Here is a 542,778-nt window from a genome sequence, read left to right on the forward strand (position 1 = left end):
GCCGGATTATAGTGTCTGCTTTTACGCAATGGTGAGGATCGAATCCAGGGACCTACCTGTACCAACTGCACCAACTGTACTACCTGTACCTAACTGTACCAAGGAGCCCCACCCCTGCTCGCTACCAGGTTAGCTTAGCTCTATGAAAAGGCTTTTGTTGTTGCTCTGGCCTTGGAGCAAAGCCAGGGCTGTGAGCATTTACACAAGAGTTCCACCACTAAGCTGCATCCCAGCCCCCTAAACACCTCTACCAGCTGACACCTCTTGTTACAAAGGTATTTTAGGACAGTGACGTTCAGCCCTGATTTTGAGGCCATGTGAATTACTAAATTTTGGTGAAACTGTTTTTTAACAACAATTGGAAAAAAAAAAAAACAAACTACTGACATTGAGGGTAAAACGGATCCTCTTATGTATCTGCTTAATTAGAGGCGCTCACAGAGAAGCCTAGCACAGACTAATGTCACAGTGGGCAGAGTGGGACGGACGACATGAGCGGTCACGAAACTCAGAAGTCCTTACCCGCTGAACAGATCTGCTCCTGAGTGGTTGGCCAGGGTATGGGGGCGGGCAGGGCGGGGCAAAGCATGCATGGAATCGTAGCGAGATGATTCTGTGTAACAACAGAGCAAAACAGGAAATCTTCAAAAGGCGCAAAACGTCCTGAAGAGAACTTTGGCAAACTCTGGCCGTGACAGGCTTTTTGTGGTAAGAGACTGGGTGTAGCTTTTCTTTTATTCCAAAATTCATGCTATTTTCAGGTTTTTCACCAAGATTGTGGTGTGTAGCTTTTTTAAGGAGCATAATAATAATAATAGTAATAGAAGAAGAGGAGGAAGAAGAAGAAGAAGAAGAAAGAAGGAGGAGGAAGAAGAAAAAGAGGAAGAAGAAGAAGAAGAGGAGGAGAAGGAGGAAGAGGAGGAGGAGGAGGAGGAAAAGGAAGAAGCAATAACCATCTTTTTACATTTATTTATCGTGTGTGTGTGTGTGTGTGTGTGTGACCACAGGCTCATGACAAGGCACACCTGTGGCAGGATTCAGTCTTCTCCTTCCACATGCAGACCCTGGGGATCAAGTATCTTTTACCCACTAAGCCATCATCTCATGGGCCTAATAACCACATTTTTGATAAGGAGATAAACACACCCCACGAGACCATATGGGATCTGGGTTTGGAAGCACGCTGTCAACGGGATGCATAGGATCCACACACAGTAGATCTCCTAGCTCCAGAAGAATGACCTGGGGAGCAGCCTTATGGCGGTCCCCTCACAAATTCACTGGATTTCTAGGGGACCTGAGAACAGCCAGAGAGCGGGAGTCCCTCTCCCAGGGACAGTGGCTGCAATGCTCTCTCACCCTGGGTGTCATGAGATGCAGGAAATGGAACACTCAGCATCACTGAGCCTTGGAGCCCACACGCACTGCTGTGACAAGGACTTCTCACGAAAGAAGCTCTTGCCTCCTCCCGCCCCAATTTTCCTTTCTCCTGTTCACACGGAGTACCGTTTAGGAATAGCATTGGCTGGAAAGAAGGAAGAGAGAGCAGACTGGACTGTCCTCTGCACTCTCCTGTAAGCAAAGCGCCCACCCACCCACGTCTGAGTTTTCAGTAGGGAAACATCTTCAGGTGGTTAGGACAGGGACTGTTCTCAAAACCCCTCAGGCCTTCCTCCTGTGATGTGGCATGTTTGCTTTGTAGGTTTCAGGCATGTTTGCTGACGTCAGCTACCCATCAAAGTTTAAAATAATAATAGTCAAAAGAAAAACAGCTCCTTTCTGCCAGGCAGCCACGCTCTGCCAACTTCTATGTTCTGAGTTAATAAACGTCCAAGAGCCACCTCCCCTACAACCTTAGGGGGGAGAGAAAAAAACACACAGTAATTTAAAAACCACCAGGTCAGCCCATTGCCAGCATAAACCATTCAGACAGGTGGCATCTCTCACGCTCTAATGAGGATTTTACCTCTGCCTCAAAAGGAAGGCTGTCATTGCGCCTCGTGTTCATGGAATCAAATGATTGTCTGAGGACAGGGAGTTTCTTTGGGTCCCTTCCTCATGTGAATGAGGCCGCAGGACCAAGTGTGGGGATGTTTACTGCATCAGACGAATGTAAACAAGAACAGCAGCAGCAGCAACATAATTATGCCAAATAAGGTCCTTCAAAGAGTATCAGTTAAGAAAACCGCCTTTTCATTTTGATTTTACTTGGAAATCCGAGAAGAGTCACGTGTGTTATAATGCCACAGCAGCATCCGTGTTGGGACACTTTGTGAAAAGGAAATGTCTCAGCAGTGACTTGTGGAGTTCGGGAAGACATGCTCCTGCTGGGGGCACTCCTCCGACAGCTGAGCTCTCAAGGGAAGAGACAAGAGCTACACAATCCCAAGGCCTCTGAATTTATCTTTGCCTGTCGTTGTGGAAGTAGGAGCCAGCCCCTCGCTAGTTCAGTTGTACCTCACTGGCAGCACACACACACACACACACACACACACACACACACACACACACCACTGTTGATACTTCCTCCGGACACGTTAGACCCATATTCCTCAAAAGGTCCTGGGCTCCATAGGGAAGCGGACCAGTAGGCTCCTTCCACAGGTCGGATGGCTCACTACAGCTGGTAAGTTTCAATACAAACGCCCTGAACAATTACACCGAGCACCCCACAGCACTACCACCAGCCACAGCAGACAATGCCACCCTCCTATCTCGCCTGCCACAGGCAGGGGGACTGGCCAGGCAGGAGCAACTCAAATTCTCAGCTCACTTTCCTGTGCCTTTACCATGGCTCCCTGCTATGGTGAATCTATTTGTTTACCCACAGCGGCCTATCAGATTGCTGCTTCCCCCACACACACACCTTGGAGGCCGTTTGCTGCAAACTCTGATGTTTGCACTTGAAGTGAATTGACACTTGCAGTTTACTTGAACCAGAACCTGATCTCCAACCAAAATTACTGAAGTTGGAGCTGGGTAAAATTCATGAAGGTCATGGCTGACTCTAATCATAGAACTGGACTAAACACTGTGCAAAGATCTTCACTGTCAAGTTATAGCTGACACTAGAATGTTCCTTAAAACAGCAAAGTGGGCTGCAACTTCCTTTTTTTTTTTTTCTGTGATTGAGTCAGTGAATAGGCGTCATGAACTAGAAGTCAGCGCAGTTGTCTTTGCAGAAACACAAACAGCCAGATTCCTTTTTTTTTTTACCCTGGATTATGTGTGCCAGGATTCTATAATTCAAAATGGCTATGTTTGGGGTGGAGTTGAGGGGGCCGGGGGTGGGGTGGGAGGTGGGCTTTTAACACCTTGTATCTAGTAGGGAGAATAAACACAGCATTAGATTTCCGTGCGGTTTGGCCTTTGACAGAAATAAAAGGCAAATGATTTCGCAGATGGGTAATTCCCAAACCTGAAGAAATGTAAACAGCCAGGGTTTCGGTGCCTATGGATTTTATCAAAGATGTTAAGCAAGGCAGAGATCGACACTAGTGCGTCCTCTCTGGCTAGTTTTAACACGCTTCCAGTCACAATTAACATTCAAGGAATTTCCTTCTCACCCAAGTGTTTTCTTTCACCGGCACTTTAGGCCACAGACCATAGTTCTAGCTGGCGTCAGTCCGTCCCATACGGAGGAGTGCTTAAAACGTCCACAATGGTTTTCTCTTTTCTTGTTTTGAAAATGGGCTTGGACCTTGTCGATTTACCTAAGGTGTTTTAAAATTAGGGAAGGGTTCTCACCTCTTTTTCCCTCGGAAGCTTAAGAAGTTTAGGGCTTCCTTGCCCAGGGCCCTCCTACACACTCCTCCTGAGTCAGAGGAGCATGCTCCCTGGCAGGTGTCCTCTCCACTCTTCAGACCCATCCGCGGGAACTCTGAGCTCACCCCTCAGCCTCACTTCACGTCCCTGAGCAGGCCAGGCCTGTGCACGCTGCAAGCGTCTAGGCTCGCTCCCTACTACTCCTACACAAGGGATTCGCACACAGGGGGTACCGAGTCCGAATCTTGACTGTGCATGGAGCTCAGCCCAGTATCCGAGTCCTCATCGTTGCCGGGACAGCTCTTAGCCATTCCCCGAGCCTGGTCTACCCACATTTCTGCACAGATCTGAGGCTGGGGTTCCCGCGAAGGTTCGCCAGAACCCAGAGCCCCATCATTCACCACCGTCTGCTCCAAAGTGCGCAAAGTCTGGAGAAGGCCCTGCAGCTCGCGCTCCTTGATGTCCCTCTGATGCTGGCTGTAATCCAAGTCAGCCTTGACCGCCTCCAGGTCCGTGCTGAGCCTCAGCCCGATGTAAAGGCTAGTGCTGAGCTGCGTCCTGACCCGCTCCTGCTCCAGCGACAGCTCGCCATCCGGACCGCCGTCTGGCTCCGGGGGCTCCTCTCGAGCCGCCAGTTCCTCACTGCGCCGCCTCATCCACCGCTGGTTCAGCTCCTCCTGGATCTCGGTGGACAGGCGCTCCAGCAACTCCTCCTGTTGGGCGCGCTCCTCTTGCAGCCGCACCAGGTCGTCGCAGCGCCGGGCCAGCTCCTCCAGCGCGGCCGCTTGAGCCTCACTGTCCAGAGATGCCACTGCCTCCGTCCCTTTCTCCGCCAGCGTCGCCTCCTCGGGTTCCTCTCCAGGAGCCGGCCCGTCGAGATCGATGCCAGCCCCTACCAGGTAAGTATCCTGAACGTAGTTGACTCCGTGCCGCCGCATGCGGTCCAGGTGCACCTTGGCCTCGTAGCGGTCGATCTCACGGTCCAGCTCCCGGAGCCGCTGCACCTGTTGGCGGATAGTGTGATCCTGCGACAACACCAGATGCACCAGCGTCTCCATGCGCTCCACCGACGCGCTCTCCTGGGTCCTAGGCGGCGACGAACAGGACGAGGCGGTGGACGACGACGTGGACGAACAAGGCGACGGCGACTGCTGCTGGCGCCTCCGGTTGAGCTTGGCCAGCTTTCGGAAGGCCTTGCGCACCACCCGCCGCTGCTTCTCCTGGGTCATGGCCAAGCTGGGCCGCGCCGGGACTCCCCGGGCCAGGCAGGGGCGCTCGCGGCTGAGCACTACCCGCGCCTCGGCGCTGCGTGGCCCGGCGTTGGGCAGCGATGCCTCGCTGCGCACCAGCACGAAGCGCACATTCTCCTGCTCGTCGCCCCAGGCGGTCCAGAGTCGCAAGATTCGCGTCTTGTTGGGCAGGATGCGCTCAAAGCCGCGCCACTTCTCCACGATGCAATAGCAGTGCGGGGGCCCACATAGCATGCCCTGGGGCATCACGTCGTCGTCATCCTCGTCGTTTTCGTCCGGGGGCTCGGGCTGCTCCAACGGACTGGAGGGGTCCTCCGCCTTCCCCCGGCGCTGGCCTCGCCGCTGTCTGCGTCGCCGCCGGCAGCCGTCCTCCAAAAGCACCCGTACCACGTCTGAGCAGGTGGTGCGGCGGGAGAGCCCGGACACCAGCTTTTCCTCTTGGCAGATCCACACAGATATCTTCTTTTCCGAAGGATCCATGGTGCGACTGGGACGCACACAAAGGGCAGGGTCAGGCTAGGCGTTACTGGGGCGGCAGGGCCAGCGCGGGTAACCTGGCAGTTCCCAACTGAAGGAGAATCCGCGACCCGGTCTCCGGAGTCACTAGCCTTTCTCCCCCGCTGCGCACTGAAATCAGGCGGCGACTTCGGCAGGAAAGGCTGCTCTCGGTGGCGGGCTTTCCCGAGGCAGCGTGCGGTGGCTTGGGTTCCAGCAACTCTGGCTCTGCCCGCGGTGCCCGAGGCCTCCGGGTTTTGCTCCTCCCCACCTGGCTCCACCTCTTCCCGCCCCCTGCGCCCTGAACTGCGGCTGAAAGCACCGCAGGCGCGGCACCCAGACTTGCCCCTCCCAGCCCCGCCGCCGGATCTGCCCCTGGCTCGGGTTGCTGGCGTCGGGAGTCCAATTCTGAGTTTCCTCCACCCGGAGCAAAGAAGGACCTCCTTGACACAAGGCCTGGAGCCCGTGCCTCACCTGGCATCTGCTCTGCGCCCCTCTCGGCTCTGCCTTGCCTCTCGTCGAAAGCTGGCTAGAAACATCTTAACTCGACTTCCTCCTTTTTCAGCGCTCCCAGATGCCCGTGATCTTGCTTCTTCAGGGCAAGCCCTCTGCACACCGCACTTTGCACAGGCGGGGAAACGGAGGCACCCAACAGTTTCTAGTGGGGACGTTGTGGTCCACTACCTGACCGGCTCAGGTTTGTAAGCGCTGTCTCTAAGTCTTCCAGTCCTCCTCAACCACAGTGGGGTCCGTGAGCAGATATGCAGTGGTCTGACGGCGGTGCTCCATTCTGCATAAGTCAGAACTGTGGCCCCTCACTTCCATTTCCCATAAACTTCTCGACAGAAAAACTTACAGAGTCTGGGGCTAAGGCCTAAATTGATCAACAGTCCTGCTTTCAAAGGGGGAAGTGTGGCCCTTCCTATGACTGGTTCTGCTGTTTTCTGCATCTAGATGCGCTCCGGAAATGCTAAGAGTCAAGTGTCAGAAAACAAATCCAAAGTCACAATGCGGAGCTTCTTAAACCCTCTCAGGGCAAGACTTGTTCTGGGCTTGTCCTGGGAAGCACAGGACTAACAGCTCATTCCCCTGCCGCAAGACCCTGTATGTCTCACTATTTCTTGTAAAGTACTTTTGTTGATGGAATGATTCCTTCCTGGAACATTTGCTGAGTTCCCACTGTTCTCTGCTGGCCAATGCAAGGGATGTAATGATGAGTAAATTTCCTGGCCTACAAGGAGCTCACCGTAGCTAATTTCCACCACCAGGTCTTCTGGGTTCTGAGCAGGGAAGTCTCTATGTATTGGGGGAGCATGCCTGGATTCTGCATAGTAGCATAGATCCCATCTGGGAGAGTCCGCAAAGGCTTCCCATCAGAGGTACCATCTGGGGCAGGACAAAAAAAAAAAGAACTATTGGAACTTTCCAAAGGACAAAGAGGTGGCACAGGGCAAGCAGAAGGAATCAATGTGCAAACTAAAGAATCAAGGCAGTGTGACAGTCACCAGGCTATAAGGGGTTAAGTGACAGAAGAATCTGACAAGGATGAACTAAGAGAAACCAGGTCAGGAAGGGTCTGCAATGTCATGCACATGCTTTTGAGTTTATCAGAAGCATGATGCAGGTGCTGGGGTTACACGGGATGCTTTTACTGACTGTGACCTTAAGGAAAATATGTAATAGCTCTATATCTCATCTGTAAAGCGGTGATAACTCAAAAGTAACTGCTATAGGGATTATATGGCAGAACCTGGTATGTCTACAGCAGAAGTTTTTTATTAAAGGGTTAGAAACCAGTGAGGTATATGTTTTTTGTTTTTGTTTTTTGTTGTTGTTGTTTTGGTTTGGTTTGGTTTTTTTGGTTTTTTTGTTTGTTTGTTTTTTGCTATAAAATGGGTTACCATGGAGTTGGTAGCTGAAAGCAACACCCACACCTGATTTCACTTTTCTGAAGGTGATACGTTTTTCTGGGCTTGACTGCTCAGAGGGTCCCAAGCTAAAGGCAGGGGGTTTCAGCTGGTTAAAGTTTGGGCTGGAGAGGGAAGTCACTTCAAAGCCATTCAGCCGTGTTTCCAGAAACCTCTGCACTTCCTCTGCAGCACTGGAGCCCCCATCTTCATGGTGGCCTTCATGAGAACCTCTCTCAGTCTCTTACAGACTCTTCCCATGGGGCAGTGTCTGCCCCAGTTAAAGCACCAGTGGCAGGGCAGAATCACCCAGTCCTGTTGGCATCTCATCATCCTGGCATCATCCTCCGCTAGCAGGAAGAGAAAATTCTGCTTGTAAAAGGCTGGCTTCATCAGACAGACCCACCTGGAGAAACTCTCTATATTAAGATCGACTGATTAGTCACTGCACTGGCTAGATTTATGTCAACTTGACACAAGATAAAGTCATCACAGAGGAGAGAGCCTTGATTGAGAAAATGCCTCCATAACACTGGGCTGTAGGGAAGCATGCAGGGTCTTTTCTTAATTAGTTATTGGTGGGGGAGAATCCAGCTCACTGTGGGTGGTTCCACCCTGGACTGCTGGTCCTGGGTTCTATAAGAAAGCAGGCTGAGCAAGCCGTGGGGAGCAAGCCAATAAACGGCACTCCTCCATGGCCTCTGCATCAGCTCCTGCCTCCAGGTTCCTGCCCTCCTCACTGTTTTTGATGCTGACCTTAATAGGGAATTATATGGATGAAATAAACCCTTTCCTCCCCAAGTTGCTTTTGTCTTGGTGCCTCATCCCAACCATAGTTACCCTAACTAAGACAGTCACCTGAACTACATCTGCACAATCATTTTGATTGTGTGATGTATCAGTCACCAGAGCAATGGCAGGAGTGGGAATGGTGGAGCTCATGAGGCCAGCCTGGGATTGTCCTCACCAGGGAGCTTAGTGATAACATGGTCAGATCTTCACCGTTGAACCATCACACTGTGCAGGGACCATAGGGTAGGGAGGGGTGTAGTGACAGGCTAGAAGGCCCTGAGACGATCCCATTCATGAAAAGAAGAGATGGCAAGCGACATTGCCTCTAGAGAAACGACTCATGGTGATGTGTGCATGGTCTTTTAGCAGTGTTTCAGACGAGGGGTTCTAGAGCTCACCCCAACTACATTTGCACAGAGGAGAAAGGAATAAAACAAACTCACCTCCTCCGGTCCTCTCATTCAGCAGAAGCAGATATCAGGAGAAAAGGACTCCCACCCACCAAGCAGGCCATCGGTCCTGCAGTGGATACCAGTGGAGTGCCTGCTAACTCGGCTTCACTCTGACACTGTCGTCTACTCGGAGAGATCGCAGGTTGAGAGCTCAGCCCCTCAGATGACAGCCACAAGCCCAGGCTTGAAGTGGGAGTCAGACGGAGAGCTGCAAGGAGAAGGAATGAGGGGCTTCCATATCATCATCCAGGAACCTCCATGTATTCAGCTCTTCAAGGTCCTCCGACCTGATCATCTGGGGGAGTCCTGTGGAGGTGTCATTAGGTAGGCTTGATGGATGAAGGCATTAGCCATTGATGGCCAACTTAACCTTCAGCCTCTCTGCCCTCCCAGGATGTTGAGGAATGGGAATGAGGGTTGCATCCCTCTGAGTCTGGCTGGCTCCTCTGGCAACCATCCCTCCCACCCGGTATTCATTCTATAGGCTTTCCAAAATATCATCTCATGGGTGCTTGCAAGGCTCCCCAAAAGCAATAGCTTGTCTGCCATTTCCATCACTCTGGAGCTGCTTTGAAGAAGCAAGGACAAAAGAACAAATGTTCGACCTCCCCCCCCCCCACCCAAAAAATGCCATTCTTGCTCGAAATCATTTAGGGAATCACAAAAACTACAATGGCTCCAAGCCAGGAACTCATAAGCAAAAAGAAATACGGGCAAATAACTGCCAAGTTCAGACCATATATAGGGTGGTGGTCCCATAAGAACAGAATGGAAGCGCTCGAAGGGTCTTGTTGCCTAGGGACGCTGTAGCCATCCTCACGCCCTCGCGCTGTCTGTGGGTCATGTAAACAATTCTGCCAGTGCTATGAAAGCAAAACACAGACAGTTTTACTACTCAAGAATGGAAATGAACGACTGTGTTTGTTTTGCCTTTATGGTTTGTGTTCTTAGTATACTGCACTCTTGGTTGTTATTCTAAAGCGAACTTGTACTTACACAAACACAGTTGGCTACAGAACAGTGCCCTGCCCTGTGCAGGAAGCAGCGCAGACATCTCCTATTTACTGGATCTCTCCACTGAAAGGCTTTCACTTATGCTTGATTTCATCTTGTGTTGTCTTGTCTCTCATGACCCTAGCAGCGATAGGGGTGTGTGTGTGTGTGTGTGTGTGTGTGTGTGTGTGTGCTCGCTATACCATCTAGGTTTGTGTGAGCGTGTTCTGCATGTTTGCACAATGACAGGCTCCCCTGCTACTGCATTTCTCAGAACAGATCCCTTTATCCTGTTGTTCGGCAATCTAAAACTGTATGTCACATGGACTAGAGAGAGGACTCGGTAGTCAGGAGTGCTAGCCCAGAACCAGAGTTCAGTCCCCAGCATCCAACTGGCAGCTCAAACCATCTGTAACTCTAATTCTGGGGAATTTAACCCCTTCTTCTGGCCTCTCTGGGCTTCTCTACACATGTGGTACAAATAAACTTATATACACACACACACACATATATAATAATCAAATCTTTTTAAACCCTGTACACCATATCACAATTGCCACTGGTTTTGTAAATCACAGCCTTCTCATCTGGGTAAAGAACAATAGTAGAACCTTTACAGAGTTGACATTACATAGAACAAAACAATGAAAGGTATATAAAATATGTCCAGGTTAACCATTTTCAACTTGATTGGGTTTGGAATCACCTGAAAGACACACCTCTTGGTATATCTGTGAGGGTGCTGTCAATGAGTAACCAAACAGAAAGGCCCCTGAATCTGGGCAGCACCATCCCATGGACCAGGGTCCCAGAATAAAAGGCACTTAACAGACACTAAATAAAGCACAGCACAAGGAGGCACACAAGGGATATTTGCTGTTCTTAACACCATGGAAATACCCATCCATTAAGGGATGACTCCACAGACAAGATGTTGCCCGTAGCTCTCAAGGTTTGCAGCAATTAAATCTGGTAAAGTAGATTTATTTGTCTAGGCAACAATGAATCTCCAACATGCACTAACCAGGGCAAAATGACAGTTTCAAAAGGATTCACATGAGAGGATCTTGCTTGTATTATAAAAGACACACACGGAACACATGCACATACATAAAATCACTCCCTGTGTTTTCCAGGAGTCCAGACATCTGTATGGCTGTGCATAGAGGATGGTCCTAACAAACACCCAGCTCAAGCAATGACCCCTTGCACAGGGACTGTCAGATTTAGCCTCCTGTTGTAATGATTTTATATGGAATTAGTCATCTATTAACTATGCAGTCACAATGAATAACTGTTGCTTGTTTGTTTGCTTGCTTGCTTGAAGCAGGGTCTCACTCTGTTCAAGGCTGACCTTGAACTCAGATAGTCCCCTTGTCTCAGCCTCCCAAGTGCTGGTGTTACAGGCATGCGTCTGTCACATCCATCTCTGGGATGTGTAACTGTGAAAAGTGAAGATGCTAGAATCGGGATCACTACTCACTGCCGGTTCTCCTTTAGCCCCCTCCCTTACCTGTCCATGTCTCCCTTCTGTGGTCCCAGCCACACTACACAGCTCTGTCTGTTCCTTTCTCCCTGTAGGGCATCTTGGAGCTCCCGACTTTGTGCTAATGCTCATGAGAATAACGATGCCTGGCAAAGGGATGGAAGGCGGCATGAGACTCACAGTGTGTGCTTTACACCGCTTCTCTCTCCAGGGACACTTCCCAAACACAGCTCAGTTCTCAGAGGGGTGACAGAGCCCTTTGTTAACTTCCCACACTGGCTCTCAAACGTGGCCGTCACTTGAGCCTGTGGGAGTATGTTCGGTCGCTTACCTTCCTGAGACCTGTGAGAGGTAAAACCTAGCTCTCTTACCATGAGAAAATTGGGGCCAGAGGGGAGGGGTTGGCTAGTTTCCCGGCTCACACAGCTCTGCGGAAGTTGGCATCTCTCCGGAACTACCCTTCCAATCTGTCAGTTAAGGTTCACAGCAGTCCGGAACACCCCCAAACAGAAACTTCCGCCTTTAATTATGTTGAGCCACACAGAAACGTGACTGGATTTTATTGACTGAATCGGTTTCTTGTAATGATTAGCTCCAGAAAATTATTTGGCAAACTGTTTACAGAAACTTCCGGCTTCTCTCGGACTTGGTGGAGGAAGGTGAGCACCACCACTCCTGTACACCTTGCGAAGAACCCCTTCTCTGACTAAGTTAAATCCAGGACTGGAACATAAATGCTGGGCTGTCATCTCAGGGACATACGGCTTCTTAAATCGAGGGGAAACCTGGCATGGTGTTTTTAAAAATGCAGTTTATTGGACTCTAGTAAATGGGAATCCCTGTTCTTTGGTGATTATTTTTTATAGTCAAGATTAATTTTAAAATTTTTATCATTATTAGTGTGTGTGTGTGTGTGTGTGTGTGTGCAAGAAGGGGGAATATTGTGTGAGTATGGGCACACACATGACACAGCACATACATGGAGATCAGAAGACAATTTTTGGAAGGCCATTCTTGCCTTCTACCATGAGTTCCAGGGATCAAACTCAGATAGTCAGACTTGTGTGTTTCTGCCTAATGAGCCTCCATCTGGCCTCCCCTGATGATGTCTATGTATACTAAACTTTGATGCATTTATATGGAGATCTAAGAGCTGGATTTAAGAACTCCTGATGAGAATGTATTTTGGTCATTTTGGCCCATAGATGACAATGATATGCCTCTGGACACAAGAAGACGGCCGGAGCACATAACAGGTTAGAAAGAGACGCCTCAGGCAGGAAGGAGAAAGCACAGCTCGGCAGGATGGAAGGAACTGCTTATCCATTCTCCTCTCGGGACTGGAGAATGGTTGGTGGGACTTTGGGCTGTGAGCTGAGAACACAGTAATGCTTGGGTCAGGGACTCCAAAGCAACAATCACTCCAGGTATGGGAAAGACATTCTGCAAGTGACTAAGCATGCTCAGTCTTTGTTCCAAGCAAGGGAGCCTGGCGTCTGTTTGGCAGCCGTCTTTCTGGGAATTTACAGTACATACAGAGCGGAGCTGTCACCTATTCAGTGCTGATGACATCACTTTGGAGGACCAGGTCAAAAGGGGTTTTGTTTGATTAATTTTCATTATCTGTCGTTACCCAGTAATGAAAGGTGATACTGTTAATGAGTGTGTGAACGAGACAGTGTCTTCAATGCCACATCTGAACCCGTCCCAGCTTTGTCAGAGTAGAATAGCCCTGACCCAAAGTGTGCCCTTTCTTCATTGTAGGGAACACTACTCTCTCCAAGTGTCCCCAACACCGAATGATTGTGTATTGGCTGCTCGCTTCTCAGAACACAGTATGAGGCCTGTGCTTGGATTTCTGCTGTCCTGTGTGTGCAGAATGCCAGCTTTCTTTCTGCAGTGAAATTCATTGAGTCGAAAGGAGTTTAAATCCTATATTGAGCTCAGAAGAGTGGTTGTTTTAAAGCTGGTACTAACCGCAAGGACTCGCAAGTCCACTTAAAGAACATTGTTTCGAAGAAATTAAATTGGACTGAGCAGAACTTTGTATGAAAATTACCCCCAAATGCTGAAACCATCAGCCCAAGGTGTTCTGATTTTTTCCACCGAGGAAGCCATGGAGATATCTTTCCTTTGTCAGCACATCCATCCGGATAGAAGAGGAAGGCTGGGAGCCAGATAAGGGAAATAGGTTACATCTGGCACCCTAGTGTCCTTTCCCCTGCTTCCTGAAGAAGCTTCTCTTTGTTCCATTCCTGAAGTGCAGCGTTGTTTTCTTGGGCTGGGTTCTGGGTTAACCCTGGGTTAGACTGTAGATCTCTTATACTTGATCCTGTTATTGAGAGACCCACACAAACGCAAGCCTAGAATACAATCGGACCCCTATTAGCCGAAATCTCCGCAAATAGCACAGAAACCACTTGATCTTACAAAAGTCTTGCAGGGTGGCTTTCTCTTTTGTACCGGTCAAGTTTCATGATGAAATCTGCGAGATTATCAGCCTGAGGATGTTTGCTGCTTTAGAATACACCTTCTCAGCATCTTTCAAAACTATGCAAGCTCTAAAATGTACTTCCTCCTCCATAGGATGCAACAATACTCTCTTGAATAGGCACAAACCCCAAAGGACTGAAAGCAGGATCTCAGAGATGTTCATACACCACACTCATCATCCACAATACCAGACATAGAAACAACTGTGGGTTCAGTTGATCTATAGATGGATATGTATCATGAGATAGATACACATAATGGATTGTTATTCAGCCTTTAAGGGGGGGATGGTTAAAAGATTTAGAAGCTTGAGCACATAACGCTAAACAAAGCAAGGCAATTATTTAAAAGACAGGCTATTATAACTCTTTTTAGATAGGTGCCCAAAATAATCAAATTCATAAAGCCAGAGAATCCAATGGTGTCCCAGGGCAGAGGGAGAAAGTGGGGCGCTCTCTCACGTGGCTTCACTTTTGCAATATAAAAAGTCTTGGACCCTGATAATGGTGACGGATGCACAACACATATACATGCTTAATACCACTGAATATCATTGCATTTAAAATCAGTTACGATGCTGTCATGGTTTGAGTAAGATGTCCGCCATTGTATTGGGCATTTGAATATCTTGTTTCCAATCGGTGGTGCTGTTTGGGGAGGCTTAGGATGGCCTTGTTGGAGGAAGTGTGTCACTGGAGGTGGGTTTTGAGAGCTTAGAGACTCAGCCCTGTTTCTAGTTCATCCCCTGCCTCACACTTATGGTTCAAGATGTGAGCCTCCATCTTCTGTTCTAGGTACCATGTCTGCTGCCTGCTATGGTGATGGTCCATCGTGCCTCTGGAAGTGTATGTCAAATAATAAACCTGTCCTCGACAAGTTGCCCTGGTGGGAATATTTTACCACTGCCTTAGAAGAGTAATACGGAGGCTGTGTATATTTTACTACTTTTGAAAATAATAGCGAAGGGCTGAGAGATGGCTTAGTGATCAGGAATACTTACTGCTCTTGCAGATGACATGGGTCCAGTTCCTAGCACTCGCAACCACCTACAACCCCAGTTCTGGGTGTCCTCAGGAGACACCTGCAAGCACATGGTATACAAAGTCACACAAGCGCACACACATACAATAAATCTTTCAAAGAAAATAATATAATATTTTTTCTTTTTAAAAACCTTTATTGCAAGGGTGTTTTGCCTGAATGTATGTCTGTACCCTGGGTATGCAGTACACAGAAGCCAGAAGAGAGTGGGGAATAGGGTTACAGACTGACTATTGTGTTACACCCAGCCAAGTGGGTGCTGGGAATCGAACCTGGGTCCTCTGCAAGAGCAGCCAGTGCTCTTACCTGCTGAGCCCTCTCTCCAGCCTCAAATAATGGTAGTTTTAAAGACCTTATGCTGTATTTGTCATTAAGAGATCCTTCAATTGTTTCAAGGGTGTGTAAAATATCTTTCATGTGACTTTCAAAGTAAGCATGCCATTTCGTCAACTCCCCTCCCCTTTTTTGAGAGACCAAATTCCTGGTCACTACTCATTTGAATAAAGTAGTTGTCTTCTGTCTCCTTTCACCACCACCCCTTCCCCACGGCTCTGTGTAGTATGTGTTAGCCATGCATGCTGATCGTGGCTTCATTGCTCTGGTCTTCATCGAAAATTTCGGTAGGTATTTGCACACACTGCTAAGCTTGGTAAATGACACTGGGCACCAACAACTGCACTAGGAGCCCGTGCAGCTCTATGTTGACATCGGGCATTTTTATTCTTGCTGAGAAGATTGACAGCACCTTGTTCTTAAAGCTGTTCGCAGAATCAACAGCACACAGTCTGCTGTGTGCCTGGAGACCGTGCCAGGAACACACACCATCTCAGCAGGTATTTGTATATTAAGCAATAGTAATATATATATATATATATATATATATATATATATATATAATAAATAGAGTCAGATGGATTCAGAGGATCTTCTTTCCTGTCCCCTGGAACACTAGGTTTCTAGGCAAGTTTTCTGTCTCAGGAGTGACAGAAAGCAGAGCTAAGTCTTCATTTGTAGGTCAGCTAGTGAAACTCTGTGTGTGTGTGTGTGTGTGTGTGTGTGTGTGTGTGTGCACATTTGTGTGTGTATGAATGTGTGTATGAACCCGTGTGCGTGTAGTCTGCGTTGATTAAACAGGAGGTGGCTTCTGAGAACTTCCTTGGGAGATGTCATTGTGTGAAGTATAATTGCCCTGATCCCGAGTGGCATGGGTCGGTTACCCTGCAAGGCCCCTTGATGCAATCAACAGACAAAGTAAACACAGGTACATGAAGTGGCTTAGCGCTGATTCGGGGGTTCAGACAACACATCTTCTGGGATTCTAGGTTCTTGTTCCTGGCACAAGAAATTGGGCAGTGAAACCTAACTGCGGCAGAAACAGAGACAGTCTGCTAAGAAAAGGTACCCTTCCCAAGGAGGAATCAAGCTGGAGCAAGGAGACTGTTCAGTAGTTCAGACAACCCCACTGCACACGTGGGCTTTCCCACACACACTGTGTTATACATGCTCAGCTTGAACCTTCCTGTGCCACAAGTCTCATTATCTCCACCCCGGGTGAGCATTGGCCATCACAGCCATTCACAACTCCCCTGCAGTCAGGAACTGTGTTAAGAGCAGTCACTGGGTGTTTTCCTGCCCCTTCTCTTTCTGTTCTCCCAGCTGCACCATGGGAAGTGGCTAGAAGCTCCCTGTCCAGCAATAAAGAAGTTAGGCGAGTTGCAAGGTCGGCTTTCAAATCTTGGCACAAGGGTGGGTGCCATAGCTCAATGGCAGAATAGTTTAGCGTCCTGGATGCAGTACTGAGAAACCCGAGGCCTCCTCTGGAGAGACAGAAGGACAGGGGAGCAGTCTTCCAAGTCACACCACACACATATCTGGGGGTTTCCTAGGCAGGAAAGATGTGCCAAGGAATCTAGCTATAAAGTTCACCAACTGCAATCAGTTGGGGGAAAAGAGGTACTTGCATTTCTAGTTTAAATGTGGGAAAACTGGAAGCCATAATTGTCTACCTGGAGGTAATAAATCAGAATAGCTGGCAGCTTGGGTCCAGAATGAACCAGTACCCTTCTGTCTGGAGGCCACTGCGACGTTCCAACATCCTTCTCCAGACTGGCGCTGACCCTTAAGCCCACAGATGCGCAGTCTGCAGTTGCTCTGTTAGAGAACCCACTCACACGAGCCTCATGGTTTGGGTTTGATTCCTGGAACCCAGAAAGGTGAAAGGACGGGACTGATTCCACGGATTTGTCCTGTGACCTCCACATGCACGCTTTGGGATACGCATGCCCATGTGTATGTGCACACGCATGATGAGAATAAATAGAATCAGCTGTAAAAAGTGAGTGAGGTCCAGTGATTTGACTCAGAGGGTAAAGGCACCTCCCACAAAGCCTCACAGCCTGAGTTTTATCCCTGGAGCCCACACGGTGGACGGAGAGAACCGACCCCACGCGTTGTCCTCTGACCTTCACACTTGTGCTGCGTGGCACATTTGCAGACCTATACACAAGCAAATTAGTTTAAATTCCTTTTGGAAGAAATGGATGCTTTAAATAGGCAAAGCTGTATAAATTAGGGTAAAGCACGGGTTCAGAAACTCTGGGCCCTATTTTCTTCATTTCCTCCATTCAGTGGCCTGGAGAGTCATCTGTGGTTGTGGAAGGCAAACAGGTTGACCTAGAGTCTAGTTAGAATGCATGTCTTGAGGCTAGAGGAAACCAGTGTGAAAATGATGAGTTTGCTGAGAGACACGGGACATCTGTCTGAGGGATGCTGAGGGGGGTTGGGGATTGGGAGACCAAGCAGGTAGCAGTCACAGCTAAGGTGGATGGTTGCCTTGGTTGATCACAAGAAGAAGGGGTCATCTCCATGAATAAGTAACAGTAGATTTGAAGATAACTTTGAAGTGCACAAACTAAACCCACCTGGTTATATACTGACAGCAGCTGCAGAGTTTCAGGGCCTAGATCTTTCCCCCTGAGGTTTAGATTCAATTGATCTAAAACGGAACCCAGAAATTAATATTTTCCAAAAACTTTGAAAGTGGCTCTGGTGTTCCAAGGTTGAGAGTCAGTCACAGTTCAGAGCAAGAACATCTTCAGAACGTCACGGTTGGCCTATGACATTTTGAAGGAACTCAAAAGAAGCACTTAGGGCTTATTGAACCACACTCTTGGTTTCTCACCCGCCCTTGTTCTCAGGGCCCGATAAATTGCCCAAGAGAGTGTCCCTGCAAGGGCCACTGATAAGTGCACTCATGACACCCAACAAGGCAAAAATCAAAGAACATTTCAGAATCTAGGTGCCTGACACCAGAGGAGAGGTCACACTGGAAGACTGGATAGGATGCAGAGAACCAGGCAGGAATCAGGAACCCCGTCTGCCACCTGTAACTGGAAATGTCCTACTCTGCAACCCTGGAAAGTCGCTCATCTTTCCGTTCTCCCTCAACTGCCCCCCCTCCCCGTCACCACGTGAGAAACTCTATCATGATCTCCCCTATCACAAACTGAACCCCACACTTTGCCACGATGAACCAAAAGTGCTCTAATAGGGGGCTGGAGAGATGGCTCAGCGGTTAAGAGCATTGCCTGTTCTTCCAAAGGTCCTGAGTTCAATTCCCAGCAACCACATGGTGGCTCACAACCATCTGTAATGGGGTCTGGTGCCCTCTTCTGGACTGAAGAAATACTGTATACATAATAAGCAAATAAATAAATATTTTTTTAAAAAAAGTGCTCTAATAACCGCGAGCCACGGCAAATATGTTCAGCTGCAGTGGTTCTGGTGCACTGTTTGTCGACAGGATGAGAGAAGCGAATCGGTGTGACTGCCAGAAGCATCTGGGCTGCTCAGTCTCTTGACTGTGGGGAGGGAAGGCAAGATCGAAAGGGAAGAAGAAAAGGAGCATATGCTCCTTGCACTTTAGGAGACATTCAACAAGGTTCTACGGCAAGAGTCCACAAAGCGCTCGTAAGTTCTTTCATTCTGGAGAGAACACCTACTTAAACTGAATGAACACTGAGCTCAGCAGCAAGCCACCATCATCACCAGCGTTATCTTCAAAATCATGAGATTTCTAATAATACTAACTGCCTAGTAGTTTATAGTAAACAAGACAGTTTTGAAGATTTCCCACAGGCCGCCATAGGAATGGATGCTGGATAAACATGTGAATGGGCTGATTTATGGGGCTGGAGGATTGCCAGCTGCAAAGGTGGACGCCACAGAGGATGACCTGGTCCATCCGCGTCCCTGCACCCTTGCCTGCCTGTGTCTCATCTGAGTTAGATATTTCCTCAAAGAATATTCAGTATTTTTGCTAATGATCCATAGTCATACTCAGAAAGATAAATCAGCAGCTCCAAGAGAGAAAGCATCATTCATCATAAAGACCAGTATCAGGGGCTGGGGAGAAGATCCAGCAGTTAAGAGCAGCTTGCTCTCCTTCCAGAGGACCTGAGTTTGGTCCATGTCATACAGCTAGCAATCTCCTGAACCCCCAGTTTCAGGGGGATCTACTGCTTCTGGCCTCCTTGGGTACCTGCACTCATGTGCACAGATCCCTACACTCATGTGCACAGAGGCACACAGGTACCACACAATCACATAATCAATAAAAATAAATATGTTAAGCTGTTAATGCGGACTGCATTAAGGATGTTAACACTTTTTAAAAAGACAAGTGTTAGGTGAGTTTGTGGAGTGTCGTCTAATTCTGTCTTGGCTGCTTTCTTTGTCTGTCCCCTGATCTATGGCCCTCTCTTTTGGATACTGTGTTCTGAGGGCTGGGGAAATGGCCTGGACTCCCTACCCAGCAGGATGAGTCCAGTGTCAGTGCGCTTCCGCCTGTCTTTGTGAATTCTTCCTAGTGCACACGGAAGTTCTAACGCCCCCAGGCACCCTCTGGGGACCAAAGTTCCCGTGCCCTGACCATCTGGCAGAAACTCCACAATCACAACCCTGAGCAATGGAAGCCAAGCACTCAGCAGGCAGAGCCACTCCCTCTTCTGTTCTTTTCTAAAGGAAATTTGCATAACTTTGTTGCTGTTTATTGTAACAAAAAAACTGTTTGTAGAATCCATCCAGCAAAGTAGGAACTGAAATCCACTGCTCAAGAAGATACCACCGTAGATGAAATGAAATATATCAGATGCTCAGTGTACGGCATAAGAAAAGTCCCTACTCGCCATCTGGTTCTTGTTGGAGTCATCTGTGTTCATTTCTCAGAAAGCAAAGAATCCACCTGACATTTCAATAAATATTAAAGTGCAAAAAAAAAATAGCTTCTATGGACTAGATACCCAAGAGTAGTTCTAATGAACGATTCCCAGAATCAAGTCTGGCCGCCTTTAGTGCGGTGAGACGATGTCAGGGATGTTACTTCCACTGCTGCCTATGACCCCTGGGTCGCTCCTGCTGCTGGATGAACTAACGTGAGTACTGCTTTCATGGAGGCTGGTGGAGGTGACGGATGTATGCTTGCTGTTAAGGGTGAGGTGAGACTATCCAAAAATATAAGAGGACAGTACTGTGGATCAAGGAATAAGGGATAGAAAATCCAAACCTGGGGGCTGGAGAGATGGCTCAGTGGTTAAGAGCATTGCCTGCTCTTTCAAAGGTCCTGAGTTCAATTCCCGGCAACCACATGGTGGCTCACAACCATCTGTAATGAGGTCTGGTGCCCTCTTCTGGCCTGCAGACATTCACACAGACAGAATATTGTATACATAATAAATAAATAAATAAATAAATAAAAGAGGCAAATCTGATGACATGCTTGGCACTGGCGTGTGGTAGAATGGTACTGAGTATCCTGATAATGAAGGCGGAATAGCAGCAGGATCAGCCGAAGTCACACTGGGCGCCCTTACAGAAGATGGCTGATGCATGAGAACCCCTTTGGTTGACTATTCGTGTTTCTGACATAAAGATGCATTTCCTTTTGGCAGGAGGGTCTTCCTCTTCATCAGAAGAGCTCTCCATTGTTAGATCAATAACATCTATCTTCTTCCTGCTTGCATCGCTGGATACAGCCATTGGACAAGGTTTACTAAGGACACTTGAGCTTTCTATTTTTGTATTGGCTGATTACTTTCATAGCTTCTTTCTTGGGTCTCATTGGACGCCAAGAACCATCTTCTTGGAACTTGATCTCATCTGCATCAGAACAGTCACTGAGAATTTCCACGAAAAGCCCATCTAAGATCAGACTTTCACAGGCAGGCTCTTTGTCACAGACATGACAAATCAGGTAGGCTTCTTCTCATCCACTTGAAGACAAAAGGGCAGCATTAAACAAAACACTGCAGATGCATACAAGTCACTGTCCAGCATGGGGTTGTCAGCCTCATTTTTCCTAAAGGACACATCAAGACTAGTTGTAGCAATTTCACTATCAGGGTCTGCAGTCTGTTCTTCTTTAATTAGCGCTCTGGAATGATCGGGATTTCTAATAACTTTCATTTTTAATCTCTGTAATAACATGGTTGATGTAAGCTGTCGTATACGATATACAGACGTGGAGTAATTCTTTCCGATTTCAGATGCCCCCACTTTTCTGTTCTTAGTCTAATGGCCCGAGGAGCCCAGAGTGGCTTGGTGTCATGAAACCTCTGCATCCCTCAGTGGAAGTTTTTTCCCCTTGGTCTCTAAGACTCCAGACATCAGCACAAAGCCTGAGTTACTAGATGCAGGAGGAACTGTCTCCACTTCCTTGCTCTATGCACAGCCCAAGCACTTCATCTCCTGGTAACACCAATATACACTGGTACCTAGTTCTAACTGTCGGCTGCATCCCACCAGACAGGACCCAGCATCTTCGGCACTGTCTCCTGACCACTATCCTGACAAGCTCTGCACTCAGCTGCTCCTCTCACTGTGCTGGCTGAGCTCCTCCTTGTTGTAAGATTCCAAGCTGGGCCTGGAGTTCACATCTGTAACCCTAGCAGTAGTGTGACAGAGCTAGGGAGACTGCTAGCTAGGGACCAGCCTGGGATACATGAGATCCTGCTGTCAAGCAATCTTTGTACACTGTAAATATATATTACCCTCCTTGGTTAATAAAGAGCTGACGGGCCTATAGCCAAGCAGGAAGAGATTGGGCAGGAGAGCCAGAATAGAAGGATGCTGGGAAGAAGAAGAGCAGAATCTTGGGAGTCACCAGCCAGACGCAGAAGAAGCAGGATGCATACAAAATGGGGTAACAAGCCATGAGTCACATGGCAGCAAGTAAAGGAATAGAAATGGGCTCATTTAAAAAATTAAGAGTTTGTTAGTAACAAGCCTAAGCTATTAGCCAAGCATTTACAATTAATAATAAGTCTCTGTGTCTTTATTTGGGAACTGGCTGGCAGGACAGAAAAGTCTGCCTATAAGATCTTTTTTAAAAAAGGAAGGAAGGAAGGAAAAGAGGGAAGGAGGGACAAAGGTCTGATGAGCCTAGGTAAGGCAACAGGCTGTGAAAAGTATGCTTTGATGAGAATTAACATTTAGAAAGCCTTGCTGAGCAATAAAATACTCTGCAAGTTCATGCACTCAGACTATAGCCGAGGATAGGACACAATTAGCATCAGTGGAAGGAATCAGCACCTGTAGGCCTGCATGGACTGGGCTAAGAAATAACACCCTGGGCCAGTGAGAGCCAGTGTCTCAGAGCCACCACCCTGGCAGAAGCTGGGGCCCAGGACAGGGACGTAACTGCCAGAGGTACAGACAAGCAGAGAGGAATCTGTAAGCAAATCCTCTAGCCTTCTTCTGTGGCTGCCCTTTGGCCTCTAGCCAGTGCCTCTATGGCTTCAAAGGAAACCAGATGGCACAGAGCTTTGGGATGCTTCCAGGATTTGGCCCCAGATCCCTGGGTGGAAAAAGAAAGGCCAATGGTAGGCTTGAGGCGGACAGAAACTATATGAAGAAAGACTACCCCAGGCAAAAGGAATTCAAAGAGATTTTCTGGTCATCTTGAAATCCAGCGCAGAAAACAGAAGGGTTTGGGGACCTTCTGGCTACATAGTGAGTTCAAAACTAGCCTGGACAACATGAGACTATCTCATTTTTTCCCCTTACTTAAAAGGAACAAAAGATATAAGGTCATGGAGGTGGACACCCACCAGAAAGCTACCGGTTAGTGAGAGATGCTGAGAAAGTGGATGATAGGGCTGAGAAGGAGGGGGCAGATAGAGTCAAACTGGCAGAAAACGAAATAAAGCCCAGGTTCCACAAACACAAAGAAGGGAGAATGAAAGGGAAGGAGGCAGAGAGATGGCTATGGGACGAGGAATTTGCTGACATTTTATTATCAAGACAGCCCTGGAATTATTCCATCAAAAGAATCCACTTCTTGCCTGTGCTGCACAGGGAGAAAATCTAAATTCTCCTCTCTAAGTCTGCAAGCATAAAAGACTTGCTTGAGGATGTTCTGAGACCTGAGATCTGCTGAGATCAGGAGGAAGGGAAAGACCACCACTCCAGGGAGCAGGCAGAGGCTGCCTTTGGGGCTCCATCAGCAGATGGGCTCAGGCCTGGGAGCAGAAGGCTCTTTCAACTCTCTGGACTCCAGCAGGACATGGAGAGGAAGCCTCGTCTGTCACCAGCGTAACTTCACAGAGTCCTCTTTGCTGAAAGACTTTGATGTGGTCTCAGGTTCTTTTGTCTAAACCTCCGGAAGTAGCCGGCTGCCTGAAGAGGTCAACGCAGGCTCGGGTTTTATTGGCCTCATCTTGGCCTTGATCGTGACCCAAGCTCTGCTTTGTTTCTGAAGGTCACGGGTGGAGAGACCTCCTTCACTGAGTCAAAATGAACAAGGAGACAGAAATGTGTCAAAAACTTAGAGGAAGAACATGTGCATGCATGTGTATGACTGTGTGTGTGTGTGTGTGTGTGTGTGTGTGTGTGTGTGTGTGTGTATGTGCCACCAAAATAGCCCACTGGATAAAGGCACTTACTGACAAACCTCATTACCTAAGTTTAATCCTCAAGACCTATCAGGTAGAGAGAGAAAACCTGATTCCTTAAAGTTGACTCTAACTAGCATACACTTGCCCTGTGTGCATATGCATATGTGTGCACATGTGTACACACAGATAAATGTAAGAACACATTTACATACACATTCATAAATGTAAGAAAATGATTTTTTTGTTTGTATTGGTTTGTTTATTTGTTTGTTTTTGTTTTTCGAGACAGGGTTTCTCTGTAGCTTTGAAGCCTGTCCTGGAACTCACTCTGTAGACCAGACTGGCCTCGAACTCAGAAATCTGCCTGCCTCTACCTCCCAAGTGCTGGAATTAAAGGCATGCACCACCACTGCCTGACTAAAAAAAATGTTTTTTAAAGGGCTGGAGAGATAACTCAGTGGTTGAAAGTACATATTGCTCTTGCAGAAGACCTGAATTTGGTTCCAAGAACCCATGTCAGGTGACTCACAACCACCAGTAACTCCAGTTCCAGAGGCTCTAACAAATTCTTCTGGCCTCTGAGGGTACCTGCATGCAGTGGCATTTCATTTGCATTTTAATAAATAACGCTTGCCTGAAGATCAGAGAGTAAAACAGCCCCACTGGTCAGCCTTACAGACCAGGTAATGGTAACATTCACCTTTAATCCCAGTAGTCACACTAGTTGCCAAAGAAACTGGGAGGTGCATGCCTTTAATTCCAGTGGTGCCCACCTTTAATCCCAGCTCTAGAGAGGGTTATAAAATGGGATGAAACATCTCTCAGACACAGTCTCATTCTGAGATTCCTGGAGGCAGGATCGCCATTTCAAACTGAGGTCGAGGTAAGAGCCAGTGGCTGGCTGTTTTGTTTTTCAAATCTTCAGGTTGAACCCCAATTTCTCTCTCTGTGTTTTTATTAATAGTGCTTCACTTGGCACCCAATGTGGGGCATGAATTTATGAAAAGGCCATTTGCCAGATGCTTTTTAGCCACCAGCACAGGTCAGAACTGAACCCAAACCTAGCCACCTGGGTATGGTGGCATAATGCTCTTGTACCCTGTAAAGATTTTTCACTCATATTGATTTAATAAAACGCTGATTGGTCAGTAGCCAGGCAGAAAGTATAGGTCAGGCAACCAGACTAGGAGAATTCTGGGGAAAGGAAAGGCTCAGTCTACAGTTGCTGCCACCCAGACACAGAGGGAGCAATATGAAAATGCTGCACTAAGAAAAAAATATCAAGCCACATGGCTAAATATAGATGACAATTATGGGTTGATTTAAGCTGTAAGAGCTAGTTAATAATAAGCCTGAGCTAATAGACCAACGGGTTTATAATTAATAAAAGCCTCTGTGTTTCTTTAGGACTTAACAACTGTGGAACTGGGTGGGACAGAAACTATGTTTACAACAGATGAAACAGGTTGATTTGTGATGTAGAAACTAGCTGAAAATGTGCCTGAGCCGTTGGTCAAGTAATGTGATCAATGTGGTTTCTGTGAGATTATTTGGGTCTGGGTGGCTGGGAAACAAAAACAATCTCCATTTACACCTGCACTTGTACACACACAAAAAAAATTAAAAAAATAAAAAATCTAAAAGATGAGACATTCCTTCACATGTTTTGATGCCCATGGGCTCATAGGGGATTTGACTGAATTACCCTCATTGGGTAACTGGAAGCAGAATGAAAGCCTGGTGTCTGCAGACATTCGATGTCAATCCACTTAACTTTGACTGATGACACAAAGATAAGTCATTGTCCTAAACTTGCCATCACCTTAGATTCTTGGAGCAGCCAAAACTTACAGGATCAACCGTCTGCCTCAGAGGAGGACGATTATTCATGATGGCGAGGCTGTGTTCCGGAGCAGAAGTGATGACCTCTTGGGAAATCCATTGTCCTCTCAATCAATGATGTCTTTGGATCACTTTACAGAACCAGGTACACTGGTTGTGGAGAAAATGAAGAACAAGAAAGGGCTGGGATACAGGGAGTAGGCAAAAATCATACTCAAAGGGTCTCAAGGCCACACCCTAATTAATAATCAAAGTTAGTCGATTCAACTGGAATTTGCAATAATTGTGATAGAGGCCATTGTCATTTCCATAGACTTAATCCAGCCAGTGCACTGGACTGACTGAGTTCCTGGGGTTAGAGATAGTCCACTGGGCACTTTGCTAATGTTCCTAGGGAAAAGAAGGGTCAGAACAGGCTATATTCTGGAAACCACAACTGGATGTCAGTCCTGGACAAACCGGAGTCCTGTTCTATTTCTTATCTCATGAGTACCATACCAGAAAGGGAAGGCAAAAATGAAAAACAGAAGAAAAAGTGTAGTGTAATGTAGTCCACCCCTCGGTGGACTAAAGAATGAACTCTTCAGTGTGACAGTGTCTAGCACACATGGATCACCTGACTTCAAAGATAAGTGTGCAGGGTTAGAAAGATGATTATCCATAAAGTACTTGCCTCACAAGCACAAAAAAAAACAGGGTTTTTGTGTTTGTAATCCCAATGCTGTGGCAGTGGAGACATGAGGATCCCTGAGACTTGCTAGCCAGATAGTCTGGCCAAACAGGAGGGTTCTGGTTTCAGTGAGAGAACTTTCTTCAAGAAACAAAGTGGAGAGCAATAGAGGAAGACATCAAACACCACCCTCTGTCCTCCACATGCACACACAGTATGCACACATGTACACCTATAGACAACCACATACACATGTAACACACATGCATGCCCACACCCATATGCACACTTAGGAGATAAGTGAGATGCTGTAACATCTGAACTAGAGAGGAGAAGTAGAAATCGTATTCCTTCCAAACTTCCAGATCTGTCGTAGCAGCTAATCATAATTTGTGATGATTTTGAAGCTTCCTGTCCACCGTTCCAGTAGACTGGGCACTCTGTGTGAGCCAGGCCGGCCATGTGTTGGCACACAGTGCAAAGCTCAGCCAAGAGAAAATGACCAAATAAGAGTTAATGCTGCCTTGGGCCAGGGTGGGGGCCAGGGTGCAAGTGAGACAGTCAAGTCCTCAGTGTGTTTGGAGAGCAAAGTCAGAAGGAGTCCTTAATGAGTTGAAGATACAAGATAGAAGAGTAGGTAACTCAAGGGTCCTGGCGTAGGAGCCTAGAGGGTAAGCATCATCAGAGACGGAGAAAGCTGGAGGCAGACAAGAGGTTCTCCTTTGTCCTGGAGCATTCTGGTCATCCAAGCCAAGAGGCTGAGTGACAGCTGAAATTTGAGAACGAGGTTTATTTATATTAAAGATAAAGAATTGGAGCAGGGTTGTGGCGGTGCACGCCTTTCATCCCAGCACTTGGGAGGCGGATGCAGGTGGATATCTCTGAGTTTAAGGCCAGACTGGTCTACAAGAGCTAGTTCCAGGACAGGCTCCAAAACTGCACAGAGAAAGCCTGTCTCTAAAAACCAAAAAAAAAAAGAAAAGAAAAGAAAAGAAAGAAAGAAAAGAGAAAAAAGAAAAGAAAAAACACACAAAAACAAACAAATAAACAAAAAAGATAAAGAATTGGGAATCCTTGTCATAGAGATAATGTGGAAGAGCCTTGTAACTGTGTGCTTTCACCAAGGAATGCGTGTGAAGTGGTCTGAAGTCTGAGCCCTGAAATACTATGATATCAAAAATCTCAGGAGAGGTAGAGATCTCAGCAAACAAAAGCAATTAACAGTAACCAAAGCTACAGTCAGAAGAAAAATGTAAGGAAAGACAGGGAAGGCCAGAAGGCCAGGAGGAAAAAATAATCACAGGAAGAGAAGTGTTCAAGAGTGTCAACTGAGGAATGAGAGCTACCCAGTGGGATTCAGCAGATGGAGTCCCATGGCGGCCACAGTGAGACATCATGTAGGTTATCAACTTGGGTAGGTGAGTCTGAGAGAGGAGAGGCTAGGCCCTGGAGACTGGAAGTCTACTCACTGTGAGAATTCGATAAGGAGAGACAACAAGATGAGCATGGTGGCCAGAGGGAAAGCAGAGGAAAGCCCGGGTTTGTCGCCACGGTGAACTATCAGGCTGGAGGACTGCCTCTGCTGCCTGAAGAGGCTATGGCTAGACGTTCCCAACCTCAGTCGGTCTTCCCCTTTCTAGGTCTGACTCCTACGCTGTCTCACGGATGGGGATCACGTGTCTTTCCTTGACTTTTATTATACTGCTATCTAGTAAACATGGGATACTTATCAACTACTTGAATGGCTGTACGTCTGAGCCAAGAGTCAACTCTGAGCCTCTTTTGCCTCAGAAGATTGAATAAGAAGAGACACAAGCAGCATATTGAAAGGATTGGTAATTGATTGATATCCAATGTTACTTTCAGTAAACCCAACTAGCCCAGTGCCTTCATGTTATAGATAATGTATCTAAAGTCCCAACGTTCTAAAGCAGAACACATTTTGCTCAAAGTTGCACAGCTAGTGATAATAGTCTCTTGAATTCATCCTTAACACCTTACATGGAGCCAGAAAACCCCCCTAGGATATCTAGGTGACATGGACTTAGGTCTGTATGTCCAAGCTTCTGCAGACTGAGGTGACGGCAAGCTTAAACATTCAGAATTGATAGCAGCTGTAAAATCTCTCTGTGACCTTCCTCCATGGCCAGCGTACATTGCCCTGGGTGACTTGTCAGCCTGGCTACTCCACGCCTTGCACGATGCCCCACCTCCTTCTCAGTTTGTTCTCTTCCTTTACCTGACTTCCATCTCGAATGTTTTGGGTAGCAACCCTTGCTATTCTTCTCATCTTCAAGTCAAGGGATCAAGCTGGGCCTTGTGCTTTTCTTCATTTATGGTTAATTGTTCTGTAAGCCCAGGTGGCCGACTCTTCTTGTTCCGACCACGGGTGACCATCTCAGCACAGACCCAGCACAAATTTCTGGACAGCATTAATGGACATGCTTGTGAGCTGGGTACACACCTCTGTCATTGTCCTTGCAAGAGATGAACAGCCTACCCTTTTCTGGATGAATGAAGCCTGTTTACTTTGCCAACACTTATCTGTGGAGTAGTGTATGCGGCAATTCCTTTAATAAGACAGTAAATCTTTAGCATGGTTTATAGCCGTCTTTCATCCAAAGACCTCAAAGAAATTTTACTCACACTGTCATTATTAATCATCCAGCTTGCCCAGGGAGGCAAGCCGTGATTGTTTCAAAGAGAGAAACTGAGGTTCCAACAAGGTTTATGTGACTTCTCAGGGTCATGAACAGGGTCAGAAGAAAGAGCTGGGCACAGAGCCCAAATTCCTTTCTATCAGGCCAAGAACCCAACCCTCCCCCTCAAAGCCCTCCGAACACTCCCTTCTGGTAGAAGACATGATTTGTTACCTTGATCTATTAAGCAGGAATGAACTCCAAACTCTTCTTCAATGACACCAGGAAAGCAACGTTTATTTTTGAAGTTCCTTCAAGTCATAAAAAGCTTGATTCACTGTGTTAAATACTAACATTGAACTGAGCAGATAGCTTTGTAGTCCTAATGATACCCTGGATTTAAATGATGCCTTTGCAAGGCAGTTCACAGGCTTCTGAAGACCTTTGGTCTCTTCTTGACTTCAAGTATCTCATTCTTTTCCTCCTCCTATGCCTTCTTCACGTCCCCCTTTCTTTTGCCTAGCCCCTACTCCTGCTAATCGCGTCTACCTATGCCCCAAATGCTCAGGATAAAAGGAACTCTTTGGGGGTGGACACAGGAGAGTCTCCCAGGATCCTGGAGCAGGAGGTGCAATGAGAATCCACAGGGATCCTCCAACAGATGTGTGGGACTCTTGCTTGCAAGGACAAGTAGCAGACAGGAATTAGTGCCTTGGCTGTTGTTTGCCGACCTCTGATGTAGGGTGTTTGGATAAGAGAATGCTCCGTTTGCATTACTACTGGCTGCCTTTGACAAGGAATTACAGTCAACATCTAAGTTTGGAAAGTACTGAAGGGTTTGCAAGAAGAAATGAAAGAGAGGAACTCGAACTTTCGGTCTCTACCTTCTCCTGAACTCTAAGTGGCCTATAAATACTGTGGGGCTCTTTACGCCCACTTGGATGTAGGAACAAGGGAGGGATGTTTTGGAAAGCAGGACTTGGGGAACGGGGCTCGGTGTCTAACAAAGACTTGAGGTAAAAGCAGGCAGGTGTGTGGAGAACAGAAGAGAAGACGTATTCCTAGTCTCTTCAGGGAAACAGGGAATGTGAAGATGACTACAGAAGATGGCCCACGGGGCCAGTGACAGTAGTGAGACCAAGGAAGGACAGCTAGACACAGGCTGGAGATGTGATCACATCGGCTGTTGTAATAATCTTGACGATGCTCACTTTTGGGCATAGGATGAATTCAGTGAACAGGGACATACTCTAGTACTCTGATCCATGGTTTCTTTCTTTCTTCCTCTCACTCTTTCTTTCTGAGATAGAATCTCATGTAGCCAAGACTGACCTCAAACTATGTAAACAAGGATGATCTTGAACTTCTGACCCTCCTGCCTCCATTTCTCCAGTGCTGAGACTTTAGGTTTGTAGCACTGTGCCTGGCTTCTGCAGTGCTGGGGATCAAATCTAAGGCCTTGTGCATGCTGGAGCAATACTCGACCAACTGATGCACATTCCCAGCCAATTATTTACATTTTCCAAAGAATTATCATAGTTAGCAAGCTGAGAAAAAAACGGGTCAGGCATGGTGGTGCAGACTTTTAATCCCAGCACTCGGGAGGCAGAGGCAGGTGGATTTCTGTGAGCTCACTACAATCAGTACTACAAAGTGTCTCAAAAAACAAACAAAAAAGTGTGTGTGGGGGGTAAAAGGGCCAGTGAAAGAAACCCACCCTGGTTTTGAGACCTGAGCCAGTGAAAGAAACACTTTATCCCTGAGCCCAGAACCAGAGAAACACATCCTGATCAGAAACCAGTGCCAAAGAAACAGTTTGTCCCTAGAATCAGTGTCAGTGAAAGAAATTTGCCCTGGTCCCAAAACCAGAGCCAAAAAGCTTAAAAAGACCAGCGAAAGAAACAAAGTTTGGCTCTGAAATCAGCCGTCTCTGCCCCAGACCAATTAAACTAACCAATCCCTGAGCAGGGAAAAAACTAACCAATCCCTCTTCTCCCTGGGAAACCCTATATAAGCCCCTCCCCCAAGAAGCCCTATATAAGCCCTGTGCCTGTTCAGTTAGATGCGCTTCTTCCACCCCAGTAGAGGTGGCTGCTCTCCTGGACTCTTCCCTAGCAATAAATCTCCTGAACAAGGTTTGGGTGGAGCAGCGCCTAGTTGTTACAACTTCACTGGAGAAGTCAGAAGCGCACTTTCGCCGAGGAGAAACCTTCCCCTAGCAAAGCAGAGTTGCTACACTCCTGAGGGAGACTAGCTGTAAAAACTTTGCTGGGGAAGCCCTATCCCCCCAGAGCAGAGCTGTTAAATTGGGGAGACCTTTCCCAAGAGTAGGACTGTAAGCTGCTATGCTGCCGGTGGCCTGTACTATTCCCTGGCTCCCAACTGTCAGACCATTCTTCCACCGGAGCTGCGACACTCAGGATTTCCTGGCTCCCGACTGCCAGGATCCCTTTCCATCCGAACTGTGACACTTACAGTATGTCCATGTATAAAGAGATTACGTAGGGGTGTGTGTGTGTGTGTGTGTGTGTGTGTGTGTGTGTGGTGTGTGCTTATACATGTGTGTTTGAGAGTATAATAAGACAAGCAGTAAGACCAGAGCATCTGGAAAGGGCTGCTCAGGTCAGATACGTGCCTTTTAAAAACTTCTCTATTACGTTTGAAAAACTTTTAATGGATTTTACTCAGGCATGGAGGTTTGTGCCTGTAATGAGTACCTGAGAGGCTGAAGTAGCAGTATTGGTCAGTTCAAGGCTACCCTGGGCTACAGAGTGAGTTTGAGGCCAGTCTGGGTTACAGGGAGAGAAGACCAAAGTCAAATTGAAAGTTGAAAACAAAAACAACCCAGCTGGTTCTGCTGTAGCCCACTGCATAGGAAGAGAAGGGACATTCTACTTCCAAGGCTACCCCAATATTCCAAGGACAGGAAGGAGGTTGAGAGCCTTCTCAGTTTCCAACCAGAAGCCAGAAAGGCATCCCTTGTCCCTGCTGCCAGGGAGCAAGAAATCTTGGAATTTAACAACTGCCAACTACCACCAGCTCAACACGTGGAAGGCTCAACATCACCAGGGCCAGGAACCACAGCCTTGCTGGTCCCAACTGTGAGTTTTATAACATCTTAATTCCCACTGTGAGCTGAGCACAGAACTGGCGAGAGGGTGCAGGCATGCAGTTGGTATCGGCTCTACTCTACAGATTCTAGTTCAGATGCCACGGTCCCAAGTGTTGAAATTCCCAAAGACCAAAGTCCCTAAAGCCCCTATCACCAAAATCACAAGCTCAGGAGATCAAAATTCTCAGTTGTACAAAGGCGCATTTCCTGTGGCAGGAAAGGCATGGAGAAAGACAGAGAAAGAAAGAAGTTAGGGGGGAAAAGAATGAACGGTTAGGAAAAGCACAGGGAAAAGCCTTGTGACAGAGTAGGGAGCAATGTTTGGCTTAAAATGTGTCATCTGCAAATCACTCGTTGGCCTGCACCTGTGAGAAGTTGTTCTGGTGAAACGCTGTGCCTAGGATCCAGATTCCCAGAACCATGCTGCTCTGTAAAAGGAGAGCTCAATTCCTAAAAGTAAACCTTTTATTTGAAAGAAAAATAATGCGTCCTTAATGTCTGTTAGTATTCCTTCAGCTGATGAGATGCCAGGCAATCCCTCTTGGGCTTGGATAGATTCTGTCCAAAGACTTAAGGTCCCAATTCTGGTGTCTCAGACCACTCACAGCGGCGATCAAGGGATGTGCCTGGCCCCAAGCTGCTCTACCTTCTGCCCTGCCTCCTTGTGTGTAGGGTCGTCTGCTCCTGTTTCTCACTGAGAAACCTGGTGTCTCTGTGTTCACAGAAATAAGTGATGATTACCTATTTTAATGTGTGAAATGACCTCTAAAAAGATTTTTGATATTTTCACTTAACAGATAAAAGCTTTTCAAATCTATCGGAATGTAAGTGACTTTTTAATGTGAGAAATTTATATTGTAACCTTTACTTTTTACGTCAGGTCTCTCAAAGCCGGGCATGATGGTGACTTGTGCCTGTAATCTCAGAACTTGAGACGTAGAAGCAACAGGATCTAGTGCAAGTTCAAGGTCATCCTTGGCCACACTCTAGTCCAGTCTGGGCAACAGAGACTGCATCAAGAAAACAGCAGCAGCAGCAGCAGCAACAACAACAAATAAATAAATAAATAAAATAAATAAATAAATAAATAAAATAGGCAGAGGAAGAAAGAAGGATTTATATTTTTTGAACTTTGACCTTTCCATATTTAAATTTCACAGAGTTCAAATCTTCTGAGCTTTCAACTATTGGACTTATGGCACCAAGGGACTGTGCTTCAAACCTGCTTGCAAAATCCCCCAGGTTGCAGGCGTCCTTGACCACAAGAAGCCCCCTTCCCTGATTGACAGCTTTAAGGTTTCCATGGAATGTGGGGACTTTAGGGCGTTTGGAAGTACATTCTGGTACATTGTGCAAAACACACCATGGTTGCAGCGGGGTTCAGCCATCACACTCAGTTCTGGCGAGGGCCGGGGGAAGAAGGAATGGGACGGCAAATGACTTTCAGGGTATATTCAGAACCGTTCTTCCAGGGTTGAAAGCCTCCTTCCCACACCCCCAAAACAGGCCCCCCAGCAGACAGCACAGACAAAAAGCACAGAGTGGTCAGGCAGGGAGCACTGAGTCTTCCCTGTAACTCCGATGAACCTTTGTCCTCTGTCCACTGGAAAGCCATCTCAGGCTGACTCTCTTCAAAGGAAGCCATTTGCTACTTCCTGGGAAGGCTCTTCTCTCCCCAAGTTCAAGATACATTTCCAAAGTTCCTCTGCTATCAAATGCTAGGACTTATGTGTCTAATGGGTAGTTGTCGGTCTTTGAAATTTTGCCCTGAAGAGTTAAAATTTCTACTTGACTAAAAATGGGGAGGGAGGAGACATCCTTGTGGGAGGAATTTTCAGTCCCCGGAATTTTGCGTCTGATCTCCCTCCCCAGCACGAGATCAGGAGGAGATTGTTGGAAAGGGAGGGCTGGGGACAGTTCTGGGGCCTGCAGGTGTTCCTTTCCATGCCAGCCAGTGAAGGATGCCACCCCCTTTCTTAGCCCCCAGCAGGCAGACACACCAGCCAGGACTTACTGGAGCCCAAGTCCCAGGAGTCAGTTTGCAAATGACTGCGCACAGCATCATTCCTGGTTGGATGGCATCAGAGAAGAGATGGAGGTGCCGAGGCTGGGGCTGCAGGCGGAGGACCCGCAGGAGTGAAGGTGCAAGGACCACCTGTGACAGCCCCAACAATCCTGCTGGGACCCGCAGCTTCTCTTCTGTTGCCATCGCAACTAAAGTAAAAACTGGGGAACTGTACCCCATCTCCAGCATCAACCGCAATTACTGCCCTTTCTTTTTCATAATCTGTCTGTGTCTGAGTCAGGGTCTCCGGTAGCTTTGAACTCACTGTGTACCAAGGACGACCCTGAACTTCTGCCTCTCCTGCCAGCACTTCCAGAGTGCTGGGATTACAGGCATGTGCTGCTATCCTTGGTCTACACACTCTGGGGATCCAACCTGCGCATGCTAGGGAGCCCTCTACCAACTGAACTACATTCCCAGCTCTTGCTTTCTCTTTCAATAAACATTTCCTGAAGTCCTCTACCTGGAGCAGCCCAACACCACCCTCCAGGAAGGCTGTAGCCACTGAGTATTCAAGACAGCGATGTGCCCAGCAGATGTCAGTTCTCAACAGCGATGTGCCCAGCAGATGTCAGTTCTTAACGATGGTTTAAGAAAACACACGGTCCTCCTGGATGATATGTCAGGTGTGACCTGCGAGCCCTAGAAAGGGCTCAGCAATAAGGCACTGAGAATGTTAAGGAAGCTGGTGGCAGTCGAGAGCTGAAAGGGGGCTATAGGCACGCCAGCCAATTACCAAAGACTCTCAGGCCTAGATTCTCTGTAGTCAGCTCCAAGTTTAAAGGAACGTTTATGGAACAAGAATTTAGGAGATATTTATAAAAGGAAGATAAAGTTGGAGGTGGGAGGGCATGCCTCCATCAAAGCAAGGGGCAGAAGAAAAGGACTTCAAATTTCCACTTGAGAGTGGGCAGGGAGCTGAGGAAAGGGGAGGGTACGGAATGCCACTTGAACGGGGCTTTGGAGCTTCAAAGACAGTGTGAGGAGGCAGGACAAAGGCTAGGAAAGAAAGAACAGGAAGAGGAGAGTCAGGGGTCAAGTCTCAAGTTGCCCTTCTCCACTGCCGAGAATAGCAGGCTCTTCTCAAGGGCAATCCAGTCCCTCTTTGACTCCCTGGGTCCCTGTGGACTGAACCTCCTCTGGTTCCAAAGTCTGCCCCAGGCCACCCACCGCAGAAGCAGGGTGAGGGGAAATGGGCCTTCAAGACCCACCCCATTGCTTTCCCTATCTCCCTCCAGATCTGAAGATCAGGCCTTCATCCTTAGAATCCTAGCACTTGCGAGATTTTCTTTGTTCCCTGCATAAATCCCTTTCTGCCTTTTTGTCTCAGATCCCTTGACGGTGATCTACATTTTCATGATATCGTAATCAGATTTGTTCTTATCAGTTTTCATAGCCAGCCTTGTTCCCAAGAGGATTGGAGGCAACTTCTAAAGTTGCAGGTGGTGACTGCTTTGATAAACCCAGCTCCCCAGCCCCACCCCCACCCACCCTACCCCATCCCAAACACCTGCGCCCACAAACACGGAGAGGTGCTGTTCTGGTTGAAGTGTAAAATCAGTGACACACCCCCTTTGAAGCCTGCTCCAAGCTAGAGACTACGTGCGGACACTTAGCACCCTAAGCTAGTACACACTATTAGGGTGTCTTGGCCATAGAAAATATCCTTGAGGGTGACATTGGTGAGCTCTGTTTCAGAGATGTTTGTAATATTCTAGTCTCCTCCAGCGTGACCCTCCCAAGCCTGGGGTGTGGACCTGGAGTGTGGATTCTGAGTCCTGACCACACACACCAGTTTTCCCTTTCTTCAGAGTCGAGCACAGAGCTGCAGGCCTGATTTGGAAGAAGGTGTTTTGGAGGAACAGGGTGTCCCTCCTCCAGACCCTGCAATGCTCAGGAGGGCCTGCAACACCTCTTCAGCCCCTTTCTGGCCAAATTTGCACCTCTGTTCACAGGGGAAGGACCCTAAAGGCGCTAACTGATCAGAACTGGCTGAAACTGGACTCTGGTTAAAAGGCCTCTTGGCCACTGCCCAGCTGAGCAGGGGAGGGTTTAGCTTTGTCCTTAAGGATGTTCTGAAAGAGTCCCACTCTTGGAAACTCCCATATTGTGGGAGATTCACAGGTGCTCCCCCTCCCACATTCACAGAGACCTCACTTGTTTGTGTTTCACCCTTAGATCTGCTAATGGCCAGAAAATCCCTACATAGTTCACCCTGCGAGTGAGCAGGGAGGGTTTCTCCCTGCCAGGGACCCAGGCAAGATCTGCTGTGTCAGCCCAGGGGACGACTAAAGGGCTCTTGGCTCACTTTTATGTGCATTGCTCATGAGTTTACAGTGGCTGCCTTTCTTCTGAAAACATCTGGAGGGTTTAGGAAAAGGCAAGGCATGAGATAAAGTGTAGGACCTAGCCATGACAAGCTCAATAGAGGTCTGAGTCTCAGGAGTTTACCCTGGTTCTAAGAAGGACCACAAACTGAGACTACCCAGGCACCACCCAGGAACAGCCCATCCACAGGAAATTCCTAACCACTGTAGACAGGATCACCTGCCAGCACACACCCATTGCTTTTCGCCAGGACACTCCTAGACAAATGTCAGCCAATCAAGGATCCTGGACCTTAGAAATCCCTCACCCCCACCTTTGCTACTACAAAAATCCAACCTCAACTGAGCTGGGGCTCTCTGATCATTCCAATACGTTGGATACACGGAGAGTCCAAGTTTGCAAACTTGTGTAGAATAAAGGTTCTTTGCTTTTACATATGGGACTTGGTCTCCTTGTTGGTTTTGGAGGGATCTGGGCATAACAGTAGCAGAACCTCTGGACAAGCGGAAGATGTGCCATCCAAACAAAGAGCTGAGCAGAGAGAGGGAACTAACCTAAGAGAGTGCCCGTGTGCCATCCCTGTACAGCACTCCCCACCCTTTGCATCTCCACAATACAATGGGATAAACATCACCAACATTTTGTGGTGCTGGAGACAACGGTTCCTAGGGAGAAGTGACCGAACTTCTCACCTCGGATAGGGCATCAACAACAGAACAAAGTCAGCATTCCACCCAAGTCCAACTTAGCCAGCCAGTGCCTTACAGAGCAAAGGTGAGAGGTTCCTTAGAGGAGCTTGAGTGATCCCACACCACCAGAAGGTTTCACCCCTGCATGAGTGATGACTTCCATACTCATAAACACTCTCTCACCTCCAGATACCCTGAGACCACACGCTAGGACCAAATTTACATACAGCTGGGAGGGAGGGTAGGAAAGAGTGGCTGGAATCTCAGGGGAGAGCCTGGCAGAACCCCAACAGGTACTGCAAAAAGGAAAAGGAGCGTGAGTGTCATGCTGAGATGACACACAGGAACACGCTGAGGTTAGTCTCCTCTTGTTCAGCTCTGTTTGGACAGAGACCGCTTCATCTGGTTCAGAGACACCTTGATGGTCTCCTGTGCTTCATCAAAAGCTGCTCTGAGGACGGTAATGGCTGTCGGGCCCAGAGGGGGTCAGGCTTGAGTCCAGGTTAGGTGACTCCACTCCTCCTTCATGTACAGCCCTCACTGTCAGACACACAGTCTTGTTTGTATCCAACAACCACTAAGGCAAAGCAAAATCTATCCGAGTCTTAAGCCTGGCTCCTCAGCTGGGTGACAATCATGAACTCAGCAATAACACATTTCCTGGACTCTGCTTGTCAAACTGATGAGTTCTATCTAATATGGGTATTGTTTTGGGTTTAAATAAAATGGCACTGTATCTCAAGTGGCAGCAGCGGGCAGTAGGGCACAAGGGGCAGTGGATCCAGGCAGGGAGCTGTAGTGGGTGAGAGACCTTGGCAGGTGAGCGATGGATAGGCACTTCACGCAGAGTGAGGTTGGCTATTTATTTAGTGGGTTATGGAAGGGAAGGGGAAAAAGGAGAGGCAGAGAGAGAGAGAGAAAGAGAGAGAGAGAGAGAGAGAGAGAGAGAGAGAGAGAGAAGAGAGAAGAGAGAAGAGAGAAGAGAGAAAGAGGGAGAGGGAGGAAGAGATGGAGGGAGAGATGGAGGGAGGATCAGGGAATTGAGAGAGGTGTATCTGACCTGTTTAAGGTGGATCCTTCAATTCAGCTCCCTGGAACTCACAAGAATTTTTGGGGTTTGTGAAAACATAAGTTTTAAACAGCAGCATATTTATATCAGAATGATGGTGACAGATATTTTTTGCACAATGAAAAGTATTTTTAAGACTATGAAAGGCAGCATGAGAGAGAAATTTGATAACTTGTATTTGCCCTCACACCTTTATAACTTGTAGGTACACACCTTAATAACTTGTATTTGTATTTTACTGAAATTTGTTTGATGATGTTGTCTTTTTAAACTGACAAAACCTCTCAGCTGTCAAACTGCATCAGAGATCTTTGAGAAGGATAAATTTTTACTTGAGTTATTGAGTAAAATAAAGACAGAGAACTTACCTGGATGGCACCTCAGGATCCTCCATGGTCAATAAGTGTTGTATTTGCCTTTTGCCATTTAGCACAGGGCCTGCTAGGTTCCAGAAGATCCTGTGGGCTAAGAAATCTGTAGAAAGATAAACCTACCTTGTCCTGAGCAGCTAGGATGTTGATTCCGGTGATTCTGTTCACTATCTGGAGATCTTCAGTTTAGATGAAAGGCAGTTTTGTACAATGTTCAGTGTTTGGCAGTTGGAAAGAATTGTGGATGGATGTTGTTTTGTGCCCATTTGTCTTCTGTCTTCTTTGGAGGAAGAAGCCTTCTGCTAGGAGCCAACCTGTCTCTTTTTGTTATGAAAAATTTTTAACAATATTTAAATGCCATGTTCCCCAGATCTCTGAGCAGTTGAGGGCTGTTTACCAGGTATAGATGAGTTATTACTACAGTATAAAATCTGCCTGGAGAGCTGAGTCTGAGTTTGACTGTATTGGCTCTCATCTTAACAGGTAAAGCAGGGTTGGATTTAGAGACTTAAAAGTACATACCAGTTTAAAACATGAGACTTATTGCTTTGTAGTCTGGAATGAGATGCAACGAACAGACAATTATAATATTTAACAGTAAACATAGGTGCATTTAAGTTATTTGTATGCACACACACACATAGTAAACAGGAATTGGGCAAAGTGGGTGTTCTTGGTGGGCCCTATAAAAGCATGCCACTGCACAAAATACACATATAACAGAGTCAGCAAGAGAAATTTAGAGACAAAAGCATAAGTAAACCAAGAGACCAGGCAGGGTATACCTCAGTAAAGATGGTGGGACTTGATCGTCTGCCCTAGCTGTCCGTTAAGATGTCGGTGAAGTCACCTGACCTCAGTCAAAATGACAGCAGTAACATGTTGAATGTTAAAGCCATGGGGTTTTTTGTTTTGTTTTGTTTTGTTTGAGCCACAGGAGGTTCAAATATAATAGCAAGAGAGATCTAGAGGCCTGATCCACCCTTTTGCCGAACTACTGCACCACTAATCATGGTGGGGGGCAAAGGCTGGAATTGAAAACAGCTGCCTCACAGATCTGACTAATCTTGTCGGTTTCCACAGGACCAGCGGTAGCGGTGGCAGGGATAGTTTGAGGAAAAATGGAGCCTGTGGGACACCAGCAGAGCAGTCACAGGCGGGTGGCAGATAGTTTGAGAGTTTATACCATAGCTGAAAACGTGAAAACCTGCGAAAACACCACAGGGCCTGTAGGAGGGCGTCTCCTCTTTACACACGGGGTATTAACGAAACAGCAATGCCACAAAGCCTATAGGAAAACGTCTTTTCTTTACAGGTGGAATGCAGATGAAGCCTGACTGACTCTGAGTCCTGGCAACTTGGAAGCCAGAGGCTAGAGGCCACTCCGAGTAGTCTCTTATGGTGGGGACCACTTACAAGTGGTTCAAAAGAAAAGATAAGAAAAGGAAAGGAAAGGAAAAGAGAGGAGAGGAGGGGAGGGGAAGGAAGAGGGAAGGGAAGGGGAAGGAAGAGGGAAGGGAGGGAAGGGAAGGGAAGGGAAGAAGGGAAGGGAAGGGAAGGAAGGGAAGAAGGGAAGGGAAGGGAAGGGAAGGGAAGGGAAGAAGGGAAGGGAAGGGAAGGGAAGAAGGGAAGGGAAGGGAAGGGAAGGGAAGAAGGGAAGGGAAGGGAAGGGAAGAAGGGAAGGGAAGGGAAGGGAAGGGAAGGGAAGGGAAGGGAAGGGAAGGGAAGGGAAGGGAAGGGAAGGGAAGGGAAGAAGGGAAGAAGGGAAGAAGGGAAGAAGGGAAGGGAAGGGAAGAAGGGAAGAAGGGAAGGGGAGGGAAGAAGGGAGGGAAGGGGACGGGAGGGGAGGGGAGGGGAGGGGAGGGGAGGGAAGGGGAAAGAAAAATCCGAGGGACCCCAGGCCCCAAATCGAATGCACCACACAGTGTGTGCAGTGCTAGTGCAGGACCAACCCGGTTAGTCCAGTCACGTTTTTAGCTATGGGAAGCAACGAGAGATGAATGTCAGCGAAGGGCTCAACCATAGCTGTTAAGGCCATGGTTGGTGGCATTTCCCCTATTTCTAGGAATACCAGAAGATTTCTGGGAGCTCAATGGTCAATTCCTCGGGTTTGGAGAAACGATTAAGCTGACCAGAATGGGGAAACTCACCAATTGAAGCTAGTGATGTGTGTAGAGGTCACACTCAGGCAGACGGAACATGTGGCTGTTGTGGAAAAAATACCCAGTTCCGGCTCCAACCCCGGGAGAGGGGCGGGAGAGCCTGCCCAGTCTCACAGCACCCATGAAATTACCTGGCGCGAGTGAGAAGGAAGCACGAAAAACGCAACAAACCCACTTAGGAGTTTATTAGAGGAGACATGTACAGGCGTGGTGAAGTCGGTGTGCTGCGAAAGAGAGGGCTGAAGAAGGTGCGTCCAGTTTTTAAAGGCTGTTTAGCACATGCACTCAGGGGGTTGATGTAGCTACGTCATACACAGATGACAGAGCTCACACATGCGCAAAGGGTTTCATAGCTGTGTCATACGTAGGTGATGCAACCATGCTGCACATGAGTCATGCAGGGCCTTTTAAGGCCCCTGGGGCGGCTAGGTATTTTGCCTGAGGGCTTTGTCTGCACATGCGTGGCCCTGGAACGCGGAAGTGCCAGGTATGCTGTGTGGCTGGAATCATAACAGGTATGCCTTGGAACTGCAATCCCTAGACTACTCGTCCATTGAACACGAACATTTACAGTTCTGTCTTCTTTGGACTTTGAGATGTTTTGGGACTACCCTAAGGGTGACTGAGTCCTTTGTGAAGCTTCTAAATCTACCCGTTGAAACAAAACTGCCCCAGGCCTCTAGAAATGTAGGAGATAAATTATTTTCCTGGGGCTCAATCCATGCTGAGCTCCCGAGAACCACAGAGCTCCAGGAGGGCAGCGTGGACCCAGGAGTGTGACAACCGAGAGGTCGTAAAGGCCCTTCTTAGTTCTCTAGCTGCTTCCCACAGCTGTGATAAAAAACACCAACCAAAAACAAACTTGAGAAAGCAGGAACTTGGCAGGGCAGGAACCTGGAGGCAGGAACTGAAGTAGAGGCCATGAGAGGAATGCTGCTTACTGGCTTGCTCCCTATGGCCTGCTCAGCCTGCTTTCTTACACAACCTAGGATCCCCTGCCCAAGGGTGGTACCTCCCACAGTGGGCTGGGCCCTCCCACATCAATCATTAACTGAGAAAACGTCCCCACAAATTTGCCGACAGGCCAATCCGATGGTGGCATTTTCCTCACATGAGGTTCCCTGTTGCCAAATGGCTCTAGCTTGTGCTGAGCTGGCAAAAATCTACCCGGCACACTTAGTGAAGAGATCGGAGACAACACTTCCTAGGCACTTGCTAGACACTCGCCAGCTGTCCCCCCATGACACAAATTCTTCGTAAGAGCCGGGGCACAGCCTGAGGGATTGCCATCTCCAACACATTTCCAACTCCTGGCGCAAGGAGGCAAGATGGCATTTTTATTTCTATCTTATTAGAGACAGATTGGCTTTGTGTGGGGGAGAACATCTTTTTAGAAAGCCAGGAGGGAAGAATTCAAGTCTCCGTCATTCTGCAATCATAGCTGGGTGGGCTTGGGGAGCTGCCTTGAGACGGAGTCCAGTATCCTCGTTACAAAAGGGGAGAGGACAATGCAGAGAACGCCAGAAAGCTGTCAGGATGAGCGGAGACTCTGTGCCAGGTACTGTGGAAGGATCTATAAGAGCTGTGCCTGCTTCAGGTACAGCACAGCCAGGGCAGTGCAAGCCCTTCCTTGACCTCCTTTCTCAAGGTCAAAAGAGGTCAGGCTTCGCAGGAACAGCAGCCATGTATGACTAGAACTGAGAGGTTCTGGGTTTAGCTTGTTTGGTTTGGGGTTGTGCGTGTGTGTGTGTGTGTGTGTGTGTGTGTTGTGGGAGTCAGGGAGAGTATATTGTTTTGTTTTGAAACAGGATCTCATGCACTCTGGTCTAAATTTGAAGTTGCTATGTAACTGAAGATGTCCTTGAACTTGTGACACTATGGTGCTGGAATTACATGTGTAGGACACTGAATCTGGTTTCCAGGTGCTGGGAGAGCCCAGAGCTTCATGTACACAGGAAAGCATGCTGTCGACTGGGCTACATCTCCAGCCCTTGTTTGCAGGCTGTTTTTATTGTTTCGGTCTCTTCTTAGACAGCCTGTTGAAGCCAGACTCAATTCACTATGTTGTCCAAGTTGTCCTCGAACTCACAATCTTCCTGATTTTGCTTCCTAAGTTCTGAGGTTATAAGCATGTGCCTGTAATGGCTAAAACCATGAAGCCAACCCATCTAGTCCTCATTCCTGTTACCTGATAATGTGCCCCCATCTAAGCCCTCAGAAAAGTCTCCATTCTCCGGAAGGAGCAATGTTGGCATGGCAGCTTGCTGCCCTCTGCTGTCCACATGAGGAACTTCCTGGGATGGTTCTTAAAATTCCTAAGAAATCTATGAACCCAGGTGGCCAGATATGCTGAGCTTGCCCAACCTGCCTGAAAATGGCCCCAGAAATGGTAGCGCATAGTCTGAGGTGTCCAAAGGCCTTGCTAAAATCTATTACTTTGTGAGTTGTCATCTGATTTCCACATGAATGCTACCCCCTCACACACATGCATACAAACACACACGCACACAGGCACACACACACAAACATCAAAGATGAGAATTTTCAAAAGAAACCCAAGGGTGGAGCAGAATACTAAGCTAGCTTTAGGCACTTATGAAGGTGGCATCTTTATGCCCACTGGTGCCTCATGCCCTGAAGCTATGGTATCCTCACTTCTACCTGCTCCTGACATTTAGCTCCTGAGCCTATGACACAGTGTCACTAATGCTCTGAAGGATTTTCATGAAGCAGACTTTGGAGGAGAGCAGATGAAGGTAGGTCATGCCCTAACAGGACAATCTTGGGAACAGACTTCTCTTGGGTAGACTGTATTACAAATCTAGTCTCTTTCCAACTATTAAGGTCAGGATGAGCCAAAAATTCAGTGCCCCCTGTCCAGCCCTGGAAGTCAGTTCAGTCTTAGGAACTGAACCAATTGGGATTCAGATGCCAACTCTATACAGAGAGAGCCACACTGGGGACAAAGGCGACTTAAGAGCACAGGGTGGGAAAATTCATTTGCAATTTTCCCTAAGAGAGATATTCCAAAAGAGAATGTGGGCCAACTGTTGTCACCCCAATATTATACTTGGTATCTCAGGGTACATCCAGAGAAAAAGGAAGGCACAGAGAAAGGGCTAGGAGGATTGGGGGTACGCAGAGGTGGGGCATGGTGCAGACATCTCTGAGAGGAAATCAGGGCAGTGAGTTGGAGAGGCCTGGTATGGATTCAGGCAACCAGTGATGAGGTAAGAGGTAGTGTGTCCAGACTCAGGGGTCAGGCTGCTGCTGGAGTCCTCTACACCAGTGGTCCCTCACACTGGAACTCAGGGCCTTGGAGAAGGCAACCGTGTAGGTTCAGACAAAGGACAGCATCGCGGCTTCTCCACTCTTTCTGTTTACCTTCCCCTGGCCACACACAGCTGACAGGCAGTTGTCAGGGGAGCCCAGAGAGGAGAGTCAGTGCCCCTGAGATTCAAGAAGGCAAGGCAAGGAGAGTCTCACCCAGGGTGAGCTTACCCTGAGGCTACTGGGTGTGCACACAACCTACCCAGCCCAGAGTTTACCCTGGGGCTAAAAACCTGTGTGGCTGCCAAATGCCCTCGAGACAAAGCGTGCATCCATGGCCACCTGGAAAGGTCCTTAATCTTGCTTCCTTTTCCTGGGCTCTCTGTGGCTTTCCCATCCTCACTCTTCTTCCCCCATCTCCTTGTTTCCTATCTCACCTCCTGTTTCTTTCCATCTTTACTTTTTCCTCCCTTTCTTTTCTGCTCTTCCTGCCCACTCTCTTTTCCTCCCACCCCTTTCTTTCCTATGAATGTGCGTGCTGACGTCAAGGTCATTATGTGTATTAGGCATTATTTTCCAGTAAACATTTCTGGGCAGCCAATGGCGGCAGTCCCTCTTTATTGGTGGCTTTGCCTCCTGTGGTTTTAATCACTCAGTCTGTTGCCTACAATCAACTGCAGTTGGAGAAGAGCAAATGGACAAATTCAGAAATAATCAATTCATGAGGTTTCAGAGCGCATCACTGCTTGAACAGTCTGAAGAAATCTCCCTCTGCTCCATCCTTCCTGGGACATGGCTGCTCCCTTTGTTCAGTGCCTCCATGTTGCTGTGTATACACTACCTGACCATTCGTTACGTGGTAAACCTGATGGTGATCCTTAACTATGGAATATCCCCATGCTTATATTCAAACTGCCTTAACTTTACTTAATAATGACCCCGAACACACAAGATAACACAACATAAATTGTGGAAGGACAGATCAGCTGTGGGACCATGCTGATATATGACCATGCTATATATAAGGCATATTAGAAAACACTGTAGACACGGATCGATTCTACCTGTGCTTTTACACACCCAGTATAAACCTTGGGGCGTAGTCCTCTTAAACAGAAAGGGAACAGGGTATGAAAACACAGTGGGACTACTGACCCCACCCCCACCTCTACCAGGAAGCCTCAGATCCAGATGTCCAGATGTGCGGATGAAAATCAATCCAAACTTCCTTTACTAAGTGACTAGATTCGATGCTGACTTTATGGCAGAACTGGGAAGACCCTGCAAGTACAGAAAGGAAAAGACATCTAAATCCCACAGCCAGAAAAGCAGTCTAATGCTTGTTCAGTCAGACTTCGGCTCACAGTAATGGTTACAGACACATCTGCTGGTGGATGCCACTTGAAATGAAGCTACCCAGAGGCACTGAAGAGTGAACCCAGCAGCCAGCTTCAGGGAGAAGCCAGGCATGAAACAGATGTTACAGAAGCATGATCCCTTCTGACTTCTGACATTTGAGCCAGGGGGTGTACCCAGTGATCTATGAGCTACTGTTGGTACTGGTGAAAGGCAGCTATCATTTTGGTCCTGAAATAGAAAGTTGCATTCAGAGCAATGATAGTTGAATAGAGTCCAGGACAGCAGAGAGCCAGAGTAATTCCTCCCCACCCCCCACCACACACATGCACGCACGCACGCACGCACACCAAATGCTACCTGCTGCTGCCTCTGACTAACCCTGAACTGAGCATGTCCAGGAAGAGATGAGGCGTCTCAGCTAAAGACAAAAGCGTCTCAGAAAGAGTGAAATCACTGCCCCCCAAGTAGATGGTGGTTATTCAAAGAAAACACCTGCAAAGCTGATCACAGTGATTCAGTGCCCCCAGGAGTCGAGGGGCAGAAGAATTGCAACAAGTTCAGGGTCAGCTGGGCTACACAAGAGCTCCAGGTCAGTTGGGCCAGCTGCATAGCCAGACCCTGTATTAAGAGAAAGGGGCGGGGCAAGTGCACAATAAACAGACATGTTTATTGCAAAGGGAGAGGCAAATTGTAAGTTTTCAGATGACAAGATCCTATAATCCTTCACAAAAAGCCATCCACCCTAACAAACAGCTTCGCCAAGGGCGCAGACAAGGTCGGCCCACAAGCCAGCTGAATTTCCGTGTATTCACAACGGGTGGATGAAAACGGGATCTAAAAAAAAATGAATCGCATCTTTAAAAAAAAGATAAAACAAACTTCTTTGAGATTCAAGAGAGTTTTGATCCCCAAATGGCCAAGCTAAGAAACTGTATGGACAAAGGCACAGATTGGGAGATGAGATTGGCACCGCATCTATCCAAGAACAGGCTTGCATCCGGACTATCTAAAACCCTCGAGACTCAATGATTAAAAGAAATAAACACGGGCAAGAGATGTGAGTGACCACTTCATAAAGATAAAGGAGTAGCCAAGAGGCACATGAAAAGTACTCGGCCTCACTGGGTCATCCAGGAAGTTCAAGTTAAAATCACAAGGAGATGCTGTTATATACCCACTAGAAGGTTAAATGGTAAAGAAGAAAACTGCCAGTTCCAAAGATGACTTCATCGCCGGAGGCCATGGGAAAGAGTACAGTTGTGTGGAGAAACAGAGGGACAAGCCCCTGTAAGGACTCCTTGCCAGAGCCCCAGTGATCCCCTTCTAGAAACATGGACACAAGTCCTCACAAAGGCTTGGCACAGACACTTCTTTCAGCAACAAGATAGACTAAAGCCCAAACCTGGGAAGAAGTCTAATGCTTACCAGCTGAGGATCCGATACTGGTGCATCGATGCTATGGGACACCACTCTCGGTGATGAAAAGAGAATGAACTGCGGCTTTTAGAAACGTTATTGATGATCCCAAAACACAGTATTCGAACTGAAAGGAAACAATTAGAAAGGACAGCACGCTGCGTGTCTCCAATTACATGAACTCCTAGAAAAGCCAAGGGCAGAGAACAGAATGCAGAGCAGTGCTTGCCTGCCTGAGACTGGGGTTAGGGCAGGGATGGCTTGCAGGGGATGTGAGGCGCTCTGGGGGCGGGCGATGCCTGTGTGCTGTACTTTATGTCGTGACGGTTATGCAACTGAATACAATTTTCCAAGCTCATTATTTCTTCTAATGAGAGCGAGTTATACCTTTAGAAAGCTGGGTTTAAAGGTAAACAGCATAGGCTGGGTGATGGTTCGGTGGGTAAAAGCCAGGACTGGCGGCACCCATCTACAGCCTTAGGGCTGAGTGGGGTGAAAACAGGAGGCTCCCCAGGGCTAGCTCATCAGTGAGAGACCCTGACTCAAAAAAATAGGTGGAGGGCTGGAGAGATGGCTCAGAGGTTAAGAGTACTGTCTGCTCTTCCAGAGGGTCTGAGTTCAATTGCCAGCAACCACATGGTGGCTCACAACCATCTGTAATGAGATCTGGTGCCCTCTTCTGGCCTGAAGGGATACATGCAGCAAGAACCCTGTATACATAATTAATAAATAAATCTTAAAAAAAAACAAAACAGGTGGAGACAACTAGTGTCAACTTCTGCTCTCCACATGCGTGCAGGGGCATGTGCACTCACATAAGCTCATGCATGCACTCACACACATCAATTAATCAACAAAATCACAGCCGAGGAGCTCTTTTTCTCAGCTACACAATCCTAGGCTCATATCGTCACGTCCTTTATATCCGTCATGGTTCATTGTGGCAGTAAACAACTTCTGCGGCTGGAAAAAGGGCTCAGAGGTTGAGAGTGGGTACCATTCTTGTAAAGAACCCTAATACGGTCCCCAGCACTCAGGTTAGGTGGCTCAACAACTGCCTTTAGCTCTAGACCCAGGGGAGCCAATGTCCTCTTCTGGCTCCAGGGGCGCTCGCTAACATGGCACATGTGCATACACACACACACAGAGACACACACACAGACACACACACACAACTTACTTTAGGGAGCCTGGAAGCTACAGCTGAAAGAGGCATCTTCTTCCTCTAGACTGAAGACCAAAGAGCAAGAAAGGAACTGAAGCCGGGAATCCTGTCCCCTTCCCATCAGAGGCTGAGATTTATACCACATAAAAGAAGGAGTGTATGTAACTTGCCACTAGAGCATGCCGCCTGAGCTGGTGTATGGACACAGGCCACCACTGCCGTGGGGTGCGGGTGGAATGGAAGTGAGAAGCGCTTACCTGCTTGGGGGCACAGCTGGTGTCTGAATGCAGTTTGAGCCGCTGTGGAAATGGCCTGGAGGGGAGGAGGGGCTCGGGGCACAGCTGGGGCTGCTCCACAAAGGCTCCTGCGTTGAGAGCAGATGCTCGAGTTCCAGAAGGGGGGGACTTCCTACCACGATGGCCTTCTAGTGTGACCCCAGTGCTCTCCATCCACAAAGTCTAAGCAGTGCGCTTGCCCAAGGCATTGTTCCCAGGGATGGCACTGCTCCAGGATGGCAAAGGATGGATTTGGAGCTATGAGAAAATCAATTAATAATCGATACTCTCCTAACTTGCTCTTCTTCCTCTCCCAGAGTCATTCTTGATTCTCTGAATTTCCATACTGAACAAGCGGGAGGGTACAAAGGGAACGTACTGAATCTTTGCTTTGAAGGCATTTGATCTAGAGATTTACTGGGTGCAATTGATGGTGTCGGCTCAGGAGTCGCCTCAGTTCCTCACTGACCTATGGTGCTGAGCTTTTAAGTAACATTTAAGTTTTTCCTCATAAAGTTTTCTTAGAGTTTTGGTTAGCCTTTATGTTAAAAAAAAAATGAAAAAATAGCCAGGCAGGGTTAGTGCACCCCTTTAATCCCAGCACTTGGGAGGCAGAGGCAGGTGGATCTCTGTGAGTTCGAGGCCAACCTGGTTTAAAGAACGTGGACAGACCCCAAAGCTACACAGAGAAACCCTGTCTCAAAAATTAAAAATAAAAACAAAAAATTAAATATACATAAAAAAATACATATATATTTTAGACAAAAGTCTTAGTTCAGGCTGGCAGGGGAATTTGCAACTTCTTATGTAGATCAGGCTGGCCTTGGCCCCAAAGATCTTCCTGCCTTTGCCTCCCAGGTGTTGGGATTAAAGACGTGCCTTCATAATTTTAAAGAAATGGTACTTGGATTTATTTCTCTTATGTAAAAATAAATGTGGTTTGGTTGGTACTGTTGTGCTTTGTGTTTTGTTTCCGGAGGCACGATCTTTATCCCAGTTTGGTCTCAAAAACTGGCTACTTAGCTGAGGATGACCTTGAACTTCCGATCCTCTTGTCTCTATTTCCCTACTGCAAGGATTACAATTACATCACCGCACTGATTATATGATGGTAGAAATCAAATGCAGGGCTTCATGCATACTAGGCAAGTGCACTCTGCACACTCTGCAGCCCCTAAAATGCAATTCTAGGTACTATACATTGCTTTGTGTGCATGGTGTGCTTGACTTACTGTCAAATTCTAGTCATACGCCTGCTTATTATTACTTTGCATTTTCTATACATACAACCTTGTCTTCTAAGAATAATGGCAGACTGGTGTGGTTTGATCGAGCACCATCCCCTGAAAGGTCGCTGGGAACACCCCCAAAAATTACTTTGCCCAGTAAACAGCAGAAAGAAGTTTGGAGAAAAACTATGCCCATATTCCCAAATATTGTTTGTAAATGTTTCTTTACACTTAAAGGGGGATGTGCTATAGAGATGGATGGATACTTTGCATTGGTATGGATTTTGCTTTATTGATACAAATTGAAAGTCAGTCTTGTTATATGCATATTTCTGCTCTTAATTAAGGTGTTGTAACTGTGTAGTTCATTTTAAAAATGTAATGTATAATTAAGAAATATAGGTTAATATATCTATTAACCTATATCATCTATAGGTTATGATGGATATATATATATAGGATATATATGGTCAAGCTTGTGGTCATGTTAGATTTTCTAGATGTATAGAGATATATTTCATTTAGATAGATATTCTTCAAATCTTTCAGAGACCTTCAAAATATGGCATTTAAAATGTTTTAATAACTTAGGACTTTTCATGACAATGAGACATGTCTGCTCCTGGCAGCACCAATTACTTCGAGAGAAAGATGGGCATCAAAGAGGTTCCTTAGCCATTTGGGCAAGAAACTGCTCTTGCCTTGACTGCTTAACTGGGCATGCAGAACCTTCAGAGAAATGACTGCTAAACTTGCCTAAAGGTGAGACAATCCTTTGGGGTTCCAGCTTCATGAAAGAGTCGATAGACATTCTGCAGGACACAGAAAAAAAGTGACTGACAAACTGCCAAAATAGGCAAAACTGTCTTTAAAATTTCCTGATTCATAGAAAAGTCTGCTGGATACTATGGGCCTGTAGGCTGAAGATGGATGCCCAATGTTACAAAAGAACTTTAGGTGACTGTTCTGGCAGCGAGATGTCTCTGTTAATTCTAGAGTTTTGGAAGTTGCCTACAGTGTACTTCCTGTTTATTTAGGTAATATATCTTTCTGTAGCCTTTGATAGAGCTGAAGAATAGATAGCAATAGTTTTGCTTAAATATGATAAAAGGTAAAGTAGATATAAATATTGTAACTGTAATTCTTGCTTGATACCTGTTTTGTTATACGTAATTTTACTATGTTAAAGCCTTCCTTTTTGTTTAAACAGAAAAGGAGAAATGGTGTGGGAGGTCCTTCTTTCTGTGTGTTGCTTTTATTGGTTAATGAATAAAGAACTGCTTTGAGCCTGTGGCAGGGAAGAACAGAACTAGGCAGGGAAAGGTAGACTGAATGGTGGGAGAAGGAGGAGTGGAGTCAGAGAGACGCCATGGAGCCTACGGAGACAGACATGCTAAAACTTTGCTGGTAGGCCACGACGTCATGGTGATGCACAGATTACTGGAGATGGGTTAAATTAAGATGTAAGAGTTAGCAAATAAGAAGCTAGAGCTAATGGGCCAAGCAGTGATTTAATGAATACAGTTTCTGTGTGATTATTTCAGGTCTAAGCGAGCCGGGCGGCTGGGAACCGAAAAGCGCCCTTCCAACAAGTTGGTTTTTCAAGAAAAGGTTTCTCTGTATCCTTAGCTGTCCTGGAACTCACTCTGTAGACCATGCTGGCCTCAAAATCAGAGATTTGCCCACCTCTGCCTCCCAAGTGCTGGGGTTAAAGGCGTGTGCCACCACCACCCAGCTGATCTTTCAGTAAGAAATAATAATAATAAAAATGAGTGTTTAGGGTTAAACAAAATTAAACGAAACCCATTGACTCCTCACATTTCCAGGTCTACGGCCAGGGTGCTGCAGATTCTATCTGCCCATGACAGCCTTCCTAATCTGTACATGCCTTCCTTTTTGCTGTGATCATGCCTGGAGGAAAGCAGAGGGTGCTGATCTTGTAAAGGCCCTAAGCCTTTTATTGGGGATCCTATATCCCAAGCAACTGCAGTTGCCTCCTTAAGGCTGTCATATACTGAGGATTAGAATATCAACATGGGAATTTGACAGGGTTGGGAGATAGACATTCTATCCACAGTGACATTGGATGCTACTGGATGCACCTGTCTCCATCTCTTCGTGGGGTTTTGCTCCTTTCGTCTTCAGTGATAATTATATGGGATGACTTTCTCATGTTAAACCAAGTTTGCATCCTTGGAATGGGGTCCATCTTGTCACACATTATGATGTTTGCCCTGCTACACTCAACTTGCTGGTATTTGACCCGTTTATGCTCCTGAGTGGGACTGGTCTATGGTCTCCCTGGACACACTGCCCTTGTGAGTGCACAGCATTCATCTCAAACACTGCAGGAGCATATTTGAAAACCCATCTTGTGTACCATCTCAAACGTCCTTTTTCCCTGCTGTAGGATTGACACCCTGCACTGCCTAGGTAAGCTTTCCACTTTCAGGCTTTTCATGACTCCCATCTCAGGCCACGCCCCTGACTTCTTCAATAGCTACTACAGGGCAGATGCTGTGGCAGAGACGGACAAGCAGTAATACCCCCATTGGAAGACTAGTACTGAGTGAGAACCAGGAGGTGGAGCCTCACCGCAGAGGCCAATTGCTCCTTTTCTCTCTTCCATCGGTAACTAAAAGATCTCCCTCCTTGCAATAGTTCCAGAAAAGTCCAAATACCAAAAATCACTCACACACACTGAGTGACCTCAGGCAAGTAACTGCAGTGTAAAGTCCCAACACCCCAATATTCTAATCAATGAAACCTTCCAGGTACTGACATCAGGCTGCAAGGGAGAAACTCCACATCTGGCCAACATGCAGCTGCATTAGAAGTGTGCAAATTTACTCCCAAATGATGTGAGAAAATGCACGTGAAACAGAAGCCCATCTCCTGTCTAGACTGTGCCCATCTCCATCCTATCATCTCCAAGTATTTAAGGATCTAAGATACTCTGGCTCCTACATGTTTTGAGTAAGATAAATGGCCTGGGCACAGCAGTTCCAATGGTTTCTACTCATTAGCTTCAGCAGCCCTCTCGCTCACCCGGCCCTGAACTCACATCTCCTATATATTAGCAGCTTCACTTTTCATTCCAACTCTGCATTCTAGAAGACTTGGGTAAGCTAGGATCCTGTACACGAGAGTGCAGGGTTTTTCTTTCCTGGGTTTGTGTGCTACCATTAGGAGCTACTGTTTTGTTCTCCTTGGTGATTATAAGGTCACCACTGTGGTAAGACAATTTTCTGAAGTTATCTATTGTTTTCTAACAGTTAACTTTCATCTGCATTTTAAATTTTGTTGCATAAAAACTTATAACAGTATGTTTTATGATCTATCATATTTTTTATGCGTCTCCTCTAAGTGCTGTAGTGCCCCTGTTGTTATTTTTGGTACTCTTCCAAACTGCCAGTGTTCTGAAGATTTCTCTGTACACTGAAGAGTCAACTTTAAACTTTGTTGATCTGTTTGTTTCCTACTTAGTTTGTAAAAGCCACCAGGAGGTTCTCCCATCCAGCCTTCCCTCCCTCCCTCTCTCCCTCCCTATCTACAGAATATTTTTGTTCCTTAACTTTGGGAAATGAATGTCTGACTCAGCGCTAACCTCCCTTTCTTATACCACGTTCTAGGAGTGTTACAATGCATGAATCCTCATGGCCAACTTTCTTAGGCCATCAATCTCCCCAAATCATGATGTGGAGATTTAATATTAATTATGAATGCTCAACCTTATGCTTGCTCCACTAGCTCTTATAACTTATTTCACCTGTTTCTCTTCATCTACGTTTTGCCTGTGGCTTTTTAACCTTTCTTTCATTCTGTATGTCCTATTTTTCTTTCTTCTTCTGTGTCTGTCTGACTGGCTGGCCCTGGGTATCTCCTTCTCTTTCTCCCTTATTCTCTCTTCTCTTCCAAGCCTAGATTCCTCCTATTCATTCTCTGTCCCCAGCCCCACCTCTCTCTCTACTACCTAGCTACTGGCTGATGAGCTTTTTAGTAGAACAATTAGGTGCCTTAGGCAGGTGAGGCAACACATCTTTACATCATTAGACAATGCAGCCAAAGCAAATGTAACACAGAATTAAAGTAATATTCCATAACACGTAACACCTCTAGAGACTAATTTAGGGGCATTCTATATAATACACACTGTTTTCTTTATTTTTGCTAGGGTCTCACACTCGTGTAGCCGAGATTGGCCTCTGATCCACAGCAATCCTACTGCCTTAGCCTCCTATTATAGATTACAAGCATGAGCCATCACACTCACTTCTTAATCTAAGGCTAATTTAATTTCCATGGCTAATTTTGCTTATAAACTAAATCGTTCATTCATCCTGAGGCATATATAGACTTCTTTAGAAATTCTTCCTACACTGATTTTCCTGTACTGTATTAGGGCCAGAGACTATTATAGCAACCCTTTTCTATTGCACTGAGGCCAGAGAGAGACGACTATTATAGCGATCCTCTGATGCATAGAAATTTGCTCAATTTGTAAGAATACAGTTTTCAAATTGTTTTCTTAAATTTGAAAATCTGGGGCTATGTTGTATACACAAGCATGCTAATATAAAATGTCTACAATTTCTTCGTATTGGCTTGCTTCATTCATGATGGAGAAATGTCAGGGAGTTTAATTTGGGACACTTTATTTTTGTCTCATGTTCAATAAGGCACAGTTATTAAGTGCACACTTAAATTTAGAACACCTCCCCAAGATCTGCCAAAGTTTCTAGCACCATATCTAGGTTTAGGATAAACAAAACCTCAGTGTGGTCCAGTCAGGAAAGCTGGATCCTTGCTTCTGGAGGACGGGGCCAGTAAGAGCCACAGCATCTGCCCAACCTGAATGCGTCTCAGCAGGAGCTGGGAGATTTTAGTCTTGGAGAACTTGGAGCAGATCCTGAGAACTTGACTTGGGACTAATTATAGAAAGCACATTGGTATACCCTGCGCCCTTCTACAATTCAGGATTTAATATCCCAGAGGAAACGAGATGCTAGTTCTGATGTGATTCTGGGAAGCCCCTTGCTCTTTGAAGCAAACTGTGGTGGAGAGTAAACAAGGCGGGGCTCTGAAAGTTCCAGGACCACACTCCTGGGGGGACTGATGGCAGCCGGGTGCCCCAAAGGTCTGGACCCTGCATTAAACAACTCTGCTGAGAAACTGGGGCAAAGAGGACATGGAACTGTGTGGAGACATTAGCGCTCTGGTGGCAGTCAGAGGCAACGGGGAAACAATGCCAGCAAGGGATGCAGCCCACCGGGCAAGCCAGGGGCAAGGGATGCAGCCCACCGGGCGAGCCAGGGGCAAGGCAGCTATTGGCTGCCTCTTTGACTGGGAGAGCAGGTTCAGTTGCTGCAAGCAATCACAATCACAATCACCACTCCTAGGCTGGAAGGATTGTTCAGTTTGTTAGAAAGACCTGAGTTTGACCCCAAAAATCCACATTGTAAAAAGAGAGAGGCATAGGAGGATACAATTGTAATCCCAGCCCTGAGGCAGTGTTGGCAGGAGGATCTCTGGGACTCAGTGGCCACCCATCTGGCTTCAGCAGCAAACTTTAGGACCAAGGACTGTGATTTCAAAGGAGGTAAATGTACCCGAGGATGAGGGCTGAAAGCAGCCACAGCAGCAGGCTAACAAATAGTGACGGCTGTGTCCCAATAAGACTTTGGACATTGGGTCACTTTGTACTGACCAGTTTCCTGGCTGCTTGCTTTGGCTATGGTCAATAGTCTTAAAAATTCTGTGTGTTCTTGAAAATAACTTATAGCCTCCAATTGTGCGGTTCATCATTTTGCACTTAGTAAATCAGAATATGATCATCAGATTCTGATGCTCAAACCCTGTGCTGTATGTGTTTTCTAAGTGAATGTTTACAACCCAGTGTTGTCATCAATTTGTCCACCTTTTACCCTGTAGGTATGTTAATGGGCACACATTAGCCTTGCATTTTATTCTGCATCAATCCAAACGTGTACCAATTGTAAAGTAATCCTCATTGGCTAGAGTGAGAATTATTACCTTGAGTGATACTACCTGGAGATTAATAAGGGTATACTAGTTTCCTTTTTGAGTTTTGTTTGCTGGCACCTTTTTCATTTTTTTTTTTTAAAGATTACATTGTATACCGACTAGTGGGAATCCACTCTCTCCTTCCAACCTATGGGCCCTGGGGACTGAACTCAAGCTGTTCGGCTTGGAAGCTGGTGTTTTCACCCACTGCATTTGTTAGCTCCACTCTTTCTGTAGGTTTTATTTGGTTCCTTATCAATACTGCAGAGCAGAAATGTTAAGGCTTAGGTTCTTGGGGGTTAAAGTGAACAAAAACCTTTGTTGAAGAGCCAGGCGGTCAGTGGTCTACTTGGTGTCATGACAACTGAGACATCTGATGAGCAGGCATTGGACAGAAGATGTCTCTGCGAACTTTTACAACTTCCCACTATGGGTTTTGATTGGGATTCCTTGGTCACTCAGTGCTCACACAAGAGATAATTCGTCTTTCTACTTGTGTCCATTAGTACCATGAGGCAGTGTGGCGGCAAGGAAGCATCAGAATTCCCAGCCAAGTTGCTAAACCCCTCAGATCTTAGCTCACCCTCCCCTATGCTCCCCCAAAACCCTCATGCCCTGGTGTTTGTTTTCCTGGTGCCTCACTCCTTGCGGAACTCCACCGAAACCTCCAGCACTAACAAAGAATGCTTCTGACATCTGCCAAGTGCTAGGCTTTGGGACAGGCATACTCAGTGGTTAAAAGCACTTGTAGTGGACGTGCCTACCGGCCTTTAAGATCCTTAAGTAAGGACTATGACTTCCTTGGGTTTAAATCATAGAAACGTTGTCAAGAACTCCTTTACTTCAGCTGAGTGGTGGTGGTGCACGCCTTTAATCCCAGCATTCGGGAGGCAGAGGCAGGTGGATCTTTGTGAGTTCGAGACCACAGCTCCAACCTGCTTCCCTCCCTCCTTTATATAACCCCTATCCCACACAGAGCAAGATGACCCCATGGGTAGAGGCACTGGCTGCCAAGCTTGATGACCCAAGTTCAATCATCCACACTTACATGGTGGAAAAAGAGGATTGAGCATGCCCCTGGCTGTTGTGGACTTCCCATCCCAACAGAGCAATGTAATTTAAGACAAAATGAGGCAGATTTCATTCTCAACAACACAGACTTCTGGAGACAAGAAAGGTAACCCACACTTTCATTTTCTTTATTTTTTTCATTGATACCGTATGGATACAAAGTTTCTAGAAAGCTACAAAATGTCTACCACTTTATCAAGAAGGCATCAAAATGTGTCACTTTGCAAAGACATGAAAACACCTGCAGGAACTGACACAAAAATAGCATTTTTAGAGTGAAGAAATAATTGCACTTAACTGTCATGGATATTAAAGTTATCACACATATGTACCGCGAAAGCTAGAATACATTTTTTTTACAAAGCACTTTATAAAAAAATTCTCTGCACACAAACCCTATAATTTTCATATAACTATCATACTAAAGATAAATTCACTTTAAAGCCAACACTTACAACATTTTTAAACAAAAAGGTACCAGTACCTAAATACAAACGTTAACGAATACAAGAATACTGTACTGCCGGGAGCTTTAGCCAAATGCCTTTTGAAAGTTTCTGCAAACAGTTTAAGAAAACGTGGATAAGCCCCTCTACCTCTTTCTCTGTGGTCTCCCCAAAGAGGACCCAGTCACCCAAAGGCTCAGGTTCCGGCAGATCCAGATCCAGTAGCAGTACAATATCAAAGGAACCACTGACCAGATGAAACGCTTACGCCACAAGCCCATCCTATACACTTTACACAAGAGACAACAGAGAAGCCATGAAGTCGCTTAGAACGGGAACAAACACACGAGGCAAAAACCAATTTTCATAAAATTCGAGCGTATCAAAGAAGTCAAGGCTTTTCAGGTTTTTTAAACGTCACAAAAAAAAAAAGATTTTTTTTTTGTCATTTTTCAGGCACGTACTGTTTTTGTTTTTACTATTTTTTTTCCTTGTCTGAAGTCATAAGCCCACTGAAAAAGGCCTAGAGAAGTTGATCTTTCAAGGAGGTAACAGGAGACGTACATTGTTTTTAAAGAAGTGCAGTTAATATCTAGTTTACACAGTGAAACTAATCACAGAAAACAATTAATTTGAAAAATAAAAACACAAAACTCATGGACAGGTTTTCCAAAATGATGGGACGTGTGGATTCTGCCCTTCTTTCTAAGAAGGAGGGGAAATAGAATGTCCATGGTGAAAACCAACAAGGGCCAGGCTGAGCAAGGCTGCAGCCTCGTGGGATCTGACCCTATGGTCACGACAAGGGTGGGGACACAACACAAATGCTGCTTCTACCTAAAGCGATGTAGTGTGGGGCACAGGAACCCAATGCAGATTCACAGGAAAAACAGGTAAGGAAGGCGCAATAAATACAGATATCTTAGTCAACGGCGCATGACTTCAGTGAGGCCTACCCTTTGCAATGCAGTACATTTAGAACACAAAACCTTCATTTTTAAGGATATAAGCAAGAGTTTAGGAGAGACAACTACCGCCAAACAAGACAGCAATGACTAGGAGGAGGCACAAGGAAACACGTTTGACTCATTTCTTCAAGTTGTGGTGTGTTCCTGCCAGGGAGGAGTCCAAGACACCAGACAACTAACCCTAACCTGTACTAAGGAATTCTCCTTTCCATTTGATAGTTGGTTTTTTTAAAAAAAAAAAAAAAAAACAAACAGGACTTTTATACAACTTGGGGTGGATACAAATCACTTCTGTGATTTCAGAGCCCAGAGCGGCTGCTTCTTAGACACCAGGGAAGGACAGAGAGAACACATGTGGTAGTGTTTCGAGGCTAACTTCCAAAGTTATCTGTCATTACTTTTACACTTACATCAGCAAAGGAATTGGAAAAAAAAAAGAAAAGAAAAGAAAAGAAAGAAAAAAAAAGAAAGAAAGGAAAAGAGAAGAAAAAAAACCAAGCAAACTATTTTTCTTCCTGGCTCCTTTTTGCCTCCGTTGTCCTTTTCCTTACTGTAGGGTTTTCCAGATGCACAAAGATTTTACTCTAAGCTGACACATACTTCAAAGAGTTGGCTCTCTGAGGACTAGAACATTCTTGAAAATGCCAAATTGCAAATGTTGTGCTCTTTGGAAGTCTCTCACAGCACATTCGGACATCCGGAGCCAGAAAATTTGCCCAGAGACACTTCGACTGCAATGACCCTAATGAACCCATTTTTAATTTTTGTTCTGCACTGTCATCTCAACGCGAGGCTTCCAACAACCGAACGGTATCGCTGTGTAAAGCGGGCAAGCGCGCACTGTCATCCCACAGACTGGACACGGACACAGGGAGAAGGCGAAGCCGTGGTGTCTGTCCGCTGGCCGGGATTCGGGTGCTTGTGCGCGAGTTCCTTCCCAGGGATGCAGAGCTGGGTGACAGCTGACGGACATGCCGGGCAGTGGGAGGTGGGGGGAGTCGGCACACACAGACACAACAGTTCGCGGGGTTCCCCGCTGCCGCACTGTGCTATAGGTGAGTGGTGGTGGGGTCCCCACTGGCAGGCAGACTCACAGCAGGCAGGGACCACGCGGTGCTCTCGTGGATAGAGGCCTGTGATTGGTTACTCATCCCGGTTAACCAAAGGCATTATGGTGATCTCAAAATATTTTTGGTCTCTCTACAAATTGTCGTTATTACGGTGGCACTTTCTAAGCTGGAATCTCGAGCCAAAGGCACTTTCATGCGGGAGTGCAGAAGATTCACAAATAGCTAAGTATTTGGTCATGAATTTAAAAAGGCATCAATGAAAAGTACAATTCACTCTTCATGGTAAACTGCGGAGTGGCAGCCTTTAGTTTTGGTATGGATACGGATGTGAGAGCAAGGTCAAAGGACAGACTTGGGTTCCGATTCGGCTTGTCTGAAACCAAGTCCTCAGCTTCCTATAGAGCTGGATTTAAAAACGGGCTTTTGAAACAAAAATAAGAAGGATTTGGCTTGTCCTGCTTCGGATCTGGGCCAATTAGCAAATGGACACCGAGAAGAGGCTTGAGAAAAGGCTGGCGGCTACTAAGGTAGTACTAAGGCACTGCTTCACTGGGAGGCTTTGGCAGCTGGGAAGTGAAAACTCCCTTAAAGGAAAGGAAAAGTAACAGTAGTAAGAGAAATGCTTCCAGCTTACAGAAGGGCTCACGGTTCCCAGGCAGCCTGTCACACCGACACCCTACGACGTGACATCTCCAAGATTTAAGGCTTTTCAGAAAAGACACGTGCAGGGCTTAGCCACAGAAACATCAACAGAGAAGTCAGCAACTCGTGCATCCTCCTAACGTCACAGGTGAGGACCCCGACACACAGTTAGTTATTCTACCCTTCCTTAGGACAGGTGTGGTATACCAGAGCAGATACAAAAAGTATACAAATTACAGGTACCTGGTTTGTAAAACTGACCGTCATGTGACTTCAATAGTTGCGGTTGTATAAAAACAGTGGCTAATGCCACCATGGTATCGAAGCCTAATGAAGACCTGGATCTAAAAGTCCTTTGAGGAATTTCAACACCAAAGGTTCTGTTTTGGCTGGTGTGTGAGCAGGACTCTGCTGCTGGGATGGGTGGCAAACAGAAATTTGACTCAAAGCCTGTGGCTGGAGAACTGTCCCCCGAGGAAGTGTAGAGATGCATCAGACTTGCCATCTGCTTATGGTCCCCGGACAGCTCCCGGGGATCTGAAATGACCCTGCCCATGCATTCTCGGGGACCACTTAAGCACAGAGCACCAAGGAAAGATGGCTTCCACCCAGAAGAGGCTGAAGAAGGAAGAGAAGCCCTCACCCTTGTCTGTGACTAACTAGCTGGGAGGCTCTGGACCAGGCACCTCTCACCCGCTGTGTGAAGGGGAATGAACTGTGTTCTCTTTTGGCTTGAGTAAGAGCCACCTTCCTGAACAGACCCAGGTCCACTCCATCCCGAAAGCCGGAAGAGACACAACAGCTGGTATGAAGCAGTGCCAAGGAAACACACCCCAACAACCCCAACAACTAAAGGACGAGGAAGAGTGGGAGCTTGTGAGAACCAAACCGGGGGGGGGGGGGGGGGAAACGACTCTTTTTAAGTCCCGGTAAGGTAAGGGCTACAGGACAAAACAGAAATGCTCTTTAAATGGAAGTCAGATGGCTACAGGGAAGGTGTTGGCTAGCTGTACCCAGCTTTCCAAGAGATGAGAGAAAGGGTGACTGGAAAGAGATGGTAGCTGTACAGGAGGAGGGAGGATGCTGAAGAACAGCACCCTGACCCCCTTCCCCCACAAAGAGGCTTATAGGAGAGAAGCTTTCACAGGATGAGAGGAGAAAAACTGGTTATCAATATGCTAACGACAAGTAAGAGAGGGCAGCCGTTTTCACGTAAGGTTGAACCTTGCGCAACCCCGGGCAATGAGCTGTAAGAACTGTGAAAGTGGCCACGGATTCTAAAACCCTCTGAGAGTGCACAGGGCAATGGCCAGCGAACTAGCCAAAATGTCCCTCACTCTAGTTGGCTGGACTGTGGGGGTCTCAGGACATGTAGGTCTCTTCGTTGAAAAGATGGCTTCTAAACTAGGTGGTGAGCAAGGAAGATGCCTACATATGTCCCTGACAGAGCTGTCCTAGAACCACTGTGAGACAACACTAAGAAGGGAGGGGTGAGGGAAGAGAGAGGACAGGACTCGGCAAGGGAGTTATAAGAGAGAAGGAGCCAAGAAGGAGTAGACGCAATCCCACCCAAGGCTTTCATGTGGGAGATAAAGCGAGTCTGGGATAACTGAGTATTGATTAGACAGGGACACTCCAGAAGACTCCTATAGACAGAAAGACTGGGAGAGCAGGTGGTGCAGAAGAATTATCTGTATTCTGTCAATCATGTATTTTAATAAAACGCTGATTGGCCAGGCAGGAAGTATAGGTGGGTCAACAAGACAGGAAGTAGAGGCAGGGCGATGAGGACAGGAATATTCTGGGAAGCAGGAAGCTCCCTCTGCCACTCCTGCCCAGACCACCGAAGTGGCAACATGTGAGCTGACAGCTGAAAAAGGTACCAAGCTATGTGGCTAACATAGATCAGAATAATGAATAATGGGTTAAGATAAGTCATAAGAACTAATAAGTAGCCTGACCTAATGGGCCAATCAGCTTTATAACTTATAGAGATCTCTGTGTGATTGATTTTCTCTGGGACTTGCCGGCTGTGGGGTACCAGGCGGGAACAGATACCCCAACAAGCCGGCCCTCATGTTACAAGCAGGAGGTGGGGCAGGGGGTACTGGAGCTTAGGGTCATTGCTCTCATAAACCCACAGCAGCCGTGAGAACAAGCTGGGCAAATTCCAGCACTGAGGGAGGCTGGGAAGGGCTCATGAGCCTCCATCCAAGGCTGAGGAGCTACTGACAGTTGATAGCTTCTGGGGTAGCCGAAGACAGTTTTCTTTGAAGAGTGTGGTTGTGGTTCCAGTGGATGTCTGTACACCCTTAAGTATATGGGCAGCATGAATTTGCCATGCTGGATGTGCTGGCTAGTTTTATATCAACTTAACACAAGCTATAGTCATCATCTGAGAGGTGGGAACCTCAATTGAGAAAAGATCTCCATAAGAACTGGCTGTAGAGCCGGGTGGTGGGGGCACACGCCTTTAATTCCAACACTCAGGAGGCACAGGCAGGCCAGACCAGAGTGAGTTCCAGGACAGCCAGGGCTGTTACGAAGAGAAATCCTGTCTTGAAAGGGCAGGGGGGGAGGGGCTGCAGGGCATTTTCTTAATTAGTGATGGAGAGGGGAAGGCTCAGCCCACTGTGGGTGGTATCATCCTTGGGCTGCTGGTCTTGAACTCTATAAGAAAGCAGGATAAACAAGCCATGAGGAGCAAGCCAGTAAGCGGCACCTCTTCAGGGTTTCTGCACTAATTCCTGGTCTGGGGTTCCTTCCCTGACTTCCTTTGGTGATGGACTATGATGCAGAAATGTATGCCAAGTAAACCCTTCACTCCCCAGCCTGTTTCTTTGGTCACGGTGTTTCATCATGGCAATGGTAACTGTAAGATAGTGATTATTTTCTTTCTTTAAAGGCGAGAAAGAACAGGAAGCTGGGAGGGGTTGAGATATGGGGATGAAAATAAGTTAGGGGAGGGGTTGAATATATATATATTAAAGAATTGATAGCTGTTTTCAGAGCAAAAAGTGAATCACAGTCATTCCTACCCCTCGCATGGGAAAGGCATTTGGAAGAAGAGGATGCAGGCAGTGAGGAAACAGATATTATCTTAATTCTGAGAAAGCATACCCCTCCCCATTGACAACCACTACCCTCTAGGTGGTACTTGAGAAATAAACCCCCAGAGCTTGGGAGGTATAGAGAGGCAAGTTCACTCCTGAGTGGTAGACCTCTCCCCCATCACCTTCTGGGATGGCCTGGCCTGTAGCCACAGGAGATCATTTGTACCCATTCGTATGGGCCTGGTCTCAGGACAGTAGGACATTCCTCTGGAGGAAGGACGTAGGAAATCAAAGCTAAAGAAACATTCCTAAGGGACTAACTAATGCCATCCCCAGGACAGATCTTTAAACATCTGATCTGAAGACTACCGGGGGAAACCCAGGGTAACCATTCTTTGAGGGCTGGCTTAGATTCAGGGAACCAAGGCAGCTCTCTTGAAGAGAAACCATGCCCTGCTGGCTTACATAATGGAGGCATATTGCTAATGACAAAGTCTTGCACATTCTCCTCAGGTCTTCCCAGGAACCAGGGATGCAGCTGGGAGGAGACAAGAGTCAATCCAGTGTGGTTCTTTTAGCTACATGCCAGCCACGCCCAACCACTGAAGACCACAAGTAGCTGAATACCATAGACGCACAGCCAGAGCAGATGTTGGAACAAAGAAGGAGTGTGTGCCACCTGGATATAGTAGAAGTAGGATTTTACTTGATAGTCTTGGCACACACACACACACACACAATTCGCCATGCTGTTTGATTTTTAAACTTAAAAAGTTTATGTCATATTCTACTGTGTTCACATATTCCTATCCGTGTGTGCATGTGTATGAGTCTAAGGAAACTCTAGCTTTCCTCTTGCCTTCCCTGGGCAGTGGAGGGGTAACCTTTCTTGCTTCCCCAGTGAGAAAGCACGTAGAAAAGTAACCCCAGACTGGCCACATGAGACCAACGCTGCTGGGCAACACTTTGGAATACTCAGATCAGAGAGGTGAAATCTCTCTTGGAAACAGAACTACCAGAATGAGAGAGTCTGCTTGAAAAGATCAGAGAGAGGGGAGTGGGGAGAGAGAGCGCATGAAGAGCCATTGAGGCTTATGAAGAGATGTCAAGGAAAGAGACTCAGAGGAAATAGATCCATGTCTGTAATGCAGATCAGGAGAGGGTGATGAGCAATAGCAAACCACAGAGAACGGACTATCCACACGTGCAGGGACACAGAGCTTCCCATGCACGTTGGGTTACCAGCAACCAACTACCCACAGGCTGGTGAGGAGGCTTGCGACAGTGACAATCTGGGGAGCAGAGACCAAGCCTGATGAGCCTTCTACTTGTCCAGATGATGACAGTTTTCTCCCAGCCACAGGATTCTACATCCTTTGCAACTCACAGTGCAGTATTCATGCCAATTTTAAATTTTTTGCTGTGAAATTTCAGTGGTTCAAATGTGAACTCTTCTCCATAAAAAAATTTGGTTGACCATATAAAATGTAACTGCACACACAAGACTATAACATTGTAAGCTTAGATTTGTTTCAGTATTATCTACTTATTGCAAAAAGAGTCATCTTTTCTTTTTCATTAAATAATCAATTATCACATTAGTACAATACAATTTTACATTTTTAAATATACTATATATGTTAAGGATAAGGGGTGACAATTTCTTCCTTTGCAACACCTGTTTCAACAGTTTAATGAACTAAGATATTAGTTTAACCTTGAAGGGGAAGGTAAAAAATTTGTCTCATTAGGATATTTCTACCAAGTATTTCTTAAGGCTATAGTTTAACATTTGGTTTTAAAAAGAAAGAAAGATTTCGTTTAAAAAATAATTTAGTGAATTACATTCTTCCATAACTTCCACCCTAATTAATTACAAAGATAAGTCTAAAGAATCTTAGTTTTCTTGTACTAATTTACATTTAAAGATTAATTTTACTTGTATCTTAACACAAGAATTTTATGTTGGAAAAACAAACAAAAGAACTAAATACATTTGTATAAAGGCAGTCAATGCCCCGTGGCCAATCCTCTGTCTCAGAACTATTTTCTACCACAACAGGAAACAGGTCTGCAGAGAGAGAGGTTTAGGCTGGTAAGGTTCACCTTCCCCAAGGAATTGTGGGTTGCAGATCTGAGGAATACACAAAAAACTGCATCACAATTTCACAGCTACAATGATAGCAAGAACACATGAAAAAATAATAATAAGTTCACTCAAACAGGATTTAGAAAAGTCAGGGTGTGACCTGGGGGCCAGGGCATCACCTGTGGTGAGGTTTACAGTCAGTCGTTCGATAATGGAGAGAGTGTGTGTGTGCACATATGTGTGTGTATATACAGATTTCTATCTATATAAATAACCAGGTTCAGTCCTTTACAAGCCTGTAGATATGATGCTGTGCTCCATGTTCACTATTTGAAACTTCAAACACACAGGCCATGCAGAGGAGAGTTTCTTGTGTATCCCTGTTTGTTACCACCTGTAGGAAAAAAAAAACAAAAGGCGTAAAATGAGATCATGGCCTATCTGTGCCAAGAGCATGATTTGATGGGAGAGGAGCTGTCTGAAGGTGATGGGTGGATCAAAGACCTGTTCAGCCTTGCTCTGTATCCTCCAACACATTCAGGGGATTGCAACTCCCATTGGAACCCCACCTGAGCCCTGTACCATAATCAAGGAAGATCCATTGCCATTGTCAACAGATCACCTGTCAGAGCTGCTGTGGTTTCTGTATTCATCAATAATCCTCTCTCATAGAACATTCACATGTTTTAGCTGACTTTCACTTATTTTAGTATTTTTATCTTAATTTGAATTGACAAATAATTATAGATAGATAGACAGACAGACAGACAGATAGATAGATAGATAGATATAGGGTGGTGATCGTGATCTGATCCATCATGGGATGGTTAAATCAAGCTAATTACTATATTAAGGATATTTATTTAATTCTGTTAAAAATATTTAAAATCTTATTTTCCCACCTTACATTTAACTTGAGTTAAATTCTACTTTACAACAACTACACAGTTAACTTCCCGGGCACCTTGATTAGTATATCACATCAGCTAGCAGAGGTATTGGCTGTGTAAAGAACAGTGGTACAGACGGAATCTTATCTGGAGACCTGCAGGTACAGGCTGCACTTCTCCGGATGTGTTAGGACTACCCATCCATTCCCCCTGGGTCGCTGTCCCTCCCATGAATAGCCTCTTTCAGATCTGAGCTCTGCTCCTCAAACTGCCTCCCCCGCCCGACCCCGTGCCACCTCAGAAGGAACATTCTCAAGTCCAATCCGATCAGATTTACAACCTCACAACGCTTCAATGGTTTTCTGTGACTTTCATGTTCAAAAACATTTTTGACTTGAGTGCCTTATCTAGCTTGTCAACGGCCTAATTTCCCCTCCGCAATGGTCTGCTTCACCCATTTAAGTTTCCTTTGCTTTCAAGCACCCGAGCTCGGAGTCCCTGATTGAAAAAAATAAAGCCTCACTTCTGATTTTCTCCATGGAGCTATGCAATTCATATAGATTGGTTGTTTTTCAATATCCATCTCATCCAGTGGACTATGAAGAACTGGACCATGTTTCCTAGTTAACCAGCTCAAGCATTTGATGAGTGATCAAAACTCACAACGACCACCAATGCTGTGTGCTCACTATACATCTGCCCCAGAATGAATGCTTGGCCCAGAGTGGGTCGCATCCAACCTCACAACTCAGTGACTGGGTGATAACTGTTCCCTATGACTGCGGAGACTGGGGCACTGGACTAATCAGTTCAAAGATGGTAACCCACCTATGAGCTACATACATTACACCATCTCAGCACAGTGCACCTCTCTGTCAGACACTGGTGATCATTTTATTTTCCATTCATTTACTGGATGAATGCCTGCCTCCCTCATCTGACCCTGGGATGGCTGCCCCACGCATTCAGTTCATCACAATAGTCCTAGCACCTGACACCTGAATATGCACTTAGGTAAAGTCTTACTTCCTCGATAAATGTGAAAAATGTCATCTTTCAACTTCAATGCCCCGTTTACCATCCCTAGAACCCCACACCCCCACATCTCTTTGGACTTCCGTGGGGCTTAGTTCAGAAATATTCAACAATTTCTGACTTTGTATCATAATCTCCTCACTTGCTTCTTTGACTGAACAGGCCAGAGGCCATAAGTCACCACGGCACAAGCACTGTGTTGTTAAATCACTTCCTAGCAGCCAATGCTATACCCATAGTCTAAGCCGAGGGAGCTTAAAAGAGTCTTACTGGTCATCTTGAGGTAGAGAATTGAGATTTGAGAGGTCCATTTATGAATAAAGACAACATGCAGGTCTGAAGACTTTAAATGTCTTGGCTAGGCACATAGAGAGAGCTTTCTGATTTTATGACTCAAGTCTGTGTCAATCGCCATGACCTTGGGTGGGCCATAGTGACTCTTTAACCATAAAAATGGTACTGTAATTCATGGTAAGAATTTTATAATAACATTTACAAAGGGTCTTTGTATCTAATGCAATGCTAGAAATGACTTAGACACATCAATCTTCTTATAAATTCACTGTCTGCCTGACTGTCTGTCTATACTGAGGATTGAAAGCCCAAGGCCTCGTGCATGGTAGGCAAGTTCTCTACCACCGAACATCCCTAGGCCTCTTTTCACTCTGATTTAAAGTTTTTTTTATTTGGTTTTACTTTATATGTGTGCATGTTTGTCTACATGCATATATGTTTAACATGCTTCTGGTGCCCTCAGAGGCCAGGAGAGGGATGTCAGAGTCATTGGAGCTGGAGTAACAGATGGTTGTGAGACACCATGCAGGGAACTGAACCTCGGTCCTCCATAAGAACAAGCGTTCTTAACTGCCAAGTCAGCTCTCAGGCCCCCATTTTTTCATTATTTAATTTGAGACAGAGTCTCACTAAGGTGCCTAGGCTGGCCTTGAACTCTCCAGTAGCCCAGGTAGACCGTGAATGTGCAATTCTCCTGCTTTGGCTTCCTGAGAATCTGGGATTATAAGCCTCGGCACCAGGTCCAACCTCTGTTATCTTGATATCAAAGAGACTGAGATCCAAAGCACACTGGCTCATGGCTCACCTTTGTCTTTCTCGGCTCTGCTTGGGCTATCACTGTCTCTGTGTATTCAGCTCAATTCCCAAGGCAAGGGGGTGCAACCAGAGAGCCTAGCCTATCAGTCTGCATGGCTTTAAATTGTCCAGATAGTGTAACTTCTCCTGTCCATCAACTAGACAGTTTATGCTTTGTAGTTCTGAAGTCTGTGGTTTCCTAAAGCTATGATATTACTTCTTCTTTTTTTTTTTATGTGTATTGGTGTTTTGCCTACGTGTATGTATGTGTGAGGGTGTTGGGTACCCTGGAACTGTAGCTACAGACAGTTGTGAACTGCCATGTGGGTGCTGGAACTTGAACCTGGGTCCTCTGGACCCAGTACTCTTAACCACTGAGCCATTTCTTCAGCTCCATGATATTATTCCTAACAAATGTTTCTTGGCTATTATTAATTGCTTGTATCAAAATATTTTGTTTAGCTGCTTCTGCTGTTTTGAGAGGGTTTTCTATAGCCTAGTTTGGCCTTGAACTCCTTCCTGATCCTCCTGCCTCCACTTGCCAAGTGCAGGGATTACACACATGTGCCATTATGACTGACTTTTAATGATACATTTTTAACCAAAGCCAGTGAGGTCCCAGGATAGCTCTGCTGGTGGATGTCGTATGTCCAGAGCATGCTGCTAACAGGTACCGGGGTTCTGTGAGAATTAGGGGCTTGGCTTTGACATCACAGGGCCACATTCAGTTCAGCCAGCTCTCTGAGGCAAAGCTGGCACTGGGGCTGTCACCTTCCTCGACGCGCTGTCACAGACACAGCAGGAGCTGAAACTCCTGCTCAAAAAGTGGGTGGCCACCCACTGCAGAGTTCAAGTCATCGGGTTGGTTTGAGAGTCTAGAAAAGAGCGCCACACTCCCTGCCTGCTCTCAAGCGCTGAGACCTGCACTTATTTTGTTTTTGCATGTATTTGGGCCAGAGTTTGAACTTGCATGTCCTCCTTGATCACACTTTCACTTTATCTTAATTTTTTTTCTTTTTGAGATATAATCTCTACCTAAACACAAAACTCAAGATGAGGCCAGAGTGACGACCCCCAGGGATCAGGCAGTCCCTGCCTCTACAGCACTGCGGATCACAGGCGGTGTCATGAGGTCTAGCTTCTTGTGCAGAGAAACAGTCCTCAGTCCTCACACATGTGTGGGAAGCACCTGACTGAGCCATCTCCCAAACATGGACTGCAGCAGGGCACAGCTTGAGACAGACACCTGGTCCCGACCGCCACAATGTAAACTCATCATCCACCAAAGGGCACTGGTGACTATGAGAGACAGATGCTCTACACTTTCCTCAGATTTCCAGTTTCTAAGCTTCAGGAGCACACGGGCACAGCCGAGACTCCACTAAGAGTCTCTCTCTCCAGAGTAAGTCAAGCTTGTAGAAAAGATCCCATCCAGGCATGCAGCCCTATGTCTAAGCTCTGAGTCCCTGATGGCACTGACCCCTAATTCTGGCTATGCCGTGACTACTTAGGTTGCTTAGGGTTGCAAGCAACTTTACCTGAGTCATCTCATTGTTTAAAGATAGGGTCTTATAGTCTAGCCTGCCTTCAACCTCCTGATTCCCCTGCCTCAGCCTCCCAAGCATGGGGATTATGGGCATGCACTACCACATAAAGCTTAAATCAGAACTTGTTTGTAAAAAGAGAGAACAAGGGTAACCAAGCCTTTCAAACCAAACAGAACAGCATACATCTGCCTGAGAAACCCGTCCCAGTGGAAGCAACATGCCAGGTATGGCATTCCCGAGGTAAACCCTCAGGCTTACCACTCTAGTCACAGAATAACGTGGCAGCCATTCAGAGTGCCTCTCGCCACAGATGGCCTCGTCAGCCCCTTAGGAAAACTGTTCTCACTGAGTTTTAGTTTGGCATTCTGACCTTCCGGTTGAAAGCTATTACAGAATATTTTATGAACATGTTTTGAGGACAAGAGTCTCTGACTCTGGCAAATGATCCCGAACTGGCATTGGAGCAACTTCTCTCAACTCGGCAGTAATGGTGCAGAAGAGCCTGGGCCATCATTTCTTGTCTCTGTTCTGGATTCAGGTCGCAGGTGGACCTGTCTTCGAACCCAAGCCCCAGTACAGCTCAAGCTTGCTGGCTGGGTCACCACCAGATAGCTGTCCAAGTTCCCTTTCTGGAACCCTTACTACTCCCCCCTTCCTCACTGTGCTCAGCAAGCCTCAGTTCAGACTCTGCCAATGCCAAACCAGGAGAGAGACCAACATTACCAATAAAATGGTGAAGTTTTCCAAAACACTGTTCATCATATATTTCTCTGGTAGATGTTTGAGCTTGTGGATGAAGTTGATCATATATTCACACATTGGCGAGCGGTTTATTCGGTACACAAACCGGCCATTCTCGAACCTTGCATACTCCGTCTGCAAGGGAAAAGAGGTTTGAGTATTTTTTTTTACACTTCAAAGCAGAGAGAATGGCTGCTTCTGAATCAACGTGAATCATCTGTTAATATGCTCTGTTATTTGTGTAGATTACCTAGTGAAAAACAAGGCCTACCTTTACTGCTATATACAGAATCTATTATCTTTCTAGAAGTTTAAAAAATGTTGCAGAGAGTGACCTTTAAAGGATTTTGTAGATCCTTTTTCCAGCAAGTGTGTGTGTGTGTGTGTGTGTGTGTGTGTGTGTGTGTTGCCACACACACTTTTACTGTACTTCACAAAATTCTAGGTAACACAAACTTAGAGGACATGATTCTGGCCCCCTCAAAATACAACTGCTAGCAATGAACCAAACAACCATGGTGGAAGGGGACTGCAGAAGTGACCACTAAGCCTGAATACACAGAGAACTCAAGACCCTAAGGGAGGAACCACTGGGGTCGAACAGGACAATCTGCTGTGATGGATACCCTGAAGACAGATTATACCTGTCCCAACCCCAAGACAGGGTTTCTCTGTGCAAGCGCCCTGGGTGTCCTGGAACTCACTCTGTAGACCAGGCTGGCCTTGAACTCACAGAGATCCACCTGTCTCTGCCTCCAAGTGTTGGGATTAAAGGCGTGCACCACTACCCAGCAACAGATCTTCTTTTGAAACAGGTCTATGTAGCCAGGGCTAGCCTGGAACTAGACATGTTTATCCGGCTGGCTTTGAACCTGCTGGGATTAAAGGCCTGTACCACCGTGCACAGCTCTGAAGACAAACCCTTGATACAGATCTTTAAATCAAGACTCTAAAACCCAAAGCCTGTCTCATCTGTTCTAGAAACATAAAACTGACACAAAACATAAAACATTCAGAATTAACAAGGAACAAATCAATACGATAAAATCATAAAATCCTATTAAATACCTACAATGAGACAGAAATGCACATAGATTTACTATTAACATATCATTTTAAATATAACAATAGTGCTCAAACTGTCTTTCTTTACACTAAATAAAGTACACATCATTTGGAAACAGGAAGTCTGGTTCCTAGCTTAGCAAAGACGGAAAAAGAATAGTAAGACAAACTTATTTCAGCTGCCCCTAGAACCTAGTTACAAAGTCACTGTGACTAAGGCCACAGGGTACTAGGTGGGACAGAGACAGAAAGAGGGTGGAACAGGACCCGGAGCTGCTAGGATATTCAGGAATGCTACAGGGACAGAGTCAGCTGGAAAAAAGACTAATATTTAACAAGTATAACTATTTTCACACACATTACGTGTATGATGTATGTATGTATGTATTTTGCATGCTTGTAGAGGTCAAAGGACAACCTACAGGAGTTCGTTCTCTCCTCTACCAAGTAGGTGCTGGGAATTGAACTCAGGTCCTTAAGGTTTGGTAGAAAGCGCCTTACCTACTAAGCCATCTTGCTGACTGATATCCACCCCGCAAATTTTATCCTAATGTTGTGTTCCTGCTACTCTGTCAGGGCAGCCAGCTCTTCGCCCACCCCCAGTTTTAAATTATCCCTAAAGCTCGGGATTCCCAATTGATATTTCCTGTCTCTCAAGTCTGCTCTTGTATCTCCAATTATCCCCTATTTGTCCCTTGAAAATGTACTTTCTGGTCACTGCTGCTGGCAAACAGAGAGAATGACCTCTGGCTTCCCCTCCTCTTTAAGCTTTAATACACAGCCACTAAATCCCATTTAGAGGCTCTTACTGGAGTCCCACTGAAGCCATTTCAGCAAAGCTCATGGCCGCTATTAAATCCACTATCAACGCAACCCGCCCACACCCTTCCCTGCCTTTTTACCATCTCTCACTGCCCAAGCTGAGCTTAGAAAGCTCCAGGGCAGCCCGCACCACCCACAGGGCTCTGCCTAAGCTCTTAAGCCCCTCCCTCTCCTGCCAGGCACCCTCTAGCTTGGTTGGAAGCTGAAGTCTTGCCACAGGCAGGTTAGGTCCTGGCCCTGAGAGTCCAGAACTGCTGCAAATAAAACCGGACTCTCCAGGTGGTGGGGGTAAGGCAAAAGGCACTGGGAAGTAGGCAGGTTAAGGCGGTGCCACCTGCAAACTTAATTCACAAAAGCAACTAACCCTGGAAAGACAAACGTGTTTGTAAAAGAAGGGGGGCATGAACGATGCAAGCTGAATACAGCTATTCCCTAATGTCAGGACCGAATGTTGAGTTTCTGTGTTCATTTTGAGTAGCCCAGGCTGGCCTGGACCTTGGGAGTCTCATGCATTTGCTTCCCAAGTTGGATTACAGCACAGGTCAACACTGCCTGCTGAAATTTAAACTTAAAACAGTTAAAATGAAAAAAGTAAAAACAGCAATCAAGGGGTTGGAGAGATGGCTCAGAGGTTAAGCCTTCTTAACTGACTGCTCTTCCAGAGGTCCTGAGCTCAATTCCCAGCAACCATATGGTGGCTCACGGCCATCTGTAATGAGATCTGGTGCCCTCTTCTGGCTAGCAAGCATACAGACAGACAGAACACTGTATACATAATAAATAAATAAATCTTTAAAAATAACAGCAATCAAATTAAAAATCGTCAGGTCTGAGATGGGGGCAGTAAGCAGCTTCAGCTACCTTGGTGATCGTCCTCCCCCCCCCACCCCGCCGCCTGCAGCTAGGAAGTGGGGAAGCATCAGACCCCCAGAGGGCCTCTCACGGAGACCAGTACTGGCCAGATGGGCCAGCATCGTTCACAGAGAAGGCTAACACAGAGCATCCTGTCTGCTTTTAGGTGCCACCTAGTCCTTTTTACCTTTCCCACAAGTCAGGGAGAAGGCACATGTGGAAGGGAAAGGTGCCCTGAAAAAGCACCATCCTCTACCCCCTGCCTGCCGGTTACCCAGAGGACTTTCCCACTACAGGGGTCAACTTACCTCTACTTTTTCTACTACTTGTTTCCCAAAGGAGCACACTTTGGTGGAGCAGGTAACCGTCATGTTCTCAGAACTCTCGTACTGACTGCTCACACCGTAAAAGGCCCCGGCGTCATCTTGGATATTGCAGTTTAAGTCCGCCTGTTGAAAGGAAGGAGGGGCAGGTTAATTCTCTCATCCTAGGATCATGGTGATAGAGAACAGAGTAAACCATTGAGCAGCTATGCAGTGGGAAAGAGAGACCTCTCTACAGACACCACCTTGATGGGAAGACACCTCCTTCCCAGGCAGGGCTGGAAGTTCCAGCCCTGCTGCATAGCCAGTCTCCCCCTCCTAAGTGTTTACAGGAATGGCCACCACCATACCCAGTTCCCACATGCCAGGGTCAAACCCAGCCAGAGTCTCATGAATGCTAAGTAAGCACTCCAGCAACTAAGCCCTGCAGTGGTATATATCTGGGAAGTTGTTCCTTGTGAGGACCTGCTACCAGCAAGCATTCAGAACTGGAACAGTATGGTACCCTTGCAATAAAAATTCTGTAAATTTCTAAAATGCACAAAAAAGTAGGACATGAATTGACTGTGTACTCTGCTAATCTTGAGAGAGACTTAAGAAGAAAAAACAAAAACAGGCCTGTAAAGAAGCCACCACACCCAGAGAGGAAAGGCTGACTAACAACCACCCTACAAAGACGCTAAATCCCAGCTACTCAAGTTACTTAACACACACAATAACTTGTCAATAATAACACACATTTTGAAAATACCAACCAAGTTAGAATGGCAGCTATGGTCTGACATCAGCAAAGCCGACGACAGTGATCCTATGAGATGAAGGGAAAGATGCCGCCCATAGTGGCCGCAATTTCCAGATTCCACAACAAGAGTGGATTGGGAACTCTCTTCTTTGTCCAGTGCTAACTCTATTTCAGCTTTATGTAAAATTTCAAACTCTAAAGAGAAGAGGAGAGGACGGCAGTGGCTGAGTCTGCCCATTCAATCTCACCATCACCACATGACTGTCACTCATTTACAAATCCATTAAAGGAAACAAATCAGTGGTTAAGGCCACCCGAGGGGCACTGATGGCCAAGCTGAGGCTGAAGCGGCAGCTGCAGCAGCCAGACAGCTGCTACAAACAACTCCAGGAATGAGTCTGTCACACATCTGAGTGCATTACTAAAGGCTAGCAACACAGCTACGGGCGCTTATTTAAAGCATGTATGCGCTGTGTATATAAAACAAAATTCCAATTTATCATTTCCTTAATTATTTAGGAACTAAGCAAACAGTCTGGAGGGGTATTTCTTCAGTAGAATGACTTTAGAACTGTGAGGACACCATAATAATGATGACTTTTCTAAACACATGGTTCCTGCCATTGTCCAACAATTCCTCCAGACAAGAAACCCTCATAGCTCAAGCCTGCACCAAATCATATTCATGTCTACCTTGCCCTGGGTCACTGCTGTCTTAGGACTATCAGATATGCTGATGAGCTTTCACTTGGAGCAGACGATCTACCATTATACTTACCCTGAAAAGCAAAGTTATTGATCAGGTGTGGTGGCCTGTAATCTCAGCACTGGAAGCTGAGGCAGGAGGATAGAATCAAGTATGAGGCCACCTTGGTCTACAGTAAATTCAAGGCCAGCCAAAGCTAGACGAGACTCAGTATCAAAAAAGAAAATTATTGGGGGCTGGAGAGATGGCTCAGTGGTTAAGAGCATTGCCTACTCTTCCAGAGGTCCTGAGTTCAATTCCCAGCAACCACATGGTGGCTCACAACCATCTGTAATGAGGTCTGGTGCCCTCTTCTGGCCTGCAGACATACACACAGACAGAATATTGTATACATAATAAATAAATATTAAAAAAAAGAAAATTATTAAATGTTTGAAGGGATGGCTCAGCCTTTGAAGGTTAAAAGCTCTGTCTGCTTTTCCCGAGGACCTGGGTTTGACTCTCAGCACTCACATGGTGGCTTTTAACTGTCTGAATTCCAATTTCAAAGGATCTGATGCCCTCTTCTAGCCTCCTTGAGTACCAGGTACTCATGTAGTACGCAGACAGATTCCACAACAAGAGTGGATGCAGCAAACACACAGATGCACAAAACAAAGAAGAAAGAAGAAAGAAAACTTCAAGGTGCTGGGCTGAAGTTCGGTTGATTGAGTGCTTAGGAAGCATGCATCTCAAAAGCTGGGCACCCACGAGGTGGACACAGAAGATCAGAAGTTCAAGGTCATCCTTAGAAACATAGTGCATTTAAGTTACAAGGTGCAACACATAGGGTATCACTTCAAGAGCAGAGAGAGGCACAAGGTCTTCTCCCTGTGCCATGCTGCTGCTGCTTCTGGTGCTGTATCTGTGATTTCTCCTGGTTCACACATCCTTGTTACCTTAACATAGACAGGCTCTTGTTTTTTGTTTCTCTTACATTCTGAGGGAACAAACTGGGCAGTGGTGGCATATGCTTTTAATCCCAGCACTCAAGAGGTAGAGAGGCACGAGGATCTTTGTAAGTTCAAGGCCAGCCTGGTTTACAGAGCAAGTTCCAGGACAGCCAGGGCCACACAGAGAAACCCTGTTTTGAAAAAAAAAAATCTGAGAGAACTTCAAATTGGAGACATAAACTTTGGAGTCTAGATTTTGAAAGGTTTCCCCGGTGAATGGGAAATAACCCATTTGGCAATACCACAGTTGCTTTACAAAAACTCTCCCAGGGGCTGGAGAGATGGCTCAGAGGTTAAGAACATTGACTGCTCTTCCAGAGGTCCTGAGTTCAATTCCCAGCAACCACATGGTGGCTCATAGCCATCTACAATGAGGTCTGGTGCCCTCTTCTGGCCTGCAGGCATAAACCCCTGTAGACATAATACATAAATAAATCTTTAGAAAAAAAAAAAAAAAAAAAAAAGCTCTCCCAGTACATGAGAGAGAATCAGTCATCGGCTGTGTCACGGTTGTCCTTTAGGGATGCTCTAGCAGAAGGCACAGATATGAAAGAGAATTACCTGTCAGCCGACGGCATTGGAACTATTCTTGAAGGAAACTTAAGTTACTGAATCCCCCACCCCCCAGCAAGGAAAACTTAAGAATGCAAGGGTTAAAGGAGACAGCTGTGATGGGCCTGGGGCTCACAAACTCATACCCACCCTGTTGACTTCCCCACAACCAAAGACTCAGGTGTAAAGACATCTAACTTAGGCTGGCTCAGCAGTTAAGAGCACGGTCTGCTCTTTCAGGGTCCTGAGTGCAATTCCCAGCGCACACATGGTGGCTCACAAGCATCTATAACTGTAGTTTCATTGGATCAGACAACCTCTTCTGGTGTACAGGTGAATGTACAGGCAGACAAAACAGACTTAGACATAAAATACACAAATCTTTGAAAAACAAAGCACCTAACTCATAAAATTCTGAAGGTGAAAAAGTAAGAAAGGGAGAAAAATTACGCTGTTCTTAGGGGTTCAAACTATTCCTGCCAGTTTTTAATCTTTTCATTTAAGAGTGTCTTCTTAGCAGAAGTATGGTACAGGACAATTATCTGTATTCTGTCAATCATGTATTTTAATAAAACGCTGATTGGCCAGGCAGGAAGGATAGGTGGGTCAACCAGACAGGAAATAGAGGCAGGGCAATGAGAACAGGAATATTCTGGGAAGCAGGAAGCTCCCTCTGCCATTCCTGCCCAGATCACCGAAAAAGCAACATATGAGCTGACAGCTGAAAAAGGTACTGAGCCACATGGTTAACACAGACAAGAATTATGGGTTACTGTAAGATGTAAAAATTAGTTACAAAAAGCCAGAGCTAATGGGCCAATCAGTTTATAATCTTATGGAGTCCTATGTATGATTTTCTTTGGGACTTTGCCGGGTATGGGGTACCGGGGGGAACAGAAACCCCAACAAGCAGGCCTCAATCATGTTACAGAAGTAAACACAAAAATACAAGAAACAGTGAAAGAAAACCCACACTCCTGCTGCAAACCAGATCTGAAATACATCCTAGACCCCGAGCTCGTTGGAACAGATTGACTATGGAGTGGATTCCAAAAAGGGGAGGACGGGGCAGCCCAAGGAGGCAGCCCTTCTGAGAGACCCACTCGGAGTTCAACTCTTCCTCCTCCACGCAGAAACTCCTCTCGCAGCACCCAGTCCACGCTACCCAACGTCTGAGTGTTTCCATGGATTTCTCCACTAGTACTGCAGGAGGCGGTCACCGGTCACACAGCTCCTTCTCAATGCGTCCTCTACTGCTGCTCCAGCAAACTGCCACGGATTCAGAGGCTTAAAACATGAATTCATCTTGCGCTTTAAGTGACCAGAAATCCTACTGGGTCTCACCAGGTTAAAACCAAGTTATGGATTAGCAATGCTGTCTCTGGCTTGGAGACTTTGAGGGAAATCTGTTTCTTAGTCACTACTAGATACCTGAATCCCTCATCTGTGGCTCCTACTTCCGTTCCTTCTTATCTCTCTCCTGCACTCCTCTTTCCCCATGATTACGCTGAGCTCAGTCAGAAATGTAAGCTATCCTCCCACCCGACCTCCTCCCTGTGGCTGCTGCTAGTGTGACATAGTCACAGACCCCACAGATAGACATGGCATCCCCTGGGGCATCATGACTCTGCCTAGCCCTAGCCCTAACCCTAAGGTCCATTAAGAGAAAAGCATCTCTCTCATAGATGGAGTCTCCGGCCTGGGTCTAGGACCTGGCTAAGGAACTGACTGCCTTTCAGGAAGATGGGTCTACTCCTGGGAAGGCTGGTTCACCTCAAGCCATACTAAAGGAGCAATAATTAGGCTTTAATGAGATAATAAACTTTTCTCCTGGAATTTCCGCCCCAGGGCCACAGTGTACCTGCGCCACAAGTCACTGGAGGGCTCCATGAACTGCCCATTTCCTGAATTCCTCAGAAAAGGCTCATCTTTCCTTTTCCTCTTTCTCCCTGTTCTCAGCATGCTTCCTCGAAAGCTCCCCACCACCCTGCACTTGCCTCTCTGCCATGTGGCCGGCTGACCTCCATAGATAGCAGCTAACTCAATCGGCATGCCTGCCAAACCCTTCTCGTCCTCCTTCTCAAAGCAGTGTTGAGACTGGCCCTGTGTCTGCCCTGGGGATTTTCTTTTAAAGTCTAGAAGAACTGCCCTCTCACTCCATTTAGCCCATTCTTAAACTCTCCTGTAGTGAGACCAAGCACTCCAAGAGGAGACCCTGACTTCCCTGGCATCACTGCTTCCGGTACGTGCACCCAGCTCTCCAGGTGAAGAGGACAATCTGACGCTCTCTTGAGTTCTGCGGAACTCTCCGTTGATCTCCCAGTCTCTCCAGTGGGCTCCATCCTAGGACTCAAACTACAAATCTATTTCATTAAGCCTCCCCTCGTGTTAGATTCCTGTCTATCTAGTCTAGATATTTTTGGATGCTCCTTCACCTGTCACTGCCTCATCTCTGCCGTCTGAACAATGGCATGGACGGCAGGGCCTCACATTTCTCATCTTTGACCAGAGAAGAAGACATGAGCAACAGCCGCTGTGGTGCGGTGAGGGACGGGTGCGCACCAATGCACCTGTAAGCTGCAAGGTGCCATGCAGCTGTAAGCTGGAAGGTGCCATACTAAAGACAGCTATTAAACAGTACTTGCCATCAGTCCTGTTAATCCCACAATTAAAATATGGACCAGGACAGAGCCTGAAGTCCCATCTATAAAGACCTTACAATCCACATGTGTGTGTGTGTGAATGGCAGGTGGGATGCTTGCCTGATTTGGGAGTTTCACATCATACCTGGCAGACTGGATGCAACTGCTCAGACAGGTACAAACCCCCCAATTCTCCACAAAGGCACAAGTAGAGAGATTATGGAATTCCCTCTGGAAGCCAACAAAAAAAGAAGTCATTTGTTGTGGAATATTTGTTTACACTTTAAAGATGTGTTTCTGCCCAAGGTGCCTTCTGATTGGCTTAATAAAGAGCTAAATGGCCAACAGCAAGACTGGGGAGACTAGGCGGGACTTCAGGAAGAGGGAGGACTCTGTAAAGAAGAGAGGCAGAAACAACGGGGAAACTTGGACCACGTTGGACATACAGAACAGTGGAGAGGAAAAAAGCCACATGTCAGAATGAATATTAATAAAAACTGGTTAATTTAAATTATAAGAGCTAGCTGGGGACAGACCTAAGCTAAAGGTCAAGTTTTCATAACAAATATGAAGTCTCTGTGTTGTTATTTGGGGACTGGAGGTCCCCCAAAGGAAAGTTCAACTACATTTGAAAACATTTGCTACAGTCACTAACATGCTTTGAATGGATTAAAGATTCCAAGATCTATTTGCAGGCAAGTTCTAGAAAGCGGGGGGAGGGGGATATTTCAAAGGCAAATCAAAGAAATAACAACAAAAACAGACCACCACAAAGTGCTCCTGGGCTAGGGATGTGGCCCAGCTGGGAGAGTGCCTGACCAGCATGCATGGGGATCTGGGTTCAATTTTCAGCACTCAGGATTACTTAAGAGTGCTGCAGCCAGGAATGCTGGTACGGGTCTGCAATCTACACACCTGGATATAGATAGGGACAGGTGAATCAAGAGCTCCAGGCCGCCTTTGCTACATGAGACTCTGCATGGCATGGTTTCTACTCACTGTCCTTGTGTTCAACAGGCCTATTTATTCAAGGCTATGTTAGCTCGCATGGCCTTTATTTATTTATTCATTCATTCGTTTAAAAATTGTGCCCATTTTGGGTGAACATTAAAAGTCTACCAGGACTAGACTTCATCTTTGAAAACATGAAGTTTAGTCCAGGTATGCGGGATCCAGACACTGAAGAGGGGGACAGAGCAACTGTCCCTGGAAAAACTGTGGCTTCTGGAAAACTCACTGTAGGGGCAAAGGAACGGGAGATTGTAATGGTCTGTCCTGTCCCTTTAAGAGACAAGCCCCGTTCATTCCCCCAACCCCCATCCACTGACCATTTCCAGCCTGAGACTTTCTTCCTCTTCCATCTCTCTCCTGAAGCTTCTGCTTCTCTCCCTTCTCTCCATTCCCCACCTCTCCTTTTCTCCCCTTTCGCTTTCCCCTCCATAACTCACTAAATAAATACCCACTTTCTCTGCATAGCATGCCTAATAGATCTCTGTCTCTCACCTGCCGCCTTTGTGGCCCACCGTGGTCTTGTGACCTAACACTGTGCCACTCAGGGAACTGCAGCATTTTATTTAAACCATGACATTTGGTGCTGGATCAGTCTCTGTCTCACCCACCGTGGGGCTCCCTGCCTGGGATCGCTGTCAGGCCACGAGGGGAACCTCGGCATTTTATTTTTACCATAACGGAGATAAAGCCCCATCTTGCCAATGAAGACTGGGAAATGGAAGTCCACACAGCAAGGTCGCTTGGCTATGTCACAGTTTAACGAGACAGAGCTTGCTGGACCATGGGTAGGAGAGAATCCCTAAGGTAGGCACATTAAGGGGTAGGGGCAGGCTATAGACACTTCCTTCCTACTTATCTCCCATCATTCTTCAGTGTGCAGAAGGGCTGGGGAGGAATTATGAGCTTGCAAAAATGAAAACCACCTCAGACTGTCCCTGCAGAGTCAGGGTAATAGGCACTGATGGATGGGCAGTTTTCAAACTACCACTTTGAATCTCTCTTCTGCATCCTCTCTGAGCCATGATCAAAGGACCAAGACTTCAAATTGTGAAGCAATTTCTTCCCAATGGCAGCATCTGGCTCCTTGGCAGGCGGCACTGGGAGCTGGGCCCTGCTGTGGGCGGCTATCCAGGCTTGCCACATGGTGAGGCAGGGCCAGGCAGTGCACGCCTTGTGGGCTTCCCAGCTGCTCCCACAGGCGCTAAAGGACAATTGCTCTGTACAAGGCAAAAGAGCCCTAAGACACTGAGCCTATCTGGGGGGTGAAAAGGTGGGTCTGGAGAAAACTGGCAGCCCCAGAGCCCTCCCAGCCTGCCTCATTTGCATGCGTCTGTACTTTGGCCCAGACCCCAGAAGCCATCAGGGTCTGGGCAGGAGAGGCTGGAGCGAAGCTGAACACCTCTCCAGTTAGACAGGCTGCCTATGGGGACAAGGAAGGGGCTGCCTGCAGGGAAGTGGGTCCCTGAGTGCTTCCATTCAGTGGAGCCATTGTGCCTCTGCCCAACGAAACTGAAACAGAGGCAGCTCTCTGGCCACAGCTGTTTTAAATAAGAATAACAGGAATAAACTGGGCCAGCCCAGCCCTTCTAGTTACTTTCCGCTAATTATGGCATATATTTACATCCACAAAATAGGCGATTTTAAAAAACACCACCAGGGCCCCTTTATTGTGCAGATTACACACCCCTATTTGAATTTCATAAACATTTAGTACTTCAAAGACTCTTAAAAGCTTGCTCTAATTACAATATGCCTGGTTTGAAAAGGCTGTGTGTTTGCATTGCAAATTTCCCACCAATACCAGCATTCATTTACAAAAATGCAATTAATATCACCCACAGGCCAGGTAAGAACCACGGTAGACCACAGACTACTGTAGGTAGACTCAGGGTCTGGGCCTCCCAACCAAGTCAGGCAACAAGTCCTGGGTGCCTGGCGGAGTCTGACCCTGTTCAAAGGTGTTCTTTCCCAAGAAATGAGACAGTTTTCTGGACTGGAGTTTTCATATATGAAATGTCTTTTTAAAATAAACAACAACCAGGACTGGAGAGATGGCTCAGAGGTTAAGAGCATTGCCTTCTCTTCCAAAGGTCCTGAGTTCAATACCCAGCAACCACATGGTGGCTCACAACCATCTGTAATGGGGTCTGGTGCCCTCTTCTGGCCTGCAGGCATACACATAGACAGAATATTGTATACATAATAAAAAATAAAATAAATATTTAAAAAAATATAAAAATAAACAACAACCACCAGGCAACCAATCACACACAGTGAAATAACCATTATATGTAAAGAAGCTATGAGACACCCAGTAATATCTGCATGGCAAATAAACATCACATACGGGACTTTGGTCTGCGAATGTCCCGACGATCTCAGACACTTGCACTGAAATTTAAGTGGGAAGCTTGCACAGGTTAGTTACAAATCCAGTAATTCTACTAATGCTAACCTTTACTAAAAAGAACAAAAAATAAGGCTTATCCTCAAATTCCGACTTATGTAAGGAAACATTATAAACCTCTGGGGTGGGGTCGGGCAAGGGGTGGAGCTGTGGGGTGATGATACCTGTTGAGTGGAAACACTAGCCATGCACGGTGCTCACAGACTTGGCTGACAGGTAACTGGGCCAAGGCTGCCTCATATTTTAAACTCTATTCCTAAATCTGCTTGGACCACTTGTAACTAAGTTGCATTACTTTCAAAAGATTTTAATTTTTATTATTTTTTCAATTATGTATTTGTGTGCCTGTGTGTCCTGGGGGAGCCAGGGGTGTTGAAGCCACAGGAGCTGGAGCTACAGGTAGGTGCGGAAAAGCAGTGTACGCTTCTGAAATGTGAAGGGGGCAGAGTTGACACTGGATCTCTGTAACACACAACCAATCAGAGGGTTCCTCTGTGGCTGGGAGTGCATGCAGCTCAGGGGTAGACAGTCTGCTTAGTTAACAGGATGCCCTGCAACTACAAACAACTTCAAAAATCAAAACAAGTGTGAGAAGGGCAGTGTGCCCTGTTCGGTGCCAGCTCTCCTCAGACAGCAACAATGTTTAAATAGCCACACATGGGAATGGCTGCACCCTGTCCCGGGTTTTGCTAACACTAAGTCTGGGTCCAAAGACCCAGGAGAGAAAGCTGTTGAGGACTGGCCAGCCAACTGGCAGAGGGATTCTCCCAGTGTGGCCAAGGCAACTCCCAAAGGAAGAGATTCTGAGTGGATTCTAGAGGGTGCCCCCATGTGAGATAACTTGCTCACCCTTTCCCTGGCTCATAAAATCCTCTCACATCTGTATGGCTAGCAAATTAACCTTGTTACTTTTCTTTTCTCAAGATTATCTATGTATCTAATACAGTGTTCTGTCTGCATGTGTCCTTGCAGACACCGGATCTTATCATAGATGGTTGTGAGCCACCATTGGTTGCTGGGAATTAAACTTAGGACATCTGGAAGAGCAGCAAGTGCTGTTAACCTCTGAGCCACCTCTCCAGCATCTAACCTTGCTTCTTAATTCCTTTAAAAAGTGATTATTCAGGCACGGTGGTGCACACCTTGAGTCCCAACACTTGGGAGACAGAAGAAGGTAGATCTTTATGAGTTTAAGGCCAGCCTGATCTACGTGGTGAGTTCTAGGACAGCCAAGACTACAAGGCAAAAGTCTGTCTCAAAAGCTGAAGCTCAAAAAAGGTAAACATGTAAATTAAATGAGCACAAACATACTGCTATTCATAGTGCATGTAATTCCAAGAACATTACAGAGAAAAGTATTAAGAATACAGGTAATATATATCTTAGTTCCTAGAATATAACCATTTATAATGATTTGGAAGGAAAACAGAATATTAAATGTATATTGAAAATTTTTATTCCTGGCAATAAGATACATATCTGTACAAATACAAATTTTTAAAAGATTTATTGTATTTTCGATTGGCCTTTATTCCCAGCTATTGGGAGGCAGGTCAGGGGGATTTCTGTGAGTTCAGGGGCAGCCTGGTCTATATAATGAATTCAAGGCCAGCTAGCCAGGTAAGGCCTCCCTCTCAAAAATATAAAAAGATTTTATTTATATGTGTATATGCACATGTACGCAGATTTAGTGTGTGTGTGTGTGTGTGTGTGTGTGTGTGTGTGTGTGTGTGTACATAATGTGCCCAGGTGCCCGCACAGCCTAGAAGGGATATCAGATCCCTAGAGCTGCAGTTACAGCTGTGGATGCTGTGGTCTGGACCCTGGTTCTCTGTACGAGCAGCAGGCTCTCTCCAGCCCCCAGCCACAATGCTGTATTACTTAATTGAGTTTTTAAAAAAAGGCTTCATTAAACGCTATTCTGGACAGTCTGGGGTTATAAGGTGAAAACACAGCTTCTTTCCATGAGTATTTGACGCTAGAATTCTTGATACTCATGCACTATTAGGACTGAAAGTAGAAAGCTGAGATTCCCCTCAAAGACACCAGCTCCATTATTCCAACATTCCTTATTTGGTTAAACCCTTAAATTAATTTCCTTCATAAAGACTTGGCTTAAGTCTGCCCAGCCCAGTTCACTTGGGCAATGTGAGCTTAAGCTTCCATCACTGCAGCATCCACACTGGTGGTCTGGGCTCTGTCATTTGCTTTGGTCGTGGGTCTGTGAAATGGCAGCACAGGCATTTTTTTCCATAGGAAACACCTCAGGCTGTCTTGCCTTACTGAACCCAGGTCAGACACTCTGAAAATGGAATTTCAACAGCAATCAAATGAGCAAATTAAGAGTCTTCCTGGTTTGAGAAAAAGGCAAAAGGGAGCACGGCTGGGCACGGGGGTCTCTGTTGTAATTTACCGAATTCACACTACGAGGAGAATCCGCTAAATGAATTGCTAATATAAAAGCTGTTTCAAAGGGAGCGTTAAACCTTCTGAAGCATCGTCGACGGCACGCACCTGCTGATACCCAAGGATGGAGATGCTAAGAGCGCAACCCATCCTCACCAAATCATTACAGAAGCCAGTGAGACTCCCAACTGCAGCCTGACTGAAGCTGCCGTCTCTCCTCTGTTCTAACAGCTCCCCGTGAATGTCCTCGGAAAGCTTAAGGACTCCCAACAGTGGTGCAGAATGAGTCACGTTTTCTATCATATTCATGGAAGTGCTCAATTTTAATCCTATAAATCTGAATAGAACAGATAAGTATCTGGGCTCCGAGAGTACCAGTCTAAGTCTGCACACCACCAGCCACACATGTGCAGGCTACTCCGTATCAGGAAGACAGTACCAGGAGAGGCAGAACCCAAGGGAAGGCAGCTAGCTCATCCACCAGGTAAAAGAAGCAATGTTGGAAGCAAAGCCAAAAAACAAAACAAAACACGCAACTTCTATGTAAATTTACGTTCAAACAAAATGTTAATTGTGAGAAATCTTATCATCATTAAAACCCACTGCTGCTGTTTAATTTGAAAGTAGTAAAAGTGCTTTCTTCTAATCATCTTATACTTTCTCATTAACTTGGATAAACAACCCACCTCCTACCTTTGACAACAGGACTGTCAAACTTGACTCAAGGGCCATTCTTAGGCTTACAACACAGCTTTTGTTTCATAGTTGTTAACTATTTTCTGTACTATAGACAGTTCCTATCTTACCTTATAGTAGCCTCACAACATACATTTATGCTCAAACACACCTTTTAAACTTTAAACAGCCATGCAGATAATTTGTGGGGCAGGAGTGTGATTTTTTTGTTTGCTTTTCAAAACACGTTTTTTTCTGTGAAACCCTGGCTGATATGGATCTCTCTGGAGACTAGACTGATCTCAAATTCAGAGATCCACTAGCCTCTGCCTCACCACCAGGCCTCGTTAAGCCCGCCCATACTTTTTATAGTAGTTAAGATGGGGCCCCAGGGTGCTGGTGCATATCTTTAAGTTGTGCACTTTGGGGCACAGACAGTCTGATCTCTTTGAGGCCAGCCTGGGTTACAAACTGAGAATCTGCCTTCCCCCAGAAAGGGTGGGACATTTGTAATATTCAGGTGATTACACCGATTTTTCTTCAACAAGAAATCAAAATTAAGCCGGGGAGTGGCGGCACACAGGTCTCTACAACAGCCGCCAGCTTAGAAAAGTGGCTGTGTGGCCTTCTCAGGCTGCCCTGAATGTTAACGCTGGCCGCATCCATCCAAGTCTGAATGCTGACGGCACAGTCAGTATAACCTGGTCACCAAGGAAGGACGGAAAAGTTGAATAAATAAAATATGCAAATTCCCCCAAGGAATTTAAAACATACATTGCTCTCTCATCCACCTGCTTGTTTCCACATTGGGTAGGCTGTCTTCCCTAGGACACACGCTTGGTGCCGTAAATCTGGAGAGTCTTAGGATGACAAACGCTGGGGCCCACCGGTTAAGCTGTCTGGGCACGGGGAGGTGTATTGAAATTGACAGCTCTGGTCCCCAGCCTGAAGCAGTTTGTCCTTTGTCATCCCCAGCCCGGCCTTCTTAGCTGGATATGAGACAAATTCCACTTACAGCATGAAATCCATGTAAAGCACTTAGCCCACTCCTAGCACACAGCAGGCATTCAATAACTGGAAGCCACTCTGTGAATGCGGTCCCCCGGGGGCAGTCTGGAGTCCAGAGGGGAGCTGAATACACGTCCCAATAATTATGACCCAGCATGGGAACTGATTAACCACAAAATGAAACGGGAGTCAGGGGTGGGATCAATGCTCTGCTTCAGTGCTGAGAGAGGAAGTAGCTGGCTTGGGGACAGAAGAGGAAAGACATGGTCTCTAGATGAGCATGAAGGGGGTGTGGGCACACAAATCCAAGGGACCTGCAAAACCCAGGAGGAAAGCCCTTTGGAAACTGGTCATTGAAGGCCTTGAATGACACACTGAAGGACACAAACACTGAAGCTTCTTCTTTATAGACTGGGGACTAACCAACTCTCATTGGTAGTGTCTTGTCTCCCGTGCTCCCCACTCAGCCCCTACAGCTCTATCAGCAGGCCGCTGGCGCACACTTGGCCACTGGGGGAAGGGACACAGAGTATCTTTCAGAGGTGAAGGCCCATCATAAGACCAAGCACCAAGGGCAATTCAAGTGGCCGTGTCCTGTGAAAGCAGGAAAGAAATGCTTGCTTGCTTTTTTGGTGTATACAGACCAAAGGTCCCTCAGGAGCCCAAGCTCACTAGGAAGACTACTCTGGCTGGCCAGTAAAGTCCAGTGACCCTCCTATCTCTGCCTCCTCAGCATTGGGATGACAGGCGCATGCTACCACACCTGGCTCTTAGCCATGGGTGAGGGAGATCGCACGCAGATCCCTGTGTTGGTGTGGCTAACTCTTTATTGACTGAGCCATCGCCCTAGCCCAGGAATGAAGCAGGTTTATCTTCTCTGACACTTAGAAAATCTTGAGGCACACAACTCTATCCTCAGCCTGACTCCAGCTTCCAGGCTCCAGTGAAAGTCAAGGGTCACTCGGCTTAATGGGGTGAAATGCAGCACAAAGTGAGCGGTGTCTCAAGTTTTGCACTGTGACTCCTGCCACCTCTGAGCCGCCCCATGAATAAGCCGCCTACCCAGACAGTGTGTCACCACAGCTGGCTGCATTGCACCTCGCTCGCTCGCTCACTCGCTCGCTCGCTCGCTCACTCACTCACAGGAACCAGTGAAATCACTTTGTCTACTCACCCAGAATTTTACGAGGAAGAAGGCGTTCTGAGGGCCTTTTCCAAACAGTTCCTTCAGGCCACCTTTCTTTTCAGGAAATTTGTCGTATATCTGACGAATGTCCACAGATTCAAGCAACGGGTCACTGTAAGAATGGTTGGCATGCCCGATGTGCACGAAGAGGTGTTTGTTGTACTGCAAGAAACCAATGGGGACACTCCCATTACAAATGTTTTCAGAGAACAGGGCTCACCTGCCTGAACTGGAGAATGGGTGGGAATCTTGAAATGCTACCTCTGGAAAGATACATTAGAACACAGAGGAAAACAACCATTGTCGCCGCCGGGCGAGGCCACGTAGCTTCCAAAAAGCCTCAGGAAGACTTCCCGGGTACACTAAGACATCACAGCAACGTCAACCACCAAACCAAGTTTCACCTGGCTCACCTGACAGTGACATCACACCTGCTGCAGATCCTTATCCGCAGCACAAACCTTGGATGATTACAGCTGCTATCAGGACCACCCACAATGCACTTTCAGTCCCAGCTTTCCAAAGAGGTACTCCCTTCCTTCTGGCAGAAACCAGAGTGCTGAGCCTCTGGGGCTAGCCACCATAGGAAGTCATGTAAAACTTGTGCACGTGGGCAGGTCAACACAGCTGAGTAAAGACTCTCCAAGGCCAAACAGGGACAGTAAGAAAAAAAGCACAGGTCAACTGGGAACAAAGAAATGAAAAGTTTGAATTCTATTCAGTCATTTAGAGTCAAAGGACACTCTCTCTTCCCTTGCTTTGTTATAAGACCTTATTTGGCTTGTTTGTTGTTTTGGAGATAGGGTCTCATGCAGACCAGGCTGAACACACATAGAGTCACCTGCCTCTGCCTCCTAAGGAATGGGATAAAATGTACTGTCACCATACCTGGCTTAAGACTTTGTACATGGAACACAAAGGTGTGTGTCCTGACCCCCAACAATTATTAAGACATCACTAATGCCTGTTCCCCACTCTTACTAAATTGCAACCTCTGAAAATTGAGGCCAGGCATGGGTCACTTTTAAAGTTCCTCAATGAGGTCCAATATGTAGCTGAGTATGACGTTACTATCTAGATCTGCATTCCACACTAAGTCACAGGGCCAAGGAACATCCAGGAGAGCTGGGGCTCCAGAGAAACTCAAGGAATTAAAGGGACACTACATCTCCAGTTCTTTGCATAGCAGACCATCCCCCTCACCAACTATTACCCTGAGTTAGACTGTTATACTTAATATTCAAATTGATGAATGCTTGGCAAAAACTCATAAAGTTTTGCCCAATTGGTAAAAAATGTGGAGTCCAGATTCAGCCAGTTCAAGGACAGAGCCCTAGTCAGTGTATGTTATCTCTGACAATGACTCTGCCTCCTTCAGTGTCCAAAATGGCAGCAATGATGGAGGTGAATCTCACAGGGTTGTCAGGAGGTTTAAATGACACCATACTTTGAATAGCCAATGAAAAGCAAGCACTCAAAAGCTAGCTGCTGCCATTTTACATGACACTCCTGAGAAGCACAGCGAATACCTGCATATTAAAAGTACTACCACAAAGACGTGGCTTGGGGTCATGTATAATTCAGTTTCATCAACTGGGCTGAGCGGCTATAAACTCTTAAAAAAATATACCCCAAGGAAGTGCTGGCTGCTACCCCGATTGCTATCCAACTGAGGAACTCTGGCCATGACATTGAGAAGCACAAGGATGGACGTCTCATCTGATGCCAGCATCCCATGCATGCAGAATATGACTGGGCAGATATCTTCTTCAGGATGGTCAAACCCTCACTCAGGCAACTTCTGGGCGCTAACTTTACCAAGGCTTCCAAGACTAGTGGATTCCAAGTGAGATGAAAACAGGACCCTACAAAACTTTTCCATACGCTCAACACAGGGACCAGATGCTGGCAGCTTCGAGCTCAAACTGAGAGCCTCTCTTCTGTGGAAGAAGAGAGTGAGCCTATGCTCCAAGCCCTGTAAAGACCAAGGCAAAGAAAGCCACTGTGCTGTGGCTTGGGGAGGGGACATCTGTGCAAAGGCTGTCACACATTTTAATCTTCATACATATGGGTGTGTCCCTGAGTGTATGTATATACGCCGCATACGTGCCTGATGTCCACAAAGGCCCATGGAGCTGACGCTGCTACAGACAGCTGTAAGCTACTGTGTGGATGCTGGGAACCAAACTCATCCTCTGCAGAAGTAGCAGGGGCTCTTGCCCACTGAGCCATCTCTCCAGTCCCAAAGCCATCTTCTCAACAACAAGACAATAAAAGCCACAGAAAGATGTGAGGTACTGTGAAGGTTAAGGAACTATGAATCTCTAGCCTGAGGTCTGAGAGGCCCCACGTCTGCAGGCTCTGCTGCTTCCTGTAGGCGGTGAGTCATGGCAAAGAATGGAGCACAGCAGGGCCTGGGGACACAGTGCATGGAAGGCAGGTGTCCTGCCTGAGCTTCCCAGCTCTGACCACCCACTGCTGGTCCTCAGGCTAGGGCAGAGTGGCAACAAAGCTAATAGGCTCTGAAGCTCAAAGTTTCCTTGCGCTTGACATTGAAAGGTCAGCACACAAGTGTTGGAGTTCAGACCACTCCTTGTCAAGAAGTCAGGAACAGAGGGGCAAACTCGATCATACTCACAGGGACCAGAGAAGGAATGGCCACACTGTGGAACTCTATCCTTTGAGCCCCAGAGCTGTTCCCATCTCCGTGAGGGCAGCTGTGATTGCCCCCTGGGAGAAGGGAGTAGGGAAGGCCACCAGACCCTCACTAGAGATCTAGTCACTCATTCGTTTTCTTCCCCAGCTCTACATAGTAACTTTGCCTCAGCTGTGCGTTGCCTTGGGGAGATAGGACCCCTGTGAGTAGACAGAGCATGGACAGTTAGATGAAAGGGAACCTCACCTATGCAGCTTGGGGCAGTTGCCATTGATACTGAGGTAAGTTCTTTTTAATAATGGTGTGACTCTTTTTTTTTTTAAATATTTACTTGGGGCAGTTAATATTGATACTGAGATAAGTTCTTTTTTTAATGGTGTGGCTCTTTTTTAAAAAAAAAAATACTTATTTATTATGTATACAATATTCTGTGTGTCTGCCTGCAGGCCAGAAGAGGGCACCAGAGCCCATTACAGATGGTTGTGAGCCACCATGTGGTTGCTGGGAATTGAACTCAGGACCTTTGGAAGAGCAGGCAATGAATGCTCTTAACCGCTGAGCCATCTCTCCAGCCCATGGTGTGGCTCTCTTTTAGGAGGGGGTCAGCCACATCACTGTACACAAGCCCCCACTCCTGATCATAAGGGAACCCAGTGGATTCACTGGTTCCCAAGGGGGACTTGAATGGAATCCTTACTTTGAATTGATGCCTAATCTGGGGTGAGGGGACATTTGTTTTCATCTCCCCAAGACACGGTCACACAAGTTGAAAACCATGGTACCGACTGAGCACAAAGAAGGAACCCTCTGAACTTCCGATGCACACTGGCAGTGCAAGGCTGTGCAACAGAAGAGCCCCAGAGGTAACTACTATAGGCAGAAGGTGCTTGGCATAAAGACTGCCAGACACAGAGCAGTCAATAAACTAGACCACTAATGGTCTGGATTATGGATAATCGCTTCATCCTGGGGTGGGAAAAAAAAAATATCCATCACTCACGAGCTAGGAGCAAGCAGAAGAAGGTTTGTGGCAGGTTTCATGGTCCTCAGAGCCAGCTGCTCAGGGAACTGAACCTCCAGCCTGTGTGGAAGGGAAGACCAGGTCCGGTGTCCCCAGGCTGTCGTGAGTCATGCTTTTCATAAGGATAACTCAGGTCATCCCTGCTGTAGCGGACTTTTTCTCTTTACAGAGGAGGAACAAGGAGCTCAGAGTCACACACTGTTGTCTGAAGTTACACATTCGGGAATAGGCCTGGAGTCAAGAATAAAGCTTGACCATGTGAGGGCCAGGCTTTGGGTCACACAGAGATCACCACTATGTTCCTGAGGAACCACCTATGCCCTCCCAAATGTGCATTCAACTGTTCCTGAAACTGATTTGAGAAGAAAAGCTGGACAGCAGTTCCCAAACTAGAATTAAATTAGAATTCTAGATCAAGTCGCAAGTGCAGTAGACCGAGTCTACAAAGGGTTCTATTTTGAGGATATGACCTCTGTGCCTGAAGGGCTGAAAGGGACAGAGAAGCTGGCACTGTCTTTCCAAGGCCAGGGACGTGAAACCCAAGCCTGGCCAGTGGTGTCTGTGGGCTTTGGTGCCGCCAAGGAGTGACTCTGCTTCTAAGAATACAAAGGCTGGAGAAGGTGCCCTGGAGACCACAGCAGGAAACAAATAGACCTCGCTTTCCCTGCAACTCAACCTGGACAGTTCAGGAGCCCTGGCTACAAACCCAAAGGGCAAAAGGAACAAAGCAACCTGATGTGCTCGGCCCGAGTATAAACAAAATCGAAACTCCAAAGACCACTGGGTGAGGCTATAACTCCTCCCTAAGGGAATGGACGGACACATGTACAAACCAAACCGGTGTAGGAAAACACTTTCAAAAGGAAGTAGCTGTCAAGAAACGATCTGTGACAAAGCCCAGAACTATAATTCTTCAAAACTCAACCTGTTCAGTTGAAAACAATAATTTGTAAACATCAAAAACCAGGTCCAGGGAGATGGCTCTGTGGGTGAAGGCACTCTTGGTTAAATCACTGGAAGGAGAGGAGGAGGAGGGAGGGGGAAAAGTGTAAAGGATGAGGAGAGGACTCCACAAAGCTGTCCTCTGACCACTAAATGCACGCTATGGCACATGCCACACAGAAACCATAAACATAAAAAATTAAAGCAAACAAACATTTGAAGAAGCAAAGTTTCCTAGGCACTTAATAGCTATAAACAGTCCCGCATATACCAAGGGCAACAACAGACACGGTACCCAGTTGACACGCCTATCGCCTACTGTTGTCTACCAGGCACTGAGCAAGGAACACTAAACCCATAAGCAAACACTACAAGCTGTTTTTCTTCAAAGACTCTATGCAGACTGGGGAGGCAGCTTAAGAGATTCTGGTTCTGTGCCCAGAACCATGTTACCCACCTAAGCAAGCACCCTTACACAGACTGATAATCACGAGGACATCGAAGCCAGTCACTCTGCCTCTCCTGCACATCACACTTAAACTGTTCTTGTCATACAATGACTATGTGGACTGAAGAGATGGCTCAGCATTTGTTCTTAGAAGGTTCAGCTCCCAGCACCTACATGGTCTTCATCCAAAACTCCAGTTCCTGGGATCTGGCCTCTGAGGGCTCTTCTGACTTCCACATGTACCATGCACACATGCAAAAATACACATAAAATAAAAGTAAAGACACCAGTTACCCATTTATATGAAAGCAGAGTCCATTTTCAGAACACTGACCTTCCCTGAAGTTTTTTAGTAGCTACAGGATTCATTTCTCAGAATAAATGAGCAAGGGTCCTTCTCAGAGGAACCCGGTCAGTAACTGGGTCAAGCAGGACACGGGCTGTGGGCTCCTAGAGAGGTGGTAGTAAGGAAAATGGGCCTGAGAGATTTCTCTATCAGAACACCTAGAGAAAGTTCTAAAATTATACTAGAAATGGGTACCTGTATGCATGTGGAACCCCCAGAAGAGATTTGCCTGTGTAGATAAAGAAAAACTGGACAGATGACAAACAAAGGCAATCGCATACTCTTGGGACACATCTCTAAGAAAGGTGATAGAGCTAACAGGTCACATTGCTGTATGAAAAATAAAACTGATTTGTAATGTAATTGAAATGAGAATTAAACCAGAAATTCTGGTAAAGTACACTGAGGGGTTAAAAGGAGAACAGAAGCAGGCAATTTATATTTAACATATGCTAATAGAGAGAGCTAAATTCTATTTCCCCATAGTAAGAAGTCAGTAGGTATTTTCTAAAAATTATGAACGAGGGCCCCTCAAAAGTGGGAAAAGCCGAGTTCCATCACCAGTGGCAAAAGAAAACCGACTCCCAAGTTGCATGCCATGGCATGTACATTCATGTGTGCACACACACATGCGTGCACACACACATACACAGAGTGATAATGGATTACATGTAAAGAACACAAAGAAGCGGTTACAAGGGCTATGCAGCGCTATTGCTAACAAGAGGGACCAGGAGGTGAGGAGACACAGGTGGCATATGGCTCTTTTCCTTATGGACCATGTGGTTCAATTTGCCTTAGCTTAAATAAACAGCCCAAGAATGACTACCATGGAACATTTGGGTGGGGGTGGGGGGACGAGGGAAAAAAAAACATAAAAGGAACCAAGAAGTATGGCTTTCAGGATGTTTATCTGAAATAGACTACAAGCTCCCTGGGCCTCAAAGAAGCTTGGGTCAGACTGTAAAGTTCCTCTGTGGCTCAAGACAGTTGCACAGAAATCAGGGTGACGGTGTGCATGTGGGACCCCAGAGAAGGCAAATCCACTCGAGACTTGAAGAACCTCTCAGCTTTCTACCGCTGTGATCTTAGTCTGCCCTTCACCAGAGTCACTAAGAACCTGAAAGGGTGAATAATAATCCTTGGAATTTGCAGAACAAGGAGTGGGGGAAGGGCCAATGAAGGGCCTTCCTCCTGGAGCAAGGTTCTGTCTTCTGGGTCCCTAGCTCCATTTGCTCTTTGCTGATCCACAGAGGAGTGAGGAGACCTGGACCCTGGGTTGGGATTTGCTGCTGATTCCACACACTTCCAGAACCTTCTGGGCTGTGGCTTTCAGCCCCTCTATCCCAGGTGCCTCCATTCTGCCTACACAACTGCAGGAGGATTAAGGAAAGAATTATGGAGAGATGGCTCAGTGGTTAAGAGCATTGATTGCTCTTCCAGAGGTCCTGAGTTCAATTCCCAGCAACCACATGGTGGTTCACAACCACCTGTAATAAGATCTGGTGCCAACTTCTGTCTGCAGGGACACATGCAGGCAGAACATTGTATACATAACAAATGAAGTTGGGGCAGGGGTGCTAAAACAACTGTGCTTAAAAAAAAAGAATTATGAAAACTAATTATCAACTGAGCACAGAGAAACTGTCATTCTGTAACTGTGACATTTCTCGGCATAGGCTGGGGTGCTCTGAAGTCGTGCGATCCCTCAGACAACAACATGGAAAGACTGATTTAAAACAGAAAGGGACGGTGGGAGGGCAGGAAGTCCCAGGCTCATCAGGGTGAGTCCACTATCCCGAAGCTACCATCACCGGAGTGAGAGGAGGCTTGCAACCTGGTCTCTGAATTTCCCTCATGCTAGCAGATGCCAGCACCAGAGGCTCCCTTTGAGGAAGCACAAAATGGCAATGGAATAGCTGGGGATGCACCCAATCCACGACAAAGAGCAAAAGAAACTCTCCTCATGGCTACTACTGGGGTATCACTGTTTTCTTTCCTTCCCACCCCAACTTCTTTCCTTTCTCAGGTAGGACTGATACTGTACCTCATTTAGAGATTTCTAATGTGGCTGTTTCAGTTTTGGAAACACAGGGAGGGAGGGAGGGAGGGAGGGAGGGAGGGAGGGAGGGAGGGAGGGAGGGAGGGAGGGAGGGAGGGAGGGGAAAAGAAAAGCTCTACCTCTGTGACCCTAAAATAGGCCCGAGAGTTGCACTGCGCCATGCAACCTGAAGATGGCGATCTTCTCCTAAACTTCTCTCAAAAAATTCCAAGTATTTGAAGAACTTGGTAAAACCTTGAAAAATGACTGCTGTCAAATAATACCAAGAGAAAAATTATAATCCATTTAGGAATCTAAAGAAATCTAGACAAATCACTCATGTCGAAGGACACTAGTGTCCAAGCTGAATTCGAATGAGGACAAATCACCTGTGTTTGCTTCCTGACACACTCTAGCTTGGACTGTCTGTCCGGCACCCTCACATGACCTGGGCAGCCTTTAATGGCAGGCACAGGGGATGGGTGTGGAGTCAGGTCAAGAAAGTGACTTGCAGATTCAGCCAGGAGAGGCTGGGGGGGGGGGGGGGTTGCATGGGCCTCTCTGCAGCTTCCAGGGAGAAGGTGACCCTGAACCAGGAGTCTTCCTGAGCTTAAGCATGGCATATCCCTTTACTTCCTACCAGGATGCCTCCTTTCCCTTCCTAATTCCACCCAGTGCAGCAGAAAGGACACAATGGCTGAGCGCAAGGCGGCCACTGGGAAGGCAAGCGAGAGGGACGCTGAGCCGCCAAGGAAAGCAGACGGAGCCTGGCTGAGCCTCTGTGAAATGTCTATAAAACCTGCATTTCCAGATGCTTCCAATTGCCTCTTCCCCAAAGGCTAATGAAGAAAGAGGGTGAGTTCCCAGACCAGCTCAGAAAATATAAACCACCCAGCAGACACGCTGCAGCCATGGGAAGCCTTGTGCTGAGTGTGGAGCAACTTAGCAGCACCACTCAGAGAAAGCTGAGGGACTGACCACGCCTGGGCATCGTGCAGAGCCTTGAAAACCATCTCATCTCGGATCCTCCTGGGAGATCACAGAGCAAAACCTAGGAGAGGCCCACCTGAGTCCAGCCAACCATCAAAACAAGGTGCAGCACCCCTCCGAGCCCTGGAAGGTCAAATGTACTTTGAGACCATGTATTCTAAGGATGTTAAGGATAGATACAGAGGTAGGAATCTGCCTGTGGAGAGCTGTGTGACCTGAACACAAGAAGGACACACCTGGTTGGGTCATCTCACTTGTGAAGGTCAAGTGAAAGAGAGCTGCAGTCCAGTCTGCCTTATGAGACACAGGACTGGTTTAGCAGCCCCTACCTACCCTGGAAGCTTCACAGTTGACACACAGCACCCGGGGCAAAGGCGAAGGATGCTTAGAGCCGACTTTAAACTCCACCTCATCTCCAGCCCACGCCCATCCTCTCTCGCACACGCTAGTTTCTTCTGACTTGTTCCGATGACATTTCCCTGAACCCACTAACGTCAAAACTGTGGTCTGACAAAGGAATTTTACTGGATCTGGGCATTTGAGCCTTTGCAAGAAGCTATAAAGATAAGAAAATTAAATCATCTTCAGGCCCAGGTTGGCCCAACCACTTTACTGGAAGGAATCAGGTTATCTGAGGGGACATCAGTGGGACATCAATGAGAGCTGGATCGGAGAACTTGGGTTCCCTCAGGCAAGGAGGGTGTTGACTCATACCACAGGCCAGGGTCCCACGGTCCAGATGCTTCCAGCCACGGAAGAGATAAAGAGCAGAAGTCAGGCACTGTGGATCCCTAGCCCAGGCCACCCTTCAGCAATTTCCATCTAGCAGAACACAACTGTCTGGACTTTGCCCACATCCTCCATCCACACTGAGCTATGAACCAACTGTCTATCCCGATCCTCTTTCTCCCCCGCTTTGAGGTTAATGTCATCCTCTCTCTGAAAGTCAGTGTGGGGGGCAGGGCACTTGTTCAGCCAGCACTAGATATTAGTGATTTATTGCTTGGAATTTCCCTAAAATGCCTCAAGCCACTGGCTTTTGATTCAAAGTTCAAATAGTCAACCCTTCCATTTATCTGTGAACTGCTTCCAATGCGACATAAACTCTTGAGGCTGGATCCCAGTACCAATGTCAATACCTTGTTTAGCTTAAGGATGGCAAGAAACTGTAAGAGCTCCCTCCCTGGTCCCATGGATCCTCTACACTCCATCAGCGTGCTCGGCCATCCCAGGTACCCTCTGCCTCTTGTGGCTGCTCACTCCCCAAGGCTCTGCTCTCACTACCCACCATCTGGCCCTATTTCCCACTACAGTACTTCAAGACCAGATCAAGAGCCACTTTGGCAATGTCAGATTTGCCTAAAGACAGCATCAAAATGCAATTAACATAGTCAGCTACTCAGAGGCCTTACTAGGCTCATAACAAAACCTGGAAACTGAGGGTCACACACCAAGAAGCCAAGGAATCTCATCTTTGTATGAGACACAGATGTCATGAAAGTGAGGCAGAAGAGTCCAGGTGAGGATGTTCTTTACTTCTCTGTCACCACAGACGGCTGAGCCGTAAAAGACGATCCCAGAAAGGCTAATCCAGTTCCACACTAGCCTTGGCCCTGGAGCTCACACTTTGGAGGCGCACAGGAAGGCAAGCTTAGGAGGTTCCTGCCAGTCAGGCATGCTCTGGTACCGGAGCTGGACCAGGCGTCATCTCCTCCCCCAGCGTCCCCTTCTCCAAGCAACCCTGTACATTCTCTTCTGCGCTCAGCTCCTGCTCACGCTGGCCATCAGAACACAGTGGTCATGAAGCATGGAACCTGGCACCTGGAAAGAGTGACAAGGAGGGGCTGTGCTGTAGGTGAGTAGAGGGGCAGGGCAAGGCACCACTGAAGGAAGCTTCCTGGTTCCAGGAGTGGGTTGGGGGTGGGGGTCGAGGAACCATCCAGGCTTTATCAGGCACACACATTTCCTACCAGGAGCTTTTGTGTATACAAGGAAGCCGCTGCTACATTCCCCTCTGTGCACTGGGCCTCAATTCCAGGACTGGTCCTAGATGGCCCACATCCACGGAGAAGCTTGACTTCACACTTGATGCCCAACACTGAAACCACGCAGGAAGCGCACTTTTCAAGCCCCCCCAACCACTTCTAAGACAGCCTTTGTTATTTAGGTTCTTCCTCCTTCCCTTCACCCTCTGCTGTTTTTCTCTTCGCTTCTAGTGGAGCCAAAGGTAACAGAGGGACTGCCTTGCTGGTTTCCTACCAACATAAACAACCACCAACTTGGGGAAGTGCTGTCATCTGCTGCACACAGGACATGGAGCCAGCAGGGGGCGTGCAGCCGTCTATCATCCTTCCATTAGTTCCTCGCAGCCCTGGGCCATGAACACAGGCTATTGCTCAACATAAATGAACCAGACAGCCTTTGGGTCACAATCTCAGGGCTTGGAGTCAGCTGACCTGGACATGAGTCCCATCTTGAGTATCAGTTGGCAGTCAAACATTAGGCACACTACTTCATAAGGATTAAATAAGCTAACATACAGTGCTGGCACACAGGAAAGGTGTAAGAGGTACTGGCCATAACTGCTACTGGAACTAACACTGTCCACATGACAGTCGCAAGGCTGAGACGTCCTTACTGATGACAACAGCGTCACGTGGCGAGCCAGTGGGGTTTCAAGAAAGGCTGGTACGGAGTGTACAGCCATGCATCAGGGAGAGGGGCGAGGTTCCAGACTCTTGGGATTTGCCGTTAGGCAGCTAAGAACTCATGACACAGAAGACCAGGGTTCAAAGCGGCCTAGGAGGTAGCAATCCCCTTCAGCCTCTTTCTTAGGAAAAGTAGAATGACTTTACTTTAGCACCGAGCTTCAGAGTAAGCGAACTCCCCAGCACCGTGTCTGGCTCTTTTTCATTCTCACTCCCTCTCAGTTCTCCTACTAAGACTATTCTCTAAGATGTACTTCATTCCAATTACATGTATGCATGTGTGTCTGTGTGTAGGGATGTACGCATGAGCACAGGTGCCTGCAGACCCTGGTGAGCTACCTGATGTGGATGTTGTGAACTGAACTCATCTTTTGCAAGACCAGAAAGCGGTCTTCGGCTCCAAGCCATCTCCCCAGCCCCTCCTGGGGATAGTTCACCACCTCATGATTTATATTAACCTACATTGTTGCAAAGACACAGAAGAAACACAGGGCAAGTAGAGACGGAGCAAAGAGCTAGACACTCCAACTGCAACATTTAATTTGGTTAAGGTCTTAGAATTATTGGCCACTTTGCTAATTTCCTTATCAAATTAATGTGACTAATGTTTTCATGTTAAATTTTAAGTATTTCCAAATGTCTTTAAACATACCAGCTGAGTATTTTAAATGACCATAACTTTTCTATCGCAGAAAAAAAAGTCAATGAAATTAATGTCTCAGAAGTCACAGAAAGTCTCAAGAGCCAAAGAAATCATGCACATGTTTTGAATTTTTCAGCCTAATCTTGATCCTGAAGCAGCACTCAGGCCCGTCAGGGAACAGCACGGGGCAGGGCGTTTGCTTAGTGTATGGTAGGTGAGGTCATTGCAAAGGCTGGTGCTTCAGACTCTGTTAGATGCCTTAAATTACTTGCTTAATTCCCTTTCACTTCAAGGACCCAATTACCACTTTTCTCTTCCTGCACAGAGACTACACTTGGGCCCTCCTGTTTCCACTAAAAGTGAAGATGCACAATTTCAGCCTGCTACACATGTAGCCCAAGCTGGCCTGCAATTGATTATCAATTCAAGGATGAGTGCAACCCCCTGATCCTTCTGTGTCTACCTCCCAAATGCTGGGATTATAGGCATGGGCCACCATGTTCAGGTTATGTGGTGCTCGTCATAACCCAGGCTCCATGCACGCTAGGCAAGCACTCTGCCAACTGAGCCAGCCTCCATACATTCATCTGTGTACATTTAACTGTGGAATGAGTGTTCTAAAAAATAATGTGAGGCAGACTAGATAACAACATTATTATATAATAGCGTTAAGATTTTATTTGGTGAATCTGATATAAATGTCATACCCCGAGTCAGAAACATCAACATCAGGATACATTAGAAAGTATTTTCATTGCCTAAAACCGTTAGGCTCTTACTGTTGAGATGCTGTGGACAGAACCCAGGGTCCAGCACATTCATACTAAATAACCCTCTCTCACTGAGCTACATATCTAGCCTTCAAACTACACAACTGTTTTTTGTTTTGTTGTTTTGAGACATGGTTCCTCTGTGTAACAGTCCTGGCTGGACTGGAACTCACTCTGTAGACCAGGCTGGCCTCAAATCCACTGAGATCCACCTGGCTCTGTCTCCCAAGTGCTGGGATTAAAGGCGTGTGCCATCACCACCCAGCTGAAACTAGACATTTTTAAACTACAGATCAAGTAACCTTGTGTTTAAAAAGATTTTAGTTTTCATTATGTGTCTGTATTGAATGCACATGCAAGGCCTTGGAGGCCAGGAAGGGCATCGGATCTCTGGAAGCTGGACTTGAAGGAGGGTGGGTTCTCTGCAGGAGCAGTGCATGAAGACCAAGCAGCTTTCAACTGTGAGGAAAGACAGTTACTCTACACTGGCGTTTAGAAGCTTCTGACATACTCTATTTAGTTGGCCCTTAGAGTACTTACTTTCTTTTTTATTTAGTTTGGGACCTCAGTCTATGGGATGGTGTCATCCACATTCCCCTAACAGTGCAGTATGAAACTATTTAAAACAAGAAATGCATGACACAAAGAAACCTTGTCTCAAAAACGACCCCTCCCCCTCAAACATTAAAGTACAGAGGAGGGTGTGTGTAGGCTATAAGGGATTGAGCATCTGCAGCTTTGGGGACATTTCACCCACACTGAGGGACCATGATCAAGAAATCTGATGTGTTTTTGATTACGCAATTTCAAACATGAGCAATAGGCTACAGAGGGAGAGACCTCGTCAGGACGGAGCAGGCAGTTCAGGGTTGTTGTCGATGGTGCAGTTTACAGCAGTGAGGAGAGGGCACCTCAGGAGAGGATGTAGTCTGGCCCTCCTGCTTCCTAACTGTATAACTTAAGTCACCTGGCCTCAGTTTCCTCCTCTGCAAAGCGAGGAAAACAAAACCTGTCTACAGGGGCACTATGGGGACAGAATCAATGGCAAAGTACTCGGGAACAAACACAAGAGGCAGAAAGGAGATGGTCAGGCCGGCCTCCAGGAAGAACAAGACTGAGGTCTTCCGCTGTCATCACAAAGCCCCCACCTGCGTGGATGAGTCCAGACAGCCTCTAGCCGCCGGAGAAGAGCAGACCATGCAGCTGCAGCCTTGCTCTAGCCAGATGCCTCTTCAGTTTCTGCTACCCACTTCACTTCACTGTCTCCTAACTCTGCAGCAGCCCTATTCCCTGCCAGTCCTCAGGAGGGCAGATATATCAGAGGGTCCTACATGAACTCCTGGAACTTTGATAACATCTGGTGCACTGCCTCTGCCTTGGGCATCTCTGCCCCCAGCCAAGCAGAAGCTCAGAGGGTCACCTCTGATGCTAATCAGCATAGTATTCATGTAGGACAAACTGTGTGTGCTCACCTGTCTGTCTGTCTGTCTGTCTGTCTATCTGTCTGTCTGTCTGTCATCTATCTGCCTGCCTGCCTCCCTCCCTCCCTCCCTCTGTGTTTCAGACACGGTCTTATGATGGAGCCCTGGCTGTGCTAGAACTTACTATGTAGACCAGGCTGATCTCAAATTCACTGAGATCTGTCTGCCACCATGCCCGGCTTATGACTTTTTCTATTGATAACGGATGACAGCAAGACCCACAGGGAACCCAGGAACCGCATTTTCAGCACGGTCCCCAAAGAGGTCACTGTCGGGAGATAGAGCATGAAAAGGAGTTGGTGAGGATCCCAAACACTAACTCCTGATTGCTTCGACTGCTGCCTGGGGCTCACCCACACACAGATGCAACCCTCACACTCTCAGCCAAGGAGTGGGCGTGAACAAAGGGTACAGGCTTATGGGGTTGGGGAAGAAGGGAGGCGCGCATATGCATGGGATGATGCGTACAAGATGGAGTGGGTGGGGAAGGAAAAGAAGCAAATGACAAACAGACTCCAGATGCCTGCGTTTCTGGTATTTACAACACGATAAGGCACGGCAGTCCACAGTAGCCATCAGAGCACCAACATTACTTCTGGAGATAATGTTTTTGTTGTTTTGTTTTTTTTTTTTTTTTTCGGGGGGGAAAATCGCACAAACTTAGAAATGCTAGATAATATGATGGTAGACTGTTTAGGCTTTAGTGTTTTAGAAAGAACCTTTAGCCCAGAGAAATTAACTACATGACTGAAGAAGTTACTAATCCATTGTCGTCTTTTATCTAAATGTGTTCAACTACTTTATACCATAGCAGTCACACAAGAATGCTCAGTAATGTTACCTGTTGTTAAATTTTATGAGACATAAGCCTGGTGAGGGCCTGCCCTCCAGCCTAGGTACTACCTGGAGCTTGTAGTCCAAGCAGCAGTGAAGCTCGAGCTATCTGCCAACAGTATCCTTCCTTCTCCCTGGGTGAGGAACGGCTGTCTGGCTGCCTTTACACAGGTCATTACACAGATGTAAGGGAAAGGGGGTCCATAAAGGATAGACCACAGGGTGAAGAAACGAGCAGACATAGAAGCACTTCCCACTAGCCACAAACCTCTGGGCACACTCACCGAGTCCGGGTCTCTCTGCTGTTCAAGGAAAGCTGAAAATTCCACCAGGCGAAGCTTGGTTGTGCCGATGGAACGGCCCTGCCAGGCAGGAACCGAGGGAGCTGGGGCTGACGCAGGCTCAAACCCTGAAATAACAATGGTCACCTTTACACAAGTCCACATGTGCCTCATCCTAGACCTCAGAGGGGCATAATTCTGAACACAGAGGGCCTAGAAGGAAAGGACGACTACCCCCACTAGGGGCACCCAGGCAGTGGGACAGCTGAGCAGACTGAGTGAGGCTCATCATGAAGACAGTTTCAGCGAAGGTTAAGGAACCGTGGCAGGAGGACAACACCGGGATGGTTGATAATGCTTAATGTCCATTGTCAGGCTTGACTGAATTTAGAGTCACTTTGGTAAAATATCCATGAGGTTTAACTTAAGGAAAGCGTCGCCCAGAAGGTGCATTAACACCATCTCATGGCCAGAGTCCTGAACAACGTAAAAAAGAGACAGAGTCGAGCACTCGCACTCCTCTCTCTGCTTCCTGACTGTGGATGGAAAGTGACAGCTGCCTCACACTCCTCTCACCCTGACTTCACCGCCACGATGGACTACACTACACCCCCAAACTGTGAACGCAAACCAAACTTTCCTCTCTGCAGCTGCTTGTACTGAAATTTTGTCAGAGCAACCAATATAGGCAGGTAGTCCTGGGCAAAGAAGGCAGGCTGGAGAGCAAGGGAAGGGTGGCAGAAGCATCTAGGGAAATGCTCGCCAAGGCATCCTGTGAAGTCAGGACCCATAGAGCACTGTTTCTATTGGCTCACCTTCCATCTCTAGACTGTGACCATTCCCTCAGGATGCTCCACAGAAGCAGAGGGCAACAAGGGATTGCAATTTTATTTGGGACACTAAATAAGTAAATCAAGGATTATACAATACCACAAGAATTTCAGCTGAGTGACACTATGTATGTTTGGGTAAGAGAGTTCATGGTAAGGCGAGCCAGATGATCCAGCCAGGCCCACAGTTTCTGTTCTGAGCTTCCATGGAAGCCCTCCACTGCAGGAGGAAACCAACCAGGAACTGAAATCCACTATCGAAGAAAGCTGAAGTTATCTGTGCCTGACTCAGATTGCAGGACTTGGCAGCTGCTGAAGACGGCAACCACAACAACTTCCCCTTCTAAGTGGAACCCAGCATCTTAGGTGAAAGTGGCCAGGCTTCCTGTTTCCTGACAACCCCACAGGAAGAGCGCTTGGGAGAAATGGCTGGTTTAGATTTTATTCTTATTCAGTAACTTCTATCATTTTAAATGCTTTTCCTGCATATACGTATGTGTATCATACGTGTGCCTGGTGCCCAAAGGTCAGAAAAGGGGATTTTATCCCCTGGAACTGGATTAACAAACGGTTATAAGATGTGTGGGTGCTGGAAAATGGACCCGGGTCCTCTGCAATGGCAATCAGTGCTCTTAAGCACTGAGCCATGTCTCCAGACCCCAGGAGAAGGAGCTCTTCAGTGAAGGGACCCAGCGTCTAACGGGAGATGCCTGGGACTTTTCTCAGCTTCAAGATAGGGCTTACCCTTAGGAGGGAAAAGAAGAGGGGCGGCTGGCGGCTAAGAACAGCATCACTGCACTCTTGGGACAAAAGAGGCCAGGCTGCCCCCTCGCTCCCCATTGAAGAAGAAACTAGAAGACTCACCTGGAATGGGGGCTGTGACTGCTGGCTGGATGGGGTAGGCCTGCTGCACAAAGGGCTTGACGCTGGGGACAAAGAGTTAGAAAGAGTCAAAATCGTGGGTGCAGTGGCTTTGGCGTTCAGTAGGACTCCCCCATGACCCACCACACTGCCTGCCTCCCTGCCTGCACTGGGTTGCCCATTTCATGCTGAACTATATCTACAAAAAGGAAGTTTCTCCCTCCAAAGGAAAGGCGGTCAGCAGGCTGCGGAGGCTGACCACTCACAACGACTTGGTGGGATAAGCGGGACAGGGTTCAGCTCGACTTCCCCATGGTGGAGCAGGTCAGGCAAGGTTTAGGATGCCTTGAGTCAGGAGCTCCCTTCTTTAGACCACACAGCTCAGTATATGCAAAGAAATTTTCCTTTCTGCTTTATCCCCAAACTGCCCTTGACTCTTGTGGGCTGAACTCGCTCCCTAAATTCAAGAGGTCTCTGGGATTTTCTATCAGGCACTCCCACCGCAGGGACTGCCACAATGGAAAGCCAATGTCTCTGCTGACCTCTAGGAGGTGAGGAAGTCCCTGGTGCTACAGCCAAAGCCATGAAGAATAAGGGACCTAATTCAAGTTTCTGGCTGTGTCACTGCTAATATTGAAGGTGGGACAAATGAATTTACATCTGTGCTAACTCTGAAAGGCGGGTCCTCTGCCAAGTCCTAGAACATGGGGACATAAGGACTGGCAGATCCAGGGACTTCCATTTGATGATCTCCTCCCCCATGCCCTAAGAAAGCCTGGTGCAGAAGAAATCCCCCAGGGTGGGCTATCTCCCCCGGCTCTCTGGGCCCTTCCCAGACTTACTCTTGTGAGGATCCTGGCTGTCCTGTCTGTATCATTCCAGGCCAGAACTGGAAGGTAAGAGGCAAAGGCTTCAGGGTTATAAGTTCTCATTAAAGAACAGTTTGTGATGTGTGCAAAATCTTAAGTCCCTCCTGAAGAACACCAGAGTGTTCCCACCCGCCAGCTGTGTTATCATCTTTCTGGAGTCAGTGGTGTTTTCAAGACCATAGCTTACCCCTAACCTGGTAATGGGGTGGGTGGGGGGGTCCTTTGCCACTGTGTCCTGACAGCTCTCCTAAGGCCAAGAGGCAATATGGAAGCACTTCAGTTTATTCTGCACAGACTGGCACTCCTCTACTCCAAGCGCTTCCTGTACACCCCACAGTATGTAGTTCTCCAGGTCCAATGGAGCAACACACGGACTTTGAAATAATGAAGCCAGAGCTTGGAGAAGCAACTAGGGCCCTCATTTTTGCAGTGAGCATACCTAAAGCCTTTGGGGCCTGCTAGTCCCCATTGAGAGAGAAGGGCAGAATCCTGCCAGTATTACTTATATGATCAACTAAGACACCTCTACTGGAGTCTCATTACTGAGTAACCCCAGCTTTGGCATCTACAGAATGGCCATGACACTGAGACTTCTGAAGAAGGCCCTGGGGTGAAACAAGATGCAACAGACAGCTTCTCGGCCTTCAGGAACTGCACTGTGGTTGCTATAAAGTGACCCTAAGGATACAGGGATGGAGACCAAGAAGCAGGAAAGAGTGAAAGAGGCAGGCCACTACTAAATGGAACACCAAAACCAAAACATTTATCTCTTCCTATTTTATTCTTCTTATTTCCATTTTTCTTCTCTTTTCTTTCTAGCCTCATCTCTCTCACCTTCCTTGTCTAACATATCTAGGAATCCATCCATCATCTATCAATCATCCATCTATCTATCCATCCACTTAACATCTACATACCACCCATCCACCCATCTACCTATCATCCATCTATCAACTGTCTTTTAATCTATTCAACTATCTGTCTGTCTGTCTATCCATTTGTACATCTACCATCTGTTATTTTATTTTGTGATATTGTGGATTGTCCTAAGGGCTTAATATATGAGCAAGTGCTCTACCACTGAGCCACATCCTCACTGAGTCCCTTTTAGTTCTAGTTTTAGATATGACCTCATCAAGTTGACCAGGCTGGCCTTGAATTTACTACGTAGACCAAACAGGCTTTCAAATTTATGATACTCCTAAATCAGACTCATGATTTAGTATTTAGTAGCTATACTATCATACCCAATAGACCACCATTCCTGGATTCGGTTCCTAACTTACCCCCGGTGCCCCCGGGAAGGTGGGGCGTGGAATCCCAGGCAGCCCCAGCTTGTTGTGGATAGCAGTAGCAGAAACGATCTGGGCTGATGACATGGCAGCCATGTGCTGCAAGGCCTTGTCCTTAGCAGTCTGATCCTTGAAGATGACAGTGACACACGGACTTAATACAGAACATGTGACTACCATGTGGGTTACACAGTACAGCCACGAGCACAAAGACTACAATACAGAGCCACACGGGGGCCGGGAAAGCACACATGCACAGAGAGAAATCAACACAGCCAGGAGGCTGACTCTGACTTATGGAACTGGGACTACTAGCAAGCAATACCTAGTGGCAAGGTTGGGTTTTAAACCCTTAATCTATTTTCCAATAGACAGGAAGACAAACAATGTATCCATTGTTTCGATTTCCAGAAGAATTCTCAACGACTTATCACACTAGGGGTGAGGGTGACCCTGCTTTCAAGTGAGAGGTAAGAAGCACGGTGATCAGCAGAGGTAGGGCCATCTACTGAAAGTAAGGAGCGCTACTTGGGTGCCTGCTGTCACTGGGCCAAGCGCCATCTACAGAATGTAAGGAGCGCTACCTGGGTGCCTGCTGTCACTGGGTCATGGTGCCAGGCCCTGCTGGTATCATTCGAGGCCCAGGAACCCTAGAAGGCATCTATGGAGGGGAGGCTCAGAAGCAGCAGACGGGCGGGGGGCAGCCAAGCAGCATGCTGTCGGGGCACATGCTATGGGGCTAAGGCTACAGTGGTTCCTTTACCAAAGCTCAGAGTGTAGGTGATGCTACAGTCGTTCCTCTCCTAAATGGAGTCTTTTCTACAAAGCCAAGACTGGTAACACAAAGCTAGCCAAAATAAAAAGTCTGCCAAGCACAGCTAAAATACAGATACTCAGTTTAGAGGATATACTTACCATGCTTGTTACCTGGATACAATAATAAACAGTTTGTTAAAAGAATCACGTACAAAGGCAGGGTTACTTTTCTTCTTTAGTTAAAAAAATAATATGTATAAACACAACATCTGGGTGCTATAAAAATGTAAAGTGGGCATTTTCTATACTTTAGGGAAGTACCACAAAGATGGCTGTCCAACAGCTACCATTGGCAGAACAGCCCCCACCCCCCAATTCTCTGACTATGTGTTATGTGGTATCCCCATTATAAACAGAACAATGGTCAGGCCTTGCATGTGGCAAGCCCCATGGGTGCATGCAAGGCTTGAGGGGTGTGCGGGTCTGTACTCAGAGCCCAGAGGCCACTGAATCAGGAACAGAATAGTGGTACCAACAGCCTTCTACAAAGCTTCCTCTCGGAGGGTACAGTGAGGGACAGTGACTGAGACAACACCACGTGTCAGTCTCCTGGCAGCTTCCAAGTGTACAGTTAACCAAAGGTGAGGGGTAAACAGGACAAGCCGCCAAAGGGAAGATTAAGAGGAGCTTGAGAAAGAATCAGACTCGAAAACAATTCTGGAAGCTTCTAAAAAGGATGCATTTGATTCTCCAAACTGTGGACAGCACTTTGCGCCAGCACACCTGGACATCTTGAGAAGTTTTCTAACAGCTCATTATCAAGAGACGGGTTCGCAAAGGATAAAACTATCCTATGTTTGAAACTAAGTGGAAGAATAAGAAAGGAGAACAGGAGGAGCTAAGGATGCCATTTTTACATTTTTGTACTTTATACTCAAGAGCTAGTGAGCCCTGAGCCAGCTCTCCAGGCTGCATTGGCACACTGAGGACACCTGCCATGCCACGGCACTTTCTGTATCGAGGGCACAGTGAAGGCTGGGACACTTGCTTGACTGCTGGTCCCTGCTAGAATGGTCTAGTGTGACTAGGAAAGATGCTTAGGAGCTCTTCATTGGCTAGCCAGTCAAACCTCTAATCCGAAGCCTGTCTAACCTGAAGTTGATGCAAATAGAATTTAGGGCTATATATAAGTGTGTGTGTGTGTGTGTGTGTGTGTGTGTGTGTGTGTAAATACAATTTTATGATAGACTGGGAGCATTTATGTGTCCTAAAGCACAGCTGAGCCCAACAAGCACAGATGTCAATGCCAGTCAATCTACTTTGAAAGCCCCATGGCTTCACCTGGCTCCACCCCTCCCCTCAGAAAGGATCTATGGGCAGTAAGAATGGCTCTACTCACAGTAAAGAACACCAAGACATACTTGCTAGATTTTTTTTGGGCCCATCCCTGGTGAGGTTATAAAAAACTCTCTGGGCAATTTGCTGAGGTAATGGCAGAGGAATGGCCATAGGTGTCTTCCCTATGCTTCACAACTTCTTTGGAGCCCAGACCTGATGCTTTAAAAAAGGGAGGCCCAGACTTTTTGCTGCTCAGCTGGAGTGAATTCTGAAGAACAGAACCACTCCAGGACCTGGCTCTGCTCCATGAGAAAGTCCTCAGCCTCTCAGAGACCTGTGAATTCTGTGTCTATGAGATACTGATGGGAGGGGTGTGTCTGCCTGGTCTAGTGTGGAATAGGATTGGTGCATTTTAGGGGGCAGCCTGTGAAACCAAAGCCCAGGTCCAAAGAGAAACCAGTTCCTTGAATCTCCACGACCTACTGGCTATGAGGCCCTGTGATGTAGGAGGTTCTTCTGACTATGTGTTGCTTTTATGGGTTAATGAATAAAGAAACTGGCTTGGCCTGATAGGGTTGAATAGAGCTAGGTGGGGAAAACTAAACTGAATGCTGGGAGAAAGAGGGCAGAGTAGAGAGAAGCCATGTAGCCCCACTGGAGCTGGATGGAACTTTACCCGGTAAGCCACAACCACGTGGCAATACACAGATTACTAGAAATGGGTTAAATTAATATGTAAGAGTTAGCCAATAATAACCTAGAGCTAATGGACCAAGCAGTGGTTTAAATAATATAGTCTCTGTGTGATTATTTCGGGGCTGAGCAGTCGGTAACCAACAAGCGGCTTCCTTACAACAGACCTGTTTGAAACATTTCTCTTTGCTAGGTATGTTCAAAAGTTCTTCAAACACCCATGAAGGCTTGATAGTATCCTTAAACAAAATCTTTTTAACACTTATTAAGAATGTATGTGCTGCCATGTGGAGGCCAGAGGGCAGTTCTCTCCTTCCACCCTGTGAGGCCCTGGGATTGAACTCAGATCATCAGGCTTGGCACAAGTGCTTTAGCTGCTGAGCCATCTCACCAGCCACATTCTCCTTCTTTTGAAACAAAGATTAGTCAGCATGAAGGGAGAAAAGAAACTATCTTTGTTGATTACCACCACAGCTTCAGAACAAGATGTGACTCATCTACTTAACGACACTGGCCATTCTGGCAGATACATTAATAAAAACAAATACAGGAGAGCAGAGGCATTGTCTCTGTGATGTCTGGAGTACCCAGAGCTTTCCTGGAGTGAACTATACCTGTTAGGGATTCAACAGGTTTCCTGGCTTCCTGTCCTACCCAGGGCAAGTCAAGTCAGGCCCTTCACTTTCCTCACTTAGGAAGAACTGTACCTGAATTTCTTACACCCTCCTGGCTCCATTATAAATGCAGACATTTGTAGCTATGAGGGTGGCTGGTGAATTCCATTATAACCAGCATATCATAATCCATAAGGCCAGTGAACTAATGAGCAGAAGCAACCAAGTAGTTTGTTCAGATCTGGGCACCTCTTAGCTGCCTGTCATGACAGAAAGCCAAGCGTGGGGCGGAAATGTTATCTCCACTAGTGGCTCCTACACTTGACCCACCTGCCTGAGAACAGGCAATTTTCTGTAAATGGACTGAAATGTCTACACTTGTGACTTCCTGCCATTTTCAGCAGAAATACTCTTATTCATTAGATCTCATAGCAGTGGTCTTTCATCACAATATACATGGAAAAATTAAAAGGGTTGTGGTGTGTGTGTGTGTGTGCGTGCGCGTGCGTGCATGTGTGTGTGTTGGGGGGGGGAGTCTATAATCTAAAGCAACCCTGGAGATGGATAATAAGTACTGGCAGGGCCACATGAAAATCAGGATAAGAGCCTGGCTGCAGACCCTCTTACCCTGATGGGAGTTCAGAAAGACAATCTCTCAGCTGTCATTTGCAGCATAGAGACATGCGCCTGGTTTTAGAAAAATTATCACCCCCAAGTGTCAAACCTGGGTAAATTGCTTGCCTGTGTCACTATGGGATAATATCCTGGTCTTTATCTGTTGGCTCTGCTCACCCTCACACAAAAGAAGAGGGGCTGATGGACCACGCAAGTCTCAGTGCTGCGTGTAAGAAATGTGAGCTATGTTCACACACCAAATTAATTTCACTCTAAGATGTATTTGCACCTCTCAATGTTTCCAAGAAGAGGATGAGATTTACAAAGGATGAACGTACTGTTTTATCTTGAAACACTGCAGTAAGTCAATATTGAGTTATGCTCTGCCCATCTTAGACCCCAGGAAACACTGAGTATGTGTATGTGTACACAGGAGAAGAGAAACAGTCAGGGGGAGGGAGTGGGGAAAGGGGACAAGTTCACACTCCCTGTTTCTCTTGAGCCCATGGCCCACTGAACTGTCAGAGAGGAGCAAATATGGGCCAAAGATGCTGGAAAAGTCTGGGCTAGAGGTAAGAGCCTCATTATCTACCCTCCCTTCCTGGCCATTTAATTTATGCCGTCCACCCTCAAGGGCCCCATCACCCCTGCCCCATCTGCACAGTCCAGCAGGCTCCTCAGCCTGAAACTTCACAAACTGTTAGTACACAGGCTTTCATATTCTTGAAGACAAGCTCTGATCTGCTGGCTGCCTCCCCTCTGTGATCAGAATGGATGAGGTGTTAGGGAAATACCTGTATGTAATATAATGGATAGGCAGCAATGTGAATGAATGCACATGGCTGAAGAGGGCGTTCTTCAAGTCCAGGACATTGTATCAACCAGACTCTAGCTATCATATGAACCTTTCCCTCCTTTCTCATTGTTTTCCCAGCACACAGTTAGCTTGCAAAAACAATCTCATTGTCTCTAGACATTTTCCAGAGAAAAACTTTGAGGATAATAAATATGTGTGTGCCTATTTGCAGTGTATCTCAGCTGCCATTCATTAATGAACAGCATGCTATATACAGTATATATAACCTGTGACGTTCTCATAGAGAATATACAGAATATATATACAAATGATACAACACACCAGTTTATTCATGAGCTATGTCATCTAGGAATTTAGATCCCAATCTGATTTATCCATACGGAAAATACATATGAAGTCATAGAGATCAAGAGCAAAAAGCTCTCATAAGCTATTACATAATTTCCTGCAAACATGCTTTCCCCAGCAAATAAAATTATAACACAGGGGAGAGAAAACAGCAATTTGCTTGGGGGGAAAAATTCTTTCTACCAGAAAGACAAAACATGAAACAGCTCCCCAAGAATTACTTTTGCAGATGTGTCTACTCAAGCATAGGGTGGATACATGTGACCTCTGCAATAATTAACCGTGACCCCTGAGCAGACAAGCCTCACAAAAACATAAGGTGATCTGGGCAAAGGATGGGGCACTTGAATGCTTTCTAGCGACGATCTCTAATTTGCCTATCATTGCAGAAGGCGGGAGCAAACACAAAAGGGGCGATTCTGGTCAGGCCACAGCTACTGAGGAGGAGGGAAGCCACATTCAGCGCTGGTCTGACTTGCTGCCTAATGAGTAGCAATTAATTCATCGCATTGTATTCTGAAATGCCGAAGACTCCATTCACATCAAAGAAAAAATTTTTCAAGGCTTTTACACATTGTTCATTTTCAAATGTACAGAGCTATGTTTAGCTCCGTGTCATTGTCCACAGCGGTTCTTTTCTTCTGATGTAGGCCCCTGGCTTCACAAAGAACCGCAGATGAGGAGCTGGGTAGGTGAGCCTTGAGACTGTCCTAAGAATCGAGGATGTGGGCCAGCTGCGGTCTGGAGCTAGGTCCTGTGTCTGGGAGCTGGGCTCTGGAGTGGGAGCTAGCCTTCACTGTGCACCTTCGCCATTTCCCTCAGACTCAGAGGAGAAAGGTCTGCTGGGGAGAACCCATGCACAGCACCAAGTCAGGGACCGGATCCCTTCCGCACAGCTCTGCAAAGAACTTGCTTTGGCACCAGACAGGCCAAAGATTAGGGTTGGATCTGTGACCCCAGACAGGTCACAAAGTTTCTCTGAGCCCTTTCTGCCTCTTTGCTCAAGCAAGAGCAAGGACAGCCAGGATCAGACAAGATGGCAACCCACTGGCCCACCCTCCAGGCTTCCCCTATCATGACCTGCTTCTCAGGAGCTCTGGTCTTCAGTGCACAATCTTGGTCACGATCATTATTCTAGAGTGTTCTCTGATATACCTTGGAGGTTGCTTAGCAAGAGATTTCTCAATTTAGATAAAAACACAAAACAGAGCTGCTTCAGTTTACCCTAAAAAAATCTTTGAGTCTTGTTCAGCCTGCATAGAGAGGCAAACAGATTCAATGCTGGACTCCCTCACAAAGTCAGTCCTGTTTTGCCATATTCCTGGTGGAGATTCTAATTCCACCCCACATCAGCTACTATGCCTCTGAGATCAAAAGATTCATGTAATGAATGTAAGAGAACCTGAAGACTGGAACATGAAGGAAGCCAGCATGGTTTCTCAAACTCAAGACATGGCTTGAAGGATGCAGGTTCCCATCAAGGCTTGGGACCTCGTGTTTTGTTCAGGTCCCAGTCCTCGTGTGGCCCAGGGACCACAGGGAGTGCCCATGGCTATCTCCCTTGGAGTATGCCTTATTGTTAACACTAACTGGATGCAGCAGGCTGTACTTGAGTGATGCTCCAAAAAGTTCTTGAACTTGAAAGAATAAAATCTTTGCTTATTAGAAGGAATGGTGGACTGGAAAGAAAGGTCTGTTCGAAGATCAAATCACAAAGGGCCCCAGGGCAGAAATGAAGGAAGGCCTCAGCAGAGTTCGCATAGCTAATAATTCAGTCGCTAGACAGATCAGAGGCACAGGCGGCTTGGATGAGGCACTGTTGGGAGCTTTTCTTCATTGCATGCCACAGCCGGACACAAAACAATCTGCCCACGAGAGACTCCTGCCACAGTGAGGACAGAGCGAAGGCCTCCTTTCCTCTTCATATTTTCTCATGCTGTGCAATCATTTAAACACAAACGTGAGGTAAAAAGGCTGGCTCTGTCCATCTCCCTTGGCCATCTGCATAGCAATGCATAAATCCCAGGGTCTCTGCCATGATAGTTCTGGACATCTTGGGTGAAGAAGGAGACTCAGAGCAAAAAGCTCTATATGGAAACTCCACAGAGCAAAGAAAATATGCAAAACATGGAAAACACAGCTGCATTATTTTCCCATGCCAGGCTGAGTCTCAATCTGCAGAATCTCTAAAAGAGCTAATCGGGATAGATTCGTGGAGAGTAAAACACTTCAGAGTAGGAAAGAATTTCAACTGTTGTGAGCAGGTCCTCAGACAACTATGCTGTCTCCTACAACCCTATCTGAGATTTTAGCAGGGTTCTAAAGTGCAGGGAACTGGGGTGTCAGATGGCAGGTGCTGCTGCAGCAGATGCAGCTGGTAACAACATCAAACAGCCAGGTCCAAGTTGGCATCTGTGAATTCCATCCACCTAGGCTACAGACCTAGAGGGTACTTGCTTACTGCATTGTGTGGCTGGACCTTCTACTTTGCTGGTGGAATCAGGACAGAAATAGAGCCCGGGGTCATCTAAAACACATCCACTTGCAGAAGAGTCCTGGGTCCCAGGCACGCTGTCAAAACAGGGAAGCAGCCTCAAAGATAAGCTCCCACAGGCCTGGAGGAAGCACTTTTGCTCCTTTCTTAGGCATTTTGATCAAGAAAAGATAAACCCCTGACTGTGTGAATCTTGGTGCTCTGGTTTCCCTTTCTCTACCTCTGTGAGTGTCTACTTGAGCGGCTGACACCACCCTCCCTTCTCTGATGCTTGGCCTCCTTTTCACACTGTTAGGGATCCAACCATGCCAGGCAAGCACTCCCTGGGCTATACAATCCCAGCTAACTCTCACTCGGTCACCCTGCATCTCTCCCATATGATCAAGGCCTGGGGTCACACCAAGTGGCCAAGTCAGTCTTCTGAAGCTGCTGTAAATGCAGGGGGAATCTTGTGTTGGCGTCAAGGGCAACAGCAAGAACTCTTGGGAGACAAGGAGCCACATCCAGCCTAATACGGCTTCAGAGCAAGATGGGGACAGAGTTTTCCCTGGGTTTTATTTTATCAAAGTAACAAAAGAAGGGCTTGGGAGTAGGGGAAGCAGGAGAAGGGACTAAGTATAGTTAGAGAAGAAGGGAGGGAGGTTGGAAGAAACCAGAAAAAGTACAGATTAATGTTTTCCCTTTTAATTGTTCTGTAACAACAATAACAGCAAAAGGAAGCAAAAAGTCCCTTCTGGAGTGAGTACACAAACCTGAGTATTGTGCTTTGCTTTTTGTGATGTAGCTACGGTCAGCCTAGGAGATTGACCTTAAATTTGTGACAATCCCCCCTCCCCAGTCTCCCCAGTGCTGTGATCACAGGTATGGAGTAAGCACACCTGACCATGTGGTGCAGGAGAATTGTCTGTATTCTGTCAATCATGTATTTTAATAAAACGCTGATTGGCCAGGCAGGAAGTATAGACGAGTCAACCAGACAGGAAGTAGAGGTGGGGCAATGAGAACAGGAGAAGGCTAGGAAGCAGGAAGCTCGCTCTGTCATTCCTGCCCAGACCACCGAACAGGCAACATGTGAGCTGTCACACTGAGAAAGGTACTGAGCCGTGTGGCTAACATAGATAATGATAATGGATTAATATAAGTTACAAGGACTAATAAGAAGCCTGACCTAATGGGCCAATCAGCTTTATAATTTATAGAGATCTCTGTGTGATTGATTTTCTCTGGGACTTGCCGGCTGTGGGGTACCGGACAGGAACAGATACCCCAACATGCCAACCCCTCATGTTACAACCATGTACTGACTTTTATATATTTAAAATTTAGCAAAAAGTAAAAACTTCATGTTAAGGGCTGGAGAGATGGCTCAGAGGTTAAGAGCACTGGCTGCTCTTCCAGAGGTCCTGAGTTCAATTCCCAGCAACCACATGGAGGCTCACAAACATCTGTAATGAGATCTGGCACCCTCCTCTGGCGTGTGGGCATAGATAAAGGCAGAATATTGTATACATAATAAATAAATAAATCTTAAAAAAAACCTTCATAGCTAATAATACTAATGCATGCTCTCAGGTAATCAGTGTCACTTTGAAAGAACCCAACTTTAAGAAATTCAGGATTTCTTCCTTTACTGTGTGTGTGTGTGTGTGTGTGTGTGTACACGCATGCACACCTTCTTCAATCACTCTTCACCTTATTGTTCTTAGACAAGCTAGGCTGGCTGTCTAGCAAGCCTACGGGGTTCCGAGGAAGCGCTCCAGCACGAGGATTACAGATATGTGCCCGTACCAGCTTTTACATAGGTGTTGTGGATCTAAGCCCAAGTCTTCCTGTTTGCTTGGCAAGCACTTCCCTGACTCTGCCATTTCCCAGCTCTTAACAAGCAACGTAAATGTGTTACTACAAATCTTATTCAGGGGGCTGGAGAGCTGGCCCAACAGTTAAGAGCACTGGCTGCTCATCCAGAGGTTCTGAGTTCAATTCTCAGGACTCACATGGCAGTTCGCCACGGTCTACAATGGAACCTGATGCCGTCTTCTGGTAAGCAGATGTACATGTAGACAAAACTCTTATGTACAGAAAGTATATAAACAAATAAATCTTTTTAAAAAAATCTTGCTCAGCAGTTCCATCATGTATCTTATAGACTTAAGAACAGAACTAGTACTCGTAATTCTCTCTTTAAAAACTCTGAGGAAGGAGATCAAAGCAGTCATAGTAGGAGAAGTAGGGAGTGAGTGGAGGTTGACCTTAAGGGACGACTGAAGGTCCCTGAGTAGAGCCTATGCTATAGAAGAGTCCCCGGCCCAGGCACCTACTTCTCCTAACACATTATCATAGGCCAGGCACTGGGTTGCTGCCTCTAACTTGACCTCTCTTACTATATACCTAGGATAGAGCAAGCTTTAAGGTCTTTCCAGAAGAGCTTTATGAATAACTTCTGGGTGCTTCCCAGCACCTCGGGCAGCTCCCACTTCAGTGCCATGATGCAGAGCTGCTTTAATCATGGTCTACTGTACTCTTCAGGGTGCTCCAGATACCCTACCTATATGAAAACTTAATAGGTTCCTCTATGCCCTGGTCTAACTGGACCCACTCCACAGAATTTTCTTCAATGGTCCACCCTCAGATCATATGTTCTTTCTTCTCTGGGCCCTGTTTCATGTGGGAAACTGACCAGGGAATTAGCACAAAGTTCAGTGTTTCCCCAGATTACCAGCTCTACAAGGCCAAGGTCTACAATGCACCAGACTTGAAGAAACCCCAGAGGTTAAGTGAAGCAATCACTCCCTTATTTTTAAAGTTCAACAGAACCTTGTCCCGCATGTTAAGATGGAGACCAACTTAAGAGTCTGCATATCTGGGAGCTGATTGAGCCTACAGTCACTCTGAGAACCAGTCAATAGCAACATGGTCACTGGGAATGTCAGGAGAGGTTTTGTCACCTCCATGAGTCATTCTTTTGCTCGGAGAAATGTGTCAGGAACACGCATTGAATGTGGGATACTAAGGTTTGAAAAAAAAAAAAAGCCCGAAGTTAGAGACCTCCTTGGCCTTCTGCCTAAGGCAGGGTTGGTGGTTTCTCAATCTGTACTCCACGGAGCAGCCAATGAGAACGACTTGAAGCTAAGGATCTGGAAGGGTGAGTGTCGATTAGATCCACTTTGATCTTCCATGCTACAGTTGCACCTTAAAACAAGGTTTGTTGTTAAAGTGGGGGAGGGGGGATGAATGTGGGTGAAACATCCCCCATGAAAGTGTAAGGGCCTGAATCTGAATTCCCCAGCACCCACATAAGGGGGGAGTCTTTGGATTCAGGAGGTAGAAACAAGGGAGTTTGGAGCAAGCTGCGTGGCCAGAGCAGCCTAATCAGGGAGATCAGTAGCTCTGTCTCAATATAAGGTAGGGAGGAATTGAGGAAAACACCCAACGTCAACATTTATCTACACCCCCCACACACCTCCATGTGTGTGTCTCCCACACACAAAAAACATGCACATTTAAAGCAAGTTGGCTCAGGGGAAGAGTACCCAGCAGGGACCCAGTTGTACACACGCCAATTTTGCCAACTCTGTGGGAAGACAAGGAAATGAGATCCTGGCTTTAGTATTTACAGAAGGTACACGCACACACGCCCCCACACCGTCACTCACAACACCCACCCACTCCAAACACACGTCCCACTTTGATTTCTGGGTATATGGTGACATGAGGAATAGCCTGGAAAAAGGCGCTGCCAATGAGAATAGACCAGTGGTAGCCAAGTCATCTGTCACCTTCTCCAACCGCCTCCTACATCTTTCTCAAGGAAAATACAACAGCTCATGTAATCCTGGCTGCTTCCTGCCACCCCCACTGCATACCCGGAAGCTATTTATGTGATTTTCAAGATGACTTCAAACTGTGTAGTGAGTTTATCTCGCCGGGTATTTTGAAAGTTCAACTAGGACAATCAGTCTGTCCCCGAGGTGAACTCGGTGAAGATACCCGCCACTGTGTCTTCCCAGTGTGCTGCTGGATACCAGAAGAGAGCGCTGAGAGAGGACTCCGATATCACCTCCCCCTGCAAGATCTGCAGACATGAACCCATGTTCTGCTGGTGGCCAGTGAAATGACATCAGACTAAAATGTCCATGGAACATGACTGGCAAGCAGATATATCAATGTTGGCCACTCTTTTTTTCTCCTGGACTGTCCTGAGGTTCTCAGAGGGTGATAAGGTACCATCTTCCACAAAGCTACTGGTGACCACCAGTGTCTGCTCCAATTTACCTCTATATATTAGGAGCCTCAATGTAGGCACTTAGTGGAAGGGCTGTGTGTCCAGCTCCAGGGACTGAAGAGTGGCCGCTTCTCTATTGAATGCTGGCATGAAGCCTTCTGCTAGTTTAAGATTCAGAAACAGCCAAGTTCAAATCCCTCCCTAGCTCTTTATGAGGTCTGGTAGCTTCTGCCAAGTCAGTTAGGGTCTTGACCCATTGAACCATAATTTCTTCACACTTTTTCTTGAAATCAGAACAATGTAGAGCAAACTTGTGGGCTTCAATGAGAGAACACAGAAGGTTCTGCATCAGAATTAAACATGTGTCCTTGAAATCCCAGGCACTAACAGGCCTTCTTCAGGCGTGTGCGCATGGTGCTTCCTCCACATCGAATCATGGCTCCTCCTGCTATCAGTCAACAGTGCCCTGTACCTCAGAGTTCCAGTTATATGGCTAGTTCTGGGACAGGGAATTGCCCACCAAGAGCCCACCAATGAGTGCCATACCTATAACATTTGACAGGAATTAGGTGATGGAGAGAGACACGGAGGACTCCGTTTCTTTTTTTTTTTATTTCTTTTTCAAGAACAGGGTTTCTCTGTGTAGCCCTGGCTGTCCTGGAACTCAACTCTGTAGACTATGCTGGAGTTGAACTCAGGTATCTGCATGCCTCTGCCTCCTGAATGCTGGGATTAAAGGTGTGCCACCACCATCCTATGAGAACTCTATTTCTACAAGAATAGTGTGGAAAAGAAGAATGAAAGTAGGCACTGAAAGGCAGTGGCACTTCTGGGGCTCAAATGTTGAGCCTGCCCCCTTGGGCCTACCCCCAAGAATGGGTTGAAAGTGGGGAGAAAGCAGATTATTTTTTATTGTTTAAGAACAAATATATAAAAACAATCATGTCTGTCTGAATACAGGTGTATGCATAACATCATGACACGTTTGATTTAAAGAAAGTTGAAAAGCCTCTAAGAGATTTCTCATACCTCAAAGGGATAGCTAGTTAGGTTTTTATCACCTTCTGAGGTTTTCGTTCAGCTCCCACCCCCACCCTCCTCACCCCCACCCTAGAAGCCTACAGGGAACACACACAAGTGGAGAAATAGCTTGTCACATCACAGATGGAAATACAAAATTGATAACTATAAACTTCTTTGTACATCATTAATTCATTAGCCTAGAGAAATGAGAATCAGAGTGAGAATTTGAGCAAGCGCTGGGGTAGTTACATCCACAGAGAGAGTACAGCACCTCTGGTTAAAAAGCAGGGTCTAGAAAGTTCCTTTAGCCTTCCAACTGCTCAGCCAGTGCAGCTCCAAGCCAGCCACCATCAGCCACACGTGCGAGCGAGCGAGCAAGCATGCTGCCCACTGCAGAGCGCACATCCTCTGTCCCTCCCTATCCTAGCTCTATGCCAGTTGGCCTGGATTGCATTTTTAAAGTTGATGGATTCAGGAAAGGGGGTCCCAGTGTTCAGCACTATGAAATGACACTGTTTTGGTGTGGAATAAAACCACAAATGTAATGGGGGAGGGGGCACGCGCGGGTGAGAACAGCAACATTTGATACACCATGATTCTAAATTAATTTTTACTATGAACTCAAGATTTTCCCAGAGGTTGTGGATTAGTGCATTGCAGAAACACAAAAGTTGTGCACACTTTACTATAAACTGTGAAGTGGGAAAAGGAACTCGGAACTAAAAATTGTCAATGTCTTAATTCTTAAATTTTACTTAAAGTAATATGAGAGGTGGGATGTTAAGTTGGGAGCATCACCCCAGCCCCTGGCATCCATTCCAGTCCCCTGGCCTGGGAGCTGTGTTGGTCTGGACTCCAAATCCCAGCATGCAGGGTCCTGACTCCTCCCTGATCACTCCCACAGGGTATTTAAGTGGAGGCCAAGAGGAGTTTTGCATGTGCTGCCTGGTTTTCTGTCTCTCCTGCCATGCTCTCGGCCACCCCCGAGAGTGCTGCATTTATTAAAACATGGGCATTTTAATTTTCTTTGATTTGGCCTGATTAGATTTCTGTGTGCCAGTGGAGAGGATTTTTAAATGAGGCATATATAAAAAGCTCTACAATAAACCGGCATACAAGTTTGAGAATTCAGCTATCTCCAAGATTCATCTTTTTTTTTTTTTGCTTATGGCCATATCTGTAGCTCTCTCCTCTATTTTTGAGATAATACCCTATTATGAATTTGTAGCAATCCTCCCTGCCTCTGCCTCCTACGTAACAGGATCACCAGTAAAAGCTACCATGCCTGGTTTAGACTTCTCTACTCAAAGAGACCTATTTAAAATAAACGACACGTCAGACAATATTTTCTGATGGAAATACTGTGTTCAATGACATACATGAAAATGCATTTTCTTAAGATTATTATTATTATTACTACTACTACAACTACTACTGTTATCTATGTGCCTGTGTGTTTTGCTGGCAGAGGCCAGAAAACGGCATCGAACCTCTGGAACTGGAGTTGCAGATGGTTGTGGGGTGCAGCTAAGATGCTGGGAACTGAACCTCTGTTCTCTGGAGGCGCAGCAGAGTTCTCAGTCACTGAGCCATCTCTCCAGTTCCCCTAAGCATTTTTTAAAAAATACAAAGGAAGAGTCATTTCTAAATGTGTGTTATAAAGTCATTTCACAACTCTAGGGAATGATTTATTTCTTTTCTTTTCTTAAGTATATATCAACTGTTTCTCTGGGTGCAAATTGCTAGCTCAGTGCTACAGGGCGGTTATTAGAATAGTTTTATTTTGTTTTCTTTTTTAATCATGTGTCTGTGCTGAAGTGATCAAGGCCAGCTCTCCGCTGCGTTTGCGTTGTTACTGGGAACACGCACACACTCACACACACACACACACACACAGAGTTTAACGTGAGGCCAGTACAGAGAGATTAGACACAAAGAAATGTAAACAGCTCTCACATGCTAGGAAGCTAGGTTACAAGAATCCCGGCACCAGGCATTCACCAGTCACCATGGAAAACAGGAAGTGAGGTGCATAGCAACCACGAGCCAAAAAGCAGAAAAGCGCATACCTTTAGCTTGGAATGAAAATCACGAGATTTCCTTCTGGCAAGAACCTGAATGTGACTAGACACCTGCAGGGTAGGGGAAGGGAGGAAAACAAAGGAAAAGCCTGTAACCATGGAGATGAAAAGCCCCCTACAACTGGGCAAGCCAGACGTACCTTAATGGCGGCTTGAATTTCTCGAACTTTCTTTCTTGCTAAGACCTGTATATGACTAGACACCTACATTTGTCGGGTTTATGCGGGGGGAACAAAACGAGAAAAACAAAAACAAAAAAACAAAAAACAACAAAAAAAGGAAATCAAATATAAAATCGCTACTCCTTGGGAGGGGCGGGGGGAGGGGAGGTTATTTGCATCTCAACGAAGCTCTGCGGTTAGGAACAGACAGTCCCAGCCAGACACCAAGCCCCCAGCACTGATCTAAAGCGTTCTGGATGGGGTCCTCACTGCAGGGACTTGATTCATAAGTTTGGGCGGGCTCACCTCCCGTGTTCCAGCCTGAAGAGATCACAGGTGAATGTTGGGGGAAACCTCATTTGCAAAGCCGTGAGAAGGGGAGAGCATTTTTATGAAATTAAAAAGGCAGGGGTAGAGGGAAATGAAAATAATTACACCTCTGTGTCAGGAGAGAAAAATCGCCCTTTCTCAATTGAGAGCGGACTGTTCATAAATGAACGTGTTCTACAGACTCAAAGCGGAGGCTGTGAGGGAGTTCTGATCTCCCGGAGGACTCTAGGTTCTGTGGCAAACGCTGAAATAATACTGACACCATAAATTAGATCGCCAAGAGAAATGGGACCCAGTTAGCAGAGCCATTCCCCCCTCCCCGCCTTTAAAATGTCTTTAGCCCTTCGATTCTTTCGGGAATCGCCTGTGTGCCAAGTGGATCTGCATATTATTACAAAACACAATGTGTGACTACAGCCAGCCAGCCGGGCCGTCAGTTAAAGTCTGGGGTGGAAAACCACTCCGCTTTGCGGCACTGCACGCTGGAGAGGTGTCGCCGAATATGGCTTACAGGCACCCTGAAGATGGCGATGAGTTAGGCCTCTGACACACACCGGGCACGCAAACCAGCATCTATTTCAGTGGGACTTGATTAAATTTAAAAAAGCCCCGAGTGAAGGGGTCGCCAGGCAAATGACCAGAGCTCACCAGCTAAAAGCCAGTTCAGCATTTGAGACCCGACGCCAGTCTGCATTAGGAGACTGTCAACCTCCTTCCCATTACAAGGCCATAGGCTTTCTGGCAGTTACTCATCTCAAAATCTCCAGTGATTCTTAACAGCGGGACTGGGCAGGAGTAAAGATCTTTTGGTGGTCAAATTTGGTTTTGGAGTTTCAATAATTCACTTTCTTTCCGTTTTCAGAGAAGCAGGGGCTCCCCCATCCTCTTCACCCCCTCCATCTGGCTCCTGTGGATACTCATTTTCACCCAGACTCTCCTCTATGCCCTGACTCACTGAGGGCCATAGCTGGGTGCATCCCCAGCAGACAGTGCCTGCCTGAGCTGTCTGCTGACTCAGCAAGGGGTCAGCACAGACAGCATTTCTGGGGGATTGCTCAGCCCCTTGATCCACACTCCAGAGAGGTAAGCTTTCTCGAGGGGTGTGGTAGGAGGGTGCGCACACTGCAGCTCAGCTTTAAGGAGACAAGGTTGAGCTGGCTGCATTCAGGCCTCAGGCACAGCCCCCTCACCTCCTTTTAATTATTTTGAGGTGAGGCCTCTCACTATGTTGCCCGAGCGGTCTTGAATTGGGGCTTAAAAGATCCAGAAATCTCAGACTCCCAAGTAGCTGGGAATAGAGATATATTCTACCACATCTAGTTGGCTGCAGCTGCTGAACTCTGTGCTGTGCCATTCCAAGTAGGTTAACATTAAAAAACATACATGTGTTTTCCCATTAACGAGTCACCCGTCACATGCGTTATTTGTTTTACTTTCTTTTTCTGATTTTAGAGACTGATCTCCCACCCATTCCAACTGTGAATTCGATCACATCGGAAATATGGATGGCTTTGTGTCCAAAAGAACCAGGGAAGATAGAGCCCTGGACAGAGTCAGAAGAGAAGTCCCATTCCTGTTCTGCAGCATATAAAAATTGTAACTGCTTCATAGTTGCAGCAGCAGAGGCTGACATAAGGCCATTGCTAAAAAAGCCACAGTGCCCTGGAAGTGTATGGCTCAGTATCGCATTTAGGCCATTGCTAAAGGCCACTGGTGGACTTCATTGAAAGCATGATAATTACATAATCGTTTCAGGATGTTAAAATACACAGAACCTCCAAATCTCTTGGCTTGCCAGGAGAAGTGCACCTGCAGTCTTCTGCAACTAGGGAGGTGGGGGAAAAAATGGCAGGACTGAAAACACCTTAGCAAGAGGAGGTTCAGATCCTGGCTTGGCAGTGAACCATGCCATGTGTGTATGACATCACACTAGTGCAGGCCACAGAAATGAATGAAGAGTGGGAGAAAGACACTCCAGGCCACATACAGGGCAGGGCAGACTCCTTACAGGGCACTGGGACTGGGGCTCCTATTGCTGAAGCACAGCAGCCAAGGCAGCCCAATGTCTCGGGGCCATTCGCTCACATGCAAACCTTGCAGGCGGGTACTGTACCTGCTTCCTGGTCCTTGTCTTCCCTGTCCTGAGTTTGATGTATCTGGCTATCAATTCATTTCTACCTGCAAGAAAAAAGAATTTATAATAAGGAGGACTACTTAAGGATAAAAAAAAATCTTAAAACAGTGCTTCCTAATGTTGCAACCCTTTAATACAATTTATTATGTGGCTGTGACCACAACCATAAATTAGTTCACTGTAACTGTATGTACTATTGTTATGAACCATAATGTAAATATCCGATATGCAATCCCAAAGCAGGAGAGAACAACAGGTTAAGAAGCACTACCCTAAAAGCTAAGACTAGAAACAGGATTCAAGATTTTTTAATTGGAAAGGCTGGAGAGGTGGCTCAATGGTTAAGGCCAGTGGCTGCTCTTGCACCATCATCTGTAACCCCAGTTCAAGGGGATCTGGTACCCTCTTGTGATCTTCATAGAAACCGCATACATGCATAAACGAATGCAGACAGAACACTCATATACATTGAATAAAAATCAATCCTAAAAGAAAAATAGAATTTTGAACTGGGGCAGCTGGTGGGGTGCTTGCCTGGCCCTGGGCTAGCTCCCTAGAACATATAAACCAAGCAATGGTGTTACCTGAAACCAATACTTAGGAGGTAGAGGTAGGAGGATAAGAGATTTCAGATCAGTCTGGGATAGGTGAGACTTTGGTTTTTTCCTAATTGGAGCTTTTTTCAGTTTATTCCTGACAGAAAAATAGTACTCTGTCTGAGAAAAAAAGTTTATTAAGGTTAATTAAAATAAAGATCAATTAACTTTAAATTTTGTTCAGTCACCAAGAATTGAAAAGTACCTTATTAGAAAATTCCAGTAAAACTGGACATGGTAGTGTACACCTTTAATCCCCGCACTCGGGAGACAGAGGCAAGTGGATCTCTGACGTCAGCCTGATCTACAGAGGAAAATCCAAGAAAGCCAGGGCTACACAGAGAAACTCTGTCTATAAAACACAACAAGAAAAGTTCAGAACAAAAGTCTTTGTGCTCTTGTTGGCTTTCACCTAAAAAATGCTGAGTTGGAAAGAACAAAGGTCGGTCAGGGTCAGTCTCTGTCTCTGTCTCTGTCTCTGTCTCTGTCTCTCTCTCTCTCTCTCTCTCTCTCTCTCTCTCTCTCTCTCCTTCCCCCCTCCTGGAAGAAAATGAGTCCAGTTCTGTTTTAGTCTTTATTTCTCAATGTCATTTTCTTCTTCATCCAAGCTTCTCCCTGTGGTCGCCTCATTACACACAGGCAAGAGAGACTTTTGTGGCTGTCAAGAACAGCAACGAAAGGAAGCTCAACAATGTGGAAGCCGAAGCCCCCAAAATGTGGTTTCTGCATGAGCTGCTATCTAGTCTCACCTGTGTATATATGGGGGATGGAGGTGACTCAACCTTCTCCAAGCCTTATAATCTTGAATTAAGGAAAAACATCTGAACAAAAAAATATTTTCATTCTTTTTCGTTTTTTTTAACCTTGGGGGGGGGTGTTGTTTTGTTTTCTTTTTCTGAGACAGGGTTTCTCTGTGTAACAGCCCTAGATGTCTTGGAACTCTCTTTGTAAAACAGACTGGACTCAAACTCACGGAGATCCACCTGTCTCTGCCTCCTGAGTTCTGGATTGGGCCGCCATGACTGGCCCAAACTTCTCATTCTTATGCTGTTAGAATCCTGAAATCTTACACTGTGACGTGACAGGACTACACTCTGACAGAAAAACATTGTCCCAGAGGCTGAGGAGGCAAAGGACTACGGGAAAGAAGATGCACTCTTGAAATTGTAGACTTTCTAAGATTGGTTCAATGAGTCACTTCATACAATTCCAGGAACCAGAGCTACAAATCTATATATACTCTACACCACACAGCTCCAGAACCTAGTGGCCTTTAGTCTGCCTCTTTGAAAAGATCAGGTCTAAAGCCAATCATCTGCCATGTGCTTCCTGGCCATGTTGAGCTAGATCTGGCATCGTTGTTTTGTTTTGTTTTGCAGAAAGGGTTTCTCTTTGTAGCCTTGGCTGTTCTTGATTTGTAGACCAGGATGGCTTCGAACTCACAGAGATGCATGGGCCTCTGCCTCCAAGTGCTGGAAATAAAGGCGTGTGCTGCCACCACCTGGCCCCTGAATCACTTTAACGCAAGCATTAGCATGACACATCGGAAGTGTCAGTGCACCAGGTCATGGCATTGTGGCCTGTACTGTGTCGGATTTTCCAGACTCACTGTATGCCTGAACAAGAACCCCTATCTTCTTATCCAAGCTCTCCTGGGTACTAAGCACTTTGCTGGGCACAGAGTAACATAAGTAAACAGTGTTTTCCTCTAGCTGGTAGATGAGGTCACCAGGGGCAGGCTTTGAGGGTTAAAAAAAAAAAAAAAAAAAAAAACAAAACCTTAATACTGTTTCTTTCCAGAGGGCACCCTATGAGAAGTGGCCGCTATAAGCTCATACCAGAAAGAATTAAACTGAGCCAAGTAGGAAGCTTTTCCCGTTAAGATGAGAATCAATCCTGCCTCTTTCAAGTTGTTTCTGTCAGATACTTGACCAAAGAAACAAGAAGTCACTAACCACCCACACACACTCTGTCTCTAGCAAGACGGTGACCACATCCCTGCCTGGGCAGAATAAAGTAAACTATGCTCACAGAAGCCCTGACTCACAGTTCATTACAGCCTGAAACGTTCGTGGCCTCACAGTGACTTGGCCCTTCAGCTACCTGTTTCAAAACCTCACAGAACATGCACAGCACGGAGGGCAAAGGCATCATGATGCCACAAAGTACCCTGGGCCACCCACCCCCTGCTCTGAAACAAACAGAAACAAAACACAAACAAACAATTGCCCCACGCCTAAGTCAGCATGTTTAGAACAGACACAAGAGGCCTGCTGGATCTTGAAGCAGATGGGTAAGACAAGGGCCTTACTTAGGGTTTCATCCTTCAGACTCCCCCAGTTGCTCTTATAGGCCTCCACACAAATGCCTTGCTGTCTTTCAAGGGAGACTGTGTCCTGGACTGTCCTGTCTCCAGATCACGCTGTGCAGGTGAAGGTGCCTGTCACCTTCTCAGGCTAGACACTCAGCTGATACCGTTCCCCACCGCCTAGTTTATTATTTTAGGTATGTGGGTGTTACTGGGGGGCTGTTTTAGAGACAGGGTTTCTCTGTATAACAGCCTGGCTATCCTGGAACTTGTTTTGTAGACCAGGCTGGCCTCGAACTCACACAAGTCCACCTGCCGAGTGCTAGGCTTAAAGGTGTGCGCCACCACTGCCCGGCTGTGTATCGGGGTGTTTTATCTGCATGTCTGTGCGTCATGTGCACGCCGGGCCAGAAAAGCATCTCAGATCCCTCAGGGCTGGAGTTCTAGATGGCAGTAAGCCACCATATGAAGGCCGTTCCTCAGTTACACCCCTCACCCTGTTCCCCCCTCCTTGCAGAACTGCTGGTATTTTTCAAACCCCCAATAAAAAACTTTCCATTTATTTCTACTCCCATTTCACCCTATTAAATTGAGCCTATCATTCCAGCCTGTCAAAATCTTTTCAGATCCCAACTCTGTAACTGAATGTATACTTTCCGGCGCATTTAGAAAAGGGTTTCTAGGTTCCGGGTTTTTTTGGGGGGAAGGGGGGAGAACCTTCGGAGAGCATCCCTGTTCAGAGCCCTCGCTGCCAATATCTCCTGTAGTGCCATTGGGCCTCCTTATCCATCTCTCAGAAGGCCGTGCAGATTTTGCAATTTGTCATAAAGGCTCACTGACAGCCGAGCCCAGGCAGGAGTGCTAATTACCAGAAACCAGACCTGAATGACAATGTCCACAGATCCACCGAGCACCCTCCAGCCCAGGGCACTCTCTGGGCAGTCATTCAGGGCTTTTTGAGCAGTCAGGCCTCTGTGCGACATGCAATTTCAGCTGGGCCTTGTCCAGGTGGCACAAAAGAGGCTCTTGCCCCAAACTTGCTTATTTTCTGTGAATACAGAAAGCCTGGCTTAGGAGATGTGACATGATACTGACATAATGATTTTCGATTTCTCGTAGCACCGGGCTGAAGGAGTAAGAAAGCTAGCTATCTAGGGCAGCCCCAAGCGCCCAAGATCCCCCGAGCCTACGCAAACAGCACTGTGCTTTAATCATGCTCGAAAGTGATTCTAAAGGCTGCTTCTTCTACTGCAAGGACGGACTAAGCACGCTTCTCTGGCCATTTCACTGAAGGTGTAGTTGAAGGCGGGTGTGTGGGGTACCAGCCTGCTTACATAGAAATCTGGCATTAAAATAGGAAGAGGAGAGCTTAATGTTACTGTCTCATCTTTATTCCAGAGATGGACAAGACCACTTTGTTGTTTGTTTTGATTTTTAGAGATAAGGTCTGTGTATCCCTAGCTGTCCTGGAACTCACTCTGTAGACCAGGTTGGCCTCGAACTCACAGAGATCCCCCTACCTCTGTCTCCTAAATGCTGGGATTAAAAGCATGCACCACCATGCCTGGCTAACAAGACCACATTATAAAGCCTGTGTTATTTTCTTCCATGCCCTGCTTCACAATTATTTCTCTTTTAGATATTAAAACCTCCTGTTTTAATTTACGCAGAGTATCTTCCCTAAGATAATGCATAGAAGCCTGAGCAATTCTCTTACAAGCAATGTCCTAATATGGCTGGTAAACTTTGTGTGATTTCAACCCTCTCCACCTAACTCAATTACCGCACTATATGGTTTAATTTGGAAGTACAGGATAATCTATTATCCTGGATCAAATTATTTTAAATTACTTAAAATAGCAGATAGATAGAAATCCTTTAAACCAAAACAGAAATGGTATGGTTGAGTCTATCAAATTTTTCTACATTTATTTCTAATTCTTGCCGGAATTAAAATAGTCTGACTTACTTGAAAAGCAAGAGCGACATTACAACTGTCTACCATTTCTCTGTGGCACTGATGGGACACCCTGAGCTCTACTTCTATTTCTTTTCTCTCTGTGTGTGTGGGGGGAGGGGGGTGCGCACACACAATTCAAGGGTTTGCACTTAGACACCAAAGAAGAATGTTTTCATATTGCACTAGCACAGTCTCCTTTACTGCCTTGAGACAGGGTCTCTGATTAAACCTGAACTCAGCTCAGCATTTATCATCTAGGCTAGCTTGACAGCAAGACCCAACAGTCCTCCTGTGTCTGTGTCACTCTATCCCCAAAGCCTGGTTTTACGCCAGGCAGTGGTGGCATAAACCTTTAATCCCAGCAGTTGGGAGGTAAAGGCAGGCAGATCTCTGTGAGTTCGAGGACAGCCTCATCTACAAGAGCGAGTTCCAGGACAGACGCCAAAGCTACACAGAGAAACCCAGTTTTGCTTTGAAAAATAAGTAAATTAAGTAAATAAACAAATACACACATACATACATAAATACACGCACCCAAACACTAGGTTCAAGGGATCCAAACTCAGCTCCTGGTGCTTGCTTCTACCCATGAAGCCATCAACAGAGTCCCCCACTTCTCTCAAAGCATGGTGTCAATAGGGCCCACCAACCCTCAACTGGACTGTGTAAATTTCCTAGTCAAGAGCTGGGACAGACACCACAACAATCCAGCGATGCAGTAACTGGGAGGGGCACCCAGTCTGCACTTCAGGGTCTTGCTGAGCATCCACAGTCAGAGCACTGGCCATTAGACATGTTCGCTCTTGCTTCTCCAGTTCTGTGAACATTACATTGGAAAATGGACTTACAGCAAGGTAAACTTAATTTTACACAATCTCCCCACGCAGTTTCTGTACATCATCTGAAACAATTGTGGTTTTAGACTGTGAATTTTTTTTTGAGATTTTGGGAATATCTACATCTATGATTGGAATATCTTGTGGGCGCACCCATAACTAGATATGAAATCCATGTATTTTTAAAAATAAATATACCTTTATCAACAGGCCTGCAGGAAATGTAATACATTTAAAAACACACACAAGGTTTAACTACAACCTGTCACATGAGGTTAGACCTAGAATTTTCCACTAAATTTCAAATGCACTCCAGATTTCTGTATTAGAGATTGTCAGGCTATATTTATTAGTACTGTTTGTTTAGGCTTTTTGAGACAGGGTCTCATGTAACCCAGGAAGGTGACCTTGAAGTCCTAAACCTCCTTCTCCACCTTCCAAGAGCCGAGACTGCAGATGTGTGCACTAATACAGATGTGTGCAGTACCCCAGACGCCCCCTTTCCTGTCCCCAGCCACCAAAACCTGTTATTTTGTTGTATGGGGAAGGCATCTAAAGGCATCTAAAGCTTCTCTGGAACATATCATTACCTAGAATGACAAGGCCAATCCAGCAGGCGGGGTGATGCTGACCACTGTGCACGGATAAACCTTATCTTAACAAGCAGGATCCTGGGACTCTTATAAACCACACTGGCTGCCCCAAACAAAAGCTTGCTAAACCCACTCTCCATGCTCCCATCAGAAACTGAGAGGCTACATACAGGCCACACTGGGTATTCCTGACACATCTCTGCTCTTTAAGAGTATTGTCGCTAAATGTCACCTCATGGCGCAACTCCAACAAAGGTGTACACACACACACACACCCTTTGGTTCTCAGACCAAAAGTTGTGACCATGGTTGTTTCTCTTACAGTCAGGAGGCCAAGGTCACAACTGATACAGCCTGAACTGCTTAGCCTATCCTGCACTCTCCCCAGTCCTTAGATGTCTAAATTTAATGTTTGACAGAAGGCCTGCTCTCTGCCTTTTCCTGCCTGTAGTGTACCTTCTTACTAAAAGACAAGATAGAGAGAATTTGCTGGAAAGTAGAGTTCACACTGGGTTTCTAAACCCAGAGGAGATGGGTTAACATTGTTGTGGGCTGCACATGTGAAGGAAAGTGGCCTCGAGGTCGTGTTTGAGGCTCAGCAAATTCTGGGTCTGTGGCTACAAATTGTAGCCCAGAGACACTCAGCTTTGACAGAGGAAGAGCCACTTTGTTATTGAACGGAGTCAGATTGCCGAGAGGGGAAGAATAGAATGTCCCCGCTACAGCCAGCAGAAAGAAACTCAACTTTAGGCAGGGCTCCCAGGGCATCAGAAGTATGGAAAAGGTTCAGGCCCAGGACTAGAAGGAAACCTGTGTTGCCCTTCATCCTCCACCAGATCTATGTGAGAAACCCCACCCCTATCTTCAGATGTAAGGTGCCGTATCTGAGCAATGCTGTTATCAGAAGGTCATCGATCTATGGGTACAGCTATAGGGTTAGTCATACACCACCCCAAATCCTGATCTTGACCAAAGCGGTATTCAATTACTAGGATGTTCTCTAAGGATACTTTGAGTTTCCTGTATAACTGGTGGTCAAGCGGTCTCATGAACTGGAACGTCCCTGAATATTCCCCATGTCTAGAGTCCATCCACCTTTCTGATAGCATTATCTGTCCAGAATTCTGACCTGGTACTAGACCCCCAAACCTCCCCTTTCCGAAACACCTCTGTTTTTTGAAATGACAGTATGTAGGTCTTCCCTGCCTGCCCCACCCAGCAGCTCGGTGTTAGCAGAGTATGCCCCACCTGAGTCATAAACAGCCCTATAACCAAATCTGCTCATGGACCATCACTATAAAGGCAAGAAAAAGATGCAGTGGGAAGAAGCAGTGAGAAGCCTTCCAACAGTACCAGAGTCATGGGGTAAGGGAAGTGGGGTTAAGCGCGGGCTCTGTCCTCCAGGGCCAGCAGCCATACATAGCACAGAGAGGGGTTCACGGTGGACCGTCTCAGACAGGATGCCATTAACACACCTTCTAACCCTGGGATTCATTTTTATCACACTGGAGTTCAGCTAAATGAGAGGGGAAAGCTAATGTTCTAGAATGTAAAAACTACATTCAGGAGTAGGGGGACATTTCAGGAACAAAGCAAGTATCACCAGCTCAGCAGAGGTCTATGAGGTGTGCATCTGTGGTCCTGGCCAGAGGAGGCAGTCACTGGTCTTACTTTATTAACATTAAGGCTTAATCATTAGCCACTACCACCACGGCAATTTGCCCTGGCATAGTGGGAAGTGGTGAGGTTCAACAAGGGGAAAGACACCCACTGGTCAGACCAAAGGGGGTGCGTTTGAGGGAGCACAGGCGAGACGAGAGGAAAGTGGTGCCACTTCGAGGAGTTTATAGTGTTTAGAGAATCTCCAAAGACGTCCTGACTGGGTGTCCGACTGTGTGCTCACCTGGTGCCCAGTCTCCTCACGGCTATGAGGCTTAAACACTACACTGCCACCTCTTCCCTACCCCCAACACACACCAGGCAGGAAGCTCCAGGAACAAAGCTGGATTTCTGCTCACTGTACCGAGGCAGGCCACAGAGTGGAAGTCTCCACAGGAGGGATGCAGGATCAGTGTGAGAAGGTGACTTCAGGAAAGGGGGCGTTTCAATCAGTCCCTGAGCAGCATCAAGGAGGAAGTAGCCAGGCCAATGTCTCAGTTAATCCCCAATATAAATCATTGACGAAAAAAAAAACTCAGTGCCAATGTGGAAAATCACCAGGAAGGTCGTCAGGACTGCATGTTCCTGAGCTAAAGGTCTGCAGGGGAACTGGCGGCAGTTCCCTGAGATGACCCGTCTCTTCATTCAGGGCCATAGGAGAACAGCTGAACCGAGAAGGATGATGGACACCTGCCTGGCCGGCCACAAGTTCAGATCTCCCTAAAATCTAAACTGTCTGGTAATAATTCAAGTTCTAGCTTCCTGGGAGTGTCCACCACCTTGACAGCATTATCAAGTGACAGCCCCTTAAGATACCTTCATCATGGGTATCTTATGGGGCTGTCACTTGAGACAGCTCATAATACATTTGCATGGAACTACAGGAGAGCAGGTAAAAGTGGCTCAGGCTTTGCTGAACATAACAGATCTGATTATGCATGCATACAATCCATGCTATAATGGTTCTGTAGAAAATTAAATAGAAATGATGGTTTCCTTTGGGAAGGTGGGGGAGAGGGCGGTTCAAGACAGGGTTTCTCTGTGTAGATTTGGCTGTTCTGGAACTCACACTGTAGACCAGGCTGGCCTGTAACTCACAGGGATCCGCCTGCCTCTGCCTGTGCCTCCCAAGTACTAGGATTAAAGACATGCGCCACCAATGCCCAGTAGGAACGATGCTTTCTAATGGCTAATTCTCTATGAAGCAATAAAGACACACCACTCAATAGAGGACAGTGCTAGCTTTGATACATACCCCAGCTGTGGTTCAAGCCATTGTCCACACCTCACAGATCACTGAGACTTACAATATGGTTCTGGGATAAAGGATCTACAGCTTCAAGACCTTCAACGTCTCCGCTGCCTCCAGCCCAAATCAGTAGCTTCAAGAGATATCCTATGGTGTGTCACCATAGTTTGCACTCCCCCACCGACTTAACTTTTTTTTCATGGCACCCTTCCACCATCATTTAGTTCACTTTACCATCAGGATGCATACCCAGCTCCCAGGTCCTTGAACCCGTCCAGTCATAGCTTCGCTATCCCCGAGACAGTATGAGAGTTAGCTTCAATTGTCAGCTTCACCAAACCTAGAGCTACCCAGGAAGAGAATCTCAGTGAGGATCTGTCTACACTGGGTTGGCCTGGGGTGCATGACTGTGGAAAGGCTCATCTACAGCGAGCGATGCCATCTCTATATGCATGAAGTCCTGAACTGTGTCAGAGTAGGGGAGCGGAGCTGAGAAGGAAGCAAATGAACGAGCGCGCATTGATTTCCCTTTGTTCCTAACTGTGGAGGACAAGCTGTCTTAAGTTCCTGCCACCGTGACTTCCCTGCTACAGTGGACTAAAACCTAAAATGATGAGCTCACTTTCTCCTCTAAATTATCTTTTGTCAGGGTGATTTATCACGGTGACAGATGAAACTAGGACAGATTATCAATCAAAATTATTCTAGGTACAGCTCATCTGAAACACGCAGGTCACGGTGCTTTGGGGTGGGGTGTTTGGTCCGGGAGGACCACAGAGCAAAACGAGATACAAGAAACTGTGGGTTCAAAACAAGCAGCTTAGTGTACAAGAGGAATGATGCCTGACTGTCATCAGGAAAGCAGCATGGGAGCCAACATCTTCCTAGTCCTTCACTTTCTTGTGCGCCTGGTCACTGCCCAGAGACTTTTTTTTACAAGTGTCTATCTTATAGATTGGAAGCTTCCAGAAGGCACCTTCAGTATCTTGGCATCCCACATGTCCACAATATGCATAAAGTTTATTGGGGTCTCAACCTATTGCCTTCAGCTCTGCAGTGATCTGAACGGACCCCTGACCAGAAGTTTCAGAACAAAAATGGTTCTGATGGTCCCTTTCAAAGTATCTCTTTCAGGTCCACATCTGTTTATGTTGGCTGTTAATGGTTTGAAAGTAAGATGACCAAAACAGCAAATGCCATAACACTTGACTCTCCAAGTGTTTGAGAGGTTGCAGGGTCTCATTAAATGAAGTGGGTTGATGGGGAAGGAGGGGTATGAGATTATAGGCCAAACACACTTCTTGCCGTCTCTGATTAAAGAGCAACAAGTCCTGAGGCATTCTTATCACTAGGCCACCCCTTCGTGAAGGACTGTGTCCCTCAAACCATGAGCCACAATCCTTCATCAGTAAGTTGCTTTAGGCAGGTATTTTATCAGAGCCACGTGGAAAATAGCAAGTGTGCCCTTCCTCTGTCTATCATGAGGAAAACACAAAATACTCAGGACACTTCTGCACAGGGATCTCCTACTGCTCAAGAATGAGGCGGAGCCTTCCAACACCACAGCTCTGCTGTCCTTACCTCTGTCTGGGCGCTGTGGAGCCATCCTCCCTACAACAATCTTTCCCCCCTCTTTGGCTTGCAACTCCAGTACCCCAAAATGCCGCATTTCCTCGGGTGGGCCAGCCATTTAGTCCTTCACACTTTTTCCAATAGGGCCTCTTCCAAGGACAGTCTACTAACTTCCCTCTGACCCCAATTGCACATGCCAATACAGATTTGTTATTAGTTAAATGAATAAGCTCCTGTTTTGTGTGAGGAAAAACAAAAGGAAAAAAACTAAAGGATCATGGGAGCTGGGCAGCACTACCATCATCACCCAATCTCAAAAGTACTTTCTGTTCACAATTGCAGAGGCACACACTCTTCCAGACCTGAGCTCTGATATCTAACACTGCCACCAGTGTGGTCACCACATGCTCCTTCCTTCTTCATGCCCCGCCCACCTGCCACAGAAATTCGGACCTAGTCCAAAAAGAGAGCTAATCTCAACATTAACCCAGGAAAGCCTCGTTAATGAAAAACTTTTGCTAAGAACACTCTGTCTGTTTATTAATTACTTGGCCTTAAAGGAGTGTGAAATCCACACATGAGAAGTGCTAAGAACCGCAGGTCTTCACGGACACCCTTTACTAAGACATGATTCACGATTCTGGGTGTGTCGGCTTCCAGCTCTGGAACTACACTGCAGGTTTCATACATGCAGGGTCACCCTCTACCCCAGAATGCTTGCTTCTTTTCTTCTCCTCTCCCTCCTACCCCCATCTCTCTTTCTCTCTAAGACAAAGTCTCATCATGTAGCCCTGGTTGGCCAGGAAATTGCTCTATAGACCAGACCAGCTTCAAACTCACAGAGATCCTCCTGCCACTGAACATGACCACCTCAATCTATCTGGAGACACTTAACCTGAACCACTGTTTTTCCCTGTAATGCTGAGCAAAGAGCATGGTCTCTGAGGATCTGCTGCAGGCGTTGACAACCACAGTGGGAAGCTTCTGGCACCCTACTGCGGGCCTACCATTGTCAAGCAATGCCAGTGCACGAGGATGAGTTTCCAGTCTATAACTAGTGATATAGAAAGCCCTCAGGAGGGTTACAAAGGTGCTCTGTCCAGGATACCACCCTACCGGGCATCTGGTATAAGCCAGCTCCCATGTTACTGAAATGGAAATGAGCTTTTCATTTAACACGGATTCTCCTGGTCTGTGAGATGACATGCTTTGCCACCAAGTCTGATGGCCTGGGTTCAACCCCCAAAACTCACAAGGTGGCCTCTGGACTCCAGACCTGAAAGGTGGGGGACACGAGTACCTGTTCACCCACACAAAATAAACGCCATAAAGATAAAATAATTCCATTTTCATTGGCTAAAATAGTAGACACCTAGTTCTTAGAGAAGGCTAAGAGTCAGAAGAGCTGGGGGCTGGAGAGATGGTTCAGCGGTTAAGAGCATTGCCTGCTCTTCCAAAGGTCCTGAGTTCAATTCCCAGCAACCTGGTGGCTCACAACCATCTGTAATGAGGCCTGGTGCCCCCTTTAGGCCTGCATGTAGACAGAATATTATATACATAATAAAGAAATAAATATTTATTAAAAAAAGGAAAAAAAAAGACAGAAGAGCTAGGTGTTACACGCCTTTTACTCCCAGTTCTCAGAGGCAAAGGCAGGTGAATCTCTGAATTTCGGGACAGCCAGAGACATAGAAAAACCCTGTCTTGAAAAACAACTGCCAAGGCAGTGAGTGGCTGACTGTGACAGCTCCACAACTTGGTTCTTGGTGTGATGCATTAACTCTGCAGCGGAATCAGCAAACAGCTTCCGCAGCGACTGAACCAGAGCTGCACAGAAGTGAGACACACCAGCCTCATAACAGAAGGAGCCTCACATGAGATCACCGGATGCTCAGAAGGCATGGCAACTAAAAATGCCCACTTCTTACTCATGATAGTCAAGCAGTAGTTTTAAAAAGCACTCAGTCTGAAGAATCTGGACTTGGAGGTTAGGCTAAATGCAATTCCATTGCTCAGCCGGACAATGCACTGAGGTAACAGAGGGCCACCCAAGCTTGCTGAGTGCCTGCCACACACCAGTACCATGCAAAGCCCTTCTCTGTGCACATACTGAACCTTCATGCCCATTCCCATCTTACAGACACTGCAAGTTGTGTTCAAAACTTCTTTCCGAGGTGTGGATCAGTGTGGCTTCATAAGCTCATTACTGCTTAATTTCCAAATGTTCTGAAAAATCCCACCCTCTCGCCTGACCGTTGCAAAATGCTCAAGAGGAACAAAATCATACCAAGAGACAGAATTCAACCAAGAAATGGACTGAATCACACAGGCTCCGTTGTCAATGGTCTCTGAGCACCACCTACAATACAGAGCAGGTCTCAACTGCTGCCCATGTAGCCAAGGCCTTCACAGGACACTCCCCCACCTTTGCCGACCTTGCACTCTATGAACAAGATGTGCACTCTGGAACATTCCACCCTCAAAGAGTATTGGATTGAGGCAGGATGGCCTACAGACCAAGGTGGGAGGGAGGAGCTGTGCTGGAAACAGTCCAGGACACAAGGGCTGTGCTGCTGCCTGAGGCTGACTGGCTCTGGTCATGTGACCTGGACGGAAAATGTCCTTTCAGCTTAAGACAGTGACCAATCACTCACATTAAAATACATCACCTCTCTAGGAGGAACTTGAGACTCGGGAGAACTGGCTGTTTTTATATATTTTATATTTCTAATTACCCAGGAGGATATATCTAATACCCTCCCCACCTTACAAAAGAAAACCAAACCCTAAATGGCATGTGTGCACACCACTTTTGGCGCTCTCCCCTGCCACTCTGTGCACACACTTCCCTGTACATCCTTACACCTTTGGGAGCTGCCCCTTTCCTGTAAAATGACTAGACCTCACTCTTCCCACTCCTGGGGTCCACGTCTGCTGAACAATGCCTAAGTTGCGGAGACACCGGGGCCTAGAACATCTTGACCCTGGCTCCCGCTCTCTGGATACACAAACTGGAATTGCCTGGTGATATGTTCAGTGGGCTCTGGCAAATTCTGAGCTTCATGAAGACAGTCCTGGCTTGCAGCACTGGGTCAGAAGATGACACTGAACGGTCTCTGTCTCTTCCTAAAACACTTTTATTTTGAAGAGGGCACCATGGCACACAGGAAGCAGAAATCTGATGTATTCTTGTGGCAGAAAATAGGAAAGAGCTCTACAATGGCCGGGGAGGCAAACACCGGGGCTCCTGTCCTTGAGGTACACGGGGTCAGGGTGAAAAGATTCTGAAATGCTGAGCCATCTGTGACCTTTCCTCTCCCTCAAAAACAACTGAGACAAAGGGCCAGAAGGTAGGGTGAGCAGCCTGCGCCCTATTTTCTAGTGAATGAACTTGGAAAACTCAGAACTTTATCTTCAAAATCCATCCCTCCACCACCCGCCCACCCACCGGACACAGGGTATCCCCACGATGCCTCGGCTGACCCTGAAAATTATGCATCAAGTGATCCCTTCAGTAACAGCCCTGGAGCAGTGGACGGACAGGTTTGTGCTGGGGCACCTGCCTTCCCTTTTTAAATTCTGGGGGCTTCAAAGCTTTTAGAATTAGCATCCTGCCTCAACCCACCGACAAAAGATAAGTCAACCTTTGACAAACTATTTTCTAGAAATATCTTTATGGCAGGCCAAACAGGTTAGGAATCAGTTCACTAACTCGGGGCCACATTTCTGGGTATCCACAAAGTTTTCTAAAGATAAAAGGAATATACATCTGCGAGCTCATTCACTACACTCAAGCGCCTAAACGTCACATCCTTACACGGCTCTAGCCTTGAATATTGCTTTGGAAAGATATCTCAAAGGGAAATTATCCTGCAAACCCTTGTGCGGATAGAAGGTTCCACAAGTCAACAACCGCTTAAGCAGTTTAAACCAACAAGCAAGATGCCTTCTATTTAAAATGCTATGAGCGAATCTATTTTAAGCCCTTTTAAAATCCTCAGGGCAGGTGTTTAAGCTGTGTACTGACTGCGCCTGGAGGCTCTGGGGTGGGGGATGGCAGGCTCCACTCTCCACGCAGGCAACAGTTTTGTTCAGACAATCTTCCTGCTGCAGGTCATGTGACAAAGGCCAAATAAACAGCATCTGGGGATTTTCAATTACAGACCTTCGCCCAGCATGCCTGCACTGTAATCTCTACCAGATGAGGCCCAGGCCTCCCTATTTTCAATAATTCACACACTGTGTACACATAACATGACAATAAGGGCATTCATGGTGCGGCCTGATTCGCAGATCAAAGCTAGCGGAGGGCCGGGAGGGCCAGCTGTAGGCAGGCTCCACTGCTAGATGCTTCGTGCTTTTCACAGGCTTGGAAAGGCTCTCCCCGGGACCTGGCAAGCCGGCTTCTTTCCTGAGCTGTATTGCTGAACAAACTCTGAACAGGAATGGGGTGTCCTCGGGGAATGACGGAGAGACAACCAATCCCCGTGCATTTGGGAGGGCTGGGAAAGCTGCTTTGCCCAGATCCACTCTCCAACTGCTGCCTCTTGGCTGCTCCAAGATCTGGGCAAAAGGTCCTGGGCCGGGAGGTCCCTAAAAATATGCCTACTCTAAAACCACTGTACAGCACCTGGGCAGTTAAACCCTTAACCAGGGGCTGTGTCTTCCCATTCAGCCTGCAGGAACACAATCAGGCCAGAGGACACAGAGCCATAATTTAAGAGCATATCACAGAACCTAAGGTGTGGAAAATTAAAGATAAGTCACTGATGTCACTACTGAAATCTCTACAGTTAATTAACTCAATTAACCCACATGTGGAGAGCAGCACTGTGAGCCACTGGGTGCTGTAAGGATGTGCATGCCCCACCTCTAAATGCACAGATTTCTCAAGTCCACAACATTCCAGATGCCTCTGGCCGAGTTGGAGAGTAAGACTCCTCCAGTGGAGGGCACAGAGACATGGCTCCCTCCTCTGAAGATTTCACACTCTGTCACTCAGGGCAGGAACCAGGAGAAAGCCCTAATAGTGACTTCCTTTTTGCAAACACATGCTGCTCACCAGCTGTGGCTGTACACCCTCCCCCCCCCCTTTCTCTTGCTCATTCAGAATGCTTTCCTCCTAATCACAATAATTCTGAAAGTGCTAAAACGTATCAATCGTTGGCTAAGCTGTGCCTCCAAAGGGGCCAGCCGGCTGGCTTTTATGGCCTTGTCCAACAGCAGCTGATACTTCATTCAGCAACAAATCCAATTTAGCAGTTACAAGAGGGTTAGCATCCCTGAAAAAAATACAGGGGTTGATCTGGCACACAGAGTCGGCACAAGCTCCTCGGCATGCTGCTTCCTTCGTGAAGGTTTTTCTGCCTCCATACTTGGCCGTCTAGAATCAATCGCCTTGCGCTCCCAAACCCCCCACACATTTGACAGTGGTAGTGGTGATGGAAGCAGCCTAATCAGACAAGCAAGTGTTTGTGGAAACCCAACAGTGTCCTTTTCCAACTGACTCACAGACACGCAGGAAAAGTACTAGCCATCCTACTGGTCACAGATTCCTAGCACACCAGGAAAAGCTAAGTTTGTTCTTAAACCTTTGAGCTTTAGGTCGGCTCTAACAATGAGAAAATGTTAAAATTTTTACCTTTTGATTAAAATTTGTTTTGTGATAAGGGACTCAGAACTAAGAGAATCTGTAATTAACCTGCTCTTTTACATATCAAATCCTGGTCCCATGAGGGAGAGTTAGAAATTACAGAAAGAATATTCATTTTAAAACGCTTACTGCACGTTCTTTCCAGATGAATCTCCAGAGAAAATGGCTTAACTAATTCAGCCATAAAAAGAAGCCTCCACCACCACCATGTCATTTTTAAGCCACAAGGTAATTTAGAAGGTAAAATAAAAAGGAAATGATGTAACAGAAACACAGGCTGGATGCTCCTTAATATTAGGCTTTGTAGTTGATAGTTGGTTATTTATCCCGGCTGCAGTTTTCACGGTATGAAAAAAAAGTGAGCCACAGAGACATCTGGTTTAAAAACATAAATTTTTTTCCGTGCCATAAAGGAGACACATGCGATTGAGGCTGGCGAGCTATCAATGGTGGAATATTCCATACATGGAGTTCTCATTCCATGTAGTTTTAAAGAGCTGCTTCTTCTCTGTGCACTTTAGAAAGCACAAACTGAAGCAATAAATCCCACCCCCAGAGCCTACAGGCAAACACACCATTAGATTAATATTTTGCCAGTGTCACTTGTCACAACAAAAGTGGCAGCATTTCTCATTTACTTGAAGACTGGCTTAATTAAAATTCAAAAGACCGCGACAAACCTACACTGAATTTCATTGGCTGCACAGTAATTACTTATTTTGTAGCTGACTATAAACAGTATTTTATTACATCCACAAAAATGCATTTAAAAGCCAACAGGAACTCCGACAAAGGCAGAGAGCAAGCCCCGCCTCTTCCACTTGAAATGGGGAGCTACTTCCTACTAATGTGACCCACGAAAATGAGGACCCATGAGTTCCCTTCCCCGGAGCTTAGGGACAACAACCAACAGGCCTGCAAGTCTCATGCTCACACCAGGGCTCAGCTCCCGAAGAACAGCTCTGGCGGAGCCTGATGAACAAATCTCCCCCCACCCCCCTGGACCAACAGAAAGAGTCTGGCTTGGCTCAAACCCAAAACTGAGACAATGGAGCCTGCCAGGCATGATGGATGACTTAGAAGACTTAAAACCACCATTTGCATTCTCCCAGATAAACAATTAGCTGGGGGGGAAACGTGGAGGAGGGAGTCCAGGGGTCCGGCTTACTTTTAAAACATCCCGGACATTATCTTGAGGGGCCTTGCTGGGGTGAGAAACAAAAGCTTAGGGAAATTTAGGATGTTAGAGTTAGGAAAGGGCTAGAAACACACAACACCCTTCCGGAATCAGGTTTTCCATGCAGGGCATGGCAGAGGTCTCTATTCCTCCTTCATTTTCAACCCACATAATTCTAATAGGCAGCACAATAACTTTGAAATAATCATTTACGGAGCAAGGAGGGCTGGAACAACGTGATTTAAGCATGAAGGGAAGGAAGGAAGCGGCCTTCAGACATTCTTACCGCCAGCGCTGAAGCCACATGCAATTCTTTGGGCCCATGAGGAGCCCGTGTCGGGGAGAGATACCAGACAGAGGACAGGGAAATGTCTTAAAAGTCAACCTTCATTTCTCCGGAAAGATTTACAGGCCTGAACAAGAGTGCCTCCGGAAGTCCAACAACTCTCCATTAATGCAGGAGGCAGCAGTGTGGTTTCCAAGGCAACGGAGACTCTTGCTCGTCAGCGAGCTTGGTGCACACTGCCAAAGGTTTCGCCTCAAATCTCAACTTCCTGTTTGCAGGTGCCGACAAACCCGCACAGACTTCTAAGTCCAGGCAAACAGTGCTCTGATTTCCCCTCAGAAAAGGGATTCTAAAGCTCGGTCTTTGGTAAGTGACTTGGCAGGCTCACAGGGCTCTGCAGCTAGACCTCGCAGTAGACTCAGAGAACAATCTGAAAGGGAATTAGGAGCCCCCTGAGAACGTTCAGTGAGTTAAATATATTTGCTGTAATATTATAATGTGTTATGACAAGCTATATATCAACATAATAGGCTCCTGTGATTAACGCTAGTTTGGTTTTTGTTTCTGCGTGTTACAGGAGTGGTTTGAGGGTCAGTAACAGCTTCATTTAGAATTCTAAGACAAAAGAATCTGAACATATCACACATAGTTCGTGTGTGTGCATGTGCATGTAGGCCAGAAATTGACACAAGTGTCTTTAATGCCCTCAATTGTATTATTTTTGAGAGTGTGTGTGTGTGTGTGTGTGTGTAGGCCAGAAGTTGACATGAGTGTCTTCAATGCCCTCATCTTATTATTTTTTTTTTGAGTGTGTGTGTGTGTGTGTGTGTATGTGTAGGCCAGGAGTTGACATGAGTATCTTCCTTCTTCAATGAGTTCTACCTTATTCTCTGAGAGAGAGTCTCTCTCTGAGCTTGGGGCACACATACTCAGCTCTGGCAATGCCCTCACCTCTGCCTCCCCAGAACTAGGATTAAAAGCAGGGGTGGCTATGCCCACTTTTTAATATGGGTGCTCAAGACCCAAACTCAAGTCCCGGTGGTTGCACAGAAGTTACCTTCCTATCTGAACCCCTCCCCCAAGTCCTGACTACAGTATATCTATAATAGAACTCTTTGACAACTGTATTTCTTGAGGCCACGATACAAGAGACTTTTCTTTCATGTGAACAGAGAATCACAGGCTAAGTGCAGACTTGAACTCCCCCATTAACAGTGCTAGCTCGTGGCAACGTCACTAACCTTTCCTTCACAGCCCTAATATAATGCTGCTGATCCTCCAAACACATCTAGACAGCAACCGAAAGCAGTCCCAGTTGTACTGGGGACCTTCAATTAATAACCCTCCCATTTCGTTCTGAACACTGTGTTTCAAGAGCACAAATGAAGGCCAAGTCTGTCTGCCACATCGGCAGCCCAAAGAACTCATGAAGGAGGTTCCCTCCCATTCTAAACCAAACTGTACAAAAAACCAGCATGGGAACCAACAGGCCCCCAGCTGTTCTCTGGAGAATGAAAAGCTCTGAAGAAGGGTGTCTACCTCTCACTTAGCTCAGGAAGGACTGACTTACAGCACAGAGCCGTCAGGAGACTGGAGACCTGCAGCTGTTGGCGGAGGATGCAAGCAGCTAGCGAGCGAGCAGGACAGGAGGAAAGGCAAGGACTGACTCACATCCTTTCTTGCCATGGTGGACAGCAAACGTAGGGGGCGGGGAGGCACAGTGACTATGTATTTTTCAGAGCTTTCCTTTTTAATTGCTCCTCCCTGTCTCTTAAAATCTCCAAATAAACTAGTTTTGTAAGTCCCTCTCTGTAACCACAGGAGACCCTCACATAAGCTAAAAAGCTTTATCAGACAGCAACAAGTACTTAGTGGCTATAGTCAATAACACAAGAGAGGCTGGGCAGTGGTGGTGCACACCTTTAATTCCATCACTTGGGAGGCAGAGGCAGGTGGATCTCTGTGAATTCGAGGCCAGCCTGGTCTACAGAGCAAGTTCCAGGACTGGTTCCATAGTTTCTCGAAACACCAAAAAACCAAAAAAATATTGGAAAAAAAAAAAAAGGCAACACAAGACAGAAGGCATTCCATTTCACTTTTCAGACATGTCTATCTCAGGACAGCCCAGGTAAAGGACAGGAAGTGTTTCCACACCCCTCCATTCCATGAGGATCACAAAGGTACCGCAAGAGGATCAGATGTCTATCAGAATTCTGAGTGCCACTGTTTGCAGATCTTTCTCTCCCTCCATGCACAAGGTCACATTCAGGGCACCACCACTTCCAACAGACACAGACGGTCTCAATTCATGAAGTGCATACAGCCAGCCAAGACACTGTGTAAATGATGCTTCTCATTGTTTTGACAAAAGCAACTGAAGGGTTTGTCTGGGCCCACAGTTCAAGGGTACAGTCTACCAGTGGAGGGAACGAATGTCAATCAGCTGTCCAGGAGGCAGAGCTGGCTTCCTCCTGCCTGTCAGTACAGGGCCTCAACCCATGGAATAGGACCGCTCACATTTCATCATGGCGAATGACCTAATCCAGAAGTTCAGATGTATCCAGACTTAATTCCTCCTACCAAGCTGACGACCAACAGTAACCATTGCAGATGGACACTTACTTCACGAAATTAACATGTGAAAGCGGGAAACTAGCACAAATAACAATCCCAATACAAGAATGCTGACTGACCTTTCTCTCCGATTTAATGAGATCCTTACATGAACACAACTGAGTGTTTATTTGACTTCATGCAGAAGCAAGTTAGAGGACGCCTGCCAGGCACTGAGTACCTGAGCATAGCACTTCTGTCAGACGACAGGTCAGCTTTGGCGAGTCTACCCAAGAGGTCAGGCTCTACCCTGTGGGTGGGAAAGCGAGTATAGATGAGCTCAACCAAGGAATGTTCCGGCATCTGGATGCTGGAAAAGTAAGACTGCGGGACTGGAGCGACCTTCATGACTTAAACAGTGTAGATACAAAGAAAAGTCATCAGCCAGCATTGTGGCATAAGCTTTTAATCCTAGCACTGGGGGGGGGGGGGGGCCTGAGGCAGGAGAACTGCTCTGAGTGTAAAGCTAGCAGGGGCTACATAGTGAGTTCTAAGATACTTTAAACTACAAAAGAAGACCCCAAGATAAGACAGGGCAAAACAAAAGGAAATGGGGAAACAACAACAACAACAACAAAACAGAGTCAGGAATGGGAGAAGAGATGGATGGATTTCAGTGGCACCTGGCATTTTTAGCTCCACAATTCTTAGAAGCAAAGAATACCACGGGAGAAGGAGGCAGAAAGCTGCTGTGCCCTGAGTAGATGAACTGAGCATGAGAGGCATCCATGCAGTGCTCTGCAGGAGGCCGCTGGCTGTGCAGAGAGCAGGGTCTAGCATGGACTCCAAGGTCACACTGCTGACTACTGAACCCTAGGGAGCAAAAGATGACACCCAGCAGAACAGAAAAGGGAGTGAGAAGGGGGGAGGAGGAAGAGGAGGAGGAGGAGGAGGAGGAGGAGGAGGAGGAGGAGGAGGAGGAGGGAAGGGGCTTAGAAAAGGGCAAAGGCAACAGCAGTGGAGACAGAAGACAAGCAGCTGAGTGAAACCCTTTAAAAGAGTTCAAATCTTCTCAGCGTGATGCTGGGCAAAGACTGTGAGGCTCCTAGGAACACACTCCACGACACCTTAGAACGCTAACATACGCTCAGGAGCTGCCTGCTCATGAAACCCAAGGGAGTGGTTGGGTGGTGACATATGGTTAGAGAAGGAGGTGGCACAGCAGAGCCTTTTGGGTAGAGGAAATAAGAGGAGTAAACAGACACTTCCTCAAATGTGTGTAAGCTCTGAGGTGGAGGATGGTCACTCACCAGTCCAGTACTGCTGAGCGCGCTACCAGTACAAGATGTGGCGGGAAAAGGAATTCAATGCAAGTATGCCGTGATAATCGTGGTCTATATAGAGAGAGTTTCTAGTAAAAATCGCATACTACGTGACACAAATGCTTGGTATTGGTGATACCAACATGCAGTGATTAGGGGTGTGTGTGTGTGTGCATACACACATTTATAAGATGCCAGCAGGCTACTACCTAGAGCCACTGAGTCCTAGGCACTAGAGGTTTCAAAGGAAAAGCAGGTTTCCTAAGTCCACAAATGATGTCTCATGGGTGAGCCAGGAAACACCACAATCAGCCCAGTAGCCCACATGGTTGCTTCTCATTTCCGCCTGTTTTCCTTCCAGGACTGACCATTCTCTCTCCCTCTTTCAATTAAGTCTTGCTTTGTAGCCTTCCTCGCCTCTAACTCATAACCGGGGTCTCAACCACAGACCACCACACTACAAACACACTACAGAGGAGGTCAGCACTCCTTGCCACCTGCAAACCTCCATTCACCTGCCAAGAACCGACTGAAATAAAGCCTCCACTATGTGGTGTTAGAGACCTTCTACTTTGAAAGCCTCCCTTGGTCTAGTGTCAAAGACACTTGTCTACCCATCTAAGACACAACGTGGCAAGTGTGTTTTCCTGTAGCTTCTGAATCCCCAAGTCTCCAAGACACTACCTAGCACAGAGGATCAATAACCTCCCAGAACTAATGAACCAGAAACACAAGAACATAGGCAATGCTTTTCTAATAAGGTTCTTTTAAGAGTGTGGGTTCTTCTTAAACTAACTTGGAACGAAAATACTGTTCTCAAAAGAGGCTTACTTAGGAATTCCCCCATGTCTGTGAACAGCAATGCTCAGAGGGATTTTTTTCTTTTTTTTTATGAGCTGCTTCTGTGGTGACATGTTTCCTGTCAGAAGAAATTTATCAGGCTATTTCCCCAATTTGAGCCACACACATTCTTTCTGCTGAGAAACGCTTTAATTGCATGTGTGTGTGGCTCCTCATCTCTCCCAGCCTCCTAATTACAAACCACTATCATTCAAAAACCAAAGTGTGAACAATGAAGAGAATCTGCTATTGGCCTGCCTGGACTCAGAGGAACCGCCTGAAGACAGAACGCCTGACTCCAGAGACACCTGAGGTCCATCAGACGATGCCACAGATACCAAGAGAAACACACTGAGCCCTTTACAGCCAGGGTAGCCTGATGTATTCCTTTTTTCTTCATTTTCTTTTCTTTGGGGTGTAGGGGTAGAAGTTCAGTGAGAATAAAGGGGTGAGCGGGGCTCTGATCAGATAGGAACGACGTCCTTCCTCAGAAAAAGCAAAGAAAACATGGAGGCCTGTCCTCAGAGGAAGGACCATGAATGGACACAGAAATATGGCATAGAGACCAGCTGTAGAAAAGGCATCCAGGCCTTGGACTTCAGCTTCCAGACTAGAAGATGACGGCCTGTGTCCTCACTAGCCTGGCCTCAAAATTGCTACATAGCTGAAGATGGCCTTGAACTCATTAGCAAGGCACCAACTTCCCTGAAACATTTAGGAGGATGCCACCACCCAGCGTCATTTGAGACACTGTGCTTTCTTAGGTCACCAACAGTGTGACAGTCCCACCAGATTAATCCAAGATAGCGACAGCTTCTACACCAATTCAACATCAATGACACAGCCACTGAAACGCCATGTCTAGCACTGCCCACTCCACGCCCGCCCCAGTGCAGGGGGCCTTTGAGTACTTGCAGTGGTAAAAACTTTAAACACAATAGTAAAGTATGATGAGAACAGCTGCTTTTTTAATTATTCTGAGATGGTCTTGTATAGCCAGGGTAGCCTCAAACTCATTCATTATCTGAGAATGAACTTAGACTCTTTTTCTTTTACATGTATATGGTGTGTTTGTGAGGGTGTGTGCTTAAATATATGTCTGAGTAGATACTGGGTGTTGATGTGTGCGTGGGCAAAGGTGTGAAAATCAGAGGTTGGCACTGGGGAGCTCAGAACACACCGATTCCACTAGTGTAGCTAGACACCTTGCTAGACTAATTAAATGGTTAATTTCCACCTCTCAAACTCTGGGATTACAGGCCGATCAATCCCCCACCTGTATGTAGGTGCTGGGGATACAAAAATCAAGTCCTTATTCTTGTATGACAAGTTCTTCACCCTCTTAGCCAACTCCCTACAACTTTAAACTTCTGGTCCCCCTTCCTTCACTTCCCAAATGCTGGGATTGCAAGCATGGAAGATCAGCAGGTAAGAAGCACAAGAGAGGAATGGGTGGGAAATAATCGTGTTGGTTCCTGGCGACGCTAAGCAGATTTAAAACTCTGATAGTGGTGTACACTCCTGAGCATCATAAACAGTCAATTTCTGGATGATTGACAGTGGATGGAGGTCGGTTAATTAAGCTGTTTGCCTCTGCACTAGGGTAGATGTGGCTGCTTGGCTAGAGGGAAAGAGTCACTACGGGATGTTCAGCAGTAATTAACTTGTGCTTAATTGCTGAACATTAAAAAAAAAAGGAAGAAGATGCTGATTAGTTGGAATAAAGGAAACTGCATTTCATAAAGCTATGACTTCAAAGATTACCTTTGCAAAAAAAAAAGTAGATCTTTCTAAAAAATCTATTCTTAATATTTGTGTGTGTGTGTGTGTGTGTGTGTGTGTGTGTGTGCATGCATGTGTGGTGTGCACTGTGTACATTTACAGAGTCTAGCAGGAGAGTCAGATTCCCTGGAGCTGGAGTCACAGGCAACTGTGATTCACCTAACCTGGGTTTGGGGAACTGAACTCCAGGCTTCTTCAAGGGCAGCACTTGCTCTTAACCACTGAGCATCTCTGTAGATGTTGTTACGACAAATGTCGCTTTCCCCTGCCATGTCCAAGATGTGGGAATGGTTTGTTACAACCACTGCAAAGGCAGCGAAGCTGCCTGGGATGGACTACCAGCATCAACATGAGCAGTCTCGAGCTGGGGTAGCAGTGAAGACCCGAGGACAAGCCCGAGCACGAGGTAAAAGCCAACGTGATGAGCACACTTGGGACTTCGGCACGGGGGGGGGGGGGGGGGGGGGGGGCAGCTGGGTCAGCTTGACGAGCAGTTGGTTTACGTGCAAGACCAAGCCATGAAAGCCAGCCTGCCCCAAGGGAAGGAACACATTCCAGGGACCACAGGCGGGCGAAGAGGGAAGTATTGATTGCTTTGTCACTTGACCTAACAGAAGGCAGTCATTTCCTTCTGGCTACTCTTGATGCCAAGTGCCCTAACCCAAGGGTCTGCCGGACTCCAAAGTCCTCTCTGTTCTCGAGCCTGTTCTCTATTCTCCCATCCTGTACCCTAAGGTCCAGTTTGGGGTGAAGAGCAAGCAAGCATTCCAGCTAAACTCCTTCAGGCTACAATAGACAACCCCATTAGCCAACAACACAGGAAGAGGAACAGATGGCAGGATTTTGGGGGGTTTGTTTGTTTAACAAACTTTGCTTTGCTTTTGGATTGATAGCTTTATGGTGAGGTAAACGGTGCTGCTTTGACACACGCTGTAGAGGGACGGCACTGGGATAGCACACACCTGTTCATTTCAGTACGGGGAGGGGGGGGACCTAGACAGGGTTTCTCTGTGTAGCCCTGGCTGTCCTGAACCTTGGAGATGTGCCCGCCTCTGCTTCCTGAGTATTGGTAAGAAGGGTGTGTGCCACCACTGTCAGCTCATTTCACCATTTACAGTCTCACTGAAAACAGATGTCAGCTCCTACTAGTATGAAAATACCCTGAGGAATAATGTCTACATGGACATTCCTTCTGTAGAACTCTAGTGCTCTTTCAGGATCCACCCCACAACACTGACCCCTCAATCCCATCACAAAGAGGGTTGCATGGACTTTTTTTTTTTTCTAGTTAGAAAAGCGAGGTCTGGTGGGCCATGGTGGTGTAGACCTAGCACTCAGGAGGCAAAGGCAGATGAATCTCTGCGAATTCCAGGCCAGTCTGGTTGGTCTATATGAGTTTCAGACCAGGCAAGGCTACATAATGAGACCCTTGTGTCAAACAAGCAAACCAACCAGAAAAGCATAGTGTGGCCTTCTCTACTGCTGTTGGGTCCTAGATAAGAAAAGCATGCTTTCTGGAACAATGGAAGCCACAAGCAACTAGAGGCAAGATTTCAAAGGGGCTGAGGATATAACTGGGTTAGTAGCAGCTTACCTAGCATAACCTCAGGCCTGGGTTTGACCCCCCAGCACCACTTACAGCAGACGGGGCAGTACACACCTGTGGTCCCAGCACTCAGGAAGGAAGGCAGGAGGATCAAGAATGAGGCCAAAACCCTCTTTGGCTAATGAGATGGGTAAAGGTGTTTGTAGCCAAGCCTGACAAGCTCACTTCAGGCCTCAGGACCCACAGGACAGAAAGGAGAGAACAGACTTCCTCCCACAAACTGTCCTCGAACCCCCACATGCCCACTGGGGCACTCACCTGAGTGTGCACATCCAGAACAAATAAAACGTCACTGAAAAATTTAAGCTCAGCAGAACAGAAAGCCTTATGTTTAATCAATACCAAGAATCATTTGTGGAAAGTCTGCTGTGTGTACCTTCAGAGACTGTCAACACATGTCCAGTCAGCTCCTTGCTACTCTGACAATTTCAGGCCTAGGCCATGACATTCCATCTGGCTGGTGAGGAAGCAGAGCCTAAGACCCGTGGAGGAGCTCACCCACAGCACAGCCGATCCTCCGAAGGCAGCGTGCTCTCTCAGATCCCACGGCCTGCGCTGAGAAGTGTGGGATACCCACAGTGACCGCCCCAGCCCACAGGACTAGAGTGTGAACACTCTGAGCTAATCAATCACCATGGAAAAAAATGAACTCTGCCTTGTGTCTGACCTTGTCATCTCCTCTCCACAGAGAAGCCTCCCATACCTCACACAGGTTTCACACTACACTGTAAAACGTCCCTGAGCGCGTGGTCAGTCATTTACTCAAAGGCTTGCACAATGCCCAACTGGATCCAAGAGGTTCTTCTTGGACTCAAACTTCAAATTCTCATTTCTCAAAAGGTAATGATTGCAATTCAATTTAAAAAAAAAAACACCTTTATTTAAGCTCTTACATAAATACATGTGTCAAGTCCACAAACAGAGCCCTGGCCCAAGGCAAGCTCTAGGTCCATTCTGTGAAACAAGTAACCAACCTGTAAATTTGGTTTGAAAAATGCAGTGGGGGCACCTCAGGGGCTTTTGGAAACTGACCAATGAAGAATGGTTATTGTGACAAAGAGCACACCAAGTAAAAAACTAGTATCAATTCACATTATCACTTGGGGTTATCTAGTATGCATGACTAAACAGGTGGGGGCTAAATAGCAGGACTTAATTATATACAGCTTTGCTTTTGTTTGTTTTTAATATAAGACTTATTTTATTTTATATTTGCATGTGTGTATGTGCAGGTGTGTGCACGTGATTGCCAATGCCAGAAGAGGGTGCTAGAGAGTCAGCTCCCTTGGAGTTGGAGTTACTGGTGGCTGAGAGCCTCCCGATATGGGTTCCAGAGAACCAAGTGCTCTTGACTGCTGAGCCATCTCTCTAGCCATCCCATTGTAAAACAATTTTACACATCTTGGCAAGGGTGAGGGGAACATGGTAACATGAGACAACTAGTTTCAGAATGCTAATGGAACATTCTGGACTTCTTCCACAGTTAAGAGGCTCGAAGGTGAATTCCACATGTCCAGATTTTGCATGACCTGGGTGTTGGGTTCCTAAGGTTCACAAACAGTTGCCTAAGGTTCTCCTTGATTTGGGGTGGGGCATCCAGCACTGCATACCTGAGGACTAAGGAGAAGGGGAAGCAGCACCACGGTGCATCTCTGCTGAAACACAACATGCAGAATCAAGATGATCTGAATCCCTCCTCAAATTATTTTTTATTTTTTTCCCCAACTCATTGATAAAGTCTTGATTGAAAACACAGACATTTTGTCATCCTTACTACAGTAACCTCATCTCCAAACTCGCCTGACTGGATGAGAGCTAATGCTGCTGCCTCTGTCTGGTCAATTATTGCATGGACACGAGGGACCAATTAATGCCATCCATAAAAGCCTGAATCATTCTGTCAATTAACGAGAGCTAACTATGTCATCAGATATATTACTGGTGAGCAAGTCTATTTGGTTGCAGTATGTCTTGGAGGAGAGCACTATCAAATGAATCACAATTGACTTGGACAACTGCTAGCATAATTTCGGAAGATGAAAAGACAGATGTGGTAGTTATTAGTGGTCCCCTGAGGAATTACGGCCAAGCAATTGCGATGTGCTGAGGCTGAGCTAGCAGGTGCCTGCAGTAGGAACCAGTCGGAGGGTTAAATCAATATTTTCAATTTCTTAGGATCAATCTGGTGTTTGAACGAGATGGAAACTTGTTAGCAATTGGCAGGATGTGTAAATGAAAAGTCAAACTTCTTATTATTTGTTAAAAGGGAACAAGTGTACTGCCTCATGCCCTTGGCACAAACGAACGCTTTCATGATCCAGTAGCCAGAGCATTTGCTGGGAATCAAGCGGTTCTTACATTTTAATAGAGTACTAAAGGTTAGCTTTATAAAGGTTGAACATTTGAGATCTTTACAAAATGATTGACGTGTCAATGGGAAAGTGTGGAGCTGTGACAACGGCACAGTTATTAATGATTAGTGCAAACCGCAGAAGGAAATGTCAGCCTGGCTAGCAAGAGGGGAGAAGCAGTCTTACCAACCCTGTGTAGATTAAGCAGAGCTCTGGGAGCGCTACTGGTTCTTCTAGGTCAATAGATTCAAACTAGCCTTGATTTGCCAAACATTTTGACTTCCCTTCCCAGTCTTCTATAACCCTTGTGAACATCTTTTTCTCCTAAAATTCTTAAATTACATTAGGGGGCAGAGGAGAAGAAGAAGAAAGAGGGAGAGGGAGAGGGAGGGAGGGGAGGAGAGGTGAAGAAGGTGGGGAAGGACAGAGGGAGGGACAGAAAAAGAGACTGACTTAGGTAATCAGGTTTGCCAGGCAAGCACCGTTACCCTGAACATCTCTGACAATGTCTTGTCTCATGCTTGCTTGTTTGCTTTGAATTTAGGGATAGACGATCCTTTAAAGGCACAAAGGTATCAAGATTCAGAACATTTAAAGAAAGCTTGTGGAAAAAAAACAATTAAAAATTTAAAACCTACTACATCCTTTGTAAGCCAACTGCAGGCTGGCTAGAGAGGCAGGGCCAGTGTGCGCCATGGGAAGGGCAGGTAAGAGAATGGCATCCGGCAGGACCTGCCAGTCACCCCGCGTGCTGCAGATCCTCTTGCACCTGTTGAGGATGGGAAAGCTCCTGCCTCGCACATCAATTTAAAGGTGCAAAGGTCTACACCTCACATTCTATTTAATTACACATTTCAAAGTAAAGTATGCAAAATGAAAGGCCAGCCTAAGTATTAACAGGCATTCACAATTTTCCTATGGGGGGGGGGGAGGGGGATGGATCTCTACAAACGTGTAAAAACACTAATCCAGACAAGGATTTCTTAACTGTGCTGGAGCAAGATCTCTGAGACAGGAGAATAATGAGCCAGAGCATCCACCCTCTAGAGGTGAGAGGGGAGTATGTGCCAATTAGCAGTAAACAGGGCAGGTGTAAGATCAGAGGTGGCACTGGGGGAATTCAGGCAGGAGAAAGCCTTTAGCTGGGCAGGGGCGAGGAACGGCAAGCTCTCCACAAGAAAACTCACAGAAGACACCAGAGATGAGCTGTAGGCAGGACTGGAAAGGGTGAGTCAGAGGGAGATAAACTGGTAGCCAAAGAAGGCAAAGGCACCAAGTCCTGGGTTCAGTTCCCAGCACCGCGAAATCTGGGTACAGGGGCACACAGCTGTAATCCCAGCATTCAGCGGGTGGAGCCGAAGAAATCCTCAAACACACAGCAAGTTCAAGGCACGCCTGGGGGAGTGGGAGAGGGAGAGGAGAGAGGGAGGGAGGGAGAAAGGGAGGGAGGGAGGGAGGGAGGGAGGGAGGGAGGGAGAGAGGGAGGGAGGGAGGGAGGGAATTAAGTCAAAGAAAGGCCCACATGAGGGAGAAGGGAAGCCATCAACTTCCTGCTGGAGCACTGAGCCCTAAAAGTGACAGAAGACATAGGAACCTGTCAAAGTTTGAGTTCAGACAACAGAACAGGACAGAACAAAAGTCAGTGGGTGTGTGGAAACGCATGCTGTACACACTCTGCCTACATCCACTACGTGAGTTTCTCTTCTGAACTGGCCACAACATCTTTGTGTGCAGACATGGACATTTATGGGTTTCATTTTAAAGAACATGTTCCAGGCTGATTTTATTAAACCACATAAGCAGCAAGTACCTAAGAACAAAGGGCTCAGTTAGGGGTGAGAAACAGCACTATCCCTTGGGCCAAGATCTCTGAGAATGAGGGGAAAGCAAGCCCCAGGTTGAGTCCTTACAGGACCCAGGACTTAGGGGCTGTGATATCAGCAGCCAACCACCTATTAGGTCAGCCAAGCTAGTCAGGAAGAAGGCACCTTACTTCCTGCAAAGACAAATGAGGCACAAATTAAGAAACAAAAAAGCAAGCAGGGCCAATTTGTCCATGGGGTTCAGAAATTAAAAGAGTGATACAAAAAAAAAAAACATATTAGAACTCACTGAAGACATAACGAAATAATACGGAAAGAAATGCTGAGAGTAGGCTGAGTCCCCTCCAACACACCTAGGTCCTCCCACTGCCAGATCACACTGTCTGGCCACTGGGTTTGTCTCCTGCCCTCACCTGGGCAGTGAGAGATCCTACCAGCAAAGTCCCAGAATGTCCTCATTCTTTAGCTCATCTCTCTCACCCTCAATCAGGGTGCCACTCTCTGGGACTCTGCTCAATTTCCAAGGCTAACCTGATTCCCAAAGCACAGAGGCTTAGGCACATCCCCCAGGTCCTTTCTACAGTGGCTCCCTGAACTTTATGTTCTGAGGCCTACCCCCCTTCAGTACCTCTATCCCAAGACTTAGCTTAGCAAATCCGCCTCAGCAAACTTCACCCCCATCCAGCCTGCCCATTACAGGCCTTTGAATGTCACACTGAGTGGTATGGAGAACTGAAAATGGCCTCGGAAGTCTGATGATACCAACATATGCCATGTTCCCATCTCAAGTATTGTGTAAGAACAAAGCAGGTGCAGACATCAGGGTAGGGTGGTACTGGTGTGTGTAGATTCCGGCAACTGCGATGTTTTGTACACTGTGAACCCATGTTCACTAAACCTGTCTAGCGAGGGGTGGCAGGGGCTGCAGACCCACACCTAGTGTTCATGCTTCCTCACTTCTCAGGCAACAACAGGGCTCAGTGAACACAAGGACAAACAAACAGCCTAGAAGGACAACAGTAGGAACAGTACCAATGGGAAAGTTCTCGGTGCAGAGGCACTTGAGATGGAGCAATACCTTATGCTTCATCACACTCGGTGCTAATATCTCAAAAGGTCTCTCCATTGTCATCCCCAACACACCTTCTGGGTCCAGGGCAGGACCCAGGGAGCTGGGTAGTCTCGCTCAATGAGTGAAACTTAAAGGGGTACTTTAAGGGATAGGAAAGAGGTGCTGGTATGAGTAACCCCAATAGATTTTCTGGGCTAGGTTACCATGAAAGACTATGGAAAGTCAAGGACACAGCCGAGACGAACTGTCATGCAGAATCTTAGGGTATTCTGGGTCAGAGTGGACCAGGGTAAAACCCTGCCTGCTATGCTTCAGTTTGGGAGGAGGGCCTTTGACGGGATGCCTCCAAATGGGCCTGCACCATAACACTCAGTATTAACAAAGGGATAGAATTAAGGGGTGGGTCCCAGGGAGCCGGGCATGATGGTGCACACCTGCAATCTCCAGACTGGGGAGGTGAAATGAGAGGAGCCTGAGTTCAAGGCCTGTATCAGCTTCAGGAGCTAACCCAAAGTGTGTCTTAAAAGACTGAAACAAGTGGTGGCAGAGGCAGATGGATCTCTGTGAGTACGAGGCCAGCCTCGAGCTAGTTCCAGGACAGCTACGGCTGTTACACAGAGAAACTCTGTCTTGAAAAAAAAAAACATAATAATAATAATAATAACAACAATAAACAGAAAAGAGGGAGAAATGGAAAATTTTTTCCCAGTATTTCAACAGCAATACAACCTTTTACAGTGATGCTGTGTATTTCCCATAATTGATATACTATAGAACTTGTGCCTAAATACACAAAACAGAATTTAAGCAGTTTGCTTCTACTCCAACTTGTTCCCAAAAGTATTTAATGCGGGCTCCAAAAACTCACGATGACAAGAAAAGGCAAGAACCCTATCAAAGAGAAGAGTAGGAATGTACAGGAGAAGATGAAGGCAATCTAAGAATAAGGATGCTCAGGCTGAGACCAATAAAAAAAAAAAAAACCGATATGGTGAAATGGAAACCATTCGCTTCAAGTCTTGTGAGGTTGTGACTATGTGTGTGTGTGCACGTGTGCGCGCATGCACACATACACGTACATGCTGGCATGTTATGGGTGCATGTGTATAGGGACCTGAAGGTGATGTCATATGTCTTCCTTGATTGCTTTCTACTCTGTGGAGTTTGAGGCCTGCCTGGTCCACAAATGGAGCTCCAAGCCAGGAAGGGTTACACAGTGAGACTCTTGTCTTTCATGGAGCTTGGGGATGGGGGTGGGTGTATATACTGAGCCAACTTCCTATCCTTTACTTTTGGTTTGTACATGATGTTTCTTTTAACACACACACCAAACACTTTCACATACACCTCAGCTTTTGTTGTTGCTGTTCTTCTGTTTTGTTTTCTAATGCACTGGGTACTGCAACTCATAAAAAAGGAAAGCTGTACCTTTAAGAAATTCAGCCCATAAACAGCGGGCTTTGGAAACCAGGGTTCAGCAAAGAGGAGCCAATAAAAACCCTGTAACTTGAAACCAACCCACATAACACAAGAAGAAAGGAGCCCAGCAGCGCCCAGTTAGCAGGACAAGAAGCTAATTGACCAGAATGTCTGCTGCATAAGCTATAAACTAAGTACATAAAGAACAATATGAACATACAGTTAAACAAAAAGGCCCAACTGTCCAACACCACACTGTGCACCAAACAAGCAGGGTGATTGTTGGAGAAGCCGCTGGAGGAAGAAGGAATAATTAGCGCCCTTGTGAATCAAGTGTCTGCCAGGAAGAGGTCTCCATCCCCTGGCCCTGGCCCAGCAGCACCTTTGGCACTCAAGCATCAAGCTGGGGAGTTAGGGGGATGGTTCAAGCAGGAGGACCCTAGTTCAGATCCATAGAACTTATCCATGGTGCGGGGAGCAAGGCCTAGACGGCAGCACTGAGGAGAAATAGGACGGCTAAAGCTCACTGGCCAGCCAGCCTAGCTGAAATGGTGGGTTCCCGGTCCCATGAGAGACCCTGTCTAAGAAAATAAGGTCAGAGAGCCAGCCATTGAAAAGTCACCCAACATGTACGCCTCAGGTTTCCACAGGGGCACACAAGCCGAGGATACATACACAGGGCCATGACTGGGTTTTTAAGGACCTTTTATTGACAACGATGAAGGCAGCAAACATATTCTTCATCCAAACACACTCCACTGTGGCCACCTCTCTTTCTGGAACATGTACTTCTCTTCAAGTTTCACCAGCTGCTACTTTCCATGGCCGGGAAGGGTCATTTTCTCTCATTTATTGCTTCATTGGCTAGGGATAGAACAACCGGTGCCAAAGGGGGTGGGGAAGGGACCAAAGCATCCATCCGAGCCATCCTGACACAAAGAGGCATACAACAACAAAACATCACGTCTGTGAACGCTTGTCTAGAGCTCAGAGAGAAGGGGGACCCAGGATCTTTCCCATCTCTCACTGAGCATGGAAGTGGGTTATCGTTACCCTTCCGGTGTGAAATAGGACCGCGGGAGGCAGACAATGCCACTAGGAGAAAATTCGTGGAATGGGGGTTCTTGTTGCCTCCAGGAGAAGCTGCAAGGCACAGCAGCAGGCACCTTGGGACACAGAATTTGAAGCCACAAGTTCAAATCTCCACCCTCCTTGAAGATCCGTGTCATATGAGCGTTCCCTCACACCCATCATGCCCCAACACTGCGGACAGCAGAGAAGAGACTCTGCACTGAATTTGACACAGATATGACTTTTACTGTATCTATGACAAAGCTCTGAACATGCCTAGCACAGTCTCCGCGCAAAGCAAGAAATGCAGAGACAATTAGAAGGTGCAGTTCCCTACTGAGAACACACTCCTTGGAGCCAGACTATGCAGGCTGAGCGATAAAGGCAGATCAGGCACCCGTCACCCTAGATAATGAGTCTAAATGCCCTTATCTGAGTCACTTCATTCTTCTGCACTCAAACTCCACTGGGTTCTACCGAAGGCTAACAGCCCTGAAACAATAACAGTGTGGCACCTCCCAACCTCACCAAGGGGATTCTTGGAGACAGAGACTAGAGAAGAATTCCCTCTTGGGCTTTAGATACTCTATGAATTCAAACCATAGGGAGAGTTACAGCCCAAAGGAAATCATGTCTGCCGTGACAAAAGAACTTGCCCTGACTTTCAATTGAACTGTATTTCAATAAGAACATGGCAGGCAACACTTAGGAGCTGGAACTAGAGTCTGAGTCCTGAGCACCCTAACCCTGAAAACCAACTGCTCAACAATATGAATAATGGATTTTTAACTGCCAGGCTCAATGCTAACCCTTTAAATAAAATTTCCTTCAGTTCATGCTCAAAGCAGCCCTATGGAATAAAATCATTTCTTATCTCTTTTACATGACATTAAAAGATGGCCTTAAGGCTGGTATAGCTAAGCACGTACAGCATGCTCTGAGTCCATGCTAGCTTGTATCCCATCATGATTGCTTATTGGTTTGGATTCTGTCCAATTTACACTTCATCAATCAGGTCTTGAAAATCACTCATAATTTCTTTGCCAAAGACCAAAGAGCCCCATATTCTGGGGGTCTACAGAAAGTAGAGAGAAATGTAATCCAACATTCATTTAACTCTCACCCACTTCAATTCAGGTTCTTCTCCAGAAAGGCTTGGTGAGTTAAAAGTAAGTATAGCAGAAATGTAGAATAGTCAATGGCTATAATTATTGAGTGAGTGCTTAGTAAATAAATAAATCCTCAGGGGTGGGGGTATGGTTTATCATGTAAAGTTGTCTATTGTCATGCCTAAACACTGAGTTCAATCTCTCAGACAACATGGTGGAAGGAGAGTCAAACTCTCCTCTGACTTCCACATACTCATGACGGCATGAGTGTCCCCCCCACATATGCACACATTCACACATACAAAATAAACATAACAGACAATGTCCCAGAAAGGAAGATGGGTTGTTCTAAGTCTGGCTTTATATCTAAGCACGCTGCCCACTATAAGGTCATGAAGACTTTGCATAATGTTCTACTTGTCAATTAGAACTACAACCCATTTTTAACTACATTCTGTATATGGAATATGAGACAAGGTCCTAAAATTACGTGTGTGTGTGTATCTAATTTCCAAACAGGGCTTGCGGAAGACTACAGTATTAAACTCTATTACTTCTGCCTTACACTGGCCCCTCTGTAGGAAAAAAAAAAAAATCAACAATGAACAGTGGTTTATTTCTCTTCTCTCAATTCTACTCAATTGTCTGAGCTTACACCAAAAACATGGTCTTTCACCGTAGCTGTACAGTGAGTTGGGTTTTTTTTTCCCTTTAAACAAATCTTTTTAAATTTATTTTTATTTTATGTGCATTGGTGTCTTGCCTGCATGTATGTCTGGGTGAGACTGTTGGATCCCCTGGAACTAGAGTTACAGACAGTTGTGAGCTGCCTGCCACGTAGCTGTTAGGAACTGAACCCAACTAATGCTCTTAGCCTCTGAGCCAAGTCCAGTGCGGTAAGTTTTGAAAGCAGTATGTTTATATCTTCTAAGCTTTTTCTTTCTTTATCTTTGGTCATCTGCTCTACTGTATGGATTTAGGAAATGGCTGCCAACTTCACCCTAGGACAGCAACAATGCTTGTATTTTGTTCAGAGTTCGTACTGAAGGTAAGTCGATTTGGGGAGAATCATCAATATTAAATTTCGTAATCCATGAAGATGGAATAGCTCTGTTTGTTTACATCTTCCCCCCCCCCTTCTCAGCAAAGCCTCATGCTTATTCCATTAAATTCATTCATTAGAATCTTCTTCTTGGTGGCGGCGGCATATGCCTTTAATTTCAGCACTCAGATGGCAGAGGCAGTCAGATTTCTGAGTTTAAAGCCAGCCTGACCTACAGAGTGAGTTCCAGGATAGCCAAGGCTACATGGAGAAACTCTGGTTCAAAACACCAAAAAGAATCATATTTTTTAGCACAACTGTGTGTGTGTGTGTGTGTGTATATGATTGTGTGCGCATACATGCATGTGTGTATGAGTGTGTGTGTGTGTGTGTTGCATGTGTGCACGTGCCACATTGTGCATGTAGAGGTCGGGATAACTTGAGGTGAATGAATTCTATCCTTCACCACATGGGTCCCTAGAATCAAACTTAGGACATCAGACATGGCAGCGCCAGGCGGTGGTGGCGCACGCCTTTAATCCCAGCACTCAGGAGGCAGAAGCAGGAGGATCTCTGAGTTTGAAGCCAGCCTGATCTATAAGAGCTAATTCCAGGACAGGCTCCAACGCTACAGAGACACCCTGTCTCTACAAACAAGCAGACATGGCAGCGAGCAGCTATGTCCGCTGAGCCATCTGAGCAGCCCCTAGAGTTGCTTCTCTAATGCTCCTTCCAGGGTGCTTGCTGCTGATATAAAACCAATACCAGGCCACCCTACCAAGACAAGGACAGTTTCACTTCTTTATAATCCGGATAACTGTCATTCTGAATCTACAGGGTCATTTTGAACAGAAGTAGCAAGAGAGGTCATCAGCACCTCACCCTCCAGGATGCCATAGGAGAAAGCCATAATCATCATTTGCATGAAGTGATTCTCTAGAGAGCTGGATAAATATTTTCTTATACTGATGACTCATGAGCACCCCAAAAATGAAAAATACATTTGCAAACTTAAAATAAAAATAAAAGCATGTTTTAACTTTAAGGAGAACCAAAATGAGCCAACAGATGACCAAAAAAAAAAAAAAAAGCAGTTAAGTTGCTAACAACTAAGTTTATGAAAAAAAAAAAAAAAACAGCTCAGATCATGAAGGGCTTGCTTCAAGCAAAGATAAGTAGAGCCAGGCCAGGGCAGCTGCAGGCCAGGGCAGTTGAGGACTGAGAAGAGGCCTGACTCCTACAGATTCTCCAACAGAATTCAAACTGGGCCAGCCCTGTAAAAAGAGGAGTGAGGCCCCAACCACAGTCTCTACTGTCCACTCACCTGGGTTGACAAAGTTTCTTTCCAACACCCTGCAAGCCAACCGGGAGCGCCTACACAGAGGTCTGGAAGACAACGCACCTTCAGAAGGAGCCCTCACTTAGCAGTTTGCTCACAACAGTCTCTATCTCACCAAACCAGTCAGACTTTTTAAAAACAAAAACTGGATTCTAGGATGGACACAATCAGGCAGCATCCAACATTGCTTGAAAGAACACAATAGTTCCAAAGTCTGTTTTCTCAAGCAGGCAAAGGTCTAGATGGCCCAGCAAGGGGCATACTGAGAATGTGAGTGCTGGCTTAACTCCCGGCTCTGACACGTTCAGACTCTATCCTGTTCACAGGTTTTGCACACAACTGCGGCTTCCACAACTGGACGAGCTGCTCACTGCGGCTGGACACCTGCCACACTTAGAAACTGGAACTCATGGTGTGCCTATTAATCTTAGTGGCCTACATCCTACTGTACAAGGCAATCAATCCGAGACAGAAAGACAAATGGATGAAGAAACAAACTAGATATTACACATAAGGATTGCATAGAAAATAAATAGAAATGAGTCTCTTGGGGGACTAGAATTTAGCAAGAGAAGTAAAGCTGGGAAGCTAGCAACAGGAACAGGACTTTATCCCATGGCTTCCTCCCCCAGTTTATGAAGCTCACATTTTACAGAACCTCAGAGAAATGAGGGAGGAGCCCTGTCCACCTAACCCTGCCCTGACCCAAATGTGTGCTCACTGCGAGTGGGTGCGAAGGTCCCCGGCCTCTGAAGGAAATACCAGGTTCCTGAGAGTCCCCTGTCCTCCATAGGCTCACCAACGTCCTTAGGCGGTGTATTTCCCAATGACTGTCACTGTACCACTGAAGTCCTAGTGTCAGGGACACAAGAAAGGTCTCATCTTTCTTCTCTCTGCGTGCTTTTGACTATGAAATGCTAGCGCAGGCCCTGAATGGCTTAGGCAGTGGTTTCCAACCTTCCTGATGCTGTGACCCTTTAATTAATGCAGTTCCTCATGTTGTGGTGACCCCCCCACACCATAAAATTATTTCATTACCACTTAAAAACCTAAACTTTCCTACTGTTATAAATCATAATGTCAAAATCTGATATGCAGGATATCCAATATGCAACCCCCAAAGGGGTCGTGACAGACAGGTTGAGAACCACTGGTTTAGAGGAAGGCTTTGAGTGCCTACTATCCTACGCCTTCATTCAAGAAGGTCCCCACTACAGAAAGCTCCTCTGAATGGGAAAGTACTATTTTCAGCCAGGGTCACTCAAGAGATCCCCAGTAGCCCCAACAAGGACAGCTGTCAAGGAAACCTATGCCTCTGGCCTGCCTTCCAGATTACTTCCATATAGCTTCTATAATGGCCTCACATACACAGCCTTTGAGAGTAGGCCAGATCTATGAAATGGAAACATCCTCCAGGCTCAAGAGACCAAGTAACCTGCTCCAGATGACAGGACTAGTGGGCAATTTACCCTGCACCCACCCCCCACTGCTGCCACAACCAAGTGCCAGAAGGTTTATTTGCCATTAAATGGTTCCTAAAGAGGGGCTGGAAAGATGGCTCAGAGATTAAGAGCACTGAATGCTCTTCCAGAGGACCTGGGTTCAATTCCCAGTATCCATGTGGTGACTCAAAACTACATAACCCAAGTTCCAGGGGACATAACAGGAATGTGGTGTGCATATATGCTTGTAGGCAAAATATTGATACACATAAAGTAAAAGATATATAAATCAAAATTTAAAAAAAAAATTCCTAAAGAGCTCAGAGACCACCCCATGAAAAAAGTAAGGGACAACCCACACAGTGTCTTTCTTCTCACTGTGACTACCGCAGCTAAGATATGCTACAGGAGTGGAAACTTCAAAGTAAGAAAAACTGACATATACTCTTTAAAAAAAAAAATCACTGGACAATTACCTACTAAAAATGTTGTCCTGAAAAGCAAAAAGTACAAATTAAACTCAGGCTAGGCTCTGAAGTGCTTTTCAGTTCGCTTGTCTCTACAACATGTAATCAGGCATGCTCGGAAGATTACCCCAATAAGCTTTGAAAAGAGCAGTCATTAGATAAAATCATGGGATAATTGCAGGGTTCTTCGGGTGGGGCGTTACTAATATGGATGCTAATCTTGTCTGTGCAGCCACACTGATATCAGAACCAGGGCACTCCTGAAACTCAAGTTGCTCCACGACATCCTGTTCTCCAAGGTGCCTAGCAGGGGAGAGAGACTCCTGCTTAGCTGCCCTGTGGCTGCCAGGATCTGAGGACATGAGGCCTGGTCCCTGGAAAAGGCATGGTGGCCCTGCAGCTACTCCTATGTTATCACAGCACAGGGGAGTGGAAGCAGGTGGCTTCCGAGGGCTCACTGGCCAAAAGATAAGCATCCAGTTTGGTGAGAGACTCTGTCTTAAAGGCAATAAGACAGAGTGATAGAGGGCGACCCATCTCTGCCCTGCCTCTGGCCTCCCCATGTATGTTAAGTGTGTATGTGCACACACACACACACACACACACACCATATACACACATACACCAAAATGAAAAGCAAAAGGCAAGGGATGGGCAATCTGAGTATACACTGCAACACAAAACAACAACAACAACAAAAGTTTTTCTCTTGTGTTGACATCACATTTTGTGGGTTGTCAAATGAGTGGGAATGCCATCAGGTGGGGGATATCACACCCTGAATATCTGGGACTAATTAGGGAAGGGCCTGAAGCCAGAATGCCTGGGTTCAAATCCCAGTCTTTCTATTTATTTACTAGCTCTGGGATTTAACTTACATGCTCCGCATTTGTTCGGCCTATTAAACAGAAACACGGCAGTACCTACCCCCTTAGGTAACTGAGAAAATTAAAGTGAGTTGATTTATATAAAACAAGAGTTACAAAAATAGTGTGAATTAGGTTGTTGAAATCTACGTTTAGGCATCCCTTGGTATCTGTAGAGGACTGATTGATTCTGGGAGGATCTCGGGTACCAAAATCTGAATGCTAATGTTTCTTCTGCAGAATGGTGTCCTATTTACATGTAATCCGCAAATAACATCCCCTAGATCACCCAGAATGCCTAATATGGTATAAATACGAGGCAAACTGTCACGACCTCTTTTTCCTGAAAAAGTCTGTGGTGTTTGAAGACCCCAGTACACAGATGACCCATGGTACATCTGCTTCCTCAATGCCAGGGGCAAAACAAGGCAGGTAGGAAGGAATAGGGCACAGGGGCTGCACACACTACCTCTCCTTCAGCCTTCCTCTGCCAACAGCCAACACCTGAAAGAAAGGGGGTCGGGGTTTCATACACTATGAACCATACTTTCTGATCTTGTGTTATTTATAAGAGAATTCTTACTGTCTTAAAAATGCTTGTATTGATTTAAGCACATATATGTACGTCCACAATACAGCTAAACATGATGATAACCTAATAAATAGAGTTCATTTGGGGAGACAGCATCCACATTCCCATTCCCATTGCCCAAACAAACCAAGAGCCTTTAGCAGCTGGGCCGCACTAACCCCCTGGAACTGCAGCCATGCCCCTGAACAGACACTACTCTGTGTTCTGATTCTTCCCATAATTGCTCTCTCCTCACAATCGGTTCCCTCTCCAAAGCCCTCTTTTACGGTGTTGCAATCTCATCACGGATGGAGACAACTGCTTCCCAACAGGCTCCGTGACATGTCTGACTCGTAACCCTCTGAGATCATGGTTTGGGTGAGAAGGACGCCGCTCTGGGAGTGGGATACGAGCGAGAGACATACAACTGTGTCTTTCTTCTCACAAGACAAAGTGCTATCAGACCAGCGCTGTAGATGGGCCTGTGGGTGAAGAGGGTGGGGGTGACACACAGCCATGAGGGTGCTATCAAGAGGCGGCTCTCCCTCCCCCACAACGGCAGGGACTGAGGGACTGAAGGATATTATTGTAAGGAAAGAGCACTGAGCATATGGCATTCAAGCTGGACCACATCACATCCGCTATCAAACTTTCCCTCTTAAGACCTTTGTCCCAGGCTCTGCACTGATGAAGGATTTTATACGGGAGGCATACAACGTCCTTTGTGACCTGTTGCCATGACCCCTCAGCCACTCTGCCCCCTCCTCTAACTAAACAGGCTGATCTCCCAGCAGCTTGGCTCTTTTGTTCGAGACAGGGTTTCTCTGTAGCTTTGGACCCTGTCCTGGAACTCCTCTGGAGACCAGGCTGGCCTTGAACTCACAGAGATCCACCCATCTGCCTGTGTCTCCCAAGTGCTGGGATTAAAGGTGTCTGCCAGCCACCACTGCTTGGCTGCTTCTTTCACCTCTCCTCTAGTAACAAAAATGGAGAGAAGCTGTCACTGTCCTCATGGGAGAGCAGTAAGTGTGTGTCAGGGCTCAAGAAACAGTGAGCAGACAAGCCCTTTCCTCATCTGTGGAGCGGGGCTGACTCACGAAACCCAGTGGTCTAAACTTTAAAATTGGCCTAATGGACTACAAAGGCAGGCCGCTCTTTCAGTCCTCCATTCTCCTGTAACATACACGGAACTAAGGGAAGAGAAGCAGTGTAACATTTAAATGAAGGATTAGAGGGCTGGGGGTATGGCATTATAACAAAGGGTTTGTCTAGTGCATGATCCCCAGCAAAGGAGGGGAAGAAGGGAGGACGAGGGTAACATATGGAGGGGAAGGGAGAGAAGGACAATGGAAGGGAGGGAAAGGAAGAGAAAATATTTATATATGCAACTAATTAAAAAAAAAAAAAGTTAAGTCCCCTAAGTATCCACACCAACACCATGCAGCCATCCTGTCCCCAGAAAATGCAAGCCTGGCTTTCACCAGTGCTCCACTGGACTATCTGCATCTTAGCCAAAATCCACCCCAGCTTATCCAGGACAATGACAGTTTCAAAGTTCAGGTTCTGTAGTCTCTAGAAATTGTCATTGATGCCCGGAGGCCTACAGAGCTCCCAGGCTTCCTGGGATCCAAAAGGAAACGACAAATGCCTGACACATGCCTGCAGTCACAGCCTGTGTGTCTGTTTGGTACCTCTGCTCTTGCAAAGCCTGGGAAGACTCAGGTGCTCCACAGTGTCACAAGGGTTTTCTCATGTCACCTTTGACAAGTATTTCCGGTGCAATTCTAAATGGCATCTGCACACTCCAGCTTGTGAGTGGCCCCTGGGTTATTTCCCACTGCTCGGGCTCCACATCTCCTCCCTGTCTTCTAAGCTTGAGAAATCCACTGATAATGAATCTCCGTTGACAGTTCAGGCAACAGGGCAGGGTGTCCACACAGAAGGACAAGGACAACTGTGAAGCCAGACTTTGCTAGACCTCTCCAACACAAAGAGTCTACATCACCCAAGAAGTGAACACCCTGAATCACTCGTCTCCAAGGCCGCCATATCTCCAGGGACACCCTAAAGCCTTACCTTCAGGTTTTTGTCTCTGGAAACGATTAATGAGGTGTGGAATGTCAGACCCATTCAGACCCCATCTATGGGTGGGAGTCTGTAGACACATGGAGATGCCAGGCTGGGGTCAGGACAGCTTGCTTCTTCAAAGGCTTCTCCACCTCATTTTTTGAGACAAGGTCTCACTGAACCTCACTCTTTGAACTAGACTACCCTATCATTGACCCTTCCCCCCCCAGAGATCCGCCTGTTTCTACATGCCATTGCTGGGGTTACAGGAACAAACAGACACGATGGCATTTCGAGCACTTTACCCACTGCCCCATCTTCCCAGAGACAATGTCAGGGATTACGAATTTAAGTGGAAGAGGACAACACTAGAGCACAGGGTTTCTGAGAGCCGTGGCACACTAAACACTGCGGCTGTGCACTGCACACTCTGTGGACATAAAGTGGATATGTGCTTCCACCAAAACAGCAGTCTGAGGCGAAGGAATAAATAAATATTAAAAATAAATCAAAGGTCCTTAATGGTTATTGGATGGTATCACCCACATGTGTGAGAAGCAATGGGAGTGTGTCTTCTAAATTTCCTATAGGTTGCCTGCCAAATTCCTGCCTTCTTCCTAGGACAGAATCTGCAGTGTTTTCTTTGCCACACTGATATACCCTGTGTCACTATAAACAAACGCCGCTTTCTTTGCAGCTAATAACCACAATGTGTGGGTAAGAAACCTCTCCAGTATAAATCCGTGGGGACAAGGCTGCATTGTGGGCATTAAATAATTATAACAATCTGACATGAGTCAGAGGATTGTTTCTCAATGGCCCAACTGCACTTCCAACTTTAAAGTCAACCCCAAACTCCCTTTTCCTGGCACTCCGTCCATGTGCTCAGCTATTGGGAAACAATTCCCATTCTTTATAGTTCAGTCCCGTTGCAAGAAGCTGGCAACGTGGGCATTCATGAAATATTAACACGATACATTGATTTTTTTTATAAGTGTGGCCAACAGTGGATCAATTATATTACTATGAAAAGCTTTTCATAATTCATTTGGGGGGCATCAGGATCTCATTGCTGGATGGCACTCAGGCAATGAGGCCAGCAGTTTTGAAGAGGTTGGAACTCAAAGGCAGAGAATACATTATATATGTGGCAGATGGGTGAACAGAGCATTCACAAAGAATGGAAGATGTTTGTTCTGCCAGAAAGATTGAAATAGCGTGCAAAACAGGTCGATAAGTTGCTGATTTAGCCCATGCCAGTTTCTCTCCAGAAATAAGAACAGAAAAATCCCAAACACTGGTAACGTATTTCCCTTATGTCAACCACTGCATATCTACCCACATCTCCCTCTGAAGTAAGATGTGACCATTTCTAAATTCAAAAAAGAGGTATTCCTAGTTGTCTCTTTTCTGAACTTCTTTTATTCCAAATAGTTTACTATAAACCCTGGTTTCACTGGTTTTTGTTTGTTTGGGTTTTCTGGGATAAGGTCTCAGTACGCAGTGCAGGCTGGTTTCAAATTCACAATCCTCCAGCCCCTCATATCCCTGGCCAAGATTACAGGCATGTGTCACCATGCCAGACATACACTGATTTTGAACCATGAGATACCAACAGCGCAGCAGGGGTATGTGATTCGGTCCTCACAGCATAAGGCCTGAAAGAACCCTATTTCCTAGCTAGCGTGAGTCCAAGGAGTGTCCAGCCCAGGTGCTGATCCAGCCACCAGTGAACATGCACGAGATTCTCTTTTTCCACATGTGGTGTGTCTAAGCCTCCCAGAGATGTGGGGGAACAGTTCTTCAGCCCCAGGACTAAGCACTAATCCAATCCGGCAGGCCTGCAACAATACTTCCCAGGCAGGCACAGAAGGCATCAAGGAAAAGGGGGAGAGACCACAGGGAAGAGGCATTGACAGTTCTGTCTTCTCTACTTTCTCACTCTGCTGCTGCCGTGGTCTGTGGTCAACTGTTCTGGAGTCATCGTGACCTTTGCTCATCACCCTTTGCTGACAGGGAAGATGGGCACAGATGTGGTAAGCCAAGAGCCACAGGGTATACATTCTCCCTCTGTGCTCCAAGTCTCCAATGAGGAAGGTAAACACTTCCTCCTTCTTGAACTGTCCCGCCAGAATTAAGGAGCTCCCAAATGACCTCTCTGAGCTCCTAGATTAGGGCCTAGTATGGAAATGCCCAGAACCCACAGACAGATGCTTAGACTCAGGGCTTCGACTCCAACAGGAATTCCCTCAAAGGAGGGGGGCGGAGTTAAACTGGTAGAGTAACCCTGAGGTCCCTGTGCAGAAGAAAAGGGGAGCCCTGGAGAAGGGGCAGATAATCCTTACTCAGGTACCCTGGAAACTGAGCCATGTTTAAGACAGACATTCTCATGACGTTTCTGTAAAATCTTACTAGAATTTACTGGTGGCATAACGGGAATATGACTAGGAAGACCTTGACGTGGAAAGGGGGTGACAAGGCCAGCAGTCTGCCTTCCATCTGGCCCCATGTGGAACACGGATATGAGCCGATCATTTGCCATGTGCAAGCACGGCATCCGCTCCCTCAGTAGTTTACCACCAGAGAAGGGAAGGCAGGGTGGCCCCCAGCCTGCCCCACCTCAACCAAAGCCCTGCCTGAACTTCATAAGAATGCTTTATGTTCTGAAACACTGAAGATTTGGGTAAGGAGCCAATCAAACCCTGAAATAGAGCAATTAGTAAGTACTGAAAAGGACAGCATTCATGCTCCCTCCTGAGCCAGGGTGGTGCCAGGAAGGAATTCATTGATCTGTAAGGCAGTCAACAACTTCCATGTGCCGCGGCTGCCAATACCTGCTGTCCTACCCACCCCAGGGCTAAAAAGCACAGAAGAAATAGGTGACCCCCTTTCGGTTCTGAAAAATCACATAAGAGACATAAAATCATCTAATGCTAATCCCTAACGCTTCTCAATATATTACAAATTAGTGCAATGTCCCCCAGATTTTTTAACCTAAAACTGGTTTCAGAGACCAGGCCAGTGCCCAGTATTAACTGAGGAATGAAGTCAGGGTACACACAACCATGGAAGAACACTGTTGCACCCTAATTAGGTTATAGTTCTAAACTCCTTTCAGATTCCTTTATTTTTAAATTTATTGAATTTTAAAGTATTTATTTTTACTATTTTTTGTCGTGTGTGTGTGTGTGTGTGTGTGAGTGCACGCATGTGTTTGCATGTGCATGCCTGCATGCTCACATGAGTGCAGGTGTCTGCACAGGTCAGAGGCATCAGATCCCACTGGAACCAGAGTAACAGGAAGTGATGTTCCCAACACAGGCGCCGGGAACCAAACCTCTACCAGAGCAGCACCTATCTTAACCACTGAGCCATCTCTTCAGCCACATCCTTTATCAATAACTACACTTTTAGAATTATTTTAAATATCCTACTGGAAGTATAGCTGTAGTTATAACTGTTAAACTGTAAGTATAACAAAGTATACGATCATACTTAAAGACTGGCGGCTGGTCTTGAACTTTCTGTCCTCCTGCCTCAGTCTCTCTGGTGTTAAGACTGCAGGAGTATAGTGCCTTGCCTAGCTATGGACCGAGAACTGAAACAAATGGAAACCCCTGAAGAAGGGGCCTGTGGGAGCTCTCCCCGCTTCCACACACAAAGGAAGACAGTGGCCTTGCCATCCCAGAGGGACAAAGGCTCCCCTGCTCTGGCAGCCTCCTGAATGACAGAAACCAGCCTCCCTTTCAAAATCATCTTCTCTGCAACTTCGAGAAAGGCCTCTAGAGTCACAGAATGAAACCTACCCTAATCTACAAACAAAACTTGCTTTGATGTTGCCAAGCTGGCCTGCCTCCCTTTTCAATGGCTGCTTATCGGCAGCTGCATCTTAGTCAGCACCTAGTCAGCAACCATTAGGGGGCCCAGTTCTGCACCAGGTGCCTCTCCAGAGAGGACTAAAAGAAAGGAGCACAGGCCTTGCCCTCCTTGCCACAGACAGACAGAGGCAGGCGCGCACGCACGCGCGCACACACACACACACACACACACACACAATCTCTCTAGCACGCAAAGGTGGGAAGGGGCGCTCTGGGACTGAGGGTGCTGGACTTGAGGTAACACCCACCTCTCTACCATCCCTGCTGTTTGGCAGTGAGAGGACCAGGAAGACTTTTGGCGCCTCATTAATTTCTGAATCCCTCCCTCAAACTGGTCTTCCCTTCCATGACAGTGGGGGCTAGGCTAAAAGTGACCAGGGGACCAGAGTTTGTGGATCAAAGATGTCCAAGATTCCAGCTGCACCTCTTTTGTGCAGGCCGGAGCACCCTCTGCATACTCCAATAGCCTAGCAAGACTCGGTGCATACATCTAGTTCCATGGAACAGACCGCCTGCGGAGCTCGAGTGGAAACCAGCACTTGGGTACCATCCCAGTGGCCCGGGACACCATGACCATGCAGATGTGCTCTGAGCACCCGAGTCCTCAGCTCTAGCCACCTCTGCCTGAGTCCTCCATCCATGGAGAGCGCTCAGTGACCTACACTGTCACTTTCCAGGCCTCCTTAGAGCCAGCCCTAGTGACTAAGGGGGCCAAGCCACAAATAGGAGGTCAGGGGAGGGAGGCTGAGGAAGTTTCCAGAACAGTCTGCTTGTGTGTGGCCAACTGTTCAGAACCAGGATGTTGGACATGCCAGGAGGAAGAAACACATCCTTTGTGGAGTACTTGTTCAGAACACCAGTGCAACCGTCAGCACCTCCCGACTAACATCCCGGAGAGCCAGACCTGGGACGGACAGGGGCTTCTCTGCTTTCACCCGTGGAAGCGAATGAAGAACCAGCCCAGCCTCGGCCTAACAGAATCTGGGGAGTCAAAGTGAGCTTGGAGCTCAGGGTGCCATTCTCCAGAACCACCCCATCTGGAGTCAGGAAGGGAGAGAGGCTGACACACCTGGTGCAGCCACATGAGCCACAGGCCACGGACTGTACCTCACCGAGCCCTCAAAGAGCCCTGCAAGCAAAGGGAACGCTGGGGTTCAGAGAAGTGAAGGAACACCCACAAACCCACACAGCTAGTAAATGGATTTAAAACACACACACACACACACACACACACACACACACACACACACACACACACACACACACACAGGATGAAAAATCAAAGTCAGTGTTTTACCAGCACCTGTGGAGTGAAATGAACCATACAGACCTAGACAGACAGATGAGGATGAAGAGACGGAGACGGAAGACAGGTTTACAGAGAAACATACACGGTTATCCCCCAGAGCCAACACAGGGTGCAGTAGAGAAGACAGCGTGCAGCCCACAGTTCCTCCTTTCCCAGCACTGCCTGCAGCATGACTCACCTGAAGCTCCCCTAACTGTGGACATCCTAGTGAGGGGCTGAAAGCTGCTATTCCCACAGTTGCATAGAGGAAAAATAAACAAAATAAATAAATAAATAAAATTTAAAAACCCCTACTTTCCTGGGCTCCAGCTCTCAGTCTCCAGCCACCGGCACAACGAGAATCCATGCTCATAGGGACCAGCTTCCTCCCTCCAGATCCAAGCCACGCTAGCCACCCTCCAGGGCCACTAAAATTCCCCCAGAGTAGTTAGATGGCGGCCCCTCGCAGATCGGCAGCCTTGGTGGTCACTAGCAGAACCCGGCTACTTGCCACCGGCTTTCCTTTCAGCCTCCCACACTAGCACTTTGCGCAACCAGGCCCCGTACCTTCTGTCCAGAAATCTAAAAAGAGAGAACTTCCAGCTAGAATCCTAAACCCAGAAGGGAACTAAGTCTACAGCCCCAAATTAGTTCAGACACACCGCTGACAGCACTCTCCCTGGAGGGTTTTGCTATTGTTTGTTTGTTTGTTTTTAATATAAAATCTCAGTCTGGCTGGCCTGGAACACCCTATATAGCTGGGACTTCCCAAGAGGTGGGGTTATGGCAGCAGTACCACCTCAGGCAGCCTTTCCACAGAGATCCTAGCTAGACGCGTCTATCTGACTCTTGCTTGGTGACACCTTTGACGTCAGGTAGAGGACACCAGGAGTTCAGGTCATCCTCAGTCATGATGTCCCGACCAAGATCTGTGCAGGCTGTTGCTGCAAAGTCCTCAGTTCCCAGCAGCAGCATTGCTCTTTATATCATGTGACATATGCCCCAAGAAATAGTAATAGAACTGGCTTTCAAGCAAAGGAAGGGGAAAGAAGGTTGAATGATTCATTTAACTAACACATCTTGTTCCAGCAGCTCCCATGGCACCATGGGAAATCTCGCTCCCACCAGCTATGTTACTAACTTTCAGCAGTGACCAGGCATGCACACAAGTCACCTGCCATATTACAGACTTCACACCCTCACAGGCAACCATCGCAGGAGGCAGAGCTGACTTCCTGACAATCAGGGACACCTCTGCTCTACCGGAAGCCCCGGCAAGGCAGGATTCTCTCTGCCCTGGCTGTGACAAGACATGGCACATGCCATCCCCTGAACAGTCACCATGGCATGGCTGTCTGACTGTGTACACTGTGAGGCCGATGCCGCTCAGATCACCTACTGTTCACAGAAGAGTTGGCCGGAGAGCTTTGGGGAAGCAGGAGAATGGGTGCTGTGGAGGCCGCTGTAAATGCCCTGCAGAGTTGGGAGACACCTAGGCACCCTTCAAACGCCTTTGCACAAGTGTCCAGTGGCCTCCGAGCTCACAAAAGTAGAATTTTGCAAGCTAAGGAAAGAACTAGAACTGTCAATAGAAGAGGAAGCTACTGTGGCAAAGAACTCATTTCAAGACCGGGCATTATGACAAGAAGCTCCCTCAGAGGTACAGACCGAGACCTCTATGGTTAAAGGTCACACAAAGAACTTCCAAGGCAGTGGTCCTCGCCTTACCCCACCCCCAGCAAAAAGCTAAGCAACTGAGCTTAAACAAGGATCCTCAGGTTGGCAAAACCAGGCAGAAGGGCCAGGGAGGAAAAGCCCAACTCCAAAGAGGCTGCAGCATCAAGTCAACTCCAGCATGGATGGTGACCTCCCATAGCAGTACAGTCGGAGTCCACCAGTTACCTTCCACATTATAAACTCAGGCACCTGACCAGGAGGCTACAAGTGATCAGGAGAGAATCAAAAGCTGAGGTCATTTGTTGGGGCCAATGACCATCTCCAAACATTCCAAACATTCTACAGGGGAAGGTCAACAGTCAGCAGGTCCACTCCCAGAGGTTCCCTCAAGGTCGTTTCAGTTGGTCTGTCTGCCACCAGGTGACAGCCCTCTGCCAACTCAATGCACACAAACAATACCACTCCCAAATACCTTTCCCACGCAGAGAATGCTTTCATGCTGGGGGCTTTTATCGTGAAAAATAGCGTGATGGTTTGTACTGCTATGCTACATTCTCTCACGACATTTTCTTTAAACCTACAATGTGATTTGTTTCTGTCCAAAGAGTGCTACTTTTGATTCTTAGTGTAACCCACATATATTACTAGTTAGGGTTTGTCAACACCCCTCACCCGCAAAAAAAAAAAAAAAAAAAACAAAAAACAAAAAAAAAAAAACAGCCTCAGGACTTTGCCTGTGGGAGCCAATCTACCAATTCATTTGACTGCTTGATGTGTCCTGCAATTTTTACAGGCAGTTTCACAATTGTGGGGATTGTACAGCACATGTCTGTGGGTCCTGAAACTGAAGATGAAAGTGAAGACAAACAACTAAGTGGTAGCTGCATGTTTGCCACTGGACTCTCAGACCAGAGTGACAGTGGGATCGTGCATGCTCAAGGCAAGATGGCAAAGGTCTTCAAATCCATCCGAATGGTGGAAACTACGCTGTCAGCTTTGGAATCGTTATAGTCAACCAAGTTCTGGTTGTGTTTTTAAATATATTCAGTACAATATTGAGACCTGAGCAGAAGGGCTGCTTGCTGTCCTAGTAAGCTAGCTGTACTCCTCCTATGGTGGTTTAGAGTCTTTGGGGGTCAGAAGGATCTTCCTTTTAGACCAGGAACTGAGAGCAAGGTGCCAGGATTTCTGGCCACACACTCCACCACACATCTAGGGCCAATGAAGGTCACTGTTGTGTGCAACCTCCAGGACAAGAAGTGGTTCAGGGGACCTGTTTGGGGGTGAGGGGCTGAATATTAGGAAGCCGGTCAGGTCTCATTCCAACATGAGAATACTGAACTAGTGAGAACCCTGCACAAGCCCTCAATCAACTCACGGATTAAATAAATAAATAACCTCAACAAAACCATGGTTAAAAAAATAAATTAGTAAATAAAAGAAACTTCCTGAGATCACCTAATCGGCCTTGAAAAGCAACAAACTATAAAACTAACCTGATTTAAATAGATCGATTCTCAAGAAGGTACAAGGTGTATCAATCAATGTTTTCTGTGCCTACTAATCTTTATCTAACCACATGATACATGATTCTACAGACATCTTTAAACTATGCTGCATGGGAAAGGGTCACAATCAGTCTATCACTGCCACTATGAAGAGCAACCAGTTTGCAAGTGAAAATGCACCAAGCTGCAAAGAACCAGAGCCCTAACATTAGCGAGTCTACATCAGAGGTACCAGAGTTGTTTTCTTTTAACAGTGGCAATGCTTTCACAATCACTAGGGCTACATTACATAATCTCTACTTCTAGAGTCAAAAAGGAATTAAACACCTACAATCCATAATTATGACATAAGTTACAGTGAATTGGACAGGTGCTGTGATCTTATAATACAAGAATTCCTTGTAGTAAGAACTATCCACCTCATAAACAACACTTATAATGGTTCTGTCTAATGTTTCTAAATTGAAACTTCCCCTCAAAAGAGACAGATAGGGAACGAGATGACTCCGTAAGGTGTGAGCCACATGAGCACGACAGTCTAACTTTGGATTCCCAGCACCCATGTTTAAACAAATAAACAAAAAAGCCAAAAAGACAGGTATGACAGTGAGTGCCTATAATCCTAACACTGAGGCGGTGCAGGCAAGAGAATCACATCAGTTCTTGCTGAACTGACTGTCTCTGGCTTATGCATACACCTGCATGCACAGCTTCAAGAAAACGTGTGCGTGCACACACACATGCACACATGCTCACAGAGACAAGTAAATAATGCAAAGTAGGTGTGTCAATTGTATTACTTACGTTCATTATGAGTATCTGTCCCTCACAAGGACGGCATGCCATCTCTGGACAGAACTCTTGTGAGGACCAATTCTTAAGAGGATTCACCCTAAGCACAGCAAATCACCAAAAGGTCACATGGCTCCTGATTAAACGTAGCTGCCTACACCCCTAAGTGGAAGTCTAGTCTAGCTTTGTAGAAAGTACTTAAAAGAGGAGCCGTAGGCAGAAGCAATGGCTGCACCACAATTTGGCTGCCTTCAAAACGCATTCATTACATCTGGACCCAGCAGCCAAATCTGATTCACCCTAAGCCGTGAGCACTTTGGACATACTGGGTAAGATGCTGCTTCCGTTTTTGCCAAGTCTAAACCACGCCAAACATGCTCAGGCCTCCAATACCGTGCAGGATACCTGGTTCTCTGCGTTGTCCGAGTTGTCCTCTGTTCAAGAAATACCATAATCGCTGCCTTCTCAGGGCGGGGGCTGGGGGGGGGTTCCCTATTGTGTAGCTATGTATGCCCAACCTATTCAGAAGTAACTGGGCCTGCGTACCAAGGCCATGAAGGAAAGAGTACCTAACTCTGTGTGTCGGACAATGGAAGGCACCCTCTCCTCCAGCTATGTAACCTGAGATGACGTTCACTTCTGCAGGAGCCATGCCTGTGAACCGCTGGGCTCTCATGGTCAACAAAGCTGCTGAGTCTGGTGTTCATGTCTGCATTAAACCGGAACATCTGGACCATGTTCTTCCCTAGGTGACTCCACTCTTTCAGCACTGGCAGATTCCTTTCTGCATTCTGAGTCAAGAACACAGGTGCAAAGGCAAGACACTATACAAAGGCCAGGCACTAAAGACAGCATGGCCACCCCCCCCCCATAAAAGGCTCTCCTCACTTCACCTGCTCTCACCCTTGGGTCTTAAGCAGCTGCAATTCAGATCAGTCTCTGTATTCGGCCCATAAAACGTGTGTCTATTTTTAACAAGGAGACATGATTAAATCATATCAAATGTCTTGTTTACTACATTAACCTCAGTTTCTGCTTAATGTGCTTCTCAAAGAAAAGAGGACAGCTTGCCTGGAATGGCCAGCTTTTAATGAGCCTATGGTGGGTATAAGATCTCCACTAGGGAAAAGCCAGGCTTTTCAGCCCATATTTAAAGGGGTTACAGACTCATGAATGAGCCACAGAATGGAATGTAAGCCTTGGAATACAAGCTCAGACACAAACACTTCCCCTTCAGGTTCCCCCAAAAGAAATAAAGATTAATATTTGTATTTAGGAGGCAGCATCAAGAGTTTGTTAGTTCAAGACCAGCCCGGGCTACATAGCGAGTTCCCATCCATCCTAAGTTATATAGTGAGATGGAAAGGGAATAATGTAAAGAACAGAGGGACGGAGACATCATAGGATGGTCTTTGTTTTATAGAAAACATTTATTTTAGGCATAAGCTGGGAGGGGGGCCTCAGATGTGCTCTTAGATGTGAAGGTGACCTGGGTGCAGTGCTGGCCTGTGATCCTGCTGATGCCCAGGACAGCTGCAGCCGATCTGACTAGCTAGGTGGGTGTCTCCTCCCATCCCCATGGCTCCCCTAGGCCGCACACTGAAGTGAACCATCTCCCCAGACAAAGGAGTTACCTGCCTACCCTCCAGAGTATTCCAAGCTACTCCCCTGCTAGAACCTCCAGCCAAGGTCTCGTCATATTGTACTCTTGTATATCACAGGGCCCAAGGAAAGCTCACAGAACAGCCAGGCTTCAAGGCTTCTCCCAGACACAGCCTAAGCAATGTGATAGTGTGTGTGTGTGTGTGTGTGTGTGTATATATACACATACACACACACACACACACACACACACACACACCGCCCAATTTTATCCGGCTTTTATAATGTTTTAAGATGTATTTATTTTTATTTTATGACTGAGTGTTTTGCCTGCAAGAGAGAGGGCTGAATCCCCAACATTGGAGTTACTAACGGTTATGAGAATAGAACTTGGGTCATATACAAGAGCAACAAGTGCTCTTAACCTCTGGGCCATCTCTCCAGCCCCTCCACCAGCTTTCTTAGCAAAGGAGTGCAGCGTACTGCAATCTGTTTATTATACACAGACTAACCCTAGCCCAACAATCCCACAGAGCACCTGACTGTGGAGTGAGAGCCTGCAACCACAATTCCTTACCTATTGACGGCCAGTGACCTCCCGACCTTGGCTCCCCTCTGACAACACAGCCAAGGTGCAGAGTCACTATGAACAGTCCAGGAGAGCCAATTCCATGAAGACTTGTTCATTGTCTGTGAACCACAGCAGGTACTCAGGAAGCGAGAGAGCCTTCCTCCCTACCCACCAGCCAGCCACCTTGTCTCTTCAGGTGGGACACACACAGAGCACTCAATCAACAAAAGCCATAAAAACTATTATCATCTTTGTGGCGTATGAAAAGCCGTAATTCTCCTTCCTATTTTACCAAAAGCCACCTGAAGTCACCTGTTCTCAAACACGACCCACATAAGCCGTGGAAGCTGCCGGTAGGTAGAAGAGAGGAGCCTTCCTCATTAGGATGAAAAAAAAAAAACCAAAGCAGTTCTAATGTGCACACACACTTCTAAATTCACCAACCCGGGGCCGTCAGAAATGCCCGCAGGAGGAAGAAATTTCCTCGAATGTTCTGTGGCTGAGAACACCTGGGGTTTCAGGATGAGTGATAATGGAAAATTTACCATAAACAGGGAATGTGAACGAGCTCAGAAAGCCTTTCAGGAACGGAGGAAAATGCAGCCTTCCGACCCAGGGTCAGGTGGGCAAGGACGGCAGTTTCCGCCGAGCAGGAAAACACAGGTAAAAAGATTGGGCCTGTGGGACTTCTGTTTTCTACACATCCAGCACCCAGGATGGCCCTGGTCAGGGGCTGTTTGGCTTCTGGCTACCATGGTGTTTTTTCTTTTCTTGACAATTCACTTCCCTAACAGGCACAGCGCCAACTCAAATGAGACTCCGAGCATTGAAAAGCCCTTCAGGTAAACAGTGTGATAAGCTAAACTGAAAAACTAGACAATGTTTTTGGACTATGAGGTAGTTGCTATGGAGACAGTTGCTAATTAACTGCTTTCAAGCAGGAGAACAAAGGGCTCGGGGCAGGCAGGCCTCTGTATCTCCTAGCGAGCGATGCAGCAAGCTTGCGCAACAGCACGTCGCTCATATCTGGAATACCTGAGACCTGGCTGGGCTGCTTCATGCCTGGGGAATTGACAAAAGTGCATTTTCTTCATCTTGACCTGGATTAACAGCACCTGGCCACCAGATCCTACCAGGGAAGCAAGCTGCACAGCGAAACAGAGGATTGAGGATTCAAGGGTACCCATTAAAAAAACCTAGCCCTTTCCCATTGCTGCCTGGAGACAATGGAGAAGTGTTTGAATAAGGGGTGGGCAGAAAAACTTTTTTTTTTTTTTGGTCCTGGAGTTGGACCAGAACTTTACACATACATGTTAAGCATGCATTATATCATGGAGCTATGTTCACCAGATAAATGCATGAGAATGTCAGTCATTTGTGTACATATGTGTGTTTCTAATGTGCATGCATGCATTTGGGCCATAAGTCTACATTAGGTGCCTTCTTCTACTTCTCTGCCATATGTTTTGAGCCAGGGTCTTTTACTGCATAAGGACCCCACCGAATCTGCCTGTCTCTACGTTCCAGCACAGGAGTTACAGACATGTGCAAATCATCCTATCTTTTGCATAGGTGCTGCAAATCCAAACCTGGATCCCATGCTTGTACAATACACACTTTAATGAATGTGGCATCACCTCGGTGCCCGTCCCCATATCATTTGTAAATAGTAAGCTTAACTTTTCATGCTTCAATTCAAGAAAGAAAGAAAAAAAGACATTTCAAAACAGATAAATCTCTCCTCATTTGGGATTCAACTTCCCCGTGGAAAACAGTGTCTAGATATAGCTCAAAAATCAACAATAAAACCCACAGACACACTATACTCTTCAGCCCCAATACCGTACACACTCAATAAACAAGCACAAAAGTGCAACTGACACATGGATGCCCTATCACTGGCTCTGCCCTCCCCATCACAGTCCTGAGACAGCAATGCTAGGTTCTCAAGGGCTGGCCTCCCCCGTTAGCCTTTATATCACCTCATCACTGCTGGGTCTTGGAAGGGCTTGGAATGACTCTTTCTTTTTTTTTAAACAACAAGTGCTTGCTTATTTATTTATTTATTTATTTATTTATTTATTTATTATGCATGCAGCATTCCTTCCATGTATGCCCACATGCCAGATTTATTTATTTATTTATTTATTTATTTATTTATTTATTTATTTATTTATTTATTATGCATGCAGCATTCCTTCCATGTATGCCTACATGCCAGAAGAGGACGCCAGATCTCATTATAGATGGCTGTGAGCCACCATGTGGTTGCTGGGAATTGAACTCAGGACCTCTGGAAGAGCAGTCCATGCTCTTAACCTCTGAGCCATCTCTCCAGCCCCCTTGGAATGACTCTTGATACCTCCACTGAGACCCACGTAGTTGCTGACGCCAGGTTACAAGAAACCTACCTTCATCACATAGGTGTCATTATTGCCCGGTAAGCGTTGCCTCCAAGAACACATCAAGCATTCCTCTGTTTCTTAAAAATCTCAGATCAATGCAAGCTGGGGTATCCGCCTTCATTACCAGAGGCAGAATCTGGACTAAGCAGGCCATGGTTCTCAGAGACACAATAAGGATTCACAACTGGATTCCGGGGCATCCAGTCCATAAACAGCCTTAGGAAAGCAGGATGGCGTGCTGGCATGGCTGAGATCTCCCCACGTGCATGAGCTCAGAAAGCAGACATGCTGGGTCACACCTAGGCTCTCAGGATGCCATCTTTGCAACACCAGCCCCTTTGAGCTCTGGTTTCCACATTTACAGTAGATAGCAGTTCCGGAGAGTCACTGAGCTAGCTGGGAATTTACTACAGTCCCCAGCCTCTCCATTTATTAACTGCTTTCCTTTCCAACGGCATAAAGCTGCTATAGACTTTAATTCCTTAGAAAGAGGGAAAAGGTCCTTTGACGGAACTTGTGGCCCTCTCTGCCCATAGCACCACTGGTTGTGTCCACAGTTTGAACTGTGGGCACTGAACCTAATGTCACACCCAGGCTGGACTGCTGGTACAAACTGGGTCTGTTCTTGTGAAAGCAAGGAGTTAAATCGTCCTGCAGCAGGCAGCTTTTAAATAAGGCTTGCAGCCCAAGCCCCTCCCTGCCTGGGTTAAATTTCATCAGCCAGTGCCCAGGGGCATCTCACCTTGCCTCATTTCAGCTTCCTCTGCTCCTTCCAGACTATCCCCATCCACCCATCCATCCACATGCTCAAAAGAACTTTCCAGCCATGAAAACATGGTATGCTAATGCACAGAACACAAAACCTAGCTGCTCTGAACTCACAAGAGGTTCACTGGCTAGGGTCACTGACCTAGGCCCCTCCAAAGTCTAGGAGAAAGGACTAGAGAGATAGCTCAGTGGGCAAAGACTCTTGCAAGCTTGACAACCTGACCTCAGTGCCCCAGAACACATTCGGTGGAGAGAACTGACTTCCACAAGTCATCCTCTGAACCCCACACAAGAGCTGCAGCAAGCGCCTTCCTCCAACAAATAAGTAAATGAAATTCAAAAAAAAAAAAAAAAGTCTATGAGAAGCCAGTCATGGTGGTGCATGCCTGTAATATGGATACCTGGGAGGCTGAGGCAGGAGGATTAAGAGTTCAAAGCTACATACCAAAGTGGAGACCAGCCTAGGCTACAATGAGATTTGGTCTCAAAAAGTCAACAAAACAGTGAGATTCGCTTTATATAACAAGTACATGTGCTCAGGGGCAGAGGTGGGAACCCGGAAGGTGAGATGTCCTACCAGCCTTCCCAGAGGAAAAACCGTGGCTGTCAGAACACTCTTCCTTTTTGTATCACCAGGTATGCTCACCAGGCTCCCTCCCTGGATCCCAGTCTGTATGATCAAGAGGGATCAGTACTGCGGGTAGGGGTTGAGGGTAGAAGAGCCGGCATCAGTTAACACATCAGGACACATTATTCCCCACTCCCACTCCCACCTAATTATCTGACCTGACTGTCTCCCACACCGAGTTCACTCTCCGGTCTGGACCAGAACACACAGGGACAATAACCGTGTCTCCCAAAAGCCACCTCTGATGGTAAGAGAACAATCCCCATGCAAAAGCTTGTTCATCTGCCCTTCTGTCCAAAGTGGCCACGAAGATACCACCACTGCTCAACAGAAATCTCTAGACTGAAATAAACTGAGGTCTGAGATCACAGAGTAAGCAGGAACCCTAGATGGGAAGCCAGGCTCTGGCTCATCACTCTCAGACATGGTGACAGAGCTGGTCCAGGTCTGCAGGTAGAAAACAATCCCTACACTTCATTCAACACAGTGTCTTCACCCGAACCATGGCTCGCTGGCTGCCCATCTCATCCATCAACAAACTAGTGAACTGTGCTGAAGAGCTTCCTGACAGCCACCGTGCACAACTCCCCCGGGTCTTCTCAGTTCACCCAGGCCAAGAAAACCCCAGAAAAAGGATTGGTATCAAATGAGATTTTTAAAAAAGAAAAGGAAAAAAATTCCCTGCAGCACCTAGAAATTTCCCTGCTTTCAAAACAACCAGCATTCTCAGCCGCCTACTTCTGCCATCTAGTGTATCTACACATGGGATTCCAGATGGAACGAACCATTGTTTCCATCCAACTTGACAAGTAACCTCAAGACAGAGACTTATGTCACACACAGCTGTCAGAGTAAAGGGCTCGGCGGTCCCGTGTTTCAATCCGCAACGTGTCTGTCGTGTGAAGGACATAGCCCAGTCTCTCCACCTCGCTAAACAGTTTATTCTGTTGATTGAAAATAGATGACAACTCTTCTTGTCTTAAGGCTATTGAACCAAGGGATACAGTATCTAAAAAAGCGAATGTAAATTAAATCATAAAGCATTGTGAGAGCTGTGTTTGGGGGGGCTGTTTTCTGTAATAACACACAGACAAGACAGACAGACAGACAGACAATCTGACTGGAGAGGGGCTTGAAGTTAAGCGTGAGGAAGCAGACCTACAATCTCAGCACTCAAGAGGATGAGGCAGGAAGATAGAGGTCCAGTCTGGACCACCAAGCTAGACTCTGCAAAAGGAGAGGGGGAAAAAACAAACACGAAGATTTGTGGGAGTAAAAGTCACCCAGCTGGGAGTTCAATAGGCAATAATGGACTTAAAATCATCTGAATTAGGAGGGTCAAGAAATATGAAAAATATGCCCTTTTCAAACAGATTTTTCTTTTAAGTTTTTTTTTAATTGTGTGCCTGTATGCGGGTGTGTGCGTGTAAATGCAGTACCCACAGAGGCCAGAAGAGGGCATCAGATCCCCTTGGGGCAGGAATGACAAGCAATGGTGAGCTGCCTGGCCTGGGTGATGGGAAACAGTATCAGGTCCTCTGCCCAACCAGTAGGTGCTCTGAGCAGCTGAGCCAGTCTCCAGCCCTTAAAGTGACATTTTAGCTGCAGTGATTGATATCTGTGAAAGGAGAGGCACGCACACACTTTTCACGGTTGTTTTAAAACTTAAGTAATTTAAAATTTAAACTTAAATAAGTTACTATATATATATATATATATATATATATATATATATATATATATATATAGCAAAGCCAGCGCACAGTTATTTTTAATTTGAAAGTGAGACCTGCAAATAAATTGCAAGCAAACAGAGGATATGGACTTCTCATAAACCTATGCTCTCAAGTTGTAGTCTGCCATTAGCAGCCACCCAACGAGAACACGACCGTACTTCGGGACAGCTCGGAACACTCATCTTTCTACTTTTGACATGGTAACAGCAAACAAATCACCAGGTTTGTGTTTCTGTTTATGGCTTATTCGCAGGAGAAGGAGGAATGAAAGAGGAAAGAGAAGTGACTCGGTTGCTGAACTTCCGTCTGCACTCCCTCCCGTTCAGGGAAACGGGACTGTCCTGGGACATTAATCACTAAAGCAACTCAAGCTCCTTCTATGGAGACGGAGCATCGAGAGCCTCGCAGCATCTGAAGGAAAAGGGGAGTAGGGCTGCTTCTGTGCCAAGCTCTGTAAATGTTAGATCTGCTTCCCTCCGGGAGGCACACAGAGCACCCTGCCTTCCACGTACCAAAAGCCTTTCTTGGTTTGCTTATCTCAAGAAACGCACTCACTAGTTCCGATTCCCTCCATGCATGTCTTTGACCCTGGGCCTCAAGATCCTACTAGGTGTGGATCAGTGCCTTGGATCTGATGGGAGAAATACAATCAGATTCTAGCCATTAAAGAAGGCAGCTTAACCCCACTTGAACCCGAGGAAGGAAGGAGCTGGGTTAACAGCTGGGTGATGTGTTAATCAAAGTAAGTCAAGTCACAGCAGAGTTAACGAAACATGCCAGACAACACGAAGACTCTTGAGTCTGGAGGAAAGAGACCAAAGTAAGGCGAGGTGGTCTGGAAGGGGCTAGTGGAAGTGAAACTGGAAACCAGAGTCTTTCATCACAGGAAGCTGAGAGCTTTCCAGGAGAGACCCGTATCACTCCCAATCAGCAATCAAGCATTTATGGAAGGAGCTGTTAAACGTCAGCTGAAGTCAAGGTACAGGACAGAAGCATGGTATGAGCAGAAACAACATGGTGAGCGGTGCTGAGGCCACCAGGAGAGGAGCGTAGGGTGATAACACAGGCATAGTGCTCCGCCACTGCCTTTTTGAGACAAGGTCTCACTATGGCATTGAGCTCAGAGATCTACTTGCCTCTCCCTCTAAATGCTGGGATTCAAGGCAAATACCACCACAAGACTATCTACTGACCTCACTATCTAATGGAAGGAGTCATTTTAATTTTTTTATCCTATTTGTCAATGCATAAACAAATACTCACTTGATTAGCTTTCAGACTAGGAATTGAATTTATCTTAATGCTTTTCAGCTTCTTCTAATGCTACAACTAAAAAGGAAAACAAGGAGCATGCTTCAAAATTAGAAAATCTGAACTACAATTTTCACTAAGAATCATTTGCATGGGGGAATAAGGTCACTAACGTTGATTTTCACCGCTCTGCCATGCTCTTGGCATCACATCGACTTTCCTGGGTCTTGTTTAATCCTCACAGTAGCTACACAGCTGGTCCACAGAACTGCCCTGGGTTAAAGATGATGACCCACTGGGGACCAAGTACAGGTTCTGCAGACAAAAGCTAGTCTGTACGCACCCCAAACTCTTAACACCGGGTCTTCTAAGAGAGCAGCAGTGTGGTCCAGAGAGCCACTGCACACATTAAGCCTGAGCATCATACAAGCACATGGCAGCTTTCGTGAAGAACAACGGGGGTGACAATAACAGGTGTCCAGACTGGCGATTTGTGCGTGCAGCCAAAAACTTTCTAAACAGAACATAGTGAACTCCTTTCCTTTCCCAGTGCTCTCCGGAGGCCTAAGGATGCCCACTGCACCTCCCCACCCAATGAAGGGTCAAGGCCAGATGCCTAAGAAATGCCCCAGAGGGGATAGGCGCTGTTGACTACCAGACCTTGCTGGAAAATGCTCTTAAAAACACTTACTTTCATCTCAGGTCACTGTAGGTCACCCATCAAGGGTTCTAATCAGGACGGTGATCTCTAAGTGTCCCTAAGCACCTGAAGGAGTGTCCTAAGACACACCTGAAGTCAGGCCGGCAGCCTCACCTCCCAGCCCTGAGTCTGAATTTCAGGAAACCAGAATCTACAACTCCAAGTCTAAATGCTCCCTTTGCTAAGCTTGTTAATTCTAGAACCTCAAGGCTTCCTAAATTCCATGGTTTCCTGTGGCTCCCCACCTTTATCCTGGTAGCCACCGATGACCTAATAGAACTCATACCCCAAAAGGAGGAAAGCATTTATTTACTGGGACTGTCAAGCCCTGGGGCTGAAACTTAACTCCTGCCCTTCACTCACCCACCTGTCACCTATAACTAGTTGCAGCCAGGAAAAGCCTGTCGCTCAGGTATCTCAATCATTGGAATCTTGCCCTGCCCACCTTTGAAACTGTGACAAGACCTTATCAGGTCTTTCAGAGATATCCCATTCCTGACAGAACCTCCCATCAGCCAGGAATCCCTCTTCCAAAGCCTGCATGCAACCCACAAAGCAAGAGGTCCACCAGCTGGTTCTGAGGACTGCAGGGTCAACGCCCATACACCTCACACACCTTTCACTGATAAAAGATTCTACCAAGCTGCTCTCCTGCAACACAGACAAAGGCTGTAAAGGAGGGAGGCTGAATGTCTGGCGCAGACCCATTACACCAAACCATTCCGGGACCATCTCCACAGAGTGCCCTCACGCCCAGTCCCCAAGAGATCAGGGCGCTCAAAGGCTGCCCATGCGCAGTGCTCCCTGTACGTGTGAGTCTGCATGCAAGTTTGTTTGCTTCTCTTGGACAGATCGATGCCTTCAGCAGAAGGACTCTGCTGAACATCTGAGAACTCCCCGGTTGCTGTTCAAGGAAGCTCACCACTCACATTCTCACCAGTGATGGGAGGGGGAGTCCCAGTTCCTCCTCCATCCACACCATCAATCAGCTTATTGACCGCAATGATGGCTGTGTCCTCGCGCATAAAAAGGTGTCTCTGTGTCGTGTCTGGAATACACAGAGGGATCCAGTGCTTCTGTGTGCCTTTTGGCACTTTCTCTACCCTTAAGAAGGACCCACCTGCTTAGATCCACAAGCAACATCAGTGAAAGTTGGGGTCAATAAATGATAAGTACGGTGAGCTTCTTCTCTTTGAGTTGATTCCCTTAGGCAACAGCTAAGGAAATTGCACACTTCTTCTCGACCTCACACAGGGGTGAGGACACTATTGTCCTCTTTGCCCAAACTTAATCAGGCATTCACTAGACAAATGCTGTCCCTAGGAGCACAGAGGAACACTGGAACAGCTTTCAAGCTGTATGTTGAAGCAGCAAGCCACCCGAGGTAGGATGACTTGCCCAAAGAATTCAACTGGATGACAGAGGCAATGTCTAGGTGTTATGCCCAAGTATCAGGACAGAGCAGAACAAAACACCCATCCCTGGCCATGCTAGGGAGAAAGCTCCCCTGTAAGAGGCTTCAGAGCCCATCTCAGGCGCAGGATCTACCCCTGGAGAGGAGGACCCCATCTGCAGTGATGGCTATTCCCCTGGCCAGAGGCCCAGGGACAGAGCCCTGCAGAGGTGATGAGCTGAAACCTGTAGCAGGCACACTGTCACTGGGGCTGGAAGCTGTCATCAGCAAGTGACAGATTTAAATAGCAGAGCAGGGACTCATGCAGCTCAGGCCTGACACAGGCTTCAAAGCAGCTGGAGGCCACAGCCCCCAACTGGGCCCCTTCTGCTCCATGAGCCCACTGGGCAAGACCTAGGATGTGAAGTGGTGTCTGCACACCAGCTGAGACCTGGATAGGCCCAACTCAGGGTCAGGACAGCAGCCCAGCTGAGCCCAGTCGCAGCCCCGGCCAGGCACAGACTTCAGAGAGGGAGAAAGAGAGAGAGAAGGGAGGAGACAGAAAGAGAGAGACAGAGAGAGAGAGACAGAGAAAGAGAGAGAGCTCTCCACTCTCGGCTTACATCTGTTGATACTAATTATCAAGTTGGCTGGACAGCCATCTGGAGAGGGGGACCGGCAGGAAGGTAGACTCACTGGAACTTGGGGCTTCCATCTATTTGGTGTCTATATATTTCACCTGCTTGTCTCCCCTCAAACATCAGAAAGATGTGAGCTACACACCCAAACTTGAATTGGAATGTCCCTGGATACTCCATCAGCAAGTCTCAGTCAACAAATACTGGGGCTAGAGAGCTGGTTCAGTGCTAAGAGTAAGTGGCAGCTCTCGAGGACCACAGTTCGATTCCTGGCACCCACGCTGGGCCTCTCACAGCTAACTGTAACTCCAACTTTAGGAGCTTTGATGCTATATCTGGGGTCTGCAGGAATCTGCACTCGTGCGCACATGCACGCACATACACAAACACGTACATGTAATTTTAAAGTAATAAAGATGACTTGTGGGATATATACATAAATATGAATACACATACACAACTGTATGTGCAACAACTTAATAGAAGAAAAGGTGGTGGGGTTGAAGGGAAGGGAAGGGGAAACAATGTCCTATTTTAACTTATAAAAAACTAAATAAAACAATAAATCTTTACTAACAAAAGCAATGCTGGCTAGGATGGGGTTGGCCACACACGGGGAGCTTACATAAAATCTGGGTACTGTGGGAGGGGCCAGTACAAGTCACCTCATTTAATTGGCAGAAGTACTCTTCCACACAGGCTTTACTATTCACATTTTAAAAGTTGCATTTATTTATTTAGCCGGGGGTGGAGGGGGTCATCACAATTTGTGTGTGCAGGTCAGAGACCGCTCACAGGAACCACTTCTCCTCCTGTCCTGTGAGTGCGAGGGACAGAACTGAGCCACGGGCTTGGCAACATACGCCTTTACCCCACTGAGCCATCTTGCTAGCCCCATTATTCCCATTTTACAGAAAGGACTGTGAGTCAGAGAAATTACAGCCAAAAGTGAGAGGTAATAACACTAGCGCTTTCTTCTCAAGTAAGCAGTGCTCGCTCACCACAGTGAGCAGCCTCAGTTACACTTGCAGTACGTTTCAGTGTATGATCCACCCCGTAAAACACACACACACACACACACACACACACACACAAAAATCAGAAAAAAAATCCCTGGCCTATAATAGGAAATCTATTGTAAATCAATTGTCTTGTTAATCAACCACACGCCTGGATGTAGTTTCACTCTGAGTTTTCCCAGCAGTCAGCCTGCCATGATCCCCAGAGCTGTGACTGAGGCACGGGATCAGCACTGGCTCCAGGGTCTGCTCACTGTCAAGGGTCCTCAGATATGTTCCTAGCTGTGAGGCACCAGTCTATTTTCATAGCTGAAATCTGTGTGCTGCAGACGTGTTCATGCGTCTTCTGTTTGGACCTTCTCAGACATATTTTGTGGGTATTCTGAAAACGCCCAGCGAGTCCTCGGCAAGGCCTGCTTACCAGTCTGCCTCTAGTCAACAGGCTTGTCAATGGTTTTTGGAAAATATTTGCCTCTACTGTCAAATTCCCGTCATCAAACTGGCTGACATTTAGAATAATTTTCACTACTTAAAAGCCAAGCCTTTATAGACCCAGTATTTTTTTCCCCAAAGAACATAGTTATTTTATGAAATCAAATGAATAGCTTTACTTTTGAATATATTCACTGTTTGAATATATTCCATTTAAATGTTTTCTTTGCACATTTATTTATTTATTTGTTTTTATGTACACAGGCAGGCATGCCACAGTATAAGTATGAGGGTCAAGGGACAATATAGGAGTCCATTCTCTCCTTCTGTCGTATGCATTCCAGGATTCGAACTTGGGTCGTCAGGCTTGGCAGTAAGCTCCTTTACTTGCTGGACTATCATGCTGACCCTGTTCATATAGCATTTGAGGTCAGGTCTAGATATGTAGTTCAGACTGGCCTTGAACTCTCTGTCCTCTCAACTAAGCCCATGAGTGCTGGGGTTCTGGGTATGCAGCTCGCTCCCAGCTTATTTGAATCTTCCAAGTAGACTTCCTGGGCCAGGTAAGACAGAGTGCCTTATCTGCCTTTTCAGATTGGAAAAGAAAGAGGTGTCAGGCTCATCAGCTCACTAACCATTTCAACTTAAGCCAATTAGTACACAGGCATGCATCACAAACAACGTCAGGTTAGAGACAGGACTGGATGGGGAAGAGCGCTTGCTGTGATTGCCTGGGATCTGGAACACCTGGAACCCTGTCACTGTACAGGGTGGAGACAGGAGGGTTATTACCTTGTCTCAAAGAGAGGTGAAACAGGGCACCAATGCAGCCTCCATAAAGGCACTAGAATGGACGGACGGACAGACAGACAGACAGACAGACAGACACACACACACACACACACACACACACACACACACACACACACACACTGTGCCTCTACAGTGATTGGTTCTCCTGTACCTCTACAGTGATTGGCTCCCCGTGCCTCTGCAGTTGGCAAAGCTGGCCTGTTTCTACTAACTGGGGTTGCCATGCAAAACACAACCTTCACATATCACACGCTTGAATCAAAAAAAAAAAAAAAAAAGACCTTATCTGCAATTAAAATCTAACTGGGCAAGCCACACAGAACATGGCAGTCTTAGTACTAATTACAGGAGAGCATGGTCAGATTCAGACCACCCAGGACCCCAGGGGAGGCAGAACTCTTGGGTGCCATCTGAAGACCTAGTGACCTTTTCTGTCCTTTATTACTGAGGCCCTGTGGTCCAAGTTCTGCCGGACTTGGATGAGAAATGGGTTGGTGCTGGCTAAGACAGCTACAGGACAGAACCCTGGCGCCCACCTCTTCTGCTGTCAAAGATCCTGCTCTGCCAAGGGTTGAGAGGCCCAGCTGCTTAGATGGAAACAATACAGGAGGGGCAAGTAACCAGCTCCCCTTCCTTCCTGCCAGGAGTCTGCAACCTCGGGCTTTGCTCTGCACCTGCATAGTGCCCCAGCTTCGGGCTCAGCTAGTCATAGACCCTGCAGGAGAAAGGGGCTCTTGCGATCCATGTGCTACCACCCTGGCCACGGGAAGCCCGAGCGTCTGTTTAAAATAAAATTACCTGCATCTAGATGCTGTACCATCACCCATGGACTTTCAAAGGAACAGACAGAGAGTCCCGCGGTTTTCCTCAGGGTTCCCCACCTGCTCTCCTGGATCTCCAATGTGGGAAGGCTCTGAAGTTTCTGTTCCACAGACCTCAAAGTATCCATATCTAAAGTCCCTGGTACCTGATGTCATGGGAGGAGGATTGGGAGAGGGGAGCTATGGGGGAAGGGGAGAAAGATCCCATTTCCTGCTTTGTCTGCCATGGCCCTGGTTGGTTCTGGTTCTCCTGGTGTCATGGCAAACACTCTCCAGCGTGTTTGTGTTTGGATTTTAGATGGGATATCCATCCTAGGCTGGGAACACTGGGGACAACATCTGAGCCCTGGGACTGGAATGTCAGAAGGGGACAGCCATGTGGGAGCAGCTGCAAAGAAGGCAGCCAGTGTGTCCCCAGAACTGGAACCGGGAAAGGGCCTCACTGGAAGCAGCTCTCTGAAAGCTGAGGCGGCCAGCTGCCCTCTCCAGATCCCCTAGCCTTGAGTTCCAGGAGCAGCTGCTGGGAGCCTGCCCTCCCCTCCACGCCAGCCCACAAGAGCACATGCGGGCCCACACGTCCTCAGAACGCCAGGCCCCCAGAAAGCCCCAGTCCTGGCTCAAGCACATCTTCACATGAGGTTATCAAATGACTGGGAAGCCACCTTTGATCTGACACAGAGAAAGGACAGGCCCTGATACTCCCCTCTTACCAACCATCTCTGGGTTTTCTCTACAGTCATCTCTGTGTTTTTCTAGGCCCTGGGGCTGGCCCCCAAATACCAAGTTAATGTGGGTTTAGAAAGGGGAACCATACCTGCTGGCTTTATCATTCATTGGTGGGGGAGGGGTGGGGATGGAAGCTGCAAAAGAGAAACACCACAGGGAGTCAAACTCCAGGGAAAGGGTAAAGGAGAACACACTGGGCCCAGACAGCTTTGGTGTTTGTAAAGGCAAGGATCATGGAGGTGAGCAGCAACTGTCCTGTAGGGAGCTCCAGGGTAGAGCAGGGCAGGGCATTAGCATTCCCCAGGCTGGCAGAAAAACCATCATGCCTGCATCCCACCTGGCCAAGAGACATGTCAGAATACTGAACACATGGGCAGTCAACACAGGACCTCAGGGTCCTTCACCACATTTACGGGTTTCATGAGGCATCGGCTCAGGACTTGACTACAGGTGGCTCTTACTGCTTCCTCTGGGCTCTCCTCTCCTGTCACTCTTCCTCTCTATCCTGTACAGCACCAACACACTTCCAAGGTCCTAACCCCAAACTGTGTTGATGTCTTCCAAATATCCTGACCTGTTGGGTAGCCTGTAGAGAGTCCCGCTGCATGGAAATTCCCCAATTCAAATACACCACTCCAATGCTGCTCCCTAAAACCTACTATTCCCTGCAAACGACATTGTCAGTCACGCAGATAAAAAGCCTCCATCCTACCATCCCAGCACTGTAAGTTCAAATACCTATCCTATTCCCTGTCCTTGCCTCTCCCACAGCCTCTGCCAGGTTCAAACCCTCCACATTCACCAGGAGTACTACTTCAGAGACAGCCTCTTATAGGGAAGAATAATTCTCCCAAGCTATAGGCGAATATCCTAAAAGCACAAGGTTCCTCTCCCCTGCGTTTATGGGTCTTTCTCACAATCTTGGCTCTCCTTTGATGTCATTACCACATATCTGGTTCTGTCCTTCTAAATGCTCCACTCTCTAGCCCTACTCTCAATCTGTGCATTCCTGATTCATATGAGCTAGCTCGCAAGTCCCGAGCGAGCCAGTGGCTAGCCAGGACCACAGCCTGGTAAGTTACTGGTAAGCTGAGCTCATTAACAGCTTACACTGAGAATGACCACTCTTCAAAACGACTTTCAAACAACTCAAAATAAACCCAGAGAGGACCTGGGAAAAGAACATGCATGTATCCGTATGTGCATAGCCCATGCCCAACATGTAGACACTCCTCAGGGATACAGCCAGGGCAGTCAAGCCCCACTGAAGTTTTCTCTCACCAGAAGCAGCAGCCTGGGCTCCTGGGCTGTTTCTTATCTAAGAAATGAACAGCGTCCCTCATTATTTTATCAGAACGTCCTTAAATGTGATTTTAAAAAATGGTGAGACGTAACGAAGCGAATTTCTTGGGGTAAATGATAGGCTTATTACTAACACCTTCCCCCCAAATCGAAAAAGCTTGAAAGTCTGCAGAGAAGCAGTTGCTCTGCTGAGGGAGGGGCAAAGAGAGAGGCAGATTTACCGCATCTGCCCTCAGGCAGTCCTTAGGGATTGGAGACTCGCAGACGTACACACACAAACCCGAACCGAATTCAACAGTTCTTAGCATAATTTCAGAGAGTCAAATCTGCCGAGCTCTTCTGCCAGATGGGTAGCAGTATGCTGGGGCAGCAGCTAGAGCTCCTCCTTGCCTGTGAGACCAAGTATCTTCTCCAAAAGACTTATTTTCTGTTTTATATGTGCCTGGGAATGCCTGCGAATCTGGCGCTATGGAGTCAGATCGCCCTAAAACCAGAGTCATAGGGAGCTGTGAACCAACACGTGGGGTGCTGGGAACTGAACCCAGGTCCTCTGCACAGACAGCTGATGTTATTAACTACTTAGCCTTCTCCAGCCCCAGACAGGATATTTGTGTTCACAAAGTCTTGAAAGTCCAGTAGGATTTTACCAAGCAAAGAGTTGGATCAAGGATGCTCCCAGAACCAGGAAAATTCATTCTCCCTCTTCCACTGTTACCTGGAGCAGAAACTACCAGAGCAGGCAGCAATATGGGAACTCCAGGCTCCTGGGACAGCAAAGAGATCAGAACTCTGGCTTTGGACCCAAACTGTGCCTTGTGGCTTGGCTGAACAACAGCCAGCTATATAATCCAGGGCAATTAATTAGACTTTTATGGCCCGTGATGATGTCTAAGGCTGCAGTTACTTTAGGTGTGTGAATGTCCTTGTCAGGACATTACCATGCCCTGGACCTCAGCTCAGAAAAAAAGGTCACGGTGAGCTCTCCTTACAAGTCATTTGCTGTATGTATTATGGAAATGACAGCAGCCATTGTAAAATTCCAGAGGCTCAAATGAGTGGTAGGTATTTAGACTAGTACCTGGCACACTACACACAATAAAAATAATTATGTTTTTATTATTACTACTACTACGATTCCCTGTCACAACACCTGCCCTGTTTAGTAACACACCTTTTTTTCTTCCTTCCGTCCTCCTTTATTTTGTTTTGAAAACAGGGTTTCTCTGTGTACCCTGGCAGTCCAGGAACTCACTCTGTAAACCAGGCTGACCTTAAACGCAGAGATCTGCCTGCCTCTGTCTCCCAGGTGCTCATGTGCTCATGCCCAGCCTCAGGAAAACACATTTCAAAGGGCTCTTCTCACTACGCAGGCTCTCCAGAAGCCTCTGCAGCTAGAAATGCCCAAGGGCGCTGTCCCAGGTCACCAGTACTGAGAATGCTTGCCCACACACAGTTTATAGCCCTAGTAACCTAAGCAACCTGATAACACATTTCATAGTCAACATCCCATCTCCACTGCAAGTTGCATGTTGCTGCAAGACAAAAAACACAACCACACAACCCTAGTGTGGAGTCTGCAAGCTGAAAAACAGGCAATCTGATGGAAACTCCGCCTCCCCACACCCTTTCAACAATCAACTGTTTAGGGCTGTAGCTACTTTAGAGGCATGGCTGTCCTTATCAGCACATCACCCAGTCCCAAAGCTCACACAGTAAGGAGGTTATAAACAGCCAGCCCTTCTAAGCGGTCAGGGCTGTCAGGGCAGGACTGTGTTTGGAACAGAGTCATTCAAGGAGGACAGACAGCTGCCAGGGTCATCTCAGTACTGCAGAGCAGCGAGCAACTCACAGGTGACAAAGAGGACAGGCAAGAGCAGTCATGGAGAAAACTAAACTCATAAAAATACAGTAAATGTTACCTGGCACAGAATTTATCGATTACATGCCCTCCACAGAATTCTTTTTAATTTGCCTAAAAGTTTCTCTGACACTTGTAAAAAAAAAAAAACAAAAACAAAAACAAAAACAAAAAAAAACAAACCCAAAACAAACAAACAAAAAAGCGCTCTACAGAAAATTTTCATTTTCTAAAAAAAAAGACAAAGGAAAAAGAAAAGAAAAGACGTATACTGGGCATGGTGGCACATGCCTTCAGTCCCAACATGCATGAAGCAGGGAGGCGGGTGGATCTCTGGGGAGTTTGGGAGTTCGAGGCCAGCCTGGTTTACAGACTGAGTTCCAGGACAGCCAGGGTTGCCCCCCCCCCCAGGGGGGAGAGGACAGGACAACAATAAAAGATGCTGTAAGGCTTTGGAGCACATGTTGTACCCGCCCCTTTGAAAAGATTTATTTATTTTATGTATATAAGTGCTCTATCTGCGTGCACGATTTGAATGATAAAAGAGGGCATCAGATTCCACTAGAGATGGTTGTGAGGCCATGTGGATGCTGGGAATTGAACTCAGGACCTCTGGAAGAGCAGTCAGTGCTCTTTTAACCACTGAGTCATGCCTCCATCACCACCCCGTTTTGTTTTGCTTTGTTTTGTTGAGACAGGTTTCTCACTATGTTCTTGTTATTCTAGGACTAACTAGGTAGACCAAGATGGCCTCAAACTCAAGAGAGCCATCTGCCTCGGCCTCCCAAGTGCTGGGATTAAAGGTCTGTGTCAATGACTGGCGATTTTTCCCCCAATAAATCTAAAGGTCCAGGCAGCAGGTTTGACTGCTATATCTTTCAGTCTGCCTTCTAGAAAGTCAACAGGGAGGGAAGAGTGTTGATTTAGGAGAAGTTAGAGAAATAATATCCAGATGAGCTTCAGAGTGCAAATTTACTATTTACCTGAAGAGGAAGCACTTAGAAAAGGGAAGGTGGGAGAAACATCAGGTCAGTGACGCCCCTCTGCAATGACTATGATCTAATGAGTGATTAGAGTCAAGGGAGATCCTGCAACTCCCTATAAAGTCCCTGGAGCATCTCCAAATGCTAAACACACCAATTGTGCCTACGGACAGGGCAAGTAGGAGATTATTCACCAGGAAACTGATACAAAGAATAGCATGTCATCAGAAAAACTACTGGCATTAAAAAAAATAATAAGACTCTCCCCAGAACACCCCCAGAATAAACCAGGTCTACTCTCAAGTGTAGGCTGAATAACAGACAATCCCAGCTTGGCAGAGATCCAACTCCTTCTGATGACACCCAATCTATGAACATCTGAAGAGTGGATCTGTATGTGTTCCCCACCCCCCACCCCAGCACTTTCCCATAAGGCAGAATACAGGACAACACTGACTGACCTGCAACAGCTGACTGACTGACCCAAGTGTCTGGACACCTGTTTTGCTCCTGCACTCGTGTCCTAAAACCCAAGCTGAGAACAATCTGTCCCGCCTCTCCACCCCAGCATACACCCTGTGACTCCCTGTGTCCGAAGCTCGGCATCCCAGTCACCCCAAGTGAGAGAAGAGATGCTCTCTGAACCCCACCCTTCCACCCTGGGGACACCTTGCCACAGTGCAACCAGGCACCATGGCTCCTTCTCTACTATCTGCTGTTCTTCACAATTGTCTTTAGTGAATAGTTCTTAGAGGAAAAAATAAAATTTATGTAATTATCTTTTCCTCTAATTTCAAAAGTAACATATGTTCACTATTTTTAAAACTCCATTAATACCAAATCCTATAATAGAAAGGAGTGCTGCGGTCCTGTTTCCCCTCAGCACCCACTGTAAATACACTGTAAATGACTCCAGATTGCTCTCTGTGATCCCACCCACATAATGCATCTATAAGACTTTAAATTTACTAGGTTGAAAGATAGCAAAGACAGAACCTTTACTTAGTAATCAACAAAGCATTGCAATGGTTATATATAAATGGTAATTTACACTTGTTGATAAATTTCAGAATCAACAGAGAAAGGGATGCAAACAGATAAACTAGACCACACACTCTCCTGTGAAATGCAAGCCATCACTAACCAAGGCCCTGGGGCTCCAGAAGTAGAGGCCGGGAGGAAGAAGGAGGTGAGGGTAAGTCAGTATGGCTGACAGCATCTGTCCTCTTCCTTCTCTCTTAGGCTGCAGTGCCTCCTGTCCACTGTGGGGCTCATCCTCTCTGCCCAACATCAGGCTCCTACAGGTCCCTCCCATTCCCTGTAACTCGGGCCCATGAAAGTCCCCTCTACACACGCTCTAATCTTCCTCTGCAGAAACTCCGCAAACAAGAACTGTGGCCAGTCTCTCCTTAACAAAACTCTCCTTGAGTCATGCCTTCCAAAAGGCCCTGGACCAGTTCTGTTGGGAGCATGTTCTCTCACACATGGCTGCATTCTCTCCCGACACTGCTGAGGAGGAGGAATACCCAGGTTTTCTTAGCTCCATTCTGCTGCGGATAACAGGACCGTGGAGACCTCACAAGTACACACGGTGTGGAAGCAGACAAAAAGGAGGCAGGACTCTTAACCCTCCAGTCCCTTCTCAAGTCCTGCCATCTGCTGTTTATTGGGTGCATGCTATTCAAATCTATCAAGTTCTTTCTACCCATACCTAAGGGTCACCCACCCAAAGGGTCCCCAATAAGGGTGACTCAGGAAGCTTATTCACAAATACACACTGTACTTCTTTCTTCCAGATGGAAGCATTAGCCAAACCAACCCAGCACAGATCACTGATGGCCCTAGATGCTCTTTTTGCTTCCACAGCCCACATTCACACAGCCTGGTATACCAGTGTCCAAGCCACAAAACTCACTCAGAATCTTCCTGTCTACTCAAGAACCTGCTATCCTGACCCCACTTCCTACCCAAGAGGGTCTCCAACAGTCTCCGTCTGTCATGACGGCCCCTCTGCGTCTCCCATGTTCTCCACCACCCCCCCTCCGCACACACACCAGCTCCCGCTCTGATTTCAGGCTCTGAACAGACCCAAGATATTTAATCATGCTAACAGCCTCCCTGGAAAGGAATAGCTTTCCACCTTCCATAGAATTTAATTCAAAACGCATTGTACACTGTGGTATGAAACGTGAAACTTTTAAAACAAGACAACAGAGACTCTTGGCTAGGCAGTAAGCATGGCTCGCAGGAGGGAAAGCTAACCCGTTAGACAGCATGAACACCCAGCAGGGCATGGTGGCACATACATAAAATCTAGTATTTGGGAGGTGGAAACAGGAGAATCAGGCATTCAAGGCCAGCCTCAGGCCAGAGCCGGTCTTAAAAAAAAAAAACAAAAAACAACAACAACAACAACAAAAAAAGCGTACTCCCCATTCAAAAGTTGTTCTCACTTGAAAATTGTTTGGTTTTTGGTGTCCACCCCTCCAGCCCCAATATAAAAAAGATAGGGGGTGGACTACAATAAGGAGAAAATATTTTAAACCATGAACCCCACAAAGTCCCTTAGAAGATTTTCCAAATCTCCAATTATGAGACAGAAACAGCCACCCTAAGTGAGATCACCACCAAGGAAGAAGATGTATAACCCCAAATGGGTGCAAGAAAAGATGGTCCACGTCAGCAGTCACTAAGGAAACGCAAATTGGGCAAGCAGGAGCTGCGATACCTCGCACAATGTTATCTGGTTTTCATATGCGTGTGTATAGATTCCCCACACCCACACAAACATGCATACCACACCACATCTACAAGCATGCAAAGAGGCTCACATACACTGGGGGATGCTTCTTAATGATAAGGGATGAATTGTTGATATGTACATATGACTGGATCATCTCCGGGAAATGAATGAATGGGGCTGAGTGGTGGGAAAATGCCACTGTCAAAAGACTATGCATATATTGGTGGTTGTCAGAAGACCGAGACTGGTAAGGAAAAGACAGGTCAGAATGTGACATGGTTAATAATTAAGGGGCATCCCAGGGTCCCATGTAGTGTTGGAACTATTCTGCATTCTGACTGATGAAACAGAGCAGACACTGTGCACAACCCAACAAGCCTGACTATCCACGCACACACGCGCGCACACATACGCACACAAGTATCACTGGAAAATTCTGAGTACGCTCAATGGGTTGTGCTGATGTCAACATCCTAGCTCTGGTATCACAATTGTGCAAAACCTAACCACTGGGGACAATGGGTAAATTGCACACAAAGAAACCCGTTGTGTATTATTTCTTACAATTTTATGTGGATCTATAATTATCTCAATAAAATTTTCAACAAAGAAAGAAAGTAATAGCCTCCAACTTCCCTTGGGCCCTCTGTGGTTCGGCCAGCAATTTCGTTCACCCTGTCTGTCTAGGTCCCATTCTCCCCAGCTGCACTAAGCCTATCCACTCCTCTGCAGCTACGGGCCAGCTCAGCCATGTGGCCTTAATCACTGTCAGCCCTGCATGCATCTTGCATCTCCTCCACAGTGCAGGAGAAGAGGAGCCCCACCCTTTAAGCCCATTCTAGCTTTTCCTTCATCAAAAACCCCCTCAGCTCCCAAACTGCTCTTCCTAATTCACCATGTGGCCATGCCTGTCCCCTCCCTGTCTTCTCTTAACTTACTAGCCATCCAAGGTATAATGTCTCACTCTTTCACATGTGGTCAAAGACCACCATCTCACGCCACCCCAGAGCCTGGGTCATGATTGTGGTCCTGCTGGGTAAAAGGCAGACAGGACGAAGTCACTCAGTTCACAGTGTGAGGAGGCCATCAGGAGTCACTCCGCTGATGCTAACGCGGTTCTTTTGGCAATTTGAAAACCTTTATAATGCCCGCCAGCCCTATGATTCTCAAACCTGGACGACCACCTAACTCACCCAAGTACACTGTACTCTTTGAATATTTGTCCCTTCCCTTCCTCTCCCCTCTTCCTCTCAGCTCAAGTTTCTGCTGTTGAGAAACAGGTTGAGGAACTGATTCCTGTTTGGAAAAGGAAGGGGGTGGCATCTTGGGGTTGGTGTGTCGCTCAGCAGAGTGCTTGCCCAGCATGCACAAGGCCTACGTTCAACCCCCAACACTGCACAAACTGGACATGGGATCCCATTCATGTAATTGCAGCACTAGGGAGGTGAAGGCATGGGGGGCAGAAGTTTAAAACTATGTTCCTGGGCTACATAGGAAGTTTGGACTATTAAGACCCTGTCAGAAAGCAAGGAAGGAAAAAGGGATGGGGGGCATCGGTAGCAATCTGTTTTCTCTCCCCATAACTCTAGACATTTCATTTAAAATCTAGATCAGGAGCCTAGTAAAGATGCTTGCCCCCATGCCAAGCCTGAGGACCTGAGTGAGTTGGGTGACTGGAACCCACACATGGAAGGAAGAAATGACTGTGGCCAAGTTATTCTCTAAGCTCTACACGTGTGTGTACTACACAACACACACACATAATAATGTTTTTTGACCCACGCCAGTTTTGACCTTGCTAAACTGTTAACCAGGCAACACAAGCCACCACCACTACTCCTGAAGAATGAGGGTGCACTTCTCTGCAAGCATCTCTGAACTGAGCTCTAGGCCTGAGTTTCCAACACCCTATTGGGCAAGCCACATGGACAAATACCGGGACAAGTCTATGATGCAAGGCACCTCATTCCCATCCTCTCCCAAACCTGCCTCTCCTGTCTCCACTCCCCATCTTATTTCATAGTCCACCTACCTCTCCATCACCCAGGAGGAGAACCCCAACATAAACCTCCCATTCTTCTACAAACCACTTCTCATCAGCCAGTTCTATGGGTTCCGCCTTGGAAACTTCCCCATTTGCAAGACCCACACTCCAGCGTCAGCTCCAATGCCAACGGAAAACTGTACCAAGTGCAGAACTTATCTTTGCCTGACGAGGTGACTTTGTAACACACAGGGTGAGTCATGTCACCTCTCCTCAGAATGAGTGTCTGACACCTTGGTGGGCTGCACATGCCCTCCTAGATACAGTACCCAGCTACACTGGCAGTGTCGTCTGTACCACCTACCTCAGATTCATGCTCTTCCATGGTAAGAAGCTCTCCCCTTTCTACCCTGCCATTCTGAATTAAAGCTCCACAAGTCACGTGAAGTTACCTTCTAAGGTGTACAGCTATACCACCCTGAACAAGACTGATCCTGTATAAAGTCACCTGCCAATACCCTGGCAACTACCTACAAATATGTCTTCACCATCTTTGGCCAGAAGGGACCTATAATCCAAAGAAAGCCCTTCAGTGTTTCTTTTCCCAAAATTCAAAGACAGAGCAGATAACCGTCTCTCCCCCATTCTCACTTGCCCACTCATCCACTTTGAAATACACGTGTGGAAATTCCCAATCATTTTCTCTCCTCTCTCCTCACACCTCACCTCCCCAGCACTTGACTGTGTGCCTCAACAAGAAAATATACTTCTACTTAATCGTATTGACTGACCTGGCTGGAAATGTCCACTCCACAGTGTGACCTTTAAAAACATAACTTGACCTTGCGGGGGACCTCAAGCTTCCTCAGCTAGAGCTCCTTTGTCTTTGGGTTGTTGGAGGACTAAACAAACAACAGAATCCTGAACCAATACAAACAGGCCATCAGCTTTCATTCCTCCCTATATATGGTCCCCACTCTGGTCAGAACACACTGGGGGTCTCCAAGAATTGACTTCTAAATCTACCTTCTGACTCCCGACTGTCCATTGCCATGGCAAAGACCTTAAGAAGGAGAAGAATTTGAGAATGACTTAGCATTTTTTCTTCCTTTTCCTCCCTCATGATTCATTACTAAGCCACACACCTTGGGAATAAAGGTCTGCATGCCTTCCCCCCACCCCATCCCATTATTTCCCAATCAAAATACTGATGATACAGGCTATCTCACAGGGACCAAGCTGGCAAAAAAAAAAAAATCCCCTGTTACTCATCCACAGTGAGGAACCCAGAACTCACCCTGGCTCCCCTGTGTCCCCGTTTAGATCGGAATTCCTACCTAATCCTTCAATGAAGTATTGCTAACACATGCTGCAAACAAGGGTCCCTTGCCTTCATCTACGTAAAATAAGCAAACTCCTTTTTCTTCTCTCCCCTTTTCTACCTTTTCTCCCCACAGCAGAGGCTCTGAAAGCACAAGCGAAAAGCACCGAGGAAACTTCAGGGCCTCTGACCCTACAAAAAGCTTTCGGGAAGCACGCAGAGTTCCTGTTTCCTGACTGTTCCACGGGAAAGCTCTTTGTGTATCCAATCATCTTGAAACGACAGGTAAGAAATAAAGACGTCATAAGATACTCAGATGGAGAACTAGCAAGAATATGTTCAACTCAGGACCCCACGTTACACGCTTCCGAAGAACCAGCGACTGCAGGCATTGTCTGTATGTAATCATTTACATACCACAGTCTCCGGGCGCTCCACAGACTCAACCACCCTCTTCCACCCCAAAATGAGCCATGAAAGGTGTTTTCCCATGGAAGCACCGACAGTCCAGCCTCTCCTAAAACAGTTCTCAGGGCTGGGCAGAGCCTCGCGACTGCCAGCATTGGGCCCTCTAGCTGTCTGACTGGCACGCAGTTGTGTTCCCCCATGTGCACTCATTCTGGTGCCCCTGGGCAGATGTCCTGACTCACTGAGCAAGCCCCTTCCTCTTGAAAAGATGGGCCAGCAAGCAATTCCAAATTCTGCTCCTGTCTGGCAAGACACGGGTCAGAAATGAAGGAGAAGCGCACATACATCTTCGCTGTCTTCATGGACTAGCTAGCTCTCCAGAACTGACCAGCTGGCCTAAGAGCCCACAAGAAAAGACACCCCTCACATGCAGCTGGGGGTATGAATCACTTGACAGAATACTTGCCCTTTTTTTGTTTTTTTCAAGACAGGATTTCTCTGTGCTAACAGTGGGGCTGTCCTGGAACTCACTCTGTAGATCAAACTGGCCTTGGACTCACTGAGATCTGCCTGCCTCAGCCTCCCAAGTGCTGGGATTAAAGGCGGGCATCGCCATCACCCAGCCAGAATCCCTATCTTACATGCATAAGGTTCTAGCCTCAATCTCCAGCACCACACTTTAAAAAGCGGGGCGCGGGGGGGGGGGGTAGGGGGACCCCCCCCCAGCTATTCTCAAGGAGGCTAGAGGCATCTGCTCACAGGAGAAAGTCACTGCCTAGCAGTGGCTGTGCCCAGTCAGCCTGCAGCGTCCCAGGACACTAGAACCTTCCAGACATCTTTCTGGCCAGCATCGGGGCCAGCCTTGTGATCTGGACCCTCCCTGCAGTGTTCTCTTCCTGCCAGCAACAGGCCAGGTGTCCTGGACTTTGGTAGCCAAGAACAAGCTTCAAAAGGCTAAGTGGAAGGTGACCATCTTCAAAGCGTCCTCAGACTTCCCAGAAATCTCTGGCACCCAGCCCTGACCTCGGGTCAGTTGTCGGCAAACGGGCCTGTGACAGCTCCACGAGGGCAGGGACTCTGACTGTGTCTGCCTGGTTCCCTGCCGTCATCCTGGCAACCACAAGCATGAGACTGGCAAACAGCTGGTGCTCGGTACTGGTCTGCTGTACTGGTGTGCAATGGCACCTACCAAGGAAGGGTGGGAGGCAGAGCAGGAACAGCCCAGGCTTTAGAACTAGACAGACCTGGATCTGAAACTTTCTGGACACCACAACAAGAGTTTCCCTGTCCCTGCCTGCCCGGCCCCCTCATCACAGCACCCCAGAGAGCTCTTAGGGATGTTAGCTAGAAGTAGCATAGAGAGCCTTTAGTAGACACAAGGCCTCTGCCATGTTTTCAGTTCACAAACACTGAGCACTCGTAGGCAGGATGTTTTTCAATCACGGTGTACAATATCAGATCACAGTCACTTCGTTTAATTTTTCGCAACAATCCTCTGAGGTTGGATCTATGTAACACTCCCCTCTGCAGCTTTAGCCTTTGAGACACAGAGAATCAAGGTGACTTGCCCGAAGCCTGGGACCTAAAAGCGCAGGCCCACCATTCGGATTAAGGACAGAGTCTAAACTGCTAGACTGTTGCACCTGTCTGCCTCTAGGCTGACAGTCACTGCAAAGAGGTTCCTGTCCCAAGCCCTGCAGGATTCCAGACTGCAAGGACATCGGACAACACGTCCAGACTGGTGTCTTCAGCTACAGAGGAAACAGATGCAGGTACCCCCACGGACCAGTGCTTTCTTCAGTGACAGAAGACACAGACGCAGATACTACAATGATCAGTGCTTCGGTTTGTAGCATTCACTACGGTGTGTACTCCCCTGAAATCCAATTTCAGACAAGCGTGTTCACTAAAAACTTTCCTCCTATCCCCTCCTCCCCCACTACCTATCAGAAACACCCAGCTAGGCAAAAATAAGATAAGAAGTGAAGGGCAGAGCTAAAGAGAGAAAGGCCTGTGTGCCTTTAGAGCAAATCCAGAGGCGGCACCTGAGAATGAGTGACGTACATCAGAGAGCACAGAAGACAGTAGGGCACACAGCAGGCGGAATCACAACCTCAGCTCGGGCCACCCCCTCCTCCAAGGGACGGAAGCTCATCACAAAGAACTTTCTGTTTACTCTCCTGCCAACCACGGTGGAAATCTCATTAACTAAAATAAATCAACTGACCTTGCTTCTCCCAGTATTACTAGTGACAAGACAAAGAACTCTACAAACGCTCTTGCACATGGCTTTGAGCGACTGCATACTCTCAGTGCAATCCTTTCCAAAGCTCTCAGGGACTGCTGGTTCCTGGTCCAACTAAGTTCTGACTCACGTAGGGGATGGCGAAAACTTGATCACAAAGGGGACTCTGATCTGACCCTAGCTCGCATGACTCTGTCCCCAAGTGGCTTAAGTATCACTGTGAAAAGTCAACTTTCTTTACTCTCAAAGTCCCTGGCAGGGCAGAGGTAGCTCCAGTGAAATGGGGGATCCAGTCTCCACCTCCCCTAGTCCAGGAACTACTACACTTCCCTCCAAAACAGCAGGAGGCATTCTATCACAAGCACAAAGAAGGAGAGATGAGGGGAGAGTCTCCTCCGCCGAAAGACCAGGATAGTATACGATCCGTACAGAAAAATCCACCTCTTCCCCCCAGTCAGGAAACAAAATCCTACAGGCTGTGCACTCTCTTCCCTGTGAAAACCCACAACCACTCCCAGACTCTTCTCCCTACTGAGCTGTGATTCCTGAAGCTGATCCCTCAAAGGGCTGCCTCATTTTAAACCTGGCTGGCTACCAACACAGACAATTGGATAGTGTTGACTTAAGGAAGAAGAAACCCTTCCCAAAACAGGAACAACTGGGAAGTACCCTGGTGATACAGACATGCCCCACAACCTGCATCAAGCTTACCAATCTCCAATCACTCTGGTAAATTCCAAGCCCTAAAACCACAATGTCCAACGTGGCAAATCCCCAAAGACCTGTGGTCATCATTTATTTGACCACGTTTCCCAGGAGCTCAAAACTAGACATCATCAAGGGCAAAAGTGAGCAGGTTAACTGTTGATAGAACAACTCACATCTGAAATTTCCCGTGGTTCAGTTCCCAGCAAGAGAGCTTAAAAATCATTTTCACATAAAAAGTTTGCAATTGAGTTACAGGCAAAGTGGCCAACTACTCACAAAGGAAAAACTCAACGGGGAAAAAAAATAAAATGTAGTTTTTTCTAAGACATGGTCTCACTAGGTAGCCCAGGCTAGCCCTAAATCCCCACTTACTCTCCTGCTTTAGCCTCCTGGGTGTTGGGATTATAGGTATACACTACCAAATCCAGTTTACACCATTAATTTAGATGAAAACAATTTCTGAGTAAATGAATGGGAATTGCACAAGCAATGTCTCAAAGCTACACTTCATCACATGCAACAAAGTCATCCTCAGATGACAGCCAAGGAAAAGGAAGCAAGGGAAGAAAGAACTCAGGACACCTAAGGCCCTGAAACCATCCACCCACAGCAGCTGAGCCGTTTTGGCCCAACTTTGCTATCGTAGATACAAAGAGGATTCTTTGGCTACAGCAAGACTCACAAGAGTCTAAAACAAATGCCACAAGTTTGGGTTCTCACTCCTGGGTGCATGACAGGCTGAGAGGCTCAGTGCCACAGAAAGCAAAAGTGTCTTTGTTTCCATTACATCATCCGTGGTGAAGGGGGAGGGCAGGCGGGGCACAGCTGGTGGCAGCTGTGCCACCATCTGCTTTCTCCCCAGCAGTCTTTGCTGGTCTGAGCACAGCCTCCTCGGGCTCCTGCTAGAGAAGCGCAGGGTTAAAGGTACAACATCCTATTACAGAAATAGTCAGAATTACTGAGAATAAATCAGTCTTCTGTTGAGTTAACGGCCTCGGGTAGCTGATGAGCTGGTGTTCCTGGAATGTATGCTGTTTGCATCTCTTTAGACTTGGTGACAACACAAACTCTGTCAACTCAATTAGACAAGCACGATGTACAGGCAACCACCTGCCATCTGCTTCCCTGAAGGTGGGCAGCCGAAAAGTGCAGATCCGCAGCTGGAAACATTCTGGGAAAGGAGAGAGAGCACCTCCCAGAACTGTGGAGGCTAGCATCACACTAGCTAGGGCGTGCATGCATGCTGCTGCTGCTGCTGCTGGCATCCCAGGCCATTTGGAGAGCTAGGCTTGCCTTCCTCAGCTTCATGTGGCACCCTTCAGAACATGTTTAGAGGACTTCACCCGGGGAGGGTGAAGCTGGTTCTTGGGGAGAGCTGGGGAAGACAACAGCTCAACAGCAAGAGTCAAAACAGGATGATCGAGCCCACATGTGTGTTTTATCTGCCCAGTTCAGTGGGGGATTTGAATATGCTTTTGTAGAGGGGCATAGTGTTGAAACAGGGTCTCATGTAGTCCAGGCTGGCCAGAATTTTCTGTATAGCCAAGGATGACCCAGAACTTCTGGTCCTCCTGCCTCTACTTCCTGAGTGTTAGGATTACAGGGTGTGCACCATCATGCCTAGTTTCCCAAGTGTTGTGGATTAAACCTTGGGTTTTGTGCTGCCAGGCAAGCACTCTACCAACTGAGCCACATCCCCAGCCAATAAAATTAAATTTTATACAGAAATCTAAATCATAGGCTTTTCCCACAAGGGTGGGAAGATTTAAGAAACTCAGTCCCACTCCTGACACCCGCTATGTGGCTCTAGATGGCAACGCCCCCTTGAGACGGAGGGTGTGTGCTGAAGAACTCGTTCCCTCCTGCATGAATGTCACCGTGGCACCTGGACCTTGAGAGTATCTGTCAGAAGGCCTGTCAAGCACGAAGAAAGAGAAAACCCCAAGGGATGCTATCCCAGTATCCCTTATCGACACTCCTCTGCAGTGGAGCCTGGTCCCTGGGGTATCCAATTGTCGTCCTACAAAGAGCGTCCCCTCCCACCACAGCAGGCTGCAGTCCCTGGAAGGAATGTTCCAGGCCACTTACCATACATTTTGCCTTCGTCTGATAAGATGATTTTCCTCCTCCCACACGGCGGATAGATCGCCAGGGCCTCCTGAAAGCTCTGCTCGATGTCGGGGCTCCAGACCCCCTCCGCGTCATTGTCAATCGGCTTATCTGCCGAGTCGCTCATCCTCTCCATGTTTTCGGCAGGGCTCTCGCTGCCGCTCCAGCTGCTGGGCTCAATTTTGGCGGTTGGGTTTTCCAAGCCGAAGCCTGGAGCCTTTTCAAGGAAACAAACCTAAAAGAGAAATCATCAAATAGTATAAGGTTGGGATCTCCATCAACACATTGCAGGTTCTTGGTGGCTAGTGTCGCAAGGCCAATAACTCTTAGTAAAGAATATGCAATTCTGAGACCCCAGATGGTTTTGTTCACTGTGTGTCATATTAAGCACCCTACAAAGACATTCATGACCGGCTGAGGTCAGGTGGTCTCCCTGGATGAGAGCAAAGTCTCGCCTAAGAAGGCGAGCCCTCAGAGCTACATCTGCAAGGCTCACTTGAGAACCTTTTACTAAAGAGCCCATACCCTACAAGCAGTACCACATTCAAGGACAGTCAAATCCCCATAGCAGAACAAGTTTATAAGAACCTAAAGTAGTTGGGGGGTGGGAGGGTGCACACCTTTAATCCTTGCATTCAGGAAGCAGAGGCAGGCTTCGAGGCCAGCCTGGTCTACAGAGCTAGTTCCAGGACAGCTAAGGCTGTTATACAGAGAAATCCTGTCTTGAAAAACAGAAAAGGGAAGGGGAGGGGAGGGAAGTGGAGGGAAGGAAAGGAAGGGATGTAAGCTTCACTCTAGAAATTGGCATTGTAAGTGAAATGTCAAACCATCTCAATGTAAGATCATGCAAGAGTTGGGGACAGGAGAGATGAGATTACTCTAGTGCTGTAGTTACCCTTCCTGAGTCAGTGATGCCAGTTGTTCAAGATCTTGAACATTGATCTTTGGGGCTCCTACCCTGTGAAGTCAGGTAACTGGGTCCTAAACTCCAACCCTGAATGAAACAGAGACTAGTACAGTCCCCTCCTACACCTGCCACCCTTATGGGAATGTTCCCATCCCCTTGGGGCAGCAGCTGGTCCTACAGCATACTCTCCTGGTCACATGGAAACTGTGGGGCAATCTTTCCTTCATTTTTCTGGGTAGTGAAGATAACAGAGCCAGAAGAAACCCTCCTTCAAAATGTAAACGCAGTTCCTTTCTATTATACATGCCCCCTATAGTCACAAGGGGATAAGCTTTCTAAACAAATGTCACACTGGCTAGACACCAAGGTGAAAATGATCTAATCCAGTACTCCCTGCTGGCTGCACACTAACATATCAATATCGCTTTGTGAAAACCACATCAGATCATTAATGCAAAGAGCTCCCCAAAACAAGGAAGGAGAGGACCCGCTCCTGGAGAAGGATGGGCAAGGGGGTCACAGTGTGCCTGAGCAGGGCTGCTCCCCTTCTATCCCTTCAGAACAAGAAGCAAGAGGAAAGCATGTCCTGGAACAACTGACTTTCTTCACTTGCCTCTCCCAACTATATCCTCTCCTCAACCTGTAAATCTCAACAGAACCCAGATGCAAAACAGTGCACAATCCATGGTCTGACAGGTAGCTTTGGACTCCTCACCTTGACTTTCTTCAATTTGGCAGTGTTTGTATTTAAAAAATAAATAAATAAAAAGTGGTGTGCTTAGTTTTAACTGTTATCACTGGGCTATCATTCAGAGAACATGTCAGCAAGATATCGATGGCCCATTGCCAACACACATACGCTTACACAGGACTTCAAAACTTGCCAATGTCAAGGTATAAATTATGAAACAAGAACGGGTTTTGTGACTGGCCCCAAGATGAACTCTGGGTGCCTGCCTGCCTCATGGATCTTCTAAATTTTAAAGTGATTACATTTTGGGTTGGGATCTGAGAGTGCTATAAAATTTGAGCTAAGCTGTAACCACCCTAGTGATTGCTTACTGAAGAAATTACGAGACTAGGAGGGAACTCTTTGATAGTGGCTAGCCTCTCTCCCAACAAACAAAACAATGCACACACATATAAAACCATGGGCCAAGCCAAAGCAGATCACAGCAGAATGAATTCACTCAAGGAAGCTGAACTTAGAGATATAGACTAGATGTGTGGGTGTTCAACCACTACAGCCAAGGGAGTGAGGGCTGAGGGCCTGGGCCTTCGTAGGCCTCGGAAGAAGGTTCTTACGCAACTAAAAGTATAGGCTCCAGAAGAAAACATACCAACAACCCCCACCCAAAGCGGTAGGAGCATCTATCTCATCAGCTGGTCACACAGGCCATGCTGGAGCTCACCAGTGGGAGGACTCTTCAGCACCTCCACCTTCGCGCTGGTATGCGAAATTGCTTGGCCAATTAGGTCAACACCCATTTCCTCCCTCACTTTACCCTATCAGCCCTGCAGGTCTGCCCATCCTTCAGGTATCCTCTCCTCCAGACATTTCCTCCGGCCTGATCATGCCTTGGGATCTCTGTGGACCTTCTTAACTCTACTGACCCCCCACCAATGCATCTACAATCAAAGGCAGGGAACAGCCCCACTCTGTGATGCTTGAGAGAAGATTCCACCATAAGGAAGCCTGTCCACTAGCCAAACTGTCCACCAAGGATGGCCTCACTCAGAAGACTAGCAGCAAAGACATAGCAGACAGTGTTCGAGCTGCGTCTAAGGCCAGGAGTCACACACATGAATTGATCCATCTACCCAGGAAGCACAAACACAGCTCTAAACACTCCCACATTTTGATTCATTTGCAGCAAGGGAAGAACTCCGTGATTAGGCTCTGGTAATCTAGTCTACTAGAGCCCAGCAGGATGGAGTTACCTCCTCTGGACCTACAGCAGCACACAGCCCCAAAAAACACCAGATATAAAACCTACAAAGCTACTCAGGTTCTTGGTTTTACAACCTCACTGTAAGATGAGCCCCTGTATGGGCAGAGAGTTTCTGATCACAAGGCTGGTAGGGCTGGCTGAGAAAACTCCCCGTACTAGATACCAAAATAACCATCCTGACATTCCACTCCTCAGCTCCAAAGCCACCTCATCCTGGAAACTGTCCTTGTCACTCTAGTGACTGAGAGACTATTAGTCACACTTTACAAGCATCCTCCAAATGTAGAGCTGGTAACTGCTCAGTCCACCTTGGTTTGAATGCACACCAAAAAGCACCTGCTTATTACCAACATTAAGATCTAATCAAGTCAGGTACAGTGCACAGGCCTGTCACATCAGACCTCTGGAGGTGGGGATGGGAGGATCCTAAAATAGAGGCCAACCAGGGCTACCCAGTGAGACCACCATCACCACCAACACCGTCACCATCACCACTACAAAATATAATGGATTATTCAGACTATCTACAGAGCTGAGGTCCTCCACACATCTTTTGAATATGAAAATCCAGTTTCCCTCAATTCAGAATGAAGAAGTGTGTGTGTGTGTGTGTGTGTGTGTGTGTGTGTGTGTTACATTCAAACTGGGTTCTTGATTCAAAACTTGACTCACAAGTCACATGGTTCAAACTAAATTAGTTAATCTTTTTACAGCAAAAGTTTTCACTTACACAATGGAGATACTAAATTCTATCCTAATGCAGAAAACCCATGGAGGGAAAGAAGGCTGAAACCTGATGGCCATGAGATAAAACTATAAAAGGAAGAGTTCTGACATCTGAAAAACCATGTGCCCTCACTCACTGATTAAGCAGTCAATCCTCTCTGAACAAAGCATGCCATATACGATGCCAAAATACGACAAAAAAACAGAAGACAGTGGAGGAATATTCAATCTACTAAGGATTTGTGTCTTAAAAGTTTTCAGAAGGCTAGAGAAGACTAGATAGAAATTTCAGATTGTTGACAACCACTTTCCTAATATTCACCCTAGTTCAAACTTTCTCACAAATTATACTTTCCATATTCTTTTGAGCAAGGTGGTTCAAGTGTCTCCATGGAGAGACGGTTGACACCAACAAAACATGGTATGTGTTCTGTAGTTCACAGGATGTCAGTTTCCACCAAGAACAGTGTTCTGTAGGTCCCTTATCTTCTGAAATTTCCTAGCCCCGCAATACTCAAAACACAGCTGTTAACAATAATCCAAGTAGCCTACTAATTGGCTAGACAGTCGCCACCCCCGCCCACCATGACATTCCTTTTTCAGAACCCACCAACACTTCAGAAGACTCCTAAGAGCATGGGGGAGGTGTCCTAAGTGCACTTGACCCACACAGCCTATTCCAAGTGCCTGGAGATAGAGGGAAGGGAGAGCAAATGCAGGCACTTCTGACACTAACTCTACATGGGGTGACATGTGACAAGAGAAGGTGCTATTCCCTTCACAGATTCCCATGAGGCCCTCACCATGGAAACATCTTACCCCTTCATTAAAACTAGCCCTTGTGGTTAATGAAACACCGCTGAGCATGAGGGTCCAGAAAACCCATAAACCTTATTCTAGCCAATATCTTAATCGTCTATGAAAACATAGTAAAGGAGCCAAACTATGAGCTGGACTTAGATGTCTCTCTAAGCACCCAGGACCCACATCCTATGAGCCTCAGTGTCCACTGTCAGTCATAAAGGAAGCCAATTCATCCATTCACCCACCATCTTGTGTTCCTGTGTTGCTGTGCCCTTTAACTGCACCCCAATGCACTCAACAGAAGGGACCATTATGCTCACCTCAACATCTTCACCCCAGTGATGACACAGAGCCTGATACAGAAACAGTTAATAACAGAACGAACATCACCCAGATGACCCGAGCATGTTTTGATAACATGACAGCTCATTCTCCAAACTCACGCTAACTACATTTCCACCGAATGGTAAGCAATAAAAGAAACCGTTCCGTCACTGGCTGGAGCTCAGTGATGAAGTGCTTGAATGGCGAGTTTGAGGTCCTGGGGTCATCCACAAGGCCACAAGAAAATGGCAGTGGGGGGAATCACCATATGAGAGATCTGTCACAGGAAACACACCCAAACAGCGTCCCGCCAGTATGACTGACAACTACAGCGGTTATGCGCAGGAGACAAATTAGGTCTGAATCCTAAGAGGGAGGTGACTCTCCTCAGAAACCTCACTTAAAGGAACCGCTGATATTCTCCATTTCCCTGACAGGACGGAGAGAGAAGAGAGAGAGAGCTAGAAAACGAAGCTACAAGGGAAGCAGGAGTAGGGTAAAGTGATGGAAAGGCCGGAAGTTCCTCTTCAAAAAGAGAGAGAGAGGAACTGGTAAGGCCAATGGGAGCAGGTGGGGGAGCAGGGGTGGGTGGAGGAGAGCTAACAAGTCAAGATCATCACTAGCTCAAGAGAAGCCAGAAGCCGGAGCCACTGGGGGAGGGGCGTGTGAGACAGGGAATCACACAGCAAGATATTTATAGCACTCAGCTTGACCACGAATTGGATGGCTAGAAGGTCACAGTGATCTTCACAAGAGCCCAGATGTTTTATTTTTACGTAAGAAAAAAAAAAAAAGCTATGCTCTTTTTTAAAAAAAAAAAAAAACAACTGAGGAGACAAGAACTTTCCTTCCAACGTAGTAATCTCTCAGACAGCACATCTAAATACAATCCCAGAGGTCCCAGGTGAGGAACAGTGATGGAGATTTTTGTCTGTTGGCCTTCATCACTGCTCTGCCCTTGGATATTATCCCCACCTTAAGAGGTTCAGGGATGGAAATTGCCCAAAGTCATGCGCTTCACAGAACCTGAGTCTCCGGTTGAGAAGGAGTGAATTCCATAGGCATTAGGCATATCAGACTCACACACCAGCCTCAGTAGGCGGAGGAAGGCAGCGCTGAATTCTGGGCTCTGTCCACAGCTGACATCACCACGCACAGCCTAATTAATTCCTAATGAATAGTGATGACACTGACTCACCTCCCTGGGCAGTTGGGAGGAATTCTGGGCACTAATGACAGTTAATTGCTTTTGCATATGTAAAGTGGGGCATGTAATTATTTTCCTATCATCTCAGACACTCACAAACCTTGCTAACAAGTGGCCTAATCCTGTGAGGCTCGGCAGCCAGGGGGGCGGAACTGAAGAAGCCGTGCAATTGTCAGGGGTGGCAGAACTCTCTAGAAACTGACTCTAAAGCAATGTGTCACAGCACACAACAATCAGAGAGCCTTGTTTGGTGTCAGCAGGTCCCCTATATATTTGGTAGAAAGGAAAGGCTAATTATAATTAGTCCATGCATGTTTCAAAAGTCACCTTCCTATCAAGAGAATCCCATCTACATGTCAATACCTCTTCACCTAGTCCACCGTTCCTGAGCATCCTGAGATACCCATCTCCCAGCTCCATCAGGTGATAGCTTTGACTGGCTTCATGTGATATGGCCCTTACCACGCTGCCACCAAGTGCTAAAACTACCCTCTCCATTCACGAACCACTGAGAAAGCAATTCTGTCCCTTTCTCCCACCTCCACCTCCATCCAAAGTGACCACACTTCTCCTTCATCTGCGAATTCCTCAAAAGTTGCAGCCGCTTCCCCAGTGCCAGGCAGTCTATCTTACTCAGCCTCTCCAATGCAAAAACCTGATGGGAAGATACGGTAAGCACGGTATGATGCAGTCAGCAGGCTGGGGACAGAACCTCCAGTGTGACAGTTAGTACTGACTGTCAACTCGACGGGATCTAGAAACACGCAGTCTGTGACAGATCATCTAGATGGGGTTGACCGAGACGGGAAGACGTGCACTAAATGTGAGTGGCACCATCCATGGGGCTGAGGGCCTGAACTGGAAGGGAAAAAAAAAAAAGGAGAAAGCTCAACACACATTTGTTACTCTCGGTTTCCTGACTGCAGACTTCATGCGAGCAGCTGCCTCAAATTGCTGGCACGGAGCCCTCCCAGCCATGATGGACTCGAAATGCGAGCCGCGATAAACCCTTCCTTCCATGAGGTGCTTCTGCCAGCTATTTGGTCACAGCAAGGGAAGTATAATGAATACGCCCAGCTAAACAACTATCTAGAGAAACAGACTTCAACCCAGATGCAAATGCAAAGACCACAGTTCACCCTTCAAGCGGCCGTCCGTGTCTCAAAAGGAAAACCAGTAACCTTGCCCAGGTTAACTGACAAAACCCCAAGAGCACCTCCTGAATTCCAACTTAGAAAACAAATACATGTTCCAGGTTAGACAAGTCAGCCATAGTTTATGCTAAAAAACAAACACCAGAAAGATTAACACTTCTCAGGCAGTAGTAACCCAAGCATAACCATAATCCTCCTTGCTCAGAAAGTCTGGTTCACCCTCAGGGTATCTTAGCTAAATTTAGCAGGGCTGGTGAGATGGCTCAGCTGCATGTAGTGGTCTTGCAGGTCAGACATCTGACAACCACTTATAACTGCAGCTCTGAGAAGTCCGACACCTTCTAGATCTCAGGGCCCCTAGACTCACACATGCGCACTCTCACACAGAGATATACTCATGGTTTTTAAAGATCTGAAAGTAGACAATTCCTATTTTTATCTCTTTTCATTTTTATATTTATTGTGTTTGAGAATGGGTGTTTTGCCTGCATGTATGCATGTGCACCACATGCATGCCTAGTGCTCACGGAGACCAGAAGAGGGTGTCCGATCTCCTCAAAGTGTAGTTACCAGCAGCTCAAAGTCAATATGAAGGAATCGAACCCAGGTCCTCTGGAAGACCAGACAGTGTTCCCAGCTGATGACCACGTCCCTAGACCGACAGTTCATACTTAAGACACACCAGATAAATACGCACATTGTGTTTGGCTAAATCCCATAAGAAACCAGCATTTCCAGAGGGTCCATCTTCAACCACACACCTGAAGTGGTGCCTGGACGTGAGTACCACACCAAGGGACACTGGTTCCCTGGGTGGCAGACTTACAGGCAAATCCCTCAGGAGTCACCCTGCTCACCTAGTGTCCCTGCTTGTTGCCAGCCAATTTAATGACACCAGAGCCCGGCAATTGACCCGCCCTGATGTGCCCCCTGGGTGATTCAGAATGCCCACTCCCTTGCATCAGAACCATCACTCCCACTCTATGTGGGGGAACCATCCCTGCTTCCTCTCCAGCTTCTGGGAATTATACTGCTTCTCTTTCTGTCTGGGCCTCTACCAGTACCATTATGGACATGTTGGAGGAAGACAGAGGAAGGGAGGAATCCCACAGCTTGCCTCAGACAACAAGGAAATCTTGAACTAAGATGGAATTTTGAGCCCCTGCTCTAGTTCACCACCACAAACACTGGCATCAGAGGATCCTCATGGGTCTCCCCGGCACTTGCATCAGAAGATCCAAAGTCTAGGCTCCGATGGGGAAAACAACCCCTGTGCCCCAGCAAGCTACGGCAATCAAGAAACAATCTGTCACAGCACACTCTTCTAGAAACGATATGGAAAAATCAGGCCGCCACTCCTCTTCTAGAAACGATATGGAAAAATCAGGTCGCCACTCCTTGAGGACCCATTTCTAAAGGAGCGCAGCAGACATCCTGACAGCTAACCTAAATCATACTTGGGTTTCAGTTTTGAGTCCCAAACACCTAGGGCACAGAAACTGATACGGTGTGATCTCTAGGACCCATGACCGTGACCATTAGGACACTAGTAAAGGACGGACCTAGATAGAGTGCTAAATAAGACTCACCAGGCGCAACAAATCCACACTCACACAATTCTGAAGCCCAAAGCTGAATGGCTTACAATGGCCTATATTAAAATTCACACGTCAGGCACTGTGGCACAGCCCATGGCCCCAGCATCCAGGAGGCTGAGGCCAGAGGATCCCGTGTTAGAGGGCAGTCTGGGTCACACGGCAAGTTTGAGGCCAGCTTGAGTTACACAGTAAATCCATGTCACCAAGGTATACAAAACAGACCAGTATCTCAAAATCCAGAAACAAACCCTACGCTTGCTTCTGCACTTGGCTTGTGACAAGGGTAGCACTGCATTGCCTTTGGTAAAGAACAAGGTTTTGTCAACAGATGAATAAGTATCTATCAGAACAAAATGAAAGACCCCTACCTCACACTGTACCCTACAATCCATCTGAGAGTTTAGATCTTTATTTCAAAAGCAAAATAATAAAGACTTTAGAAGAAGACCCAGAAGATTACCTTCGTGTATCAAATTATTACTGGAAAAGGACAAACTGGGGCTGGTGAGTTAGACCAGCAGGTAAAGGTGCTTACAACCAAGCCCACTTAACCTAAATTCAACTCCAGGGACCAACACCAAAGATGGAGCAGACCTACTCCCTCAAGCTGTCCTAACACCTACATACCTACTCAGTGTATGCATACATGTGTATATATACACAATAAATAAATAAATCTAAACTTTGTGTGTGTGTGAACAGGGCTGAAGAGATGGCTCCTTGGTTAAGAACACATACTGTTCTTGCAGAGGACCAATACCAGGTCACTACTGCCTGTGACTCCAGCTCTAGGGATCCAATGTCCTCTGGTCTCCTTGGGCAATTGTATTCATGTGCACAAAAGTATTGTTAATAATGATGATGATGGTGATGATGTTGACAAAACATGAACAGAAATAGCAAATAATTGATCAAGGTTACTTAAGAGGATAAAATAGGAAAATGGTTTGAACCCAGAAATTCAAGGCCAGTCTATGGAGAACCTAGCCTCAAAAAAGGAATAAATAAAGGGAGGAAGGGAGAGAGGGAAGGAGGGGAGGGATTGAGGGATTCTGTCACAAGTAAAAATTTCCTTGTACTTCAAGAAGTTTTAAGAAAATAAAATTCAAAAAAAATAATAAAAACAAAAATAAATAAATAAAAAGAAAGTAAAATTCAGAGAGGATGGTAGATGCAAGCAGACCTCTGTGACTGAGGACAGCAAGTTCCAGGCTAGCCAGGGCTACACAGTAAGAACATGACTCAGATTTGAAAATGAAACCACAAGGAGAAGATGTCTGCAAAGTCACTAAAAAAACCCCACTTATCTTCTGAATACATAAGAAATTCCTATGAAATAAGAAACCAACCAGGAAGAAAAAAAAATTAAAACGAATGTATTGGAGAGAGAGAGAGAGAGAGAGAGAGAGAGAGAGAGAGAGAGAGAGAGAAGGTGTCCAACAGACCTAGATCAACACGTCCACACTGAAACTACGTGACCCATGTGGAAGTCAGGAAAACACCAGATGGCCCCTTCCAACATCTGAAGTCTTTCTTGCAGTCCCTATTGTTGCGCTGTCTATTCTAGACTAGCTGGTCGAGGAGCTTCTGCCGGCTCCCATCTCTACCTCTAGCTTACTACAAAAGATCTAGAATTCTGCAAGTTTTCAAACATACCATCAAGCCCCATAGTCGCCACTTTTACCTGTTGAGCCATCTTCTCAGGCCCTAAAATAAAAGGCTGACAAGTGTTGTCAAGGATGTTGAGCGCCCAGAACCCTCACAGACCGCTGATGAGAGTAAAAAGTAGTCCAAGCATTCTAGAAAACTCTTTGGCAGTCACTATGCAACCACTAGAACTGACTCGATGCATACTTGCTGACCTGGCAATTCCAATTCCTCACAAGGCCCACGAAGAGAGGTTCTTCAGAGGTTGGGTGTAAGAACATTTATATGAGCACTTATCAGGGCAGCCAGAGGTGCTCAATTTCCTTTTCCTGGGAAGGGGTGGTGGAGAGATGTTCAATTTCTTATTAACTGCAGGATACATAGCTTGCATCATATTCATAAAATGGAATGTTATGGGAAAAAAAACCCACAGTCCAACACAGTAACTATCAATAAAGGGTGCATTTGAATGTCAATCACTAGGACTAAATCAGCAGCATTTCATGAGCTGGGGAGCCGCCTGTGGCTAGTGGCTACAGTGTAATACAGACTAGAGCAGAGGCTTTGCCTCCGTGAAAGTTCTATGGGATGTTGCTATGGCACAGTCAACCGTGATGTTTAGTGGCATAAAACAGATGCAGAGGACAATCTCTAGGCATCCATTCACAAGCTCAAATACTGGCAGGACTAATCTATCAGCCAGGGAGAGTGGTGCGTGCCTGTAGTTCCAGCACTGAGAGGTTAAGAAAGACATCAAGGTCAGTCTGGTAGCATAGTGAGACCCATCTTTTTAAAATAAGATAATTAAAAGGAAAGCCTAACCGATGTTACCAAAGGGGAGAGTAGTGGCACATGCCTGTAAGAGGAGCAAACGTTCAATTTTATACTTGGTTACAAGGTAAGCTTGAGGCCAGCCTGAGCTACAAGAGACCCTGTCTCCAAAACAAAAACAAAAAGGTCTGGATGCATAAGTGTTCACAATGGAAAAATACAAGGACTCCATACTGATGACGCATGCACTTTTTTCTAAGCATGTTAGTTACACTTCAATAAAAATCCTGGCAGGGGAAGGGGAGAGAACCCAGCCAAGCATAGTGGCACATGCCTGTAAACCCAGTGCCAAAGGTCACAAATTTGAAGCCAGCCTGGGCTACACTGAGAGACCTTATCTCCAAAGAAGGATGGTGGAGGGAGGAAAAGATACAAGGACAGTGAAAACCACCTGTGTATTTCAGGACCATTCTGAGTCTGTGTTACACAGAGTCTATTCCAGTAGTTCTGAGCACAACAGCTCTTAGAAGTGTTGCCATGAGAACCAGAGGATTAGCAGAAGAAACATCCAATGAGAATAGGCGCTGGATCCTCCCCCGCCCCAGTGAGGGTGAGGATGTCACTCATAACGTCTCTCACACACACATTGCTTTTCACAAGGATGCCTAAAGAAAGTGTGTGTGTGTGTGTGAGAGAGAGAGAGAGAGAGAGAGAGACAGAGACAGAGACAGAGAGAGACAGAGACAGACAGTCAGCAAAGGTTTCACCCTACACTCCAGCTGCCAAAATGCACTGAACACTGGAACACTGGAGGGCCCTCAGGCAAACTGGAAGGCCACGTGGGTCTCCAAATTTGGGTTATTTCCTAAAGTCTACTTTGGCTCCCATCCCCATCCCATAATTTATTTATTTCTGCTATTCTGCAGTCTTTCAAAACCCCCTAAATTAATTCTGAAGATGAGGTGTTCATAAAACAAACATTTCCATTTTCTGGTTTTTCTAATTTAATGTAATAAAGCATTTACTGAATGAGGTCCATACTCTGTGACTCCTTATTCATAACCAGGCACAGGAGATGGGAGATCAATAAATACTGTGTGCTGGCTAGTTTGTATATCATTGAGACACAGACTAGCATCTTTTGGAAAGAAATCCCTGCATAGGATTGGCCTGGAGATAGGCCTGGGTGTATTTCTTTGATTGATGATTGATACAGCAGGGATCAATTCTCCATGAGTGGTACCATCTCTGGACAAGGGCCCTGGTGCTACAAGAAAGCAGGCTGGGCAAGCCATGAGGCCCAAGCCAGTAAGCAGCACTGTGCCATGGCCTCTGCTTCAGGTCCTGTCTCCAGGTTCCTGCCTTTAGTTACTGCCCTCACTTCTCAATGTGAAGTTTTACAAGTTGTAAAACCCTTTCCTCCTAAAGTTGCTTTTGGTCACGGTGTTTTATCACTGCAACCGAAACTCTTAACTAAGACACCCTATTACACGAAAGACATAAATCACATTTATTATCCTTCAAGATTCCCTCCTCCCCTAGAAACTTGACCTGACCCACCTGCCTGCTCTATGTATCCAAAGTGGTCAGTCTATGAACAGGGCACAGTCAGCCTGCCCGTCACTCTTGCCACTCTGTGAGCCTTCAGGGATCTTTCTGTTCTTGATATTCAGTAGAAAGCTTTGGCACATGTTAACTGATCCCCCAAATATTAACTGAATGAAAACATGAGCAACTGACTGGGTGATGTTACACACTGCAGCGGACTACTGGATGCACCCCAAGAGCACAGAAATGGACAGAATTGGTGACTCAAGTCAACCAAAGCTTCTTGAAGGATATAGTGAAGGCTGAGCAGCAAGTTCTCTAAGAGTAGAACAGCGCTAACGTGTTAAAGTCACAGTCAAGCATGAAAGCAAAGAAGGCTGGAGCCAAGAGAGGATGATGGAGCTCCAGTGGGTACACGGGCTTCAGGGGCCCGGAGCAGAGCTGGCACTGTTCACAGAGCAGGTCAGAAAACACCAAGCCTGTGCAGACAATCCCAGAATAAGTATGTGAGCTGCGTGTGTGTGCACTTTTTGTGTACTGTGTGCTTTATGCATGTGTGTTTGTGTATACATGTGCCTTTACATACATATAAGCACAAACGTGTTTGTCTGTTTGGAGGGAGAAAGGATAAGGATATGATTATTTTTATCGGGGCTAGAGAGATGGCTCAGCAGTTATGAGAACTGGCGCTTTTCAGAAGATCAGGTTCAATTCCCAGCATCCACATGGCAGCTCGGCCATGTCTGTAACTCTAGTTCCAGGGCTTCTGACACCCTCTCACAGGCACACATGCAAGCAAAACACTAATGCACATAAAATAAAAAGATAATCTTTTTTTGAAAAATTTATTATCAGGGTGAAACCAGGTATTTTAAAACAACAATTTTTGGTGTGGTCTGAGGCCAGAAAAAAACTCTCTAGATCATCTCAGGAATTACAACGTGAGGCATTTAAGCATTCCAAATTTACAAATGCATGAGAGTGACAGCTCAGAGAGGCAGATTTACAGGTGCCAAATGCATGATAGTGACAACTAGGAGGAACAACTCAGGGAGGCAGATTTACACAGGTAGCTTGTCTGGACAGCCCAAAACCATGAACTAATTCTGCCGGGGGAGAGAAGGCAGTCACTCGGGTCGAATAAATGCTCACCCAACTCTGTCTTCAGTATTCAGCATGTTTCCCTGGTCCCTAAAAAGAGTCTGTGAGTGACTGGGAATTCAAGCCTGATCCCTCCAGGCCACTGTGCTAAAGCCAGCAGAGGCAGCATAAGCTAACACAGGAACTAACCAAAACCACACAGCAATGCATGTGTATGGATGTCCATGGGTATCAGGTGAGCTGTCCCCACCCTTCAGGTGAGAACACAGTCTGCACTGGTGGACGGCCCAGAGAGGAAGTAGCTGTAAGACAGGTCTCACATTATAAATGTGAACCATTTAAAGCTCTGCCCACAAGTCAACCCAGCCTCTAACCATGATTTCATCATGAGAAATAATCTTGGCACTCTGGTTGGAAATTGGCTGAAGCCAGATAAGGGAATGACTATTCTCATTCTCATTCTCTCTCTCTCTCTCTCTCTCTCTGACAATGAATTACTCGTGCTAAGTGAATACATACTCCATGTGAATTTTTAATTCTGCACTTAATAACTGTGCCCTAGTTTCTTTCTATCCCAAATTAGAGTATTATCACCATAGTAAAGAAATCCTTAAGACAGTAAGTCTCTCTCTTTTGTTTTAGAATCTCAGGTTATAATCCTGACTGACCTGGAGCAGGTTATGCAGACCAGGCTGGCCTCAAACTCAAGAGATCCGCCTGCCTCTGCCTGAGCTCTGAGATTAAAGGCGTGCGCCACCACACCACGGTGCACACACACCTTGACTTTGTTGGCATGCCACGGGGTCTCAAGCTACTGCTGGATAAACACATGTGGAACTGTTTAATAACTACAGATGAAATGTGTGTCTGCTCTGTATAACCAATTTTCAAAGGCAGGAAACCAATTTCCATCAAGTTCTGCTCCCCTCCTTACACCTAACACAGTTCAGTAAACAACCATTCGATTTAGTTAAACATCAAATTTAACACGTTTTTATGACTTTTAAGAAATGAAGCCAGGCTTCATGTTACAGGCCTATAATCCCAGAACTCAAGAGGTAGAAGCAGAAAGAAGCATTTCAAGGCCGGCTTGGGCTGCACACTGAGACACTGGGGGGAGGTGGGGGGGGGCAAAAAAAATCTCTCTTTATCTAAACAATTCCAATGCCCAGTCTAGGCACACCCTAGACTAGACTCACTCACAGAGCAACAACTCACTGTCTTGAAAATAGTTCTCCCACTTCCCCAAATCCCAACTGGGTTCAACACCAACCCTCTTCTTGACTTCAAGGCTGGGCCCCCACATCCCAGTAGGGCCGGCCACCTGCTGAGTTGTGATACAAAGTTCTCACTAGTGACCACCCCCAAAGCAGCTGCTCAGCTTGGGGAACTGCCTTTTTGACTTGGGGCCAGTTCATCTCCTGAGGCCTGGGGGCTGCTCTAAGTATCAGGTTACTACAAAAATAACAGCAGGCCTGTCTACACCCCTGCCAAGTGCAAGAGGGAAGTGTCCAGGGGGTGAGAAAGAGGGGCCTAGGGAGGAGAAGAGGCAGGCACCTGAATAGGTGTAGGAGAGAATCCCTGCTTTATGAAATGCACTTTGGAATCTCTAGCTGCCTTACCATCTCCACTGCAGGCCCTGCAAATTTCTCATCCCCTCAAAAGCCAGAGGAACTCTAGCTCTATGATACTTGACCATTTGGAAGATGCTTTTAAAAACTGTTTCAGGGGCAGGCTGGAGAGAGGGCTTTCTTTCAATAGCATACATGAAAGTCTGATTCGAGTCAAAAGGTTTATACAAGGATTCCCAACTCTACAATTCCCTGGTGTTGCTCAGCTTTAATGCTCTCAAAACGAAATTCCAGCACCACAGAGCTAATTAGGTCTACGGTAGGAGAGGCGGGCCTTCAAGAAAGAAAATGCTAGTAAAAAAGCATTTATTCGCTGTTCTGTTCCTTTCCAGCGTGAAATCAAAGTTCACGCCCGTGCCACTGCCCTCATGCACCAGGCGCACTGCTGGCTTGATGTGGTCTGGCCAGCCTGGCCATTGCAAAGGAAGTGAACCTCAGTCACCCACAGAGTGAGCAGGTTATTGATTCTACGTCCATCGCTCTTTCATCCCAGTTTGCCCCACACACCGCCTCTTTAATTGGCTCCTGGAAACTGTTTTATAAGTGGGTGGGTGTGGACCCAGCACCAAGGCTCTCCCCTTTGGACCTGACAAGTAACCTTCAAGGGCAGGCCATCAACTGGGCACATTAGGTCTCCCACTGAAATCCCACAGGTGTGAAGGACACTAGGAATGCCTTGAAATACCAGGAAGGTTGAGCTAATTCTAACAATAACCACAGGAGAGTCCCGAAATGAGGGTGTGAAGGGAAACAGGTCTCTCATCAGCATCAGCATCTAAGATTAAAAAAAAGAAAAAAAAAAAAAAAAGAAATCCCTGTGTTCTGGGAACATGGCATGGGTTGTGGAGATAGGATCCCAATTTTGGGATTGTTTTGGGGTTTAGCTTTTTTCAGATTCTCGGGGTTCTCATGCAGCTCAGGACAGCCTCCAACTAGCTCTGTAGTCAAGACTGGCCTAGAACTCCTGATCTTTAAGCCTCTACCTTCTGAGTACTGGGATTATAAGCACGCACCACCATACCTGGCTCTAAGCTTTCCTTTTAACTTAATTTTGATCGGGGGGGGGGGGGGTGGAGAGGGGAGGAAGGTGCAGTGGGGTGAGATCCCCAAAAGTCACATTGCTCTGGAGTTGGTTTAAGTTCAAACAAAGGAATAACAGACATTCTAAGACACCCCCATATTCTAAACAAGAAACTACTGCAAACACTCAGAACAAGAAGGATTTATAAAGAATAGTTTGGTCGAAGCCACAACAGCAGTAGACATGCAGACAGGCAGGAATGGTGGGATTTCTGAGGTTTGCTTTTTCTTTTCCTTAGCTTGTAAGAAACAGCCCCTCTCCCAGATGAATCAGTGAGGAACTTCAGGACACATTATCAAGTGATCCTATCTCCACAACCCATGCCATGTTCCCAGAACACAGGATCCCACCTGCCCCGTGGGCATGATCAAGACACTCCATGCAGAGCTCCGCACACCATGCACATATCAACCAGCTCGAAATTCCGTAAGAATCCTGGTGTTTACCATAAAAGCTCTCATTATTATCCCAGCTCTCTTGGCTTGGTCAGTGTGCCTGGCCACTTACAGGAGGATGAGAAAAATGTACGGGCTCAACTCATCTTTTCCCAGCCTGGTCTCCCAGGGAGCCGCTGATGTCTCTGCAGCACAATGCCACCGCACTGCCGGGCTGGGTTAAAATTAGCTGAGCCCTGGAGGGCCGAGGGTAACCTTCTGACAAGGTTAGCCAGAGAGCTGAGCACTGCTCAGAGAGGGACATTAATAAGAAGCCAAGTGGGGCCTTTCAACAAGCCCATTAGGGCCTCTCGGAAGCCTGCTCGTCTGGAAGAGCCAGGTGGCAGCATGGGGAGGCTGACCTAGGCTCTTATTTTTATCCCACCGAGTCAGCAGCTTCCTTTACAGGCCATCAGCACAACCTCCAGTGTGCCTCTAATAGTATAAAACCAACACACCCACCTACAAACTGGACAGTTTGTGCTTGAGACATTTAGTTGGATTTTTTTCAAATCTAGTTTTTGAGGAATAGCTCACCATAAACACCCATCACAGGGAACCAGGAAATATTTTATCCACATACCACCAAGAGATTCAGTGTGGAACCATACGTTCAGGGGTTCTTGCATTAATAGCCTCTAACTGCCTTGCTGCCTGGGGGTTCGACTGTTCACCTAACATCTCATGCATGGTATTTTTCTACACCTAAAACCCAACCACCCCGTTTCAAAAGATGAGTGATGTTCAAGACTATGGTCAATTCAATGTTTCATTTTGTGTCGCATTTAGCTTTTTGACCAAAGTTTTCTTGTGGTGACAAACATCCTTGAAAGTGTTCCCTAAGGACTGTCCCTAGAAGCAAAAGGCAGGAACAACTGGAAGGCTACTGGTGCAGACTGGAGACATCCCCCCTCAACGAAAGAACCACAGATCTCTCATAGTACTTAGTAATGCTTTCTACGTCAATAAGAATGTTTCCACTGACCCAGACAGCCCTCATCTCTAGGTGATACTTCCTAACCACCTGCCTGAAGACCCCACAGTAAGCTAAGAGACCTCCAGCGTCCTGAATCCCACTCCAGACAAGAGCAGGTCCCCTACACACCCTTTCCATAAACTTCACTGGCACAAAAATGCTGGTTGTCTAAAACATAAAAACACTTGCAGAATTGGTAAAGAGCCTGTATCCTGAGCCTCCCAAGGATCCTGCAACCCTTCTCCCCCTCAGTGCCCAGCTCCCTCATTCCCCATTTAACCAGTAAAGGGTGAATAAAAGCCCCAAATACGAGGGTCTCCATGAGTCTTGTTACTTGGAAATCCTTCCTGCTCACAGGCACATTTTATTAAAGAACTGTTTTTTAAAATCATGTTAACATACAAACCATTTTTCATTTTCAAAAGGCCAAAGGCCTCATTATCTAGCCCAGGTGAGCCTGGACGTCACCGTGCACCCTTAGCTGGCCTCACATCCACAGCTATTCCCTTGCCTTTGCCTCCTAGGTATTTAAAATTTTTTTTAAATATAATCTATTTACCAGTATGTGCACCGATGTTTTGCCTGCAAGTCTGTCTGTGTGAGGGTGTTGAACCCTGGAGTTACAGACAGTTGTGAGCTGCCATGTGGGTGCTGGGAATTGAACCCAGGTCCTCTGGGAGAGCAATCAGTGTTCTTAACCATTGAGCCATCTCTCCAGCCCTGGTATATAAATTTTAATCAGCATCACTTTGACAGTTTCTTAATATTCCTCTTAGAAACAGAGCTAACAATCATTAGGAATCTACTTAGCAACAGGCCTAACAGACAACTGTTTCGCTCAAGGCACAGCAGTCCCGTTAGACAGAACAGTAGTAAATCTCGATGGCATGAAGGGAAGCTCAAGGGTTGGCTTGAGTCAGAGGCCTGGGGAACTCTCACATCTCCAACCAGTGTCTGAACAAACATAAAAAAGAAGGAAATGCTGGCTTGGAGCTGCGCAGACGAGGCAGGAAGAGTTCAGCCTCCCGCCAGACCCATTCCCACCTGGGTTTTCCCACAGCAGCACTAGGAGAAGCAAAGTTCACGGAGCACAGACACAGGCCGGGCACACGGTAGTGCATCTGGAAACCCAACTCTATCTTCACGGAAGCCGGCAGAGACCCGTGCTTTTCTGTGGAAGGGAACAGATGATAGCATGGGACTGGGTTTCGTTTCCTTGCGATGTTTTCATCTGTCCTCAAGCAGGGATGCCAAGGCAGGAAAATCAGCCAAGAAAGGGAAGAGAGGCAAACAAGGGACCTTATAATCAGACTCTAAAAGTGGAGAAGGTGCAAACCTGGATGCAGTTCAGCCTGGCCCAGCCCAGCAGGCAGGTCAGAGCCCAGCTGGAAAACACTCAAAAAGGGTGCCCACCTCATCTACGCTGCAGAGGAATAACTCCAACTTCAGAACCACTGAGGGAGCAAGAAGCAAAGCTACAGCTACTACACCAGATTGGCAAGATGCTAAGCATACTTAGCTTGGTTCCTGCTGCCTTGATAAAAACCATGCCCAATTGCAACTTGGGGGAAAAAAGGCTTACTTGGCTTACAGCACCAAGTGAAGAATAGGCAGGAATCTGGAGGCAGGAATTGAAGCAGAGACCATGGTGGAATATGGCTTACTGGCTTGATCCTCATGGCTCACTCAGCCTGCTTTCTCATACAAACCAGGACCACCTGCCCAGAGCCCAGAAATGGCATCACACACACACACACCCGCAGGCTGGGCCCTCCCACATCAATCACTAACCAAGATAATTCCTACAGACATTGTCTGTAGACCAATCCAATGAAGGAGACATTTTCTCAATTTAGGTTTCTTCTTTCCAGATGAACATAGTTTATGTCAAGCTGACCAAAAATTAACCAGCACATCACATTCACAGTGACGTTTCCACAGTTCCATACATGAGGCATAAGGACGAGGACTTGAGCTTTTGAAAGTTTTTGAATTTTCTAGTAATACATGGGATCAATATATACCTTTGGATACTTGTACATACTGTACACACTGTGTAATGATCTCATAGGGTTATCAACTCTTTTTAAAACTCCAGTTTTGTTATATAAATATACTGTTTTTAAAAAAACATTTTACATCTACTGGATATGTATGCCACATACTCGTGGAGATGGGGGGCAGCTTGTATGAACCCTATTCTCTCCTTTTCCACTTGGGTTCCATGGGACGGAATTAAAGTTGTTAAGGTTTGTTGGCAATCACCTACACCTTTAGAACCACCTCTCCACCCCTAACCGTACATTACTCTTAGCTACGGCTGTGCTCTCACATAGATGCCCAGAGTGCTTTCTGCATCCCTGATTGAACTTTGGCCCTAACCACCATCTTATTCTCCAGTTTTCCAAAGCCCGATGTCCAGTTTCTGAATAACCACCAACCTGCCTTCTACTTCTGTAAGTTCAATTTTTCACATTCCTGGATCAGAGTTTTATTATTTTGTTCATCCTCATTGTAACTATGAGATAAGGATGTAATGTTAATTTCCAGTATGTGTAAAACAAATAAACCTTAAGAACATTGAGTTACTGCAGTCATAGCACCGACAGAGATAAACTTGAAAAGCCTTGCCACCTTGAACCTAAGGTATCATGAGGCACTAACCCTCACATCATTGGAGATAATCAATGCACAGCTACAGGCTGTCTTAATGGGGATTTATCAGAAAGGCTGGGAAGTGGGGAAATGTCTAGGAAGGTCTATTCCTCCTTTTGATCTACAATGGCAGGAAACAAAGTGCCCAAGGTATGCCAATTCTGCATGAGATGCTTGTGAGATACAAAGAGCAATCGAGACTACGAATGATGTGAACACACCTTAAGCAAAATCACGGGAGGACACAGTCGCTTTCTGCTCCTAAATCAAAGGGGAAGGGAGGCAGCCAAACACTGGGAGATGGTCCAGTGAACACAATGCTTGCCACATAATCATGAGGACCTGGTCCCCAGAATCTATTAAAAGAAGGCAGGGGGGAGACTGGGTACTCTGATGCACATCTGTAATCCCAGTCCTGGGGAGGCAGAGAGCTGGACCCTGGAGCTCATGCCAACCAGGGTACTCGGCAAGATCCAGGATCACTGAGTGACCCTGTCTCACAGAAGGTGGATGGCACCTGAGGAACAATATCCAAGGCTGATCTCTAGCCCCCCACACACACACAACCTCACAGACACACACAGACATACAGACAGACACACACACAAAAAATAAATCATGTTTTTAAAGGCAGCTGAAGACAGACATCAGAAGAGGCAGCAGAAAACCAAAGCTGCTCCAGCGCCAAGCTGGGCACTGGGACCCAGTAGAGCTGAGACCCGAGCAAAACACTGTGTTTTTCTGCTTTTTCACATCCTCGGTGGCCAGGAAAGCCTGGTACTGCCTGGCCAGGAAAGAGTCCCTGCCCTGGACTTTCCTCCCACACAACACCAACCTTTGTGGTGACGAAACAATTAAAACCTACCCTGGAAAACATACACAGAGCTCAATTAGAAACAGATGGATAACCCGCAGCAGGCAGGAAGCACATATGCATCTTCACCAAGAGAGGGAAACGGGCCACATTCAAGGAAACCTAAGGCACTGCTTTAAAACCTCTAATCAGCAGACTTTGAAGGTGGCACACACATCACAATACCCAAACCACACTATTACACTGGGGTGACTGCGCCACCCCGACTAGTTACACTGATGGACAGTCTCAAGAGACTCAAATTCTGTGACCCAACCCCTAGAAATTTACCCAAAACTCCACAGAAGACTAGAATCAGCACAGAGGGACACAGCGCCATAAACTGTTTACGTAGAGCAACAGAAGGCAGGAGAGAAGGGGTGACACCTGGAAGCTGCTGAAAGGTTTTCACTCACACGTGTGCACTGTGGCTCACATGTACCCACAAGCAAACACACTCTGCACATACTCAAAACACGTCAACTTTTTAAATTATTTTTTAAAAAATTATTCTGGTTGTTTCCTGTGAAGATTTGGGTAAACATCAAACTGAAGTTGAGACAGCTGGGCATCAAAATTGAAGAAAGATCATAGTTCAGAGATCAAATACCTGAATCCTTATCTCCAGCACCCAATGGTTCAAGCCCTCTCTTCACAAAGTTGAACATGCGTGAAGGGTTTATCACCTGTTCTAGGTAGCTAAATAGACAGGAAAGCAGGCACGCATGTGGACGGCTTCTCGGTGACAGAGGAAGACAATGAGCATGTTGAGCAGGAATATTTCATACACACTAGGAGTAAAAATGAGACCTTGAATACTCACACTTGAAGGGGATTTGAAAAAATGCTGCTACAAGATGCCACTAACTGAAATAAGCCAGGGACGAAGGCCTAGTACTGTAATGACCTCATTCATGTGAGGTGCTGGAGGAGTCAAATTCATAAAGACAGAAGGCAAGAGGAACAGTGCTTGCCAACAACAGGGAGTTACTGAACGAGCACAGAGCTCCAGCGTCCCTCCCACCCCTCCTGCAAGCACAGTGTGCGCACCGCGAGCAAGCAGTACCCACGGAGGACAAACATAGTGTCAGAGTCCATGGTCTGGATGGATGGCTGAGGGGTGTGAACCAATCTCCGGCCCCCAGCGGCCCCCACTTTTGCAGAGTTCTGAGGCTAGGTAGTGGTGAAAGCAGCGAAACTGCCCAGGCGCTGAACATCACTCAACCACACACTTAAAAATAAGTAGGATGGTAACTCTGGGTGTAAGCATTATTCCACAGTTACAAAGATAGACTGGTAAGACCTTAAAAAATGTAGAACACGTCAAATGTCTATCATGGGTTAAAAAAGTAAACTCAGACATCTTGCCACGACAGACATACATTTCTTTTGAAGACTTCCTGGACACCCAAATCCATGCAGAGAGTTCTGCGGCAAACTGCCATCCCCGCCACAGCCTTGACCAGTGCACCTAAGTACCTGCCTGTAAAGACCACCATGCTATTAGAGTTTCTATTGCTATGATCAAATACCAGCAACAAAAGCATGCTGGCAAGGAAAAGGTCTATTTGGCTTATACGTCCACATCATAGTCCATCATGGAAGGGAGTCAGGACATGAAGTCAAGCAGGGCTGGCACCTGAAGGCAGCAGTTGCTGCAGGGGCCATGGAGGAGTGCTGTTTACTGGTTTGCTCATCATGACTTGCTCAACCTGCGTTCTTAGAGAAACCGGGACCACCAGCACAATGGGCTGGTCCTTCCCCCGTCAATCACTAATTAATAAAATGTCTTGGGTTAGTGAGGTAGTTCAGCCATTGAAGGCGATGCTCACAAACAAAAAACAAAAAACAAAAATAAAGCCTTCAGCATTTTCTCAATTGAGGTTCCCTCCTCTCAGATGACTCCAGCTTGTGAAGGTGACACTAACCAGTGCAACCACCTTCCCAATACTAAGCTCAGGGAAGGCAGTGTCCTGCTTTCCTGTTGTCCTCCCTTGGACTCAGCCCTGAGTCTGTCACTTTTAAGCAATACTACATCCACACAGGAAGGCTTGTAGGAGCCCAGAGGTCAGGGATAGGGTAGGAGTGATCTTCAGAGTTCACCCACAAGACCTCTTACAGAGGTCAGCAAGGCCAGGGAAGAGCCCCAGGAAACAGACAAGAGCCTCTCATCTGAAACCCACAAAAAAGGATCCTGCTGCAGGGGAGGCATGCACAGCCTCCTCCACCTCCTGTTAGAGAAAGAGGGAGTTGTTTGTGAGCAAGGTGATTTCCAGAATGTCCCCATCCACAGAAGTCAGCCGCCAGCCATCATCTGATATAGCCTGGGACTAAGACTCAGGTGCCAGGGACAGTACAGGGGACGTGACACACGTCACCTTTCCAATTCTCTAGGAATCAAACGTATTTTCCTCTTTGCAAGAACAGAGGTTTAAATTGGACCTATTCTTTGAACTAAAATTAGAAAGCATTTGTCACAGCAAAGCACTGAAGGTACCGGGTGGTAATGACTTCTCTTCCCAGGTTCAAGTCCTTTCATTCCTTAAGGCTGGCACACACTTAGTAATTCATCTTCCATGGTTCCTGCCACATAACTTTCTATATGACCACCCAAACTATTCCAGGACCCACACCTCCAAGCTTACTTTTTTTTTTTACAAGTTTATGTTTCGAGTAAGAGAAACAAAATGTTTGAATCTGCTACTGAGCAAAACACGGTCCTTGTTTCTCTCCAACCATGAATCAAATGCTATGATGGACGCTAACAGGGCCCACGTCAACCTGAGTCCTCCCTCCAAACTCAAGCCCAGAATGCTCAGAGGAGCACAAACACATGCCAGCACGTCTCTAAAAAAGAAATAGGACAGCAAATGTAGGAGAGAGTGTGGAAAGAGGGAAACTCTTATTCATTGTTTGGGGGGGTGGCACCAATTAATACACTGTGGAAATCAGTTTGGAGGCTCTCAAGAAAGTTGAAAACAGAACTACCACACGACCCTGCTATTTCTTTGCTTGGTACACACCCAGAGAACTCCAAACCTTACAGTGGAGATGCTTACACCCCCATATTTATTACTGCTATAATAACAGCTATTGCAAAGAATTAAAGTCAAACTAGCTGCCCATCAACAGATGAATGAATAATGAAAAATCTGGTGTACGTTAAAAATTGTTTATAGCTATTCAGCTATAAAGAAAAATGAAATTTTAATATCTGCAGAAAAATGGATGGACTTACGATGTACAACTTTAAATGGGATCACACAATCTCAAAAAAATAGCGTGTTCTTACTCATACGCAAAATCTAACCAATAATATACGTACAAATGAAAATAGATGTATATGTGACTAGAGTATACAACATGAAGACTAAAAAGGCTAAATAGTAGGGAATGAGGAAGGACTGAATGCAGATGATGGAAACAAGTTACAAAAGAAGGATAAAGCTCATTATCCATGTTCTAGTTCTAAATCTGCAGGGATTTTTGGTTTTGGTCAAGGATAAGTCCATAAACATATTAATAGTGCAAGTGTAAAATCCACTGTGAAGATCTGAGGTTTCAGAATTACCATTCCAACTAAGATGTCCAGACTTCGGGCCTGGCTAATTTGGTCTGTGATTGTGTGTGTGTGTGTGTGTGTGTGTGTGTGTGTGTGTGTAGGGGGCAAGTTTTTGAAACAATAAAGTCTATAAAATTAAAACTCACACATAGGTTGTCCCTGTGTGATAAGACTAAATCTCAACTGGCCTTAAGCAGGCATGTAGTCAGATATTCGGGTCAAACTCTGTGCTGTGGATGACAACAGACGTGTGGATAAGAACAGTGACGTGCCCGAAAGCTACATCAGCAGAGAATATAAAGACACCTTGGTAACATGGTATGGAGAGAGGCGGCAGCAAGCATGAAGAACAGAGAGGCTGGGGCAGGAAGGGGGTGCGTGGATATCAGCACAGGTCACGCAGCTATCGATCTGCCTTGGTCACACTTGTAACCACAGAAAAGAAAAACACAAGAGGGAAGTAAAGGAAAGGGGGGGAGAGGAGGAAGAGCAACACAGATGCAGGGAGGTCAAGCAGAGGACTAGAAGAAAGGGAGAGTGTGGACCATGACCCAGACCTACAGATTTCACTTTGCAGCTGGCCTCCAGGGCACTGCATTTGCCCCCTGAAAGCCTCAGTGTCCCATGTGGTCTTGGGGGGCTATGATGTAAGAGGTACACAGAATGCTAGCCAAGGCAAAGGCGTCCATGCCAATCCCGGCTCCTGGGAATAAATACTCCACAACGTCTCTGTGCTACCTTCTGCCCACATCTGGGACCGTGAATGACCCAGAACCGCCACAATACGGTAAGAGGGGGAGGAGGGGTAGTTTTGGTCAGTTGACTTTTCCTTTCCATCTGCCACACTCCTTCCCTAGTGTGGGCTCCAAAAGGTTCAGGAAAAGGGCCTGGAGGAAGAGGAGCAGGGAATCCTTGGCTAAGCATGGGGCGTGGAAAAGATGACAGGAATTAGAAGACGGAAGCTTTCGCATTCCTAAACAGGAAAGAAACACCAGTCCTTAACACCTGAAACATTCCAGTTCCCGCCTCTGAGTCTGGACATTTACTCTGGGTTCTATTCTCCTAATCTCTGTGTCTTAACTTCCTTTACTAAAGGACTTTATAATACTTGATCACTACAATAGATCTAAGATGACTAAACTAAGCTAATTTTAGATCTAACTTCTTTTAAGAAACCATTATCTGGGTTCTGGGATGTTTCTGGGACAGTCTGTCTCCAAACTCAGGTATTTGTGTATTGATATAGACTCCCACGTAGGCACCTGTTGGGTAAACCAAGTCAATAGTAGGCAAGCACCTTTAGCTAACGGCAAACTTGCCTGGTCACGGCTGAGGGAAGTGGCTGAGGGCCAGGCACCACCACGCGCAGAGGGCCAGGAATGGCCAACTGCATCTGCCTCAGACACTGGCATGCTTGCCCTGCACACAAAGCAAGGGTCTACCTAATGACGAGGCCACTGCATTTTCCTGAAGACCACTGGACAAGGCTTACAGGCTAAAACTCCTGCAGGCAGGCATGAGTTGGACCCCTATGGAACCCCTCAAAAGATGTCTCCCTTCAGCTAAGTAAGTGACAACTTTGGAGGACAAGGAAGCAGGAGTCCTGGATTCAGTCTAAGAAAGAAAGACTACACAAAGAGAGCTTCAACACTTAGCTCCTGTCCCTCTTTCCCAGAGCCGGGAAGCACCGAAAAGGTCAGTGACTTAGCCACACAGCCCCCGGAAGTAAATAAGGAAGCACTATTCTTCTTATACAGTGACCCTAATACAGGAACACAGAGCAGGGACCAGAAGTGGGCCTGGAGTTGCCACCACACCACGACTGCCACTCAGGGGTGAGTGAGATGATTCAACCTCTGACTTCAGCCACATCACTCATCAGATCTGAGGTGTGGCTTGGCTGACAGAGTAGAGTACTCACCATGAACAAAGCCCTGGGTTGGCCCCAACACAGCTCCTCACACTTTATCAACTAAGCCATCTTCCCAGCCCCTACTTGATATTTTGCCAGTGACAAATGAGTCCCATTTGACTCACTGGGATGAACCACTCACTGACTTTAGGCAAAAATAAATAAATAAATAAATAAAAACCTACACTAATAAAATAAAATGGGGTGGGGACCACCACACCGTGGTCAAATACAGTGAACTCAATTTCCTCAGATAACACAAAGTTAAAACTTACTGGCTTTTTGCGAGACATCACAGAGCCTTCAATGCACAGAACCGTCAGTCCATAGTAGATGGATCTGACAGGCCTCATGAGTCAAAGCCCCGTTACTCACCAAGACACACTCCTGACTCTGGGCATCTCTAAGACAATAGGTTCTGAGGACTAGAGACTCAGCATGTTCTTTACCATGAAAGCACTAACAGAGATGTCAGATGATCAACCATCAGTCAGCAGCCCCATGACGCTCAAGGGCCACACAGATAAAGCCATCCACCCCTCTAGTCTTCCTCTGACCACCCACCCTCTACCAGAGAGTAGTGTGATGGATAATTTCCCTCCAGTTCACAAGGATGAATTGTGGTTTTCCACTATGCAGGCTTCCACCTTTCTCCACAATCCTGAATGCACACTAGACACTCGAGGTCTAAAAGCTTGGCTGAACCCTAAAGGAATCAGAACATTTAAAGTGGAGCCAGTGGACAGGCATTGTTGAGATGGCCTGGGAGCTTCAGAGAAATTCAGATTCCCAGAGCCTGTCCTAGAGCCAGAGTTCAAATCTACATTTGAACAAATGCCCTTTGGATTCACAAACACTAAAACAAGGTGGAGAATTCTGTTCCACCGCTGTCTGGAGAGTTCGCGGACAGGACCTCACTCCTTCAGCCGGCTCTTCCCCAACCCAGCTCCTACATCTTAACAGGTCTCTCTCCAGGCACCAAGCTCTGTACTAACCAGATGCCCCTGAATGAGAAGACTCCTTTAGAGTTAGAATCAGGCTGTCTGCCTGCACACAATCTAAGAACCAGTGGATTCCAGGCCCTCAAATGCCTTGCAGGTGTCAGGCTGCGACACGCCCAAACAGTACCCAGGCCCCACAGTTTGCGTAGAGCTCCTTCTATTTCTGCAGGTGGCACATTCCAAAGATGCTTCTTCTTACAAAGCATGGCAAGAATTCTGCACTGGGGAAGAAAAGAGGTTAACTAAGGGCCTCCTTTTCCCCTGGGGACAAGAGAAACTCAAACCTCTCCCAAAGAGGTTTACATTTTAAAAAATATATTTATTTTATCAACCACAAGCCTGCAAGTCAAACATCACCGAGATGTTTTGCAGATAGAGATATTCTGGGAACACACTGGAGGCAAGCTTATTTATCCACTGCCATTATAAGACTAGCCCGGAGGGAAGAGTATCAGATGCTAGCCACTCAAATGACTGTCTGCCTGTCTGCTGACTACACCGGGTCACAACTACCCAATGCTCCTGGTTGGCTGTCGGGCTGTGTCCTCTGGTCCTCTTAGAGTCTTCCAGCTAGCCTATGTCACTCTTCCTCAGGAAGGGCTGTTTGCCCACCTCTACAGCAGGTACACCGGCTCTAGGCAGCAGCAAGTGCAATATTAGTTCTGAATGTTGCTGTGATCCTGGAAGCAAGATCAGTGTTCAAAGAGGAAAATGCAAGAAACAGGATTCCTGGCAGCTACAAATGGGTCGAGACCACAGCCCCTTCCTTCCGGTTTTCAATCGGGTCACCTTGTCATTCCCAGGAGTCATTCACAATACTCCTGGTCACCTCTTCCGTGACCTGGTCCCTGTATTACCAGCAGAGAACATGGGTAAAGAGGATATGACCAGCTGATCACCCCTTTAGCCCAGCAAAGCCCTCACCCATTCCAGGTCTCTAGGAAATAGCAGCAAAATGTTAAGACATTTATCAAGCATTTAACAATTTTCAGGAAGTCAAAACTAAAACCTTAAAGAAAAAAAATGGATATTGAGACTAAACAAAGAACAAAAACTATGAAAGCCTGGTGAGGGAATTCCTGCCACCAAGTAGCCAAGTGTAACGCAGAAGGAATTTTCTTATCCTCAGCACCCCCAGTCTGCAATTGTAGGGCATCCCACACACTAGACACTGACTCTCCAACTGACCACGCTTCTTGTCTGACCTTGAAAACAGCAGCAGCACACAAGCCGGTATAGATGATGTGTTTATCTTACATTGTCTTACTACAGAGATCCATCCTCAGTGGGATGCAAGGACACTGTAGTTGAGGCCTCAAAACACAGCAATCCACTGCACTAGGGAGGCAGAGGCAAGTGGATCTCTATGAGCCTGAGGTCAGTTCCAAAGCAGGCAGAGCTACACAGGGAAACCCTCAACTTCATGAGTGCTACCGTGTCCAACTTAGATATTTTTTTAAATGTTTTTCATAGACATTTGAGCTTTATTTCAATTGGGGTGACTGGCTAACAAGGCCATGTTAGAGATGGGGCAGGGAGGCTGCAGCACAGAAATTACTCCGTGAGTTATAGCACAATCCTGATTCTGAACTACTCACCCTAAAACCTGTCTCCAGAACCATCGACCCCCGCCTCCTCGCGCAATTCACTCCCAACTCAACTTTGCCACCCACAGAAACCTTAAGATATAAAGAAAACTGAGAAGATTAATTTTTAATAACTTCTATTAGCCAATGTTGAAAATATGATGTCTGGGATGGAGCATAAGCAACATTTTTCAACAAGTTGTTTTTGCATTTAACCCTCGGTACTAACTCTTCGAAGGCTGTGACCACTCTTAACATCCGGTACCTCCCAGGGCAGACTGGCCACCTACCCAGGCCAGCAGCACCCAGCACCGGTGGCTCCTGCACTGTGTGGTGCAGGCTCAGGGAGACCTTCCCACACATGCCTGGCTCTCACAGAACCTTACATCAGCTGCTCCAAAGCACACAGGCCTTTTTAGAGATACTGAGGTTAGGTTACAAATTGGGGTAATGGCAATGTTTCAGGGTGGCAGCTAGGGTCCTAACCGGGTCAGGTTTGGCTAAAAGGTTTCTCAGAAGTCTAAACAGCTGACTGAATGTCCCTAATCATAACTGTCAGCACCTTATGTATTGAAAGAGTGTCCACACCAAGCCCTAGCTATTTCACCTTCTGGGCATCTCCCCGTCATGGACCCTTCCAAAATGTAAACTTTTGCAGCTGGACACTGTTCTCCGCTATCCAAGGCAAGTGTTCTTTACTAAACTGTTTTTCTCTCTGTGGAATGACTTTATATGGGGGATTCTTGCTGCGCCTACTTGCATCCAAGGAGGAAAGCCTGGGTCCTCCTTTGGAGACCTACCTGGTACCACCCTAACAGAACAAACCTGGTGACTCGGCCCTCCTGTGGTGCTGGCCTCTGCCATCCTGCACATTGACTCCTGATCTTGGGTCCATCTCTCTCACCAGCACAGCTCCCCTCCCCGCATCACCTCGCCACCTCAACTTCTCTCGAAACTGCCTGTTCACCTTTTCTTGTCACTAAGTCTCCAGTGCCTTCCTGAGTGTCTATCACTTGGTCTGGGATTCCCATCCCTCGTGATCTAGCCATTTTCTTAACAATCCTGAATCCACTTGGGGATGCCCTCTGGACTGAGTCTAACTGGCTCACTCCTCCCTCCTTCTTCTTTATGTCTATGACCCACAACCTCACCCCACACTTGTGTACACTATTAGTCTGCTTTCAGCAGGTCCTTCTATGCACAGGTAGTCCCCAGTGCAGACTACGTATATGTTGCTCTGATACTGGGATTTCTTCTCTGCTGCCCCTTTTATAGGACTTCATCTCGTTCACCATGGACCCTCTCATTCTAAGCCAGACTTTGCCTCCCCACTTGGCTGTCTCCTCAAATCCTTCTTCTCTTGGACCCTGTGACACTAGCAAGTCTCATCATCTTACTTTTCACTGTAGCATGGCTTGGCTTCACTACAAATCAGTTTCAATAGCCAGAAAAGGGCACATTTGACTTTAAATTCTAAATGACCTCTGCCAGTGCACTGGTTCAGAGTCCCCTACATCCAAACCTTCTTTGCTTTTCACTCCTGTCCTTCACCTTAATCCTCATATCATACGCATCAAATCCTCCTGGCAAAAACCAAACTCACAAGGCTGACCAAAATCTTGAATTCATGACTTCCTCTGCCGATTATTTAAATGTAGAGGGCCTGCCTCCACAACAGGCATCCCCCAGCCAAATCCTTGATACCACAACATACCTCCGCAATCACCTGTTCCTCCTTACACCCACTTCTCTACAAACCCCATATTCTGTCCCCCAGCCTCCTCCTCCACAGGGGGCCATCATCTCCCAAACCCACTGCCCCCATCAGCTCAGGGAAGTGGTAGGTGCGGGGGGAGGGGGAGGGCTCTTTTTCTGTGTTTGATCTTTTCGCAGGTAGAAAAACACCTTGGTTCTTTCTCAAACGACCTCACTAATTCCATCAAGGAATTCAGTTACCTTAACCTCACCTAGCATGATCTCTATGCCCTACCCCGCCCTCCGCCTCGCTCCAGAAAAGACAGAATGAGTGCTGATGGTGACTTTCCCATGGGAGTGACTATTGACAAAAAAAGAAAAAAAAAAAAATCAGTCTCCCAGCAGGGTACGCTGGGACAAGATTCCCGGCCTCCTGGTAGATCTTCAAAGGCCCATGAAGTGGTCAATTTGGACAAGAGAAGTTACACAGAGGCCAGATGAAAACCTTGTGCAGCTCGAAGGCTCTTCTTCCCTTGACTAACTTGACCTAAACACTGAGGAGGGCATGCTCGTCCTCAACACACTCTCTCTCTCAGTCAGCCCCTGACATCGGAGGAGAACTAAAGAGCCTGGAAGAGAAACCCCTCCGACAGATATGCTGAAGATGGCATTTAAGGTGTTCAATCAAAGGGGGAAAGTACCAAAAGGCTTCCTATGACAGGCAAAATACCCGCTCCTAGCAGCAGGCTAGGCACAAAGAACCCCAGTTAGGCCCGGCTTTAAATGAAGCAACACGGCCTTCACCTTGTCCACCACCAGGACCCTGCCCAACTGTGGGAAGACAGGACACTGGAGAGTAGACTGCCCCTCTCTGCCTCGCCAAGTCAGGTCAATCCCCAAAATCCCTCCTCCACAGGGAAATATTTTGGGTCCCCTGGACCTGGTGTCTAAAGATTGATGCTGCCCTAAGGACTATGCCCCCCATCAAAACTATCAAGATAATCCCGAAAGGAGTCTGTGGGACCTGTCCAGGTGGGGGTAAGTCTGCCGCTTCTGACTGATATTCAGACCATTTGGTCTATATTTCCTTCTCACTCCAGTGAGACTCACCCTTATCCCGGGTCTCTGTCATGAGTCTTGCTAGCTGCCCCCACTACCCTAGGGCTCCTGGCCTACTTCTCTGCTCCCCGAGGGCCCCGGATCACTCATCCCTTCCACAGAATGTCACGTGGCTCTCTACCCTATTGCTGGGCACAGACATTATGGCTAAGGCGTATTTCTTTTCTTTTCAGCTTTCTCGGGGCTTTTTTTTTTATCTCCTTCTAGGCCCTAAAGAGCTTCTTTTCATACTGACTAAAGCTCAGAGCCCACTCTACACCCTCCCAGGTTCCCTTGTCAACACCAAAGTGTGGGATACTTCCTCTCCTTTGGTGATTTTCCATCATTCCCCTATTAAGATGACTCCAAACCCTACTTTCTACCCTTATCACCTTCAATAACATACATCTCCTTAAAACATAGATAAAGTCCAAAACCTATCAGAATATAGAAGTATTCTCAAGTGCACTCACTCACCCTTCAAGACCTCTATCCTGCTAGAAAAACCCGACAGCTTTCACATCCTGGTCCAGGACCTTGGGATTTTTAACAGAGCAAACCTCCCGAGCCACCCATTGGTGCTCAAACCCTACACTCTGCTTTCTCAGATTCCCTCATCTCACTTTATCATCCTGGATCTTAGCTGTTTGCTTGTTTTTTATTTGTTTTTTGGAGACAGGGTTTCTCTTTGTTCCAGGACAAAGAGAACCGGAACTTGCTTTGTAGATCAGGTTGGCATCAAACTCACAGAGATCTGCCTGCCTCTGAATCCCAAGCACCATCCTGGATCTTAAGCACGCCTTTCAGTATTCCTCTATACCCAGCCGCACATCACATCTCTGCCTTCACCAAGGAGGACCCCGTATACACCAAAAAAGCACTTCAGCTTTTTGAACCATCCTCCCTCAGGGGTTTCAAAAATAGCCCTTCCTCCTTTCTCTCAACATATCACATAGCTGCTTGATTCAATATATAAATAACGTTCTACTCTATAGTTCCCCCTCTTCCCATCACACTATATACGGCTCAACTCTCTATAGTTCCCCCTCTTCCCATCACACTATATACGGCTCAACTCTCTACAGTCCCCGCTCTTCTCACTACCACTCAACTCAACTTTTAGGAAACAAGGAATACAGGCTCTTCTTCCGAGGCACAATTCTCTGTCTATCAGGACAAGGACTGGAGTTTATCTGCTTTCCCCTTGGCTCTCTCAAGCTCATTCTCTGTGCAGACAAGTCTGGGGTTCCTTTGGAATCCTTCCATCCTGTGCTTCATTTCACAGTGGACATCAGCACCCGGATCTTCTCACTTTTTTCCCTCTATCACGCAGGTTGGAGTTCCTAACAGAGACCTAGACCCTACTATAAATGCCTATAACTCCTGCTTTCTCTGGTCCCAGAAAGGCTGTCCTACAAGATCCTGCTCTGGCTCTCCCAGACCTCATTAACCCTTTATCACTACACTGCTGATAGGCAAAGGCCTAGGGGTCCCCGGTATAGATGAAAGGGCCCACATTTGGCCTATTTCTTATCTTCCCACACAACTGGAGACAACTTTGCCGTGGGTGCTAGCAGCAGCCTCCAGATTTGCCCAGGAGGCCTCTAAACTCACCTGTGATCACTGTCTCTATCCTCTCCCCTTGCAGGTTCAAAGACTGTCACACATAAGTCTCTTTGCTCTCCCTCTAACATCCACCTCTTCCACATCATCTTTTAATAAAACTCCAATACTTCTCATGACACCTGTCCCCTCTTAACCCAGCTACACCCCTCCTTAAAGCTACTACCCTTACCCACTCCTGTCTAGGATCACTTACCCACAGGACCCCAAAACTTTCTACTCCCCCTCTGCCACACCCTGACTATAGACGGAAGCTCGTCTCTCAGTGTCTCCACTCCCGCCAGACAGACTATGCTGGACTCTCTGACCAGGCTGCAGAACCTGTTCTTTACCACTAGGCACTACTCAGAGGCCCTAGCACGCACAAGGCCCTCATTTTAGCGTAAAACAAGCTCATCAAAATATGCACAGGTTCTGGATACGAACAGCACATGCTACACTATCGTGCTTCTACTTGGCAGGAGGGGAGCTTCCCCGTCACCAAGGGTACATCTATTACCAGTGGTCCGCTAATCCTACAGCTGCTGGAAGCTTCTTATCTTCCCAAGCAGGCAGCGGTTATTCATTGTTGAGGTCACCAAGCTCCTACCAATGACAGAGCTTTGGGAAATGTTTCTGCAGAGACTGCAAAGGGGGTCAGCCAACACCCCTTCCCATCTTCCTCCATTCTCAACCTGGTCCCTCCAAACTTAACCCCTACCTACTCTGAGTCCCCAAGACAAGCCCCCTCCAGGCGAGGGGAGTCCTCCAGGCCATGGGAGCTGGGAGCTGTTGCAGGACCCCAATGCTAGCTATGAGGCAGGTACTAGTTCCCTGAGGCTCGGGCAAAGTCCTTTCACGCTGGGTCTCAACCTCTCCCACTTCCTGCAACCTCTCCTTCCACCCTTGCCTTTCTGCCCTTTTAAGGCTATCACCCCAGGATGTTCCACCTGCACCCAAATGTCCCCACAGGGAGCCTTACAAGCCCCTCCTTTCTTTATTCCACACCAGTTTCAGGATAATGTTCCTGGGGATGACTGGCAGATAGATTTCACACACAAGCCTCCTGACAAGAAACAGCAGCATCTTACTACAGCAGACACTTTCCCAGGATGGGTAGCTTTCCCCATTGCAACTGAGACCGCAGAAGTGGTCTGGTCCACCTCTTGAATGGTATCTGTCCCAGATTCATGCTTCATCGAATCATACAATCAGATAACAGCCAAGCATTCACCTCTAAAGTACCCAGCTAGTTTCTAGGGCTCTGGGGGTACAGTAACTCCTTCACATTCCCTAGTCCTTGTTAAAGGTAAAAAAGGCCATCCTTTTGAGAAACGTATGTCCTCTGGAACTAGCCCACTCCATGACCACTAGCTTCTCTCACTTAAGATGCCGCTGGAAACACATATCCTCTCTCAACTCTTTACTGATCCTAGCACCCAAACAAACCATTACCAGGAGACTGGGTTTATCTGAGAGCCTCTTGCCCATCAGCACTCCACCCAGGCTGGACCCATCTACATCTGGTCATCCTCACTACAACAATGGCAGCTAAGCCTTGGGAAGTCTAGGCTTGGGTCCATCTGTTCTCTGGTAAATGTTTCTGTCGCTCAGCAGAACACAAAAGCCTACATTCTCTCACTTGCCTTCTACTCCTGAGAACATCCAATATGGGTTCTTTCTTCCCCTCCTGCTTGAGCTTCTCTGTCTTCCCTATCACTTAGCTAAGGTGACAAGCATAGAAATCTAAGATACAGTCTACCCAAACCAAGTCCATCCTTAATGCCGCCTTCCATCCTCTCTCAGGCGCTGTTCAGAGAACCATCTGACTTCCATCCCCTAGGTAGTCTACTTTCAGAACTGTGGCACGTCCACTACTGTGGAAGACCGCCACCCCATCCCACTCCACCTCCTCGACAGCTCCAAACACCTTTGCTTCCCAGAGTGTTCAAATTGGGGCTCTAAGTACTAGCCAGGTAGAGGAAGGGATTAAAAACCTACAGGACTCCTTTGGGGCCCCGGGCTCATGCCTCTCCTCAGCCCTCTGACCCATGTCCACCTCACAGTAACAACTGTCCTGTCTATTCAGATTTTGTTTTCTTCAAGAAATCAAAGAGCTGACCCAATGATCAGTAAATCAGATGCTACTGAAGGAATTTCTTCAGGTCTCCTACCACTGCCCCTTCAGCTGGAAAAATTACCTTCTTCCCTTATTAGCAACAAAGGGCTGGAATTTTAGGTCAAAAGACGGGCCCCAAAATGACAGTGCTAGTGGCAATATTTTAGGGTGATGGCTCAAGGTCTGAGACAGATTTTATTAAGAAACAGAACCCTAAAATATTTCTCAGAAGCCCTTCATGGCTGACTAAACAAGAGTGCCCACACTAACTACCTGGCTACCAAGCCACCTCCCCATCACATATCCATATAAAATCCAATGAGCATCTGTTGCTGGATGCTGTCCTCCACTATCCAGGGTGGCTCAGCAGTTTTGCTCTGAACAAACTGCTTTTCTCTCCAAGGAGTGGCTTTGTTCAGTGGTTTCTTGCCTGTGACTACTTACAACCAACTTTAGATGAATTTGAGAATCATAGGCACAAACATTTTATCTAAAAAACTCCATTTTTTTTTTTTTTTTTTTACTTTCTACAAAACCCTTAGGTTTCCTGATAGGTGCCACTTGTTCAAGATTCCTCTTCCTCACTTTTCCTCTATCCTATTGGGAGCACCCAGGTACCCTGACTTCATTCATCACTGCCCCTGTCACCTGCCATGATTGCGCCATTCCACTGCGTTCTCTACAGGTTGCCTGTTCCTTGGAGGCAGGCTCGCATGTTCTATTCACAGCCCATGCCTTGCCCCCCAGCTCGGTTGGTTATTTAGGGGGTGCATGGGTTAGATAAATGAATGGCACCCTCCTAAGAGTCGCCTCATCTGTGAGATCTTCACAGTCCCTTCAGACTCAGAGTGAGGAAAGGTATGCACAAGTATGTTCATGTTGCTGGCACAGGAGACCAGACGCGGACACTGGGCATAACCAGCTATGGCCAACTGACAGACCCAGGAAAGAAATTTTACTTAGACTGCACTATATACTGTATTTCTTTGATTCATGTTTCAGGGGGGGGGTTCCCTTTTTTTTTTTTAAGATGCGGAACATGGGGTGGGGGTGTCACACATTGTAGCCCAGACCCAGGCTGATCTCCAAGACACCTAAGTGCTTGAACCGCAGGTAGATCTTGTAGTTTCTAGTTAGTCCATAGAATTATGGACATACATACCATAAAATATACATCATTTGACCTAATTTTGAGTTTCAATGGTCAGCCATTTTTAAATGATCACCCTTGGTGAAACGTTGTCCTAGAAACATCTTAAGGTGAAGTCTAGATACTGGATTTAAGGCTAATATCTTCTCGCGTGATCACGGACATGTTATTCTAACCTTCACCCACCTCCATTTCCTCATCCAGAGAATGAGGACTACATAAAATCAACTCACAAAACTGTTTCCCTGTCAGAATATCCCGGCTGGGAAGCCAGGAGAGCAGTCACGCCTTCAACTTATAAAACACAGCTCGCCTAAATCAAGTGTCAGGAGCAGGCAGTGCTCACACTAAAAAGGACCAGCGCTAAACCCCAGGTCTGGAGACACGAAGGGCAGAAGAGCCCAGTGTACTCCCTCAGGCTGAGACCAAATGGACCCCAAATGCTGGGGTCTCTCGGGCTGGCCTCACCTGGTGAGTCAAAATGAGGCGTGGGAAGCCTCAGTCCCCGTGATGTGGCTGTGTGAGCATGGCTGCCTATTGGAGCACAAAGAAGCCAACCCAGGGAGTGAGCAGGGAGGGGAGGCTGGGAGTTCCCCTTCCCGGAAAGGGCAGGAGGAGCCCTGCCCAAGTCAGGTCAGTCAGGCCGGGCAGCCCAGGGGGAGCTTCCCGCCTTTTTCTTCCTCTTTCTCCCGCGTGAACTTTCCCAAACCAGCTCTGCCCGTTTCACACAGGAACCGGGCTTGCATGTGCGTACATTTTATTATTTCAGAAGAAAGCATCTGCAGTCGGCTAGTGAGTCATCAGGAAGCCTTGTCAATCTGCCAGCCGCCGGCCCCTCTTCATTACAAACGTAAAGATAAAAGCTCTCGCTGCATTAGCTGGCATCCGCCTCCACAGACAACACAAATAAATTAATTGTGCATCATCGCAAACAGCCAAGAGGTGTGCAGGAGGGGAAAATGTGCTCCTTGTTTCATTAACAAATTAAATAGCAACAGAGCCGCCACACAGCCAGCTACACTGCCAACTTTAGATTCTCCCACCAGGCAACTGCCTGGCCAGCATCATCCAAGTAGAGCAACCATCACTATGGGAGGAGGGGCTGGGGGAGGGGCTGAGCGAGGGGGAAATCACTGTGAGACCAGACCGAGGCTTGGCATTCCCACTGTGAGTCTGCGGAACAGTCACCCGGTGCCATCAGATGCTAGGTGCTGCTCCTGCTGCAAGGCAGCAGAGAGGTGTTTCCACAATTTACCCCAGGCAAATAAACAAACCAGTTCTGGGGCCCTGGTATGCACAGCCCAGTGAGAGAGCTTGTCATCAACGAGATGCTCATACTGAGCATGGCAAACATTCCAGAAAGAACAGGGTGAGTCAAGACCAACTTGAAAAACGCGTTGGACTCCCTTGCACACCAGCTAAGATTACACCCTCCAACACACCTTTCTAAGATTTCGTACTTCAGTCACAGGCTATTGGTTACAAGGCTGGGATTTTCTTCTCCTTCTGCACTACATAATTTAGAAAAACTGTGTTTTATAAGTTGAAGGCGCAGGACTAAAAACTAATCCTTTTATGTTTTTATCTCCAAAGACACAAACACAGTGCACTGAAGGGGAGGAGGGGGACAGGAAATGGGGGTGGGGGGCTGAAGGAAAAGAACAAAGAGAAGTCTAAGAAGAGGAAAGACCCTCAACGCTCCAAATGTCACTCTATTAACTCATGACCCGTAAGGAAGTTAAGATCACAAACTGCTAATCCAACCATAAAATATGTCCAAAGTATTTATTATACAGATAGACACTAGGTTCAGTTGTTCGTCTAGTTGGTTTGTACTTTTTATCTATAAAATCTAAGAATCTAAAGAATTCTACACACAAAAATTTGACCTGTGCTAGCTAGGACCTGCCTATAAAAAGCAAAGGAAATAAAAGCTTAAGAAGAATAATAAACAAAGCCATATGCAACCTTTCAGCCATCCAGAAAGACCAACTGAGCACTGGTGCAGCCCTGAACCAAGCCTTTGTAAAAAGTGCAGTGTCTACAGCGGGCCACGAAGTTAAACCCGCGCCTTCATCCTCACTTGCAGCACTGTGGAGTTCCAGACATTCCCTCTGGAAAACAATTTAGCAATATTCATAGAGAACCAAAAAAAAAAATTCCCTGTCTTTTAACTCCCCAAATCCTGCTTTTGGGAATTTATCTACAATCATGACAGAGCTATATACAAAGTATTATTTATAACAACACAAAACTGCGGGGGAAACGTCTAAATGCCCACTAACAAATTTGGCCTGTGGGATGACAGAGTAAGACCATTCAAAGTCATCCTTTGGAAAGCATTTACCTAAGGTTTACTAAGAAGAACAGAGGGCAGGGCAGAGCAGAGTGAGCCTCTATAGGACAGCAAGTGTACAGAAACACACCCCTGGCCCCATCCCCACTCCAGCACCGTGGTCAAGAGCTACTGCTTATTTTAAAGCACGGAATTCATGAGGAATTTTTTCCTCTGACTTTTTGTTTTGTTTCCTTTATTGTGGTTGGAGGATTTTTGTTGTTGTTATTTTATTGTCATGAGGGGTTTTTTGTGTGTGAAATAAAAACCACAGGGTGTAGAGACAACTGCCTGCCTAATAGTCAAAGAAGAACAAACTGCCCAAGGGGAAGGGGTGGCACACCCCACACCTATCCCTAAGGTCTCAGTTGTATCTTTACCTGGGTCTCTCCAAACACGGGGCTCCCAGCAAAAAGCTTGAGGAAAAGGAAACTGAAAAGTGGGTTGGGTCTGTCTAAGGCTGCCTGCAGGAGGCTGGGATGATGCCAACATGTGAAGAGCCCCAAAGCCCTGGCTCTAAGGCCCTGGTCCACAGGGTCCACTACAGCTCTGAATTCCAAGGACACTCTCCTCCGCAGAAAATAGGCTCTTCCTCAATAAGAGGAAGAGATTCCCCTACACACACACACACACACACACACACACACACACACACACACACACAGAGAGAGAGAGAGAGAGAGAGAGAGAGAGAGAGAGAGAGACACTGCCTCAAGGTCAGTTCTCTGAGCCCTTGCATCCAGACTGTGGTTACAGCATGCTAGAGACCAGAGGACTGGCCCCAGTCCACAGTCAGTGAATGAGAGCATCCCAAAGTGAGCCTGCCTTCAATAGCCTCTCATGTATACAGTGAGAGGCACAGGCCTAAGGATCATAACCAACATCTAAACTCCTATGCCCATTCCTCCCATCCATCCTCCCACCCACAAACCTGCACATGGGATGGGGCAGAGGCCTACTGAGAAGGTTGATGCTTCGTCCGCTCAATACTCAATCACAAAAGAGTTATGAGGGGCTGGAGAGATGGCTCAGAGGTTAAGAGCATTGCCTGCTCTAACAAAGGTCCTGAGTTCAATTCCCAGCAACCACATGGTAGCTCACAACCACCCATAATGAGGTCTGGTGCCCTCTTCTGGCCTGCAGGCTTACATGTAGACAGAATATTGTATACATAATAAAATAAATAAATAAATAAATAAATAAATATAAAAAAAAGAGTTATGATTCTGAAAACACAAGGGCACAAGAAAGTGACCATTTTTCCAGCATCTTTTCCGATGAAATCATTCCTGGGCTCACAAGATATTAGTTGGTTCCACGTGTCCCATGCTTGTGCAATGGGCGGCACCAGAAGATAGGAGTGAATGAGTAAGTTGCCCAGACACATACATACAGTGTCCCATGCCCTCCCTCTCAAAAAACAAAACAGAAGAAAAAAAAAAAAGAGAGAGAGACCTCATGGGTCAGAAAGGTCTGGTACAAACCCCACTGGGCACGTCCATAAACACCAAGATCTAGTGACTGTCCCCCAAGCAGAGGATTGGTGGGCCAGAAGCCAGGCAGTAGGGGCAGGATGTTGTTCCAATGGTCACCAATATATACTTCCTAACTGAAGGACCCAGCATTAGCAGAGTCAAACTTGGCAAGCAAGGTTCCAGGGAGGGGTAGACCCAGAACCCTAAGGTCCCACTGTTGCCAGCACTTTAGAAATAAGCAAGTCGGCACCTCCCCCTCCCCGACATTATTGAGTTACCGCAGGAGCATTGTGTATTACTGCGGTGAGCACTACTCTGACATAACCTAATAAGAAGCCCGGCTCCGCATTCAGCAAGAGTGCATGCCACAGGGCACATGTGCAAACCTGATTCTCGGTCCAAGGGTGATTTCTGTGGAGGTGTAATTCCATTGTCCGCTGCACCCAGCACATCTTCTATCCATAAAGCACAAAGCCTCCATCCGTCAAGGTTCTCAGGAATGAAAGGTCTCGCCTTCCATCCTGGGATGAAGGGTGCAGCTAGTCCCCCTCTGGTGACAGGAAGTCAAAGCTAACCTGATCTTTCCACTGAGAAAACACAACAGTGAGCATGCACAAGGCTGTGTGTACCAGGTGGCATTTCTCTGGAGGGACACATCATGCCCAGTGTTCAGTTCTGCTGGTTATTTATTTATTAGCCCCAAATTACTTGGGATATTGTAGTCTGTGGTCATTATAAACTACATTCATTACAATACTGGCTCTGCCTGAACTTGAGCATGAATGGTGCATTCTCTGAAGATTCACAGATGCCCCTGTACACTTTCTTTGGACAACTTACTATGGGCTTGGACCTGCATCCATGGGCAGTTGAAATGTTAAACCCAGTCCTTAATATCCTGGTCCAATCTGTCACCTGGAAGGTGCAGAAGCTGTGACCTGAGCAGGGGAAACCAGTCAGCCTAAAAGTGGGGGCTGCCAGCCAGGCTCCTGATCCGTCATGTTCCTGAGCTCATGACTCAGAAGAGGTTGGCAAACTGAAGCTCACAGGGCAAATCTGGTCCACCATCTGTTTGCATATGGCCCGTGGCGGGGGAATGAGCTTACCATTTTCAAACGGCTGAAAATGAATCCAAAGGGCATATTACTTAGCATTCACATTTCAATGTCCCTAATGAGTGTTTGTTGGGACATCGCCGCAGCCACAGGTTTACACATTGTCTCTGGGTACTTGCACGCTGACTCCTCAGAACTGGGCGGTATGTAGCTCAGACCATATGGTCTGTGTTGTCAAAAATATTTACTGTCTGGCTTTTAAAGTTTGCTGATTCATAACACACAAGCCAGGGCCACAGCACTGCTGGGGAAAGGCCTTGACCTAAGGGCAGAGTCTGGCATGAAAATACGTTGTTACTGAACCCAGGTTCAGGAATTTGATGGTTCACATACAACCTGCCTGTCTACGGGCTGGGAGCATCTGCGAGGGACCAAGACATTCTACTTGTCCTGTTGCTCGAATACAACTGAAAGGGGACAAGGCAGGATGAAGGGAAGTTTGTGCCAGAAATCGGCACCCATCCTAGCTCAGCAGCCTGAAAGGGGCAGACAGAGGAGCAGAAAACGACCTGAGGCCCAGCCTAAGACATCAAGTCGTGGCCTCAAGGATGCTCTCAGCAGAAAAGACGTGACAGTCGGAGTTCAGGGCGGATGCAGAATAGGAGTCCAATTTTTTCTCTTAATAGTTTTTTGGGTTTTGGTGAATAAGGACATGAAGAATCTAGAAGGAGTTGGCAAGATAAAAATATGATCAAAATATATTGCATAAAAAATAAATTTTAATTTCCCAAATTAAAAGAGTCCAATATTTTTGCCAATTTTTTAAATTTTATTGAGTTAAGATAGACTTTGTTCCTTTTCCCCATCATCCTTCCCTCCTTTTATTATTATTATTATTATTATTATTATTACGATTTTATTATAAATACTAGAGTTGGGGAATTAATAAAAAAAAATACAAGGTACTGCTTCAAGCTCAATTTGTTCCTTTTTAAAGGAAACTTGCTCTAAATACTGCTTCTCTGAAAAGCAATCACGGATGTGCTATAAAGAGCTGTTGTTATCTGATATGCAAACTTACCTGGGCATCCTGTATTCTGTGCAGCAGTCAAGCCAGAATCAATCACTCACAGGAGGTGACTCCTTCAACCCTACCGTGACAGCTGTCTGAACCTTGGTGCTGCCTCACTGCAGCTCCCCTCACCTCTACAAGATGAAAGCTGGCTACCACATTCAACTCCAGCCTCACCAGTCACACAGCAACCATCTTCTGGTCCTAGCTGACAGGAATGCAACTAGCCCTAGCCAAAAGAGATGATCCCTGACTCTTCTTAATAGAACCAAGCCCTGGTCCCCATTGCATTCTCTCAGGAAGCTCCTTCCACTGGAAAGGATCCCTCCTTGGCTATGGCAGGCCACAGGTACTGACAACCACAGTGTTGATCTGATGGGAAATATGGTGAAGTCGTTTTATTTTAGAGGCTCCTGGACCAAGCCCAGAGACAGTAACTAAGGAGCAGTAAGTCAGCCACCTACGGTCAGGATTTTCATCTACTATTGTCACAGCTGACGTCCACACACACCCAACAGATACCTATGATAGTCATGGCCCTCCCTCCTCCCACCACTTAAAAAAAAAAAAAACTGAAACCCAAACTACTAATGACTGAAGACGTGGCTATACGTGTTGGGCTCCTTAAATGTTCTTAGGTAATACTAAGTTAAAATGAGTTCCCACTTGACTGCTGTCCTAAAGAGAGGGAATTTGGGGGCTGAAGAGATGGCTCAGTGATTAAGAATGCTTGTTGTTCCACACCTTTAATCCCAGTACTCAGGAGTCAGAGGCAGGTGAATCTTGAAGTTTAAGGCCAGCAGGGTCTACAGAACAAGTTCCAGGACATCCCGAGCTACACAGAGAAAGCTTATGTGGGAAAAACAAAACCACAAAACAACATCAAAAAAAAAAAAAAAAAAGAAAAAAAGAAAAAGCTTGCTCTTACAGAGGACCCAGGTTTGGTTCTCATCACCAACATGACAGCTCTGGATCTGATGCTTCTTTCTGTCAGCCAAAGACACCAGGCAGGCATGTGCTACACATGTACAAACAGAACACACAAACGCACACAAATACATACATACATACAGTAAAAAATAAAAGTAGAGATGAAAAGGTCACAGAGGGGCATGTTACTATTTCATACACATTTTTCACACACATCACACTTGCAGCACACACACACACACACACACACACACATATACACACACACATGTATGCACGCAAGGCCACGTGAGGAAACAGCAGAAATTGTATGAAAGCCAAGGAGAAAGGTCTCAGGAGAAGCATCGATGTGCAGACATCTTGATCTCTGACTCTAAGTCTCCCAAACTGTGAGAAAAGAAATGTCTCTTACTTACCCACCCCATCTGTGATATTTTGCTCTGGCAGCTCTGGAAACAACCAAATGAACCAGCCAGAGAAAGGAAGATGCACTCAACTCCTATTCCTTTCCTTCTCTGCTGCATCTTCCAGGACTATGCCAGTACATGGTGAGCACTCAGTAAAAAGGCCAAAAAGGAGGACCAAGGGCTTAGCTCAGTAAAAACTACGCTGGCCAAGCAGTCACAAGATCCTGATTCTATCCCCCAAGACTGCCAAAAAGTCAAATAAAGGGGTTACAACCTCTGTCCCTATTCCAACATCACCAGGAGCAACAGGATACAACCTGTGGGACTGTTATCCCACTGAGACCCTGATTGCCTAGAAGGTTTTAATGGCCCAACAGCACCCCAGATTATTGCTTGTAGAGATGCGGTTTTCCTACACTAATATTTTATGTTGCCTTTCTTGAAGGCAGACTTCTAGTCCCAGGACGTGTTCATCTTCCACCAGGACCCCTGAGTGTGGTGATTTCATTCACTGGGTCCTTGGTTTCATCTAGGAATAAGCATTGCAGTTAGACCTTACTGTCCAAATGAGGCACAAAAAGAAGTCTGACAGACGGCCAGCAAGAGGACAAGATGCCTACTGAGAAAAGGGCACATCTATTCCTGGGCATTCCTGTGCCAGTGATGACTAGACCTTCTGCAGCCACTGCGGACATGAGCGGAGGAAGCTAACAAAGAACGACAGAATGAAAACTGGGAAGAACCAGGTGTCTATGGAGGCTCAAAATTGCCCACTTAAGACTGTCTACCTCTGAATTCATCGTGGAAGACCTCTGTTCTCCTTCTCGAGTCCTATCCACCTGGGCTTCACCCCCTTCCACACTACACACACCAGAAGGTTGCCAGAATCAGTTTTTGGGGTTTCACAGGTCACAATCTACAGTTCTCAACTTGATCACTAATTTGGGAACCCCTTTTAACACCAGAACATTATACAGCCTACACATCTAATAGGGTCCTACTTTTAATATGCAATGATAAATAACCTAACAGGTCTTTCAGTAATGTTACGTTGTTGGCATGTCCAAACATCTGTAAACAGCCATGGATCACCACAGGCCCTCCACCAAATGAAGCTGCAGACAATCTTTGGCATGCACAAGAGCCACCACACTTACTGCACAGACCTCAATGCATACCCAAGAAACACTTGACCATCAACTGAAGAATCCAACTGTTAGCTAGAGATGTCTCTGTAGTTAAAGTGTTTCCCATGCAAGCTTAAGACAAAGGTTCAGATCCCCAGAGCTGAGCATGCTCACTAGCAATTCCAGCCTCTGAAGACAGAAAGACAAGAGACCCCTAAAGCAAATGGGCTAGTAGCCATATACTGCTGAGCTCTGAATTTCAATTCACCTTAGTAAATAAGGTAAGAGGATTACATATGCACTCACACCCACACACATATGTGCCCACACATATGTAAATACATACACACCCCCCAAAAAAATAGGAAAAGAAAAAAAGAATCTTACAACTAAACAGAAAGCCAAAGATTTATTTCCTGAGGCTAGAAAGAATGGTACTGACAGCGGCTGCACTAACGGTACCGGTGGTTCCAGTGGTACCGGCGGTGTTGGCAGTAAATATCATCTTGGCTTAATCGGACCAAGTCAATGGACAAGTGCTGTGCATGAATTACCAGCTTCATCTACAAAGCAAACTAAGGAAAGCACAGTGAGCCCACATACCAATGGGCAATGGATCAACAAGTCGAAGGGGCTCACCCAAAGCTATGCAGCAGAACCAGGAAGGCGGTCCAGGCCCACAGACACCAAGTGAAGCTGAATGGATGAAATCAGAGAACAGGAAGAGGCCACACCAGCAAGAGTTCAAAAACAAAGAGGCAGATGGGAGGACAAACCTGAGTCCCTGACACTCAGATTTTTATATCCTGATACAAAGACGAGTTGGTGGTAGGTGAGTGGGTAAACAGTAGAAGAGTTTTTAAGGAAGATAAAATACTTTAGGAAGACTTCCCTTATTTAATGGCTAGGGACTATTTCAGAATGTCACACGATATAGGCAAATTACCCAGGTGAGCAGTGGACACTCAGGGAGAGCTGCAGGAGGAAGGGAGCTGGAGTGCAGAAGGAGGGAAGCTGGCACATTGTGGGGTGACGGGAGTAAGAGATGAGACAGAGAAGCCTGGCATGCCTCCTGGGGGAGTCAGAGACCAGGTATCAGGGCAGCGGCTCCTGAGGAGGACCCGTGTGCTCAGCCGAGACTGTCCATCTGTAACCTCACTGCATGGCTGCCTTTGTTACTCTGTTTTCTTGTCTTTTACCAGCTTCCTCATGGTTCTTAGGAAACCTTGGGAGGGTAAAGGGCTTGTTTGCAGAGCTTTCGGGGACAACTGGAGGAGGAGAGAGATGGCTCCAAATCACTCCTTGGTGGAAGGGGACCTGACGTTCTGAAGAGGATGTGGGTGGCAGTTAAGAAAGGACCGAGAGCCAGGCACGGTGGTACGGGCCTTTACTTCAGCAGGTGAATTTCTGTAAATTTGAGGCCAGCCTGATCTGCCCAGTGAGTTCCAGGAGAGACAGGATTTCAGAGAGACCCTGACTCTAAACGGATGGATGGATGGATGGATGGATGGATGGATGGATGGATGGATGGATGGATGGATGGACGGACGGACGAACGGGAGGGAGGGAGGGAGGGAGGCAGGGAGGGAGGGAGCAGAAGGACTTGAAGCCTCAGTTCTTATCCAGTCAGGACTCAGCACTGGGATTATGGGCAGGCAGGCAGCCAGCCAGCCATACCCACTCAGAATTACACCAGTGACAGGATCTGGATTCTGCTCCTCACACTTACATGGCAAGTACTTTAACCACTGAGCTATCTTCCTAGCCCTGAACATACTGCTGAAAATTGAAAGCACTGTCCTTGGCCAGATAGATCAGCATGGAACTTCATGTTGCAGGGAAACTGCCCTGCATGGACACGTGCACACACGCTCAGTGTGAATTCTTATCAAGACTGAGATGAGCAGAACTTTCTTTGGAATACTTCTAAAATTTTCCATCTTTGTTTTGTTGTTGATGTTGCTGTTGTTGGGGGGGGGGACAAGGTTTCTTTGTGTAGCAGTCCTGACATCCTGGAGCTCACTTTTGTAGACCAGGCTAGCTTCAAACTCACAGAGATCTGCCTGCCTCTGCCTCCTAAGTGCTAGGATTAAAGGCGTGTGCCAAACCAGCTGGCAATTTTTTTTTTCTCAACAGGGTTCAATAGACACATGATACTTCCTAATGATCACAGTGTCCTATAGGGATCTGGCGGCACTGACCTGAAGCACAAGGCTGAGATGAGAGGCCCGCAGTGTGTGTGTGTGTGCAGTCCTAACTCTCCTCAGCAAACACCTTCTCTGCTAACACACGAAGGCTGGGAGGTAGAAACCTGTCTGGTTAGAACTGAGCAGACATGAAGAATAAGAAGGTGCCTGGAGAGGCTTAGTGCATGTGAAGAGGTCTGCTCTAAAGATGGCCTGTGAATACAGCTGTCCAGAATTTGCAAAAACTAACTCATCACACAATCTGAATACCGAAGCCAGGCATGGAGGGTGATTCGTACCCACAATCCTAGAAACTTAGGCTACAGAAGTACTGTTGTAAGTTCAAGGCCAGCCTGTGCTACATAGCAACATCTTATCTCAATAATAATAATAATAATCTGAGTAATATCAAGCCTCAAGTTCTTGGCACAGCTCAGACATATGATGAAGTTGAAGAATTTTGTTTTTGAATCGGGCAGTAGTGGACCACTACAGGTAAAACCATAAAGAGCAGAGGGTGAATGCAGGTCTCAGAAGCAGAGTTTTTACTAAAGAACATTATCAGCCTTGTCCCTACATAAGGAAGAAAGAACCTAGGCAGACACACACACAACATGAAACTTGAGTCGGCTCATCAGAGGATTAGAGTTCAGTTCTCAGTACCCACTTCTGGCAGTTCACCTGTAATACCAACTCTGGTGGATCCAACGTCCTCTCCTAGTCTCCAGGAGCACCTGTTCTCACATGTGTGTGCACACATGCACAAGCACACACACACACACAATATAAAGAAATAAATCTTTCCTAAGACCAGTACAAATTCAAACCAAACAAAATCTAAATGTCACTTAGAAGGGAAAGTGGACACAAAGTCCCACCCCTAGCCAAGAAACTACCTGCAGTTAATACCTGTTGAGAAAGGGAGAAAGATATTTTCCTCCAATGGAGTGGCGCTGGGTATACGAACCACATTCCAGGGCAGGCTCCATGCCCAGGGGTAGCCAACAGACTCCTGGGTGCACTTTTGGTTTTGTTGGGGTTTTCTTGACTTATTGTTTGTGCATTTTGATTTTTATTTTGGTTTGTTGTTGTTTTAAGAAAGACAAATAACAAAGTCCAGTGAGGAGCATGGGGAAGATCTAGTAGAAGTCGGGGAAAAGAATATAATCAAAATACAGTGTATGAAAAATGTTTATGTATGTATACACACATATGTGTGTGTGTATCTGTATAGCTATATACGTGTGTAAAGCCTTATTTCTTATTAGGAAATGTTGAGCTGAGAACCACAGTTTAGTTTAGTCTCTGAGAACTACGTTAAAGTACACTCTGAACAAAACGGAAAGCTCAATGAAGCCGACCTCACTACCCTAGACTCTTGGTCCCAGCTCCTACAGATATTTACTGAAACCTTTTAATACGAGTCGCATTTGTATTGTTTCCCCTAGACAGTTCAGCTCAGCCTCAATCTCACCACTGGTTCTGCCAACCTTCCTAATAAGCAAGGTGCTAGCGCAGCCTGGATTGCCTAATGGATTGCATTCAACTCATTTAACAACCCCACAAGACACACAAGCAACAATAACTGTTACAGTTGAGAGGCTTAGAACACTGGAAGTTCTTTGAGGAAATGGTTTTTAAAAAAGAAAAAATGTCATTTATCACCTCAGTTGAAATATCTGCACTTCAAGCCTTTCCAGTTTGCAAAAGTCAGCTAAGAATAGTTGCACTTGTTACCATAAATAGCCCAAAGAGACATACTAGCATGACAAACACTCCATGCACGTGTATGTGGTGCTGTCCATTTAACCTACATATGTGACATTCAACTGTGGGTCCCAGCTTACCCATGCCATCACGTCTGAAGTAGTTTTAGCCACTCTTCTCGGGATAGCAGAGCAAGCTCTCTTGACAATTTGAAAGAACATGTCTCACTTGTGCTTGCCAACTGAGCACGGGGCTTTCATTCACAGGGCACATCCAGGGTTCTTTGCTATGATGCGGCATCAACTACATACACAGCAGTTTCAGAAGTGAGAACCTGGGCGCTTCAGAGCATCTGCCAAGTTAGACTGAAAGTTTGTGGCAGATCTAGGATTCTGTTAAACAGGGTAAAAACCTGCGGTCATGGAAAATAGAAGCAGTGTGGAAGGCACTGCGCCTCTTAGCCAGAGACCGGAAGAATGCAATGGTTCCCGGAACTTCAGTCAGCTTAGCTTCAGCATCCTTCAGGCCCAAGCAGACTTTTGCTTTCAAAGTTGGAGGAGAGGCCTGGAGAAGGGACTCAGTAAGAGTGTTTGCTCTTCTTCCAGACCACACCGGGCAGTTCACAACTGCCTGTAAGTGCAACTCCAGGGAAATCTGACACACCTGGCCTCCACATACATGTATATACACATACACACCATTATTTTTAATCTTTAAAAGGAAAGCCAGGGAGGAGGGGAAAGGTTCAGTGGGTAAGAACATTTGCTCTGCAAACATTAAAGACATGAGCTCAAATCCCTGGCACCCATGTAAATGGGAAGGGAAGAATGAAAACAGATTCCAAAAGTCCAAAAATAATGACTTTTTGGATCACTGAAGAGACCCTGTCTCAAAGTAATAAGGCAAACAGTGACTGAAAATTATGCCTGACATCCTGCTCTGGCATCCACACCTATGCACACCCACACCTATGCACACAGCTTCACACACTCGCACCTATGTACGTGGTTGCACACACCCACACACTCAGCATACGCTACTACCACCACCACTCCACACATACTAAATGTAATATAATTATTTTTAAAGTACCTGAGAAAGACCAAGGAGTCTAGGGTAGGGCACAATTAAAGGGCTTGCCTAGCATGCATGAAGGAGTCCTGGGTTTGGTTCCCAGTGCTGCATAAACCCACGTGGTGCTCGGCAATCCCAGCACTGGGGAGACAGAATCAGGGAGATGTGAAGTCCAGGTCATTTTTAAAGATATAGGAAGTTGGAGGCCAGCTTGTCTCCAAAAAAGAAAGGAAGGAAATGAAGGGAGAAGGAGGAAGCCTATCTTCCTCACCGCGGGGCTTGGCAGCCTGCAGCCTATCCTCACACATGCAGGCTCACTTCTCCAGTCCTTCCCAGCCTGGAATGTACTCACTCACCAAGATCCACATCCTCTGCTCTCTGCAGAGCTGGGAGGCTCAATTTGACTCCCACAGATTTATAGTGTGGAACACTACAGACAAAAGCCACCAGCAAATGAGGGAGCAGTGAAAGGGGACTAATCTGGAAAGTGAAAACAGAAAACACCAAACTCTGCCTGTTCCCAGATAGGGACACCTAGATCCCACAACTCACCACATAACCTCAGGCTGGGACCAGCCTATGACTACAGGGGGAAACTACAGAAAGGTCTCGTCTATGGGGCAGTCCCCAAGTCCTGAAGGGGACTTCACTGTGGCAAAGCACTGTAACGATCAAGGAAGTGAGCAGAAAAAAAAAAATAACAGCCCTTGGCTGTTTCCCTCCAGATAGCTGGTCATAAAGCCATAAAGAATTGAGTAGACCAGAAAAATGGTTCTGGAGCGGGCCAGAGGGAGCTGGGGACTCAGAAGTAGTCTGCCCTGGCTAGGCAGAGACCCTCAGCACTGCCTCCATCTGTAAGCCAATGTGTTTACTGTTTCTGCACTACCATGGCACTCACTGGATAGAATTTCATATAGAAACCTGTATTTTTTTAATGCATGCAGTTTCTGAATCCAGCAGCTCCTATCTATACAGGATAAGGCTTTCTGTAGCTATATAGGAAGAATTCGAAGCCCCAGCCCCAAGGCTCCACATGGCTCAACATGGTGGCCTGTAATGATGCTTCTTTTACAGCCCTTCTTTCCTGCTGCTGCCCGTACTTGCTTGAGGTTCTATGAGCCAGTAGGAGAGAGTCTGCGGAGTTCTCTTTGTTCTCTGAAACTCCACCATACTGCTCATGTTCTGGTGGAGAATGAACTGAAACTTCACACCACGTTCTGGAACCACAGTGAGCTAGAACTGCCGACATGACCCCCTTCCAGGACTCAGCCTTTCTGCCCTCTCAGAGCAGGCCTGATTAGCTACCCTAATTAGCTTCTCCAAACTTCCACTTCCAGCCTCACATGAGAAAGTTTACCTTGGGCTTGAAGTCTTAAGTTTTGTTTTCATTGCTACAGTTTCTGGCAAAGTAAAAACCCTTATTATCCTCGGAAATATAGTTACTAAAATTAAAAACACTCCAGAATATTGCCTTCTCCTTGGACCAACTTTTTCTGGCTAGTTTCCAACGGTTATAAAGCTGATGAACCAGAGGAAACCTTTATTTAAAGAGAGAAGAAAATAACCTAGGTCAACAGTCCCCCCTGCTATCTAAGCATTCGGACACCGTCTATCCACACAAGGATAAACGCAGTTTTATTAAAGAAAACACAATGGCTCTACACTTTCCAAATACTATACACTGTACACATAAGGAATCCGAAAGGATGCGGCAACAGGGTCCCTGGGGAGGAAGCATAGTGGCCTGATCAGAAGCTGGGCCGAGGAGCCCGCTTTGCCTCGTCCAAGGTAAAGCTGCCTGGGGGCTGGCAGAGCAACAAGAAGACAAAATCCCCGAGAGGGGCCATGGTAATTGAGCTCAAAATGGCTTTTATCAAGCTTTGGAGATGGCCTGGTGGATGAAGAGCTTGCTGTATAAGCACCAAGATCTGAGTTCAGATCCCTAGATCATGGAGTACCTCCCCCCGCACCTGCATGCATGTGTCCAGTATCCACATAGGCATATGTACGCAGAAATACAGACACACACACACACACTCTTGCATGCTGGTGCACACACAATTAACTAAATTAGATATAATCTCAATTGCCTGGAAGCTCAAATGCAGTGTGTCTTCACCTGTACTTTGGTAGATCTTCCTATTCCAGCATATTATAATACCCATATGTCAGCAGTTACAAAACTGAAGAGATTCCACTCCTGGCAAATTTAGAAGTCGGCTGCCTGTACCTCAACTGAAATGGCTTAATTAGGTGACGCAAATTTCACAGGAAAAAAAAAACAAACCCTCCTTACAAAATAAAGAACCAAAGTTCTCGGCAAAAATATTTTATTTTGCAGCTGATAAAGATGCATGTCACCAAGGTTGATGACCTAACCTAATCCCTGTGACTAACATGTAAGAGAATATTGACTCTAGCAAGTCATCCTCTGACCTCAACATGTCCATGATGATGTCTGCACACATGTACCCATTTATGAATGCACACACACAAAATAAATGAAATGCTATTTTTCGTTTTCTCACATTCAAAGAGTAGTAACACCAATAATAATATCTGATAGATGGCTCAGAGATCAAGCGCCCCTGCTCCTCTTACAGAGGACCTGGATTCGGTTCTGAACACACACATGGTGACTCACAAGCATCTCCAACTCCAATTCCAGGGACCCGAATGGCTCTTCTCTCTCCACAGCCCCCAGGTATATACATATATGCAGTCAAATACACTCGTCCAAATAAAATACATAAAGATTAAAAAAAATAAATTTAGAAAAAAAAATCAGTGATAGCAAAACAATCTGTTTTCTGTAGAGACGAGCTGTATCTTGTCCTGGACTCTCTCTGCCTCTCTCTGCTTCCTAACCAGTAGGAGGTGAGCAACTTGGCTCTGCTTTGCCCTTCCACCATGAAGCTCTGCCTCACCATAATCCACTGAAACCCGGAGACAAAATAAATCCTTCCTCTTTGAGGCTTTCACGGGAATTTCATCAGAGCACTGAAACAATGACAACCACATCCGGCCTTGATTTAAAGGCAGAAAACTTAAGTGTCTGCAAAAAGATCACAGGACAATCTCAAGCTGTGTGAAGAATCCAACCAGGATCCATGACAGACAATTCCACACGTCACTGATCATCTGGTACATGGCTAGAGCCTTTGGGCACCGAAGTGTGTGCAGCATCCACATGCCAGTATTTTCCTAGACCACAATGTATTAACTGTGGGTCAAGACCAACACGAGGACTGAATGGGGGGGGTGGTCAATAAAAAATTGGCAACAACTGAAAGCACAACTACCAAATCATAACCCAAAACCAAGTATGTAATGATCTCACCGTGCTTCTGGCTACACGCAGCCCTGACGGATCATAGGACTTGCAACAACCGTGGTTCCAAATACGCAACATGTGCACTTTGTCCTGTACGTGATGTCACCCCTGTAACTCCAAAAATGTTCTCTGAAACACCTCGGCTCAGATTCAAGGCTATTATATGCTGCGAGCTGCAGGGTTTGGTTTGGTTTTGGGTATTGTACTGTGTCTAACTCTTGTAGAAATACCATGGTTTACAGAAAACAAAAGCAACAGTTCTGTACTGGAGTTTGTCAGAATGCAAGCACCAAATTATACCTTGGAATGTAGTTTTGATGTTTTAAACTGCTGTTTGTGGGTTGGAGATGTAGCTCAGTCAGTAGAGTGCTTAGCTAGCAAGGATTAAGCCCTGGGTTCGAACTCAAGCCACATATAACTAGAAATTGTCACCCACTACTGTAATCCCAATCAGGATGATCAAAGTTCAAGGCCATCCTTGGCTACATAAGGAGTTCAACACCAGCCCATGCTACATGAGACCCTATCCCATAAATACATACATAATACAATTCACCGACTGAGATGAAATGGCCCTAAACATATTTCTTCCACTTAAAAAAAATTGAATTATGGGTAAGACTATATGAGTTTATGTGTACCACATATATGCAAGTGACATGAGATGTCCTTCTATGTGCTGCTTTTATTGGTTGGTGATTAAAGTTGTTTCTGCCAATGGCTTAGCAGAGTAAAGCCAGGCGGTAAATCTGAACAGAGATATAGAGAGAGAGTAGGCGGAGCCAGAGATACCATGTAACTGCCTAAGGAGATAAGATGATAGAATCTTACCTGTAGGTCACAGCTTCCTGGCGATACACAGAATAATCAAAATGTGTTAATTTAAGATATAGGAGCTAGCTAGAAATACACCTGAGCTGTTGTCCAAACAGTGTTGTAATTAATATAGTTTCTATGTGATTATTCTGGTCTAGGCAGCCAGGAAACGAATGAGCAAGTAGTCTCTGTTTACATGCAAGAGCCCATAGAAGATTGGAGGTGTCAGTGGAACTGCAGTGGTGAGCCATAAATACATGCTAGGAACCAAGCCTAGATCCTCTTCCAGAATAGTAAGTGCTCTTAACTGGTAAGCCAGCTCTCTAGTCCCAATTCTATTAATCCGGTACTATATATTTATGCTAAACAATGTTCTCAGCATTTATTAGCAAATGTTTAATTTACACACCCTTTCCTAGTCCCAGAGGATGAAAGAATTTCTTGGATGAAAAGAGGTCATGATTAGACTAAGTCTGAGAAGTACCAGATTGCTGTGGAATATTATTTTAACTGGGCGAAGATATGGTACAGTTGTTTATGCTTTGAAATATTACTTGATGTGAAGGTGTTGTTACATTTGTTTGTGCTGCATTTGTTTAACTATGTAAAGATGGACTGCACATTTCACCTTGCCTGCCTAAGGCACCCGATTGGTCTAATAAAAAGTTGAACAGCAAATAGTAAGGCAGAAGAGGAATGAAGGGACTGGTGACCAGAGAGAATAAACAGGAGAAAGAAGGAGTGAAGAAGAAAAGGAGGAAGAGAGGGACACGCCCAGGGCCAGAAGTCATGCGGCTGCCAGACACACACAAGAAGCAGTGAAAGTAGAACGTACAAAAACAAAGGTAAAAAAGCCCAAGGCAAAATGTAGATAAAGAGAAACAGATTAAAATAAGACTTAGATAAGACTGAGCATTCATAACTAATATTAAGTCTCTGTGTCATGATTTGAGAGCTGGTTGGTGGCCTAGAAGAAAGCCTGTTACATCAGATACTGAGCAATCACACGCTAGTAAACACAACAGACACAAGACTGTCTCTTGAGAGACTAATCTAGTGCACAAGTCAGGTGATGCGTTTCTGTGAATGAAAGGAACAGCTGGACAAAACTCCGAACTACACACTGCAAGGGCTCATGTGACTAAAAAAGTGAAATATTAACATATGGGATTTAGAAAACACAAAATGTTCCTTTAAAAGGTGGGTGAAGTGGCTAATCAAAACAAGGAAAAGACCTGCAATCCTCTACCCAAATAAGCTATTTTTTTTAATGATTTATTTATTTTTTTTATTTTATGTACACTGGCGTTCTGTCTGCATGGATGTCTTTGTAAAGGTGTCAGAGCCCCCGGAACTGGAATTACAGACAGGTGTGAGCTGCCATGTGGGTGCTGGGAATTGAACCCAGGTCCTTCAGAATAGCAGTCAGTGCTCTCAACTGCTGAGCCATCTCTCCAGCCCCCAAATAAGCTATTTCTAAAATTCAATAAATATAAATTTGATGAGGAAAGACAGAAGAAAAGTATTTTTAAAATGAAAAGAAATGAGTAGCTGTTAGATGTTAAAATACTTGACAGCGCCAGCCAGCCAGATAGCTCAGTGGTTAAAGAAGCTTACTGCCAAACCCGACAACCTGAGTTCAGTCCCAAGACTGACAGAAGGAAAGACTTCCACAGGTCATCCTCTGACTTACACACATGCACACGCACACACCACGGCTAGCATCTACCCACACACAGACACTAAGTAAATGCATTGCAGCACTACAGTAATTAACTAACAACAATAGAATATATTGGATTTGGCACAGAGTCGCATAAGGGAAGTCAATGGGGAGAAGATGTCACCTCTATGGGAGGCCAGCCATCAGGTCTAGATCCCAGCCTCACTCCTTATAGCATACAAAAATATTCTGGTTTCATATTTTATGTAGAGGACAGATGTCCATGTCCAAGTAGGAAAAAAGGAATGATAACCCGACTCATAATAGTTTGTGCAAGGATAAATTCTACAAGGAGACAACATATTCGGAAAGAGCTGTGCATTATCCGTCTGCTCTCCACGCGCAGCACCCCTGGAGTACTTTCTAGACATCGCGGCTCTTAAATTTGAACACACATACCCCAATCATCTGCAATCTCAGGAGGACGCAATCATGCTTCCAACAGACCTGAACTCAACAGTCAGGTAGTGTCTGATTCTACATTTCCAACCAAAGTGACAAGTCAAGCAGCTAAACTCTATGCCAGGTACCCAGATATAAAATGCACAGGGCCAGAATTAAGCAGGCCACATAATAACCTCGCCTCCGACTGCTGAAGCTTCCAGGCTTCACTCCTGGAGATTCTTAGAAAATCCGGTGTGAACAGTCGGAACTATGTCCTGTCCCCACCCAGTTGGGCCTGTTGTGAATGAAAAACAGCAGAAATCATCTGAGCCTAACCCAGCTCTTTATGCTTTTGAGTACTGCACAGACCTATCTGGTTCCTGTGCCTTCATCAGACCCTTCTCACTCACCTCCGAACCCCACCCTCCCACCACGGGTCAATTTCCCCACATCAGAAGCTGCCGTGTCTTCCTCACCCTCTGGCTGTGTGACTCTGGACAGGCCTGGTCTCTCACTTTCTCACAAACATCAAGCGAGGGGAGCAGAGAAACAGTCCAGTGGGCAAAGGAACTCCCATATAAACAAGCATGAAGTGCAGAGTGTGACTCCTAGCACTTACAGAACAAAGCCAGGTGTGGGACAGCAGCCTACACTTGTGACACCACCACTGGGAAAGTAGAAAAAAGCAATTCACTGGGGTTCCCTGGCAAGCCAGACTAGCCAAATCCAGGTTCCGGGCTTACTGAGAGGCCCTGCCTCAAAAGATGGAGGGTGATTGAAGAAGATGCGCAGTGTTAACCTCTGGAGTCCGTGTGCACGCATGCACAAACACACACACGCGCACACACAAGCACACATAAAGATAAAGATGCCAAGCTGCTATGAGGAACAAATTAATTAAGCTACCAAAAAAAAAAGCAAGGGGGAAAAATATTCTGCATAGTGCAAAGCACTACGTAAGTCTCAGCTGTGCTTGCACTAAATGGGCAGTAGCTAGAAAGACAGCAGCCTAAGCCTCACACCCCTGCCCCAGTAACTTCCTACAGCCTCCCCATCTCCACACACCCCTGTCTCAGTAACTTCCTACAGCCTCCCCATCTCCACACACCCCTGCCCCAGCCTTCCCATCTCCGCATACCCCTGCCCCAGTAACTTCCTACAGCCTCCCCTCTCCGCACTCTCGATTCAAACCACTTCATATTTCCACTTTTAAATGTGAAACTAAACTTTATGAACGGAGCAGGTAAAGCACAATGTGCAATCAAGCCTAAACAATTCTAATTTGTAAGACACCAACAAAAGTGTGTGTGTGGCGAATTTATGTCTAACTACATATTCCACCTGTCTCTGCCTCCTGTGTGGTGGGATTAGAGGCATGCACCACCCACCACTACCCAGCTGTACTAGTTTTTTTATTTTTTTAAATTCTCCTCTGAAAATTTTTTTAGGGATAAGTGGGGGTAGGGGTGTCTGTCTTCTCTGCCTGTCTGCCTCTGTGTGTGTGTGTGTGTGTGTGTGTGTGTGTATGTGTGTGTGTGCGCGCGCACCATTTGGCACGAACAAGGCCCTGAGTTCAATCTCCAACTCGAGAAAATGAATGGATGGATGGATAAGTGAAAATTTAATTTTTGTTCCATTTTATCAAAGGTTTTAGTCTCCCACTATGTAGCCCTGGCTGGCCTGGAACTCACTATATAGGCCAGGCTGATCCACCTCCTCTGCCTCCAGAGTGAAGGTCTATGTGCCTAAGAGGCTCCTCCCCCGCTTATTTCCACTTTCCTCTCTTGCTCATCTAGACCTTACTGGTCTCCTCGAAAGGGTGTGGCTGTGGAAGCCTCCTGGAGGAAAACTCGTGAATTTCTAAGACTCACACAAGAGCCTCGGCTTGTGCACCGCATATTTATACAATTGGTCACGGGCAAGCACTTGCCAAAGGCTTCTAGAACATTTCTTCCATATTGCTCAGAGATGGAGCACAGCAAGGTCAGGACACTCAGGTCTAATGACACACCTGGTTGGCCTCTTCATCAGAGCGCTACGGTGCCCCCAGGCCAGCAGGGGAATGCCTCACCTGCCACAGGCTCTGGAATCACACTCTGCATTGCACCAACCCACTGGGTGGACGAGCAAAGGGGAGGCAGGATGCTGGCAGTGGACATCGGTACAGGTTCGAATGCAGGTTCGAATCCCCTTTGCGGATGTGGACATAACCAGGGGACTTCAATGGTACCACTCGGGGCAAGTGGAGAACAAGGAAAGGCAGAGCTGCTTCTGGGAAAAGCGTCTCACGGAGCTGCCTTTCCAAAGCACTCCACAGGACGGATTTCCTCACAAGCCTGTTGACCAGACAGCCTTTGACTTCCTACCAGGGTTCACCTAAGGGGTAGGGAGAGGATGCAGGATCACTCTGAGGCAACAGGTCTACCAGACACCTGAATCTCTCCTGAAAGATAGGCAGTGTGGGAAGCGGGGAATCGCCAGGAAATGCCATTCCCAAGGTCTTCCTGGCCCTCTGGGCGCACACTGTTTGCCCCTCGGCCACACAGCTTCACCATGCTTCTCTGAACACACGTGCCAGACGCCTGTTCCCCAGGTAGACCATGAGCACCACTGTGTGAGCATCCAAGAGCTGAGCTGAGGACCCTCCCTTAAGCCTCAAGAGCACAGAGAAGGGAGCCTGGGTCAGGAGGCCGCTTTGATCTCAACATCAGAGGAAAGGTAGAAAGTTGGTCTTTTATCGAAAGCATCTACCTGTCAGGTGTGACTGCAGAAAACAGCGGCATGACTGACAACAGCTGAAGGAACCTCTGACCCTGCTTTCCAAGGGCTTCCATCCTGACAGTTTATCATCTGTTCAAGGAGCGCAACCCAACCACCAAAGCCTCAAAAGACCGGTAGATACCTTTTTAGCTTGCATGTTGGTGAGGGACCATTTCTTATCAAATGGGAAATCTGTCTCTGGCTCTTCTTTGTCTTTTTAGATAAAAGGTTCTCAAAGGAATCTTGCCTAGAGAGAAGCTGATCCTGGCTAATTAATACACACAAAGGTCCTAGAAGCTTTTGGACAAGGACGGGGACACACACACACACACACAGAGCAAAACAAACATGACACAGAAAACATCACACATGAATGCACGGCAGATATGCGGCACACATGACACATAACAGACAAAACACACCAGGAAATATATAAGATCTCACACACACACACAACATAATATATACAAAGCATACAAGACACACAAAACTGGAACATTTCAGAGCAATATCAAGAATAATTTCCTGCGATAGGAAGATGTTTGGAGAAGAGGTTAAAGGTCAGGGCCCCCGTCCTGACAAACACCACACTAGACTTTGCATAGTCCATCTTCTGAGTCTGCGGCACCTAAAGAAACAAACACATTCCTCACAGATCACGGGCTGCTCTGTGAGGTGGCTAATAAGATAATCTGTTACAGGAGGCCTACAAATCCATTTAAATTGATTTTAATTAATGAATCAATTCCTGGTCCACTGAAAAACTAGGTCTTCAGACAGTAAGCAATACAAAGATTTGGTCTCTAACATCAGCCTTGAATCTACATAAAAAAGACGGGCATTTTTTTGGTCAGTGCCAAAACAATAGTAGTAACAACAACAGACTGGATCTCAGTTCAGTACCCAAGCAACCTGAGGGGAAAGCCCCTCTACTGTTAGTCAGATTTTCTTAATGGTTTCCACATGAAGTGGGGGGGTCACATGCCAGGCTGCTATCTGGAACCTCTAAGATCAAATAAGCCCGTCTTTCACAACGCCCATCGGAATCCTTCACTCTGGACAAAAATTACCTATACACCCAAAACACAAGTGACAGATACACATAAAGTGGCCCTCTGCCAGGCTGCGTGCTAAACTGGAAGTCCTGGGTTCCGGTCCTCAGCACCAAAAGTAAAATAAAATAAAAATCCAGGTAAACTTTGGAAGTTTTTTGGTTTTGTTTTGTTTTGTTTTTTTTGATCCTTTCTAAGGACTTAAAGAGCGTCTGGCCTTCCAAAGCGGCTGCAGGGGGTGAGCTGGAAAGAGTCCCCCAGAGATGCTCCGCGTCTCAGGCTTTTTTTTCCTTTCCCAGTGGCTTTTACTGGCCTGCTGACCCACACTAATTTTAGAATCCAATCAGAATTTCCAAGGACAGACTACTCCATAAAAACCTTTAGCAAGGAGACTAAATGGGCTCTCCTTCAGGCCCATTTTTTTTTTTTAAATCAAAATCTGTAACCAACACCAATTATCAGAGGAGAAAGATGAAAAAGGCAAGCTCTTCATTCAAAGGCCTGCCGAAGTTGGAGAAAGTCCTAGCACACTAAAGTCCTAGCACGCTAACACACAAAGCAACAGTGAGTCCCTGCCTGGCACCCACACTGGCTGTGCAGAGGGAAGCTGCAGAGAAAGGAAAAGAAATGCAAGTCGCAGCAGCAGCAGCAGCAGCAGCGGTGCCAAGGCATTTGCCGGGGGACAACCACTTCATGTCTCTCCCTAACTCCTTCAAGATAGTTCACAAAAACAGTTCGGTTTAGCCAGAAACAAATGGAAGACTGGCTGGACCGCTGAAAAAGGAAACCAACACACAAAAGACCGTGCGTTTAGGAAGTGGACTGCAGGAAAAACCAGGACACCAGCCAGAGCTTGGGCAAAAAGTCTGTTGACCTACCCAACGCCACCTCCCTCCCTCTCCCTCTCCCCCCACTTTGCCCAGAACACATGTGTGGTGTGGTGTGGTGTGGTGTGGTGTGTGTGTGTGTGTGTGTGTGTGTGTGTGTGTGTGTGTAGAGAGAGAGAGAGAGAGAGAGAGAGAGAGGCTGTCTGTGTGTCTGTGTCTGCTCGTGCATAGGGAGAGTGTTTGTCTCGCTCCCTCTCCTCTGTTCTGTGTCTATGTGTCTGTGCTCATCGGCCTCTCTCTCGGCACAAGGGGAATAAACAAAAGAACTCTGCTCCCAAGCCCTCAGGTCTGAAGACTCCCTGGCACCATGTGTCTTGAGTGTGCAGCAGCAATTTTAGGGACTCAGCCTGTGCCTTTTGGGCTGGGCTGTGCAGGGCTCTACAGCAAATCACGGAGTGCCAAGACAGCCCGAGATTCCGAGTGAGACCACAAATTATGAACAGTTTCAGCAAACTGACTTGAGAGCCTTTGTTCCTCAGACACCCATGCAGGCAGCGGAACCTCCCCACCACTCCAGCCCGGGCTGGGACTGAGAAAGGAAGTCGTTGAAGCCTGGATTTCCTCCTTTTACTTGTAGCCAAGAACTATGAGGCTTGTAGTGGTTTCAGGAACTGACTCATCCCATGATTCATGGATAAGATACTGCCTATAATACGTTTCTGACCCTAAGACTGGGGAACTTCAAAACCAACCTGAAGGCACACTCCACTCTTACAGTACAAATGACTACTCAGGGCAAAATAAACAGGACACCAGATTACTGCTCCTTAGGCAGAGACGACAGGGAAAATGAAGGACATCACATGGCAAACGGTGACCAGAGTTTAATCCATGGGGTGTGCCTTGACAACAGCCCAACTTCCCCAAAGGGGGGTAACAGGTGGGATAGGGTTATTTTCAGATATCATTCCTCTAGGTGTAAAAATAGATTTAGCATAGCAATATTTTAATTCGGGCCCATGTGGGGTTGAGATTCCATAAACCCAAGATGAGCAGAAGCACATGGCTGGGTGGAACAGAGAGAGACCTGGAGACGAGCTGCCCAATGAGCAAAGACTTCTCTGTGCATGCAGAAAGATCACCAATTTTAGTACCACTCATGCTGACCAGACTTCACTTTCCCTTCTGCACACACAGGCACATATGTGCACACAGAGAGGTACACATACACCCATGCACACACACACAAGCAAACATACAGTCCAGAACTTATGAGCAACATTCTGCAAAAAAAAACAAACAGCACCCCACCTCCTGCACTCATGCAAGTATCCCTAATCTAAATAAATAAAAAAATAAAAGGAGGGTGTGTATGATCAAAATACATTATAGATGTATGGAACTGTCAAAGGATCAACTGTAAAGTTGTGCGTTACAGTGCAGGGACCTTACACTTCTGGATGCTTCGTAAAGATCTTCATGAGTTTATTCATCACAGAGAAGTCTGGGGGGAAGGGAGGGGGAGTCTCAGTTCCATGCCCAAATAACCCATGGATCCTGGAGTCCCCTCCCTCAACGCCAACACAGGACAAGAGACACAGTGCAAGTTTCAAGAGTGGTCTTCACAAGCGCGTACAGATTTAAATACAAGCTGGGTGGCAGAGAGAGAGGTAAAGGGGCAGGGAGGAAAGGAAAACAAGAGTACAGGCTGGGGTGGGGGAAGGGGAGCGGAGCGTGGAGAATTGACTCGGGGGCTGGCAGGCGCTAGTCAGCAGGGCTCCTCCATCAGATTTACCGACATCAGTGGCTCCCATCCAGAGTTCTCTCTTGACAGCTTTTAGCACTGCCTCCTGAAGCTTCCACTGTGCTGGGGAGCACAGGACAGTCAGGAAAATCCTCTTTGTGAAGCCAGTCTTCCTCTAGGCTCAGAGGCCTGCTTGTGAATTACAAGATTCTGCACCCTTTTCAGGCACACATGGAGCAGAGTGGAGACTAACCCCACAATACTGCACTCACAGCACAGGGGCGGTGTGGGGAACAATAATGTGTACCGTGATTCCCCGGGCCAGGAGGTCAGCTCAGGGGAGTCAGGACAACAGTCATTTGGAATTCTTCACTCAAACTGTTTCTAGGCTGTGCTGCGCGGCGCATGGCTTTGTTTTGCCAACAAAACAAGAAAGTATCCGCTTAGCTGAAAGCCCAAACGCCAACTGAACTTCTAAAGAGAGTACGGCTGGTATTTTTAAAAAATGAGCCTTCTCCCCACAACCCACCTCTTTTTGCTAAGTGATGTACCAACATGGGCATGAATTTCCAAGACGCAAAGGCAGGAATAACTAAAAATAAATTCAGTAGCAGGCTTGTTAGACGAAAAACACTCATTTTTGACATACAGGGCACACATCCCCCGAAGGTAAAGCAATCGCTGTGCCCCACAGAGATCTGCCAGGAACTACAAAGTCAGCTCTTTTTTAACCTATAGAAATAATAAATTTGTAATAGATTCTTTAAGTGACTAAAACATTAAACATATTCTACGTTTAAACACTTTCAACAGAAGACTTACAACACTTAATCCAGTATGTACTGAACACATCTATGCAAATGGTCCCAGCAGATTCTTTAAACAAAGTCTGCAGTATGCAGGGTGCAATCACCAGGCATGCTCCTGTGCTTGATTAGGTAGACAGGCGGTGAGACACCTAACAGGGAAATATGGGGAAGGCAACAAACCATGAACCACAGCAAAAGCGCAGGTTTGTCTTCAATTTGGGGTGTGTTTGGTGGGGCTGGGGTCTTACTATAAACCCAGGTAGGTCTCATGGCTATCCTCCTGCCTCAGTCTTCCAAGTGCTAGGATTATAAACACATGCCATTGCACCTGACCAGAGTTTTTCTTAAGGATAAACAAGAAAACCAGCAGATACGTGGAAGTGTCAAACGAGACCCAAAGGAACCAAGCAAGGGAATGTACACCAAGTATTCTTTAAAACGAATCAAGGAGTAGGTACTGTAAGTGGGGTCCACTTCCAAACTGGACCATGGCATCTCAGAGACCTAGCGAGTGCGACATCGAAATACTTCCTACAGGAGGGACACAAATGCAGAATGCACAAGAGACGAAACATCGAGGAAGCATAGGGTCCCCAAAGATACGGGAGGCAATGAAAGCCACCACTGCTGACCAGCAGTGAGCATGGATGAGGAACAAGAAGGGCTTCAAACACATCTGGAAACTAAAATCTACGAGTAGAAAAAAAAAAATCACAAAACAACAGCAACAAATAGCGGGGTATAGCTGACTGGTAGACACTGCCTAAGCAAGGTATGGAGTTGGTGGGGACACTGCTCTCCTTTTAACAAATTGGAAGGCAAAGTTAAACAAACAGTTGGCAAAGTATCTTTGTAATAGTATTCTAAGAAAGGAAAAGTAACTGAAATACAGGCAATGGAGTAGGGATATTGAGTATCCATTTGCAAAAAATCAAACACCAGAGAGAGGCAGCAAACATAACCAATCATGTTCTCATTGTGAGGCAGAGCAGACATTTTGTGCATGTCAAAAATAAATAAATAAATAACTGGGGGCTGGGACATCCCACAACCACCTGTAACTCCAGCTCCAAAAGAACCAAGGCCTCCGGTCTCCCTTGGGCACCAGCACTCATGGACACATACCCGGTACACACGCGAGCACACAGACATACATTAAAAAAAAAAAATTAAACCAACAGGAAATAGATCAAACTCGAGGTTCAAGAGCTTCTAGGCCTCCACTCAGTTACTGAAATACAGCAGGGAGCTGAGCGCATGACAAACTGTGCTGTGTGGTTCAGCTGCAAAATCCAGATGGAACCAACAATGAGAAAAACACTGGGATGCCCTCCCGCCTGTCCTCCCCGCTTCCCGCTTCCTCCCTCTCTCTTACACACACACACACACACACACACACAGTGTATGTGTAAGTACAAACACATATGTGTCATGGAGGGAGCTCAAGGGTTGGAAGATCCTTACCTTCTCCCTTGTTTGAGGCAGAGGCCTTGCTCACCAATGTGCTCCGGGCTACCTGTCTCCACCTCTCACATTGCTGTGGGAAGGCTGGCTTTACAGACACTGGTGCTGCCTCCTCCGACCGACCGTATGTAGCTTCTAACGAGCAGAACTCAGGTCCTGGTGCTTGTGTGGCAAGCACTTTACCCACCCAGGCATCTCCCCAACCTGGAGAGTTTTAAGAAACAGCAACCAAGCCTAACCTGTCAGTCTTGCTTGGACCCTGATTTGAACAACCAAACTAGAGAAAACATTTCTGAGGCAATCACGGAGCTCTGAGGAGCAGCGATGCTAAGCAATTATTAAGGTGCCAGCATGATTGTGATGCTATGATGGTGGGGTTTAAGATGGCTTTTTAAATGTGTCTGTGTGTGTGCAAGTGTCTGTGCCTGTTATGGTGGGGGGAGATACGTACCTGAGTGCAGGTGCCTGCAGAGGCCAGAAGAGGGCATAGGATCCCCTAGAACTGGAATTATAAACCAGAAAGGGGTACTGGGGACAGAACTCTAGTCCTCTGCAGAGAGCACAAGCAAGCACTCTTAACTTCACAGCCATCTCTCCAGCCCCACCCACCCCACCCCAAACCCAATCACTGTATGAAGACACACTGAGACTTTAGAGATGGACCAGTACGGCATCCAGAAGTGCTTCAGGACAGGGTTAGAGGAGAGGGGTAAAGAGAGGCAGCTGCTGAGCGCAAATGGCTCTTCGAGGGCTCCCAGCCCTGTGCTAGGCTGCACTTTCTCATGACACAAAGTCTGAAAATCTAAAACAGAACAGAAACAGGAAAGTCTGACAGCAGAAGGGAAGGGCAGCCCTCAGCTCCAGGGTGATGGTGACCACAGTCCTAATGACAATCACATTGTGTAGGAGGCACCATGCCAATCCCTGAAATAAGCCAGAAGTCCATGACTATGTCTGTGCCACAGGTAAGCAACAGCCTTCCTCAGAATCAAGAAGGCTGCTGGGGTCAAACATTAGTCAGATGAGGGAAGCCAAACTCTCCAGTGCGGCGGCTGATGAAAATCAGGATGAGTTAGTTGTCTTTGCAAAAACACTTTGAGTGCTGTGATCTCTAAGCCAAGAACTCCAGGACAGTAGGAGGAGGGAGAGATGTTTTCCCCATGGCCATTTTTGGTGAGAAGAGAGTGTGTGGTGTGTCTATCTCCATGGGTGTGTCTCCATGAGGGTGTGTGTGTCCCTGCCTCTCTCCCTCCCAAGTGTATCTGTCTCCCGTTGTGCTGTGTGTGTGTGTGTGTGTGTGTGCGCGCGCGCGCGCGTGTGTGCAATCTGCAATCCCAGATTTCAGGAGATGGAGGCAAGAGGATGTAAACTTGAGGCTCGTCTATACAAACAGCAACATAATTGTCTAAAAAGGGGGAAAGAGACAGGGAAGGAAGAAGAAAGGGTAAGGGGGTGGGGCCAGAGCAGGAAGTCCAGCAAAGAGGAGAGCTGAGAAGCCTGAAACCTACCCTTCCCCCAAAGGAGACAAAGAGGCTCCATCTAGCTGGATTGGGTGGGGGGGGGAGGCTTCTGCAAGGCTGGAGGGATGCTCTGGAAGCTTCCTGAGGGCTGGCTGTGTTCTCACAGGTTTCACACCCACGAACACTATTTCCTTCCCCACTTTTCAGGGGACGGAACTGTGCCTGGCACGGGTCACGCTGTCACTCGCAGACCGGGCCTGGAACTCGCTGGGCCTGCAAAGGCACTCTGCTAGGTCAATTCGCACTGAGTACAACAGTGAGCCAGTCACATCAAAGATTCCAACTGAAGCATCTAGAAAGGTATTGGAGAGGGGGTGGGGCGGTAATGGAGGAAAAGACAAGAACCTACAGCTTGCAAACAGGGACCCCCAACCGACCCCAACCATCACCTAGGGAGAAAACAGCTGCAAACTTTTCTCTCTGTCTCTCTCTGTCTCTGTCTCTCTCTCTACAACCAAGGTGTCAAAGACAAATACCATCCTATTCTCAACCCCATCACAAACTTCAGCCTCTGGAAAGCCGGTGAAGGCCTGGTGGAAAAGGGGGGTGGTGGAATCCATCGAGGAATGAAATCAAAGTCACCCAGGGCAAGGAGTGCCAGCCTAGCAGGATCATTTGCATAAAGAAGCCTTCAGGGGACTGAGGGGCTAACTTATTCTGACTTCCAGGCAGGGCAGAGAAGTCCCCAGCTCCCCAGCCATACTTGCTCCTACCCCCTCCACAAACCACAGGCAGCAGACAGATCCCCACACACACACTGTTCCCACCCACCTCCCCAACCCCCCCCCCCCCCACTTCCACTTCCAATGGCCAGTCTCAGGTCCTCACTGACTAAAGCCGGAGCAGACCTTTGCTCTTTCCCCGCCAGACAAATGGAAAGCTCCCCTGGGCCACACCCAACTGCTTTAAGATCTCAGCGCTCAAGATAGAGAAAATAGAACTGCCAGAGATAAAGTATTGTTCACCGCCCCCTTTTCAAGGCAAAATCATTAACAGAGAAGTCTCTTTGTTTCCACAACAGCCTATCTTAACTCATTCAAATTCCACAATAAAACCTGACAGCCAAGTTAATCCTAAATCCTTCGTTAGCATGCATATCTAAGAACTGGCTGTGTGACCTAAGGAAGCTTACTAAACCTCTCTGAGCTTCTCCTACAAACGGAGCTTTTACATTTAAATGACTGGTATTTAAGAACGCCTCCCCTACCTGCCCAAATTCCTGCTGGGAAGCCCAGGAATTACCACAACTTAAAAGGTCAAGGGGGTGAACTGGCTTTAAAGGGGCGGTGTGGACTTGGCGGACTCCAGGACTCATCTCAGGTACCCCAGCAACTACACAGTGAGACCCTGTCTTAAAAACAATCAAAAAAGACCTGCTAGGGGCTGGAGAGATGGTTCAGCGGTTAAGAGCACTGACTGCTCTTCCAGAGGACACGGGTTCAATTCCCAGCACCCATATGGCAGCTCACAACTGTCTGAAAATGCAGTTCCACGAGATCTGATGCCTTCACACCAATGCACATAAAATAAAGTTAAATAAATCATTAAAAAATTTTAAAAAAAAAGACCTGCTAGGATTGAGTGATATCTACTACCTTCTCCCCCCCACCAGTAGGGAGGAGGGGGACACGCCAGCGCGGTCTTCCTAAAGAGCGAGGGAGGCACCGGAAGTCTAAGGACCTTTGCTCCTTCTCCACAAGACCACAAAGCTAAACACCAAAGGCCACACAGGCCTCCTGCCCAGACACCCTCCTTTCTGCCCACTAAACACGGAATCAGACAATCCCTTATTAGAAATGCCATCCACCACATGTTATGAACTGGGACATTCTGAGAGTGAGACAGGGTTGCCAAGGCAAGCCACACTGAGCAGAAGCGTCAGAAGCTATAAACAGTGGTCACAGTGCTGAGGAAGACAATCGGGGTGTGACCGAAGGACGCCAGGGTAGGAAAGGCCCCGTGAACGTTCGGATCTCAGAGGCAGAGCAGAGGCTGAAAATTGGGCTGCCGATTAAAATGACTTAGGCTCCTCCCTCCTTGCCTTACATCAATTTACATACGGGACGTGATGGGCAAGTAGCCCACGTGCCTTCCAGAGGTGACTTTATCTACTTGATCCTAAATGATGTCATTTCATTAGATGCCTTCAAGTTTCAGAGCAGTCGGTGGAGGGCTTGCTTGCCCAGTAAGCACAATTCCCTGGGTTAGATCTCAGCACTCTAGGGGGAAGCAGGAGGGTCAGAAGCTCAAGGTTGTCCTTTGTCTGATGCTAACCTTGACTACACAAGACCCTCAAATACATAAACATGTAAATAAATGTAATCAGTAACTACAAAGTGCATTCGTCATTCAGGGGCCAGTAACATTACTAGAATGTAGGAGGTGAAAGATTTCCCATGCTTTTTAGATGGAGTCTCACACAGCGCTGACTGGCCTTGAATCCACAGAGATCTGACCCACAGGACTCAGATTCTGCTAAAATGAACCCAGGTTCTTGTACATACTAGGTCAGGGCTCTACCACTGGACTACATTCCACCCAATATGCTTCATTGGAAATACCCCTGTGAGTCCCTCTCTGGTTCCTCCTGTCCCCTCACTAAACCCGGCAAACCGATATAAGCTTCTTTCATTAGGTCTAAATATTATTAATCGCTTGAACCACCACAAAATTCATGAGACGTGGCGGGGGTACAACAGACGCCAGTCAGTTCAGTGACCAGATCCTGGGCCCACGACTTTGAAAACACAGCTCACACATTGTAAAACTTTACACTCTGAACGTACACAGCACACTAGCTTTCTGGAGAGCCGCTGGGGTGGAGACGGTGTCGAGCTTGAAGTCTTGCTGCCCAGTCAGTCTGCCCGCCTGCAAGAACTGTGGTCCAGCACCACCGCCCTCCACCCTGAAACATGCCCAGTTTCAACGTTTTCAGACTGGGAAGCCTGACGGAGTAGCACACCCTTCCACGCATGGCTTCCGAGGAGATAAGGAAAGGAAGTCGATAAAATGCAGGTGGTCCCTGGCTCAGACTCCCACAGAGCGAGCTTTAACTGCTCAGACTGTTCAGCCAGAGTGGCCTTAAAAACTCAGGGTCAATGACACACCCTGAAGTGTACTGAGAATCTGAGCAGAGCAGGACCAGTTAGGAGCAGCTGACTTAAAAAAAAAAAAAAAAAAAAGACCCACGTGTGTGAAAGAATTCAAAAGAAGGAAAAAACAACAGGCAATCTGACTTCCAAGGAGTCAGCTCACTTGTCCAGGATTCCTTGAATTAGACATTCACTTAGGCTAACAAGCGCCCTGTCCTCCTGAATATGCAAATAGCAAGAGAGAAAAAGGCTGCGCCCAGCTCCCACAGGACCCGAATTACCATGTGAAATGTACATGAAAGCCCAGAAAAGGGAAGCCTCCTGGAACAGAGACCAGCAGGACAGTCTGCAGTCTTTGGGTGCACAGGGCCAGGGAGCTAAGAGCAGCCACTCTGTGGTGTGGAACCATCACACTCCAATGCCTCAGTCCATCTTTCAGGTGAGGAAACGGAAGGCAGCCTGCCTTAAGCAGTTTCAAGAGGATCAGATGCGGGGAGGCAGAGTTTGACATTGAGGCTAGCCTGGTCGACATAGTGAGTTCCAGATCAGCCACAGCTATACTAGTGAAACCCTGTCTGAAAAACTAAAATTACAAAGGGGACAATGTAAGTTAGGCATGATCAGTGTCTCTCCCTGCCACCCAAGGGGCTCTCAGAACCCCAGGAGATTCCAGGCAGGTCCAAGCCCTTAGCGCTCTCTCCCTTGGAAAAGAAAAGAACTTAAATTCGCCAAGCTCAATATCAGGATGGGAAGTCTCAAAAAGGCTTTTCTTTCAGACAAATATAAATTACCTATTTATGAAGAATTCTCATTTAATTCTTTATTACCACATGGCAAAGGGAACTTCAACTGTTGTGTATTTATATTTACTGAGGGGTCCCCCCACTCACTGCACAGAGAAGCATGGTTCCTGGGTATGAGGGTAGAGATGCAGGGCTGCTTCAGCCTCGCCTGGATGAGATCCTGGTTTTCTGAGGAACAACTTCAGCCTTGGCTACTCTCCAAAGCCACCCTGCAGGCTGACCCCCAGGCCATCCCTAAGAAGTCCGGTCTGCAGTGAGTCACCATGCCCGAAGCACCCACTTTACACTGCAGCGTACAGTGTGCAGTGTACAGTGTGCAGTGTACAATGGGCCTTGGCTCAGATTTACAGACTGGCATGCAGACAGACACCAGTAACGGTGGTACTGGTTTGTAACCCTAAGCATTGCAGAGGCTGGGGCAGAAGGATCATGAATTTCAGGCCAAACTGGGCTATATAAAAGGACCCTGCAGAGTGGCAACACACCTTTAATCCCAGCACTTGGGAGGCAGAGGCAGGCAGATCTCTGAGTTCGAGTCCAGCTGGTCTACAGTGTTAGTTCCAGGACAGTCAAGACTACACAGAGAAACACTGGGGGGGAGGGGGGGAATCCTGACCTAAAAAAAAAAGGGAGGGGATAAGAGGAGGAAACTTCTAAATGAAGATACCAAAACCCAAGGTCAAAAAATAATCTGCTCAAGGTCATAGTGGCCAAGACTGCCCAGAACGATCAAGGTCCACACTTTTCCACACAGTCTCACCCCAAGGAATGTGACTTTCTTAGGTGGGCTCACTACTGCCTCTGTGACTTGTCTCACGCAGACTGCACGGAGTCTCCAGGCTCTGAAGAACATCGGTAGTCACATGGAAGACCAGGCTTGCCACGATTGTCCCATTCCCACACATGCAAGCACCAAAACACTGGAGAGGAGAGGCAAGGCTCAGCTGGTAGAGGGCCTGCCTGTCTGGGATTCCATTGCCAGCACCACACAAACCAGGTGACACGAGCCCATTTTCCCATCACTCAGGAAATGGATACAAGACAGTCAGTTCAAAGTCATCCTCGGGTTACAGAGTGAGTCGAGGCCAACCTGAGATAGATGAGAGAAAAAATAGAGAGTAAAAACACCTCCTGGGCTGGGGACGTAACTTAGTGGGAGTGTGTGTGTGTGAAAGAGAGAGAGAGAAGAGAGAGAAAAAGTGAGTGTGTGGGAGTGTGTGTGATGTTTAGCACCACAAAAGTGAAAATAATAAAATAAATATTTGCCCTTTAGAACTCAGGAAATCCGATACACCTACCTTCCCCACTGACTTGTCACAACCTCTCTGTGCACGTCTGTCTTGGAAGGGCCTGGAGACTGCTCGCTGGCTGCCTTTTCCTAATCACCAAGTTGCTGTCACTGGCACAGGGGCAAGCAGCAGTCCTACAAAGATCAGGAGAAGGCCCAAGTGTCCAAGATGAACGCGGAGGGCGCATGAGGACCGAAAGCTGAGCATCGTGGTTCCCGTGAGTCTGATTCAGACTGCTGTTGGGCTCTCACCCTCCTGACCCCTCAGTGCTCCAGCGTACAGGAGGGGCTCTAGGGTCTTCCCTGCTCAAACAGCAGAACCTCAGCAGTCAGAGCAGAAATCTGCTCTTGCAGCCCTGGGACTCACATCTGCAAACAACTACAGGGCTCTCCAGGGAGTTGGTGATGGCAGACACAGAGAGGATGGTCCAGACTGTTTCATTGCTTCTTTTGTACAAAAATGTGGCACACACACAATCTATACTAATAAATAGCTTTTAAAAGGTTTGTGCACACTTTTTTAATTCCGTGAAGATTCCTCTAAATTCCTAGACACACGCAGTCTCACAGATAACTGAGAAACCACTTCCCCTGACTTCATCAGAGGATAAAAAGAGAAACAAATAGAACACAGTTCCCTCCCATGAGCAGACATTTTCAGACAGGTTTAGAATCAGAGAGCAATGAGAGGCCCAGCCCTTCAGTCTCTATGGCTGGTGTTAATGATATAGGCAGGATTAGAGGCTGACCTGGGCATGAAGACGCAAGCACCGTGAATCAGCTACTAAACAGGTCTTCATGACCTTAGTTACAAACACAAATGGCAAAATGTGAAAATGGGCGAGAGTTCTGAAGGGTGGGTGTACCCATACAGGTGGAGGTGATGGGGAAAGGGTCTCACCCTGGCTTCTCAGGCATGTGTAACTTGGAATCAGCTTTTACTGGACACCTGAGTGATATTCTAGAAGCATTTCTTAACAATTCCTGGGTACGAAAAGCAGTCATTTCCTGCCTCCAAATCACAGGCGGCCCTTCCAGACACACACGTCAATCATTTTTGCACTCCGTGATGAAGGTGAAAGAAAATTAAGGAGGTCTTCTGGATATCGAGCAGAACCCTCTTATCAGACTAGAAACAGCAGCAGTGTTATCTCCTCGGAACTTAAAACAAAAGCCAACTCTGAATGAGGGGACCTCTGGGCTCCGCCAATATGAAATGAGTACTGACAGCCTGCTTGCTCTCTGCCAGTCCATTGACGGCAACACCTGAGGACTTTAGGGTGGCACCAGCGTCCCTCTAGCTGATGGGAGCTGACTTTCACCACCACTGTCTCCGAGAGGCTCCGAGATGAGGAGGTGGTGGGGGGTGGGTAAAGGACTGAGCAAGATCCTTGCAGTGGAAACATGGGCTCACAATGGTTTTGGAATCATACCCAAGCACACGCCAGGCCAGGTGATGGGTGATCTGAAAATAAGGCGTATCAAAGTGCTATTGATAAGCTGACTCACTAGACAGCTTATCTGAGGCCCTCACGGGCCATATGGTGCCCCAACTTCTGCTGCCTGTTGCTGCCACAACAATAGGCTCGCCTGCCCAGAAAGCACTGTTGTGGGACAGGAGCCCAGCAGCAGAGGCATGTCGGCCGCTATGGTGTTTACATTTCATTTTGTGCCATTAGCTTTGTGTTTCCCCTTGTGGGGACTTGAAACACATGCCGCACACACTTCATGTCAGACACCAGGGCTACCTGCAGAATGCACGTGTGTGCATTGTATGAGCACTTGTGAGTGGGGACAGAGCAGGTGAACAAGAAAAGCAGATGTCAACTTCAGAACTGGAACAGGGCTGGTGGGGGGAGGGTGAGCAGGCAGGCGCCCAGCTAGCCAGGAGCAGACAATGCGCTTTTCTAAAAAAAAAAAAAACCAACACTTGGGCCAGGCGGGCCTGGGGAGTGGCTATTTAAAACGCTTAGCTCCCTTTATTCCACCACTATGGAAGTGAATTCAGTTCTTCGGAGCCAGAGCAAATGAAGTCATTTGGTTTTTGCAGGTTCTCTGCACTTCAGCAACAGGATTCAGGGCATCTAAGTTGTCCTTTCTTCATTAACTTCATTTTCTTTGAAAAAGATAACAAGGTCATAGAAAAATTGTAGGCTATGGGGCCCTGGGATGGATGCTGTCAAAGCCATCAGGAAGTCATGGTGTGAAGGCAAACAGGTATTGCCTTCCAAAGGCTGGGCATGAAAGACTGACCGGGTCTTTTGTCAAACGAATTCATGTGTCTTTCCTATTTTCCTAGAGATTTTCCTGTCTTTGCAGAAGATCATAAAATATTCATTTATCTAATTGACTATCTATTAGAGAAAAGACACTGGTTTGCAGTGAGAACGCTGCAGCTGTAGCATCAGGTGACAGTCCCCGAGGTGACTGAAAGCAAAAATGGAGGCAGAAGGCTCCCCCTCAACACCCACAGCAGAACTACTACAAAGTGAACACTGGTTTTGTCTGCCCACCGCCATCCCCACACCTAAGTCGACAACAGTCTTGGATGAACTTCTCAAATTTTCTAAAACATTCTCAGATTTAAAAAAAAAAAAAAACTTCCAAGTTAAATTGAGATTACACTTGAACTCCATCCAAGAGCAAAGCTGAACTGAATTATGATAATTAGAATGCTGTGCCTATATTTTTTTAAAAGGCGGTACAGTGATGTATTTTTTTTCAAAAAGTTCATTCCAGAGAATATAAGTTCAGTGCGTTCTCACATAATTAGCATTTCCCGCCATGAGCAGCAGTTTTTCAGGACCGATCAGTGCTGCCGGGTTCTCTCAGAGCTAGTCCTCTGCCTGTGCATCTCAACCCGCCAGATCCTGGGTCTCCAGAACGTCCCCCTGCAGAGGCGGATGCTTAATCTCAGTGAATTAGTCCACATTTAAGTCTAAGCTCATTTTCCAACACCATCTTTCCCAATTAAAAAAAAGTTAATACAGGGTTGACAATAAGGCTCAGTTGTTACATGGGTTCCCTATCATGCATGAGGCCCGGGGTCTGGTCCCAAGCAAGGCTATAAACCGACCCAGCCTGTAATCCAGAATTTGCACAAAAGAAGCAGGAGGATCATGAGTTCCGGATCATCCTCCACTATACAGTAGGCTGAAAATCAGCTGCATAGAATCAGCTTCAGAATGAGAAAAAAAAAAGCTAATGAAATCACAGGACAGAGCCCTGAAGACTAGGGTGAATATGGAAAGGAGGTAGAAAGCACCAGAACAAATATCAGCTTGGAATAGGGGTGGTGGGGTGCAGAGCCCTCCCTTAGGCTGTCACGAAACTGAAAAGACAGCTTCTCTAAAGAGCCATCCCATTATCCAATCAGAAGAGAGACGTGTGTGTGTGTGTGTGTGTGTGTGTGTGTGTGTGTGTGTGTGTAAACCACCCTGAGACACCCAACTACATAAGTGAACAAAATGGGACCTTGGGAACTGAGAGAAGCCCACCCCATGGGAAACACTGACTCAATCCTTGCCCTGCAAAACCAAGACTTACCATTCACTTGGACCAAGTAAAAAAAGAAAATGCACATTTCAAAATTCTCCTACTCTGCCCCACTGCAAAGACTGAAGATTTCTGAAGAAATGATCACATTTCAACCTCAAGTTCAAACATGGGACAGCACTAAGGAAGCCCATAAAAAAGAGCCTCGAAGGACTGGCAACTAGGTTCACAGCTTTGAAACTAAACAAAAACCGTCCAAAAAAACGGAGAAACAAAATATTCCAGCATTACACACTATGCCCTGGAAGCCAGAAGGGTGGAATACCCTGTTCAGAGAGGCATAACAGCTGCCACACAACGGGGTCTAGATTAGTGTGACGCCGCTAAGGACAGACCCAATTTGATCCTGTACCTTGATGAATATGAATCAAAGCATATCCATACTACATGACTTAGGTCCCAACTTCAAAAGAGATGAGTTACAGGCACTACGGCTAAGAAAAGGCAATAGGAAAACATGGTGGAAACATATATAGGAAAAAAAGGAAACAGGAAAACCATACAAAACATGGTGGCAGCCATCACCAATGCCCAGACAGCCAAGCACATCCTAGGTTAACCTATGAGGGTGGAGCAACAATGTATTTTTCGTGCTGAGTTCAGTCAGATGTAGCGCATAAGCAGCCTACAATTCCAGGCACTGAATTCTGAAAGAGAAGCTGGGCCTGCCTTGATTAACAAAAACAATGTCTTCTTGCGGCTTAGGGGAGAAAACTGGGTGAGCACTTGTTTTAGTCAGTATTTCTTAAACCTCTGGGGGCTGGGGGTCAGACTCTACTCAGAGTTTTATCACTCAACAGATTCGGCACAACTCTAACTCAGAAATACACATGTATACTTTTTTCTGCTTTCATATTCCCTTTACTGGAGAACAGAATCAAGCATCAAAAATGGTAGCTTCAAAGTGAGAGCTCTAATTTTTCTGCGTGGCTAGGGTCATTATTTTTAGGCCCACCGGATCATACACAGTTATCTGTGCCGACCTCCGCAGTGATAAGACACCATCACAATTTCCATTTGCCAGCAGTAGAATTACGCTCACAATTAACCCATAACACATGAGATTAAAGAGGAAAACAATCCTACAGATGTCCAGGCTCTTCTCGAACAATCGCCACGGATTAGGGGCAGAGGGGATCTATCCATTTCCAAAGCAGGCAACTCCCTGGTGGTGCTAATGGCCTGTCTCATGTTTGGGGTCTCCCGTCTCTCAACTGCTCTTGTTACATACTTGTCCACAGACAGTATGATGCCAAACGCAGCCCGGACCAGTGACTACAAGGATATTCCTCCCCAGATAGTCCCATGAAGATACGCCTTCTTAGATCTCTGTCTGCGTATATCAGAACCAACTAAAATCAAAACTGGTTATGCACTAATGAACTCATTTTTTTTTCTTTTCTGCCTTCTTCCCTAATCAGAAGATGCCAGCACCCAAAGTGAGTATGTGAACATCTGATTCCAGCTGTATACAGTAAATGGGGGGAGAGAAAGCAGGAGGGACAGAAAGCTGACTCCCCACCAGGTGACCCTTGAAAGCCCGCTCCCACCCTTTCACAATGCGGGGAAGCGCACACTGTACCACAAAACAAGCGAGAGTTACTCATTCAGAGTTCCTGCAGCCTGGGTCAGGAACTATGCTAGGATGTCTGCCTGCTTCAGATTAAAGGTCACTAACTATATACATAAGTCCTGGCCTTTGCTTGTGCAAAACTTCCAATAATCACAGAGTGTGTCCAGAGTGTATAAAGAACCCTAGGAAGGAGGAACTCACACAAAGATTCTAGCCTCCCCCCCCCCCCGTTTTTTAACTCTTTTGTAAAGGCAAACTGTTTCTCTGGCTTTGTTTCAACTTGTTTAAAAAAAAATGAAAAGTATTCTAATATTTCCCTAAGTCTGCAGCTTAAACAATACTCGCCATTAAACTGAAAATAAAATGGTTTTACTGAGGACATCAGCAAGACCCAGTAACGGAGACAGCTTATCAGTTCATTTTTTTATACCAACAACAAATAAAAGAATTGTAAAACTGTTGAAAACCTGAAACCTGAGAGTGCAGCACAGTTACACATCCAAAGAAATACTACACAAAAATATCTTGTGACCATTTATGGAAATACGGAGATTAGAAAAATAAGCCTTTCCCCTAAAATCACCAACAATTCAAAACCCTGCTATCGACAAAGGTTCAAGTAAACGTGTTTGTCTTTCCGGAGCCGCGCTGTAACTGGCTCTACTGTTTCCTTCTAAAGAGGAAAGATTCTTACCAAAGTTGGATCTAAGTCTGACCCTTATAAGCATTCAGATGTGCCTGGGCCCAAAGATCCTGCTATTCACAAAAAAGCGCAGACTAGGCTGAAAGGCGGAAGCCGCTGGCACAGTCTGTGCTGCCTGAGGACTATTCCCAGCCCCAGTCTCAAGGCAAATTAGCCCCCACCCAAGAGCTCAGGCTTGCTCAGACAAGCCACCCCTTGGCTCCCGGTAGATCGCGGCTCCCTAACGGGAAGGATCTGTCCACCCGGGGAACCACCTGCAGGTACTTAGCACACCCGAAGCCACCAGACCACCTAAACTTCCAGAACGAATCCAGGCCACAAGGCGGGGAGGAGGTTGAGTTCTGTTACTTTGCATTATCTGTAGGAATTGAAATATTTTCCTTTCACTATTTTGAAATCTGATCGTATTTACAGACCTTTTTGCCCCAAGGGCCTCGGCTCCTTTCAAATGAGCTATTTTAAAACCCGGCCTTTCTACGCTCCCGATTCCTGGAATATCTGTCCGTAAGTTTCCAGCGCTGACTGAGATCAATTTGCATTTCTCTAAATCACAGACAGCTTCTAAGAACTTAACAAGCCTCCTGAGAAACGCTGGTGGCTGGTATTTCATTGTTTCATAAATATTTTTATACGGGTGACACCATTCAACTTTAAATAAACCTTTAAAAAGAAAGACGATTAAAAAGAGAGGAAAACTGTGGTCTGGGTTTTATTTTCGTGAGAAGAAGATAAGTGTGGACCCCTCATTGTTTTCGACTACTTAGAATGTAGCTTTGATTTTTTTTTTAAAGAAATAAATTTTTAAAAAAAAACTCCTAGAAGTTGAACTTTCTTTCAAACGGGCCTCTGGACTTTGAAAACAAGTGGTGCTGCCGCGAACAAAGGCTAAAAGTGTCCCCAGATTTTTTTGCCCTCCTGGGGATCGTTTCTCCTCCAATAAACAAACAAATCCCCCAGTATTTCCTACCGAAGGGAAGTTTTCCAGGGAGAGTCGGCTCCCGGGTTTGGTGGTAACTGCGACTCAGTCTTTTTTGGACACAATGTTTCTGCTGACTCCTGAAAATTTTCCACTTGAATGTGCACTGGAGCGGCGGCGGCTGCGGCGGCAGCGCTGGAGAGGCGGCAAGGGCGAGAGAGCCCTCTTTCATCTCCGGGGAGGAGGAGCCCGGGTCGGCGCGGACCCCGAAGGGGCCGGGCGCCGGGGGAGTAGCCGAGCTGCAGGCTCTAGGCTGCGCACCGGACGCTCTTCCCACCCGCGATCGCGCGGAACTCGGCGCTTCCCGGACAAGGAGCGAGGAGCGCGGGAGAGAAGAACGCGGGAGAGAGGGGCGCGCAGAAGAGAGGAGCGGGGCCGCCTGTTGCCGCGCGGGGCTGCGGCCCAACTTGCAGGGCGGAGCGGCCGCTCCCCTCCGAGAGCCCCGGGAGCCGCACACAAAGCACCGATTGCGGTGACGCCTAGGCAGCCCGCGCCCCCGCGTCCGCCCCGCGCGCAACTTACCTCGGCCGCCCGAGCTGGCGCGGCAAACTTCGGGACGCTGGGCCGTCGCCCCTGAGCTGCTCCAGCCGATACTCCCCGCGGTGCTCCCGCGCCGGGCCGCCCCAGGCCGGCCTCGCCGGCTCCCGGGACTGGCAGGGCGCGCCGGGGCAGCTGCCCGCGCTCGGGCGACGCTGCGCGCTGGGGGGTCAGCGCATGGCCTGCGCCCCGCCGCGGCCGCCCCGGGCCCGGGCCCCGGCGCGCGGACTTCCCGCGGGCTGGAAGCGAGTGTGCGAAGTGCTGGGGGGCGCCCGCGGCGGGCGGCGGGGCCGCGGAGGCTCGGCTCGGCTCGGGCGGCGCGGCGCGGCGCGAGCGATGCGAAGAATGTGCGGAATGAGGACAGGAATGAAATGAACGCCAGGACCGAACTCGCTCCGGAGGGGTGGGGCCTCGGTGACGTCATGCCGCCGGGCCCGGGTGGGGCGGGGCCTGCCGCCGCGGTGACGTCATGTGTGTTGGGCGGGGAGCGCGGGGCGGGGCTTGGCGCCCACGGGGACGAGGGCCGCGCGGGGTGGCGCGCGCTCCAGGCTTTGTGCGGTGTGAGGCGGGGTGGCCGGGTGCAGCTAAGGCCCGTGTGCGCGCCTCCACCTGCTGTGCCTCAGTTTACCCCCCTCCTGGTGCACGCGGGCACCGCTGCTCCCAGGCTGGAGGGAAGATTGCTCTTCTGGAAACTGAGGCCCGGGCGGGCGACTTCTCCAGCCCGCCACTTCTCCCATAGCCCTTTCGCTTTACCCAAGTTCATGGTGCTCGCGTAAATCCTAGGCTTTGCAGACTACGGATTGGAGCATCTCAGAGTTCTCGCTTGCCTCCCGCCCTGTCTTTCTGGAAGTGAAGTTCACTCGTGCTGCGAATTGCACTCTACAGAAGTCGTGCACCCGGTTAAACAAAATAAATAATAAAAATCTTGCCGGGGTGCAATAAAAGTCATGCCGTCCCTTTATGGAGAAAGTGAGGATCAATCATAAACGGTTTGAACTCTGTTTTTGGAGTGGGCTACGCTGCAGTACTTCAGAAACTCGGGTAAAGTTAACGGTGGCCGGGACAGACTTGTTGGCAGCTAGGACTGGTTGCAGTCAGACCGTAGTTTCCCAGAAAGGAGAGCGCCCTTCCCGTACCGGGATTTCCTTCTTTCAGCTCTGGCTTCAGAACAAACTAATGGCGCCTGTTTTGTGCCGGAGGATTCCCGGAGTGTGCATAACTCAAGAAAACAAGTAGGACTCGCTGAGGCGCGTTTGCTTAGAAACAACATTTACTAATGCGTTTTTAAGGCAAAAATATCTTTCACTGGTGCATTTTTAAAAGTTTATGTCAAGAGAATTGAAGGCGCCCATGCCGTTGTAAAAAAAAAAAAAAGTATTACAGAGACACTCTTTGTTCACTGCCCAGCTCTTCCCATGCCATGTCTGCCACAATTATACCACAAGCGGGCTACTAATTGTGGTGCAGATTTTTCAGATCTCCTTATGCACATCGGTGTGTAGCTATTTAATTCTATACAGTTTTCTCACCTATATATCTGTCCACCACAGCCAAGTACAAATGTGTATTATTTCGGGTTCATACGCAGTAATGTAACAGGCTGACCGTAAGAACCTCAGTCACCTAGACAGATTATTAGAAAATGCACGGCTGTTTTCACTTTGAAACTGTGGCAGGTGTATAATCTCCTAAAACAGCACCAAATAAAGTCTGATGGCAGAAGCTGAAGAGATGGTTCGGCAGTTAAAAGCACTTGCTGCTCTCACAGAGGACCAAGCTACTGGTCTGTTCCCAGCACCCACATGGTGGCTCTGGATGGTCTGTAACTCCAATTCTGGAGGCGCCAGGCACAAACATGGTGTGCATACACGCAGGCATATATGTGCATAAATAAGAATTTTTTTGAGTCCAATAGCAGAGCCAGTCTAGCAGTGGATAAAATTTCAAAGCCACTTTTTACCTTGCCCATGACAGCCTGGTTATCCTTCAGATTCCAGCTGCTCCTGGTGAGTTGGTGTTCTCTCGTTCTTGCTAACACTCAAAGCTGTTCCTCGGGTGCTGTAACTCCTTAGCCAGGACTTCCGACAACTTCCACCAGCACACACATCCTTTAATATGTATACTAAAAACCTTTTCTTCAGGAAAGTCCATTCATCTGAAGCCAGGCGTGGTGGCAACTGCCTATAGCCCCAGCAATCAGGAGGTTGAGGCAGGAGGATTGGCACAAGTTTAAGGAAATCCTGAGCTAAAGAATTAGATCTTATCTGGAGGAGAAGAGGGGAGAGAGAAAGAGGAAAGGGGGGAGGAGGAAAAAGGAGTGGGAAGGAGACTGGTTACCTGGGTGTCTCCTTCCCAGGACCTCGAAGCCACGTCCAGCTACATCACACGTGTTTATTCTATCGGTTCACAGTATCTGTATGTTACTGCTTATACTCACCTATATAAGACAACGGTTAGATCTCATACAGCTAAGGGAATTCTAGAACCTGCTCACAGATAGCAAGTCAGCCATCATCTCTCCATCCGTCTGTTCCATATATTGTACTCTGCTCATCTCCCCGCTGGTCAATAAATAGGATCTCTGTGTTTGGGGCTGTGCGTGGTTGAACCCATCTGAGGGCCGAAGCAGCAACTGCCATCTTCTAAAATGACAGCAGTTTTCACGGGCCACCGTCATTCTTGGCCGTTGGTGCTTTATATTTACCATCCCCATCTCCACATCACCTGTATGAAGTAGAAATCTGAACCCAGTTTGTGCAGAAGAGAAACTGAGATACACGGACTAATAAAGCCTAAAGTCCTTCTGATTCATAGCCATGACCTGTGTTTCTAACTCTTGAAACAAATAGCACCAGGCACTGCTATGAGTACCTCTTTTATATTGCCTCACCTGACCCCATGAAGTATTCTTTAAGATCTTATTTTAATATATATATGAGAGGTGTTAATGAAAGTGTAATACTTACAGAAGTCAGAAGATGGAGTGAGGGCCCCAGGAGCTGGAATTATAACAGTTATATGCAGCACCATGTGGGTGCTGGGAACAGAAAACAGTAAGCACGCTTAACTGCTGAACCATCTCTCCAGGCCTGAGGTAAGAACTATTTCTATTCTTATTTTACAGACAGACAAGCCGAGGACCAGAGAAGTAAGATAACTTGACCCCAGGGTGTGTATTTAGGAAATGCAGAGCGAGGATGCAAACCCAGGCAGCTCCACTTAGACTTGGGGCTCTTAACCATGCTCTCAGCATCCCCAGTGCAGTCTTTCATAGAACTGAAAAGATCTATGGTCTGCGGGGGCCACTAACCCCTAGATGTAGCAACCTTATGCTAGGTAATGATACAAAAAGTCCACTTCCCTCAAGCTTTCCCTAGCAAGAAACTGAACTGCTAACTTGTAACACATAAGAGAAGTTGCCAGTCTCGCAGAGCCCCCATCCCACCAGGGTCCCACAGGGGTTCCCGGGACTCCTCTCCCTGAGAAAGATGTTCCCAGTCCTCTGAGCGTGTAGAACCCAGAGGAAAGGCATGGCCAAGAAATTACATCTTTCCAAGCTTAAATGCACTTGTAACAATTTGTTTGTACTATTTAGCTCCTGTTCTTTCTTTCTTTCCTGTTCTTAAGACAGGATCCCACTCTATAGCCCTGGCTGGCCTGGAATTCACTATGTAGACCAGGCTGACCTCAAGCTCACAAAGATCCACCTGCCTCTGCCTCCCACCCAGTACTAGGGTTAAAATATGTGCCATATACAGGTTTTTATTTTAATTTTTGTTTATTTTGGTTGTTGTTTTATAGCCTGAGATGGTCTCAAACTCACTATGACCTTGAATTCCTGATCCTCCTGCCTCTGCCTCCCAAGTGCTGGGCTTATAAAATGTACCACCATTATGTTCCTATGAAAGTAGAAATCTGTGTATGTAGAGTAAAATCCCTGCGATCCATACCACACAATAGGCTCCAGTCTGAGCAGAGGTGGTTCAGGCAGTGATCCTTGGTGTAGTGGCACACTAGGGTGTGCAGTGCAAAGTGGCTGTGTTGTGTGCTCTGAACCAAGGCTGCAATGGGCAACGCACAAACAAAACTGCCATTGAGTGCATTAAGATTTGATTCCGAAATGCTTTTTGGTCACTGCGCACTAAGAGACTTTCACTGTTATCAGAGTCTTCGTGACCCTCCATGTTCAGTTATGTGACTTGCAGGCTAAGGTCACCGGGGTATGTATTTCAGAAGCAAAACTGAACGGCAGGAAATAACTAGAGACAAACAGAACTTGATTCGCCACACACCTAGGTTGTCTGGTTCACTGCAGTGAGAACAGGAACCCCGGGTGGGTGGGGTCTGCTTGCCCGGGTACTGGATAGCCACTACAACACTTTGTTACACTGTATTTGTTTTAAGCTCTCTTCCTATTGCTATTGTTGCCATTCTTTTGAGACAGGGTCTCACTATGTAGCCCTGGCTGGCCAGGAAATTGTTGTATAGATAGATCAGCTTGCTTCTGACTTACAGAGCTCCTACTGCCTCTGCCTCCTAAATACTGGATTAAAGGTATTGGCATTTTCTGTTATGTCCAGCTATGTGTTTTTACAATTTTGCTGTTGTTTTGAGACATTCATGTAGGCTAGGTTGACCACAAACTATGAAGCTGAAGATGACGTTTAATCTCTGATCTTCCTAATTCAGCTTTCCTAAATGTTGGAGTAATAGGTATGTATATACTTCCTTGTTTAGATCTATAATTTTTAATTTTATTTTGTACGTATGCTGTTTTGCCAGTATGCATGGCTGTGTATCATTTCAGTGTCTGGGACTTGAAGAAGCCAGAAGAGGGCATCCAATCTCCCAGAACTGTGTTATAAATGGCTGTGAGCCACCATGTGAGTGCTGAGAATTGAACCCAGGTCCTCCAGAACAGTAACAAATGTTCTTAACTCCTGAGCCATCTCTCCAGCCTGAAGTCCCAACTTTTAAGAACTTTGTTAGGCATACCACTATTCCACTTCTTCCCAGGGACCGGCAGCTTCCCTAAATCACAGTCCTTCTTACCTGCAAAATCCTCTCTGCAGCCACTATTCCCTTTCTCCTCCCAAATCTTCAACTTTGGATGGGATCTGGCTCTTCAGCGTTAGGTGCACACAAGTCTCTGTCCCATCCTCCTTTCTGTCAAAAAGAGACTGTCTGTCAGTCCAGCTTCACCTCACCTCTGTCCCTGTCCTCCCTTTCCCTGACAACTCAGGCTGGCCTTGAACTCACTGAGATTCACTTGCTTCTGCCTCCCAAGTGCTGGGATTTAAGACTTGTGCCACCATCACCCAGCTTCTAACAACCTTTTGAAAGCAACTGCTAGACTCCACTGTCACCTCCCATCGGTACTCCAGCCTCTCTAGCTGGGCTCCTCCGCTCATCTACTCCATCCATTTATGGCCCTATTTTACATCTGGACCATTAGTCAGTCATGATTGCCACCTCCCCATGCCCACTTTCTTCCTGTCCCCTGGGGTTTTTCTGCTCACTTTCCTCTGGGGATTCTTTCTCTTGTAGTTAGCTTCAGGGTTTGTAGTTATGTGCTGTGGACTCCCTGCTGGCTTTGCTTTATATCCTTTATGTATTCCACTGCCATGGTCTCCGTTACTAGTTGTTCGTGGCTGTCATTCTGCCATACACATGTAATCCATCTCTTTCGCTGGAGTACCAAATGTGTATATCGAATTTCTTGCTAGACACCGCCTTCTGAATATCTCAGAAGTTTCTCAAACAACCTGCGCAGAACTACAACCTTGCACTCTAGACTCAGCCTTCTGTAGACACTTGTCATCTGGAAAAGTCACCGAAAACGAGATGCCGGGATGAATACAGCCCCTCCTAACTAAAGCTCTTCAAGAGTACGCGGTCATGTTTAGAATTAAAAGTTCTTCTGAGTCCCTGAATGATCTGACCTCCCCAAGGTACATTTTCGGGCATCTTACATTCCTTCCTTCTATGTTTGTCCCGTACTGGGTCATTTCTAATTCCTCAGATTCGCCATGTGCCTACAAGGTGTTTAGTATAGCTCCTCAAAACAGCTTTCCCTCCTTCATCAAATGGTGCTTCATCAAAGCAAATCTTTCCTGGGCTGCTTCTTTTTTATTTTTAATCTCCTGATGACCTATTGTATTACTTACAGGTTGTCTGACAGAATCTCTCTAAAACTCGATATTTTGAAACAATAATGATCACTCACTATCATTTTCTGTTTGTTGACTAGGTGCTTGAAAACGGCTTACCTACGTGGTTCTGGTTGGTGGTCTCATGAAACTGCCGGCTGAAGTCAGCTGGGAAACTGCAGTTCTTGGGAGGTGTATGTGTGTGCATGCGCACGTGTTTGTGTGTGTATGTGTCATATGTACCTGTTTGTAGGTACATGGACACTCACATGCACATGTGTGTTCCAGTGAAGAAAGAAGGTATGTGTGTCGTATGTACCTGTTTGTAGGTAGTGCACATTCATGTGCATATGTGTGTTCCAGTAAAGAAAGGAGGTGTGTGTGTGTGTGTGTGTGTGTGTGTGTGTGTGTGTGTGTGTGATATGTATCTGTTAGTATAGGTGCATGGACACTCACATGCACATGTGTGTTCCAGTGAAGAATGGAAGTGTGTGTATGCATATGTGTGTCATATGTACCTGATAGTGTAAGTGCATACACAATCATGTGAACATGTGTGTTCCAGTGAAGAATGGAGGTATCTGCCATGATTATTCCCTACCTTTATTTATTTTTTTAAAGTCTCTTACTGAACCAGAAACTCATCAGTTAGGCTACTCTGTCTGGCCAATGAGTTTCAAGAATCTACCTGTCTCTGCCCACTGCACCCAAGGGCCAGGATTACAGCCATGTGTCCCTGGGCCTGGCTTTTTTCAGAGGTTCTCGGGATTCAAACTCGGGTCCTCATGCTTTCCTGACAGATGTTTTACTGATTGAGCCACCTCCCCAGCCTGGGACTGGAGTTTCTGCAGCCAGATTGCTCACTATGTGGTACACCTCTTGGCCGTTATGAAGGACCTCAGCTTCTCTCTGCATTGGCTCCTGCATGCTGCCTGAGCTTCTCCACATGACTTGACTTCAAAGTCAAACAATGGGCAAGTGGAGTAAGGGTAGGTGGAGGGAGAGAGGGAGGGAGGGAGGGAAGGAGGAAGGGAGGGAGGGAGAGAAGAAGAGAGGGAGGGAGCGAGCAGGAAAGGATGTGTCATTTTGCATGCATTAGCCCCAGCAGCTGCAGAACTTCATTTCTACAGTGTTCTGGCCACTAGAAAGAAGTGTATCACTTAGACACCTGCTCACATTCAGTGAGAGGCAGCTAGGTCCACCTCTTAGAGGGAGAGTATGGGGCTTAGGTAAGAGAGACCACTCTGGTCATGCATAAGTCTCTGGGTGTGATGCCCCATGCACATGTGTGCTCTACCACCATGATCTTCCCCAGTTCTTTTTTTTTTTTAAGATTTATTTATTTATTATGTATACAACATTCCTTCCATGTATGCTTGCATTCCAGAAGAGGGCACCAGATCTCATTGTAGATGGCTGGAGCCACCATGTGGTTGCTGGGAATTGAACTCAGGACCTCTGGAAGAGCAGGCAGTGCTCCTAACCTCTGAGCCATCTCTCCAGCTCCTTTTTTTTTCTTCTTCCCCAGTTCTTAACACAACACTTGGCACTCCCATATAGAATAAATATGAATGTTATTGGCTATGCGCCTGCCTGAAACAGCCACTGTTGACTGAATTAGGAGGATTGCTTAGAGTTCAAAGCCAGCCTGGGCTAAGTAGAGAATACAGATTTACCACTGAAGGACTGTGTTCTCTCCCCCTGTCATTCCTCTGAGATATTGGTTTCACTTTAAATAACCCCCATCATTCTCTAAACCAGACCATTCATCTCCCCAGAACCCCCTGGACAGAGGACTAGACAGGGACTAGCCTTTACCCTTGCTGCTGGCTCACACTAACCCATCTCCGCCATCAGACCAGTCTCCTTTTCAATGCCTCAGTGTATCTGATTTCTCTGCTCAAAAATCAAACTTGTTGGGACCTGGAAAGATGGCTTAGTGAGTAAAGTGCTGGCTTGCAGCGTGAGGAGCAGGGTATGGATCCCCAAAACCCACATAAATGCTGGACAAGCATAGCGCCTTGTCTGAAAGCCCAACATAGGGGAGGCAACAACAGGCCTTCCCAGAGCAAGCTGACTAGCTAGATTAGCTGTATAGGTCAGCCCCAGCTTAAAGTGAGAGACACTGCCTCAAAGAATGCAGTGGAGAGTGATCCCAACATCGACCCTGAGTCTCTGTATACATTTCTTTTTTTTTTTTGTATTTTTTTATTAAAAATTTCTACCTCCTCCCATCCCCCCATTTCCCTCCCACTGCCCCCACTCCCCCTCCCTGACTCTGTATACACTTTCTCATTTAATGCTGAAAATCTAGGAAAGCCAATGCCCAGCGTAGAAAAGAGATAATGGTATGCCCACATCATAGCGTTATTCAAAGTAGCTAAGAAAAGAATCAACCTCACCTTCATCAATGGGTGAATGGATAAAGAAATGTGATATGTATACACAATGTAATATTAGGCAGATATATAAAGGATGAAATCCTGTCCTTCGCAGTAAGATAGAAAGAACTACAGAAACTGGGCATTTTGGCATACACCTTTAATCTTAGCACTCAGGGAGGCAGGTGGATCTCTGTGAGTTTTGAGGCTAGCTTAGACTACAAAGCAAGTTCCAGGCCAACCTGGGCCACACAGTGAGAGTACAGTTAAACAAACCAATAGCCCATGCCTTTAATCCCAGCACTTGGGAGGTAGAGGCAGGTAGGTCTTTGAGTTCAAGGCCAGCCTTGTCTACAAAGTGAGTTCTAAGACGCCAGGACTATACAGAAGAAACCTCAAGAAGAAGAAGAAGAAGAAGAAGAAGAAGAAGAAGAAGAAGAAGAAGAAGAAGAAGAAGAAGAAGAAGAAGGGGGAGTTAGAGACAGAGCTTACCAGTGTACATTACTAAATCCCATTAGTGAGAAAATTTATACACAGTAATAAACAAGTCAATGGCAGGAGCTGGAGAGACGGCTCAGTGGTCTAAAGAACTTGTTGCTTTTCCAGAGGACTCAAGTTTAGTTCCCAGCACACCACCACCTGAAATTCCATCTCCAGGGGCCTTGTGTACATACCTAAACACAGACGTGCACATACACATAAGTAAAAATAAAAATTAATACTTTTTAAAAAGTCAATGCGAAAAAAATCTCAAGTCAATCAGCTCTCAAATGCCACGTTTTACTGGGCAAAGCAAGTCACAGTGATGAGCTGGCTGCAGCTCACAATAACCTACGGTGCATTTTATAAAAACCTGGGTGGGATAAGCTCAAGGCTCCAAACAGAAGGAAATGATAAGGAGAAGGAAATATCCACTCTGGCCAGGGCTGTAGGCATAGGCTGCAACAGCACAGGGGACCTTGCAAATACAGATACGTATTAATGTATGCGTGATGTATTATCAAAATGTGATTAATAAACTTTTAAGGGAAGTTCTTCTGTAGCTCAAGTCATCATTACTGTTGCAATTAGATCTTTCTCACCTTGGCCTCTAATTCTTACATCCTCCACCTGCCCCCATCCCTCCTCATCTGTTACCTGCAGAGGGCTGGGAATGACTGACAAGGCCTGTTTGATCAGTTTTTCTTTAAATATTTGAACACTTACACAGGTTCACACAAGTACCAGCTGTTCAAAATCCGCATTTCAACATAGTTCTTTCTCTTTTTTCCTTCGTGAAGATTTGCTTCTACCTCTTATTTCAAGAAAAGGACATGTTAAATATTCTAAAAGTTTAGATAACTGAGAAAAGTATGCAGAGGAAAATAAAAGCCATCTATTTCTCATCATAAACTAACTTCTTCATGGTAGAAAAAAAAGTGAGACTGTTCCTACCATACAACACATAGGCTACTATAACCCGGACTGGGTTTATCGCTCAAAACTATATGTTGCTAGTCTCTTGTCATATTTACTTCTAGACAATTACTCATGTTTTCTTTTTTACATTAAAAAGATTGATTTAAAAGATTATTTTATTTATGTGTATGAGATTTTTACATGCATACATGTATGTAGACCACAATATGCCTATTGGATCCTCCAGGACTGGGTTACAAACCACCATGTGGGTGATGGAAATCAAACCCAGGTCCTCTGTAAGAGTAACATATGCTCCTTACTATTGAGCCATCTCTCCAGCCCTTAGTGTTCATATTTTCCAAGCCCACTATAGAACACAAAGGAAGGACCACATATATGACTAACTTGACAAGGTTAAGATCAATGCTATCTTCCGGTATTGACAAATACACTGTCATGACAAAATACTTCAAGTTAATATTTTTAATATAAATTTTTATTGAATCTTTGGGAATTTCACATCATGCACCCCAATCCCATTTATTTTCCAGTCCTTCTATATTCACCCTCTACTCTTGTAACCCCCCATGAAAATAAAAAATAAAGATAAAAATTAGAAAAAGAAAAGAAGTAAAATACCAAACAAACAAACAAAAAAGAAAAACCATCTTGCTGATCCCTGTAGCACGAATTCTAATTGGTATTAATAATAAAAACTCAGAGTCAGATATTAGGGGGCGGAAGTTGAGAGATCAGAGAAGCAGTATAGCCAGCCACTAGAGACCTTTTACCTCTACCGAATCTCAGACTGAAGGGGCGATCCTGTTTCTACCAATTCTCAGACTGCATCTCAGACTGTCTGACTGCTTCAGACTGCACTGAGTGCCTGTCTCCTCCTGCCCTACATTCCTCTCTCCACCCAGCCATATCACTACTGTCTCCACCTCTCTAGTGCTAGGATTAAAGGTGTGGACCACCACGCCTGCCTCTGTTTCTCTTTGAAACTGGATCAATCTAGTGTAGCCCAGGGTGGTCTTGAACTCACAGAGACCCGTGTGCCTCTGTCTCCTGAGTCCTGGGATTAAAGATGTGTGCCACCTCTGTCTGGCCTACAGTGGCTTAGCCCTGCACTCTGATCTTCAGGCATATTTATTTGTTAAAACAAACAAAATATCACCACAGACCCCTCTAGGTGATATTTTCTTCCTCTATTAATCACAGCCCACTGTGCGTGTCCCGTTCTACTTCTCTGTCTTCCTGCCTCTCCATCACATCGCATATTCGTTCATCTTAGTGACATTGGAAGTTGCAGTTAAACTGATTAAAATATTAACACACACGTAATTTATGAATAGCTGTATTGTCCATGGAAGATTATTTATTTTCCTTACCCTCAATTCAATAAAAACCACTAATAATGTTGATGTGGGATTGGTGGTGCTGTTTAGGACAGAACGTTATTCTGTGGTTCCAGCTGTGCTGGAACCCATGGCAATCCTCCTGCCTCAGCCTCCCAAGTACTAGAAGTATACTTGAGTCGCCATACCTGGCTTAATAATATTATTAAAATCCAACTTTTGCATGGACTGAGTTTTTTGTCTTGAATCTCCGGTGTTGCTTGTTGCTGCACACTCTTCAGGGCTGGTAGAACTTAAAGAAGGCATGGCTAATAAGAGGTCAGAGGTCACTGTGGTCTGACTTTGATATAGTGGTGCGTTTCAGGTCTTATTTTTCCTTTCTTTCACTTCTCTCTCTCCCATAAAGAATCTGTTTGGGCTCACACACACTGCTGGGACAATTGCTGTGAGATACAACCATGGGCCTAAAAACAAGCCAATAAAATAGGGACTAGAAACTCTGAAAAGTAATCCCATCTCACTTTTCTTTTTTTTAAATTGATTTTTATTGAGCTCTACATTTTTCTCTGCTCCCCTCCCTGCCTCTTCCCTCCCCTCTTCAATCCCCCCCAAGGTCCCCATGCTCCCAATTTACTCAGGATATCTTGTCTTTTTATACTTTCTACTTCCCATGTAGATTACATCTATGTAAGTCTCTCTTAGTGTCCTCACTGTTGTCTAAATTCTCTGGGATTGTGATTTGTAGGCTGGCTTTCTTTGCTTTATGTTTAAAAACCACCTATGAGTGAGTACATGTGATAATTGTCTTTCTGTGTCTGGGTTACCTCACTCAAAATAGTGTTTTCTAGCTCCATCCATTTTCCTGCAAAATTCAAGCTGTTGTTATTTTTTTCTGCTGTGTAGTACTCCACTGTGTAAATGTACCATGTTTTTCTTATCCATTCTTCAGTCAAGGGACATTTAGGTTGTTTTCAGGTTCTGGCTATGACAAACAAAGCTGCTATGAACATAGTTGAGCACATGTCCTTGACTGAGCATCCTTTGGATATATACCCAAAAGTGGTATTGCTGGGTCTTGAGGAAGGTTGTTTCCTAATTTTCTGAGAAATCGCCACACTGACATCCAAAGGGGTTGTACCAGCTTGCATTCCCACCAGCAACGCAGAAGCATTCCCTTTTCCCCTCACTTTTCTTATAAAGAATGAATGTTTTAGACGTTTGTGTAGAGAACACTTACTAAGACCCTTAGGAACCAGAAAGCCAAGCTTCTTCTCCTCAATGGCTGTCCTGCAGTCTTTGTACTTTCAGATAATTTATGGATGTCTCTGTGTTTATTTGTTTGTTATTATTTAGAGGATATGTATGATCCTGGGGGTTAAACCCAGGACCCTGGGCATGGTAGGTAAGCACTCTACCACTGAGCTGCATCCCCGGCTTGATTTGTTGGTATCTTTTGGAGCAGAGTCTCTTATAGACCAGAGTGGCCTGCTTGTGTAGGCAAAGATGACTTTGAACTCCTGACCCTCCTGCCTCTGCCTCTGCCTCCCAAGGACTGGAACTCCAGGAGTCTACCACTGCGGTTGGTTTATGAGGTACTGGGTCCTGAATCTAGGGCCTTATGCATGTCAGACTAGCACTCTGCCAACTTACATCTCTAGCCCAGCAAAACATTTTCGTTACAATCTAAATTTTCATTCTATCCGATGACCAATTAAGCTGTTTGAATTTTGATCAAACACATACTTTCTATACAAGTCCTAAATTTTATTTCTGTGGGGAAATACTTAGAAGGCAGACTCTTAGCTCATAGATTCTGTCTGTGTCTAACTTCATACGAACTCGACAACAGTTTATGTAGAAAAGGTGCTGTTTTTATTCCCACAAGCAATATACGAGCAGCGACGGTCCTATCCTTCCACAGCCTATGGTGTTATCTTCACGTTCAGGGAGTTCTTGTCTAGTCTCAATCTGTAGAAAGCTAAATTTTCTCAAATATGTTTTCAATATGTTTTCTTTCTTTAAAAAAATATTTATTTATTTATTTATTATGTACACAATATTCTGTCTGTGTGTATGTCTGCAGGCCAGAAGAGGGCACCAGACCTCATTACAGGTGGTTGTGAGCCACCATGTGGTTGCCGGGAATTGAACTCAGGACCTTTGGAAGAACAGGCAATGCTCTTAACCACTGAGCCATCTCTCCAGCCCACAAATATCTTTTCTACATCTATTCAGATTTTGTACAATTCCAAATTTTCTTGATATAGTTATGCTTATTGATTACTTTTTCTTTTAGATTTAGATTCTATTTTATGGTTGTGAGTGTTTTTGCCTGCATGTATGTACATGTATCGTGTGTGTGCCTGATACCCGTGGAGCTCAGAAGAGAGATCCCCTGGAACTGAAGTTACAGATTTGTTGTGAGCTGCCGTGTGGAACTGAACTTTGGTCCTCTACAAGGACAGCAAGTGCTCTTAACAGCCGAGCATCTCTCCAGCCCGTGATTGCTATGCTAACTGATTTATTGAGATTAATTTCATTTACTTATTTATTTAGAAACAGGATCTCACGTAGTTCAGGGTGCCCTTGAATTTACTACCTCACTGAAGATGACCTTGAACTCTGGATCTTTCTGATTCTACCACTAAAGTGCTGGGATTTCTGGCTCCTTCACCTTGCCAGTTTTGTGTTTTGTTTATCATTTTCTTTTGAGACAAGGTTTCTGTGAGGTCCAGACTGATCTTGCAATTCTGACAAGCCTCCAGCCTCTCTGCCTTCTTAGCACTGGGATTATACATATGAGCTATCATGTCTGGATACATAAAGTGTTACATGCACAGCTAAGAAATTTGGGTAATTATACTGGAACTGCTATTACAAGCTATTGCCCCTAAACTTTCATTGCTACTTTTGGAGTCCCCTGGTGCTGCCATCCTCCCTCTGGGATGCTTCCTGTCTGTATCCAGGTGCCCTGCCCTGCCCTGCCCTTCCCTTCCCTTCTTCTTCTTTTGCTTTGCTTTTTGGAGACAGGGTTTCTCTATGTAGCCCAGACTGTCCTGGAACTCAGTGCACCAGGCTGGCCTCAAACTCACAGCTATCCTCCTGCCTCTGTTGCCCAGTGCTAGGATTTAAGGCCTGGCTTTAATCCACCTTGCTAATGCTGTCATTTCTAGCAAGAGTGTACATTCTCTTTTCCAAGTTTCAAGGAAACCAATCTCAAATTTTCAGCAACCCTGCTTCTGCCTTCCCAGTCCTGGAATAACAGGCACATGCCATGGTGGTAAGTGTAAACAAGCCATCCTGTATCAGAAAAGAAGCAAGATCTCAAACCAACTTCTTAGGCTTCGGAGACTGGAAAGAGGAGTAAGGTCATTCCAGAGGAAGTGGGAGAAAAAAGAGAGCCTGACAGGAATCTATAGGGAAGAAAATTCTTGGAGCAGGAAGTTGCCTTCTAATTAGATCCCTGCACATGTTACCGGCTCTACATCTAAAACCTACACAGCCACAGTTGATTAGATGAGCATCTGACCACTTCTAAAGACTCTTCAAACTCCTGATTTCAGCCAGCCCACAGCAACTCTCTTGAAGGAAACATTTAATTGGGGCTGGTTTACAGTTCAGAGATTTATTCCATTGTCATCATGGCAGGAAACACAGCAGCATGCAGGTAGACGTGGTGCTGGAGACGTAGCTGAGAGTTCCATATCTGGACCAGCAGGCAGCAGGAAGAGAGAATCACTGAACCTGGCTGGAGCTCCTAAGACCTCAAAGCCCACTCCCAATGACACCCTTCCTCCAACAGAGCCACACCTATTCCAATAAGACCACACCTCCGAGGAGTGCCACTCTCTATGAGCCTATGAAGGCCATTTTTATTCAAACCACCCCCCCAAAAAATTTACTTTAGAGCCAGGAGTAATGACACATGCCTTCAATCCCAGCACTTGAGAGGCAGAAGTAGACCAATCTCTGAGTTTGAGGCCAGCCTGGTCTACAGGGGGAGTTCCAGGACAGCCAGGTCTACACAAAAGAAATTCTGTCTCAGAATCCAAACAAACAAACAAACAAAAATTTACATTATTATTTTAAAATATGTATATGTGGGACAGGGGTATGCACATGAGTGTAGAGATGCCCAAGGAGGCCAGCATAGGGCACTGGATTCTCTAGAGCTGGCATTGCAGGTGGTTGGTTGTGAGCCACTCTGCGTGGGTGCTGGAATCTAATGCAAGTCCTCTGCAAAAGCCGTATTGGCTCCTAACCACTGAGCCACCTCCTTAGCCCCAACAAACAGATTCTAAAGGTAATGTGGAGAGATAAAAGACTCACTATATGCAACACAACACTACAGGAAAAGTGGACACTGTCAGTGGAGAACAGATAACAATAACACTCACATAGCGGTCTAGATGAGCATGGCCCCATAGGCTCCTATTCTGAATACTGTCCGCAGTTGGTGGAGCTGTTTGGGAAGGATTTGAAGGCGTGGCCTTATTGGGGGAATTGTGTCACTGGGGCAGCTTTGAGGCTTCAAAAGACTCATACCATTTTGAGTTAGTGCTCCCCATCTTGTGCTTGAGACTAGAGACGTGAGCTCTCAGCAGTTCCTGCCACAATGCCTTTGCTCTGCCACGATGGCCTTTAACCCTCTGAAACTGTAAGCCCAACTGAACACTTCCTTTTTTGTAAGTTACCTTGGTCATGGTATTTTACCAACAGCAATAGAAACGAAACTAATATAACTCTCTAACCCTGCCCACAAGGCTACAGTCATCAAAGCAGTGAGGTGTTGGTGAAAAATAAGAAAGGCGAAAACAGACCCAGGTGAAGGCGATTGGCCTGTCTTTAACAAAGATGTCAAGGCAGCAGGATGGAGGAAACAGGATCTTTCAAAGCATGGAGCTGCAATCTCTGAGTGATCATATGCAAAGGAATGGTGCTGGGAGCTAGAGATTGGCTGAGCAGTTAAGAGCACTGAAGATCAGAATTCAGTTATGATCTTAAGGTACTCGTGATGCTTCAGAGACTGCTTTTTTACTGTGTGTGTGTGTGTGTGTGTGTGAGAGAGAGAGAGAGAGAGAGAGAGAGAGAGAGAGAGAGAGAGAATGGCTGGGTTTTGCTCTGTGACCCTAGCCTTGAACTCACAGCAGTCCCTTCTACAGAGTGCTGAGAATACAGCTGGGAAACAACGTGCCCAGTTTGTAATTCACACCACACAGACACACACGCACACACACACACATGCACACACACACGCGCGCACACACACGCACGCGCACACACACACGATTTGTTTATTTTCGATGTATGGGGTATTTTGCCTCCCATACACCACATGTGTTCCTGGTGCCTGAAGTCAGAAGAAGGTGTTGGATCCCCTGGAACGGAAGTTACAAATGGTTGTTAGCCGCCATGTGGATGATGGGAGTTGAAAGGTCTCTAGAAGAACAGTCAGTGCTCTCTACCCCGAGCCACCTCTTCAGGCCCTGCAGTTCTTTTCCCGATCGCTGATGTTCTTTATGGTGTCTAGGGTAGAAGGAGCTGTCGCCCATAGCTCTCTCAGAGGGTCTGGGTTTGATGTGTACTCTCTTGGCCTGCGGTTCGCTGTCAGTCTCACTGTGAGCCTGTGTCTGTAGGTTGGAAACATCACAAGTCCCTCCCAGCAGCGCCCATTGATTCAGGCAGGAGACGGGAGTGGACTGGGTATTGTTCTCGTCCGTGTGCAGTGTTAGAAGGAGCTGCGGTTTAGTATTTCTCTTCTTTCCCCTGGAAGGCTAGAGCCAGCTGGAGTTAAGCGTCTCCCTTTCCCCTGTCATTTCTGCCCTGCTAAACCTCCAGCTGGTTCGGCTCTGGTTAAATCATTCCTCCCGGGGGCAGAAGTTGCTAAGAAGATTGGAATGTGCTTGGTATTTCAACATGGTTTTTCTTCTCTCTTTGCCAGAAGCAATGGGGGGTGGGGGTGGGGGTTTCTCTGACAGTCACCATGAGAACCTATCAGAGGTTCAGAATGCAAAATTCACAGGAGTCTGGCAGCCCCAAGGACCAGGCCTCCCTGGATTTCTCATCTCCTAGGCTGGCCCGTGAGGAGCCTGCAGTATTTTATCAAGTCAGCACAGATGTGTTCAATCCTGGCAGCGTGACCAGGGATGTTTCAGCTTGAGGGTTACAGACCTGGTAAAAAACTGACTCTCTGTGGTCGCTTGTAAGTCTTCCAGTTTGGGGGGCAGAGGTTTGCTATGTGACCTCACTTCTCTAATGGACCTTGGAAGAGGGGGTTGAATTTCCAGTTTATTTAGCTTTTTGTTGTTGTTAGAAGGGAATGGTCTTTTTACATGCCAGACTGGAAACTCACCTTTTATTGCTAGATGCATATGTAGATGAGAGTCCGCTATCCCAGCTCAGGAAGTTTTCATTGCCCCACACTCAGCCAGGGGAGCAGACCTTACACGCTTCTTCTCTGAGGGCTCCACAGTGGTTGTCGTTCTGTGTATGCACAGTCTCCCAGACTTCCAGTGGCTGAGTGTGACTTTTACTTTTAAGCTCAGCCTCTTAGTAGCTGCCCCTTTGGGGCAAGGGAACTTATGACTCAGTGAATATATACTCAGAGGCTGGCTTTAAGCAGCTTGTTCAAGCGAAATTTCATCTTGTATTGACGGCCTATAAAAGGCCCTGGGGAATCGTTTCAAGTTAGCTCCCACATCCTATGTGTAGGGCAGCCTTGAATGTGCACAGGGCCTTCCGGAGTCGCAGGGTTGACTCAATCACAGCAGGCCTCTTTGCCTTGGTTCTGTCAAACTTCTGTCTGCTCTTCATGGTACTGAGCAAACAGCCTCCTCTTCATCACCCTCCACTCCATCTTCAAGGTCGTCAGGTACACAGGGGGTGTGGTTATTTGAATGAGCACGGCTCCCAGAGGCTCATAGAATTTGCTTGCTTAGTCACCAGTTGGTAGAAGTTTGGGAAGAGTTAGGAGGCGTGGCCTTGTTGGAGGAGGTATGTCACTGGGGGTGGGCTTTGAGGTTTCAAAAAAAAAAAACCCACTCCAGCTGTTGCCTCAATGACACGCATATCTGCTCTCTGCCTTGGTCATGGTGTCTCTTCCCAGCAATAGAACACTAAGACAGGTGTAGAGGTTTGCACTCTGCTCCAGACAGTTCCTCCCACATGGTCCCTACAGAGCTTTACTCTCCCCGCCAGTGCATAACCTCTGCACTATTGCATCAGAGCTGCAGGTGGAAGGTGGAGGCTCCCATTGTCAGGGGACCCTGCTCTATGCGTGAAGAAGGAACAGGAGGGGAGTTAGTTGTCTGTACGTTCCTCTTCTGACCCATCCAATTCGGAAGACTCACCCTAAGAGCACATGAAGTAGGGGCGGTGTGGGTATGAGGTGGTGGCAGCTACTCTAGTATTTGTAGTTTGCCATGTGTGAGACAATGTGTAGTATAGAGTAAAGGCTGAATGGGCAGGGAGAACCATGGTCCTCTAGGCTGTTTTGTTGTAGAATGGAGCCTCTAGAACCAGGCTGATGGCGTTGGGTGGCAAGCAGCAGGTAAATCCACCACCTGAAGAAGAGGAATTCCATTACTTGTTTCTTTCTTTGGGGAATCTATGAGACAAAGCAACCTAAGAGAGTTTATTCTGGCTCACAGTTTAAGGGATACAGTTCCCCACAGTGGGGATGGCATGGCCACAGTAGCTTGATATAGCCAGTTACATTGTATCCCAGTCAGCAAGCAGAAAGAGATGCCCAACTCTCTTTCATCTTTTTTTTTTCCTTTTTATTCCTACCAGGACCCTATCCTGGGGGAGGATGCTATCCATCGTGAAAATAGGCCTTTCCTCCTCTTCAGCTAAACATCTCTCAACACATCCTCCCCAAATCTCCTAGGAGCGTGTCTCCTATGTGACTTTACATCCGATCAAGTTCACAGTGAAAATTAGCCAAGCCAGGGGTTTCCATAAGTAGCCCCAAAATTGACTTGGAACTCCCCATGTAGACCAGGAGGGCCTCAAATTTTCCACTCCTCCTCTGTTATCCAAGTGCGAGGAGTACAGGTATGAATCACTACACCCTGTCTACTTGATTGTCAGCTATTTCCCTCTATAGTAGACTAGATACAAGAGAAAGTACAAGCTGTTTAAGATTTACATTGTTTAAGGCATGGCAGTTCACATCCTCGCATTCTGGAGGCTAAGGCATTAATATCAGATGTTCAAGGCCAGCCTGGGCTGTAAGAGACCCTATTTCAAAAATAAATGAACAAATAGAAAACCAAAACCACCCAGCACTCTGGAGGCAGAGGCAGGCAGATAGATCTCTGTGAGTTCGAGGCCATCCTGGTCTTCAAGAACTAGTTCCAGGACAGGCTCCAAAGCTACAGAGAAAAACCAAAAAGAAAACCCAAACCAAACCAAACCAAATAGATAAAACTCCCAGAGATACCCGTGTTTGGTTGGTGTCCCACTTGGATTTGTCTCTATCGTACTGTCCCTGAACGTGAGGGTGTGAAGACACTGCCTGCCAGTCCCTGTCTTGGGAGAGCGAAGCCCTGGCTTACAGTGCAGTAAACTGACTGGTAGTGTGGGAAGCTGGTGGTAGTGGTCCTCCTAATGGTAGTTCAGGATGGCTGTGGGCGGGGGCACAACTCTGCTCCACAGTTCCAAGCGAGAAAGGCAAACAGGGTAACTATCTGTCACATGCTACAAGCAGAGCCAGCAAGCGAGGGGGTGGTAGGAGCCTGTGACAGTGTCCAGGGCAGGACTGGGAAGGAATGCTAGATAAGAAGGCAAGAGACCGGATACCCAGACACCCAGGAGGCTCCTGGGAGGTGGGGTGGGGGTGGGGAGGCTGTCACTGCTGGGTCTGGGTTTTAGCAAGAGGTCTTTGGAGCGCTAGGAAGCTCAAACAAACAAATAAGCCAATAAAAAACAAAAGAAGAAACTGGGAAAAGAAAATTCAGTTTTGTTGTCCTGGGGTCCCCCTCCAGGAGCCCTTTGTCCCCGTGAAAGATGAAGCTCTGCACTTCATGGGTCATCAGTGCAAACCAAGGAGATCCATGTGTGAAGAGATTTGCACCCACATATTCCACACCCCGTCTGGGGACAGGAGCTCTGGCAGGAATCCGTGCGCATCTGGAACGAAGACAGAAGACAGAATCAGCAGGATTAGAGCTGTCCAAGAACCCTGGTCCCCACTGTGGTCAGCGCTGTGCTCCGGGCAGTAGGACTTCTCAAGCCAGCCTGATGGTTTCCCTCATTATTGCTCAAGCTAAGGCTATTTCAGGGGACGGGCAGGTGACTGTGGGAGTCTATTAGTGCTGGAGGCTACAAGGATAATGGCACTTTGGTGCGACCCCAAGTTCATTCAGGGCTCATTGAAGATGTGTCCCTTGGGCAGCTTTGGTAGTTGTTTAGATCAGAAACAGCTCTTTAAAACGGCAGTCACTTCTTCGGTGAAATGAACGAGAAATAATGGCCACAGGCACAGATCATACATTTAGGAACCTTTCCCCTTTATCTTCCTTTGTTTTTTGTTTTGTTTTTGTTTGTTTCGGTTGGTTGATTGGTTTTGTTTTGTTTTGTTTTGTTTTTTAGACACAGTTCTTCTGTGTAGCCCTGCTTGACCTGGAACTCACTCGGTAGGCCAGGCTGGCCTTGAACTCACAGAGATTTACCAGCCTCTGCCAGGAGAGTGCTGGGATTAAAGGTGTGCGCCACCACGTCTGGCTTGCTTGCTCCCCCTTCCCTCTCTCTCTTTTTTAGACCTGGGTTTGTGTAGTCCAAACTTGCCTCCAACTTACTATATATCTAAGGATGACCTTGATTCCCCTGCCTCCACCTTCTGAACATTCAGATAATTAACATATGCCACCATACCTGGTTTATGTGACGCTGAGGATGGAACCCAGGGCTCCTTTAACATTTTTTTAAAGATTTATTTATTTTATGCATATAAGTGTTTTGCCTGCATGTATGTGCACTGTATGTCTGGTGTCCCTAGAACTCAGAAGAGGGCATCGCGTCCCTTATAACTGGAGTTACAGATGTGAGCTGTCAAGTGGGTGCTAGGATCTGAACCTGGGTCCTCGTCAAGAGTAACAAGTGTTCTTAACTGCTGAGCTGTCTTCCCAACTCTGGAATTCAGGACTTCTTGCACACAGCCTTCCAATCTTCCTAAATACATGAACAAAGAACTAAACTGTTGTGGAATATTACTTTAACTGTGTAAAGGTGTGGTACATTTGTTTTTGCTGCCCTTGTTAATGGTGTAAAGATGTGTTACATTTGTTTCACCTTGCCTACCTAAGGCACCTTGATTGGTCTAGTGAAAATGGCCAATAACTAGCTAGAAGAGGGGTAGGAAGGGCTGGTGGGCAGATAGAATAAGTAGAAGGAGAAAAAGAGGTTCAAGAGAGAAGAAGGAGGAGAGAACAAAGGAGGAAGAGAGGGACATGCCCAGGGCCAGAAACTGGGCAGCCACCAGTCAGCCAGACATGAGGAGCAATGAAAGGAAGACATATAGAAAGAAAGGGGAAAAGTCTAGTGGCAAAATATAGATAAAGAGAAACAGGGTAAGTTATTAGCGCTAGTGGGGCAAGCATAAGATAAGGCCATGCATTTATAACTAATACATACATCTGTGTCATGATTTGGGAGCTGGTTGGTGGCCCAAAAGAAAAAGCCTGGTACATGAACCTTACTGAAAATAAGAGAAATAGAAGGAAAACCAGTGAAGGTCCACAGCCTAGAGCTCTGTGACACCACACTGTTGGGTGTGTGATAACTGGCCCTTCAACTTAGCATCTTAAAATCACGGACCGGAGACATGGTTTGGTTGGTGGAATGCTTGCCCAGCAAGCATGAAGCCCTGGCACTGCTAGACAGGGCATGGTAGCATGTATCTATAATCCCAGCACTCTAGAGGTGGAGGTATGAGGACTGATCCTCACGGTCTATGTGAGACCCCATCACAAAGGATGAAGAGACTGAGAAGGTGGCCCAGGGAGTAAGAGTACTTGTAACTCAAGTGTGAGAACCCAGGTTTATATCCCTAGCATCTTCATAAAGAAAAGCAGTGTATGCATGTAAGCCCGGAACTGGAGGATAAAGACAAGAAGTTCCTGGGGGACTCACTAGCCAGACAGCCCAGCTGAGAAGGAAATCTCCAAGTTCAGTTAGAGATTGTGTCCCATAGAACCAAGGCATAGCAGGATAGAGAAAATACCAGTATACTCCTCTGGCTCCTAGGCATGATCATATTCCTCAACTACATGTGTGCATATATGTATATACTACACACATATACATACGTACATTTTAAAAAAGAAAACAAGCTAACAAACCACCCACAGTTTGCTAGGAGTCTGGGATAGAGCCAAGGGAGAATGGCCAGTGCAGAGTGTGTGCCAGGCTACCAGTCTCGGGGATTGCTTGGAGCAAATCCTACCTCAAACTTCAAATCGGACTACTCTTCCAGATGGCTTGAGGTTTTTTTTAAGTATCTCCTAGAGATGACCAGAGAATTGTATTGAAAAAATGGATATTGGGTTGCATCTTCATCAGTGCTGGATAGGAGGTGAATCTGGGCCTTTCCTGAGCCTTCAGTGTGCAGAAAAGATGCTGCCTCTGTGGGCGTCACATTTGGGGTTCTGGCTTGCCAAGTTCTGACAACTACCTAGCAATGTGTGTGGACTTCAAAGCAACTATTGAGACTTAGAGGCTTTGTTAAATGGAAATTGCTACCCGACTGTGAAAGCCTCCCTGCCCAGTGACTATGGTGTCCAGCCCTGGCTCATGGTCACATGTGCTCTCTCCCAGCTTGAGAGGGGAGATGGTGTGATGGGCCACATCTCACGGCTCCTCTTCTTGACACTGTGTGTGTGTGTCTGTCTGTACATGCATGTACATTTCATGCAAACTTACTCAAAGCATATAATTAACATATACTATCTCCCTTCCAAAATCCCTAGTGAAATGCTGATACCAGGCCTGAGGCAATGGCTCGGTGTATTGAGTGCTTGCTGTGTAAGCATGAGAGTTTGAGTTTGGGTCTCCAGCGCCTATGTAAATGCTGGACATGGAGCCGAGTCTGGATCCCCAGAGCCTATGTAAATGCTGGACATGGAGCCGAGTCTGGATCCCCAGAGCCTATGTAAATGCTGGACATGGAGCCGAGTCTGGATCCCCAGAGCCTATGTAAATGCTGGACATGGAGCCGAGTCTGGATCCCCAGAGCCTATGTAAATGCTGGACATGGAGCCGAGTCTGGATCCCCAGAGCCTATGTAAATGCTGGACATGGAGCTGAGTCTGGATCGCCAGAGCCTATGTAAATGCTGGACATGGAGCTGAGTCTGGATTCCCAGAGCCTATGTAAATGCTGGACATGGAGCTGAGTCTGGATCCCCAGAGCCTATGTAAATGCTGGACATGGAGTATGAACATCTGTAATCCTGGTGCTCCTACAGGAGAAGGGAGGTGGAAACAGAATCCCCAAAATCTCATGGGTAAGCTAGCCTGGCAAGTCCAGCAGCAAAACAAAAAGAGACCCCGTCCCAAACAAGGTGGGTGGCAAGGACTACACCCCAGGCTGTCCTCAGATGCCTACATGCATGCCACGGTATGTACACACACTCATACACACACAAATAATGACATGGATTGCATTTGACTACATTCATCTTCAAGGTGGGAAGAGCCAATCTGGTCAGGAGAGAAACATAACTGAAATGTGCCAATAACTTTGGGCTACTGCCTTTAAAATTTAAGGACTGACGTCTCTACATCCTATGGTTAATTTTTACATTATTTTATTTTCTATGTTTGGGTGTTTTGCCTGCCTGTATGTCCATGCACCATGTGATGCCAGGTGTCCACAGAGCTCAGAAGAGGGCATTGGCTTCCACGGAACTGAAGGCACAGGTGGTTATGAGCCACACTATGGATGCTGGGAATTAAATCTGGCTCCTCCGGAAGGTTAGTCAGCGCTCTTAACAGCTGAGCCATCTCTCTAGTGCCTATAGTAAAAACAATAATCATAAAAAAAAATTTAACCAACCAAGTTGCAGATTCAAAAGGAGCATGCTTTGACCTGGGTTTCTGTTAGGTGACCATGGATATCCTGAGGGAAACAATGAAGCGGCTGACAATACTGGTTATGACCTATTGTGTCTTCTTCCCCCCAGCACCTGGCAAGGGGGACTGAGAGTTGCCCTTCTACAGGTGAAGAAGCAGGTTCAGAGATATGAAGACACGTTAAAAATACTCTTCAAAGGAAGCTGGTTTCAAAACCAGGCCTATGCAACTCCAAAGTCCTCCCATTACCCAATAATGTTGCCCCGGGACATTACAAAGCGTATCACTAAATTTACCTCTGGGAGCCCCGCTGGCCCAGTCATTACTTTCAGCTGTGATGTCAATCAGTGGATGCTAATAGACTGGGCGGAGAAGAGACCAGGGTGGAGGTGGGAGTCTGGAGTCTGGAGGAGTGGGTGTGTGTGGGGAGGAATGATGGTCTGATAGAACTTACCAGCAGATAAGAACTTGAAACTCTGTGTCAGCCCACTTGTTGATGACATGTCACAAGCTTGTACAAGCCTCTTAGCTACCAGGGTACCAGGCTATTTGGCTTCGTTTTCCCAGAGGGAGATTGATAAGCGCATTCCATTGAGACCAGATGCAGCCAGGAGAGGCCGGAAGCCAAAGAGTATATAGACCTTGTGGGGAGAGTGGCAAGAACTCTGCAGCTTCCTAATGCTTCTTGGGGTTTCTGTGAAAGGTCAAGGGAGTGGGAAATGGAGAGAATGTTCCATGAAAACTGAGTTCAAGCCGTATCCATGTCCCTGTGAGGTTGCAAGTCCCGGCTACTGGGAAGGCGAGAGAGTCGAAACGGGTGTACCGGTATGAAATACATGTTCTTGCACGAGCTCCTGTGTGTGTTTGTGCCATGAAGAAAATGATAGACGAGTTTTGGAACAAGTGATTGTTGACAGCTATTCGCAATTTGTTCTCAGCCTTTATCCTTGCTGAAACAACGTGAACTCAGAATACGTTTAAGTTTTACAAGCATGAGTGTGTTGCCTGCATATGTGTGTGTGTGTGCACCATGTGTGTGCAGTGCCTGTGAAGGTCAGAAGAGGGCGTATGGTCCCCTGGAACTGTAGTTACAGACTGCTGTCAGGGGATTATATTCCGATCTGCTGCAAGATGTTGCAGCGAGTGGTCTTGACTGCAGAGCCATGGCTGTAACCCTTGTGTTTTTAACACATACTTTATCTGCTGATAATGCGAATAGCTCAGAGAGGTTCGGAGAAGAGAGAAGAGAGACAAGATGGGAAGTGAGAAAGAAGGCCTTTGGGATGCTGCAAATTTCATTTTTAATCCATTTCTGCCCCTCCCCCCACTAGTTCCATATAAGAACCACAATGGCTAGCAGTTATGGAGCGGTTGGATGCGGTTAGGGTCTGTGCTACACATATCCCATTAAGCTTGCTTGTTTGCTTGCTGTTGTTGTTGTTGTTGTTGTTGCCCTTTTGTTTTAGCTTTTTGTACTTTTGAAAATTGAACCTACGGCCTCACACAAACGCCAGGAAGAGTTGCATCCAGTGAGCTACATCCCCAGGCAGGCTTCGAACTCACTCTTTAAACCAATCAGGCCTCAAACTTGCAAGCCCTCCTCTCTCAGCCTCACAAATGGGTAGCTGGGATTACAGGCCTGGACCACCAAGCGCAGCTTCGTTTACTTGTCAAAGTCAACCTCCACAATTTTGCCATTTCGTCTGCTGCTGTAAACAAAGAACTGAAATTCAGATGCTGGAGGAACTTTCTGGAGATCTTCCAAAAATCGAGGGGCAGATTTGAGCTCAGGCCCGTAAGAACTTTACAGTTATACTCTTAACAGGACATGGAAGAGTTTTTTAGAAGCACACTTTAGTTTTCTTTTCTTTAAAGTAGAAATAAATTCACATAGGGTGTGGCATTATCTGACGGTCTAAATTAAATATGGTATTTTAGGTCTTGTTTTGCTCTCTTTCCTCGGGAATTTTAGCAGTGCCAAGGAGTTGAGGGTAGGAATGGGCTGGGGAGAACCAAGCAAACAAATTGTCCAAAGTCTTGAACGTGGACTCTCTCCCAGAAGCTCGAATATTTGAACCCCTGATCCCCAGTTGGTGGTGCTGTTTTGGGAGATTATGGAACGCCCCTCCAAAAAACAAACAAAAACAAAACAAAAGGTCTCTTTTTGTAGCCCTGGCTGTCCTGGGGCTCGCTCTGCAAACCAGGCTGGCCTGAAATTATGGAACTTTTGAGAGGAAGAGTCTTGCTGGAGGAAGTAGGGTACTGCAAACGGGCTTTGAGGCTTTATGGCCTCAGCCCACTTTGTGTTTTCTCTCTGGCCACCCCTCTCCAGTGTGTAGGTGAAAATGCTATCAGCCAGCTCCCTGCTCTAGCTGCCATGCTCTCTCTGCTGGCATGCCTCTCCTGCCATGATGGACTCTGTGCCTTGGGAATTATTAGCTAAAGTAGGCCTTTTCTTCCGTAAGCAGCTTTTGCCCAGAGTGTTTCATCATGGCAATGGAAAAGTAGCAAATACAAGTCCCTAGAACCAAAACACATACAGTCTGAGGTTAGATAAGATGGAGAGCAATCCCGTGGGGTAGAGGAGACCTCGCTTTTACTAGACAGCAACAGAACTTTGTAAGGAGGGTGCCCTGGGGTCTGAAAAATGAGCAAATAATGCTGCGCTGGCTAGTTTTATGTCAACTTGTCACAAGCTAGAGTTAACTGAAAAGTGGGAATCTCAATTGAGAAAATGCCTCCATAAGATCTGGCTATAAGGCATTTTCTTTCTTTTCTTTCTGTCTTTCCTTCCTTCCTTCCTCCCTTCCTTCCTTCCTTCCTTCTTTCCCCTTTTCCTTCCTTCCCCTTTTCTTTCTTTCTTTCTTTCTTTCTTCCCTTTCTCTCTCCTTCCTTTCTTCCTTTTTTCCTTTCTTCCTTTCTTTCTCTTTCTTTCTTTCTTTCTTTCTTTCTTTCTTTCTTTCTTTCTTTCTTTCTTCTTTTCAAGACAAAAATTCTCTGTGTAACATCTCTGGCTGTCCTAGAACTCCATAAACCAGGTTGGCCTCGAACTCACAGGGATCCGCCTGCCTCTGCCTCCCAAGTGCTGAGATTAAAGGTGTGTGCCACCACTGCCCACATGGGAATTTTCTTAGTTAATGATTGATGGTACCCCCCACCCCCATTTCATTGTGGTTGGGGCCATTCTTCAGCTGGTGGTCCTGGGTTCTATAAGAAAGCAGGCTAAACAAGTTGTGTGAAGCAAGCCAGTAAGCAACACCCCTCCATGACCTCTGCATCAGCTCCTGCCTCCAGGTTCCTGCCCTGTTTGAGTTCCTGCCCTGACTTCCTTTGCTGATGAACTGTGATGTGGAAGTGTAAGTGAGATAAACCCTTTCCTTCCCAGGTTGCTTTGGGCATGGTGTTTCATCACAGCAATAGAAACCCTGACCATGACAGGTGCTTTTACAGACCTACAGCAGGTGAAATTGCTAGGATTATATCCAAAGGATAATATGGTCTTTAGGTTCTTAATTATTTTATTTTTTATGTGTATAGATGTTTTACCTGCATGTTTGTCTGTGCACCATGTATGTGCAGTGCCCTCGGAGGCCAGAAGAGGACATTGGATAACCTACAACTGGATTTACAGATGGTTGTAAGCCTCCAAAAGGGTGCTGGAAATTGGACCTGGTTCTCTGGAATAACAGCCAGTCTTCTTAATTACTGAACCATCTTTCCAGTTCCTTTTTTCTTATTCTGTTCCCAAGATCTACCTTTTAAAGTCACTGAAGTTAGCATTCAGTGGTCTTAGCATGCCCACAGAGAAACATACGGAACTACCTAACTGCAGAATATTCTCCTCACCCCAAAGGCAACACTGTACTCATTAATAGACACTCCCTGATATTTTGTCTCTGCCCCCGTGACAGGTAGCCTGCTGTCTGTTTCTATGGGTTCGCCCTTTCTGCATATTTCATACAAAATAGGACCTTTGCTATGTAGCCTTTTGCATCTGGATTCTTTCATGTAGTGTGACGCTTCAGGCGTGGGTCCATACGTGACATCACACCAGTCAGTGGAACAGTGATGTGCCTTGGTATGAAAATAGTGCATTTTCTTTATCCATTCATCTCTGATGGAAGTTTTGGCTGTTTCTGCTTTCAGGGCTGTTATGAATAAAGATACCATAAGCATAATGCCTTAGGGTGGCCATGTGTTTCCAGTTCTCTTGGGTATCTACCTAGGAATACAATTGCTGACTCATGTGGCAATTCTGTGGTGAATTTTCTGAGAAATTACCAAATGGTTTTGCAAAATGGCCACCTCATATTTGCATTTTCAATAGCAATATACAAGGGCTCTGGTTTAACCACAGCTCTACCAACGTATTATTATTATTCGTCTTTTTTGTGGTAGATGTATTATTAACTGCTCAGTGATATCTCAATTTTGACTTGAATTTTTCTAAAGACAAAAGACATTGAATAGCTTTTTGATTACTGTAGGTTGTATGTGTATGTGTGTGTAAGTTTTTTTTAAATTATGTGTATGTGTATATGTATCAGCGCTATTGGAGGTCAGGAGTGTTGGATCCCCTAGAGTTGGAGTGACAGGCAGTTCTGAGCCATCTTAAGTGCTGGGACCCAAACTCATGTGCCCTGCAGGAGCTGGGTGCGGTTTTAACCACTGAAGCACATTCCAGCACCCCCACCAGCCCATATTTATGTTAGTAATATCTGTTGACCAACTTTTATTTTTGGTCTCACTGTACAGCCCAGGCTAGCCTTGAACTTATGATCCTCCTGTCTCACCACCTTCGAAAATTTCAAGAGTATGCCACCATATGCTGTGGCCAGTGTTACCTGTCTTTAGATTGGTAATCTGTCTTTCTGAATTTTTTTTTTTTTGAGACAAGGTTTCTCTGTAGCTTTGGAGCCTGTCCTGGAACTCACTCTGTAGACCAGACAGGCCTCGAACTCACAGAGCTCTGTCTGCCTCTGCCTCCTGAGTACTGAGATTAAAGGCACTGCCCAGCAAGATACATGTATTTTAGACAGGAGATATTCATCAGATGTGTGATTTCCTGTGTTGATTCCTATTCTTTAGATTATTCTTTCACTTTCTTCCTAATGTCCTGTGATGCTGTCACAGGTGAAGATGTACACTTCAATGTGTGTATTGCCACGGCCCTCCTTCCTTCATTTGTGGGGAGCCATGACAAGCGCTCCACTCAGGTGTGAGTGTCTACAAAGAATTCGACCCCAATGCCAGCCAAACAGACCTGTACTGTAAGCAGAAACAAATTGCTACATAAGTTAAAGAGGAACTCCTCAGATGGGGGGGAGGGCAGTAAAGGAATCCCACCTTAGCTCCAAATAGGGTATAATAAGGAGTTCCTTATTAAAGGGGAACTCACAGATCACAACAGGGAACAGGAACAGAATCCAACATCTAGGTGTGGCGAGCGGGGGTGTGGGGGGTGTGGTGGTGGATGGAGGGAGTGAGCAGGGAGACTCCCACACCTTTTGGAACCAAGGCCACGCCCAACCTGAAAGGCCACTGGCTAAAGGAGGTTTCCCTTCACCAAGTCACTAAGATCAAGAGATTGGTGGCCTCACCATAAATTAACAAATTTAAACTGGTGTAAGGAATGGCAAAGGATGCCTTTTTTTTAAGGTGATTTGATTGTGGGTTTGGTTAGAGGTAAAAGCTGGAAGAAGGGATATATGCTTAGAAAGACCTGGATCAGGTTTATACCAGTGAGAGCAGAGGGCAGTGAAAAGCACTCAGGAGGCAGAGACAGGCGGATCTCTGAGTTTGAGGTCAGCCTGGTCTACAGAGTGACTTCTAGGACAACCAGGACTGTTACACAGAGAAATCCTATCTCAAAAAACAAAGAAAACAAAACCAAAAATACCATGTCCTTCTCTGGGCTTCTGTCTGCCTCAGACGCTGGGCACTTGAAGCTGTTCTTAACAACACTGCAGCTTTCCAGTCAGTGACTTGGCCTTGCCGCCAAGCAGATTTTTAAACGTTATTTAAGATCTTGCTATAGAATTCAGGCTGGTCTCAAAATAGGTAGTCCAGGTTGGCCTTGAATTCCCAATCCTCTTGCTTCTGCCTCCAGAGAGTTGGGATTATAGGTGTGTGCAACCATACCCAGTTAAATAGATAAACAAACAAACGAAGACTAGTTATGTTTAACGAGTTAGTACCGTGGACTACTTGTTGACTGGATAGTGACTAGTCTATACTAACAGGATGGCTTCCAATCTTGCAGAATAAAGTCTCTAACGTGGTAACTCTTACCGGACAATACTGTGTTCGATTTATTTTGAAAATAATTATGCTTTGACATGAGACCTTTCTTTTTGCTGTCGGTAGAGGTTGTTCCTTTTTCATTATGGCAGGCATAAATATTCATTTTAGGAGTTGGAGCAGGAAGGCAAGGCCCTGCACAGCCGCTGTTTGCAGAGGGGAGCTGATTTCAGCTCCCAAGCTGAGCTGCTTGTTCAGTCACAGCAGAGCGGCCCACCGCAGCCGGTGTGGAGATAAAGATTGCTGGGGTTAAACACACACTCAACTGTGAGAATTACTGAGGGGGCCAGGTGCTTCCCAGGTTTCGGTGGAATCACCAGCACTGCTTCAACCTGCGAATCACTGGGGAGACAAAAGCCTTTGTAGAAAGCCAGCTTGTGGGGAGGGTCGCATTTCTCGGTGGTGCTGTTGCCCCTGCTCAAGTAAATAGCCCCAACCCGTGCACATACACGCAACGCCAACAAGCACACACATGCACACAAAAGAACGTGGAAGTAAAAAAGTAGCTTGCTGGGAGGAAGAGGGGGTTCAGTGGGAGGGAGAAGGGGTGAGAGATAACAATGGGGACATGGGTGTATGATCAAAAATACATAAGCGCACACGCGTGTGTATGAAATGAAAGGAAGGAATAAATTCACTCCTCCAGAATTCAGTCTTTAATGCCCGCCCATTTCCCTAAGCCACTTCCCAAATTGTCTCCCCAGTCACTAATGGATACATATGGGAAGGTGTTAGTTGTTCCATGAGGTAGTATTTATTATTTAAAAAATTATGAACATAACTAGGTTATTAAAGTCAGGTCAGCAAATATTTCCCAAACACCCAATGTTTCCGTTTGTTATCAATAAGGCCCCTCATTGAGCGCTGGGGTTCTCTGGACGAGAGCAGGGACAGGGCCTTGAGTGGCATTCCTATCTGGAGCTCCCTCTGCCCTGGAGATTTCCAGCTCCACTCTGGGAAAGTAATTGCTCGACAGCTTTTCTTTATTTTAAACCTTTAGTCGCTATCTGGTTAATCCCTCCAGTTTTGAAGCAGAATATCATATCATGTGCTCCACCCAGGCTGACCTGGGGCTCACGATGTAGCTGCGGATGGTCTTGAGCTCCTGATCCTCCTGCCTCTACCGCCTGAGCACTGGGGTCACAGGATCCTGGGCTTTATGTCTGCTCCCAAGAACTCTGCCAACCGAGCCACATCCCCAACCTCAAGTCTTCTAACTTTGTTCTTCCTTTCTTTTCCCAAGTTGGATTTGGCTCCTCTTAGCTTTTGCATTTTTATATACATTTTAGGTCAACTTGTCAATTTCCATCCATAAAACATTGCTGACATAAAATTTATCAGGATTGCCTTGCCGTGGGGTCTAGTGGCACATGTTTTTAACCCCAGAGCTAGGGAGGTAGAGGCAGGTGGATCTCTGTGATTTCGAGGTCAGCGTGGTCTATGAAGTGAGTTCCAGGTCAGCCTGGGCTATTACACAGAGAAACCCTGTATTGAAAAACCATAAAAGAAAAAAGGAAAAAGAAGAAAATTACCAGGATTGCACATATTATAGATAGATTTAGAGAAAATTATTGTTCCTGAAATATTTTAAGCCTTTTTCTTATGAACATGCTATGCCCCCATCCCGTTTACTTAGGTTTTTGTTTCTCTTAGCAACACATTTTTTCCCCAGTGTAAAAATCTTGCTTGTCTCATTGCTATCTATTTGATCTATTGTCGCTTTGTTTTGTTTTTTGATATAGGGTTTCTCTGTGTAGCCCTGGCTATCCTGGAACTCACTCTATAGACGAGGCTGCCTTCGAATTCAAGCATCCTCCTGTTTTTGCCTACTGAGTGCTGGGATTAAAGGTGTGTGCCACAATACCCGGTTATATTACTTTTGGTAGGGTAAAAAAAAATGACTCCCAAGGGCTGGGCGTGGTAGATCACACCTTTTAATACCAGCACTTGGGAGGCGGAGGCAGGCTCCAGGCTTTAGTTAATACCTGGATCTCTCTGCACCTGTAGGAAGATCATTGCGGCTTTCAGTCACGGGACCTAATGAACGTTTCTTTTGGCTTTAGGAGTTTTGAGTGTCATTTATTTAACTGCAATTGAATCTTACATGGATAATTAGCAATAGTGAGAACAAAACACAGCTCACTGAGTCTGCCTCCCCTGGCTACAGAGTTATGTTGTCTGAGTTCTAGTCACTGTGAATCATATCGTTCCTGGGGTTGGTTGAGTGGGTGGAACAGACCAGTGTTTCTGAGAGAAACACTGGCTTTCAAAAGAATAAAATCAGTAAGGGGAAACTCTGAGCTTAGAGCTGAGTCAAGGAGAGGGGTTGTTGCAGGAGTCTCTTTATTGGAGGATTGGGGACCCCTGTCTCAGAGTTTCAGAGTGGCCTGGAAGGACATGGGACTGCTAGGTGGTCAGGCTTGGTGGCAGGTGCTTTACCCGCTAAGACATCTTGCTGACCTCCATGTTTAATCTTAAAAATAGAGTAACAAGACCTTTGTATAGCTATGTGATTTTTTAAAAGAATTTTTTTGTTGTTGTTGTTTAAGTGTGCGTCTCAGCTGGCCACATACATGTTTGTCTTTTCCAGAAGAGACCAGCAGAGGGCACTAGACCCCCTGGAGCTGTTTACAAGTCGCTGTGAGTTGTCCCCGTTGGGTGCTGGGAACTAAATTTAGGTCCCCCGGACAAGCAGCAAACATTCAGCTGGCCCATCTCTCCCGCGCTAATTTCAATGTGAAATTAATTTCAATGTGAAATGTTTGACTGAATGAAATGGAAGGGAGCCAGTAAATGAGGACGGACATTAGTTTCCTGAGTCTATTTGGTGAGGCTCATCTAGGTTCTCATGGCTGGGGAAATGTGGACTAATCTTAACCCTGTGACTACAGGACCCAGGTATGGCCGATCACTAGGGAAGGCCCAGCCAGGTCAGGCTCCCCCTAGTGGCTGCTCTGAAGACATGTCCAGCGCCAAGTGGGTCAGGAAACAGGCTCAAAAGGAGAGGGGTCAAGAACACAGGGTGGCAGGCATCCATATTTACAAAACCTGAGTAGAACAAACACGTCACAGAACGTTCTCAGTCTGTGAGGCAATCCATCCCCAGGGGGAGAACACTCATCTCTGCTTGGGGGATCCCAGGGCCAGGAGGAAAACAGTGGGAGACGTGGGATAGAACCTAAGGTCTCTAGAGGAAAAAGGGCTCATGGATGGGGCCGAGGAGGCCAGTCTTTTCTGACCCTACTCAGTCTTAGTTTACCTACCCCTCACCCTCGGGCAGCATTTATAGAACCAGAGTGATTCTAGCCAGTTTGGCTGAAGGAACATTCTGGAACAATCTAGACCTGTCCCCAGAGGGCTGGCTTTGAGCTAAGTGAGCCTGTGCCTATTCTGGGTCAGGCATTCACGCAAGTACTAGAGTTTCAGAACCCGTTCCCAAGGGCTTGCTAGGTTTGGGTAGCAGCCTGTTCTGAGAACTAGCCATGACGTCCTGCTAGCTGGACTGTCCTGATCCGGTCTTAGGAAAAGGAGACAGCCATTCACCGAGCTGGCATCTCCTGCCAAGGATGGAGCACGCACATGGAAGAGTTGGCACTGACCATTTCTACATCCCTGACGTTAAAAGCCTCCCTCTCACTGATGGCGGGAATTATCCGTCACCTACAGACACCAGAAATCACGGACCTTCTTACCCACGCTTTACTGCCGCGGCTTCCTCCACCCCAGCCCGTGTCCTTTGGGTTCTCCCTGACACCCGCCTGGTGGTTTGCTCTACAAGCCTCCCTTTTATCTAAGAACCACTGCCAAGCCACAGTTTCCTGTGTTTTGTCTGATTATCCGGGCAAGAAAGTACTGTCTGCGGGCCGTATCTGTCACTCAGGGCCGTAATTTCTGCCTGAACAGCTCTCAGAAAGACCACAGCTTTCCTGTTCTTTCTTCCCTTTGATGGAGCTATAGAGAGACAAGGCACACCACTGGAGCTCTGTCAAGTACCACGGACTGAGTCTACATGTGGATATCACTTAAATTTACTCTGATCCAGGTAGACCCTTAGCACACAGCTGGAAAACTGAGGGTGGAGAAACCAAGCGAGCTGCCAACCTCACCTCCCTGAGACACAAGGCAGGATAGGATCCCAGTTTGTCTCATTAACAGTCGACCGTCTTGCTCCCATATTCCACTTCCTTCTGGTCTAAAAAGAGGCAGTTAGGGGCTGGGTGTAGTAGCACACATCATTAGGCCCAGTTCTTGAGAAACAGAAGCAGGTGGATCTCTGTGAGTTTGAGGCTAGTCTGGCCTCAAACAAGGCCAGTCAAGGCTACATAATGAGACCCTGTCTAAAACAAAAACAAAAACCAACCTCTCCCCCACCAAATTTGCCATATGTGCTTAGGCCTACTTCTTGGCTGTCAGTTTTGCTGTTTTATTTTGTTTTTCAAGACAGGGTTTCTTTGCTTAGCCCTGGCTGTCCTGGACTAGCTCTATAGACGAGGCTGGCGTCAAATTCAGAGATCCTCCTAGCTCTTCTTCCTGAGTGCTGGCATTAAAGGTGTGAGCCACCACGGCCATTTTTGTTCTTTGATTCACAGCAGCATCCTGTCCTGGCTGTTGTAGCAATGAAAGCAGGGTTGCCTGCTCACATCTCAATGGACCAGAAAAGCAGAGAGAGAGAGAATTCTGGTGCTCATCAGGGTTTCTATTTTTCCCTCCCTTTATTTATTCTGGGCTCCACGCCCATGGAATGATGTCACCCATGGATAAAGTGGGTCTTTCCTCCTCATTTAGAATGCTCTGGAAACACCCTCACAGACACACCAAGAGATGTGCCCCCTAGGTCACTTTAAATCCAGCTAAATTTACAATGAAGATGAACCATCACGATTATTTTGATCATTTTTTGCCTTTGCCAGTGTAATTTATATGTTTAAAGCGTCTATTTTATGTGTGAGTAGGAATGTCTGAGTGTTTGTGTATGCACCACATGCATGAAAGAGCCTGTGGAGGCCAGAAGACGGCACCAGATGCCCCAGAACTGGGGATGCATATGGTTGTGAGCTGCCGTTTGGATACTGAGACCAAACCTAGGTCTTCTGTAAGAGCAGTAAGTGCTCTTAACTGCTAAGTCATCTTTCTAGCCCCAGTGAAATCTATTTTGATAGCTTAAACAGCACACTATTTTTTATCTTTTCTTCATGTTACATAAATATTAATATAATGTTTTTTATTTCATGGGGGTTTAAGAAAGAAATTATTAAAATAACCAACAATATTTTGGAATGCTTCAAACACCATATGCGTGTGTGTTTGTGGATGTTTTCATGTACTTTGTGTTTGTGTGTATGTTTATATGTATTCGTGTGTATGTGTGTTTGTATGTATTCGTGTGTGTTTATTTGTATGTTTATCTTTGTATTTTTGTATGTATGTGTGTGTGTGTGTGTGTGTGTGTGTGTGTGTGGAGAGAGAGAGAAGGAACGAGAGAGAGAGAGAAAGAGAGAGAGAGAGAGAGCAAAGAACAGTACACATGAGGGGAGTTGAGTTTATAGTCTCTAATTATTAGAAGGCAGCTCCTCCTCTTGGGAGGAGTCTCTGGAAGTCCAGCTCACGCTTCTCCACCTTCCCTCTGCCTCTCTCCCTCTATAATCTCGCAATCCACATTGTATCATAATATTTAAAAAGCTGCCTAGAGCTCTGCTTGCCTACAGTAGTCTGTGTGTTTTGACAATAGGCCTGTCTTCTTTGGCGTCTTGCATAATGCCTGACATATAGAAACCATTGAATAAGTTTTTGTTGGGCTAATGAGGGAACAAAGGCCCTTCTTGCCCCTGGAGTGCTGCATAACATTCGGAACATATGTACTAATCCGTGTGCTCTGCTGAGCTCTGTTTCAGAGAACAAACATGGGCCAATTCTGTTTCTAAATGCATTTGAAATGGACAATGTTCAGCATGTGTTGTAAGTTACTGACTTTGCTCAGTAGGGGCCAGAATCAGTCAATAACTATGACCCAATAGCAAATGGCTAAGGCCATCCCTCATCCTTCATCCTCTCATTTGTTCCAGAGGGAAGAGCTAGGCCAAGCCCAGTTCCTGCTAGCCCTGATTTTTGTCCTTGGAGTTGGGGACTGCCTACCAGGAGAGGGGCCTGTTTCAGAGGTGTCCAAGTTAGACTTTTGACCCAAGAGCACATGTCCCCAAACTTCAGCCAGATCAATTTGTGCCCCCTCCCTGGGCTATTATCCCAGGGCCTTTGCCAAAGCTCTCAGCAAGTCTTCCTAATCTCCAACATGCTTCATTCTCTCTGGAGTTTTCCAAACACTTGTCTACCCATTATCCTTGCTAATGTCACACCAGCTGTTGGGTATCCCAGAGGGTACCAGACGAGAGGAAGAGATCACACCACACTGATTCTGTTCTGCCATTTACCAGAATGTGGTGGAAGGCAGATGGCCCCCACCCCCAGCCTCCAATTCTCCCCAGGATGACGATGTTCACCCCAAAGGCACCTTCAAGGTGGTACCACTTAGTACAGTGGCAGGCACAGGTCAGGAGCTGGATACACGGAGGTTATGGCTGTTACTGTTTTCATGTTCCAGTAATGTTGTGATTATTTGGGATTCCTGTGGCAAGTCATGTGTTAAAGTAGAATTAATGAAGCTGAGGAGATGACTCAGTGGGTAAAAGCGCTTGTCGCGTAAGCCTTACATCAGGAGTTCAGTTCGTGGGACCCACGAAAACTGGATGCAGCAGTGCACATCTGGAATCCCAGCACTCCTATGGAGAGATGGGAGGTAGAGACAAGAGAATTTCCAGAAGCTTGTGGGCCAGCTAGCCAGGAGTACACAGTTCAGGGACAGGAACAAGGAAGACCCTGCTCCTGCAAGGTGGGAACTGACTTCTGCAGGCTGTCCTTTGGTCTCCACGAGACTGTACTGCAGCATGCATCTGCACCGTCCCCCTCTTTCTCCCTCTCTGTTTCTGTTTCTCTCACACACATACACACATTCAGATAAACATGTGAATAAATATTTTGAAAAGTAATTCTAATGGACTGTGTCTAAGTTGATTAACTACTTCCAACGACTCCTCTAAATTCAAGAGTAGGAGGAACTGAAAAAACAAAAACAAAAATCATGAAACTCAGTGATAAGAGCACTGGCTGCTCTTTCAGAGGACCTGTGTTTGATCTCCAGCACCCACACAGTGGCTTGGAACCATCCGTAACTACAGTTCCTGGGATCTGACTCCCTGTCTGATTTCTGTGGGTACTGGGCAGCACATGGTACACAGACATACATGCAGACAATATGCCCATGCACACAAAAATAAACAAATTCAAAACCCAAACCAAACAAAAATGACAAAAGAAACCACTGGAGAGCTAAGACCCAGAAACATAAAGAGAAGAAGCATAGGGCCGGCCCTGTGCCTTAGATGTTGCTGGAGATCAGCTTTGTCCTTTCTTGATCAATGGAGAAAGTCCACGTAAAGGGCTCTCGGCGGAACTTGGAGTTAATGTGTTCCTATGAACATATAATAAAAATAACTGAACTGGTACTTAAGAAATGCTCATTTCAAAGTATAGAGAAATAAATGAATCAGTAGCTAGCAGAAGACAAAAGACTGTACATAGGACATCAAGGTGGAGCTACTCATCCTGCACAGGGCTTTAGGGAAGAGTCTTTTTAAGAAATATATTATGGGGCTGGAGAGATGGCTCAACAGTTAAGAGCACTTATTACTCTCACAGAGGACCAGGGTTTGATTCCAGCACCCACACGGTGGCTCACAACTGTCTGTAACTCTAGTTCCAGGGGATCTGATGCCCTCTTCTGGTCTCCATGGGCACTGCACTCATGAGCTGTGACTATACACTGAAGATAAACAACACATAGACCAATAATAAGAATAAATTACTGAGTGTGGTGGCACACACCTTTAATCCCAGCCCTCAGGGATCAGAGGCAAGTAGATCTCTGTGAACTCAAGGCCAGCCTAGTCTCTAGAGGGCATTTCAGGCCAGTTATGGCTACACAGTGAAACCACATCTCAAAAACAGAGTGCACATGTTTGGGAGGCCCAGGCAGAAATGGGCATTAGAGGGCTCCCCCAGGAGTTAGGGCTGCTCCTCTAAGCTTTGCATGAGTCTCAGCAAGCAGGCCACAATGCTTTCTTTCCTTTTCTAGGCAAGCAGATCAAACAACAGGGTGAGAAGTGGCTCATCCACACTGGTTTCCTCTTCCCAACTAATTAAAGGGAAGTGATTCCCCCCAAGGAAAGTAAGAGGATGGGCCAGGGTCTGGGACTTCTGTGTTGCTGTGGAGCCATCATGCTACATGGGAACATGGTAGCCTCCAATGCTTGCAGCCAAGATCTTCATAAGGAGTAGATATGGGGCACTATGTATCCAGCCTGGTACAGTAGACACGTGTGACTCCAGGCAGATCAACAGAGCCCTGGGTTACTACCTGATAATCTCCCATGAACAGTGAAAATAAGCAAAAATACAAACACTGTATGCTAATGACAAGACCATATGCCTGTATTGAGATTGAAATATGTCTATATTAAAATTTCTTCCAAATGTTTCCTTCTTCCAATTAACAAAAGGTTTGAGTGACTCTCTGGAGGGAAATAACAGGGTTGCTAAGGATACCCATGCTGGGAATGTTCCCTAGGGAGCTTAGAATGAGGCCCAGGAAGATGGCTCAGCAGGTAAGGTGCTTGCCGAGGAACCTGACAAGCTGCTGCACACCCAGGACTCATATGGTGGAAAAAGAGAACTAACTACCCACAAGTTGTCTTCTAATATCTACATGCACGCTATGGTGTGTCTGCATGTGTGTGTGTGTGTGTGTGTGTGTGTGCGCGCGCACACACACACACACACTAAACAAATGAAATAAAACTTTTAGAGGGAAATAAAACCATATAAAATTAGTACAGGATAAATCAATTAGGAAAATATTCCCTGATTTCAGAGGGAAATCCTAACCTTAAGCGTTTACATTGCAGGGACTGGAGAGGTAGCTCAGTGGTTTAGAGCACTTGCTGCCTTTGCAGAGGACCAGGGTTGGATTCCCAGCATCCATACAACAGTTCACAATCATCTAAATCTAGCTCCAGGGGATCCAATGCCCTCTTCTGGCCTCCATTGGCACTGCACACACGTGATGCACTTAAATGTAGGCAAAAACACTGATACACACAAAAATAAAAATAAAAAAGCTTTAAAAAAAATTCATGTTGTAGAAGTTAGAAAACCTTTAAGAAGACATTTTCTTGTTATTTTTAATAAGATAAAAGAAATTGTAAGCCACTAAGTGGTGTAGGAAGTTTTAGGGGTAAACTGAGCTGACATACCTTCATAGCAGTGTGTTCTTCTTGTTTCACTAAAATTCATTGGACAGACAAAGACAGAGGAAGTCACCAAGCCATTCTAACTCTTCTTTCAGGTCAGACTTTCTTAAACTTTTCCCTGTCATGACCCTTTTTGCCAGATTTTTTTTTTTCAAAGACAGGGTTTCTCTCTGTAGCTTTGGAGCCTGTCCTGGAACTATTTCTTGTAGACCAGGCTGGCCTTGAACTCACAGAGATCCACCTGTCTCTGCCTTCCAAGATCTGGGATTATAGGCATGTGTCACCTCTGCCCCTCTTGTCAGAGGGTCAGATGCCCCTCTTGCCCCCCCTTTTTTTTTTAAAAAAAAAGACAGTGTTTTAATATGTAGTCCTGGCTAGCCTGTAATTCTTGTAGATCAGCCTAGCCTAGAATTCAGAGATCCTGTGAGTTCCTGCTTCTGCCTCTGAGTCCAGCAAGCCAGAGAAATTTTTATAAGCTCCTCAGAATTTAGGTGTACAAAAGAGGTATACAGATCAAACATGGTTATTAGTAAGTTAAGAAGAACTTTATCTTAAAAATTCTGTGTAGATTATAATATAATTTTATGATTTATTAAGAATTAAAACAAATTTGCATAATGATGAGATAGTTACATTTATTCAAGTCACAACCCCCTGATTGATGTCCTAACTCGCTGCTCACATGCTCAGTAGTAACAGTCAGAAACAGTATCTGTCATTAAACAGCTCTGTTTCAGCCGGGTGGTGGTGGCACACGCCTTTAATCCCAGCACTTGGGAGGCAGAGGCAAGCATATCTCTGTGAATTGGAGGCCAACCTTGTCTATGAGAGCTAGTTCCAGGACAAGCTCCAAAGCTACAGAGAAACCCTGTCTCGAAAAACCAAAATCAAACCAAAACAAAAAACAAAAAACAAAACAAAACAAAACAAAAACCCAACCAACCGACCAAACAACAACAATAACAACAAAACCAGCTCTGTTTCTCTAGCAGCAGAAAACTTACATGTAGCATGATATAATAGTTTCTAAGCTGACCTGGGTGAATCAGCAGGTTGATGGGCACTGTGTGCTGTGTGCTCAGAGCCAAGGCTGCACCCCAGATCCATGAAGCATTTGATGCTGACTTAACTTTGGTCATTATGCCTCCAGAAACCATCCAGAGTTGACAAATTTCTCATGGGTTAAGCAGATATCTCTTTGGGAACGTTGATTAATTGAAGTTTTGAAGGAATAAATATGAAGTAAGAGTTGGTCAGAAAGCAAAGGAGAGATGATCTAAAGTAAGTCAAGAATGTTCAGCTGGCCAGGACAAGGGGATGCATTGCCGCTCATTCCAGTAGATTTCAAGTACACACTGAGCTACATAGTGAGTTCAAGGTCAGCCTGGACTACGTGGACCTTGTGTTAATGTTTTTGTTATCTCAATAAAAACAAAACAAGTTAAACTCTAGTATAGAACTAAAAAAAAAAAAGAAGAAGAAGAATGTGATCACCATTGAAAATGATCGAGTATTTGAATGTATGAAATGAACCAGGATGCTTGGGAAACCAATCCCTCTTGGTATTTCAAACAGTAGGGGACATAATATTGGCCACCTTAGGAAATGGTCTTCCTAAGGTGACACAAATGGGGTATCGTTTCTCAGGCTTAAATGCATATTTAAATTATATTGGATTTTAAAACATTGTTCTTCATTTGTAGTGGGGGAGGTGGATGATAACACCCACAGTCTCAGGCATGCCAGGCAAGTGTTCTGCCCTGAGTTATACACCCCAGACTTTAAAGACTGTTATCTGAATCCAGTAGGATGGACCTGGGGCCTGAGATGATGATAATCTTCCTAGAAAAAGCCCACCAGACCACTGCCAATGGCTTGCTCAGCCTGTTTTCTAATAGAACCCAGGACCAACCAGTTCAGGTTGGGCTGGGCCTTCCCACATTCATTACTAACTAAGAAAATGCCCTACAGACTTTCCTTCAGCCAAATCTCACCAAGGCGTTTTCTCAATTGAGGTTCCCTCCTCTGATGGTTCTAGTTTGTGTCAAGCTGACATAAAACTAGCTAGCACACGGGGTTTATGAATTCCCTGCTGGTCTCTAGCTTACCACAGAGCTGAGGATGACCTTGAACTTCTGCTCCTCCTTCCTTCACCATCTAAGTGTTAGAATTACAGGTTTTATGCTGAGGATCAAATGGGGAACCTTGGGCACGCGAGGCAAGCACTCTGCCAACTGAGCCACACCTCCAGCTCTCTAAACGCCTCATGTTGGCAGAACGATCCCTTCAGACCCCAGACTGTGCAGTATCTACCTGAAGTTATTTCTTATGTCACCTTCACCTTGCTCTACCTGGCATGTGAAATCATATGTTCTTGTTCCCAGCTGGGTCATCAGTTTCGCTAGGGTCCACATTGTAACTATTCTGTCAAATGCATTTTCCATGTGTGCAAGACTGAACAGATTAAGTGGCTGCACCCTTCCAGCTCGTCGCAATGTGGAGGTCAGATGGGTGTTTCAGTGGCTAAAGGAGATGTTTCCGGCTTTCATATTAGAATGTGAATATGAGAACGATGTGGTTTGACTGTGGCTCGATGGAAGGCCCTTTGTTGGGTAATGAGCTGATGCATCAGGGCCTGCTATTACTCTAAACTCTTTTAAGCTGTATCTCATATGCAGCCACATCAAAGTGGCCTTTCGAAGCGATAATGACACCTCCCATTCATTGGACATTTAACCATACCCAACGCTGTGCTGTTTTATAGACATTATTTCATTTAATCTTCACAACTGCCTAAGAAGCTGCTGTTGGCTTTTTATTAACGATAAACCTGGACCTCAGAGAGGCTGAAGGATGGTCTGCAGCTCATAAATGGTCCAGCGAGGATGAAGGCTGAGGGTTTTTGGTTAGCAGTCAGCGTCCATTGAATACGTAGTTTCACAAACATGTGTGTTGAGACAGGGTCTTTAACCCAGACTGGCCTTGAACTCAACATAAGGTCAAGGGTGGTCTTGAGAGTCTGATACTCTTGTTTTACCTCCTAGGTGTAGGGATTATAGGCAGGTGCCATCAGCCTGCCTTATGGTGCTGTGGTTGGAACCAAGGGTCTTGTGCAGTCTAGGTGAGTGAGCACTGTAACTACTGAGCTATATTCTAAGCCCCCCTTTAGTATTTTAAAAAAATTGTATTATGTATGTGTGTGTGTGTGTCTGGGCACACAAGCCGCAATGTGCATGTGATGGTCAGAGAACAGCTCATGTGAGCAGGTTCTCCCGTTCCACTGTGTGGGTCCCTGGGATCGAACTCAACTCACAGGATTGTTGTTGTCCAGCACCTTTGCCCTCTGAGTCATCTTGCTGGCTTCTTCTCCTTTTTCCTACCCTAAAGAGAAGAAAGAAAGGGAAGACTCAGGATATGACTCACAGAAAGCTGTGGGAGTGGGCAAAAGAGAAACCAAGCTTGGATCAGGAGTAGAGCTGTCTTGCAGGGAGGGTTTGTGTCCCAGAGCTGCCAAGAGCCAGAAGTCTTTGTGGGACATGAATTCCAAACCGGAAAGTCTGCCAGGTTGAATCTGGTGGCATGCCGGCTTATTAGGGATGATTGCTAAGTTTTCTGGAATTTCGTGAGCTGGTTATTATACATAGTCATTATTAAAAGCTTAAGATTATGGAACCAGCAAGAAGTCTTAGTGAGTAAAAGCTACTGCCATGCAGGCCTGCTAACCTGACAGCAATTCCCAGAATCCACGATGGAAGGAGAGAACCGACCCCTGAAAGTTGTCCTCTGACCTCCACACATGTATCATGATGTGTGTACACCTGAACCCACACATAGCATACACATACAGAATAAATAAATTGAATGCGATTTAAGCTAATTAATCAAGGAATGGTGGCTCTTACTTATAATTCCATTGACTGGGAATCTCAAGTCCGAGAGTACTTTGGGCTTCAGGCCAGCCTGGGCTGCAAAGTGATTTCTAGAACAATCTTGGCTAGAGTGAGACCTTGTTTCCAAACAAACAAGCCCCCTCCCCCCAAAAAGTTTATTAACTTACAATAAAGATTGTGTTGAACAAAGGGTTGGGAAGACGGCTCACTGGGTTAAGTGTTGAGTATACAGACACGAGCTTGGATCCCAACACTTATATCAAAAGCCAGGTGTGGTCACGGGCAGGCATATCCTAGGGACTTTTGACCAGACAGTGCAGCAGAAACGCTGTGTTCCAGGTTCAGTGAGAAACTCTATCTACAACAATATGGTCGAGAATAATAGAGGAAGAGGCCAGATGTGGACCTCTGGCCCCTACACATACATGCACAGGTGAGCACTCCCGACTCCTATATGCTTACAACACACACACTTTGTATTAAACATAAAGCACAAAGTAAGAAACTGCAGATTAATCCTTTCCTAATCTGATCATGCTTCACTCTCATCCACGCTCTTGAGCTGTTCACATTCATTGAAACCACATGGCAGACACACTCTGCACTGCACATCTCTTTTCAGCTTCATGTTCGGTGATGTCATTGGCAGCTTGAAGTTGTCTAGGGTAGTGATGTGGGATGTACTTCTGTATATGTGTTGCTTTTATTGGTTAATAAATAAAGCTGTTTTGGCCTATGGAAGGGCAGAATACAGCCAGTCTGGAAGAGATATATAGAGAGTAGGCAAAGTCAGGAAGATGCCATGTAGCTGCCGAAGGAGAAAGACACCAGAACAGAACCTTACCTGGTAAGCCACAGCCTTGTGGCAATACACAGATTAATAGAAATGGGTTAACTTAGGATGTAAGAGCTAGCTAGAAATACACCAAAGTCATTGGCCAAACAGTGTTGTAATGAATATAGTTTCTGTGTGATTACTTGGGTCCTGGTGGTCTGGAACGAATGAGCAGTCTCCGTTTACAGAGTAGAGTGTTTGCACCATTGAAACTGGTAAGTGCTGCAAATACCTTGCCCCTTCATGGAAGCTGCTTTTGGTTTTGTTTTATAGGCAGGTTCTTTATTTTATTTTATATTTGTCTACATGTATGTCTGTGTGAGGGTGCCAGATCTTAGAGTTACAGACAGTTGTGAGTTGTCATGTGGTTGCTGGGAATTGAACTCAGGTCCTCTGGAAGAGCAGGCAGTGCTCTTCACCGCCGAGCCATCTCTCAAGCCCAGGAAGCTGTTTTTTATTTGTTTTGAGACAGGGTCTTACTCTGTAGTTCAGACTAGCCCAGAATTTATCATGTAATCCAAGCTGACCTGGAACCTACCTTCCTGCCTCAGTCTCCCGAGTTCTGAGATTTACTGGCACAGGCTTGCAAACCTGGGCATTGATGATTGCTCAGGATCCCATTGGTTTAATTCCTAGGAAAGGGACAAAGTTCACAGAGGCATGTCAGAAGTCAAGGTGTAAATGGCATGGTGTGATCGGTAATAAAAGATCCAGACTAGCTTAATACAAAATATATAGCTTTAATAAACAGAAGAAAGGAAACTTACAAAAACCAGGGTTCCAGTGATCCAGGAACGCAGAGGGCAAAGAGGAGGGGGCAAGCGCTCCTGGATCTTTTATTTGTTTTGTGTGGCCCCAGGGGGACACACCCTAAGCAGAATGTGATTGGCTGAAGTTCCCCATCATCAAGGGACAGTGCAGATTAAAGAATCATGGTGGGCCCATGAGATGGGTGCTTGCCGACAGAGAAACGAACAAGCCAGACGACCTGAGGTTGATCCCCAGAAATCATGTGGGGGGAGAGAACTGACTCCTGAAAACTGTTCCCTGTCTGCCAAACCTGCTCTGTCACATGTGTGTGTGTGACACACCACACACACACACACATACACAAAAAAAACCCGACAGAGCTAAAAAAATAATCAGTGTGGCAAACTGTGCTCTGCCATCCCAGACCACAGAGGTAGGAAAACCCCAAATTCCAAGGCTAGTGTAGGCATGGCAAGTTATAAGCTAAATAGTGAGTTCTGTCCAGGGCATCTGAGTTGTGAGGGGCCTGCCTGGAAGATGGAAATTCAAACCAACTAAAACAAACACAGCCCCCAGTGACCTGCGGTTACTTCCGTCTGACCCTTAGAAAAGCTATCTCTGGGGGACTGGACTGGAGGGTGGGCGTTTGGTCTTTTCTGTACAGAAAACTTGATAGAGCTGTCCTGTGGTTAAAAAAGGAAAGAGAGGACTTAGTTGGCACAGTGCCTGCTGTGTAAACACAAGGGCCTGACTGAGTTCAAGACCCAAACTCGTGAAAATTGAGCATGACAGCCCACACCTATAAGCCTGCTATTGTGGTGGCAGAGGCAGAAGGGTCTCTGGGGTTAACTACCTCAACTTGCTTGGATTTTGATTACTATTGTATTGATCTGTAGATCCATGTGGGGAGATATGTTATCATTATGTTGATTTTTGCCAACCGTTAATGAGATCTGCCTTTTACTTTGGAGTCCTTGTTAATGTCTCTCGATAATGTTTGATAGCTTTGTGGGTGATGACCAATCGACTCCATATCCACTAGCAAGGGTCAGATCCGCTGTTAAGTTTTAATCTTGGTCATCTCATAAATACTTTATAAGATTTATGTTCCAAGTCAAACATCATGAAGAGCTAGTTGGGCGCTCAGAAAGTTTCTTTATCTCCTTGTGTATTAGGATGAGGAAGATTGAACGTCGTCCTCTTCTAGATCCTACAATCAACAGGCGCCTGGGACAAAACAAAGCGCTAATGTTTGAGGTGAGAGACAAATCCCAGACCAGCAAGAATGAGTACAAAGCAAAGTGAGGCAGGAAAACACCAGAAAGAATGTTGGGGATAGCTTCACCACACTGGCCACTATCTCAATGACTGGTCACAAAGACTTAACCAGTTGCTCAGCAGGGGGTTACTCAGCCATCCTTGATGCCTGCAGAAAGGCTGCACAACCCTAGATCTGTGGGCGAGAGGACAAGAGAGTTGACATCTCTGTCTCTTGCTAGTTAATGTCTGCTCCTTTCGACCTTCCCCCACTTCTGGAAGGGGTTATCAGACTTGCTAGCGACTATGGGCAGCGATTGCTTTGCTCTGTGGAAGGGCAAATCTGCTGGATGTGGAGACCTTGGGAGGGCTGGAGACTTTAAGTGAGCGGTTGATGAGGCGGGAGCAGCAGTGCCTCTTTGGCTGAGGTAGTGAGTAAGGCCGACCAAGTGATCTCATCCAGGGGAGAGGTGAGGCTGAGAGACCATGAGGAGAACGCGATAGGTCAGTTGACCGGGCTACCAACAGTACTAACCTTATGGGGCTGTGACGACTAATCATGGCTTGTATTAAATCCTAGGTTAAATCGGATGCTAAAAAGGTGCCCCAAGGGTGGAGCAAGCTCTCAAATACTGTTAGCTGGAAAGCAACTCAATTTATAATCTTCCCCCCTACAGACACTGGTCTTTGTAAAATGCTTAGAAAAGTCCTCCCCATTCAGCTATTATAAAAATAGAATCCAGCTGGATCTTATTTTGCTGTAAGAAATGAGGTCAGAAGCTTGCTTTATGTTTTCCCACACGACTTGACGGCCGTCCAAGCACCACGTATGCAATAGTTCATATTTCTCCCTTCGCTTTGAAGTTTGATTTATAGCAGAGCAGGTCTGTGTCTTTATTTGCTAATATATTAGCTTTTGTGTTCCATGGGAGGATGTGAACTTCTGCTGTACCATGCAGGAGCACGGCTTTAGGGCAGTCGAGTCTTGCTGGACATCTCCGTTCTGTGCTCTTCCCTTCAGAGGAGTTCCCTGCTTCATTTTATGTTTATAATTTCATATAAAGTTAACGTTTTTCCTTCACATCTCTTCTCCTAAATAAGAGGTGGTGATGGGGAGAGGAAGAGAAACATTGCATGCTTTCTCTCACATGGGGAATCCAGAGTTAGATGTAAAAATCTAAATTAAATAAGTATTTTTCTTTAGCTAGATGTGGTGGTGCACACCTTTAATCCCAGCACTTGGGAGGCAGAAGGAGACAGACCTCTGTGACTTCCAGGTAAGCCTGGTTTACAGAGCAAGCTCCAGGCTACCCAGGGTCACGTAGTGAGACTCAAAACATTTTTATTTAATATCCATTCACTGAGTCCATTTAGTACCGCTTGTATGTGGGACCACCCGACAGAGCATGGGGGGGGGCCTCTCAGGGCCTGCACCTCTCCTCCAGCTGCCATTGATTTCCAGTAGTCCCTTCGATGGCTGTGGGACTTCATCTGTGCCAGGAGTGTGGCTGGCTTGGTTTTGGGCACGCCGTCAGAGCACTGAGAGTTGGGGTATGCGATCACGCTGCTGTATCTGGCAAATAGAGCGTCGCTACAGACATCTATCTACTCTTTGGCTCTTACAATTTATCTGGTCTCTGGAGTCTTAGCAGGGAGGGGTGGGATGTAGACGACCTCTTCAGAGCTGAGCGCTCCGAAGTCTCTTACTCTTTACATGCTGACTCTGGGTCTGTATCAATTGCCATCTACTGCTGGAAAGCTTCTCTGCTGAAGGTTGAGGGATGCATTAATCTACAGGTATAAAATGAGAATCCAGAGGGCACTTTATTACTATGCTCATTTAGCAGAAAAGTAATACTAGGTTCTTCCTTGTAGCCAATGGTTTAGCCGGACATGGGATTTTAGCACCACACATGGGTTCTATCTTGTAGAGTGGGCTTTAAATCCAATGGAAAAGCATTTGGGCCACTAGTGTGCCAATGGGCACATCTTGCCAGTCTAGTTGTTATTGTAGCTGGGTTCACAGTTGGGGAAGACTGGTAGTGTGCATAGAACCTCGTAGCACTATGAGAGCTAACCAGTAAGGATGATGCTTCCAGAGTTAGCCAGTAAGGATGAAGCTTCCAGAACTAGCCAGTAGGGATGAAGCTTCCAGAGTTAGCCAGTAAGGATGAAGCTTCCAGAGTTAGCCAGTAGGGATGAAGCTACCAAGTTAGTACCAAATTAAGTAAAACTTATATTTAGATATAAGCATACATGTATGATACCAAAGCAGAAAGGGAATATATTTAGGGGAGAGAACACAAGAGAAGGCGAGGGGATAATATGAGCAAAGTGCAATGGTACACGTGTTTGAAAATGTCATAACAAAATCCTTTATCAATAAAAAGTAATAGCCGGGTGGTAGTGGTGCATACCTTTACTCCTAGCACTCAGGAAAGTAATAACAATACAAAATTTAAAATAATTCTTCTAAACATACTATTAGGATTTAACCATAAATTTATATAAACCATAAATTGTGGCTTAAACTTGGGAAACTTTAGGCTGGTGAAATATTATTTTATTTTTTCTATTCTTTTTTTAATTGATATTTATTGAGCTCTATATTTTTTCTCTGCTCCCTTTCCTGCCTCTCCCCTCCCCCTTCAACCCTCCCCCAAGGTCCCCAAGCTTCCAATTTACTCAGGAGATCTTGTCTTTTTCTACTTTCTACTTCCCATGTAGATTAGATCTATGTAAGTCTCTCTTAGTGTCCGCATTGTTGTCTACATTCTCTGGGATGGTGGTTTGTAGGCTGGCTTTCTTTGCTTTATGTTTAAAAACCACCTATGAGGGGCTGGAGAGATGGCTCAGTGGTTAAGAGCATTGCCTACTCTTCCAAACGTCCTGAGTTCAATTCCCAGCAACCACATGGTGGCTCACAACCATCTGTAATGAGGTCTGGTGCCCTCTTCTGGCCTTCAGGTATTCACACAGACAGAATATTGTATACATAATAAATAAATAAATATTTAAAAAAACACACCTATGAGTGAGTACATGTGATAATTGTCTTTCTGTGTCTGGGTTACCTCACTCAAAATAATGTTTTCTAGCTCCATCCATTTTCCTGCAAAATTCAAGATGTCATTATTTTTTTCTGCTGTGTAGTACTCCATTGTGTAAATGTACCACATTTACCTTATCCATTCTTTGGTCAAGGGGCATTTAGGTTGTTTCCAGGTTCTGGCTATGACAAACAAGCTGCTATGAACATAGTTGAGCACATGTCCTTGTGGCACAATTGAGCATCCTTTGGATATATGCCCAAAAGTGGTGTTACTGGGTCTTGAGGAAGGTTGTTTCCTAATTTTCTGAGAAATTGCCACACTGGCATCCAAAGGGGTTGTATCAGCTTGCATTCCCACCAGCAATGCAGAAGTGTTTCCTTTTCCCCACAACCTCTCCAGCATAAGTTGTCATCAGTGTTTTTGATTTTGGCCATTCTTACTGGTGTAAGATGGAATCTCAGAGTTGTTTTGATTTCTATGATGGCTAAGGATGTTGAACATTTCCTTAAGTGTCTTTCAGCCATTTTAGATTCCTCTGTTGAGAGTTCTCTGTTTGGGTCTGTACTCCATTTTTTTTTATTGGATTATGTGATCTTTTGGTGTCCAATTTCTTGAGTTCTTTGTATATTTTGGAGATCAGACCTCTGACTGATGTGGGGTTAGTGAAGATCTTTTCCCATTCTGTAGGTTGTCGTTTTGTCTTGTTGACTGTGTCCTTTGCTTTACAGAAGCTTTCCAGTTTCAGGAGGTCCCATTTATTAATTGTTTCTCTCAGTATCTATGCTGCTGGGGTTATATTTAGGAAGTGGTTCCCTGTGCCAATGCGTTCAAGTATACTTCCCACTTTCTCTTCTATAAGGTTCAGTGTGGCTGGCTTTATGTTGAGGTCTTTGATCCATTTGGACTTGAGTTTTGTGCATGGTGATAGATAAGGGTTTATTTTCATTCTTCTACATGTTGATATCCAGGTATGCCAGCACCACTTGTTAAATAGGCTTTCTTTTTTTCTATTTGGTATTTTTTACCTCTTTATCAAAGATCAGGTGTTCGAAGATGTGTGGATTGATATCCAGGTCTTCTATTCGATTCCATTGGTCTTTCTGTCTGTTCCTATACCAATTCCAGGCTGTTTTCAGTACTGTAGCTCTGTAGTAGAGTTTGAAGTCAGGGATTGTGATGCCTCCAGAAGTTCTTTTATTGTACAGGATTGTTTTGGTTATCCTGGGTTTTTTGCTTTTCCAAATGAAGTTGAGTACTGTTCTTTCGAGGTCTTTGAAGAATTTTGCTGGGATTTTGATGGGTATTGAGTTGAATATGTAGATTGCTTTTGATTACATTGCCATTTTTACTATGTTAATTCTGCCTACCCAAGAGTATGGGAGATCTTTCCACTTTCTAGTGTCTTCTTCAACTTCTTTCTTCAAAGATTTAAAGTTCTTGTCATACAAGTCTTCCACTTGTTTGGTTAGAGTTACTCCGAGATATTTTATGCTATTTGTGGTTATTGTGAAGGGTGTTGATTCTCTGATTTCTTCCCCAACCCTTTTATCATCTGTGTACAGGAGGGCTACTGATTTTTTTTGAGTTAATCTTGTATCCTGCTACATTGCTGAAAGTGTTTATGAGTTGTAGAAGTTTTTTGTAGAATTTTGGGATACTTATGTAAACTATCATATCATCATCTAACAGTGAGAGTTTGAATTCTTCCTTTGAAATATGATTTTAAAAATAAGCTTTCTTGACCCTGTCTCAACAAAATGGAAAGTAAGAACTCCGAAAAGTTGTCCTCTGTCCTCTGCATGAACACCATGGTGTGTGTGTATCCATGCACACCCACAAATCCACACATCCACACATGATTATGATAAAACAAGCACTTACTCTCTACTTTTTCAATGGTTAGTATTAGGAGTATTTTCCTGTGAGTTTCAGCCATTTCTTGTCATATCATTGCTAGATAATGTATGATTTCCTGTAGTTGTTTTAATTTCACTTGACTATTGTTAACACATCAGGAATCTATTACTTCTTTGTTGTTTTCGAAACAGGGTCTTACAATGTAGCCTTGGATGGCCTGGAACTCACTATATAGACTAGGTTGGCCTTGAACTCACAGAGACCTGCCTGTCTCTGCTTCCCAAGTGCTGGGATTAAAGGTGTGAGTCACCATGCCTGATTAGGAATCTATTACTTATTAATTGTATAATTTTACAGTTACATCTGATTGGTTTGTACCCATTTCAAGGATGCAATTCAATGACTTTTAACAGCATGACTCGTTAGTGTAGCTATTACAACAAATTGGTCTTAGGATATTTTCATTCTCCTTGAGATCTTTCTTGCCTTTTCACAGTTAGTCTCCATTCCTGTCCCCATTCCAGGCCAATACCTGCCTTTAAAAAATCAGCTTCCACTTTATGGGAAAGGCTACATCTCAGATTCTTGCGGATTCTGCTGCATTTTCTATGGTGCCTGGTAACTTTCCCTTGTGACAGCTGTTTAATACTGCTACTGTAATTGTTAATTCACCAATATTTTGCTCCTTTTTCTCTCTCATGTCGGATCAGGTGAAGCCTGTGTTGAAAATACACCATTCCACAGTAATTTTGTTTTTTCATCTACAAAATTACAGTAATTTCTAACCTATATAGGATCCCCACAGATAAAACTCCCTGAAGATAAGCTCACAACATACATAAAATACCACTTTCAGACTCTGGGCATCTGTGATGTCCCCAGATTACACAAAGAGTCTGAATTTAGAGTCTAAAACTATAGAAGGTGTTGATAAATATGTTCAAATTGTCAAGAGAAATCATACCATTTTTGTAGTCCAGAGCCCATATTTGTGTGGAGGGCACCAAGCTTCCTTGGACAGCTCAGCTGTAATCCCCAGCTACAGGTTTCTCTGTCTTCTTGTCCCCACATGGCTGTAGAAATCCAAAACCCTGGATTCTCAAATTTTCATCTCCTCCTGTTCTCTATGAATTCAAAGTCAGTTCATATATATGTGTTCTGACTTTTAGCTCTTCCTTCTTTCCTCCCTCCCTCATTCCCTCCCCACTCTCTTTCTCTCTCTGTTTCTCTTCCTCCCTCCCTCTGCCCCCTTTCTATTTTTCTTCTAAGTGTTATGGTAAAAATAAAATGCTACAGGTCCCTGAGTTATGGCAGTGGGTAGCGGGCACAAGACCATGGTGGGCCACAAAGGCAGCTGGTCCTAGACAGGGAGCCCCATGGTGGGTGAGAGACAGAGACGTGCCATGCAGAGAAAGTGGGTATTTATTTAGTGTGTTATGGAGGAGAAAGAGAAAAGGGGGAAGGTGAGAAGGAGGAAGAGTAGAGAGGGAGATGCAGAGAGAGAGAGAGAGAGAGAGAGAGACAGAGAGAAACAGAGAGGGGGGGAAGGGGAGAAGTAGGGAGAAGGGAGAGACAGAAGCTGCCTCTTCAGGAGAAAGATGGAAAGGAAGGAACTCAGGCTGGAAGCAGAAGGAAGATCTGCTTGCCTCAGAGGGTGGGGGAGTAGGCATGGCTTGTCTCTTAAAGGGACAGGACAGACCATTACATTCCCATCTCTTTTTTTATATTAAAAAGGCAGGAGGCTAGGCACAACAGGTTAAAGGAATTGGGATGGCAGGTTCTCAAGACTTCTTCTTGCTTATTTGTGGGCATTGTCTTGTGGGGGGGGGCTGAGAAAGCTGGGTGCTCATCACATCCTGGGGTAACTGGTCTCTTTGCACCTGTCTGGTGTTTGTGGTATGGAAATGTTTCATGTCTCTTACACCCGTTTAAGGTATTGGCAGAACAGAGGACAAAGTCAAGTTTAGGGGAAAAAAATTAGGATCAGGGAATTGAGAAGGGTGTATCTGACCTGTTTAAGGTGGGTCCTTCAATTCAGCTCCCTGGAACTCACAAGAATTTTTTGGGTTATGAAAACATAAGTTTTACATGCAGCATATTTATATTAGAATGACTTATGACAGATGTTTTTGCACAGTGAAAAATATTTTTAAGACTATGAAAGGCAGCGTGAGAGAGAAATTTGATAGCATGCACTTGTCCTCACACCTTTATAACTTGCAGGTACATGCCTTAATAACTTGTATTTGTATTTTACTGAAATTTGTTTGCAGAGGTTGTTCTTTTTAAACCAACAAAACCTCAGCTGTTCAACTGTATCAGGAATCTTTGAGAAGGAAAAAATTTTACTTGAGTTATTGATTAAAAACGACAGAGAACTTACTTGGTTGGCACCTAGAGCTACTCCTCAGGGTCATTCATGGTCGCTGAGGGTCAGATTTGTCTTTTGCTGTTTAATGCAGGGCCTGCCAGGCTCCAGAAGATCTTGTGGGCAAAGAAATCTGTAGGAAGACAAGCCTACCTTGACCTGAGCAGCTAGGCTGTCAATTCCAACAATTCTGTCCCCTGTTTGGTGATCTTCAGTTTAGATGAAAAGCAGTTTTTCCCAGTGGTCAGCACTTGGCAGTTGAAACAAATTGCAGATGGATGTTGTTTTGTGCCCATTTGTCTTCTGTCTTCTTTGGAGAAAATAGAGTGCTGCTGCTGGGAGTCAACCTGTCTCTTTTGGTTATGAAAATTTTTAAATAATTGAGCATTTAAATGCCATATTCCTCAGATTTCTGAGCAGTCGAGGGCTGTTTACCAGGTATAGATGAGTTATAACTACAGCATAGAATCTGCCTGGAGAGCTGAGTCTGAGTTTGATGGTATTGGCTCTCATCTTAACAGGTAAAGCAGGATTGGATTAAGAGACTTAAAAGTAAATACCAATTTAAGACATGAGACTTATTGCTTTGTAGTCTGAAATGAGATACAATGAACAGACAATTATAACATTAAACAGTAAAGGCAGGTGCATTTAAGTTACATGTATGCACACATACAGAGTGAACAGGAATTGGGCGAAGGCATGCTACTGTACAAAACACACATGCAACAGAGTCAGCACTGGGGAACCAGGCAGGGAATACCTCAGTAAAGATGGTGGGACTGGTCACCTGACCTGGCATCAGTTAAGATGGCAGCAAAGTCACCTGACCTCAGTCAAAATGGCAGCTGTCACATGTAGTATGGAGATGCTATTTTTTGAGCCGCAGAAATTTTAAACAAGAGAGACCTAGAGGTGTGATCAGTCCTGTCTCCGAGCCGCTGCACCACAGGCTTCAGTGGGAAGGCTGGAAGTGAAAACAGCTGCCTCACAGATCTGACTAATCTTGTCGGTTTTGTTGGTTTCTGTGGGACCAGCGGTAGCGGTCGCAGGAATAGATTGAGAAAAAGTAGAGCCAGCGGAACACTGGCAGAGCATTCTCAGGTGGGTCACTGATAGTTTGAGGGTTTATACCATAGCTGAAAACATGAAAATCAATCAAAATAGTGAATGAACACTGCAGGGCCTATAGAAGGACGTCTCCTCTCTACAGACAGGTTGTTAAAACCTGACTGGCTCCAGTCTAGGTGACTCAGAAGTCAGAGAGTCTAGAGGTCACTCTGAGTGGTCTCTCACAGTGGGGACCACTTAGGAGTGGTCTAAAAGAAAAGAAAAGAAGGGGCTGGAGAGATGGCTCAGCGGTTAAGAGCACTGGCAGTTCTTCCAGAGGACCTGGGTTCACTTCCCAGCATCCACATGGGAGCTTACAACTGCCAGTAACTCTACCTCCAGGGGATCTGACACCCTCACAAAATACCAATGCACAGAAAGTAAAAATAAATAAATCATTAAAAAAAGAAAAGAAAAGAAAAATCCAAGGGACCCTGGGCCCCAAGGCGAATGCACTGCTCAGAGTGTGCAGTGCTAGCATAGGAGGACTAACCCTAAATAGCCTGTCATGTTTTTAGCTATGGAAAGCAACCAGAGCTGAATGTCAGCAAAGGGCTCAACTGTAGCTGTGAAGGCTGTGGTTGGATGACTGGAAGTGGGAAACTCACCATCAAAGCTGCTGGTGTGCTTAGAGGGTGTTCAGGCAGATAGAACATAGAGTTGCTGTAAAGAAACCTGGTTCTGGAGCCCAGGGTTCCACATTTCCTCAGCTGGCCCACCCACAGTCAGGAGGGAATGTGGAGAGAGCCTGACCTAGTCATAAGCACTAATGTTATGGTAAAAATAAAATGCCACAGGTCCCTGAGTGGCGGCAGTGGGCAGCGGGCATGAGGCAGCTAGTTCCAGGCAGGGAGCCCCGTGGCGGGTGAGAATAGAGGTGTGCCATGCAGAGAAGTGAGTATTTATTTAGTGGGTTATGGTGGAGAAAGGGAAAGGGGGAAGGGGAGAAGAGGAAAGAGCAGAGAGAGAGAGAGAGAGAGAGAGAGAAATAGAGAGAGAGAGAGAGAGAGAGAGGGAAAGAGAGGAGGGGGGAAGAGGAGAAGTGGGAAGAAGGGAGAGAGGCAGAGATGCGCCATGCTGAGAAAGTGGGTAGTTATTTAGTGGCTTATGAAGGGGAAAGGGAAAATGGGAAAGGGGAGAAGGGGGAAGAGGGGAGAGAGAAAGAGAGAGAGAGAGAGAGAGAGACAAGGGGGAAGAGGAGAAGTGAGGAGAAGTGAGAGAGGCAGAAGCTGCTTCTTCAGGAGAGAAACAGAAAGGAAGGAACTCAGGCTGGAAGCAGAAGGAAGATCTGCTTGCCTCAGTGGATGGGAGAGGGAGTAGGCAGAGCTTGCCTCTTAGAGGGACAGGACAGACCATTACGCTAAGACAAGTTTGTCTGTGTAGTCCTTGTTGTCCTGGAACTCACTTTGTAGACCAGGCTGACCTAGCGCTCAGGAATCTGCCTGCCTCTGCCTCCTGAATGCTGGAATTAAAGCATGGGCCACCACTGCCAGGTTTAGAACTCCCATCTCTAAGAAACAGCCTTGTCTCACTATTTCCTGTAGGATTACTTACTTATTTAAAAGCATGTTTATCTTAAATATGTGTATATGCATAGAAAGAAATCAATATTTTTATATACATAAAGGATGAAGCTATCTGGAAGATTCTATGAAATACATAACATGAAAAGATAGGTTATCTACTTATGTTTGACGGGGGTTCCCAAGCAAATAGAGAGTTGATTGAATTGTTACTGTCTGTCTTGGCTGTCTTTGTTGCCTCCCTCAGGTGTCTAAAACACATAGGATTTCTTTTTATTTATTTGTTTGTTTATTCATTCATTCATTCATTCATTCATCTATTCACGTATTTGTTTATTTTATTTATTTACAGTGGAAGAGCTCAGTTAATAAGTAAAGAATGATCAGGATGGTAAGGTATTATAGGAAAAGAGTCACGTCATGACCTTCCCTTTCGGGAGCCTTCGGAGGGGAACGGGTCCAATCATAAGATAAGAAACCTTAGTTTCAGTGTCTGCTTCCCAAGAGTCCTTTTCCCAAGGTCAGGCGTTTAAATAAGCAAGGGTCTCCGTTAGTCCCCTTGTGAGGAATTTAAGACCCTGCCATTAACATGAACTCTCAGGTCCTGTCCAAAGGCCAACCTCAGCTATACACCAAGTTCCAGGCCTGCATGAGCTACAGGATACCCTGTCCAAATAAACAAACAATAAATAAAAGAAATTCTATAGGATGGCCTTTATCTCCCAGGTGCTGTGATTACAGGGCAACCTACCTCACCCCACCTGTGGTAGGTTTTTGTTTGTTTTTTATAGATTTCTTGTCCTCCACCTCCCCCATACTTATTGACTTGACCTAAGAGTGTGACACAGTCCACACGTGTCTGTGTGCATGAACACACACACAGTCAAACAGGGATGTTAGTAGTGAGGGCTCGGCTATGATGCTGTCACCAGAACTGACTGAGGTGGGTATAGACTAGAGACCAGGGCAACTCTTTTTTTTTCTGTTTTAAATACTTTATTTCTGCTCGAAGGCAGACTCTCTCAGGGCTTTTCAGAACTTAAATGACATGACAACCAAGGCAGTGAGTCGGGGAGAATGTAAACTGGGGCAGCCATTATGGAAGTCAGATTTCCAAAAACACTAAAACTAGAGCTCTCATGTGTGCCGGCTATACCTCTCTTGGGGAGAGATCTGAAGGACTCTAGGTCAACACATCACAGAGACGCTTGCACGCCTGTGCTGAACTCTTCACGACAGCAGGGAAATCACACCCAGATGTCCATCAGCAACGAGTGGCTGAGGAGAATGTGACACAGGTTCTGGAGAGACGGGTGGCTCAGTGGTCAAGAGCACTTGTCACTGCAGAGGACCCAGGTACAGTTCCCAGCACCCACGTGATGACTCACAGTTGTATATTACTCCAGTTCCAGGAGATCCAATGCCCTCTCTGAACTCTCTGGGCAACAGGTATGCACATGATATACGTACACACACACACACACACACACACACACACACACACACGCAGGCAAACACACCCATAAAATAAATCTAAAAAAATGTGGCATATACATGGAATGGAATTTTTAAGTAGCCATAAAGAAAACAAAATCGTGATGTTTGTAGTAAAATGGATGCAGCTGGAGATTGTTATGTTACATGAAATAAGCCTGACTCTAGAAAGACAAATACTGTTTCCCCGTACGTGCTGAACCTGGAATTAAAATCGTGCTGTGTGCATGTGTATGTGTGTGCATGTATATGTATGTATGTGTGTATTTAAGTAATAAAGTCAGAGATGGACTCAGGAGAGGTGGGAAAGAGAGTTTAAGGGAAGTGGGAAATAAGATAATGGAATTCATAAAAGAAGACAGAAAGAGGCCTGTCTGGGGGAGGAGGGAAACCGGCTGGTGGGGGCGGCTACATGAGGGGAAGAGCATACTGTAACAAGATATAACGACGTATCCATGTAAAGATACTATAAAGATACCATCACTTGTACCCTAACTTAAAAATTAATTAAAAAAAATCTTCCCCCTTTGCTCCTCTTAATTGGTTTTTATATAAATTGCATCTTAGCCCAGTATTCCCAGAGTGGTGAAATAAGGAGGGAGTTCCAGAGCCAAAGTCCGCTCGGGGTGTGCAGTGGGTGGGCACGCTCTTTCCCAACCAATGGTCTGGAAACGCTCCAGACCACACTCCTGCGGAAGTTGACTCTTCTTCCAGATGAGTGTGTCTCTGTTTCTGCTGAAAGCTTTTAGCCATGCTTTGAGGCTTGGCCCTCAGCAAACACAAGCACGGCGCAGTGATGCAAACAGACAGAATAGCTGCAAATATGGCTGTTTCCGGCGCCAGCTCTGTTGGGGGTGGGGTGCTTCATAAAGGACAGAAATCCCACAGAGTGAGAAAGACGTGAGGAATCAGACTCTGGGCTTCAGAAATCTGGTCCCCTTATGTGATAATGAACTCCTTTAGAGGGTACATTTGGTTTCACTGCTAAATATAATAGGAGATTGACAGCAGTTGCAAAACGGCCCACATCAAGTGTGTTTCCAATATTGAGAAGCCATCTGAGAGGAACGGTACTTGCGGTCACGGCAAATATGCATAAAGACAGACATGCAGTTTCTCTTTCCCTCTGTCTCTCCGTCTGTGTCCACTGCCCCCACCTCCACTCCCCACCCCCCCGCCCAGGGCTTATGTAGCTTGGGTTGGTCTCAGACTTACTATATTGCTGAAGATAGCCAGGAACTGATGATCCTCTGGCTCCCTTCCTCCTGCCTCCCTTCCTCCTTCATGCTGGGATGACAGTCATTCACCAAAATGTCCAGTTTATATAGTGCTCAGGAATTGAACCCAGGGCTTTGTCCTTTGGTGCGGGAGAATTGTCTGTATTCTGTCAATCATGTATTTTAATAAAACGCTGATTGGCCAGGCAGGAAGTATAGGCGGGTCAACCAGACAGGAAGTAGAGGCAGGGCAACGAGAATAGGAGAAGGCTAGGGAGGAGGAAGCTCCCTCTGCCATTCCTGCCCAGATCACCGAAGAGGCAACATGTGAGCTGACAGCTGAAAAAGGTACCAAGCCATATGGCTAACACAGACAAAAATTATGGGTTACCGTGAGATGTAAGAATTAGTCAATAAGTAGCCTGACCTAATGGCCCAATCAGTTTTATGATCTTATGGAGTCCTGTGTATGATTTTCTTTGGGGTATGCTGGTTGTGGGGTGCTGAGTGGGACAGAAACCCCAACAAGCCAGCCCCTTATGTTACAGTCCTTGTTAGGCAAACTCTCTATCAACTGGGCCACACCCCCAACCCTACAGTTACCTCTAACTATTAGTAAGTCTCGTGGTCAGACTTACTTTCTGATAAAAAAAGAAAGATAGGTCAGACAGACTTATCTTTCGTGGGTGGCTATCTAATTCTCTCACCCCAGGGAAGAAAAGGGGCTACTCCTGCCTCCCACCATCGATGCAAAGAACTTCCACGGCTTGAGTGGCAGCAAACCTGGCTGGGATTCTCCTTACAGGATTCAGCAACTTGTCTAGACAGTAAATATTGCTGGCTTTGCAATCACATAGTCTCTATTGTATGGAAGTGACCTTTAGCGAATGTGAGGACACTGGTGTGGCAGGGTTCTTACCAGATTTTATTGGTGGAACAGATTTGGCTTTAGTGTGCCAACCCTGCTTTTGAACCTATTTTATAATGAAACACTACAACCACATGAATGGATCCACACTCAAAGACATTCTTTGTATACATGCAACACCTAGATCTATAGAACAATTCCTTTAAAAAACATTTATTTTATGTGTATGTGTATGTGTGTGCCTGGATGAATGCATGTGTGCCATGCGTATGCAGGAGCCTACAGAGGTCAGGGGAGGCCTCAGTTCTCCTGGAACTGGAGTTACAGGCATTTATGAGCCTTTATATGGGTGCTGGGAATTGAACCCATGCTCTCTGCAAGAGTAGCTAATGGTTTTAACCACTGAACCATCTCTGCAGGCTTTAGAATCCCAGGACAGAATGAGAGATGGAGTTGAGTTTTAAGTTATGTCAGATAGAAGAGTCTAGAAGTTTTTAAAAATAAATACGTTTGTTTAAACTTTAATAGTCAGTAATTTTTACAAAAAAGCAGGTTAGGGGGGCTGGAGAGATGGCTCAGTGGTTTAAGAGCATTGCCTGCTCTTCCAAAAGGTCCTGAGTTCAATTCCCGGCAACCACATGGTGGCTCACAACCATCTGTAATGAGGTCTGCAGACATACACACAGACAGAATATTGTATCCATAATGAATAAATAAATAAATATTTTAAAAAAGCAGGTTAGGTAGACTATTTAGTCAGTTTCCAGTATGTTCCCTTTTGAGTGTCTTTGGCTTGGCTTCCTGAAGTGTGTATAATAAGCTGGGTTGGATTTATAGGGGACCCGCCGACCTGGATAACTTAAAAAACTGAGACTTGGAGAACATGGCCTTATTAATATCTTACTACTGTCAAGAATAAGTGGACTGTCTTCGTGTGTAGCCTGCCACTTACTGAAATCATGATGACCTCTTCTGTCTTCTCTGGGCACCAGGCATGCACACGACACACATATATACATGTAGGCAAAACACCTGTACACATAAAATAATAAAATAAAAAAAATTAAAGTTATACCTATTTGAGGGGCAGATGAGATGGCCCAGCTGAAAAAGTACTGGTCATAAAGACATGAGGACTTGAGTTTTCTTTCCAGAATGAACATTAAAAAAACAGAACAAAACAAAACCAAACAAACTGGGAATCACTAGAATTTGATCGTAAGACCCTATTATTGAAAAACTACATACTTTTGTCACAGGACATAGAGAAATAAACCCGGCACTGACCGGAAGCTTCCTCCCTGCTGACTAGCTTTTATGACACCAGAAGGTGCTTTGAGAGCTGCTGGGTAAGAAAAGTCGTCATATTCTTACCTAACTGTAAACCCTGTAAGCAATAGTGGCATGAATGTACAGGGATAACCAATGACTTTTTGATTGAATTCAGGGCCTGCTCTAGAGATGAGAAGTTATACTTAGCACTATAGACTTGGCCGGAATTCATGTTTGGGAGGCCTAATGTCCTGGAAGAAAACCAACTACAGTTATTTAACTAAATGGACATAGCACCTAACACTTAGACATAATAGATAAATGCATTTCTTGTCCCTTATCAGAGAACCTCCTTTCTACAGTAGATGGCAGTTAACACAGAGACTCACAAGCTTCTAGAGAATAAGTGACCAAGGAGAGCTCTACCTCAAATGGGATATCTTATCTATATCGTCTCCTCCCTCCAAGGCTCAGAGAAGACCAGAGAGGAGCGGGCAGAAAGACTGTAAGAACCAGAGGTTTGGGAGGACTGCTGTAAAGACGAGTCTTCCGGACACGGCAAGACCATTGCACTCAAGAGCTCATAGTGGCTGCGGCTGCCTGCACACGACCACGTCAGGTGACATCCCAGTGTGGATGGTGGAATGGCTCAGGAGGCCCCAACCCTGGCGGAGTTATTGGCAGTTGGTAGCTGTTGAAGATGGGAGAGTCAGTTCTCTTCAGGGCATGACCTCTTCTAAGCTGCCCAAGCTTCAGTGAATGGCTGACACCCATACACATATAGACAGCTCTAATTGGATTCCACAGGTCATAAAGAAAAAAAAAAGAGGGTATGAAGGTCTTTATGGTGAGGTCTGATCTGGGAAAAGTTAGAGGTATTAAGGAAAGTAGATATGATCAAATACCTTGCATATATATGCATATATATGTATATATATAAAACTCATTGATTTATTCTTTCAGAATTATATATAATCTTATATATATATAATTATATTATATATATATAACATAATTATTATATATATATAATATTATATATATTATATTATTATATAATTATATATAATTATATATAATATATATAATATATAATATATTATATATAAGATTATATATAATTCTGAAAGAATAAATCAATGAATTTTAAAAACCTGGTTATTTCAGCATGTACATGTAAGCCTAGCACTGGAAGACAGAGACAGGCCGCTCCCTGATGATCCCTGGTCAGTCAGTCTCGCCTACTTGGCAGTGAGACTCTGTCATTAAAAAAAGGATGACAGTAACTGAGGAAGGTGACCACACCTGAAGTTGACTTGTGGCTTCTGCATGCACATATGCATCAACACACATGAACACACATACACGTATATTAAAAAGTAGGCAGAAAGTCAAACCATTTGAATTCTAATATACATCTTTTTAAAATTTTTTTATATATTATGTATACAGTGTTCTGCTTGCATGTATTTCTGCAGGCCAGAAGAGGGCACCAGATCTCATTACAGATGGTTGTGAGCCACCATGTGGTTGCTGGCAATTGAACTCAGGTACTCTCGAAGAGCAACCTGTGCTCTTAACCTCTGAGCCACCTCTCCAGCTTCCTGATATATATCTTTTTTAGACAGGGTCTTACTATTTATCTCTGACTGACACGGAATTTGCTATTGTGGTAGTTTGAAAGGAAATAGCCCCCTAAGGAAGTTGCAGTATTAGGAAATGTGGCTTTGTTAGAGTGGGTATGGCCTTATTGGAGGAAGTGTGTCATGTGGGGATGGGCTTTGAGGTCTTCTATGCTCAAGCTGTGCCCACTGACACAGTTTACTTCCTGTTGCCTGCAGAACAAGATGTAGAACTCTCTTCTTCAGCACCATGCTTCCTGCCAAGATGATAACGGACTAAACCTCTGAACTGTAAGCTAGTCCAAGTTAAATATTTTCTTTTGTAAGAGTTGCCATGGTCATGGTGTCTCTCCATAGCAATAGAAACCCTAACCAAGACAACTATGTAGACCAGGCCACCTGTGAACTCTGTAAACCTTTGTCTACTGAGTGTTAAGATTAAAAGTAGGCACCTCCTAAAACATTTTTTTAAAGATTTATTTTTACTTATATGTATGTGTGTGCAGGTATGCACAGAGGCCCCATAGAATGTTGGATCTCCTGGAGCTGGAGTTACAGGTGGTTGTGAGCCACTCAATGTGGGCAGGCATGGGAACCAAACTAGTCCTCTGCAACAGCTGAGTCATCTTTTAACTCACAAGACATTTATTTTCAAAGGACATTATCCCTCTGCTCCCAATGAGTTGGAAGTATTCTCCTGATTCATCATTATCTTGTTATTTCGACAACTTGATGAGTTAAACTTGACTTCAGCTATAATAGCTTTTTTTCCCTGCCTCCAGTATTTATTTATTCATTTCACAGAAGTCAAATTTAACAGTCTTTACTTGTGACTTTTAGATCCTTGCAAATGAAAAGCCTTCCTTGTTTTAAGGTCATGAAGAAAATTCTCCACCTTTTCCTCTGCTTCTTTCCATTTCCAGATGCAGTTTTCCAGAGCCCATCCTAAGACACAGAGTGAGGTATGGTCCTAACTGCAGTTGTCCTCTATAGTCACGTAGTCCATATTCACAAGTTTATCTTTTTCTGTCTGTCTGTGTGGTGTGCATGCAAGCATACATGTTTGCTTGCATGTATGTATGCAAGTGTGAATAGACATGCACATATTCATGTGTGTGTGTAGGCCAAAGACTGACACTGGGAGATTTCCTCAATCATTAGCAGGGCAGTGGTGGTGCACACCTTGAGTTTCAGCATATGGGAGGCAGAGGCAGGTGGATCACAGTGTTCAAGGCCAGCCTGGTCTACAGACTGAGTTCCAGGACAGCCAGGGGTACACAGAGACATCCTGTCTCAAAAAACCAAAATAAATAATGAAATAAATAAAATTAAGGGAGTCTTTGTCTTACTTAGGGATTCTATTGCTGTAACAAGATACCATGTCACTCTTACAAAGGAAAACATTTAATTGTGACTGACTTATACTTCAGAGGGTTAGTCCATTATCATCATGGTGGGAAGCATGACAGCATGCAGGCAGACATGGTGCTGGAGAGGTAGCTGAAAGTTGTACATCTTGATCTGCAGGCAACAGGAAGTGAACTGTGTCGCTGGGCATAGCTGGCACATAAGAGACCTTCAGCCTTGCCCCGACAGTGACACACTTCCTCCAATAAGGTCATACCTATTCCAACAAGGACACAGACTAATAGTGCCATTCCCTGCGGGCCAGGCATTCAAACACATGAGTCTATGGGGCCATTCTTATTCAAACCACCACAGTCTCCCTCAGACACTCTCCACTTTGTTCACTGAGGCAGGGTCTCTCAACTGAACCCGTGAATGTAACCAGTCTAGCCAGCCAGCTTACTGAGGATCCTGCCTTTAGGGCCTTACTGGGATTGCTGGAGGGCCTCCATACCTTCCATTTCTGAGGTGCTAGGGATCTGACTTGGATCTGTATGAATACTTTATCTCCTGTGCCATCTCCCTCAGTCCTCTTTGCTAAAATGCATTAGCCTGCAATAATGGCTCTTGTACGGTCCTCCTCGGATGCTCACTGAGTGGCTAAGACCTGTATCTGCCTGATGTGTGCAGAAAGACTGTGAGAGTCCCAGGCCCAGGGAGGACTGCTTCAGGTAAGTGACTCCTAGACAGACTGGCTCTCCCAGCAGCTGGGCTGCCTTCACAGGCTCAAGCCGGTCAAGCCAGCATGGAAGGAGGCCAGTCTCCGCCATCTTGTTTTAGACCCAGGACCATGAAGCAAGTGTCCAGTTAGCACACTATGCTGTTTCTTGGTGCTCAGGCACAGCACCGAAGCGCTGAAATCTTTCCAGCCATAAGAAGCCACAAGATGTGCCTTATGGGGAGCGGGGTGGGGAGAGAGGATGCTAGGTAGTTAGTTGTTCTTGTTTCTTTCTATTGCTGTGATAAGCACCATAAACAAAAACGACTTTGGGAGGAAAGAGTTTATCTTAGCTTACAGATGATAGTTCATCATTGAGGGAAGCCAAGGTAGGAACTCAAGGCAGGAGCTTGAAGCAGCAACTGAAGCAGAGACCACAGAGGAACGCTGCTTACTGGCTTGATCCAGGATCGCATTCAGATACCTTTCTTATACAAGCCAGGCTCACCTGCCTAGGGATGTTATGGTCCCCGGTGGAATGCGCCCTTCTTTATTAATTAACAATCAAGAAAACACTCCGCAGACATGCCCAAAGGCCAGTCTTATGGAGGCAATTCTTCCACTGAGATTCCCTCTCCCTGGGTGTGTCAGGTTGACAACCAAGATTACTCAGCACAGTAGCCTTTGTTCAGATGTGTGTTCCAGTGTGGCTGGCCCTCAGTTTCCTGTCAGTCAACAACAGTGTATGGTAGTTAGGCATCTTTCAACTGCAACTGACATCAAAAGGCTTATGGTAGTGCTATGACCAGAGGCTCAAAGAAACCTAACTTTGTATTAGTACAGCTACAGTACACCGTATTAAAGAGTTCTGTATTTGAGAACTGTCACTAACATTTTCCCCATTCCCCACACAGCCCTGGAGGGAATTTCTGTGAGAACATGTAGTAACTGGGGCTGGAGAGATGGTTCAGCAGTTAAGAGCACTTAGTGCTCTTGCAGAGGACATATGTTGGCTTTTCAGAACCCACAAGGCAGCTCATAGCTGTATGTAACTCTGGTCCCAGAGGTCCGACACCCTCTCCTGGCCTCCACAGGCACTGCCCCCACATGGTCCACATGCATACATACACACATGTAGGCAAATATACAAATATACACCTATGTAAAAATAAATACACCTTTGCCAAAAAGAAAAAATAGTAATTACAGTAGTTACATTATTACCAAAGGAATTTGTAATGTTTATATATACAAAAAAAGAGAGTGAGAGAGAGAAAGAAAGAAAAAGAAAAAGAAAGGAAAGAAGAAAGAAAGGAAGAAAGAACCCTTTCAAACTCCAGTTGAGATAGATTTTCCAAAGAAGAAGGACAAACTATGTTCATGGATATGAAGATTCAACAGTATAGATAAGAGATAACTGAATTTGGTCTTTAAAGATAGCTACAAATTCTACTGAAGCTACCACTTATGCGGCCCCTCTTTTCTCACTGATCTGAGCTATCCCTTTTGTCAAACACGGAAGGCTCTATCTTATTCTGTTTCACAGGTAAGTCAGGGAGTTCCTGTATCGAGATTACAATGCCTCATTCCTATGGCTTTATGAAAAATTTCACCTGTTAAAATAGGCTTAACAGATAGAGGGCTTGCTTAGAATCCATAAAGCCCTGGGTTTGACCCCCAGCACTGTATGAACTAGCATGGGGGTACTCCCCTGTAACACCAGCATTCAGGGGGTCAAAGCAGGAGGGCCAGAAGTTCAAGGCCATCCTCAGCTACATAGTTAATTTAATGCCTTTTAAAGTTATATTTATTTATTGTCTTAATTAGGGTTTCTATTGCTATGAAAGTATGCCATGGCCACTGCAACTTTTTTAAAGGAAAACATTTAATTGAGGTGGCAACTTATATTTTCAGAGGTTCAGGGTTTTTTTTATCATCATGAAGGGGAGCATGGTAGCATGCAGGCAGACATGGGATTGGCTACATCTCGATCAGAAAGAAACAGGAAGTAGACTGTAGCACCGGCCATAGCTTGGGCATAAATGAGACCTCAAAGTCCACCCCCACTTGACATACTTCCTTCTACAAGGCTACACCTACTTCAACAAGACCACACCTCCCAATAGTGTACTTCCTATGAGCTTACGGAACCAATTACATTCAAACTACTGCATCTATCTATCTATCTATCTATCTATCTATCTATCTATCTATCTATCTATCTATCTATTTTCGAGACAGTGTCTCTCTACATAGCCCTGACTGTCCTGGAGCTCTCTATGTAGACCAGGCTGGCTTCAAACTAACAGAAATCCACCTGCCTCTTTCTCCTGAGTGCTGGAATTTAAAGGTGTGTACTACTGTGCCCAGAAAGGCCTTTTAAAAAATCTGCTGTTTAGTTCCTTCAACATTTAAGTTTTTTGTTTTTGTCAGTCATATTAACTTCAGAATTACACTGTCTATCTCTGAAAATGTTTGCATACAGTATGTGTACATGTATACTATACATATATAGGCATAATTTACTTATTAAATCAGGGAAATGTGCCTATATACTATTGACTCTTCTTACCATGAATGTGGTCTGTCTTCTTTTCTCTTAGGAAGATCGTCCATATTCTGCAGAAGTTACCCGTTTTCTTCTTGTATGCCTTGAAAATTCTTTTATTTACTTAAAAAATTCTTTATAAATTATGTGTGCATGTGTGTGCCTATGTCTGTGAGTGTAGATTTCCACAGAGTCCAAAAGTGGGTGGACCTCTTGGGACTCGAGTTACAGGCGATTGCCATCTGCCGGACATGGGTGCTGGGAACTGAACTCAGGTTTGGGGTCATTTGTAACCGCAGCAAGTGCTCTTAGCTCTGGAGCCGTTTCTCCAGCCTGGACATTCCTTTCTTGATAGAGCAGTTCCTTCAGTGAGCATTACTTCTATGAGAAGATCAGCTCATGGGAGTCTGCAGAGCTGTGTGGAGAACAGGGTGGGGAGGGACATGGCATGTTCTCAGCCTGGTTAATCCACTGGAACAAGCCCATTTTTACATGGAGTGGATAAAATAGCATGAGATTAGCGGAAATCCAGGGAAGGCATGGCAGCTGAATTGTTTCCTATGACCTAGCGATCACTTCCTCACGATTCTGTTTCAGAAAACGTTAAGCAATTTGCGATTACTTCTTCATCTTATCTCGTACCATCCTTGTAGATGGATGGCTCATCACCCCCATGTTACAAATGAGGAAACTGAGGCAGACTTTGGGTTGCACAACTGTGGGGTTAGAAGGGCACCTGTATTTGTGTGCACATACTCCCCATACAGACACAGATGCATACACATACTTAAATAAATAACATGAATCTTAAATAAATAGGAACCAATCAAAATGTTTTTTTCATGAAGAAAAAAAATTAAACAACAATAACAACAACAACAAAAAAAAAACAAAGCAGAAAAATAAAGCCCCTGACAATTTTGTTCTTCCCCTAGAAGAACTAAGGAGAGTGGTCACTGTTTCGCCATCTTCCTTTAGTGAGTTTCTATTATATTTCCAGCTGAAGGAAACACTGGGGCAGTGTCAATTCCCATGTGGGCCTGGATTTGAGCAAGGACAGAGTTGGGTTGGCGCTCTGGGTCAAAGACACTCCACACATTTTTCCAGGGCCTTGGGTCATTTGCAGTGAGCCTCATAACTCCCACACACTTGCTTTTTAATGTCCCAAGGCTCTTGCTGCTGCGAGGTTCCCATAGGAATGTGGCCGCCTGCCAGGAGACCTTGCGTGCATTCCATTCTTCTCCTTGGCCAGGAGGCAGGGAAGGCCAAGAGGAGGCCAAGAGGAGGCCAAGTGGGCTGACTGCTTAACTGTTTGGGCCCTAGCTCTGGCTAGGACTCTCCTCACAACTGGAGGTAAAGCAGAGGAGTGATAGTTCCGTACTCATAGAACCATCTGGAAACCAACTGTTTGTAAGGGCAGCCTGATGGAAACCACACTCCCTGGTTTGTTATGAAACTGCCCTCCACCCGAAAGGCGTTTTCAAGTCACAAGGCTTTGAGAGGTGTGACTAAAGCAATGTGACAAACACACCAAAAATATAGCCATCTCAATGGCTGTCATCCGACAAGTCTCACCGGGCTGTTGGCTCCGTCCATCTGTCCAAGATGCTGACCCTGTCACATTCCTGTCAGGGAATTCGCTTGGCTCTCATTGTGTTGCTTTCTGTTTGTCACTTGCACAGCATAAATGAGGGCTTCCTGTGGGCTGAGTGCCCTGCTGGCCTCTGGAGACAGAAGGACGAGGAGCGGATAATCCCGGGAGGGCCTGATCACAGGAGGCCCTTCCCCTGCCTCGACTGTTCATACAGCATCCATTAGTCACCTCCTGTGAGTCAAGCACTCTGCTCGGCTCTGGAGACAGAACTGTTATCAGTGTGGGTCTGGAAGGCACCTGCTGGAGTACCCAGGTGCTTGGCTACCATGGGGCTCTAGTTTTCTGTCTGGTCTGTGCTGGGACACTCTCAAAAAAACCAATTTAGAAGAGAAAAGGACTCATTTGGCTTACACTTTCAGATTCATTATTGAGGGACATCGGAGCAGAAGCTCAAAGCAGGAACCATGGAGGATACTGTCTGTTAACTGGTTCACCCCTGTAGGCCCATGCTCAGTTAGCTTTCTTATCCAGCCCAGCCTAAGGAATGATGCTGCCCATAGTGGCCTGGGCCCTCCCACATCAATTAACAACTAAGTGAACCCCCACAGGCCAATCTGATCTAGGCAATCCCTCAGTGGAGACTCTAGGCTGTGTCAAGTTGACAGTTAACTAGGTGACGTGGCAAAGTATTAAACTATAATAGAAATGGGGGCAGTTTATTAAAAAAGGGAAAAAGCTCTCAAGAATAGTTGTGGGTTAATGAGTTGAGGGAAATTTCCCCACACATTGGGCTACCGGTTGCACAGCCCTTTATAGGACGCTGACATGCACCCCCTCTGCCACACCCGTGGAGCCTAGGTTTTTCTTGAGCGTGTCCCGCCTGTTGTGTGAAGCCCAGGTGGGAAGGGATTACAGTCTTTCTTGGCCACCAGCTTCCTTCATCATCTCGATGCTACCTTCCAGTCCCTACTCTGCTGACATACACTGAAAGATCCAGCTCCACTGAGGGTCCTGGAGAGTTACTCTGGCCTGGGTGTGATCTCACTGCGGTGGGGGCTGGGCTGTGTCAGGCAGCTTTCCTAGACCCTCTGAGTCGCAGGCTTGCTTTGAGGGAAATAAAATCAGATAAATATATATGAGCAGCTTTCACCTAGAGGTCAACAGAGGGACAGCTCAGTGTATGTGAACGCTTGTGACGGCTCCAATTGTCAGACTGTGTGCCACCATCTTTCTTTGCTGGACCACAGTCTGAAAGGACTTCCTGGCAAGCCCGTGATTTTATGGTGCATATGAACGATGTCCAGTACTGGACTGAAAGTGCGGAAAAGACCCGATGATGAATTTAAAATCTCCTTTCCTTCTGCTTCCAGCCCCCTCTTCAGAGACAAGCAAGGTGGCCAGGATCTAGATGTCTTCAAGACGGGTCCATACCAACATTGACTGCTTATTGTAGTTTTTCTTTGCTGGGATTTGTTGGGAGGGTCCACTAAAAAAAAATGTGTATAATTATATAATGTAGTGATTTGATATAAAGATGCATTGTAAAGTGATTAGCACTATGAAGTCAATTATTATGTTATTATTTCATAGCACTACTGTTTTTAGTATGTGTGCTGAAAATACATGGGCCTTTTAAAAAAGATTTATTATTTTATTATTTATTTTACTTTATTTTTTGAGACAGGGTTTTTCTGTGGAGCCCAGTCTGTCCAGGAATCCTTCTATTTGTAGACCAGGCTGGCCTTGAACTCAGAGATCTGTTTTGCCTCTGCCTGACTTCCCTACGCAGAGATTAATGGTGTCTACCACCATTCCCGACTATCACTTTATTTTTCATCACTTGTCTGTACATGCACGTTAAGATAGGTGCTCTCAGAGGCCAGAAAATGACATCAGATTCTCTAGAGATAGAGATACAGGTGATTGTGAGCCCCTTGGTGTGGGTGCTGGGAACTGAACTTGGATCCTCGACAGGGACAGTAAGTGCTCCAAACCACAGAGTCATCTTTCTGACTCCCATTTCTGATCTCTTTCGATGCTTTTCAAATATGCAATTAGTAGTACAATGTAGACATCATGCTGAACATGTAGAATCTTCTTCTTCTCCTTCTTCTTCTCCTTCTCCTTCTTCTTCTTCTTCTTCTTCTTCTTCTTCTTCTTCTTCTTCTTCTTCTTCTTCTTCTTCTTCTTCTCCTCCTCCTCCTCCTCCTCCTCCTCCTCCTCCTTCTCCTTCTCCTCCTTCTTCTTCTTTTTTCCCCGAGACAGGGTTTCTCTGTGTCGCTTTGGAGCCTGTCCTGGAATTTGCTCTATAGACCAGGCTGGCCTCAAACTCACAGAGATCCACCTGCCTCTCCCTTTCGAGGGCTGAGATAAAAGGTGTGTGCCATCACCGTCGGCAAATATACTTCTCTGTAACTGAAAAGATGTGCCCTTTGGCCAACATCTTCATTTCCCTGAGTCCCAGGTAAACTGGTGACTGCCATTCCACCCTTTCTACGAACTTGACCCTCATGCATATGAGAGCTCATACTGTTTTGCCTTTCTGTGTCTGGCTTACATCATTTAGCATAATGCCCTGCCCCCTGCCACCCAGTGTCTTCTTCATTGTCACAGGTGGTGGGATTTCTTTTTGTGAACAGCTATCTACTTTTGTCTGTTTATTCCTATGTGAACACTTAGAATGTTCCCCGGCCTCAGCCATAGTATGCAGTACTACAGTGGGCATGCAGTTACCTCTTCAGTAGCCTTGTTTAATGTATTCCCAGATGTGGGGTTGCTGGATCATATGGTAGGTCTAATTTTAATTTTTAAAATTAATTATGCGTCTGTGTGCCTGTTCATGTATGTGCATCGTGTGCAGGCAGCACTTGCAGAAACCAGAAGAGGGTGTCAGGTTCCCTAGCCCGGGAATTACAGAGTTGTGTACTGTTCTGTGTGCGCTGGGAACCCAGCCCGGGTCCCGCAGCAGCAGGCAGTGTTCTCAGCCACACAGCCATCTCTCCAGCCCCTCTTTTAACTTTGAAAGGAACTGTCATAGTGTTTTAACAATGTCTGTGTGTGAGGAGTCCACCCTCAACATCTAACTCATATCCTCTTGATAATATTCTAACAAGTGTGAGGTGGTATTTGAGGACAGCTTTGATCAGGATTCTCTGATGACTGTGTCCCTTTCATAGACTTATTGGTCTCTTGCATTTCTTCTTGGGGAAATATCTATTCTGACCTTTGGGGACTTTACATTAGATGAGCTGGGGGTGATAGCGCACGCCTTTAATCCCAGCACTTGAGGCAGAGGCAGGTGGATCTCTGTGAGTTCAAGGCCACCCTGGTCTACACACCATTTCCAGTCCAGCCTGAGTCACACGGTGAGACCCTCTCTCACAAACAAACAAACAGACCAAAAACCAAATGAAACTCCATGATTTGGGAACTGGAGAAATTACCATTTTTGTGCATATCTTCGACTGTTCCTAGTCACAGAAGAATGGCAAATGAAAGAAATGCAAGGGGCTCTTTAAAGCGGCACTGGCTGCATCTGGAAGGATAACCACTCAGATGCAGGAGATGCTGATCTCTGTGGGCATTTGCAGCACGGACCACATCTCTAGAAGGACAACAGCTCGGATGCAGAAGATACTGACCTGAGGGCACATCTGGGTGTTTTCTCTAAACACTCCACTGCTCCATCCCCAGACTGCTAATATCACCTCCAATTGCTACCTGTTTGAAAAGTGCACAGTTTATCATAGAAAAATATAAAAATGACATTTTAGGGCTGAGGAGATGGCTTGTTTTGTCAGTATCACCAGAGTTCTAGCCCCAGAACCATGTTGCAAGAAAGAAAGAATGAGAGAGAGAGAGAGAGAGAGAGAGAGAGAGAGAGAAGCAAGCCAAGAAAGAAAGAAACAAGCAAGCCAGATGTAGGGGCTGGATTAGTGAGTAAAAGCATTAGCAGCCAAGCCTGACAACCTGAGTTCAATCCCAGGAACCCACATGGTTAAAGGAGAGAAGTGACTCCTCCAAGTTGTCCTCTGACCTCCATTCCAGCTCAGTGGCACTCCTGTGCCTCTCCCAACCCTCCCCCTCCCCCCCCACGCATGCACATACACCCCAATAAAAAAATGAATAGGTGAAAGAATAAATAAATAAATAAATAAATGTGATTGTTGTAAAGTCAGGCTGTACAGCACATGTCTGTAACCACAGACTGGGGAGACAGAGAGGTGCATCCTTGGGGTTCCCAGGCCAGCTAGTTCAGCCTATTTGTTGAGTTCCAGGCACAGTAGGAGACCTTGTCTCAAGAAAAAGGTTACTAGCAATGCCTGAGGACCCTGAGATTGTTCTCAGACTTCCACACGTGTGTGCACACGTACAGACACTCGCACACGTGTGTATCTATCTGTACACAGGCGTGACTGTCTTGAAACTTCTCCAGGACATAAAATTAATAGGCACATTTTTCTGTGGCTGGCATGGGGAGTCGGGGATGCAGAGAAGATTCCAGACAGCCGCTCTAGAAGCAGCTGCTGAGATCTGCACTCTAATTTGCTGCCACAGCTTGACACAGTGAGATGCATTAAAATGTGCCACATTGGTTAACATGGGTTCAAGTAGACAAAGAGTGCCAATTTGGAAGGAGGGTAAATGGCCCTTGGTGGCTCTCTCCGTGATGCCCAGACTGCATGCGGTGGGGAATTAGAGCGTTCTTATATGGGCGGTTCTGGCACAAACCAAGCACAAATGAGACCCAAGGATTAGCTTTCCTGGATGAATAATTATTCCTGAATCATGAGACAGGCCCCTGTGGAAAGGAGACAGGGAATGAATGTCTTTTTAAGAAGCCTCCAAATGCTGTCAGAGATACGCATCCTCACATGAGCCCCGTGCAAATGAGAACCGGCCCTCAACACCATCCTGAGCCAAAGAAAACTCTTGGTTGGGATTGAAAAAAAAATGTTAGATAAATAATTTCTTCTTGCCTCTCAGAAGGCCGCAGCTATCACTGCAATCCAAAGCTGGCCTCTCAGTGGGTCTGGCGGGTTTTGCTTGGACCAGCTGCTATGATGAGCTCGCAGTAATTCCAGGTTTGCCTCTACCCCTGACAGAGCCAAAAGTCATGCAAGCATCCGCTTACTTCTCGGCGCTCCCTCTGGTCCCTCCTGACTGAGACTGTTCAACTTCTGACGCTTTCTTTCTTTACTAAAACGGGATCATAGAGGAAAGTCCTTCAGGGCAGCCCAGGAGGCTGACAAATGTTTACTTTGAGCTAATTAAGAAAACTGCTAAGCACCAAGGGAGTCTGTGATGGGCTATGTGATGTGGCCACTGCAGCAGGGTGGGCTGGGCTCTTACCAGGCTCCCTGTACTGTGAATGAAACAGAGAAATAAAAGGAAAAGGAACGAACCGTGACTCCTCTTAGGTATGGCAGGGAGAAAGTTTATTATGGATATGTGGGAGAGCATAGCCAGAGGCAGGGACATTGGGAGAGCCAGAGTGGACATGACCCTGACCTATGTGAGGGGAAGGGGGAAGGAGGGAGAGGTGAACCAGGTGCAGCAGCCAGGAGGCCCAAAAGAGAACAGATGAAAAGGACAGGTAACCAAAATGGTTGGGTGACATGGGAAAGGGCATCTGGGGGATGGGGAGTTCAGGGCACAGGGCAGGGTGTGCTAGCCAGAAGGGTCCTGTAACAAGCAGGGACTGAAGGCTGAACCTGGGAGAACCTGGTGGCCAGGTCTGCTTTGATGTGTCCAATAAGTGTCTGTGATGGTTTGAAAGAAACCGGGCCTCAAAGGGCGGGGCACTATTAGCAGGTGTGGCCTTGTTGGAGGAAGTGTGTCACTGTGGGCTGGACTTTGAGGTCTCATATGCTCAAGCTGTGCTCAGTGTGGTGCACAGTTCACTTAGTGTTGCCTGCTGATCAAGACATAGAACTCCTTGCTACATCTCCAGGACCATGCCTGCCTGCACACTGCCATGCCCACCTACCGTGACCATAATGGACCGAACCTCTCAACTGGAAGCTGCCGCCTTAATTAAATGTTTTCCTTTATAAGGGTTGCCACGGTCATGGTGTCTCTTCTCAGCAATACAAACCCCAAGACAGTACCTTAGCCATTTGTCCCAGGTTTGAAACCTAACATACCACTGGCCTTATTTAATTTACCATTATCCCTAAGAGGTAGGGAATATTAATAAGGGAAAACTGAGCTCAGGAAGACCAACTCTTCTCCTTAGGATGAACAACAGCCAGTAAACAGAAATCTCAAGATTTGAACTTGGCTGTGGTCGGCCCCTGCTTATCTTCGCTATGCTATAAACAAAGAAAGCCTTCTGGAGAGCTGAAGAAGAGAGCACAGGATGTAAACACAGAGTGAGTAAAGGAGAGGAAGCAGGCTGGGATGTAGCTGTTCGTAGAACGCTTGCCGTGCATGCCTGGGACTCTAGCACTCGGGAGGTGAAGACAAGGGCACCAGGAGTTTCAGGGCACCCTTGGCTATGCGGTGAGTTAATTCCAGACCACACGAGAACCTGTCTCTGAAAAGAAGGAAGGAAGCAGAAACCAAGCGGGAGAAGGTAGAGGTAGGACGTCGGGCTGTGTGGAGATGCAGCAGAAGCTGGGTGTGTGTAGATCCTAGCTGCAGCTCCTGAAGATTTTGGGGATCCTGGAGCATGGCAGGAGATGATTGGTCAAATTTGCCAGAACTCTGAGCAATTGGCACAGGGTTACTCTTCCCCCTAAATCAATATGAATAAACTCATGTGTACTAGGGGTCTCGGGAGCCTCGACATGCCCTGGGGCCTGAGATCTGTGCTATAAAGTCTTTAAAGTGGGTTTCCGGTGAAGGATGAGTGACTCATTGCCTTGTCACTTCCTGTTGATGGTGGGCTGACAAGAAGGTGACAGAAGATATGCTTTAGGGCAGGGAGGATTGTCAAACCAGAGTGGGAAGTGGTCTCTGCACAGAGTCCTCCCCAGCACCATGACAGGCCTGGCAGGACACTTCTGAGAGAGGATGACCATCCATGTCTTCCATTTTTCCCTGTGGTATTTTAGTCTCTCCTGTCAGCCGTGAGGCAGCTCCATCGGCCTGGAGGTACCAGCAGTTACTTCCTGGAAGTACCTAGACAAGGCTTGTGACAAGGGCCTGATGTTCACAGTAGGAGAAAGGCGGGACCCCAGAAATGACTCAGCAGGGATCCCGACCTGAGGAAATGCATTCTCAAAACAAGTCAAGAGAGAGAGGGAGATGGCTCAGTTGGTTAAAATACTTGTCATGCAAGCATGGGCCCTGAGTCTGATTCGTCAGACCTGTGTGAGAAACGTCAGGGATGGTGGCACACGCTCATAATCTCAGTGCTGGGACGCGGACAGGAGCATCCCCGGGGCTCACCAGCCTCGCCTAATGGGTGAGCTCCAGACCAATAAGAACATCTGACTCAAAATAAGGTGGACAACACCTAAAGAATGAAGCTGAGGGTTGACCTCTGACCTCCACAGGCATACTCAGCACACACACATGTGCAAACACAAAGTCAAGAGAGAAGGATCCTACACCTCCTCTTGGCTGGGTTCTCTCCCGGAAGACGGCTCTAGCAAAGAGAAGGGAGACACATTCACCTTTGGATTATTTGTTGGGAACTTAACCTGAGCCAAGGAGCAGTAGAAGATGAGACATTCACCTACACTGTGTGTCTTGGTAGACGGGATGAAACAGACAAAGAAATGGACAGAAACTGATCTATCGATGCTAACTTCTGAGAGCCACAGATCCACGTACTGGCTTCACGGTGGGCCAGTTATTATAATGTGTAACACTCATACACCTGACATAAAATAAATGCATCTAAAAAGAATTAAAAAAATAGTAACAACCAGAGATGTTAAGAGCAAGGTGAGCAGATGTATTCTTTTGCAATTAAGTCTCATATTGTGTAGTTCAGACTTGCCTTCGTGGTAGTCTGAATGTAACTGACCCCCATAAACCTCCTAGGGAGTGGCACTATTAGGAAGTGTGACTTTGTTGGAGTGGGTATGACCTTGTTGGAGGAAGTGTGTCACTGGTGTGGGGGGGTGGGCTTTGAGGTTTCCTGTGCTCAGGATACCGTCCTGTGTCTCAGTCGACTTCCTGTTGTCTGCAAGATGTAGGACTCTCAGCACCATGTCTGCCTGCATACAGCCATGATGACAACGGGCTGAGCCTCTGAAACTGTGAGTAAGCCACCCCAATTAAATATTTTCATTTATAAGAGTTGCCATAGTCATGGTGTCTCTTCACAGCAGTGGAAACCCTGAGACAGCTTTGAGCTCTCAGTTCTCCTGCCCCAGGCTCCTAACAGCTGTGCGCCGCGCATACCCTGTGTAAGCCCAAGATAGGAAGAGCATCTTGCTCTTCTTTGTACCCTAATACCTTACATGGCTTGGCACATGTGAGCCTGGCTGGCTGGTGGTGTGCCACACATGTGGATGAATGATTACTTTCTATATTTTGGGGGCTTTACAAGTAAATGAGATTCTAGTTAAGCTTCAGCAGAGAAACATTAAAAAAAAAAAACTCCATGAAACTAAACCAGGAACAGAGGAGAAAGGTCATTTCTTGTCTTGCTAGAAGGGACACACGATAGGAGGACATTTCTGAAAATGAACACACTTTGGAAAGCGGTAGTCTTCTCTAGGAACAAGCTCATGCCCACTCCCTGGTCGATCCTGTCAAATAGCACAACTCTTTTGTGTGGCTCTGAGAGGCAGCACACCAGAGGGGAGAGGTCACAGAATCCCTTGGACAGTGACTTATTGACTTCAGTTATTAATAGCTGTTAAGTTCTTGGATGGAGTACAAGTTCCTCCCACTCGAGAGATATAGACCCTTAAGCTCAGATATGCCTGATACAGCCTCAGAGTCTTAAAGATCCCTTGGAGTTTCCCAGTTAAGGATTTTTCCCTTTCTTTTATTTTCCTTTCCTTTCCTTTCCTTTCCTTTCCTTTCCTTTCCTTTCCTTTCCTTTCCTTTCCTTTCCTTTCCTTTCCTTTCCTTTCCCTTCCCTTCCCTTCCCTTCCCTTCCCTTCCCTTCCCTTCCCTTCCCTTCCCTTCCCTTCCCTTCCCTTCCCTTCCCTTCCCCTCCCCTCCCCTCCCTCCCCTCCCCTCCCCTCCCCTCCCCTCCCCTCCCCTCCCCTCCCCTCCCCTCTTCTCCCCTCCCCTCCCCTCCCCTCTTCTCCTCTCCTCTCCTCTCTTGCCCCCCTCCTCTTTGTCCTCACCCTTCTTTTTCTTCTTTAAAGTCACACAAAGAGCCAGGCAGTGGTGGCACACACCTTTAACCCCAGCACTTGGGGGGCAGAGGCAGGTGGATCTCTGTGAGTTTGAGACCACCCTGGTCTACAAGAGCTAGTTCCAAGACAGGCTCTGAAGCTACAGAGAAGCCCTGTCTCAAAAGACCCAAGCAAGCAAGCAAGCAAGCAAGCAAGCAAACAAACAAATAGATAAATAAAATCACACAAAGGACGTGTGGCCTGCAGACCTTATGTGCCTGTGTCCAAGGTCAGTATACTAACATTTTTTTTCCACTCTGAAATCTAAGTGGCTGCTGAGCTTTCAACAAGGCCACCAAGTTTCTCGATCATGCTGGAAAGAAAAGAACACCGTGAGGGGAAGCAAGCAAGGTATCCATGACACGAAGCTTGGCACTGGGCTCTGGGGGTCAGGAAGGGCTGATGACCCACAGGCACAGGTCCAGCGGTGGTAAAGTAGTGTTGTTCATGGACAGCGGATTACTTTTCTTACCTTCTAGCTGACAAGAAGCAACGGAAGGGTGGACAGGCTAATTTTGATTTGCGGGTTGAGGGGTCATAGTCCACCATGGTGGGAAGACATAGCGGCAGGAGAGGTGCATGCTCTCTCCACTTCTATCCAGTTGGGTCCCCCATCCAGGGTATAGTGTCCCCTGCATTTAGAGTGGGTCCTCCCTTCGGAGTGAAATGTCTAAGGAAACACCCTTACAGACTCACATAAACGTGTGTCTCTCAGGTAATTCTAAATCTAGCCAGGTCGACAATGAAGACGAATGATCCTAAACATCATGGATGTTGTGAGCCCACGGAACCTCCCTCCCCTCCCTGCATGGTTACACTTGCTATCACCACTTGCAAGACTAAAGAATCTTTGATGATTGCGATTCCTAAAAACGGGACAAAAGCAAGTCCTGTAGTTTAATGTCAACAGACCTAACTTCCGTCTTTCCAAACTTACCCCACATAATATGTTAGCACACAGATCTACCTACAGTCCCAGGCAAGACTCTCTCAGGGATAGGCTGGTGTTCTCCTTAGTTAGTGTCCGGTGTCAAAGTGACCCAACTCGGAGTTACCTGAAGGGGTCTCAATCCAGGGACTGCCTTGATCACACTAGCCTGGAGGCATGTCTCTGGAGTATTTTTGTTGATTGCTAATTGATACAGGAGGGTCTGGCCCACAGTACCATCACTATGCAGGGTTTCTGGGCTATAGAAGAAAGCTAGTCAGAGCAGAGGCAAGAGAGCAAGCCAGAAAGCAGCATTTCTCTGTGGTTCCTGCTTCAGGTCCCTGATCTGACTTCCATCATTGATGGGTTGTGAGCTGGTAGGGTAAGCCACATCAGTCTTTCCTCCCCAAGTCCCTTTTGGCCATGGTGTGATCACAGTTACTTTTCAGCTGCTGTTTTAAAACACCATGGTCACGGCAACTTATTGAAGAGTTTATTTGGGCTTATGACTCCAGAGGGAGAAGGATATATCCTGGCAAGGACTCAGGCACGGTAGCCAGGGCAGGAAGCAGGGAGCTCACATCTTCAGTCACAGTCAGGAAGCAGAGAGAATGACTTGGAAGTGATGGAGGCTTTTAATCTCCAGGTGACACGCTTCTTCCGGGAAGGCCATAACTCCTAAATGTCCTCAGATAGTGCCACCAGCTGGGGACCACGTATTCAGACATGTAAGCTGATGGGGGGAACATTCCCATTCAAACCATTGCAACATGTTTATGACATAGTCTGATGAGTTGACACATGTCTATGTTTTATCATCAGACCAGGTAGTTAATATTTCCATGTCTTTAAATACTCAGTTTTTAGATACCTGAGTCATAACGGTACACATCTGTGGGATACGGGGCGCTATTCTAAAGCACGTGTGTGGCATGTTCTGCCAAATCAGGGGATTAGCATTCTTGCCTCCTCCTTAGCCCTGATGTGTGGAGCTGTCACACCTGTCTCTTCTAATTACTCATAACCAGATGACAGGTTGCTGTGGTCTGTGCCAGCCCCGCTGTGCTCACGTGCATGTCTCCTTCAGTGTGATCACTCTGGAAGGTTCCTGCTACCTCCTCACCTAGCTATGTCTAGGTCCCACCAACCCTGAGTCTAGTGTATAAGGCACAGATATGACACGTTTCGGACATTTCTGGGCACAACCTTGGGGACAGCTGGACATTTGGCTTGAATCCTGGCTCTCCCCCCTCAGTAGACCAGGGTTACAGTGACTGCCTGGCGTGATAGGCCTGAGAATGAACAGGAGACTGGCCTGTAAGAAAAGTGGCTCATGGGGCATGTGGGGGTGCACGAGTGAGGCCTCCTCCACAGAGGGCCTCACCAAGACCTGTTCTGGATTCATTCTGCCAAGGCCAAGTGGTGCAACTCCAGGCCACTCAATTACCCACTCACCCACCTCTTGAGAGATCTGGCTGCTTGTAAGAAGTGAGGGCAGGACTGGGGCTCTCGCTCAGTGGTAGAGCATTCGCTTAGCCTTTAGGTTTAAGCTCCAGTGCAGTCAAAAAGAGGGAGGGAGGGAAGAAGGCAGAGAAGGAGGGAGGGTGGGAGGGAGGGGGGGAATGTACTGGGTTATATCTTCCTTCCAGGGTGGCTATGAAGATTCAGGAGGATGCTTATAGACTAAGAAGCTGTCTAACAGGCCAGCAATTTTATTACTGACCCACAACAGAGACCAACAGAGCGAGAAGGTCCTAATACCTGTTTCTCCCCCATTAGTTTCGTCACCTGAGGCTAACTGAGCATAGGAGCAGGGTTGGACTGGGTTGTTGCTAGGGCTCTGAGCCCTGGGTCCCTGAAGCCTCTCTCTGCTTTCCTAATGGACAGGCTGGGTTCCAGGACGGCAGGCTGGGAGATGGAGCTGTCAGCAAGCGTGACTGGGGAGTGAGCCACTAATGGGTAACAGCACCAATGGGACACAAAGCCATCTGTGAGCACAGCCACCAGTGGGGAGCACATGTCACAGAAACCCTTACAGGAGCATAGGCAATTGGGAGGGACATAATCACAGGAACACCCATGGAAATACAGCCACCTATGGAGAGCATAAGTCTTAGAAACATCTGTGGGGAGCACAGGCACTTGTGGGGAACACAAATCACAGGAACACCTGTGGGGACCATAGTTACCTGTCAGGAGCAGTTGTCACGGGGTACTCATAGGAGCACAGCTAACCTATGGAAAGTATAGGTTCCAGGACTATCTGTGGGGAATACAAGCACCTACAGGGAGCAAGCATAGCCACTATTTTGCGGTTCCTAGGGGAAGACATGTTGACCGGTATCTATCTTTGGCAGAGGCCTAAAGAAGTGGGGGCAGCATTGGAGAGAGGAGGCTAGAGGCAGGAATAAAGAACAATCCTCAGGGAGGTACCACAGCATCTTTTGCACAGGCCTTCTCCAGAGCCTCAGTCTGCTGGCTTCCCTTGTTGTGCCTGGCCTTCCCCAGAGCAAGAAAAATTAATGTGTCCATGAGTCCCCAGCTACTGTCTGGGGCTGCCAGAGATTTTGAAGGCAAAAGCTGAGGAATTCTAAGCATTTATGACTTAGCAGAATTACTCCCTAAGCGCTGGCTTCTGGAGGAGCCTTCTGGATTTCATTGTGGCTGCTCCTCCACTTCTAGAACCTGCCAAGAACTCCCAGGTCTCAGTCAGCACTGAGCAAGGGTCAGAGGGCTTTTGTGTGGCTGGTGGCCCAGAGCACTGGTCTTGGGGCCAGCAGTCCAGGCCTGCTCCGGGAGCAGTGGGGAGGCCGTCACCTCAGGACTCTGGCGCTCTGTGAAGGGTGAGCACAGCCATGACTCTCATGGACCTGGGTTTCTGGATTCTCTGAGGAAGGCGTAGTGTACCCCTCGGGAAGGGCCTTTCCAGACTGGCTACAGCGGATTGCTCTGGGCAGATCATCATTGTCTCTTTTAGTGTGTAGCTTGGTGGTGGCTGTGAAGCCCCTACACCTCCTTCTTTAACTCTGGTGACCTAGAGGAACAGAGGAACCATGACTGACTTTGCTTAGTCCCTTTCCTGAGGCTGCCAGGGTAGGCAGCACTGTCTCTCTTTTTTGTTTTTGTTTTTCAAGAGAGGATTTCTCTGTGTAGCTCTGGCTGTCGTGGAACTTGCTTTGTAGACCAGGCTGGCCCCAAACTCAAAGAGATCCACCTGCCTTTGCCTCCTGAGTGCTGGGATTAAAAGCACCATACCATCATGCCCAGGTATCAGCCCTGTTTCTTAAAGGAGCTCTCTCTCTTGCCCTGAGCTACCTGCCCAATCTCTATCTTCCCTACTCTCACCCTGGGTAAATATTTATGTATTTGCTGTGTATGTGTGTACATGTGTGTATGTGTATGTCTCTCTGTGTATGTATGTGTGTGTCTGTGTGTGTGTGCCTGTATGTGTGTATGTGTGTGTATCTGTGTGTGCGCCTGTGTGTGTGTCTGTGTGTGTGTCTGTGTGTGTGCCTGTGTGTGTGTCTGTGTGTGTATCTGTGTGTGTATCTGTGTGTGTGTGTGTGTGTCTGTGTGTGTATCTGTGTGTGTCTGCATGTCTGTGTGCTCCTATGACTATGTATGGAGGCCAGAGGATAAGCTCTACCCCATTGCTCTCTCTCTTATTCCTTGACCCAGGATCTCTCACTGAGCCGGGACTTCACAGCATTTTTGGCTAGGTTAGCAGCCAGCAAGCCCCAGTGACCTCTCTATCTCTTTCCTGCCCGCCATGGTGCTGGGGTTACAAGAGTGCATGGCCCCACCTGGCTCTTTCTATAAGATTTGGGGGTTTGAACTTTGATTCACATGCTTGAGCAGAGGCATTTTTTTTTTTTTTTTTTTTTTTTTTTTGTGCTGAGCCATCTCCCCAGTTCACCTGCTGGCTTGCTTGAGACAGGGTCTCCCACCGGCCTGGAACTGCTCAACCAACTCTGCTGACTGGTCCCAGATCCACCTGCCTCTGCTCTCCTCCCCCCCCCCCCCCCGCCCTCCCGCTCTGGAATACAAGTGCATATGACCTACTCGATTTTTTTCCTTTTTCAAACATGGGTTCTGGGATTAAACTCAGGTCTTCATGCCCATGACCGCATGCAGTTCCTAAGCAGGACAGTAGGGTGTCTTAGTTTCTTTTCTTATTTCTGTGACAAAAATATCGGGACATATGCAACTTAAGAAAGCAAGGGGTTTCACTGGCTCGCTGTGCGAGGTTACAGTTCAGCCACCACGGCAGGGAAGTCAGGGCAGCAGGAGCCTGAAGCAGCTGGTCTCATGGCACGGGTAGCCAGGAAGCAGGGAGTAATGATGCATGCACACCTCCTTTTTACACAATCTAGGATCCCTGTAGGGAATGGCGCCTCCCAGAGTAGGAGTGGGTCGACCCACATCAATTAACACAAGACAATCCCCACAGCAGGTCTACAGGCCAACCTTCTCTAAACCATCCCTTACTGAGACCTTCCTCTTTCTTCAGCTGATTCTCTACTGTCAAGTTGACAATTAAAACTGACCATCACAGTCTCCGTATATTATTATAGTGATCAGAGAGTTCGGCAAGCAGAGGGGGAGTCCACAGCCTCCTGGATCTTAGCTGAGTGCATGATTATTGCTTGCCACTTCATGGCAAACAATCCCAATGCCCTGTTCAGTGAGAGTATCTACCGTCTAGTATCATAACAAATAAGGGAAGATGTGGTATCCTTGGTGGCCAGAGCAAGGAAAGGCTTCTAGGAGTTGGTTTCAGAAACACCGACAAATATTTGCCAAGGGCAGGCACCCATGGGGTGGGCAACAGGCTATTGTTGAGGTTTCCAGGAAGTCAGGGAACAGCTGGGGAGTCATGTGGGCCCAGGCCGGCTCCCATACGGAGCAAATGTGCGATAGATTAAATATTTATCTATTGTCCTGTCCGCCTCAATAAAACATCACACTCTTTCATGCTCTTGCCTTAATGACGTTTGTGTGCCTTGGAATGCCGCCCTGGGCCGGCCGATCATATCTAAAGATGTGAAAACATAAAAATCGATAAAAAGAAATGAAAAGTCTGTTTCACTGATAAAACATCGTTTATCTTACCCATGGGTACTTCTCAGATTCCTCTAAGTGCCCTTTCAGAGGGCAGCATCAAAGCCAGGACCTGCTTACCTGCAGGCTTCTCGGGGCAGTGGGGCGAGGCAAGAATATACGGGGGTGGAGATGGGGATGGGGTGCCAAGGAGAATGTGTTTCTGGGGCTGGCACTACTGGACTTGCTCCTACCCAGGAGCTCCACATGGAGATTCCCAGGGCTATTTCAGCGTGTCAGAGCTCCCAGAGGTTGGGCTGGCCGGGCAGAGTGCTTGCCTGGCGTGCGTGAAGCCCTGGGTCCCACCCCTGGCACTGCAGACTACCAGCTGTGATGGAGCCCCACTATAATCCTAGTCAGGGCCATCCCTGGCTACATACCCAGTTCCACAGCAGCCAAGACTACTATGTCTAAAATAAATACTCTGAGAAAAGAACAGATCTTCACTGAGCATGGTGGTGCACACCTTTAATCCCAGCACTCAGGAGGCAGAGGCAGGCAGGAGACCAGCCTGGTCTACAAAGAGAGTTCCAGGACAGCCAGGGCTACATAGAGAAACCCTGTCTCGAAAAACCAACCCCCCTCCCCAAAACAAACAAACAATGCAGATCTTCTCAAAACTTTGATAGGGAAGTGCTCAGTGCCCCCCTTTCAGGTAGATGTTATATAATTTGACATCATTATGAAAATTATACATGTCAAAATGAATTTGGGAAATATTTATTGAGACAGGGTTTTTCTGTGTAGTTGTGACTGTCCTAGAACTTGCTCTATAGATCAGGCTAACCTTGAACTAAGAGATTCAGCTGCCTCTACTTCCCAAGTGCTGGAATTAAAGGCGTGCCCCACCACTGCCTGGTTCAAAGTATTTTTAAAATTACATTTATTTATTGTATATGTGCGGGCTTATGTGCCATAGCATGCATTTGTGAGCATCAGAGGATAGCCTGGGGGACTCAGTTCTTTCCTTCCACCATGTTGGTCTTGGTGATCCCACCTGAGTCATGAAGCTTGATGGCTGGCCCCGAAGCCATCTCGCCAGCCTGAAATAAAATTGTTTAGTCCACATCTAGGAGTTTACTACACCAACTGTTCATACCTGTCAATTCTGCATCAATGCATTCAGGCAACAGCAGCCAAAAATGTGTAGGAAAGGAGTTGGGAGATGACTCAGTGGGTAAAGGCACTTGCTGCCACATTTGGCAACCTGCGTTCGATCCCCAGGCCCTGCCTGATGGGAGGAGAGACCTGACTCTCACAAGCAGTCCCCTGACTATCACACGGATGCTGTGGTAGGTTCTTATGCACCTCCCCTATAAATAAACAATAAATAAATACATGTAATTTTTTTAAAAATGTGCAGAAAAAAAAACTGTCTCTGTATTAAAAGCACAGGGAGATCCCAAATAATACAGCACGAACCTCCTCACATAGCCTGTCGGGTAGTAGGTCTGTAAGTAACAAGAGGACAACACCCAGGAACATTGCATAAGATCATATGTAAATATTGCTTATTTTATATGAAGCACTTGAGCATCTGTGGATTTTGATATCGTGGGCTAGCCTGTACTCCCACCACCTATGAATGATAGCATTCCTTGAGCCACCTGAGGAGAAAGCAGACATCCTCTGAGGCGAGGTTAGGGCACTGGTCCTCACGGAACACCAGTGGTCTCCTTTCCTTTATTTACCCCTCACAGACTCCCCCAGGCTGTGGGCTCTCAAAGTCCTTTTCTATGGACAGCAGCGAGATCAGGGTGGCCGGGGAAAGCCCTGTCTCTGTAGCCTCTGGGGAGGTGACAGTGGTCCACTTTGGGGCTGAAGGTGGGGTGGGTGGAAGCCTCACCTCCTCTCCTAGTTCTTTGCTCTGCAGCCATGTTTGGAAGAGAGGAAAGGGCTGTCAGTGCCCCCACCCCCACAGCAGCAGGAGGGCTTGAACTGTTAGTGCTTCCATTGTTGCTATGATAAATGTCGCTTTCTTCTACCGAGTGACAGGGTGCTCCTTTTTTCTGCAAGCTCTCTGGACTCTGGCCCTTCCACTAGTTCTTCTCGTAACTGGGCTTTCTCCTGCCTTGTGCTGTGTGAATAGGGGGAATTCCTCACTTCAGCAGCTGAGATGTGGGTGGGACTTTAGAACGGCATTTCCACGAACCTCTCTGGACCCCCAAGTCTAAATGTGACCACTTCCATAGTTATTAATATTGTCCTTTTGTGTCCTGGAGATTGGCTCCAGAGCCACTCCCAGATACACAAATTGGTCGACGCTCAAATATCTTCTGTGGAAGACTGTTAGCCCGAGCAGGCACAAACCTGTGTACGCCTTCCCGTATTTTCTCGGCAGAGGAGACTGCTGGGAGGTTAGGAGCACTTGCTCTTCTTCCAGAGGACCCGTGTTTGCTTCCCAATATCCACACAGCAGCTCACAACCACCTGAAACTTCAGTTCTAGGGGATCAGATGCCTGTTTCTGACCTTTGGAGGGTCTGTGTGCATGTGGTACATGCACACTGCAGACAAAACACTCACACATATACAAAAATAGAAACAAATTTAAAAATATTTTTCTTAAATTTTTCTATAGCTAATGAGTGTGTCAATCAATCACGCAGTACTATACCCCAGGGTGATTCTCCTGTTCTCAATGTTTGCACGGCTGTCCTGTTACTGTCCAGTAGATCCAAGTGAATCTGATGGGAGAGATTGTATGCACCTTTGGGATTTGAGGAGGTGTGAGAATATATTCCTCTTACAAGAGCAGGATGGGGCATCCATCTTAGATTCCTGAGGTGAGGCTGCCATCAAAGGCAGCAAGTCTCAAATAGTTTGCTCCTTAGGCAGGATGAAACCATCTGACCTATGGACTTCATCTAGTCTCATTTTCCAGTGGAAAAATAAATGAGTGTTAATTTGGGGGGGCCAGGGAGGGAATAATGCATACATGTACACTCACACTGGAGGAGGGTGAGTCATATGGGAACCACAATGTATACATGTTGGAGAGTCTGGTTATTGGAAAATTACAGCCCTGGAATTCTGTTGATGTAAATAAGCTTCAATATCCTCTGTAGGGTTAACCAAGCAACCCACAACAAAATGAGCTGATAATGACAATGCTGATTCATAATTAAAAAGTCCCTATGGCAGCGGCTGGAAATTGCCAGCAACTCAAGGCTGTGCTGGTGAGCGGCCGATGAAGATGTTTTCTCTGAGACTTGGGGGGGTGTATCTAGTCCATCTTCACACGGGGGATGTGTCTTTTCTTGTAGCCTGGCAGGCAGCTGAACTTCACAATATTGCAGGGGATGCGGTAACCTTTAAAAGGCTTTCTTAGTCAACTGCCAATTAGTTGACCTAATTGCGTACAAAAATGAAACCTTAATCAAATTATATACAATTGGGGTGTGTGTGCACGTGTGCGTGCGCACATGTGTGTAGGCTCTGCAATAGAGGATCTTTAACATGTATAAAACTCTGGGTCCTAACTGCAGATCATCAGTCACAAGAAAAAAATTACATGTGATTTACCATCATGTTCCAAAGGAAGACTTGGAAAACTTCAGTTCCTGGAGCATGAGAAGTCTATGATGAGATGCTGCCAGTCCTGTGCCGAGGATGCTGCTTCCGCCTTGGGCTGGGGTTCCGTCCTACCTCAAGCAGACTAGAGTTATGCTTTTGGATGAATGATGCACTCAGATTCCCATTTTTATGAGATACAGTTTAGGAGATTTAAACCTTGTTCATTTAATGTCTCATGGAAGACGATCTCCAAGATTTAACACAATGAAAAACAACACATAGAAACACACACAATAGGATATCTATATTGGAAAAAAGCACAGCAAAGATCTTTGTATGTACATTCAGCTTTATTTGCACAGAGTATTTCTGGAATCATGCAGAAGAAATGGATCAAAAGAGTCATCTCCTTGGAGGATGGAGACTGATGGGGAAGAGGCGAGATGGATACTTAGGTTTGCTTTTTTTTTTTTTTTTAAAAAAAATCAGATATCATTCCTGCTTTTTGGATTCTATATTATCTATGTTTCAACTATTAATAATGATGATTAACTGAGGTGGGAAGACTCACCCTAACTGTGGTAGTGCCACTCCACAGGTTGGGGGACCAGACTAAGCAGAAAATCAGCAGACCGAGCGCCAGCCTTCATCTCTCTGTTTCCTGCCTGCATCTGACCTCACACCCCTGCTGCACACCCTTCCATCCTCCCCTCCTGGTACCCTCAAACTGCAAGCCAGGAGGATTCTTTTTTTTAATTTATGATTTATTTGTCTTTTATTTTATGTGCATTGGTTTGTGAAGATGTCAGGTCCCCTGAAACTGGATTTTCAGACAGTTGTGAGCTGCCATGTGGGTGCTGGGAATTGAACCCGGGTCCTCTGGAAGAGCAGTCAGTGCTCTTAACCCCTGAGCTATCTCTCCAGCCCCAGCCAGGAGGATTCTTGTCTCAGTTCTTTCTTCTCTCCATTTTCCTAGGAGAGGAAGGCTGGTTACTAATAGTGATGATGCCTCTTTCTCCTTCAAAACCTCGGTCATGTCTGAAGTATGTGATCCTAGAAAACACCAATCTCCACGAGATGTCAGGGTTGTAAAACCAGACCCAGGGTTGTAAAACCAGACCCAAGCCTGGGGACTCTGGACTGAGGCAAAGACCTCAGTCCCAATGCCCAGTTGTTGGGTACACTGACATGCTATTAAGAAACCTTCTGAGTTCTGGTGTGGTTTCCTCCTGTGGATAATACGAGACCCTAAAGGAGTGCTCTCAGGAGGGTACTGTGTACTAACGGCTTGGGCATCAGGGACAGCAGCAAGGCACCATCCCAAGAGCGAAGTGTGCTCAGTGGATGCAGGCCTCTCACTTCATTCTGCCTCAGTGGCCAAGCAGCTGCCATTCTCAATTTCCTACCAGGAATTTAAAAGAGCGTGAGACCAACATTAATCCTAATGAAAACATGATACTTCACTAGTTATGCAAAAAAGAATTATGTTCGTACACACAGATCAACGTAAAACAGTAAAATTGCCTTTACATCTTAGATGTTCACAGTGCAGAGTAACAATTCCCACAATGGGAAAGTCAGTGGATCTACACGTCCTGGGTTCTGAGCTGCCCTGGATGGTCAGTACAAAAGGGAACAAGAACACTTGGAATGTTGTGGAAAGCCATCTTGGCAAACCCTCAAACCAGGGAAGGCTTTACTAGATGTTTCAGTTTGAATGTGGAAAATGTCCCCCACGGGCTCATTTTGATCACGTTGTTCTCAGCTGGTGGCACTGTTTTGAAAACTGTGAAACCTTTAGGAGGCAGAGCCTCGCTGGAGCAGGGCCTTTGGGTTTCATAGCTCAGCCCCACTCCCTGTCTGCTCTCGCCTTGTTCTCACACGATGTGAGGGGAGGAAGCCTGGCTGCATGCTCTTCCTACCACGGTGTCTCCTGACATCATGCTCTGTCTTCTGCAATAGACCGTGTGCCTTTAGACCAAGAGCCAAACAAGCCCTTCTTTCCTTAAACGCTTCTGCCAGGCTATTTTGTTCCAGTAAGAAATGTAACTAAGGAGTGGTAAGGTAGTCACCCACTGCTGGAGGGGGCACCCCAAGCTGGTATCGTCCTGGCATATTTCTAAGAGTTTTCTGAGGACAGCAGTAGCATGGCCCCAAGGCCGTCTCAATTGAAGAGCACAGGGACTGTCCCTGCAGCTGTCTCATATCCAGCTTCCCACCCCCACTTCTTGTTCCTTAGGCCTGACCCCCCCATCTACCCACCAGCCCCTTTGTTTTCTCTACAGGACCTAGACGCAGACTGGCACAGCAGAACTTTCCTTCCAAGTCAGGTTTGCATGAGGAGATACAAACCAGCCCTCGAGTCACCCAAGTGAGGAGACTAGATGCCGAGCTTTGGTTTAAATAACTGACATTTTCCTCGCCTGGAATTAGCCAGTAATTGCATGTGGGCAGACTTAGCCAGAATGGTCTAAATGACCAATTAGAAGGCAAAAAGGAGGTCTCTCTTTTTTTTAAAGTTCAAGGGTCCCCATTGATGAGCCCTACTTCTCGGCCGATGCTCCAATAGGTCTGTGCCCAGCTCGCTGCCATCGTGAGTATACCCTACATTTGCCTAACGATAATGAATTGAGTACTTATTTTGCAGGAAAATATAGGGCACATCCATTACATGCAATCAAGCAAAAAGGCTGCGAAATGGGCACTCCATTAATTCCAAACAGAACCCTTCCCAAATGTCATCCTGCAACCGGAGCGTGGGCTTATTACCAATCTGAAGGAATTAAGGGTAATTTTCATTTGTACAAAGGATTTGAGGGACGCGGCTCCTGCCACACACACAGTATTAATTGTGTTAAATTCAATTTGGCAATTTTAGTGCGAATCACCCAGCCCTGACCTGGCCTGCCCTAGGGTGCAACTATAGTGTCTTGTCTGCGAGAGGAAGCGGGTATATACATGCCGGTAAGGCAAGCATGTGCACACTTTAGGATATACACAGAATGGAATACAGTTGACCAGTTATTGACCAGTTATTAACCAGTAAGTTGCCCAAAGAGGAAAAATACATGATAACAAGAAGTGAACCTCTGAGCCTCAGTTTTCTCATCTATAAAAGGGGAGGATGATATCTCCTTTAATGGCAGCACGAGACTAATGAACTTGAGCACAGAAGAAACTTCCCTTAAAGTGGGGACTAACTCTGACCTTTATTTCTGTGCTCTGGGGGGCAGTCTCTAGGCCGTGCTGATGCCCACAGCACGTGTAGGGACATCCACGGCCTGAATTTGAATCAGGGACAATTTCCCAAGTCACCTCTAGATCTGTCCCCAGGGCCTACAGATGTGGTTAGGCCACTGGGCTAGTGGCCATTTCCATTCTGATTTTAATGTCTATCTATCTATCTCTGGGTGGTCACTGGGCTTATGGGAGAGCATAGAGCAAGAGACAGGAACAAGCAGGGCAACCCAGTTGGGAAGCTGGTCCAGATGGCCTGCAGTGAAAGGGGCCGGCCGGGCAGTGGTAGGCAGCCCGGCTCCTCACTCCACGTTCCGGTACTTGGTGAAGAGGTTGTAGAGCACTCGTAGCGTGGACTTCAGGTCACAGTTGACAATGTCTGTGGAGAGATAGAACTCATCAGTGGCCTCTGTGGGCCACTTTGGAAAAGCTGGCAAGGATGGCCCCCTATCTGCCCATCATTCATCTGCCCAGTGTAGACCTCGGAAGGAACTCATGGCCATCAGGGGCAGGCGCACGTGGACAGACGGATGAGTAGGTGTGCAGCAAGAACTCAGAGCAAGCAAGCAAGAAGGGAAGAAGGGACCGGTGACTAGGGTTTCAGCCCCACAGAAATAAGGCTGTCAGCCCAGAGTGTGACTTCATCATGGACACAGCAGCTCCAGGTGAGAAGGGTGTTGGTGTTGGCTATGTCTGGCCTCGTCTGTCCCTAAGCCTCTTCTCCCCTGCCTCCCCCTTCACCACAGTGCTGTGTTTGTGAAGAAGGGGACACTTGAGCAGGGTGTGGTATCACACTCCTCTAATCCTAGCACTTGGGAGGCAGAGGAGAAGAAGGAAGGTGATGGGAGAGGAGGAGGCAATGCCAACAACCACACTTGGGCTATCCAGAGTAAGATGGAGGGGCCTTTAAGAAGAGAGGCATCAAGTAGGGCACAGGCCTGCACAGGGCAGAGGGAGGCTGGGTGCCAACTTCTTCCTTCCTTCCACCCACTAATCCGCCCACTTCCCAGCCACCCACTTCTCAGGGTGCCCCCCCCCCCACTCTGCACTCCCCTCCACCTTCCTCCTCTCTGCCTTTCCCCAGCGGGCCATCCTCCAAAACACTAGAGCAAACAAGGCGAGACTTTTAAAAAGGAATCCTGCGACCTAGGAATACATACGAAGGCAGTGAAATCAGGAACGGCAAACCCCTCCAAACAATACAAGGATGGCAGGGGCTGCTAATGAGGGAGTCAGGACAGCAGGTGTCCTTAGAGAGAGAGAGGGAAGCGGGGCAGGGAGAGGACTGAGCTATGGAAAGGAGGGCGCAGGGCATGTGGAGAATTCCATTCCTCCTCTCTTGACCTAGGTTGGAGATTCATCTCTGCTCCTGTGTTATTTTAAAAATAATGGTATTTAAAGGTATAAGTGTGTGGGTCACATGAGGCAAGCGTGACCTAAATCAATAGCTCGCGTGGGCTCCAAGATGAGAGAGATGGTACAGAGCCACTGGGGAGAAGGCTATGTGCTGGTCCAAAGGATCAAATTCCATCAAGACAGGCAGAGTGGGAAGTCCGAGCCCCTGGTGGGTTGGGTGGGGGTCCCCTTAGCCCTGAGGCTCTTATGGCTGTGGCTTCAGCTTCGACAGTCATGTGTACTGAAGCCCAGACTCAAGCACTCAATGGCGGCAGGCTGAGAGTCCCAAGCTGTAGACTGTCTTAGAGTTCCTACATGTCTGATTCTGGTGTCCTGGCTGCAATCCAACCCTGCTCTACCCCAGCTGTGTCCAGATGCACACCAAAATCCCTTGCTGATAGAGAACAGGCTCCTGGGACATCTGCAGAGACGTGGAACCCAACGTTTCCATTTTTGCCCCCATTTTGTCTCCATTCGAAACCCTGGCTGGTGGCAGAGCCGTGTTGTGCTAGCCTGTCTATGCTGCTCCAAGTCCCATGGGAATCACCTTCTCCCAGGTGTACTTTTATGGACTTTGGGCTGATTCTCTCCACTCATGCAGGGCTATGAACAGGCAGGGGTAGGCTTACAGTGTGATGAATGGGCAGAAGCAGAAAGCCGTGGGTGCACATTGGGATAGCTCTGGTAAGGCAGGTATACACGGATTCTGGGGAGTCGTCTTTTCTCTCCCCACTCCTCTCTGTAACGTTTGTACGTGTACCTAAAGGCTTGAACATATACTGCACGTGTGCAGGGAACATGGAAGCCAGAAGGAGGCATCAGATGCCCTGGAGCTGAGTTATACAGGCTTGTGCCACCTGATGCGGGTGCTGGGAACAAACTCTGGGTCCTCTGGCAGGGCTGGAAGGGCTCTTAATCACTCTAAGCTGCCTGTGCCTGTTAAAGTCAGGTGAGCTCTGACGTTGACAGGGAAAGCCAATGCCCAGCATAGGAGGATTGATTTCAACCTAATGTCCACGAGGGTTTGATCCTCATCTCCGCTGCCCCATGAGATCCCAGTGGTCAACTTCTCTGACCAGTTTCTTACTGGTAAAACCAGGCAACAGCTTTATGAAGACTGCCTAGAACACACTAAAGCACACACGGTTTCCTTCCAGTTTTCCCACTCTGCTCACTAACAGCGCTATTTCTGCAGACAGCTGCATCTCGCACGTTGTAGAGCAGCAGGGTTGCCATTTCTAGAGAAGGCCCGCTTCCTTAATCTCTCTGGGTTGGTCCCTGTCACCACTATCAGGTATATGTAGGGATGAAGGGGTGACTGCTTAGCATATGCTATCACCAAAAGAACCGACGACTGGCCATTCAGGCGGATCCAGGCAGATAAGCAGAATACCCAGAGACTGAGCTATCTCAGCAGATGGAAGGCTGTGGGTGCCTGCGGATCTACAGAGACTTGGTGCTACGTAAACAGAGTCCACCAAAGCCCTGGATGAATGACCTGTGAGATGAGCGGCTCACACACAGTGTGCCTGTGTGGGCTGTCCAGGACCACTCACTGGGAACAAAAGCCAGAACTGTAGGCCTCTGAGTCAGAACCCATCAGCACTGGTTGTCTAGTGGGCTGAGGCTGAGGAGAACCACGTCAGAGTCAACAGGAGAGAGAAAACAGCCCTGGGCCTAGGGAAGGCTTCCTCAACTCCTCTTCTTCCAGGGACCAGGGATACCACCTATTCAAGAACTACCTATGCTGAAGACATTACAAGTACAATATCATCATCATCATCATCATCATCATCATCATCATCATCATCATCATCATCATCATCATCATCATTATTATTACAACATCCATCTATTTGTGTGTGTAGGATTGGAAATCAGAAGATAACTTTAGGGAGCAGGCTCTGCCCTTCTACCATGTGGGCTCTAGGGAAACTTTGTCGACCCAGCATGGGACGTTACATGTAGTAGGACTGCTGCATAGGACAGAGCAGTGACGGACAATGCCGGCAACAATGTGTAAGGGTCCTCTTAGAGTTCCCTCCCGGCCTGTGGCGGTGCATACCAGTGAGAGGAGCTGTGGGGCCGCTCGGTATGCTTCCTTCCTATTCCTGCTGTAACAAATAATCTCAGATGTGGTGGCCTAAGACACAGATTTGTCACCTTTCAGTTCTAGGTGTCAAAAGTCCCCCGTCGGTCTCTCTGGGACGTAGCCAAGGTGCTGACTTAGCTTCTCCTGTGACTCAGGGCAGAACCCTTCCCGCTGGCTTTGCTCCGCCATGGAGTCTGCCCACACACCCTGGCTTATAGGCCCTTTCCACCTTCTAGGTGGCAACAGCCAGGCAAGCTTTCCTCATGCCCGACCACACTGACATTCTCACAGCGTGTCAGGATGACTGTGATGATGTGGGGCTCCTGGAATGATCTAGAAGGTCTACCACGTTCCTTTTGCCAAGGTAATGGGTATAGATTAAAAAGCAGACCCTCAGCACATGTGATATTTTGCTTGCCACTCAGGGCGTTAGAGATACCCAACATCAGACGAAGACAGTTTCCAACATGGCTGTGACCATTCACCCTTGTGGTTTCTACAGCTCTATACCTTTGTGATGACCAGAATTTGAGAGAAGTTGTCACTGTCAGCTCTGCACACTGTAATCCAGGGCTATGGGGAAGGGGATGGGGAAGCGTTCACATTTTTGGGCACAGCCTAAGCCCTCCCATGTTGAGGTGACCAGGGGAGCTGCTCTGCCATCAGCTGATGCTCACACACAGCCTGTCTCAGCTGGCAGACTCCCTTCCCACCCCCATCCCCCGTGGTTTGCAAATACCACCCATCTGCTGGCTGTTCATGTTTGATTCTGACTGCACTGGACTTCTCCTGAGTCCCAGCTGGAACACTGGGATCTTCAGCATATTTGTGATGACTCCACTTGAATGGTGGCAACAGCAAAACACGCATTTGAGGATGTATACGCCCCAATAACAAACCTTATACCAATATTCCCTTTTCTTGTTTCTCCTTGATTTTCCTTCTCTCCTCTCCCTGCCTCTCCTCATTTCCTCTCTCCTTCCCTCTCTCACTCATACCAAGTATTAAACCGAGGTCCTATACTGGTGATCTACCACTGAGCTATATCCCCAGCCTTCATTTTACATGTTAGTTTGAGACAGGGTCTCACTAAATTGCCCAGGATGGCCTTGAACTAGCTACGTAGCCCAGGCTGGCCTGGAATCACTCTCTAAATCCCAGACAGGCCTTTAGCCTGCAGCCCTCCTACCCCAGCCTCTTGTGTAATGGGGTTCCTCACCCAGTATTTTGGCCCCTCCACTGGCTATGGATGCGATGCTCACCCTCAGTCTGACTTGTCACCGAGAGGCTCTGGAGCCCAGGTGGCAGAAGTCAGAGATGTGTAACACGGGGGATTATAGAGCTCTGAGGACCCCTGGCCTCAGAATCTTGCCATGAGAGATCCTCCACCATGGTGCTCTGCTCTGGAGACATCCGGAGTCTGCAGTGCCACATCGCCCAGGTGGAAGCACGGAAGCCAGAGGGAATGCTGGGATCTGTGGCTCACAGAGTCCAGCTTCACAGAGCGCCATCAGCCCCCCTTTACGCACTGGAAATTTTCTGCATGGGCACGATGCCCAGCGCAACAACAAATAAGATACATGTGTTTTTCCACTGCCATTGCTCAGGAAGTTTCAGATTAAGTGGGTCAATAATCACATTCTAAACTTCTCTATACACCGAAACAGTCCTATAGACTGACACTGGGAAATTCTCCCCGTCTAAAGGGAAACAAAGGCCCCAACACCAACATATCAGAACAAGTCTCTCCAGTCCGTAGGTTGGAAGTTTCCGTGAAGCTGTTCGAGGAGCCAACCACAGCAAATGAAGCTAGGGCTGGAGAGATGGCTCAGCCATTAAAGGCTAGGATCACGACCCAAAATACAAGAAAGTGAAGCCGATGCTCTCCGAGTCAGCTGCTGGGGCTGCTGCAGGATGTAGGAGCTCATCTATAAGGGCATAGGGCTAGAGAACCTTGTCCTGCCAGGAGGGTGCTCCTGGGGCATCTTCACCCCAGAGGTCCTCCCCTAGAGGCGACCACGGACATGAGACGAAGGGGGAATGAAAGGAAGCAAAGCACTGAGCTTTGTCCACTGGAGCTTATGGTATCCAGGCCAGCAGGAGCCACAAACTAAAGTCCCTGTCCCTGGCTGGGCCTGTGGCTCATTTCTTCATCCTGATGTCGATCATGGTTCTTGCCAGTCTTTCTATTCTATTCTGACTGTTCTTGGGTCCATCACACTGTTCCCTGCCTGTTGTACCCAGACAGAAAAGGGCCCCTCCTTCAACCACACAGCCTTCTGCTGTGTTCTGCCTCGACCACTACCAGGACTCTCATGCTACATGTGCAGCCAGAGATGCTTTCCTTCCTCTGGTTGGAGGCGGGAGCCTTGAGGGCAGGAGTGATCTTGCCTTTACTGCGTACAATGACGCGCAGGGTTCCAGGCTGGCTAGACAAGTGCCAGCTTTGTGGGTGCAGGGGCTGGAAGGCAGACCTTGGCTTGAAGGCAACAAAGCAACACAATGTAGAAGCCACAACCTCTGCTCGCCCCCACGTCTTTTAGAGAGCAGGAAGGTGCAAGCACAAGACTCTGCTGCCGACCTTCTCAACTTGACAGGCATTATCTGCAGCCCAGCGTCAACCTGACAGCACTGATCACATGGAGCACTGCAGCAAGTGACGCAGGGATAACGACCAACAATGACACGCCTCCCACTCTCCAACACGCACACACACAGCCAAGCATGAGCACTCCAGGTGTACCCGAGCATTCTCTTCTGTTTCTGCTCGGCCCTTATCTCACACAGCCAACCCTCTGTATCCATGGGCTCCACACGTGTGGATTCAGACGACGGTGTGAAGACAATATTTCTCGGAAGTTTTCAGGGCTGGAGAGAGGGCCCAGTGGTTATGCGTGTATGCTGCACAACCACGAGGACCTGGGTTCATTTCCCCAACCATCTGGGAGTGGCCTTGCACACTGTGGGGGGATTGCTGGGAAAAACAAAACAAAACAAACCCAAAAGTTCCTGGCTCAGGGAGAGACCCTGCCTCAAAGGAATAAATCAGAAAGTGAAAGAACCATTAATGCCTTTCTCTGACCTTTGTGTCTATTTGGGTACACACACACACACACACACACACACACACACACACACACAGAGAGAGAGAGAGAGAGACAATGTATGTGTACTGAACAGGTCAAAAATTTCCTTTGCCATTATTTACCCAACAAAGTCACATAACAACTCTTTCTGTAACACATATGGTAACAGATGCAGTTAACTGTGCACAGGTGGCCGAATGCACGCAGGAGAGTGCCTGGATTCTATGTACATACCAAATCACCTTACATAAGGGGCTTGAGTGTCCTTGGAGGGCTTTAGAACCAACTGGCCATATACTGGGAGAATGCTATATTTGTCACCCAGACCCCATAAATGAAGGTCCTACCCCACTGTCCCAGACCCAGGGAAGGGCAAAGAAAGAAAGTACCTTCTGGCCGGGGTTTAGGCTTTTCCAGCCCTCCGTCTTGCATGAGCTCAAAGGCAAAGGAGACATTCAGGACCTGGCAAGACAGACGCGGTCGATATGTCATTGCATACGCCCTGCACCCTGGGACCCAAGCACCCTAGGACCAGTCCCTGGGAAGCTTAGGAGCTGAGCACTGTAGCTGTGGGTCTGAAGCTAGAGAAGGGGACTGGTCATGCTGAGAGTGGCCATGCTGACCTTCGCCACTACCAAAAGGCTCTTTCTGTCCCAACCCATTCTGCCCCAACCCATTCTTACATCAATTCAAACTCAATGATAACAGGGCTTACATTTGCTAGGGTCAGAAGGCGAGGCACGCTCAAGGGGACCTCTTCCTTGGGCTAAATGTTTTTTGTTTAGCAAAGTAAGATAATGGCTGCTCCAACTGGGATAGGCCCAAACCAAACCAAACCAAACCACCCAGTTGTTTACGAAAGGTCTAGAGATGAATCTCAGCTAAATCTTTAGCAGCATGCACACATGCGTTCATGCACATACTACTGTATGTTTGAGGCCAGTTTTCACTATAATGTAAGTTCCAGGCCAGTCTGGGCTACAATACAACCTTTGTCTCAAACGCTCTGCTTTCTTCTATCAAAACAGAAAAGAATCAGAGGTTGGAAGGACGGCTCAACAGTTAAGAGGGCCTGAGTTTTGTTCTTAGCACCCATGTGGCTCACAAATGACAGCTCCAGGGGATACAACACCCTCTTCTGGGCTCCACGGCACCCAAACACACATGTGTACACAGACACTTATACATACATACACATTATATGTATATGGGTCTCAGGGATGACTGGGCCTGGAGCTACCTTCCATGTTATCTCTAACATAACAAGGCCAGCTGTGTGTCTGCAGGAGCACATGGCTAGGGAAGCAGGGACACACACACAAAAGGCAAAGACCAGTGCTCAGCATGCCTGGAGGCTGCAGGTGGTTTATGCCAAGCTCAATTATTACCAGAGAGGCTCCATCTCCAACTAGCAAAGGTCTGGCCAGAAGGCAGCTTCCATCTCTTCTTAGACAGGCCCAGTGTATATAAGATGTGAGCTATGGGTTTCCCCAAGGCCCCTCCCCCTTACCTTCTGTTCAAAGCTGTCCGGGGTCAGGAAGAAGCTGTGCAGGGGTACAAAGTAGCCCTCCAGGAGCCCCATGAGTAGCACCAAGTAGACCCCATCTGCAAACTGCAGGGAGAGTCAGGTGTCAGAACAAACCTCCTTCATCACCCGGCATCAACCCATCCAAGGCCACGTCAGTAGGCAGATGGCCGCCGAGGCCAGCGGCTGGATGGGGAGCTCCACCGGGGAGGCAATGTGGCAGCTGCCTTGTGTGTTACCTGGCTTACTCTTTAGTTAATCCTGTGGAATAGACATCCAACTGCTGGACCTCCACTTTATAGGTGGGAAAAGTGGGGTGCAGAGGAAGACCGCCCTGCCTACTGGAAGGGACACCATTGTATGGAGGAGGTATCAGGATTGACAGATGACAGGCGAGAGCCTCGACACGAAGGTCCTCAGGACTTTTGCTTTTAGAACAGAGAACATGGTGTCATCAGCTGGACCTGGTCTCTTGCTTGCTTGTCCCTTCCTTGGGATTTCAGAGGCAGGCCAGTGCAGCTGTTAAAAACACAGGTTCTGACTCTAGCCCTGCTTGCTAGCTGTGGGATCTGAACTGTCTTTGCACCTCAGTTTTCTCACCTGTAAAGTGGGGGTGCAGCAGTGTGGTGTCTGTTCCACAGAGCTAGCATGAGGACTATACACGATGTGTATAAAACACTTGGGACCTGCTTGGTATGTCGGTAGTACTTACTAAGCATCATTGCTTCTGCTGTCTGGAAAATGACAAAGCAATTGGGTCCAGCGGCTAGCCCCACACCCAGGTGCATATGGACAGCTCTAATTGGACTCAGTAGGTTATTAATAAAAAAGAGGACATAAAGTTAGGAGAGGGGTGGGGGTGTCAGGCAGGAGTTGGGAAGGGAGGGTAGGTGTGGATATGATAAAAAATACACAAATGAAATTATCAAAGAATAAAACAATGACAAAATCCCACTGATATCCTTCCAAAAAAGGATGAGTGTTAAAGGCTGTGCTAAAAAGAGGCTGACAGGATGGGACAACTAAACACAGGGCAGGGGAAAGCAGGGTGGCTGTCCTTTAACCATGTGACAGGCCCATCTTAGTTGCTCCAATCCTGCCAACATCACTTCATAATCCCACTCTAAACAGATGCATATAGGGTACCAGCGCTACAAATGCCTGCATCCAATCAATCAGTGGACAGAGGTGACCGGGACAGCGCACTTTCTCTGAAGAGACATGAGGGGGCTATTCAGACGTGGGGAGAGAGTGAGCTTGGTCACATGCTGTGTGCACCTGTAGAAGAGACAGAACTCTTTCCTGCAACTTTTCTAAAAAAAAAGTTGGGGGAAAAAATCCCGTCTGGCCCACCTCTCTAAGCAGCTCACATCTTACATTCTATCCCTCCGCCTGGAAAGTTCTGGATCCCTGGAACTGCCACTCACCTGCGTCTCCAGTTCTGTGACCTCCAAGTTTAGTTTATTCAGATGCTTGTTCACGAACGTGATGAGGGTCTACAAGAGAATTGAGATGGAGACCTTCACGTGTGACGGGGCCCTGGGGCCAGGGGAAGAGGCTTAGTTAGGCAGCCCACATGGCTGAAAGGAACAGGGAGCCCTGAGAGACAAGATGACAGGTGGAGCATCTGATCTGGAGTCAGGGTGGGCAGAAGAGGAATTAAGGGGGGCAAGAGACAAAATGACCCGCTGGGTCCCTCTTCTCAATCCCTACTTTGGTACCCAGGAAGATGAAGAATTCTGTGTGAGGAGTGAAGAAAGCTGGAGTCGGTGTGGGTGGAAAGACAGGGTAGGCATCCTCCTGGGAGCAGAAGGTGCTAGGTGACTAACCAGTGACCAAGAGAGGGGAAAGATGTCCAGGACACCCCAGGTGCAAGCTGGGATTTCTTCATGCACTGTGAAGTTCTAGCCCCTGCTGCCGCCAGATGCCATTGGCCTACCTTCTTTACCACGTTGAGCTTGTCTGGTGCATGGTCAAACAGGGTGTCAAAGGCATCCCGCTCTGAAACAGGGAAACACACACCATGCAGTGCCCATCAGGGCTGCTGGAAGCCATGTGCTTGGCTACCTAGGGGATCTCTGGTTGATTCTTATCCTAAGATCCCCGTCTGTGTGTGTCCACATGTGACACACATTTCTGAGCAGGCTGGCCTGGGCTTGGTTCTTTCTCTTCACTTCTGTACCACCGCTGCCCATTGTAGTCACGGTTCTAAGGTATTCCTGACATTCTCCGGTCATTTTTTATCCAAGTATAAAACGGTTTTCGTTAATTTTCAGGACTATTGTTCTGGTAGGGGCAGAGGTGAGGGCGCATAGGCCCAGTACTTTCCAAGATAGAACAAGAGTCTCGTTCTGGGGGTTCCAAGTCTGCCAAACCCTCTGTGCCTCAGTTTCTCCTTCTTTAAAACATCATCTGAAAGATAAGCCTCCCCCAGGGCAGGGGCTGGGTATGAAACACATGTGTTCTATAGACTTCAAGGTCATTCTCCCTGTGCAGTTTTTAGTATAATAAAAATATTTCTTGAGATCACCAAGAATCAGGCTGACAGAACACAGCCAAAGCACGCTCCTGGCAGGGACACTTCTTTGTGTGGTGCCAGATTCCCAGAACCAGAGGTGATCTAGTGGAAGGGCATGGAGGCAGGGGTGGGGAGAGTTTCCAGAAGCAAGCTAGGCTGGGGAGGAGGGTCTGTGACCCAAGGTTACCCTCTTCCAATTGACAATGATGGGCAAGCTAAGACTACTAGGAAGCAGGGTGTGTGTGCATGAGTGTGTGTGTGTGTGTGCATGCACGTGCGTGTGTGACCACTGACCCCTGGGGATTCTACAAACAAGCCTGAAGTTCTGGGTGATGGGAGCTGTGATGGGGAGAAAAAAAAGCAAAGCAAGGGAACTGTTTCCCAAGTGTGCTCAAACATCTCTTCCTAAACTTCCTTGCTAGGCACAGGTTAAGTCTGCTCTGCTGGGGCCAGATCTGTGTCATGAGTAAGTATTCTTCATGCCACTAAGCTGTCCCTCCCCACCTGGCCAGTGTGTCCCCAAGCTGGGGCAGACACATTGGATGATAGAACCAGCTAGCTCTGATGAGGCCACCAGAGCCAGATAAGCACACAACACTCACCATGTCTTCCAGAAAGGGCCCTGGAAGAAAAGGAGAATTGAGTTATATAGTAGGTTTGAGTTTGGGGCTAGCTTGGGCTAAATGAGACCCTGTCTCAAAAAACAACAATAACAACAACACAAAGAGAGAAGACGTGGCTGACCCTGGATGGCTCCCTTTCCTGTGTGGGCTGTACCCTCCCTAGCTGCTGCCAGCCTGGCCTTGGTCAAGAAGCTCAAAAAGCTACGTTCTCTGGCATTTGGTCCCACAACATCTCCAATTATGGAGACTCCTATGTTGCTTTCAGGCAGGTGACTGCTGTCAGCGCAAGATCTACTACAGTGGTGCGTGAGTGCTCACTCTTCTCCGCGGTTCAGAGGGAACGCTGGGGCAGAGCCCGAGGACACCTAGCCAGGCAAGCGGAGAGGCCAGCAAGCCAAGCGGCCAGCGATCGAGTCTCGTGGCTGGCTGCCTGGAGGTTGGCTTTGCCTTGCTCCTGGCCATCCTGTGATGTCTCCAAGTGACACCTGACACCTGTCACCCTCAAAGAGGGCAGGGAATAGAACCTCACTCATAGGCAGAGAAACAGTCATGTTCTAAGAGCTAAGATCAGAGACAGGTGACAGGCCACACGGTCGTAGACTAAGTTCTACCGAGGTCCTTCCTTCCTCCCTTTTTAGATGCTGTGTGACTCCAGGCAAGCTCCTGAACCTCTCTGGTCTCTGGATCTTTTAATTTCTAAAATGAAAATAGTGGGCGCTCTGAGCATTTGGCATCTAGGAAAACTAGTGCTCAGTAAATGTCCTGGACATAAAAAAAAATGCATGTGTGTGTGTGTGTGTGTGTGAGAGAGAGAGAGAGAGAGAGAGAGAGAGAGAGAGAGACAGAGAGAGAGAGAGAGAGAGAGAGAGTCAGAAGACAACTTTCAAGAATTGGTTCTTTCCTTCTACCACGTGGGTGCTGGGGAATTGAACTCAGGATTGGGAGCAAACCCCTTGATCTGCTGAGCCATCTTGCTGGCCCCCTTTCTTTTCTTAGTACCTTTCTGATCATTAAAAATTTTAGGCTCTGCTCCATTCACTTGCACAGCTGATACCCACTCAGTGACCATCTATGTGTGGTTTGCCTACACAGAATGGCGAGGCTGGAGATGTCAGCTAGATGGACCATCCTGCGGTGTCCTTCATTGCCCTGGGGTGGGGGGCAGTCTTTGCTGCCCCAACTCTACTGGGCTGTTGATAGAAGGGCTCCCCCCGTGCTTATGTTTTTGGTGCAGAGAAAGGGGGACGACAGAAAAAGGATAACACACAACTGAAAAGGACGCTTTAGAATCTTAAACCTTCCCTCCCCAGCCCCACAGCACCAGCAGCTTCTCCCAGGCCACTCCCCCACTCCCCTCTTTGGTACACTCTCCTTTCTAGAAGATGAAACAGCAGGAACAGAGCTGCCCTCATGGGATGGGAGATCCAGGTAGGCCAGTGAAGCTGGACCTGAGATGGTTTTGCCTTAGTCCTCAAAGCCATGCCGAGGACATTTGGTGCCCTGCAAGCTGTGTGACTATGGGTGACAGGATGGCCCTGGGAGTGATGGGAAGGTTTCATGATAGGGTCTCCCCAGGACAGGACAGACAGCAGGCATCCTGGGAAGGGCTACTCCCTACCTCTTCCCACTCCCAGGCCTTTTTGAAATCACTTGCAATATAGTCACTATAGGCAGAGACTTGACGCCTGTCAATCATGGTTGGAGAATACAGAAATAGAGACCAGAGGCCAACATCCAGTGTATCCCACCTTAGTCTTGAGACAGGTCTCTCACTGAACTTGGGGCTTGCTGATTTGGTTGGACTGGCTGGTCAGTGGGTCCCGGAGCCCCCTGTCTCTGCCTCCCCAGGGCTGGGATAACAGGTGGACATGGCTATGCCTGGCTTTTCACATGGGTGCTGGGGATCTGAAACCATGTTTGTGTGCCAAGCACTTTGCCAACCAAACCATCTCTCCCCACTCTCAGGGCAAACCTTTTATATTTCCTCATCTTCAAATTTCTAAAAATAAACAGGATAACAAAAAGAAACCAAAACCCAAAAAACATCTGTAAGGTAGGGAGGGTTTTCTGGGTCATGGCACGTGACTAAGTCAATCAGGCTGAAGAAGGAAGAAGACGGCATCCTTTTGAAGATTAACAATTCAGATCGGCCCGTGTTTACCACATGACGATTTCATGCTGGTTAGCTTTTTATGGGGTATACTTTTTCTTTTTTTTTCCTGGAGTGCCACAAAATTAGAATTTTCAATCATGGCTAATTCCTCTCTCCCCCTTTCCCCACCCAAGGCTGTACCTTAAGCAGCAAGAGGCATGTTTTGAATGCGCGGGAAAGGCTAAGCTATAATCATCGGCTACAGCTTAATCCCTCCTGCAATCCCAGTAAATGAAAACTAAATATCAGCGAATGGGCGAATTTCAGAGAAACATCTGTGTTCCATTACAGACTCGCTGGCAACAATGGTGTTGACATACTCTGTGTTACCAGTTATTTCCTCTTGGATTTGTCGAGACTGGAGGATCCCTTCTCGTTTCTGAAATGGAGAAGACAAGAGAACAAAACAGGCTTCAGCAACACAGAAACACTGGTCAGTATTCCTGACATGGAGAAGTTGACTGGCGTTTCACCAGAGGTCAAGGGATGAGAAGGTTCGGGAAGGGGAAATTCAGTGACCAGAGGACACCTGGCTGCACCATCACAACCAAGTGCAATTGGTGTTTAGTCCAAACAAGTAGGCCGATTCCTGGACGGTGAAGCCTGCCTTTCTTTACAGAAGATTTCTGTTGGAAGCCAGCTGTTTGCCTCAGGGAGCGAGGCACAGCAAAGCCAATGGAAATGACGGCTGGGTGTGTCCGCCTCCAGCTGGGGCCCCGCAGGGAGACCACTGTGTACAGCAGAGCTGTGGGGCCGGATGGAGGTGTGCAGGGCAGCTTGGAGAAATCAGACAGAGGCAAAGGGGACTTTTGCTTTGTTTTGCTCTTTACCCAATAACCATGAAGCCCCTTTAATTTTCTGAATAGGTTTAACTTATTCTTGATAATTTTGCACATATATGCAACACGTCTTGATCCTGTCTACCCTCTCTCGCCCCTCCTGGACCCTCTCAATGCCTCCCACCCTATCTTCATGTCTATATGTACATCCCACTGAGCCCATTACTATTGCCTGCAAACACATGGGTGTGGGGCTATCTGTGGGAACATGGGAAACCTACCAGAGGCCACAGGCCTGAAAAGAAAAAATGACTCCCCTCTCTTAGCCGTTACCCGTGATCAAGGATGGGGCCTTATGAGCCCCTGCGTCCCCCTCAAGCTCGCTGACTGGCTTGGTTTCGTGCAGACAAACACAGCTGCCATGAGAGGTCCCGAGTGCAGTGGCCACGTCACATCAGAAGTCAGCATTTCATAGCACTCAACCTCATCCTCTGGCCCTCGGCTTCTTTGTACCTGCTCCCTGGTGACAGTCCCCAAGTCCTGAGGGGATGGGTGTGGGTGTCTCATCCAGGGCTCTTCAGCTATGCCGTCTGCATTGACTGCTGCCCACCGCACCAAGGTCGAGAGCAGCACTAATCTATGTGGGGCGACTCACTGGTACAGCTGCGCTGAGCTGAACGGTGCCCTTCTCTGGTCCCTCCAGCGGCTCCACTCGGTCCTGGCATGGGGACTGTGAGTGGGCAGCACACACGTGACTTAGATACATGGCTCACTCTGGGAAAAGCAACCACTTTGAGCCTCATGCAGCCATTTCTTCCTCCTCCTCCTCCTCTTCCTCCTCTTCTCCCTCTGTTCTTTCTGCAGACAGGGAGGAACTCATAAAACCCAGGCTGGCCTTCAGTACTGTGTGGACTTTCAGGTAGGTGGCCAGAGATACTTTCCCAGAAGAGGGAGCAATGGGGGAGAGGTCATTCTAGCGGGAGGCAGATGCCGCTGGTTCCTGCCTGGGCAACTCCCGCAGTGGGTGACTGGAAAGTTGAAGATGGGACCAGTGAAGGAGCACAAGGCTTCCCTAGGGCCTTCTGATGAACACCAGCAGAAAGTTCACTCTCCCAGGACCCTCTGCAGCCAGCACAGACCCTTGCAGGGCAGTCTGGCCACCACAAAAGGTTGGCAGAGTCAAGTCACTGTCCCAAAGCCCAAATTAATGCTAAGAAGGGGCCTCTGAGCCAGGGTGCAGTAGCACGCACATCTAATCCCAGCACACCGGAGGCTGAGGCTGGAGGATTGAGCCTCACTGTGTAGCCTAGGCTAACCTGGAATTTACTACATAGTCTAGACTAGTCTCAAACTTGCAGCCATGCTCCTGCCTCGGCCTCCCAGGTGCTGGTACAGTTATGCACTATCACGCCAGGTATTTCTTGCCAGTTCTGAGTCCTGTTTCTGAGCTTGTTCTCTTGATAAAGCTAATCACCCGCAAACCCTAATACACACACACACACACACACACATACACACACACACACCCCACAATACACCCATAACCCTTTCCCCACGCCCTCCCCCTAACAAAAGTCCCTGCCGCAGAAATTAAACCAACAACTGCCTCTGATGGCTGATAATTGAGCTCAAAATAAGGTCTGAGACGTGAGCTTGCAGGGACCACTGTTTCAAAATAGCAGTCTCCCACGGACTGCGGCTCACATCTTTCTTTCCCGTTTGTCTGTAGTGTAGGTTTTGTTACTTCTATTAGAGAACTGTTCATCTCACCTGGTCAGAAAGACGACATTCAATAAACATACAAACTACTAGGAGGCACGGTGCTCACTGAAGATGTGGAAGGCCAGCTTACCTAGAAATCTCTCTCTCTCTCTCTCTCTCTCTCTCTCTCTACTAGCCACAGAAGAGCCATTTGTGAACTTAATGATTGTATGTAGGACAGTTCAGGGCTTCCCAGTGCCTGTGCTAGTCACCAAAGAACTCACTCACTGCAGAGGTCAGGCTTTTGCTTTGTTTTGTGTGTTTCTTACCTTTGTTAGAGTGTCTTAGGTTCAGAGTAAAGCTGAGAAGAGGGGCTAGGAATCTTCCCTTGTTTCCCCATCCCTAGCACCCCCAATCCGCCTCATCCGCCATTGGCACCATGGCAGAGGGGTACATCTTCCATCTCTAGCACCCCCGATATAGTCTCGTCCCCCATTGACACCCTATGGCAGAGGGGTATACATCTTTTGCAACTGAGCTGATGGCGCTGAGCTGCAGGTCACCCCTGAGGGGCCGGTTATTATTGGGGTCTGCTCTTGGGGTTGTGCCTTCTATGGCTTTGGGCTGCACATCCCAAAGCAGTTTAGCTGACTTCAAAATCCTCTGTGCTCCATCATCCTTCATCCATCCCTCCCTTCCCCAGGGGAGCGTTTCAAGACACAGGATGAGCTTGTGTGTGATGGGCTGGTAAGGATAACGAACGGAGATGGTCTGGGCTCCTTAGGAGGACAGTTGTTCTGGGATGCTCTGGGCTGGCCACAAAATGCTGGGCACAAGGCGATGACAAGGATTCTGAGTACCTGTCTATCAGCCACACTTAAGGGTCTGAACTACACAGCTCGACCCTGTCAAGGACAGTCCTCTGCCCCCTCTGTGTCGTCAAGGCTCCTTGAAGGCAGCGCGGATGCACCCTTTCCTATTATATCTTCATGATGCTTCGCAGAGTTGAGTGCCAGGAGGTGTGGAAGAAAGACTTTCTCATTAGGGCAGGAGTGATCCGTTGCTTAGGAGCACAATTGTCGAATGCTCCCCTCCAGTTACCATCTGACCTGAAAGCTCAGCTCAAAGCCCTTTTGTCCTATGAACAGGCCTGACCTGATCTGGCGCAGTCAACCAGCCCGAAAGCTTTCTCTTACTGACTGATGGCAGAGCCTTCTCCTGTTGTCTGGTGCAGAACCCTGGATGGCTGTGTGCATGCAGGGCACACCCTCTCGCTGCATATTTATTTGGAAACAAAACAAAGCAAAAAACCAACTCAGAGATAAGCAAACACAATGATGACCTTTTGCTAAGTGGGCATGAAGTTGGAAAATAAAATTGCATTTGAGTATTTAATGGGGTTAGGAGCAGAGTCAGCTAGCCATGGGGAGAGAGATTGCACCCTCATTGTGAAAATTACACAACCATATGCGAATGGAAATTCCCATCCAACAGTCTGGATGAGAGAGATGGCTGGAGGTCCCAGCTGGGCTTTGCTGGGGACTGAGAAGCAGCAGCAAGGGGCATGAACGTACATATGGGTGTGTACACATACACCCACATATCCTTGAATATACAACACTCCCTCCCTACACACAAGCTTACATATAGGAGTTCCCGCAGCATACACACATACTCTCACCCCTCTAGGCTGAAACACACACACACTCCCTTTCACACAAATCTATATATTCCTGCACACACAATTGAACACACACACTCTCACCCACACATCCTTGAACATATATATGCTTGAACACACATTCCTTACATGTACACATATTTGAACATACACCCTTCATGCACACACACACAGAGGCTTGAACATACACTACACACACACACACACAATACACACACACACACACACTATTGAATAAACACTCCTTCACACACAATACATGCAAAACACTTTACCAAAAATATGATTTTCCAAAGCTTGGAGGGAATGTGCATGGCACAAGCAATATCTCTCTTCCTGTTCAAGTCTGCACATCTCATAAACATATATATTGTACACCTTCAGATTTACAAACATATACACTATATACCTTCAGTTGTGTGTTGTACAGAGATAGACACACACCCACACAAAGCCACATTGCATACATGCACACACTCTTATTCTTTGCATGCTTTGCAGGCATAAGACCACAGGTGCTGGCTGCCTCCCAGCACACAGCACAACCAAGTCTCCTTAGCTTTCAGCAGCCATCCTTCTAAGGATCTATCCAACATGCGTTGACGGCGGCAGAACCCAGTCTCTGTGACTTCAGGCGCATGCATGTAGAGCAGCGTCCCTCTTACCTGGACCACAACCACTTGAATGGAAACATGGTCTGGGAGTCGGATTGGTGCACGGAAATACTGAGACAGTGCGACCAGCAGGTGGAGGATGGCAACCAGGCTCTTGGCATGAACAGCTGAAACGCAAGATTAGAAAAGTCTTCAGATTCTAGGCAAAATAGGCATCTGCTGAGATTACAGCAGTACCCCCTTCAGTGTCCCTTTGTTGTACCCCTTCAGTGCCCCTTGCTGCACCCTACGCACCAGGGAATGCCCTTGGTTGTCACCTGTTCTTCCCACTCCCAACCCTCTCATTTATGGCCCTGCCCCACGGGTTCCTTCTTGGACACTATCATTGGTAGGCTTTAACACGGTATCCCCACTCTCACTCAAGGTTCCCCACGAGGACTTCAGCAAAGAATGAGCCTGGAGCTCAGGTCGGCTTTCCCTGTCCAGCCCCTGCTCTCACCTGTACCCACTCCCTCCCCACCCGACAGGGAAGACTGGATTGTTAGCACTTCACCTGTCCGAGGCTGCTCACAAACTTCTCTATAATCAAGAGACACCAAGTAGGAGTGTCTCCTGGGTCTCTTCCTCCATCTAGGGCCAACCTCCCTAAACGAAGGCATGGGAACCACGCAGACAGCTCGGCTGCTCGTGCCTGATAGGTGGGTGTAGACCATGTCTCCAAGCAAACCCAAGTGTCTTCTACGGGTGCTAAACCCCTTTGCCCATAGCAACCCATCCACTCTGCTGAAGGCCAGGCTCTTTTGATTGTTGCTTTCTCAGTAGATGGGATAAAGAACGACTTACAAGGCTCACAGACTAGAACTTGAATGTGACTTTGTTTCCCTGCTTCTTGTTTACTGATGATGGCCTTGGGCAGGGGCCACTCTGGTCACTGAGCCTTTAGCTATTCATCTCCTCAAACAAAGATGACAGCTTTCAGGTAGACACAACACACTGTAAAGACTTCCAAAGATGGCGAGGGCAGACAGAGCTCCTGGAACACTGCAGGTGCCCAGGAATGACTGGTATTTTTTATTATAACTTATGAGAAAGTACCTGGCACGGAGGCAATCAGGGCGTGCCAACCCTCTCTGTCTCATAAAAGGCAGGGCCGCCAGGCTCTCTGCTTGCCTGTGCAGCTCTACTAGCTTCACGGGTCTTCATTACAGGGACAGTGAAGGGAGAATCCAGAGTTGCACAGGTCCATGTCCCCTGAATTAGGCTCATTATCAGGGTGTCATTTTTCTTCCCCAGATCAAAAAATAAAAAATCTGCTTTAGAAGCTTTGAGATGCCACCAAGGAAGGAAACGATTCAGACAGCCCTTCGACATCATTAGCCCTGTTCCTTATCATGGCCGCTCCATAGGCAGCATCTCCTCATGGCTAACAGTGGCTCAATGTGACACCAAGCAGCAGGCCTGTCTCCCAGAAGATTCAGTTTGTCCACTGCCTCTGACCTACAGTGACTGGCTCCTGGTTGGGACTGGACCACTGACATGGCACTGTCACAGAGGGACAGAGTCAAATCAGGGATTGCTTTCCCGGTCAGGATTGCTGGATCACCCCCAGGTTGGATCCTGGGGGCTGGAAGTACACTGGAGGCCCCCTTGCTTTTAACGACAAACTTGATGTTGGAAAAGTTCACGTCAGTCAAGTCCTGCCTGGGATCACTGCATATCGTCTTGGCAAGTGACATCAGAGAGAGCAGACAGATGTCAGACCCTTCCAACAAATGTTCTGCCCTCCAGGGAATTTCTTTTCAAAAGGAATAACCCCATAAAGCCACACAGAGAGTGTGGGCAAAGATGCCAGCCTGTGTCATACAGCATCATCACCAAAAGCAAAACCCCGGGAAACACTCACAACCAGGAGGAAGAGGATGGCCAGGTTAGGTCTTCCAAACTCGTTTTGGTTGTTGAGAGACAACAAAACCATGTAGTTCTGCTAGATCCAGAACTTTCTGTGGAGCCCAACTTGGCCCTCCTGAAATTTTTTTTTTTTAACTCATTTTAAAATACTTTCTTGATTAATCACATAGGGGACATACGTTTGCCATGGCATGCATGTGGAGGTCAGACAACAACTTTTGGTAGTTGGATATCACCTTCCACCATATGGAAGTTCAATTCTGGGAATTGAACTCAGGCTGTCAGATTTGGAGAAAGACTCCTTTACCTGTTGAGCCACTTCACTGGCCCCTGAAGGTTCTTTTTCTATTTTTATCCCTGCCTTCTTTCTCCCTCCTAAGCAGAGAAGCCCTGTGTGCTAAAGGTCATAGTAGAACTCATGAGAGGAAGACCGTGACAAGGACCTTCGAGTCTTAACTGTAGCCCACCCATTCCTGCTTCTTTTTTTGCAGCTTTTTTTTTTATAAGGTTCTCCCTGCAATCCTGAGGCTGCACCAAGCAGATGCATCCCCCACGGCCTCTCACAGCTACGGTAGCGTCACAAAACAGAGCTTTTGAACTCACAGAAAACCATGGTGAAGACAATGCCACTGAACTATCAACAATGCTGAAAGGAGAGTCCACAGAAACAAGACAAGAACACAAGCCATGCATATCTACATGCACATGTATGCAGGTGTATATACACAGATGCACGCAGACAAACATGTACTTGCGGTCAGCTCTTGAAAAGGAATATAAAGCCACTCTGAGCTGTGTTGCTCTGCCCTGCTCAGGGTGTGAACTATTCCTTGTCCAGTGTATCCACACCGTGGACACTACGCCTCTGCCAGTCACCCGGTGGCCAGATCAGGTGTCAGGCTGCCTCAGTGAATAGCAGTGACTGTGTTATTTAACTTACTGATGGCCCCAGGGCACAAGCACAGTGAGGCTGGCAATGCGGACAAGCTGAAGTGAAGGCATGAAGGGCTGCCTTTAAGTAAAAAGGGAGCGGTTTCAGTAACAGAAAAATCTGGGCACTGAGATTTCAGATCTACAGTAGGAATGAATATTCCACATAATTATGAAAGAAAGAAGAGTCATGCTAGTTTTTTAATTAGGTTTAATTAGTTAGGTTTAATTAGGTCTATTGCATGTATACGGACATTTTGCCTGTATGTACCATGTGTTTACAGAGAGCAGAGGAAGGTATCAGATCTCCTGCTACTGGAGCTACAGATAGTTATGAACAGTCAGGTGGGTGTTGGGCCTGGGCCTGGTCCTCTAAAAGAGCAGCCATTGCTCTTGACTGCTGAACCATCTCTCCAGCCCTTCATGTTAGTTTTGTTGTTACACCTTAAGGCACAGGAGTGATGATCACAGTGTATTATAAATGTGTTGTTAGGATGGAAAAAAATGTTAAAGGCAGAAGCACAAGACAAACCTGTAGATCAATAGGAGAGTGTGGAATACCAGGAAATGAACGCACACGGTTATGACCACCTGATTTTCAAGAAGGATGTAAAAAACATACACTGGAGAAAAAAAAAAAGAGCCTCTTTAACAAATGGTGCTGGAAGAACCAGATATCTACATGCAAAAGAATGAAACAAGATCTGTATCTCTCACCTTGAGTATCAATCCACTTAAAATGGATCAAAGATCTTAAGGTGAGATCTGAAAAGTTGAAGCTGCTAGAAGCAAAGCTAAGTAGAAGGCTGCCATACAGGCGTAGATAAAGCTGTCCCTCAATACAGGCGTAGATAAAGACATCCCTCAACGAGCCCAGTGGCTCAGGAAATGGGACTGTAGGAAATTAAAACCTCTGCACAGCAGAGGAAATAATCTACCAGAGCGAGGAAACAGTCTACAGAATGAGAGAAAACCCTTACCAGTTACTATCTAGATCCACAATATGTAGCTTCTATAAAGAACTTAAAGAAAAATTTAAACATCATTTCACCCCCTAAATCATCCAATCAATAAATGGACAAATGCACTGAATAGATATTCCTCAAGAGAGTATATATATCTGAAATGGTGTTCAATATTCTTAGCCATCAGGACAATGCAAATTAAAAGTACTGGGAGATTCCATCTCACCCTAGCCAGAATGACCACCATCAGGAGAATAAGCAACAACAAATCCCAGTGGGAACACAGGGTGTGAGTAACACTGGTGGGCTACTGTGGAAATTAGCACGGTGGTTCTTCAAAATACTAAATATAGAACTACCATATACACCAACTAGATCACTCCTGGTGTACCTAAAAAAAAAAAAAACCAACTCTAAGTCAACATGCCACAGAGATATTTGCATATCCATGTTTATTGCTGCACTACTATACAGCCAGGAAAAGGAACCAGCCTAGATGTCCACCGACAGATGAATAGGTACAATATATGCACACAATGATACATTTTAACTCAGCTATAATGAAAAATAAAGTTATGACATTTGTGCACGTGCCCGTGCCCATGTGTGAGGTGGGAAAAGGAGGGGGGGAGAGGAAGAGAGGGGAGGAAGAGGAGAAGGAAGAGATCTTAAAGGACAGAGGAAAAAGGGGAATGAGATACATGTGACATGAAAGCAGAATCAGGTGGTATTTGGGGTGAGGAATGAGATCAGCAAGAAAGGAGCAAGAAGGCGGGGGAGCAGTGAGAAATGAGGATGGAGTAGAACAAAGTATAGTGACATATAGGTGTGAGAAGGACACAGTGTAACCCAGTAACTTGTATGCTAGCTTAAAATAAAAGGAGAGGGAAAAGCTATTCCATTTGTGTGTCTGCACACATGTAATGTCTGGAACTACACATGGTGCAGGCATCCCCTGAAGTGGTGAAAGACACCCTCTCTGGATACAGGGAGATTACTATCTATAAATGCATAGTTGCATATTCTTGCATGAATAAATGAAAAGCATGTTCTATATACTCTATTACACCACACACACAAACACACACACACACACATGCATGCATGCATGCACGCACGCAAATGTGCACGCACACCTCGCAGTAATAACTCCAACAATTTCACGGCCCATCTCTGGGTAGGCAGCTTATGGAGGCTGCATGTACCGGCTCAGTACAGCCTGGCTCAGCAGCTGGCTTCTCTGGCACAGATTCCTGACTCCATTTTTCAACACTATGTACAGGACAGCGGTGTTCCTCAGCAAACATCAGGGGGCATCAAGTGTGCCAGCCACACTTCCTGATTCTGGGGAAACGATAGTGAAGAAGCTAGAATCCCTGACCCTGGGATGGTAATGTTCACAGTGTCTTCTGTGTCTTGATTTTCCCATCCGTGAAATGAGGGTGATAAAAGAATTACCTGAAGTGGGTGAGTGAGCATTGCAAGTATTAAAATAGACATTAATATTTAAATATGTTTATGTATACTGGCATTCTTTAAATTTTCAATAATAAAAAATTCTGTTTGTGAACAGAAATGAAAGAAATCCCAAAAGTCCTAGATCAAAGACCCTGGCAACTCAGCAGCTTGTCCCTGCCACCCTTGTCCTGAGCATAAAGGCGACACAGTGTCCCCAAATGCACAGCCAGGGCTGATTAGAGGAGAGAAAGGAGAGACTTCTCCCTGTGAGCTGTGCCTGCTCTGTTCCTTCTAGAACACACTGCTTCTTCTTGTAAACAAGCTCCAGCTCTTCTTGATGCCCTGAGGCATCGCAGGGAGCAGCCAAGAGGATAATTATCCCTTCTGACCCACTAATCCATCTCCATTCTGGAGATCTAGCCAGGAAGAGTAATTCACAAGAAGTAAACAGAGAGACAGCAAAGACATCCAACTAAAGCCATTTGATATTAGCAACAAACCTGTGTGTGTGTGTGTGTGTGTGTGTGTTATATGTGTATATGTTGTATGTATATGTGTGAGGTCAGAGGTCAATATCAGGTGGTCAAGTATTTTCCTCAATTGCTACACCTTGTTTTTTGAGACAGGGTTTCACTGAACCTGGAGTTCACTTGTTCACCTAGATGGGCTAGCCAGCAAATCTCAGAGCTCCGCCTGTTTCTTTTTCACTAGTGCTGAAATTACAGGCAAGTGGCACTACTCTGGGCTCTTTAATTTTTTTATTTTTATTATTTTTTTTAGGTGGGTGCTGGGGCTTGTAAGTCAAGCACTTTACGTAGCAAGCCATCTTCCTTGCCCCATGTGTCTTTTTCTGAACACTGTTCAATTTCTGAGGGGCACAGGGAAAGAGGGCTCCTTAGCAGGGTAGCTTCTGGGGCCCGAAGCCAGGTCCTGTCCTCTACCCTCAAGTGACTCTGGCTAAGCAGAGAATGCCCTGTTCCCAGCTTATCACGCTGTTCTGTGCCAGCAACGGCATAATTATGCTGAAGGAGGTCCTGGGCGTTTTGGCTCCAGTGTTGAAATGAGGAGAGGAGGTGGCCATTGGCAGCTGTGAGGTCACTACAGTGGGGGAAGGGGATTTCTTTTTCTTTTCTAAGTTTGAAAAAAAAATATTTAAAAACTCTCTGACGGGGTGGATCCATTTTAAGGCTTATAAACGGGGTGCAATAAAACAAAGTTTCTAATACTTAGATCCAAACAGCGTGTAACTCTTTTATTTGCACCGTAAAAAGCTTTGTGTTTTTGCACTGTAGAAAGCTTTGTTTCTTTACAAAGAGAAAAGCTGTTCAACTTCCTGACTGGGGACAGGCAGTCACTGCTAGGATCAGGTGATCCACTGACTTACTGAGGAATCTGAGTTAGAGTTTATATTAGATGCCAAGGCACACTCTTGAGGCAGCAAAAGAATGAGCAGCCTAGGGACTGGAGAGATGGCTCAGAGGCTAAGAGCACTAGTCTCTCTAGTACTCACGTTCAATCTTCAGAACCCACACAGTAGCTCACAACCATTTGTAACTCCAGCCCTAGTGGGTCGTCCTCAAGCAAAACTCCTATATACATTAAAAAGAAAAATGTTGATACTTTTCGGAATTTTTGAGCTACACTAGTAGTGGAAGGGGGCAGGAAAAAAAAAAAACCCCGCTCAAGGTGACAGGAAGATGGGTCAGTATGTAAAGGTGCTAGTTGGAAGCCTGGTGACTGATGTTGTCAGCCTGACACAGTGATTGCACTGGGCCGGCCTGTGAGTGTTTGTGGGGACTGTCTTAACTGAAGTGAAGTCAGTGTGGCAGAGCTTGCCCATCCCAGTTATAGGACTCAAAATGGATCCACCACTTAGGAGAATTAAAAACATCTTTTTTTTTTTTTCAAACAGGAAAAAAAAAAGAAAGAAAGAAATCCCCCCTCACTGTAGTGACTATGTAGCTACCCAGTGTGGGAGGCATCATTCCCTAGGCAGGGGTCCTGAACTCAGTGGAGAAACCAGCTTGTGTAGAAGCAGTTAAGCAAATGAATCCATGTGAAGGGAAAGGGGTCTCCTGACCCCCAGATCTGTACCATGGCACGAGCCTACCCCCTCATATCTCTCTCCCCTGCACCACCCCACACTTTGCTCTGTCTGAGAAGCAGAGTGGAAGTGAGAGGGGGTGGGGTTTGGGACAGAACTGAAGCCTCACTCTTGGCCTCAGCTGTGTGAACCTGTGGCCTTAGCTTCCCAACGTCTCCACATGCCAGAGACAGCAGCGCCCTCAGCAGGCTGTGTGGGTCTCAGAAGCGGCACTCAAATGTGTCATTTCCTTTCCAGGCTGATCTCATACAAGGGTGACACAGACTACCTTCCAGACAAAGGGACACTGATGTGAACATTTTAATATTTTTCCTCCAAGGGTTTGCGCAATAGGCTATCTTTCCCATGAAAGGTGATTCTCAGAAAGGTGATTCTCAAAGAGAAAAGAATTTGCATGCCAGGCCTCACAGCTTAGGAGCGGTGGGGACACACGGGGACCGGGGTCATTCTCAGCCCTCCTCGCCTGCAGGACTCGCAGCTTAGGAATGGTGGGGATACATGGGACCCAGGGTCATTTCCAGCCCTCCACGTCTTCAGGACTTGTAGCTTAGGGACAGTAGGGACACACGGGGACCGGGTCATTCTCAGCCCTTCTCATCTGTACAACTCACAGTCGACGTTCCACTTGATGCTCCTGGGAGGAAGCTTCAGCGTTTCGTTGATCTTCTCCAGCACAGTCTGCAGCTTTTGCTTCTGGGCGATCTCCGACTGGGTAACCTCTGCCACATTGAGCTTCTCACTCTCCAGCTTCTCTGGGGTGACAGACAAAAAAAAAAAAAGCAGCTATTATCTTGAGTCACAGAAAATCTACCTCATGCCTATTCCTTTATTCGTTCACTTATGACAACACTCACTCAATTACCAAATACCTACAGCCAACCCTAGGACTGCCTGGGGATCCCCCCAGATAATCAGTCAAATCAAGATGTCGAGTGTCCTGTGAAAACATGGTAGTGTGCTTGCCTAGAGTCTATGCAATCCTCTTGTATGCTTCAACATGTCTGGATTATTCAAACGCCTCACACAACATAAAGATCATTACATGCTGTTATTCTATATCGTTTATAGAATGATGACAAGAAGAGCATGGGTATTTTTAGTACAGATGCAATTTTTGCTCAGATATTTCAATTTTCAGTTTGTTCTACTGCCATTTTTGTTGCTGTGATAAAATGCCCCAACAAAAAGCAGCTCCACAGAGAACATTTATCTTGGTTCATAGTTCCAGGCTCCATTCCATCACTGTGGGGAAAGTCACATGACATCGTTCAGAGAGAAGAATGTATGCCTGCTCACTTGGCTCCATTCCGTCACTGTGGGGAAGTCACAGGAGTCCGAGAGACTTGGTCATATGACATCATACAGAGAGATGGATGCGTGCATGCTCACTCGCTTGCCATGCTCAGCTCCACTTCCTGACTCATAGTTCAGAACTCCCATGTAGGGACTGGTGCTGCCCACACTGGGCTGGGGTTCCCACAGCTATGAGCTTCATTAAGACAATTCTCCACAGACCTGCCTACAGGCCCAGCCAGTGGAAGCCAATCCCTCATTGAGATTCTTTCTCCAGTTGAGTCTAGATTATATCATGTTGAATCTGCAGACACGCAGTGTTTGGCTACAAGGGACCTGTTGTGCAGAGGACCTTCCAGAAGAACGACACTACTCCTTGTCTAATGACAGCACTAGCCCTTTGATTGTGCCATGGGCTTCCAGGACCACAGAAGTGGGGATTTAACTGGCCACCTTTGAATGTGCTTTCTGAATTCTGGGTTTCCCACTCTTGTTTTCCAATGACACCACAGTGTCCTAGTTGGCCAGCCTTCTGTTGGCCAGCCATGCCCTTTTCTATACATCCTGTCTACTCTTGTATGGATGGGTGTCACGTCCAACCGCATTGATCTGATGGAAGCATCTCTTTCCCTTTCTCTCCCAACCCCCACCCTTGCCACAGACAGACAGTGTCTATTTTATCAATTCTGAGACACACATTTTTTCCTTCACATTTTTACATCCCTAAAATCAGACTGTATCTTAAAACTGATGGCCCCTATAAATCCTGCCAGTTAGGTGGAAGACAGACGAGCCCCTCATGGGGCTGCTACGTCCATGCTCTAGTAATACGCACAGGAGCACCTGCACAGAGTATTGGATACAAACTTGAAGAAGAAAGCACCCAGTAGCCAGGCATGGTGGTGCGCACCTTTAATCCCAGGTAGAGGCTGCTGATCTCTGTGAGTTCAAGGCCAGCCTGCCCTACAGAGCAAGTTCCAGGACAGTCAGGGCTGTTACACAGAGAAACCCTGTCTCAATAAATAAAATAAAATAAAATAAAATAAAATAAAATATAAAAAGAACGCACCCAGTAATAGTGGGTGGGGACTTTTCTCTTTCCAGATGGCGTTCACACTGTAGTGTGCTTTGATATCAATATATCTCGTGTCTTGACACAGGAGACAGCTTTATCATTTTACTAATCTAAATTCATATTTTAATCTGTCACAAAGGACAAAACAATGGTAGCCTCCATGATGGGAATTACAGTGCCTGTTTCTAGATTCATCTAAATCCATGCTCCCCTGCACATTCAGGACTGACAGAACGCATGGCTCAGAATGTGTCTAAAATTGCTTTTCTCTGCATTTCCAAGGGATGCCATATAAATATTTCAACTTTCCATCAGTGCTCTGATGAGTGCTTATTTATTTTTTTTGTAACTCTAGCTTACGGACGTTATATGCTCCTTGGTGTGAGACTGTTCACTGGAGAGCCTGTACGGTTTCTGAAGATTCATGAATTATTGTCAGCACCACGGCAGGATGACTGCAGGCTGTTCTATGTGCAGCCTCCTCAAATGCATCTCTCAGCTCTTCCTAGTTGATTCAAAGCATCCCTCACTTCTGAAGGGCAAGGATTTATCAAGCATACAGCAAACCTTATATACCGTGTGTGTGTATGTGTGTGTGTGTGTGTGTGTGTGTGTGTGTTAGTTTGTGTGAAGCTCAGAGAGCAATTTGCTGAAGTCAGTTCTTCCCTTTGACCCCATCGGTCTCAGGGATCAAACTCAGGTCACCAGACTTGGCCGCCAGCACTTTCATCAAATGAGTGATGGTGTTAGTCTACCTTTTCCATTTTAAAGCTAAATTTTCATTTTGGATCCTCTTCTGTTAAAGAAAGGGAACGTTCACACACACACACACACACACACACACACACACACACACACACACTATCATGCCCCATTGTTTCTTGCTAACACTGGAACTGTCCTTAGAAGCAAGCTATTTTTTCATAAATTGCAATTGCAGGTATTGGGAAGGGCTGCACAAATCACTGTGATGATTAGGTTCGAAGCCCCATCTTGACCTGGGGAAGAAGCTGCTGGGCTAGATTACTGGTCTCAGCAGAGGGCTGGCAGGGAGGGAAGACAAGGGTGTGAGAGCCATGGATTTGCCGGCCCGCTGTATGGATTTTCATATTTACAATCTTCTGTTAGATAACATCGAGCATTTCCATTTCCGAGTATCTTCTCTTTTCTCCATTTCCCGAGACAGGGTTTCACTGTGTAGCTCTGGCTGACCTAGCACTCACTAAGTAGACCAGGCTCACCTTAAGATGACTGAAGGTGGTCTGCCTTTGCCTCCCAAGTGTTGGGTTTAAAGGCATGTGCCATCATACCTGGCTTTGATCTTGTTTTGAAAGCAATAGGTGGGAAACAGGAACTATATCCCTGAAGGCTGGCAAGGTGGCTCAGCGGGTAAAGCACTTGCCACCTGACAAGGGAAGCTTCATGACGCAAATTTGGTCCCCAGAACCCATGTGAGGGTGGGAGAGAAAAGACTCTTACCCACTGTCAGCAGGAGTATGTGTGCCCATGCACATACTAAATAAAATTTAAAAATGAGATTACAGTGTATATTTACACACATACAGAAAAAGCACACCTTTTTCTGCACAAACTTCTATCCTGAGTCTCTTCCTAGGTCCAAGTCATTCTTTTGAAAAAATTCCTATGTATCACACAGAGCTTACTGTGCATTTGACCATCCTTGGTAGGTATCTAGCCGGGGTCCATCCCGTTTTCTCTGTTTGCAATAAACATTCTGTGTGTCCAGGAAACTGATGGTTTCCGACAAGAATAAAAGTCCCTGTCTCGCATGACTTGTTCTTGTATCTGGTCGTCCTTCCAAATCCCCTCATTACTTCCTTCATTACTTTACTTCAGTAAGATCTTCCTTCTCTCCCCTTCTTCCCTCCCTCCTTCCTTCTATGGTGTGTGTGTGTGTGTGTGTGTGTGTGTGTGTGTGTGTGAGAGAGAGAGAGAGAGAGAGAGAGAGCATATGTGTGTGTAAGCCTAGAGGTATCTTCCTCATTTGCTCTTCATCGGTTTTTGAAACAGGGTCTCTCAGTAAATTTAGAGCTCACTGATTTGCCTAGCCTCCAGTGAGCCCCAGAGGACCCTCCCGCCTCCACTCCCCAGGTCTGATGACACACACATGCTGCCATAGCTGGCTTTTCATGTGGGTGCTGGGATCCGAACTCAGGTCCTCATGCTTGTGCAGCCAGGGCCTTACCAGCAGAACCACCTCCCCACTCAATGATTTCTACAGTAATATAAGAATTTCCTCCACGATGCCAAGGAATTAAAGATATTTTCTTTTTCTAGACTTCTTTTATTTTCTTCTATTCTTAGGGTAATATTAGCTGGGTCTTTACAAATCTATTGGTGAAGTATTATTTTCCTGGGACGCCATTTCTCACATATTTCCATACTCCTGCAAATTGCCCATAATTGGTTATATTTTAGGAAGGATTAATATGATTTCGAAATCAATAGGATTAGAATTTGTTTTGTGGTTTAGAATTTGTTTTCAGGTATATTACTTTGTGATCATTTCCTTGCTTTTAGTTATAATACTAAGATGTTATTGCAGAGATGGACTTTATACAGTAATGGAATGACATTCAACGAACTCAGGAAGTGTGAAGACAGGGCAGAATCAACTCGATTCCCAGAACAATGGGATGGTCCCTATGCTTTCACTCACAGAGTCGCAACACTCATCACACCCTCAAAGAGTCAGAGCCCGTAAAACCCCCTTTCCAGTATCACTGATTCCCCAGCTAGCCAACTATTCAAAACTATTTTTGTCTTCAAATATCCATTAAATTTAAAAAATAATTGGATAGAAAATTACTTGCTTTATGGACACAACCAAATTTTGCAGAGTTCCACATACTGTTAAGAAGAACAAAGATAGTGAGCCGTACTATCTCATTTTATGTGCCTGTGTGTGTGCACGTGTGAACATGTGTGTGTGTGTGTATCTGGCAGTACTATGAATTGAACCCAGGGTTTTGTGCATGCATGCAAGCATTCTTTCACTGAATTGCACAGTCCAGCTCATTAAACTTTTCTGAATGTTTTTATTATTTGTGTGTGTGTGTGTGTGTGTGTGTGTGTGTGTGTCTGTGCATGTATGTGCACATGCATGTGTGTGTCTGCACAAGCCAGAAGAAAGCATTGGATCCCCTGACGTTGGAGTTATCGGCAGTTGTGAGTTGGCTGATATGTGTGACACACTGGGAAGTGAACTCAGGTCCTCTGCAGTCGCAAGTGATCTTAACTAATAAGCCATCTCTCCAGCCCTCTGAGTATGCTACTAAGTTTTCTTTCTTTTTTTTTCCTTTTTTTTATTTTTTAGAAAATCTACCTGTGGTATACCATGGAGGATTTATTAAGTTCTTCTGTCTCCTCTTTTTTTTTTTTTATTGTTTTTTTTTTTTTTTTTTGTTTTGAACAGGGTTTCTCTGTAGTCCTGGGTTAATTTGGAACTGGCTCTATAAACCATGCTAGCCTTGAACTCAGGGATCTACCTGCTTCTGTCTCCCAAAATGCTGGCCTGAGATTAAAGGCATGTGCCATCATGCCCATTATGGTTTGAATAGGTATGGTCCCCACAGACTCATGTGTGAATGCTTGGCTCATTAGGAGCGGCACTATAACGAGGTGTGGCTTTGTTGGGGAAAGTGTGTCAGGCTTTGAGGTCTCATCTGCTCAAGCTATGTCCAGTATGGGACACAGTTGCTTCTGCTGCCTGCAGATCAAGATGTAGAACTCTCAGCTCCCTCTCCAGCACCATGTCTGCCTGCAGGCCACCATGTCCGGCCATCGTGATAACGAACTAAATCTCTGAAACTGTAAGTCGGGTCCAATTAAATGTGTGTGTTTTTTTTTTTTGAGAGTTGCCATGGTCATGGTGTCTCTTCATAGCAATAGAAAGCCTACCTAGGACACCTGACATCCTCTTCTTTTTGAAGACAAGGTCTCACTCTATAGCCCGGGGTGGCAGTGAACTCAAGACTCTCTTGTTGCAAGATTCTGGATGCCAGTATTAAGGTTGTGTCCCTTGGGATAATGACTATCATTTTTAATTTTTTGTGATGAAGATGCATAAGTATAAGTTTAAAAGTTCAATTTTTTTAGTTATTTTAATTGCTCATCAATATATAGTGATTCTAGAAATGCTGTTTCCTTAAAGGCTACTTTGTATGACATGAAATAAATACCTCCATATTCTTTTAATTCATGTCTGATATGCCATCATTTCCATGCTTTTTCTTTCAACTTCTGTGTCTTCGTTTACTTAGGAATTAAATTCTACTACAGACAGAAGTTAGTAACTTCCTTTTGTTGAGGTGGTCATTTTGAGACAAGGTCTTAGGAACTCAGGAGGACCTTGAACTTACTACACAGCTGAAGATGACCTCCAACTCTTGATCTTGCTGATTTTACCCCTCACCCCAAATGCTGGTATTACAATATCCTACTGTGCCCAGGAATTTTGTTTGCTTGTAACATTTTGTTTTATTCTTAAATCTGATCATCTTTGTCCTTTCAACAGATAAAGTCAACTTCCATGGACTGTGCTTGCAGTGTACTTAGGTTCACCTGCACTAGGGGTCACTGACACTACGGGTCACTTGCACTACGGGTCATCTGCACTAGGGCCACCCTCACTAGTGGCCATCTGTACTACACCTGCACTTGGGGAGACCCGCACTTGGGGTGACCTGTAATGGCCATCTGTACTAGGGGTCACGTGCACTAGGGGTGACCTATACTAGGGGCTGCCTGTAGTAGGGGCCACCTGCACTAGGGGGCGTCTGTACTAGGGGCCACCTGCACTAAGGGTCCGCCTATCAGTATTCTTTAGAAGCACAACCCCGTGAAAGACAAGGAAAGATGGGAAACCACTGTGGACTCAAGAACAAAGGAGACTTGGCAGCAAGAGCAGTGTTTAAGCTGTGATGCTGAAACTGAGCATCGTGTTAAAAAGGAGCACATCACTGGGGGCTGAAGCGATGGCTTAGCAGTTAAGAGCACTTGTTGCTCGTGCAGAGGATCTAGGTTCAGTTCCCAGAACCTCTATGATGGCTCACAACTATCCTAACTTCAGGTCAAGGGATCCAGTGCTCTCTCTTAGCATGCATGTGGTGTGCATTCACACACAAAGGCAAAGCACTCGTACATATAAAACGAAAAATAAATAAATCTAAAAAATTTTAAGCAAGAAAGTAGTGTGTTGAAAGGAAGCCTGTAATTTGGTTCAACAGCGTTTAAAAGTTATTCTTTTAATGTTGGTATTGGAGTGATGTCTGGGCCAGCTGTGAACCCAGTAGGAGCTTAGGTGAGCTTGTGGAAACGCCTTGTACAACCTTTGTGACTCAGAGCCTAAAATTAGCTCAAAGTCACAATGTTTAGAAAGAAAGTGACAAATGTCCTATGGGTTCGCTTAAGTGTTGAGTGGATTAGTGAAAAGTAGAAAGATCTGGAATATCTCCAGTATGCTACTGAGGCAAGAAACAGTGAACAGGAGAAAAAGATGGAACCAAAAAAGGCTAAAAGAAATGAGAAGTTCTAAGCTAAGGTGGCGGTAGCATAATGGCGAGAGCCAACCTTACCCAATACCAGACCAAGCCAAGCTCCTTTACGAGGGCTTTGCAAGCTGGCTGAGAGATGGGATGGATTTGATACATAGTAGATGGGAATATAGTTGCCAAGACTTGTGTGGATGGAGTCACGTGAAGCCATCCATATGACCCAAGTTCATTTGAGCACCTAGCGGTGCACAGTGAGCCCATACATTGGAGTGGAAATGGAATGACTTTGGAGGGGAGGAACAAGGAAAGCAGCCTGTTTGGGATAGGCTGGTGGCAAGGTGGCTGAGGAACATCCAAGTGGAGACCTCTGGAAGACAGTTAAAGTCGTGCTTGGCAGTTTCGAGGAGAATGCTGTTCTGGAGTGACATGTGAGTCGTTATGGTAGTGGCTGAAACTGCAGGAATGGGTGGAAGCACCCAGGAAGTGGGAAGAAAGAAAAGCCAAGATGGACGATGAGTCTCTCTGCTTCCTGACTGTGATATATAATTTATCAGCTGCCTCCTGCTCTTGGCTCCATGTCTTCCCTGCCATGCCAGGCTGTGTCCTCTCCCACTGTGAACCAATATAAACTCTTCTTGCTTCAAGTTTTTGCTCATCAGCTATTTGGTTGCATCAATCAGAAAAGCAACCATTACACCAAAAAACTCCAACCCCGACTGGAAGAAGCAGACCCTTAGGAGAAGACAGCAGCAGGGGTCAGTGACAGGAGAGAACCACCTGGAGAACGTGAGGACGCAGAGGCCACGTGCTGGGGGAAGGAAGACAACGCTCAGTCAAATGCCAGAAGAGGAAGTCTGAATCCATACTGATGATGTCAGCAGGGACGTGGCTGCTACACTATGGGGTGGGAGGCAGTGGCTACATTGGTAGCAGACGCAGAGGAAGAGGGAAGACAGAAGACTAGCTAGAGGGGAGCTCAAGGTCACAGGAGTCGTCTAAACCAGTATCTAAACTGGTCTATCCCAGGGGCTCTATTGACATCATTATGCCTCGCACTGGCTCTCCCCACCTGGACGTCCTACCTGTGGGTTTGGAAGAGAACTAAGCCAAAGTTCACACAGAGCATGGTTTCTGTTGTGAATCACCTTTGTGACATGAAGGTGGACATCTCAAGCCTACTCATACACAAGGCACACAGATGTGATGGCAGGTTCTTTTATAATTCTACCCCAGAGGCAAGATGACTGTGGCCATGGTCCATCCTTGCTCAGAGAGCCTAGCATAAGACATTTTAAATAGCTTCTAAACTTGATAGAAATCTTGCTGGAGGGGCCAACAGCTGCAGCCACAGGGGACATGCTCAGTGAGGGTCACATCTTTTCCATGATTACATGTGCCAAAGCCTTTCCATTTTGTATTCAGCTAGCATTTACAACCTTTAAATATTAATACTCATTAATATTGATGTTTGAGTACCAAATCCGTTTAGCTTCCAAGAAATTACTAGATTTTATATTAGCCATTCATTCATTTATCTAATATACATTGATTAAGAGTTAGGTGATGTTTGAGGCAGCCGGACAGGGCCAGAGAAACCTGGAAAAAACAAATAGGACCTACTTCTTGATTTTAAGAGTGCCACCCGTGCTTACATACACAGTTACAACAAGCACATAAGACATGTAGAAACACATATATGTGTATGTGCATGTATACAGATACATACTTATACAAGCTAAATATCCTTTACCCCAAATTCATGGTAAAGAAAGTATTTCATATATACATATATTCTCCTACAGATTTTGGGGTGTTGCCATGTATACAATAAGACATCTTAAGGATGAGACTTAAGTCTTAAACGCAAAATTCTCTAATGGCTCATATACATTTACAGCATCGATACAAAGCCCAAAGGTGCTTATTATTGTAAATAGTATTGTTAGGTAGGCCTGACTGGACATAAACTCACTCTGCAGCGGAGGCTGGCCTCACATTTACAAGAATCCTTCTGCCTGAGCCTCCTTAGTGCTGGGATTCTTGGCACGTGCTAGCACACCTGAGCTGAAGGTAGTTTTGCACACTCGTTCTAGTGCACCAGCTTCAACTGCAGCTCAGCATGCACCCCATATGTGGAATTTCCAGTTGGTCAGTACTCAACAAACTTTCACCAGATTCTGGAACATTTTTGGATTATATAAATTTGAATACACAGACACTTTCCCCTTAGACACACATTATGGGTTGGGGGATGAGCACAGAAGAATTCATAGCCCTGTCTTCTACATATGATCATAATGTATAGTGTGTAAAAGGGAGACACCTGAGCCCAGAAGGATGAGCAATAATGGTGTATCTGGGTCAGTGGCAGAGGAAGAGTGAAATGTTGGGCTGAACACATGGCACATGAAATAACGTACTGTAGCGGAAATACAAATAGAAAAACCAGTGGTGAGGACAGTCACTTACTTCGCCCACCGTGTGAACCTTACACTCCCTGTCATGTGAACCTCACACGCCCTGTCATGTGAACCTCACACACCCTGTCATGTGAACCTTACACACCCTGTCATGTGAACCTCACACGCCCTGTCATGTGAGCCATCTGTGGAGAGTGCCTAAAGAAAGGCTGCAGACAGTGTGGGGGTGGGAGATGTCCTGAAGTACTGATAACCGTGCTAAGTGATCTGGATGGTGATCTGCAGGGAAGGGCCTGGGGGTCCTAAGTCAGGGTGGACAGAACTTGTGATTTAACCAGGTGTTGCAGCTAGCAGGTGATGGACCGGCGGAAGTGGGATGGGAGAGCAGGTGTGAGCTCGGAAGCTTTTCAATAGCGCAGACAAGAGCAAAGGGGGAGAGTAAAAATGGAAAATCAGATGCACTCAGGAGAGGTCTCTGAGCAAAAAGGGGGTCTTGGCAACACTGTGCATGGGGGTGGCTGGTAAGGAGATGGGTACTTCTCTAGAAGGGTATATTCAGTCCAAAGTACACCCAGGTAGAGGGGCTGAAAAGCAGTTACATCCTGACATTAGAATCTTGGGCTGCTGTGGGTCAAGTGACAAGGAAGATGAGACAGAAAGCTTACTTTATTCATCCCCTACTAAGAACACCCAGAATTCTCCTGTCCTTCCTTTTGGTCTTAGATTTCCACATTTGGGAAGGCACACAGGAACTGTGTGTGTGTGTGTGTTAGCGTGTGTGTGTGTGTGTGTGTGTGTGTGTGTGTGTGTGTGAAAGAGAGAAAGAGACAGCACATATATTTAGTAGCACTCAGATCAGAGAAGGACACAGGAAAACACATCATAGATCACAAGTACACACATGTATGTCCACAGACAACAGACATACATACAGGTTTCTATAGATGACAGGAATATATACAGGCCTATAGATCACAGAGGGACACACAAGCTCCATAGATACACAAAGGGACACATACATTTACATAGATCACAGAAGAACACAAGCATTCATATGTGCCTGTAGACAACAAGAGGTGCATACATGAACACTCCCATAGATCATAGAGGAGTGCAGACATGCATATAAACCACCAAGGGTCATACACCATAGGTCTTGGGTATCATAGTACCTTCCTGTCAGGTGAGTATACACACACACACACACACACACACACACACACACACACACATATCCATCAGCCACAGAAGTCTAAAACCACAAGGGGCCATTCACACATGTGTTAATCTACTTAGCGAGGTCATGAGATCAGTTTCCTGGAGGGGGAGGTGGCTTTGCATCTCTGCAGTGGGGGTTTCTCATGATAACCCAGCTGATGACCCAGAATGCCAGGGAGCAGATCTAAGTGATCGCTGAGACTCCTCCCACAATTCCATCATATAAAGCAGTAGCCCTATAGGGCAGCTAAAGCCCCCATGCTTCCATTGTCACTGTGACCTGGACCTAGAGCCTCAGCTAAGAGCCCGCTGTCAACCCCAAGTCTGCCCCTCCTACCAAAGAGTTTCTGCAGGACTTGGCCATCGTAGAGATCTTCAGCCAGGTCCTTCACAATGATTCTTTCGCCGACCAGCACATCATTGATCCAGTCGATGAGCACCTACAGAGAGAGTGCAAGCGTCAGCGAGGAGTTGCTGCCTGTGTGTTTGGAAAGCAGCTTTCTCATGCTGGGCAATTAAAATCTACATGAACTTCAATCTTAATTAAGAGCAGCAGAGCAGACATGGGACCAGTGTGCAAAGGTGGGTGTGAGCCTCAGTACCCCTGTGCATTTGCAGAATGTTCCAGCTAGTTTGTTGTCAACTTGACACAAGCTAGAGTCATCTGAGAAGAGGGAGCCTCAAATGAGAAAATGGCTCATGATCTGGCTGTACCAAGTCTGTAGGACATTTTCTTGATTAGTGATTGAAGTGGGAAAGGTCCACTTCATTGTAGGTGGGGCCACTCCTGGGCTGCTGGTCCTGGGTGCTATAAGAAAGCAGGCTAAGCAAGCCTCGAGGAGCAAGCCAATAAGCAACATTCCTCCATGGCCTCTCCATCAGTTCTTGCCTCCAGGTTCCTGCCTTATTTGAGTTTCTGTCCTGACTTCCCTCAGTGATGGATGACAAACTCTAAGTTGAAATAACCCTTCCCTTCCCAAGTTGTTTGTCATCATCAAGAGTTACCCTAAGACACCTAGGTTAGTCTTTCTAGTATGGGCAGTACCAGTGAGTTTTCTGACCTTCTCTGACGCCAGGCCTTCCTCCGATGGGATAGGCTTCACAACAGGCAAGTGTATGGACTCTGGAGCCATGCAGATTAAAACTCCAGCTCTACCTACTAACTTGTGTGTGCATCCCCCATCTACAGCTGTGCACACAAGTGCCTGCATCTCTCTGGTGTCCATGATGTACATGTGTCTGCCCCCTGTGAACTGTGGTCTACTCACAAGCCCGTGTGCATGTAAACTCTTGTCATCTCTGAATTTGTTAACTTGGGCATGCCATCTGTCCTGTGTGAGCTGAGGCAAGCCAGTTACTTCTGTGGATCCTCTAGTTCCTGATTGCTAACACTGTGGACCAAAGTACTGCCTGTGTTAGGCGGTGGAAAAGAACTACCTATGACAGTGGCCCAATACTCCATGGAAGGCAGATCTTAGTATATCAAACACCCTCCCTTTAGGGTACTTTGCAAGGGTAGTTACTGTCAGCTGGCCTTGTAGTACCCACAGTCAGAAGCAGAGAGAGATGGTGCTGATGTTCAGCTTTCTTCCCCGTTTTATTCTGTCTGGGACCCCAGCCCATGGAATGGTGCTGCCCACACTTAGGGTGGGTCTTCCTACATCAACCTAATACAGATAATTGCTCGCAAGCCCAGAGATTTGTTTCCATAGAGATTCTAAACCTCATCAAGGTGACAGTCAAGGGTGACCATTACAAGGTCCCATCTAGGCAGGGAGCACAGAGAAGTAAGCAGCAATGAATGCTTCCCCCAAAGCCTTGGTTTTGAGGAGTCTCTGAAAAGACGACAAGGAGGCTGAAGACTAGGATTTCAAGGTGGCAGACATAGCCTAGATTTGGAAAGTCAAAGCTCTCCCTGGAGTGAGGTTATGGCCTGCTGGGCAAGGTTGTACTTTGTTTGTACAATGATGTGCACCTCCAATCTTCCTCTTCTGCAAGCTAGGTTCTTGGTCCAGATCAGTGTTTGGAGCCCAAACGGCAGAGCTTGTTCTGATTGTTGTCTCTTGGACCATTAGAGCATTGCTTACCCAAGTCAGGACTAGCTGTAGTGGTTTGTATGAGAATGGCTCCCATAGGTTCATATATTTGAATACCTGGTCTCTGGTTGATGGAACTGTTTGGGAAGGATTAGGAGGTGTGGCCTTGTTGGAGATGTGTCACTGGGGTCTCTCTCTCTCTCTCTCTCTCTCTGCCTTATGCTTATGGATCAGATACAAGCTCTTAGCTACTACTCCAGCGCTATGGCTGCCTGCCTGTCTGCCTGCTGCCATGTTCCCTGTGATGATGGTTATGGACTCTAACCCTCTGCAACTGTGACTCCCCAATTAAAATGTTCTTTTGTAAGTTGTGTTAGCCACGGTGTTTGGTCGTGGCAATAGAAAAGTAACTAAAATACCAGCTAAGAGTTAACCTCTCCAGTATTGGCTCTCTTAGGCCAAGCACCCCAGAGAAGTACAAGGGCAGACAGAATCTCCACTGCAGCTGGCCCACCTTCTCCCTGCATGACAAAGTGAGGGCTCAGGCTCCTCTCTCGCCAGGGCAGCCATCAGTGGATACAGTACAGAAGATATCAAGAAGGGGCCAGGCTGTGGGGCTTGTGCTGAGGCCCAGAGATTAAAGGGGGTATGGTCTGAAGCCCAGACCACTGAAGGGGCATTTATTCAGCTCCTCTGAGCAGGCTGCCTTCGGTCCTCCAGGTTCTCACAGCAGTTCACAGCTCACACAGCTTTGTTCTGCTGAGTTAGTGACAGCTACAGAGACAATATCCTGATCATACTTTTGACTAGCCTGGCTGCTGCTGGTGGTGTGTGATGCATCCATGGGAGTACACGTGCATATGGTCATGAGTGTTTGTGTGTAGAGGCCAGAGGTTGACTTTGGTTATCTCTGTCCATTATTTTCCACCTTATTTTTTTTTGAGACAGGGTTTCTCCACTGGACCTGAAGTTCATCATTTTGTTGAGACCAGCTTTCTTCATGTCCCTTTGCAGTGAAAGGCTTCAAGTGCATGCCAGCACACCTGGTTTCCATCTTGTGGGTTCCAGGATCCAGAGTTAGGCCTTCATGTTTATATAGAAGCGCTTTACCCACTAAGCCGTCTTCCAGGGCCCCATCTGCCCGCTTTTAAAAAAGGTTCTTTCTTTCCTCACTTCACTTCTCCTTCTTTTTCTTCTCTTCCAGCCAATGGATATGAAATACCTGCTATCCATGGCATATTATGCTAGACTTTGGGGGATAAGATGGTTTCAAAGAAAGGCAAATCTCTAACCTCAAGCAGCTCACTGGCAGGGAGGGGAGGAGAGAGAGGAGGGGGAGGGAAGGGAGAAGGGAGAGAGTACGGGAGAGTAAGCACCTAGTGCAGGAGTTCGAGCCTGTGGAGAAAGACACTGACACCAAAGCCAAGGGGCCAGGGCTACACAGAGGCTGGGTCATAGCAATGGGCATCAATAGGACTTCTGGGAGGAAGTGGTGTGCGGGAAGCCAGAGGCAATCTAAGTAGAGGGAGCAGCTTAAACAGAAGCCTGGGGTCAGGGAGTGCTGCAGCCAGCATTCAGCTGTCCCTCTGTGGCTAGGTACATTATCTGAGGCTGAAGAGAGCCAAAGCAGAGAGTCAATACCACCCAGCTACAGACAGGCTTTGAGCAGGAAGACACTATGAGTGAACCTGTGAACAAAGAGGAGGGATAGTGTTGTGGGATCCATTCAGCCAATAGCTTTTGGGGTACGGGCCCTTAGGGCGTGGTCTCGCTCTGTTCACGCTGAACCAAGCAGCTGCTGTACAGCTCATTTGACTCTGGCCTGTTTTGCCCTCCGCCTCATCCATGTGTGAGCACACTGCTGTGTGTGCTGAAGCACCTTCAGCCCCATCCTAAAGCCACTTGGGAGTAGTCACAGCGGGCGTGGTCTGCACTCCCCGGCCCACACCTTCCACAGCCTCAGACCACGCCCTGACACCTGGCACCCCAAAAGCGATTGGGGTAGGTCAGGGGACAAGAAGGGACAGGTGAATGGCAGAAGAGTTTGCTACATGACGGCCAAAGTACCACACACAACATATAGTCTCTCTCCTTCCCCACCTTTCTTCCTTTTCTTTCCTTCCTGTCTTTTTCTAAGACACGGTCTCAAGTATTCTAGGTGGGCCTTAAACTCTGTTGCTCAGGGTAACCTTGGATTTCTGATCCTTCTGCCTCTACTTCCCAAATGCTGAGATTACAGTCATGTACCACTATGCCAGGCTATGCTGTGCTGGGGTTGGAACCCAGGGCTGTGTGCAGGCTAGGAGAGTACCCTACCAACTGAGCCACACTTCCAGCCCCCAATTCCATCATTCTAACCCAGCTAGACCATAAACAAATCACTTGGATTCCTAAGACTTAGTCTCCTCATCTGGAAAACGGGGCTGTTCCTATTTTTGACTTTCTATGTTCCTTTGAGGGGCTTTGATATGACTCTGTCCTCCTTGTAGTGTCCCCTGCATGGTGCCTTCACAGAACAGGTGGTTTACACACATCTGCCAAGGCCAGGAGGGGGCAGGGAAGTCTCCCAGAACCTCTCCTTATCTGTCTTACCTTCATCAGCTCTTGAAGCTTGGGATCACTGCGTGAGTTTGGATCCACCATCGTCCGCACCTCATTCTCCTCTGGAAAAGGAAACAGGGCTTCTGCATTGACTGCTGCCTACTGCAAAAAGAAGCTTCTCTGACCGAGGCGGCGAGCAGCCCAAGTGCTGGGAACAGGTCGCTGGACATGACACAGCTACTACACTCAACGAACTTACAGCATCTGTGGTCACCTGAACCAGATGCGTATAAGATGAAGCCAGCCAGACTTCCAGCCTGAGTGGCGAAGAGGCTCTAGAGGTTCCACCCCTTGCCGGCTGACGAGTTACAGGCAGCTGGTGGCCACCGAGGGAGGGAGAATGGTTCATTGGTGGTGGATCCACTCGTGAGTTGCCCATGCTCCAGGGGACAGCTCCCAGCTGTCCACACATAAGGCAGCATTAGCTGAATTTAGTGGGTCATTAAAAAGAAAAGAGGAGGGCTGGAGAGATGGCTCAGCGGTTAAGAGCACTGACTGCTCTTCCAGAGGACCCGGGTTCAATTCCCAGCACCCACATGGCAGCTCACAACTGTCTGAAAAACCCAGTTCCGGGGGATCTGACACCTTCACACCAATGCACATAAAATAAAGCTAAATAAACCATAAAAAATATTTAAAAAAAAAAAAAGAAAAGAGGAGGATGGAGAGGAAGAGATGAAGTTGGGAGGAGGGATACGTTGGGGTTTTGGAAGTTAGAGAGAAAATGGAAGTGGATACAATCATATTTCATTACATACATGTATGAAATTCTCAAAGAATAAATTCTTAAAATTAAAAAAAAAATCCTAAAACTAAAACAAGAGCTAGAAAAAGAAAAGGAGTTTGGTGGAAGTGTCTAAGCGGTGTGCACTAAGCTAGATACAAGGGGACAGTTACCCAGCATGGTGTCCTCGGGGTCCAGCTCGAAGGAGATGGGGCTCAGGGGCAGGTTGATGGCGTTCATTCCTTCCTCCTGGAACTCGGATACTGAAAGACAAGGAAGAGCCTGGTCACACGTGGGGGAAGGATGACGGCGTAGGGGAGGACTCTCTGCAACATCCGTGATCAATACTGATGTTGAAAGAGTGTTCCTCCCCTCCTCCCCAGACAGTGAGCTCATAGTTGCTCTGTGGATCTATCTCCAGTCTGATTGCTCTTTCCTAAAATGGCCCAACTGACCCTTTAATCTCAACTTCCTGCCTGTCCTTCTCACTTCCTGGAGAAAACGAGAGTCATAAATGTAGAGCTCCATCTCCCAGAGAAGATTCTGGAACGAACAGGAGCAATGGTGGGCAGAGACACTGTCTAAGGCCACCGTCTCTGGCCTGTGCCTGTCCTTCCTCCATGGCTATCTTTGCCTCCTCACTGTAGATGGGGGCCATCAATTTCAGGCTGTTCTCTTCTGAGCCTTTTCCATGAGCAGTCCAACCTCCCCCCACCCCCGCCTTCCTGAGACTTTCTTCGGATATCTGCCCTCCCTCCAGCATCTAACCCCAGCTGCTGTGTGGGAATATCGGGGGCTCTGGGCTCTGGTTCGGGTTCCCCAGCTCTCATGAATGGAGGGATCATATCTAGGAACTACCACTTTACAGTCCTGTGTCCTTAGCTGAAAATGAACTTCCAGTGGGGACCACTAACTTAAACATTTTTTAATTGCATTTAGTTTATTTTGGAGTGTGTGTGTGTGTGTGTGTGTGTGTGTGTGTGTGTGTGTGTGTGTGTGTAATGTGGAGGTCAGAGGACAACCTGTGGCAGTAGGTTCTTGCCTTCTGTCATAATAGAATGCAGGGGTTGAACTCAGGTCATGAGGCGTGATAGCATGCATCATCAGCCACCGAACCATCTTGCCAACCCGACTACTAATTTCATTTTCCACATACTATAAATCCGCAGTTCAATTTAGCAAAAGAAACGTGAGAGCAGGTTCGACGGAGAGCCCTGTTTCAAGCACACCATCCCACATGAACCTTGGGGGGAACGATTCTCGCCCCCAAGTCAGTTGTGCACCAGGCATTTGGCGTTGGCCTTGGCTTACTCCTCCTAAAAGCTGCAACTCACCTCCTCTCGCTTCTCGCCAATTAAGCACAGAAGGGTCATTTTCTCTGAAGGGTGTTGGTCACTGGGGGGTCTGAAGGCGCTAATACAGCAGCAGCAATCAACCCTCATGAAAGCAATGGCCCATCTTTCCATTTTATTTATTCATTCATTTATCCATTTCTTTATTTATTTACTTATTGACTTATTGGCTCAGGCCTTCCTGACTGCAGCCTAGACTTGGGAGGACTCTTAAACACAAGGCATTTACTTGTCCGGTTGTAGCTGGATAGGGAATGTGTCAGTTGCACCAACACAGAGAAGCAGGTGTTACTTCAAAGGGACATTCACATTAGGGAGTCCCTGGCCAGTGGACTCTTGTATGTAATGTATGTATGCTGCACGAATGTATGCATGTATGTGGGCGTGCATGCCAGGCATACAGAGCCCAGAAGAGGACATCGATGTCTTCTCTATCATTCTTGGCCTTATTTGTTTAAAACAGCTTCTCTTACTGAGCCTGAAGACTCCACCCTCAGCACTGGGGTTATAGGTAGGTACTGTTGTGTAGGCACCGGGGATTCAAACTCAGATCCTCATGCTTGTAGAACAGGTGCTCTTACCCACTGAGCTGCCTCCTCTGCTCTATGACCACCAGGCTTTCAACATTCCTCAGGACATTACCCAGCTCCTGTCTCCAAATTCATTCAACTGCCCTTCTGTTAATCCTCCATAAAACACAGCAGAAAAAATATAGGAGGCCTTAAAGCTTCAGGGAGCACTGAAAGGGCTGCATTATTTCCAGCTAACTACATTTCCTTCTTTGGACTTACATGCACTTTGCTCTTTTCAGGGCTATTTCTTAATTTTTCATTTTTTGAGGCAGGGTCTCTCTCTATAGCTCTCTGGGTGGCTTGGAATTCACTATGTAGACCATATGTGGAAATGAACTCACAGAGGTCCACCTGGCTCTGCCTCCCGAGCGCTACTGCATCTGTCAAAAGCACACCGTTTGTTCCTCTAGGTAACTACCAGGCAGTGGAAATAGCCATGCTTAAATATGGATGTGAGAGTAGCCCAGGTGCCTAGAGGCAGCCCAGGCTGCTTCCTTGAATGCTGGGAGTCCTGACTTCCTCTGACTCTTCTGCATGTCTCTTCCCAGGTCTGTGAGGTTTTACACAGTCATGAGTGGAAAGAATTAAGCACTCATATCCTCAGTTGCACCAAACACATTTCAAGTACTCAGGGGTCCATGGGGTCTGCAGTTCCCACAGCACCATGATACAACATTTCCCACACAGGAAGTCTTTTTTTTTTTTTCTTCTCTAAGATAGGGTTTCTCTGTATAGCTTTGGTTCCTGTCCTGGAACTAGCTCTTGTAGACAAGGCTGGTCTTGAACTCACAGAGATCTGCCTGCCTTTGCCTCCTGAGTGCTGGGATTAAAGGTGTGTACCACCACCACCCAGCTTGTCTGATATGTTCTTAGAAGATCCAGCTGGTCTACACACTGAGGACATTCATGAGAGAAGTCCAGCCAGGCCCAATAAATGAGCTTTTGCTGTAGGATAACGCTCTTGTACACTGTAAAGATTTGTCACTCATACTGGTTTAATAAAATGCCGATTGACCAGTAGCCAGGCAGGCGGGGCAACCAGACTAGGTAAATTCTGGGAAGAGGAAAGGTAGACACTCACCAGTCAGATGCAGAGGATGCAAGATGAAAATGTCTTACTGAGAAAAGGGACCAACTCACATGGCTAAACATAGATAAGAATTATGGGTAAATTTAAGTTGTAAGAGCTATTTAATAATAAGCTTGAGCTAATAGGTCAAACAATTTATAATTAATATAAGCCTCTGTGTGTTTATTTGGAACTGAATGGTTGCAGGACTGGGTGGGACAGAAACTTTCATCTGCAAGCCTTTGTTTACTCTATTATAAGTCTACTGAGACCTCAAGTTTAGATATCCAAGACATAACTTGAGACTCAGCACCCTATGCCTACCACAACCATACAAAAAATAAACTCAGTCTCTCCCTGTCCTTCTTCTCCTCAGTAGGCGGTACCACTGTTCACACCAGGATGTTCCACATGTTGCACACAGATGCTCATGGGTATTCACAGGCTACGCGTGACCTAAGGTAGCTATGGATATGGCCCAACATAGAATTGTTAACATACTTAAATCATGATGAAATATGTGTATTTATATGTACGCATATATGTGTATGTATGTATGTATGTGTGTGTGTGTGTGTGTGTGTGTGTGTATTGGTACCTTGGTTGCATGGTGCCTGAGCATTAACTTAGAAGATGAATGCTTTGCATCAAAATGTCACGTGAAATAAACATACATATTCTTTTGAAGCACCCTGGCTTATCTAATGGTTCAAGTTGAAATCTGGAGAGCCCCACTCGGGCTCTTTTCCCTTACCCTTTCTATCAAACACACGGACTGACGGGTTCTCTAGCCCCCACCCCAACATGCCAGGACCTCAGTTTAGCTTCATCTTACCAACACTTCCCACCCCCAATCCTGGCTCAAGCCACAGTTCTCCTCCATTTGCCCATCAGAGCCACCTCCCACCCAGCCTAGACTTTCTCTTTCCCCCACCTACTTGCCAGTGTGCAGCCAGACTGCTCTATGAAATGCAAAGCAGCTTTGTCCATCTATCCTCCTGCCTTCAACTCTCCTGCAGTCCCTCATCACACACTGGACTCCTGCCTTTCAAGACCTTTGCTCAGCCTTCTGCTGCCCTTAGATTTTCTTCACAGAATTGCCACCACTCGAAAACATTACTGTAAGTGCGCATTTCCAATGTCCCCCAAACTGGAAGGCAACCTGGGTGAAGTCGGGTGAAGTCCTTCATGAGAAGGTCTGAGTGGCTCAGGCTGGCCTTGAACTGACTATGGAGCAGCTGCACAGCAGTTTCCTCCAAGATCAAAACATCCCACCCTGCAGGAAGCACCTTAACCTGGAAGAGCAACAACTCACAATAGTTGTTTTAGGAGGTCCCTGAAACTGACCAGATTCACTAGGCCCCTCCCTGCCAGAACAAGTTAAAAAAGCTGAGAATCCCCCTGCGGTGGTTTGAAGAAGAATGCCTTCTATAAGCTCATCTCTTTGAATGCTTAATTATAGGGGAGTCATCAGGCACTCTTAGAAGGATTGGGAGGTGTGTCCTCGTTGGAGACAAGCTTTGTCCTCTGTGTATCTCTGGGGACGGGCTTTAGATTTTAAGAACCTAAGTCTGGCCCAGTGGCTCTTTCTTTTCCTGTTACCGGCAGATCAGGATGTAGAACTCTCAGCTACTTCTCCAGCATCATGTCTGCCTGTGTGCTGCCAAGCTCCCCAACGTAATGAACTGTAAGCTGTAAGTAAGGTCCAATAACACGCTCTCTTTTCTAAGAGTTGTCATGGTCATGGTGTCTCTTCACAGCATCAGAACACTGACTAAAACAGCCCCTCAGACAGGAAAGCCGAGATGCAAAGAAGACTCTGGGATCAGACCAGTGGCCTGGAAGGAGCAGAAATCAGCAGGGATGCCTGGAAGAGGTTCGGACCAACTGAGGCACCTGGAAAGGACACTTTACGCCCTGCTGAGCTGCTGCAGGCTGTGCAGTGTGCTCCAGGTCCCCAGTTTCGTGAGCTGTCGCTCATGCTGGGGCCGTCTTTGGTGATCCAGTTTTCTTTGAGTCGTTTCTGTCCGTGCAAGTCAGTCCTCACCCATATTCCTGTAAGTAACCCCAATAAAGCTCATGGTTCATCACATTGTTCTTTGGTGGTATCTCTACATTGGCTTTTCATGGTTTCCTGTCTGGGGTGAGTAGATGTGTGTACTGCATCTCCCCAGCAAAAGTTTTGTCACACAGCAGTAGCCAAAGGTGACTTTGAACTTCTGAAGCTCCGGCCTCTACCTCGTGGTTCCAGGACCACAAGTATGTATCATTATCAGCCCCCTGACCTTTGTGCATGCTAGCAGCAGTTTGCCAGCCGAGCCTCACCCCTAGCCTGGGGAAGCTTTGTCCTCTGTTCACTATCAGATTCCCAAAGAGTGCTTAGGGACTCAACTGACTAGGTTCAAACCCAGGCTCTACCACTTTCTGGCTATGTGACCTTAGACAAGTCCACTGGTTTCCTGTGCCTCACTTTCCTTGTCTACAGGATGGGAGTGATAATAATATTGCCAACTTCCTAGGTCTGTTGGAAAGATAACACGCATTCCTGGTCCCCAAGGAGAGCCATGGAAATATAAGTCACTATTGCTACTGAAAACGGTGTCTCTGATACTCTCTGCTCCTGGCAAGTGTTTATTGAGTAAGTAACCCAGAATGCAAAGATTACTCTTCAAGGCACAGGCTAGATACACAGGTAGAATTTGCCCGAGGAATTTAAGAAAGGCCTTCATTTGTGGGAGGTGGAGGATAGGGTATGGGGGGACTGAAGGGGGGGGGGATGTTGGGCCAGGAATCATTTACATTTTAGTCTGAATTTGAGCCTGATTCTCTGTGTGCATGCGTGTGCGTTTCTGAGATAACATTCGCAGCACGTGGTTGTTTTGTTCTTTTGAGACAGGGTCTTGCAGGTAGCCCAGGCTGCCCCGGATTCACTATGTAGAACATCCTGGCTTCAAACCTGTAAATCAATCCTTCTGCAACCAGTGTGCATTTTGAGAAGGAAAAAAAACCCCACATCTGTCCCAGATGTAGCCAGAGCCAGGTTTGTATAAGCACAGCGGTCTCTAAATATCTCCTAACTAGAAAGATGATATTCCCAGCCAGGACTCCTAAAGGTGGGTCTGAATGAGGTTCCTCACTGTGGAGTGTTTTTGTTTTTTTTTTTCCAGAATGTTTTCAGATGAACACAGCTACGGTCAGAACTCCGCCCTCTGGCCTGCCTCTTTAATTCACTCACTGAGACACAACAAGCCCCAGAAGAAAGGCTCAGATATGCTTGCAATTGGAAATGGGTGTTTGGAAGAAACCATTGGGCAGGAACCCTATTCCCTTTCCATTAACCGCTGACTCAGAGCCAGTTGTTTGTAAAAGCCAATATGCAAACTGCTCAGTCTGCGCCTGGCCCCCGCCCCACGAGGCCCCATTAGCAGCCGCTTTCCCCAAACAGCCCGCCTGCTTTGGAAGGTTCCTTTCTATTCAACCCGAGCAGGGCCCAGAGGCAGCCTGTTTGCCAATCCCTGAGCTCGGAAAGACAAAGGACCGCGATTGAATTTTCTCGGAGCAGAATCTGAAGATGTTGTTTACTCTAGAAGGGTCTGAAGCGCTCGGCCTGAGGGTGCAGCCTCCAGCCGCTCACCGGCCATTAGTCATAACTTAATAAAAGCGTAAATGGTTAGCTGAGGGCCGGCTGGGAAAGCGCCGAGATTGCCTTAGTTCACCCCAAGAAGAGGGGTTTCTTTCTTTCATTTTATTCTCTAGAAAATGCTGTCTGAAATGAGGTCCAAATGGCTAGCAGAAGGCAGATCTGGGAATTTCAAAGAGCTGGATTCGAATCCTTCTCTGGCTTTGATTAGCTGTAGGACCGGATGAGGCTTCCTGCAGTTAGGTCTAAAACAATCCTCTCTGAAATAACAACACAGCCAACACTTCTGGGTTCCTCCAGGGTTTCTATTCTTTTCAAAGAATCTCCATTTTAGCATAGGAGCCCGGTGCCTCTCCTGTGTGCCTGGTGAGATTCTGATTGTTTCAAGTCAGTAGAGATGCTCTTTACCCATGCACTGGGGGGCCATGCCATACAACTCTAGTTACTGAGCTGAGAATGTGAGGGGAAACATTTCTAGGAGATTCTAGGAATAATTTCCCTCCATTTAAGAAAGGGTACCACTGGGCGGTGGTGGCATACACCTTTAATCCCAGCAGAGGCAGAGGCAGGAGTGTCTCTGTGAGTTCCAGGTTAGCCCGGTCTACAGAGTTCCAGGACAGTCAGAGATACACAGAGAAACCCTGTGGGGTGGGGGAGGAGAGGATAAGAGTCCCAAGGAAGGTAAGTGCCCCCCCCCAGTACTGTATCAGGCTTTTATGTGTAAGTTTGCCACAGCTATTTTATAGCCAAGAGGTGAATTAGTCTAAAGCAGAGGTTAAAACACTGAAGTTGACAGGAATGAAGAAAAAGAAGGGGCTTTGGTTGATACTGGGGAGTTATTGCCCCTGAAACCATCCCTTACTCTTTAAACTAGAAAAGCAGGTGTTTTCTTGGGTCAGGGGCCCAATGCATCCAATCAATGTGCAAGAACCAACATTACCTGGAGAGCAAGGGTTGGTAATTAATTGATAGTAACTTCCACTTTCTCAGGGACTTGCTGAACTCTAAAGCTCTATGCCTGGGAACCCAAAGAACCCCAGGAGAGAAGCAAGTATGGAAAAAAGAATGATGAAGTGTTCTAAAAGTTAAAGAGGGTTGGGGTGGAGCTCAGCTGGTGGGGTGCCTGCCTGGCACCCCTGAAGCCCTGGGTTCTGTCCCCAGGAAGTGGAGCACACGGTAACCCCAGCACTGGGCAAGTAGAGATAGAAAAGTTCAAGACCAGACATAGTAAGTTCGAGGCTCCATAATTATATTCACTCAACAGATAAGCACCACTGGGTGCCTCCTCTGGAGTCTGGAGACCTGCCTCACTCGGCTCCCAGGAGTGGGGGAGACAGGCCCAGGGAACGATGGGATCAGTGTGCTGCACCCAGGCGCCAGAGGGGAACCAAAGGAGCTTCTGCTGAATGAGGCTGATTCTGATGCTGAAGTCTGGGGGGTGGAGGGGTTCCTAGAAAAAAGGGCCATTTGAGCGGGACTTTGAATCACCTAAATTCTCGTCTAACACAAGTCGAGCCCCTCTCCACCAAAGCACATATATGTAAAAGTAGGGAGGTTTAGGAAAACAGGATAGAGGTTGAGACAGTGGCCATGGTGTCTGAACACAGTTTTGGAGTACGCACATTCACGGAGGGGAAACAAGGGCGGGGCAGAGAAGTGGATGGGCCTAGAGTCGTGGGCTTAATCATAAGGAAATAGGCTGGGCGGTGGTGGCGCACGCCTTTAATCCCAGCACTCGGGGGCAGAGGCAAGTGGATCTCTGTGAGTTCAAGGCCAGCCTGGTCTACAAGAGCTAGTTCCAGGATAGGCGCCAAAAACTACAGAGAAACCCCGTCTCGAACCCCCCCCCCGCAAAAAAAAAAACCATAAGGAGAAAGTAAAGGCAGAATGCCCCCAATGAAGAAGACATAAGGGAGTCTCCAAGGCTGCAGGAGCTGCCATTATCACTGCACAAGCTGACTGCCCTCCCACAGACACAAAGAACGACTGGAATTTGAAACTGAAAGCCGTGTTGCTGCAGTAGCACAAACACACAATGCTTAGGGAGGAACCAAACTAAATGTGGATAGGATTGACATTTGGGCAATATAAACCTCTCAGGTAAAACCGTGGGAAGTACTTCCTTGTTACTGACAAACTAATCCTGAAGCTCACAAGCAAAGGCAGCACAGAGTGCTGACAGCCGACTTCAAATACCAGCAAAGCTATCATAGTCAAACCAGGACGGCGTTGATAAAAGCCCAATGGCATAGGACAGAGAACTCAGAAACAAACCAGACAGGGTCTCATGGATCCCTGGCTATCTTTGAACTTGGGATGCAGTTGAGGGTGATCTTGAACTCTTGATCCCAGGCTTCTACCTCCTCACTGCTGGGATTATAGGAACGTTTTATCACATTGGTAGGGATGGAACCCAGGGCTTTGTGCGTGCTGGGCAAGTACTTTACCCACTGAACTTTATCCCAGCATCCCCAATGCATCTCTGCTAAAACATAAAGGCAATTCCACATGGAAAACTGTCTTTTTAACAAAGGATCCTACAGTGACTGTAGAAAAGTCAGCGAAGACACAGATCAAAATCTAAAGTATGGAGCTATGACCTAGTGTATGGCAATGCATTTTTAAGATAAAACAGTAAAAGGAACATCTATAAAAGAAATCTATTGAATCTTATTAAAACACCTACTCTGTGAAGGACGCTGCTAAAGAATGAAGAGGGGCTGGAGAGATGCTCAGAGGATATAGCCCTTGCTGGGCAAGCATGAGGACTTGAGTCTGATCCCCAGCACCCACACTGGGCATGGGAACGCTCAGCTGTAATCCCAGTGCTTCTATGGGGAGATGGAAAGCGGAGACAGAAGAATTCCCGGAAGCTCACACCCAGCTAGGCTGGCACACACTGTGACAAAATGACTGAAAGCAAGGACTGACACTGAAGGGTGTCCTCTGACCACCACAGGTGCACAGCAGCAAGTACATGCCTGCAAACACACATAAATGCACATGTGTGGTTATTATTTGATGCAGTCCTGGCTGTCTGGAACTTGCTATGTAGACCAGGCTGGCCTCAAACTCACAGAGACCAGCCCGCCTCTGTTTCCCGAGTGCTGGAATGAAAGGCGAGTGTCACTAAATGTGGCAGTTTTCCAATAGTTTTAGGTAATCCCTATGTAATGGTTGTTAGATCCCCCATCCATGGGGATCATGACACACAAGTTGAGAACTACTGGCATTAGAGAGCCCCTGTCTCCCAAACAAACAAACAAACAAAATAAAATTCCAGATAAAGTAGTCAATCTTTGCTGCTCAAACTGGGTTACCATTCCCCACTCCTTAGGTGTGGGTTGAAACAGCTACCTACCTCGTTCTAGAGTAATATATGGAAGAGGGACTTTACACTGGTGCATCCTAATGGGCTGCCTCAGTCACATGGCCAGGTCAATGTTATCAGCCATGCGGCATGTTGGTTCTGCACACTATTGATATGATGACGTAACAATGCTACTTTGTCTTTTCTTCCCCAAAGCCACATCCCAAAGTCTAACGAGGAGAAAGACTGCAGCCACATCCCAGTAGAAAGAAAACCTCAAAAATACTTCTCCAGGGACTGGAGAAATGGTACCAGTTAAGAACACTGGCTGCTCTTCTAAAGGACCTGGGTTCAAGTCTCAACACCCATTTGGTGGCTCACAACTGTCTCTAACTGCCATTCAAAGGGATCTGACCCCTTCTCCTACCCCTCATTCATACCAGGCATGGATGTAGCTCACAAACATACATGCCAGCAAAATACTCATACACACAGAAAGAAAGAAAGAAAAAAGAAAGAAAGAAAGAAAGAAAAGGAAAGGAAAGAAAAGAAAAAAAAGAAAAGAAAGCAAAACAACAACAAAACCCCCAAACCTCTCCTCAGAACTATCAGGTTACCTAAACCCAAGTCTACAAGACTTGCAGCCAAAGGGACCTTAACAGAGGAAGGAACTGGGCATAGTGCCCCACACCTGTGGTCCCAGGGCTTGGGAAGTGGAGGCAAGAGGATCAGGAGTTCAAGGCCAGCCTTGGCCTCACATAAGTTTGAGGTCAGCTAGGGATATATGAGGTTCTGTCTTTAAAACCAAGACCAGAGCTAGTGAGATGGGTCAGCAGGTCAAGGTGTTTGCTGACTTCAATCCATGGAACCTACATGGTAGAAGGAGAGAACTCATTTTTGAAAGCTGTCCTCTGACCTCCACATGTATGCCATACAGTCATATACTCCTACACCACAACAAATAAATGTTTAAAAAAATATGAAAACAACCAAACCAACCACTGTGATGCTGAGCGACAGTTTTAACAAACACCCTGCATTTAACAATGTGAGGTATTAATTTAACAATGTGAGGTATTAATTAGTAAGTGTGGGAAGTGGGGGTGGGGTATGAGGAAGCTCTTTGCAGTTCTTCTGTGAATCTAAAACTATGCCAAAAGAATATTTTAAAAAGTTAATCTAAATTTACTACTTGTCCTGGTTAGTTTTATGTCAGCTTGGCACAAGCTAGCATCACCTCAAAGGAGGGAGCCTCAGATGAGAAAATGTCTCCATAAGATTCAGGTATAGGGCATTTTCTTAGTGGTCAATAATGGAGGGCCCAACCCACTGTGGGCGGTGCCACCCCTGAGCTGGGGAGCCTAGGTTCTATAAGAAAGCAGGCTGAGCAAGCCATGATGAACAAGCCAGTAAGCTGCACCCCTCCAAATGGCCTCTATATCGGCTCCTGCCTCCAAGTTTCTGCCCTCTTTGAGCTCCTGTTCTAACTTCCTTTGATGATGAACAGTTATAGGGAAGTGCAAGTCAAAGAAACCCTTTCCTCCCCAAGTTGCTTTGGTCATGGTGTTTCATCACAGCAACATAAACCCTAAGACACTACTGTTGTAGAAAAATATACACCATCATGGGAGGAGGGTAGAAAGAAATCCCTAATTTTATGGGACATGTAGGTTTCTTCCCTTCCCCAGGAAGATGGTGGTTGATTTATTCATGCTGAATACAGTTTTCTAGATATATCTGTACAGAAATAATACACCGAGATCATCACAAAGTCCCACAACAAGGGCTATACTCATTATGATTCAAGAGTCCAAGAAGCTAGGAAGAAATCCCATTGTCCAGGGCTGTGGTGTGATGGTCCAGCGACACTGTCAACTTGCTTGGGTTTAAAATCAACCATGGCGTATGTCCACTGGGGTGTTCCCAAAAAGGTTTAACTGAGGAGGGAGGATCCACCCTGGATGTTGGTGGCACCATCCCATGGGCTGTGGGCACAGACTGAAAACAAAGGAAAAGGGGAGCTGAGCACCGGCGCTCATCTCTTGGCTCTGTGACCTCAGACTCAGTACGACCGGCTTCCTCACACTCAAGCTGCTGAGGCTTCCCTGCCATGATGGACTGTATCTTCGACGGAGAGCCAGCGCGCTTCCTTCCTCCAGTTGCTTCTGCCTGGTGCTTTATCACAATGACAGAGACGAAAGCAACCAATACAAAAGCTTCAGGTAATGAAGAGCTTCCTCCATGCTTAAGGATACTTAAGGGAGTGTTTTCACTTTCTAGGTGGGTCTCATAAGTGGATCTACCACTGAAGGCTCAGTGATCTGCTCACATCTCCCCAAACCCAAGTTTTTATTTTATATTCACGGTCCCTGAGAGGGATCTTCGTGTCCAGAGTTTATGTGCGAGTTTTCAGCTGCAGCAAAAGTCAGCTACTGGAAACATGGTAGATTACAGTAAGAGCTGTAGGTTAGAGCCCAACGTGGGTCTCATTGGGTTAAAGTGGAGACATCAGCGGGGCTGCATCCTTCCATGGGCTTCTAAGGTAACTGTGTTCTCATCTCTTTGCCCAAATTCCTTGTCTCTTAGTTCCTTCTTAGTTCCATCTCCAAAGCCAGTACTGGAGGAGGGGGTAAGTTTTCCTGTTGCATCTCTTTGGCCTTTTTTCTGTGTCCCTTGTTCACTTTCAAGTACCTTGTGCTTACACTAGGTCCACCTGGGTAATCCAGCAGGGACTCTCCCACACAAATTCTATCCCATTGTGTCACATAAAGTTCTTTTTTTCCAACATTTCCTGGGAGTCAGGGCTTGGGTATCTCTGGAAAGATCATAAAGTCTACAATGGTTTTTTTCCATAGACTAGGAACATTCTCTTCTCCCCTTGCCCTTCCTTGCAACATATGGGTTCACTTCCATCTTCTCGATTATCAAAATAAAATGCAAAGCCCTGATGCTGCCCACCCAGTCCCTCAAACAAGGGAAACTCTATTACTTTGAAAAACAACAAAAATAATACTTGTTTCCATAGCTATTATAGATGGGGCAAGAGCCAGGTCTTAGTGGCCTCAACACAAGGCCAGAGTTGAACCACATGCTCCTATACCTTCTGTAACTATTTAGACGCGCGCGCGCGCACACACACACACACACACACACACCCTGGGGGAGGGGCTGGCAGTGTGATGGGAAGGGATGGAAGGATCCATAGTCCTCTGTCAGTTTTTAATTTGGTAGGCTTTATGGCCGCTGCAGAGTTGGAAAGTAGCCAAGCAATGACCCTGGGCATGATTTTATTGTTCTGCCCAGCACGTGGTACAACTGCCCTCCAATTGCTAGCAAGCTCAGAGAGAGGGGGCAGAACTACTGTTTGGCTCCAGGCAGTCAAAAATGTGAATGGAAACATCTGCTGAGGTCTTAGCAAGCCATGAGAGTTCAATTTAGACGGCACAAGGCAAGGAGGTTCAGGGGAACAGCACATCAGTAGGCTTTGTTTTTTCCATGCAATGGTTTGCTGCCTTTTTAGACGGAGAACCATATCATTGCCTTGGCTTTAAAGTCTACCCAGGGCTGGTGAAATAGCTCAGCAAGTAAAGTGCTTGCCAGCAAGCCTGAGGACCTGAATTCGACTCCCAGAACCCACAAAGTGGAAGGAGCGAAATTTTAAAGTCTATTCCTACTCAAGCAGATGGTTGTATGATGTTCTGAGTGTATATAAAGGTGAGGCACCACATCGCCATGGATAGGTGTGAATCTGGGTATGTTCACACATCCTAAGCTTTCAGAAGAATACAGAATTTAATCTAGCTGGGTAACTATATGTCTGGTGAGCTGTCTAGTCAGTAGAACTAATCCTGCTTATCTTTCTGGCTTCTAGGCATAGTGGAGGTACCTCTGATACCAGGAGTCAAGAATATATTGCAGATGATTTCCAAATTGCTGGAGCTGGCCAATCCCTATGGTGATTGCTAGATCACCATATGCTAGATATGCTAGATTGCTAGATATGCTAGAATCTCAGATTCTAGCAAAGTACCAGGGACCTAATCGTCACACTTAGTGTGGGCGATGCTTTTCTGGGAAGAGGGTGTTTGTTCTAGTTTCATTTTGTAGATGTGGTTAAATATATTGACAAAAAGCAATATACGGAAGAAAGAGCTCACAATTCCAGATTAGAGTCCATTATTGTGAAAAGTCAAGACAGGAACTTAAATATCATATCTTCAGTCAGGAGCAGAGAAACAATGAGCAAATAGAGGCCTGCATACTTCACTCTCATATATAAGACCAACTGCCTAGGGAATGGTGCCGCCTGCAATGGGCTTTATCTTCTTACATAAATTAGCAATCAGGCCAGTCCTCTACAAACATCCCCATAGGTCAACCTGATCTAGACAATTCCTCATTAAAACTCTTTCCAGGTGATTCTAGGCTGTATCAAGTAGACAGTTAAAACAAAACCATCAGTGCAACACACTAACATTCCCCAGGGAGCTCTGACCCAATCCAGAGAGCACAGGGCACGCCTCGGGTATAGTGAGCCACAGCGATGTATTGGGTGTGTTTCTCACTTTGTCTTTGTACAACCCTTGGATTAAGTTTCCTTTCTACAGCTCCTCTGTGAATCTTCCACCTTCAACATCCAAAGCCTTTTTTTATTAATTCTGACAGATGGCACTTATTAGCGCAGTGACTCTGCTGAAGAAGCAGTACACTGGCTACTCAATCACCCTGTGCAAGTGACAACTGAGTGTGGCCGTGGGCAGACATGGGTGCTGTGTTCTGACTGGGCCCGTTTGCTCCTGAGTCAAGACGGGATAGTTCATTCTGAAGGACACCACGTGTGGAAGCTCAGTCTGTGTGCACCATGAGATGATGTTAGGAGAGCAAATCGCTTGTCCTTCCCTCGGACCAGACACACAGGCATGGCTCACATGTGCCTGTGCAACACACTGACTCCCACACTTATTTACTATCCCTAATAATCCCCCTCCATGCACACAAGGAAAAATAAGACCCAGAGAGGCCAAGGTCACTAGAAAGTAAAGCTTTTTGATGTCAGGCCAATCAGTTCAAGAGTTCACATCCTTCATACCATGCTATACGTGCCCAACTCCATCTAACAGCTATATATATGAAACTGTATGTTTTATTGGATGAAGCAGATGGAATATTTCCCAAACACAAATCTGCACCTCTAAAAAAAAAGCCTGAAAACACATACTATGCTATTTTGTTGTTGGAAACACATAGGGATGTCATTACTTCAGCTTTTCCATGCAAAGCCAAAGGTTCTTTATTTGGAATGACTGCAAATGTTGTGCTTAAGGGTCCCTAGCCACTTTTATTTTATATGTATGAATGATATGTCTACATGTATGCACGTGTACCATCTGCAAGCTTGATGTCTTCAGAGGTCAGGAGGAAAAAAAGCATTAGATGCCCTTGGGCTGCAGTCATGGATGGTTGGGATCTGCCATGTGGGTGCTGGGAATTGAACCTGGGTCCTCTGCCAAGAGTATCAAGTGCTCTTAATTCATTTAAGAGAACTTTGAAAATATAAAAGCCAGGCTGTGTGAGATAGCTCAGTGAATAATAGTGCTGGCCACCAAACCCAATGATCTGAATTTCATCCTCATACGGTAGAAAGAAAGAAGGGACTTCTGCCTGTTGTCTTCTGACCTCCACAGGTAACATACACACACAGGTACATACATACACACACAGGTAACATACACACACAGGTACATACATACACACACAGGTACATACATACACACACAGGTAACATACACACACAGGTACATACGTACACACACAGGTACATACGTACACACACAGGTACATACGTACACACACAGGTACATACGTACACACACAGGTACATACATACACACACAGGTAACATACACACACAGGTACATACGTACACACACAGGTACATACGTACACACACAGGTACATACATACACCCCCCCCAAACAAGCAAACAGAAAACAATTAAAATGTATTTAAATTTGCTAAAAATCAAAGAAATAACAAGGAAACGCATTGGTGAGCGATGGTCTCAGGGAAATGTAGTAACTCCTTACAGTTTTTCCCAGGCCTCACACACGCATGACTTAACCAGTCTGTAGCTGCTGGGCATTTAGGGAGTTTCCAGACCTCGAGGAGCAGCAGCAGGGTCTGCCAACTGTGAAGGGTTATGGGTGAGCTCAGCTGGCACAATGCTGGCCTGACATGCATGAGCTCTTGTGTTTGACCCCCAGCACCACATCAGCCAGGCTGGAGGTAACATAGCTATAATCCTAGCACTCAGGAGGTGGTGGCACAAGACTCAGACATTGTCATCCTTGACTACATATTGAGTTTGAGATCAGCCTGGGCTACGTGAAACCCTGATCAGGTGCATGTGCTGGACCAAGGACTGCAAGAAGTGATAATCTCCTTCCTCTAATGTGGCAGTTTATCCTAACCAGCCAGTAGGGAATTAATCTAATGGAAGCTGTGGAATTAAGAGGGAGAGAGGGACCTTGTAGGAAGCACCTCTCAGAGACTTCCCATCAGCTAAGTTCCTCACCCCAACTGCCTCCACACTTTCAAGCCATGCTAGGCACAGGTTGTGGGGGTCCAGGAGCTAGACCCTGGCCAGAAAAGCAGAGGAGGTTAATTACACCGACACCTACGCTGTCTACTATAGGTGAGCCAACACAGAGGTGGCTGGGCGTAGCCGTGAGGTACAAATTTCTGTTGTACCCATGGAGGGGCTCAAGACCTCTCACACCAGAGAGAAACCTCAAGAGTCTGGTGGGAGATAACGAGTCTATTTTTAGAAAGAAATCTGAGCAGGACATATTTTATTCTCCTCTAAGGACAGAGCAATGAAGAACAGATTAGACCTGAAGCAGAACCCTGTTCTTTGTATTATGACACTAGGCCTACGTCATTTCTTAGTCCTGGCTCCATGACATGACCACATAGGAGCTTCTGAGGGTGTCCTGACCTTACCCAGGCTGATCTGAGAGAATGTCAAATCCCACGGAGCAGGCAACTTGCTCTCATCAGAGTCCTACAGCCTTACAGCCTCTTGAGCAAGCTTCCGAGAGTGAGGTCAGGTCTCGTGCTTCCCAAATATTAGTTTCCCCTTTACAGCTCTCTGGGGAACAGAGCTGAAATCTGGAGCTAGTTCAGCCCATTGTCACAACCACAGAGCCACAGGAAGGGGATAAACCCTCTGTCTGATGGAACGACAAATGGTGTGTATGATAGTTATATACCCAAAGGATGCTCGATCGTACCACAAGGACATGCGCTCAACTATGTTCACAGCAGAATTGTTTGCCACAGCCAAAACCTGGAAACAACCTAAATGCCCCTTGACTGATGAATGGATAAGGAAGACGTGGTACATTTGCACAATCCAGAGTACTACACAGCAGAAAAAAATAATGACATCTTGAAATCTGCAGGCAAATGGGTGGATCTAGAAAACACCATATTGAGTAAAGTAACCCAGACCCAGAAAGACAAATTTAATATGTACTCACTCTTAAGTGGCTTTTAGACATAAAGCAAAGAAAAATCAGCCTACAATTCACAATCCCAGAGAAACTAGACAACAAAGAGGGCCCTAAGAGAGACATACATGGATCTAATCTACATGGGAAATAGAAAGAGACAAGATCTCCTGAGTAATTTGGGAGCGTGGGGATCATGGGAGAGGGTAGTAGGGGAGGGCGGAAGAAAGGGAGGGAAGCAGAGAAAAATATGTCGTTTAATAAAACATTAAATAGTTACCTTTAATTATAAACCTGATCCAGCTTAGATTCAGTTGGGAAGAGTCTCAACGAGAAACTGTCTACATTGGGCTGACTTTCGGACACGTTCATGTGAGATTGTCTTAATTAAATTAATTGACAGGGGAAGACGCAGCCTACTGTAGGCAGCATCATCCTTTAGGCAGGGATTCTTAAACTGTGCAAGAGTTTCCAACTGAACTCTTAGAATTTCTCTAGTGGAGAAATCTAACTGAACACAAGCAAGTAAGCTATCATGGGTGCCTTTACTTGTCTTTGTTCTTGACTGCGAGTGTGATGTGATTAGTCGCTTTAAGTTCCTGTTGCCTTGACTACACTACTACACTTCACAACAATGGACCTTAACCCGCAATTCTGAAAAGAAAACAAACCCTTTCTCCCCTAAATTGCTTTTCATCAAGGTATTTTTTTTTTAATCCCAGAAATGAAACTCGGACAGGAGACATTAAAGGTCTGCATGCACACCCAAAGTCTAGTGTGCCAAGGGCTGACCTGAAAGAGCTCCAAGTGGTAGGAGAACACCAGAGTGTCCAGAAAGACCCAGATGGGAGAGAGAATGGACTTTATGATAAAGGTGGCATGAGGCCTTTTTGTTCCCAGAGGTCTCTGCTTTCCTGTCCATCTCACCCAGCACTGTGCAATTACATACCCGTGTGCATATCTGAAGAACACATGCATCCCCTGTGACTCCAAAAGGCCCAAGAATTGCCCATCAGCATCTGCCAGCATCCAACACACAATGAATGCTTAACATGCATTTACTGAATGAGTGAACAGGATAGCGACGTGGGCTGCTGGGCTGTTCTTCCCTTCCAGCAGAGACCCACAGCCAAATGATCAGTTCTTCTTTTTACACCAGAGTCAACATTAATCCCTGGAAGCTCTGGGCTTCCAGAAGGGACCAGAAAGGATGGAGGACCAAGGCACCCATGGAGGAGCAGAGTCGGTAATATGCATTTGTCCAGAACATGGGAGTTGAGGATATTTGGTGTGAGGCAATTGTGCCTAGACCGCCTCAGTGCTAACCTGGAAATTCACGGAGCATGGCACCAGAAATGGCACAGGCTGCCAGCCTCTGCACCATGAGCGCCATCACAGTTCTCTGGTTATTTATCTTTTTCAAAACCAACAACCCATGTTGACAGCAAATCTGTACAGAAAAATCTATTAAAAAGAAATTGTAGTGAGTCGAACTGCTTTAACTGTCTGCATTCTGTTGATTGCGGGACCGTACCTCCCCTGAGCCAGCCTTCTGCGCAACCTTCCATTTGATGCCATTCAATGGATAATTATTGGGTCCGACTCTGCACAAGGCAATGCATTGGGATCCTCATTCCAGTAGCATCTCCCAAGCACGGAGCATGATTTAACTTAGAGACAGAAATGAACACATATAACAGAAGCTCAGAGCAGCAAAGGCTACAGGATATTACATTACGAAGAGCATTTCAAAGCAACTTAGGTTGAACCTGTGTGAGTGAGCATGGGATAGCCGGTACCGTGCGTTATGTGTCCATTTAAATGCACACCCAGCAGCTGCGATGAGCAACGTTCTTGGGCCACAGAGATGGTCAATCTTGACTGTCACTTGACTAGATTTACAATTACCATGGAAACACACCTCTGGTTGTGTCTATGGGGGCATTTCCAGAAAAGCTTAACTGAGAAGACCCACCCTGAATGTGGTGGCGCAATTTTGTGGATTGGGGCGCCTGAATGAATGAAAAGGAGAGGCCGAGGTGAGCATCGGTGTTCTCTCACTGCTTCCTGGATGCAGAGGACATGTGACCAGCTGCTTCCGGCTCCCGTCACTCTGCCTTCTCTGCTATGAAGGACTGTAGCTCAAACTCTGAGTCAAAGTCAACCTTTCCTTCCTTCAGAGGCTTTTGTCACAGCACCAAAAAAAGTCACTCATTTAGTCTCATGCTAGGTTCTGGAGGGAGAACAAGGGAGAAGCTGCCCTCACATGCATGGAAGTGAGAATTAGAGAGAGCATGTCAAAAGGGGCACTTCAGTGGCTCCAGGGATTCAGCACGGGTTGAAGAGATGAGAGGAGAACAAGCTAGAGGCTGGCACAACTGTGGGTGTCACCACAGAGTGAAGTCAAGGCCGCACTGACCAGAACAAGGAACATGTGGGGTTTAACTCTGAAAGCAATGCCAGCCCCTTGATAAGAAAAGAGGGCTTTGCAAGTTGGCAGGGTGACTCTGAAAAGTTTCTCCTGGAGGCGAGGGGCACAGCTCTATTGGGAAGTTTCTAGCCACACAAGGATGAGAATCAGCGCCATAATCTCCAGCATCCTCATAAGCAGCTTGCCTGGTGCCTGGCACTTATAATTCCAACGCTAGAGAAGTGTAGACCGGTGGATCTCTGGGGCTTGCTGGCTGGCCAGTCAACCCAGCTGAATTGTGAGTTTCAGGCAAGCTAAGAACCTTCTCAAATAAAAAAGTAAGGTGGGACATCCAAGATCGACCTTGGCTTCTACATGCACATGCACACACTTAGCCATGAGAATGTGCATGCACGTACACACACACACACACACACACACACACACACACACACACACACACACACACACACACGCGGCAGGGGATGGAAGAGCCTCCCCAGGGAATCCAGTCAAGCAGAAGTCTAGTCTAGGACACATGCTACCATGATAAAGAAGACTGAGTTAGTCTGGGCTTTGGAGATAGGCAGACCTCGTGTGAATCCCAGTACAACCTCTTGGTTTCTTCTTTTCCAAATTGGGAATCCTATTGCTTAGCTCGAAGGCTGGTAACAAGCTATGATGACATAATGCACATAAAATGCCCAGCACAGCAGGACTCGCCTTCCTGAGCACTCAGTAACTGCTCATTTGCCCTTTCACCACCTCTCCTCAGTGTGTGCCTAGTAATGGGTGACCACTGGGAGAGAGCCAGAGGGGCTTGCCAGAGATGATCTAATGCGCTAAGAATGACTGGGAAAGCTATTTGGGCTCTAAAACCAAGTGAGAGGAGACGCTAAGAAATGACCTAGCCTCTTGTCTTGGATGTGAAAGAAAGAGCAGGCTCACACGAGGCACACAGTGCAAAAAGATGGTTTGGGGCAAGCAGCACAGGGGAGTACCCAGACATGGAGGGGAAGGGTGATATGATGGCCATGCTAGAGGCTGGAGGGAGGATGCTCAAAGAAGAAGACAGCATAGTGAAGGCAGAGGGAAGACAGCCGAGGTGGTTGTCACGGAAGCTGGTACTGTGACTGGTGGTGGCCTTGGTTTGACTGAATTTTCAGAAGTGGGGGAAATGATATCCCATAGCCATAGCACCTGGGCTGTGGTGTCTAAAGTCAATGCCATTGAGAGAAAGGGCTGAGTATAGTTCTGAACATATTCAGAATAGAGGAGACAAGGGATGAGCCTGGGTGATCCGACCTCCAGAAGTCCATCAGCTATGGGCTTCTACCAGCTATGGAAGGACCAGTCAGACCTCAGCCGGCCAGAGGCAGAAAGCCTCTTTCATCAACCAAGATGGAAAGAGCAATGGACTGAAACTCAACGATATGTAAGTCCATGGATTAATAATGACGCTACTGCACCAGGGAGGTGGCTGCCTGTTGCACAAGTATGAGGACTCGAGTTCAATCCCCAGCACCCAGGTAAAAATTCAGGAGCTGCAACTAGCGCTTGTGATCCCAATGTGAGGCAAAGACAAGAGGATGGCTGGGCTCAGCAGTCAGCCAGCCACCCGGAAATCAGTGTGTCCGAGGTCTCAGTGAGAGATTCTGTCTCAGAAAAGTACGATGCTAGGGGCTCTATCTCCAGCTCTGGAAAGTCTATAAACCATTTCAGCTAACCAATGATGTGTCAATGCCCCAACAGATCAATTATCTAAGTAGCAACCACCAAGGGGTCCCCAGATCACAGAAAGAGAGGCAATGAGGAGTAATGCTTCCCACCTTCCTCAGGACACAAGTTGTGCTGACCCCACCTCTACCCAGCAAGCTTTGGGGAGTGTAGGGGCCAGAGAAATAGGTTCAGCCACACCACCATCCAATAGTCCAGACTATTAGAAACTCTACAAGTTTCTTCAGAAAACACATTGCAAAGACTCAAAAGAACATGAGTGGGGATTCACCAGTTCCAACATGGCTTTTGTTGTTGTATTAAATATTGATTCCAGCATGCCGTAAAAGTAATCTAAATGATCAAAATTTGGAAAATGAAAAGCTGAAAATGTTGCATTGATTTTTTTCCTATATAATTTTTTAAATGAAATATTCTTCTATAATGAAATGCATTACTTTGTATGGTTCCCTGAAATATAAATTTTAAACACTGAAAAACTATACCTTAAATAAATGGTAAAAAATAAAATCTTTATGCATAAGAGCTACATATGAAATATATTTTTTGCATTTATTACATATATCTGGGGTTTAAGTCAAACTAACTTTTCAGTGGAGACAGGAGACTAGACAAGAAGTACCAAGATCAACATTGATCATGGGTGAATTGATTGACAGATTTATTTTGGTGAAAACAACTATTCTTTCTACCTTACTTACTATGTAACTGAGACTGGCCCCAAACTCTTTGCCATTCCCCACCTCAACTTTCCCAGTGCTGGATTACAGGCAGATGCTACCATACGTGGGTCTTTTCTTTCTTTTTCTTTTAATGGCACACTAGAATGATGGACAGAAGTAAGCCAAAAGCTTATCTTAAAAACGAAGGAGGCAGATGAAAGCAAAGCCTCTTGTCACACCTAAGATAATGCCATGGTGAAAAAGAGAACATGGCTCAGCGTGGGGACCAGGGTTCAGATACCCGGGATTTATGAGCGCGCCAGGTGGGCATTTCAGCTCGCCTGTAATCCCAATGCACGAGAGGCAGAGACAGGGGCTTCCTGGAGCAAACATCTAGCTACACTAGACAAACTGGTGAGCTCTGGGTTCAGGTGAGAAACACCGCCTCAACAGTGGGTTGGAAAGCAATCAGGGATGACAGCAATGCCTTTGGATAGGTTGTGCGCCCACACCTGTGCACACATACCACCCCCAAAAGAAAACCAACAAATATAGCAAGCAGCGGTGGTAATCTTCATATACAATGACTTCCCAAATATGTCTTTAACAGAAGTTAGAAAAGACATCAAATGCAATTTAAAGTTTAAAAAGCTTTAAAGTTCTTGGATTTGTTTACTCATGTGTGTGTGTGTGTGTGTGTGTGTGTGTGTGTGTGTGTGTGTACATGTTATATGTATGGATGTCAGAGAACAACTTGTAGGAGTTGGTTCTCTCCTCCCATCATGTGGTTCCAGGGATGAAACTCAGGTCATCAAGTTTGGCAGCTAGCACCTTTACCAGCCAATCCACCCCACCAGCCCAAGTGCACATTTATATAAATAGATAATTTGGAAATACCTCTCACTGGTCTCTAAGGATACACTGGGAAACAACAGTGGCTATCAGTGGTGGTGTGAACCCTCTCACCACCTTCCTTCCTTTGTGTCTGGCCCAGGGCTATCCCAACCCCAGGGTGACGTTCGTCCTGCTTAGGGACCTCCCGGAACTTAACTCTGGACTCTACACTCTTGACTCATACCTTCCCCATAAGCAGTCACTCTCTCTGGATGGGACTTCCAGCACAAATGGTTTGCTGGAGGGGTGAATGGTGACTTCCTCCATGGTGTAATTCATCAGTGATGGAAGCAAAGAGATCCCCCAAGGGAACCAGGATTCCCCTTCACATCTTTAAGGGACCAGGAAGACCCACTGGGTTTTCATTAACCATGTTCTTCCAGAACACGGATTAAGAACCTATCAAACATCCTAGGAGGCATCTCAGCCCAGTCACAGACCCAGATGGGATTTTCAAGCCCCATTTTACCCAAAGATGGAAGCTGAGTGGAAAAATCTTCCCAACAGCCCTGCACACCCATCAATCAAACCCACAGTAACACCTGTTGGGATTGAGCCATCCCAAACTAGGTGGGAGAATTGGATGGTGAGCTCTTAGGAATGAGATCCTGTGTTTTCCATGCTCCTGCCACCAGAGATAATCACGACACTCTCTCTGCACCAGCTGTGGAGGAGCTGGCGGTCAGATCCTGGAAGAAGCAGTTAGCAGGAGACAGTTAACGGGTATCTGTGTGGCGGGGGTGGGGGGAGATGCCATTTCTCTGTGCATGGCCAAAGTACATGGGAGCAGAGAACAAACAGAAAAAGGTCCAATTAGGCACCGCTTTCCTTGCCTACGTCCTGCACTGCTTACTTATCTGTTTATATCCTTTCCCTATTGTCTCTAACACAGCCGGTCTAACCACCTTAGACAGAGAGCCCTGTGTACACACATGCACGTCCCTCAAGAGCAAGAGGGAGTGGTCCTCATCTCAAACCCAAATACCAGGAGCGGGCCAAGGCACCCTTGACATGGATTTACCCCCACCTTAGCATGTTCAGCTCTGTCCATGTTCGGTCCTACCTTTAGGGCAAAGTGCCCCGCAGCCCATGGTCTAAGACTGCAGCCACAATCATTGTTTCTTCTGTCCAGTCGCCCTCTCTCCGTGTGGTTCCCCTGTGCCTGCTTTCGGGATAGTCTTCAGATGTGTGGAGGTCTGCGAAGCTAGAGATAGGATCCTTCTCACCGTTTCCTGAGGAGGCTGCTGCTTGCCTGCTTGGTACGACTCGGAACACAGCATCGGCTGAGCACAAGTGGCTGCCTATATAATTTAATATGATGCCACTTGAGACTTGTGGATCTGCTGAAGAGCAAGCAGGATTCTGTCTCCTGCCCCTTGGCAACCGAGATGTGGACTGTCTGTTTCTGCTCTGTTGGGGTATCTACCTCAAGCGTGTTGCTCTTTTCCAGGGATCAGTGCTGGGGGCCTTTTCACAAAGGAGCTTCTGAACCTTCTTAGCCCTGTACAGACTAGAAGTTGTGAGTGTAGGCAGAAGCAAGGTGTGGATACACCTGGATGACCCTAGCCAGCCAGACATGCAGTGGCCATGTGGCATCCTCCAGAGTTTTATTCCAATAATTACGTGGGTGTTTCCCTGCTGGGAGAAGTCTAAATCTAAGCGCATGGAGAGGACAATGAAGGAGAGAGAAGAACCACATTTGTAAGACCAGACACCAGTAAGGAAAAGAACACCCTCTTGGTTTTAAATTTTTGCCACTGTGGGGCATGGAGTTTGCTGTTTGCCTGGTTTGATGCAAAGCCCTTCCCGGAGAGGCAGGCCTGGGACCACTCAGCAGCTCCGCCTGCGGAGGGAGCAGTGAGGTGACTGGCGTTGGCACTGAGCTAAATGGATAACTTAGACTCAGAGGCCGGTTCACCTGAGTTCTAATGGTACTGTGGGGGCTCAGGATTTGTTCCCAAGTTGTTTGGATCATGGAAGCAGAGATGGCTACCACTAAGGTCTGTCCCTTGGAACCCCACAGAGGTACATGGGGACAGGCTGAGAAAAGGGATGAAAATGGTCAAGATCATTTCTGGACAGGAGGCACTGTCTCCTGAGGTAGGCAGAGGACTCTCCTTTCTCACAGCATCTGATCCTGAAGGCGAAGGTATAGACTGGAAGGTGGTACCACAGAAAGTTTATCTCTGAGGTCTGGGTACTTTTACCACCCATACAAAGGGAAAGGCTAGATCCAAAAGATCTGATACCCAGCATCCCAGCATCCTCTGCTCTGACAGGTTTGTTGTTCTGGATGATGGATGAAGAGTTTTGTTTTGTTGAGCGGGGGTGGAAGAGGATGGGGTAGGGGGACATGGGGCTATCTCCAGTTGTAACTTCTCCCTTTTGGAGAACTCCAAGTCCCCAACGACCCTCTAGAAACCCTAGAACAAAATCATGGGACACAGTGACATGCTACTCATGGTCAGCAAATAAAGGGCACATGTCATACCTGCCAAATCCATGATCATAATATCATAAGAAGCCTAATTCAAACTAGCCAGTAGCTAAAAGACACAATCTATGCAAATTCACCTAATGGTCCTTAATTAAAAGACTATGTGGCCAGCATTAAGCTGGACCCCTCACGTACATTATGCCACTTAATCTACAGGATAGAGACTCTCCAAAAGCGAGTTTATTCAGCTCTACTTCTTAATGCATTAGCATATGGGAAAGAAAAACCTAGAGATTGCACTGTAGGACTGAGCTAAAAGGTTCTGATTCACAGTGAAGGAAATTCAATTAAAGCATGTAATGTCAATTACTGTCATTCATAATCTTATTAGACCTCCCCAGAAATAATACAGATATCAAAGTCTAATGTTACCTACGTGTTTGATGTAAATAGGATAAAATTATCTAGGTTCTGAAAATATCCAGATATCAGACAGGGAAAAAAAGGGTCTATCAAGTCTCATGTGGCATCAAATCTCATCAAGCAGGAACGTGGCCATCCACCTCCCTAAGAGAGCAGGTTATAGAAACCTAGGGGCTAACATGTGTTTGAAAGCACTCAAGATCAGATGCCTTGCTTGTTCCGATAAAGTCCAAGAGAAGAGGCAAACACCTCAGGAGGCTCAACCCAGGCTAGGGGGTAGCTAGGACAGTTTTCTCATGAACAGCCCTGAGGGCCCATAGCAGGAAGGAACCACAGGAATCCACTCAAGCAAAGAAAACACGATGCATTGGCCAAGCCACTGCCAGGCCTCCATGTAAGGATGCCCAATACCCAGCCACTCCCTTCTCTTCTCTCTTCATTACACAGTGTGCCCTGCTGCCAGACTGGAGACGAGCAGGGTTTTGCCACCAGCACAGAAGCAGCAAGGTTTGTACCTTCTTGGGATTTACTGTGCAGTGGGGAAACTGACATTAATTCTAAATGGCACCAGTTCATAAACATAAGCCAAATTCCACTGAGTCTTATTTTCTGTGCATCTTAGATGGATATTAGAGAGTGTCTATTCCACAAGGTCCAAACAAAGACAAAAGAAGCGAACCTGCCTAAAGCTCTTGATTGAACAAAAAAATTAAAGAGCCGGCATAAAGGTCAGGCATAGTGGCACACATCTGTAATCCCAGGGAGAGGTAAGGAGCAGCTCCTGACATGACACACATCTGTAATCCAGCAGGTGGTAAGTAGAGGCAGGCAGATCCTGGAAGCTCATTGCTCAGCCGTCCAGACTAATTGGTAACCCTCAGGCTCAGGGAGAAACTGTCTTGAAAATAAGGGGGCTCCATGGTTAAAGGTACAGACTCCTCTCACAGAAGACCAGCATTTGGTTCCCACCACCTTCATCAGGTGACTCACAACCACCCTCACTCCAGGTCTAGGGGAATCTAATGTGTCTGACCTCCGGGGGCACCTGCATTCATGTGTACACATATAGACAGACACACACTGACACATGCAATTTCAAATAAAATAAATGTTAAAAAAATAGTGAAGAGAGACTGAGGATGATACCTAATGTTGATCCCTGGCCTCCACACACATGCACATCCAGGTAGCCACACCTTTACATACCCTGCACATACACACACATATTTACATATACTGCACATACACACACATGCACACACAGGCACACACATCTTTACATACCCTGCACATACATGCACACACATGCACATGCATGCACATGTGCACACGCATGTATACATAATTTAAAAGTCAACACAAATTCTGCCCTTTTACCATTCCTATTATGAGAAAAGTTCTCATCAGGTACTGGTTTGTGTGGCCTAGGCCAAATTACTTCACTTTCTCACATTGTGTCTTTCTTGGGTCCCTTACTATGCGCTTTTAGTAAAATAAGGTGGCAATGATCTCTAATGAGCAAGTGGATATGCAGAAACGATGGCGCAGAGACACAGCTAGCATGTTAGTTGACAGTGGAGATTATCGGCTTGCAAACTGTCTGGAGAGGAGTCTTGTTCTTGTGGCATCATGTCAGCACCTGGCACACCTGCAGTCTGGCTCCAAGCACAGGGCAGACACTCTTGACCACTGCACTGGATACCCTTCGCTGCAGGGAACTGTCTTGCAAACAGAGGGATTTTAACAGCATGCCTGGCCTCTTCGCCCTGATGCCATTAGCATACTCCCACTCTCCCAGGCACGAAAACCAAAAAATGTCCCTAGACATTGCCTAATGTCCCCTGCCAAGGGACATGTAAATGGTCCCTAGAGAGAACTATGATGTGGCTGGAAGTGTGCTTGAAGAGGAAGAGAGGACAAAAAGAGCTGGAGTCTGCAGAATAACAGCGAAAGTGAGTCAGCTGACTGCGCTGTCTACAACGCTGCTTACAGAGAGGCCTTCAGTGGTTCTTCCTGGCCAGAGATAATATATGACCTTTTCGATAAACATAAAAATCTATTTATTGAGATTTAAAATCTCAAAACAAGTTAAATATCATGACCAAACCCAAATTAGAGTTGCTGTAATACATGGGGCACCTTTTTTCCCCTGTTACACACAGTTCTCCCTACATCAATTCCAATAAAGCTGTGTGGCCAAATGTCAGCTCACACTGATTTACATATCAGGAGAGGGGAGGGAAGGAGAGGGAGGGGAGGGGAGGAGAGGGAAAGATGGCTCAGTGGGCATCTGAGTGGGCATGGGCACTTGCTGCCAAGCTTGACAGCCTGAGTTCCACCCTCAGAACTTATATGGTAGAAGAAGAGAACCAACGTCTGCACCCTGTTCTCACCCAAGTGTACCGAGGCATCTAAATGCCCATCACACACTTTCACGCACAGAAAAATAAATGAATGCCAAAAATTATTTTTAAAAAGGAAGAAAATGGAGATGGCTCAGTAGTTAAGAGAATTTGTTGCTCTTGCAGAAGACCTGGGTTCTAGAACCTACCTGGTGGGTCATTATCAGCACTTTCAAAACTGGGCTTGGTGCTGGTCACCCCAGTATTCAGGAGGTAGAGGCAGGAGGATCAGAAGTTCAAGGTCATTCTCAGCCTCAAAGTGTGCTAATCTGGGACACCTGAGACATTGCCTCAAAAAACAACCCCCACCACACCAAAAAAAAAAAAAAAGAGGTCATGAGTTAGGTTTTTCAAAGTTCACATTTGTGTAATGAAGGTCTCCATCCATTTCCACTTTTACTTTAGCATCTGATGTTTTAAAACTACATAAAGCTCTCTATTCTAGATCCTATTGACTTTCCCTGCAGTTAAGAAGGTTGCTATATTAGTCACAGCTGAATCACTTTAGTAGCCAAGTGTGAACAGTTATGCTACAGGGTTCACATGACACACAGAAGAGCCTCATCATCTCGGACAGCAAGATGCTTCAGCCTCTGTGGCTCACGTTTCGGAAAGAGAGCGCATATACCATGCTGGAAGCAGCTGTCCTTGCCAGAGGGGTCTGTCTAAAGAAGCTCCTGGCATTCGCTTCTAAGACCTACTCTTCAGAGCTCTGGGGTCACAACTGTGTTCTTATTTTTCTCCATTTGGGAAACCTTGCCTCTGGTTAGAATGTCTAAAACGAGCAGCAAAGGAACAGTGGGCCAGAGCAGACATACACTTTCGTCACAGGAAATGAAAGATGGGGAAGTCTAGCTTCTTACCTGACCCTCGCAGCTGGACCGGATGAGCTTCCACACGGACATGGTCACAGCCCGTGTCCAACCGTGGTTTGGACCAACTGCAATACTGTGGTCCAACTGCAATATTCTCACTGTGGTTTTGTCACTTAACACTCAAAATACAGCTTTCCACATGTTTATAAGGTAAGTTCACTTGATATTTAATAATAACAAAACTTTCATTTACCCTGGTCTATCAAAATCCCTTGAGTTATCATGCATTTGTTGGTCACTTGGACTGCGTCAGTGTAGATAAAAGGAAACCAACTGATCTACCTACCTGCCCTGTCTGTCTCAAGTGTGATTTTCTTGACTCTGTTTCCAAAAGAAGAATTGTTGGGTAAGAAAGGAACATCTTATGATCCCTTTGCTTTTTGTAACACTGCTATCTAGAAGGAAACAGAAGATATTTCACAATGTCCTCTTCAAAGCCCCGGTGGATGAGTTTCTATAAAGCTCTGCCCAGGTGAGATTTTGATGGCTTTTATTTAGTTTTGATAATGTTTAATAATAATACGAAATGTTGACTACCAACTCTTAGCATGAACTGTACATTTATCTTCCTAAGACTGGTTTACAGTTTACATGTGTGAATTGCCTGTTCTCAACCTTTGAATATTTGACCAATGAAGTTGTGTGTATGATCTGTATATACATGTAAGTATATGCACGTGTGTGTGTCTGGGTGCACGTGCACGCAAGTGGAGGCCAGAGGTCAACACTGGCTCTCATCCCCCATTGCTCTTTACCTTATTTTCTGAGACAGGATCTCTCATGAACCCTGGAGCTGACTGATTTGGCGAGACTGACAGTGGATGAACTCCAGCGGCCTTCCTGTCTCCAGCACTGGGGTTACAGAGTGCCATCACACCCAGCTTTGAACATGGGTGCTGGGGATCCAAACTCAGCCTCTTACGCTTGCGTGGCAGGCATTTTATTGATGGAGCCATCTTCCTAGCTCCTCAAATGAAGACTTAATCATATCCTTTCAATTTTAAAAACTTCTTCCTGAAGTATGTGGCTATTGAGATTCTGGTTGGCATGCTTCATCATAACTGCTCCCCAATCTATTGCTTCTCTTTTTCCCTTTTGTTTTGTTGATTTTCTTCATAAACCAAAGAGGTGGGCTAAAAAAAAAACCATAATTGAACCCATCAAACTTGTCACCAATAATTTCTTCAATTGCTTCAATAGTCAGAAAATTGTCTTTCCTCAACAATTGGGATAAGTGAACCATTAAAAAAATTAGCTCTTTAAGCCATCTGGCATTTGTTGTGGTAGAGGGGATACAGTGACCATATTTTCTGAGTCAAAAATTGGAACACGTGATCTGACAAATGCCAATGTTCTTATGGGTAAAATGGGACAGAATATTTGAAATTGAGACAGTACTGGAAAATTGCGGACATGTGGCCCCCATATGTAAGAAACAAGCTGCTATTTTAAAGGTACAGTGCCAGGCCCTGCTCCTCCTAGCTCCACTCAACATGAAGCAACAGAGACTGCTAGCCTGAGGCTCAGCCTTACTCACAGCCTGAGGCCAATCTTACTAGGACAGGCAGGGTGTCAGGAGGGCCAAGTCCACCTGAAGGTGGGCCCCAGGATAGGCTAAATTACAAGAAGCCCCATTTTTGCTCTCTCGACTCATCCTTGCCCTTCATTCCTGTTCGCTGCGCAGCTGCGCAGAAGTGGCTGCACCAAAGGGCATCACAGCCTTCCACCCCGAGCCGAGCTGCATCAAGGGAAAGTATCTGGAGACACTTGCAGGAAGGGGAGAGGTCACTGGGGTATTTATGTTTTCAGAGCACTGCAACTACAAGTCACAGGTCCTGGGAGTTGAGGGCCCTACCCATATTACGATCTCTTGAACCGGGGGCCAACCCCACTCTTTCCCCTTCAGGTAGTACCCACAAGAGGGAGAGTAGGCTTAGCCCACTCTTTTGTAACCAGCTTCATTAAACTTTACTCAAGCTCCAAAACCTGATGGACTAACATTTCTAGCAGGGATCCTGACTACCAGGTGCCCTCCAGGCTGCCTCGGAGGAGAGACACATATACGACAATGGGACAGCGATCCCCAGACACCATCACTGCGTTGGCTCTGGGCACACAGTGGTTAAGTCTAGTTCCTTCTAGAAACATAACCTGCCCCCAGACCGCAGCCTACTTCACAATTCTGCCAGCCCCTTTTCTGCAGTTAGGATCCCCCGTTCCACCCACTGGCTGCAGAAATGCTACACTCTGGCCCACACTGTAATCCAGATACCCATACTGTCTTGACAGCTTGCATTTCCTGGCCTGGCTTTACCCGATCCCTGTTGCTTTCTGTTTCCCAGGACAAGGTTGAGTTCGTCTATGTGGCAATAGCCACACAAAGGTTTGAATGTCATTAGGCACAGAAATCAGGCATCACCAGCATCTGAATGGCCTTTCCTTAGCAGCCCCCACCATCTTCAGTGGCTGCCCACTTGTGGGTCCTTATGGTGTTCTTTGTCCCTCTACCTACTGAGCTGTCCAAACACCTATGTACCCTTGTCTGTCAGGATGCTGCATCTCTGAATTATGAAGGCCTAGGGCATGGTTGAGTAAGCCTCAATAAATGCTTTTGTCAAATATAAACATGCATTAATATTCTTAATCCTCTGATGACCAAGAGCCAAAAGTTCAGTTGTCTACCTTTGACTCTTACACCTGCACCTGTGGTGAGATGATTCAGCAGGTAGAAGCTGTTTGCAGCCAAGCCTGACAGCTTGCATTTTAATCCCTGGGACACACATGGCAGAAGAAGTGAATTGACTCCCCACGGTATCCTCTATCTTTTCATGGGCGACACAGTGTGTGTGTGGTATGTGCAACCTCCCCACATAAATTAGTAAGTATTTAAATAAAGTTTTTATTTACGTGTGTGTTTGTGTTCTGCCTGTATGCATGTCTGTGTACATGCGTTCAGTGCCTGTGGAGGTTAAGAGAGGGCATCACATCCCCTGGAGCTGGAGCTACGATAGTTCTTGGCTGCCATGTGGGTGCTGAGAATCAAACCCAGGTTGTCTGGAAGAGCAGTCAGTATTCTCAAACGCTGTTCCATCTCCCCAGCCAAGAGTATAATTTTTAAAAAGGCAAGAGTCAAAAGTTCAGCTGTCTATCTTTGACTCACATCTTCAAGGAGAAAGGGTCCCCAAGACAGGAAACAGAAGGAGCTGGTTTTGAGGAATCAACGAGTATCTTGACACCTCCATGTAGCTTTGCCTTCTGGGTAAGGTGTCTTTATGTCAACAGGGTCCCTCACAAGCCTTCTGCTTCCCACCCTCCCAAAGCTTCAGGTGCAGCCTTTCACACATGGTTTGCAAACTTGACTGTGGCGCTAGTTTCCTGGTGAGTCTGCTAAGTAACTCCCAAGAACTCTCCTTTCGGCCTGTGCTACTGTGAGTTTACACTGGACCTGGACACAGCTACGCAATGTGGGCCTTCCTTGTGTGTGTGCAAGTCTGCACGTGTGTGTACATGAGTGTGTGTGCATGCACACATGACAGGCATGTGGCCCAAGGACAATCTTGAATCTCTATCAAGCCTGGTAACTAGGTCTTACAATCTCTGCCAGATGCCAAGGTTCATGGGAAGGGAGTGGGGATAGGTCAGGTGATAAAGTTCTTGCAAACACTTAAGACCTGAGTCTGACTCCCAGAATACATGTAAAAATAGCCAGTGTGATGGTACATGCTTGGAATATCAGTGATGGGGAGGCAGAGACAGGTGGAGCCCTAAGGCCTGCTGACTGCTTGGTGAGCTCCAGGCCCAGGGGGAAAACAGTGGACTGCTCCTGAGAACGACAATGGGAATTATCTTCTAACCACCACACATGTGTAAAGTCTATCTGCACATACACATGCATGTACACCTATACACTTGAACACATATACACACAAAATACATAAACTGAAAAATAATTTTAAGTCTAGTTCTTATATACCAGGTCAACCACAGCCTGGGGCTCCTCATCTCAGGTCTTACTATGTCAGCCTTTCTTCTTGTGCTCAGAAGAGCACTAAGCAGAGGTGAGAGCCTCCTGTCTCTCATGCCTTGAGCTGGTGTACACACCAGTAGGGGCTGGAGGTGGTGGCAGCAGGGAGGCCTCCCCGTTCCAAATCTCTCTGATTTGTCAACATTGTAGTCTTTCAACGTGTCAGCGCCTCTCCTAAGGTATGTTTCTCCCCTCCTCTCCAACTTATCGCATGTTATTTCTGACTCTGCTATGATCGTACATGTCTTAAAGCTAGACAGAACTGTTTAGCAATTCCACATCTCTGATTTCCCACAGTGCTGTAGACAGAAAGAGCGGATGGCAGGCAGCAGGAGGCAAAAATCACAGAAGCACTGTCTCTGTGTCACGTCGTCTGACTCAGCAGATTGGCCTGTGATCTCTCTCTTTCTCGAGACAGGGTTTCTCTGGGTAGCTTTGGAGCCTGTCCTGGCACTTGCTCTAGACCAGGTTGGCCTTGAACTCACACAGATCTGCCTGCCTCTGTGCTGGGATTAAAGGTGTGCGACACCATTGCCTGGCTTTTTTTTTTTGGAGGGGGGGATGACCTCTCTGCAAGTCATGAAATCCTCTGGTCTGACACAGGAGACACTGCGTACTCTCTCTTGCATTTTTCTTTTACGTTTTTAACCCAGCTGATTTCTTTATACATGGAATGTCCCAATCATACCTCAAGACAAATACATACTTACATATAACATCCTTTCAGCTTCATGGCATTGTTTAACCAACATCAGTACCCGGAGGCCTCTGGCCACTTACACCCTGTGTTTTCTGAGCAGGTTTGCCAGGGGGCTCTTGGCTTATCAATGAAGTCATGGGGAAAGACTCAGGATCACCTAGGACCTCTCCTGAATGGTGACTTTTAGGATTTTTTTTATTTAGAGACAGGATTTTATGTGGTCTAGAACGGGTTCAAGCTCACCAGACGGCTGAAGATGACCTTAAACTTGGGGTCCTTCTGCCGCCACCTCCTAAGCACTGGATGATGTGTGTATGTCACAACATCTGGTCTATGGTGCAGGCTTCACGCATGCTAGGCAAACACTCTACCAACCAAGCTACGCCCCACACCCACAACCCAGAAAAATGGGTTTGTTTGTTTGTTCAGTTTTCAGCAAAAGAGTTCAGAGGCAAGGGGCCGTGTTCATTATTTCTTGGCACATGAAGTCCAGCAGATGGTCTTATCGTCCCCATCTCTACGTCTCAACTCTTCTGTAGATGGAAACTAAAGAATGACCTTTCAGTAGAGGTCAGGAAGGCAAAGTTTATAATCCACCTCCCCCCAAGATTTACACTTATTACTGTTTGGTCATAAGCATCAGAACTCCACTCCCCAAGCCCAATAATTAAAGCCGATTAAAAAAAAAATACTGTGGTAGGCAGAATCCGAAAATGGCCCCTTACTATTTCCTGCCCTAATCCCAGGGCAGTGAGCAGACTGGGTTCCCGCGGCCTGCCGGTGGTAGGTTCCCGGGAAAGGAGATTTTGCAGATGTAATTAGTTTTGATTTGGAGTTACTCAAAGGAGATTATCTAGGTAAGCCAAACCTAATCACAGGGGCCTTTTGGAGCGGTTTGCTCCTGCAGGCAGTGGGGGAAGTCGGGAGACTCCGTGCAGAGCAGCAAACTCTGTTGCTGATGCTCAGGGGTGGGGGTGACCTCTGAAGGGTATGAGGAGCACCTGGCCAACACCCGCAAACACATGGCAACCTTGGTCCTGTGACTGTAAGAGACTGGACTGAGCCAACATGGCCAACACGCTATGGAAGGCTCTTCCCCAGACGCTCATGAAACCCAGAGCAGAAAGCACAGATGAGCCCATCTGGACTTCTGGCCCACGCTGGAGATGAATAATAAGTGAATGTTGTTTAAAACAGACACTGAGACAAGTTCACGGTCAGGGGCTCTAGGGTTGGAGGAGGGAAGCCCCCAGAAAGTAAAACTCTGTTCTTCTCTCAGGGCATCCTCTCGGCATCTTTCTTAAGTGTGGCCAGCTTCCTATGCTTCTGTGTGACTATACAAGGCTGCTGGCCCCACACCTGGCTACTCTAGAGGGCCAGTACCTATCATTTATCTAAAGAGGTCACTATGTCTTTATTCAGGCTACTAAGAGAGAAACTGGTCACTGGAATTCATTTGCCACCAAATATTAATTGACCCTCCTAGGCAGTATGCTGACAACTGTTCTAGATGCTGGTCTAGGTAAAATCATGGACAAAAAGGGCTTTCTTATAGAAAGCTTACACTTGACCGGAGGAGAGGCCCAATGGAAAGAAACACACACACACACACACACACACACACACACACACACACACACACGTGATATCACCAGCGTCAGGTCAGACAGGTTGAAGGGCAAAGGGTTAAAGGCAACCCCGGGTTAAATGCTGCTGTCAATGCTGATCAAGAGCTTATGGGAGCAGAGGAGGTGGGCCCATGGGAGAAGGATTTGAATCGAGATCTGAGAAGAGACGGATCTAGGTCTACAAATACATTCTTTCCTGATGGAACATTCAGGAAGAGAAGAAGAAGGTGCAAAGGCTTCAGGGAAGAACCTTACTTTGGAGGTGTCGAGAAAAGGAAAGGGGGAGAACAGGGATCTGGAGCAGAGAAAGTGAGAGAGGAACAAGAGGAGGGAGAAGTAATGCCCTGGGCTGAGCTTGGGAAACTAAGAGTTAACAGCAAGATTTGGACACATTGCCATCAGAGTGCCTTCTAAATATTTATATGTAGACCCATGGATTAGTGCTGCTCTCAGCCCCAGCCAGAGAACTTTCTCTCTCCCTCTCCCTCCCCCCCTTCTCGTTTTTATTGAACTATATATTTTTCTCAGCTCCCTTTCCCACCTTGCCCCTCCTCTTCTGCCTTCTCCCATGGTCCCCATGCTCCCAATTTACTCAGGAGATCTTGTCTTTTCCTTCTTCCCATGTAGATTAGATTCATGTATGTCTCTCTTAGGGTCCTCTTTATTGCCTAGGTTCTTTGGAGCTGTGGATTGTAGGCTGGTACTTCTTTGCTTTATGTCTAAAAGCCACTTATGAGTGAGTACATATTATACTTGTCTTTCTGGGTCTTGGTTACCTTACTTAATATGATGTTTTCTAGATCCATCCATTTGCCTGCAAATCTCAAGATATCATTTTTTTTCTGCTGTGTAGTACTCCACTGTGTAAATGTACCACATTTTCTTTATCCACTCTTCAGTCGAGGGGCATTTAGGTTGTTTCCAGGTTATGGCTGTGACAAACAATGCTGTTATGAACACAGCTGAGCATATGTCCTTGCAGTAGGATTGAACATCCTTGGGTATATGCCCAAAAGTGGTATCGCTGGGTCTTGAGGTAGGTTGTTTCCTAATTTTCTGAAAAAGAGAAGATTCTTTCTATAGTGAACAGCAGTTAATACAGAGGCTCAAAACCAGTTAAAATGGTCAGAATAAGTGATTTTTGAGTGTTCAGTCCTGAAAAGTCTGTATCTATCCTCCCTTCAAGGCTTAGGGAACATGGAGGAAGAGGGGGTGGAAAGAATGGAAGAGCTGGAGGATGCGAGAAGCCATCTTTTGGACATGACATGGTCATTGTACTCATGAACTCATAGCAGCTATAGTCACCTGGACAAACTGCACACGATGAGGTCAGCATGGCCAGTCAGCAGTCCAACAGTAACTGGATGCAGTAGTGTGTTACAAAACAGGAAAAACAGAGACGGCATGGAAGGAGGAGGAGCATGCTAGGGGCACCTGAGTGGGAGTAGAAAAGGAGAGTTGGATATGATCAAGACCCATTGTTTACTTGAATTAGCTCATCAAAGAATAAATAGAGGCTATTCTATTCAAAGAGAAAGAGGGCCGACATCCAGGTTTGTGACGTGTTGCTGGTCTTAAGTCACAGCGTCATAAGGTCTGCCAGGTATCTAACCTGTGAGCCATGGGCCTCATGAATGTGGATAGTTATGAATGTGCCCACCACAAAACCATAAATCTATTTCAAATATTTTGAGGGATGTGTATGCATGTGTGTGTATGTGCGCGCGTGTGTGTGTGTGTGCATGTGTGTGTATTTTTAAAGCACAACTGCAGAGCCCTCAAGCCTGAACAGTATCAGCAGCACATCACGGTGCAACATGAAGAGGTTAGACACAAGGACAGCTCCCTAGGCCTGCTCAGCCCAAGGTGCATGGGGCTCCTCATTAACACAGGAAAGGATCAGTCAGACTAAACTTCTACTTCCATCACAGCCAAGGTCAACTGTGGCAAAACCAATAAAGCCCTGTCCATTTGCACAGTGGAAGCCAGAGGGATCGAGTCCTCAGGCCATAAAGGGAGCACAGAAGACTCTTCCAGAGACAGCTAGACCCTCTAGCATAGCAGGAGAGAAGAATTTGCAGAACCATTCCCCATTTGAACACACTGGGACGCGCTCTTCACTCTTCTCACACCACTGAAGAGACTCTAACCGAGGGACTGTCCACAAGTGTTTCTGGGATCAGAAGACACGGGATCCCCTGCCGCAGCTCCGCAATCCCTGTCCACTGTCCATCCTAGACCCACTACCATTGTTTTAGTTTTTAGAGACAGGGCCTCACCATGCAGCCCTAGCTGGCCTGGAACTCATTATGGTAGACCAGGCTTGGCCTCCTGAGTGCTAGGATTAAAGTTTCCAGGTACCACACCCAGTTCCAAAATCACTCTAATCTACACATCTTCTTTTCCCTGGCCATAAGGCCCCCGGAAATGAGCCACCCCAGGTTCTACCAGCCCATCCTCACTCCATTCCTCTTCAGAAGTTCCTCGGCTAATCCCGAATCCCAGACTGACTCTTTCTTTCTTTTTTTTTTCCTCCTTTGTATTCTGTATCCAACTTTTCCTAGAATAACCCAACAGACACCAGCTGAGCAGTACCTGCAGGTACTTACTACAGGTACAGGCTGTTATCCATGGCGAGGAGATGCAGGCAGGTTTGGAACCCAATTCCGCCTTAATTTTGGGCAAATGACTCAATCCCCTTGAACTCATCGATGATATGTGGACAATAACAACTCTGTTGGAAAGGTTTGGGGTGAAGGATAAAGTCTCTCCCATGGAGTTGGAGAAAGAGCAGGACTTCGGCAGGAAGTGCTGGATGATGGCTGAGTTCCTGAATGCTACGGTTCCAAGTGTATTTGATGAGTGACTATGAAAAACCAGGATGGATAGTTAGTTGATCAGCGGGCCAAGGTCAAGGTGAATTGGAAGCAGAGCCCAGGGTGTCGTCTCTTTCCTCCCCAGCAAGCTCACCACCCTGGCTGCTCAGCCGGCTCCAGCCTCCAGGTCTCCCTCCACACCGTCTGACTCACAGCAGAAGAATGCCCCCCCTCTTCCCGCCTGGAGGAGACTTGGATGCCAAGCAGGGCCTGAGCACTTTTATCTTCACCCCATGTCATCATCTCCAAAGCCATTCAACACGTCTCAGTTCAGCTCACGAGAACAAGCCTGCCCTGTGCGGCAAGGCAGTGTGGACAAGGAGACGAAGTGGCCATGGGCTCTTCTCACAGAGCTTCTCTCTAGTGACCTCCAAGTTGGACAGTTCCTACAGCTTCATGATGCTGGCGGTGCCACCACACTCACGGCACAGCAGAGGTGGATGAGGCTCTGCCAAGGCTCAGCAGGTCGCAGGCGAGGGGAGGGTAGAGACGCTTCTGGGAAAGAGGGACCCAGAAGTGGGCTCTGCAGGATGAATAGGAGCTTGCCTGGCAGAAGCAGGGAGAGGATGTCCCGCATTCCATTCCTTGCCTGTCCTTCCTCAGAGACCCTGTGTCTTGCTCTCCTGTTTCTCAAGTCAGATGAAGTGAAGAGACAGTGTCTCTTCTTTTTCTTATTTCCAAATCATGACAGACTAGCCGTCTGGAGAAGGCGGGTAAATTCATAAGAAACAGGGAAGCAGGGTTGGGGGCATGGCTCAGTGGACGGCGAGAATGGGAGGGAGTTCTGACTGGGACAAGTCCTCCCACTGACCTTCAAGCCTGACTTGGCTAACCTGGCTGCCTAGGAAGGGCTCCTTCCTCTCTCGTGGGAGAAAATACCAACGTGAAGGAAGCACAGTTGCACAAGTCAGCACAAGGCGCTGACTGCTGACCACACACTCAGCTGGCTCAGCAACTGTCGAACTGTTGCAAAGGTTTCTCTTATGCGGACAACGGTACCTTCACAATGTGAACACGCCACGTGGACTGACTGTGCGCTCACGAGAGCCACAGTGGGAATCCTCACACAAGCAGATTCCGTCATACCAAGAGTTTTGTTTTCATAGGGTCTCCAACGGAAACCCAGAAGTCACTTTGAAGTCATTTTTTGCTTTCATCTTGAATTTCAATATATTCAATATATTTCAATATATATTCAGTAACTTTTCCCTTTGGAGACAGTGTGACATCCTCCTTTCTCCTTCCCCTTCTCTCTCTCTCCTTCAGATCAGGGTCTCATTCCTGCAGCTCCCTGCGGAGTGCTCTCCTCCCATCCTCATTAAAACGCCTGTCTGTTATTTACTTACTTGTAGACAGAATCTCATGCAACCTGGACATAGTTGAGGATGACCTTGAACAGTCTTACCTCTCTCCACCTTGACAGTGCTGGGACGGCAGGTGTGTACCACCTCATCTGGTTTTATGTGGTGCTGGGATTGAACCCAGGGCTTTTCATATACTAGGCAAGCACTCTGCCAGCTGGCTATATCCTTAGTTCTCCAAAACGTCTTTTCAAGCAGGGAACTTATCTTTCCCTAGTCCCGTTTCATCATGTTCTCATTAAAAAATACTCAATGGCTCCCTGACGTCTCTGGTATTGATTTTAACTTCCCTAACTACTTATCACAAAAGCCTATATGACTTGGTACTTACTTTATACCACATGACATTTTTAAAAACATTTATTTATTTCTTATGTATACAACATTCCTTCCATGTATGCCTGCACTCCAGAAGAAGACACCAGATCTCATTACTGATGGTTGTGAGCCATCATGTGGTTGCTGGGAATTGAACTCAGGACCTCTGGAAGAGCAGCCAGTGCTCTTAACCACTGAGCCATCTCTCCAGCCCCACCACATGACATTTTTATGCCAGGCAGTCTTCCTATGCCACACCCCATCTACCTGAGCCCCACTGGCCTTTCCATCTCTAGAACTCTTACTGTCTGATGTTGTGGACACCTCAATGCGCGATAACTGATGGGGAGCCTCTAGAGGAGCTGTGTTGGGTTTCAGTGGCCTAAGATCTGGGGCCAGCTCCAGGAATTCTCTCAACTCTCACACAGCGCATGCCCACAGGGAAGAGGTTATACATAATTCTCGGTGAGTTGGCAGGTGTCGGTTTATAGTTACAATAGAGCAATGTCACCGCACCGGCCTGATCGCCCACTAAATTGTCTCTGTCTACCCACTAGTACATTATCTCTCATCCTCAGGAAAGAATGATACCGTGTCACAAATAACAACAGAGGCACAGCTTGGGGAGGCCAGCTCCCCAAGGACACATCATGGTGGGAAGAGAGTGGGCTTGAAGTGCCATGAATAGTTCCAAACCCCACAGAGTTTCCATGGCCCAACCAGTTCGGGAATGGCAGATTTGCTCCAGGCTACAGTGCACCTGCCCAACCAGTGAGACTATGGATGCCCAATATGGCCACTCAAGTCCTGCTCTAAAGTCCATGGACTCAGATACCCACCCTTGCCACCCCCATCAGAGGAACAATTTCCACCCTAGGACTCCCACTGTGACCTCAGACACAGGCTGCTAAGCCCACCAGCAGCCCTGCAGCCGCCCACAGTGTCTCTCTCTCCCCAGATGCCAAGTTAGGAGTGTGCTTTCACGTGCAGCCTTTGGGATGGTCAACCTGCTGCTCTTTGGGGGAAGTAATGCATGTGAAGAAACAAAAAGAAAAGAGAAAGCAAATGGGGAAGTGGGAGAAAGGAGAACCTGAGTAACCCTCATCACAATAAGGAAAGAGAGAAGCTTCCAGACAGCAACAGGAGAGAACTCAGAAAGATCTGGAAGTTGGGAAGTGAGTCCTTGGAGTGGAGCTAGATCTCGTGTATAAATGGAAGCAAAGATGCGACAGCCATAGAGACAGAGACAGAGACAGAGAGGGACAGAGACAGAGACAGAGAATGGGAGGGTTCGCTTAGCAGTCTTAGCAGAATCTACGCAGGCTGGACGAGCATCCCCTACTTCTCTCTCACAGGAACTGTGTTGTTGGTTGTTTTCTACTCTTTAACTCTTTGAGCTCTTTTGGCTCTCTGGGGACCGCCACCCAGCCCCCTCCAAAATCACATATTCTTCTTTCTTATGAATGCCCAGCCTTGGCTTGGCTTGTTTCTAGCCAGCTCTTCTTAGTTTAAATTATCCCGTCTACCTTTTGACTCTGGGCTTTTACCTTTTCTTATTTCTGTATATCTTTTCTTTCCTTCTTGTTCTGTGTCTGACTGTGTGGCTGGTGGCTGGTCCCTATACCCCTCCCCTTTCACACTCCTCAGTCTCCTCCCAGAGTTCTCCTCCTATTCATCCTCTCTGCCTGCCAGCCCCACCTATCCTTTCTCCTTCCTTACTATTGGTCATTCAACTCTTCATTAGACCAATCAGGGGTTTTAGACAGGCACAGTAACACTGCTTCACAGAGTTAAACAAATGCAGCATAAAAGAAAGCAACACATCTTTGCATCATTAAACAAATATCCACAGCGTAAACAAATGTAGCACATCTTAAATTAATATTCCACAACAGGACTGCCCAGTTCCTGTAGTGAGAACAGAAAAGGTATTGGCGGTGGAGTGGGGAACATCAGGGACACCTACTCTTGTCACCATCCTGGTGATGTGTGACTGAAATCATCAACTGTCAACTGGGCTGGGTTGGGAGGACACCAAGGCTCTGGAGGATGGAGGGTCACTGGTTAGGGGCCAAAGAGCAGGGCACATGAAAGATAAAGAAGAAAGGATAAGATGGCGGGCAGTGGCCTGTGAGGGCAGGTGTTCAGAAATAGAGTGATCCACTTAAGACAAAGGCATGAAGTCACTGGCTGAGTGGCTCTCCTAGCCAGGGACACAGAGACGGTAGAGGAACCGAGTGGCAGGTAGACAGGTGAGGAAGGAGGTGGTCAAAGTCCACAGGCAGCAAGGGTGAGAGCTCAGTGGAGATCAAGAACTCAAGGTTTCGGTGACTTCCAAGAACACCACAGCGCCTACAAGTCAGGTGTGGGAAGCACCTAAGCTTCTGGGGAGGAGGAGCTTCAGAGGAAGGGTGACCTAGATGGACATATGAAACAGCAGAAAGCTCGGGAAAGATGAGGTATTGGAAGGTAGGCCCAGGTTTCCAGAAAAGCATGTGAACCAGGACTCCAAAGAGAGGGAAGTGGTTAGAGAGGAATATGGACCTAGCAAGAGGAACAGAGCTAATGTGTGTGTGTGCGTGCGTGTGTGCGTGCGTGCGTGCGTGCGTGTGTGTGTGTGTGTGTGTGTTGGGGTGGGGGTAGAGGTGGTAAAGAAGAAACTACATGTGGCCAGAATGGGGCTCTGTTTCATGGTTGGCCCCACACAGAGGGAAGACAAGCCCGTAGTCCACTTGTTTTTTGAGGGTAATTTTGACCCTTGCTTCCTCTAGAAGACTAGAAGTAGAACTCAGTCACCTGACTGTAGGCAGGGGCAGGGGCAGCCCAGGCCCCAGAGAAGGGCCTGAGGTGAAACTCGGCATGGTCTTCTCAAGGGTGGACAGAGGAGAAAAGGAAAAGCAAGAAAACAAGAGGCCAACATAAGGCCTACTTTACGACTTTCCCCAGAGGTTTTAAAGAGTATTTATGCTTCCATAATCCTAGGGAGCCCCCGTAAAGGAAAGCGCGGGCCTGTCACCACACGTCATGTTCTATGCTGGTCTGTGCCAGTTCTCTGTAATTCTCAGAAATACATTCTGGGGACCAGGCAGGCCCCACCTCTGGTTCATCTGCCGTCCTGCTGCGGTGACAGCAATCAAAGCAAGGACGGCTCAAAATTCTCGGTGCTGTCTAGGTCCCAGCACATGCCCTTGTCTCTGCTGGCAAGAGCAGGGCTGCAGGACAATTCCACGGCGCCGTCTTTCAAACGCAGCTGGGAGAACCATTCGTGTGCACGGTGCTCTAACCCCTGGCTGGAAACCAGGCTCTGACAGTGCCTGCACACGAGGCAAGCGTGGAGGTGCACACTCGTAGAACACAGTCTAAGGATGCTCGGGCCTGAGTTGGGATAGAAGGGGAGCGAGTTTCCAGCCTGTCCTACATGGTCCTCTTTATTTTTATCTGCGGGATCAGGCGTGTTGGAGAGGGGAGGAGAGAGGCCTGGTAACAACAGCTTCCCCATCGTTCTTGGTTACTTACATCTGTGGTCAATTTTCCACACTTTATTCCATAAAAGGTAAATGAGACACGGTACTTGCAACAGGATAATCTAAACAATAAGAGCCATGTTACTGTTAAAATCCATCTGGCCGATCACGCCCAACCCCACACTTTTAACTCCTTGAGGTAAGAAAGATGCCCTAGCGGAGGGGCTGGGGCCCTAGTTGGGATCTCTTCCTTCCGTACCTCTTCCCATCATTTGGCACAGCCTCCTCTGAGTGCTCTACCAACTCCAGTATTCCTTCCCTCTGACTCTAGGCTGGCCACGGGTGAAGCGACCTGTAAAACCTTTCTTACGAAATGCCTTTGCTCTTCTATCTCTTTAAAAGGAAACATTAAAAGCTTAAAAAAAGAAGAAAGAAAGAAAGAAAGAAAGAAAGAAAGCAAGCTTACACACAATCCAAACTAAAGCACTTAAGTGCTGGGCTGTTTCCTTCATTTCTGATGATCCTCCTTCATCCTGCTTCCAAAGGGTTCATTTACATAATTTTAATTTCCAAAGGCAACCAACACCAGTGAAGAAGCAGCATGACTGTTCTTTCCTTTTATTTGGGCTTACACATTTTTCTGGCCATCTGTTCTCCAAGAAAATTGCAAACTCAAATAAGAGATGGGAAAATTTCTAACTCGGACGGTTGGGGATTTTTCAAAATTATTATTATTAGTCTTTGGGTGGGGATCTAAAAATTTAAGAGATTCCGGGAAAGCTTCAGATGGGTAAGGTCACTGAAGAAATGGAGCTTGGTGTTTCTCTGAGGTGCAGCGGTTCCCACCTGTAGAAGGAATTTGGCCTTTGACCTAGAAGTCCAAAAGTATTTTATTCTTGGTCCTTAAGAACTGCGGCTCCCCCCTCACCCCCTCCCTTTGAGGGTATTAAACCACCAACATTAAAACCATACTTGCTATCTTCCTTCCAGGTTGCAGCTTCCAGAATCGGCCACAACAACCCTCATTTGCAACCACGCCTCCCCACCTTGTAACCACAGGGCCAGTCTAAGCAATTTCTGTTGTGGGAATTGGTTTTCAGAGGTGCAGGCAGAAAATGCACTCAGATAAAAAGGCCTCAACAAAGCTGTCTAAACCACTGGAACTATTAATTCAATCCATCCCCCTTTTAAAGAAAAAATTATTTTTTATGTGTATGAGTGTTTTGTCTGTATGTATGTCTGTGCCAATGGAGACTAGAAGAGGGTGCAGATCCCTTGGAACTGGGGTCACAGACAGTTGTGAGCTATCATGCCAGTGCTGGGAACTGAACCCAGATCCTCTGCAACCACTGAGAATTCTTTTTTTAAATTAATTTTATTTATTTATTTATTATGTATATAATATTCTGTCTGTGTGTATGCCTGCAGGCCAGAAGAGGGCACCAGACCCCATTACAGATGGTTGTGAGCCACCATGTGGTTGCTGGGAATTGAACTCAGGACCTTTGGAAGAGCAGGCAATGCTCTTAACTTCTGACTGAGCCATTTCTCCAGTTCCTGACTCTCCCCCTTTTGAAAGCTATTCTGGGACAGGGGATAGCTCAGTCAGTGAAATGCTTGCTCTGTATGAGGACCTGAATTTGACCTCCACAACCCACGTTAAAACAAACAAACCGACAAACAGCAGTTGCCCTAAGCACAGTGGTGGGTGCTTGGAACCCCGTCCCTGGACCCAGGGACAGGTCCTAGAAGTTCACTGGCTAGTCAGCCTGGCCCACTTGGTGAATTCTAGGCCAGAGAGAGACCCTGTATCCAAAAAAGGTGGGTAGTATCTGAAGAATGACATCTGAGGCTGTCCTTTGCCCTCCACACACACATGTTCACTTGTGTATGTGCACTTGTACATATATGTTTACTCTCACACACATGAACACACATCTACACATAAAATAAAAAGGTAGTCTGGAAAATCTTGATAACAAACACAGAAAATAAAAAAGCCTGCTGGGGCACCGGTACACTTAATATTGTGAGAAACCTTTTTCTGTCAAAGGTAGTCAACCCACAAAGGCCTCTATTTCTCGACAATCTGTTTCTAGACAACCACAGGTCACGTTGTTAACTCAAGCTTCCACCACTGGGATGAGAGGCAGTCATCACCATGTCAGAGATAAAAGGTCACTTGGACAAGCGTGTTCACTATCCCCATTGACAGTCTCATGCGCTCTTTTTATAAGAAGAAATTGCCTGCTGAATTACTTTAGTTTTATTTGTGTGTTCCTTTGTAAAATAAGCCAAGATCATTTTTCCCCAACAACGCTCACATGACTAGGAGTAGGGAGACGGCTCAGCTCTTAAGATTGCTTGCTGCTATTTCAGAAGACCTGAGTTCAGTTCCCAGCACCCAGATCAGGGAACTCACAATTGTCTGCAACTTTAGCTCCACGAGATCTGATGTCCTCTTCTGGCCTCCACATGCATTCTCACACACACGCACGCACACACACACACATACACGCATACACACAAAAACAAATAAGACAAATCTTTAAAAATACACATGTCTGGAGTTGGAGAGTTGGTTCATTGGTGACAAGTGCTTGATCCTCTTGCAGCAGACCCGAGTTCAGTTCCCAGACCAGATCAAGGAACTCCTAATTACCTGGAACTTTCAGGGGATCCAAGGCCCCTTTCTGGTCTCTGCAGGCACTACACTGGTGTGCACAAACCCACAAACAGATATACATATATACATGCACATAATAAAATAAATAGGTAGATAAGAAAGAAAGAAAGAGAGAGAGAAAGAAAGAAAACGTCTATCCACACGACTGAATGTGGCTCTTTATTGGCTAACCTCTTTTAATTCAATAGGCCCAGAAGACCAGTTTGTGTTTGTAGTGTTCGGGTCACTAGCTAAAACAAGCTCCAGCACCCTGCCTTTCTGTCCCGTCTACTTCCTCCAGCTGCACATGGCAATCCAGAGGAGAAGGAGTTAACAGTCACCAATAGAACCGTGGGAGACGAAGCACAAGACCCCATGATCATCATAAATCCTTTTCAAAGCAAGGTAGACTGTATTCTTCTACAGCTCAGCAAACTCAGCTTTCGCCGCCAGTTACATAAAGTGATATTTACGTCTCTTCAGATGCTCTTCATTCCCAACACGTTTATCTCAGGAAATGACAACAGGAAAAACACCCCCTTCCAAGCACACACGGCATTTTTTAAAAAGGGGGTTCAGGAATCAGGCTAAATCACTGAACTAACAGGCCTTTTATTGGAATTCGCGTTTAATATAAATTCTCAAACATCTGCAAGCAATATTTTATAGACGTGAGTAAGAAAGCAAATGAGGAAAAAAAAAGAACCATGATTTAATCATTACTCAGCTACGGTAGTAATTTCACAACCCGAAGCAAAGAGGCAAGATTTCGTGACAATTGAAAAAGCGAGTTTATTATGCATACTCAGCTGGATATCGTGATGGTGCAGCCCATCTGAAGAGAGTATTCCTTTGGAGAAAGGGGTCCCACCTCTGTGAGGCTGGTCACACAGGTACCTCTGAGGACCCAGGCTGCAGCCAGAGCAGGGATGGTCGGGAATTTCCCATGACTGCTGAGTCGGAAAGGAGGCTAAAGCTGGAAACAACAGAAGATGAGGAAAAGTCCCAAATGGCCTACGTCTCAGCTGGGCGAGGGCGAGCTTGTCACACCTGGCAAGGCTTTAACAAGGGGACAGGTGTGCCTGCCAGGGCTGGTAAAAGCACCTGGGGACCTGTTAAAAGGAAGTGGGATATGGGGAGACAGGAGGGGACCCACCCAGTCATCGGAGGACTGAAAACGAGGGGTAGACATGCCAGAGAAGAACATGAGATTTCAGAGACCCTGGGTAGATTCTAAGCCATTGAATTCTTTTCTACTGGAGACAACATGGATCCTACAGCCATGAAAAGGACTGCTGACTTCTGGCAGTGACTGCAGATAGGAACTGAGGGCACAGGGGAGTCAGTGGCCGAAGCCCAGGACCCTCAAGAAGAGAGCAAGGGGCAGGTGTGAATATTAAACCTGGGTAACAATGGCGACCAGCCTGTCAAATGCCAGGGTCTTTGCCCTTGCTTGCTGGGAAGGGCTCTGAGGTGGCTTGCACAGGCTGGGGGTGAGGCGATAGCTCTAGCTGGGCATTTGGGCAGTCAGCTCCTTATCAAGGCGTGGAAGCAGAGTCTACTGTGAGTCACCCCTGGCGCAGGGCAGACAGGCTGCTCCCCTCCACGTCTGTGTGAAAGGAACATTGCTTAAATAAAAGAAACGAAAGCAGAGGAGGCTGGAGCCGGGAGGAGCCTGCACTGGTCAAATTTCTCAATAAACATTTGTTTTGCTGATAAGTTTGGCTCATTTGCAGTGGGGACATGTGCTCCTTTGTGCTAGTGGCATCAGAAGGGAGAAAAGGCAGAGAGCTCACCCAAACCTGCTAGGCAGGTTTCGATGTCTCCAAGGAGGTGAGCTCAAGGGTCAGGAGGGAGTTATTTTAGGGTAACTAATTCATCAGATGCCTGCCCCAGGGATCTCTCCTTAATGTTCTCTGCTAGAGCGGTGCACAGCCAATCTGTCTGTCTGTCTCTCTCTCTTTTTGGTATAAGGGAAATGAGAAATGTACAGTTACTACAGAATTCACATGAATATCACAATGAGGGTGAGCAAAGAGACCACATGAGAATCGTATCGCCGTCGCCATCAGCACCCCCTCCCCAGGATTCAGAAAAGAGGTAGTCTCTGAACTAAGCCTGTGTCCAGGAGGGCACAGCGAGGAAACGAAGGCAGCTACTCTAAGAGATTTTTATTCTCCCTGGGAACGAAGGCGTGGCGTTGAGGATGGCTTGTACCACCTTTCAAACAATAAGTATTTAGGAAGTCAGGAAAACCAGCTAAAAGATTAAGTTGAAAAATGTAAGTTACAACTCTTCCTGCCCTTCGTGTGTGTGTGTGTGTGTGTGTATGTGTGTGTATGTGTGTGTGTGTATGTGTGTGTGTGTGTGTGTAAGTGTGTGTGCGTGTGTGTGTGTGTATGTGTGTGTGTGTGTGTGTATGTGTGTGTGTATGTGTGTGTGTGTGTATGTGTGTGTGTATGTGTGTGTATGTGTGTGTGCGTGTGTGTGTGTGTGTGTGTATGTGTGTGTGTGTATGTGTGTGTGTATGTGTGTGTATGTGTGTGTGCGTGTGTGTGTGTGTGTGTGTGTGTGTGTGAAGGTTTACACCCTAAGACTTCCAGCGCACACTCAGCATCACAGGCAGTCCTGAAGCCTGTTTAAAAGCACTGGAACCCGGGCGGTTGAGCTGCCTGCCTAGAAAGCTAAGAGTCTAGGGAGCAGCTGGGTAGGGGAGCAAAGCCTGGCAAAGCACCAGGCTGCTTAGAGGAACATGTAGTTTAAAATTTATAAATTGTTCGTCTCTGTAATTTTCCATTTAACATATTCAAATTGTGGTTGGCCACGAGAACCTGAAACTATAGAAAGAAAGCAGAATTTCTGATAAGAGGAGATTATTGTATACTTCAAAAGGAGGTTAACACGTGCTCACAATGTAACCCTGCTACATTTTGTTTTATTTTTATACTCGAGATTATTTCCATTTTCAAATCAATATAACCGAAGTAGATCTCTTCCCAATTATACACCCAGGGGTCCTGACAACTTAGACTAGAAAATTCTGCATTGGGAAGAGTCTTCATCTGTGACCGACTGACTGCATTGTTAATCTAGACCTAAGGAAGAGATGGAGGGCAGGTTAAACTAAACGGTGAGTCATGCCGCAGTCACTGTATTGTGACTAATAGCTCAAGAAGAGGAGCACTCTCCCTCAGTGCTTGGAGGCTCTAGTCGGGTGTGCACGGGTGAATGAGTTTTCTGACACACTTGGTGCTGAAGCTGAACGATGCGGTGGTTTAAGGAGTGTCCAAAGTAAAGGTGAAAAACAAGGGGGTTGGCTATTGCTTTTTTGTGTGTGCAGTACAGTAGAGCAAACTAAGGGCCTTGCACATGCCTCTCTAGTCAGGCGTGTGTGTTGTGCACTCATATATGTGTGCACATATGTTAAGGTTAGAGGACACCCAGACAACAACTTGAAACTTCTAGTAGGCTAGGCTGGCCCCCCGTCTCTCTACCTCTCCATCACTGGGATTACAAACAAGCATTGCTATATCCAGCTTTGTCACATGGTTTCCGAGGCTGGAATGTATGTCCTTATGACACTCTACACTGACTGAGCTATCTCCCCAGTCCCTACAATGGGACTGGTTCTTGAGACTAGGTCTTATTGTATTCCAGGATAGTCACAAAAAGGAAGTGTTGGGATTACAGTCTCATGCTGCATACCAGCCTACGGCAATACATTTACTGGGGAAGGATTACTGGATGCAGGGGGGGGGGGATCTAATAGTCTGATCGTGGCTAAACTGCAGCATAAGCCAGCCATGGCTAAAAGAACTCAACAGAAATAAGCCAAAGCGCCCACTCTGAGTTAGCTGAGTTAGCTGTGTGCATGGAATTTACTACGTGGAGGAGTGGAGATTTTATTATCGCTTGTGAAATGTGTGCTACAAAGCTTTAAGTTAGGAAAGTTATAACAAGTTTATAGACTTGTTCCTACACATAACTTTTTTTTTTTTTCTGGAAAGCTGGTCAAACATTTACCAGCCTGCAACTGAATGATGATGTCTAGAGACCCTGGGCCTTGGGGAAAGGGCTGTTTTCCCAATTTCATTGCCAAGAGGACAAAGGGCTCTAAAACTCTCAACCCCACCATAGACTAGATGAACACAAAACATGCTCCCCCTGCCAATGCTCAGAACCAACCTCTCCCTCCAATTCTGTAGCTCCTTCCACTTCATTCACACGGCACTTGGAAAAACAAAACCCTGCGTTGATTTTCCAACTAGTACCATTGCACACTGATGTCGCATCTTGATTTGGACAAGGGTCAGTCACACATGCTTCCATTGAACCTTTTAAAAGCATCTGCATGGATGTGTGTTCAAAAGGTATTTATTCCCTTGGTCAGATGTGCCCCTTGCATTAATGTCTAAGAGTACCTTAGTACCAGACATGGTTCCAACCTGAATGAGTACAAGGATGAAAACCTGAAGGGCCTGGTGTATACATTAATTTTTGGTCTTCTCTGCTCTTTTCAGCACTATCCTCTGCCTTTCCTCCTTCTTGTAAGCACTAGGATCCTTGTAAGAAGGAACCAACATGGCCCAAACATGATGCACCAAAGACTTGTCATAATTTGACAAAAGCTTAGAGCACTCCACCTTGCCCAGCTTGCCACCCACCATTGGTCATTGCCATGGAGACACTCTTCATCCCACTCCTAGACGCTACTGGGCACCACCTCAAAGGGCCACTCATTCCTGGAGGGAGGTCCCACCAGCTACAGGAAGCCCTGCTCCATCACTGGTGAAGTATCTCCCGGGACAGGGGAGGTACAGAGAAGGCACGGGTGGGAATTGCCTACCCTGTTCTGCCTTTCCCACCCTTCTCACTCTTTGGCTTTCTAGGTGTGTACTTAGCCCAGGCACAGGCGCTCCCCAGATACCCTCAGTGGGCCACTTAGTCCTGCAGTTGGAGAACCTGATGGCAATGTACTTCTAGTCACGACCTGCTCAAGAGACTCAAAGGTAGTCACGGAGCAGCTGGACTTGAAGTTTGAGTCCAAAAGGTAGCATTTTATACTGCTAATAGATGCTGCCTTCCAATTTTGGACTGTCTTGTTGGTGATCCACCATGATAGAAGTTTCTAGACACTTTTTGTTGTTTTTGGTTTTGAGATAGGGTTTCTCTGTGTAGCCCTAGCTGTCCTGGAACTCTGTAGACCAGGTTGGCCTTGAGCTCAAAGAGATCCTCCTATCTCTGCCACCTGAGTGCTGAGATTGAAGGTGTGTGCCACCACCGCCAATGCTTTCTAAAAAACTGTCTTCAAGCACCAAAATTTGTTTTTCAAAACTGGGTCCTCTGAGGTAGGAGCCCACGGTTCAGAAGACTGAACAGAAACCTACATATGACAAGGCCAGCGCTGGCTGCTGTCAGCTGTCAGTTTGCACCAAACCTACCACATATTCATATTGACGGTTTTATTTCTCCACCGTAGGCAGGGGTTTGAGCAGGGTCATGAAGATGGATCAAACTTCATCAGGCAGAGAAGGGAAGGCCATGCAGAGGGCAGAAGAACTCCTGTCAGACTTAATGGCAATAAATTGCTGACCGCTTCCATTAGCTCATGCTGTCATTGTCTTTGTTTTAGCTTGGTTAGCTAATGCTGCAAGGGGTTATGGGTAATGGTCTAGAGAAGTGACAAACTTTTAAATAATATTTTCTTTCTTGTTTGCTATTTCTACTGTGTCCTTTAAAATTGAAAAGGCTTGCCTTGTAATTTTGCTTCTCATCCTGTCTTTATGTCCCTTTTTGTGCTGAGATATGCTTGGTGCTTTTTGCTTCGTTTTTAAACTCTACAGTAAATTTTTTTTAAAAAGCACCTTCTTGAGGCCAGCCTGGTCTACAGAGTGAGTTCCAGGGCAGCCAGAGCTACAACAGAGAAACCCTGTCTCAAAAACAAAAACAAAAAAAGTACCTCCAGGCCTTTTATTTCATACTAAACATATATCAAATCTATTCATTCATACAAATATTTCCACAGCCCTCTGCCAACCTAGAATGTCCATTTCTTTGCAATGATATGGTACTCCAGGTCTAAAGCGGTGACTTTTTACCAGCGCCATGGAAAGATCCTCTCAGTTTGCTGCTCCCATACTGAACAACTCCATCAGCCACTTAAGGCCCAGAAGACATAGTAATATGTCCAGTGGTGGCCAGTGTGTAGATTCTGCAGGCTTAAGATGATCCGACTATTTCCTAGTCCCTTCATGAACATTCTAGTGATGCCTGCATTCTTGCTTGTTAGCACTGGGCCTTGACTTCTCAGCTAGAAAGGGGGCATATTAATAATATCTATACAGCTGGGTGTAGAAGTATATACCTTGAATTTCAGCACTTGGGCAAGGAGGATCAAGGAATCAAGGCCAATTTTGCTACATAGTGAATTTCAGCCTGAGCTACATGAGACCCTGTCTTAAAATAGTAAATTCCAGCCTGGGCTACAATAACATAAATAAATAAAATACCTATGTCGTGTGAAGTCTGAGTTAACATAAATAAATAAAATACCTATGTCGTGTGAAGTCTGAGTGTTAAATGAGCTAATACATGTTTATTAGACAGGGTACTAGTAAGCACACAAGCTAGTGTAGAAAAGCTGTCACGGTTGAGATGTAAAACGTCCTTGGAAAACTTATGTGTTGACAGCTTTGATGACATCTTTGAAAACATGTAATCAATTGCTTAGCACCCAACTGCCCAGGCCTGGGCCATCAGACTTTTCCCATGAGGGTGTGGCTCAGCCCATAGTACTCCACCCTGGCTCACCATGCTCCAGGCACATGCTTGCTTTTGGTGGCTTTTCAAGGGAACAAAACAACCCCATGCCTCAGGATCTTTGTGTGCACAGCTTCCCCTGACTGCCTTCTCTGCTTGACTGATGGCCCACTGTTCGATTCTCAGCTTAAATGGTCACTTCCTCATCTGAAGAGGCCTGCTCAACTGCCACACTCACTGCAATTACCCATATCATTCTCTCTCCTTTATGGTACTCAGCACAATTTGTAATCATCCAGCTATTTGTTGGTTTATTTGCTTAAAACCAGCTTCTGCTACTGGCCTGGGAACACCATGAACCAGAGAAGGCACTCACCCTGTCCATCCCTGAAGCCTCGATACTCAGCACCCGGGAGCCACTCAACGGTTACCTAAGCATTGAATGGAAGAGGACGGAGGGCCGAATAAGGCAGTCTGGAAGGTAAGCATGGCCCCTTGTGGAAACAATTTGTTTCTTCCTCCTAATGAGTTACAACAGTTCACTAAAGTTAAATCAAATCCACCCCTGGCCAGAGTCGAGGTTTTGTCAAAAAGGTAAGAATTCAGAGATAAAGGTAAGAATCACTGATTCACCAACTACTTACTCAGAGAGAATTCTGAATTCTGAATGTGTGGCACATACTTAGCACCATAGAGCAGTCTGTGTTAAATAAATAAGCAGACCTTCCTTCCTGTCCCTACAGGGATGCCAGACCCGGGAGACACACATAATGACACAGGAGGCAATTAGATAATGGGACAAAGCAAGGATAATTATTTGCCATGGTGAGTGACACACTTAAGGAAAACAAGGAGGCATAAGCAGTGAGAGAGCACTGCAGGGCACTTGGAGGAGGGCGTCCCCAGGACCAGGACGGGCACACAGGACTCTGCAAAGTGTTGGGAAGGAACCGCTAGGTCAGGTTCCCTGAAGAGGTTGTATCACAGAGGATACAACTGACCTAGACTGACTAATGGAGGGTACAGTGGGGAGATAATAAAAACTCTCAGGGGAGCCCCCTAAGACTCCAGGAAGAGGGTAGGTGATAACTATTAGGGTTTTTGTTTGTTTCTGATAGATTTGGGGATATTCTGCCATCTAGCACTTTGCCTAGTGTTTTCTAGTCTAGGTAGTGGATGTTCAGCTGTGCTTGCTGATAATACCGGTACACACACACACACAGAGGGGGAACAAATCGTGGGTTTGTCTTACTTAAGAGTTTAAGAAATCCTAAATAATATCTTCCAAAAAAGGAAAATGTGTAAGGCTATTCTGAGGGACTGGAGAGAAGGCTAGCACTTAAAGAGCACTGGCTGCTCTTGCAGAGGACCTGGGTTGGTTTCTTTTTTTTTTTTTTAAATATTTTTTATGGTTTATTTAGCTTTATTTTATGTGCATTGGTATGAAGGTGTCAGATCCCCCGGAATTGGGTTTTCAGAAAGTTGTGAGCTGCCATGTGGGTGCTGGGAATTGAACCCGGGTCCTCTGGAAGAGCAGTCAGTGCTCTTAACCGCTGAGCCATCTCTCCAGCCCCTGGGTTGGTTTCTAACACCTATGTAACAGCTCACAACCAGCTCCAACACCAGGTCCAATGGATCAGATTCCCTCTTCTGGCCCCATAGGCATTGCATCATAGTATATACACACACACACACACACACATACATACATACATACACACATACAGGCAAATACTCACACACATAAAATTAAAATAAATCTTTAAAAAATGTTTTGTCAGACACGGAGAAAGCTACCAATAACATTCAACCAGCTTAGCCCTCTCCCTTCCTCCCTCCTTTTCTCCTTTCTTCCCTCCTTCTCTACTTCCCTCCTTCATTCCCTTTCTCCCTCTCTCAGCCTGGGGATTAAATTTCAGCCTTCCACACACCAAACATGCATTCTACCATAAAGCTACCTTCTTAGCCCCTTTTAAAAAGAAACCTGAATTTCACATAGGAACGTGTTAAACTGCCCAGGCTGCCCTTGAACTTGCAATCCCCCGTCACGGTCTTCTTAGTAGCTGGGATTATAGGCATGTATCACTTTCAACATTAACTCTTTATAAGAATTCTTTAAAATCAAAAGATAGGATCTTTTTTCCTTATAAACATTTGAAAAGATAGACTGCTAAAATGACTTGATGTGACTTAAGGGCCCCTGCTGCCAACCCTGCGGGCCTATGTTTGACAGCTGGGACCCACACGGCGGTAGCAGAAAAGAGACTCCTCGGATACGGCTCCCACATGCTGCATCCTCAACACTGAATGAAACAAAACACCTTAATATTTCAAATGATTATAGATTGAAATATGAGTTTTAATAGTTGTCTTACTGTGTACCTTGGTCCATTTTCTATTGCTACCACAGAATACCACTGACTAGGTGTTTTATAGAGAAATTTCTCCTTCAGGGTTCTGGTGCTGGCATCTGGAGAAGGCTCTCGTGCGAGGTCACACACATAGCAGGAGCAGCGACAGGAACACCAGGTCACCACTCACCTCATGGGAGTCCCACCCTCAGGACTCCTGATTCTGATCACCTCCCAGGCCCGCCTCCCTGGGATCAACATCCCTGATGGGATAAAAACTATAAAGTTTCCGACAGCTGAATGTAATCACAAGGCCCAGAAGGTGGAGGCAAGGGGGGATGAGAGAAGCTGGGTGGTGAACCCCTTAGGAAAAACCAAGAAAAGCAAAACAAGACTGAAAACTAAGCCAGAATAACAAAAAATGGATCCACATTCCAGAACACAGGCTGAAACTCTGATTTAAATCACATCGCTGGGGCTAGGGGGATGGCTCAGTGCTTAGGGGCCCATTCTGCTCTTGTGGAGGATCTGAGTTTGGTTCCCAGAACCCAACTGGGCCGCTCATAACCAGTTCTAGGGGATCTCGTGCCTCTGACCACCTTGGGCACTTGCACTCATATACACATACCTACCCTACTCACATGCATATAATTAAAAATTTTTTAAAAATACTTTTACAAAAAGTCCTGTCACAGTTGATCACCAGGCAGCACCTCTCCGCTCTCTACATCCAGGTCCCAGACGCTCACCCTAGCTGTTCTAGACGCAGCTCTAGTTTTCTTCCTATCCCAAAGCTTCCTCAGTTTCCTCTCATCTACACCTCTACAGGGCCTCACTGTGTAGCCCCGCCTGGCCCGAAACAGCCAGGTAGACCTACTGGCCACAAACATAGAGATCTGCCTGCTCCTGTCTCCTGAAGGCTGGGATGGAGGATGTGTGCCTCCCCAGCTGGCTCATTGGCTCCTCCACAGTCAATACAGGGTTGCTTTCCCCTTTCATTATAAAAACTCGCTGAACCCCAGGTCTGACAAAGTTGCTCCAACTTCCATCTCCACAGCGAGGGCTGCAGAAACCTGAGGCTAGCATCTGTAACAGCCTAATAAATGTTTTTGTTTCAGAGACACACAGATACCACAGCAAACATTCTGTCAGAAGCCCTACAACAGGAGACCCGCTGGGGCTTTCTGAGGTCATGGGTCTACTCATATATTCAAATGCTGTGCACCCCTGGGTAGAGACTAGTCACAGGCACCTGTGGAGCATGGGAGCACGGCTCACAAGACTGGGGAGCTAAATTTTTATTTCTTTTACACATTATGAGTGGCTATCAGTGACCATGGTGAACAGAAAAGACTTTACTCTGTACATTCAGTGGAAGCCTCAGGCAATCCTCTCAGAGCTTCTGTTGGAAGGGGAAAACCCCACAGGATTAAGATGAAAAGGAAGTAGACAATAAATATGGAAAAGACAGGAATAAAAATAGTCCTTTTTTTCTTTTGCAGATATAAGATCAGTTAAACAGAAAACCTGCCAAATGCATAACCCTGACATAAAGTTAGAAAAAAAAATGAAACATTTAAAAATCTACTTATCTAGATAGATGAGCTATCTAGCAAAATAAAAGGTATAATGGGGGAAAACAAAACAATCCTAAATAAACAAAGTTAGATTCATTAGCCCTGATTTAGAAAATCCATGGTAATGTCAGTATGATTAGTCTACAAGATGAAAAATAGATTAACATAATAACAATTACATTCCTGCTAGAATACTCTAGAATGTGATAAATCACTGGCAAAATTAAGGAGGAAACACACACACACACACACTAATACCCAAGAGTAGAGGAGGATGCAATAATCAAATTTTAAGACATATTATAAAGTGATCTTCATCAAAACTGAATTTTGCTGGATCAAAGCCAGGACAAAGACTAATAAAATAATGATTTAAGAGATAGATTTAAGCACTTGAGAGTCCTTAGGACATAGAGAACAAAATAAAACTAAGAGTCACAATAACGGATGAAGGAATTACCACTTAATAAATGTAGGGAGAACAAACGAATATCAATATGAGGAAAAATATATTATATCCATAACTCACCAAATAGAATCATTATTTCTAAATTGGTCAATGAACTAATTAGACACAGAAAGCAGTAAACAAGAAAGGATGATGTACCTCCACTAGAGTGAAGAGATGACTCATGACGGCTGAAGACCACAGAGCAGTACAGTAAGACAGGCGGAAGTGGGCTCAAATGGTTTAAAGCACCCTAGACTCTTTTAATAAAAGGAACAAAGTAAACATGAGAGAAAGAATGGATCATTTTAAATCACGATAAATATAATGGAGATTTACAATCTCAAATAGAAAATAAAATAAGCCCTCTATCATGATATAAATGGATACTGCCATCAGTGAGGTGACATCAGCTGAGGAGAAGCAGGGACAGAACTGGCAAGCATCAGCCGGGCAGTGTGGCTTCTCTGCATTCTGCACACAGAGAAACATGCCTAGTAAGCAAACCTGGGAAGGTGTGCAGTCTCACTCTCAAGTGAAGAAATGCAAGGATAAACAGTCCCGACTTGTTCGTTTGTTTTCACTAGCCAATGCTGTCAGTAGAAACAGTATTTTGAATTTTTAAGATTTATTTTAGTTTTAAGCATGTGTACGTATGTGGGTTATGTGCATGATTGTGCATGCATGTGAGTGCAGATTTCCATGGAGACCAGAAGGAGGTATTGGATCTTCAGAAGTTTGAGCTACAGGAGGCTGTGAGCCACCCCACAACCACACTTGGGTCTACCGGGAACTGGACTTGCGTCTGTTGCCAGAGCACCAAGCACTCTTGACCACCGAGACATCTCTCTATCCCGTTTGCTTTGTTTTCTTTAGAATACATGTAGCCATTTCTATTCGGAGCAGAAATGTTAATCATCCCTCTTGGGCATCATCTATGCTGCTGTAGCTGTATGTCTGCCCGGATGGATGGTGACCCCTTGTCTCCTAGCAATGCAAACTGAGGTCCAAGTGTCCCAACAGACTCATAAGAATAACAGTTGCCCTCTGCTAGAATAACCAATGAAGGACACCAGGATTTAGGACTTCTGCCAGTTGGCTCCTTCCACCCTCGGTGGAAGGCACTGGTGTGGTGTGGGGCAAGGATCACAGTTCAAGTTCCTGCCTCAACTTACATGCTGATTGGCCACTTACTAGTTGTAAACCATGGGACTTGGGCTATTTTCCATCTATAAATTGAGAGTAAAAATTCTTGCCCCTATAAAACTGATAAGAAAATGACAAGATACTTCCTGTCATAGGCTTAACACATAGAAAGCATCAAATAAAGGGTGGTCATCATCACCATCAACATCATCACTATCACCACCATCATCACAATATCATCACCATATCATCATCCCCATCATCATCATCACTACCAGCAGCAGCACCACCACCACCTCTACCATTTTTTCTTTCAAGGACAGGTCTTGGGCTCCAGGTCTGAGCCCTCAGAGGAGCCCTCACTTCAAAGAGCTTCGGGGCTGTGCTCCGTCATCAGATGGAAACACCTGTCTTTACCATCTTGTTATTTTCCATGTGTGTCCGTTCCATATGGCAAAACTCATTACCCTCATTGTGATAGTTTTTAACTGTCAACTCAATACAATCTAGAACTGATGTGGGATTTCCCTCTGTATGCTGTGATTACCATTGATTCTAAAGAAGCTGCTTTGGGCCTATAGCAGAGCAGAACAGAGCTAGGCGGGGAAAACTAAACTGAATTCTGGGAGGAAGGAGGCAGAGTCAAAGAGAAGCCATGGAGCTCCATGGGAAACAGACACGCTAGATCCTTGCGGGCGAGCCACAGTCGTGTGGTGATACACAGATTAGCGGGAATGGGTTAATCAAAGATATAAGAGTTAGCTAGTAATACACTTAAATGATTGGCCAAGCAGTGATTTAAATAATACAGTTTCTGTGTGCTTATTTCGGGTCTGGGCAGCAGGGAATGGACAAGCAGCCTCCACCTACATAGAACCACTAAGGAAAATCGTATACATTGAAGAATTGCACAGATCAGGTTATCTTGGTATTGATAATGGCCGCACCATTCCCTAGGCAGGGTTCCTGAACTGTGTAAGAGAGGAGAAAGCTAGTGAGCAAGCAAACAGGCTTGCAAGCATTTATTTTTCTCTGCTTCTAGTGGATGTGATGCTGCAGGCTCCTGCCACCGTAACTTCTCCGCCACAAGGGACCATGACCTGGGACCACAAGCAGGACAAACCTCTTCTTGTCTCAGTTGCTCACTATCAGGATATTTTATCACAACAACAGAAATGAAACTCGACTACACTTACCACCCCTCAGCCTGATGCCTTGTTTTTCTACTTTTAATAATTTGAATACAAGTGAATAATTTAAACCAAGTGAAGGGTTTACACCTCACCTTTCTTCCACTTTTTGAAAGACAATTTATTTATGAAATTCAGATTCAGATTTGATAAATGGCTATCTGATATGGTGTTTGTTGTTGTTGTTGTTGTTTAAAAAAATCACAAATCTACAATCTCTGTTGCAATCAGTAACCCCAAAAGGAGGAAGACTGATTTGTACAATAATTTCTCAAGGGCCCACATGAGAAGTCACCAAGAGCTGGCTACTATACTTCTAGTAATGAAGTCCCCATTAGATCCCCAAACACTTATTATTATTATTATTATTATTATTATTATTATTATAAACTGGAAGACTTTAAGAAATGTATTCTCAGGGACCAGAGTGCTCAGCCCCAAATGGGACATAAACATCAAACCTCTCCCCTCTGGTCTTGGTCTGGTCTTGGTCTTCTTCAAGGAAGAGGGGGCAGAGAGATCATAAGAGCCACACACGGTTGCTGACCTCAAGGAAACAGAGTTTTCCAGACACAACACGGTATTACACATAGAACCCACAGCAGTTATAAAAGCGTGCACAGAGCTATCTGCATAAGCTCAAGCAGACAGACATCCCTGCACGGAGGGAGGAGGGTAGCCAAGCTGAGGAGCTGCCGGGAGAGAGACAATCAGTTTTCTTTAATGACAGAACTCTTGGTAGATCAACCAGATGCCAGGGCAGGCCACACACCCAATACACACTGGACTGGATGGGGACAGCACTCAAAGTTGGATGGTTGGGAGGGGAGGATGTGGATGGTAGATGTGGGAGGAGATGGGGCAGGGGTGAATATGGTCAAAATACATTGTATGAAATTCTCAAAGAATTAATAAAAATATTACTTAAGGAAGAAATACATTCTGCAAACCACCTACCTATGAATTTGGAGCATCCTAGGGGTACAGACAATTACATACCTCAGTAACAGGATTGAGTTGACATTTGTACATATACAAAGACCTCTCCCTGTGATGTTGGGGCACATGCAGTAAGTCCGAATCGGAGACGTATTTCTGACAGTGTTTGCCTGTCCAATGTTGTCTTACCTACAACATCAGAAGAATTCAGTTGAATTCAGCTTGGCGGGCCACTGACATGGCTGGGTTAGGTAAAGGATCTGCAGCCCAAGGCTGAAGACCCTAGTTTTATCACTTGGGACCTCGGTGAAAATGGAGGAATGACTCCCCAAGTTGCTTCCTGAACCCCCCCCACACACACCGTGGCACACGGAATGTGGACATGCATATATCACACATCCCCATACAGGCTTCCACACAAAAGATTCAGAATAACGTCAGGGAACAGTGACCCAGGGCAGGTGCCATCCTGGCCATGCTACTGCTGTCAAATTCAGATGCCAAGAACATACAATGATGGGCTGGGTAGAATCACCTTCCTGGGGACCCTGTCCTCTTCTGAAAGCAGGATAACAGTAATTCTCAAGAAGTCTAGAAGTTTCTGTGAGGAAGTGGGTCCTCTCTTTCCTAGCCCCCCAACTTGTTCAGAATGAGGCCTTTGGTGTCCATTTTGTCTCTCATTTGCCTGAAGGTGAATTCTCAACTTACTAGTTCCAAGGTGTGTGGGGCAACTCTGCCTTTTGTAATTTAAACCCTGAATTCTCTGTTCCCTTGAGAAAGAAAGATCCTCGGCTACTTTTCCAGATCAGAAGAGAAAAATCAGTAAATTTTGTGGATCCCAGTTGAATTCATGTGATCTCTCAATTCAATGTTCAGAGAGTTAGGCTGGTGGGTTTTAAGAAGCTAAAAAAAAAATAAATTAAATTCTTAGTTCTTGTTCCTTGTGTTTGGCCACCAATACCTTCCAATTATAGGTAATAGAATCAAGGAGACCTTGCAACATTGTTACAAATGTCAGAGGCACTGCAGGCAGTCTGTGTTCCAACACAGCAAGGATGGATACCTTAGGTGGCCATATTTGGTACCACACACTCCAGACTGGGCTGTTTGGTCCAGATGGCCAAGCAGGAGGCTTGCCTGTGGCCTATCACGAGGTTTGGCACTTAAGGACGAGCTGGGCAATTACAGCATCTTTTTCAGTAGTCCAACCGGGAAAATACCAAGGCATGGTGGGCAGTCAGATTACTGCTGAGAGATCCGGAGGCTGATAGGCTCTGGGAGAGGCCTTCCTGTGTAAGAGACTGGACATGACAGACAGGTCAGCAGAAGTGGACATAGGGAGAAAAGACCTGAGAGGAAGTAGAGAAGCCAGCCAGAAGCAAGGGAATAGAAGAGGGGACCTGGCACACGCAGGAACTAGACTAGACTTACTGGTCTAGTAAGATGAGTTCCAAAGGGCCTCCATTTTTCCCTGAGAGGAAGCCTGTGCCTGCACATCCTGTGGCCTGGCCCACTGGGCTTTCCAGAACTCTGGCTGACATTCTTACTTTGTGAGACCTTTGTTTGTAGATGAGCTGTGAGAAGCCTGGCAAGCAGCTAGGCACAGCAGGGCCACACAGCAGAGGTCTGAATCTCAGCACCCTGATGTCTAGCTTCCCTGCCTCCTGGCTGGTCAAGGGATCTTGGGATGCTGCTGGCAGCCTTAGCTGACCCTTACTGTCCCGGACTTTAAGGGGCTCAGAGGAGCAGCCTCAGCTATGGTTTCTCTACCGCTACCGCGCTGCACTTCTTTTCCTTTTTAAAGTTAATAGCAGAAACCAAAGGTCATATAGACTTTGCTATTTCTCCACTTGCCCCTCTGCGCCTGTCTTCCTCCCAAAGCCCTGTGTGCTCTGACTGAGCCTCATTTGTTGTCCTGGAACCCTGTCATGGAGGGATGAAAGGAATTCAGTCTGTGCTGCAGTCATTTCCTTAGGGCTCTGAAAACCTCCCCTCCCCACCCCACCCCGCTTTCTCCTAATTAGCAGCCTCAGCTTCCTCCCTTAGCAAACTTCAGCATGGACCTCCTTTCCTGCATCAGAAGGAATTATCATTCCCTAGATTAAGGTTTCAATCCAATCACTCCTTCCCTAATGCACGCGCACCCTAGCAAATCATCAAGGGCCCATCTTTCTCCATCTTCTTGTGTGCGTCCGTGTGTGCGTGCGCATGTGTGTGTGTGCACGCACCCACGCATGAGTGCGTGCTTAAATCATTTGAACCCTCTGGTTCTCAGCCCTGGAAGTCTGAAGCGTCTGCTTGTACAGACTTCTCAGGCTGTTTTGCTCAACTTTGGGCTATTATTCGACCTCAAATTGCCTTCCTTCCCTTATACTTTCTTATCTTTTTTTATTGTCTTCCCAAACTACACAACAGTGGCTTCTGGCTTCATTCCTTACTTTTCAGACAAAATAGGTAAAACTCAAGTCCCCCCTTATCTTCCTTCACCTTAAATCACCTCAGGGAAAACTGCCAGTTAACACTAGCACAAGCCAGTTGAGGAGAGCAGGACAGGTAATCTGAAGAGAGCCAAAATGAAGCTGACACAATCAGCCAGATAAAGGGGCAATCCGCCAGTCGGGAAGATTACTGCAAACTACATGCTGACGAAAGGGTTAATATGAGACTAGAGGAAGAATTTCTACAAGTCAAGAATACAAAGGGCAAGCTAACTGAAAACCTTATTGTGTTTTATGTATTTCCTTGGGCATCTGAGGGAGGTCCACACACACGCTTAGAACATGTGAAGAAGTCAGAGGACAGCTTGCAGAAGCTGGTTCTCCCCTTCCATCATGTGGGTTCTGCGGACTGAACTCAGGTCATCAGGCTTGGCAACGGGGCCTTTACCTACTGAATAATCTCACTGACCCAAAGCAACTTGGTTTTTAAAAGGGCAGAGAACCCAAGAAGATGTACCATGGTCACACTCAAGCTGCCATTCCTTAGCCACCTTCAATGAAGACCACAATGAGATACCGTGTCACTTCCAGCAAGACGGTCACCATCCTACTCCATCACTGAGCTATATATCCTCAGCCCTCTTCTTCCGGTGTGTGTGTGTGTGTGTGTGTGCGCGCGCGCATGTATGTCTGGAAGCCAGAATTGAAGTTCGGTGTTGTCCTTGATTGCTTATTCTTAACACAGGATCTCTCAATGAACCCGGATCTCATAGTTTCAGCTAGCCTGGCTGGTCAACAACCCCTGGATTCTGTTGTCTCTGTTCCCTATGCCCTGACATCATGCCTGACTTTTGTGTGGGTGCCAGGGACCAGAACTCAGATCATCATGCTTACAGAGCAAACCCTTTTCCCCCTGAGCCATCTCAGTAAGCAGACAAGGCTGGTCTCGAACTCATTCTGTAGTTCAGGCTGGCCTTAAAATTGTGACCTGCCTACGTCAACCACCTGAGTAGCTGGGATTACAGGCTTTCATACAGGCCTGGCTAGAATGATGACGATCAAATGAAGGGAACACAGTATTAACAAAGACATGAGAACACTGGAACACTTGTCTCTGTTATAGGAACATAAAATGGTGTGGCTTCTACAAAAGTTGAATGGCAGTTCCTTTACAGCCTGGAAATAGATTTACCCATATAACCTGGCAAGTTTACTTCTGGGTACATACTTGAAATAAAAGCAGGGAGTCAAACAGGCATGCCCTTGATTGTGGCCACAATGCCAACAACACTTCAAAGGTGGGAGTAATGGAAGTGTCCATCTACAGAGGAGCAGATGGGCAAAAAGTGGGAAACTTCATGCAGTGTGCGGGACAACCTATAATCCCAGGGCTGGGAAGGCAAGAACAAGCAGATTACTGAAACTTGCTAGCCATCCTAGACTATTCAGTGAGCAAAATTCATTGTGGGACCCTGGATCAAAACAAGGCAGACAACACATGACAAACAACACCCAAGGCTGCCATCTGATTGTCATGTGTACTACACACACACACACACACACACACACACACACACACACTCCCATTAATGGGAATCCTTGTACATGCCAGATAAGCATTCTACCACTGCCACTGAGCTACATCCCCAGCCACAATGGTTCCACTCGGAGGTACCTAGAGAGCTCAGATTTATAAAGATGTGGAGTAGAGCATTGGCCTCCAGGATCCGCTGGAGGAGGAGTGAGTCTGTTTCATGGGTGCTAGGCTTTGGTTTTGCAATACAAAAAGGGTTAGGTATGACTAGTCCTGTAACAATGAGAATGTCTTAGAGCTACTGAATTGTACACTGAAAGGATGAGAGGGCAGACTGAACGTTATTCTTAAGTACTCTATGACAATGGCTTTAGTTTATATATCCTATAGGTGTATATGACTTGTGTGGGAGTGTGTGTGTGTGTGTGTGTGTGTGTGAGAGAGAGAGAGAGAGAGAGAGAGAGAGAGAGAGAGAGAGAGAGAGAGATAAGCTACTGCATATACATGTGGAGGTCATAAGACAACTGTTTTGAGGCAGGGTTGTTTTCCAGTATGTATGCCAGGCTAGCTACCCTGCAAGCTTTGGGGATTTTCTGTCGCGACCTCCTGACTCACCATGGGAGTACTGGGGTGCTACCTCCTTCTGCTTTATGTGGGCAGCTTCTGGGGACTTAACATGAAACAAGCCCTTTGCCTGCTGAGTCATCTCGACAGTGCTCCTTTTTTAAGGACTCCTGTTGTATGTCTTGATTTCTTCAAGAGTGCTTGGTGCTTGCTCGGCACTGCTACAGCATGCAGGCCCCATTTGGAGCGCTTCCTTATGTTCAGGTGGTCGATCCTGCCTCTTTCTCCACTTTCTGTAAGGCTGACATTTTAGACCTTGAAGTTAGTGAGCCCCTGGGAGGCAAAGTGAGGAGGATTCTCAAAACTAGCTCCAGATCCAGTCAGAACTGTATCTAAGTCCCAACCAAGAGCTCTGTGGGTGGGGATGGCGCTCCCTAAGCTGGTGAAGCAGAGAAGCTCCTCAGGGCTCCAGGCCAAGAACCCACCCACTAAAGAATCCCAACTGTCCTGTCTTCCTCCCACACCCATCCTGCCCCAGGGATAGGACCAGCTGGAAGCAACAAAGAGAACAGGAGCTGAAAGCCCGAGCCCAGAGCTTCATCTAGAGGTCACCTCTGCCTCCAAGCAGGGGGAAGGTGGAGACTTGGGAGAGGCAGGGTCAAGGTAACAAAACTCACTGGGCGCTGCCAGAAACCAGTCAGGCAGCCTGTGCCCCACTCACCATCCCTACTTTGGCCTGCACTGGCTTCCTTGGAGGATGTCTGAGAATAGGGCAGGCTTTTTGGTCTGATTACCCTCAGGACACAGACCAAGGAACCTTCCAATGACTTGTAGCTTGGGCTGTGAGCTATCTTTGAGACCAGTGATTTGATCTCCCCACACCCGCACACTCCAAGGTCTTAAAAATACCAAGCTGACTGAGGAGGTCATGAATGCTTCCTGTCAGAACTGGGCAATTGTGGATCTAGTCTAGAGGAAAAGGGGGGGTGGGGGCTCATGGGAGCTGCCCATGCCAAGAATAGCCTCTAAAAGATCATCTGCCATCTCTAGACCACTCTGGGCAGCCCTAAGCGAGAAGGAAGGTCTCACACAGGACACCTGAAGGGGGTTTGTATTTGATGTTTAGTTTCTTTGTTTTGTTTTCAGATGAGATAGGGTGGGTCTCTCAAGTAGCCCAGTCTCCAACTCTCTGCAGCCAAGGATAACTTGGAACTCCTTGATCCTCCTGCCTCTATCGCCCATGTGTACAGGTGTGGACAGTTCACTGTTTATGCAGCACTGGGGATTGAACCCAGGGCTGTGTGCATGCAGGCAAGCACTCTACCAACTGAGCCCCAGCCTCAGCGCTGACATTTGGGATTTTTTTTCCATTTAATATTGAGCAAGGCTCTATAAACTCATATTTAACTCAGACTCTTCTCTGTAGAGGGGAAGCCTAAGTAAATGCTTTCTGAGTGAAAAGCCCCCTCCTATCATTATATATACATATTCATGGTAGAAAATAAATTAGGAAAATATAACAGAAAAATCAAGCACTCCAAGTCCTAACTTTCAGATTCAATGCTTAGCACTATGTTCCAGACTTTGTTAAATGCATGTGTTTTTACATGGATCACAGGTAATTACATACATCTTCTGAAAAACATAAGTAATATACTACAGAAATCAGTCTCCACAAGTATATAAAGCTATATTTTAAGTGTGTTATAAATCTTATTATGATAAGCCATCATTTATTTAACTAGTCCCATCCTTTTTAAAAAAATATTTATTTATTTATTTAATATGTACACAATATTTTGTGTGTGCCTGAAGGCCAGAAGAGGGCACCAGACCTCATTACAGATGGTTGTGAGTCACCATGTGGTTGCTGGGAATTGAACTCAGGACCTTTGAAAGAGCAGGCAATGCCCTTAACCGCTGAGCCATCTCTCCAGCCCCCACTCCCATCCTTTTTTAAGATTTTATTTTTAACTTCTGCGTATGTGTGTCTGAATCTGTGAATGTGAATGCAATGCCCAGGGAGGCCAGCAGAGAGCGTCAGATCCCTTGGTCCTCTGTTGGAGCAACAAGTGTGCTTAATTGCTAAGTCATCTTTCCAGTCCCATCTAGACCCTGTCTCAAAAACAAACAAACAAACTCCAAACAGGGAATAACAACAACAAAAACCCACAGTGGGCTTTCCAGTATAAGTTCTTCTAGGATGGAGTGATATTGCCATCTACACAACTCACACCAGAATAAATTCCTCAAGCTGGCCGTGGTGGTGAACACCCGTGACCCTAGCACAGCCAGGAGGAGCAGAAGGTCAAGGTCACCCTCAGCTATAGGGCAAACTCAAAGCTAACCTAGGCTACAAGAGACCCCGTCTCAAAACAACAAAAGAATAAATTCCTAAATCCTAAATTTACAATGGTTGCATCAGAAACTTTTTTTGCAATCAATTATTTTGATTGATCAATGGACACAAGTTCCCTCAAGATGGCAGACCTGTGAGGCAGTGCTTGTGGCCGTGCTGAGCCGAATCAGACACAGATCCCCACTAAAGCGAGTTCCAAAATAAAACTCCTTAAGCCTCTCCTTTGTGAGCTCGGCAATAACTCATGACATTTAAAAAGCATACAGTTTTGTTTTGACTTTGGGAGTCTGCTAATCAAAGGCCCACGTGGCAGATGCAGATGTGCTGGGAAGGACACTCGCCACACAATTCTTTAGGCTTAACTGCCCACCTTCTTAGAGCTATCCGTCTTCAAACTTCCATCCTTCCGCCCTCATTGCCCCTTGCCTGCTTTCGCCCCCCCCCATCTCCCTTTCTCATCTGTTATTGTTTGAGCATGCGTGGCGTTCAGGAGTGTGGGCGGAAGCGCACGTGAAGGGTAGAGAACAATTTTTGGCAGTCGGCTCTCTCTTTCTACTTGTCTTCTCAACATCCTGGACTCCAGGGAAGGAACTCACCGCGTTTACTCAGCGAACACTTTTATGCACCGGTCTGGGAAACCTGGGCTCATCCTCCGGGCCTCCGCATCTAGAGAAGATGGGCATACAGTCTGTTTTCTCTCTCTCCTTCAGCGTGGCCTCAAACATCCCATGCTGGCCTTGAACTTGCTATGCAGCTAAGGATAACTTTGAACTGATCCTCCTGCCTCTACCTCCTGAGTGCTGGATTACAGGATGTACCACACCACACGTGGTTTTTGCTGAGGATCAAACCCAGGGTTTCCTGCCAGGGGATACAAACACTCTCTGCCCACTGAGCTGCAGCCCCACCTCTAACCCCCCCCCCTTTGTTCCTCTTTCCCGTCAGGCCTCTTCCCTCCTGGAGGAGTAGGGGCCTTGCACAGGATGACCTTGTGGAGTTGGCAAAAGTTTCAGTTGCACACAAGTGTCTGCAGTAAACTCTTGAGTGTGGAGTATTTGTGATTTCGGTTCTGGGGAAATGGGATTGTTTTTAAACTCCCTGACTCATCCTTCTCTTTAACTTAGTTCCTGTAAATGAGGCACTCTGTTTTTTTTTTTTTTTTGTTTTTTTGTTTTTTTTGGGCAGGGATGGTGTCACACAGCATCTCCTTCAGAGTGGCTGTCTGGGCCAGGGATCATCTGAACAGGGCCCCTTACACACATGAACTCAAGCAAGATGCCGGCTGGCTGGCTGGCTCAGCGTTCTTCAGAATTGCTGGAACAGCCCTAATGGCCGCTTCGAATTAATAATACGAAACACATGCTCCATCTGCCTGCGAACGGTGACAAAGTCCTTCGTGTTCAGCATGGTCACAATCATTCTACAGATGAAAATCTTTCTAAAACTCATCACCCGTGCTGTTCAATCATCTTCACCAAGCAGGAAGATTCCCCCCCCCCCATCATCCCACTTAGGAGCTCGCTGCCAAAGCAGTCAGTTCAGCATGGCACCATGCCGTTGAAAAGGGGGCAGAGAGTAGAAACAATTCACCCAACTTTCTGTTCCCAATAAGGCAGGCAGAGATCAGTGCCAGTGGCCAATGCAGAAGGCCCTATGCCTTTCTGTGGGGATCCTGGGAGCTAGGCATGACTCCTGTGGGCTTCAGGGACCAAATCAATCAGTTACAAGGCTGCTTCTTTAAGAAAAAAAAAAATAAGTTGAAAAAGGACTGTTATCAGCAAAATGCTAAATCTCTCTCTTTTTTCTTTTTCTTTCTGGCTGGAAACAGATATTTCTTTGATATCTGAAATAAAAGAAGAATTACTGACTGTTCATGTTAATGCTGAATTTTACTACTGTCATATTTCAAAATGAAATTATTCTAACATTTATACTTCAAATTAAGATCTGGGGATAATATATATTGTAGTCCATAGAATGTCTTAGGTTCAGATGATGCAAAGGTCAGTCCCCCCTGAGAATAAAAACTGGCTAATGCTCCCCTGTCCCCTCCGAATAAATCTAAGCAGCAATGACATCAGGGAGGGCTGGCTGTCTGGTTCTCACGGCACAGCTGGGGACGGGCACTGACAGGGCATGGCGATGCTGCTGAATGTTGAAGCGGCTGGCGTGGCTGAAACGCAGGGCTGAAAATGCAGCTTTCTCCCACCGCTTGCAGAAATGAAAGCCTCTGGAGATGGCTGGCATTTGGCAGGTGAATCGTTCCCTCCTTCCTCTGCCATGCTCTCAAGCTTCCCACTCCATCATTGTTCTTAGATACACAATGTCTTTGGCGCACTCCCGGTTCTGCCTTCTAAGGATGAAGTTCTGGATGCTGACTTACTGTCCTCCGCAAGTTCCATCATCAAGGTGTTGTGCAGGGAGGAGACAAAAAGTAGCTACGCCAGCCTGCTTGGGACCAGTCATTCCTGCCCGTCCACAGTGCGTGACACTACACAGCTTGCCTTCCACGCACAAAGAACACTGGCCCCTCTCTCTGGGGTGTGACTTCTTGTTTTGGAGAGAGCACATCTCCACCCAGAAGCCTTCATGCCGTTAAATTTTTACAAATTTCTCCAGGTCCAATCATTAGACATCATTAACATCGTCCACACAGGTCAGCCACAATCCACAGATTCTTCACCACCCAGGTGCTACATAGCAAACTGACAAAGGACCCAATTCTCCCTCTCCCCAATTTTTAAGCGATGCTGGGGATTGAACCCAGGGCCTTGCGCATGCTAGACAAGTGCACTACCATTGAGCCACATCACTAGCTGTCCAAATTCTATTTATAATATTACTTTTCATAATTCCTTTTACCTCTTATGAAAATAAGACCAAATGTTTGCAAGGATTCTTTGGACTGTATTTTCACTTTCCAAACACAAACTTAAGGAATCAAGAAAGGAATTCTCAGCAGCCACAAGAATGCCTTTCTCCCTTTGCCAAACCAGAGCCTGATATCCAGATAAACAGGATGCAAAAAAATAAAATAAGAAATCTCCAAATGCTTTCTGATACAGTCTCTTGCTTGACCTTATACTTCCTTAATTCTCACCTCTTTTTCTTCTTATGTCTTTCGGTTTGTTTATTTTGGCAGCACTGGGAACTGAACCCAGGATTTCATGTATTGGTGGTAAGCTCTCTACCACTGAGTTACAATTTCTTTGTTTAAAAAACCTTAACGTTCATATTTTAATTGTAGTCTCACAGCCTTAAATGTCTCCAGCAATGCTAGAAGAAAAAAAAAATGGAAGTATTATTTAATATTAACTTGGAGCAAAGAGGAAGACTTTGGGGGCCACTACAAATAAAACTTTCACATTAAACCACTTGGGCAGCTCCGGATCTGCATGAAAAGCAACAAACTAATTACGTTGAATCTTTGACCGGGGAGGTGGGCTATCGGAAAATGTAAGTAACTCCTGCCTGGCACCTCTAGCTACTTTTGTTTTAATTTAGGAACCGGAATGTAATTATCTCTTATTTACTACAGTCACAAACACTGCCAAAGGGAAAATAAACCATTCCTTTTGGGATGAAGTTGCTGACAAAGGTTTGACAAAGAAAAATAATTAATAGCTCCACGCTGGCACAGAGCTGAGGTTCCGCTAAGTGGGCGTGCCAGGCACGGCCACCACTCAGCTCTCAGTTCCTGGGCCCAGGGCAGGGAGTGTGCCTGATTCTGGGCTTTGCAGAGGCTTTAGACTGTTGGGGGTGGGGTGAGGGTGGCAGGAGGCCAGGAGGTTTTGAACGCTCTCCTTAGGTCACCGTCCTGTGCAGACTTGATCCATGCTATGATTATAACCTTCTTGTTTTCCACAGCTGCCCAGCAGGGACTAATGCCTTTCAATTGGGGCCAATGGACTCCAGTTTGTTGCTGGACTCTTCTGTTGAGAATCCCATGCCGAAAGGCAGCCTCTGGGACAAGGAAGTGAAGGTGTCAGTGTCCTAGAGCCTGGGTGACATCTCATTGTAACCACACTGTCCCTAAGGGTTCGAACAGGCAAGATAGCAGGGTCTAGTGCAGGCAAAATCACAAAGTCAAACTCTGAAGAGGAAGACACCAAGGGAAGGGGACGTGGTGGCTGCCACACAGGTATGAGGACCTGGGCTCAGACCCCCAATAACCACATAGAAGCAAAGCATAGGGCATGTCTATAACCCCAGCCTAGTGCTAGGGAAGTGGAGGGGGCCCATCACTGCCAGACAGTCTAACTAACTGGTGAGCTCCAGGTTCAGTGAGAAATTGTCACACACACACACAAACACACGCACACACACACACACACATACACACACACACACAAACACACGCACACACACACACATACATACACACACACACAAACACACGCACACACGCACACACACACATACACACACACAAACACACGCACACACACACACATACATACACACACACACACAAATAGTGGGAAATGACTGAGGAAGACATGTGCCACCACATATATACACATGCACACACACCTACACACATGTACATATACAAATACGTAAACATACAGATAGAGTACACATTGACACACACAAAGCTGAAGGTATAGATCAGTGGTACAGCTTTTGCCTACTATGTAGCCCCAGATTTGAGCTCTAACACCTGGGACTGGGGGCACCCTCAGAAGGAAGATTCTGCCTCTTAAATATATACAGGGTCCACTGTGGCTGGCACTTAAAACAAATTACGGAAGCTTTGAACACAGTATCCAATTTCAGCAGACATCCCTTTGCATTTTTGTCTATTGTGGATGCTGGGAAGCTCACGGCCCCAGAAAGGGAAGATACAATTGTACTTTTTTGTTATTATTATTAATGATGGGTTCACCTGTTATGATTATACATTACAACTTCCTATGGCAATCTTTTCTTTCCTGAGGCACGGGGAGGCCTTCCTTACCACTGGCATCCTGACGAGATCTTTTAGGGGTATATAAAGAGTTCAGGTCTCCAAGGCAGGCAGGATCTGACTGTGCCTGAACAAATCACTTCATGTTCCTGGCCTTAGCTTCCTCTCTCTGAACAGCTAAGGATTACGCTGGTCCAGTTCTCCTTATGCCCAAAGGCAAACACACATGGTGTAGGCACCAAATACACAAAAGCCATGGTTACCACTACCATTAATAACATCTATGACGAAAACATAAGAGTAGTCTCCACAGAGAAACATCTAACTCCACCCCTGTTACCACAAATTAACACAGCTATGGTCTCCCCTTCTCCCTGGAGCTCCGGACAGTCGGTGCTCCACTTTCTCAGCGGTGGACTTGGCTTTAGGAAGAGGAGCCCTTGACACTGAAGTGGAAAAAGAAGTCAGGAAGTCTGCACGAAGGTCTTCTGCTTACACACAAAATAAGATCATTTGTCTCTACCAGCGTCATTGCATGGTTCTCTGTAGCTTTTGTCCTCTCTGTAGACCTCTGGGGTAAAGGACGTTTGGGGCCCACACATGTTTGCAGAACAGGCTGGTACATCCTGTCCTTGCTACAGAGCCTGGCACCTCGGTGGCAAAACACACTTCTCTTTTGACACACTTTCTTTCAGGAGTGGCTGGACCAGGGCTGGCTGCAGAAGCCACCCGGCCTTCCCCGCTGGCTGCTGAACTGCCTCCTGGAGCCCCCTGGTGGCCAGTCCCATATTCACACCTTCATTCTCTGGGACAGGGAGAAAAGCCCTCAAAGGATCCACCCAAGGGTGAATCAAGGGAATGCATACACCACTAGGGTACCTTGGTTCTTTGAACAAAGGTAGGGTGCTTCGTTGAGGCTGCCTTGGAGAATGACACCTTTCTCTATGTCTTGGCCACTTCTCAGCCTCTGGTGTCTGCTGTGTAGATCTGAGGCAGAGTAGGAAGCTCTTCAAGAGTTGTCCAGCGTAGAACAGAAAGATTGGAAACAGATGCCCAAGGGAGCCCCGGGGATTGCATCAGTCACCTCAGGGGAACGGGGATGACACAGGGAGGAGGTGAAGAGACACTGGCATCTTTTGCTAGAGATCAGAAGTGAAGCAGGCAGAGAGAATGAACGGCATTTCATGGTGGGAAGTCAACATGCTCCAAGCCAGGACTCGCTGGGGAGAACGCCATGGAGCTGGATGCTCACAGCATACAGGAAGGAGACAAGGCTGGGGGACATGTACAGGGACAGACAGAAAAGGCTCTTGAAAGCCAGGAGACTTGGCCATCACATATCAACATTAACTTTGCTAATCACATGTAGGCTTCATACATGCATTTGATTCCAATTTCACAGATGTTAAGGTTAAAAGAAAGTTTCCGGAGGCCACTCATGACCCCCTGACTTCGAGTTTCTGGGCTCAACTGCAGCCTGACTATGAGAAGATCAGGAGACAAATTCCAGGACAGAAGCCTCCTACAGCACACCTGACCCAACTTCCTGGGAGCTGGAGAGATGACTTCATGGTTAGGAGCACTGGCTGCTCTTCCAGAGGATCCGGGTTTGATTCTCAGCACCCACATCACGTGGCTCACAATTATAAGATCCATCAGAACAAAGAAAAGCCTGAAACCCAGTCCTGTCCAGGGAGACTAAGAGCCCGGGACCACTGTGGGAATGTGGTACCTGGATGGGGTCCTGAAATAGAGAAAGATGGTTCTTAGGTAACAGCTAAGCAAATCTCAAGAAAGTGTGGGGTGTGGCCTCTCGGGAACAGCTGTGCAGTGATACCAGCATGCATCTGCAGGAGGTGAAAGGGTTAAACTCTGCTTTTACCCTACCATTTTTTCTATACACTCAAGAATGCTCCAAAAAAAAAAAAATCAAAGTCAGTTTTTACACTGTTGTCGTTGTTCATCAAATCTCCAAAGGAAAAGAAATGAAGGGGTATTTTACCTACAAAGGAAAACCTCTGAGACGGTCTCTCACTGAACCCAGAGCCGTGTCTCCAAGCTGCACTGGCGTCCGGCAAGCCCCAGTGACACGATGTGAATGTGGATACACACATGCTCACACATGTGGAGGTCAGAGGACAACTCTCTGTAGTCTGTTCTCCCCTTCTACCATGAATCCTGGGGACAGAACTCGGGCCACAGGCTTTCACAATAAGTAAGCACTTTACACAGTGAGCCAGTCATCTTGCCACCGGGCACACGTTCAATCCCAGTACTCGGGAGGCAGAGGCAGGCGGATCGCTGTGAGTTCAAGGCCAGTCTGGTCTATGAAGTGAATCCCAGGACAGCCAGGACTGCTACACAGAGAAACCCTGTCTAGAAATACCAAAAAACTAAACAAAACAACAACAAGAAAAGACATAATGAGCCATCTTGTCGACCCAAGCTTCAATTCCTGCTCCTGTCACCTCCACTTTCGACTGCCTGGGCCAGCTGAGTGCTGGCAGCCTAGGCCGCCATGCTTAGTTGTATATGCAGTGCCTGGGTCAGCACCCAGGGCTTTGTGAGTTCTGGGGTCATGCCATGACGCTCAGTCTTACCCTGGTTTTATTTTACTGCTTGATTTTCACATTTGAAGCTAAGCTGGTTGCAGTGGGGGAACGTCCTTGACCGTGTCCAGGGAAGGAGGGGTACGGTCAGCATTGGGTTTTGGAGTGAGCAATCTGGCAGGCTCAGTGTGAATCACAGACTGGTTGCGGATGCCGGGCCCTGCTGAGATTTGCTGGTGATGCATCCAGAGAAAGGAGGAGAAACAAGCAGAGAGAATCAACTTCCCTAAAAGGAGACAGCAACATGCCTTGGGTAGGACCCCTTGGATCCAGCCACAGCCAATCAAACTGTGTCTGCTGCTGAGCCCCAAATGTGTGCCTGAAACAGGCTGAGCTGGCCCTCTGCAGATGGGCCTGACAGCTACGAAAGGGAAAAGAACAGCAGCTCAGGAGGTGAAGCAGCTGGCTGGGGCCCTGGCCAGGGAAGGGACGGGCTTGGAGGGAGTGTCCTGTGAGCTGGGACAAACTGTGGGGTTTCACACAGAAGGCCTGGAAGCTGAACCTTGAGCCAGGACAGAGCAGAGGGACTTCACATAAAGCCCACATCAGTCTTTGGGCCATTCTATCCCTGATCCTTGGACCATAAACCTCTAGAGGGTCCTGGGGCTGGAAATCCAGTCTTTCTCCCTGAACTCTGTAGCATCCTCTGCCCTCCATGTCCAGTTAAAATCAGGACTCTTAATAGGCTACAGTGTGTCACCTGGAAACCTTTTTACTAGCTGCATCCCTGGAGGCTAGAGACAACTCAGCAAGACCCTTCCAATCACTCCTTCAAAGGCATGGTGCCTTTTCACATAGCCAGGCAAGCAGTCTCTCTAAAGAGATTTCCTTCCTTCCTTCCTTCCTTCCTTCCTTCCTTCCTTCCTTCCTCCCTCCCTCCCTCCCTCCCTCCCTCCCTCCCTCCTTCCCTTCCTTCCTTCCCCTCCCTCCCTCCCTCCCTTCCTTTCTCTTTTGAGACAGGTTTTCACTATGTATCCTATATAGCCTAGAACTCACTATGTACACCAGGCTGGTCTCAGACGCACAGAGACCTATCTACTTCTGCTTTCCCAGTTCTAGGATACTAAACAGGCAGCACTAACACCTGGCAAAAGAGAGACTTAAAATTTCTAGGTCAGAAGTCACACTGGAACGTACAACAGTTGAGGATATTTGGTACAAAATGTTGTTTGTATTCTCCTTGCTGATGCAACCAATTAACGCGTATTTAGCGGCTTGAAACAGCGCACATTTATCATTTCACAACAGTGGAGGTCAGGAGTCACAGTAAGTCTCACGGGCTGGAGTCAAGCGCTCAGCAGGGCCATGTTCTCTCCTGGGAGCTCTGAGGAGAATCCTTGCACCTCCCTTTTCCAGGTGTTAGTGACTTCCGACATTGCTTAGCTCACAGCCCCTCACCTGGTGTCCACAGCTTGTCCTGTCATACCTCCCTGGCCTCTTGTCCCTGGTCACACTTCTCTGGCCTCCTGTCCCTGGTCACACCTCCCTCTAGCTCTCTCCTGGCCCCTCTCTTCCACTTTTCAGGTCCCTTGCCAGTATGCGGGTTCACCTGGATGATTCAGGATTGCTTCTTCATTTTATGGTCAGCTGACTGATTAATGATAAATCTACGTGACTGTTAGTTTCCCTTCATCATAAAAGGTAACACATTTGCAAGCCCTAGGGATTAAAATGTCCCATTGTTTAGTGGACTGCCCTAGCTTCTCATCACCCATGAGAAACAGTTGAAAAAAAATAGAAGATTGAGGCGAGCACAATGGTGCACACCTTTAATCCCAGCACTTGGGAGGCAGAGGCAGGTGGGTCTCTTTGAGTTCAAGGTCAGCCTGATCTACACAGTGAGTTCCAGGACAGCCAGGGTTCTATTGAGATACCCTGTCTAAAAAAGAAAGGAAGGAAGGAAGGAAGGAAGGAAGGAAGGAAGGAAGGAAGGAAGGAAGGAAAGAAAGAAAGAAAGGAAAGGAAAGAAGGAAAGGAAAGGAAAGAAGGAAAGGAAGGGAAAGAAGGAAAGGAAAGGAAAGGAAAGGAAAGGAAAGGAAAGGAAAGGAAAGGAAAGGAAAGGAAAGGAAAGGAAAGGAAAGGAAAGGAAAGGAAAGATTGATCTCATTTTTGGTCTCCCAGTGTAAGGAGCCGTCCAGATATCGCCATTACAATATGGCGCTGGCGGTCCTGCAGCTTGGAGGTAAACAAATCCTTCTTTGGCAGTGCTGGGTGGGGCTGAGCGCCCTTTGCTTGTACATGCGCAATTGAGCCTTGTTCTCTAGCCAATCTCGAAGCCCTGGGCTTCAGCAGAATGGTATTCACCAATCAGGACAGTACCTCCACCCTAGAAAAGCAACTGCAGCTTGGCTTTCGCGCTCTCTCTCGCTTCCTGCTCTCCCTTCAACCAAGAGGCTCCAATAAAGTGTGATCAGAGAAGAATCCTCAACTCGTGGTCGTTGTTGCTTGCTGGTCAAGCAGCGCGCCACATCCCAGATTTCAGCCCATGATAGGAGCTCCATCACTTTGGGACTTGTGTGCGGACAGCAACCTGGCAGCTGCTGACTACATGGCAGGGAGAGAGTGCTAGGGATTAGAGCCCCTTCAGAGGCACATCAGTGACCTACTTCCTCCACTTAGGCCTACTTCCCAATAGACTATTCAGCTATGAACGCAAGAGCAGACTTACACCCTGATGAAGATGGGGCCCTCATAATTCAATCACACCTCAACATCACCATGGCCTGGAGACCAAGCCTTCAGCCAGGAAGCTCTTAAAGGTGTTAATCCTGCGTGCCACCTGCCAGTCTCATCTTTTCAAATAAAAAAGTCACATTTTATCTATTTGCTTATGTGTATGTGTGTGTGTGTTTATGTGTGCGTGTGCGCGTGCAAGCACATGTTTGCCATGGCGTACATGTAGAGTTCAGACGACAAGTTTCAAGAGGCTGGCTGCTCTTTCTCTTCTGCCATGTGGGATCTGAGGGTGGAAGTGAGATTGTCGGTCTTAGTAGCAGGTATCTTTACCCAAGCCAACTTTCTGAGCCCACATCTGACCACTGAAGGGCAGACTGCAGGAGATAACCATTCTGCCTCCAAAACAAAAGGCAACATCTCATCCAGCCTGGGCCACAGAGCTCACACACAGTGATGGATTTAGTCAAGGTCAATGATGTGGACGCCACCGTTAAGATTCGGACTCTCTGCTCACAACACTCTCTGCTCAGACCTTACAACAGCTTTCTTGTGTCCTTGAGAGGAATTCCTAAAAGCTTTTCAGGGATTTAGCCCTGGCTCACCTCTCACTAGTCTCCCTACAACCTCCATGTTGTTGCCTTTTGGTTCCTGGAAATCTTGTGTCTGTGCCTGGAACATTTGGGACATTCGTCCCCAAGATTCTCACAAAACGGTTGTGATTCTTCACCTAGGTCTCAGGTCACATGTTGCAATCCTTAGAGAGGCCTTCTTCAGCCATCTCTGCTGGTCCCCCCTAGTCACCACTAGTGACAGGTCTAATCACGCCTATCTCATCTGTGAGGACAAGAGACCCAGTCTGTCCTGTTTAAAGCTGTATGCCAGACTCCTAAGAAGGGGGCTTGGTATACAGCTGGGGCTCACTAGATGCCTGTGAAAAGAAGAATCACGAAGCATCTGGGAGAGACATGGCCAGCTTTCCAGAGCCGCTCTCTTAAGACGCAGGAACCACGCATGTCTTCTGGATTGTAGAAATCGCATTAGTATTTCTTTGTGTGCATGTGTAGGGCACATAGGTGCTACGGCCCTCACGTGAAGGTCGGAAGACAATTCGCTGGAGTCCGTGCTCTTGTTCCTCCATGTGGGGCCTGGGGAATCAAACTAAGATCATCAGGCTTGGAGACAGGTTTCACCCTCGATGGGACGCCTCACTGGCCCCCTCACTGGCCCCGTGCTTTGACTTCTGTAGCAGAGAATGTGGCCGGCAGATGCAGAGAAGGGATAATGGGTCTGGCTTTGAGTGGTCCTCCATCTGGGAGTGCAGTGGGAGAAACAGAGAGCAGACCCCAGCTCATCATCAAGATCGCTGCGGTCTGCGTGCTCAGCCAGAAGGCTGAGGAAAGGACAGGGTGTGGTCACTGCAAACCAGGAATTCCCAATCAAGTTTGGGAAACCAGTCCAAAACAAGAGCCAATCAGAGGCAGCAGGAGGCCAGAGATGCAGGGTTCACTGCTGTGGCAGGGGGAGCGCAGGACCAGGTGTGCTCAGTGACTGGAAGTGTCACCCCATCACCCCAGCCCTGCGGAGAGGCTCTTCTTAACACTCAGGAGAGCATAACGGAGTGGTGGAGTGGGCACACTGAGCCTCTAGAAGCGGGGAGGCACAAGCTAGAAAGACAATTAGCAGAAGCAGCGAAATGAGTTGTGGGGGTTGAGGGGGGCTCCAGGGAAGAATGCTTCATCTTAAATCATCTTTAAAGGATGGAGAGTTGGGGAGGTGAGATGGTTCAGTGGGCAGTGCAAGTGTGAGGAAGGACCAGAGTTCAATCCCGAGTTAGGGGTGAGGTAGTGTGTTCGTCATGCCAGTACTGGGGAAACAGAGGCAGGCAGATCCCTGGGGATCAACTAGACAGGCAACCTAGAGTACTGGGAAGGCCTCAGGCCCCCATTAGAGACTTTGTCTCAAAAGAACAAGGTGAATGACATCTAAGGTACATCACTCGAGGTTGGCCTCTGACCTCCATACACACATGTGCACATATGTCCATAGACACACAGCCCCTTACCCCCCCCACCACCACACACACATATATAGACACACAAAAGGATGGGCTAGTTTGGGGATGGCAGTACGTACCAGGGATCCAGCACAGGCAGTGAGGGCAGAAGGATTAAGTCTGAGCCAGCCTGGGCTACATACTGAGACCCTGTCTTTAAAAAGGAGTTTGCGTGTGGTTCTTGGGCAGCAGAGAGGTCAGGGATTTAGTGACATGGTTTATCTTCTATAAGCGGAAGGCATATGGATTGGAAGTCGGTAAAATCTATTCCTTATCAAGCAGAGTGTAAAAAAAGACCTCATGCCATCAAATGCCTCTGCACCTTGAAGTCCCACAGAGGCTCCACCTTCCTCTGCCCTCATCCAGGCCCTGAGCGTGACACAGGGGTGACCCAAACCCTGGAGGCTGAGCAGCTGGGGACACCTGGGAGGAGTAAGAAGAGAACCGAAACCGAGCTGAGCCTCCCAGCCTCTTCCACAGACCAAAGGGAAGTGTTTACAGTTTCCTGACCTCAGAGAGCATCCCAGAAAGCTGGCTGGAAGGAATTCTTTATTTATTGAGCGTGTTTCAAATGAAACGCGTTAAAATATCCTTCCACGGTTTATCTCCTCAACGCTTCAGTTGCGAAGAACAACAACCCTCAGCTCCTGCCCTCTCTGTAGCCTCAGGTTCACCCGTGATGTCTGCAGGAGAAAGCTGTATCACACACGATTGCTTTTCCAAGACATCAGATGGGGAACCGAAGCTTCGGGAACGAGTCTGTAAAGAGATGTCGGCAGCCTCTAAGCAGTCCCCCTTTGCCATATTCCAGTCTTGCGCATTTTAAACGTCAGAACTTTGGGGCTGTGAGAGTCAAAATGATGCTGCCCTGCTGTGCCCCGCACGGCCATGGAGACTGCGGTTTCAATGCCTGATCGGAGTCCTGGCATCGTGGATTCCAGCCCAAGCCCAGCCAAGCTAACCACAGGGAAGAACTCTTCAAAGATCCCCTGCACAGCCTCTGAAGAACCATATGGGACACCAGCCATGAGCCTGCGAGGCCAGAGTGGCCAGCGAGTGTGACGAGGCCCCCAACTCAAGAGGACTTGTGTCCCTTCTCGTCACCGCTTCCCAGGCCAGGCTGTAAATACGCAGCACAGGAAGCTCTTGGTGAATGGTTGTGCCTCAAAACCTTGTCCACTGTGGTATGATAAGGAGATGAGCCATGAGGGTGGAGCCCCCACAGGAGGGATGAGCGCCCTCATGAATGAGCCCCATGAGACCCCTCACACCCCCACCACACGTGGACACATGGAGCTGGCACTGTCTATGAGGAAGGGCAGACACCAAGCCAGCAGGCAGCCTCTAAAACTGCAAATGAAACATTTCTGTAGGTAAGCCACTTAGTCTAGGGCATCTTTGTTAAGATGGCCCGAATGGCTTACGCTAGAGGAAGAGGGAGCTGAGGAAAAGTGATCCCAGGTCCCAACCCCTGACCCCAGCAGATGTAGGCACCTGAGCCACAGGCAGGCTGAGCTAGGAGGAGGCACATCGTGGGAGAGGAAAATTTGATTTCAGACAGGACTAGACCTTGGCAGCTGCAAGCAAGTCGCCATAATCTAAATCAGACCTTCTTTAGCTGGACAAGACTGGAGGCTATGTGCTCTGTGGGACCAATCACAGAAATGATTTACAGTGTGGGTAAATAAAGAAACAAAACAAAGTTGCTCTCCCCCCCCCCCGCACGCGCCCCATAAAGATAAAATAGAACAAATAGAATAGAATTCTTTTGGCTAGTGAATTAACAAAGGAGAAAGACAATAATGAACCAGGTGAGGCAGCGCACGCCTGTTATCCCAGCACTGAGAAGGCTGAGGCAGGAGGATCCTGAGTTCCAGGAGTGAGCACATCTCAATAATAACAACACAAACAGCAACAGCCACGGCAGCAACAATAAAAATAGAGAGAAAAGGAAAAACGAGCGGGTCCAGTTTTAATGAGGACGCTAAACAAGCTTCTAGACGTGCTTCCGGATGGACTAAAGATTGGGAAGAATTTTCTTGGGCAGGGCTTCTTCAACTTTAAAGTACATGCTAGCACTAGTAATCAAAGAAAATGAAGCTATGAGTTTGAGGGGGAACGGGGGAAGGAATTGGACAGGTTGGGGGAGAGAAGGGTAGAAATGAAATAATTGTATTTTAATTAAAAATAAATACATTAAAAAAAACTTGAATGCACATGCATGTCACTGTAGATCTTGCTAAAATGCAGACTGATTCAGGGTGAGTTCCCACACATCAGCAACCAAGTGACAGGAATGGAGGTGGCCTGCACATTCACCACCAGAAACAATAACCCAGAGAGAATTTAGCAAGCATATGAAGAGCTTAACGTCCTTGAATCCTCAGTAATTCCACGTTGATAACTATACTCTAGGATCCATGACTGAATGAGAAAGCCACACATTTATACCAACGCTGTTTATCACGGAAGACAGACACGACTTCCACAGCCAACGGCACGGAACTTTCCAGATTTGTCACGTAAAGTCTTTAGGCCCTGGGACATCACAAAAATGTCAGTCAATATCAAACTCATTTAGAATTAATAGTGTCATGGGGGAAATGTTCATGGTGTGCAAAGTCAAAAACTGAAATGAGAAATGGGGGGGGGGCATTGCTAGGGAGATGGCTCAGTGGGTAAGGTGCTGCTCATGCAGGCAGGAGGACCACAGCCTGGGTCCCTAAGACCGCATAAAAGCTAGGTGGACCTAGTCCAAACAGTGGGTTCAGTGAGACCCCGCCTCAACATATAAAATGGAAAGTGAATGAGGAAGATACTTGATAACACTCTTGGGACTACACACACACACACACACACACACACACACACACACACACACACACACAAGACCTAGCCTCAACATATAAAATGGAAAGTGAATGAGGAAGATACCCAATACCATTGTTGGGGCCACACACACACACACTTCCACACACACTAGGGCTGTGAAGCACTGTGCTGGCTAGTTTCATGTGCCAATTTGGTTAGGCTCCAGCACCCAGTTATTTAATCAGATAGTACCTAGGAATTGTTGTGGTGTGAGTAACATCTAGATCCGTTGACTTAAATAGCAGAGGTTGCTTCCACAACAGGGCTGGACTTCATCCAGTCAACCTCCTGAAGTCCCAAAGAGCAGACTTAGACCCTTCAGAGAAGAGGGAACTGCACCTCAACACTACTGGAACCCTTCAGTGCTTCTGGCCTGGTGGGTGACCACCTGTGAACCTTATTCTAACCTGTCAACCAGCTTCTGGGAAGAAAATCTCTTCATACACGTGCCCTGATGACCTGTTCCTCTGTAGTCCTGACCGGCCTGCAGCGTGAGCCCACAATGCTAAAGGCACAATTTAAATTATACTATTCAACTATTTAAAGTAGATGCATAAGCAATGAGAAAAGAAAACATCCCAAATTAACAGTATGAAAAGGACTATGGTGTATTTTATTATTAGATATTATGCATTATTATTTATTATTATCTTTCTTTGTATTTCATTTTTTCTAGACTTCTTCCTAGAAATAATGCAGCTAGAAAAAAAAAAAACTATCATCACAACACGGCCTGCATGCCATGGAGCAATTTCAGCGTCCACTCGAAGGCTGTCTCGAGGTTTTGGGCAACCTGGCAGAGTGAAGCGGGCACTTCCTCACATCTCACCCGCTACCCAGACTAGTGGTCTGTCCCTCAGCTCTTCCCCCTGTCTTTCAAGTTCCAGTATCTTCCTTTGTATCCCATTCCGCCTCCTGCTCCTTCTTTCTTGCCCAGAAGAAAAGCCCATGGACAGGTACAACAAAGTGACCTCTGTTTTCCAATTGAGGAAACTGAGGCTACTAACGCTAGGTGACACACCCCAAAGGCCTCCTTTAGCAAACTGTAAAATGAGATGCATGTGAGTGATTTTTATGACTGTTCCCATATGGTCTGAAGGAGAACCATGTCAATTACATGACAGGGCCTTCTCCTTGCCCTTCGTAGCCTCTCCAATGACTGTACACAATGGGTCATTAGGCTCTAGAAAGGATGAGGAGGATGGCCAGGGTCACATGCCAGGACCAAAGGCATTCTGGGCTCTGCTGTGCGCCCTAATTAACCTGGGGTAGCCCTGGTGACTGAAGCCTCACAGCTGGAAGTGAGCAGGGCCACCCACACTGCCCAAGTGGGCCAAATTCAGAGCCCACTTTCCACTCTCAGCAGTCTCTCTAGTCCCCATCTAATTCCTGGCACAAGACCCCAGGCCAGCCGCCCAGCCTCATGCCCAGAGGATGGCCCAACTGCAGGACACTCAGAAGCACCCAGTGCTTCCCACTTGAGAGTCCTGCCTCTGTACGTGCAAAGCTGTCCCTCTCACTCCTCCGGTCCAGACCTATTGTTCTCAAGTCCCTTGGGATAAAACCCCGGGGCTGATGCTCAGTTATCCTCAGTGAGTGGAATCCCTGTACCAGTGCACCTATAACAGATGGGATGGTCTCCCCAGATCATGAGCCCTCGGCCCCAGCAACCTGGTGTGGCTGCTGCCACCTGCCCACCGAAGAGCCCATGGCAACGCAGGCTTCAAGAACATCTGGTGTTTGCCCAACCAATGAATGGTTGGAATAAACAAAGGTGCTGGCAACCCTCTTCTCCAAGCCCTAGGACCATACTAAATGATGGGCTAGTGGTCCTAGCTCATACAGATGATTATAGCAAACAGTAAGATGGCCCGGGAACAAACTGGAACTATGGTGCCAGGTTTACACATGTTGTCGACCAATGCCATTTCTGCCAAACTAGCAAGGGAAAGTTTGAAGGGAGGGGAAAGACACCCTGTGTCTATTTCAGATGAGCATGTCTATGATGTCAGGTTGCAAGATGTTCATTAGAGACCACGCCATTAACCCTGAAACCAGCTCTGGGACAGTTGACATCATAAACCCAAACTGACCCTCAGCAGGAGAAGTTGTTTAGTGAGAGAAAGGGATGTGTATATCTGTGGCTATCCATGCCTTATTTTCTAAGATGTTTCTTAGTGTATAAAACCACATGAAACGAGCATATAAAATCCTCTTCTTCTGAACATCAAGAGAGAGCTAAAAAGGGGGATGGCACCTGAGGAATGACACTCACGGTATCCTCTGGCTACACATACACACATACACATACATACACACACATACATACACACATACACACACGTACATGTGCATAAATACAAGCAATTAAAAAACAAAATACTATTAAAATTGCCTACCAATTGGGATAGGAGGCTTTCCAAGGTGGGCCTGGATATACTGGGTATGCTGGGTGCCCTGTCCCAACTACACCCTACAACTGGCCTGCACAGTCACTCAGGAATTGAGCTTTGGACACATTGAGAACTCATGTCTTATTGACAAATAGTTTCTTGAATTATTAAAGAGCAAGTGAATCTTCCACAAATCTCCTTAGGGGAACCTATTAAACACAGAGGTCAACTTACATTGTTGGACTCCACCCTAGTGCAAGGGCCTCCCTCGTCCTCCTTTGCTCTCCTCACAAGGAGAACACACAGAAGTCACTTAGAATTCCCCCAACAACCCAGTTTTCAAATGGTCTTACTACATGACATCAGAAATGTTAACCGGGCAGTAGGCGCAAAAACGGACTCATTAGAGCTGGCAATTATTTTTTTTTTTTTAAAAAAAGGTCAAATCCCATAAGTGAGAGGGGGAGGGAGATGGCTGAGGAAATCACTGGAAATACTTTTCAGTCCCTGGAGCTTGTTGCATTACAGATGAGATGCACTTGGCACACACTTGGGTGGGGTGCTCTAAAGACAAGGAAGGGTGGTGCTGAGGATGCATCTCAGTGGGAGAGCATCTGCTTAGCACAAGCGCAAAGGATGAAGGGACAGGAGGAAGGGAGGGAGGTCTAGAAGGAGGGGCCTCTAAACACAGCAACTATAGAGGTCATAGAGGAGGCCCCACTGATGGCCTTAGAGATGCCGGGAACAACAAACAGCAAGACACATGGGGAGGACAGAGACTCTGGAGATAATGGACATCAATCTGCAGAGACTTTGTGTCTAGTGTTTCTTGGCCTTCAATTTGAGGTACTCTGAAATTTGTTCAAAGTTGTAAGCCTTTTTGTTTGTTTGTTTGTTTTTTTTCAAGACAGGGCTTCTCTTGGGTGGCCTGAAGCTCACTATGTAGACCAGGCTATCTTCAAACTCAGAGAGATCCACCTGCCTCTGCCTCCTGAGTGCTGGGATTAAAGGCGTGCACCAAACAGTCTGGCCAAAATCATAAGTTTTAATGCTAGTGCCCAACTGAGTATAAAGGAAACAGAAATGGTTAGAAGCAGAGAAAATGTTCAGCCTTACTGGTCATCAAAGAAATGCCAAAGGAAGCAATGTTTCCATGAAATAAGCTTTAGGAACAAAGGCAGAAAGGGCACACTCTGGTAGAGAGCTGTAGGAGCTGAATGCCATATACATATTAGAAAATAATTTGTTGATATCTATGAGGAATGTATGAGCCAGAGACTGGGGGCAACGGCCCACTGGGTAAAGTGCCACCACCTGCACAGCTTTGGGTCTAACCTGATAAGGTGACAGGGAATGAAGGAATGACAGACACACACAGAGAAAAGCTGGGTTCAAATGGGCCATGCACTCTGATGGAGATACACCAGCGGCCCAGAAAGTTAGCTCAAGAAATGTGTGAGCCAGGCATGGTGGTGCATGCCTATAATACCAGCACTCAGGAGACAGGGGCAGGGAGATCAGGAGTTCAAGGTCAGATTCAGCTACAAAAAAATGTTTAAACTAGCCTGGGCTTCACAAACTAAACTGGGCACGAAGGCAATTCAAGTAGTTGCAAGTCTAGGACAGGGGGTCTTGATGAGAGGTCAGTTTGGGCTTTACAGCAAGACTGTTTCAAAGAAAACCACCACCAGAGAAGGGAGGAATTTCTAATTTCATAACGTTTAACGCAGTAATTCCATTCCACAAAATCTACTCTACAGAAGCAATACTACATATGGTAAAAATATTTCTACAAGCAAAAACATAACCATAGTATTTCTTTAATGGCAAATACCTGGCAACTCAGCTACCGACGGGGCATGTGGCAAGCTACAGTGTCCTCCAGGCAGAATATTATCCCATTAGTCATTAAAAGTTATGCTCCTATCCACAGTAGCGCGGTAACAGGAAATGCCAAGAGGAAAAATCATAGAAATGTGTATTTAGATGAGAAAAAAAAAAAACTACAGTATCAAAACCCAGGGGAAAATACTAGAGTTGAATAGGCTAAGTGCCAGCTGTGATTGTCATGGTGACTCAGGGTGTGCGCAGAGCTTGCCTGTGAGCTGTCTGCTATGAAGCCTTGACAGATAAGAAAGGAATTTTATAGTGAGTAGGTAGGAACCTTTGGCAACCTGGCTTTGCTATGGCATCCACACACTCACACCAGGGGCTCATCTAATTGAGTAGGATACGAACCAGCTTGACTGTTGTCCCTGGAAACCCAAGCATAAGCCCAACAATCACATACCCAGGATATCCGGTCCACAAAGCATGGGAACCGCAAAGCTGCCCCAAGTCAATCCACATAGAGTCCTCCTCCATACAGTTCCATGTTTTGTGCTAACTTGCTATGAGAAAAATAACAGTTGGCTTTTTTAATGGAAGAAAACAAGAAAACACATTCTTTACTGGTCCATATTTGGATACTCTCCCATGGATATGCGGAGAGGCAAGATAACCTAATGGTTAGGGAAAAGCAGGTTCGAGAATCGACAACCTTGGTTCGAATGCTATGCTGGCCCCATCATTGACAGTGAGCTGATTATTCAAGCTGTGTAACCCAGGACACAAAAGGAGATAAACACACAGCCTTGCGGCAGCAAAGGGCACAGCTGCTAAAGGAGCTTGCCACCAAGCATGATGACCTGAATGTGGTCCCCGGACCTACATGGCAGAAGGCGAGAACTGACTCCTGTAAGCTGTCCTCTGACCCCCTGACACACGCATACACATACAATAAAGAAATGTAATAAAAATAGCAAGCCTGACCTCAGAGCTAGTCATTGGATTTAATGGGATTACATGAGTCTGATATCTCTCTATGTAACATATATTATATATAACTGTGAATTCTACAAGATCTCTACAATAATATTCTGAACTGTGAAGGAATGAAGCCACAGTCACCAATGGGTCAAAAGGAAAGGTAGAAATAATAGCAAGGTAGTGGCAAGCATGTTTTGTGCACCAGGCGTTGTGACAAGCCCCTGACATGAATGCATTATTAGCTGGGTTACAGGTCATTCTGTTGCATCCTTGCGTGGTTTGGGTCCTCGAACCAAGACTGGGGGTGGTGATGTAATGAAGAAATGACATATGCCTACAGGGAAAAGCTGGGATCAGGAAGACTGAGCTTTCGGACAGAGAAGCTCGGCATCCTGGAAGCTCAGCGTACTTATCATATACTGCTGAAAAGGGAGGCGGGTTACTGTGTACAGCCGAATAGGGAGGGGGGTTACTGCGTAAAGCCAAACAGGGAGGAGGGTTATTGCGTACAGCTAGCTGAACAGGTAGGCATGTTTCGCTAATCTCTGCAGATGTAGTCTTGTGTGGGAGAGCAGGCTTCAGGCCATAAACACAGGAGCAGGGACAACGCTTCAGTGGGCATTTTCTGTAGCTACCACTGTAAGTGTATCAATATCCACTAATGGGCTGGGGAAGGCTGTGCCACTCCCATGGGCCTGAGACACTGGGGTCCTTGGCATGGCTGTGCTCATGTCCAACAATACACATTCTCTCAGGACTTCTTCAGTCGTTCCTGGCATTGCTCCAAAGCTTTTAAATCCCCGTTTGGTAGATGGGGAAAATGACATTCAAAGAAACAAGTGACAAGGCCAGGGCTAGCCAGCTCTTAGGTCTGTGCCCCTCCAGGGCACTGGGCTGGGCATAGAGGACCAGTCTCTAGAGGCTAGGCTGTGAGTTCCTAAGAGCTGAAGCCTGGTATATGTCCTCAGAGCAGCCAGGATTGCCAACCTATTTGAGTAACCAGACCAAAATTCACACCCAGGACTGTTTTATCCAGGGCATATCTCTGGTCCCCTCTCAGAAGCTAAGATGCCTAAGATTCTGCAGCTAGCCTTCCTCCCCTTGGCAGAATGGTGGTTTGTCAGGGTGTTAGCTCAGCATCGAGGAAGGCAGATCTTGGAATGTTCTGGGAGGATGCAGGGGTGAGTCACTCTGCCCTGCTCCTCCAGACTCCTTCTCAAGGCCCTGGATGTCATCCATTATCTTTGTCACTGGGTTTTCTGCTGCTGGTTGGCTGCGCAGTTATCCCTAAAAGGAAATCAGCCTTAAGTCTCATATCCACAGCCAAGCGCACTGGGGGCAGAAGGAGGGACCAGCAACTGACAGGGCCCCATTCCTGTCCTGGAAGAACTGGAGAGGCTGGGCTGGCAGACACTAACTGCCTGGTTTTGGACCTCCACTGGGACTGATTTTTAGATTTCTCCTCCAATCAGAACCCGGTGCCCTCTGCATCAAAGGCAAGAGTGTCAAAAGAGCACAAACTCTCTAAATATTTATCCTGAAAGTCAAGAAAAAACCGAGACAGCAAAGACCGGGAAACCGGAGACAGCTGGCCTGGGAGAAGGGGAGCTAGGAACACATAGGATTTTTGCCTTGAACTCCAGAACTTCCTGTGACTGCCAAACACTCCAGACAGATTCCTGGGGATTCACTGCCTAGAAATGTATGAGCGCATGCTCAGCAAAATCACAGCTTAAGGTGACTCAATTTCCAGAACCTCATTTAGAAAAATTCTAATTTCCTATTTCATTCTAATTTTTTTGAGACAGTCTCTCACTATATAGCTCAGGCTGGCTGCAAACGTCGTTACATAAAAACCAGGTATGAGAGTCACATGCCTATAATCATAAGACTTGAGAGGCTGAGGCAGGAGGATGACAAACTCATGACCAGCCTGGACTGTATAGTGACACCCTGTCTCAGAAAACCCACATCAACAACAAAGTCCTGCTGTGTGTCTACAACTCTAGTCTTTCTGCCGCAGACTCCTGAGACACAGGAGCAGGACTGGGTTCACAGTAAGGAGTAAAGAAAGAGTCGTAATGCTCGTATAGGCCTAACTCCTATATGTGTTTATATCTCCCCCTGCCTGCACCCCCACCCCAACCCAGCATCTCCTTCTTAAAGACCAAGCTGGACATACCTAGTTAAATTCAAACCCAAGAAGCTTGAGTCAGCAATTCCACTTCCAAGGATTTACACTTGGGGGCTAAAACCAGCAAAAGGAAGGTGGGCAGATGGGCGAGGGCAGCAGGCTGGAGCGAACATAAGCAAAGTTTAGTAACAGATATGCATGAAAACATTGCAATGAAGCACGTTGCTTTATATTCTATCTAAAAATTAATGAAAAGGAATTCATGGCGCTGAGAAACTGAAATAGGATATCTTTATTGTTTGCAAGCAGGCTTAAAGCACCACTGTTAGGAGGAGCAGCTTGTCACAAAAAGTTTAAATGCCCTGCAATAGGAAATGGTCTGAACACCTTCTAGTAGGGTGTGACTCCTTTATACAGTACACCAAGCAGCTAAAAAACAAGATCACAAGACCAAGATACCAAGGCGCCAAGACTAATCACATTGATCCTCCCAGCTCAACCTCCCAAGTTCTGGGATTGTAGGGCTTTACTCCCTTGCCTGTCTCACAGCATTGCTCATATGTACACTGCCACTGTCTTTAAATCCTGAAGTGAGGAATAAAAATGGGTCCGAACTTTCCAGTCAATACTTCTGACCCCAGGAGCTGGAAAGACGGCTCATTGGTCAAGAGCATGTCCTGCTCTTGGCAGAAGACTTGGGTTCAGTTCCCAGAACCCACACCAGGAGGCTCACAACCGTTTTTAACTCCAGCTCTGGGGGATCTGATGCCCTCTTCTGGCCTCTGAGGATATCTGCACTCAGGTGCACATACCCCCACGCAAATACATAATAGTTCCAAATTATTTTTTTAATATGTGTAAAATGTAGTTAGCTTAATAGGAATATCAGTAATACCCTGAGCTGGCTTGATGTCCTATGAACAAGAAGAAAGTTCCCCAGAGCAACAACCTTGAGTCTGACAGCTCACATCAAAGGAATGCTCAGAGGGCCCAACCTTATTTCCTGTGCTTTCCAGTGTAGAGCTGTTTCTTGACAATTCTACGAGCTGCAGATTTCAAGCTCAGAGCTCAGAGACAGCAATAAACTTGTCTAAGATTGCACAGCCACCGTGAGACCTAGAAGGCAGGCTCCTGGGTGGGGCTTGCCGCTCAGCACTAGTTTGATGAAAAAATGAGCCACCTAGAAAAGAGTCAACATCTTGAAAGACTAGGGAAAACTGTAACTTATTAAGTGGTTGCTGTGGAAACCAAAGACATGCCACTGTTTGTTATTATGGATGAATGAACACACACTATTCAGAAAAGCCCTTGAGTAGGATAGAGTTGGGTTTGTTTCCAGAAGAGACTGAAATCTCTGAAATCGGTTGTGAGCCTAGCCTTTAACAGCTGAGCCATCTCTCCAGCCCTGTTTTGTGGTTGTTGTTACTTTTTGTTTTGTTTTGTTTTGCCTAGTATGTATTAAACCCCGGACTTGTAAAATGTGGTAGCATAGACCTATAATCTCAGGACTTGGGAAGTGGAGGCAGAAGAATCAGAAGTTCAAGACCATCCTCGGCTACCTAGTGAGTTTGAGGCTAGCCTGAGCTACATGGAATCCTATCTTGGAAAACAACTACATATGATGTCAACTGTGTCATCATGCCTGTGCACTTGTGCATACACGTGAGTTCAGGTACCCATGGAGGCCTGAGGAGAGCGTCGGGTACTTTGTAGCTAGGATTATAGGTGGTTATGAGCTTCCTGAAATGGGTGCTAAGAACCAGACTTCAGTCCCCTAGAGGTGCTGCAATTAGAGCCATCTGGAGCAATCTCCAGCCCTCCTTGTTATACCTCTTAATGGAGGGGGGCAACTTTGGACAAGTTGCTTCAACTATCTGAGTCTTGTTTCCTTACCTGTAAAACGGAAGTGACAAGACCTCCCAGGACACCTACAGGGATATAGGATATAATTCATCCAGATGCACCACACATGTTGGCTACATCCACAAATAAAAGGAAGAGCAGGGATGGCACAGATCACACTTGGAGTGTCACCAGACACACCTTTCAATCTTAAAAGTGAGCTGGAAAATGGATACACATCTCCCAGTCCTCTGACTGGGAGGGCTGGCTTTTACTGTTCTGCTCCTGTCTCTCGAATATTGACTCAGGACATCTAATACCATCTCCAAATGCCAGGCTTCATTTGCACTGGGTCAAAAGCCGCCTGCTGACTGCCTCTGTTGATTTTAGGCGGGGACTTCAGCACCGCCCTGGCCCTGAAGTCCACCTTCCTCCTGGCCCCTGGCCAGGCCTGAGCTGGCTTTCTTGGTACTCGGGAGAGCGATGGATTTTTACTGTTTAACCTGTGCAGCTGAGGCCTGGGCAGTGCTGTACCCTTTGGCAAGACATTTGTCATAGTCCGTGCAACTAGGCCACACCGAGGCCACTTGGCAGGGCACCACCCCAACTTTGGCTGCTCTTTCTGCCCAGGAAGCTGGTGTGTCAACTTTTGGGTGATTCCAGGGCTCGCCCTCCTGAGCTCCTCTAGGTGCAACAGGTTTTATCTGGAAGCATTTTAGAATCCAGACTTTTAAAACAGCCAATGGCTGGGTGTGGTGGTACACACTTAATTCCCAGTACTTGTGAGGCAGAGACAGGTGGATCTCTGTGAGTCTGAGGCCAGCATGTTCTGCACAGTGAGTTACAGGGAAGCCAGGGCTACGTAGTAAGACCCTGTCTCAAAACAAAACAGAACGAACAAACAAAAACCTGCCAATGGTACACATGGGGACTCTCTGAAGGCCTGCTCTGCAAAACAGCTGCCCCCTGCAGGGAGCTCCTGGCACTTCACTCACTGTAGAGCAAAGAATGTCTACCTTCAGAACTCACAGAAGGGCTTCTCTTTTTTCTCACAATCAAGCAGAAAATCCCAACTATATCCTAAAGTAGCTTCCACACACACCACCTCCACGCCCATTCCTTCGACTGCAATCCCTACCACAATCGTGTCAACATGCACGGAGAAAAATTTTAAAAATGTAGAGAATATTTTAAAGAAAGCAACACTAGGACTGGAGGGAGAGCCACTGTACTCAACGGCCCATGACAGGGAAGTGAAGACCAGAAGAGCCAGCTGCTGAGCCAGACCTCCTGGGCTCCAACCTCATGCCTTCCTCTCACTCGCTGAGATACCGTGGAATCTATTTCCATTCTGCCTCAAAAGCAATGAGGCTATGTTTCTCAACCTTTTTTTTTTTTTTTTGGCTCGATGGTGGCCATACCACTGAGCTCCTGCGGGTGGTAGTGGCAATGTGTTAGACAGGCTAGACAAACCTTCCCCTTTGTCTTCTACCTCTTTCTGGTGGGCAGAAAGACCTGGAGGACAGGAAGGCTTGCAAAGAATTCTGCTTGTGAGCGCTAGGCACATGCCTAGTGCTGGGCTATCTGTAGCTCTGAAAAAAAAAATCTTTTTGTTTTGAGACATTGTCTTATGTAGCCCAGGTTGGCCTAATACTTGCTGTTTAAGTGAAACTGACCAAGCCCCAATCCCAGACCCAAAATACCGGGTTGCACGTTAGAATCCCACACGCAAAAGAAGTATCAATTATCAGTGACTTTAGGAAGCAAAGTTAAAAACACAGAAAGTCTAAAGACAGATCTCTGTTTGTTTAGTCTGAACAGATGCTGCGAATTAACTAGTCTCACCAAGTGTGTGAAAGTTCATTGCTAAAGTCACCTGCCATTTTGTTAGTCAATGCTTTTAGAGCCATATGGTATGTTGTAAAGAGGGCAGTTAATTATCTAGATTTCAAAAACATTATAGTATTTATATATTATAAGAAACCACAGTACCATTGTGTTGAGGGCCATGAAGTATACAATAGGTGACAACTAGTGTCCAGATATCAACCCACCAGAGGAATGGTTCTCTGATGGAGGAGAATCCCACCCAGGCAAGGCCTGTGGGACCACCGACTCTGAAAACTGTAATTTCACTTGTGCAAAAATTTCACTTGTGCAAAAGCAGCTATGGTGTCTCCAACACCTACACCGTAGTGTGCCATTTCATATGCTATGTATATGTAATTTCATGATTGCATCTCAATCTTATGGGCACATTTATCTGTGGGTGGTCAGGAAGATGACTTCTTATTGATCTTTGTGATTTTGATATACAGGAAATATACTAGGATATGCTTCATAACTAGGTCTATTGTCCCAGGGGGACTGCAAGGCACTTAAAAGCCGCTTTGTTCCTTCTACTCAGACTAACACAAGAAAATAACAATTTCTCCTCTGTCTAAGACAAACTGCACATAATTAGTTCATTTTTATCCCAGAGCAAGTTCAAACCAGACGAAAGGTTTTTGTAAATGGATCACAAGTTTAAAACTTCACAGTTTGGCACAAGGTCAGAGTCACAAGTATTTAACCAATGTTATTAACACAAAGAAGCCTAAAAAAAATCATGCCAATTCTTCGCCCGCCAAGTCCAGCTGATAAAACTATGTCTTGCAGCCTGTCTCACCAGGCATGGTATCCCTCCCTGGCTTCTGATCACAGTCTTTTACCAGAAACCTTGAAACTGTGTTGCCATGGCAAATGGCTCTGTCCTTATTGTTGACCCAAGGAATGTGCTAGACCAATGAGAGGTGACCCTTGAAATTTTTTCTATTACTTTAAATTTCCAGTAAAAAGTCAGATCTAAAAAGAAGCAAGGAGAATTGAAACAGAGAATCAGGAAAAGATTTAGAACTATAGAACCGGAACAGAGAATTGAAGGACGGGAGAACTAGAAGCTGTAGGGTAGAAGTGGAGCTGCAGACCAATAAAGAGCATGACCCTCAGATCACACTTGTGAGTCCTTCCTCCGCAGACAGAAAAAGACAAGCTCAGTTTCGCTCCGTTGTGGACTCCTGCTTTGAATCCTGGAGGTAGCCTTGGGAGCAGGCCCTTCGAGTCTCCTAATACCACTGCAATTAATCCAAATGTTTCCAGCCTTAAAATAAGTCTTACATAACTGGTATGTGTAGTTTTTGAGAAAGGGTCTCAAACTTGCTACTTGTCTGAGGATGATCTTGCTATGTACCTAAGATGAACTCTGATTCTCCTTCCCCACTTCACAGGTGCCAGGAACGCAGGCACACACCATCCTGCACAGTTCATATTTGTTCTCAAAGAAAACAAGACAAAATAAAACAAAATGCAAACCAACCAACTAAACAGCAGAAACACGCTGGGCATGGCGGTGTACACCTTTGACCCTAGCACTAAAGAGGCAGAGGCAGGCTGCATGTTGATATTCTGTCTCATAAAAAGCCTGAATCCTTGGATGACCAGGTGGAAACAATCCAGTCAAGGAACAATGCCGGCGGGGTCTGCTGAGTTTGTGCACGTGTGCATATCCACATGTGGGCCAATGCCAGGAGACTGGAGGGTGATGCTGGGAATCCTCCTCTGTCACTTTTCCACCCTATTCTCTGAGGCAGTCTCTTCAGCAAACCCAGAACTCGCTGTTCTGGCTAGTCTCACTAGCCAGCCTACTCAGCGGTTCCATGTTCACCTTCTAAGGCTGAACTTACAGGTGAATTGCCATGCCCACCTGGCATTTATGTAGTTGTAGGGGTTCAAACACTGGTCCACTTGATTGTATGACAGGCACTTTAACCACTGAGCAACCTCCCCAACCCTGGTATAGCTACGTTTGAAAAGTTTGGCAATTCCTCAAAATATCAAATATGACAATTACTCAACCCAGCAATGTCTCTTCTGGGCACTCAAGGGAAATGAAAACACACAGTAGGGACTGGAGAGATGGCTCAGAGGTTAAGAGCACTGGCTGCTCTTCCAGAGGTCCTGAGTTCAATTCCCAGCAACCACATTGTGCCTCACAACCATCTATAATGATATCTGGTACCTTCTTCTGCAGAACACTGTATACATAATAAATATATTTTAAAAAAAACACAGTCACACAAATGTTTACATATGAAAATTCACGGTGCCAATTTATCATAGACAAAACAATGAAAATAACCTGAGTGGGGGGGGGGGAGTGGGAGGGTGTTGGGAAGAGGGGCATAAATGGAAGCTTTTATAATTTAATAAAATTACTTAAAAAAAAAAAGAAAATAACCTGAGTCTACCAGCTGATGAGTAAGTATATCTACCCAAAAGAATATTTTCTGACGATAAGAAGAAAAGAAATATGCATGCTGATAGATGCAGATGTATGGGCACCTTGACAATCTTCTCCTAAGAAACAAAGTAAATCACATTGTACGATGCCAGTTAGAAGCCATGTCTAGAGCAGCTGCTCTAGTTTCTTCCCGTTGCTGTGATCAAATGCTCTGACCTAACTTTAGGGAAAGAAAGGGTTTATTTTGGCTTACACGCCAGGCCCCAGTATATCACTGAGAGTAGTCAAGGCAGAAACCTGAAGGTGAGCCTTCTCGCTATTCTACACAGCACCTTGACCCAAGGAACTCGCTTGACGACTGAAGTATACAGGAACTATGGAGATGGTGCTCACTAGCTAGCTTACAGGCTGTTACACTCAGCTGGCTGCTTCCTTACAGAGTCGGGGGCCATCTGTCTAAGGAATGATGCTGCCCATGATGAGCTGGGCCTTCCTACATCAGTTAACAATCAAGATAGTCCTCCATAGTCACACCAGTAGACCCATCTGATCTAGCCGACTCTTCGGTTGAGGCTATGTCAAGTTGATCTTAAAGCTATCCAGGACAATAAACTAATCCACGGAAATAAATGGCGGAAGTAGGTGTACGAATTTTTTTAAGGTGATAGAAATCATTTACAACTTAGCAGCAATGATTACACAACAGAGGACACACTGCAGAATGGCATTGTTTAAAGATGGGCTGCATCTCAATGTAGATTTTTAAAAGAATTACCACCCTTCTCTAGAGATCAGATGGCCTTTCCTCTGGCTCTGAATTTCCATCAGAGCCCTGAAACATGCATTCCCACCTCTTGGGAAGCTGTGTGAAGACAAGTTACTCTTGTGTGACAGCATCATCACACACATGCTAGTGAGCCTGCAAGTAAAGGCAAGAGGTCCAAAGCTAAGCGGTCTGGGCCAGCAAGGTGGCCTGGGAGGTAGCAGCACACGGGGCAGGAGAAGAATCTGTCATTCATGCTCCCTCCCTCATCCCCAGCAAACACAATCTTCCAACCCCAGAGGTACAGGCAGGGCTGTTAGTGTGTTTCGCTTCTCACACAAGAACACCATGAATCACAATTCCCAGAACCAGAAATCCTGAAAGGGCTAGGTAGCCAGAAGCCCAAATGACTTCAATGGATGTCCTGGCCCTGGGAAAGCTGACAGTTGCCCTTGCAGACTGCAAGTCAATTGCCAACCGTGAAATTCATAGTCCCCGGACTCCTCTTCCGCACCTGCTTCAACACCAATTTAAGCAATCCTGAACTTTGATCTCTGTGGTAGAATGTCCCCGATTTATTGAAGTGTCGGGTCCCAATTGCGTTAACATCCACCTCTGGCAGGGTCATTACTAGGCGTGAATCTGGGTGCCCATCACCCTGTCACATTAGCACAGTGACAATCAGAGGGAACAAATCAATCTTCCTCTCCAGAGTCATCAGGGAGCCTTGCAATTTACCATAATGACGGGCAGGGAGGAAAAGCAGGTGAAGCATTGTTCTTCCTCTGGGAGACTGGACAGGCGCTGGAAGGGCAACCGAGCCCACCATGAGGCCTTGCAACCCTCAGCCAAGACGCAGCTGCAGCTCCCAGGGAAGGGCTGTGCATCAGACTTGCTTTAGGTTAGAACTGGGCTACCCTCCCCCTGTGTTTTGCAAACAGCCTCCAAACTGTCAGATCCTGCTGCCCAGGCTTCTCCCAGCTGTCACTATTAACTACCTGTCATCTGCAGGTCTGCTCCACCAGGGCAGAGAGCCAGGAAGGGTGTGTGTGTGTGTGTGTGTGTGTGTACGCATGCACGTGCACACTCAGTCTTATGGTAAATAGAAAAACTCCTTCCAGCAGAAAGGACTGTTTATTTCCAAGTCTAAGGTGTGGAGTGTAGGGTAAATAGGGCAAGCTGCAGAGCTCCTCATGAGCATCCTCTTGGCCTCCCAGAGCCCTGCAGAATTCCGCTGGCCTTTGTCCCCAGGACCATGCATCTGAGGCTGTGTCTTGAATTCCTGTAACTCTCTCTGATTCAAGACTGGGATGGTTAATCTTGACTGTCAACTTAACTGGATTTAGGATCACCATGGAAACACACCTCTGAGTGTATCTAAGAAAATATGTCCAGGAAGGTTTTGCAGAGCAGGAAAGACCTAGATGTGGGTGGAACCATCATGGAGGGTAGGGTCCAAGACCGAAGAATACAAAGGAGGCAGCAGGTGCCAGCACTGGTCTCTCTCTGCTTCCTGACGGGCAAGCATGATATGGTCTGCCTCACACTCCTGCCGCCATGCCCTCTCCCCCATGAACGTGCTCTCAAACCGTGAGCCAAGATTAACCCTTCCTTCCTTAAGTCCCTTTGTCTGGCGTTCTGTGACAATCAACAAGAAAGAGAAAAACAGAAGAACTAAGGCATTCAACAGACACTAAGCATTCTCTGCACAGACTCCCCACGCCTGCTGCCTCGGTGCCTGTCTCAATAAACCTGGGGTGTCATGACCCCTAAATTTGAGCCTGGGACTACAAATCCTTACTGGCTTCCCCTTGCCTTCCACCTTCACACCAGAGCTGCCTGCAGCCCCCATCGCCATGAGAGCCAAGGCAAAGCTGACTAGAGAATCATCGCACTGAATCAAGGAGTCAGAGGAATTTGCATTCAGCAGATTCAAGATCCTACCAATGAAGGTGTTCTGAAGAGAGAGAATGACAAAGCAGTGCACTGAGCCACCTGAATGAAGGGGCACCCACAGCCCGGGGCCCATATCATGGGAGAAGCAGGTCACTGTAGCCCAACACAGTCTCCCCCAGGAGCTTGGCTGGATTTTGTGCAGAGGTTCATTCCTGGCTGCTGAGAGCTGGCCTGTGCTTGCCACGGCCCAGAGGAGAACAGCGAGTGTTAAAAGAGGCACCGGGATGGCTGAAGGGAAGAGCCTGTGGATCGCAGATGAAATAAACGCTCCGGCCACACCTGCTCGCAAGTGACTCCCGAAACACTCCGAGGTATGGGGTATGAGAGACAAGCGCTCCAGCGGGCTCAGGTCCACAGCAGATGTGAGGCGTCTGATGACCGACCCCTGTCACAGGTGAAGAATACTTACTTGCACAATCCACTTGTCAAAAGAGGGAGCTGAGATGGCTCAGTCAGTAAAATACTTTCGTGCAAGCCCGAAGATCTGAGTTCAATCCCCAGAACCTACACTTCACAATAAAAGTCAAAATGCTATGATAATGTGTGCTTGTTATCCTAGCCTTGGAGGGGAGATGGACACAGATGAGTCCCTAGGACTCAATGGCCAGCTAGGCTACCTACTTGGAACGTTCTAGGCCAATGAGAGACTTTTCCCAAAAGGCAGTGATCAGTGCCTGGGTAACAACACTCCAAGTTGTCACATGGTATCCAGACACCTGTAGGTTTTGTTGTTGTTTGTTTGGGCCTTTTAGTCAGCTCCTTGATGTTTTTTGTTTTTGTTTGTTAAGACAGGGTTGTTTGTTGAGACAGGTAGCCCTGGCTGTCCTGGAACTCATTCTGTAGACCAGGCTGGCCTCAAATCAGCCACCACATCTGGTCTTATTGTTTCATTTTGAGACTGGTCTCTCAAAGTACCATAGGCAGTTCTTGAACTTAAGTCTTTCCCAACTCATCTCCTAGGTAGCTGGTGCCACACCACCTAATTAGCTGTCATGATTGATTGATAGGCAGGACTCTTGCTGAGGAATGACACGGTGGCCCTGCTTCTGGTTCATTCACAGTTCCTGAAGCTTTGCACTTCAGGGTATAGGGGAGGAAATGTTGATACAGGAAGTAGGAGGAGGGACAGACTGGGGTGAAATAATTCTGAATCTTGGAGAGGTCTCAATAATTCTGAATCTTGGTCCTCCTGTGTCTTACTGCTCCCCGTCCCTAGCCTTGGCCAGTGAGCTAATTCACCTCAGTCCTTCATTCCAGCATGGACATGAACTTGTACAGAGTCACGTGAACAGAGGAAGTCATCCCAGTTTCCCACCCCACTCCTTCCCACTACGCAGTCAGTGCCCAAGGATCCTAGGACTTGATGTCTGGTCTTATAGAGGCTTGCCAAAGGATTTACTGAGAATGTCTTCCCACAAAGGGAGAGGAGGCATTTTCACAAGCATACATCCCAAAAGTTGAAGTATAGATGGAATCCAGGGACCAGAAAAGTCACCCAAGATTACAAGAAAATTTGGGGTAAGCTGGGAACTTCCTTGATGCAAAGAAGGTGCTCACTGTTGGTCCAATACAGTTAGGGCACATTTTATGGAGAGCGGGTTAACAACCCTGTCTAGCTATGACAGACACTTGGGGTATAAACATGACCAGAATACACATACATGGTATCTACAGGGGAAACAGAGGACAGGTGAGCCCAAGGCCCAGGTATCCAGGGCTCTGGCCCTCAGGTGAAGCGCCACCTGGATTTCTTACTGGATTCAGGCTCCAGGGCATACTGAAACTGCATGCACGTTTACACCTGTCTTTTAAAAGTACTTTACTTTTATGTTGTAAAGTAATTTAATATTGAATTTCTTGTACAGCTCTCTCAAATGTTGCTCATTTATCCACAACAGTGAATGGAGGCTTTAGATGCTCGCCGATGTCCACGGGAGGACTCTGTCTCTTCTCCGGTATGAATGGCTGAAACGGAATTATGAACTCTGCTTGTTAACCAAATAAAGATATTTCAGGAGACAGAAATGATTCCTAGTATGGAGGTGTCCTTGGGCTGGAGCCCACTTATCCAGGTCTTCATCTCCTCCTCCTGACACAGAGGTGCCTTCATTAGAAAAGGAAAGAGTCTTTGCAGTGATGTAATTCCCAGACCACGCCGTGCAAACAGTAACATGGAGTTTGTGAGAAGCCTGGTGAAATCAGAGCTCAGAAATCACAGAAGGGCTATGAGGGCCCCCAGAGGTTATTCAGCCTAATCCCCTAATTTTGGAAATGGGCAAACGCCATCAGAAAGAAGCAGCTCAGCTGTGATTATATAACCAGTTAGCAAGGGCAATTTTCACCCAGGTAAATACGGGGAAATTCATCCAACAAAAAACACAATACTGATGTGTGTTAAATATTATGCAGGGCTACAGGGAGAAACCTCCCCAAGGTGGGTTCCCCACAGACACGGAGGACTGAAATGCGGTGTGCCTAGTGTCGCAACAGAGTGGCAGGCTGAGCGGCTCTGGTGTGCACAGAAGGAAGCCTCCCACTGTCTTCAGAGTGTTTTAAGTGACACGCAGAAGGGAGATCATCTGAGTTTGTGTGGTGTGTTTATTTTCATACAGCCTAGGACAGTCTTGAACTTGCTGTGTAGCGGAGGATGACCTCGAATTTCTGATCCTCTTGCCTCCACCTCCCAAAGGCTAGGATTACAGGCCTGTTCCACCATGCCTGGTCTACATGGTGCTGGGTCTTAATGAATAAACAGAATCTGTTAAATAGAGAAGGTATTTTTAGAAATTTCAAGTAGTACATGAACAGGCAAGAAGACTGGCATTTTTGTTGGGAGCCTAGCCTTATGGCTGAGCCATCTCTCCAAACCCAAAGGTAAAAACACAGGAACAACAGAGATATTTAGGGAACGAAGGGTCTTTGCTGTGATTAAAATGAAGATTTCTTAAAACGGAAATAAATGAAGTCTGGAATACAGAGGAATATGTCCTGGGGAGAAGTTCCCTTCACATTTAAAAGCAAAACAACAAAGCCAGCTGTGGTGACTTCTTCATTGCTTCATAGGAAATAAGTCATCAGAAAACATCATTCCTGCAAGGCAGTGGGGGCACGCGCCTTTAATCCCAGCACTTGGGAGGTAGAGGCAGGAGGATTTCTGCAAGTTTGAGGTCAGCCTCGTCTATAGAGGTAGTTTTAAAGAAAAAAGTAAACCAACAATAATCAAACAAACAAGCAAAAACAAATTTAGGGTAGGGAGCTGGTGACTCGGTGACTAGGAGCCTGACTGGGTTCCGGAGGACCCAGGTTTGGTTCCCAGAATTCACACAGAGGCTCACAACCAGTTGTAACTCAAGGGGATCCACCACCCTCTTCAGAGGCTCACAACCAGAAACTCAAGGGGATCCATCACCCTCTTCGAACCTCTTTGGGCACCAGGCTTGTACATGGTGCACACACATTCATGCAGACAAACACTCACACACAAATAAAAATAAGTAACTCTTGGGGGAACAGATTAGACAAGATATTCTCAGGCATCGAGGCCCACGCCTACAATCCCTGCAATCGGCAGGCAGAGACAGGAGGAGTTGAGCTAAAGTCCCAGGTCAGCCAGGGTGATACAGTGAGACCCTGTTTCAAAAATCCAGAACTAAATGAAAACAAAACATATTGGCCAAAGGACAAAGAAAGAAGAAAAATGGACCAGAGATTGCTAGCTAGTTGGGTGTACACTGCAATACTTAAAAAGAGAGAGAGAGAGAAAAAAAAAAAAAACAGGGAGAATTTTTCAAAAGAAACAATTAGCCTAAAAGAAGACAGAGGCCTTAGGTGGCCTGCGTGGAAGTCATGGGGTTTAAAGGTGGAATCCGTGGTACTAGGTGAGAGATGGCTGTGGCTGGCTCTGGGCTAACTACCGCCCATGCCCCCACACAGCCGCTACCTATTTTACACAGACTTGGTGCTAAGAAAGCAAATGGTACTTTTTAAATGACTGAAAAGTGAAAATCATGTAAACGACAGGTTTAGTGTCAAATATTTGCTGCCTGGCACTTTTTTAAAAAGTCACTGATGGCTGAAATAGGAAGTGCCCGATAGATGAGGGAAGGGTGGATGTGAATCAGTGCCGAGGAGAGCAGACAGTTCCACTGATGGCGTGGAAAGTTGGGATCCCATGAAATACCCAAGAGACAGTGGGAAGATATATTAGCAACATGGGGGACAGGGTCAAGATTTGAGACATGTGAGAATCACCAATGGGCGGATGATAGGTAGGGAGCAGGTAAGATAATGGTGTGGGGGGGATGGGATCCAGGGGGAGCAGGAAGAGCAGAAGGGCACCCAGAGAAGGGATCTGAAAAGTGGAGAGGCACAAGGACCAAATTCAGAGAGAACAAGGTACGAACCTTCCCAAACCTTCCCATCTCTCTCTGAGCCCTGGTCTCACAACGATGCAAGACTGGAAACTCACAAGCAGAGCCCCAGAGCAAAACAGAAGCCAGCTGAGTTATAACTCGTGGGCACAGGCCCTGGGTGGAAGGCGCACATGAACATCTTGGGAACAGGATCAGTCTTGCAAAGAAAGGCTACTTAGCCTTTCCTATAAGGTTCAAATCAGTGCCATATGGGCTTCACACGGTCACTAGTTACTTACAGAAGCTATAGAAGGTTCTACAGCCCACGAAAAAGACTATTTTAAATTTCAAAGACTTTTTAAAAGTAAGTTGTCAATTTCAATAGCCACTATTTGTGCCCTGTAATGCATATGACACAGCCCCTCTAAACTTCACACTTTTCAGGAGGAAATGGGGACCTGGGGGACCATGCGTGGTAAAGCACTTGCTTGCCACACACAAGGGTTGATCACAGCACTGAAAACTACATAAATAAATAAAAGGAATTTTAATCTCACATTAAAGATGATGAAGGAGAGACTTAGATATCTTAAGGAATTTGGCTTATGTCTCAGACATAAAACAGAGTAGGAAAGAAGTTTAACATAAAACCGTGAGCTACGAAAGACTTTTGTTTTCTCCTCTTTTCTCTTTTTCATCTAACAGTGGGTTTTGTGTATTTTTTAATTTTTAAAAAATGTGTATGGGTATTTTTTTCCCTGCATATCTGTGTACCACATGTGTGCCTGGTGCTTGCAGAAGCCAGAAGAGAGCATTAGATGCTCTGGGACTAGAGTTACACATGGTTATGAGCTGCCATGTAGGTGATAGGAATCAAAGCCTGGTCCTCTGCAAGAGCAGCCAGTGCTCTTAACCACTGAGCCACCTCTCCAGCCCCTGTCTGTTGAGTAGCTGAGCATGGTGGTCCTAAAGTCCCAGAACTTGGGAGGTAAAGGCAGGAGGATCAGGAGTTCAAGGTCATCCTCAGCTATAGAGGGAGTACAAGGCCACCACACGCTACATGAAACCAAACACATAAGGCTGGGGTTACAGTTTGGTGATAGAATTGCTTGCCTTGAATGCAGGAGACCTGAGGTTTGATCTCCAGTCCCGCCAAACAAAACACACAAAACAACAAAGCACGAATGTGGAAATTTATTTGGTATCTTCTAGATGAGACTGATTCTATAATGTAAACAGCAAGTATCCTTAGGAAGACAGAGTAGAAACTGTTGACCTAAATACTCTAGCACACATCAGTCTTTTCCAGCTTTGGGTCCCACAGTGGGACAGAGAAAGCAGGTATCAAACGATGAAGGGCGGTTCTCGGTGCCATGAGCAGTCCATGCTGAAGCCCTAGGACAGCGCATATCAATGCACATGATTCTGAGGAGTTGTGAAGAAGAGTGAAGTAGAAGGCAGATTCTGCATGGCAAAAGAGTTGTGAACTCACACTTGGTGCAGAGCTGACGTCACTACAGGAGCTGTAGGTCATGGGCACACATTCACCAACAACAGTCATTTCCGTACCAGCCTCAAGCCTATTTGGACTGTTTTATAGAACCAGAAAGTAGCTGGAATGATGGTGGCCAGCCCGATCAGAAGCTAGGTACACTCCTCCTATTTGCCCATTATTAATGGACTGGCCAGAATTGGGGCTTTATAGTTTATGAGGATATAAGTAAGAGCTTGCACTTGGTTTCGAAAACCTCAATTGAGTAAACCCAAAATAAGAAAGGGCAGGGTTTAGGAGCTGCAAACAAGCTCAATAAGAGACAATATGGTACAGGGGGCAGAATGAAGAGCTCCCCACCCCCACCCTATGGCCTTTAGAAAAAGGGAGACCATTCTGATGGGGTTCACCAGGTTCGCTCCACCCTCCTCTTCTCTCCTCTGGTATCCAGCATCGGCTGGAGTATGTAAGAGTCGGTCCCCACATTCTGCTCCCACAGTCTCCTTGCCCTGGTGCATATTACCTGGTGCATATTACCTGGTGCATATTACCTGGTGCATATTACCTGGTGCATATTACCTGGTTCATGGACAGAAAGCGCACAAACCTCTTCTTGTTCCGCTCTCTCCCTCCGTCTGCACATTCCTAACAATGACTGTGCCCCTAATGACTACAGTTCCTGTCCAGCAATCCTTGGAAGCTGGGCCTGGAACATATGCCTACAATCCTGCTTACTCAAGAGGCTGAGGCAGGAGGATTAAAAAATTCAAGACCTGAATTTCTGAAGTAAAATCCCGTCTCAAAAAAAAAAAAAAAAAAAAAAAAGGACAAAGAGGGTTAGAAGAGCTGGGTAGACCACCCAGTGTTTACCATGCAAGCACAAGGACCCACGCTTACATCCTCACTATCCACTTAAAAAGCGGGGCACAACAGTGAGTGTCCCAGCGTTAGGGAGGCAGAGGATCCTGGGCTTGATGGCCAGCCGCTCTACCCTGATCAGTGAGTGCCAGGTTCACTGAGAGAAGAGACTGTCTCATTAAAAAAAAAGCAAGGTAGAAGTTTGTCAAAATGGCTTGAACAGTAAAGGAGATTTAAGTTAAGTAAGCCTGGTGACCTCCACATAGGCGCATGGCACATGAATGCCCCCCAACATAAACATCATATGAGCACACACTAGTAAAAAATAAAGGTAGAGAGCAGTTGAGGAAGACACTCAGCACTGACCTCTGTCCTAAACAAGCATACAAATGTAAGCGTATTCGTAGACGTACGTACAGCATATATGGGGGGAGGGGGGAGGGGGGGGGAGAGCACAGGCGAGGCCACTGAGGATGTAGCCTGTGTTACAGGGTTGCTTCTCATGGACAAAGCCCTCAGTTTGAGCCCCAGCATGACAAAACAAAACAAAAACAATAAAATCAAGAGCTATAGAGAACTGGCTCCGCAGTTAAGAGCACTTAATACTCTTATGGAGGACCCAAGTCTGAGTCTCAGCACCCACGTGGTGGCTCATAACTGTCTGCAACTCTAGTTCCAGGGGATCTGATGGCCTCTCCTGACCTCTGTGGGTACCAGCACACATGTGGTACAGACATACATGCAAGCAAAACATTCATACACATAATTTAAAAAGCAAGCAAACAAACAAACAAAAACCAGGCTCCAGCTCCAAAAGGGTTCCAGTTACCTTTTCTTGCCCCTTTAAGCATAGAGGTAACAGATGGCTTCCTCTTATTCCCAGCTCTCCAGCCTGTGGCCTTCAGACTACCCATGGCCAAGGATGGCTATCAATGGCAGCTAACACAAAATCATAATCCCACTTAAAACATTATGAAGACCTCTCGGATATTTTTTTTTTTTTTGAGGGTAACTCATTTGGGTGACTTTCAATCATCAACTTTCTAGGTGACATCATGTCGCAACACAGAAAGACTGGACATGCCTGCTATTGCAGCATCCCGTCTTGGTTCTCATCATCTTGCCGGTGGCTCTGTAAATAACTTTCACTGCAACACCTGCTGCTTGGGTCACAGAAACCTGACTGAGGTGTTGAGGGAATGAAGAAAGAACAGACACTTAGAAAAGCTGGGGTCCGGTGCACACTCTGGTGGGGGATCAGGTGGGCCATACACACTCTGTTGTGGGGGGGGTCAGGTGGGCCATGCACACTCTGTTGTGGGGGGGTCAAGTGGGCTGTGCACACTCTGGTGGGGGGTCAGGTGGGCCGTGCACACTCTGTTGTGGGGGGGGGTCAAGTGGGCCGTGCACACTCTGGTGGGGGGGGGTCAAGTGGGCCGTGCACACTCTGGTGGGGGGGGGGGTCAAGTGGGCCGTGCACACTCTGGTGGGGGGTCAGGTGGGTCGTGCACACTCTGGTGGGGGGTTAGGTGGGCCGTGCACACTCTGGTGGGGGGGGTCAAGTGGGCCGTGCACACTCTGTTGGAGTGGCCCCAACTCTTCAGTAACTCAGAACTTCTGCAAATTTATTATGGACAGCACAGGAGGAGGGGTTAGCCAGGCGTGGTTGGAGGTGTCTGTAGGTGAGCAGTCTCCGGTGTAAGCATCCAGGAGGAGGAAGCTGTAGGTGTTAGCTTTTGCACATACTGAGTGCAACATCTGCACTCAGACCGGAGGAAGGCTTTGCCATTGTTCTGAGCCTGATCTAAGGGAAAAGCCTTGCCAACTTCCCACCGGTTCAAGGCCTTAGTCCCTGACGTGGCTCGCTCCCTCTGAACTTTCCTCTCTCTACACTCCTTCATTAATTATTTTCAGCATCCCATCCAAGTTGACCTTCTGTTTCCTCAGGGCTCTGATGAACGGAAGCGACAGGATGCCAAAGAGTCTTAAGATCATGTCCCCGAGGACCAGTTGCAGGGACAGCGGATACTGAGCCTGGTCAAGATAAGACTCCAGAAAGTACCACGATCTATTTCAAAACAGCCAACGCCATATCAGGCTCCAAGATAGCAGATGGGACAAACTGATCATCTCCGGACTAACACAAACCTTTCTCATAGCTGGGAATGGTGCGGTGAACACTGCTGGCCAATTATGGTCCTCAGGAATTCTGAGCTGCCAATCATCAGGTGGATGAGCCAATACCAACCAAGAACACAATCTAGAAAAAGGACTTCCCAAGCTAGGATCTCATGATCAGTCTCACCCATTGTACGTTAATCAAGGGCTTACCAAAACACCAGCCCACAATTTCCACTTCTGTGGTATCAGAGACCTGTGGTCAACGGTGGTTGCAGAATAATAAATGGAAAATTCCAGAAATACCTCCTAAGTTTTACATTGCACACCGTTCTGGTTGGCATGATGAATATTCGCATCACTCCACGCCTTCCTGCCTGGGACAGGAGTCCTGCGGCTCTACATTGTATATGCTCCTAGGCATGGGTAACTTAGTAGCTCTCTTTGCTACTGGCTCAAGTATCAGCTTGACTGTCCTGTCCCAGCACTGCAATGCCTACAGTACTAAGTACTATCTGTTACTATTATCATCATTATTGTGTGTGTGCATGATGTAGGTATGTGGGAATTCTGGCACAAGTCAGAGGACAGCCTTGAAGAGTCAGCTCTTTCCTTCCACCTTCATGTAGGATTCAAATCACCAGTCTGGCGTGGCAAGTGCCTTTTCCCACTGAGCCCTTTCAGCTCAGCCATGTTAACCTCTCTGACGGTGCCTAACATACAGGTTAAACTTCACCATAGACATATATAGGAAGACACATACTATATATCAGGCTCAGTACAGCTCATAGTATGGGCCATCCACTAGGCAGCTTGGAGTAATTCCCCCCTACAGATAAGGGGAAACTAAGTATAACATTAATATGGGGGGGGGGAGCTTTGTAGACTCATGCTCCAATCTAGTCACGCTTAGCTTTTGCACTTAGTTTGTTAATTAAACAGCAAAGTGGCTTCCATATTTCAGGAGACTAAGAACATGAGACGTTTCCTAGTTCATCACCGCAGACCCACTACTAATCAGTCTCCTAAAATGATCTGGGGGCTTGGGCTACAACAGAGTGGTAAACTACTTGTCTAACACCATGGAGGCCCTAAGCCCAACCTCCAGTACAGACAAAAACAATCAATCAATAGAAATTAGGTCTGGGAGGGCAGGTCTGTAATCCCAACAGCTTTGGAAGCTGAGGCAGGAGAACCACAAAGTCCCGCCTGGGCTACAGAGTAAGCTCAAGGTTGGCCAGGGCAACTAAGTATCTCAAAAGAAAAGCAACAAGCAACAAGAGGGTGGTACTTGCTCAGTAGACCCAAGGTCCTCTAGGTTCAATCCCAGCGCAGCCAAAAAAAGAAAATCTTTTTAACCCTACAGCTCTTATTCACACACCTATCACACTGATTTTTGAGAACCATCACTTCATTTTATACACCCAAAAGAGAGTTGCAAACTCTGCCTACAGGACAAAGTATTTTACACAGAAACTGTTTTGGAAACAAAACCGAGATTGCTGAGATTCACCATGGTGAGAAAAAGAAGTGTTTGGAGTTTTGGTGGTGTTCATTTGTTTGGGTTTTTGTTGTTGTTGTTGTTGTTGTTGTTTTGTTTTGTTTGCCCGGGTTCACAGCAGGGTCATGGCCCTTAGGTGTACTGAGTTTACCCCTCCATCCACCTTGGCGCATTTTTCACTCAGTCAACAAACATTTGATACAATCCGTGTCCACACAAGCCCAGGGGACCCGCGAGAGATACAAGGAAGCCAGCGCTCCTGTAGTAAAGAACCTGAAGGCACCCGGGAAACGACGGCGCTGCAGAAACCAATGAAGGCAGAGAGCGGGGAGTGACGGAGCTGGAGAAAACTTTCCAGCAGCAACTTGGCAAATGCCAGCCCTCGGGCGCGCAGAGGGCGGGGACAGCGGCCTAGCGGAGGGCGCAGGGGACCGGCTGGGCCTGGGTTCTGGGACCACAGTCACCCAAAGCCTGGGCTCCGTCTGTGGTCTAGCGAGGGCGCCGGCACGGTCCGGGGCCCTGAAGGCGACACGGGGACAGTGCGAGGCGCGCCCGGCACTGCCAGGGGGTCCCCTACCCCTAGGCTCCCGGATCCCCGCATTGCTCGCGGCCTCGGCCGGTCCTACCTTCCTTGGCTTTCTTCCTCCGGGCCAGCGTCCCTCCGAGTTTCCCCAAGAACGAGTCATCCTTCTTGCGAGACGGAGGCGACTTGGGGGTGGGAGATTTGGGGACCGAGGGCGACTTCTGTGGGGAGGTGGCCATGGCGGCGGGATACGGAGCTGGAGCTGGGCGGCCGCGGCGGGCGGCGGCGGGACTGGCTTTCCAAACGGAAGCGGAATTATTCCAGGCATTTGAGGCAGCTCGCTCGCCTTTCCCGTCCCTCGCTCCCTCCCTCGCGCCGCCCTCCGCCCTGCAAGGAGCTGCTGCGCCTGGGGCCCCCGCGCCCCGGGCTGTCTGGGCTGCATGGACGTCCAGGCCTGCTGCTTGGTGGGGTGTCTGCACGCAGGGACACGTGCATGCAAGGGGAACATGAAGCCTTATCTCGAACCTGGATGCCATCCTTCCTAACCACCCCCGCCCCCCCAAACGCTGCTGGGGTTCTTTTGCTTTACCCCTTGCATGGGTCCCTGTATTGTTAGCATTCTCATGTCTTGAAGAGGTCAACGAACCAAAATGGGCTCTGGTTCCAACAGACTTCTGCAAAACTCTGGAGACTTCGACCCTCTCTCCACACGCCACTGAAACTGGAAGTCCACGATGGCAGAGACCCGGCTTATTCTTACAAGTCATCAATGGGTCTGGTATCGTAATTGCTTATATGAAAAGACCAGGTGTAGGAACACAGGTGATGCAGGAACAACCATGGACCTGTGAGACACTTATCCTAACCTATCTAGCCAAAAGCAATAGCATTAGTTCCAGACTCTCTTGGCCTGATATTGGAGTCACACAGGGCAGTTTCAAGGACTCATGCTGATGATATTTAAGAGACATATTTTTATTGCGCTTCTTTGTCCTAAGTTCTGGCTTGGGCATTTGTGTTTGCCTATCTCTTTCCAACACTCCCAGGGTACCTTGGTATCTCACCAGCCAGACGAGTTAAATACTGTTTCCACAGCTCTTTCCCTGGTGAGACAAACAAATCTCTGCCCCTCCTTACACAGCAACATCAACAAACTACAATTCCACGGAAGTCAAATTCGGGGAACCAATGAGTTTATCAGACTTAGTTACAGAGCCTGGATGAGGGGTTACCTACAATGTGGGTGACCCCCCAAACACCCGCACCACTGCAAAGCCCTACCCCAGCATGGATGAGTTCTCCTAACTGTATAAACAGAGCTCCCTTCAGTTACTCTAGCACCTCCAGAGACCATATGCAATTAGGGCAGAATTACTTAGGGGGTTTGCAGGAGGGAGTAGCCAGAATTGAGATGAGAGTCCAATGACTCTCCCCGCTCCCTTCTGTGAGGAAACATCTATAAGGAAATAGGCTCTGTTTCTAGGTAGGGGAGATGGGAGTGGAAGCGGGGAGTTCCAAGTACTCACAACTGCTTAAAGGGAGATGGTAGCCATTATGCTCTGAGGATACTCTACAACACACACACACACACACACACACACACACACATGCACGCACACACACACGAGCATGCACGCCTGTCCTCTAGCCAAACTAATAGAATCCAGCTGAACACCTGACTCAAAGGGAGCAAGAGCTTGGACTGAGCTGGAGAAACTGTGGTCCAGTGATTGGGGTACAAGGCAGTTGATCATGCTGCATCCTGTTCGGGGTGTCTGTTTTCAGTCACAGGCATGTCGATGAGTGACATGCATGCTGTTGAGGGGTACGTGCATCTTAACTTATTTCCTCTTGCTCGAATGAAGACTACAACCAGAAGCAACTTGGGGAGGGAAGGGTTTATTTCACCTCTTAGGTTCTAGCCCATCGTGGAGGGAAGTCAAGACAGGAACCTGGAGGTAGGAACTGAAGCAGAGACCGCGGAGGAACACTGCTTACTGACTGGTTCCTCCTAGTTTGCTCAGTTTGTTTTATTCTACAACCCAGGAGCCCCTGCCCAAGGAAGGCACCATACATAGTGGGATGGACTCTTCCGATCAATCATTAATCAAGAAAATGCCTCATAAGCTTGCTTACAAGCCAGTCTGGTAGGGGCATTTTCTTTCTGTTATTCCCTCTCCTCAGATGACTCTAGTGTGTGTCAGGCTAACCAAAAACTGAGCAACACCACATGCACTCAGAGGGCCAGGGAGACATAGGGCCTTATCTGGTGTGTGTGTGTGTGTGTGTGTGTGTGTGTGTGTGTGTGTGTGTGACTCCAGGCATCCAGAAGTGAATAAAAGAGTGTTCTCAAGAGGTCATGTGTGCCAGGCATGATAACACACACCCACACACCTGTAATCCTAGCACCCAGGAGGTGAAGGCAGAAGAAGGGGTTTAATGTAATAACTACATAGCTAGTGAGACAGTCTCAAAACAAAAGCCATGTGATAGTTTAGGCATTGAAAACTCATGGGATCTTGCATCTCTTCCCATTCCCGCATGAAATTCCTGCAAGCCAGCTGTGCCTCCATTCAAGGAGATATGGCTACTAAAGCCTTCTTGGAGCCGCCCACCCTTATGTTCTAATCCGCAAACAAACTAGCGGAGCCCCCACCGTTGTGTGTTCTAACCTGCATACGGACTAGCAGACGCCCACTATTGTGAGTTCTAACCCGCACACGGACTAGCAGACGCCCACCGTTGTGTGTTCTAACCCGCACATGGACTAGCAGAACCCCCACCGTTGTGTGTTCTAACCCGCACATGGACTAGCAGCAGCTGTCTCTTAGAGTGTGGATTCACTTATGTGTGCTCAAGAGTTGCCATTTCACCGTTTCAGAACATAATAATTTTCCTGGTGCCTCTTACCAAGCAGAAGGAGTTAAGGAGTCTACTAGTCTGGGACAATTTCTATACACACACACACACACACACACACACACACACACACACACACACACGGAAACAGTGAGGCAGACCACAGTGAAGTGCTTCGATTATATCACTAACCCTTCTTGCCCAGGATCTCAGACATGGGAGACATTTTCCACACCTGCATACTATAAGCTCTGATTGGGGTGTCAAATCCACGCAGCTCAAAGGCCTTCTTTGAGTCTCCGTTTTTTTCCTCTACTAAATGAGGTGGTTGGTATAGAATAACGAATAGCAATTCTTGTTTCTGATGGGGCGCTGCAATCTCCTAAAGTTTTGTTTTTTTAAACGGGCATTAACCAACACCGTTTCCAGAGATTCTGACTCATTTAATTCAAAGTAAAACCAAAACATCACTTCAGGTGATGTTAATGTAAGTAGTCCGTGTGTTGGTGCTGGGCATTTCAGGCTACTTCTGGCTCTAACATTCTGTAGGTCTGTAACAGATTGCTGATAACTCTGCGTGTGCACTGACGATGCCCTAAACATAGCATCCCCAAGCTATTCGTAGAGATCTTTGTTCCCATGTATGCACTTATCTATAAACAGACTCTTGGAAAATTTTATGGTCTTCTATGTACTTTGGAAGCCACTAAGCACAGCTAAAAGGAAGGTCAATCTTGGTGGTTGAGCGCTGCCTCTCGGAACATGCCGTCAACCAGCGGCACAGGCAGCAAAGCTGACGAGAGGGCTCTTCCTTGGCAGTCTCTGTGGAGTGGGAAGATAACATATGGACGCTGATAAGATTCTGTGTGTGTGTGTGTGTGTGTGTGTGTGTGGTGTAACTTTGGCTAAGGATCTAAGATGGTGAATGGGCAACTGGAAGTAAATAGTCCATTTCCACCGCTACCTGCAGAGGTCCCCTGCTTTGTCACTCAACTGTGTTCTCTTGAAGATGGTCTCTGACTGGAACTGGCATTTTGTTGGTGGCTGGCAGACTACACAGTCCTCCTGCTTTTGCCCGCTCTCACAGTGCCAGAATCACATGGCCACACTCAGCTTTAAAAAAGATAATGTGTCTGGTGCTTTCCCCGGATGTATGGATGAACACTAGGTGCACACCTCGGAGTTCAGAAGAGGCCATTGGATCCCCCGGAACTAGAGTTACAGACAGTTGTGAGCTGCCATGTGGGTGCTGGAAGTCAAACGAACGTCCTCTGGAAGAACAGTCAATGCTCTTAACTGTCGAGTCTTCTTTCTTGCCCCACATACCCAGATTTTTATGTGGGTGCTGAGAATTTGAACTCCAGTCCCCATGCATAAGCTGCAAGTGCTCTCACCCACAAAGCCTTCTCCTTAGCTTGACTAACTTTTTAAATTAAGTCACGGTACTTTGGGCTTTGCGGGCCTCTTCTCCAGCTCTCTGAGTGCCCATACCATTCAGAGATCTGCATGTCCTGAACTGTCACCAGGTTTTCCTTGGGGGACCATATTCCTTGCTAACCTTGTGCCTTCCCCAGCCGTGCCTCTGTCCAATCTTGTCCTCTTCCCTCAACAGTCCAGCACCCACCTGTGTCTCACACAAGGTGGTTCATGCAAGGCCAATGCCCTGTTGAATGTTCCCACACCCATAAGCTACAGGCAGAACTCAACTCGACTCTGGGTTACAAAGTGGGGACACGAAGTTGTGAGGAGCTCTCTGGAAGGGATTGAGTGGGGCTGCTGAGTAGGCGTGATCAAAGTACATTGTATACGTATATGGAATCCTCAAAGAAGAAATTTAAAATAAAAATATTTTTAAAGAGGCTCTAGGGAGATGGCTCAGTGACTAAGAGCGTTTGCTATGCAAGTATGAGGACCCGAGTTCAAATCTCTAGCACCCACATAAAAGGCAGGGAATGACTGTATATTGAAGAAGCCGAGCTAGGAAAATACGGAGAGCTTGCTGACCAGCGAGCCAAGGCAGCAAGTTTCCAGCTCATCAGGAAACTCTGTCTCAAGGCTGTTTGGTAGAGAATGATAGAAGTAGATACAAGTATCCAAAATCTCACATGCATGAACAACACACACACACACACACACACACACACACACACACGAAAATAGCAAGCCCCGTGTGGAGACACTTCCCTGTAGTTTCAACACTCATGAGGCAGAGCAGGAGTTCACCACAGGTTTGAGGCTGGCCTGAGTTACACAGTAAGAGATATAACAAGACCTTGCTTGCAAAGAATAAAGGTGGGGGGAGTAAGATGGCTCAGGGGGTAAGGGCATTTGGCTGCCAAGCCTAACAACCTAAGTTCAATCCCTGGCCTCCACAAAGGAGAAGGTAGGTCCTTTGCTCTCCACATATGCACCATGACGCTTGTACCCAACCAACCCCCCATATTAATTAAATTTTAAAGTGTAGTAAGTAAATAAAAATAAAAGAATAAGCTACAAACAGGGTCAAAAGCACAGTAGCTACATAAAATTATGAAAAGTCTTTGTAGGGCTTAAAATATATCAATCAAATTAAAACATACAAAAGAAGATGCCTTTCTACTGGGAGGTGAACAAACATTTTTGAATGTCTTCAGGTCCAGCCACTCCTGTAAAGACGTAAAAGAATCCCCTTGACATCGGAGTTTGGCAAAAGGAGGCTCACGCAGCATGACCCCCGGGAGGACACTGGAAAAGCGACCACGGTGTTAGATAATGGAGTGTGAATTGGCGTCTCGGAGCTCAGTTCAGACAGAGTTCATAAATGGTGTGTGTAATCTTTACTTGTCACATAGCTGTCAACTGTACCTTCACAGTGTTTCCCTTGCATTTTTCCATGTTCCTTTAAAAAAGATCATATTTCTTCAAAGCTCGGGAGGAAGGCTACTTAGCCATCTCAAAACAGGTTACGGTAAAACTCGAAAGTGAATGTTACAGATTGAACAGTGTCCCCTCACAGTGGGACTCTACTTGGAAAAAGGATTATTGAAGACACAGAATGACCTCAGATCCTTTATGGACTCTAAAGTACTCGTGCTGATCATTGAAGGCCATTCTGCCAGTAAGCATGCCCCTGAAGTATGGTGGCCAGTCAATCCAAGAAGGGTGATGTCTTTATGAAACAAGGAACATCTGGACACAGGCAACCACAGAGGTGGGTGTGATTGGAAGCAGGTGGTCACAAGCCAAGGAGAGCTTGACAGAGGCATAGAATATCCTGACTTAGAATCTTGAGGTACCCTGGCTCAACAGACACAGGCTTATGGACTTCCAGGGTCTACACCCAAGGGAAGTTGATCTCTATTGCTCTAATCACTCAGTTCTTGGTCCTTTTTGTTAGCAGTCTCCGGAAGCTAACACACATCTAAGAGTCACAGGACTGTAACCTGGGATGAGCGTTTTACAAGGACTTCAGGGTGCCGATCTGTAACCAGAAGTTGTTGACCACAGTGACGTACATGGGAAGGGACCAGAAGAGCCTGTCAAAGCTTTTGGGGAGCTCTTTGGTCATTGATAGGGAGCTGTGCTCTCAGGATGAAGGCCCTGTGTGTGATAGAAAAGACTGAAGAGAGAGGGGAGGGGCACAGTTCTCGTGTGAGGGGTCATCTACATATCCTCAGGGACTCTGGGGTCATCTCAGGGGCCTTGAAGGCCAGTCTTCTGGCATGACCTCTAAAGAATAATGGTACTAGTCCAGGAAGACCAAGGTCCTTTTGAGAAAAGGACATCTGAATACAGGCATATTCTGGAGTTTGAGGGGCGTTTATAAAAAGCCTTGCTGTGTACCCCCACTGAGAACATCCTCCATTGCTGGTGGGAGTGCAAACTTGTACAGCCGCTTTAAAAATCAGTACAGCTATTTTTCAGAAAATTAGGGTATAATCTACTCAAGATCCAGCAATACCACTCTTGGGTATATATTCAAAGGATGCTCAATCATACAAGGACTTGGGCTTAACTATGTTCATAGCAGAATTATTCTTGATAGCCAGAACCTGGAAACAACGTAGATGCCCCTCAACTGAAGGATGGATAAAGGAAGTGTGGCACATTTACACAATGGAGTACTACACAGAAAAAAAAAAAAAAACGACATCTTGAAATTGTAGGCAAATGGATGAATTTGGAAAAAAATTATATTGAGTGAGGTAACCCAGACCCAGAAAGAAAATTAAATATGTACTCACTCATAAATGACTTTTAGAAATAAAGAAAATCCAGCCTACAGTCCACAACCCCAGAGAACCCAGACAACAAAGAAAACTCTAAGAGAAACATACATGGGTCTGCATAGGAAGGAGAAAAAGACAAGATATCCTGAATATATTGGGAGCGTGGGGGTTGTGGGAGAGGGGAGAAAGAGAGGGGGAGGAAGGGATGGGAGCAGAGAACAATGTATAGCCCAATAAAAACAATTTTTAAAAACACCTTGCTGGGGGGCTGGAGAGATGGCTCAGAGGTTAAGAGCATTGCCTGCTCTTCCAGAGGTCCTGAGTTCAATTCCCAGCAACCACATGGGGGCTCACAACCATCTGTAATGGGGTCTGGTGCCCTCTTCTGGCCTGCAGGCAGATACACAGACAGAATATTGTATACATAATATAAATAAATAAAAAAAACAAAAAACACCTTGCTGTACATACCCAAGGACTCCGGGGTTGTAATGGCGGTTTGGAAAGGCAGCCTGCCAGGGAGCGTGTAGAGCATGCGTACAAACAGGAGGCTTCAAGCGTGGTTGGGAACATGGGAGGCTGTGGGTGGGATGAATCTGTTTTGCTTCCCGAGACAGGGTCTCACTGCACATCCCTGACTAACCTAGAACTCGTGTAGGCCAGGCTAGACGTCAACTTACAGAGCTCCGTCTGCCTCTGCCTCTCAAGTGCTGGGGTTAAAGGTGTGCAGCTCCATACCCAGCCATAGGTGGGAGGTCTCTTAGGGTTACACAGATGGGCTTTGGGGGAGGGGTGAGCTCCAGGTTCCTGAAACAGATGACGCCCTTAGCTATGTCCTTCCGGAGTCTCACAGTGGACTGTAGACATCCAGAGGGATTCCTTTCCCTGAGTATAATAGCTGACGACCAGCGAGAGAGGCAAATCTCTAAAGTCAGTAGCGGAAGACTAGGGAACAAGGCTAGGAAGAGCAGCAACAGCTAAGCTTGGGTGTGAGTGTGTGAATATGTGTATACAATTGTGTAAGCACACATGTCTGTGAGCACGTGTGGTAGGACAAGGTCCTCCATGCAAAGCAGATGTCGTCTTCCTCAGGTCAGCTGTGCTTCCTGTCGAGAGCCCATCACAGCTGGGCCTGTGAACTATTGACATTGCTTGTGGGAGGCAGAGGGCTGTGGGACTCTCTCTGAATAGTCCAGCCCACTCTACCCAGCCATTCCTTTGCAATTTTGCCCATGGCTTCTGGGTCTGGGGAAGCAATGGCGTATATAGACTAGGAAAGGCTAACAGAAAGGGACTTTATCTATGCAGCTATGGGAACCCTTGTCCATCCTAAGTGCAGACTTTACAGTGTGACTGCTGTGAGGCCCCCACACTCTTGTAAGGAAGCCCAGTGTACTCTTTGGTTTCCCAGGGTGAGCTTTGTTTGTCCTTGGCCTTGTAACGAGTAGGTAGATGTTTACATCTCTCCTGGAAGAAAAACCTCATTACAGTTCATATGTGGAGGCCAGAGGAAGACAATGCAATCCACTTTGCGTTTTGTTGTTTTTGAGACAGTGGCCCTCATTGGTCTGGAGTTGTCAGCTTGGCTAGACTGGTGGCCAGTGAGTCCCAGGGACTTAGATGTCTCTGTCTCCCCAGTGCCGGGATTCAAGCACCAAGCACCTAGCTTTTAAGGACCAAAGGAAGCAGGTGTGAGTTACTTTACGACGGTGTCTCACTCACATTGCGGCTTGGACTGTCATCCCCAGTCTCTTGTCCCCTCTCCTCTACCCCTTCCCAGATCAGTGTGACTTGGAACCAAGGTTTCTCTGCTATGGTAACTGCTTCCTTCCACACCCCATCTCCAGACTTGTGTGGCCAACAGGAACAAGAGTGCCCGCACCAGTGTTTGCTGGGGAGACACTAAAGCTGTTGAGAACTGAGACATTGGAGGAAGGCCAGGCGTGTGTGAAGTGGAACTAAATCTGCATGTGGTTTCTTCGGGAAACTTTGGGCTCAAAGCACTGCTGGCTTGTGGGCGAGGAAGGGGCTGGACAGCTTGGCATCAAAGGTCAGGTCAGAGAGGTGACCCCAGAGTAGTCCGTATGCAAACCATTATCCAGGGGACGGTCCTGAAAGAAGTGCGCCACCTGACCTGGCATCTGCCCGGGTCTCTTCTGACCTGAGACCTGTAGGTCCTTTTCTGGTTCTACTGTTGGGACTGGGCCACTGAATCCAGTTACAAAGTTAAATGCTGGCTCTTCCCATTTTAAAATTTGTCTTTCTTTTAAGATGTATTTATTTTTACATTATGTATATGCATGTTTTCCTGCATGTATGTTTGCATACCATATGCATGCCAGGTGCCCATGGAGACCAGAAGAAGGCATCTGCAACCGTATGGGTGCTGGGAATCAAACCCAGACCCTCTGCAAAAGCAGCAAGTGTCCTTAACCTCTGAGCTATCTCTCCAGCTTGCCAGTCCTATTTAAAAACTATATACAACAGAAACCCTTGAGGGAGGCATGTGGGGGGAGCAGCCCCATGTCACAGATGGAGACATCAAGGCACAACGAGTTTCTGGGGCATCCAGGGAGCAGCACTTAGCAAGAACTAGAATCCTAACCTAGCTTTCTCTCCCTTGCGGACTGTGTGTAGAAAGGATATACTTATTGAACTACTGGATTATTTCAAAATTATTCTCTTGAGGTCTTGTTTACACATGCATGCATGCATGTGAGTGCTGCACACACATACCTGTGCGCACATCCAATTACTGTGGATGTGTCTTCTATTATTGTAGGATGGGGAGGGGACTGAAGTCATGAGCCACCACTGCTCAGCATCAGATTGTTGGCTTCAGCGTCATGCAGGACAATGAGGGTTTTTCCAATGACACATGTCCCGCCTCCCTCCTGGAAAGCCTTGACCCTCTACACAAACCCCCTAAAATCCTGCAAGAGCCACCTCTCCTCACACTCACCCCAAATCCTCTCTGTTCCTTTTCTTTTCACATCCCTCGTTCCTCTTTAGCACCACGATGTAACCCTATGCTTAAATGCATTTATTTATCATTGTGTGTACTTGTGTGTAGGTGGGCGTGTCTGTAAGATGTATGTATTTATCATTGTGTGTACTTGTGCATAGATGGGCGTGTCCGTAAGATGTATGTATTTATCATTGTGTGTACTTGTGCGTAGGTGGGTGTGTCTGTAAGATGTATGTATTTATTGTTGTGTGTACTTGTGTGTAGGTGGGCGTGCCCTTAAGGTATATTTATTTATCATGTGTGTACTTGTGTGTAGGCAGGCACACACAGTTACACACTCACTCTGGCATGACATGCCGCTGTGTCTTCTCCAATGCTTACTTTCATTCACTCTATTCCCTTGGCACAGGATCTGTCACTGATCGTGAGGTTTGCTCTTTTTGGCTAGGCCAGCTGGGCAGTGAGTCTGTCTCTGCTCCACAAGCACAGCTATGCCTGGATTTTACATAGGTGTGGGAAGATAAACCCAGGTCTCCATGCCTGCCCAGCAAGCATTCTTCCCAGTGGAGCCATCTCTCCAGCTCCCCTCTTATACCACACATCCTTTGTTGTTGTTGTTGTTGTTGTTGTTGTTGTTGTTGTTGTTTTGAGACAGGGTCTTACATATCCAGGCTGGCCTGGAACTCACCATATGACTGAGGCTGACCCTGAGCTCCTGATCCTCCTACTCCCAGCTCCCAGGTATTGAGACTACAGGTGTGGGCCACCACACCAGGATAGAGCTGGGGAATGATTCCATGACACCCACATCCTAACCCAGGTTCACAACTCCATCAGAGATAAAAAGAGGCATTTCCCTACCCTAGGGAGCAGCATAGTAATATGGGATAGTCCTCGATATGTTCATGATAGAGAACGACACAGTCGTGGCGGGGGGGGGGGGGGGGACATAAAATACTGGATCAAGTGGCAGCCTGGGTTATGTTCCCAGGTTTTTCTTGACAGAGTGGGTGCCAGCATGTTGTTTGTGAGGACTGGCGATGGAAAGCCACCTGAAACAGGAAGGGGAAGTGTAGGCAGGAATACAAGGCAGGGAGCTGGAGGAGGTGCAGAGTAGGGCTGTGCACCTGGGGAGGTAGGCCGCTGACTCCTGAGGCCACAGCTGGGTTGGGTCACTACCGGCGTGAGCCATGATAATTAGTTGAGTGGCTGAGCCTCTGTGTCTCAGGTTCATCCTGAGGCTGAAAATTCAGTCACTGTTTACCCAGGATGGCATTTTCAGGAGGAGACAGGAAACCAATAGGCAGAGTTTACAGCACCCAACAGGTGGGGCAAGCTGAATTTGCAGTGGCTGTCACCCTAGTGGGTGGTTCAGGGGCTGCCCTGGTCAGTCGTGTTGTCATGGTTTTTGCATCCTTTTTCTCCTTCTTTGTGGTGCTGAGGGTCAAACCCAGAACCTTATATTTTCTTTCCCTCCCCGCTTTCTTCCTTTATTTCTTCTTCTTCTCCCCTCCTCCTCCCTATTCTGCAGAAATGAGCTGGGAGGAGGAGTGCAGCGTAATTACTCAGCCTGCTCCCGAAGCCTCGGGATGGTGCTCTGAGCTAATGTGCAGAATGGCCGAGCCTGTCTGCTGCTCAGGACCACCTAGAAGGCAGTGGGATCCCAGCAGATTCCCAAACACCAGTCAAGGTTGCCCTAGGTGGCCGTCTCTGCCTCTTCACCTAATAGGTCAGTGCCTACAAAACATTTCCCATTGACAGCCAATGAGAAAAAGCGAATCCTTTCAAACAGGGGGTCAAGGCTTTCTCATGATGCAGGGGATTGAATGGGATGGGAAGTGCTCCCAGGACTGACCAGATCCCGATGTGGCCATCCAGGGGCACTACAACTTACATTTCTGTGTGCTGAGGTTAAGAATGAGGGTGAAACAAACTTGGTTCTCAAGACCGTGAGTGGAAGAAAGCAGCCAGTTCTGTGGAGAAAGGTGTGTGCCTGGTGAATAAGTGGAATTCAAAACCAATCTTCCCCAGGATAATGAGAGGACCAGGAAGGCTGGGGTAAGGACAGCCTCATCCCTCCCCTATAATGGCATTGAAAATACCTTCCTTTGTTGAGAGCACACACCTGAGCTGAGCTGGTTCCACCTCTCCCAATGGAATCCAATGAGAGGCCAGGCAGGTAAATCCTTCCAGGTGCCTCGCGTAATGAGAGGCCCCATGCTAATTTCCAGACTCCTATACGAAATCAAGGCTTTGTCCAGGTGCTTTCACCGAGAAGAAAGAGATGAATTGAACGCTGCCCTCAGAGGGGCCAGGCAAGCCCACATGAATATGTTTTGATTCCTGAGACTCAAAACCATTTATTTGAGGGTTCATTTCGGTATTTAGAACCATGCACATATAACACGTTTCTATCAACATGAATAGCTGCCAATTGTCGCGGCAGATTAATCTTTTACAAGCTCGTCAGCAGCGAGGCGAGGTGAAATAGGAGACTTTGCCCCACGTGAACCTTCTGAGGACAATCAGTTCCCACATTGAATCTTGCCCACATTCATCGACCGCCACTTTCTCCGTTCGTGCGGCGGCGCCAGCTGCCCCCTGCCACCTCTGCCCAGCTGAGGTGGTTTCTCCGATCCGCCACCTGGGTGGGGCAGGCTGCCATTTTCAGTTTGGAAGGCGAAGCCTATCAATCTGCTGCCTGGGAAGAGAGACATCACCGAATTGTCATTTGCCCCCCAAACGCGGAAAACATCAATTGCATCGTAGCTCATCAGAGTTGGCGCCACCTGCCACTTCCTTTCTCAGCGGTAATTAACATGCTGCAGCTCGCCATTGATTGATTC

General features: G+C 46.7%; 3 protein-coding genes, 1 long non-coding RNA gene and 1 pseudogene across 16 annotated transcripts; 1 reads left to right on the top strand and 4 right to left on the bottom strand.

Moving 5' to 3' along the window:
* Positions 1-3,442: 3,442 nt before the first annotated feature.
* Positions 3,443-5,747, bottom strand: Rassf10 (Ras association domain family member 10). The gene has a single exon (XM_048460494.3). It carries the CDS (start codon positions 5,493-5,495, stop codon positions 3,969-3,971), a length of 1,527 nt encoding a protein of 508 aa, XP_048316451.3. The 5' UTR covers positions 5,496-5,747; the 3' UTR covers positions 3,443-3,968.
* Positions 5,748-20,022: 14,275 nt separating this feature from the next.
* On the bottom strand, positions 20,023-34,037 carry LOC125417001 (E3 SUMO-protein ligase PIAS2 pseudogene; annotated as a pseudogene).
* A 22,391-nt stretch (positions 34,038-56,428) lies between these two features.
* On the bottom strand, positions 56,429-286,391 carry Tead1 (TEA domain transcription factor 1). Of its 11 annotated transcripts, XM_087908550.1 has the most exons (14): positions 278,946-279,069; positions 278,408-278,737; positions 206,837-207,092; positions 123,899-123,963; positions 121,435-121,497; positions 121,283-121,345; positions 106,288-106,422; positions 104,975-105,021; positions 104,136-104,197; positions 102,445-102,569; positions 87,269-87,442; positions 72,939-73,079; positions 69,874-70,026; positions 56,429-64,983 (listed from the first exon to the last, which is right to left on the bottom strand). In XM_087908550.1, the coding sequence occupies exons 2-14, from the start codon at positions 278,498-278,500 to the stop codon at positions 64,870-64,872; spliced, it is 1,491 nt and encodes a 496-aa protein (XP_087764676.1). In that variant the 5' UTR covers positions 278,501-278,737; positions 278,946-279,069; the 3' UTR covers positions 56,429-64,869. The 11 variants fall into 11 exon arrangements, with proteins under 11 accessions (XP_087764676.1, XP_087764682.1, XP_087764681.1 ...); XM_087908556.1 differs by lacking the exons at positions 278,408-278,737; positions 278,946-279,069 and adding an exon at positions 286,265-286,391; XM_087908555.1 differs by lacking the exons at positions 278,408-278,737; positions 278,946-279,069 and adding an exon at positions 285,734-285,751.
* Positions 286,392-374,805: 88,414 nt separating this feature from the next.
* On the bottom strand, positions 374,806-530,206 carry Parva (parvin alpha). 2 transcript variants are annotated; one of them, XM_048460215.3, is made up of 13 exons: positions 530,001-530,206; positions 420,299-420,388; positions 419,393-419,463; positions 415,102-415,204; positions 403,854-403,994; positions 395,929-396,044; positions 391,423-391,481; positions 388,930-388,949; positions 387,749-387,810; positions 387,237-387,305; positions 385,795-385,896; positions 384,674-384,746; positions 374,806-378,090 (listed from the first exon to the last, which is right to left on the bottom strand). In XM_048460215.3, exons 1-13 carry the CDS (start codon positions 530,134-530,136, stop codon positions 378,014-378,016), a joined length of 1,119 nt encoding a protein of 372 aa, XP_048316172.1. In that variant the 5' UTR covers positions 530,137-530,206; the 3' UTR covers positions 374,806-378,013. The 2 variants fall into 2 exon arrangements, with proteins under 2 accessions (XP_048316172.1, XP_085549043.1); XM_085692917.2 differs by lacking the exon at positions 530,001-530,206 and adding an exon at positions 444,346-444,388.
* Positions 468,165-480,113, top strand: LOC146893423 (uncharacterized). Of its 2 annotated transcripts, none has more exons than XR_015003033.2 (4): positions 468,165-468,288; positions 469,468-469,585; positions 473,544-473,695; positions 479,779-480,113. It is a non-coding gene; the product is annotated as an uncharacterized LOC146893423 (long non-coding RNA). The 2 variants fall into 2 exon arrangements; XR_015003031.2 differs by lacking the exon at positions 468,165-468,288 and adding an exon at positions 468,301-468,736.
* Positions 530,207-542,778: the final 12,572 nt, after the last annotated feature.

The sequence above is a fragment of the Myodes glareolus genome, chromosome 7 (assembly GCF_982192425.1).
Source record: "Myodes glareolus chromosome 7, mMyoGla1.1, whole genome shotgun sequence".
Taxonomy (NCBI): Eukaryota; Metazoa; Chordata; class Mammalia; order Rodentia; family Cricetidae; genus Myodes; species Myodes glareolus.

Excerpts from the sequence above, each read along its gene's own strand:
- Tead1 (XM_087908550.1), bottom strand. The coding sequence starts at position 278,500 with ATGTTCTTCAGAGCCTGGAGACTCCGTGCAGTCTGCGTGAGACAAGTC. Across the intron at positions 121,346-121,434 it reads AAATTCAAGCCGCCATTAAG|GTGTCTAGTCACATTCAGGT; the intron begins GTACGTCTGGCT and ends CCTACCCTGCAG. Across the intron at positions 87,443-102,444 it reads AGCAGAGAGACCCGGACTCG|TACAACAAACACCTCTTCGT; the intron begins GTGAGTGTGCCC and ends GGTTTCTTGCAG.
- Rassf10 (XM_048460494.3), bottom strand. The coding sequence starts at position 5,495 with ATGGATCCTTCGGAAAAGAAGATATCTGTGTGGATCTGCCAAGAGGAA.
- Parva (XM_048460215.3), bottom strand. The coding sequence starts at position 530,136 with ATGGCCACCTCCCCACAGAAGTCGCCCTCGGTCCCCAAATCTCCCACC. Across the intron at positions 415,205-419,392 it reads AGCTTCAAGAGCTGATGAAG|GTGCTCATCGACTGGATCAA; the intron begins GTAAGACAGATA and ends CTCTCTCTGTAG. Across the intron at positions 387,306-387,748 it reads AGCTCAACGTGGTAAAGAAG|ACCCTCATCACGTTCGTGAA; the intron begins GTAGGCCAATGG and ends ATTCTCTTGTAG.